The sequence below is a fragment of the Callithrix jacchus genome, chromosome 12 (assembly GCF_049354715.1).
Source record: "Callithrix jacchus isolate 240 chromosome 12, calJac240_pri, whole genome shotgun sequence".
NCBI lineage: Eukaryota > Metazoa > Chordata > Mammalia > Primates > Cebidae > Callithrix > Callithrix jacchus.
This window is the reverse complement of record NC_133513.1, coordinates 57,483,147-57,911,658: the sequence shown is the minus strand read 5'-3', so window position 1 is coordinate 57,911,658 and position 428,512 is coordinate 57,483,147. Positions and strand designations below refer to the sequence as shown.

At 42.8% G+C, this 428,512-nt stretch overlaps 4 protein-coding genes, 2 long non-coding RNA genes and 3 pseudogenes across 16 annotated transcripts; 2 read left to right on the top strand and 7 right to left on the bottom strand.

Annotated features, from left to right (window-relative positions):
* The first annotated feature begins 14,109 nt into the window (after positions 1-14,109).
* DDIT4 (DNA damage inducible transcript 4) lies at positions 14,110-16,220 on the top strand. Its single transcript, XM_002756255.3, has 3 exons — positions 14,110-14,249; positions 14,341-14,605; positions 14,889-16,220. The coding sequence occupies exons 2-3, from the start codon at positions 14,401-14,403 to the stop codon at positions 15,380-15,382; spliced, it is 699 nt and encodes a 232-aa protein (XP_002756301.1). The 5' UTR covers positions 14,110-14,249; positions 14,341-14,400; the 3' UTR covers positions 15,383-16,220.
* Positions 16,221-20,914: 4,694 nt separating this feature from the next.
* Positions 20,915-37,851, bottom strand: LOC118146303 (uncharacterized). Its single transcript, XR_013524929.1, has 2 exons — positions 37,693-37,851; positions 20,915-21,185 (listed from the first exon to the last, which is right to left on the bottom strand). It is a non-coding gene; the product is annotated as an uncharacterized LOC118146303 (long non-coding RNA).
* Positions 37,852-41,295: 3,444 nt separating this feature from the next.
* On the bottom strand, positions 41,296-69,106 carry LOC118146302 (uncharacterized). 4 transcript variants are annotated; one of them, XR_013524927.1, is made up of 5 exons: positions 61,003-69,106; positions 60,374-60,504; positions 58,014-58,160; positions 47,684-50,220; positions 41,296-47,585 (listed from the first exon to the last, which is right to left on the bottom strand). XR_013524927.1 is itself a non-coding variant. In XM_078345626.1 (4 exons), exon 4 carries the CDS (start codon positions 58,158-58,160, stop codon positions 57,669-57,671), a length of 492 nt encoding a protein of 163 aa, XP_078201752.1. In that variant the 5' UTR covers positions 60,374-60,504; positions 61,003-61,106; positions 62,750-69,106; the 3' UTR covers positions 51,353-57,668. The 4 variants fall into 4 exon arrangements, 2 of the variants coding, with proteins under 2 accessions (XP_078201752.1, XP_078201753.1); XR_013524928.1 differs by having other exon boundaries at positions 47,684-48,613; XM_078345626.1 differs by lacking the exons at positions 41,296-47,585; positions 47,684-50,220 and having other exon boundaries at positions 51,353-58,160; positions 61,003-61,106; positions 62,750-69,106.
* A 735-nt stretch (positions 69,107-69,841) lies between these two features.
* Positions 69,842-92,414, bottom strand: DNAJB12 (DnaJ heat shock protein family (Hsp40) member B12). Of its 3 annotated transcripts, none has more exons than XM_002756254.5 (9): positions 92,260-92,414; positions 82,787-82,967; positions 81,176-81,321; positions 78,184-78,369; positions 77,989-78,068; positions 75,105-75,214; positions 73,470-73,642; positions 72,727-72,878; positions 69,842-71,619 (listed from the first exon to the last, which is right to left on the bottom strand). In XM_002756254.5, the coding sequence occupies exons 1-8, from the start codon at positions 92,390-92,392 to the stop codon at positions 72,757-72,759; spliced, it is 1,131 nt and encodes a 376-aa protein (XP_002756300.4). In that variant the 5' UTR covers positions 92,393-92,414; the 3' UTR covers positions 69,842-71,619; positions 72,727-72,756. The 3 variants fall into 3 exon arrangements, with proteins under 3 accessions (XP_002756300.4, XP_009008000.2, XP_003734515.2); XM_009009752.5 differs by having other exon boundaries at positions 72,733-72,878; XM_003734467.6 differs by having other exon boundaries at positions 72,781-72,878.
* Positions 84,202-91,866, bottom strand: LOC144578673 (uncharacterized). The gene is made up of 2 exons (XR_013524930.1): positions 91,511-91,866; positions 84,202-85,613 (listed from the first exon to the last, which is right to left on the bottom strand). It is a non-coding gene; the product is annotated as an uncharacterized LOC144578673 (long non-coding RNA).
* Positions 92,415-102,774: 10,360 nt separating the features above from the next.
* MICU1 (mitochondrial calcium uptake 1) lies at positions 102,775-345,923 on the bottom strand. Of its 6 annotated transcripts, none has more exons than XM_078345622.1 (13): positions 345,853-345,923; positions 296,818-298,226; positions 290,487-290,648; positions 289,167-289,335; positions 276,274-276,436; positions 256,508-256,551; positions 226,289-226,403; positions 196,380-196,462; positions 194,007-194,204; positions 146,672-146,809; positions 131,114-131,222; positions 110,007-110,096; positions 102,775-103,788 (listed from the first exon to the last, which is right to left on the bottom strand). In XM_078345622.1, exons 3-13 carry the CDS (start codon positions 290,645-290,647, stop codon positions 103,628-103,630), a joined length of 1,431 nt encoding a protein of 476 aa, XP_078201748.1. In that variant the 5' UTR covers position 290,648; positions 296,818-298,226; positions 345,853-345,923; the 3' UTR covers positions 102,775-103,627. The 6 variants fall into 6 exon arrangements, with proteins under 6 accessions (XP_078201748.1, XP_078201750.1, XP_078201747.1 ...); XM_078345624.1 differs by lacking the exon at positions 296,818-298,226 and adding an exon at positions 255,435-255,602; XM_078345621.1 differs by lacking the exon at positions 296,818-298,226 and adding an exon at positions 315,180-315,222 and having other exon boundaries at positions 345,874-345,923.
* On the bottom strand, positions 269,833-276,258 carry LOC108594122 (ADP/ATP translocase 2 pseudogene; annotated as a pseudogene).
* Positions 286,224-286,455, top strand: LOC118146144 (cytochrome c oxidase subunit 7C, mitochondrial pseudogene; annotated as a pseudogene).
* A 14,447-nt stretch (positions 345,924-360,370) lies between the features above and the next one.
* Positions 360,371-370,129, bottom strand: LOC100401291 (prohibitin 1 pseudogene; annotated as a pseudogene).
* Positions 370,130-428,512: the final 58,383 nt, after the last annotated feature.

The following is a 428,512-nucleotide window of genomic DNA, read 5'->3' as shown; positions in this document are numbered from 1 at the left end:
AGAGTGTGAGTTGTAAGCCTGGGATCAGGAAATGAGCCTGGATGTAGAGTTCTGGCTTCAGCCTTGCTGACACTATGTGACTGTAGGCACGTCACTGCACCCATCTGAATCTGTTTCTCACCTGTGCAGTGACACTGATGAGTTCTATCCTGCCTACAAACTCTACACACAAATAATAGTTTTTTGGTTTTTCTTGGTTTTGTTTGTTTGGAGACGGAGATTTACTCTTGTTGCCCAGGCTGAAGTGCAATGGTGAAATCTCAGCTCACTGCAACCTCCCCCTCCCATGTTCAAGCAATTTTCCTGCCTCGGCCTCCTGAGTAACTGTGATTACAGGCATGCATCACCATGCCTGGTTAATTTTGTATTTTTAGTAGAGACGGGGTTTCTCCATGTTAATCAGGCTAGTCTCGAACTCCCAATCTCAGCTGATCTGCTCCTCTCAGCCTCCCAAAGTTCTGGGATTACAGGTGTGAGCCTCCGAACCCAGCCTCTGTTGTTTTTTAATTTTTAGTAGAGATGGGGGTCTCACAACTTGCCCCAGCCTTGTCTTGAACTCTTGGATTCAAGCAATCCTCCCATCTCCACCTCCCAAATGCTGGGGTTACAGGTGTAAGCCACCTTACCGGGCCAGTATTTTTGTTTTGTTGATTTTGTTTGTTTGAGACAGGGTCTCACTCTGTCACCCAGGATGGAGTGCAGTGGAACAATCTTGGCTCAAGTGATTCTCCTGCCTCAGCCTCCCTAGTAGTTAGGATTACAGATGCCCGCCACCATGCCCAGCTAATTTTTGTATTTTTAGTAGAGTCAGGGTTTCACCACATTGGCCAGGCTAGTCTCAAACTCCTGGCCTCAAGTGATCCACTTGCCTTGGCCTCCCAAATCATGTGCTAGAATTACAGAATTACAAGCATGAGGCACTGCCCAGCCTTTTTTTTTTTTCCCCCCCAGACAGAGTCTTGCTCTGTGGCCGAGGCTAGAGTGCAGTGAGAATATCTCAGCTCACTGTAACCTCAGCCTCCTGGGCTCAAGTAATTTTCCTGCCTCAGCCTCCCAAGTAACTGGAACTACTACAGGTGAATGCCACCATGACCGACTAACTTTTTGTCTCTTTAGTAGAGCCGTGGTTTCGCCGTGTTGGCCAGGCTGGTCTTGACCTCCTGGACTCAAGTGGTCTGCCCACCTTGGCCTCCCAAAGTGCTAAGATTACAAGCATGAGTCACAGTGCCTGACCTCTAGTTGTTATTTTTATTAACAAAGTTATGAATATCCTTTAGAACATGTGGGAAAAGGCCAATTAAAAAGTTATAAGGCCTGGACGGGCACAGTGGCTCACGCCTGTAATCCCAGCACTTTGGGAGGCCGAGGTAGGCAGATCACCTGAGCTCAGGAGTTCAAGACCAGCCTGGTCAACATGGTGAAAACCCATCTCTACTAAAAATACAAAAATTAGCCAAGCATGGTGATGGGCGTCTGTAATCCCAGCTATTCGGGAGGCTGAGGCAGGAGAATCGCTCGAATACAGGAGACAGAGGTTGCAGTGAGCCAAGACTGTACCACTACACTCCAGCCTGGGTGACAGAACAAGACTCCGTCTCAAAAAAAAAAAAAAAAAAAAAAAAAAAGTTGAAATCCCTAAAGGACATGGACATGTTTTTATTTATTTATTTATTTTGAGATGGAGGTGGGCAACTAATGTGGTCAAGAGATCAAGACCTTCCTGGCTAAATGGTGAAACCCCATCTCTACTAAAAATACAAAAAATTAGCCTAGCATGGTGATACACACCTATAATCCCAGCTACTTAGGAGGCTGAGGCAGGAGAATCGCTTGAAGCCAGGAGGTGGTGGTTGTAGTGAGCCAAGATCATGCCATTGCACTCCAGCCTGGGTGACTGGCTCAAAAAAAAAAAAACAAAAAAAAATCCTAAAGAGCTCCATAAGGGTTAGTGATCTTTGTAAGGAGGCTGGTGTGGTGGCTCATGCCTGTAATCCCAGCACTTTGGGAGGATGAAGCGGGGAGATCACCTGATGTCAAGAGTCTGAGACCAGCTTGGCCAACATAGTGAAACCCCATCTCTGCTAAAAATGAAAAAATAAGCCGGGTGTGGTGGTGCATTCCTGTAATCCCAGCGACTCCTCAGGCTGAGGCAGGTGAATCGCTGGAAGTCAAAAGGCAGAGGTTGCAGTGAGCTGAGATTGCACCACTGCACTCCAGCCTGGGTGACAGAGTAAGACTCCATCTCAAAAAAAAAAAAAAAAAAAGAAAAAAAAATCTTTGTGAAGAGCTGGCAAATTGCCAGGTGGGCTGGCAGCTCCCATTTCCTGCCAGCCCAGGTGTTCCAGAGAAAGGCTCAGGATGCAGACCTGGGCAGCTGCCTTTTGCCTTTTGCCTTTTGCATAGACCTGAGTTTCCCAAGTCTTTGACTATTAAGCCCACTGGAGACAAAAATGTACTTCTGAGTGAGGTTAGAGGCAAGACAGAGTGAGGAGGAAGCCAAAGCCAGGGAGAAGAAAGTTCCTGAGGACTGAACGGGGCCTAACTTGCAGGAAGGAGGGAGATCCTGGAACCTCCTGAGGCCCGCTTCCCTGTAGCTCAGTTCCTTGTCCATAACACAGGGAGGCTGGGGGCTGGAAGGAGTGTTCTCTTAGAACCTGCTTGTCTTAACATTCGAAGATTTTAAGGTTCGTTCTACTGAGAGAAGAATCCTGACAGTGAGAGGGCTGACTTCTCTCTCTGCTGATCTAGCACTACTCACCCCAGCCCTTTGGGAAACCCAGAGGCTAGACAGGTCCTCCTGGTCTCCTTTTTTCTCGGGGAGGAAAAACAACAACAACAAAGTGAGCTCATTTTGCTGTGCAGGCAAGTGGTGAGCCTGGGTTTGGGCTGCGCCAACTGTGGCAGGTCCTGATCATCTCTGTCACATACTCCCTAGGTTGGTGGAAAGAAAAACATCCCTGTTTCCCCCTTTGTTATATGGATATCAATATTTCCATATTGCAAACCAGCTGGAAACCCTCAAAAGGCAAAAACTCTGAAATGGCTGGAACACCTGTTTCTACCTTCTCTGGTAGGCCTCCTGCAGAGAGTCCAACCTCCTTTGGGCCGGGCCTGCGACTGGGGGAAAGCAGCTCTGTGGAATTTGTCGTATCTTTCTCCTTTGCTATGATCCTCATAGAGGTTGAAGAGGTCTTTTAGATTCTCTAGTTCCATGTTTTCAAAACTAGGGTATGAAGGCCAGGCGCGGTGGCTCACGCCTGTAATCTCAGCATTTTGGGAGGCCGAGGCAGGCAGATCACTTGAGGTCAGGAGTTTGAGACCAGCCTGGCCAACATGTCAAAACCCCATCTCTACTAAAAATGCAAAAATTAGCCAGGTGTGGTGGCACATGCCTGTAATCCCAGCTACTCCTGAGGCAGGAGAATTGCTTGAACCTGGGAGGTGGAGATTGCAATGAGCTGAGATAACAGCACCGCATTCCAGCCTGGGGGACAGAGGGAGATTGTCTCTAAAAAAAACAAAACAAAAAAACCAAAAACTTTCTTTTTTTGAAGGGAGAAATTAAGCAATTTCGTAAGTAATCTAAACATTTGCTACTGATATTAACACAGATAAAATGTATAATAGGCTGAGCGCAATGGCTCACACCTGTAATCCCAGCACTTTGGGAGGCCGAGACAGGCAGATTATGAGGTCAGGAGTTTGGGACCAGACTGACCAACATGGTGAAACCCTGCCTCTACTAAAAATACGAAAGTTAGTCGGGCATGGCACACGTCTGTAATCCCAGCTGCTTGGGCAGCTGCTGAGGCAGAATTACTTGTACCCGGGAGGTGGAGGTTGCAGTGAGCTGAGATCGAACCACTGCATTCCAGCATGGGTGACAGAGTGAGACTCTGTTTCAAAAATATAGAATGCCCTCCAGTCTGGGTAACAACAGCAAAACTCCATCTCAAAAAAAAAAAAAAAAAAAATATATATATATATATATATATAGAGAGAGAGAGAGAGAGAGAGAGAGAATGCAAAATTGCATTATTTGTTATAAAAATTCTGGGTTTCAAAGACATGGTATGTTTCCTGGGGGCTGCTTCTGGGCCACACCCCAGACCCCTATCCATCCTTAGTGGCCAAACAGCCTGCAACTCAGGTCTGTTGACTCCTGTCCCCTCACTCCACAGGGCCTGGGCTAGCCTAGGCTTCAGAGACTCACTAGAGAGAGGGGTTGCCTAGCCCTCCCTGCACTTCATTGCTTTCTCTCCTCACAAGGGTTCAGAACCCAGGATTGAAGAGGGATCTTAGTAATGGCTGGCAGAAACCTGGCCCATAAGTGGATGGGATTCCTTCCTGACAGGCAGTGGGGCAAGTGAGGAGAAAAGAGACAGTGCTGGAGTCAGAAGGACGAGGTTCCAGGCCTGGCTGGGTCTCTAAAACAACTCATTTGGCTGCTCGGGCTGCAGATGGGTGGGCTGCCTGAAATTTGGTAGCCTGTCTGTGCCTTTGCTACAGCTGGGATACAGGAGGCTGCCAGCCTCAGGCTACTCTCCCAGCTCTCAAAACCCTTATCCCTTGGCATGGGTGGTTTATCAACCCAGCCCTTTGTGGGGTTCCTGCTGTCCTGCCCACTCCCCAGAGGAAATGGCTTCTTGGGAAACCTAGGACCCCAGGCAGAACTGGTTGTCTGTGAGCTGTGAGCTCACCTTTGTCACATGTGAGCCCTGTCTTCCCAGCTGCAAGCTGTCACCTGCCCCTAACCCACCCAGGCCTGTCTTTTTTTCCTAGAGGTCACTAAGCTTCCCAACTAAAGATAAGTATCAGAATCACCTGGAGAATTTTGCAAAAGATCCCATCCAGACCTACTCAATCAGAATGGGGGTTGAGGAGATGAAGATCTCAGTTTTACAAGCTTCTCAGCTGAGTCTAATTTTTTTTTTTTTTTTTTTGAGAGGGAGTCTTGCTCTGTTGCCCAGGCTGGAGTGCAATAGTGTGGTCTCAGCTCACTGCAACATCTGCCTTCTGGGTTCAAGCAATTCTCCTGCCTCAGCCTCCTGCATAACTAGGATTACAGGTGGGCACCATCACACCCATCTAATTTTTGTATTTTTATTTCATTTTTTTTTTGAGACAGAGTCACACTCTCACCCAGGCTGGAGTGCAGTGCAGTGGCTCGATCTTGGCTCACTGCAACCTCTGCCTCCTAGGTTCAAGCGATTCTCCTGGCTCAGCCTCCCAAGTAGCTGGGACTACAGGCATGTGCCACCACGCCTGGCTAATTTTTTGTATTTTTAGTAGAGACAAGGTTTCACCATGTTAGCCAGGATAGTCTCAATCTCCTGACCTTGTGATCCGCCCACCTCAGTTTCCCAAAGTGCTGGGATAACAGGCATGAGCCACCATGCCCAGCCTAATTTTTGTATTTTTAGTGGCGATGGAGGTTTCACCATGTTGATCAGGATGGTCTCGAACTCCTGACCTCGTGATCTGCCCGCCTCGGCCTCCCAAAGTGCTGGTATTACAGGCATGAGCCACTGCTCCGGGCCCCTGATCCTAATTAATAATCAGACTTGAAATGATTTCTGCTGAATCATGTAGTAAGTATATCAAGTGGTATAATCTATTTTTAAAAATTTTTTTTAAATAATAAAAAAAGAAAGAAATGAAAGCCACTGGTTTGAGGAGGAATTATAAGACTCTCACTTTGGGCCTCACTGTCCTCTTCTGTAGGATGGCACTATATTTGTTCCTCAGGGCATACCTGGACAACAGATTTTTTTGTATATATACTTTTTTCTTTCTTTTCTTTCCTTCTTTCTTTCTCTTTCTTTTCTTTTCTTTTCTTTTCTTTTCTTTTCTTTTCTTTTCTTTTTTGGATAACAGGGTCTCGCTATATTGCCCAGGCAGGTCTTGAACTCCTGGGCTCAAGCTATCCTCCAACCTTTGCCTCCCTAAGAGCTGGGATTATGGGTGTGAGCCACAGCGCCCAGCCTGGACAACCGATTTTTAAAAGCTACTTTGAAAGACTGTTCAATATGTTGTATTGTTAGTATTTCCATTTCAAAAAGCAGCTTCAGGCCAGGCTCATGCCTGTAATCCCAGCACTTTGGGAGGCTGAGGCCAGTGGATCATGAGGTCAGGAGATCGAGACCATCCTGGCTAACGTGGTAAAATCCCGTCTCTACTAAAAATACAAAAAGTTAGCCAGGCATTGTGGCAGGCGCCTGTAATCCCAGATACTCAGGAGGCTGAGGCAGGAGAAGCAGAGGTTGTAGTGAGCTGAGATCATGCCACTGTGCTCCAGCCTGGGTGACAGAGCAAGACTCTCAAAACAAAAAATGCAGCTTCATTTGCAAAAAGACTCCCCACTGAGTTTTTAACTCTCCCTCCAGTAGGATAGTCAAAATCCTGCTTGAGGCCCTCACTGCAGCTTTTCACAAGCCTCCTAAACCAGGTGCATTTATAATCATGCTATTTTGACCGAGCTGTTTGTTGTTTCTCAAGAAAGCCACAGTCTCCTAGGAACACTTCTGCTGGCATCTTGTCTCCACCTCCTCCCACCACTCCACACTCTCCTTACCGCCCCAATTTATGGGCTCCTCAGGCCACTTCCACTAGCTGCAATGAGAAGTTTCCAAAGGGCTGCGGAGGCGCCCCAAGCAGAAAGCATGCAAGCTAGCTGGCTGGCCTTCGTGGGTTCCCATCCTGAGTTCTGGGGTTCTTGGAATCATGCCCCCACCCCAAGATCTGGTTTAACTTCCCAAACCCGACTGGGGTGACTTGCCAGACTGAGGCCCTGGGAACCGGTGCTGCGGACAGGAACCGCCTGAACGGGGAGGGGCAGGTGGCCAGGAGTGAATGCTCATTGACTAAATTGCAGGCTGCAGTGAGTCCCACGGGAATAGAGCACAACCCTGGAAGAGGCAGGGTTTCTGCATGGTCAGGGCCATCGCCACAGACACTGGGACTTGGGGCCGCTTCACCAACTCCAGAGGCCTGAGTCATCTGGGATGGACGTGACACCAGCCCACTCCTGCTCAAAGGTCAGCCAGTCTCCCCACCAGAGTTGTCTTGTGGCTGCCATGTTGTACACTGTCTATGTGATGAATGCTCCCTGGAGCACTACTCTCGAGAAGACACATGGTAATACAGACTCTAGTGGTAGCAGCCTCCTCTGGAGTTGTGCAAAGAGGCAGCCCTGCTTCTTCTTCTTCTTTTTTTTTTAATTAAAAAAAAAAAGACATGGGGGGTCTTGCTATGTTGGCCAGGTTGGTCTTGAACTCTTGGCCTCAAGCAATCCTTCCACTTTGTCATTCCAAAGTGCTAGAATTACAGGCATGAGCCACCACATCCAGCCCTACCCCATTCCCTACCAACAAGGGAATATTTCATCTTCAAAGCATTCTGAGGAGAGTGACTGCTTGATGGATGGGTAAAGGGCCTCCTTGGGAGTTATGAAGATGATTTGAACCAGATAGAGGTAGTGGCTGCAAAACATTGTGAACATACTAAATGCCACTGAACTGGCCAGGTGCGGTTGCTCATGCCTGTAATCCCAGCACTTTGGGAGACCAAGGTGGGTGGATCACCTGAGGTTGGGAGTTCAAGACTAGCCTGACCAACATGGAGAAACCCTGTCTCTACTAAAAATACAAAATTAGGCTGAGTACAGTGGCTCATGCCTGTAATCCCAGCACTTTGGGAAGCTGAGGTGGGCAGATCATGAGGTCAGGAGATAGAGACCATCCTGTCCATCATGGTGAAACCCCGTCTCTACTAAAATACAAAAAAAATAATTAGCCAGGCATGGTGGCATGTGCCCTGTAGTCCCAACTACTTGGGAGGCTGAGACGAGGGAATCGCTTGAACCCAGGAGGCAGAGGTTGCAGTGAGCCGATATCGGGCCACTGCACTCCAGCCTGGTGGCAGAGCAAGAATCCATCTCAAGAAACAAAACAAAACAAAATTAGCTGGGCGTGGTGGCGCATGCCTGTAATCCCAGCTATGTGGGAGGCTAACGAAGGAGAATCACTTGAACCCGGGAGGCAGAGGTTGAGGTGAGCCGAGATCATGCCATTGCACTCCAGCCTGGGCAAGAAGAGCAAAACTCTGTCCCAATAAGTAAATAATAAATAAATAAATAAATGCCACTGAACTGTTCACTTTGAAATGATTTTCTTTCTTCCTCTTTCCTTTCTCTCTTTCTTTCCCTTTCAAGATAGGGACTTGGTGATGCGAGGTGGCTCACGCCTATAATCCCAGCACTTTGGGAGGCCGAGGTGGGTGGATCATGAGGTCAAGAGATCGAGACCATCCTGGTCCACAGAGTGAAACCCAGTCTCTACTAAAAATACAAACATTAGCTGGGCATGAAGATGTTTGTATTAGCTGGGCATGAAGATGTGGCGCACACCTGTAGTCCCAGCTACTCAGGAGGCTGAGGCAGGAGAATTGCTTGAACCCAGATGGCAGAGGTTGTGGTGAGCCGAGATCGCGCCATTGCACTCCAGTCTGGGTAACAATAGCGAAACTCCGTCTCAAAAAAAAAAAAAAAAAAAAAAACAGGGACTTACTCTGTCGCTGTAGGGCAGTGGCATGATCCCAGTTCACTGCAGGCTCCACTTCCTGGGCTCAAGTGATCCTCCCACCTCAGCATCCTGAATAATTGAAACCATAGGTGCAGGCCACCACGTCTGGCTGATTTTAATTTTTTTTATTTTTTGTAGAAACAAGATTTTATCATGTTGCCGAGGCTGGTCTCAAACCCTTGGACTCAAGTGATCTGCCCACCTTGGCCTCCCAAAGTGCTGGGATTACAGGTGCGAGCCACTGTGCCTGGTCCAATTTTTTTTTTAATGTTTTCTGGAGACTGGATCTTCCTATGTTGCCCAGGCTGGAAATGGTTACTTTTAAATATAAATTTCACCTCAATTTAAAAAAATGTTTTAGTATTTTGAGGCACTTGCAGGGAAAGCACTGACTGCTTTAAAAGATTCCCTACAACAAATCAGCCCTCTGCACGGTGTCACCTCTCTCCCCAGCTTCCTGGGGTCGGTCGGTGACTACATTCTAGAGAAAGAACTGGATTGCCTTAGAAGCCCCATTCCTAGACCCCAGCTGAGGAGGAAGGGAAATGGTCAGATCTCACCAAGGCTCTTGGCAGCACTTGCCAGAAAGAGAACGGAAAAGTAGCATCAATGTCCTCTGAAGGCAACCCATAGGCCCTGCTAAATCCTGGAAATCTAGATGTGGGTCTCTGCAATTCTGGGGAAAGCCATGTGCTTTTTGTTTTTGGCTCAGTCTGTCACCCAACCTGTAGTGTAGTGGTACTATCATAGCTTACTGTAACCTTGAACTCCCGGGCTCCAGTGTTCTCCTACCTCAGCCTCCTGAGTACCTGGGACTAAGGACGTGAGCTACCATGCCCAGCTAATTTGTATTATTTATTTATTTATTCATTTTGAGACAGAGTCTCCCTCTGTCACCCAGGCTGGAGTGCAGTGGCACGATCTTGGCTCACTACAACCTCTGCCTCCCAGGTTCAAGCGATTCTCCTGCCTCAGCCCCCTGAGTAGCTGGGACTACAGGCACATGCCACCACGCCCAGCTAATTTTTGCATTTTTAGTAGAAACAGGGTTTTGCCATATTGGCCAGGATGGTCTCAATCTCTTGACCTCATGAACCATCCACCTTGGCCTCCCAAAGTGTGAGGGATTACAGGTGTGAGCCACCATACCTGGCCTGTATTTATTTTTTTGAGACAGGGTCTCACTCTGTCACCCAGGCTGGAGTAGCATGGTGAGATCTTGATTCACTGCAACCTCTGCCTCCCAGGTTCAAGCGATTCTCCTGCCTCAGCCTCCCGGGTAGCTGGGACTACAGGCGCTCACCACCACGCCTGGCTAATTGTTATTTTTAGTAGAGATGGGGTTTCACCATGTTAGCCAGGCTGGTCTTGAACTCCTGACCTCAGGTGATCCACATGCCTGGGCCTCACAAATTGCTGGGATTACAGGTGTGAGCCGCCTCTCCTGGCCAAAAAAAAAATTTTTTTTTTTGAGGTGGAGTCTTACTGTTGCCAGGCTGGAGTGCAATGGCACGATCTCAGCTCACTGCAACCTCCACCTCCCAAGTTCAAGCGATTCTCCTGCCTCAGCCTCCTGAGTAGCTGAGATTATAGGCGTGCACCACCATGTCCAGCTAATTTTTGTATTTTTAGTAAAGACGAGGTTTCACCATATTGGTCAGGCTGGTCTTCAAACTCCTGACCTTGTTGTTGTGGAAATTCAAGCCGAGAAGAACAGAGACAAAATAAAATTGCTCAGTCTGCTTTAGCTAACTGCAGGCAATGTAGGCTGGGAGGGGTGGTTTACTTGCTTCTCTGCTCTTTATGACTTTCTCTTCTTTTTTTAAATTAATCTTTATTCTGAATTTTATTTTTCTTCCTCATGATGATCCACCCACCTCGGCCTCTCAAAGTGCTGAGATTACAGGTGTGAGCACCCTCCCAGTCTTGCTGAGCCTTTTCTATGTACTGGGTACAGTGCTGACTACTTGAAGTTAGGATGAGTAAAGTGCCATCCTCAAGTAGCTTACTGTCTAGTGGGAGGACCAAAGTGGAAAGAATTATTAGTAACAAGATACGCACAGGCTGGAAGCATGCCCTGAAGAGGGCACCTAAAGAATGAAGTGTTGGGATGGGGGTGCTAGGGAAGGCTTCCTGGAGGAAGGGATGCCAGAGTTGAATGGCCAAGGCTGCTGGTGGAAGCTGTCTAGGCAAGCCCGCCTTGGCCTGACTGGAGTAGGAGGGAATGGGTGGACACCAAATGCAGGGTTTCTAGGTTGGGAGAACTCCAAAGAGGTTTCTAGCTGTGAGAGCTCCAATGAGGCCTGGTTCAGAGGCCAGGAGATGGAGCTTCCTCCTGCCCAGAAGGGCCCCATTGCAGAGTTGTGGGGTGAGGGAGTATAGAGTGCAGGGAGGGTGGTTACAAAGTCTTTCCAACTCCAGCCAGATGGAAGGGATTCTACCCTCCAGCTCAGGACAGGAGGGACCAAGACCCTTCACTCTGGGTCCCAGGAGATGCTAACAGTTAAGAACCCGCCCCCCTCCCCCCAACCACCTTTTACATCCAAAGATTCTTCTGGCAGACAGGACTTGTCTGTATCGTGGATTTTGGAGGGTGTCACAGGGGAAGACACTGAGCAGCCCCGCCTCCCCCAGGCCTCTGCGCAGGCTCCTTGCAGAAGACTTTACCCTGGAACTCACTCCCTCCTACTTTAGGAACCCTTCCAACAGTAGGACTGCCTTCTTTAAAAAAAAAAAAAAAAAAAAATCACTTTTTAGAAACACAATGAGACAGTAACACTAATAGATTTATTTTGAAAAGAAACAAAATTACCCAGTGCACATTAACTAGCCTTCCCATTTGAGACAAGTTGTTTTATTAACAGGAGACAGTGAGTTAAAAAATGATGCTTGCAGCACTGCTGGGCAGTCTCTGATGGTGTTTGTTGAATGAATAAATGATTACGAATAAACTGACCTTTCCAAACCGAACCCAGATTCTTTTCTTTATGAATATCTACTTTAAAAAAAAAAGCCTGTATGTTCTTTAGATCAGTGTTCCACATTTTCCTGAAATATTTTTTTCTCTCAAAAAAAAAAAAAAGAAAAGAAAGGCCAGGTGAAGTCGCTCACACCTGTAATCCCAGCATTTTGGGAGGCCAAGGCTGGAGGATCACCTGAGGTCAGGAGTTTGACACCAGCCTGGCCAACATGGTGAAACCCTGTCTTTACTAAAAATACAAAAATTAGCTGGGCATGGTGGCTTACACTTATAATCCCAGCTACTTGAGAGACTGAGGCAGGAGAATCGCTTGAACCCAGGAGACCGAGTTTGCAGTGACCCGAGATATCACACCACCGCACTCCAGCCTGGGCTAGAGAGTGAGACCCTATCTCCAAAAAAAAAAAAAAAAGAAGAAGGCCGAGCACGGTGGCTCACGCCTGTAATCCCAGCACTTTGGGAGACCGAGGCAGATGGATCACGAGGTCAAGAAATCGAGACCATCGTGGTCAACATGGTGAAACCCCATCTCTACTAAAAATACAAAAAATTAGCTGGGCATGGTGGCGCGTGCCTGTAGTCCCAACTACTCAGGAAGCTGAGGGAGGAGAATTGCCTGAACCCAGGAGGCGGAGGTTGCGGTGAGCCACCATTGCACTCCAGCCTGGGTAACAAGAGCGAAACTCCGTCTCAAAGAAAAAAGAAGAAACATCCTAAGTCTGTCTCCTTAGGGTGTTTAGGTGTCACGACTTGTCAGCCTGGAGGAAAGGTTTCTGTTCCTGATGGACTAATTCCCAGCTCTTCTCTCCAGCTCGCAGGAAGACACACCCATGCAGGTCACCTCTGTAAAGGGTGATTTCAACAGCGTGTCATCTACTCCAGCCCTCCAGTACTTCATCTAGCTGCCTTGATCCAGTGTCTTTTTATTTATTTATCATTAAAAATTTCTGTATTCCCATTGTTAAGCAATCTGGTGTCTTTAAGGCTCCAACAAGTGACACAGCTTGAAGAATGGGAAGAGAAGTCTGTGAAAGCCCCAGTGGCTAACAAACTATTCCATTCTGCAGCTGTCCCTAAGATGTCTCCTGGATCCCCTGATTTTTTTTTTAGACATAAATTTGTCTCCATAAGTGGGTCTCCCGCCTGTAAAATGAGAATGGGGTGCATGATTCTGGTTCTTTCCGGTTCTAAATCTTGGCCCAAGTTTTTTTAAGTTGGGTTCAGGATGGGGGTTGCCAAGGGCAGTGGCCTGACATCTCCTGCAAGTGTCATTTGTCACGCGAAAGCAAGCCTGACCCGAGGCAAGTCCCGCCTATCTGGTTAGGTTTCTTGCCTGCCCCGCCCCGGGGGCCCTGGGCATCTGATGTAAGTTCGGCTCCCTCTTCCATCAGGGTCCCCGTGTCCCAGATTGGTAAACCTTTAGAGAAATAAAGGTCGAGTACGTCCCAACCTTCACCCATCCTTAGCAACTACTGTTAGCCTCCGTGCGCTGCTACCAGGCCAGATTTCCTGCGGCCCCGCCTGAATGACGAAACAGGGGATGGCCATTGCACACTCCCTGGCTTTTCCGGAGATCTCGGTCCTCGGTCCTGATGCAACCGTCTGGGTCTTTTACACAAAGCGCAGGGCGAGGGCTGGGCGCTAGGACCCGGCGGGCGCCCGGGCAGGCAGGCCCGGCTGTGCTGCCTGCAGTCCGCGGGGCTGGCGGATGGGTCAGTGAGTCCGTCTGCTGTGGGTCCTCGTTTCCATCCTTGCACTGGGCGCTATGAACCCGGGCCCATCCACACTCCCCTAACCACCCTCCTCAAGCCCTCTCCTTGAGAGCATTTGGAGGTTGGAAGCGGATAGGATTTGGGGGCCAGGATCTTATGGGACTGGGATCCCCGTTAGCCCATGTCCTGGGGCTGTAGAGTAACAGCCAGGATGGGCAGGTGGGGCCTTGGGAAAGGGGCAGCATGGTGCCCAGAGCTGCCCAGTCTGTGGACCCCACCCCCATATCACGACCCTTTGCAAAGCAGGGACTGAGGGGGTAAGAGCGCGAGGGCAGACCGGGCTAACGTCTGCTCCCCGCGCCGCTGTCCCAAGGGCATCCCCCCTTGTGCCCAGTTGTGCCCGAAGCTCTCAGGATCCAAGACGCTGGGGGGCAACCGTTTTCCTTGCCCGCCGCCCCCTCACGCTTCCCTGCTTTTCCCCTCAGCCTGGTCACGGGCTGTCCCCTCCCCCAGCAACACAACCCTATAATAAACAAGTCTTTCCTTGATCCTCCCCTGCCGCGAGCGCCCTCCGGGACCTTGGCAGCTGCAGCCGCCGCGGATCCTTTCCAGAAAGGGGGCGTGGCGGTGGGTCGGGGTTCGGCTGCAAGCGTTCGGGGGCTCAATGGGGGCGGGGCCCGGCCGCTGTCACCGGGCAGGAGAGAACGTTGCTTACGTGCGCCAGGAGCCCATTGGCCGAGGCGGGCCACACTCCCGGACCTGGATTGGGCCGTGGCGCAGAGAAGGCGTGGACTTGCCGCGCTAGTCCTTATAGGCTGCTCCGCGGTGGTGCTGGGGAGCAGCAGGCCAAAGGGGAGGTGCGGATGTGGAACGGGCAGAGGTCTGGGTCGCGCTCGGTGGTTGGCTCCGGTTCGCACACCCATTCAACCAGCAGGACGCACTAGTCCTAGCACTTCTCGCTGACCGCGCTAGCTGGTGAGTGTGCCTTCTGTGTGTGGGTCCTAGAGCTCGCGGTCTGGTCTGGTCCCCAGACTGACGCCTGGTGGGTGCCCCTCTTGTCTTACAGCGGCTTCTGCGCTCCGGCATTCCGAGCTCATCAGCAAACGCCCTGGCGTCTGTCCTCACCATGCCTAGCCTTTGGGACCGCTTCTCGTCGTCGTCCACCTCATCTTCGCCCTCGTCCTTGTCCCGCACTCCCACCCCAGACCGGCCGCCGCGCTCAGCCTGGGGGTCGGCGGCCCGAGAGGAAGGGCTTGACCGCTGCACGAGCCTGGAAAGCTCGGACTGCGAGTCTCTGGACAGCAGCAACAGTGGCTTCGGGCCGGAGGAAGGTGAGCGGTGAGCGGTGGGCGGGTGCCGAGGCGACTCAAGGGGCCGGGAAGGTGGGGAAGCGCCGGTGCTGGAAGGAGTCAGAGCCACCTTGGCTTTCTATCCCTTCGAGACCCAGATTGCCTGGAGGCAGGAGGAAATGGAGTATAGGGTACGAGAGTGAGGCAGAAACTGAGGCACAGAGTGGGAAGGAGCGTTGATTTCTTAAGGAAATAGCACCTCCCCCGCCTGTGCGTTTTCTTTTGAAGCCGGTGTAATATCCGTCTTGTGTGTTCTCCCTTCCAGACTCGGCTTACCTGGATGGGGTGTCGTTGCCTGACTTCGAGCTGCTCAGTGATCCTGAGGATGAACACCTGTGTGCCAACCTGATGCAGCTGCTGCAGGAGAGTCTGGCCCAGGCGCGGCTGGGCTCGCGGCGCCCTGCGCGCCTGCTGATGCCTGGCCAGCTGGTGAGCCAGGTGGGCAAAGAACTACTTCGCCTGGCCTACAGCGAGCCGTGTGGCCTGCGGGGGGCGCTGCTGGACGTCTGCGTGGAGCAGGGCAAGAGCTGCCATAGCGTGGGCCAGCTGGCACTCGACCCCAGCCTGGTGCCCACCTTCCAGCTGACCCTCGTGCTGCGCCTGGACTCACGCCTCTGGCCCAAGATCCAGGGGCTGTTTAGCTCCGCCAACTCTCCCTTCCTCCCTGGCTTCAGCCAGTCCCTGACGCTGAGCACTGGCTTCCGGGTCATCAAGAAGAAGCTGTACAGCTCAGAACAGCTGCTCATTGAGGAGTGTTGAACTTCAACCTAGGGGGGTCGACAGTGCCTCCCAGGGCAGAGAAGACTGAACTTTTGGGGTGGAGACTTTTGGGCAGGAGCTGAGGGACTGATTCCTGTGGTTGGAAAACAGGCAGCCACCTAAGGTGGGGAGGGTGAGGGAACACAGTTTCCCAGGAAGCTCATTGAGTTGTGTGCAGGTGGCTGATTATTGGGGACACAGACCCCTCAGTACTGTAGCATGAAACAAAGGCTTAGGGGCCAACAAGGCTTCTGGCTGGATGTGTGTGTAGCATGTACCTTATTTTTATTACTGACAGTTAACAGTGGTGTGACAGCCAGAGAGCAGCTGGGCTGCTCCGGCCTCGGCCTGGCCCGGGGTGAAGGGGCCTGTGCTCCTCAGAGCAGCTGGAGGGAGGGGGGAGGTCGTGGAGGTGGTTTGTGTATCTTACTGGTCTGAAGGGACCAAGTGTGTTTGTCATTTGTTTCATAGCTTTTGTTTTTCTGATTGGAGCATCACTACTGACCTGTTGTAGGCAGCTATCTTACAGACGCATGAATGTAAGAGTAGGAAGGGGTGGGTGTCTGGGATCACTTGGGATCTTTGACACTTGAAAAAATACACCTGGGAGCTGCGGTCAACCCTTCCCCTATGGAGTACTGTGGAGCTGAGCTGGGAGGGGAGGGGCCAAGAGGGTGGGGGCTGGAACCCCTTCCCGGGAGGAGTGCCATCTGGGTCTTCCATCTAGAACTGTTTACATGAAGATAAGATACTCACTGTTCATGAATACACTTGATGTTCAAGTATTAAGACCTATGCAATATTTTTTACTTTTCTAATAAACATGTTTGTTAAAACAGTTGGTTGAGTCTCTCATCAATGCCATGAAGCTAAAAGGAGGGTGGTGGGTGCTAGTGAAAGGCAAGTCTCATCAGGCTCTGGGGTCGACCTGTATGTTCCTCCATCCCTTTCTGGGACTGCCTGCCAGCATGGTGACACTGGTATGTGTATCATGTGCCATCTGTGCCAAGAACCCTTGGCCCTGTGCTGGCTGGAGCTACCGGGAGAACACAGTGGAAAGCCCCTGAAGGTAGGGGATGAGTCAGACCTATCAAGCCAGAGTCTCCAGAGGGAGAGCTCACCTGGCTGCCCAGGTTAGAAGGCCCAGACAGGAGTGCCCACTGACCCCAAGGTCTTTAAAAAAAATTTTAAGATGGAGTTTCATCGTGTTGGTCAGGCTGGTCTTGAACTCGCGACCTCAGGTGATCTGCCCGCCTTGGCCTCCAAAGTGCTTGAATTACAGACATGAGCCACCACGCCCGGCCAACCCCAAGGTCTTCAACAAGCAGTAAAAGAACTAGGAAAGACCTTTTTTTCTTTCTGGGAGAAAAATCAGTTCTATATTTTCTGCAGTCATGGAAATTACAAGTCTTATCTTTGGATATAAAAAGGCTAAAAGGGAGCGTTTCAAGAAGTCTACTTAGCTCATGCCTCTCACTGGACAAGGAACTGAGGGAAATGAGCTGCCACTGGAAGGAAGTCTGGACCAGGTGGGTACAGAACTGCCTGTACACACACAGGTGAGGGAAGGAGTGCTAAGGGCTTAGAGAGGAAGGAGAAAGCAGACCTTTCTTCACGTTGCCCTGGGTGACCTGGACGCCCTCTGTGGCCTAGACTCACTGCACACACTGGTGGCTCACACCTGTAATCCCAGTGCTTTCAGAGGCCGAAGTGGGAGGATTGCTTGAGCCCAGGAGTTTGAGACCCTGTATCTCCAAAAAAATTAAGGAATTAGTCCAGCATGGTGTCGTGCACCTGTGGTCCCAGCTACTTGGGATGCTGAGTCCGGGAGTTCAAGGCTACAGCTTGGGTGACAGCAAGACTCTTGTCTCTAAAAACAAAACAAAAGATTCATTGTGCACTCTGGGCCCTAAGTTCCTTATCGGAGAAATTGGCAATTTGGGGTTGAGCCAGATGAAGGGCAAAGCCTTTCCCCCTTCTTCCCTGGGACTACATCCACCCACACCAACTGGCCTTTGCAGAGTTCCTATCTCCCTTGTTTCTCTTCCTGGTCCCAGACAGGCCTTGTTTGCTCAAGACTGTAAAACAGTGATTCTACCACTTGAATGTTCGTAATTAGATAGCTTGGGGCCCTCCTGGAGATTCTCAGTGCATCTGGGCCAGGGCCCCAGAAATCTGCATTTACATGAGGGATTCCGATAGAGGGTCCTAAACTTTATGATGACTTAGAAGAGCCACCTCCTGTTGGTAGAACGAAGTGACTTTTCCCCCAAAATGAATGAACTGGGGTTAGAAGTGCATTTGGAAATGGTGAGAACAGTGAAGACCCCCAGGGCAGTGTTCAGAAAGCCCTCACGCCCATTTTCTTAGCACATCCTCCTAATAGCCACCTTGTAAGGGGTGGGTGGGGCAGGGGTTTATAATGTTTTACACTTTAGTAAATGCAGGCCCCAGCCCTGGAATGGTCATCTTCTTAGATAAGGGCTGACTTTGTCCACTCCCAGCCTTCTGAGGTTCAAGGGCTGGGAATAAAGCAAGCTTGACACCTAGGCTGAGTCTGAAGGGCACTTTCCCAAGAACTGAGATCTGAGCCAATGCACATGATCCTGCCTCCCCAGTCTCAAAAGAGAAGCAAGGAAACAATTGTCTGTCTTCAGGGTAGATAGTCTTGTTGGTATTTGGGGTCTGCGCTGGATGGACCGGTCAGCATTAGCCCCTCTCCAAGCCAAGGAGGCAGCTGAGCCCAGCACCACGCCTTTTCTTAGATAGTCGGACTAAGACCAAATCAAAGCTTGGGTTCCCAAGATAGCTCAGCTGAGATAACTGGCTTGCCTCATTTTCACAGGACCTGAAAATCCTCCCGCAGCAGGAGAGAAGGGTCCCCCAGTGGGAGCCCTGTAGATGGAGTCTCACAGTTAGTGGGAAGAGGGTTGCTGAGGCCCAGGACAGTTCTGAGTCCTGAGGTCTCCTAAGATGTGGCAGGGAGCTTTGCCCCGGGTACTGGACTCCCTAAGAGAAAATGGGGCACACTTCTTTGTTGTTAAGCCGGAAAACTAAGAAAGCTTATAAAGACTTACACATAAATTCAACTTTGGTAAATGCTTTCAGAAATTGTTCTATTTAGCAAGGACCAGTCTGAGAAAGGAAGAAAGGAAAGAATAAAAAGAGAAAAAAGAAAGGAAAGGAAAGGAAAAAGATTGCCCTGTTTGGCCTAGAAAATGTGTCCTGATTCCCTCCCTTCACCCAGGATTCCCTCTCTTATTCCTATTTCCCACCTCATCCGGTCAATCTGCCGTGGCTCCCTATTACCAGATTCCACTGCGGCCTTTTAGGACATTTGGTATTGGACCCTATACTCCCTACAGAGGGCTCACCTCCCACCATTCCCCTTATTTGGGGGCAAGTCAGTACAAACTGCCCTTTTCTCTAGGCCCAGACTCTGCTCATTCTAGTGCCTCCCACCAAGGATGTGGTTCCTCTGTTTTGCTGGCAAGCCCTGTCCTTCCTTTAAGGCCTAGAACAAGTTCCAGCCTTTTTATGGCTCCTTTCTGCCTCCCCTCCCCCCACCTTTCACAATTGCAGTGTGAAAACATGGCATACAATGATCTCATTGTATGCTGTTTTGTATCCCCCTAGTTCTATAGAACACCCCAAGGTTCTCCTCAGGCCTGGCACACAGTGGTTAACTAAGCATTGGCTGTCTGAGCCCTGGGTCATGCCCCCTCCCTAAGCTCAGAGAACATAAGATTCCCTCACCAGCCTCAGACTCTCAGGCTACAAGGAGAGGAGGGAGGGGTTAGAAACAGTTGCTGTTTTCATTAGCCTTCCGCCTAGTTTAGAGGAATATGAAAGGCTCAAGTCCTGGAAGGGAGGTAGTGTCCTCAGTGGCTAAGACCACCTGCAATAGTGAAATCCGGATTTCAAATCCCAGCTCAGCCATTTTCTAGCCAATTACCTGGAGCACTTTACCTCTCTAAGCTTCAGTTTCCTCATCTGTAAAGTGGGAATGATAGTGAGGAAATGATACATGTAACAACATTACTAGGGCCCCCATCCCCCATGAGCAAAGGATGCCCAGGACTGGAAAGAAAATGACAGCCTGAGCATGGCAGAGTGAGCTGCGCAGCAAGTGCCTTTAGTAGGACTATCCTTTGATTCCTGTTACCTCTAAGCTTACACGGTTCCTCTAACGGTTTTGTTTTGTTTTGTTTTGAGATGGAGTTTTGCTCTTGTTGCCCAGGCTGGAGTGCAATGGTGCAATCCTGGCTCACCACAACTTTCATCTCCCAGGTTCAAGCGATTCTCCTGCCTCAGCCTCCCAAGTAGGTGGGATTACAGGCGTGCGCCACCATGCCCGGCTAATTTTGTAGTTTTAGTCAAGACAGGGTTTTTCCGTGTAGGTCAGGCTGGTCTTGAACTCCTGACCTCAGGTGATTTACCTACCTTGGGCTCCCAAAGTGCTGGGAGGTGTGAGCCACCACGCCTGGCCTCTAACAGCTTTTCAAAGTTATGGTCTTGGTGGGGAGCTGTGGCTCACACCTGTAATCCCAGCACTTTGGGAGGCCAAGGCAAGTGGATCATGAGGTCAGGAGTTCAAGACCAGCCTGGCCAAGATGTTGAAATCCCGTCTCTACTAAAACTACAAAAATTAACCAGGTGTGGTGGCAGGCACCTGCAATCCCAGTTACTCGGGAGGCTGAGGCAGGACAATTGCTTGAACCTGGGTGGCAGAGGTTGAAAAAAAAAAAGCAAAGTTACTGTCTTAACAGCCATGTTGGCTGGGCACTGGTGGCTCACACCTGTAATCCCGGCACTTTGGAAGGCCAAGGTGAGAGGATTGCTTGAGCCCAAGAGTTCAAGACCAGCCTGAGCAACACAGTGAGACCTCTCTAATTAAATAATTAATTAATTAATTAAATACATTTTTAGCAGCCATGTCAACATATGACCTTAACAAATTCAAAAGAAAAACAAGGCTGGGCACAGTGGTTTATGCTTGTAATCCCAGCACATTGGGAGGCCAAGGCTGGTGGTTCACTTGAGGTCAGGAATTCGAGACCAGCCTAGTCAACATGGCGACACCCATCTCTACTAAAAATACAAAAACTGGCCAGTGTGGTGGTACATGCATGTGGTCCCAGCAATTTGAGAGGCTGAGGCAGGGAAATTGCTTGAACTCGGAAGGCAGAGGTTGCAGTGAGCAGAGATCATGCCACTGCACTCCAGCCTGGGCTACAGAGTGAGCTCCACCTCAAAAAAAAAAAAGTTTCTTTTAATTCCACCTCATGAATCAGAAGGATACACTAAGGCCCAGAGTAGCTCGTGAGGGGATCTGCAGGACTAAAATGGGCAGTGTGATCTCCTGCCTCCTGGGCCTTCCGTTAAACCCTCACAAGCCCTCCCAGTTTCCCAGCTCAGGTGCAGCCTGCGTCATCCACATCCTACTTTGGCTGCTGGAGGAAGCAGGGGAAGCTGAGGAAACATGGGCACAGAAACCAGGCCCAATTAATAGACCATTATAGGACTCCGTAATTATCCCGAAATGGAAGACCTTTTAATGAAAGAATCACAAATTAGAGAGAAAACCATTAAACCCAGACGTGTGCATGCAGGGGCCCAGCTGAGGAACCTCCATTCTGATCCCAGTCACGGGCAGATTCATGGAAACGTCTGGGGCAGTAGATGCTGCCTGTGGCCATGTGGAGCTGGTGGCTCTGAATGTAGAGATTGGTGCGCTGCATTCATTCGGCCACTCATTTATTCATTCACCCGCTATAATGTATAACAAATGAGTCCATGTGGGCTGCAAGAGAAAAACAAGGTAAATAGGAACGCTTATGAAGCTGATATCAGCTGGGTGCGGTGGCTCATGCCTGTAATCTCAGCACTTTGGGAGACTGAGGTGAGCAGATCACCTGAGGTCGGGAGTTTCAGACCAGCCTTACCAACGTGGTGAAACCCCATCTCTACTAAAAATACATAATTAGCCTGGCATGGTGGCACATTCCTGTAATCCCAGCTATTTGGGAGGCTGAGGCAGGAGAATCGCTTGAACATGGGAGGTGGAGTTTGCAGTGAGCTGAGATTGCACCATTGCACTCCAGCCTGGGCAACAAGAGCAAAACTCTGTCTCAAAAAAAAAAAAAAAAGCTGATATAAAAATGTTCTTCCGGTTAGGTGCAGTAATCCCAGCGCTTTGGGAGGCCAAGGCGGGTGGATCGCCTCTACTAAAAATACAAAAATTAGCTGGCTGTGGTGGCACATGCCTGTAATCTCATTTTTTTTTTTTTTTGACTGAATCTTGCTCTGTCACCCAGGCTGGAGTACAATGGCACCATCTGGGCTCACTGCAACCTCCGACTCCTGGGTTCAAGCAATCCTCCTGCCTTAGCCTCCCAAGTAGCTGTGACTACAGGAGCCTACCACCAAACCTAGCTAATTTTTATATTTTTAGTGCAGGCAGGGTTTCACCATGTTGGTCAGGCTGGTCTCAAATTCCTGATTTCAGATGATCTGTCCACCTCGGCCTCCCACAGTGCTGGGATTACAGGCGTGAGCCACTGAGCCGAGCCCTTTTTCAGGTATACATAAACAGCTGGGTATGTGGTATGTGCCTGTAGGCCTAGCTAGCTACTCAGGAGGCTGAGGCAGGAGGATTGCTTGAGCCCAAGAGTTCAGGGCTGGTCTGGGCAACATAGAGAGACTCAGACTCTAAAAAATAAAAATAATTTTTATATATACACAAAAATTAACTCAAAGTGGAAAGTGTATCATAAGTCTAAATGGAAGAGCTAAACTATAAAACTCTTAGAAGATATATAGGAGTAAATCTTCATGATCTCAGATCAGGCAATTATTTCTTAGATAAGATTCCAAAAGCACAAATGATAAGAAAGAAGACTGACAAGTTGGATTTTATGAAAATTTAAAACAGTTGTGCTTCAAAGGACACCATCAAGAAAGTGAAAAGACTGAAATACTACCCACAGGGGGCCAAAAAAAAAGAATGAAAGTGAAAAGACAACCCACAGACTGAGAAAATATTCAGATATTCAGATCTTTGCTCATTGTTTATTTGAATTGTAAGAGTTTCTTATGCATTCTAGATGCAAAGGCCGCTGCACAGGCCAGGTGCAGCCACTTTGAAAAGCAGTTCAGTGGCTGGGCACGGTGGCTCATGCCTGTAATTCCAGCACTTTGGGAGGCCGAGGCAGGCAGATTGCCTGAGGTCAGGAGTTTGAGACCAGTCTGGCCACACGGTGAAACGCTGTCTCTACTAAAAATACAAAAATTAGCCGGGCATGGTGGCACACGCCTGTAACCCCAGCCACTTGGAAAGTTGAGGCAGGAGAACTGCTTGAACCTGGGAGGCAGAGGTTGCAGTGAGCCGAGATTGTGACACTGCACTCCAGCCTGGGCAACAGAACAAGTCTCCGTACCAAAAACAAAAAAAACAAAAAACAGTTCGGCGGTTCCTCAAAATGCTAACCATGGAGTTACCATAGGACCTAGCAATTTCACTTCTAGGTATACACTCAAGAGAAGTGAAAGCATATGTCTACACAAAAAAAGTTGTACACGAATGTTCATAGCAGTATTATTCACAATACCCAAAAAGTGAAAGCAACCCTACCGTCCCTCAACAGACTTTAAATGAAGTATGGCATAGCCACACAATGGAACATTAATTGGCAAAAAAAAAAAAAAAGAAAGGCAATTCTGATACATGCTACAACATGGCTGAGTTTCCAAAACATTCTGCTAAATGAAAGATGCATGTCACAAAGGATGACATATTGTATGATTCCATTTATATGAAATGTCCAGAATATGAAAATCCATAGAGACGGAAAGTAGGTTAGTGGTTGCCTAGGGCTGGGAGTTTGAGGAAAAGAGTGGGTGACTGCTCATGGGTATTGAGTTACTTTTTGGGGTGATGAAAATATTCTAAACCTGACTGTGTTGATGGATGCAGAACTCTGAACATACTAAAATCCATTGAAATTTGTGATATGTCAATTATATCAATAAAGTTTTTAAAAATACACATTTGTCAAAATTCATGGAATTGTACATCTAAAAAAAGGTGCATTTTGCTACATGCAAATTTTACCTCAATTAAAAAAAAATTCAACACTCCCCAAAAAGCATATAAAATAAGCTCTGGGCTGGGTGCAGTGGCTCATGCCTGTAATCCCAGCACTTTGGGAGGCCCAGGCAGGCAGATCACTGGAGGTCAGGAGTTTGAGACCAGCCTGACCAATACAATGAACCCCTGTATCTACTAAAAATACAAAAATTAGCTACCTGGGAGGCTGAGGCAGGAGAACTGTTTGAACCTGGGAAGGGGAGTTTGCTGTGAGCTGAGATCAAGCCATTGCACCCCAGCCTGAGCGACAGAGCGAGACTCCATCTGGAAAAAAAAAAAAAAAAAGCTCTGGAAGTTTAAAAAGTAAATTATGGCTCCATAATTATAGCTCAATTTAGTGTAAATATGGTAAATTTCACTAAGAAAAGGAAAACCAAGAGAAGCTATGATTACTTTGGCTCAATTTTTTTTTTATTGTCTGTTTCCGTCAATAGAATGTCAGTTTTTGCCTGCCTAGCCTTGTGCCTGGCTTATAGAAAATGCTAAGAGAGCCAGGAGCCTCACACCTGTAATCCTAGCACTTTGGAAGGCCGAGGCAGGCAGATCACGAGGTCAGGAGTTCAAGACCAGTCTGGCCAACATAGTGAAACCCTGTCTCTACTAAAAATACAAAAAAAAAAAGTAGCCGGGTGTGGTGGTATGTGCGCCTGTAATCCCAGTTACTCAGGAGGCTAAGGCAGGAGAATCATGTGAATCCAGGGGGCAGAGGTTGCAGTGACCCAAGATCACGCCATTGCACTCGAGCCCCAGTGACAGTGTGACAGGCGGGAAGGATGAAAAGGACCATGACAGCTCAAGTCCAGCATTTTCTGGAGAGGCCTATTTGGGCTACTTTCAAGCTCTTTACTATTATTATTTATTATTATTATTATTTTAAGACGGGGTTTCACCATGTTAGGCTGGTCTTGAACTCCTGACCTCAGGTGATCCGCCCGCCTTGGCCTCCAATGTGGTTGGATTACAGGCGTGAGCCACCACACCTGGCCAAACTATTATTATTTTTAAAGTCCCTCCATAAGCCTATATTATTATTTTTGAGACAGAGTTTTGCTCATCTCCGAGGCTGGAGTGCAGTGGCGTGATTTCGGCTCACTGCAACTTCTGACTCCCAGGTTCAAGCGATTCTCCTGCCTCTGCCTCCAAGTAGCTGGAATTACAAGTGTGTACCACCACACCTGGCTAATTTTTGTACTTTTAGTAGAGACAGAGTTTCACCATGTTGGCCAGGCTGGTTTCAAACTCCTGCCCTTAGATGGTCCGCTCACTTTGTCCTCCCAAAGTGCTGGGATTACAGATGTGAGCCACTGCGCCCAGCCCAAGCACTTTATTATTATTGTTATTACTGCTATTGTGGTGAAATACACATAATATAAATGTTGCCATCTGAACCGTTTTTGAGCATATGATTTAGAAGTGTTAAGTATATTCTCATCATTGTGCAATCAATCTCCAGAACTTTTTCCCTTTTCTAAAATTGACACTCTATGCCCATTAAACAATTCATTTTCTCCTCCCGTGGCAACCCCCATTCTAATTTCTGTCTCTAGTAATTTGACTATTCTAGGTACTTATATAAGTGGATGTAGTATTTGTCTTTCTGTGACTGATTTATTTCACTTCGCATAATATCCTTATAGTTCATGCATGTGGTAGCACGTGACAGCATTTCCTTCCTTCTTCGGTCTACATAGTACTCAGTTGTATGCACACACCACATTTTGCTTATCCATTCTTCTGTCACAGACACTTGGGTTGCTCCCATCCTTTGGTTATTGTGAGAAAGCTGCTATGAACATGGGTGTACAGTTACCTCATCAAGTCTCTGCTGTCACATCTTTCAGGTGTAGACTCAGAAACAGAATTGTTGAATCATATGGTAATGTGATTTTTCATCTTTTGAGAACCTGACATACTATTTTCCATAGTGGTTGCACCATTTTACACTCGCACCACCAGCACACAACACTTCCAAGAAATTTTGTGGCCCGCTACACCCCAGTCCCACTCCAAATGCCTCAACAGGCAAGTCCTGCTGCACCCACTCCTACAAGGTGGTAAGTGGTGAGGGGCCAGGCGAGAGCTCGGGATCGCTAGCATTCTAGGATGTTCTAGGAAGTCAGAGGAGAGGGTTGAGAACTGCACACTGTACCACAGGGCTACAAGAAAGGTCAGGCTCAGGACTGAAGAGGATAAATAGCCCATATTTACGGAATCTTTTGTGTATTTAACTCACTTATCACCAACTACAAAACAGCTACCACTATTATTATTCCCATTTACAGATGAGGAAACCAAGCAACAGGGGGCAACAGAAGGAGCTTAGATTGGGAACGGGGAGACCTGTGGTTTTGCCTGAGTTTTCCACTGATCCTTTTGTTTCTTCATCTTTGAACTGAGGGGATGGGACTGGATGACACCTAAGAGAGATTCCTTGAGGCACAGCTCAGCTGCCAGCCGCTGCCACTGCTGTTTCCCTCCCGCCCCACCCGATTTCCCTCCCTGGGTTCAAGTCTGGGGCGGGGCTCAGGGTAGGAAGAACAGAGCCTTCTTGCAGGTCACTAAGCAAATGCTTGACTGCTTTCTGGGGTGTGTCTAAGTCTGGAAGGAGAACGTTAAGAAGAAATTTCCACGGCCCTTCCCACATTGGGGGATTTTCCACTCTGCCTGGGCAGACATGCCTCTCAGGTTCCCCGGAGCCAAGCTCTGGCAATCCGTAGGTTTCATTGAATGGCTCAGCTAAGAGAAATGTTCTAGGTCTTGCCCTAGGAAAGGGGCAAGTTTGTTGAGACACAACTGATCTGGAAAGACGAAGTGGGGTTGGAGGCAGGATGGTACAGAATCAAGTATTCAGTCTAGAAGAACCGCAGAGAGAGACCAGGGGAGACAGAAGCCATCATGGGGAACTTCCTAGGATAAGGAACTAGATTTGGAGGGGCAAAGGAGACTTGCTAGGCAGACAGGAGAATGCAGAACAGATGAGGGGCCAGGCTTGGTGGCTCACATTTGTAATCCCAGCACTTTGGGAGGCCGAGGCAGACAGATCACCTGAGGTCAGGAGTTCAAGACCAGCCTGGCTAACATGGCGAAACCCTGTCTCTTCTAAAAATACAAAAATTAGCCAGGCATGGTGGCGTGTGCCTGTAGTCCCAGCCATTTGGGAGGCTGAGGCAGGAGAATTGCTTGAACCCAGGAGGTGGAGGCTGCAGTGAGCCCAGATAGCATCACTGCACTCCAGCCTGGGTGACAGAGACTCCATCTCAAAAAAAAAGAACAGATGAGGAAGAAAATAACATGACCCTGCTTTGCGAAGCAGACTGAGGAATACAGAAGACAGACAGCTGTTACTGGGGCTGGTCCTGCGGCCCCTGCTCTTGCCAGTCCTACTGTGGGAACACTCTTCCCTCAGAGCATCCCCTGGCCAGCTACCAGAGCATCAGGTTTAGTTCACTGTCCCCTGCTCCACAAGGCAGCATGCCCTGGCCACGCCTGCAAAAGCAGCCAGCCTCGAGTGCAGCTCTGCATTTCTTTCCTTTTTTTTTTGAGACAGAGTTTCACTCTTGTTGCTCAGGCTGGAGTGCAGTGGCACGATCTCGGCTCACTGCAACCCCTGTCTCCCGGGTTCAAGCGATTTTCCTGCCTCAGCCTCTCAAGTAGCTGGGATTGCAGGCGTGAGCCACCAAGCCTGGCCTGCAGCTCCAAATTTCATTTTCTCCACAGCCCTTACAACACCCGAAGTTAGCCTGTGTGTTTGTTCAGTGACCACCTCCCGTCTACAGGATGGGAGTTCCATGACAGCAGAGGCATTGCTGGGCTGGTTCTCCACCAAATCCTAAGAGCCTGGCACATAGCTAGCTCAGTAATTTTTGCTTGTTTTTTATTTTGTGTTGCTCTGTCACCCTGCTGGAGTGCAGTGGCACAAACACAGCTCACTGCAGCCTCAACTGCCCAGGCTCAAGTGATCCTCCCACCTTAGCCTCCCAAGTAGCTGGGACCACAGGCATGCACCACCACTCCCAGCTAATGTTTTATTGTTCTTATTGTTATTCGTAGAGATGGGAATCTCACTTTGTTGCCCAGGCTGATCTCATATTCTTGGGCTCAATTGATCCTCTCACCTTTGCCTCCCAAAGTGTTGGGATTACAAGTGTGAGCCACCACACCCAAACTCAGTAAATATTGTTGAGATTCACTGAATTGTACTTTGGAATGTCATGGTAAAAGGAAGCCTACAGGCCATGTGTGGTGGCTCATGCAGTAATCCCAGCACTTTGGGAGGCTGAGGCAGGCAGATCATCTGAGGTCAGGAATTTGAGACCAGCCTGACCAACATGGCGAAACCCCATCTCTACTAAAAATACAAAATTAGCCAGGTATGGTAGCAAGCACCTGTAGTCCCAGCTACTCAGGAGGCTGAGGCAGGAGAATCCCTTGAACCTGGGAGGTGGAAGTTGTGGTGAGACGGGATTGCACCACTGCACTCCAGCCTGGGTGACAGAGCAAGACTCTCTCTCAGGGAAAAAAAAAAAAAAAAAAAAAAAAAAAGGAAGCCTATAATAATTTTTTTTCTGAGTACCTACTATATGCCAGGCACTGTGCTAAGTGCCTTACAAATATTATCTCATATTTTCCTCTGAACAACTCTATGGGAGAGGTGCTAGCTGTTTTATAGGTGAGGAAACTGAGGCCCAGAGAGGTTAGTGAAGTTGCTCAAGGACACACAGAGACAGGATTTGAGCCTCCACATTTAACCTCTAGTCTAGCAATGTCCAATAGAAATATAATACAAAGCTGGGCACAGTGGCTCATACCTATAATCCCAGCACTTTGGGAGGCCAAGGCGGGCAAATCACCTGAGGTCAAGAGTTTGAGACCAGACTGGCCAACATGGTGAAACCCTGTCTCTACCAAAAATACAAAAATTAGCTGGGCATGGTGGTAGGCATCTGTAATCCTAGCTACTTGGGAGGCTGAGGCATGAGACTCACTTGAACCCAGGAGGTGGAGGTTGCAGTGAGCTGAGATCACACCGCTGCACTCCAGCCTGGCGGATAGAGCAAGACTCTGTCTCAAAAAAAAAAGAAATATAATATGAGCCATACAAGTAATTTAAAATTTTCCAGTAGCCTTATTAAAATGTAGAACCAGGTGAAATTAACTTTCATAACATATTTTATTTAGTCTGACATAAAAATAGTATCATTAGGCTGGGCACAGTGGCTCACGCCTGTAATCCTAGCACCCTGGGAGGCCGAGGTGTGCGGATCACCTGAGGTCAGGAGTTCAAGACCAGCCTGACCAACATGGAGAAACCCTGTCTCTACTAAAAATACAGAAAAATTAGCCAGGCATGGTGGCACATGCCTGTAGTCCCAGCTACTTGGGAGGCTGAGGCGGGAGAATTGCTTGAACCGGGGAGACAGAGGTTGTGGAGCCAAGATCATGCCACTGCACTCCAGCCTGGGAGACAGACTCTGTATCAAAAAAAAGATCATTAAACATGAATCAATATAAAATTTTGAATTAGATATTTTACATTTCTTTAACTCTCCAAAATCTGGTAACTAGTTTATATTTACAGCATTTGCTAAATTTTCGTCAGTAAAATGATCTGTATTTAGATTTCATAAAATTTGCAGTTGAAAAAGTAGATTCATGTGCCCAAGTTGTTCCAAACATCCTTTAACATTTTCCAATATCTGAAATGGGTATCACTTTTTTTTGTTGTTGAGACAAGAGTCTTTCTCTGTTGCCCCAGCTGGAGTGCGATGCTGCAATCTCGGCTCATTGCAACCTCCACCTCCTGGGTTCGAGAGATTCCCCTGACTCAGCCTCCTGAGTAGCTGGGACTACAGGTGCCTTCCACCATGCCCAGCTAACTTTTGTATTTTTAGTCGAGATGGAGTTTCATCATGTTGGCCAGATAGTCTTGAACTCCTGACCTTGTGATCTGCCTGCCTTGGCCTCCCAAAGTGCTCGGATTACAGGCATGAGCCACCTCGTCTAGCTGAGTATCATTTTTTAAACTTAAATGACTTAAATGTATATTAATTAAAATTAAAAATTTTTTTGAGTTAGTGTCTCGCTCTGTCATCTGAGCTGGAGTGCAGTGGCACAATCTCGGCTCACTGCAACTTTTGCCTCCCGGGTTCAAGTGATTCTCCAGCCTCAGCCTCCTGAGTAGCTGGTATTAACAGGTGCCTGCCACCATGCCCAGGTAAGTTTTATATTTTTAGTAGAGACAGGGATTCTCCTTGTTGGCCAAGTTGGTCTCGAACTCCTGACCTCAGGCGATTTGCCTGCCTCAACCACCCAAAGTGCTGGGATTACAGGAGTGAGCCACTGCGCCCGGCCAATTAAATAAAATGTAAAGTGCAGCTCCTCAGCAGCGCTAGGTATATGTCAAGCACTCAACAGCCACACATGGCCCATGGCCTCCATGTTGGAAGGCACAGCTGTGAGCTGTATAGCCTTGTCTGGCATGAGGGTTGGATGGGTAGGAGAGGGAGGCTGGAGTCCAAGAGGCCAGTGGGAAAACTCCATAGCCAACTAGGGACCAGCTATGGAAGAGAAGGGTGGGGAAAACAGAGACAGGCAGGCCTGGGCCCACCTAAAAAATGAGACAGGATCCCCAGCCATGACGCCCACCAAGCTACACGGGTCTGGCCCACTAGCTCACAAGAGGAGTATCCACGGTGGGCTCTTCCTACTAAGGAAGTGATGGCCCCAGACTCTTGGGTAGAGCTCCTGTGCCCTCCTACACTACTACAAAGGGATCTGGGGGAATGTATGATGCTGGATCTGAGCAGGCTCCAGCTCTGTGAGTGGAGTGATCTTCCTCTTATCTCTCCCATCTGTGGGCAGTTGGGGTGGTCCTGGTTAAGCAACTCTGAAGTCAGATACACCTGGGTTCCAACCCCAGCTCAGCTAATTCCTTACTGTGTGACCTTGGATAAGTCAAATCTCCTCTCTGAGCCTCAGTTTCCTCATCTGGAAAATGAAGACAAATAATGAAATATTGTAAGACTCTAATGATATCTGGAGAGTGCCCAGCCCAATCAATCAAATGATCAATTAACAATCACTGTTCTTCCCAGGTAATGTCCTTTTCCTGTTAAAATCAGGAAAGTAAGCCAGGCGTAATGGCCCACCCCTAGAATCCCAGCTATTAATATTTAGGAAGCTGAGGCAGGAGGATAACTTGAGCCCAGGAATCCAGCCTGGGCAACGTAGTGAGACCCCATCTCTACAAAAACATTAAAAAATTAAAAATTATTTCAGAATAGAAAAATAGATTGGAGAATGTTGGTGATTGGAAAGGAGAGGGCGGAGGTGAGATGAAGGGGGTTAATTCCCATAGTGGAGGGTCCCCTTCTAGGACTCCCCCATCTTTCCTGCTGGGGATCCTGCCTCAATTTTAGGTGGACCCAGGCCTGCCTGTCTCTGTTTCCCCCCCTTCCCTCCAATAGACTTGGTTAATCAGCAGGGGTGGGGAGGGGCCCGCTGCTCCCAGAAGCCGTAGGTGCTGGAGCATGAGGTAAGAATGGCCAAGAGCCACCTTCCAGAAATGGGGAGAATGACTCAAACGGAATCAGGAGTGGGTGAGGTCACCCTGGGTACCTGGAGTTACTCAGAGTGACACTGATACATGCCTGGCAGGAGCGATGGATGAGCGAGACTCCAGGAAAGCAGGTGGGGCTAGAAACCACCCAAGACAAGGACACTGCTGGGTTTGAAACTCCAGGTGAGCAGAGTACAGCCTGAGAGCAGCGGCAGAGGCTGAAAGTGGGCTTGGTCCGGGTGTTTTTGAGGGTGGGGTAACTCCAACTCTCCCCCACTGAGTCAGCACCCCACTTAAGCCAAAGATAGTGAGATCTGTGACCTCAGCTTCGCCCACTGCAACTCCACAGTCCCCAAACCTTTGCTCTGCTGGGTCCTCCCAAGTGTGAGAGCTGACACAGCCCTGAGCAGCCCACTGTCCTCTGCCCTGCCAAGTCTTCTAACTCTTGTCACCTTGTCCTACATCATTTCTTCCCTTGTCTGGCACCCCCTCCTGGAATTGGTGCCCCAGAGGTGGGAAAAACCTACCCAGCTCACTGCTCTATCTCCAGAGCATAGCTCAGACTCTGGCATATGTGAGTGCTTGGTAGAAACTTGATGGGGTATTAAAGTTGAGAGCTGGGTGGGTTCTCATTGCATTTCTAACACTCCTTAGGTGGCTTTGGGCCCACGCCTCTGAGCCTTGTTTCCACATCTGTAAAGTGGCAAACCATCGCCATGAAGAACTGGGAAGAACCAGGTCACAAGGCAGGGAGGATGAAGCATCCAGCCTGTTCTACCAAGTTTCCGATGGCTAATCCTTCAGGTGCAGCTTGTAAGCAGGTCAATTACAGAATAGGAAACTGAGGTACAATGAAGTCATGATTAGAAGATTGCCCAGGGGGACCAGTCAAGGCCTCCCTAACACCCTGCAAGCCCTTCTAGGAGCTCTGGTTACGTCACTCTCATTCAGTCCACCTGGGAGGTGCTGTGTAAGTTGGCCCTCCCCACTCTGCTTCCTCTTTGAGGTGACTCCTAGTGGTAGGCAAGTGATGGAAAACAGCAGAGATGGCTGCCTCTGGTGTTGGGGTCTACAGTCGAAGAGCCCGGCGTCGGGGGGGCATTCATCATCCATAAGTATCCACTTAACTCTCACTATACTCCAAGAGGGAGGCAGTCCAGCCTAGTGGCCTAGTGGTGAGATGCTCCCACTGTGGAGTCAGGCTGGTGTTGGCCTTAGGACAGTCCTTCCTTTTTTTTTTTTGAAACCAAGTCTCACTCTGTCACCCAGGCTGGAGTGCAGCGGCGCAATCTCGGCTCACTGCAACCTCCGACTCCTGGGTTCAAGCAATTCTCCAGCTTCAGCCTCCCGAGTAGCTGGGATTAACAGGTGCCTGCTGCCATGCCCAGCTAAGTTTTGTATTTTTAGTAGAGACATGGATTCTCTTTGTTGGCCAGGCTGGTCTCGAACTTCTGACCTCAGGCGATCTGCCCGCCTCGGCCTCCCAAAGCACTGGGATTACAGTTGTGAGCCACTGCGCCCGGCGTGGGGCAGTCCTTCCTAAGCCCTAGTGTCTTACCCAAAAAGATGCCTTAGAGCCCCACTTACTATCAACACTCAACAAACAGCATGTGTTGTTAGTTTTTGTCTGTTTTGAAACAGAGTCTCACTCTGTAGCCCAGGCTAGAGTGCAGTGGTGCAATCATGGCTCACTGCAGCCTTGATCTCCTGGGCTCAAGTGATCCTCCCACCTCAGCCTCCCAAATTGCTGGGATTACAGGCATGAGCCACTGTGCCCGGCCAGTTTTTTAGCCTGTCAGCTCTGTGAGGAACACTTATTATGGTCATTGACCCTTAGTACATGCTCAGGTGGATGGATGAATGAGTGGAAGAGAGGAAGGAAGAGAAAGTAGGAGGGAGAAGAGGAAGAATGAAGGAAAGGTTGAGTTTGTTCTGGAAGCTCCCAGCTTCCATTCCTACCACACTCTCCCTCTGCTCCCAACACACCAGGGAACTGACTCAAGGCTCTCCTCTTACCAGGTGCTTCGTGGGGTTCAGAGAGAAGAGCCAATCTGAAATGGGGCACTGGTCTGAACCCTGGACCTGCAGCTTGCCATTGACTGAACTTAGCCGCTTAACTATTCTCCCCTGTAAAATGGGAGTGATCATAGCAACTACTTCGCTGAATTGTAGGAAGACCAAAAGATGTATATGAATACATTTGTTAACTAAAGAGTGTTAGGGATTCTCCAGGGTAGGGATAGGCAGTGCAGGCTCTGGGACCAGACTTGTGTTCACATCCCTGCTCCACTGCTTGGAGACCTTTGGCAAAGTCCTTAACTCCTCTGGGCTTTAGTTTTCTCATCTGTAAAACAGGGATTATACTAGTTCCTATCTCATAGAGTTGTTATAAAGATTAATGAGATAATGCATGAGAAGCTTTTGAATCAGTGCACAGCACAGATTAGGTGATCAGTCAGTGGTGTCCATGATCAAGTGCCTGATATGTGCCTGCTGTCAGGACAGATGCTGTGAACTACTTCACACTAAAATGTTAATGAATGACCAGATCTACGATGCTTGGGTGAGTGTGGAGGCTCAGGCCTGTGATCCCAGCACTTTGGGCGGCCAAGGCAAGTGGATCGCCTGAGGTCAGGAGTTTGAGACCAGCCTGGCCAACATGGCAAAATCCTGTCTCTACTAAAAATACAAAAATTAGCCTGCATGGTGTCTGGCATCTGTAATCTCAGCTACTTGGGAGGCTGAGGCAGGAGAATCACTTGAACCCAGCGGGTAGAGGTTGCAGTGAGCTGTGATCACACCACTTCACTCCAGCCTGGGCGACAAGAGTGAAACTCTGTCTCAAAAAAAAAAAAAAGATGATCTACTATTCTCTCTCTCTCTCTCTCTCTCTCTCTCTCTCTCTCTCTCTCTCTCTCCTCTCTCTCTCTCTCTCTCTCCCCTGGGGGCATATGAATCTTAACAGGAATAAAAGAAGTGAAACCCCATCTCCCCATCTAATTATGGGATTTAAAAAGTAAAACAGGCATACAGGGGGTAGGCGAGGGCCTTCCTAGGGTCCCTCAAAATCACAACTGCTGTCCACTGCACAAATCCTGCCTGGTCCCAGAGAGGGACCACACACAGGGGAAGGGAGAACATAGTGCCAGTCCCCGAGGAAGCTCGCCTCTGCTGGAGAAACAGGAGGCAGCTGGCCCCCAGGACACTGCATCACTCCAGCTAAACCCAGAGGCCCTTCCATGGCGGCAGTGGCCCAGCCTGAAGCAATCAGAAGGGCTTCAAGGACCCTCCAGGGAGCAAAAGAAGCCCAGGTCAGGGGATGGGAACAGGCACCAGATGTGGCACCAAGAAATGTTCTAGTGGGTGTCAGGATTATTTTTCATTATCCTCAGAATTTGATCAAACCCATTTATTATTATTATTATTATTATTATTACTACTAAGATGGAGCTTTGCTCTTGTTCCCCATGCTGGAGTGCAGCGGTGCCATCTCCGCTCACTGAAACCTCTGCCTCCCAGGTTCAAGAGCTTCACTTTCCAATCCATTTCTCCCTGACTGGCACCTGTAGTAGAAGGTACAGAGGGAGTCAGGAGGTGGGCTCTGAAGCCCTGGCATTGGGACATTATCAATGGGCACTCATCGATATCTCTTCAATTCCTCCTTTGGGGAAACCCTCTTCCCTCCTTCCCTTTCAGCCCATTGGAGCAGGGGAGGCTGCAGGTGTGGGGCCTGTGAACAGACTTGCCAATCAACACGGGATTATTCCTGCCCTGCCCCTGGTATCTGTGTGGTCATGTGACCCCAATTGTCCAGTTAGAGTGAAACCCGGGATGTGTGTCACAATTCCCAAGGACAGAGCCTCTTTTCTACTCCACTAGAACTTGGGATGATGAGCCCCTGCAGCTGCAGCAACGCTCATGGAGCACAAATCCTTCCTAAGAGGGCAAAGGCAAAGGAGAAAGACTCTGGGATACGAGTCTTCATGACGTCGTGGCATCTCCAGATCAAGTCAGGCCTGCAGTTCTCAGGTTCCTGAGCCAGTAGATTCCCTTTTTAGCACAAACCAGTTTGAGTCAGGTTTTCCGGCAGTTGCATCATTAAGAGTCTGACATTTGACCAGGCGCGGTGGCTCACGCCTGTAATCCCAGCATTTTGGGAAGCCGAGGCAGGCGGATCACCTGAGTTAGGGAGTTCGAGACCAGACTGACCAACATAGAGAAACCCCCTTTCTACTAAAAATACAAAATTAGCCGAGTGTGGTGGTGCATGCCTGTAATCCCAGCTACTCAGGAGGCTGAGGCAGGAGAATTGCTTGAACCGGGGAGGCAGAGGTTGCAGTGAGCCGAGGTCGCGCCATTGTACTCCAGCCTGGGTGACAGCAAGACTCCATCTCAAAAAAAAGTCTGACATTCACATGGTGAACCTTCTTAACCTCTCTGAACTTGTTTTCTCATCTGCAAAATGGGAATGAGAACATAATTTTTTTTAGGAGAAAGGGTTGTTCTGCGATAATTTTTTTTTTTTTTTTTTTTGAGATGTAGTTTCGCTCTTGTTACCCAGGCTGGAGTGCAATGGCGCGATCTCGGCTCACCGCAACCTCCGCCTCCTGGGTTCAGGCAATTCTCCTGCCTCAGCCTCCTGAGTAGCTGGGATTACAGGCACGCGCCACCATGCCCAGCTAATTTTTTGTCTTTTTAGTAGAGACGGGGTTTCACCATGTTGACCAGGATGGTCTCGATTTCTGGACCTCGTGATCCACCCGCCTCGGCCTCCCAAAGTGCTGGGATTACAGGCGTGAGCCACCACGCCCGGCCTGTTCTGCGATAATTAAAAGGGTCGGCCAGGGTCCAACACTTAACATAGGGCCCAATGCCCCATAAGGCTCAAAAAAAATCAGCTCTCAGGTGCTCCATAAATGTTGGAAAATTACTAGGCAGGCAGCTCTGGCCCCTGAGGTGAACTGTGAGGGCATCTTGACAAAAGCCTCTTCCTGTGACTCTGTGAAAACCCTGTTATGGGGGGGCACGCCTGCAGGGTGGCACCAAGAAATGTTCTAGTGGGCGTCAGGATTATTTTTCATTATCCTTAGAATTTGATCAAACCCATTTATTATTATTATTATTATTATTACTAAGACGGAATTTCGCTCTTGTTCCCCACGCCGGAGTGCAGTGGCGCCATCTCGGCTCACCGCAACCCCTGCTGCCCAGGTTCAGGCGATTCTCCTGCCTCAGCTTCCGGAGTAGTTGGGATTACCGGCAGATGCCACCAGGCCTGGCTAATTGATCAAACCCATTTTACAGATGAGGAAATGAGGCTTAGAGATTAGGTCCAGTCTAATGCCAAGTTCAGCCACTGTCCTGGTTCAGGCCCTCGGCTGCAACACATCTGCCCCAAGTGGGTCACGCCTTGCCAGGCCTCAACCCCAACTAGGCTAAGCTAAATGGTCTGTTCTTCTTAAACGGGGTCCAGAGGGAACCTCAACCTGTTTTGAAAGGACAAGGAGTTAGAAACACTTTCTCCTTCCTTCCCCTGAGGGGTGGGCTCCATCTTCTTTCTTTCTTTTTAGAGAAGGGGTCTCCCTATCTTGCCCAGGCTGGTCTCCAACTGCTGGTCTCAAGCGATCCTCCCTCCTTGACCTCCCAAAGTGATGGGTTTAAAATGAGAGCCACGCGCCCTGCCTCCATGTTCTTTAATCCGCTGTACCTGGCCCGGGGACCTCTGCCGATAAAGCTCAGTTTCCCCTTTCTGATGTCTTGGAGTGAAGGCGCTGTTACCAGTTCGCGGCGGTTAACCCCACGGAGACAGCCTGACGCAGATTTGCTACAGGAAACCACACAGTCTCACGGCTTGGCACGAACCCTTCCTTCCGGGCCGGCCAGGATGCCTGCGGGTGGGGGTGGGCGCGGCACCTCCTACTTCCCCCCCCAGATAACCACCAACCGGCCACATCATTCTCATGTCTGGGAACTGAGCTCACTCCGGGCTTTTCCTACGTAGCCCACTTCAAACTGTTTCCTCATCTGCAAAATGGGCACAAGTATAGCATCCACCTATTTCAGGGTCGTTTTGAGGGAATTTTGGAGAGAAAGCTAGGGTTTTCAGCACACGGATAGGCACAAAGTATAAGTTCGCCGCTCCTCCCCCACTCCCCGCCCCAGCCGAGACAGGAAGGCTCGCGTGCACTAGGCCACAGGCGGAGTTTGCACAGGGTTCCATGCAACTCCGAGCCCAGGGTCCTTCCACTGCCCGAGCTCAGTCTTCAGCCAGTGGGACCCTTCCACCCCCTTCCTTAATATATTCCTCCTCTGCCTCCTCCCCGCCTGCATGGCAACCGCCTCCGCCAGGCGGTCCTCGGAAACGTCCGGGCCGCAGCCCCGGCCCTCCCGGGCGGCCAGAGTGGCCTCCTCCCTCGGTTCCCTCCAGCTCCGCGCCTCCCTAGCTTTGCCCGAGGCGCGCCCCGCGAGCGCGACCCTGACTCCAATCCCAAGCCACGGCTGCGCCACGCGGGAAGGCCACGAGGAGCGGAAGGGGGGGCCCGCGGGTCTCCCTGCCGGACTCGGGGAGACTCATCACCCGCTAATCCCTCAACTGGGTCGCACCAGGTCTGCCTTGGTTGGTCTCTTCTGCTGGAGGAGGAGGGACCTCGGCTTGGTGACCAGTGAGGAGGCTCGCGGGGTGCTCTCGGCTGCCATGGCAACGGAGCGGCCGCCCGCTTCCTCACGGGGTGGAGCCTGCTCTCCCAGGACCGTCCATATCGCGGTCACATGCTGTGGCCCCAATCCTAAATTAGCATAAGGTGGAGACTGACCTACAGGGTCGGAAGTTGAGGAACAACTAGGACCTGTAAACCCTTGACAAATGCCTACAGTGTAGACAAGTCCCAGCACGTCCAAAATAGATAAGAGGAGGCTGCCTGGAGAGGGACACGGTGAGGAGGGTCTGCTGAAACGGACAAAGAAACCACTTGAGGGCCGTGGAGTGGACTAGGCACGGCGGGGGCAGGGCACAGAGTGGGGTCGGTGCTTAGCAAGCAGATTAGGGTTTTCAAGCCAAGACCCACCCAGGGCAGGGTGGAGAACCAAGGAGAGCAGCTGCGCTGAACTGTGGGTCTCACACTGTCCTTCAGTCTCCCGGAGGAAGAGGGAGCCAAGGATCGCCAAGGTCATTCCCTTGCCTCAGGCAGCTGCACCCCACCTTAGGTACAGTCATGTCCGGTCTTGAGCATTCATTAACCTCGTATTCTTCCCAGGAAGAGGAAGGTGACCAGGTTTATTGTCCCCATTTCATAAATGAGAAAACTGATGCCTGCCTGCTCAAGTAGCTCAGCCTTGGGCCCTGGGGCCTTTCCAAGGAAGCCCCAGCCCGCAGTTCTGACTCTGCCCACCTTTGCTGATGGTGCAGGGATGCCAGGGCCAACTGAGCCCCATGTTGAACGAGGCAGGTGAGTTGGGGTCAGAACCCTGCCCCCCACATCTGATAGCCCTGGGTGGGGATGTGTCTGACTCCCTCCTCAGTCACTCTGGGAGGGAGTTCAGTGTTGCCCCACGCTCGTGGCCTCCAGAAGCCCACAGTCTAATGGGAAGACAGACCTACAGGGACCGCATGCTGTGAGAAATGCTGCAGGGGTAATGTGGACAAAGCACAGGGGAACACAGCCCAGGGAAGTCAGGGAAAGCCTCACAGAGGAGGCAGCCCCAACACAAGATGCAGAGGTGTTTGCTAGGCAGCCACACAAGGGGACACCATCCCAGGTAGAGGGAGCAAAGCCTAGAGGCCACATGTCTGCAAAGCCTAGAGGCATACCTGAGAGTGCCGCATAGGAACAAGTCTAGGATTGTGGACTGGAACTTCAGGCAAGACCCAGGCTGCAAAGTGAATGCCAAAGACAGTGCTGTGTGCTCCATGGTTGAGTGCTTTCAGCCCCCACCTGTGTGTGTGTGTGTGTGTGTGTGTGTGTGTGTGTGTGTGTGTGTGACAGTCTTGCTCTGTCACCCAGACTGGAGTGCAGTGGTGTGATCTCAGCTCACTGCAACCTCTGCCTCTCAGGTTCAAGTGATTCTCCTGCCTCAGGCTCATGAGTAGCTGGGACTACAGGTGCACGCCACCACACCTGGCTAATTTTTGTATTTTTAGTAGATAGAGGATTTCACCATGTTGACCAGGATGGTCTCAATCTCTTGATCTCATGATCCACCTGCCTCAGTCTCCCAAAGTGCTGGGATTACAGGCCTGAGCCACCATGCCTGGCTCAGTCCCCTTGAATCAGCAGGCAACCACATACACTTTTCTCCAACTGGCAGATTCACGGAGCCTCAAGAACTTTTTTCAGGACCCCACTCTGGATTAGAAGTGAACACTGTCTGGCTCAACCCAGTGGCTAACGTCTGTAATCTGATCACTTTGGGAGGCTCAGGTAGGCGGATCACTTGAGGTCAGGAGTTCAAGACCAGCTTGACCAATATGGTAAAACCCCATCTCTACTAAAAATCCAAAAATTAGCCAGGCGTGTTGGTGCACACCTGTAGTCCCAGCTACCCGGGAAGCCGACGCATGAGAATCACTTGGACTGTTATGCCGAGGTTGCAGTGAGCTGATATCACACTACTGCACTCCAGCCTGGGTGACCGAGACTCTGTCTCAAAAAAAAAGGCCGTGTATGTGTGTGTGTGTGTGTGTGTGTGAGAGAGAGAGAGAGAGAGAGACAGAGTCTTGCTTGTCGTCTCAGTGGCGCAGTGACTCATGCTTGTCATCTCAGCAGTTTGGGAGGCTGAGGCCGGCAGATCACGAGGTCAAGAGTTTGAGACCAGCCTGGCCAACGCAATGAAACCCCATCTCTACTAAAAATACAAAAATTAGCTGGGCGTGGTGGTGGGCACCTGTAATTCCAGCTACTCAGGAGGCTGTGGCAGGAGAATCACTTGAACCCAGGAGGCAGAGGTTGCAGTGAGTGGAGATCGCGCCACTGCACTCCAGCCTGGGCGACAGAGCTAGACTCCATCTCAAAAAAAAATGGCCAGGCAAGGGTGCGGTGGCTCACTCCTGTAATCCCAGCACTTTGGGAGGCCGCAGTAGGCAGATCACCTGAGTTCTCGACAAGCCTGGCTAACATCGTGAAACCCTGCCTCCACTAAAAATGCCAAAAAAAAAATTAGCTGGGCGTGGTGGCGTGTGCCTGTAATACCAGCATTTTGGGAGGCTGAGGCAAGTGGATCACTTGAGATCAGAAGTTTGAGACCAGCCTGGCCAACATGGTGGAACCCCATCTGTACTAACAATACAAAAATTAGCTAGGCGTGGTTAGTGGGCTCCTGTAATCTCAGCTACTTGGGAGGCTGAGACAGGAGAATCACTTGCCCAGGAGGCAGAGATTGCAGTGAGTTGAGATCCTGCCACTGCACTCCAGCCTGGGTGACAGAGTGAGACTCCACCTCCAAAAAAAAAAAAAAGTTAACGCTGTCAAGTATACCACATATAACTGCAGGAATGAATCCCACAGGTGTAACGTTGAGAGAATGAGGCCCAACACTGAGAGTCATTCTATATGACCCATTGACATGAAGTTCAAAACCAGGCAAAACTGATCTATGGTCAGGAGAGTGGTTACCTTTGTGGAGTGTGGTGACTAGAAGGTTGCCAGGAGAAGGGCTGTGGGGGCAGTAATGTCTGTTTCTCGAGCTAAATGTTGGTTTTGCAGGTGCATTCTCTTTGTGAAAATTCATCCAGCTGTTGCTGGCCATAGTGGTTCACACCTGTAATCCCGGAACTTTGGGAGGCTGAGGCGGGAGGATCACTTGAGGTCAGGAGTTGGAGACCAGCTTGGCCAACATGGTGAAACCCCATCTCCATGAAAAATACAAAAATTAGCCAGGCATGGTGGTGGGCACCTGTAATCCCAGCCACTCTGGAGGCTGAGGCAGGAGAATCACTTTAACCCAGGAAGCAGAGGTTGCAGTGAGTTGGGATCACACCACTGCACTCCAGCCTGGGTGACAGAGTAAGACTGAGACTCCATCTCAAAAAGAAAAAAAGAAAAAGAAAATTCACCAGCTGTAACTTAAGATGCATGTGTTCTTCTGTAAGTCGCTTCTGCTTCAATTTTTAAAAAACAAGTTACTTCTCATAAACATCAGTGCAAATGTAGAGACTAAAATCCTGTGATCACATAATCAGCTATAAGCCAAGCATCCAGATGATGTGGGGTATGTTTATATTAATTTTTTTAAAGACTTCCAAAATGAAAACACAAACATTTAAAACTCTCATAGAGAGCTCTCGGACTTCAGAGAAGCCTCTTAGACCTCAGGGTTTGACAAACCCTGGCCGGAAGGAACGCATTACGATGCTCAGTGTTGGGGCTGGGTTCTGGAGGGTAAATGAGGGACTTGGGGCACAAATTCCAATGGAAGTGCCTGATCCTGGGAGACAGAGGTGATCATTTCCCCCAGCCCCGCTGAGGGTTACATATAGCTTCATCATAACCAGGATTGCATGAGGAACAGGCCCAGTCCCCTTGGGTCTCCCTGGTTCAGCTGTGAGCTGCTTAAGCAGGCGCCACCTTCATCACCTGTGTTCCTTTCTGGGGCCCAGAAAGGGTCCTGGCACACAGGGCATCTCTGAGAACATGGTCTTCCAGGCCTCTTTGCCCAGGCCCACACTGAGAGTGGAGGAGGGATTCGGGGAAGTTGTGAGTTTCCTGTCACTGGCTGAGCTGCTCAGCCTGGGCTGACAGACCACCAACGGGTGACAGCGGCAGGGGGGATTCAAGGTGGGGTTAAAGTTGTCCAATCCCCCCAGCATGGGAGAGTAAGTGTAGAGGGAGCACTGAACCTGGGGGACCATGAATGTGAACAGGAAGCCCAGCACTGCCCAACAGCTTGGCTACAACTGGAGACAGCACAGCTCCACAGGACACAGACTGTTCCAGAACCCAGAGAGGGCTGCATCTGCTCAGCCGCTCCCCAGGCCTGCTCCACACTGCCCTGCAGTCTCCCTTCTTCCTCTGGGGTCCTCGCCTCTCATCTCAGCCCTGACTCGGCCTCTCTTACCCACTCTTGGGAAGCAGCCTGCTGTTTTTTTCACTTTGTTGTTCCCATGTGCCTGCGTTTCTCAAGCCGCCATGATTCCTGTCCCACCCTCAGAGCTACCTGGTGGACTATGAACTCAGTATTTTGTCTTTATTTTATTTTATTTTTAAAGATGGGGTTTCACCATATTGGTCCGGCTGGTCTCAAACTCCTGACCTCGTGATCCACCCACCTCAGCCTCCCACAGTGCTGGGATTACAGGCATGAGCCACCGCACCCGGCAGTATTTTGTCCTTAAAACAATGTTGGCTGGGTGTGGTGGCTCACACCTGTAATCTCAGCACTTTGGGAGGCCAAGGTGGGCGGATCATGAAGTCAAGAGATAGGGTGAAATCTTGTCTCCCTGGACGCGGAGGTTGCTCCGCCACCACTCCCTCCCCAGGCCCCGTCAGGTTCAAATAATTATCCTGCCTCAAGCTCCCCAGTCGCTGGGATTATAGGTACGTACCACCAAGGCCAGCTAATTTTTTTTTTGTATTTTTTGTAGTGGAGACGGGGTTTCACTATGTTAGACAGGCTGGTCTCGAGCTCCTGACCTCAAATGAATTACCTATCTAGGCCTCCCAAAGTGCTGGGATTACAGGCATGAGCCACTGCTCCTGGCCCCGGCTAATTTTTATATTTTTAGTAGAGATGGGGTTTCATCATGTTGACCAGGCTGGTCTTGAATTCCTGACTTCAAGTGATCCGCCCACTTCAAGTGATCCAGCCTCCCAAAGTGTTGGGATTACAGGCGTGAGCCACCACACCCAGCCACATTAAATTTTAATTAGAAATATTTGTTCTTGTATCACCTAAAATTATCTTGCATAGCACCGCATTGGAAATTGTCTTATATAATGGTTCAGGGAGAGGGTGGTGATTATTTATGAAAAATAATAATAGCTTCAGGTTAGCAGCGAGTTTTATGCTTTGTCCATTAATTCATGGTTTCAATGGATCCTCTCAATTCCCACACTATGGGCATCACTGGCCTCATTTTACAGACAAGGAAACTAAGGCTAAAAGGATAGTCGTGCCTTACCTGGGATCACACAGCAAGTTAAGTTGTTTTTTTTTTTGAGACAGAGTTTTGCTCTTGTAGCTCAGGCTAGAGTGCAATGGCACAATCTCGGTTCACTACAAACTCTGCCTCCCAGGTTCAAGTAATTCTCCTGCCTCAACCTCCAAAGTAGCTGGGATTACAGGAATACACCACCATGCCCAGCTAATTTTGTAGTTTTTAGTAGAGATGTGGTTTCACCATGTTGGTTAGGCTAGTCTGGAACTCCTGACCTCAGGTGATCCGGCTGCCTCGGCCTCCCAAAGTGCTGGGATTACAGGCAGAGCCACTGTGCCTGGCACAAGTTACGACTTTAAACATTCAAGGCTTTGATGGCTCCAGACCTAGGTGAAGGCAAAAAGCAGGCAGCACTTTCCTGTCTCCTGCCAGAACCACAAGAGACACAGGTGGCAACTCATAGCATCAGCAGTTTAGATTAGACATGAAGCAGAACTTCCTGGCAAGAAATGTTCAGACATTTAAATGAAAGTTGCCAGGAAGTATTTTAAATTAAAAAAAAAAAAAGTTCAGACATCAGAATGAGTGTCCGAGGAAGGGCGTGGAGAGCCTGGCTTCCGAAATGCTCAAAACAAGATAAAGACTTGCAAGCTGGGATGATGCCAGTGCTGCCTGGAGGCAGGGGAATGGACTGAGTGACCTACAGAGGTCTGCTCCAGCCCCAAAGACTGGTGCACCCTGCCGTCAAGGTGGCTACCTTTGCCATTTCCCGTTTCCCCAAAGCATCTATTATTTTAATTAATTTATTTATTTAGAGACGTAGTTTCGCTCTTGTTGCCGAGGCTGGAGTGCAGTGGCTCACTGCAACCTCCACCCCCAGGTTCAAGTGATTCTCCTGCCTCAGCCTCCTGAGTAGCTGGGATCACAGGCATGTGCCACCATGCCCGACTACTTTTGTATTTTTAGTAGAGACAGGGTTTCTCCATGTTGGTCAGGCTGGCCTCAAACTCTCGACCTGAGGTGATCAGCCTCAGCCCTCCAAGTGCTGGGATTACAGGTGTGAGCTGCTGTGCCCAGCCTCCCCAAAGCATCTATTAAGCAAGAAGGCTCCAACTTAAAGGCACAGGGACAAACCTTGTCTTGGTTCCTGGCCCTTAGAGGGAGTGGTTGACAACAGCCACGGATGCAAATGGCTGGGGAGTGGGGTGCAGAGGCAGTTTGGAGGAGCTAGAGCTTCCTTCCCTTCCCCTCTCCTCTGGCAGCTCTGCCCCTAGGTTTCCGAGGCTGGGATTCCAAAACCTACCTAGCCTCAGAATCGCTGCAGGCTGCTAGGCCAAGTGAACTGGGCTGAGAAACCTGCATTTCTTCAATATTCTCGAGGGGACTTTTTCAAAGTGTTCTGAGCTAAGAAGGTAGCTAGATGCTGACTTCAGTTGTTGCTGCTCTGGGGGCTGAATTGTTGTGGGTTTTTGTTTGTTTAAAAGTCAAAGCATTTATTTTTCAAAATAGAAAGGGAATTTTCCTTTCTTTTTTATTTCTTTTGAGATGGAGTCTTGTTCTGTCACCCAAGATGTAGTACAGTAGCACCATCTCGGCTCACTGCAACCTCTGCCTCCTGGGTTTAAAAGATTCTCCTGCATCACCCTCCCGAGTAGCTGGGATTACAGGTGCCCCCCACCATTGTGCCCAGTCTTGGCATTTTCCTTTCTGATTATAACAAATAATATAGTCCCATTTGTTTTTAAAAATTTAATAATATTTAAAAATTATAAAAATGAAAGTGGGTCGGGTGTGGTGGCTAAAACCTGTAATCCCAGCACTTTAGGGAGGCCAAGGCAGGCAGATCACAGTGAAACCCTATCTCTACTAAAAATACAAAAATTAGCGGGCGCCTGTAATCCCAGCTACTCAGGAGGCTGAGGCAGAAGAATTGCTTGAACCCAGGAGGTGGAGGTTGCAGTGAGCTGAGATAAAACCACTGCACTCCAGCCTGGGTGACAGAGTAAGACTCCGTCTCAAAAAAAGAAAAAAGAAAGTAAAATACCCCGAATTCTATCATCTGGAAACAGAGCATTGTTTTTCGAGCACATCCTTCCAAAAAAACTTTGTTTTTTTTTTCTGAGACGGAGTCTCACTCTTCTCGTACAGGCTGGAGTGCTATGGCGCAATCTTGGCTCACTGCAACCTCCACTCCTGAGTTCATGTGACTCTCCTGCACAGCTGGGATTACAGGTGCCTGCCACCATGCCTGGCTAATTTTTGTACTTTTAGTAGAGGCAGGATTTCACCATATCAGTCAGGCTGGTCTCGAAATCCCAGCCACAGGTGATTTGCCTGCCTCAGCCTCCCAAAGTGTTGGGATTATAGGTATGAGCCACTGCACCTGGCCCCCCCAAAAATTTTTTGTGGTGAAATATTCATAGCATAAAATGTATCATTTTAACCATTTTTAAGTGTATGCAAATTCTACTTTTATAAATACCTCCCGAAGCTAGGGCGCCTCGTGCAACTTTGATCACCTCCACAGACTGGCGGCTAAAATGCTTTGGGGTGAGGGCCTGTCTGACATTGTTCAAATGAAAACAGGGTATCCAGCCACTCTGTGAGGTGCTAAAATTGGTCCTGTTAAAATATGAAGGCTGGCCAGGTATGGTGGCTCAGCACTTTGGGAAGCCAAGGCAGGCAGATCAACTGAGGCCAGGAGTTCCAGACCATCCTGGACAACATGGCGAAACCCCCTCTCTACACAAATACAAAAATTATCCAGGTGTGGTGGCATGTGCCTATAGTCCCAGCTATTTGGGAGACTGAGGTGGGAGGATTGCTGGAGCTTGGGAGGTCGAGGCTGCAGAGTGCCATGATCATGCCACTGCACTTCAACCTGGGTAACAGAATGAGACCCTGTCCCAGAAAATAAAAATAAAAATGAAATATGAAGGCCAGGCCAAGTGTGGTAACTCATACCTGTAATCCCAACACTTTGGGAGTCTGAGGCCGGTGGATCACTTTACATATATATGAAGGCCAAAGATGAGGGGAGGCCAGTCTGTCTTCTGACAGGACCTCGTGAGGAGAAGCAAGGGGCATAGTTTTGCTAGACTTCTCCAAGAAATGTTTGCTAGCTAAGGAAGATGAGAGAGCGCCCCCGGCCCTTCCTGGGGGAGGTATCTGTGATTATCCTGGCAGGATCCTCAGTCTAAGGTGTTTCTCTCTGCTCTTGGCCTTTGGGGTAAGCAGGAGCTGCAAACTCTGGTGGACAAAAAAGGGTCAGGACATGGCACTGGGCCGGGAACAAATAACCATCCCTGGGGAGGAACAGGCCCTTGACAGGAAGGCAGGAGCTGCTGCCAGCAGACAGGAAAGAGCGAGGCCAGCCTCCTCCATCAGCCTGGCTCTGGCGAACTTTGCTTCCTCCAGCTCCACAGAGGGAGGGAGGCCAAGAAGAGCCTCCAGGTCCCAAACAAAGATTTCAGAGCATGGTCAGGAGACTGAGTCAGGAACCACAGGAATTGGCTTAGCAGATAACATGTGCTGGCTTCAGAAAGACCCTGAACTCAGAGCTTGAACTAACTGGGCGGGGCACTCTCTCTCTCTCCTGTTAACTGGATCCCTCCTTCCAAACCAGGAGTGATCTCCTCCTCGCTGACACCCCGCCACATTCATGTAGCCCTCACTCAACCTTTAGCACACACTCATTGGTGTTTTTGCCCTCCATGGACCCCAACCCAGCTGTAACGTCTTAGAGAGCAGCTACTAGTCTCCAGGGGTCTTCATATCTCTCCGTTGTGCCCAGTCCAGTGTCCTGCACAGAGCAGATGTTTAGGCAGCATGCACATGGTGAGGTTTATGTGGGGGAGTGGTATCCTGACAACAAGAGCAGCTGGAGTTCTGAACAACACAGTTTTGAGGCCCTTCCAAGGTGGTCTGGAGGGTTTCCAAGAGGAGGTGAGAAATACAGAGGGTCTTGGAGGTAGCATAGAGTTCAGTTAATGGAGAGGAAGCAGCAGGAAGGGGCATTCTGGGAGATCCTGCTGCGGGAATGAGGTTTGGGGACTAAGTCCCAGGAAATCTCGGTGACTCCCAGGTTCAGATGCCCTTGCAGGCTTGCACTGTGTCTGCCAGGAGGTGAGTGCAGGACGCTGGGGCTCTCATTACAGTCCGGAGACACGATGGGCTCCTGGCTGCCACCTTTTCCAAGAAGCTGACTTTTGAGGAATCCGCCTGCCCACGGGAATCACAGCATGTTTGCACTGGCCTCAGCTGTTGATTACGCTGTCATCCATGCAGCCAGCTTTCAGGAAGAACACTCTCTTCCTCACAGCGTGTCCCCTCTCCTGTTTTCATGTTTATGGCATCAGGTGGTTTGCAGAGTGCTCCACACCCAGATGTGTGTACCCAGTGAGGTCAGCTGAGAAAACAACAGCCTGCTCACCACCCTGCTGCCCCCCTCGTTCTAGAAGCTACAGGTTGGGGCCACCATCACCCCTGGGCACACCGCCCCCTCACCTTCAACGCCCCCAGTGCCTCCTGCTTCCCTTCCAGCCTCTCGATTGCCCAAACTGTTGTTTATCAACACAGACCAGAACATTCTGCTGCCAGAAGAAAGACACATGGTGATGGCACTGCTACCCACACCCTGCTGTCAATGCACTCCCACGCACTGTTTGCCACTGTCAGAGCCCTGCTCACACACACATTCTCACCCGATCCTGCCAGCACAGCTGTTCCCTGCTGCCGGGAACCAGGCCCTCCATCCCGCACGACACACATGTTCTCTGTGGGTTTTTCTCAATGTAGTGTGTGTGCTCACGGTGGAGGCACACACTGTGAACCAGGCCAGCACACGCTCTTCCCTCCAACCCAGGCTGGGGATCTATCACTTGCTACTGTGTGACCTTGGGCCATGGACTTCACCTCTCTGCATCAGAGGCCTCATTGTAGAATGGGGATAATGATGACCTATAGATGATAATTATCCATAGCATCTCTAAGGGCTTTCTATGTGGGCTTTTCCGTACGGTCTGTGGTTTGGACAGAGAGCAGGCACCCAGGAAGTGCTGAATCAGCAGGAGCCTTGCGGGTGGGGTGAGTATTGTTGGAGTGTCTCTGGAATCTGGCTGGTGGTTTTCCTCTCCTGGGCCAGCTGTCAGCCTCATCTCATGTTCACAGCGTCCTGGCTGCCTGACCCTGATCCTGGGATGTCACCTGTCTGCTACCCAGTTCTTACCAGCAAAATGGGCATAATGACCACCTCAGAGGAAGGGTCCCCTTCTGCTCTGCCTTTTGGTCACTCTCCTCCGCCCTCCCTCTGACATCAGCAGCCCTTCTGTGTCTTGTCTCTTCAGCCTGGTCTTTCCTTCTTGGCCAGCAAACCTGTTCCACTCTTTTCTTTCTTTCTTTCTTTTTTGAGTTGGAGTCTTGCTCTTGTCGCCCAGCCTGGAATGTAATGGCTCAATCTCAGCTTACTGCAACCTCTGCCTCCTGAGTTCAAGCGATTCTCTTGCATCAACCTCCCAAGTAGGTGGGCTTATAGGCACGTGCCACCACACCTGGCTAATTTTTGTATTTTTAGTAGAGACAGGGTTTCACCATGTTGGCCAGGCTGGTCTCGAGCTCCTGACCTCAGGAGATCCACCCACCTCAGCTTCCCAAAGTGCTGGGATTACGGGCATGAGCCACCACGCCTGGCCCCAGTCTTTTCTATTCTGGGAAACAGAGAGATGGATGCAGAAAGGAAAGAACATAAATCTGGTTTGAGGATTGAGACAAGTCTGGGCTGAGCGGGAGAGCACCCTGGCTGTCCTCGAGGAGCAGGTGCTGGTGTGGGTGGAGCACCAAGTCAGGCCATGCCGGAGAGCCAGTGCCTGGAGGGACTTCGCCCTAAGCAGCACCACCTTACTTCCTGCTGTTGGTGGAAATCTGGAGGCAGATCCTCTCCTGGTCTGAGCAGCTGTGGCTTTCCCCTTTTCCTGCATGCAGAGACTTTCAAGTTCCAGCCACCACTGGGAACCACTGGAGAGCTGTTGGCTCCAGAGCACCATGGTAAATAGGTTGCCCCTAATCATTGGGGTCCCATGTGAGAGTACAAATGGAGAACCACACACCAGGTTCATACAAAATGTGTACACATTTGGTATACACCAAGCTTAATCAGCTATCATGGCCGGGCACAGTGGCTCACACCTGTAATCCCAGCAGTTTGGGAGGCTAAGGCAGAAGGAGCACCTGAGGTCGGGAGTTTGAAACCAGCCTGACAAACATGGAGAAACCCCATCTCTACTAAAAATACAAAATTAGCCGGGTGTGGTGGCACATGCCTGTAATCCCAGCTACTTGGGAGGCTGAGGCAGGAGAATCATTTGAACCCCGGAGGTGGAGGTTGCAGTGAGATCATGCCATTGCACTCCAGCCTGGGCAACAAGAGCAAAACTCTGTCTCAAAAAAAAGAAGGAAAGAAAGAAGAAAAAAGTCATCTGTCATATAAAACAAGTTTTATCTTCCAGCTTCCTGAATATAGCTTCAGAAAAACCTGGAAAGCCACGTATAAATCTGGAATTCTTGGAGTCTTCAGAGTCCCTATCTGGAACTCTGGGGCAAGGGACAGAGGGGCCAGCCAGGCAACGTGAGCAGTCACAAACTGTTTGAATCTGATCAATACTTTATGCTTTGTAATTTCTCCTGGCCTGTGTGCCAAAAGATCTAGAAGGCAGTTTAGCAGTTTAATTAAGATCCTTAATTAGGCATTCAAATCCCTGCCAAAAGTGAGCATATCAATTAACCTCTTTGAGACTTAATTTCCCCATCTGTAAAATGGGACTAATAATACCTCCCTGATAAAGTTACTGTGGTTATTCAAAGAGATAAGCCATGTAAAGCCCTTAGCATGGTCCTGGAGTACAGTAATCACTCAGCAGGTGTGCGGTTCTCCACACATGGGCAGCGACGGCCCTGTCTCCTCCTTGCACACATGAAACAGGTTCCTGGGCTCAGCAGAAGCAGAGCTGAAACTAGGGCTTCTAAGCTTCCCACGGTCCTGGATTTTGCTCCAGTGAAAAAGAGAGAAAAAAAAAATGATGTCACAACAATGTGAATGCCTGTCAGGAAACAATACAAATTAAGAATGGTTAAAATGGCGGCCGGGTGCGGTGGCTCACGCCTATAATCCCAGCACTTTGGGAGGCTGAGGCGGGTCACAAAGTTCAAGACCAGCCTGACCAATATGATGAAACCCCATCTCTACCAAAAAAATACAAAAATTAACCAGGTGTGGTGGTGAGTGCCTGTAATCCCAGCTACTCAGGAGGCTGAGGCAGGAGAATTGCTTGAACCCAGGAGGCGGAGGTTGCCGTGAGCCAAGATCATGCCAGTGAACACCAGCCTGGGCGACAGAGTAAGACTCTGTCTCAAAAAAAAAAAGAAAAAGAAAAATTATCTGGATGTGGTAGCATGTGCCTACTGCGGAGGCTGAGGCAGGAGAATCACTTGAACCTGGGCGGCAGAGGTTGCAGTGAGCTGAGATCATGCCACTGCACTCCAGCCTGGTGACAGAGCAAAACTCCATCTTAAAAAAGAATGATTAAAATGTATATTTTATGTATACGTTATTATACTGTTGTATTGATTTGCTAGGGCTGATGTAACAAATGACTGCAAACTGGGAGGCTTAACCAGTAGAAATGTGTTGTCTTGCAGCTCTGGAGGCTAGAGGTCCAAGGTCAAGGCGTCAGCAGGATTGGTTCCTTCCCAGGGCTGGGAGGGAGAAGCTGTCTTTGGTCTGGCTCTGGAGGCTTCCTGGCCATCGTTGGCATGACTTGGCTGGTGGAAGTATCACCCCTTCAGCCTCTGCCTGTATTTTCACACGGCCCTGTCCATGTGTGTGTGTCCAAATTTTCCCCTTTTATAAGGACACTGGTTACACTGGGTTAAGGTCTACCCTACTGACTTCATTTTAATGTAATGACATCTGTAATGACCCTGTCTAAATATTTCCAAATCAGGTTATATTCTGAGGTACTGGAGATTAGGACTTCAACATATGAGTGTTGAGGGAACACTATTCAACTTGTAGCAACCACAATGAACAAAAAGTGTCGACCTTGTATCAGATTATAGACAGGGGAAAACACATTTTGTGACATTTCCGGGCTTTGCTCATAGTAGAGTTTCAAAATGTGCTTCTTTTCTTTTTTTTTTTTTAGACAGTTTTGCTCTTGTTACCTAGGCTGAAGTGCAATGGCGTGATCTCGGCTCACCATAACCTCCGCCTCCCAGGTTCAAATGATTCTCCTGCCTCAGCCTCCAGGTAGCCGGGACTACAGGCCATGCACCACCACAACTGGGTAATTTCGTATTTTTAGTAAATACGGAGTTTCTCCATGTTGGCCGACCTCAGGTGATGCACCCTCTTTGGCCTTCCAAAGTGCTGGGATTACAGGTGTGAGCCGCTGTGCCCTGACCTGGTCAAGTTTTTGCCTCATTTGCTTGATCTGTATAAAGTTTTCCTGGTGAGCCATTTGCAAAGTCACATACTTGAACATGAATTTCCTAGGATAGGCTGCTCTCCTTAATCACATTGCCATTCTCACATGTAAGAAAACTGACAATGGTTCCATAATGTCATCTCATATCCAGTTTATACTCAAATTTGACCAGGCTGGTTTTTTAAACATTTTGAACCTAATGAATTCCAAATCTGTAAAACTTAAGGTTTTTGTTTTTTTTTTTTTGAGACAGTCTTGCTCTGTCACCCAGGCTAGAGTGCAGTGCTGTGATCTAGGCTCACTGCAAGCTCTGCCTACCAGATTCAAGAGATTCTCCTGCCTCAGCCTCAGAAGTAGGGACTACAGGCATGAGCCATCACACCCGGCTAATTTTTTATGGATTTTTAGTAGAGATCGGGTTTCACCATGCTGGCCAGGATGGTCTCAATCTCCTGACCTTGTGACCCATGTGCCCCAACTTCCCAAATTGCTAGGATTACAGGCGTGAGCCACCACACCCAGCCAAGCTTAAAAACATGACAATATTACCTATGCTATGGGAATTTTGAAGCTTCAAAAAATGCAATTTAGGGCCAGGTACGGTGGCTCACATCTGTAATCCCAGCACTTTGGAAGGCCATGGCAGGAGGATCGCTTGAGCTCAGGAGTTTTCAACCAGCTTGTGCAATATAGGGAGATCCCATCTCTACAAAAGATTTAAAAATTAACTGAGTTTAGTGGTGAGGGCCTGTAATCCCATCTGCTTGGGAGGCTGAAGCGGGAGGATCACTTCAACCTGGGAAGTGAGGTTGCTGTGAGCCAAGACTGTGCCACTGCACTCCAGCCTGGGTGACAGACCAAGACCCTGTCTCAGTAAATAAATAAATAAGCTGGGCGTGGTGGCACATGCCTGTAGTCTCTGCTACTAGGAAGGCTGAGGCAGGATGATTGCTTAAGCCTGCAGTGAGCTCTGATCACACCACAGTACTCCAGTGAGACCCTGTCTTTAAAAAGAAAAAAGAAAACGTTTTAGTTATAGGCCTAGAAGCAAAAAGGGGGAAAAAAAAGAAAAAGGAAAATGCAATGTGGCCAGGTGCAGTGGCTCATGCCTGTAATCCCAGCACTTAAGAAAGCCAAGGCTGGTGGATCGCCTGAGGTCAGGAGTTCGAGACCAGCCTGGCCAACATGATGAAACCTGTCTCTACTAAAAATGCAAAACTTAGCCGGTCATGGTGGTGCATGCTTGCAATTCCAGCTACTCAGGAGGCTGAGGAAAGAGAATCGCTTGAACCTAGGAGGCAGAGGTGGCAGTAAGCTGAGATCACGCTGCTGCACTCTAGCCTGGGTGACAGAACAAGACTCTCTCTAAAAAAAAAAAAAAGCAACTCAACATGTAAAACTCTTTCTGGCCATGCCACAGTGTTTCTTTTCCTTCATTTCCTTTCACTCACAAGCTCTTTCGAATGCTCAAATGTGTGCTTGGGGTGGGGTGTCTCTGGAATTCCTTTTAATCTAAGACAATGGCTTTCCAGGAGTACCTGCAGGAAGACCTGTTAAGACTGGCCTGAGACCTCCTAGACTTGCCTGGGACCTCCCTGCAGAAGTTGCCAAAGGGAGCAGGGAGGGAAAGGAGGTTTGCCCTTGCCCTTGCCCTTGGCCTTGGTTTGGGGTGGAGACACCCAGGCTGAGAACTTCCCCCTCCATAGTTGGCCAAGTTCCAATCTGGCATGGCTGTCCCTGCTGCCATTGTCATGGGCTCTTTTGGGGGAGTTCCGGACAGCACCACTGTGCAAAGATTGTCCTGGTCTCCAGAAAGTCGGCTCCAAATGACACTGAGGGAAGAAAGAGGAAATCTCTGCAGTGTATTTCCCTGAGTTTTTGGGGAATAGTCCTCTTCTCTACAAATCCAGGGCTCGGGATTAAGCACTAGGTTTGTAAAACCGATTCATAACTAGGAATGGCATTAATTAGTAACACTGTACAAATAAAAAGGGGGGCCACAAGGATGGAGGGCGTTGGAGGAGAGTGTGGTTGGCGATCCCAGGCCGCCTTCCTCCTCCAGCTCCCAGGCTTGCTTCAGCTGGGCTGCAAGTTCTTGCCAATGTATTTCTGCTTGGGACAGCAGCCAAGGGTCAGATAAAGTTCCAACTGTATTTTGCAGCAGGCCTGACACTTTGCCCAGTGCTTTAGGCCTGTGACAGTGCCAGGATAGTATGTTGGGAAAGCCAGTCCAGAGGGAGCTGGTTTAAATGTGTTTGAGGGAGCAGGCAGTTGACTAACCAGACAGTTCAGCAACACAACACTCAGTCACATCATCGGACCAGTGAGGACACAGAAGGCCTGCGCTCCATTCCCAGGAAGCCCCTGGCAGCCACTGTGCTAATCCCTCAGCATTTCAGGGACCAAGATCTGTAGCCTCATTTTGTTGTCTTTAGTAAGACAAGTAATCACTGAACCAAGCTTACACCAAGCACTTTACATGCATGATCTAACGGAATCTTCAGCACAGCGGATGAGGGAGTTACTATTTTCCTAACCATACAGATAGTAGATGACATTACAGGAAACAGACAGTGTATATGAGGATCTCTTCTAAACGCTTTCCACCCATTAACTAATTTTCTGGAGAAACTGAGGCAGAGCAGGGGCAAAGCCAGTTGTCCAGTGTCACACAGCTGGTGGGTATGGATCTGAAACCACAGGAAACTGGGTGATTCCAGAATGGAGGACCCACCCCTGCACGACCCCCCGATTTTCCAAGTGGGGAAATAGGTTCGAAGACAATTAGGGGAAGAGAAACCAGGGTGAGATGGGTTAGTTCAGATGAGGGCAAAGTTTGCAGTCTCTTCTGCTTCCTAACCAGCATAATGAGAGGTGCCCATGGGAACAGAACTCAGACATCTGACCCTGAGCCCTCTGCCACTCTTCCTTCCTCTCCTCTGGCCCAGTTGGTCTGAACTGTGTTGTTCTAGGCCTCATGGGAGCTGCTGTGGGACACAGACTGGGCAAGAGGCCTTTTGTTCACACTAGGTTGTCCCTGGCAGGCCAGGAGCAGTGGCTCACCCCTGTAATCCCAGCACTTTGGGAGGCCAAGGCAGGCAGATCATCTGAGGTCAGGAGTTCGAGACCAACCTGGCCAACCTGGTTGACCTGAAATCCTGTCTCTACTAAAAATACAAAAGTTAGCCAGGCATGGTGGTGCGGGCCTGTAATCTCAGCTACTTAGGAGGCTGAGGTGGGAGAATCGCTTAAGCCTAGAAGGTGGAGGCTGCAGTGAACAGACATGAAGGCATTGGACTCCATCCTGGGCAACAGAGAGAGACTCCATCTTAAAAAAAAAAACAAAAAACAAAAAAAGATTGCCTCTGACCCTTCTTGACTCCTAGGCACCCCGAGGGCAGTGAAAAGCTGCCTGGTATGCCTCCCACAGCCAAGGCTCTGTCCTGAACCCGGAAGTGAGCCAGCTGGACCCAGCCTTGCAGGAGGCGAGGCTTCCTGTCACATTGAAGCTCTGCTGATATCCCAAGGCCACCTGCAGCGATGGCACATGGTGGGTGGAGATGGTGGCCTGGTGTCCATCTGGCACTGTCATTGTCCTTACAAGCTCTGCTTTCACCTGCACCAGTGGACAAACCCAAGTACCAGAGGGGCTGCTGCCATCTGTCCCTCTCCCTGGCCTCAGGCAGGAGCATCAGGACCAGACTCAGAAAGGAACGTCAGGCCTGGCTTCAGGGTGCCTCTCGGCATGCTCAGATGGGCAGGACCAGAGACCGACAGAGGAGATAATCTTTAAGCAGGGCTTGAATATACAATAAACCATAGAAATCTGCATCTTCCATTTCGGGGGTGGGGGAATTAGGTTGGTTTTTTCTTATGTTTGCAGACATATCTATGTATTTATATACATGCACGTCCCCCCCATCTTTTTAGAAAATGTTCCCATGTTTTTGCTAATCATTCATTCTTTCTTCCTTTCCATATGTATTTATTTTTTTTTATTTATTTATTTTTTGAGTCAGAGTCTCGCTCTTGTTGCCCAGGCTGGAGTGCAGTGGTGTGATCTTTGCTCACTGCAACCTCTGCCTCCCAGGTGTAAGCAATTCTGTCTCAGCCTGCTGAGTAACTGAGATTACAGGCATGTGCCACCACTTGGCTAATTTTTATATTTTCAGTAGAGGTGGGTTTTTGCCATGTTGGCCAGTGAACTCAAGTGCTCCGCCCGCCTTGGCCTCCCAAAGTTCTTGGATTACAGGCATGAGCCATCTACGCCCGGATTATTTACTTATTTATTTTATTGTTATCATCATTATTATTTTATTTATTTATTTTTGAGACAGAGACTCTTGCTCTGTCACCAAGCTGGAGTGCAGTGGCATGATCTCAGCTCACTGCAACCTCCTCCGCCCGGGTTCAAGCAAGTCTCCTGCCTCAGCCTCCTGAGTAGCTGGGATGACAAGAACGCATCACCACACCTGGCTAATTTTTTGTATTTTCGTAGAGACAGGGTTTCACCATGTTGGCCATGATGGTCTTGATCTCCTGACCTCGAGATCTGCCCACTTTGGCCTCCCGAAGTGCTGGAATTACAGGCATGAGCCACCGTGCCCAGCCCCTTTCCATATATATGTATTGATCTCTTAGTACGTGCCAGGAACCTTGGTAAGTCCTGGGTATGCAGAGATGAGGAAAACAGACCTGATCTCTCCATCACTGACCTTTCAGCCTGGTCGAGAAAGAAACTTCAAATTCTGAACTGCACTAAGAGCTAAAGAGAAAAAACAGGGAGCTCTGAGAGGGGACCTCTACAGGACCTCTACTCAAGTAACATTTATGTGGGGATCAATATGAGAAGGAGCCAATCATTTGAAGAGTGTAGGAAAAGCCTTCTGGGCAGAGGGAACAGCATAAGTGAGGGCATAGAAGTCTGAACATTGTGTGGGGTGTGTGGGGAAGTCTGATGCTCTTCCTAATGACAGGGTAGGGGTGTAGTTGGGGGAAGCCATTCTGGCAGGGCAGAATCAATGTGAGAAAACTCCAAATGTCAAGCCAAGAGATTTGGACTTGATTCTGTAAGCAACAGGGGGCTACTCATGTCACTTAGTTTTGAAACAGCAGTTCTGAGGCTCTAGCCTGGAAAAGCCCAGAATATTAATGTTCAAGAGGAAATGTCTGCTTCAAAAGAAAGGCTCTTTCTCCTGCTTGCTGAGAATTCAAAGCCTGCCCCATGCCTCTGAGCCTTAGAGCCAGACAGGTTGCCTTATTACTGATTCCCCACAGAAACGCAGCCCAAGAGATCTGTCCAAGTGAAATGGCAAACCAAGGCCAAATGCAGAAACTCCAGCCCCAAATGCCAGCCTTCAGCTCCAGCCCTAAACCTGCCCCCTTTCACTTGGGAATTCTTTCTGGCACTCACTCAAAGCAGTTGAGTGAGAAAATGCTTTTTTTTTAGACCACTTGCACTATGTCACCCAGGCTGGAGTACAGTGGTGAGATCTTAGCTCACTGCAGCCTTGACCTCCTGGGCTCAAGGGGTCCTCCTGCCTCAGCCTCCCAAGTAGCTGGGACTGAAGGCTTGAAAATTAAATAAATTGCGTTCTTGAAAATGCATGTTAACACGAATTTGTGGAGCTATTACTACTAGTGCCAATTACAGTACCTGGCCTGGGAGGTAGACCTGCCCCAAGGGCGCTCCCAATCTCCTTGAACTCCAGAAATTTCCCTAGGACTCCCCTCCCCTGCCCCCAACTCCTCAAGTTGCTGAAAATCATGAGTAACAAAGCGGCCAGGAGTTTCCTGTCTTGCAGAGCTGGCTTACTCAATTTCCCTCGTTTGTCTGCTCAGACCAGACGGGGCAAAGGGCAGCCATCAAAGGTGTCTGGGACCAGCCCGGAGGAGTAATGGGCCGCTGGGGATTCTGTCTGGCCCGGGTCTCAGCCAGGGGAGAGGGCGGGAAGGCAGCCGGGCCGGGGCCGCGGGCGGGGGACCAGGGCACCGGGGAGAAGCGACCCAGCTCAGGCCGGCACGCTGTGCGCGCAACGTGCAGGACTGCGAAAGCGGATGCAGCCAGATGGGGCAATCTCTGGCAACGTGCCCCGGACCGACGGGGTGGGAGCCCGGGGCCGGCGGGCCCAGCCTCCAGCATTAGTCCCGCCCTCAGCTTCCCCAGTTGTGGTTGGGTTTGGGAGGGCACCCAGGGCCTGAGCACACGGGTGGGCCCGCGTGCCCAAGCCCCCTGGGGCCCAGGCGCCCTGGCTCATTACCTCCCCCCGGCCACGGGCGCTGGGTTCCGCTCCTGTTGCACCACCCCCGCACTGCTCTGACAGACACAAGGAGCTGGTGCCAACCCGCAGACACACCTGGGCTGCCCCACGTGGGCATCGCACGCGCAGGGGCACATCTGCCTTGCTGGGTTTGGAGAGCAGCTGCAAGTCAGCCCCTGGAGTGTGGTCCCGTGCGGGTTGGAACAAGAACTGAGTAACCTCTCTGAGCTTCAGATAACTCATCTGTTAAATGGGGAGGAAGATAGCATCACTCGGTTGTTGTCAGGATGAAATAAGATAAAGGCTATAGGGGCAGGTGTGGTGGCTCACTCCTGTAATACCAGCACTTTGGGAGGCCGAGGTGGGAAGATCTCTTGAGCCCAGGAGGTCAAGGCTGCAGTGAGCCCAGATCACGCCACTCCACTCCAGCCTGGGCGACAGAGCAAGACCCTGTTTCAAAAAAAAAGAAAAACAAAAAAGGCTACAAGTGTTAAGTCTCAGTCACTAGCACTCACCCAGTAAGTGATAGCCATGAGGATTCTTACAGAGGAGGGAACTGGGAGCTACAAAGCCAGCTGGGCTCAGAGGCTGCAACTGGGGCATGTCTGGGTTTTTTCCTTCCCTGTATCATATTCATTTTTTTCCTCAATATCACCCCTCATCTTTCACCCAGGCCCGGCAGCATTCTTTCATTCATTTGACACACATTGGTTGATATTTGTGCCTACTGTGAGGCATTAAAAACTGCTTGTCTGGCTGTGTGGCACCCAGGAACGTTCCCCAGGCCATGCCGGCTACACCTGTGGCCTGTTCAGCCTGGGTTGCTGCCAGGTCTGGCCCTGAGTCACTGGAGTAAGTCACTTCCTCTCTCAGTCCCTCCATCTGTGCAATAGGGATAAGAGTCCTGGTCTTTCTCCAGTCTCCTGGGACTGACAGGGGATGAGTCAGATAACGGCGGGGAAGGCCCAGAGAGGCAGAAAGCAGCTCTTACTAGAGTGGGGCCTGTCTGGCTGATGCAAGGCTTGCACTTTGCGTGCAACCCCACCCGTACAAACAGCGATGGCTCTGGGAAGCCTGAGGAGCAGGGGGAGCAGTGAAGTCCCCACCCCCACCCGACAGCCAGGGTGTGGGATCCAGACTGGCAGCTAGGGAGTCTGGGCAGCCGGGGCTCTGTCTGGCCTCTGCTTCCCCAGCTCTGCCAGCAGGTTCCTGACCCCTCTGTTCCAGCTGTCTTTTCTGTCACTCAGGGTCCAGGTACCTCCCTCACCGAGCTGAAGTTGGAAGTGAGGGTGGTAACTCCCAGAGGGAGTGGAGCTGGTCTGTGTTTCTGGGAGGGGTCTGAGGGCTGATGGGGGCTCCGGGTGGGGGAGGTGGGACCAGACAGTTGAAAGAACCAGAGTGGGGGAGCACCAGAGCACTGGCCAAGGAGGATCAGCATATTCCACAGTCACCCCAGGCAGGGGGTCCCAGGAGCTCCTCCTGAGTTAGAGACCCCTGCACCCTCAGCCAACCCAGCATGACAGACCCTGTCTCATCCCACAGTGTACAGGACATTCACACTTAGGTCTGGGCCCCAATCTGGCTTCTGCCCCCGGCCAGGGGTATGACCTTGGGCCGGTGATTGAAGTCACTGGGACTCCATTTTTCCACATGTGACATGGGTATCCTGAGGCCTGCTTTGTAAAGCTGTTGTAAGGCTGAGGGAAAATGAGAACGATATCAAGTGTTCACGGTAGTGGCGGGTGCTGTGGGAAGCAGCAGCGCTCTCCCCCGCCGCCCCTCCCCCTTTCCCTATCAGGTAGAATGTCACAGTAAGTCCTTGGAATAGAAAGGCCTACCAACATCTTCACAGTATCCCAACCCCCAAGGTTTCTAGCCTGATACCATAAGCTTTGATGAAAAGAGCTCTATTTGCTTGGGGACTTTATTTATTTATTTATTTTTGAGATGAAGTTTTGCTCTTCTTGCTCAGGTTGGAGTGCAATGACATGATCTCAGCTCACCGCAACCTCTGCCTCCCAGGTTTCAGCCATTCTCCTGCCTCAGCCTCCCAAGTAGCTGAGATTACAGGAATATGTCACCATGCCCAGGTAATTTTTGTATTTTCAGTAGAGACAGGGTTTCTCCATGTTGGCCAGGCTGGTCTTGAACGCCCAACCTAAGGTGATCCGCCCACCTTGGCCTCCCAAAGTTCTGGGATTACAGGCATGAGCCACCACGCCCGGCCTGCTTGGGGACTTTATATGCATTATTGTATTTGACATATAATGAGGACCTCACATGGCATCCATTATATAGACAGAAGCAGAGGCAGGAGAGGTCAGATAGCTTGTCTCTGGTCACATGGCCAGAAAGGGGGAGTTCCAGGATTTAAAACCAGATCTTTGGGACTCCCGCTCATCCACGGCACACCCCCTGCCTGCATCTTGCTTTTGCCCTGGGTGCTCTGCTCTTACCTGAGTGGCCTCTTACGATGTTGAGTACCCCAGGCCAGGGACGATCATGAGCATGGCCTCCTTGTCCTCCAGGGTGTGGCTCAAGCACACAGTGGGTCTTCAATCTACCCTGCTGACCAGGGAGATGAGTCCTGGTATGAGGGAGATGACTCATGAAGCCAGGCTGGGTGAGGGCGTGTGCCTGTGTCCTGTGTGCATGTCTCTCTGCATGTGTCTGAGTGTGTGTCTCTGCATGTCTCTGTGTGTCTCTCTCTGTGTGTCTTTCTACATATCTCTGCGTGCATCTCTGTGTATGCACAGGGAAATGAAAATGTACTGTCTGCTGGAGGCTTCCTCTCTCCAAGCTCCTACCCCTCCTGGGGCTGCTCCTGAGTCTCAGCCTTCAAGGGGCCTCTGAGTCTGGGAAGTGGGGGTAGAGGAGGTCTTGGCCATCTCCCTCCCTAGCCTAATCCAAGGCCTTGTGGGGGTCACAGCCGATGTCAGTTTCATGGGAAGCCGGCTCCTCCCTGGCCCAAGAAGCAGCTCTTTGGGCATCTTCCACCAGTCTAGGCCCTGCTATTTTTAGATGCTGTCCCCTCCCCGACCCTCCCCTCCCTGCCACATACCAGCTGAGGGAGGAAGTGACTCACCTCAAGCCCAGACAGGTAGAGGCAGCCTCGGTGGGCCCCGGGCAGGCCTGGTTCCTGCGCTGGGGTTGCCTTCCCAGGACCACTTCAGAATGGCCTGCCCCATCCTGGAAACCATGCAGGGATAGAATGGATCCTGGGGCCTTTCTGGGCTCCTCCATTCTCCACCTCACAGGGCCTAGGCAGGCCCAGGCCTCTGAGGGGCTATGGAGCTTCTGCTCACCTCCTCAGCAGACCTCAGCAGGCCTCAGACTGTACTGTGGGGCTGTGGCCAGCCTCAGCCCAGTCTGAGGGGGTCAGACAGGCGGAGGGGACTGCCGGTGGTCCCACTCGTGAGCTTTGTGAAAGAACAGCCAGGGTTGTGGAAAGAAAAAAGGCCCAGTTCAGTGGGGGCAGGGATGGTGTGATGACCCTGGGGATGTGTGTCCCCGTGGAGTGCCCAGCTGTCCCAGTATGTCCAGATCTGAGGGGTTTCTGGGGACTTCCAGTGCTCACCAGGAAGAGTCCTGGGCAAGTCAGGATGGCTGACCACCCTGGTGCTGCATCACAAGGTGTATCCTAGCCAGAGCGCAGGTGTTGGGAGCTGGCTGTGGTTTCCTGATGGAGTCTCGCCTAGTCAGGGCCACAGGCCCCAGCCCCTGCCTGGCTTGCTGTCTGAGGTCAGGCATCCACCCTGTCTGCCTTGACTGGGGAGAGACTGAGTTGGGCTGTTGAGAAATATCAAGTTTATGAATATTGATGAATGCTGAGTGTATGATAGAATATATTGTTTGCTGGGAAGAATGATGGCAAGGAAAACCTAGCCGGCCCCCTCCCCAAGTGGAAAACCACTGAGAACATTCCAAAGTGGTAAAACAATGTATAAATATCATACACCAGTTAAAACAATTCTTTGAGCTATCTGCCCCTGCCCCTGGGGCTCCCTCGTGGAGAATACCTTTTAGTTTGTCTGTAGTCGGTGGTAAGCGGGAAACAGCTGCCTACTTGGAATATTTTTGAGTTATGAGAAAATACAGAACACCTGTTTGCTAATAATAATCACCTGTGCAGAGAGAATAACTATGTGGATCAGACTCTGCTCCCGGCCTTCAGCCTGGAATGCTGGCAGCCCCTGAGGCTCTCAGCTCCGTAGGCTGCTGGCCCCCTGGATAGACCCACTTAGCTGTTCTGTCTGGGTGTCTGCCTCTCATTGCCTTCAGCGCCGCCTGGGCGGGGGTCTCACCAGCCAAGCTGGTACTCAGTACTAGGCTGTATGAGAACCAAGAGCCTGAGGCTGGCTGGAAGACCCGTGAGCCACTTCCGCCAGGGAGGATAGGGGCCTGTCAACAGGGCTGGGTGGACAGGCTAGCAGAGGCTGGGGCTGGGGGAGGAAGGCAGCTATCCACCTAGGGCAGGGGCCAGGGAGGCACCCAGAAACAAGAAGAAATAATGATGGGTGCTCAGGCTGTGCCTCAGGGAAGCTTGGCCCCACGTCTGCGAACTGTCGGTACTTGCAAGGAGGAATTGGAGAGTGTGGCGGATGACTCTGGCAGGCTGGCAGGGCTTGGTGGTTTCTTGGAGAGGCCTTACCAGGGTGACGACCTGCAGAGCTCTTGGCTGCTCAGAGAAGTGGACAGAGGACTCTGCAGTCCTCCTTGATCAGCGTCTGGGGCTGCCTTCAGGGACAACCTGGCTCCTGGCCCTGAGGCCTGCCCTCTGGGGTTAGGTCAGGGGGGCTATGGCTGAGGCCCAGACCCCACCTCTGACCCACCTTTGTCCTTATCGCCCAGTGTTGGCTCTTTTTCCACAGCCCGGGTTGGGGTAGGGCCAGTTTTTGTCCCAGGCAGCAGCTCCGACACCGCTGGGCGACCTTGACAAGTCACTTCTCTTTCCTGGTCCTTGATTTCCTCAATGGTAACATTGTGGAGTTAGATTAGGTGTCTGGTTTTTAAATATTTACTTTAGCCGTGGAACCTCTTCAGTCACAATTCCACCTGCACTAAAGAGACCAGACAACAGCAGGTGACTGAGACGGGTGGCTGGAGCCCCAGGCGCCCCCCACACTCACCCACACCCCTGGGGGCCCAGGGCTCTGCGGACACAGTCTGAGAAGTTGTCTTCTCAGCCTGCCACTCTAACGCTGTGATGTATGCCTTTAGGACAAGCATGCTGTCCTTGTTGCCTTCTCCAGGCAGCCTGGTTATTAGACCCCAGGCCCAGCATGTTCTGGTACAGTCCTTTCCGTGCTGAAATCTTCCAATTCTTCATCGCTGGTTTCTGCTGACAGGGAGGTCTGTTATGCAGAGCGCACTGGGGCCACAGGTCCGTTGTCCCTTCTCAGGGAAGGGACAGGGCCAAAACCTTCTATGCAACGGCTAACCCTGTGGGCACTTCCAGGCGTGTGAAGGACATCAACATACTTCTCTCAGTCCCCAAGAGCCTGCGGGACAATGTGACTCTCACTGGCAGACAAGGAAGCGGCTCAGGGGTCTTAGGAGACTGGCCCTGATCCCTGCTGTGGTGCGCCTGGCCAGGAGCCCAAGTCCTTTCCTGGAGCCATAGTCTGGGGCCCTGGCCCAGGCCCAGGTTTTCCCTGGCTTACTCTGGGGTGTGCTGGCACCTGCAGACACCAGCCACAGAAAGAGGAGGCAGCAGTTGACGAGGGAGATGGAGAGGAAGGGAAATTTCCTTCTCCTGCTGGGGGTCTGGGGTGTCCTTTTCCTGGCTGAGGAGTAGGGTCACCCATTTCCCATCACCTTCTGTCCAGGGGCAGTAGGAGGAGGAGACGGCCGGGATTGCACAAACAGGTATGGGAGGAGGCCAGCAGCTGGGCAGGTGGCTGGGGTCACCCAAGGGCCTCGAGAGTCCCCAGTGCCCACACTGACATCAGCAGCATCTGGAGGGACTCAGTCGTCTTGCAGTCTTCTCTAGGTCTCACAGCAGGCACTGAGGGTTGGGAGGAGTCAGAGGCCCCTGCTCCCCACTCCCTGCGTCCCTCCCAGCTGCTGGGCTGGAAACTCGAGCCAAGTCAACAGTTCCTTGAATTGTGTTACAGCCCAGGCTGCCCCGCTCCAGAGCTAATAATATGGGCAGCTGTAGGGCATGAAACTCGATCCTCCAGGCTCCAATCCCACCCCACAGCGTGAACTCCGGGCTGGCAGGGAGTGGGCGGATGTTGGACCCAGAGTCCTGAAAGCAGAGGCCTGGGCTTGGGATCCTGGGGCAAGGCTGGGTCTGGCAGGGAACCCAGCCCCCCCCCACCTCCATGGGACATTTGTACAAAGTTGATCTGGGTCAGGCTAGCAGCACTGACACCTATAAACTTAGTAATGGCTGACAGGCTGACATCCTTAGTGACTGAACCAGTGAGGTCTGTGGGATGATGATGATAATTATAAGATTTTTTTTGTTTGTTTGTTTTGAGACGGAGTTTTGCTTATGTCGCCCAGGCTGGAGTGCAATGGCGCAATCTTGGCTCACTGCAACCTCCGCCTCCAGGGTTCAAGTGATTCTTCTGCCTCAGCCTCCCGAGTAGCTGGGATTAGAGGCATGCACCATGCCTCTAATTTTGTATTTTTAGTAGAGACACCTTTCACCATGTTGGTCAGGCTGGTCTTGAAGTCTTGACCTCAGGTGATCTGCCTGCCTCAGCCTCCCAAAGTGCTGGGATTACAGGCATGAGCCACCACACCCAGCCTGTAATAAGAGTTGATAAGTAAATAATACACATTAAAAGTGCGCCCTGGCCTAGCGTGTCCATGGCTGAGGCTGGAACTCCAATCTCTGGACTTTGTGCTCACTGCTTCTGTGTCAAGATGGGACCAGAGAGAGACTGAGGACCAAAGACATCCACAGAGCAGAAGCTCTGAGCACCTGCAGTGGCCTCACAAGGCCTGTCACTCACAGACTGAATGCCATGGACACACTTGCTGCCTGTGTGACACCTGCAGTGGTGGCCGTGGTGGTAGCTGGCTTGTTTGACATGTGGCTGGAAGCAAAATTAGGGCCCAGGATGCCACCTTCTGCACCCAGGCCATGGGCTGGCAGCTAGCAGGTGGCAGAGTCTGCCAGAGGCGACCCCAGGGCTTGTGGCCAGGGCAGCACTGGGGTGGCCAGGGACAGAACTGGGTCTGACTCCAAGAGTGGCTGGTGCTCTCTGTCACAGGCCTGAGCGCTGAAGAGAGCCTCCTCCTCTACCCCTTGGGGTGGTGACCTCTTCGGACAGGAGTCGGTGCTCCCCTCAAATGGCCACTGTGATTCTCATTTTGGCCCTTAGTATATTTGTCCTCCCACCAGGAGAGGAGACATGGGGACTTTTCCTCAGGACTCTGCTTCCCCCAGGAGGCAGGAAAAGGAAAAAGCCACCACCCAGTGCTCACCCCAACCCCATGAGACTGTTGGACTTCACCCATTGTCCAGCTGGGCACACATCGTGGCTGATGCCCTGGGTCTGAGCCCTCTAAGATCTAGGAGAAGCATCCCCCAGCGAGTGCGCCAGTTTATGGCTGCAAAGCAGCCCCCTAGGGTGACCCTGGGCAGAGGAGTAGGTGAGGCTGGGGACGCAGCAGAGGGACAATGCCTCAGTGCCAACGGTCCTTCCTTCTCTCAGCCTCTCATGGAGACCCCAGAGTGTGGTGCCCAGGCCCTGGGGCCACAGCCCTGAACCTCTTCTCCAGAGGGGAAGCCTTTACCTAAGAACTACACGAATATAGGCCGGGCGCGGTCCCAGCACTTTAGGAGGCTGAGGTGTGTGAATCACAAGGTCAGGAGATAGAGACCATCCTGGCTAACACAGTGAAACCCCATCTCTATTAAACACACCCACACATACACACACAAAATTAGCCAGGCGTGGTGGCAGGTGCCTGTAGTCCAAGCTACTCAGGAGGCTGAGGCAGGAGAATCGCTTGAACCTGGGAGGCGGAGGTTGTAGTGAGCCAAGATCGCACCATTGCACTCCAGCCTGTGCAACAGAATAAGACTCCGTCTTAAAAAAAAAAAAGAACTACACAAATATATAAATACCTCCAGAACAGGATGTAAGAGGCCCCGAAGGGCCAGAGTCAGGCTGGGAGGGTCCTGCAGTCGACCTGGGGCCAGGAGAAGGAGTGTACCAGGGCTGACTGGGCAGGGGAGGTTCTGGGCTTTCGGTGTGAGGGAATGAGGCTGGGCCTGGCCAAGCAACCCCCCTCCCTCTGGCCTCACCTTCCCCACCTGAAGGAGCCCGCTGCATGCTCCCACGCTGTCAGGCACCTGTCTCTGGGGCCTCCTCATCTGAGTCCCTCTGACAAGAACAATCCAGTCGAGGTAGTGGGATTGCCAGACGGAGTCCCCGCAGGCCCTGGCCTGAACCCTGCCTTGACTAGGACAGGCTCCAGTGGAGGAGCTGCCTCCCCAAGGAAAAATCTAGCCAGGCTGGGAGCAGCCCTGCCCTCCCTCCCTAGGGGCTTTGTTTAGACCAACTTGGCAGGAGGGTGGGGAAGGTGGACAAGATGTGGCAGGTCCTCCCCTCCTCCTCCTCAAGCAAAACCCAATTCTTGGGCTCTGGGCAGACTGGCCATGCAGTCCTAGAGAGCACCTCCCCTCCTGCCCCCTTGTCCTGCCTGAGCCCTGTACCTTTGTATCATGCCCAAGTGGCTGTGAAAGTAACAGGAGTTCTGGGCTCTGTCCTGGGGAAACATCTCCTTATACGGGTCTGGAGCAGGAGGGACAGTCCTGTCTGCCCTCCCCTGCATGGCCTTCTCTCAGCTTATAGAGTTAGTTGTAGCCTCCCTGAGGGCAGGCAGGCCACCAAGAAAGGCTCAGAAACACTTGCTGGGTGAATTACTGAGTGGACAGGTGCAGCCAATAGCGGAGAAGCTCAGGGTCTCTCGTTCATTCCTGGGAAAGTTCTCTGCCCAAGGCCACTGGGTGGGCCTGGCATGATGACAGGTAGAGACTGGGGGTCTCGCCCGGGCATTGCTACTGAATGCACTCATTTCTGCACTCTCTGGCCTCAGGGCCTCTGCTCACACTAGAGCACCCGTTCCACCCCCATCCCAGTGCTGCCTGCACCCACCTCCTTCACCAATGCTACTTCCTCTATCAAGAGTCTCTGGCTAGAGCCCTCACACCTGCCCCACTCCCAGGGTTTCTACTCAAGGGCAGTCCATGTCTCTGTCACCTTAGAGCTTTCACTGCCTGGATTGGGACTTGACACCATCAGTGCTCAGCTAATCTTTGTCCACTAAGAACAAATAAGAAACACCCAAATGGCACTCACCATGTACGAGGCACTGTCCTAAGTGTTTTAAATGTGGCAACCTGTTTACGCCTCACAACCACCCTATGAGGGAGGTGTTTCTATCACTCCCATTTTGCAGATGAAGACACTGAGGCAGAGGGCGGTCAAATGACACAGGAGAGCAAAAACTGGCTCCCTCCACCCTTCCAGGTTCTTTGGCTGTGCTGGGAATTAAATGGACAGATAAAGTGGTTAACAGGAGAAAAATAATATTTCATTATGTACGTAGGCCTGGGACCCCATGAAGTATAAGACTCCAAGAAGGATCACATCTTGAGCTACAGAAAAGGAACTGGGGTCCAGGATAAGCTTTGTACCTTAAAAGAAAAGGGGCTGGGGGCTTCTGGTGGGTAGTGGCAACACAAGTTTGGGAGGGTGAGGGGAGGAACTGTATGGTGAGCAAAGGTTGTCTCGTTATGCAGATAAAAAGTCTCTCAGGTCATAAAGGTTGTCAGAGCAGCCCCAAGAATAATAGGTGATTGCCAATGAGTTAATCTTCCCTGGTAGATAAGATGCCCCAGACGGGGTTCAGGACAACTTAGGCAGATGAGGGAACTTCAGAGAAAGCCCTTCCTATGGCTGGGGGTGGTGGCTCAGACCTGTAATCCCAACACTTCGGGAGCCTGAGGCAGGTGGATCACCTGGGGTCGGGAGTTCAAGACCAGCTGACCAACATAGAGAAACCCCATCTCTACTAAAAAAAAAAAAAAAAAAAAAATTAGCCAGACATGGTGGCATATCCCTGTAATCCCAGCTACTTGGGAGGCTGAGGCAAGAGAATCGCTTGATCCCAGGAGACAGAGGTTGCAGTGAGCTGAGATCACGCCATTGCACTCCAGCCTGGGCAACAAAAGCAAAACTCCGTCTCAAAAAAAAATAAATAAATAAAATGAAAAGCCCTTCCTGCCTTCCTGTTGCTCAGGTGCCCCGGTTTGAAGCATGATGCACACCAAAATGGCAGATTTTGGGGTGGCATTTCCTGAACTCCTTCAACAACACCCAAGGTCACCCAGTCAGTAAATGACAAAGATCCAGCCCCAACCCCTGATGCTGCGTTCTGGGGATGACGTTTCCTGGTGCAGCCAGGTGGATGTCTGTGTCACTGCCAGGAGAGATGCCTACTCGAATGGGCAGCTGCTCCCTAGGCCAAGCCCATCAGATGAAATGCCACCACCCTCAGCGTGACATCCCTGTCCACCCTCCTGGACTCAGGTCTTCTGCCCATTCTACCTGACACCAGCGGGTTTGATTTCTCTGAGTGCAGCAAATTTGGGCTCAGCAACTGTTTGCAGAATGACTTTACTACAGGGACCCCAGACACATACACTGTTTCTTCAAGTCCCTGGGTGTCCCTTTCCTCCCCCAAGCCTGTTTCCTGCTCTGGGAAATGGGCTGACTTACTCATGTCACATGGCGTTATGTCTGGTAGGGACTCTGGGTTGCTTCTGAATCATGTCAACGGTCTATTTACCTGATTCTTGGCACTGCTGTGTGCCTGCTCCAGACGCCAGGTGACTTTGTCTGGGCAACTTGGGGTGGGGATAAGGTTACAGGCAGGTCGGGTGTGTGCTCCTTGTCCCTGGAGCAGTTTTCTTTTCTGGACCTGGGAGCAGCAGGGGACAAGGCAATAAGTTGGTAGAGCTGAGGAGCTGGGACGGAGCAGTGGCGCCTTCTACCACCTGACAGTGGGTGGGGACACTTGCCAAAGCCTCTTTTTTGCTGCAGTCAGAGTGTGCATCCCACCTCTTCTGGCTTGTGGTGGAGCGGCATAGGGAGGGCAGGGGGATGAGGTGGGTGAATGGGGGGCACCCACAATGCCTCTGCCAGCCGCAGCTAACAAGTGGCAGCTTGCACACTAGGGCAGGCTGTGGTGACCCCGGGCAGGGCAGCCAATGAGCTCCCGGGGCACGGTGGCACCACCGGGCAGCCCGCCTGTCTTTGGCTGGCGCAGCCGCGGGAGGGGCCTGAGTCGGCCAGTCAGGGCTGCCGGGCCCTGTCTCTGGGAGGCCCGGGCAGATCTGCCGCTCCATTCATAGGAGCCCAACCCGACTCAGGCGGCCACATTTTTAACTTTCCAACCTCCTGGAGAGGAGGGCGGGCTGCAGGGGCGGTGTGGGGAGGACTCTGTAGCCAGAGATGGAAACAAACTCGTGACACTTTCCCAAGGCTCTGGCTCCCAAGTGGGCTTGAGCTCCAGGTTGGGGCCAGGAGATTCCAAATGCCCTGCGGGCACAAGGCAGGCCTGAGAGCGTGGGGGTATGTGGGAGGGGAGAAAGGAAAGGGTGATAGTCATGGCCAGATGCCCACCCAGGACTGGCATTGGGAACCCCAGGGACCCAGCCTGCTCAGGTCCTGCATCCCCCCAGCCACCTGAGCACCCCTCTGCCTGGATAGAGTTAGTTCTGGAACAGCAGATGACTTAAGTGGCTGTCAGTTGGGGCCAGGGGTCAGGGGAAATTCGGGCTCCTCATCAAGACCTCCTTGTGGCACGAGCTGTACAGTGTCAGTAGCAGCAGGGGCTTGTGCCCCGACACCCGCTCCCTTATGCTTCCCTGCTCAATGCAGACCCACCACGGCCAGTCACATAATAAACATATATTTATAGATGTACAATTTCAGAACTCTAATTCAAGAAATACGGCTTCCGGGGGATCCTTTAGGATCTATGTTCTTATTGCACATGGCTCAGCCCATCTAGGGACATTACCAAGACCAGACGGTTAGGGCGTTGTGGAAAGAGCACCAGGGCCACCATGGGTGGGCACTCTGGCCACATCAGTTCTTATCATCTCTCTCTGGGCTGAGGTGGCCGCTTCATTGCAGAGTGGGACTTGTTTAAAAACCAGATTTGACATTTCCTTACCAAACTTCCTTTCCCAGCAAGAATCCTATTTGTTGGGAGACTTTTAAAAAAAGAGCCAAGAGAAACTCTGGGAGGGGGGTTATCACCTCCTGGCTGGCAGCTTGGGGAAGTAAGGCTTTGGAATGCAGCGGGCTTGACACCCCCACTGCCACAGGAAAACTCAGGAAAACACGGTCATTCCAGAAGGCCCAGTAGAAACTGTGGGAATCAATCAAACTTCCCTCCTTCCCCTGGCAGCAAGTGCTGTTTTCAGCAAAATCCTCATCTGAAGGTGAGGGGAAGAAAACTATCCTGGTTCAGGTGTATCCTTTGCCCAAGGTGCAAGAGGAGGCCTAGTGGTCACATCCACGGCGGGTGAAGACAGAGGTGCCCACAGGCACTGACTGTTCTTCAGGAGTCGAAGAGGCTGCCCTGGGGTCCTGGCGCCACCGGCTGACTCGGAGGAAGAGCCTTCTGAAGTCCTTGGTGAGTGACTTAGGAAAAACCCAGTGGCAATGATGGAGCTGTGCCCTGTGGCACCTATAAGGCAAAGCCCACTGAGGGACTTAGGGGTGGGGAAGTGGTTAGGTAGATCCTGGCCCCCTCTGCAGGCTTTCTCTTCTGTGGGCAGGGGGCTGGAGGGCTCCTGGGCACCAGGACAAAGAACCCACCAGAGCTTAGAGGGGAGGGGTGGTCCCACCTGAGCAGGTCCTCATTGGGCCTCTACTGTGACTCAATATTGACCTGGCCCCTCCCTCCACAACCTGCTCCTCTCCAGCTTAACCAAAATCCTGAGGCCTTTTCTGGTTCACACTATCATAATTACTGCTGCCATCAAAACCAGGCTGGGGTTTCGGGGGGCTGTGAAAAGCTCTGATGCGACTCTCCTTACGCTGCCAGCTATAGCTAACGTCTAGCAAGATCACAGGGTGCCTTCCCCAAACAGGCCTCATTTCTAAAACATGGAAGAAATCAGCTAAACAACCAAATCCCTGCAGTTTAAAAAGTAGACTATATATATATATCTTCATATATGTCTATTTACATATAAATAGATATATATACATATACACGCATCTATAAATTACATTTTATGGAGAGTTCTCTTTCTTCCTCCTCTCTATCCTTGGCCAGTACCTCTGGCTTCTCCTGAGAGGTGGCTGGTGGTGGCTCCTGGGAGAGACGAAAGGCAGCTGGGTGCCCCTCCCCCAGCCCTTCCCACTGATATCTGCTGCAAGTTTTACATTCTACTTTCGTTGCCATGGTTTCCGTATCCTAGGAGAGGGCCGCTGCGGAGCCTCTGCCAGCCCTGGGAGGGAGGGAAGCAGCCCCGTGGCAGGTTTTCTGTCTGTCCTAAGAGCTTTCTGCATTTACTGGGTGAGAGAGAGGGCAGCTGTGTAGCATTCGGCCTCCAATTCCTTTTTAATTTTGTTTCTTTGTATGTCTTTCCTTAAATATACAGTCCATCACCTTGGCTCAGTGCATGTCACCAAAAATTCTCCAGGGATTTCATAGTCTGGGGAGGAGAGCGGCAACAGTTAGCTTGGCAGTCACACGGCACCAGCTCCTCTAGCTTAAGCCACACAAGGAGCTCCCTCGCCACTGCACGGGGGCACCGTGCTGCCCGCTCGACCCCCACCCATCCCACCTGTGGTCTGCGCTCCTGCAGAGGCACAGAGGCACAAATGGCCTCTAGGCAGAGTTGGCCTCCGACCTAGGCCAGGAGGACATAGGCAAAGGAGTGGGTGGGCAGGGCACCCACATGGAGAAGAACCTTTACCGCTTCTGCCCACACTCCTCTGGGCTTGGCCCAAATGGCCTCCTGTGGCAAATGCTGGGAACAGAGCCCAGCACCCCTACTCACAGGGAGGCGGGAACCTGCTACCAGCAACTCTCATTTCTCCTCCACCCCTCCTGTGCTGAGCGGCTGCGTCTGATCCTGAACTCATGACCTTCTGTTCCCTTCCTCAGACCACAGGCGAGATGCCTGGGCAGGGCCGGATGCCTGCGGCTTCCAGGCTGCCAGGTGTGGCGGCATTTGAGAGAGTGCCTCAGATCCCACCAGAGGGGGTGGTCAGGGCCCTCGGCCCCTCCTGCCACCAAGACTGCCAGCTCCCACCCACCTCGTGGCTGCCCGTTCATCTTGCTCCATTTCCTTCTGGCTGGAGGGATGGAGGAAGAGGAAGGCTCTTGGCCTACCTGTTCCCACATGGTTCTTCCTAGTATCAGACAGGCAGTGTGCATATGGGGCTCTTTTGGGCCCCACAATATGTGGTGGCCTAAATACCAGGGCACAGACAGTAGTCTGCTGTGCTGGAGAAAGAGCCCGGTGACTGATGGCTGGAGTGGACTGAGAGGCCCTGGGCGGCCCTCAGCAACAGCTTTGGGTTCCCACTTTGCCTGGCTCTGGGGTCCCCCACACCCCCGGAGCCAGGGAGTAGAGTGGGGGAGTGGGGTGGAGAGCATTGCTAGAGGGCGGAAACCAACCTTGGTTTCCCAGCAGGCCCCAGGATTCTTTGCCACAGTCACCAGGCTTCCTCCCTTTCTCCCCCTCCCTCCTCTGCCTCATGACCAGGGCCAAAGCTGCCAGGAGTTGCAGGGTGGAGGCAGCCCTGGCTCATACTTGGACCTCGGTGGCGTGGCTGGCCCGGGACTATCCATGCAGGGAGGCCTGCACCTCTGACAGTCGGCTGCAGCTGGGGGTGCCCATCTTCTGTGCTTTGTGGTACATATCTGTGTCACCAAAGTAGCGAGCCCGGTACAGCAAGCCTTCCTCTGCAAAGCAATGGGACAGGATTAGCGCACACCCAGTGCCTCCCTAGGCCTGCGAGGAAGCGTTCGAGGGCTGTGGCGGTGGAGGAAGGCTGGTACATGCTCAGGGCTTGGGCAGGGCTCAGGGCTGGACTCCCATTAGGGAGACCCTGGAGGAGCAGAGACTACAGTCCTTACATGGGAGAGGGTGACAGAGGCACCTTTCTCTAGAATGCAGTGAGGCCACCCAATATGAGACCCTGTCATCCTGGTCAGGCCTCCTCAGCGTCCCACAGACAGATCCAGGAGCACAGTTGGGGATGGCCAGGGATCCATCTGCCCCAGTCTGTCTCTACACACTCACCTCTGGCAGCCAACATGACGGGCTGATGGCAGTGATTTATGGGAACCTGAGGCAACACCAGGTGGCCCCTGGCTCCCAGCCCCGGGGAAACACAGGAGTGGAGACCAGCTTTTGGCTGGGAGGTGGCTAGTGCAGGGCAATGCCAGGGGCCAGGCCCTCGGAGCTCAAGGTGAGCAGGGCTCTCCTTCCCCTGCTCTCCAGCTTTGCCCCAGTCACCTCCCAGATACAGCCTGGCATCCCCCCACACTCACTCTGCTGCTTCTCCTTCCAGCAGTTGTTCCGAAGGTTGGCAATGTAATCATCTTCCACATTCCGCTCCACTGTTTTGAGGCTAGAGCCTGTGTACTCCTCGGAGAAAGTGTCTCCCACATAGTAGACGACACTCAGGTGGTCAGTGACTCGCCTGTGGATGTGGCCGACAGACCTGGCCAGAAATATACCAGGTTCAAAGTGGGTGCAGGTCCCCATGCCCAGAGCACTCTAGGGGTGATGGACCCCATGACATGAGGTGCGGCACAGGCCACAGGAGTAGTTGGTTCCCTCCCAAACCAGAGAGGGACTTGCACACTCCCCGAAAGGAGGGTCTGAGGAAAGGGCAGTATCCCTCCACCCTCCACACACGTGACCCAGATTGAGGGGTGCTCTGCCTTTACACTCCCTGCTTACCACACAGTTGACCTGGGGCCTTTAAGGAGAGGACCTGGGAGGGAGTCTGGGCTCTACCTCAGTGCCTCCATTTCTCCATTCATCCCCTAAGCCAATTGTTGCTGAGGGCTTGCCTGCCTATCTAGGAGTTCCCAGTGTAGAATTAAGAGGCTTCGGAACAAAATGACAGGAAGGGCTCCAAGGAGCTGTATCCTCCCAGCTTCAGTCACAGGCTCTGCCGACTGTGGGAAGAGCCTCGACACCCAGAAAAGATCAGTGCTTTGGAGACAACAGCTCCTGCCCTAGCCCTCTGCTCCTCAAATTTCTCCAGCTGTAAGGAAAAGGGCTGGCATCTGACCACAGAGAGCCTGAGCAGGCGGCCAGGGTCCTGTGGACCGAGTCTGCCCCCTGCTGACTGAGAAGGGTCCTGCTAGCTCCTAGCCAGAGGCGGCTGCCTGTGGGGAGGGGGGCTCCACCGACTGAAGCTGAGCATCCAACTGTGTAGCTGAACCTGGGCCAAGTGTTGGACATCAATGAGGGGAGCTGACACCCTAACGGGGCACAAAACGTCCTCAAGTTCACTCCTGGCAGTCGAGACCAAGCATTCATTGAACAAATATTGTTGAGCATTTCTACTGGGCCAGACATTTTATATGCATTATTCATTAATTTCCACAGCAGGTGGATGTTATAATTCTCATTTTATAGATGAGGAAACCAAGGTTATATAACTTGTTTAGGGTCACACATCTTCTTAGTGGAGAAGCTGGGATTCTAAGCTGTGCCTGCTCTGTCTGACTCTAGTGTCCTGTTCTTTCCATAGCCTCAAGGAGCCCAGTCAGAACCGAGGAACGGAGGTTCTTTGTCAGGGTTGGCAGGGGAGATGGGTAGGAAGGAGTCACAAAGCTGCTGAAATCATATGCAAAATTCTGTGTGTACAGTATGTGCATATACATACATGTGTGTGCAGGCATGTGTATTATGTGTGTATATCTGTGTGCATGCACATGTGCGCACTGTTCTATGGAAAAGGTCCGTAGCTCTCACTGCATTTTCTTAGGGGACCATAATCCTAGAAAGCTTAAGAGTCCTAGTTCAATAGAGAAAGTATATTTTCTTGATTTGAAGCCAGGTTTCTGCATTATGATCGTGCACTGGCTGGATCAGGACAGTAAGGAATGCCCCTGATGGGATTGAGAATCCAAAGCCCCTGGTCTGCCCAGCCTTGCCCCTGTACTCACGGTCTTGGGCTCAGACTGTAGGGTGGACTGGAGACCATGAGCTGGCTGAGAGCTGACACGAGGATCAGGATGAGGATGGGCATCAGCTGCACAAACACCCCTAGCCCGCCCTGGAGGGAAGAGCCAATGTCACTCTGCTGGATCTGGGGGGGGTGTGGTGTCAGCCATAATCACCACCAGCTCCCCTAGAACAGTGAGCCTGGGGAGGCATGACACCACTCTGCCATTCCCTCCATGAGGCCCCAAAATACAGATGCTCCTTCACCACCTGCCAGCTTTCCCAGATAAAAGCAAAGCAGCAACTGGTGTAAAATACAGGAAGAAGTGAGGTGTCTGCATTGACTTTGAGAGAATGCCAAAAAAAAAAAAAAAAATCAGCAAAAGCTGCTTCCTCCAGGAGAATGGCAGGCTGAGCTGGAAGGAGACACATGGTATATATACCTTTTTCAAATTTGAACCACACAAATATATTACCGGTTTAAACATATGGCCAGTACACTGTCTCATGCCTGCAATCCCAACACTTTGGGAGACCAACGTGAGAGGACCACGTGAGGCCGAGTTCGAGACCAGTCTGGCCAACATAGAACCCCAACTCTACAAAAAATAATAATTGAAATAAAATAAAAGTTACCAATTAAAATTAGAAATAGCACTGTCTTAGATTGCAGAAAAAGTACACAAACATATAAGAATTAGAAATAAAAATTAACCAATTCATTCACTGTTAAAAACTCTTGTTATTATTTATTTATTTTGATTTTTATTTATTGAAAGCCTACAGCACCCAGTATTCCCAGGCAGTCTCCCATATTTTGAGACAGAGTCTTGCTCTGTCGCCAGGTGCCAGGCTGGAGTGCAATGGCGTGATCTCAGCTCTCTGCAACTTCTGCCTCCTGGGTTCAAGCAATTCTTCTGCCTCAGCCTCCTGAGTAGCTGGGACTACAGGCATGCACCACTACAGCCAGCTACTTTTTGTATTTTAGTAGAGACAGGGTTTCACTATGTTGACCAGGATGGTGTCATCTCTTGACCTTGTGATCTGCCCGCCTCTTGGCCTCCCAAAGTGCTGGGATTATAGGCATGAGCCACCACGCCCGGCCAAAAACTCTTCTGTTGTTAAATACAAAATAAAAAAAAATTTGACCAGGGGCAATGGCTCATGCCTATAATCCCATCACTGTGGGAGGCTGAGGCAGAAGGACCACTTGAGCCCAAGAATTTGAGACCAGCCAGGGCTCAAACAACAAAGTAAGACCCTATCTCCAGAAAAAATTAGCTGGGGGTGGTAGCATGGGCCTGTGTTCCCAGCTACTTGGGAGTCTGAGGTGGGAGCTTTGCCTGGGAGGGGAGGCTCTTGTACTCCAGCCAGTGTGACAGAGCAAGACCCTGTCTAAAAAACAAAAAAGGCCAGGCGCAGTGGCTCATGCCTATAATCCCAGCATTTGCGAGCCCTAGGTGGACAGATCACAAGGTCAGGAGTTCGAGACCAGCCTGGGCAACATCGTGAAACCCCATCTCTACTAAAAATACAAAAATTAGCTGGGCGTGGTAGTGCATGCTTGTAGTCCCAGCTGCTCAGAAGGCTGAGGCAGAATTGCTTGAACCCGGGAGGCAGAGGTTGCAGTGGGCCAAGACTATGCCACTGCACTCTGGTCTGGGTGACAGAGCGAGACTCTGTCAGGGAAAAAAAAAAAAACTGAATAAACATTGTCAGAGCAAAAGGAAACCCCTTCTGCCTGCCAGAATTTAAAATGCTCTGCAATTGTCCACAATATTTTAATTTTAGCTAGCTAGCTATTCTTTGATCTGTGGCATACAAAACGTGTTTGAAGCATTGTCTATTTATAATTTTTACAAATATCTTTTTTTTGAGATGGAGTCTCACTCTGTTGCCCAGGCTGGAGTGCAGTGGCACGATCTTGGCTCACTGCAACCTCTGACTCCTGGGTCCAAGTGATTCTCATGCCTCAGCTTCCCAAGTACCTGGGATTACAGGCAGGTGCCACCACACCCGACTACTTTCTGTATTTTTAGTAGAGATGGGGTTTCACCATGTTGGCCGGGCTGATCTCAAACTCCTAACCTTAGGTGATCTGCCCACCTTGGCCTCCCAAATTTTTATAAATATCTTTTAAAAGCATCTTTTGGCCTTTTAGCAAAATGAGTCAGCACCCATGCTGTCATCCTTTAAAATTCTCTCACTGGCCATGGCTCATGCCTGTAATCCCAGCACTTTGGGAGGCTGAGGCAGGTGGATCACCTGAACTCAGGGGTTCGAGACCAGCCTGGCCAACATGGCAAAACCCCGTCTTGACTAAAAATAAAAAATTAGCTGGGTGTGGTGGCACGCATGTGCAACCCCAGCTACTTGGGAGGCTGAGGCAGGAGAACAGCTTGAATCCAGGAGGCAGAGGTTGCAGTGAGCCAAGATCACACCACCGCACTCCAGCCTGGGCGATGGAGCAGGACATGTCAAAAAATAACTTTTTCTCTCAAAAAAGTTGAGAGAAAATAGTTGAGACCCAAGAAAAAAATTAAAAATGAAATAAAATTCTCTCACGAAGTGTAACTTTCCATTGCTTAGAAGATGTCACTTTGGTCATACCAGAGAGCAGGTTGCATGGGAGCCTCACGCTCAAAACTGGCTACAGGCATTCCACTCCCCAGCCAGGCCAGCAAAACTGCGCTCCTGCGGGTAATGCGGAGCACGGTGCCCTCGTGTGGCGCCCCCTGGTGTCACTCGGCAGAATAGCAAGTGAGGCCCAGAGGGCTCCTTGGCTGAGAGTTGTGGCAACTCTGAGGGTCCCAGTATGGACAGTGTGGGAGGAAACTCTGCTCCAGATCCCCTCCCCAGGCTGTCCCCGATGCCTTTCTCACTCACATCACCCTGGTTCTCCCTGCGATCCTGCCTTTGCTGGTAGGTATAGCGCATGCGGCCGTTGCTGTAGACGTGGACGTTACCTGGGGGTCAGAGGGGCTGAGTCAGGAGCCGGGCTGTTGGGAAAGGGAGAGGCTGGCATGCCATCCCCACCATCACCCCAGGGATACCTGGCTGTGGGGAGGGTGGGGAACTTACTAGAAGGGAAGCCACCGCCAAAGAACATGTTGAAGAGGTCTTCTGGGGAGATGTCAGCCTCAAAGCCTCGGTGGAAATCCCCGTGCCCGTGGCCGTGCCGGGCCGCCTGGCTCTTGTCATCGCCAAACTGGTCATACTGCTTCCTCTTCTCTGGGTTGCTGAGTACCGCATATGCTGTGCCGATGGCTGGAGAGGAGGGGGAAGGTCAGGCCTGAGGATGCTGGGTGTGGGTGGAGGCTCCTATGGCAGCCGAGTGCTCACTTTTTTCAGGTACTCAAGCAGTCCTTTAGGGAGCAGAAGTCCTTGGGGCTGGCAGGAAGCTTGGCCAATGTGGGGAGGGGCACTCAGGAAGCTCCCTCCGTGGATCTGGGCAGCCTGGCTGGGTGGAGGGTAACACAGGCTCCTTGCTCTCCTCAAGGAATTGATCAATGTGCCAGGCCCCCTAGGGGCATTGCCTCATTTACTTTTTTTTTTTTTGAGAAGGAGTTTCGCTCTTGTTATCCAGGCTGGAGTGCAAAGGCACGATCTCGGCTCACCGCAACCTCTGCCTCCTGGGTTTAGGCAATTCTCCTGCCTCAGCCTCCTGAGTAGCTGGGATTACAGGCACGTGCCACCATACCCAGCTAATATTTTGTATTTTTAGTAGAGATGGGGCTTCACCATGTTGACCAGGATGGTCTCGATCTCTTGACCTCGTGATCCACCTGCCTCGGCCTCCCAAAGTGCTGGGATTACAGGTCTGAGCCACTGTGTACAACCCCATTTACTTCTTTATCTGTTTTTTAATTTTATTTTTTGAGGCAGGACCTCACTCTGTCACCCAAGCTGAGTGCACTGGAGCAATTGCGGCCCACTGCAGTCTCAACTTCCTTTGCTCAAGCGACCCTTCCACCTCAGCCTCCTGAGTAGCTGGGAATGAAGGCGTGCACCACCACGCCCAGCTAATTTTTGTATATTTTATAGAGACAAGGTCTTGCCATGCTGCCCAGACTGGTCTCGAACTCCTGGGGCTCAAGGGATCCTCCCACCTCGGCCTCCCAAAGTGCTGGGATTACAGACATAGGCCACCGCATCCGGTCAACCCATTTGTCTTTAAGAGCCACCCTATCTCCATTTCACCAATGAGAAAACAGGCTCAGAAGAGAAGTCACTGCCTATGCTCACACAGCTTTGATATTATAGAGCTGGGAGTCAAACAAAGGCCAGCTGTCTCTTGCTTCAAGTTCTCTCTCTGACTTCATAAAAACCACCAAAACCTCTTTCCTCATTCCTCTCTTGAGGTGTCCAGTGGGATGGGCATCCCTTTCTGAAGGTTCTGTAAACCTGAAGTCATAGTCTGACATGCAGGCCAGACAGACACCCAATATCCTTATTGTGAACTGGAAGGCAGCAGGAACTGCGGGGAAGGGCCAAATCCCGGGGCTCTATGGAGACTCCTCCACTCTGGTGATGTGGCTGGGGTGAGGCCCTACTCCCTGAGGTCCAGGCCCCAGCTGCCGTTTCCTACCTGGTCCTGGAACCTCCCACCAGAGCTCCTTGGCTGGGAAGCCTGTGACCTGAAGGACCCCCAGCTCTGACCTCCTCAGTCTCTTATTCCCTCTCCTCAAGCTGCCTCTCTCTCTGAGGAGTAGGTCCAAGCCACATCTGATTCACATCCTGAAATCCCTGGGAATAAGGAGGACGAAATCCTCTCCTTCACCTTTTCTGACCAGGCCTCAAGGCCAGAGCTGGCCTCTCGGTACAGTCGGAGCAGGCTGCAGGCAGAGTTTGGGGCTGAAGAAACATTCACCAGGGCTACCTTGCTGTACCCCCACTTTCACTCTCCTACCCCTCAGGGGCCCCTGGGACACAGCACACTAAGTCTCGGGGTCTGGGCTGCCACAGGCTCTCCAGCTGGCTACGGTTGTGGGCACAGCACAGCATGCACCGCCCCACCCCGCCCCGGGCTGGGGGGCTAGTCACCCTGTTATTTCCCAAGGAGATGGATGAAGTGGGAATGAGAGAAGGAAGGATATGGTGGGAATGAGAGAAGACAATGATATTTGGGGCAATGAGAAATTGCAGTGCAGAGTCAGTACACATTTGTGCCTGACAGGTTAAATGAAAATGTAATGAATAGGTCAGACATGGTGGCTCATGCCTGTAATCCCAGCACTTTGGGAGGCTGAGGTGGGAGGAGCATTTGAGGTCAGGAGTTCAAGACCAGACTGATCAACATGGTGAAACCCTGTCTCTACAAAAAATACATAAAAATTAGCCAGATGTGGTGCATGCCTGTAGTCTCAGCTACTTGGGAGGCTGAGGCAGGATAATTGCTTGAACCTAGGAGGCAGAGTATGGAGTGAGCTAAGATACCACCACTATACTCCAGCCTGGGCAACAGAGCAAGACTGTCTCAAAAAAAAAAAGTAATGAATAAAGGGCAGCTTAAAATTTCAGCCAGAAATGAAGCATCCATCCCAGAGCCAGTGGGCCCTGAGGCCAATGACTGCCACATCCCCACTGCAGGCCCCAGGTGTATGGGTATGGCAGGGGAGCTGGCTGTGGCTACTGGTACTGAGGCGGCCACCATGCCTGAGGCCTCTGACCTGAGGCTACCCTGCCCCTCAGCAGCGAAACGGTTACCTGTGTAAAGTGAGCAGCTATAAGACTCCAAGACAGGGTAGAGTGCACACAGTAATTTACTCAATCACTGAAAATCCTTGGAGAAGCTACTAGAACTTTCTCGCCTTAGCTGCATTCCTGTAACCCCAGGAACTGCAGAGGGAGTGGGGGCAGGAGTGGCGCTATTTGAGCTCTGACAAACTCTACATAGCTATAGGTGGCTACTAGAACCTTTACCCCAGGAAGCAGCTCCCAAGCCTGGGCAAGTTGTGCCTGAGGCCACTTCCTCCTGCCCCCCACTTCCTGGGAAGGTTGTCATGGCCCCTTACTCCCTGCCAAGAACAGGAGATAAACTCACCAAAATGCCAGGACACCAGAGCCGGCTTACCTTTGAAAGCTTCAGTGGCGCCAGGCGCATGGTTCTTGTCTGGGTGGAATTTAAGGGCCAGTTTGCGGTAGGCCTTCTTCAAGTCCTCATCTGAGGCCCCTCTGCTCACTCCCAGGATCTCATAGTAATCTTTACATTGCTTGACCCTGGGGAGGGACGAGAGCATGGTAGGGGGGGTGCTCCACATGGGTCTGTGTGAGATGAGTGAGGAATAGGCCATGTGGGGCACACAGCTCTGAGCAGGCTGTGGGGACCAACCGGGCAAGGCTGATAGCTCCTTGGGTCAGCTGTGTGACCTCAGGGACACAGAAGTCACAGTGGGTGTCAAATGTGATACAGAGCTGGGAAGGCCCACGGGAAACAGCAGGAGCACTGTTTGCATTCCTGGATTTAGGAGGGGCAGCTGCTGGGTTCGCCAGGCCAGTATCTACCTCCCCCTGTTCTGCTAACAGCTTCCCCATGGGAGGGGCTCAGGAGGACTGTTGGTGTCCATCACCCAGGGCAGTGTCCCAAGATCAGCCAACCGACTCTCCTGGCGAGAAGTCTTTTTTTTTTTTTTAAGTTTTTAAAATTTTAGATATTTAAAGATAGAAACAGGGTCTTCTAATTGCCCAATCTCATCTCTTACTCCTGGGTTCAAGGGATCCTCCTGCCTCGGCCCCCCAGAGTGCTAGGATGACAGGCATGAGCTACCCTGCCTGCCCTAAGCTGAGTCTTGAGTGGGTAACATGAAAGCCAGAAATGGCAGGTGACTGTTCACCCCAAGCACATGGCCTAAAGAGACCCTGGTTCTCTTTTACCAATTCTTCCTCTCTATGCCCCTGGAGACCCTCCAGTTTTAGGGTGTTTCTAGGCCTTCCCAATCCCTCATGCATCAGTTTCTTTTGCCTACAATAGGCCTGGCTGGGTCAGAGAAGTGCAGATCTGGCCTATAATATTACAGCAAACAGCAGCCATGCTCAGTCTCACACAAGCAGCCCCCATCCTGAAGCTTGCCGGGAGCTGTGGGCATAACCCTGGGGGATGCCCAAGGCCAGCTGCTGGGAGGCCTGGAGAGAAATGGGAGCTGGGAACGTTTAAGCCTGAGAAGCCTTAGCTGGGTGGTCTCTGGCCTGGTAGTGAGCTGCTCCACATGGGGCCTGCTCACAGCCTAGGGGTGATAACTTTGCCTCAGGTTTCCATTCTACCCCACAGAGGCTCTGATCTAAAAGGGTCATTGTTGGGTGCTCAGGTGTGGACTGGGGTAGAATCTGGAGGGGGAGACCAGGCTCCACCTCTGTTGACAAACACAGCTGTGTAAAGAGGCCTGGGGCCTGCCTGGCCAGTGGCAGAGGAAGCCGGCAGTGTCAGCTTTTCCAGCCTCTGCTGTGGGTCATCTCGGTGGGAAGGATAGTGGAGCCCCGGTTCCCACACTGTATTCCTGGGCCTCGAGGGAAATAAGGAGAGGTCCTGGTGAGCCTGGGCACTTGGACCTTCTCCATCCGCCAAGACCCTCCCACAGCCTGGTGCAGCCCACAGGCAGATGGGAGGTAGAGGACGTGCTGTGGGAAGCCTCTAGACGTCCCCAGTCCCCCAGGCTCCGGCCCCTGCCCACCCGGCCCAGCTGTCTACCTTTTCACAGCTGCAACCTGTTCTGCAGTGTAGCCTTTGGTGCTCTCTCCTCCTCCAGCTTCACCGTTAGCCGAGGGGGCATCGGTCCCACCTGCTTTCCTGTGGGTGGCATGGGTTGTGTCTGTGGGTTGAGGTTGGTCACCGGCAGTCTGTGGTTTCTGGCTGAGGGACTCAATCAGGGCTGTGCAAGGCAAGGAAACCATTCAGGGCTCCTGCTCCAGCAGGCTGCATGCCTCGATGAGTGGCCCTGCTTCCTACCCGCTTCTCCTCCCAACAAAGCCACCAGCTCCTGCCCTGATTGGGCCTGTGGGTGCTGGTGGGACAGCCATCTGCTTGCTCTCTTGAAAGTCACAGTCCTTAAGAGCAGGCAGGATAGGCCAGGCTTGGTGGTTCACGCCTGTAATCCCAGCACTTTGGGATGTCAAGGCGGGCGGATCACCTCAGGTCAGCAGTTTGAGACCAGCCTGGCCAATATGGTGAAACCCCATCTCTATTAAAAAAAAAAATTAGCTGGGCATGATTTCGGGCGACTGTAATCTCAGGTACTCGAGAGACTCGAGAGGCTGAGGCAAGAGAACTGCTTGAACCTGGAAGGCAGAAGTAGTAGTGAACAAGACTGTGCCACTGTACTCCAGCTAAACTTAGGTAGAATTCTGATATTCTGATAGTCTTCAAAAAGCACATTTGATTTTATTAATAAACCCTGTATTACTTTATTTAGAGTACAATTTTTGTTTATTTCTTTGTTTGAGAACGATCTCACTTTATTGCCCAGGCTGGAGTGCAGTGGTGCGATCTCAGCTCACTGCAACCTCTGCCTCCCAGGTTCAAGCGATTCTCCTGCCTCAGCCTCTCAAGTAGCTGGGATTATGGGCACCCACCATGCCTGGCTAAACTTTTTTTTTTTTGACACAGAGTCTTGCTCTGTCACCCAGGCTGGAGTGCAGTGGCATGATCTTGGCTCACTGCAACCTCCGCCTCCTGGGTTCAAGCAATTATCCTGCTTCAGCCTCCCTTGCAGCTGGGATTACAGGCACCCACCACCATGCCCAGCTAATTTTTGTATTTTAGTAGAGATGGGGTTTTGCCATGTTGTCCAGGCTGGTCTCAAACTCCTGACTTCAAGCAATCCACCCACCTCAGTTCCCGAAGTGCTGGGATTATAGGTGTGAGCCACTGTGCCTGGCCTAATTTTTGTATTTTTAGTAGAGACAGGGTTTCACCATGTTGGCCAGGCTGATCTTGAATGCCTGACCTCAAGTGATCTGCCCGCCTCGGCTTCTCAAAGTGCTGAGATTACAGGTATGAGCCACAGTGCCCTGCAAGAATTCATTTACTACTACTTTACTTGCTATTTCTTTCAATGTGTTTGGTTTTACTCTGCTTTTCTTTTATGAATCCAACTTATGAATCCATTTCTTTTCTACTAAACTCATTCAAATCTACAAATACGTTTGCACTGTACCGCATTTTGAATAAGTAAAATATTCAGTCTACTGCACTATTTCTTATTTTCACCTTTTTTTTTCTTTTTTTTAGATGGAGTCTCACTCTGTAGCCCAGGCTGGAGTGCAGTGGCGCGATATCGGCTCACTGCAACCTCCGCCTCCCGGGCCCCAGTTCAAACACTTCCCCACTCTCAGCCTCCCAAGTATCTGGGATTACAGGCACAAGCCACCATGTCCAGCTACTTTTTGTATATTTTAGTAGACACGGGGTTTCAACTTGTTGGCCAGTTTGATCTTGAACTTCTGACCTCGTGATCCACCCGCCTCAGTCTCCCAGAGTGCTGGGATTACAGGCAGGAGCCACTGCAACCGGCCACCATTGGTTTTAAAAAGATTTTGTTTTGTTTTGTTTTGATACAACGTCTTGCCCTGTCGCCCAAGCTGGAGTGCAGTGGAGCGATCATGGTTCACTGCAACTTCTACCTCCCTGGCTCAAATCTTCGTATCTCAGCCTCCAAAGTAGATGAGACTATAGGCCTATGTATGTCACCATACCTGTTTAATCTTTATGTTTTTTTTTTTTTTTTTTTTTTTTCAGTAGAGACAAGGTCTTACTATGTTGCCCAGGCTGCTCTTGAACTCCTAAGCTCAAGTGATCCACACACCCTCAGCCTCCCAGAGTTCTGGGATTACAGGCATGAACCACCATGCCAGGCCTAAAAATGTTTTAATATTAAATCAATATCAGGGGATCACTCCTGTAATCCCAGAACTCTGGGAAGCTGAGGCGGATGGATCACCTGAGGTCAGGAGTTTGAAACCAGCCTGGCCAACATAGTAAAACCCCATCTCAAAAAACAAAAACCAAGGTATAACCCTTCAGATTTTTTTTTTTGAGACAGAGTTTAGTTCTTTTTGCCCAGGCTGGAGGGCAATGGGGTGATCTCAGCTCACTCCAACCTGCACCTCCCAGGTTCAAGCAATTCTCCTGCCTCAGCCTCCTGAATAGTCGGAATTACAGGCACATGCCACCACACCCAGCTAATTTTGTATTTTTAGTAGAGATAGGGTTTCACCATGTTAGCCAGGCTGGTCTTGAACTCCTGATCTCTGGTAATCTGCCCGCCTTGGCCTCCTAAAGTGCTGGGATTACAGGCGTGAGCCACTGTGCCCGGTCAACCCTTCAGATTTTTTTTTCTTTCATATGCAAGCCTACCTGATTGACAGATTTTTAAGATCTCAAAGCAGTGAGTTCAACAGACTTGGCATGTGGAGTGCCAAGATGGGCAAAGTACCCTGAGCACTGGGGACCCTGCATAGCAGGACCATCTGTTTCAGGTGGGATCAGTCAGGAAGGCTTCCTGGAGGCCTTTGCTTAGCTGTAAAGAGGAATGGGAGAAATGAGTTTGCCCAAGGCGGACAGGGATGGTATAAGACCAAAATAAGTATCTGCTGTGCTCATTACTTGCTATTTTTTACATTTTTCAAGTGGTTGGCCTGGTCAAATGTCCCCTTCAATGTTTGGAGTCCATATAGGACATTAACTGTCACCCTCAGGCAGCAGCATGGTTGTTTAAAACTAAGCCTGTGGTTCCAGCAGATTCAATGAGGAAGGGCCCAAGTCTCTGGCAGCAGATCCTTGTGTCCATTTATTCCAGGCACAAAACCAGTTCTCAAAAACCCCAGTCAGCCCTAGGCCCCAGTGCACTGGATAGTAAAATCCTAAAGCCTCTGACAAGCTGGGAAAACAGGCATCTGGACCACTGCAAGGACCCAGCATCCCTCTGTGCTGAGGCGGTATGGCAGCACATCCCAGAACAGTTCTCTGCTTCCTTCAAACACATCAAGTGTCTGCTGGCCTGAAGACACTGTGCTGGATGCCACACCCATCACTGCAATGCACTGGGGTCTGACCCAAGAGGCTGAGAGCCAGTCTCACTGGGAACAGAGTATGGGGCTCCAGGGGAGCACTGTTCCCTGGGCTGCTGCTATTGCACTGTGAGCTTGCATGAACTTGCTATCTTCAGTTGGGAAATCCAAACACAGAAGCTTACAGCCAGAGTTGCTCTGAATAAGGGAGGTGATGGGCTCCCGTGTCCAACCCTGAGAGGGTGCTTACGCAGGAGCAACAGCAACAATCATTTCTGTTACCCAGTGCTGTGTGTCAGGCGGGCACTTTCACAATGATCTGCGTGTATTAGCTCATTTAATTGTCACAGGAACCTTAGAAGGTAGGTCTTATTACCTACTCCACCCCACTGCAGGAAGAGGGCACTATGGCAGACTGCTGCCATGACCACACAGCTGGTTAGGAGACAGAGGTGCCTTCGAATCCCAGGATGTCCAGCTCCAGGGTCCATGCTCTTAACTATGCTGCTATCCTGGGCTGCACATGTCTGATGGGGTAGGGGTGGGAATCGGGCACAGGGATCCAAGCAAAAGCATAGAAGAGGCATTAAATTCAGAAAGACCCAGACTGAAACCTCAGCTTTGCCATTCCTAGCAGTGTGACCCTGGCTGATCTATGCAATCTCTCTGAACCTGGTTTCCTCACAATGGTGGTGGAGGATGAAATGAGGTAATGTGGGTAAGCACTTGGTGCAGAGCGGGTAAAGGTTCAAGGCTGATGAAGTGTCTGGCCATGGAAATGGGCTGGCCAGGGAGGTGAGAAGACCTGTAGTAGGGGGTGGGGAGGAGGAGGGCTGGGTAGTAGGGGAGCTCCGAGGCTTAGGAAGGCAAAGGCTCAGCGCTCAGCAGGCTCTTGACCCAGTAGTAACCATGAGATTTCAGGCCATCTCAGATACCAGGTCCATGCCAGTTACCAAGGGAATGGCAAGAGAAACCAACAGGTGAAGAGACACTAGTCAAGATGGGGCGGAGGAGGAGACAGTATGCTGGTTTCCTAGGACTTTTCAAAAAGCTGTTTATTTCGGTTCCTCTGGAAGCTCCAGTGGCCCAGGCTGAGCCTGATAGATCCTAAGGGCAAAATAACCAGTTATTCAGCTGTCAGAGGTGAGCAGCAGCACCAGCCAGGAGATGGGACAGGCTTTCTCTAGTACCTCTCAGGGAAGATTCTGGAAGCTTTTCAGGGCAGTTACAGGGAATCAGCCACTCTAATTTTCCTACAGTACAGAAAGAGAGTCCAAAGGAGAATGGAGGTGCTCTGGGTCACATGGAAGCCTTCTGCTTGAAGGTCTCTCTTGTGGTCTGGAGGATGTGACAGCTTCATGCTTACATACCTCATGGCACAGAGGCTGACAGGCAATGTCACAAAAGAAGACAGAATAGGTTAATGTTACTTTGGTTCTGTACCTTCTCAGTAAAGCTGGCAGACTTGGAAAAGGAAGGGAAATCGGTAGAAGAGAACAGAGCTGGGATGGAGAGGCGCTGAGGTAGAGCTGAGAGGATTTCTATGGCCAAAGCCACTGAATCCAGACTAGAGATTTCGACTTGCCCGGGCACAGTGGCTCACACCTGTAATCTCAGCACTTTGGGAGGCTGAGGCAGGAGGATGGATTGAGCCCAGGAGTTCGAGACCAGCCTGGGCAACATAGGAAGACCCTGTCTCTATACAAATAAAAAAAAAAATTAGCCAGGTGGGAGGATCACTTGGGCCCAAGAGATTGAGGCTGCAGTGAGCTGTGACTAAACCACCGCACTTCAGCCTGAGAAACAGAGTGAGACCCTGTCTCCAAAAAAAAAAAAAGGAAAAAGGTGAGACTGCCTGATGGGTTCAAACCTAGCTCTGCCACTTGCTAGAAGGGTCCTCTTGGACAAGGTAATCTGTGCTTATCTGTGCAAAACTCTATCTCCCTCATATAGGCTAAAAGAGGAAATGAGTGAATACTGGCCAAAAACTCAGCCCACTGCCCAGCAAATATACAGTGTTGTCTCTGTGACTTTGTTAGTAGGTAAGTAGCTGAGTTTCTGAGCTCTATGTACCTACAGTGCTCACAGTGAGTCACGAAAGGGCCTGGGATTGGAGATGGACAGTTCTGGGTCTTTGCCGGTTAGCCATGTAGCCTTGCCAGGTTATCTAGTTCCTTAGCGGAGACACAATCCCGACCCCTGCTCTCATAGGAGTTCTGAGGGGTAAAGAAGACTCTGTGAAATAGTGGATGGAAGGGCTGTGTACACAGTGGGACTTATGAAGGTTGACTAACTTGAAGGGAATGACCCCACCCCGGACCTCGCCAGCACCAGAACATCTCTCATTCCTGGACTTTGAATGTAGAATCCCTCAGCAACCCATTCTCCCTTTTTCTGTGGGCTGGCCTTCCCAACTTAGCCTGGACCCCGGAGCCAGTCATTTCACAGAACGTCTGGCAGCCTGAGCTGCAAGGAACCTCAGGATCATCCCAGCCAATGCTCTCTTTGTATGCTTGGGAAACTGAGGCCTACAAATGCTGTCATGAGCTCCCTGGGAAACCTGGCACCTTCCATATTTGTTACGAAGCCTTAGCCAAAGCCAATGGCTACCAGGCTTCCAGCTGCTGGATAGAAACTCCCAGAAAGGGACTGACTGGCTCCACCATCTCTAGTCTGTTACCTCCTGGCTTAGGGCCCAGATACTACTTTGCAGTTTAACTCAGTGCCTCCCTGTCCCACCTCCTGCAGCAGGAGTTTCAAGTCCCCTCACATCCTTTTCACTGAGAAGGCCAACAGTGTGAGGTCCCTCACCCTTTCAAGGTTGCTCTGAGCCTCCCCTCTCTCCTGACTCTCCCTTCTCTGCCCTTCCACCTATCCAAGACCATCCTCCACCCATGCTCTTGATCCTTCCCTTTTCACCTTACAACTTGTCCTTTTCCCATGCAGTGCCTGCGGCATCTGACAGTGCTGCTGGCCTCCTGCTGCCAAACCTCTCCATGGCTACCTGGCTGCTGCCCTCTCTGGGGACTGCCTCTTCTGTTGCTCCATCTCACTCTGTTGCTTCCTCTGTCTTTGCCTGTGGGCTCAGGGCAGGTGTTGGCTGCCATTGTGCCTGTAGCAACCTTCTCTCCATGGTCTTCACTTTCCCACAGTAGCGACCTCAACTCCCTCAGTCGCACACAACTCCCGTGATCTCCAGGGAACAGATACCAGACTTTTGTGGAACCTGGAGCGCCCTCCTGAGTTCCAGGCTCACAGCTCCTTTGGACTGTGTCCCACTGGCACCTCCCACTCTGCCCATCTCTTTCCATCGCAGTTCTTCAGCCTGGCTTCTTCCTGGTCACAGGGGCTTCCGTTCTGATTCTCGAGCATCCCATCTGACTCTCCTCCCACACCTCTCTTACACAGGCCTGGTGCCTCCTTTCCAGGGACCTTAGCCTTATCCATACTGCCCTGCCCCAGGCCCTCAGAATATCCAGCCTGCTCAAGGCAATTCTCTCCCACTGGCTTCCTGCCTTGAGTCTCTTCCCTCTCATTAACCCTCCATGCTGTTCTCTTTTAACAACAGTGCCCTTACCTTATTCCTGCTATCAAAAACCTCAATGGTTTCCTCACTAACCACAGAATAGAGTGAAAAGATCTTGGCTTGGTAGAGAAGGATTTCTATGACCTGGCCCCATTTAATTTTCCAACCTTAATCCTCTCTATATACAAATTACCACCTCCCCTGCCTCTAAATCTTGCTACACGTTGATCTCCTCCCTCAAACCCTACAACTTTCAGCTCCCATCTTCTCCCAATATGCCTTTCCTCAAGTCTCACACCTTCCTCCAAAGCACAGTTCAAATGCTACCTACCCCGTCGCCCCCAAAGCATTCCCTCGCTGTGAGATAACATTATTTTTATGCCCTTGCTACAGCACTCACTACACTGCTTATAATGTCCAGGAGACTGTCCTCCACAACCCCTCCCTGCCATTAGACTGTGAACCCATGGATGACAAGGAGTGATTTTTTTCATGCCCGCCCTTAAGTCCTCAGCATGTAACCCTGGACTTAATTTTTGTTTAATCACAGTTCTGCCTTGTAATATTTGTTTCTGTAAGTTTGTCCCTTTCACTAGATTAGAAGCTCTTTGGAGGTGAGGGATCACATTTTACCAATCTTGCTAGCACCAAGCAGAGGACTTTGGAAATAAAACAAAACATAAATGATCTTCAACAAAAGTCTGCTGCATTGAATGAGCATCTGCGATGGGCCCAAACCCAAAGCAATAGACAACCTCCTAATATATCTGTATCACTCCCCCTGGGGAGGTGGGGAGCCCACTGGGTAGCCCTCCCCTTTATTTTTGAAGTAAGAGCTTTCCCTGTCCCTGACCTAAACTTATCCCAGGTCCCTGTCAGCTCAGTGGAGCACTGCAGATAGTAAAGTTTACACAGATGCCTAAGGCATACAGTCTCACAAGTCTTTCCAGAAAAGCACAAATATGACATATATGCTGGCAGGTGACTTTGAGCAAATTCCAGTGCCTGAGCCCTAGAGAGGACACTCATCCATGCTCCTGAACTGATGCAGGAGCCTGCTGACAGGAAGATCCCCACAGGCCCTGTGGCCCATCCTTTCTTGGCTGCCTCCTCCGGAACCCGCAGCAGCATCAGAATCAGGCAGAATTCTGGCAGCTGGAGGGTCCATACCCCACCACAGAATACGATTTAATTAACAGGGAAGCTCCTTGAGCAGGTTACCTCAGGTATCCTGGCAAATACAGCCCGAAACCCTCTCCAAGGGGAGGCAAACAGGCCAAAGATCAACCTGCAAGAGTCAGAATGTAGGAAAGTTTGGGCAGTCCAGGCTACCTCCTCCACCAGCGTCTCATTTTCTCAATCTCATTGGGGGGCAGGGCCGGTTGGGAGGCTGACTGCTGCTCCTCAATTTCATTTTTCTTTCATAAACATTTACAGCGTCACAGAACTTTTCACTTCCTAGCTGTGTCATCTTGGGCATCCCTTTCCTCAGAGATGTTTCATCACCCATAGGGTAAAGATAATGATCTTTGCTCTGCCTCCCTGACTGGCAGGCTCAAGTGAGAAGGCACAGGCAAAGGAGCTTTCTAAACTGCAAAGCCCTGTGGGTATTATTGCCAATCACATTATCTGCGACAACCCTCTAATCTTCCCGAAGAGGAAACCCAAGCTCAGGAAGGTCACGTGGTAGCCGTCAGGATGAGACCCGGGCCTGCGGAGTGCCTGTTACTCCCAGTTTACTAAGTGGTGATCACAGGCACCACCCCGTGTCTTTCTCTCCTCCAGCTTGGATTAAGAAAAACTCCTTGGAAAACTTAGGTTAAAGAAAAAAGAAAGGGTTCCTGGGTGAAGCGAGGTGATCAGTAGGAAAGCCAGACTCACTCTTTGCTCCCTGGCTCGGGAGCCTCCTGTCCAGGGCCGCTCAGCAGCCTCAGCATCCAGATGGCCGGCCGCAGCTGGACAACTGCGGGCGATGGGAGGGCTGGGGCGGCTGAGGCCAGCACTTCCCACCAGACCACGCGCTCCTATCTCTTCACCCGGAGGAGTGAGGAGCCCGGCCCCAGGACACACCGTCCGAGGAGGCGGAGTGGAGTGGGTGCAAAGGCCGGCTCGCATTTTGGGAGGGTGGTCCCTGATCCTCAGCCCGAGAAATGAGAGGAAGTGAAGGCTCCTTTCCTGGGCCCCCGAAGACGGAAGTGTCTCCCTGTCTAGCGCCCATTCTCTCCCTCAGAAGAGTTATGTTTATTTTCCTGAACTATAATATTTCCCAGGCCCCCGACTGGCCTGGGCCACCGAACGGCCCCTTGGGAAAAGTAGTTCCAGTTCACTTCCAGGTAAGTTCCTTTCGCCCCGCCTGCCAGCGCGTTCCGTTCTCAGAGACCTCAAACCCCAGAGGGTTCCGCGAGCACCCCGAAAGCTGAAGTGCCGGCCTCCCAAGTCTCCAGGCTGTCCACAACCCGCAGAGGAGCGCGAAGGAAAGACTACGCCTCCCAGCAGCCACCACGCGCCTCAGTGCGCCGGCGTAGCCGCGCCTCGCCACCCCTCCCCCCGCCAACTGCTCCAGTCGGTCCGTTCCCGTATTCGCCCCATCAGTTCTAATGTTCCCAGTCTGTCCGGCACCTCACACTCACCGCGAACTCGCGGCGTCGGGTACAGCCGCTGTGCCTTCTCCAGGAAGCGGAGCGCCCGGTCGGGCTGGTTGCTCTGGATGGCCTTGAGGGCGATGCTGATACAGCGCTCGGCTTCATCCTTGTTGGATTCCATGGCGGAACCAGAGCGTGGAACCAGGGAGGGGGAGGCCGGGCGAGCGAAGAGCTGCGCCACCCGCCGGTGCGTCGCGGGAAGGCGGGCGCGTAGTGATGACATCCACCCTCCGCCCCTCCTTTCCTGAGATTTGAGCGAGGGTGGAAGCACTACCGTATGTCTTCTAAGAAAGGGACGGCTGGCTTAAGTGTCAAAAATGGTGCACGCCCATATTTCACGTTCCGAAGGTCTTAGAGTTGAGTATGCTTGCACGGTCTTGCTAGTAACTATATACGTTTAACACGAAGGTTTTTTTATTCACTGAACAGATATTGAGTGCCCACTGTTAGATATGGTTATATGATGGAATACAGTGGTGAACAAAACAAAGCCCCTGCTCTCATAGCGCTTACATTCCAGTGTGTGTAGGGTGTGGGGAGCCCTCCAGATATATTCAGATAGTGCTATACAAACTATGAAGAAAAATGATGGGAATAGAGAGTGGGGTGTTTTTTTGTTTGTTTGTTTGTTTTGAGATTGAGTCCCGCACTGTCGTCCAGGCTGGAGTGCAATGGCGCGATCTCGGCCAACTACAACCTCCAACTCCCGGGTTCAAGCGATTCTCTTGCCTCAGCCTCCCGAGTAGCTGGGATTACAGGTGACCGCCACAAAGCCGGCTATTTTTTTTTTTTTTTTTTTTTTTTTTTTAAGTAAAGACGGAGTTTCTCCATGTTGGCCAGGCTGGTCTCGAACTCCTGACCTCAGGTGATCTGCCCGCCTCGGCCTCCCAAAGTGCTGGGATTTCAGGCAACAGCTACCGTGCCTGGCCGGGAGGTACTATTTTAAATAGCCTGATAAAAGAAATCTCTCAGAAGCTGTCGTTAACAGGTACCAGAATTCAGGCGGTAGCAAGTAGATGTGCCTGTCTGGAGGAAGGGCAGTCAGGCCAAAGGAACAGCAAGCGCAGTCTCTGAAAAGGGAATTTTCATGGTGAGTTATAACAGGATCAAGAAGGCAAATACACTATAGGGAGCATAAAGATTCTACTACAGAGTGGAATCCAGTTTTATCAGGATCCCGTTCTTTGAGGACTACCATTCCAGTGAACACAATCTTGTGAAGGTTACCAGTGACCTCCACATTGCTAAATCCCCTAGTCATCTGTCAGTCCTTACATTGCTTGGCCTTTCAGGCAGGATTTGGTAAGAGGCTACTTCAGTAATCCAGATGAGAGTAGGGAAGCTACTATTATAACACAGGTGAAAATTAAGGGTAACTTGGATAAGGGTGATGGCGGAGGTGGTGAGTAGTAGTAAAAGTCTGGATATATTTTGAAGACAAAATGCGCAATGGATGTGGGATGTGAGAGAAAGAGGATTCAAGAATGATTCCAATGTTTTTGGCTTGATAACTGGAAGAGAATTTTCATTTACTAAAACAGGGAAATGGAAAAGACTATAAAAGGAGCAGTTTGGTGGCAGAATATTAAGTGTTTGATGCAGGGCATGTCAAGTTTGTGATGCTTTTTAGAATCAAGTAAAGATGTTGTACATATATAGGGTTTAGGCAAAAAGGAGCTGGAAATGTAATTTTGGGGCCAGGCACAGTGGCTCACTCCTGCAATCCTAACATTTTGGGAGGCCAGGGGTGGGAGGATCACTTGAGGCAAGGAGTTTGAGCCCAGCATGGGCAAAAGAGTGAGATCCCATCACTACAAAAAATAAAAAAATTAGCTGGGTGTGGTTGTACATGCCTGTAGTCCCAGCAACTTAGGAGGCTGAGGTGGGAGGATCGATTGAGCACAGGAGGTCAAGGCTGCAGTGAGCTGTGATGTGTGTACCAAAGAAGTGGGTGTAGATGGAGGAGAGCAGAAGTCTGATTACTGAGCCTCACAAAATCCCAACATTTAAAAATCTGGAAGAGGAGGAAAATCCGGGAAAGGAGAATGTGAAGAAGCAGGTTGTAAGGAAATGAATAGGCCTGGTGTGGTGGCTCATGCCTGTAATCCCAGCACTTAGGAAGGCTTAGGTGGGAGGCTCCCTTTAGCCCAAGAGTTCAACACCAGCCTGGGCAACATGAGACCCTCATTGCTACAAAAATTATTTTTAGGAAAAGAGGAAGGGAGGGGGTCAAACTTGTCATATCCTGTGGAGTGGCCAAGCAATGTGAGGACTGAGAAATGACCAATAGATTTGGCAGTGTGGAGGGCAGTGGGGACTTTGACAAAATTGCATTTTTCTGTTATATTTTTTGAGACAGAGTCTCTGTTACCCAGACTGGAGTGCAGTGGCACGGTTACGGCTCACTATACCCTCTACTTTTTGGGCTCAAGCAGTCCTCCCACCTCAGCCTCCTCAATAGCTGAGAATACAGTAGTGCTCCATCACGCATGGCTAGTTTATTTTTTATTTTTTAAGTTTTTTAGAGATAGGGTCTCACTATGTTGCCTATGCTGGTCTCAAACTTCTGGGTTCAAGTGATGCTCTCACCTCAGCCTCCCAAAATGCTGGGATTACAGGTGTGAGTCACTGTGCCTGACCATAAAACATAAAAAATTTAGTGTGTGGTAGGGGTGAAAACCCAACAGGAATGGATTCAAGAGAGTAAAGGTGGCTGGGCATGGTGGCTCATGCCTGTAATCTCAGCACTTTGGGAGGCCATGGTGGGCAGATCACAAGGTCAGGAGTTCAATACCAGCCTGGCCAATAGGGTGAAACCCCATCTCTACTAAAAATCCAAAAATTAGCTGGGTGTTGTGGCACGCACCTGTAGTCCCTGCTACTCAGGAGGCTGAAGCAGAAGAATTGCTTGAACCCATGAGGCAGAGGCTGCAGTGAGCCGAGATCGTGCCAGTGCACTCCAGCCTGGGCGACAGAGCGAGACTCATCTAAAAAAAAAATTCAAAAATTATCCAGGTGTGGTGGCATGCAACTGTAATCCCAGCTACCCAGGAGGATCATGAGCCTGGGACGTTGAGGCTGTAGGGGGCCATGGTTGCCCCACTGCACTCTAGCCTAGGTGCAGAGCCAGACCCTGTCTCAATAAATAAATACATACATAAGAAAGAAGCAAGGCCACAGCCTCCTCAGCTATACATGCTCCTTGGAAAATTCTTTCACATCCAACCTTCCTTTCTATTCCCATTTTTCCCTTTCCAATGCAAACCCTTATGATTCCATGCTGGCCTGTTACAGACCCTCCTTGATAACACAGCCCTACACTCGGAGAAATTTAAGTTCTGTACAGATTCATGGAATAATGCCGGGACCCTTTTCAAACAGCCTCTTTGAGGTTTGTTGACCTAGCATGACAATTTCCATCTTCCCCTCTCCTGCTAAGAATCATGAAGTTTACTTTTCCATTGTCTATCATGAGGCCTCTCTTCTCCAGCTGACTCTAAGGTACAGTCACGTGTCACTTAGTGACGGGGATATGTTCTGAGAAATGTGTTGTTAGGTGATTTCGTCACTGTGCAAACATCATAGTGTCCTTTTTTTTTTGGAGACAGTCTCGCTGTGTTGCCCAGGCTGGAGTGCAGTGGCACAAACTCGGCTCACTGCAACCTCTGCCTCCCATGTTCAAGCAATTCTGTCTCACCCTCCCAAGTAGCTGGGATTACAGGTGCATGCCTGGCTAATTTTTATATTTTTTTAGTAGAGATGGGGTTTCTACTAAAAACCCTGTCATGTTGACCAGGCTGGTCTTGAACTCTTGACCTCAGGTTATCTGTCTGCCTCAGCCTCCCAAAGTGCTGGGATTACAGGTGTGAGCCACCGTGCCTGGCCCACAGAGTGTCCTTATAGAAACCTAAGATGGCATAGCCTACTACACACGTAGGCTTTAAGATATGGCCTATTGCTCTGGGTTACAAACCTGCACAGAACATTACTGTACTGAATACTGTAGGCAATGGGAAGTATTTGTGTATCTAAACATAGAAAAGGTGCTATGACATGATGGCTATGAATGTCGCTAGGCAATAGGAATTTTTCAGCTCCATTATAATCTTATGGGACTGTCATATATGTTGCCTGTAGTTGACCAAAATGTTATTACGTGGTGCATGACTGTGCTTCAGTCTGTGAAGAAGGCACTCAGGGGAAAAGAAACTCTGTCGTTTTCTTGTGTTAAGGAACTGGGTTGTGGTTGGCCAACTCCTGGCGTGTGAGCCCTCCTCTCTTTTCCTGCAGTGCATATAAAATGACAAAGTCCTGTTTAAATTGTGGGTCAGTGCTTTGGCTTGGTTGGCAGGGTCTAGATCAGTGAGGATCTGGAGAAATGGGCTGAGTGTGCTTGTGGTAGGGGTCCTTTATGCCTTATTTTTGCATTATTCTCCTTGCCCTCCTCTGCTGCTGAGCGCGGTCCCTGAGCTGTTTCCTTTTGTTTTGTTTTTGAGACAGTCTTGCTATGTTGCTCAGGCTGAAGTGCAGGGGCGTGATCTCAGTTTACAGCAAGCTTTGCCTCCCAGGTTCAAACGATTCTTGTGCCTGGCTAATTTTTGTATTTATTTATTTTTGAGATGGAGTCTTGCTCTGTCACCCAGGCTGGAGTACAGTGGCATGATCTTTAGCTCACTGCAACCTCTGCCTCCTGGGTTCAAGGGATTCTCCTGCCTCAGCCTCCTGAGTAGCTGGGATTACAGGCACCTGCCACCACACCCAGCTACTTTTTGTATTTTTAGTAGAGACTGAGTTTCATCATGTTGGTCAGGCTGGTCTTGAACTCCTGACCTCAGGTGATCCACCCGCCTCAGCTTCCCAAAGTGCTGGGATTACAGGCATAAGCCACCGCACCCGGCCAAAACCCAGGTTTTTTAGGATATTCCCAAACCATATCTCCCCCTACACCCCTTTCCTCGGCACAGACCCTCCTCTCTACCGACCAGATAATTCCACTGGATGTCTCTTGGCACCTCAACAAGCCAAAAAAATGGCCTCATCATCTTCTACTTAAACTTGATTCTCTCCCAGTTTCCCAATCCCACTGAAGAGCACCACCATACATGCCATTACCCAGAAACCTGGGTTTCATTCTACATTATTCATTCTCCATCATCCTCCAATTGATTAACCTTATCCCTGCCCCTCAGTCCAAATCACTTGGACCTAAACAACTAAATCCTTTTTACCAGCTCTGCGGGCACTCCCCTAATCCAGACTTTCAGCATTTTATTTATCAAATTAAATTAATTAATTAATTATTTTAGAGAAGTTTTCCCTATGTTGGCCAGGCTGGTCTCAAACTCCTAACCTCAGTTGATCCGTCTACCTTGGCCTCCCAAAGCGCTGGGATTACAGGCATAAGCCACTGCACCTGGCCTATTTTATTTTATTTTTGAGTCACAGTCTCACTCTGTCGCCTAGACTGAAGTGCAGTGGCACAATCTTGGCTCACTGCAACCTCTCCCTTCTGAGTTCAAGCATTTTTCCTGTCTCAGCCTCCTGAGTAGTTGGGATTATAGGTGCCTGCTACCACACCCAGCTAATTTTTTTTATTTTTAGTAGAGACAGGGTTTTGCAATGTTGGTGGACTCCTTTAGAACTTCTGACCTCAGGTGATCTGCCCGCCTTGGCCTCCCAAAGTACTGGGATTACAGACATGAGCCCCTGTGCCTGGCCACTTTCCACATTTTAAAACTGGTTATAAATCTCCAGCCTGAATCACACGCCAACCTGGATGCAGGCAAAGCCATCATTTTAAAAATCAAAGTTCATTATGTCATTTTCCTGCTTAAAACCCTTCAGTGGCTTCTAATTATCAATAAGATAAAAACCCAAACTCCTTACTGGGGATTACAGGGCCCTACAGAATCTGATTTTTTTTCCTCCCTCATATAAAGCCATCTGGGTTTGGTACTTTTTGTTGTAAGTAGATTTCTAACTACTGATTCAATTTATTATAATCTGTTCAGATTTTGTTTCCTTGTTTTGTTTTGTTTTTTTGTAAATTATATTTTCTAGAAAACAATCCATTTCACATTTATTGGTACAAAGTTCATAGTATTATTACTTTTTAAACTGATGCAGTATCTGTCACTCAGGCTGGCATGTGGTGGCCTGATCTCAGCTCACTGCAACCTCCACCTCCCAAGTTCAAGCGATTCTCCTGCCTCAGCCTCCCAAGTAGCTGGGACTACAGGCGCATGTCACCATGACTGGGTAATTTCTGTATTTTTAGTAGAGACAGTGTTTCACTATTTTGATCAGGCTGCTCTTAAACTCCTGACCTCACGTGATCTATTCCATTCTTTTTCCAACTTCTCGAGGTAGATGCTTAGCTTATTATCAGCCTATTTTCTGTAAATAAGTATGGAAGTTTGTTAAAAAGCCTTTAAGTTTCCCTTAGTTGTGTCCTACAAGATTTTAAAAGTTGTATTTTCATTATCATATTTAGTTCTTAGCGTTTTTTTGGTTTTGTTTTGAGACAGAGTCTCACTCCGTCATCTTGGCTGGAGTGCACTGGTGCAATCTTGGCTCACTGCAAATTCTACCTCCTGAGTTCAAGCGATTCTTGTGCCTCAGATGCCCAAGTACCTGGTGGCACATGCCACCACACCCAGCTACTAAAAATTTTTGTATTTTAGTAGAGACAGGGTTTCACCATGTTGGCCAAGCTGGTCTTGAACTCTTGACCAGCCTTGGCCCATCTCAGCCTCCCAGAGTGCTAGAATTTCAGGTGAGTCACCGTGCTCAGCCAGTTCTAATCATTTTTTGTTATTTATATATGTATATGTCCAACTGGATTTTGAATCTATGTCTGTGGATGACCACCACCTTAATTAATTCTTGGGTCACAAAATCACTTCTCAATCCGTACTGAGTACTCCCTAGTTCCCAGAATGAAACATGCTTTCCTGGCCTCTCGATGTTTGTACACTGGCCTCTGCCTGGACACTGCCCCTGCCCGCTTTGTAACTTCTATGTCTCAGTGTTTTAAATAAATAAAACCAAGCCACTTCCTCTGCAAGCCTGCCTTGAACTCCAAGTCTGGATTAGATGGCCTTTGAGACAGGGTCTTGCTGTCACCCAGGCTGGTGTGCAGTGGTGTAATCTTGGCTCACTGCAGCCACAACCTTCTTGGCTCAAGCAATCTTCCTGCCTTAGCCTCTGGAGTAGCTGGGACTATAGGTGCGTGTCACTATGCCCAGCCTTTTTTTTTTTTTTTTTTTAGAGACAGGGTCTCGCTATGTTGTTCAGGCTGGTCTTGAACTCCTGACCTCAGGTGGTCTGCCTACTTCAGCCTCCCAAAGTGCTGGGGTCACAGGTGTGAGCCACCGCGCCTGGCTCCTGCTCTTCTAAGTGCTCTTGTAGCAGCCTGTACTGTAGTTTATGGCTTCTTTTCTGTTTGCCTCACTAGAATGCAAACTCCTTGAAAACCTTGCTTAGTGCTTGGGTCTGTGGTAGGTGATAAGTAGAGCTGTGGAATCAAGAGAGTGAAATATACCCTCTTAATTCCTAGGAAGAATTCCCATCCTTAGGACACAGAGAACTAACAATACATGAGCATAAATATCTCTTTTCCTCTGCTCAATTCCATTCAGGTCCCTAATGTCACTCTTTATGGTTACGATCCTTCTCTGGACGTTCATTCCACCCCACTCCATGCGACTCAGGTCCATGGGACGGCTTATTCTCTGGAGTAGGGCTGAGTCTAGGCTGGACTTCACGTAGCTGCCCTTTCCATGGCTCCAGGCCAGTGAGTCCACAATGAGCCTTCTTGCCAGCAGGTGGCACTTGAGGCCTGAAAGCTAAACCAGACTCTATCTCCTTCCTGTTCTGTTTCTTGTGCGGGCACATAACCCTGCTCGGGCTGTGCTAAGGCTTGCAGCCAGATGCCCTAGCCACGGGACCTAGCTCCTGGCTCCCATGATGCTGTCCTTGCTTCCTTGCCTGGGTGCAATAATTGCCTGGACCTTCTCCTTTGCCTTAGAGTCCAAAAGGGTTACAGAGCATATGCTCTAACCAGAGCTAAAACTAAGTGGGGCACCTAAAGATCATGCACGCACATTCTTTGTTTTTTGTTTTTTTTTTTTGAGATGGAGTTTCGCTCTTGTTACCCAGGCTGGAGTACAATGGCCCGATCTCGGCTCACAGCAACCTCTGCCTCCTGGGTTCAGGCAATTCTCCTGCCTCAGCCTCCTGAGTAGCTGGGATTACAGGCACGCGCCACCATGCCCAGCTAATTTTTGTATTTTTAGTAGAGATGGGGTTTCACCATGTTGACCAGAATGGTCTCGATCTCTTGACCTCATGATCCACCTGCCTCGGCCTCCCAAAGTGCTGGGATTACAGGCGTGAGCCACCGCACCCGGCCACATTCTTTGTTTTTGAGACAGGGTCCCACCCTGCTGCTCAGGCTGGAGTACAGTGGCATGATTCTGGCTCACTGCAACCTCTGCCTCCAGGCTCAAGTGATCCTCCCACCTCAGCCTCCGGATTAGCTGGGACTACAGGCATGTGCCACTACACCCACCTGATTTTTATAATTTTTTGTAGAGATGGGGTTTCACTGTGTTGCCTCGAACTCCTGGGCTCAAGCGGTCCTTCCACCTCAGCCTCCTAAAGTACTGGGATTACAGATGTGAACCACTGTGCTGGATGAGCTGAGTCTTGGAGGAGGGGAAGCTTATTCTATCTAGGTTAGAAGAAACAATTTGAATGAAAAGTGAAGCAGAAATCCACCCTGTGTGTTCCCATATGCTTCCCAGCTCATCAAAAACTGCCTACTAAAATTCTCTCAGCCTGCTCACAAGTCACCTTGCCCAAGGACTTCTTCCTTAGGGGGACCCTGGCCTCTTCTGGGTGACTTAGCTTGTACCTCTCACCTGCACATTTAACCTATTGTGCCAAAGTGTGGCTGTCACATCTTCTGGAGCACCTGGACCACCTTCTGCTTCCTCAGGCAGAGGAAGGAGCTGGTGAATTTCATTTGGAATTCCATGCACCTGTGATGGGTACCCTTGACCCTGGGTTTCGAGGTGTTGCACATGAGATCCTGACCCTCTCCTGCCATGCTCTAGCTTTCGGCTAGCAAACCCAGGCCAATTAGCAGATCTCTTGTAGGGAAATGAATGTCCTACCAAGGCTGTGTGATTTTAGGATTCTGGGACAAACTTAAGAAAAGCTCACATTTTGCTTATGCCCCAGGCCTGGAGCAATGAGCAGAGCAAAACATTCGCTTTGATACCAGGGATACCCCAAGAGGGGAAAGGTGGCAGACAGATGAGGTACGAGAGTGGCCAACTTCGTTGAGAAATAATCTAATATCCCAGAAAGGATGTTAAAAGTGAGGCTATGGCTGGGTGTGGTGGCTCACACCTGTAATCCCAACACTGTGGGAGGCCGAGACAGGAGAATCTCTTGAACTCAGGAGGTGGAAGTGGCAGTGAGTGAGTCGAGATTGTGCCACTGTACTCCAGCCTGGGTAACAGAGTGAGCAACACTCTGTCTCAAAAAAAAAAGAGGTTGTTAAACTGTTCTGTAAATGCCGGGGTAGTACCGTCCTAGCAGAGCCACAGATGCACAGCCAGGCCTCTGCTCTTCTCTGGCACTCCCTACTTACAAATTCACAGCCAGCCACCTCACAGGAAGTGCTGAGTTTTTGGTGTGGTGGTTCTATGGTGTTGGCCATGCCAAGAAGATGCCAGGAGGCATTACCTGGAGGTTCTGGAAACTGCAGGCATTCTGGAGAAAAGCTCAAGCAGAGGCTTTTGGACCTGGAAGAAACCTCAGGGCTCATTTAGCCCATCCCTAGCTGTCATTTTATAGATGACGAAACACATGGGAAATGACTTGCTCAAGACCACACTGAGTGAGTTAGTGGCAGAATTGGGTCCACCATACAACATTGGTTCTTATGGTTCTTAAAACTTAGGTCCACATGGGGAAATGCTTAGGGCAATATGGCGAAACTCTGTCTCTACAAAAAATAGAAAAATTAGCCAGGTGTTACGGTGTGCACTTGTAGTCCCAGCCACTCAGGAGGCCGAGTTGGGAGGATGGCTTGAGCCTGGGAGGCAGAGGTTGTGGTGAGCTGGGATTGCACCACGGCACCCAGCCTGGGTTTCAGAGTGAGACTCTGTCTCAAAACAAAAGCAAAATAAAAAGCTCCACAAAACTTAGGTCCACCATACCAGACGATTCCTCACATACTCCCACCGCACTGTGGGACATGAACAAGCAAGGACTGTGCACCTTGACCCAGAATGAAATGCTAACCAACCTGTGTGGGGATAGTGCCACCGCTAACCTCCGAAAGCCCTCACTTTCTGTCTGTGCCTAAAGTAGCTTTTCCTCAGAAAGAACCAGACCCTGGTAGAAAGAAAACAGGTCTGCTTTCAGCAAGATCTCAAACCCACATAAAATGAAAAGGACCTAGAGGACCCTAAAATAAAGGATACGGGGAACTTTGGGGATGTTTATTGCAAACGGTTATAATTAAAGTGATATTTTACAAGTGTTTAAAACAGAGGGCAAACAGGCTCTGAGCCAGGCCTCAGCTTCAGAGGCCTATCCTGGAGGGGAAATGGCACTTGCAGGGAACATGAACTCAATCACTGCTGCTCACTAAGCACAGGGTCACGCTGGAGTCATCTTAGGGAGGCTCTGAGGAAAAAAGGGAGTGGAGAGAGCCATGAAGCAACTAATTTAAATTCTGAATCTTGCTGTGTTCTGAGCACGCTGCCTTCCTAGAGCAGGCCTCAGCGCCATCCCAGGGACTAACACAGATGCTTCCTGGGGTGCAGGCCTCTCACGCTAGCGTAGGGTGCCCAGGTCATCCTCATCATCATTCATCATCATGGACTTCTTTCTGCCCGCCAGATATCTTCCCTACTTGTAGCTTTAAAATACCAGCAGGAGGGAAGGCAAGGAATGTTCTTGTTAAAATAAATCCGCAGCAACAACGATTTGAGAACTGGATGCTTCCCAGGGTTGGCAGGTGTGTGGACAGTTCCCTGCATTCTTTATCCACAGGGTGCCTGAATGGGTAGTGCTGCTGAGGCTGCCAAATGTCTGAGCTTTTCAGACTTGTTCATGTTTTTGAGAACCTATGGGGATAATCACTGGGCAGAATCAGAGCCCAGCAGAACACGGGGACAGGGAAGGGTAAAGAGGGGAAACCGATAGAGTCCTGAGGTCATCCCCAGGAGAAAGGGAGACTACTGCCAGAAGCTGCCGCCCAAATGGCTCTGGCAAGGTCTACTGAGGGGGCCCGGGTACTGCGGGTGGAGAGGTGGTCCCCTCTTGCGGTGTGGGGTTACTGTTTGGGTAAAGCGAAGTCCCAGGCAGTTTCCTGTGCACATTTCCACATGGCCTGCATGAGCCGAGTAAAACCCATGTCTTTGGGCTTTTCCAGGCCTCTCATCAGCCGTTGCTTCATGATGGAGACAAATTCCTTATTGCTCAGCTCGCCATTGCCTAGAGGAAGAGGCAAACACAACAGGGATAAGTGGAGGCCTTGGAACAAAGCCACTGAGAAAATTCCGCTGTCCACACAAAGTGGATTCCAAAGCCCAGACATTCTTACAGCCAAACTCAATTCTCTTGTCTTAGAATTCATTAGTTTGTTCCTTCCTTGATACTTCCAACTGCGACTCAGTGACAGTTCAGTGTAGTGTGATAAAAGTTGAATAAAAATACGGTATATGCCAGGTCTTGTGCCAAGTGTTTACAACAATGAGATCAATGAGCTTTGTGCTTTGTCCCTTGAAATACACCCAGGTTGTGGGAGAGACAAATGATTACGACAGTGTGGTGAGTGCTCTAATGAGTAAACAGAGGATGCTATGGGGGCACGGAGGAAGAATGTCCCACCCTGGCTGAGGGTACTGCAGATACAGATAGTAAAGGCTTCCTGGAAGTGATGCCTGAGTAGACTCTCACAGGATTAGCAATTGGCCAAGTAAAGGGGATTGAGATGCAGGAAGCATTCCAAGGAGAAGCAGCATAAACAAGGGTATAGGCAGGACAGTGTGGCTGCCAGAGAACAACAAGTAGGCAGTTAGGTACAGCTGGACACGAAAGAGGCAGGGGTATAGGAAGAGAACTAAGGAGGCAGGCAGGGAGCCAGGTGTGGTAGCTTGTGCTTGTTATCCCAGCTACTTGGGAGGCTGAGGGAGGAGGATCTCTTGAGGTCAAGAGTTCAAGACCAGTCTAGACACCATAGTGAGACCCTGTCTCTAAACATTTTTTTCAAATAAACTGGGCATGGTGGTGCACACCTGTAGTCCCAGTTACCTAGGAGGCTAAGGCAGGAAGATCGTCTGATTACTACCTGGTGACTGCAGCAATCACCAGGAGTTCAAGGCTGCAGTGTGCTATGATGGCCACTGCACTCCAGCCTGGGTGACAGAGTGAGACCATGTCTCTTGGGAAAAAAAAAAAAAAGAGAGGTGGGCAGGAGACAGGTCCCCAAGGGTCTATATTGCTCCTAAAGTGTTGGCACTTTCTCTTCTAGGCAATGAAACATTGGAAAAAAGCTAGAAGCAGGAGAGTAAGAAGTAGCCAGGTTTCCGTTTTGGATAGGATTTTCTGGCTGGCTGTGTGGGGATGGATTGGAGGGCGGCACACCTGGAGTATGGGAGTCAGGGGACTGCATCAATAGTTTCTCTGCTGCAATGGAGATATGGGGAGGGAGTTTCATGCTGAAAACCAAAATCAAATCATGCTTTCCCGATCCACCCTCTTCAATGTCAGCATCTCAGGGCTGGAAGAGACTTTGGAGAGGATCTGTTTTAAGCAGAGATCACCCAAGCCACACGGAACAGTAACCGCTGTAATAGCAGAGGTGCAGTCACCCTTTGCAAGACACCCAGGAGCCTGTTGATTAAAAGAATGACGCCCATGACTGGTGGTGGTAAGACGACAGGAAACCCACAAACCTACCGCTACTCATGATCGGTCTGGAAGAGAGTGGAAAGCGGGAATAAATGGTTTGCTTCCGTAGAGTACCCAAAACCTAAACTGCTCATGTTTTCTGGCTGAAGAGAGTATGGGCAGCATCAGAGTCAGGAAATGCCACAGCAAAACAAAAAAACAACAAAACCCAAAACCACAACAACAACAAAACCCTGGCTTATTAATATAAAGTACAAAGACAGGTAAAACTGTGTTACTAGAAGTCAGAAAAGTGGTAACCCTTGGGGAAGTAAGTGACTGGAGGTACCAAGTGGGGCTCTCTAGTCCTGGTAATGCGATGTTTCTCAATAATGCTGGTTGTACACGTGTTCAGCTTTTAAAAAATTCACCAAGCTGTACACTTAAGATATTTGTACTTTAGAGGCTGAGCAAAGTACAAATCAGCAAAAGCTGATTACAGGCTCATGCCTGTAATCACAGCACTTTGGGAGGCTGAGGTGGGCAGATCGCTTAAGGCCAAGAGTTCAAGACCAGCCTGGACTACATGGTGAACCCTGTCTCTACTAAAAATACAAAAAGTTAGCTGGGCATGGTGGTGGGTGCCTGTAATCCCAGCTACTCGGAAAGTTGAGGCATGAGAATTGTTTGAACCTGGGAGGCGGAGGTTGCAGTAAGCAGAGATCGCATCACTGCACTCCAGCCTGGGCAACAGAGTGAGACTCTGTCTCAGAAAAAAAAAAATTTGTACTTTCCATATGTATATTATATTGCTATATAATAAAAAGTTAAAAAATAGCCTTGCTTGGCTGAAAAGTAATGAATATTTTGGCTTAGCAAGAATGTCGGCTGAAGCTGTGTGCAGTGGCTCACACCTGTAATCCCAGCACTTTGGGAGGCTGAGGTAGGTGGATAACCTTATGTTCAGGAGTTCGAGACCAGCCAGCTTGGCCAACATGGTGAAACTTTGTCTCTACTAAAAATATGAAAAATTAACCAGGTGTGGTGGTGGGTGCCTGTAATCCCGGCTACTTGGGAGGCTGAGGCAGGGGAATTGCTTGACCCCAGGAGGCAAAGGTTGTGGTGAGACTGTGCCATTGCACTCCAGCCTGGGCACGGTGGCTCACACCTGTAATCCCAGCACTTTGGGAGGTTGAGGGGGGAGGATCATTTGAGCCCAGGAGTTCAAGAGCACATGAGCAATATATTAAGACGTTCTCTCTACAAAAAGTTAAAACATAAACTGAGTGTGGTGGTGCCTGCCTGTAATCCCAGCTACTCAAGAGGCTGAGGCAGGAGAATTGCTTGACCCCAGGAGGTGAAGGCTGCAGTGAGGTGAGATTGTGCCATTGCACTCCAGCCTGGGCAACAAGAGCAAAACTCTGTCTCAAAAAAAAAAAAAAAGAGGTCACTTCATTCAAACTACTATGGGGTTGCCTCTGCTTCCCTAGGGACAGAGATGACCACTATGAATGGATTTTCTTACCTATGAACCAGGTCTATAACCGCATGTTACTGGCATGCATGTGTGATTTGTGAGTTCAGTTCTGAGTCTGTGATGAAGTCTATTTGAAAATCGAATTCTCCGTCCCCTGGCACTTTATTCTGTTTGTTCATTTTTTTCTGTGTGAGATGGGGTCTTGCTCTGTTGCCCAGGCTGGAGTGTAGTGCTAGGATCATACCTCACTACAGTTTCAAACTCCTGGGCTCAAGTGATCCTCCCACCTCAGCTTTCCAGTAGCTAGAACTACAGGCACACACCACCACACCCTGGCTAACCTTTTTTTTTTTGACACAGAGTCTTGCTCTGTCACCCAGGCTGGAGTGCAGTGGTGCAGTCTTGGCTCACTGCAACCTCCACCTCCTGGGTTCAAGTGATTCTTCTGTTTCAGCCTCTCAAGTAGCTAGGACTACAGGCGCACACCACCATGCCTGGCTAATTTTTGTATTTTTAGTAGAGATGGGGTTTCACCACATTGGCGAGGCTGGTTTAGAACCCCTGACCTCATGATTCACCTGCTTCGGCCTCCCAAAGTGCTGGAATTACAGGCATGAGCCACCGTGCCCAGCTAAACTTATTTTTTGTAGAGATGAGATCTCACTATGTTGCCTAGGCTGGTCTTGAACTCCTGGCCTCAAGCAATCCTTCCATCTCAGCTTCCCAAATTGCTGAGATTATAGTTGTGAGCTACTCTATGGGCTTTCCTTTGGCCTTTTGTTGGGGGAAGGTGGGGAACTGAGTTTCACTCTTGTTGCCCAGGCTGGAGTGCAACAGTATGATCTCAGCTCACTGCAACCTCTGCTTCCTGGGTTCAAGCAATTCTCCTGTCTCAGCCTCCTGAGTAGCTGAGATTACAGGCATGTGCCACCACACCCAGCTAATTTTTGTCTTTTTTTAGTAGAGACTGGGTCTCACCATGTTGGTCAGGCTGGTCTCGAACTCTTGACCTCAGATGATCTGCCTGCCTCCGCCTTCCAAAGTGCTGAGATTATAGACATGAGCCGTCACACCTGGCCTGGCATTTTGACCTAAGATCTTGTAGTGGTAAAAATAATAATGGCTTTTTATTAAGCATACTTTTTTCTTTCTAGATTAAGAAAATAAACCTGAGATGTTAAATAATTTTCCAAAGATGATTTAAGTAGATACTGACAGAGCCTCTTTCTGAAAAGCCAGGACTTCTAGGGAAATGGGGGGACTTCAGAAGCTAATTGTATTTATTCCCATGTTTACTTCACAGACCAGCTCTTGGATATTGGCTTTAAAAATTATAAAAATAATAAAAACAAATGATTTTTGGAAAAAATTTAAACCACCTAGAAGTGATCAGAGTAAAAACAAAAATCTGGAGAAAGTTAATATATGTCCAGCAGTGCTGTGCATTAGAACTCTCTGGGATGTGGGAAATGTTTTCTATCTGTGCTATTCAATACAGTAGCCACTAGCTAATTTAAATTTAAATGTAGCTAATGCATGTGCCTTGGTAGTATCATACTGTGGACAGGGCAGCTGTAGAGAGTAAAGCCAACCCTACCTGAGAGTGAGGCCATCTCCTTAAACAAGCCCTATACCTTCCTTTGAGTTCCACCTTAATTTTATGGGTATAGGCTAGAGATTTATTTTATTGATTTAATATTATTTTTTGAGACAGGGTCTCACTCTGTCACCCAGGCTGGAGTGCAGTGGCGTGATCATGGCACACTGCAGTCTTGACCTGCTGGGCTCAAGCAATCTTCTTACTTCAGCCTCCTGAGTAGCTGGGACTACAGACATGTGCCACCATGCCTGGCTAATTAAAACAAATTTTTTGTAAAGATGAGGTCTCACTATGTTGTCCAGGTTGGTCTCAAACTCCTGGGCTCAAGCATTCTTTCTGCCTTAGCCTCCTAGTGCTGGGATTACAGGTGATGAGACACCAGCCCCAGCCAAGGCTAGAGATTTAAAGCACTCAAGTTCAACTTAATAATATAAATAATTCAAGTTAATAAATATCTATTATGTGCGAAGTCCTATCCAAGGTCCTATGGGGGGGATAGGAAGGTGAAAAGGACCTGCAACTACCCTTAAAAAGCCCACAGAACCAAGTTAAGGAATAAAAAAGCCTGGAGGTGATTCATTATGCTGGGACCAGAAGGGAAGCTCCATACACTGGAGCTTTTGTGCAGGCTCTTGAATTCCATTAGCCCAGCTTTCTAGAGGCTGATGAACAACAAATACTGGCTGTAAGGTAAGAGAGGTTGGTAATACATTAAATAGAACAGAGGGGCAGTACAGCTTTAGTTCAAATCCTGGTTTTGCCATCTACTATTATCTTTTTTTTTTTTTTTGAGATGGAGTCTTGCTCTGTTGCCCAGGCTGGAGTGCAGTGGTGCAATCTCTGCTCTTCGTAAGAGTGAGCCTCCTGGGTTCAAGTGATTCTCTTGCCTCAGCCTCCTGAATAGCTGGAATTAACAGGCACACACCACTGTGCCTGGCTAATTTTTGTATTTTTAACAGAGACGGGGTTTCACCATGTTGGCCAGGCTGGTCTTGAACTCCTGACGTCAGGTGATCTGACTGCCTCAGCCTCCCAAATACTATTATCTTTGTGACCTTAGGAAATTTACTTAACTTCTCTGAGTCTCAGTTTCCTCACCAGTAAAATGTGGTCAATAACAATACCTAGGTCAGAAGATTAAATAGCAGATTAACTTTCTCGCTCATAGTATGCATTGAAAAAAATGTAAGCATCCATTGTTGATGTTGTTATTAGTATATCAGCTACTACACCTAAAAAATAATGTCAAGGTAGAACCAGAACCAGATCTCCTGAATGGCTAAATGACAGAGCAGAGTGGCCACAAACATAACAGACCATGTGTGCAGCTAGAATGCCATGGAGATGAAATAGGACAGACTGGCATGTGCCCTTGGAGGTGGAGAGATCAGTAAGTACTGTCTTTCTAAAGACACAGATACTTAAGTGCTCCATATCTACTAAGTAGCAAGTTGAGGCTGACATTTTTGTTTCCATTTTTAAGATCCTTATGGTCATAAATTAATTTGGGCCTATAGGCAAACTGGAATTACAAGAAGAAGAAATGGAAAACAGAAGCCAAGGCCAGGGGTTTGATTTCTCAATATCAGTATGGCGAGGGCTGAGCTGCTGATGTGGAAAAGCGGGGTAGCTTGAAGAGGATGGGCTCGTACACTGATGCTGTCTGCAAGGCTCCCTTATACATAGGGTCTCTAGAGGCAGCTAAGCTGTTTCCCCTTCTAACTCCAGAGGGCCCCCACTCACCATCACAGTCAAAGAGGGCAAACACTACATCACACACGTGGTCTGAGAGCTCCACTTTAGCCACCGTCCTGGCCACCTGCTGCATGGTCACTGAAAAAAGAAAGAGGTACATTAGCACAGCAGAGGGACTTTCATTTTGCTTTCTCTGATTCGGGAGATAAAATGGCTCAGTCATAAAACAGGTTTTCAACAGCATTTAAGTCATATTTAAGAAAATGATAATTTAGTTTTTATCCATAACCTCACCCCTTTTCACCTCAGGTTCTGTTCTTTCCTACTGCTTCTACATTTTAGGAGGTATGTATAGTTAATTAAGAATGCCTTAGTTGGCCGGGTGCGGTGGCTCACACCTGTAATCCCAGCACTTTGGGAGGCTGAGGCAGGTGGATCACCTGCGATCAGGAGTTTGAGACCAACCTGGCCAACATGGCGAAACCCCATCTCTACTAAAAATACAAAAAATTAGCCAGACATGGTGGCAGGTGCCTGTAATCCCAGCTACTCGGGAGGTTGAGGTAGGAGAAATCACCTGAATTGGGAGGCAGAGGTTGCAGTGATCTGAGATTGCACCATTGCACTCCAGCCTAAGTGACAAGAGCAAAACTCAATCTCAAAAAAAAAAAAAAAAATGCTTAGGGCTGGCACGGTGGCTCACGCCTGCAATCCCATCACTTTGGGAGGCCTCGGTGGGTGGATTGCTTGAGCTCAGAAGTTCAAGACCAGCCTGGACAACATGGCAAAACCCCGTCTCTGTAAAAAATACAAAAAATTGGGAGGCAGAGGTGGGCAGATCACAAGGTCAAGAGATTGAGATCATCCTGGCCAACATGGTGAAACCCCGTCTCTACTAAAAGTACAAAAAAATTAGCTGGGCGTGGTGGTGCACACCTGTAGTCCTAGCTACTCGAGAGGCTGAGGCAGGAGAATTGCTTGAAACCGGAAAATGGAAGTTGCAGTGAGCTGGGATCGCGCCACTGCACTCCAGCCTGGTGACAGAGTGAGACTCTGTCTAAAAAAAAAAATTAACCCAGCATGGTGGCATGCACCTGTAGTCCCAGCTACTTGGGAGGCTGAGGTGAGAAGACGGCTTAAGCCCAGGAGGCAGACGTTTCAATGAGCTGAGATGATGCCGCTGCATTCCAGCCTGCTTAACAAAGTGAGATACTGTCTCAAAAAAAAAAGTGCCTGATATTCAATTTATAGACAGAAGGTAGATTAGAGGTTACCATGGGCTGAGGAGAATGGGGAGTTAGTGCTTTATGTATACAGAATTTCTGTCTGGGGTGATGGAAAACTTTTGAAAATAGTGATGGTTGTACAACATTGTGAAGGTAATTAATGTAATTAATTCCACTGACTTGTATATTTAAAAATGGTTATAATGGCACGTTTTATGCCATATATATTTATATATGTACATACATATTTATAGAAATATATAAAGGGGATGGGAACAAGGAGGCTTGTCTGTGGTGTGAGTACACTAAGGCTTTGTGTGCCTGGGTGGCTGATTGACAGCTAACTGCCTGCACAGTGAGCATTCTTTGCCCAGCTCTGTTCCTCTTCCCTACTGGTTTTGCACCAGTCTTCTTCCAACTGAGCCCACTGGGATATGCACTGGCCCTTGTCTTCATAGTTCAGGAAGCATAGCTTTCTTTCTTTCTTTCCTTCTTTTTTAAGACAGTCTTACTCTGTCCACCAGGCTGGAGTGTAGTGGCGCAATCTCAGCTCACTGCAACCTCTGCCTCCGGGGTTCAAGCAATTCTCCTGCCTCAGCCTCCTGAGTAACTGGGACTATTTTTTAATTTGTTTTAGTAGAGATGGGGTTTTACCATGTTGGCCAGCCTGGTCTCAAACTCCTGACATCAGGTGATCTGCCACCTTGGCCTCCCAAAGTGCTGGGATTACAGGTGTGAGCTACCACGCATGGCCAATAGTTCAGGATACATATCTTTCTTTTAAAGTATATGTATTTTTAGACCTCACCAAAAAATCACTTTTCTCTTGCAGTTTTCTATTTCCCTGACATTTACTGTTAAACACTAGCAATCATGTTAGAATTGGGTTCTCATGAAAGACAAGACAGGAAGGACTAGGCAATTTCCATTGCTTTCTCTCTCATTTATTCTCAAACCGGATCTAACTACACCTATAAATCATGTTATTGCTTCTGGACATACTCTTAAGTGAGGTAAAATATGAGGGAAAGGAGAGAATTAATTTCCATTTATGCTGGTAATGAAGAGCTCTCTATAATCATCACAATAGATTCATCTAGAAGCCAAGTGAACTTAAACTAGAACCAGCGTGCCTTCTTTGTTTATTGCATTCTTATCATTTCAGTTCCGGTTACCAGCCCATTTTGTCATTTATCTTTCACTTTTGCCTCTGTCACCTCCATATATTCACTTGATATGGTTTAGATTTGTGTCCCCACCCAAATCTCATGTCAAATTGTAATACCCAGTCCGGGTGTGGTGGCTCATGCCTGTAATCCCAGCACTTTGGGAGGCTGAGGCGGGTGGATCACCTGAGATCAGAAGTTCGAGACCAGCCTGGCCAACATGGTGAAACCCCATCTCTACTAAAATAAATGAAAAATAGTCCCATTTACTCAGGAAGCTGAGGCAGGAGAATCGCTTGAACTTTGGAGGTGGAGGTTGCAGTAAGCCATGATTGTGCCACTGCACTCCAGCCTGGGTGACAGAGCAAGACTCTGTCTCAAAAAAACAAAAACAAATTGTAATCCCCAATGTTGGAGAAGGGGCCAGGTGGGAGGTGACTGGATCATGGGGGCAGATATCCTTCTCCCTTACAATTCTCGGGATAGTAAGCGAGTTCTCACGAGGTCTGGTTGTTTAAGTGTGTGGCACCTCCCCTCTCTCTGTCTTCTTCCTGCTCTGGCCATGAGACGTGCCTCCTTCCTCTTTCCCTTCTACCAGGATTGTAAGTTTCCTGAGGCCTCCTCAACCCTGCTTCCTGTACAGCCTGTGGAACTATGAGCCAATTAAGCTTCTTTTCTTTATAAATTACCCAGTCTCAGGCTGTTCTTTATAGCAATGCAAGAATGGACAAATATATCACCACAGTGCCCCCAACGTCAGCAGATACAGACACCAGAGCAATGCAGAGGAGCAAAGTGATGTGGTAGAAAACCACGCTTGGAGTAACAGGACCTGGGCTCCAGTTCTGGCTCCACCACCAACATGCTGTGTGACCTGGATGGAGTCACTTGATCTCTTTAGATTTAATTTTCTTATGTTCAAGTAGAGGGGATGCCACCAGATAATGCTGAGGCAGCTTACGAGCACAAAGAAGGGTTTATTGGTGTCTTCTAGAAGCTGAACGTGGGGATGGGCTGGAAATATACAGAAATAGCCGCAGATTTTATGTGGCAGAGGGTAGACGAAAGGTATATTGGTTGCAAGCTGGGCTACGCCTAGAGCCAGTTTCTTCTTCTGCTGCTTTGGGTCACTGTTCATACCATCTTTCTCCCAGGATCTGAGTTAGGGTGAAGAAGAAATTAACATTCCTTGGTACCAAAAGACTGAAGTATAAGATACTGTGGTAGATATTCATGAGATGTGTGTTGGGAAATCTACAAGACCGTAGAGCTCTAGAGTTTAGAAATTTAGCCTAAAAAATCTATGACTTGATTTGGCTCAGGAACTTTTCCTGAGAACTAATCTGCCCATAAAAGGAACAGAAATCAGGCCAATTTGCAATGAGAAGAGTAACTGTTAAGAGAACTATAATGATGACAGCTGGTCATTATACGTCTCAGTAGGAAAGCTACTAAGGAACTCCATTCACCTCAGAAGACTAACCTCAAAAGATTACTCAGTGAAAAAAGAATGAAATCAGAAGGAACTGGAAGCGCTCAAACTGTGACTGCCTTCAGCTTTACTCTTCGCCGCCACAGAAATGTGTCCTGAGAAGGGGATCAGAACCTGTTCTGTATTAGATAAACACAAACACTTTCTGTTAACCATTTTTTTTTCTGCATTTCACATCAACCTCGTGGTTCTAACTTCCTTTGCTCTTTCCCAGTTCTTCCATTCTCTCAGGGCACAGCCTTCTGCAATTGTCTTGGTATTTCAAGTACTCATCTTCTCCCCATGAAGATGGTGCCCTTTCCTGTAAATAAACCATTAACTAAATAATACTCAAGGATGTCAGTGAGAGCTCTTAACAATTTCTAGTGAGAGGCTCATTACACTGATATTAGGTGGCTGTAGAATAGGGACTTCTGGAGGCCTCCAGCAAGAATGCCTCGTTACAGATGCCATCTCTTTACAGAAAGTTATAGATTATGTTCCACCTCACATGGAGAGGGCTCTGGTGTCCATCCTATGACGGGGGAAGAACTAGGGCTTATAAGTTATTGTAGTCCAAACCACTGGGATGTTAGCCAGCAAACTGTGTAGCTGGGGTCCCCTTTCATGGTACAAGATCCTCAGGCCCCTGGGTAAGAATCAGAGCAGTGCAGGAAGCAAACATTTAACCAGCTGGTGAGCTGTCAAACTAGGAGCACCTGGGATGAGTGGGATGATGGCAGATTATAAGCCAAGTGCTTGACAGCTGGTCTTGAGAGTTGGTTCATTCATATTTTCTTCTAATATCTGAATCCAAAGTCATAATGAAATCACAGCAAGCAGAGCAAGTTTTCCCCCCAGATCTCGACTTTTCTATGCAGACCAGTTGTTGGAACTGGAATTCTGGCCTCCCTATTTGATGATGCTAACTGATTGATGGTTGGGATTCCAGTTCCCAATCTGAAAGATGTCTACAGGGAGCTTGAAGGCACCCCAGTGAAGGCCTAGCTTTCCAAATACTATGTATTTTTGTACAAATCTGGCCCAGCTGCCTGAACAACGGGTTTAAGTGCGATTGGGTGATTTCTATTAGATTGAGATGGGAGAGAATTTGCAGAAGTGGGCTCAACTGGCACTCAAAAATCTGGTACAATCTGGCTTTTTGCAAAGTCCAGGCAGAATCTGAGTTGTGTCGGGTCCCCAATTTACTCTCACGCATAATTCATGACTGACTATTTCAACAGGAGAAACACTGAGTTTGTGTGATATAGTATCAGAAACTACATTACATAAATCTGTTCACCACAATAGTTAAACAGAAGAGCTCTGGAGTGATGGAGCCCAAATGTCCACTTGGAATCAGAGAATCTGAGAACGGGAAGATACCTCAGAGGAAATGTGAAATCCAGAGAAGTTAAATAATTTGCCCAGGGTCACAATGCTAGATAGTAACAGAGCTGGGTCTCGAATTCTGGCTGGTGCTCTTTCCCTATATGCACTGGGTCCACATGATCCCTTCCATATACGGACAACATCAATTCCCCCATGAATCTGTCACCCTAAGGAGAAAGGGTTTAGATGAAAGAAAAGTCACATGAAAAATACTCAAGTGCTTTTGGTCAGGGATGAACAACTGCATAACTGGGAGTTGTGAGGCACCAGCACTAATTACAGGCTGGCCACAGATCTGACTCCCCTCTACAGTGGAAGACACTGAGTATTCCCTAGGAACTCATACTGACAATTTTAGGGACGTAAAAGTGTATTCAACAGCAATCTAATGAAAAGCACATGGAACACAGGGGGCCCTGGGAATTTTTCTCCACCGCTGCCTCCGACGCACAGATACAGCTTTAGGCAGCATGACCCAGTTAGGAGCTACCTGTCTCTTCCTAATGCAAAGGTGTTTGGAAAGGTGGTATGACAAGTTGGGCTGACAGTCTCTAAGCTGTGTGGCCATGTGACTATTCCTGCCTTACCCGACTGCAGTGGAGAAAATCAAAAGCTGGCTGGTGACAGCCAAGGTTAAGTGAGAGGCGATGGTTCCGCTTCAGCCCTGGAAAGGCTGGTGGTGATGCAGATGTCTTGTTTCCTTAAGTGCATCCCTAGATGGGTTTGGGCGGAACAAGGGGGAGGAGGTTTCCTTAAAGAGCACGTGTCCTGTTTTTGTATCTTCTTCCATGATCTTTTGTTAATACAAACGCACATTTTAACCTAGTTCTTGGGGGAGGGAAGGGGAAGGACAACATTTAGTAGAACTAGCAATTTAAGGAGCCAAGAGCAAATGCAGTCTACGGGTAATGAATATGATACCAATTCTTTGTTCTGCACCGTGCTCTTAGGCCCTGTGCAGGTTGCCCACCCCCACCCCACCCCATGTACTCAGGCTGCCGGTCTGCCAGAGGTGATACTGCTAGTCCTGGCTCCTAACTTCCAGGACGCACCATGGAGAAGACCTGTTTTCTGAGGTTTTCTGAGTCTAGGAGCATCATTCCAGATGACAGCTTCAATGGGCTTACATGCTTAATTTGGTACAAACTGACTTGGCAGTAAGATTTATTGCCATTGCCTAGTATTGTATCTGGGTTTATTAAAAATCCCCATCACATCTTTTCCACAAAGGGCTAGCACTTCTGCAAGCACCATTAAGCAGTCAATGATTTCAGCTGACACAGCTAGGGGCAATCACAGTTTAGTGGAGGAGACTGTGTGTGTGTGTGTGTGTGTGTGTGTACACACACACACATACACAAGATGGAAATATACCGAAGAAATATCAGACATATTAATACACACATATGGGTTATGATGGAATAGTGTGTATTTGGTAGGAGGTACATTCTGGATCTGAATTCTAAAGGAGAAAAGAGACCAACTGCGCATGTATGGTAGTGAGTGATGCGGGGTGGGGGTTTCTGTTTGAATACAGTATTAAAAGCAGGAAGGAAGGCTAAGACCTGATTAGAGGGAACAGAAGGTGCAGGGGGTGAGTACATTAGGAGAGATCTTACAGAGGACTAGTCAAGTCTCCTTGCAAGAAAACTTTAAAACAGGCCAAGCTTTAGGAGGCTAAGGCAGGCGGATCACCTGAGCTCAGGAGTTTGAGACCAGCCTGGCAAAAACTCCGTCTCTACTAAAAATACAAAAAATTAGCCAGGCATGGTGGCACACACCTGTAATCCCAGCTACTCAGTAGGCTAAGGCAGGAGAATTGCTTGAACCCGGGAGGCAAAGAATGCAGTGGGCTGAGATCATGCCACTGCACTCCAGCCTGGGCGACAGAGTGAGACTCCATCCAATATTAACTTGCTTTTCCCTCTCACACTGTTTAAATATTCATTCTCTTAGCTTTATTTTTAAAAGTTGTTTTCAATTAGGACAGGTGCGGTGGCTCACGTTTATAATCCTAGTGCTGTGGGAGGTCAAGAATTTGAGACCAGTGTGGGTCTCAAAATAGAGGAAGACCCCATCTCTACAAAAAATTTTAAAAAACATTAGTTGGGCATGGTGGTACACTCCTGCAGTCCTAGCTACTTGGGAAACTGAGAGAGAAGGATTACTTAAGCCCAGGAGTTCAAGTCTGCAGTGAGCCATGACTGCACCACTGGATTCCAACTTAGGTAACAGAGCAAGACCTTGTCTCAAAAAAAAAGATATTTTTGGTTAGCTAAATATTCATCTGTTTCAAAATCTGAATGGTACAAAAAGGGTGAAATCTTTCTCCCAACCTTGTATCCTAGTCACCCAGTCATTCAGAGACAATATCACCAGTTTCCCCAGAAATATTTTATAGATATAAAATCAAATATTTACTCTTCACTTTTTCCTTTTTCCCACAAAATCATGATGGGAAATACTAAATACTGTTTGGCTTTACTCACTTAACAACATATCTTAGAAATAATCCCAGATCAGGACATGAGCAGCTTTCTTCAACAACTGCATAGTATTCCACTGACAAGATGGATGATAATTTACTTATTTATTTAACCAATTCCTTATTTATTCTCACCTCAGTCTTGAGAAGAAGATACCTTTTCCCCCTCTCTTTATAAAATTATTTCCTTGGTGGTCTATGGGGGTCAGCTATAACATAGTCTGAATCTCTGATGGCTAAACTGAAAGCAACTATTTAAATTCACTTTGTTGAAATTAAAGACTGAATAGTCACATTTACAAGTGTCTTTTTTTTTTTTTTTTTTTTGTGACAGGGTCTTGGCTCTGTTGCTCAGGCTAGAGTGCTATGGCAAAATCATGGCTCACTGCAACCTCTGCCTTCTGGGCTCCTGATCCTCCCACCTCAGCCTTCCTAGTAACTGGGACTACAGGTGTGCATTACCACCCCTGGCTAGTTTTTGTATTTTTAAAAAACTTTTAATTAATTTTTTAAAAATTGAGACAGGGTGTTGCTCTGTTGCCCAGGCTGGAGTGCAGCGGTGAGGGCACAGCTCACTGAAGCTTCAACATCCTGGGCTCAAACAATCCTCCCGCCTCAGCCTCTGAAGTAGCTAGGATTATAGGCTCACACCACCATGCCTGGCTATTTTTTTAATTTTTTGTAGAGATGGGGTTTCACCATGTTGCCCAAGCTGGTCGTGGACTCCTGGGCTCAAGCGTTCCATCCACCTTGGCCTCCCAAAGTGCTGGGATTATAGGCATGAGCCACTGTGCTCAGCTACAGTGTCTTATTAAATCTTCCCAGGCTTCTCAAGTTATTAAACCTTGAAACCTCCAAAGAAGGAATGTTTATAATAAATACTCCTCTCTATACTTTCCCAATATTGATGTAATTCTAGTAACCATTCTTTTCTGATTTTTTTCTCAGTGGGATGTAATGGTTGGCTGATTTTGTCTTTCCCTATCTATTTATGTGGATGCTTTAACAGTTTATCCTACCCTCCGTCTCTTCTCTTTGCGATGGTAATCATGAATCCCTAAAGCAGCTTTCCTCCTCCTTACGGCATTACCTAATTTTACTAAATCATAATATACTCAAAGTGATTATAAGCCAGAATCAATCTTTAGAACTGTTAAGTGACTTTGAATTTGGGAAAATAAACCAGGTCTCTGTGGAGAAAATGCCTCATAAAGCAAACGTTTATTTCAGAATTTGAGCTTCCTTGCCTACATCATGAATAATTTTACTTTAAAAATTGATGACTCTGTCTTAAATGAATGGAATCCTGGCCAACACTCCTCTTCACATACAAATGTTTTTTACAAAATTTAATGATGAACTGAAATGCAAGAGCTTGCCTCCCACAAATTTTAAAATAATTTATAAAATAGGAGCTTTTTTCCTTTTGTAATCTGTTCCTTACATGTCTTTGTGACACTCCTGCCTTCCTACCATGTCTTGGCTGTTTAGGGGATGCCCTTCTCCATGTGTGAATTTGCCCCAATTTCTGCCATCACTTAAAAATATTGAGTCCTCAATGTAATTCTCTAGGTCCTTCTAGCAGTAGGTGCCAGGGTACCAATGAGAACCCTGGTGTGAAAGTTGCTGAACCTGAACTTCTGGTCTGCGATTTCAGCAAGTCATTTTCCTCATGAACATTAAAAACAATAAAGTAGGCCAGGCAGGGTGGCCTGGTAATCCCAGCACTTTGGGAGATCAAAGTGGGTGGATCACCTGAGGTCAGGAGTTCGAGACCAGCCTGGCCAACAAGGTGAAACGCTGTCTCTACTAAAAATATAAAAATCAGCTGGGTGTGGTGGCACGTGCCTGTAATCCCAGTTACTCAGGAGGCTGAGATAGGAGAATCGCTTGAACCTGGGAGGCAGAGGTTGCAGTGAGCTGAGATCAGGCCACTGCACTCCAGCCTGCCCGACAGAGCAAGACTCCATCTCAAAAAGAAAAAACCAACCAACCAACCAAACAAACCAAAAAACAAAGTGTTTAAACAAAATGATTTCTAAGTTCTCTTCCTGCCCTAAAATTTTTAAATGAGTTAAAATGTCTTTATCTTTAGAAGCTCTCAAAGAATAAAACCAAAGGTGTAGGTTTCTAAAATGATGGCTGGTATGGTGGGCAGAATTCTAAGGCAGAACCTGTGACTATGATAATTCTGTGATAAGGTTACTGTATTTGGGAAAGGGGATAGGCTAGTCAGTCCCATAACTACATCATATAAGAATTAATCAGGCCAGATGTGGTGGTTCACACCTGTAATCCAAGCACTTTGGAGCCAAGGCGGGCAGATCACCTGAGGTTGGGAGTTCAAGACCAGCCTGACCAACATGGTGAAACCCCATCTTCAAAAAAAAAAAAGAATTAATCTTAGCAGACTGAGGTGAGAGATTCTGTCGCTGGCTCTGAAGAAGTGAGTGCCATGCTGTGATGGGGCCTGGTGAGGTCAATGACTGGCCAACAGCCAGCAAGAAAATGGGGACCCTGGGCCTACAACTGAAAGGACCTGAATTCTGCCAACAGCATGAATGAACTATGAAGAGGACCCTGAACTCCGGATGAAAATGAAGGCCCCCGCCCATCAACACTGTGATTTCATCCTTGTTAAGATCCTGAGTAGAGAACCCAGCTACGGTGTGCCCACACTCTGAATCACAGAAATGGGACAGTGGGGAAGGCATTTATGATTGGAAATGTCTTCTTTTTTTTTTCTGAGACGGAGTCTTGCTCTGTCTCCCAGGCTGGACTAGAGTACAGTGGCGAGATCTTGGCTTGCTATAATCTGTGCCTCCTGTGTTCAAGTGATTCTCCCACCTCAGCCTTCCAAGTAGCTTGGATTACAGCTTCCCACTACCACACCAAGCTGATTTTTGTATTTTTGGGTTTTTTGTTTGTTTGTTTTTTGAGATGGAGTCTTGCTCTGTTTCCCATGCAGGAGTGGAGTGGCACCATCTGGGCTCACTGCAACCTCCGCTTCCCGGGTTCAAGCAATTCTCCTGTTTCAGCCTCCCGAGTAGCTGGGATTATAGGTGGGCACCACCATGCCCAGCTAATTTTTATATATGTTTTTTAGTAGAGATGGAGTTTTAACCATGTTGGCCAGGCTGGTCTCAAACTCCTGACCTCGTGATCCACCCACCTTGGCCTCCCAAAGTGCCGTGATTACAGGGTTGCGCCACTGTGCCCGGCCTGCACTCATTCCTTACATGCCTTTTACAGAACTGTCATTCTGCTTTACATACTATTCCAAACTCCATAAATTAGATCTTACATGGCACCAGCCAAGGTCTAATTAAGTTTTACATTTCCTAACAAGAAAATAAATTAGAACTGCCACACTTCTTTTGGGAATTTAAGTCTTGCTCTTACTTTTCAAATCTATCTGACAATTATAAGTCAGTTTACTTTCGCAAAGATTTCACATAGACAAGTTGGGCTAATGGTCTCTGTGAGGCCACAGATTTGGATATAACTTTAGGCTATGACATGCCACTGAAAACATTATTTAATTCAGTAAAAAGGTGATTTTGTTATAATCATAAAATTTCAAATCTATATGAACCCTTAGAGATATCTGAAACTCCAACCTGAGGGTCAGAGAAGTGACCTGCTCAAGGAGTCAAAGGAAATTAATGACATGGGAAGGTGCTACAGTCCTAACACTCTTCCCTCACACCACACTCTTACTAGAGTATTTCAACATCCTTTGCAGGATCTGGCAAGGTCTATAATTAATTCATTTACACAACATGAATGAACACCTGTTTATATAAAGAATTGTTCTAGGCTCTCAATAGGACACAAAGATGTAGAAAACGTGGTTCGAGTCTTTGAGTTTACCGTCTAATGAATTCCCCGCCAGTGCTGAAGACACTAGAGATATCAAGAGGGGTTACATATTCCTAGAGAACTTACTTGGGTTACATATTCCTAGAGAACTTACTTAAATAATAAAGGCTTCTGTAGGTAGTGACACCAAGAATTTTTGGATGAATGATGAAACTTGGCAGAAGCTAAACAACTTAGAACTTTTAAGCTAATAAAAATGTCAAAAGTGACTAATAAAAAGCAGTAGATTCCACTTCCTCAGAGAACAAAGAGTAAGCCTTATCTGGTGCTTTTTTAAAAGGGTGATTTAAAAATAATAACTTTTTATGATGTTGTCATGTTGGAATAGGTTGTTTCCAGCCCCCAATAAGATAAACAGGCAGAAGAAAGCCAATACATATGGGCTGAAAACCAGAACAGGCAGCTTGGTATAGTTTTAGTGTCAACCTAGTATATTAACATAGTATTCTCTCTTTTTATTTTCACAATAACCCTGAAACAAGTATTCTACTATCACCATTGTACAGATCTCAAAACTGAGGTTTTAAGAACTTAAGGAATTTGTTCAAGGTCACAAAACTAGTGAATAACAGGGACTCAGACTCAGGTTTGAACTTAAAACCAAAATTTATGTTCAGCACAATTTCTTACACGGAGTTCACTCTCAATGAATGCTAGATGTTAGAACAGCATCTAAAAGTGCGACAGAGCACTGGTATACCAATGAGCGGAGGTGGTGAGGAACATCTTGGTCATTAGAAGGTGTATCTATATCCTGTATTTTGATGTTAAAGTAATATGGTTCCAAAGGTAAAGATCACAGATGTGTCTCCTAAGGCATTCCTATGGAGGACAAGAAGCTAGATTAGACAACTCCAAGAGTCTGTTACTGTCATGTAAGGACTATGGATGTCAGAGTGTGTCTGAGCTGTAGAACCTACACCTGAACAGAACAGACAACTGCAGGGGAAAAGAATGTCACATTTCAAATTCAACAGAAGAGCACTATCTCCAAAACATCATAGTTTACCAAAAGGACGTTATTCTCACCCTGAGAATGGTCAACTCTTAGCCTAAAGCAACTAGGAAAAAATAGCCCAAAGTCTGTCTTCCCAATGCTACAGTGAAGCATCGTTTGAAATGGTGAAGCCACAGTGCCCCCCTGGATGGTGCTTCAGCAAAGATTTTCAGACTCTAACAGAATTGTGGAGTATCCTGAGAAGCAACATGATGGTGTGGAAAGAACAAAGACTTGGAATTAGAGAGACCCGAGTGTGAATCCTGGCTCTACCACTGCTTAGCTGGGTAACCACGATCGAGTGGCTTCATTTGATATTTTCCTCATCCATAAAATGAAGATGAATGAGGATAATTCAGGTTTTAAAGATTAAAAGCGATAACACACATAGAGCACTTAGCATTGTGCCTGGCACAGAGAAACTACTATGAAAGGAGAGTTGCTATTAGTGCTCCAGATGTGTGATGGCCCCACAGTCCTTGATAGGACAGTGCTACCACATTCTTAGGGTTCAGGAGAGGGTGGCAGCTTGCCTGTCAGACAGTTGCTCAGAATATAAGTTTGTTGTGTGCTAGAAATTGCTTATTTCATCAGTAATTTCTGACTCCCCCAGCAACCCAGTCAGAGCTAAGTGATAAAAGACTGAGGCTCCCTTACTCATTCAAAGTATTAGACTCAAAGAAATGGAAAGCCACAAAGGTTCTCAGAGGTCATCCATGCCATCCTTGTCCCTCCAGAGACAAAAGAAACTGAGACCATTTGATGATGTGACTAAAACTTCAGAAAAAATACTTGGGGGTGCAGAAAACACCTGTGGGAGTTATGCCACAGATTTTATTATTTATTCATTTGGTTTGTGAGATAATAAGGTAAACTGCACATATAGAATAACTACAAAGAATCAAGGCCAACTATGTCATAAATTACAATTTTCAACCTAAGTAGAATTGTGTAGGGGCATGATTGGTAAAGACCATGGACTATATTTGTGTGATTATTTTCTGGTTTTATACTTCAAAGTATGCCGAGGACGTAACTGGACTCACAGGTTGACTGCATCTGTACTCTCCTCAGGTGCTTTACAGTGGCACTTTCCTGTACGTGGAAACCTTTTATTGTCCTGGCAGAAATGGAAATATTCTGAGTTATACAGGCTGAAGCTCATTCTAGAGCTCCAGCTCAAAGAATTTCTAACTTTTTCAGCATAGGAAGCCACTGGGAAAGGAGTCATATTCAATTTTTCATTACCTTCTTCGGCAGGCTATTTAAATCAATCAGACAGCCACTGAGGAGCCATAGATCTAATTTTATGCCCAGTATTTGTATGAATGAGTAGTACAACCAGCTCTTCTTAAGTGCCAAACAGAGAGACAGTGGAGACACACACTATTTCATGGAGAAAGGTTCTTTCTTCAAATGGTCAGAACTCTTGGAGAACACTTCATTATTACCTGATGGTTGATATTCTCAGCATGAGCCATGCAGAACTAAAGAAATAGCCTCAGGCCGGGCGCGGTGGCTCACGCCTGTAATCCCAGCACTTTGGGAGGCCGAGGCGGGTGAATCACAAGGTCAACAGATCGAGACCATCCTGGTCAACATGGTGAAACCCCGTCTCTACTAAAAATTACAAAAAGTTAGCTGGGCACGGTGGTGCGTGCCTGTAATCCCAGCTACTCAGGAGGCTGAGGCAGGAGAATTGCCTGAACCCAGGGGGCAGAGGTTGCGGTGAGCCGAGATTGCGCCATTGCACTCCAGCCTGGGTAACAAGAGCAAAACTCCGTCTCAAAAAAAAAAAAAAAAAAGAAATAGCCTCAATGAAATTTAATGTTTTTTTTTTTCAAATAATAGGAGGGGCAAACAGAAAAAATGAAAAAGAAAAAAAAAGAAATGTGACATTTTTTACTCTGGAGGAACTGGACTGTGTTCTAATATGGTAAATCTGCAGTGGCCACTTGCCTGATCTTTCAAATTATTCTGAGGAACATTAACTGTAAGTTGTTAAAAGATAGTCTGGAGTAAAATTTGGGAACCATATCCCTCTTTCAGAGATGATTAATAATGCACATTTGCATATTAGAAAGTTGGCAGGAGTGCTCCAGGAAGAAATTCTATATAACTCTGGAATTTTCCAAACTTATGAACCATGTAATACTTTTTTTTTTCTTTTAAATCCACAGATCTATCAACATATTACAGTATACAGTGTTCTTCACAATGCTGTTTGGGAAATTCTGTGCTAAATTATGCCTAAAGACTGGTTTGTAAGCTCTAAAATAGCCAAGGAAGAGTCAGTGCCAGGGCCTAAAAGGTGCCAATTTCTGAAGGTTCTAACCTTTTGGGGAAAAAATAAAGACAGCTGAGACTCACAGCAGAAGCCAGACAAAAAGTACTCCTGTCTCTACCCTGGCCTCACTCTTTCCCGACCACTGGTATGAATTAGGGCCCCCACTTTTAAGCTCCTAGATCCTCTGTGTCTAATTAGCACTTTTCACACCCAACTGGAACTGCTTCTACACTTATCTTTCTCCCCCATTAGACTCTGAGCTTCTTGAGGGTGGAACCCTGTACCCAGCACAGTACCTGTGCTTTTGGCTGAATAAATATTTGAGCAACACTAAATTTTTTAAAATCATCAACTTCCTAACAGAAACAGCTGACATTTACTATTTGTTCACCACATGACAGGCACAAAGTTAAGTGCTTTATATAGATTTAATCTCACAACCCTATGAAGTGAGTCCAGTTGGTCCTTCATATGTGTGGGTTCCACGCCCATGGATTCAACCAACTGCAGATCAAAAATATTTAAGAAAATGTTGGGCACGGTGGCTTGCACCTGTAATCCCAGAACTTTGGGAGACCAAAGCAGGTGGATCACCCAAGGTCAGGAGTTAAAGACCAGCCTGGCCAACATGGCAAAACCCCATCTCTACTATAAATAAAAAAATTAGCCAGGGTGGGGGCACACGCCTATAGTCCCAGCTACTCAGGAAACTGAGGCAGGACAGTTGTTTAAACCTGGAAGGCAAAGGTTGCAGTGAGCTGAGATCGCACCACTGCACTCCAGCCTGGATAATAGAGCAAGACCCTGTCTCAAAAAACAACAACAAAACATTTCCATCACTTCACATAGTTACCTTTTTGTATATATAAGTAGCAAGGAACACTTAAGATCTACTCTCTTAGCAAATTTCAAGTGTACAGTAGGATTACTAATTATAGTCACTATAGTATAAACTAGCTCTCTAACTATTTCATCCTGCATAACTCAAGCTTTGCACCCTTTGAACAAAATAACTCCCAATTTCCCCCACTCCTGTAGTTCCTGGGAACCATCATTCTACTTTCTATGAGTTCAACTTTATTTAGATCCCATATATGAGAACCATGATCTTGTACTAGAAGATCTTAAGGAATCCGATAAAAAGTGTTGAATAAGGAAGACTGTCTATATCTCCCCCAAACCCCAGTAGGAAAGGACCATCTGGGAATGAGCCTTCTCGGTGCCAGGGATGAAGAATGTCTATCACTCTCATCCTGGCTGAGATTGATCAATGCTTCCATGGGATGGTTTCTGATAAAACAGGGGAGTGGGGAATGAGAAAAGAAACATACTCAGAACAGCCTGAGGTAGGTGAGGTGTGCCCAATTTATCAGGCCCAGAGACAGGAGTATGAGACTTCAGTCACAACCCCATTCCCCATTCCCTGGCCAGGCAAATTATTTAAAGTGATTTTGTTCCTGACTAGCTGCCTTACCCATTAGTTTCATTTTCCCAGACTCTATGATACAAAGAACAATGCATACACAATCAATAGCTTATGTTATTTTAATGTAAATTCTTGGTAAACAAATTAGAAACTAGCTCTTCCTTTAAAAACCCACCTGAGGGCCAGGCACAGTGGCTCATGCCTGTAATCTCAACACTTTGGGAGGCTGAGGTGGGTGGACTCCCTGAGCTCCGGAGTTCGACACCAGCCTGGGCAACACAGTGAAACTCTGTCTGTACTAAAATACAAAAAATTAGCTGGGCATGGCAGTGTGCACCTATAGTCCCAGCTACTAGGGAGTCTGAAGCAGAAGAACTGCTTGAACCTGGGAGGTGTAGGCTGCAGTGAGCGGAGATCACGCCACTGTACTCCAGCCTGGGTGACAGAGTGAGACTCCTTCTCAATAAACAAAACAAAGAACCCCACTTGAGCCTGCTGCTAATTGGAGTGCTAATTAGATACTACATAAAAACTTGAGCTGGGTGCAGTACTGCACAACTGTAATCTATGAATCAGGGCAACATGATTCTATGCTACTGGGTTGCAGTCTTCAAACTTGTCCCAAAGAAATTACGTGTGTGTGTGTGTGTGTGTGTGTGTGTGTGTGTAACTATATATATAAAACTATTAATAAAATCTTAGTGCTTTGGAAAGACTGAAAAATCAAACACTATGGTCATCAACAATGAAATAAACACATTTTTAGATAACACCAAAACTAAAAGAATTCATTGCTAGCAGATCTGCACTACAGGAAATGCTAAAGGAAGTTTGGCTGAGTGTGGTAACTCATTCCTGTAATCCTAGCCACTGTGGGAGGTTGAGACAGGTGGACTGCTTGAGCCCAGGAATTTAAGACCAACCTGGGCAACACGGTGAAACCGTCTATAAAAAATACAAAAAAATTAGCCAGGCATGGTGGCATGAGCCTGTGGAGCGAACCAGGAGGCTGATGTGGGAGGATTTAGCTTGAGGCTGAACTGCAGTGAGCCATTTTGAGCCGAGGTGCCTATCTCATGAATGAATGAATGAATGAATGAATGGTAAAGGAAGTTATTCAGCTAGATGGTAAGTGATACTACATAAAAACTTGAGCTGGGTGCAGTACTGCACAACTGTAATCCTAGTACTTTGGAGACTAAGGCCAGGAGTGTGAGACCAGCATGTGCAATACAGCAAGAGCTGTCTCTACAGAAAATAAAATAATTAGTTGGGTGTGGTAGCACATGCCTTAGTCCTGGCTACTTGGGAGGCTGAGGTGGGAGGATTCCTTGAGCCCTCGAGATCATACCACTGCACTCTAGCCTTGGTGACACAGCAAGAACTCCGTCTCTAAACCACCCCTTCACACTAAAAAACCGCCTAAAACACAAACAAAGAACAAAAAGAAAAAAAGAAGGAAAAACCTACTGAAAAAAACCCTTGGGTATTTAAAAATAAATGAAAAGCACTCAAAATTATAAATATGTGGGTAAATATACAAGACTTTATCTTAATTTCTTAAAAAAGAAAAACTGTTGAAAGCAAAAACTCTAATATTATATTAGAGACAATAATATATACAGATGAAATGTAAATGACAACTACAGCATGAAGGACGAGGCGGTAGTAAATGGAACTATATGACTGCAAGGTTCTTACATTTCACCTGGAGTGGTACAATATTAACTCTAAGTAAGCCACGAAAAGTTATATTTCTAGAGAACCCTCTAAAATACAAAATGCTAAATGGCTACTAGGCTCAACTATATGCTGCCTAGAAGACATGCAATTTAAAGACACAGGTAAGTTGAACAAAAGGAATAGAAAAATAAGCCAGGTGCACTGGCTCACACCTGTAATCCCAGCACTTTGGAAAGACAAGGTGAGCGGATCACCTGAGATCATGAGTTTGAGACCAGCCTGACCAACACAGTGAACCCCCATATCTACTAAATATACAGAAAATTAGCCAGGTACGGTGGCACATGCCTATAATCCCAGCTACTAGGGAGGCTGAGGCAGGAGGATGACTTGAACCCTGGAGGCTGATTTCAAGAGCCAAGATTGTGCCACTGCACTCACTCCAGAGTGAGACTTTGTCTCAAAAAAGAAAAAAAAAGAAAGAAAAATATATACCATGCAAAGTACAAAAAAACTAGGTTAACTATTAATATGAGACAAAACAGATTTAAAGATAAAGAATATTATTAAAAATAAAGGGGGAACATTTCATGATCAAAAAAGGGCCAATTCATCATGAAGGCATAATTTTAAGTATGTAGGCCCCTAAAAACAGAGCTCAAAATTCATGAAGCAGAGACTGACATTAAAGGGAAAAACAGATACTAAAAAGTAAAAGACATAAAAGAGCTAAATAACGCTATCAAATATCTTGACCTAATTGACATCTTTACAACACTGTACCCCAAACTGCAGAATACATATTCTTTTTAAATACATATGAAACATTCATATATAAAAAAAAAAAGCAAACTATATACTGGGCCATAAAACAAGTCTCAATATAAAGAATTGAAATTTTATAGAGTGTGTCCTCTGACCACAATGGTACTAAATTAGAAATAAATACCAAGAATATATCCAGAATAAAACAAAAATATTTTAATTTGAATTAATTTTTATTTTTTGTAGAGACAAGGTCTTGCTATGTTGCCCAGGCTGGTTTTGAACTCCTGATCTCAAATGATCCTCCTTCCTTGGCCTACCAAAGTGTTGGGATTATAGGTGTGAGCCACCACATGCAGCCAAAACCAACATATTTGGAAGTTAAACAACATATTTTCAAATAGTCCATGAAAGTACCTAAGAAATAAGAAAATATTTTGAAAAGGATGATGTAAAAAATACAACACACCAAAATTGTGAAAAGTAGATAAAGTAGTATGTGCGTTTTTAATTTTTTTGTTATGTTTTGTTTTTGTTTTGTTTTGAGACAGAGCTTTCCTCTGCCTCCCAGGATGGAGTACAGTGGCGTGATCTCAGCTCACTATAACCTCTCCCTCCTGGGTTCGAGCAATTCTCCTGCCTCAGCCTCCCAAGTAGCTGGGATTACAGGTGTGTGCCACCATGCCTGGCTAGTTTTTTGTATTTTTAGTAGAGATGGGGTTTCACCATGTTGGCCAGGCTGGTCTTGAACTCCTGACCTCAGGTGATCCACCTGCCTGGCTATATTCATACAAGGGTTACTACTCATCAAAAGAAAGGATTAAACTACTGACATACAACAGATAGATCTCAAAACATTAAGTGAAACCTTAGAAGGAGTGTACATTTGTATAATTCCATTGTATGAAGTTCTAGAAAAAGCAAAATTAATCTATAGTGGAAAAATATGCAGTACAAAGGTTGCCTCTTGGTGAGTGGGGGCAAAAACTGTGAAGGGGCATGAAGGAACTTTAAATGAATCTTGAATTTTAGTTAATACTCATACTGGGCTGGGCACAGTGGCTCACGCCTGTAATCCCAGCACTTTCGGAGGCTGAGGTGGGTGGATCACGAGGTCAGGAGTTCGAGACCAGCCTGGCCAACATGGTGAAACCCCGTCTCTACTAAAGATACAAAATATTAGCCCAGTGTGGTGGCACACTCCTGTAATCCAAGTTACTCGGGAGGCTGATGCAGGAGAATCGCTTGAACCCGGGAGGCTCACTGCAGAGGTTGCAGTGAGCCAAGATTGTGCCATTGAACTCCAGTCTGGGGGACAGGGTAAGACTCCATCTCAAAAAAAAAAATTCACACTGATGTATTTGGGAGTCAAGTATACTTATATTTGCAACTTACTTTGACCATGTCAAGAAATAAGATTGATTAGAGAGACGAAGATATGCAGTCATACAGTCAAGCAAATATAGCAAAATGTCAGTTGAGCTGAATATATGGATGTTATTTAAATAATTATTTCAACTGTTCTGAATGTTCAAAAATTTTCATAAGAAAATGTTGGGGGGAAAAACTGTGCTTTCAATTCCTCTGTTTTTTCACATTGCTTGTACAAACTGTAACTGAATGTCTATGAAGTATGCCAAAGGATCAGGGGTGCTATTCTCAGTCATATTATCTTTTTTTTTTGAGACGGAGTTTCACTCTTGTTACCCAGGCTGGAGTGCAATGGCACGATCTCGGCTCACCGCAACCTCCGCCTCCCGGGTTCAGGCAATTCTCCTGCCTCAGTCTCCCAAGTAGCTGGGATTACAGGCACACGCCACCATGCCCAGCTAATTTTTTGTATTTTTAGTAGAGACGGGGTTTCACCATGTTGACCAGGATGGTCTCCATCCCTTGACCTCGTGATCCACCCGCCTCGGCCTCCCAAAGTGCTGGGATTACAGGTTTGAGCCACCGCGCCTGGCCAGTCATATTATCTTAAAAAATAATCTTAATAAAAGAAATAAACTAAAGCATTCCTTCTCATCAAAGATATAACTTAAATTGTACAGTGACTTTAGCTTCACATTGTATATGTAATGACTCTGGCTCGGATGGGGGAAGTTCTGCAGTTTCATGCCCTGTTCCTCAGCTTAGATGCTTATTTTCAAGGTTAGTCATTTAAAGATGGGCACCTGCGCAGACTACGGCCTTAGCACAAGAAAATATATGCACTGAGCTTGGCATCTCAGGGTGAAATGTTAGGCTCATACAATGTCAACAAATCAAAACACATACCAAGAAAAACTTACGTTTTACTGTTAAGGAGGGACAGGCACCTAAGAGATTACAGATCCAATGTTCACACCTTCAAAAACACTTTTGAGTTTCATTACCTTTATCAAGAGATGCTCCAGCCATATGGTAAAAACTCAATGCAGTGTCCACATCATTAATGTTCTTTAGGAAAGTAAAGAAGTTCTCCACCTCCTGAAATGTCAGACCCTGAAAGAGGAAGGACAGCAAGGTAAGGCAGGACCTGTAACAAAAAGCAGCACAATATGGACAGGCAGTGATTCAGAAATAGTCTACAAACCAGAAATTTATGCTCATGTCTAGAACAGAAACTGAATAAATTAATCAAGGAATGTCAAATTCATAAACAGTAGGGGAACGAAACTCTTGACTTTTACCCTGCGAAAAGCAAACTGGCTAATTGCTTCCCTCTTACATGTAAAATCTGACAAAGCTGCTTACAGCGATGGCTGAGTATCTTAATAAAAATATTTCTTTTTTTTTCTTTTGAGACGGTTTCACTTTTGACAACCAGGATGGAGTGCAATGGGCTCACTGCAACCTCCGCCTCCCAGGTTCAAGTGATTCTCCTGCCTCAGACTCCCGAGTAGCTGGGATTACAGGTGTGCACTACCAGGGCCGGCTAATTTTTGTATTTTTAGTAGAAACAGGGTTTCACCATATTGGCCAGGCTGGTCTTGAACTTCTGACCTCAGGTGATCTACCCGTCTCAGCCTCCCAAAGTGCTGGGATTACAGCTGTGAACCACCTCCCCTGGCCTAATTAAAATATTTCTAACTGTGCGCTCCAGTTAGACACACTATCTATTATGACACTTCCTAATTGGGCTATTGCTACTTGATCTGTTATACATCTTAAGAGGTAAAATCAGAGTCAGGCCTTCCAGTTTAATAGTCTGCTCACAGGCCAGCTAAGCTTTCTGAGGCTTACGCTAATTAAACAATCACCAAAGTCGGTGATATCCTGGGGAAGGGTGTCAGTATTTAGCAAAATCCAGGTTATTTAAGGAAGCTGTTCATTATCTCAATTTATTTTTTTTCTTGTTTTTTCTCTTTTTTTCGACCTTCAAAGCTACTGAAAATCAACATATTATCTCAATTTAAAAGCTACTCACAAAGTAATTTGCCACCTAACTTTAATCGGATGAAATTCTGTGAATGAAGAAATTTTTTGAAAAAGCTGTTCAAAGATTTGCTGATCTCTGATTCTACTTTCTATGACGGATCAAGAAAAAGTAGTTATAGAAATAGGGGCTACTGAGAATTCCTTTATAGGGAAGAAGATTTATCCCATTTGCCTCTTCCCTGCTTCCCACACATCATGCTGTGATGGAAATGAATGCAGTTTCTAAGGAGGGAAAACATTGGGCAATGTCCTAGATGTCCCAGACACTGATGTTAATGCCTTTTAAGGAAGCATCAGGTCCTTAATGGGCTGCAGATGTAGACTAGCTTCCACTTAGTGCTGCTCCTCTTACAATTTTCATTTCCTCAAACTACAGAGCCCAGGAACTCACATCAGGAACTCAGTAATAAGGAAATCTAAATACAATCTCCAGTTCTTTCCTGGTATTCTCCAAACTGGGTCAACTGTATCTTTCTTACCTCATCAAACTGAAAACTAAAAGACTGTATAAGGCTGGGTGCAGTGACTCATGCCTGTAATCCCACCACTTTGGGAGGCTGAGGCAGGAGGATCACTTGAATTCAGTCATCAGCCTGGGCAACCTGGTAAACCTCGTCTCTGAAAAAATACACCTTTTCCTCCTCAGCTGTCTAAGGATAGGCCACCATCATGAACGACACAGTAACTATCCGCACTAGAAAGTTCATGACCAACCAACTACTTCAGAGGAAACAAATGGTCATTGATGTCCTTCACCCCGGGAAGGCAACAGTGCCTAAGACAGAAATTCGGGAAAAACTAGCCAAAATGTACAAGACCACACCGGATGTCGTCTTTGTATTTGGATTCAGAATTCATTTTGGTGGTGGCAAGACAACTAGCTTTGGCATGATTTATAATTCCCTGGATTATGCAAAGAAAAATGAACCCAAACATAGACTTGCAAGACATGGCCTGTATAAGAAGAAGAAGACCTCAAGAAAGCAACAAAAGGAATGCAAGAACAGAATGAAGAAAGTCGGGGGACTGCAAAGGCCAATGTTGGTGCTGGCAAAAAGTGAGCTGGAGATCAGATCACAGCCGAAGGAGTAAAGGTGCCGCAATGATGTTATCTATGGCCGTTGTGGATTTTTCACAAGAAGCTTATTAATAAACTAAAAACTTTAAAAACAACAACAACAACAAAAAACAAACAAAAAAAGTTAGCTGAGTGCGGTGGCATGTGCCTGTAGTCCCAGCTATTGGGAGGCTGAGGTGGGAAGATCGTTTGAGTCTGGGAGGCAGAGGTTGCAGGGAGCTGAGATTCTGCCACAGCACTCCAGCCTGGGTGACAGAGCTAGATGCTATCTCAAAAACAAAACACAGCAAAAAAGACTTTATAATTATGTCACATGATCTTTTATAATTTTTTTCCTTAGAATCATAGAACTTAAAAAACTTTATTGTGGAATACAATGACTATGTAGAAAGGTGCATAAATGTAAAACTCATCATCAAACTGTTGCAAAGCGAATACCCATAGAACCTTCATTTGGGTCAAGGAACAACTGTCATCAGCATTCCAGAAGCTTCGTCCCTCCCCACAACATGTCCCTTCCTAATCATAAGCTCCAGCTCCTGGGCAACCCCCACTGACAAAAACCACTACTCTGACTTTTAGGGAATTCATTTTCTTGCTTTTTAAAAAAATAGCATGTTTATATGTAAACAGCATATTTACAAAAACAGTTGTTTCATTTTATCTGTTGTGGAACAGTATAAACGGAATCATGCAGTAGACATTCTGTTATCTATGGCTTCTCTCTTTAAGATTTGTTCATGTTTTTGTGTGTTTCTGTAGTCCATTACTTTTATTGCTATAAAGTATTTCAGTGTGTGAATACCATAATTTGTTTATTCTCTTTGGGCTACTTTCGGCAATTATGAACAGTGGTGTGTCTGTACTTAGCATTTATTCAAACATTTATAGAGTACCTACTATGTACTAAGTGTCATAATTTTTGGTAGTGGACTGGAAGGCCTATATTATATGCTCTTCCCCTAATTTGAGGTCACTCTATTGGCTTTGCCTTAGAGTATCCAGAGTTAGGTTTCATCATGGATGCCACAGTATGCTATTTAATGTAGGCACTGGCTAGAATCAGCATTTAGAGGAGAATCCCAAAGGATTAGAAGTACAGGTTGTACAATATCATTGCTTATGGATGGATACTAATCTTCCTTTTCTCTCCATCAAAAGACACATAAAGGTGGACGCAATCCAATATTCTATCGACGGATGAGTGGATAAACAAAATACAGCATATACACACAATGGAATCTTGTTTAGCCTTTAAAAGGAAGATTCAGACACAATCTGCAGCATGATGGGCCTTGAAGACATTATGCCAAGTGAAATAAACTAGCCACAAAAGGGCAAAAGATAATGCTATATGACTGAACTTACATGAGGTACTGAGAGTAGTCAAAAATAGTGTTGTCAGGAGCTGGGGAGAAGGAGAATGAGGAGCTATTGTTTAAGGGTAAGGATTTCCGGTTTGGGAAGATGAACGGGTTCTGGAAATGGATGGTGTTGATGGTGGCACAACAATGTAAAGTACTTAATGTCACTGAACTGTACACTTAAAAATGGTTAAAATGGTAAATTTGTTATGTATATTTTACCACACACAACACACATATACACACAACATGCTAAAACTCTTTTACTTTTCTTATTAAGGTATAAAATCCTGTAGGGGTTGGAGAGTTAGGGGGACTAAGTTATTGAAAGGGTATTTGAGGCTAAAAGGCTAACATAAAATTCCTAAAATGGTTAGAGCATGGTAGAGGAAATGTGTCCCACTGTGATGACACACAACTTCTAATGTTTATTAGTTTCTAACAAACACTGTGAAATATCAGATATTACAGCTCAAGACCAGAGTGCTGAGAATTATCTGAGGACAGAGAGAGAACAATATAAACTGAATGGCTATGCATTTGATGATTTAGAAAAACAGTGGGCTGCAAATCACATTATATAACTATTAAATCCAAATATACAACACTATACTTTTATCACAAAGATATAATAAAAAATTTATTGAGCACTTACTAACCACTTAGCATTATGCCATGAACAGTGAGGGAAATAAAACTGCACTGGACACAGGCCTTAATTTTTATAGAGCTTAAATTTAGATAGGTCTCCTTAAAGAAAAGATGATGCCAGTCACAAAATTCTTATTTTTTTGGTAATTACTATAGTAAAAATCCAGAGGGCTATTAGAAAAAAGCTACAGTAAGACTATAACATAAGCTTTGTGGCTGTTAAAATGGAAAGTGAAAGGGTATGTTTATTGCAAATTAAGTTGCTTGGACAAGAAGGCTACAGCATATGCAGTGATCTATGGGCAGATGACTGAACTGCAGACATAACTGTGAAAAGGAACTGTCTCTTAGGCTTTACAATAAAGAGATATTCTTGACATACTGTGGGGGGGAAATAGAGAAGTTACTCTGTGACTAATTGTTCAACAAACTGGTTATCTCTCTACCTTTGGAAAGATGGACTTATGTAAAACTGGGCTTTAGGTGACTCTAAAAAGAAGATAAATAATAGTTTGTAGACAATAGAGATACTTCTTTAGGTTGTTTAAAAATGAATTTAACATTAGGAAGTTGTTAAGCAAGTAAATAGAATTGTCTTTCAAAACTAAAAGCAGGGCCAGGCACGGTGGCTCACACCTATAATCCCAGCACTTTGGAAGACTGAGACGGGCGGATCATCTGAGGTCAGGAGTTTGAGACCAGCCTGGCCAACTGGGTGAAATCCTGTCTTTACTAAAAATACAAAGTTAGCCAGATATGGTGGTGAACACCTGTAATCCCAGCTACTTGGGAGGCTGAGACAGGAGAATGGCTGAACTCAGGAGGTGAAGGTTGCAGTGAGCCAAAATCGCGCCATTGCACTCCAGCTGAGCAAAACTCTGTCTCAAAAAGCAGTGGATAAAACTTTTAGAAGAAAATACAGGAGAGGCTGAGTATGGTGGCTCACGCCTGTAATCCCAGCCCTTTGGGAGGCCGAGGTGGGCAAATCACTTAAGCCCCGAAGTTCGAGACCAGCCTGGCCAACACAGAGAAACCCTATCTCTACTAAAAGTACAAAAATTAGCCAGGCGTGGTGGCACATGCCGGTAATCCCAGCTACTCAGGAGGCTGAGGAATGAGAATTGCAAATTGCGTGAACCCAGGAGGCAGAGGTTATAGTGAGCTGAGATCATGCCATTGCACTCCAGCCTGGGCAACAGCAAAACTCTGTCTCAAAAAAAAAAAAAAAAAAAAAAAAAATCACACAGGAGAAAATCTTCATGACATTGAGTAAAGCAAGAGTTCTTAGATGACACCCAAAGCACAAGCCATAAAAGAGAAAAAACCTGATTGGTTACACTTCAACAAAATTAAAAACTTTTGTGCTTCAAAATAATGAGAAAATAAATCATAAGCTAGGAGAAAATACTTGAAAATCATATGTTTGATAAGGGAATTATATCCAGGTCAGGCACAGTGGCTCATGCCTGTAATCCCAACACTTTGGGAGGCCAAAGTGGGCAGATCACCTGAGGTCAGGAATTTAAGACCAGCCCAACCAATACGGTAAAATCCCATCTCTACTAAAAATACAAAAATTAGCCAAGTTATGATGGCAGGGGACTGTAATCCCAATGACTCAGGAGACTGAGGCAGGAGAATTGCTTGAATCTGGGAGGCAGAGGCGGCAATGAGCTGAGATCGCACCACTGCACTCCAGCCTGGGTGACAGAGGGAGACTCTGTCTCAAAAAATGAAAATAAAAAAGGACTTGTATCTAGAATTACATAAAGAATTACTATAACTCAATATATGGGGAGACCAACAATCTGATTTTTAAAAAAGATTTGAACAGACAGTTTATCAAACAAGACAAGTGAATGGCTAATAAGTACATGAAACAATGCTCCACATCATTAGGAAAATGCACATTAAAATCACAATGATATGCCACTACACACCTATTAGAATGACTGTAATAAAGAAGACAGACATCAACAGGTATTGATGAGGGTATGGAGAAACTGGAACTCTTATACATTCATGTGGAAATGTAGAAAAACAGTTTAGCAATTTCTCAAAAAATTAAATTTACCATACAACCCAACTATTTCACTCCTAGGAATCTTCAACAAAAATGAAAACACAGGTCTGCAGGAGGACTTGTACGCAATGTTCATAGCAGCATTATTCACAATAACCCCAAACTGGAAACAATCCAAATGTCCATCCACTGGTGAATGGATAAATAAAATTTAGTGTATCCAAACAATAAAATACTATTTACTCTTCTGCAATAGAAAATAACAAACTAATCTCTTAACTCTCATAACTGAAAAAAATGATTAATATAAGCATCTGCATAAACTTAAAAATTATACTGTGTTAAGTAAAAGAACCTAGACACAAAAGACTACCTCATTATTATATTATTGTATTTATATGAAATGTCCAGAAAAGGCAAGTCTATAGAGACTGAAGGCTGTTTTATAGTTTCCTGGGGGTAGGGTAAAATGAGGATTGACTGAAAGCTAGCAGGAAGGATCTTTTTGGGGTGACGGAAATGTTCTAAAACTGGAAGGCAGTGGTAATTGTAGAACTGTAAATTTATTAAAAATCACTGAATTGTACAGTTAAAATGGATAGTTTACGGTATATAAATTATACCTCAAAAAAAGTTGCAGATGAGAAAAGGAAAATTTAGCTTCCTTTGGAGTCAGCTGTAAAGCGAGATATCTAGTGCTGACAGGCCATGATGAGTGCAAACACACCGTAATGGATGATTCCCTGTCCTGCCTTTTAATCAGTTGTACCAAATCCATCTACCGGGAGCCAATCTAATTGCCCAAGTTCTGTCTCCAGCCCACTGAATAAATGTATCCTTCCTTCCTTATATCCCATGCCTCTCACCAATCTTGTCATCCATCCTCTATTCAATTTCCTTAGTTTTTTTTTTTTTTTGGAGACAGAGTCTTGCTCTGTCGCCCAGGCTGAAGTGCAATGGTGCAATCTTGGCTCACTGCAACCTCTGCCTCCTCTCGGGTTCAAGTAATTCACCTGCCTTAGCTTTCCAAGTAGCTGGAATTACAGGCACCTACCACCATGCCCAGGTAATTTTTTGTATTTTTAGTAGAGATGGGGTTTCACCATGTTGGCCAGGCTGGTCTTGAACTTCTGATCCAAGATGATCCACCTGCCTCGGCCTCCCAAAGTGCTGGGATTACAGGCGTAAGCCACTGCAGCTAGCCTCTCCTGCTTAGTTTTAAAACAAGTTTAATTAATATTTTTATGCCAGGTACAAAGCAATTCTTTCTGAACCCTGTCCCACATGTGGCCCATGTTACCTATTTCTTGAGTACCTTTCAAAGGTATTACTATGCTTGTCTTGCTCTAATAAAGCATCTTCCTTTTGCAAATCCCAGACTTTTCTTCAACTGCTGCCTGGCAACAGGTGAATTTATACGATTTGTTAGATACTTTACATTTCTACAAGTATCTAATCTTTTGGAAACATCACTTTCTTCATATATTCATCCCTCCTGCTTACAACATGTTTGATTTCCTACTGTCAACTGGATAAACCCCAAACTTCTTAGCCTGGGATTTAAAGTCCTCCACCATCTGCTTCCATAACTTACTTTTCTAGCTATCTTCCTAAGAACCTTAGGCTGGAACCTGACAACACCGGTTTTGTTTCCCTAAAAACTTGTGCTTATTTTTATTTTTATTTTTTGAGATGTAGTTTCGCTCTTGTTACCCAGGTTGGAGTGCAATGGCATGATCTCGGCTCACCGCAACCTCCGCCTCCTGGGTTCAGGCAATTCTCCTGCCTCAGCCTCCTGAGTAGCTGGGATTACAGGCATGCGCCACCATGCCCAGCTAATTTTTTGTATTTTTAGTAGAGACGGGGTTTCACCATGTTGACCAGGATGGTCTCGATCTCTTGACCTCGTGATCCACCCGCCTCGGCCTCCCAAAGTGCTGGGATTACAGGCTTGAACCACCGCGCCCGGCCAACTTGTGCTTATTTAAACCATGGAGAATAAGAAGTGGCAACAAATAGGATTATTAGTAAGAAGATTATGGACTCTGGAATAAGAGTAAGGCTTTGAAGTTTGGGTGTCGTGGCTCACGCCTGTAATCCCAGCACTTTAGGAGGCTGAGGCTGGTGGATCATGAGCTCTGTAGTTTTTGAGACCAGTCTGGCCAACATGGTGAAACCCTGTCTCTACTAAAAATACAAAAATTAGCCGGGTACGGTGGTGGGCACCTGTAATCCAAACTACTCGGAAGGCTGAGGCAGGAGAATTACTTGAACTTGGGAGGTGGAGGTTGCAGCGAGCCGAGATCACACCACTGCACTCTAGCCTGGGAGGCAGAGTAAGACTGTCTCAGAAAAAACAAAAAACAAAACAAAACAAAAAAAAGAATAAGCCTTCGAATCCTGGTGCCACCTTCCTAAGACTGTGTGATCTCAGGTTAACTAAGGCTCAGAGGACTATTTTTCATGTGAAAAATGATAATTCTATCTACCAAGCAGGTAGACAGACAAGATATGTAAAATGTCTAGTACATGGCAAGTATGCAGTAAGTGGTAGGTAGGAGTCCTTAGTCATTTGGCAGGCTCATTACTAAAAGAACTAGTGATAATGAATTTATACTAAGCTCTTAAGTAGGCTCTCTTCTCTGGTATGTGTAGGATCTTAAGGGATAGGGAATAGGAAAAAGTTTGATGTAAATGAAACTCATTGTGGGGGGAAAAAACCAGGAAAATAATAGAGGGAAAACTCATAAAACTAAATCTCTTAACAGTAATTCACAGCTTAGTACTCCTTTGGGAGAAGTACAGGTTTCAAAGCTAATTAGTAAAAAAAAATGTAGAGTTCTACACTTTGTAGTTTTGTGGACTCATTTCACATGTTATCCTACACAGTGACTGGTGAGCACCTAGTATGTGGGGCTAACAAGTTTTCAAGGGGTATGCTAGCAGTTTCTAGAATCTGGTATTCCACAGATGACTAAAGTGGTTCAAATATCTGAGAACAAGTGAAAAAGGAGAGCTCACATATATTATCTAGAGATAATATGGAAACTTAACCATCTAATAGTTTTATTAGAACTGTTTGATAAGTACTAACTGCTTAATGGCTAGTAGCAGTATTAATAAGCAGTGATACATACAGAAGGCTGCTGGGGAAAGGGCTACAACAGGAAACACTTAGCAAAAGCAAATGTCTTTATAACTTCTGCTTGTCAAAATCCTACTCCACGTTTAAGGCCAAGTTTGGTGTTTCCTCCAAGAAATCTTACTCAGTCTCTCAGTTGGCTCGAATCTTCCTCCTTAGTGCTCCAAAAAGCTCTCATACCTTTAATAGAGCATTCAACACATTTATCATTGCAATTGACAAGTATTTACCACTATACAGAGGACATGCAAAGATGAATAAGGCACTGCTCTCAAGAAGCTAAAAGCTAAGTGAGTTGACATGCTTTATATTTGTTTAAAATCTGTTTCCTTCCACTAGGAATGCTAAGTTCTATGAGGCAGACACTGGTGTGCTCACTACTGCATTCCCAGCATTTAGAAGAGTGCTTGGCACATAGTGGGTGCTCAATAAATATTGAATATAAATGTGAATATGGAATTATAGAGTTCTTTGCATACATAATTTTCTCTTACTAGACTATTACAGACTTAAGAAATATATATAGTTGTAAGGATAAGGGATGGTCTTTTTCACAGCACCTGGCTTAGGGTCTTGCACACAGCAATGTCTGTCATTGAACTGATTATAATTTTCAATTTCATCCTTAAGAAATTATTAGTTAGTAGTGTCTGCACTCATAAACATAGAGGATCACCACTGTGAATTACATTTATGAAGTCTCAGAAAACTCTTTGTTAACTAAAAACAAGGTGGTTGTTTAGAGCATCAATAGAGTAATTTTTGTCAAGCATGGCAGGTTCCCCAGTTCTTCAAACAATTATTTAGGGATAAAACAGATAGAGACACCGATGGCACATTGCAGCTCTAGGGCAGTGGCTTACAAGCCTAGCTGCACATTAGATTTACCTGGGGACCCTTCGTATTAGTCCATTTTCATGCTGTTAATAAAGACATACCTGAGACTGGGTAATTTATAAAGGAAAGAGGTTTAATTGACTCACAGTCCTGCAAGGCTAGGGGCACCTCAGGAAATTTACAATCATGGCAGAAGGGGAAGCAAACAGGTCCTTCTTTACATGGCGGCAGGAAGAAGAATGAGTGTCCAGTGAAGTTGAAGAAGCCTCTTATAAAACCATCAGATCTTGTGAGAATTAACTCACTGTCATGAGAACACGATGGGGGAAACCATTCCATGATTCAATTACCCCCACCTATTCTTCCCATGACAAATGGGGATTATGGGAACTACAATTCAAGATGAGATCTGGGTGGGGACACAGCCAAACCGTAACACCCTTTAAGAAACACTTCTGGAATTTCTCATGCAGAAAACATAATGCAGTATAGCTAATCTGGAGGGACTAAAACAAAAAACAGGAACAAAAAAACCCCAAAACACTGATGCCTGGCCTCAGCTACTAAGCCTCTGATTTAATTGGTTTGAAGAGGGCCCCAACAACCACATTCCTTAAAATTCCTCAAGTGATCCTACTGTAGAGGAAGCACTGCTTTAGAGGAAGAGTATGATTTAGGAGAAAAAGCACTTTCTTATGGAAAAGGCAAGATCTGCAATAGGAAGCCTTGGATTTTAGAACAGACTCTGAATGGGTCATTAATTTCTCTTTCTGTCTCTATATTCTGAAAGGCAGAGTATCTAACAAGGCTGTTAGAAAGAAAGAGAAAAATGGCTGTGAAACATTGCATGGTCATTAATTTATATGCAAAAATTTAATACCATCACTAGGACCTTCAATCCTTTAGGTCTTGTTTGATATTGGTATAGAATCTCACACAGAAACTGATGAATGTCAGCCAAAGGAAAACTTACATTTTCATGTTAATAAATCCAAAGTGGAATAAAAGAAGCAATCGGAAGGCAGATTGTGATTCCCTTTTTGTAGGAAATGGTCCTAGAGAGATGGCCGGTAACCTTATGAGCAAAGGCCCTTCATTAACACTCACTTTAGTTAATTGCTATATTCACAAACTATTTAATCAACATGAGAGGACAATCAATCTTAATCTCTTTCCTAACACGGGCTAGAAATTCTGGGCCAAAAGTTATTTAACATAGCAGATTTTCACCATCTGTCAAAATTTGTCCTTTCATTTCAGAGCTCTTTAGCAAGGGCTTCAGATCCTAAGTTAACTCCTGTCAATGCTCAATTACTCTATTACTTCAAGGGAGATGCTGCCAATGCCCAATTTATTGCTTTTAAGTCTAAATTCATAATGAAATATGAATTCACCTATCATGATAGATAAAGTCAAATCAATATCTGGACCAACCTTTAAAAATAAGCCCAGTCAAAATAAAGGAGTATGTCTGAATGCAAACACTAATCTTCCAGCACAGGGGCTAAAAACTCCACCTACACATTCATAATCAATTTTCTGAAATTATCATTTTTAACAGATATGAGCTAAGTACCAGGTAGTGTAGAAGTGCTCTGTGGGAGATAAATGTTTTTTCTCTGTCACTTTCCATTAATGATGAGTTTTCCCCACAGCCAAGAGAACACTTGCCGTGGGAAAAGGCTGGACTGAGTTCAGAGAAGCTGACACTTCCTCTCAGAGCCCAGCCTGCCATCATTTGCAGTCCATAGCCTAGTTCAGAGGTCCTTTCAACTTTTCAATAACCAAGACAAGGAGGAAAAATTCTAGCTGCTAAGAAGGGCTTTCCACCAAGTTGGGGCAACGCTATGCATGCAAGATTTCTTGCACAAAGACTAACTAAGAAAACTGGGACAAGCAATAGGAATCTGCTATCTTATTTTCAACTATTGAATCTTTAAAGCTAGAAGGGCCCTTATAGTGAGCAACTAGGATAAGCCTCTCTATTCATGAGACCAATAAGGTTAAGTGATTTATCTAATGACTATGGAAACCTCTGAGGCAGAACTTGATCTCAAGTCTTTCCATCTTCATGCCTACCACACCACATTACCTTGGTGATACGGTTTGGCTGTGTACCCAAATCTCAAACTGTAGCTCCCATAATTCCCATGTGTGTGGAAGGGACCTGGTAGGAGGTAATTGATCATGAGGGTAGGTCTTTCCTGTGCTGTTTCTTGTGATAGTGAATAAGTCTTAAAATATCTGATGGTTTTATAAAGGGGAGTTCCCTGCACACGCTTTCTTTCTTGCCTGCCGCCGTGTAAGATGTGTCTTTTCTTCTCCTTTGCCTTCCACCATGATTGTGAGGCCTCCCCAGCCATGTGGAACTGTGAGTTCATCAAACCTCTTTCCTTTACAAATTATCCAGCCTCAGGCATGTTTTTATTAGCAGCATGAGAATGGACTAATATACTTGGCAGTCTCTCATGGAACATTTTTAGTGCCAGGTTAGATTTTTGCTCATGGCCAGATGGTAGCCATTGTCTAGTGAGAAGAGTATTGGGCAGGGAATGAGAAGATCTGGGTTCTTGCCCTAGCACTGCTTTGTGTGTGTGTGTTCTCCTAGAGGATTGAATTTATTTTATTTTATTTTTTTAAAAGATGGGGTTTCACCATGATGGCCAGGCTGGTCTTGAACTCCTGACCTCAGGTGATCCACCCACCTCGGCCTCCCAAAGTGCTAGGATTACAGGCATGAGCCACCGCGCCCAGCAATTTTTTTTTTTTGTTTAAAGACAAGGTCTCACACGGTCACCCAGGCTGGAGTGCAGTAGCATGATCATAGCTAACTGCAGCCTCAACCTCCCCAGGTTCCAGTGATCCTCCCACCTCAGCCTCCTGAGTAGCTGGGACTACAGACCTGTGCCACAATGCCTGGCTAATTTTTGTATTTTTTGTGGAGACAGGGTTTCACCATTTTGCCTAGGCTGGTTTTGAACTTCTGGGCTCAAGTGATCCTCCCTCCGTGGCCTCCCAAATTGCTGGGCTTACAGGCATAAGCCACTGTGTCCTATGAGGCCTGACCTTTTAACTCATCTGCTTCCATTTGTTCATCTCACTCTCAGTTGCTGACTCAGTCCTACCATCTTTTCTTTTCTTTTCTTTTTTTTTTTTTTTGGAGACAGAGTTTTGTTCTTTCTCTCAGGCTGGAGTGAAATGTAATCTTGGCTTACTGCAACCTCCACCCTCCTGGGTTCAAGTGATTCTTCTGCTTCAGCCTCCTAAGTAGCTGGGATTATAGGCACTCACCACCACGCCTGGCTAATTTTTGTATTTTTAGTAGAGACAGGGTTTCGCCATATTGGGCAGACTGGCTTGAATTCCTGACCTCAGATGATCTGCCTGCCTTGACCTCCCAAAGTGTTAGGATTTCAGACATGAACCACCACATCTGGCCACCATCTTTTCTTTCCTTGCACTAGGTGTAGCTGGTGTTGAAGGGTACCTCTAGAGAGCAGTGTTGCTAGTATTCCACAAATCCATGGTGTCCAACCTCAAGGCTGCTCAAAAAACTCTAACTCATCTCCTCCTAAAGTCTAAAAGCCTTATCATCAGTCTTTTTGTTTCTATTCTTGCTCTTCTCCAAACTATCTTCCATAAAATAGCTAGGGTTGTCTCTTTAAACATAGATACAACCATGTCATTTCACTACTCACAATTCTTTAATGGTATCCCATTGCACTTTGTGTCAACTCCAAACTCCTTCCTTCCCTATGAAGTCCTGCATGTTCTGGTCCTTGTATCCCTCTCTGAGCTCAGCTCAGGCCATTCTCCCTTTTGCTTAGTACCCTCTATCCAAACTAGTCCCCTTTCAGTTCTTCACACATGCCAGGTTTGTTTTTCCGGCCTGTTATGAACTGAATGTTTGTGACTCCCCTTCACCCCTCACCCCATTCATATGTTGAAGCCCTCCCTAACCCCCAGTGTGCCCACTGTGGTTGTATTTGGAGATGGGGCCTTAGAGGAAATAACAAGACTAAATGAGGTCACAAGGATGGGGCCCCAATCTGCGAGGGTTAGTGTTCTTATAAGAAGAAACACCAGAGATTTCTCTCTCTGCATGCACACACACTGAGGAAAGCCTGTTGAAAAGTCAGCTACCTGCAAGGCCGGAAGAGAGCTCTTATCAGAAACCAAATCAGCTGGCACCTTGATCACAGGCTTGTAGCCTCTAGGAGTGTGAGAAAATAAATTTCTCTTGTTAAAGCCACCCCAGTCTGTGGTATTTTGTTACAGCAGCCAAGTAGGCTAATACACTGCCTTGGAATTTGCCTATGTGATTTCCCACTTTCCAGCACCTCCTCTTCTACCTCTCTCCTTTCTCTGCTTCTGTACTTTTAATCAAATAAGCCTTCCAACTAGACCATTCTAATGAAACACCCCTCTCAAAGGTCACCAATTACTGCCATTTCACCAAAACCAATGCATGTTACCACCTTTAGCTTACAGGATCCTCTCTGTTATATGCGACACCTTAGATCCCTCAGTTCTTGAACCCTCTACTTCCTTGGCTTTGATTTCACTTCTCTCTTTAGGTATTCTCTGTTTTTTTTTTTTGAGATGTAGTCTCTGTTGCCTAGGCTGCAGTGCAGTGGTGTGATCTCTGCTCACCATAATCTCTGCCTCTTGGTTTCAAGTGATTCTTATGCCTCAGCCTCTGAGTAGCTGAAATTACAGGTGCATGCCACCATGCCCTGCTAATTTTTGTATTTTTAGTAGAGATGGAGTTTCACCATGTTGGCCAGGCTGGTCTTGAACTTCTGACCTCAAGTGATGCACCCACCTCGGCCTCCCAAAGCGCTGGGATTTCGGGCATGAGCCACTGTGCCTGCTTCTTTAGGTATTCTCTAACCATTTCTTCTAGATTTGCTTCCTGAGCTGCTTAAATGTTTGTGTCCCATTGGATTCTGTCCTTGGCCCACAGTTCTTTTCTGCAAAACATCCTCCTTGGGCAATTGTTTTTATGGTTGTAATTCTAATATGTGTTGATGATTCCCAAATCTATCCCAGACCTCCGAGGTAATGTGAATATGAAGCTGCCTGCCGACCATCTCTACTTTACTCCACAGGCATCTTAAATTTAAGGTGTCCATGACTGAACTCTTTATTTTCTCATATAAACCAGTCTCTCTTTTAAAATTCTCAATCTGTTTGTGCCACCCTTTCCTGAACAAAAAACCTGGGGTGATTCTGGATGCTCTCCTCTTCCTCACCTGTTGCCTATTTCGTTTCTCCCTTTGGACCTTAGGTACCAGAAATGAATTAGGTGTAACTGTTGGTTCATGAAACATTCTCATCACATGTTAGTACCTTTATATTACATAATAACCAGACATTCCCATGGTTTCTTTTCTTCCTCCAGCCAAAGCCACCTACCTTTCCTTCTTTGAAGTGCTTTTTGAGCTGCCTCTGCATGGCGGTCAGCTTCTTGGACTGCACCCCACTGTAGGCAAGTAGCATGCCACCAAACTGCCGCTCAGTAATTCTCCCATCCACAGGGTCATGGCGTTCAAACTGCGAGGGAAACAGAAAGAGTGTTCCTGGGGTCAACGGAAAGTATTTTGACGTGGAACAGGAAATGACTAGCTGTGTTTGATGGCAGAAAATAGCTGATGACTGGGACTGTATTTTTGAGCTACAATTCTCAGTAAGATAAGGAAAAATGAAGAAACAGAAGATCTAGGTTCTTATCCCAGATCTGCCACTTACTATTGTCAGAGACAGTCAAACCAGAGCAACGTCATCTTGAGTGAGAGCTAGGAAAAATGAGGCTGGGACTTGCTGGGCTGCATTCCCAGTAAGTTCGGTATTCCTAGCCTCTGGATGTTTATGGTTAATGGAACAGATTGATAACGTTTACTAAACAGACCCAGACTGTCCTGATATCCTGATTATCTTGAAAACAGAAGCATTCCTAATTTTGCTTTAAAGACAATAATATTTATTTCTAAAAAATTCATAAAGGTTTGAGAGTATAATTTTATTTTTTTATTTTTATTTTTTGGGGTGGGGAGGAAGGCAGGAAGGAAGGGAATAAGGACGGTAGGGAGGAAGGAAGGGATGAAGGAAGGAAGGAAGGGAGGAAGCGGGGAGGGAGGGAGGGAGGGAAGGGAAGAAAGGAAATCAAGCAATGAAAGAGACATTGCCGACCCGGATCTAGAGGTTTACAAGTTGATTTCTTTTTTTTTGAGAGAAGGAAAGAAAAAAAAAAATAAGTAAAGGAGAGGAAGAAAGAGGAAGAGAAAGAGGGAGAGTAAATGGAAATATTGCTTTATTTTGAAAAAAATTGGGTATTAATAATGGCCAATCAATGTTTCATTTAAACTAATGGGTAGTTGTGATGTGGTATTGACAAGAATGTATATTTTGTGTATTTGAAGTGGAGAGCTCTATAAATATTTATTAAGTTTACTTGTTCTGGATCTGAGTTCGAGTCCTTGATATCCTTATTAATTTTCTGTCTCATTGAATCTAAGTCTCCTATCTGGGTGTTAGGATCGTTAGCTCTTGTTGTTGCATTGATCCTTTTACCACTATATCTTTGTTGCTTTAAAATCTATTTTATCCGATACAAGAATTGCAACTCCTGCTTTTTATTTATTTATTATTTATTTTTGCTCTCCATTTGGTTGGTAAATCTTTCTCCATCCCTTTGTTTTGAGTCTTTGTGTATCCTTGCATGTGAAACAGGTCTGGATGTAACATGCCGTTGGGTTTTGGCTGTGTCTTTTGATTGGGAATTCAGTCAATTTAAATTTAGGGTTACTGACATTTGATGTTGACTGGCTGTTTTTTCCATTTGTTGGTGTAAATTCTTCTTTATGTTGGTGCTCTTTACTTTTTGGTGTATTTTTAGAAAGGCTAATACTGGTTGTTTCTTTCTGTGTGTAATGCTTCTTTCAGAAGCTCTTGTAAAGCAGGCCTGGTGGTAATAAAATCTCTGAGTTCTTGCTTGTTCATAAAAGATTTTATTTTTCCTTCAGTTGTGAAGCTTAGTTTGGCTGGATATGAAATTCTGGGCTGAAGGTTCTGTTCTTTGAGGATGTTGAATATTGGCCCCCACTCTCTTCTGGCCTGTAGAGTTTCTGCCGAGAGATCTGCTGTAAGTCTGATACGCTTGCCTTTGTGGGTAATCTGACCTTTCTCTCTGGCTGCCCTTAGTATCCTCTCCTTCGTTTCAACCCTGGTGAATCTAACGATTATATGCCTTGGGGTTGCTCTTCTTGAGGAATATCTTTGTGGTGTTCTCTGTATTACCTGGGGTTGAATGTTGACCTGCTTTGCTAGTTTAGGAAAATTTTCCTGAATAATATCCTGAAGGGTATTTTCCAGCTTGGATTCATTCTCTCCGTCGCATTCAGGTACACCTATCAAACGTAAATTTGGTCTTTTCACATAGTCCCACATTTCTTGGAGACTTTGCTCATTCCTTTTTATCCTTTTTCCTCTAATCTTTTCTTCACGTTTTATTTCATTAAGTTGGACTTTGACCTCTGATATCCCTTCTTCTGCTTGAACAATTCGAGTGTTTAAACCTGTGCATACTTCTCGGAGTTCCTGTATTGTATTCTTCAGTTCCATTAATTCACTCATACTCCGCTCTAAGTTGTCTATTCTCAATAGGATTTCATCAAACCTTTTTTCAAAGTTCCTAGTTTCTTTACGTTGGGCTACAACATGTTCTTTTAACTCACCGAAGTGTGTTATTATCCATTCCTTGAAGAGTGATTCTGTCATCAGGAGGCGCTCGTTCTCCATCAAGCCTTGTTCCATTGTTGATGTGGAACTGTGATCATCTTTAGAGGGAGAGGCGTTCTGACTTTGAGTATTCTCAGCTTTTTTACGCTGGTTTCTTCCCGTCATTGTAAATTTATCCTCCTGTCTTCTTTGAAATTACCAACTTTCAGATTAGGTCTCTTGAGTGGGCGTCCAGGTTGTTAGTTCCCAGGGCCAGAGCAGCGGCGTTAAAACTGATGGTGCTTTTCTGCCCAGGATTCTCCTGTCGGGCTTCCTTCTTGTTTCCGTAGTAGGCGACTCTGCCTTCCCGGGGCTCCAAACCTCGGTCAGAAGGGGAACCAGTCCTGTTTACTCTGCGCCGAGCGCTGCCGCTTCGAGGTGCCGGCGGAACGGCTGCGCCGACCACGAGAGTCGCGCTGGCGACTCGTGTGTTTCCACCACTGGGGGATCTTCTGCTTCCTGAGCGACCAGACTTTGTCTGAAAGTGTGGCGTCCTCTAGTTCTCCGCGCCTTCCCTGAGAGCTGCAATCCCGGGATGTTAGTGATCGGCCATCTTGGATCGTTCTCCGAGAGTATAATTTTAAAGAAGAGTAATATATTTTCAAGTTTTCCCCAAAATAGCAATAAAATGCTAGGACATTGATAGAGGCAGGACTTACATATAAGACATGAAATAAGAAAGTCAAGAGTGAATTCTCTTCTAGTTGTTATTTCTTCAGCTAGCTCGGTAGGTTGATAGACACCTAAATTTGTTTCCTCAGTGGTGAGACTGTGTCAGTGAGCGAGACATAGAACTGTATTTTAATACAATTACTTCCGTACCAACCTATAACAGTGACCTTTTTTTTTCTTCCTTTTTTAAGACAGAGTTTCACTCATTACCCAGGCTAGAGTGCAATGGCATCATCTTGGCTCACTGCAACCTCTGCCTCCCAGGTTCAAGCAATTCTCCTGTCTCAGCCTCCTGAGTAGCTGAGATTACAGGTGCACACCACCATGTTTGGCTAATTTTTGTAATTTTAGGAGAGATGGGGTTTCTCCCTGTTGGCCAGGCTGGTCTCGAACTCCTGACCTCAGGTGATCCACTGACCTCAGATGATCCACTGGCCTCAGCCTTCCAAAGTGCTGGGATAACAGGCATGAGTCTCCATGCCTGGCTTAACAGCGACCATTTACTGAGAATGTACTATGGGCCAGGTACTTCACTTGTATGTTCTTTTTTTAAATTACTTTTTCTAAAAAATAGAGATGGGGGTCTCAGTATGTTGCCAGGCTGGTCTCGAACTTCTGGACTCAAGCAATCTGTCTGCCTTGGCCTTCTAAAGTGCTGGGATTACAGGTGTGAGCCACTGTGCCTGGCCCTGTTTAATCAGTATAACAGCCTATGGAGCAGCTATTATTAGCTCCACTCCTGCATACGAGAAAACTGAAGTAACATGCAGCTACATGCGACAGAGTTGGGATTTGAACTCAGCCCTATTTGAGTCCGAAGACTATCAACACCACACCATTTCCTACTTCTGAGCAACAGTACATCTGCTTTATGTAGAACAGCACTGTGTTGTTTTGAATAAACTTATACAGCCATGGGGCTTAGTCACATTTAAATGAGAAGCAAAACTCTGTCCAAAGAAATGAACATCATCAATATTAAGTGAAAGCCTCTTTTTCAAAGCAACCACTCAATATTTCATGTTTGTCACACCATCATTCTACAGAGCTGATTAATTTTTGACAATATCAGAAGTTTTCAGGATTCAAGTTAAGTTTGATTTATGGCTCAATTTTCCATCCTAAAATAAAGTGGAGGACTGACAAAAATTTCTAAATAGGCATACTTTTTGCAGTGTTTAAATCAGATTTTCAGTGAAATCTGGTACCTGGGTAAAAGTGCATCTATGGGTGTCTTCAAGGCATGTGAAAGAAGGCTGTGCTCCCTGCTCTCCATGCCAGACTTCAATGATTTAAGAGTGTTCATTCTGTCCTTATCTGGAAGGTTTCACAGCTGTGGGGCAATCCTATATGTTGGAATTAGATGAATTTTCAGTTTTATCTCACCAGATGGATTCATGGTTGAAAATGTTCTTGTTTGTAACACTGGCAGCAGCTGCAGCTTGCTCAAGGCTTACAAAATGCCTTTACTATCTGTTCTCCACAGGGGCATAAGGCTTCACCTCTGTTGTTTCAGACAGTAAGGTCAATTTCCAGTGCAATTTCGAGGCCCAAGCAACAATTCCAATGCTCAGATTAGCATTTTTTACCAATGTTCTTTGAAAACTTACACTTGTCTTTTGGTAATGGGCTCTATTATGATTATTTTTAAGTGACTGGAATCTGAAAGGGCTTAAAATCCATCAACTTCTGCTTGTCCATGTAGTATGGCCACTTCAAAGCTTACTATTTAAGCTCTGTAATTTGATTTTGGGCAGCACCTCTACTTTTAGGTTTTCAGGCTCTTCTGAGGTAGGACTGCCTTATTTCTAAGGTCTTAAACATGGCTGGAGGGAGCCATGGAGAGCTGTTTTTCTTTTTTTTCCTTTTTTTAAAGACGGGGTTTCACCATGTTGGTCAGGCTGGTCTTGAACTCCCGACCTCAGGTGATCCACCCGCCTTGGCCTCCAAATTGCTGGGATTACAGGCGTGAGGCACCACACCTGGCCCAAGAGCTGTTTTTATTTACACACAAAACTGCTAATGGAAACAGACTTGAACTAATGTCCTATTTGTTCAAACTTTATTAACTAAAGATCTACTATGCTAAGGCTAGGGAACTTTGAAGGTAGTATCTCAAGGACCTTCATTAGGGTTAAATTTTCAAGGGCAACAGCTAGACATTATGTGGCTGTAGGGGTCAAGTGTATGCAGGGTTAAGCATCGCTTATCCCAAAACCCCAAATCTGAAATGCTTCAAAATCCAAAACTTTTTTTCTGTTGTTGCTGAGAGACAGTCTCCCTCTGCCACCCAGGCTGGAGTGCAGTGGCATGATCTTGGCTCTCTACAACCTCTGCCTCCTAGGTTCAAGCAATTCTCCTGCATCAGCTTCCCAAGTAGCTAGGACTACAGGCATGTATCACCATGCCCAGATAGTTTTTGTATTTTTAGTAGAGATGGAATTTCACTATATGTTGGCCAGGCTGGTCTTGAACTCCCGACCTCAGGTGATCCCTCTGTCTTGGCCTTCCAAAGTGTCGGGATTATAGGCGTGAGCCCCTGCGCCCGGCCGAAAAATCCAAAACTTTGTTTTTTTAGAGATTGGGTCTCACTATGTTGCCCAGGCTGGAGTGCAGTGGCTACTCACAGGCACAATCCCACTACTGATCAGCACGGGAGTTTTGACCTGCTCCGTTTCTGACCTGGGTTGGTTCACCATTCCTTAGGCAACCTGGTGGTCCCCTGCTCCCGGGAGGTCACCATATTGATGCCGAATTTAGTGTGGACACCCAATCGGCTTAGTGCACTATAGCCCAGAACTCCTGGGCTCAAGCAATCCTCCCACCTCAGCCTCCCGAGTAGCTGGGACTACAGGCACACTCCCCTGTGCCCGGCAATCCAAAACTTTAGAGCACCAATATGACGCTCAAAGATCATGCAAAAGGGAAATGCTCATTGGAGCATTCTGGATTTTTTTTTTTTTTTAGACAGGGTCTCGCACTGTCACTCAGGCTAGATGAGAGTGGCACAATTACAGCTCAGTGAAGCCTTGATCTTCTGTGCTCAAGCAATCTTCCTGCCTTAGCCTCATGAGTAGCTGGGACTATAGGCATGTACCACCATGTCTGGCTAATTTTTGCATTTTTTTGTAGAGACGGGGGTCTCCCTATGTTGCCTGGGATGTTCTTGAACACTTGAGCTCAAGCTATCTACCAGCCTTGGGCCTCCCAAAGTGCTGGGATTACAGGTGCCATAGCACCTAGCCTGAACTTTGGATTTTTGGATTAGTGATGCTCAACCAGTAAGTGTAACACGAATGTTCCAAAATCTGAAATAATCCAAAAATCTGAAATGCTGCTGGTCCCAAGCATTTTAGATAACAGATACTCAACTGGGATCTTAAGCTGGGACAATCCTGTGGGTGCACTCCTGGGGTGCCATATGCGTGTAATCAATCCTCAAGGTCATGGGAGGATCTTTTGAGGAAAGATATAGGCTATTACAAAATTATCATAATGTAGAAAAGTTCTAATTGCATATTTAGAAGCAATTTAAATTATTGGCTTATAATTTATTTTATCCAACCTATTTTCCACTAATGTTGGAACCTCTGATGCTCTACTTCAATGAAAATTAAAAACCTCCACTGTGTTTGATCCTGAGGCACAGCATGTGTGCATTCCAGCACACCACTCGCCATCTGCATTGCTTTTCCGTGTCTAGGAAGAGAGCTTAACAGCCTCACATTTCCCCTTCGGCAGCCAATGCCACTTTCTCAGATGGATACAAGCTGTTGTTTTCCTGTTGTTCCCCAGGGGGCTGCAGGGTAGGCCAAGAGGAGCCAACACACTGCAAGGTTTTTCCTGGCTTTCAGTTCACACTGTGCCTCTTGTTCCCACCCCTGTCCCTCGTTGTTTTGGAAGGACAGATGGTCTGCATGTATCTAGATGAAATGACTTAAGGATGGGAAGCCAGGAAAGGAAGAAAACATGTAATATGAACAAAGGCCAAAAGTAAGGTTGGAAACATAGTAAAAGGAAAAAGAAATCAGTATCTGCAAGTGGGTCTTCATTTCTTGAAGACTTTTGAGGTTAATGTATCCAACGAATGTAAACTTCAATGTTCTTCTCTTTCATACAGTTATCTATCAAGAAACTCTGTCCATCCCCTAGAATAAATCCTCTCCTCATACAAGTTTTCAGAATGATAAATTTTGGGGGCTAGGTGCAGTGGCTCATGCCTATAATTCTAGCACTTAGGGAGGCCGACATGGGTGGATCACTTGAGCCCAGGAGTTCAAGACCAGCTTCGGCATCATAGACCCAAACTCTGTTAAAAAAAATTTTTTTAAAAGAATGATAAATTTCTTGATAGGCTTTTTCTAGTATCTGAACTGTGCAATGCAAGACTGCATAGTGATCTCAAGCTCCTGAGCTGAACACATCTGTGTTTTTGAATCTAATAGTATGTGGCTTTTGAGGTCCTAACCATGCCACTGACTATCAGGAGTATCAAAATAACTGTGTTATGCCTATCTAAAGGAAAAATGATTACAGGCAAAGTTCTCCACTGTAAACCTATCCAGTGAGCATGCAATACACATTTCATAGTTTGAACTGAAATCTGTTACTGCAGTTGAGAAGGGACACCAAAGAGCCCTAGGTCAGACTGCAGGGAGCCTGAATTTTCTCGATCTTTGAAGAGGCATCTTTATTGCAAACCCTAGTAAGGTTGTCTTTTGACTAGCTGGCAAACTGAGGAAGAAGGTTCACAATTTGGAACAGAGACAACGCAGTTTAGTGCCCTCAGCAAGGGCCAAAACAACTCATTAGATCTTGGTCCATAAGATAATAGATTACCTAACTCAACTGCTAGAGTTTTCTACTTCCAGTTCAAACATTCCTGTCCTGTCCTGTCCTGTCCTGTCCTATTTTTGAGATGGAGTTTTGCTCTTGTTGCCCAGGCACAATGGCCACTGCATCCTCTGCCTCCCAGGTTCAAGCAATTCTCCTGCTTCAGCCTCCCGAGTGGCTGGGATTACAGGCACCAGCCACTATGGCTGGCTAATTTTTTGTATTTTTAGTAGAGATGGAGTTTCATCAAGTTGGCCAGGCTGGTTTCAAACTCCTGACATCAGATGATCCACCTGCCTCAGCCTCCCAAAGTGCTGGGATTACAGACGCGAGCCACTGCACCTGGCCTCCTTCCATTTTAAAATGGTTTTTAAGAAAAAATTTCAGGTTGGTGATCAAATCAACTGACTAAATGAGACCAAGAAAAGGTTAACCCTCCAGCCTGACAGCCAAAACTACAAAGATAATAAGACTGATACATGAATTTATTACAAGATAATAGCAATCAGGAAAGATTTGACTGAAGGTGTCAGGGAAAAATATTTTAGATTTGGAACAAAGGTTTCAGGGTTTGATATGTTCTGGTTTCATTCCACAGAAGGTAATACATTGAGGTGAAAGAATATGGACTTCACAATCAGGAATTCACAATTCTGGCCTGAACCCATACTTGCTGGCTGTGGCTTCAAGGAAGTGCCTTATCCATTCCGAGGCTTCAAAACCTTCTCACCAAAAAATGGAGATAATATTTGTGATCTCAAAATGTTGTTGTAAGGATTAAGTGGGATAATATGTAAATAAATTAGTTCAGGGTTTGATGTCCAGTTAACATTCAATAAATGGGCCAGGCATGATGGCTCACACCTGTAATCTCAGCACTTTGGGAGGCCGAGGTGGGAGGATCACTTGAGGCCAGGAGTTCGAGACCATCCTGGCCAACATGGCAAAACGCTGTCTCCACTGAAAATACTAAAATTAGCTGGTGGTGGGTGCCTGTAATCCCAGCTGCTCGGGAGGCTGAGGCAAGAGAATCCCTTGAACCTGGGAGGTGGAGGTTGCAGTGAGTCAAGATCATGCCGCTGCACTCTAGCCTGGGTGACAGAGTGAGACCCTGCCTCAAAAAAGGGGAAAACAAATGCAATAAATGTAGCAATTAATTTTATTTATTATTGAACACATTAGAATGACTTCAAGATTAGAACTACTTAGAGTTGCTTGGGGCAGAATACCAACTTAATAACCTGTACCCTGGCAGTAATTATCAAACAGAAAACCTGGCATAAACGAAGAGCTCAATAAATATGTATTGCATAAACACAGACAAAACACCAGAAAATTCACAACACTCTGTCCTATTGTTGGGAGGGTTTCCTACCTAAGGCAAGGAATATCTCTCTGTTTCTCTTAATATCTACTTTCATGATACCGATTTCCATAAGGATAGTTTGAGAATGCCATTCATTTTGGCTAATCAGTAACATATCTGAGTACTTATGCTTGCCAGGTGCTGTCCTAGGAACTTGTCTTTGATAATTCTCACACTGCTATATAACAGGTACTAGTATTATTCGAGTTTATAGATAGAGAAAAGTGAAATAACTTTCCCATGCAGTTAATGTAGAGAGATATTTCTCTCTGGTCTCAGTATCAGAACAGTTGATATGTTCTTATTTTAAAGGCAATGTGAATCATATTATCCTTGTTATCCTGGTTACTGGAAAGCTTACAGTCAGGTTTGTGGGCCACTTCTACAATAGGAGACGTTGTGACACACTTTTCATACTAACTTTACTTAACTTTCCTTAAAAGAAAGTTAGGCTTTCTTTTACTTTCCTCTTTAACTTAATTCGTCAGCAAGTTTTTGCTTTTGTCTCACTGACTGTACTTTTTATGGCTTCCTGAAATCCCTTCTTGAAAAAGACAAGATTTAAAAAAATGGTACTAGACATCTAGGCTGCTTCAATTTTTGTCTAAGATAAATACTGCTCTGATAAACTTTTTCTGAACTTAATTTTTCATCATTATTTTAGGAATTGATCCCTAGAAACAAACTTTTTAAATATAAATTATGGGCTCTTTAAAATTGTATTGTGAAGTATCTGACAAATACATAATAAAACATATAACAGACAAGTTATGAAACATAATAATAAAACAAACACCATGAGCCTCCGACTTAACCTGAGACAGGAAGCATCAGCACCACAGTTAAAGTCCATGCCCTGCCTCCCTTTTTTAGTACCTTTTTATTTTCAATAGTTTACAACAAAAGTTTGTATTCCTAAACAACGTAACTGCTATTTAATATTCCAACTAATCTAGGAAGTTAATGTTTCCATATGAAATTGCTAAAGATTTCAAGCTATTTTTCCTTTAGGGTAACTCTTCAGCAGGCAGAAGATCTTATTATATCCAATTTCTGCTTTCAACGACTTGAAAAAACCCTAGTCTTGTGTTACATACTTCTCTGAGATTTAAGAAGCCCAACATTATTCAGAGTTCAAGGACATTCTTCTTTTCATATGAGATCGTAAGAGTTTTGGAAACAGATTGTCTGTTAGAACAAAATATAACAGCTCCAATTTTAGGAGATGAGAACCAAGGACTAATTGCAGTAGGAAAGCAACCTGCTATTTTCTCTCGCCTGAGTGTCAGTTCGCTTTCCTGTAACTCCATCGAAGAGCACACTGGGATCTACTGCCTAGATGAAATATTAACACAATACATTCCCACACTCCTTTTGTCCTAGCATTGCTGACAGCTTTCAGCATTCCTAAGGGAGCTGGAGATTTATCTTGTTCATACACTCAACACCTAAAGACCTCTATCCCAGACTTGATATGCTGATTTTTCCTAAAGATGTGGCAAATTGTGGAAAGCAGTAACCAATGTGAAAAGCTGTTAGCAAGTAATAATAATAATTAAGATACAGGATTTACTTTGGGCTTGGTGATCCATAGTTGATTATCTCCTCATTATTGTGAGTAACTGAATAAATAACAATAAAAATGAAGAAATAAAGGCCAGGCATGGTGGCTCACCCTGTGGTCCCAGCACTTCTGGAGGGAAGGTAGGAGTACTGCTTGAGGCCAGGAGTTCTAGAACAGCATGGGCAGCATAGTGAGACACTGACTCTCCAAAAAATTAAATATTAGCTGGTCATGGTAGCGTATACCTGTACTTCCAGCTACTTGAGAGGCAGGGGTGAGAGGATTACTTGAGTCCAGGAGTTCGAGACTGCAGTGAGCTATGATCATGCCACTGCACTCCAGCCTGGGCCAGAGTGAGACCTTGTCTCACAAAAAAAGAAAAAGAAATTAAAATCCAAGTCAATATCTTTATTCATTTATTTTTAATTTTTTTTTTTTTTTGAGACAGACTCTTGCTCTGTTGCCCAGGCTGGAGTGTACTGGTGTGATCTTGGCTCACTGCAGCCTCCTCCTTCCGGGTTCAAGTAATTCTTATGTCTCAGCATCCCAACTAGCTGTGACTACAGGGGCATGCTACCATGCCTGGCTAATTTTTGTATTTTTAGTAGAGATGGGGTTTCACCATGTTGGACAGGCTGGTCTTGAATTCCTGACCTCAGGTGATCCGCCTGCCTCAGCCTCCCAAAGTGCTGGGATTACAGGTGTGAGCAACCACGACCGGCCAATTTTCATAGCAATAAAATATAAGCATAAGACCTTCTACAGTAAGGAGCATCCAATCTATTTTAGACACGTATTCCAAAGGAAACTTTCATCAGTTCGGACAAGACTTGGTTGTAAAAGAAGACTTGTTTCATGCTAAGCATTTAGGCTTGTCTTTATGTCATTTTCCTTGTCTGGCATGTTGCTCCCCTTCATCTACTTGTATAGACACCCAACTTACTGATTTTTCTAAAACATAGTAAACCTTCTTGATACTTCAGCACTATTACAGTAGGTAAGGTCTAAACCTAACAGAAGAGTATGCTTTGCATTATATTGTCCTTTATTTTTTTTGTATGAAGTCTTGCTCTGTCACCCAGTGAGGTGGTGCGATCTCAGCTCACTGCAGACTCCGCCTCCTGGGTTCAAGCGATTCTCCTGTCCCAGCCTCCCAAGTAGATGGGACTACAGGCATGAGCCATTACACCCATTTAATTTTTATATTTTTGGTAGAGATGGGGTTTCGTCATGTTGGCAGGCGGGTCTCAAACTCCTAACCTCAGGTGATCCACCTGCCTCAACCTCCCAAAGTGCTAGGATTACAGGCATGAGCCACTGCACCCACACCCGCACCCGGCCTGTCCTTTATTTTTTGAAAACAGTTTTCTCTTTCTCACGTTACATATTTCTATCTATGTGAGAGTCTTTGCCTTGTGTGTGTTTTTTTTGTTTGTTTTGAGACAGGGTCTTGTTCTGTCGCCTGGGATGGAGTGCAGTGGCACAATCTTGGCTCACTGCAACCTCTACCTCCCAGGTTCAAGAGATTCTCCTGCCTCAGCCTCCCCAGTAGCTGGGATTACGGGTATATGCCACCATGCCTGGCTAATTTTTGTATTTTTAATAGAGATGGGGTTTTGCCATGTTGGCCAGGCTGGCCTCAAACCCCTGAGCTCAGGTCATCCACCCGCCTTGGCCTCCCAAAGTGCTGGGATTATAGGCGTGAGCCACCAAGTCCAGCAGCCTTGTATTGGTTACTGTGTCTGTGTTACACACAGAGCTGGGCCTATAAATAATTTATTGAGCTGCATGTGCTCAATAAATAATTATGATTGACTAGTTAAATCTCTGCCTCGTTTAGAAAGTCACCTACCCATTCTGTATTGATCATCTAATGGGAGCACATGACACACTTTCCAGTCTATACTCTTAAATACCTATGGAAAGATTGTTATATTTCATTAGAATTGATAATTATTCCCAGAGGAGTAAATCCTAAAGCTGCACCTGAACTTTCAAGGATATGATTAGCTGTGGGCTCTGCTATGAAGCTCCATTTGCTCCTTTGCTTGAGTCCAGTTATATATAAAGTTCTCAATAATATTCAGCTCATATCTAAAAGACTAAAACAAACAAAAAAGTGGGCAAGTAAGTCAAGAAGCATGCTGGCAGGATAGGCAATGTCAGACTTCGTAGGCCAAAACTATTTGTACCCCAGAGTCTGAAACTATGCTGGAAGGATAAATTGGGCAAAAATGGCAGGTACATTTATTCATTCAAGTGAAAACCAAAAAGTCTTATCAGTAAGGTTCCCCTTCTTCTGTCACTTAATTTTAGAAAATAAGAGAGGGAGGACTCAAGATGGCGCTGTGAGAACAACTCAGGATTGGAGCTCTCGTTGTGTCCATGGAGAGGTGAGTCTGAGCTGCATTTCCAGACTGATCTTTGTTGCCCACGGAACGGGGAAATTCCCAAGTGAAGTGGAGACGCGGGACACCAGGCAGAACCTCCGCCTGGCGAAGCCGGCAGACAGGGTGGCGGTGGCCGGCCCTACCCAGCGCTCCCAACAGGGCGCACTTGTCCGGGTGCCCCGTTGTACTGGCAACCGGAGACGTGAGAGGGCTGGACTTCAGACTGAGCTAGACTTGGACAGTGGGCCAGCCCAGGGGATTGCAGGGACAGAGCGTTAGGGGTGGCCCAGTGGGACGAACAAAACCGCGATTTCAAACAAGCCCCGTGCAGACGGCCCGAGACGCTCTGAGGGGGAGGGGCATCCACCATTACCGAGGCAACCCGTCCCAACTGAGATACACGCCCACTGCTGACGCAGCCTGCCATTGCCGAGGCAACCCGCGACAACAGAGAGACTCCGCCGCAGGGTGTGGCGGAGAACAGAGCAGAACAGCAGAGCCAGGGTGAGCCTCACAACAGCAGGGCGGAGCCTCGGCAGGCAAACAGTGGCTAGTCTGCGTCCTAGCTGGGCAGGACCTCAACGGACATCCAAAAATAAAGCCCAAACCCCTCAACACAGAGCATTTGAGAAAAAAAAAAAAGGTTTTTTTTAATGAGCTCTGTTACAGCAGAATCAAACATAGCAGCCTAACAGCCCTGAATGAACAACAGAGCTCACAGCTCAGCAATTAAGCTCCTATAAAGCACAAACTGTCTCCTCAAGCAGCTCCCTGACCCCTCTATATCCAAAAGACTGACAATAGGCAGGCATCATCCTGGGACAAAGATAGCAGAAAAAGAAACTGGTAGCATCCCTCGCTGTGCCACAGCTGCTAGAGGTGCACCCCAGACAAGCAGGATCTGGAGCGGACCTCAGCAGTCGTACAGTGAAGGGGCTAGACTGGTAGAAGGAAAACCAAGCAACAGAAATACTTCATCATCAACATTCTGGGTGTCCACTCAGAGACCCAATCGAAAAGTCAGCAACTACGCAGACGACCAGCGGACAAATCCACAAAGATGGGAAGAAACCAGCGCAAAAAGGAGGAAAACACCCGAAACCAGAACACCTCGCCTCCTAGAAAGGACCAAAACTCCTCACCAGCAAGGGAACAAAGCTGGACGGAGAATGACTGTGACGAAATGACGGAATTAGACTTCAGAAGATGGATAATGAGAAACTTTTGTGAGCTAAAAGATCATGTATTAAATCAATGCAAAGAAACTAAGAACCTTGAAAAAAGATTTGAAAAAAGATTCAAGGAAATGATAACAAGAATGGATAACTTAGAGAGGAATATGAATGAATTAAAGGAGCTAAAAAACACAATATGAGAACTTCGCGAAGCAAACACAACTTTCAATAGCCGAATTGACCAAGCAGAAGAAAGAATATCTGAAGTCGAAGACCAACTCAATGAAATAAAACGAGAAACCAAGATTAGAGAAAAAAGCGCAAAAAGGAATGAACAAAAGTCTCCAAGAAATGTGGGACTATGTGAAAAGACCTAACCTACGTTTGATAGGTGTACCAGAAGGGGACAAAGAGAATGAATCCAAGCTGGAAAATACTCTTCAGGACATCATCCAGGAAAATTTCCCCCACCTAGCAAGACAGGCCAACACTCAATTGCAGGAAATACAGAGAACACCACAAAGATATTCCGCAAGAAGAGCAACCCCAAGGCACATAATCGTCAGATTCAACAGGGTTGGAATAAAGGAGAGAATACTAAGGGCAGCCAGAGAGAAAGGTCGGGTCACCCACAAAGGGAAGCCCATCAGACTCACAGCAGAGCTCTCGGCAGAAACACTACAAGCCAGAAGAGAGTGGGGGCCAATATTCAACATTCTTAAAGAAAAGAACTTTCAACCCAGAATTTCATATCCAGCCAAACTGAGCTTCAGAAGTGAAGGAAAAATAAAATCCTTTGCAAACAAGCAAGTACTCAGAGATTTTGTCACCACCAGGCCTGCTTTACAAGAGCTCCTAAAAGAGGCACTACACATAGAAAGGATCAACCAGTACCAGCCATTCCAAAATCACACTGAATGCTAAAGAGCATCAACATAATGAAGAATCTACAACAACTAACAGGCAAAACAGCCACTTAGCATCAAAATGGCAGCATCAAATTCACACATAACAATATTAACCCTAAATGTAAATGGACTAAATGCACCAATCAAAAGACATAGACTGGCAAATTGGATAAAAATCCAAAACCCATCAGTGTGCTGTATCCAGGAAACCCATCTCACATGCAAGGATACACAAAGGCTCAAAATAAAGGGATGGAGGAAGATTTACCAAGCTAATGGAAAGCAAAAAAAAGCAGGAGTTGCAATTCTCATCTCTGATAAAATAGACTTTAAAGCAACAAAGATCAAAAGAGACAAAGAAGGCCATTACATAATGGTAAAAGGATCGATACAACAAGAAGAGCTAACGATCCTAAACATATATGGACCCAATGCAGGACCACCCAGATACATAAGGCAAGTTCTTAATGACTTACAAAAGGACTTAGACTCCCACACAATAATAGTGGGAGACTTTAACACTCCACTGTCAATACTAGACAGATCAACCAGACAGAAAATCAACAAGGATATCCAGGGCTTGAACTCAGACCTGGAGCAAGCAAACCTGATAGACATTTACAGAACTCTCCACCCCAAATCCACAGAATACACATTCTTCTCAGCACCACATCACACCTACTCGAAAATTGACCACATAATTGGAAGTAAAGCACTGCTCAACAAATGCAAAACAACTGAAATCATAACAAACAGCCTCTCAGACCATAGTGCAATCAAGTTAGAACTCAGAATTCAGAAACCAACCCAGAACCGCACAGCTTCATGGAAACTGAACAACTGGCTCTTGAATGTTGACTGGGTAAACAACGAAATGAATGCAGAAATAAAGAAGTTCTTCGAAACCAATGAGAACGAAGATACAACGTGCCAGAACCTCTGGGACACATTTAAAGTAGTCTTTAGAGGAAAGTATATAGCAATAAGTGCCCATATGAGGAGAATGGAGAGATCCAAAATTGACACCCTATCGTCAAAATTGAAAGAGCTAGAGGAGCAAGATCAAAAAAACTCAAAACCCAGCAGAAGACAAGAAATAAGTAAGATCAGAGCTGAGCTGAAGGAGATTGAGACACGAAAAACCCTTCAAAAAATCAATAAATCCAAGAGCTGGTTTTTTGAAAAGATCAACAAAATAGACAGACCACTAGCCAGATTGATCAAAAATAAAAGAGAGAACAACCAAATAGGTGCAATAAAAAATGATAAAGGGGAAGTCACCACAGATTCCACAGAAATTCAAACCATCATCAGAGAATACTACAAACAACTCTATGCACATAAACTAGTAAACCTGGAAGAAATGGATAAATTCCTGGACTCCTGTGTCCTCCCAAGCCTAAACCAGGAGGAAGCTGAAACTATGAATAGACCAATAACAAGGTCTGAAGTCGAGGCAGCAATTAAGAGCCTACCACACAAAAAAAGCCCAGGTCCAGACGGGTTCACAGCCGAATTCTACCAGACACACAAGGAGGAGCTGGTACCATACCTTCTAAAACTATTTCAAACAATCCAAAAAGAGGGAATCCTTCCCAACTCATTTTATGAGACCAACATCATTCTGATACCAAAACCCGGCAGAGACCCAACGAGAAAAGAAAACTTCAGGCCAATATCCATGATGAACATAGATGCGAAAATCTTCAATAAAATATTGGCAAGCCGATTGCAACAGCAAATCAAAAAACTTATTCATCATGATCAAGTAGGATTCATCCCGGGGATGCAAGGCTGGTTCAACATACGCAAGTCTATCAACGTAATTCACCACATAAACAGAACCAAAAACAAAAACCGCATGATTATCTCAATTGACGCAGAGAAGGCATTTGACAAAATTCAACAGCCCTTTATGCTAAAAACCCTCAATAAACTCGGTATCGATGGAACGTATCTCAAAGTAATAAAAGCTATTTATGACAAACCAACAGCCAATATCATACTGAATGGGCAAAAACTGGAAGCATTCCCTTTGAAATCTGGCACTAGACAAGGATGCCCTCTTTCACCACTCCTATTCAATATAGTACTGGAAGTTCTAGCCAGAGCAATCAGGCAAGAAAAAGAAATAAAGGGTATACAAATAGGAAAGGTGGAAGCCAAATTGTCTCTATTTGCAGACGACATGATAATATACCTAGAAGACCCCATTGCCTGAGCCCAAAAACTCCTGAAACTGATAAGCAACTTCAGCAAAGTCTCAGGATATAAAATCAATGTGCAAAAATCACAAGCATTCGTCTACACCAATAACAGACTTAAAGAAAGCCAAATCAAGAACAAACTGCCATTCGCAATTGCTACAAAAAGAATAAAATACCTTGGAATACAACTCACAAGGAACGTAAGAGACCTCTTCAAGGAGAACTACAAACCACTGCTCAATGAAATCAGAGAGGACACAAACAGATGGAGAAACATTCCATGTTCATGGTTAGGAAGAATTAATATCGTAAAAATGGCTATACTGCCCAAAGTAATTTACAGAATCAACGCTATCCCCATCAAGCTACCATTGACTTTCTTCACAGAACTGGAAAAAACCACCATGAACTTCATATGGAACCAAAAGAGAGCCCGCATAGCCAAGTCAATTCTAAGCAAAAAGAACACAGCGGGGGGCATCACACTACCGGATTTCAAACTATACTACAAGGCTACAGTAATCAAAACAGCATGGTACTGGTACCAAAACAGAGATATAGACCAATGGAACAAAACAGAGGCACCGGAGGCAATACAACATACATACAACTATACAATCTTTGATAAACCTGACAAAAACAAGCAATGGGGAAAGGATTCCATGTTTAACAAATGGTGTTGGGAAAACTGGCTAGCCATGTGCAGAAAGCGGAAACTGGACCCCTTCCTGACACCTTACACTAAAATTAACTCCAGATGGATTAAAGACTTAAACATAAGACCTGGCACCATAAAAACCCTAGAAGGAAATCTAGGCAAAACTATCCAGGACATAGGAGTAGGCAAGGACTTCATGAACAAAACACCAAAAGCAGTGGCAACAAAAGCCAAAATAGACAAATGGGACCTAATCAAACTCCACAGCTTCTGCAAGGCAAAAGAAGCAGTCACTGGAGTGGATCGGCAACCAACAGAATGGGAAAAAATTTTCGCAGTCTACCCATCTGACAAAGGGCTGATATCCAGAATTTACAAAGAACTCAAACGGATTTACAGGAAAAAAACAAACAAGCCCATTCAAAAGTGGGCAAAGGATATGAACAGACACTTTACGAAAGAAGACATATATGAGGCCAACAATCATATGAAAAAATGCTCATCGTCACTGGTCATCAGAGAGATGCAAATCAAAACCACATTGAGATACCATCTCACGCCAGTTAGAATGGCGATCATTAAAAAATCTGGAGACAACAGATGCTGGAGAGGATGTGGAGAAAAAGGAACACTTTTACACGGTTGGTGGGAGTGTAAATTAGTTCAACCATTGTGGAAGACAGTGTGGCGATTCCTCAAGGCCTTAGAAATAGAAATTCCATTTGGCCCAGCAATCCCATTACTGGGTATATATCCAAAAGACTATAAATCGTTCTACTATAAGGACACATGTACACGAATGTTCATTGCAGCATTGTTTACAATAGCAAAGACCTGGAATCAACCCAAATGCCCATTGATAATAGACTGGATTGGAAAAATGTGGCACATATACACCATGGAATATTATGCAGCAATCAGAAATGATGAGTTTGTGTCATTTGTAGGGACATGGATGAATCTGGAGAACGTCATCCTCAGCAAACTGACACAAGAACAGAAAATGAAACACCGCATATTCTCACTCATAGGTGGGTGATGAAAAAAGAGAACACATGGACACAGAAAGGGGAGTACTAAACACTGGGGTCTATTGGGGGGAAAAGGGGAGGGCCAGTGGGAGGGGGAGGTGGGGAGGGATAGCCTGGGGAGAAATGCCAAATGTGGGTGAAGGGGAGAAGAAAAGCAAAGCACACTGCCATGTGTGTACCTTCGCAACTGTCTTGCATGCTCTGCTCATGTACCCCAAAACCTAAAATCCAATAAAAAATTTAAAAAAAAATTTTAGAAAATAATACCTTATCTTCAATTTTCATAGAGTTCAAATCCAGGTAGATGTCTGAAAATCATCACAGTCACACTTTAGCACATTATGAAAATAAGACTATTGATGAAAACACAGATCCACTTAATTTAAATAAGAAATGTGAATTGAAGGATCCATACTCAGCTGATGGTATCTGTAGGAGTCCTTTCACTTAGTCGTCACTCACTAAAATTCCAGCTTGGTAGCTCCTGGGAAATACTTTGTGCAGCCTTATCTATTCCCTGCTTTGGCTCTCTGGAAAGGATTCTTCTTGCATCCATAGTAAAGTTGTTCATTATTTGGGGACATAAATGAAGCTATACAGTGGCAAGAATATAAGATTTGCACTTAGGCAGACTTGGGTTTGGTTTTTTATCCTGGTCACATACCAACTGTGTACTTCTGGGCAATTTTTAACCTTTCTAAACCCGGTTCCCTCATCTATAAAGTCGGTATAAAAGCAGTACCTCTCTTTTGATATTACTGTGAGGGTTAAGTTAGATAAGAGATCTGAAACCATATAAAAGCCCCAATTTTAGGAGAAAAGAATCAAGGAATAATTGTAGTTCTAATTCATCTTTCCTAAGATGCATTTCCTTTTATTTATTTTTTTTACATTTTAATATCTCTGAAATTACTATGCTTCTTAAAATTGCTATTGGCCAAGGGGCAGCTGGTCCTGTTGTCACTGACTATACAAGTACTCAGAGCTTGCAGAATGAGTGTCAGTGGCTTGGAAGAAAATCTCAGCTAAGAATGGATTGTTCTTTTCAGAAATGCTGCACCACCAATGTTCCTGATGGCTTGGAGAACAATATTGTATGGAAAAACACAGACTTGCATGATTCAGAGTCAAAAAAAATTCAGAAGGGTTGGATCCTAAGTATGAAGAAATTTTAGACTAATTTATTTGTTTTGTCTATATGTATGTACAAGAATGCCATAAAATAAAAATCTAAGCCTAATGGAGTTTCTTTTTTTTTTTTTTTCTGAGATGGAGTATCATTCACTCTGTCACCCAGGAGGCTGGAGTGCAGTGGCGTGATCTCAGCTCACTGCAACCTCTGCCTCCCAGGTTCCAGCAATTCTCCTGCCTCAGCCTCCAGAGTAGCTGGGATTACAGGTGTCCGCCACCATGCCTGGCTAATTTTTGTTTTTAGTACAGATGGGGTTTCACCATTTTGGCTAGGCTGGTCTCGAACTCCCCACCTCAAGTGATCCACCTGCCTCAGTCTCCCAAAGTGGGGGGATTACAGGTGTGAACCACCATGTCCAGCCCTAATGGAGTATTTTAATAGATATTAACTAAACATTTTTAGTGTAAAGCATTTTTGTCATGGGGTTGCTCAATGGCATTTTTTTCTTTCTTAGTGATTAATAAAATAATGGCGTAGCAATCCAATGTTTGTGTTTTATATTCAATGAAATATGGTAGTAGAATGCCTGGCACATACTAAGAGCTCAGTAAATGTTGGCTGCTATTAATAGTAACAATAAAAAAAGTGAACAAAAGCTACAAATAATAAGTTTGTGGACACACTTGCTTCTGTTCAATCTTCTACAAAGACAACAAAAAATAAGATTGAGAAAGGAAAGAAAAACTACAAGTAAGAATTTCTCTTAATCCTCTCCTTTCTACTCTTCACATGCACATTTTGCATGTTCATAAGAAGAGAAAAGAGATGAGCAAGAGTGAAACTATGCTTGGAGCATGGAAAGTTGAATGATAAACTCTCTTTCCCTGTAAAAATCAGACTTCTGCAAAAGTTTACAGAAACTGGAGCAGTAGGGATAAACTATACGGCTTGAAGTTACTATGTATGGGGACAAATTAATAGGTCGAGGGATAATAATGTACAAATGTTTCCGATGCACTCTCTCATTTGAGTCTCATAATAACCTTTGAAGTAGGCATAATAGCTAGTGCCTAGAGGGACCTGGGATTTGAAGAAATAATAGGACAACACGAAGATCACAACATAGGCTAGAGGGTTTTAAAATTACTCTATATAGATGTATGTTATTGGTATGATTATAGTCATGATAAAATTCTATATTATTGTTTCTACAAATGATTTAACAAGCCCATGATTACAGACTAACTATAAGTATACATATATATTCCTAATAAGAAGAAAAAAGAGAAAACCTAGGCAGGCAATTATATGTTAAACTGCTAGTTTATAACCAGGAGGCAATGTTGTTAAAAATAGTTACTACTTGAAGTTTTCTATAGGAACAATTTCACAGATGCAATAGATGAAAAAATCATTTCTGGCATTTCTCCCCATGCTATCTCTCCCCAACTCTCCCCTCCCGCTGTCCCTCCCCTGTTCCCCCCAATAGACCCCAGTGTGTAGTGCTCCCCTCCCTGTGTCCATGTGTTCTCATTGTTCATCACCCTCCTATGAGTGAGAATATGCGGTATTTCATTTTATGTTCTTGTGTCAGTTTGCTGAGAATGATGTTCTCCAGGTTCATCCATGTCCCTACAAAGGACATGAACTCATCGTTTTTGATTGCTGCATAATATTCCATGGTGTATATGTGCCACATTTTCCCAATCCAGTCTATCATCGATGGGCATTTGTGTTGGTTCCAGGTCTTTGCTATTGTAAACAGTGCTGCAATGAACATTCGTGTGCATGTGTCCTTATAGTAGACCAATTTATAGTCCTTTGGATATATACCCAGTAATGGGATTGCTGGGTCAAATGGAATTTCTATTTCTAGGTCCTTGAGAAATCTCCACACTGTCTTCCACAATGGTTGAACTAATTTACACTCCCACCAACAGTGTAAAAGTGTTCCTATTTCTCCATATCCTCTCCAGCATCCGTTGTCTCCAGATTTTTTAATGATCACCATTCTAACTGGCGTGAGATGGTATCTCAATGTGTGGTTTTGATTTGCATTTCTCTAATGACCAGTGATAATGAGCATTTTTTCGTGTGTTTTTTGGCCTCATGTATGTCTTCTTTTGTAAAGTGTCTGTTCATATTCTTTGCCCATTTTTGAATGGGCTTGTTTGTTTTTTTCTTGTAAATCTGCTTTAGTTCTTTGTAAATTCTGGATATCAGACCTTTGTCAGATGGGTAAAGTACAAAAATTTTTTCCCATTCTGTTGGTTGCCGATTCACTCTAATGACTGTTTCTTTTGCCGTGCAGAAGCTGTGGAGTTTGATTAGGTCCCATTTTGGCTTTTGCTGCCAATGCTTTTGGTGTTTTGGTCATGAAGTCCTTGCCTACTCCTATGTCCTGAATGGTGGAAAGTGCCCATTTTTTAGAAGAGAAAAGGGAGAGATAGAGACTGGAAAATAATGTATAGAAATTAGAATTCAGATTAAGTTGACTGACAAGCATTAGGAAAAAATACAAGAAAGATTGGGGGACTGAGGCTCAGAAAACATATAGCTTAAGGAAGCTTTAATACACCAAGTGAGAACAGTCCAAACACACACAGGTGAATGGCAAAGTATCTAATGGGCCACACTATATCACTATCATTCTCATTTCATAAGGAACAAAAAGAAGTTATTTTTCCTCCTAAGAACAGGAAAACCATTAAGTCCTTTTATAATAACAATGATAAAAAATAGCCAGGAAGATAATTTACAAGGTTTCTCTTATAGTGCTGTTATTGGTTAATTGTAGGACAATTAACCCTTGCTGGACAATTAAGCTCTGTTTGTTTGGTTTGGTTTTCTTTTTTTTTTGAGACAGGGTCTCATGCTGTCATCCAGGGTGGAGTGCAGTGGTGCTATCATGATTCACTGCAGCCTTGACCTCCTGGGCTCAAGTGATCTTCCTGCCTCAGCCTCCAGGGTAGCTGGGACTACAGGCATTTGCCACCATGCCCGGCTAATTAAAAAAATTTTTTAGTCTGGGCACAGTGACTTGGGCCTATAATCCCAGCATGTTGGGAAGTCAAGGCAGGTGGATCACATGAGGTCAGGAGTTCAAGATAAGCATGGCCAGCATGGTGAAACCCCATCTCTACAAAAAATACAAAAATTAGCAAGGCATGGTGGTGGGCACCTGTAATCCCCACCACTTGGGAGGCTGAGGCACAAGAATTGCTTGAACCCAGGAGGCAGAGGTTGTAGTGAGCCAAGATCGAGCTACTGCACTCCAGCCTGGGCAACAGAGTGAGACTGTACTCCCCTAACATTTTTGTTTCTGTAAAGACAGGGTCTCTCACTATGTTGCCGAGGCTGGTCTCGACTTCCTGGGCTGAAGCAATCCTCCTACCTTGGCCTCCCAAAGTGTTGGGATTAAACACATGAGCCACTGCACCTGGCAAGTTTCTTAGAGTACCACAGAGAAACCATTAAGTCAGATTGTGTGTTAAATCCTGCAGCACTAAGTGTTTTATTGTTGTTGCTTTGTTTTTTCTGGTCACCAAGTAAATTAAGGTTTTCTTAAAGTTTTTTTTAAAAGCAACTTATAGGCCGGGCGCGATGGCTCAAGCCTGTAATCCCAGCACTTTGGGAGGCCGAGGTGGGTGGATCACGAGGTCAAGAGATCGAGACCATCCTGGCCAACATGGTGAAACCCCGTCTCTACTAAAAATACAAAAAAATTAGCTGGGCGTGGTGGCGTGTGCCTGTAATCCCAGCTACTCAGGAGGCTGAGGCAGAAGAATTGCCTGAACCCAGGAGGCGGAGGTTGCGGTGAGCCGAGATTGCACCATTGCACTCCAGCCTGGGTAACGAGTGAAACTCGGTCTCAAAAAAAAAAAAAAAGAAAACCTGTGGTTGCATGGCTTTCTCACTGCTAATCTTAAACCTTTACTAAAAGAAAGTCAGATAACACTTCATTTCTGCCTTGCAGGTCTTTCTTTTGCTGGTGTTAGCAGAATGTTCTCATGTTTGAAATTATACTTCCTTAAATCTTTACTAATTTTAAAATTTTTTCTGGGATGGACTCTTACTTTCTCACCCAGGCTGGAGTGCAATGGCGTGATCTCTGCTCACTGCAACCTCCATCTCTTGGGTTCAAGTGATTCTCTCCCCTCAGCCTCCCGAATAGCTGGGATTACAGACATGCACCACAACTGGATAATTTTTCTATTTTTGTAAAGAAAGGGTTTCACCATGTTGGCCAGGCTGGTCTTGAACTCCTGACCTCATGTGATCTGCCTGCCTCAGCCTCCCGAAGTGCTGGGATTACAGGTGTGAGCCACTGTGCCTGGCCCCTTAATTGTTTTTAATATCATCTCTTCTTGGGATCGTAGTAGACTTGCAAAAGCTGACGTGTCAATGTGAATGGCCGATATAAGACAATAGAGGCAATGGCAACTATTACAGAAGCTGTTCCCAAAATCTCCCATAGCTCTCAAAGGCAACAGAGAGCTCCTACTTTCAAGAGTATCAGATTTGAAGAACTAGATGTAACGCAGAAGATGAAGACATTCTTTTTTGTTGATTTAAGAGACAGGGTCTCACTCTCACCCAGGCTGGAGTGCAGTGGTACCATCATAGCTCACTGTAGTATTAAACTCCTGGGCTCAAGGGATCCTCCCACCTCAGCCTCCTGAGTAGCTGGGACTAATGGCACTTGCCACTGCACTCAGCTAATTTTAAATTTTTTTATAGAGACAGGGTTTCCCTTTGTTGCCCAGGTTGCTCTTAAACACCTGGCTTCAAGGAATCCCCCCGTTTCGGCCTCTCAAAGTGCTAGGACTACAGCTGTGAGCCACTGTGCCTGGGTGAAGATATTACCTTAAGTTAGTTATTTTCCCTCTCTTTTTTTTTTTTTTTTTTTTTTGTTTTGAGATGGAGTCTCCCTTTGTCACCCAGGCTAGAGTGCAGTGGTGCAAACTCGGCTCACTGAAACCTCCGCCACCTGGGTTCAAGCAATTCTCTTGCCTCAGCCTCCTGAGTATCTGGGATTACAGGCACCTGCCACCACACCTGGCTAATTTTTTCTGTATTTTTAGTAGAGACAGGGTTTTGCCATGTTGGCCAGGCTGGTCTTGAACTCCTGACCTCAGGTGATCTGCCCACCTCGGCCTCCCAAAGTGCTGGCATTACCACCACACCCAGCCAGTTAGTTATTCTCAATTCCATCCCTTCACTGCAATTCAAATACTCTTTTCCTTCTCTGGCTGTCACACAGCTGGGAGGCAGTAACAAGCCCCAAATCATCTAGGGAGAATACATGCTATCTATGGCCTTACCATACCAGAGAAGACTGCCACATAAACATGAGGCCAAGATTACATATCACATTGTTTTTAGTTTGGAGGCAGAGAAGTTAGTCAGTATTTTAAATCAGAGCCACCTAACTGAATACACTAAAAATGACGCCAACATGGCAACGTAATGAGGAAACGGCACATTCTTCTATCACATTCCAGCAGAGAGAGGGAGGTATTTCAAATACAGTCATGTGTCACATAACAATGTCTTGATCACTGAGACTGCACAGACGATGGTGTATATGTTAAGATATATAATTATGTACCATTGTGTTGCAATTACCCTCTACAGTATTCAGCACGGTAACATGCTCTACAAGTTTGTAGCCTCAGAGCAACAGACTGTTTAGGTTTGTTAAGTACACTCTATGATGTTCACACAGTGATGTATTTCTCAGAATGATTCCTGTTGTTAGGCAATGCATACTGTATTTGAAGTTATCTCATAAATAGGGTTTGACATATACTAATTATAGCCTGGCAGTATTCATTTATTAAAATCATTTAACTGTTACTCTCCTCTCAGGATCTGCCCTGTCATATCCTCTGACAGATGGACCTAGTGACTGCTGAAAACCCGAGTGGGAAGGTGAGTCTTTTGGATGACCCCTATAAAGCAGATTTAGAGGAGACTGGAAGGCCGTGTGTCCCATTATGCCAGTTGGAAATTAATTAAGTTTCACTGGGCAGAGGAGGCTCCTGGGCACAGTTGACAAAGTGTGTATAAAATGTGATTAGCTTTAGGGAATAAATGATTACACGTGCAAATAAATGGCCTTGGTAATACTCACCAGATCAAGCAACTCCACAATTCATTATTTTTCTTTGGCAGAAATTGAATGCAAAACCACATTAACATCACATTTGAGGTTATACATACCCACAGTAAGGAAAACCAAAGATATTATTACCCCAGCCATCATAACCCTGTCAGATGATAGACATATATTAAAAACAAACTATAAAACTTAATTCAGATCCATAGCTAGCACAAGAATATACCACAATATTCTTTATGACAAGCTGTGGAACGATTGTACTAGCAGAGTTTTAATTAACCTTTCCAGGTGGAGAAAAAAGACTCATAGGCTCTTTGAAGCTAGTATAAGACAAGATCAGTAAACCAAGCAGCACAATTTCCAGAGCACTGAAAAAATCCCAATATTACTTTATTTTACTTATTTATTGATTTAGAGACAGAGTTTTGCTCTTGTTGCCCAGGCTGGAGTATAATGGCACATTCTTGGCTCACTGTAACCCCTGCCTCCTGGGTTCAAGCAGTTCTCCTGCCTCAGCCTCCCAAGTAGCTGGGATTACAGGCATGCACCACTGTGCCCAACTAATTTTTTATATTTTAGTAGAGATGGGATTTCACCATATTGGTTAGATTGGTGTTTAACTCCCAACCTCAGGTGATCCACCTGCCTTGGCCTCCCAAAGTGCTGGGATTACAGGCATGAGCCACTGCACCTTGCTGGGATTACAGGTGTGAGCTGCTGTGCCTGGCCCCAACATTACTTGAGATTCAAATTTAAAAACTAGTTGCACAGTTGGGTGTGGTGGCTCATGCCTGTAATCCCAGCACTTTTGGAGGCAGAGGTGGGCGGATCACCTGAGGTCAAGAGTTTGAGACCAGCCTGATTAACATGGTGAAACCCCGTATCTACTAAAAATATAAAAATTAGCCAGGCCTAGTGGCTATCACAGCCTGAAATCCCAGATATTCGGGAGGCTGAGGTAGGAGAATCGCTTGAATCCGGGAGGTGGAGGTTGTGGTGAGCCGAGATCATGCCACTGCACTCCAGCCTGGGTGACAAGAATGAAACTCTGTCTCAAAAAATAATAAAAATAAAAATAAAGTAGGCTGGGCATGGTGACTAATGCCTGTAATCCCAGCACTTTGGGAAGCCGAGGTGGGTAGACCACCTGAGGTCAGGAGTTTGAGACCAGCCTGGCCAGTATGGTGAAACTGTGTCTGTATTAAAAATACAAAAATTAGCCAGGTGTGGTGGTGGTACCCCCCTGTAGTCCTAGCTACCCTGGAGGCTGAGGCAAGAGAATTGCTTGAACATGGGAGGCAAAGGTTGCAGTGAGCCCAGATCGTGCCACTGTGCTCCAGCCTGGGCGACAGAGCAAGACTCTGCATCAAATAAATACATACATACATACATACATACATACATACATACATACATACATAAAAATGAATAAAAAATAAAAACTAGTCACAGTCAAATTCAACTTGATATATATCTATTTAGTGAGAAATGCTAGGAGTTTTGGGAAAAACCTAGTTCGGTATAAGCTGACAGGGTAATGCCTAATAAATTGCAGAGTTTGTTGCAATTACTTGTATCACAGATGAGTAACATAAGAATTTGCATCTAAGTGAATACTTGGAAATTAGAAAAGAACACAACCAAATAGTAGCTTCTGTTTAAAAGATCAAAGTTCATTAGACCAAAGAAATTAAAAAATTCAGACACCCAGAGGGCTTTCATTAAGTGACACATTATTCAAATGTTTTACATGTTATCACGTGTTCTATGTATCATGAGAATACAATCCTTGAATCTGGAGTAAAAAGTAATCTATTAAGTTTTTTACATACTATCAATGTATCACAGTGGGAATTTCCCAGGTTAATTACAAAGTATCACAGAACAAAAGCCACAAGATACTGCCATGATAGATACTAAATTTCCAAGTGATATTAATAAACATTTGCCTCAAATTAAGGGAACAAATTACAAGCTGGAAATGAAACATAAAATATCTTTCTGGCTGTAAAATGACATTTATTTAAAATATCCAATACTTCTGCTACCAATGGCAACAAAAATCATGCCATGGTGCATAGCATAATAGGGACTAAACCTCCATACCCTGAAGAAAAAAAAAAAGCAATCCTAGGAGTGTTCCTCATCAATTCAAAAGCTGCGTAGGAGGACACATATCTCTGGAGATGGAAAGGACTAGGACTGGAATACAGCAAGCATTGGATAGTCTAGATCATAAGAATACGTAGCTGGGTGCTGGTGACACAGGGAGAAACTACCGATCTATAGTGCTGGAGTACTTGATACACATCTACTAGGAAGCAAGCGGCTTCAGGGAAGGAAGGGAATGAGGCTGCAACTCTTCTATTTACTAGACCAGATCAAAGCTAATGAAACGTGTGGGAGGATTATGGTGACTTTGAACAGCACCAGTGAGTACAGAAAGGCAATGAGGTATGAAATAAAATTAACACTGGGTAGCAAGATAAACTGTTGGCATGATCTTTGCAATAAGTCTAACACTGCAAAAGCAATAAGTCTAACACTGCTGGAACTGGTTTTGACACAGGCTTCCTAAGGCCAATCATATAATCCGGGGAAGGTGGTGAGTATGTACAGGAGGTAACCTGTATATGAATGTCCCCAATGTTCCCCTACTCCTAATATTCACTCCTGTGTAATCCCCTTTCACAATGGACCAGAAGCCATCTATAACCGAAAGAATAAGGCAGAAGTGATGGAATGCACTTATGAGATCAGACTATACAAGACAGCGTGGATTCCCTGTTGGTTGTGCTGTGGGAAGCCAGCTGCCAGGTCACGAGAGCCTTAAGAAGAGGTTCACTAAGGGAGGAACTGGAGCTTACTGCCTACAGCGATGGGGTGAGCTTAGAGGAGGATCCCCTGCCTAGTCAAGTTTTTAGAGGACTACAATCTCATGAGAGACAGCCAGAATTACCCAGCTAAGCCACTTCTAGATTCCTATCCCTCAGAAACTATATGATATAATAAATGTTAGCTGTTTTAAAGTATGTTTTAGCATAATTTCTTTCTTTTTTTTTTTTTGAGACAGGGTCTTGCTCTGTCACTCAGGCTGGTGTGCAGTGGCATGATCACAACTCACTGCAGTTTCAACTTCCCAGACTCAAGCAATCCTTCCACCTCAGCTTCCCAGGTAGCTGGGACTACAGGCATGCACCACCATGTCCTCCAGGGTGAGTGGTGAGTGGTGTGTGTGTGTGTGTGTGTGTGTGTGTGTGTGAGTGTGTGCGCACGCGCGTGTGTGTGTGTGTGTGTGTTGTTTGCTTGTTTTGGGTAGAAATGAGACCTCACTATGTTGTCCGGGCACCACCATGTCTGCTAATATGTGTGTGTATGTGTGTGTGTGTGTGTGTGTTGTCTGTGTTTTGTTTGCTTTAGAAATGAGATCTCACTATGTTGCCCAGGCTGGTCTCGGGCTCCTGGGCTCAAGCAATCCTTCTGCTTCAGCCTCCCAAAGTGCTGGAATTATAGTCATGAGCCACCGCACCCAGTCTAGGACAATTTCTTATGCAATAACAGGTTACTAATATAGTTGTAGAGCTCCAATTTTAGAAGGAGTGGATTAGAAACTGTCTTACTTCCTACTTTTTTTTTTAAGAGACAGGGTCTTACTCTGTTACCCAGGCTGGAGTACAGTGATGCAATCACAGCTCACTGCAGCCTCGACCTCCTGGGATTAAGCAATCCTCCAGCTTCAGCCTCCCAAGCAGCTGGGACTACAGCTATATGCCACCATGCTTGGCCAATTTTTTTTTTTGGTAGCAGAAATAGGTCTCACTATGCTGCCCGGGCTGGTCTCAAACTCCTAGACCCAAGTGATCCTCCCACCCTGGCCTCCCAAAGTGCTGGGAATACAGGCATGAGCCATCACACCAGGGCTTACTTCCTACTTTTAAGAACCACTAGTGCCTGAGCAGGAGGAGCAACACCAACACCAAGCTGGGGTCACAGAATTAGCCACATTATCTTGGAACAAGAGCTACCATTCAATTAACTCTATTAGCTTTAATCCATCCCAATAGCACTTTACCAGAGAAAAAGGGGTCGGTGTTGGGTAGGGGAGGGAGAGAGAGAAGTGGGAGGGAGAGAGAAATAGTCACCACCACCACAATAAAAAAAACCACCAAATGGGTAAAGTAATTCCACTACAGCAAATAAACCGCTTCCAGAATTTCTCAGTTTGCTGTTTGCCCAACCATAATAGAAAAGACATTCCATGAAAAGTATTTCTATATTGCAAAGAAAATAATTGCATAAGAATATTAATAACAGCACATTAACACTTAGCAATGATGACCGCCACACTTTGTATTAATGTTACGTGCTGTCCACTAAAGAGAACATTACCAATCCTATATTCAAGGAAACGAGTTTCTTCCTTAATTTCTGACACTGTGCTCCATAACATATCTACACAGAAACTTGGAAAGTATTATCAAAACATCTCACTGATCAATATAATCCAACACAATGAGTTTAATACGCCTCATTTATTTTTTCAATTGATTATACTGGAAATCGCTGCTTTGGGATTAAAAATCTGATCAACGTGATGTCTGTGAAGTTGGCAATTTTCTGGAAGGCCTTCAAACTTTACAGGGTAGATAGCTGCAGTGAGTATTACGGGACAGAGATGCCAGGAAGTACAGTCAATGATTCTTCCTTAACTCCTCTTCTAATAAGGCTCCCACGGTCACAGAAGAATTCAAATTTGGTTTCTTTCTTTCTTTTTTTTTTTAAACACAGGGTTTCCCTCTGTCGCCCAGGCTGGAGTCCAGTGGCGTGATCATGGCTCACTGCAGCCTCAGACCTCTGAGGCTCAACTGATCCAACCACCTCAGCCTCCTGAGTAGCTAGGAACACAGGTACATGCCACCTCGCCCAGCTACCTTTTTTTGTATTTTTTGTAGAGACTCCTGGGCTCAAATGATTCACCGGCCTTGGTCCTCCAAAGTGCTGGGATTACAGGCATGAGCCACTGCACCCAGCCTTCATTAAAAAAAATTTTTTTAAAAACCCAGACTGGGCATGGTGGCTCACACCTGTAATCCCAGCACTTTGGGAGGCCAAGGCAGGTGGATCTCGAGAGGTAAGGAGTTCGAGACCAGCCTGTCCAACATAGTGAAACTCTGTTTCTATTAAAAATAAGAAAATTAGCTGAGTGTGGTGGCGCATATCTATAGTCCCAACTATTCAGGAGGCTAAGACAGGAGCATTGCTTGAACCCAGGAGGCGGAAGTTGCAGTGATCTGAGATCACACCATTGTACTTTAGCCTGGGCAGCACAGCAAGACTCCATCTCGAAAAACAAAAACAAAAAACAACCAAAAAATCAAATAACCTTACTGTATGTTGATTAGTTTTTTGACAAATACTTATTGTGCACTTATTCATGAAAACATTTTTTACTGAATCACTTGAGCTCAGGAGTCTCTACAAAAAATACAAAAACATTAAAGCTGTCTCTTTACAAGCTTATCTCACCAATACCAGCACTTTCCTGTTCCTTTACCCTGTATTTCATGTCCTTCGCTGGCTATGAGAGTGATCTGGCTGAGACCCATCCTTCTGATCTCTGGCCCATCCTTCTGAGGCTCTTTTTACTTTATTCTGTACAACTTAAATATTAGAATAGCACTCTGTCCCTGGCTTTTTTTCTTCAAGTAAATATAAACTGTCCTTGAGTGAGCTCATGAATTCCCAATGTATCAACCAACTCCTATATACTAATAATAATGCATCTCTAACTCTACCCACATCGCTGTTTGCCAAATTCATATATCCAATTGTCTGCAGACAAAGCAATTGAGTTGTTTCACGAATCCCTCAAACTCAAAATGTCCAAGACAGAACTCAACACATCTTTAACCAACCATCTACTTCTCCTCCTGTGTTCTCTATGTCAGTGAATGGCATGACCTGAATTCTACTTTCACACCAATTGCCAAACTGCCAATTGCCCAATCGATTCCCTTCTCTCTCTCCCCCTTCCTAAGACTACCTTATGATTTTCTCCTTAACTGCAATAACTATTTATTTTCACGCTTTGTTAATCCATATTGCTAGAGTGATCTTTTTAAAAATCCAAATCTGATCATACCACTTCTCACTTTGTACCTTTCACTAGTTCCCTATAGCTTTTAGGATAAAGTGTTTAAATATCTCCAGTGCAGCATTCAGAACACGTCATGATGGCTACTGTATTCTGTTTTTGTTTTCCAAAAGCACCATCTTTTTCCTTCCTTCTTTGCATTGGTTGCTCTATTTCCCTGGAATGCACTTTTATTTATTTAAGAAGATAGCTTGTAACCTAGAATGTACTCTCTCTCTGTCTCCTCTTTCTCTTTCCCTTTCCCTCTCATGCTTAGAAATGACTGAACTAGTTTTTATTTCATTAGTCATATAGCTTTAATAAGAAAACACAATCAAGTTAATGTGTGGTAGATTGATACAAAACAGATAAGGAAAGTATGGGTGGGGAGGGAGAAAAGGCATACAATAATAACAAAAATAATGAGAAATAAAAGAGACTTGACAAATATTCATTTCTGTGCTGTTAAATGAATCCAGAGGATAATAACCTAAAGTAATTTATGACCCTTTAAAGTGGTATTTGCTCAAAGTATGAATTTAAAAGGCTGCATATGATGCATAATTCATTCACAAATGACTGCAGAGCTGGCTCTGGCTCCTAGGACACTGTCTAGACTTCCTAGACTCCTCCAAGACTGGATAGCAAGCCAGAAGCTACATCTATTTTTTTAAATCTCTTTTTCTTCTAAGTAAAAAAAAAAAAATTAACATCTACTAGTTAACTGTAGCTTAAAAGAAGAAAAAAAGCAAGCTTCTTTCCACTCATTAGCACAGTCATCATGAGCAGTCATTCTTTATTTTAAAATGTTTGTAAGTTCCAAAGACCATAACTCTTAACAGGCACCTGCAGCTAAAGATGGCTCTAAAAGGGATAAAAATTAAAAGACCTACTCATATACCCTGGACATCATTGTGTCTAAGCTGATCTAGAAGCCCAGTTTGATCTGCTTATAGGCTCCGAGAGGTCTGAGAGAACCCAGAGAAAGTTTCTCTTGTCTTGTCTTGCTCCCTAATTTTACTCTGTTTCTTAATGATCTTTGCGGGACCTGGCCCTGAGGCACAGAGTCTCTTTACCAGTATGAGAAAACCTAGACGATACATCAATTTAAGCCTGGTTTGGATAAATTTGATAAGAAAGGTCACTTTCTATCACAGACTCTTGGCTCCAGTCCCAGAGTTTACTTAGCGCTCTAATGCCTCTTCTTGGGTATTCCACAACGGTAACAGAGAGCAAATGAAAATCCACTACCTGATAGTTAGGCAGAATGAATTTCAGAGTTAGAATTGACTCAAACGATGACACCTCTGGGAAAACTGAGCAATCCCCCTACCCTCTTACTTCACAGACTGATTCACATGTCTGTTTATATTCTCACTGTACCATATACATATCTCTACAACTATACTTACGCACTGTGCAAGTATTTCCCGTTCATTTATCCCACCTTTACAAGCTTCTTGGAGGCAGGACAATGTTTTGCTTATCTCCGTATCTTAAGCATTTAGCACAGTTCCTGGAAAACTAGTGTAAATTATTAGTAGTTAAGAAAAGACTCTGGGCTGGGCACAATGGCTCATGCCTGTAATCACAGCACTTTGGGAGGCCGAGGCGGGAGGATCACCTGAGATTAGGAGTTCGAGATCAGCCTGGCCATTATGGGGAAACCCCGTCTCTACTAAAAATACATAAAATTAGCCAGGCATGGTGGCGGGCATCTGTAATCCCAGTTACTCAGGAGACTGAGGCAGGACAATCACTTGAACCAGTAACGCAGAGGTTGCAGTGAGCTGAGATCACACCACTGCACTCCGGCCTAGGCAACAAGAGCAAAAAAAAACACTCCATGGCAAAAAAAAAAAAAAAAGAAAGAAAGAAAGAAAGAAAAAACTGGAGTTTGACTGCCTGGAATCAAATCTCAGCTCCACCTTTATCATGTGTGAGACTTTGAGCAAGTTATTTCGCCTCTTTGTGCCTCAATTTCAACCTCGCAGCACTGTGAAGATCAAAGGAAACAATGCACAGACGTCCTCCAACTTACAACGGTCCCACTTACCAATTCTTCAGTTCTACGGTAGGTTTATTGGGGTATTAAATGTATGGGTTTTTATTTTTTATTTTTGAGACAGGGTCTCACTGTGTCATCCAGGCTGGAGTGCAGTGGTGCAATCACAGCTCACTGTACCCCTGACCTCCTCGGACTCAGGTAATAATTCCACTTTAGCCTCCCAAGTAGCTAGTTTAATGCATTTCTGACTTATGATGGATTTACTGAAATACCATCATAAGTCAAGGTAAGCTCTCAGGAAATGTTGCCTATTGTTTTTATTATGTAGTATGTACTCAAACTTTTGTTTGAATATATGCTACACATATGCTTGAGACTAACAGAGGTGTATATCCATGGGCTGTTGGAGCTAGAAGTGTAAGTATAGATGAAACACTGAACTATACATTTATAATTACCTTCTTCTATACTGCTTTTCATTTTACTGTATTACCTTTCTATGGTACCTTGAATATTCAGTTGTATGTAAGACTAAAAATGTAACTATTCCTGCATTCTGAATTCCAAATAAATGACCAAAGAACGTTTTATATGCTGGCATAGAGCTCATTCATAAATTGAAAAGCACCTGGGTTCTACTAAAAAATGTTGCTAAGACTATTTGAATGACTGATTGAGGAAAAGTTTCCACTGGAAAAAAATCAAACCTTCATGACTTATTTATGAACTCCTTTTATCTTGTGGCCAGTTTGAAATGAACTTAGAACGTTAAGTTAAAGATATCTGATGGCAGGAAAATCCTGGGGATTGACAAGTATTACAAAGGCATCACTAACGTATCATTGACTTTGGAATTGCAAAGCTATCTGCAAATCAAGGAAAAATACCAATCTCCAGGAGTCTTCTGTACTTGTAATGATCCATCTGAAAGGTCAGATTCAGAAGTGCTAATGCCTTTAAAAATTTTTGCCCACATAATATATTTAAGCAACACAGTGTCACCCTTAAAAATTTTCCTCCATTCTCCAAAAGGTATGAAACAAAAAAGCACTTTTTGGCACACTTTTACGGAATAATTATCAAGATATTATCAAGGTTGCATTTACAAAGGAGCTCTATATAACCAGGGACATTCTACCATATACAATCATGTGCTGTATAAGGACATTTCAGTCAATGACAAACTGCATAGATAATAGCGCTCCTGTAAGATTATCATGGAACTGAAAAATTCCCATCACCTAATGATGTTGTAATACAGTTACTCTGCTTTATAAATTTAGTACAGCCTAAGTGTACAGCATATATAAAGTCTGCAGCAGGGTACAGCAATGTCTTAGACCTTCACACGCATTCATCATTCATTCACTGACCCAACCAAAACAATTTCCAGTCCTGGAAGCCCCATTCATGGTAAGTACCTTTACAGACGTACCATCTTTTATCTTTTATGTCATATTTTTGCTCTGCTTCTTCTATGCTTAAATAATGCTTACTTATACAAATACTTACCATTGTTTCATAACTGCCTTGTTTTATAAAGAATTATTGGCTGGGCATGGTGGCTCATGCCTGTTATACCAGCACTTTGGGAAGCCAAGGTGGGTGGATCACCTAAAGTCAGTAGTTCGAGACTAGCCTGGCCAACATAGGGAAACCTTGTCTCTACCAAAAATACAAAAATTAGCTGGGCATGATGGCACACACCTGTAATCCCAGCTACTAAGGAAGCTGAGGCAGGAGAATCACTTGAACCCAGAAGGCAGAGGTTGCAGCGAGCCAAGATTGCACCACTGCACTTTAGCTGGGGTGACAGAGCAAGACTCTGTCTCAAAAAAAAAAAAAACACAACATTTTAGTTCTTTAATACACACACACACACACACACACACACACACACATATACATATTTGGTTAAATAATGCTTGTTGTGGCCTTTCCTCACCAGATTTTTACAAGGAGAAAGCAGTACATGTTGACTAAGTGCTTTACGTTTTTCTAAAAATAATGTACTAGTAAAATACAGTACATTTTTTCAGTACAGTAACATGCTGTACAGGTTTGCAGCATAGGAGCAACAGGCTATACCATACAGCCTAGGTGTGCAGTAGGCTATACGATCCAGGTTTGTGTAAATGCACTCTATGGTGTTTGCACAATGACGAGATCTTTTCTCAGAATTCATCATTTAGTGATACATAACTGTATGGTATATTCAGTTTGACTTTACAGCCAGAGAACCTATAAGCCACAAATGATAGCAAACTTGAGCTGGAGAGAACAAAGGGAATTGCAAGAAATTAAAACAGAGTTTAGCTTTGGATTTTATATATGCTCTCGTTAAACTAGCTCACCATGAGAGCTAACCTGGTCTCACCAGGGCAAGACATTGGATCTACCCCATGATGTGAATAGAGAAAGAAAATAGAATTAGTTTCAAAGAATGTTGATACCAAGACATAGGTGACTGACATAAAAACTATTGAAAAAAATTGTTTTTGAGATGGAGTCTTGCTCTGTCACCCAGGCTGGAGTGCAGTGGTGTGATCTTGGCTAACTACAACCTCCACCTCCTGGGTTCAAATGATTCTCATGCCTCAGCCTCCCGAGTAGCTAGGATTATGTGTGCACCACTATGCCTGGTTAATTCTTTCATATTTTTAGTAGAGAGAGGATTTTGTCATCTTGGCCAGACCTGAACTCCTGGCCTCAAGTGATCCTCCTGCCTTGGCCTCCAGAAGTGCTGGGATTACAGGCGTCAGCCACCACACCTGGCCAATATATATATATTTAACTTTTAAACATATACTTGGCTCACTGAAGTTATAAATACCTAAGAGAAACAAGTATAGCAGTCATTCTTATCCCTGGGAGATGCATTCCGAGATACCCAATGGATGCCTATACCCAGGAATAGTCCTGAACCACTGTTTGCCATCACATGAAACATGTTTCTGTTCAGGTCTTTCTTTTTTTCTTAGACATGGAGTCTTGCTCTGTCACTCAGGCTGGGGTGCAGTGGCACGATCTTGGCTCACGGCAACCTCTGCCTCCTAACTCAGCCTCCCTAGTAGCTGGGTTTATGGGCACATTCCATCACACCTGGCTAATTTTTGTATTCTTAGCAGAGACAGGGTTTCACCTGTTGGCCAGGCTGGTCTCGAACTCCTGACCTCAGGTGATCCACCCACCTCAGCCTCCCAAAGTACTAAGATTACAGGCATGAGCCACCACTCCTGGCCCTTGTTCAGGTCTTTCACTCACACATTTAAAGTCTTGTTCCATCTTAACTAAGCACTTATCACATACTGTGGCTACAACTTTTGTAGTTTGAAGTATAAAGGCAAAATTAGCTTTTTTTTTTTTTTTTTTTTTTGGCCTTCCAAAGTGCTGGGATTACAGGCGTGGCTACCATGTCAAGCCAATTTTTCTTTTCCTTCTTCATAGTTTCCCAGCTAGGAGATTTATTCTTACCATGGATCTTAGCAACCTCAGTTGCTATTTTTTTCCTTTCCTTATTGAGAACTTTCAACCTTTTAGGAAGTACTTTACAGATTCTCTTTGGCACATCCACATTGCCAGCATCACTAATCTTCTGCTTTGGGCCATTAGTAAATAAAAGAAAGGTTACTTAAACACAAGCACTCCAACACTGCAACAGTCAATCTGACAACAGAGACGACTACTAAGTGACTGAAGAGTGGGCAGTGCAGACAGCCAGTATATATCAAAGATATCATTCATGGCCCTGCAAAGAGATCATTCATGTTCCACTTGCAAAACAAGTGGGACTGCATGAGATTTTATCATGCTACTCAGAAAGGCATGCAATCTGAAACTTATGAACTGCTTATTTCTGACATTTTCCATGTAATATTTTTGAACTACAGTTGACTGCAGGTAACTGAAACCTAAGAAAGGGAAATTGCAAATAATGTACTGTACTCTTTAACAAACTCTTCTACTTTATGGAAAAATCAAACTGAAAACCTCTACGGATGGAGTAAGAAACTATCCCCATTCTGCTTTGTAGAAGCAAAAGTGGAAGTACAAAACTAAAGGAAAGACCATTGAACATATCATTTTGTTTCTTGGATTTAATTAAATCAAGAGTCAGGTATCATCATTTAGTTTACACTTCCCCAGAAAACAAAACAAAACTGGACTATCAGTGCAAAAAAAGACACCTGCTTTGCCAAAGAGGGTTCTAGTTCCAGCAAGTGTTTGACTAAAAGCCTTCTTGCCGTCTGGTCTCCTTTTCCATAATATTTTGACCAGGAAAGGAGCTGAGGCATATCCCTGATACTGTCTTTGTTGCATCAGACAGATTTAATTCTACCTTAGCACTTTAAAAAGATGGGTAAAAGATGTCAGCTTGTCGATTTAAAGGGTGGGTGATTCTAGAATCTCTTTAGGCACTTTTAATCATTTAGTTGTAGTTATAATTTTTTAAAAAGCTCCTTAATATTTAACTTTCTTTTTTTTTTTTGAGAAAAAGACTCCCTCTGTCACCTAGGCTAGAGTGTACTGGTGTGATCTCAGCCCAGTCCAACTTCTGCCTTCTGGGTTCAAGCAATTCTTGTGTCTCAGCCTCCCAAATGGCTGAGATTACAGGTGCATATTACCATGCCCAGCTAATTTTCTGTTTTGTTTTGTTTCGTTTTGAGACAGAGTCTCGTTCTGTTTTCCAGACTGGAGTGCAGTGGTGCGATCTTGGTTCACTGCAATCTCCGCCTCCCGGGCTCAAGCAATTCTCCTGCCTCAGCCTCCTGAGTAGCTGGAATTACAGGCACGTGCCATCACACCCGGCTGATTTTTGTATTTTTAGTAAAGACAGGGTTTCATCATGTTGGCCAGGCTGGTCTCAAACTCCTGATCTCAGGTGATCCACATACCTCAGCTTCCCAAAGTGCTGGGATTACAGGCATGAGCCAACGAGCCCAGTCTAATTTACTGTATTTTTAGTAGAGATGGGGGTTTTGCCATGTTGGCAGGCTGGTTTCGAACTCCTGACCTCAGATGATCCACCTGCCTCAGCCTCCCAAAGCTCTGGAATTACAGAGGTGAGCCACCACACCCCACTTTGTCTCTATTCTTATTGACAGATAAGAATAATTAGCATAGTTCTTTATATCTCCCTTTTTCTTTCTGATTGAACAATCTAGTTAACCTCAATTTTTTTTTTTCTTGAAGACTGGAAATATAAATTAGTCACTGTTATCTTCTGAATCATACCTAATTTACATTTAGATAATTGATATTCATGCTTCTTAAAATGTAACCTTTTTTTTTTTTTTTTTTGAGATGGAGTTTTGTTCTTGTTGCCCAGGCTGGAGTGCAATGGCATGATCTCAGCTCACTGCAACCTCTACCTCCTGGGTTCAAGTGATTCTACTACTTCAGCCTCCCAAGTAGCTGGGATTACAGGCATGCACTTCCACGCCTGGCTAATTTTGTATTTTTAGTAGAGACAGGGTTTTGCCATGTTGACCAGGCTGGTCTTGAAATCCTGATCTCAGGTAATCTGCCTGTCTTGGCCTCTCAAAGTGCTGGGATTACAGGTGTGAGCCACCATTCCTGGCCAAAATGTAACAATTTTATTGGTTATTTGATAAGCACATGAATCCCAACTTACAAGCGAGATCATCCTACAGACTGGAATTCTCTTGGATAATACCTTTTCAGTGTCCTTGTCTTATATCCTGGGGTTGGCTGCTTCTTTCTTCTACAAACTAGTTTTTGCTTTTATTTGACATGACAGCTCCTTTCCCTCTTTCCCCCTCTCAAATTAAAATTAACCATCATCTTTCAAATAATTTTCTAATACCTTTCAGTTTTGACTGACAACCTACTTGCTACAGTCATTAAGAAATCAATGAATATATTAACTGGATTTAGACCCGGCACCCATCTCTGGGAACTCAATGGTTCTCAGTGGCCTTAGATGAAATTTTTAATAACCTTAAAAGAGAGTTTTAAAAACTAACCTTATATTCTTAGGTCATTCTTTGAAACCCGTTTTTTTAGTTCCCAAATAAAGAAAAAAGAATAGAATGAAAAAAACATCAGAATTAAGAGCATTAAAATAGCCTTAAAATCCAGCAGCTAATAATTCTTGTGATTAAATATAATTAAATGGCTAGTTTAGGTAGTTTCTTGCAAACACAAAAGAACAGTTGTATTTCTTCACAGTCATAAGACTTGAGTGGCAAAGAAATTGGTAAAAGATGGTTCTGAAGAAGGCAGACTGTACATATTCCAGAAATTTGGTCTTTTTCTATCTCTAAAATTCAGCAAATTTTATTTTTCCTTAGAGTCCCAAATAAATCAGGTACAGAAATGCCATCTCAGACTAAAAGTAATAACTTAATCAGACAAAGAACAGAAAGAGTTCAGCCTGAAAGACAGTGTGAAGCAGACCCAAGTGGGAATCCTAGTTCTACCATGTGATAGTTCTGTGACTTTTACCTCTTTGTATTTCAGTTTCTACACCTGGAACATGGGTAAAATATCACTAAACCGGACAGGGTTGTTGAGAATTACAGAAGGCATCTAATGTATATAAAGTGCCTGGCTCATAGTAGGTACTCAATAAATGATCATGAACTTCTCCCTTTTCTCTGACCCCTCTGGAAATTAAGTTTGACAGTATAAATAGCACTCTCCTCACTTTCAAAGCTACTGTGCTGAGAAAAAGACAGAAATAACGAAATGGAACAATAAATCTCCTTGATCTGAAGGATTAAAGTAGATAAGTAATGAAATGAAACTAGTGAGAGATGGACAGAAAGAATGGTGAAATTATAAAACCCATACAAAAGTTATTAAGACACTATTAATCATTTCTGTTTTCCCCTGGCTGTGAAGAGATTATATTTCACACTCAATGAGGGGAGAAATTACCTGAACTTAGAAAAGTGAAATTAAAAGTGTTTCATAAAAACAAAAATTGCTGCCATTTTCCAGATGTTTTTATCAGAAAACTATTTCAAAATGAAAGTAAGGCCTTTCAATCATCCAAGTGAGGTGACCTATTTATATGCCTGTTGCCATAATAGGCGGCAGTGGGTATAAGCGGGAAGGTGAACACACTTATTAAAGGCATAATACATGCCAGGTAGTATTAGGTATGAAATACTTTATTAATTTGGTAAGGCTCCCATAGAAAAATATTACAGACTGGGACTTAAAATACAAGAATTCATTTTCTCATAGTTCTGGAGGCTATATGAGTACAAGCTCAAGGGGTCAGGAGGGTGGTTTTCTTCTGAGGCTTCTCTCCTTGGCTTACAGATGACTGCCCTCTGGCTGCCTCTTCACATGACTGTCTCTTGGATCTTTTTGTTGCACCCAAATTTCTTCTTTTTATAAGGACACCAGTCAGGCTGGATTAGGGCCCACTCTTACCCCTCATTTAATGCTCACCTCTTTAAAGATCTTATCTCCAAGTAAAGTCATACTCTGAGATACTGGGGGTTGGGACATCAACATAGGAATTTTGAGGGGATACAATTCAGCCCATTACAAACATCATCTCACTTAACCATTGCCCTGTTTTACACATGAGGAGCCAGGCTCTGAGAGAATAAATAACCCATCAGATGTCACATAGCCTGTAAGTGGTAGAACCAAAATTTTAACCAAGGCCTCATTAGCAGTAAAGCCTATACTCTTGCTGCTAGCCATGCTTCTTCAAAGAAGTACAAATGTAGCTGGGAAGACACAGTACTGATTGATGACCTTTTACATAAGGAGGTTATGAATAAGAAGGCACTTATTCTACTGGATGTCTTGGTCCATTTTCTGCTGCTATAAAAGAATACCACAGACTGGATAATTGATAAAGAACAGAAGTTTATTTAGCTTATAGTTTTAGAGCCTGGGACATCCAAGAGCATGGTACTAGCACCTGGCAGGGGTCCTTTCATGGTGGACGGGCAAGGAAGCATGTAAAACAGAGGTTAAATGGGGACCAAACTTCGCCTTTTATCAGAAGCCCACTACCCCAGTAATAGTCACTTCCATGATAATAACATTATGCATTTATGAGGGCAAAGCCCTCATGAGCTAATTACCTCTTAAAGTTCCTGCCTCTTGACAATGAAATGACAGCAATTAAATTTCCAATACATGAACTTTGGTTGGGCGGTGTATAATCAAACCACAGCACTAGACTTATGCCATTATATGGAAAGAATGGATTCAATATTACTAGCCACTTACAGAACACTTACTACATGTTAGGCTGCATTCTTTCACAAGGGTCTATTAGTCTCCTCACATAAGGAACTGCTGACTGGCAAACAAATAATCCTACAGCAACATCAAACACAAGAGAGCCTTCTAGAGTAAGTATCTTAGCTATGACTGACTTTTACATCTCTTTTCTTCTGTATTTGGGTATAGGCCACATGCAGGAACACGTGTATGAAACCTCTAATCTGCTTTATAGTATTTTCCCTCATGGGCATTCTACACAATAGGTTAGTGGGCTTTCAACTTTTGTCAGTATGCAAGACAAAAGTCCTATGTTCTGTTTCTCTATGCTCTCATTTGAGTTTCTAGGAACAAGTGTTGGGTTACACTGTGGTCAGGCTGGCACCTGCTTGGCCCTCTGGTTGACCCTGTATTATTTTTGCTAAAAGTTTGTTTTCATTGTTTTTTTATTTTTTTGTTTGTTTTTGTTTTTGCTAAGAGTATTATCCTAGTGTGTGCTTCTTTAACTACATTTTATGGATCTATACTCTGTTTAATTGTAATTATATAATTAACAAGCTGAATCACTTACATTCCCAGATTATGTTACAATGCTCCCAAAGAAGACTGGTCTGGGTATGTATGCATACTAGGGAAGCAAGGCATAGGACTTGAACCCTAGTATATACTAACTCCTACACAAAAATTATTAGATCAGGTCTACTTCTTTCTTCTATACTCTGAGGAGTATATTGGAATATTCCTATAAGAAGGCAAACTTTACAAAGGTAAGCACTATGCCTGTGTGTGTGTGTGTGTGTGTGTGTGTGTATACGTATTTATTGTAACATATCTCATATATTTTATATATAAAAATACCCAATATAAATCAGTGAACAAAATAAAATTCACTGCCTGAGAAGAATCTTTTCCATAGTGTAAAAATAGTAATATTACCATTTTCAAATAAAGATCTGAAAGCATAATACTTAAATGCTATTGGACTTACATTTTTTTCCATTCTGTGAAGTTATATTTTGAACTCCATTATCTGCTACAGTTTACTGTGGCAAGGAAACTGGCAAAAAACAGAATACTATGGATATTCTGAAGACAGAGCCCTCTATGTACAACTAGACAAAAGGAAAACTTCACTAACTAGAATATTTAGAAACTGAGGTATTATGATTAATTTATGACTAATTTTCTGGTTTACAGAGAGCTGAACAGATAATCTCTTTTCCCTCTATTATTGTTGAAATCTTTTCAAGTGATTTTCTAGGCTGATGTGTCATATTCCTCTGTGTGTGATGAAGAAGAAAAACAAACTCTGAAGTCTAAGTAATTAACAACCTTTCCTGATACTTACCTTTTTTTTTTTTTTTTTGAGATGGAGTCTCCCTCTGTTGCCCAGGCTGGAGTGCAGTGGAGTGATCTCGGCTCACTGCAACCTTCACCTCCCTGATTCAAGTGATTCCCCTGCCTCAGCCTCCCTCCCAAGTAGCTGGGATTACAGGTGCACGCCACCATGCCCAGCTAAGCTTTTTGCATTTCTAGAAGAGATGGGGTTTCACCATGTTGGCCAGACCGGTCTCGACCTCCTAACCTCAGGCAATCTGCCCGCCTCGGCTTCCCAAAGTGCTGAGATTACAGGCTTGAGCCACTGTGCCCTGCCTCCTGATACTTAGCCTTGTGCTTTTCATTAGACAGAGAAAGCTATCTATACAGGTGTGCGAAGAAAGTTAGAATAGGGAAGCTGTGTTTGGTTCATGCAAAGGTACTGAATAAAAGAAAATCCTATACAATATTTAGTTAAGAAAAAAAAGGAATAGGGAAGCTGTAAAGCTTTTCAACATGGTAAACATTTACTGACAGTTTACTATACAGTAAGTCTTCACTAGGTTCTTGGAAACTGAGACTTTAAGTGAAATAATGCATAAAAAAATCCAATTTTACCATAGGCCAGTTGATAAAGATGAGAGTTAATTTCCTGTGGCATATTTTTAGTCACAAAACATCACCATAGCTGAGAGTGGTGGCTCACACCTGTAATTCCAGGACTTTGGGAGCCGAGGTAGGCAGATCACCTGAGGTTGGGAGTTAAAACCAGCCTGGCCAACATGGTAAAACCCCAACTGTACTAAAAATATAAAAATTAGCTGGGTGTGGTAGGGCACACCTGACATCCCAGCTGCTCGGGAGGCTGAGGCAGGTGAATCAATTGAACCCGGGAGGTGGAGGCTGCAGTGAGTGGAGATCGTGCCACTGCACTACAGCTCAGGGGACAGAGCAAGACTCCATCTCAAAACAAAAACAAAAGTATCACCAAACTTCTAAATAAAGACCCAAAACACTTCTAATAGTAAATACCAAAATAAATGTGAGCTATATATACATCTAAGAAAGACTGATATAAACAAGTAAGATAATCGTTTACCCAATTTTTAGTGAATTATTAGATGTCAGTGGTTATAGTGGTGGTGAATTAAATCAATAAATAAATGTTTGGAAAGTGAAAACTAGTAAGTACCTCCTCCTACCATGAAGTTCAAACATAAACAATAATGAATGCAGCAAGCTCACTGAGAGCTTTTGAATTGTGTTGTTTATCATCTACTTTATGAGTTTTTATTTCACAATAATTTGCATTCATTCATTTTCTAATATGCTTATTCCAGTTCAGGATGGAGGATGGTCAGAGACTATCGTGGCTGCTCTGGGTGCAAAGCAGGACATCCCGGACAAGATGCCGTTCCATCTCAGGGCACACTCACACACATCCACTCAGACTGGGACCATTTAGACATGCCAATGCTCCAAAGATGTACATCTTTGGGATATGGGAGGAAACTGGAGTACTCAGGGAAAACTCAGACAGGAAGAACGTGAAAACTCCACACAGACAGTGGCCCTAGAGGGAAATCGATTTGCTCCTGCTCATCAATGTTATAACAAAATGATGTTGAACAAAACAACACAACTGAGACAAGTGGGTGGAATAGGTGAAATTACATGTAAGAATCTTGGGGAAACATGGGAAAGCAGATACAGAAGTAACATATATAGTTTAAAAACAACATAGTACCTTTTTCCAATATTTTCACCTGTTTTAGTTACAGTATTTAATGTTCTGAAATTCCAAATAATATTAAGGTAGGGCACGTGTTAAAAGAAAAAGAGAGGCTGGGTGTGGTAGCTCACGCCTGTAATCCTAGCACTATAGGAGGCTGAGGCAGGTGGATCATCTGAGGTCAGGAGTTCGAGACCAGCCTGGCCAACATGGAAACACCACCCCTACCAAAAATACAAAATTAGCTGGGTGTGGCGGTACATGCCTATAATTCCAGCTATTCAGGAGACTGAGGCAGGAGAATTGCTTGAACCTGGGAGGTAGAGGTTATAGCCAGCCAAGATCAAGCCACTGCACTCCACCCTGGGTGACAGAGTGAGACTCTGTCTCAGAAAAAAAAAAAAAAGAAAAGAAAACGAAAAAAAGGTTGGGAAACACCAGTGTAAGGGAATTTTTAAAAATGTAAAGAAGTTATGAGACTGGATTTTTTTGTCTCCAGATAAAAGTACATACGGAAGGCATTTGATGAATGTTTTGAATGGAATAGAATAAATAGCCAGAATAGCAAGATGGTCTAAACTTTAAGTGAAAAAATAAACTTGTAAATCCCCAAACACAGTAAGATACCTTTGCTACTCAGAGCAAAGTTGCCTTAAACAATTAAAGAGATAGGATCTCACTGTGTTGCCCAGGCTGCTCTCAAACTCCTGGGCTCAAGCGATTCTCCCACCTTGGCCTCCCAGGAAGCTGGGACTACAGGTGTGCACCACTGCGAAGGATGGATAAGCACATATATTTTTATTCTGACATTTTATGTTTCCAGCTCTTACTACCTTTGTAACTATCCATCCTTCATCTCCATCTTCTGCTGTCTTCCACACAACAAACATAAAAGCAGGAATATATGCTCAGATGGAGAACTGCTATGACCCCTTGAGTTTCTTTCTCCACAAACTGGGCATACAAACACAGCTAAGATTTTCAATTTAGAGGTTTTTGCTTTTCAATTCCAGACACACCTCACTTTATAACATTGTCATAGAACATGTTGTTTCCTATCTGCTGTCAGTTTATAAATCACTGATAAGCTCCAAACCAATCAGTTCTCACAGCTGGAGGTAAATGGAAAGAATGCCTACAGGGCCGGGTACAGTAGCTCATGCCTGTAATCCCAGCACTTTGGGAAGCCAAGGCAGGTGGATCACCTGAGGTCAGGAGTTCGAGACCAGCCTGGTCAACATGGCAAAACCCTGTCTCTACTAAAAAAATACAAAAAAATTATCTGGGCATGGTGGTCGGTGCCTATAATCCCAGCTACTCGAAAGGCTGAGGCAGAGAATTGCTTGAATCCAGAAGGCGGAGGTTGCAGTGAGCCGAGATGGTGCCACTGCACTCTAGCCTGGTCAACAAGAGCAAAACTCTGTCTTAAAAAAAATGCCTATAATACAGGCCCTCCTGCCCACCAGCTCCACATGTGATGGATCTGCTAAGTCCAAGAAAGACCTACCTCGAGCTTCAGAACATCATGCTGAAGTTTACGTTGAAATTCCAGGAAGTTCTTGATTGTCAGCTTTCCCTTCAGATCAGCTCCAAAAAAGTAGGTTGTGAGGGCTGAACACAAGCCAGACTTGAGGGTGTTGCCAGTGGTCGGACGATCTCTGTGGCGCATACCCATACTGGTTTGGGAGCGAATGATGCTCTGAACCTAATACAGAATCAAACCCACAGCCAGAAAAATATTAGGAAATGAAAAAACATAATAGAAAAGAATCATAACTATTGTTTACTATTTTCCTACTCTATATTATAATTATCTCTTTTAATGCTTACAACAATTTTTTTTTTTGGAGACAGTCTTTCTTGGTCATGCAGGCTGGAGTTCAGTGGTACAATCTCAGGTCATTGCAACCTCTGCCTCCTGGGTTCAAGCAATTCTCATGCCTCAGCCTCCTGAGTAGCTGTGACTACAGGTGCACACCATCATGCCTGGCCTTTTTTTTTTTTTTTTTTTTTAATTAAGAGGGAGTTTTGCTCTTATTGCTCAGGCTGGAGTGCAGTGGTGCAATCTCAGCTTACTGCAACCTCTGCCTCCTGGGTTCAAGCAATTCTCCTGCCTCAGCATCCTGAGTAGCTGGGATTACAGGTGTGCACCACCACACCCAGCTAATTTTTTGTATTTTTAGTAAAGTCAGGGTTTCATCAGGTTGGCCAGGCTGGTCTTGAACTCCTGACCTCAGGTGATCCACCCGCCTTGGACTCCCAAAGTGCTGGGATTATAGGTGTGAGTCACTGCGACCAGCTAATTTTTCGTATTTTAATAGAGACAGGGTTTCACCATGTTGGCCAGGCTGGTCTTGAACTTCTGACATCAAGTGATCCTCCCACCTTGGCCTCCCAAAGTCCTGGGATTACAGGTGTGAGCCACCATGCCCAGTCTATGATAATCTTATAGGTCCTATTATCCTCATTTTATAAAGGAGATTGAAGCACAAGGAATTAAATAATTTGCTCAAGGTCAAGTGACTAGCAAGTGGCAGAATTAAAATTTTAATACAGACAGCCTGACATCTTTATAACTAGTATCCTCTTAGAAAATCTCTGTTGAGAAAAGGATGAACATTTGTATTTGAGACTCAAAAACACTCTCACAGCCATGCACAGTGGCTCATGCCTGTAATCCCAGAACTTTGGGCAGCTGAGGCAGGCAGATCACTTGAGGTCAGGAGTTCAAGACCAGCCTGGCTAACATGGTAAAACCCTGTCTCTACTAAAAACACAAAAATTAGTTGGGCGTGGTGGCGGGTACCTATAATCCCAGCTACTTGGTGGGCTGAGGCAAGAGAATAGCTTGAACCCAGGAGGCAGAGGTTGCAGTGAGCCAAGATTGCAACACTGCACTCCAGCCTGGGTGACAGAGCGAGACTCTGTCTCTTTGTCTCCAAAAAAAAAAAAAAAAAAAGAAGATACAGGTCTGGGGTGTGCAATGGCATGATCATAGCTCACTGTGACTTCAAATTCCTGGGCTCAGGTGATCCTCCCACCACAGCCTCTGGAGTAGCTAGGACTATAGGCACATACCACCAATCCCAGCTAATTTCTTTTCCTTGTAGAGACAGGGTCTCACTATGTTGCCCAGGCTGGTCTTGAACTCATGGCCTCAAGTAGTTCCCCTATAACCTCTGCCTCCCAAAGTGCTGAGATTATAAGCATGAGTCATCGTGCCCAGCCCATCTTCTTATTTTATATAATATACCTGATATTTTCTCCCACTTCCTGGAATATTTGCCCCTTTTCTTCATTTTGAGAATACAAAAAATGCTTTTTCCTATACATATAGTTTTTGTTTGGAAACCACTTCTGGCAATCATAATAACTGTATTTGGAGAAATACCATGGTTTCCTGAAGGCAGAAGTTCTATGGAAACATAATCTATTCCCAGGATTTAGAAGAAACTGTCACCTACTATAGTCAAAGGTATGGTACCATTTTTCCTTCTCTTATAGAAATCCTTTAAGAAAATAGGTAGTCCTTGTATTCAGGAACTGCCATTTACCAAAAACTGCACACAGCAGCTTTTTGGTAAATGTTGAATTGCCATAATTTAGCTTCCTAGCTAGAGGCATTATAACCTAATTTATGTTGGGGAATTGGAGCAACCGTGACCTTAATGGTACATTCAGATAATCCATTACATTCAGAGTGAAAACAAAGAAACAAAACCACCCTGTTCAAAGAATAATTTTGAGAAATTACATTTTAGGTACTTCAAAAATTGAAACAGCCACTGAGTACAATGACCAAGGTTAGGGTCACTCCAAGGCACATGAAAATGTATTTTAAATATTAATGTATTTAAAGGAACTCTCCAGGACAACTTGCCTGTTCAAACTCCTCCATATCTACTTCTCCATCTCCATTCAAATCAAACATCTTGAAGGCAATTTCAAAATTTCTCTGAGGAGCTACAAGTAGAAAGGAAGAAGAGGAGAAAGGGTGAGAGAGAGAAAAAATACTTAGAGGCATTGACCAAAAATAAATCCCTTTTAAAAGAAAAACAAAAGGCTAAACACTAAAATATAATATCAAAGTCACCATAAAAGTGAACGAGTCAGAGTCTCAATAAATGGAAAATGATACTGCATTTCTTGAGATCAACCTTTTAAGACTACTCCTTGAAACCAAAAACGAGTAGTACTATGGCCAGTAAAGATGGCACTTGTCTGTCTTTTTGTTTCAACATTCTTTGTCTTAAGTAGTTTAGCTTTACTTTCAGAGACATCATCTTCTTAGTTGTGTAATACTAATGTTGTTCTTTTGCTTGAATATGTTATTATTTATCTGGGCAAGAAAGTGTGTCTGGGGTGAGACTACTGCTGTAAAGAAAGAAGTTGAAACACTATATCTTAGTCTTGGCCTCACAACAAGCCAGCTTTCTACTTTGTTCTTTCTAGTCTCTTTATTGCAAGTACAATCAGGAGTCCTGAGCATGTCACCCTGCCAATATGGATAACTTCAAGTTGATTTCCTGTATTAGTTTATTCATTATCTCTACAGCTCTATGGTAAGGCAGAAAAGGGTACTGTAAGGTACTCAGCCCCCTATTTCTTTCTAGAGACAGTTTCACTCTGTCACCTCTCCCTCCCCAGGCTGAAGTGCAATGGTGCCATCTTGGCTCACTGCAACTTTTGCCTCCCAGGTTCAAGTGATTCTCATGCAGCAGCCATCCGAGTAGCTGGGATTACAGGCACACACAACCATGCCTGGCTAATTTTTGTATTTTTAGCAGATATGTGGTTTCACCATATTGGCCAGGCTGGTCTTGAACTCCTGACCACAAGTGATCCACTCATCTTGGCCTCCCAAGCCACCGCATCTGGCCTCAGTCCCCACCTTCAATCATATCAGCTCCATACACAAATTACTAAGTATACTTAAATGGTAAAATTAAGCTGAAGTTTAAATAACAAAATGAAAAATGCAAAACTTGACAAGATGATATATTTTCTTTCCCTTAATGATGAAAGCTCTTCAAGGCTTCTTCAGTGTTCCTAGATCAGTCACACTCTAATTAATACACTCTGTGCACTGGAATAAAACATAAACTCAACAGCCTTCCTCCCTTACTGTACTAAATGTTCTGGCAAAGAAAACTTAAGTTGTTTACTTCCTTCCTTTGGTGCTTCAAATTTATACAGCTCTAGAGAATAAACCACAATAAATATTCTATGTCTCCTTATACTATTGAATTAAAATTTCAGTTAATATCATTTACAAGAAAACAGTAAAGATTATATGCAGAGAAAAAAGTAAAATGAACTTTGTGTATTATGAATAATTGCTAGAGAGGTCCATATTCCCATCTTGCTCATAAATTTGCCAATAGCAACAACTTTCTGGGCTCCAATTTCATTTTGGGTAGCTAGGCAGCTAGGCTGGAAACTCCTCGTTTTTAGTTGCCTGGATGAATCATGTGTGTGTCAGCTTCCAATTGTCTGTTTCACTTGATATTGACTTCCAACGGGTTTGCTTTCCTTTAGGCCACATAGACACAGGGTTTCACCATGTTGGCCAGGCTGATCTTGAACTCCTGACCTCAAGTGATCCTCCCACCTTGGCCTCTCAGGATTACAGGCATGAGCTACCATGCCCAGCCTACAATTGTTGGGAAGGATGCAGTGGGGGTAGGGGGCCTAGTTTTGTATGCCACTTCTCAAATTTTTGCTACCTGTCTGAATGTTAACATTTTACTTAGGAGTTACTATGTGCCAGGCATTGAGCTAGATAATTAGAGGTGTTCATTATTTGACTTCACGCTCTCAATCCTGAAAATTTTTCTTTATTTTTAAACAGAGGAGGATATTGGGGCTCAGAGCAGTTAAATGTGTAGCTCAAAAATCACACAGCTTCTTTTTGTCAGAACTAGGAATTGAACTTAAGTCGACACTTACTTCAAAGCCTATAAACTTATGTTATGGCCTCTAATGTGAACACAGAGGTACTTAGAATGATAAACGCACACTCTTCATGGTGACATGATTTGACCTAAAGCTAAGCAGCAAAGCATGAATCACTGGTTGTGTCAGTCACTGCAAAAGCTGAACATTCCAAGTTGATCATCTCAAGGAGATAACCAATTTCACAAAACATTGCCTGTGTTACGCTCAGGAGTTTAGGCTTGGCTGTACTAAATGGAGGATCCAGAGGCAACATTAAACTTTCATATAGGTTTGTCATGTGTTTTTGTTTTTTGGGACAGGGTGTTTTTCTGTCACCTAGGCTAGAGTGCAGTGGTACAATCATAGCTCAATATAACCTCAAACTTCTGGGTTCAAGCAATCCTGCCTCATCCTCTGGAGTAGCTAGGGCTACAGGTACGTGCCACCAAGCCTGGATAATTTTTCTGTTTCGTGTAGATGGGGTCACTCATTGCCCAGGTTGGTCTTAAACTCCTGGCCTCAAATGATCCTCCTGCCTCAGCCCCTCAAAGTTCTTGGATTACCGGCACGAGCCACAGCACCTGGCTGGTTTTTAAAAATTCTGATGATAAATCTCTTCAGACAGAAATGTACTCTCTTATTCTTCCTTATTGTGTCACACTTGGCCTACTTCACTTATACATGTTATTTGCCTAATTCCTGTAGGTACTTGAGAATGTAACAATGGAAGAAAATATGAAGCCACTGAAAGTTTTAAGCAGGAGAGTGACACAATCAGGCAATTATAATGGACTCCTCCGGCTACTGTGTGAAGGAAGAGCTGGAAAAGAAAAGCCAGATTCAGAGAAGATCAGAAGCTCTTGTAAATGTTGAAAACATGAACTGAGGTGATGACAGTGGTAATGGAGAGGAGGGAACACATTTGAGATACCTGAAGAAGGCAGAAACTACAGAACTTAATGATTAGTTAGCAGTAGTGAGTTGAGAGTGAAAAGGAATGACAGCATGACTGGCTTAGACTACTCTGTAGCTTGCATGGCATAAGAAAGAGATCAAATAGATGTAAAAGGTTTGAGAAGTAAAATTAATTTGGATGGGATGTGCTAAATTCAAGGGGTCTTAGCTTATGCAGATGAAGATGTTCAGGAGACAATTGAAAACACAGGTCTAAAGCTCAGCGGAGACAGATCTAAGCTGGGATTTACGGGCATACATGTGGCTAGGTGCAAAGAATCTGAAATGAAGTTGCCTATGCAGAACTGAGGAATGAGGAGAAGGGCAAGAAAAGGGTAAAGTGCAGGTGGAAGCCAGTGTTTAAAGTGCAAGGAAAAGAAAAGGAGGCAGTGACAGAGGAAGTAGCATCACAATACCAGGAGGAATACAGTCCAAATTAATAGAAATAGGAGAACATTTGGTGAGAGCCTAGTCAATACGCTCCCATACATGAATTAAAGCAGTATTCCCATTCCCTCTCTCCACAATTACAGAGGTGACACAGACTGCTTACAACTTCAGCTTTATCAAGATCTTGTAGTCTTACCGTCCTGTGAGTTCCATGAAGGCATGTGCCCAGATCATTTAAATGACTGAATGAGTTATTCTAGCAAATTATGGTTAATATCACCTCCTACAACTAAGGTTAAATACATTTTACCAAAGTATACCCTATACTGCTTGAGGTTTCTCTGTCTTTTTATACTGGCATAATTACTTTCAGAGTACTGGCTTTATGTGGAGCTACTGAGGGTGTTTGTTAAAGTACATGCGATGACACCACAGAGGCCGTGTACCTGTGCTCAGGGCACTGCTGAGGCAAGCTGGGCTGCAGCCATGCACACGCTCACTTAGGCCTCACCAGCCTCTCAGGGCTGGTCTTTCCAGAAGGAGCTCTCAGCCTATTCAATCTTCATCTGCTGATCATGTCAAAGCATATTGGACAAACAAGCCAAAAACAAGCTTGCTTTAAGTGAAACATGCTACACAGAATATGATGTCAGGCAATTCTCTTGTAAATTTATTTGTCAAGAATATTCCTTTTTATAATATAATGTTCTTATATTAAGAGGTAGGTCTTACTATGATGCCCAGGCTGGAGTGCAAAGGCTATTCACAGGTACATTTGTAGCACACTGCAGCCCTGAATTCCTGGCTTCCAATGATCCTCCTGCTTCAGCTTCCCAAGTAGCTGGTTCTACATGTGCCTGACACCATTGTGCTTGGCTAAAGTTACATGTTTTACATTTAATTTTTATACAAAGTTAATTGTGTATTAAAGGCATATTTGGCTGGTCACAGTGGCTCATGCTTATAATTCTAGCATTTTGGGAGGCCAAAGTGGGAGGGTTACTTGAGGCCTGGAGTTCAACAGCAGCCTGGGCAACACAGGGAGACCCTGTTTCTAATAAAATAAAATAAAAATACATACACACACACACACAGGGATATTTATGTGAGGCAGGGCATAATGGGAATAATACCCTAGGTTAATAAATTTAACTGTTACCCTTTCTGCTGCAACTCACAAGTACCACAGTCAGGCTTGCCCTCATTTTGTTTTGCATAATTATCTATTGGCTAAAATATCCACCATTAATTTTGAAACCTGAAGTCAATGGAGATGAAGACACTTTGCCTTGGAATCAAGTAAATACCCTTTTTTTTCCTTTTCTTTTTGAGACAAGGTCTTGCTCTGACACCCAGGCAGAAGTGCAGTGGCACAACCATAGCTTACTATAACCTTGAGCTCCTGGGCTCAAGCAATTCTCCTGCCTAAATCTGAGTAGCTAGGACTATAGGCATATGCCATGAGGTCCAGCCAATTTTTAAACTTTATTTATTATTTCTATTTATTTATTTGAGAGATGGGGTTTCACCATGTTGGCCAGGCTGGTCTTGAGCTCCTGACCTCAAGTGATTTGCCCACCTCAGCCTCCCAAAGTGCTGGGATTATAGGCATGAGCCACATGGCCAACTTTATTTGTTACAGAGATAGAATCTAGCTATCGTGCCCAGGCTTATCTCAAACTCCTGGGCTCAAGCAATCTTCCCACTTCAACCTCCCAAAGCCCTGGGATTACAGGGATGAGCCACTGTGCCTAGCCTAGGCAGCTACTTATTCCAGAAATGGCAGGATCTAGAATGACAAAAAAAAAAAAAATTCATATGGAGTCAGCTGGCTGCCTGGACAGAACCTGGGCTTCAGAGTGCAGTTGTCCAGGCAGCCAGAGCCTGTGGTGGTTGTGGGCCGAGTCCAGCAAAAAGAATACCAATGAGTCCACTTCAGACTGACACTCAGTCTGGGTGGCATGTGACCCAATCCTGGCCAGCCCCAGCACCAACCTCCCTGAGCCTGAGACATGGCTCTTCCTCTGGGGCATTATGAAGGCCAGAGTCTTCCTCCCGAGCAGCATCCCTCCTGGAAGCGGCCAGCTAGGGCTCTGTTGGTGGTAGAGATGGGGAGAAGCAGAGCTGCTGCTGTCACTCTGCAGTGCCTGTGGGACTTCAAAGGCCCAGAGCCCTGGCTGGTTCCCTGAACAGCACCCTAGATTTCCTTGTATCCAGAACAACACAGTTCATGCCCTTTTCACTAATTTTATATATATATACATATATATATATATATATATATTTTTTTTTTTAGACAGAGTCTTTCTCTATCCCCCAGGTTGAAGTATAGTGGCATGATCTTGGCTCCCTGCAACCTTTGCCTCCTGGGATCAAGCGATTCTCCTGCCTTAGCCTCCTGAGTAGCTGTGATTACAGACATAAACCACCACACCCAGATAATTTTTTATTTTTAGTAGAGATGGGGTTTTACCATATTGCCCAGGCTGGTCTCAAACTCCTGACCTCAAGTGATCTGCCTGCCTTGGCCTCCCACAGTACTGGGGGACGTGAACCACCACGCCTGGTCCCTTTTTCCTAATTCCAAAGTAAAACAGAAAGAGGGCAGTCATCTCAGACAGCCACCATGAAAGCAATGAAACTGCTCCACTTCTAGGAGACCCCAGCTGGGTCCACCTCAATAACCCATTAAGTAGCCAGAAGGAAAAGCAGACGGATAGAAAGGTTCTTGCTCGCTGGCTCCTGGTCTTTCAGCTTCTGGTCAATGTGTGGCTTCCGTGCCTTCTGTCTGTATTGCTAGTGATGCTGGGAGGATGGTAAACTATGGTTGGTAACCTGCTGTCTAGCTCTTTGTTTATGTATTGTCTATAGCTGCCTTTGAGTTACAAGGGCAGAACTGAGTAGTTGTGACAGAGATTATCACTCACAAGCCTAAAATATTTGCTATCTGTCCATTTAAGAAAAAGTCTGCCAATCCTGCTGAGAAAATTCTTCAGCCAACAAGAAGAAAAGTTAATCAAAATAAAGACAGGAAAACGAGGTAAATTAAGATGTGAGTAATAAATTAAGTGAATAGTAAAACAGTCTTAAGTTCAAATAATTGTTTTGTTTTATTATAAGTGGGGTCTTGCTATGTTGCCCAGGCTGGTCTCGATCTCCTGGGCTCAAGTGATCTTCCCTCTTCAACCTCCCAAAGTGCTGGGATTGCAGGTGTGAGCCATCTTGTCCGGCCAAATAATTGTTATTAATACAATAACAACAATGACACCTGACATTTATGACCTGCTTATGATATGTCAAGATTATATAAATTACTTAATCCTCCCAACCATTCTGTGACAATTGGTACTATTAATATCCATCTCCAGTTTTAAAAAAGAGAGATAGAAAAAAAACTAAAGTAGAGAGTATGCCCAGGGTCATAGAGCTGGCATTCAAGTCCAGATAGTCTTCTAGAGCAGGCACTTCTAGCTATTATGCCAAAATGGTTATAAAATAATAAAGTATGGAAAATACTTCTTAAATATGACTATATATAACATAAAATTGTTTAAAAATAAAGAGAACTTGGAATAAAAATATGCCATATTGTTACACTGTAAAAACTCAGTGGGAAGAAAAAAGTGAAAGGAAGTTAAAATTTTCAACTTCCAATAAGAGACATCCAAAGATATGGATGGCTTCCTCCTAGGTAAAAAGGTTGGTCACATACACACACACACACACCCCTACCTATGTGTGAATTTAATTCAAAGGTCACCATTAATAGAGTGTTGAAATTAGTAGGGAGAAAAAATAAATAAATTATGCAAAAGACCTAAAAAAAAAGTGGCAAGAAAGCATAAAATAAGGTAAAAGAAGACCCAATAAATCTCTGCAAATTTAAGTAAACTAAGCTTCTGAAATTATTTATAATAAACATATAAAAAATAAAATACAAGAAAATAAAAATAAGGGAAATACAAGAAAACTAAAACAGAAAGAAAGCAGGGTGGTAATAAAAGTATCAGGCAGAAGTGAACCAAAGGCTTAAGGATTAATAAGAACAAAGGCCATTTTCAGTATTGTTGGTTGCCAATAGGAATATGGCAATGGAACAAATATGTATCTTTAGGACCAGGACAATACATCAAAATATGTAACATCACATTAGTTAGATATAAAGGACAAATTGACAAACATTACTATCTCAGTTTTTGACATATTTTGTAGAAAATTTAACAAGACCATGGAAATTTTATGAAATACTGACCACAGTTCAATTTTTTTTTTTTTGAGACAGTCTTGTTCTGTTGCCCAGCTGCAGTGCAGCAGTGCAATCTTGGCTCACTGCAACCTCTGCCTCCCAGATTCAAATGATTCTCCTAAGTAAGCCTCCTCAGTAGCTGAGATTACAGGCACCAGCCACCATGCCAGACTAATTTTTGTATTTTTAGTAGAGATGGGGTTTTGCCATATTGGCCAGGCTGGTCTCAAACTCTTGATCTCAAGTGATCTGCCTACCTCAGCCTCCCAAAGTGCTGGGATTACAGGCATGGGCTACTGCACATGGCCTAATTTTTAATATACACACATGTACATGCACAAAGAGTCATAAAAAAGTTAATGGGAAATGCATATTATGAGAAACCTATGCATGGATTTAAAAAAAAAATTTTGCACCAAAATAAATTCATACTAACTTGTAACATGTCTGAACAGGATCTAGTTTGAGGCACTAAGAAGGGTAAGATATAAGTCAGAAAAAAGCCCCTATCTCTTTCTTGGTTGTAGGAGGGGGGAAAAAAAAAGAAAGAAAAAAGTCCCTATCAGAGCAACAAATTCTGCTAAAATTGAAGCAAGAACAAATAGCAAATTTATGGTAAGGCTTGGGTGAAATCACTGATGCTTTATGAAAAGTTTATGGGGACAATGCCCCAAGGAAATCAGCAGTTTACAAAAGGATAACTTGTTTTAAGAAGCAACAAGACGTTGTTGAAGATGAAGGCCACAGCAGATCATCCATATCCATTTGCAAGGAAATAATTCATCTTGTTTTTATGATTGAGGAATGACAGTTAACAGCACAAACAACAGCCGACACCACAGACTTCTCAATTGGTTTAGCATACACAATTCTGACAGAAAAATTAAAGTGGAGCAAACTTTCTATTTGATGGGTGCCAAACCATTGCAACCAGATCAGCTACAGACAAGAGTGGAGTTTCAATGGAAATTTTAAACAAGCAGGATCAAGTTCCTAAAGCATTTCTTCAAATAACTGTAACAGGAGATGAAACATGGCTTTACCAATGTGTCCTGATGACAAAGCACAACACAGTGGCTACCAAGAGATGGAAGTGGTCCCGCTGAAGACCAGTGGATTGGTCAAGAGCAAAGGTCATGGCAGTTTTTGGGATGCTATAGGCATTTGCATCTTCTGAAGGAGAACAGTAACATTTCCTTATGAGAACCTTCTGAGAAAGCTGAAGCTTTAACAGAAAAATACCCTTTCAGAAAGCTTCACCAGAGGTCTTCTCTACCACAACAATGTCCTGCTTATTCTTATCAAACAAGGGCAACTTTGTGATAGTTTCAATGGGAAGTCATTAGACATCCACCTTACAGTCCTGATCTGCTCCTTCTGACTTCTTTTTGTTTCTTAATTTTTAAAAAAAATCTGTAAAGGGCATCCATTTTTCTTCAGTTAGTAATGTAAAAAAGGCTGGATGTGGTGGCTCACACCTGTAATCCCAGCACTTTGGGAGGCCAAGGCAGGAGGACTGCTTGAACCCAAGGGTTTGAGACCAGCCTGAGCAACAAAGTGAGATTTGGTCTCTACGAAAAATAAAATAAATTAGCCAGGACTGTAGTCCCAGCTACTAGGGAGTCTGAGGTGGGAGGATCACTTCAGCCTGAAGTTCAAAATTATGGTGAGCTACTTGTACTTCATCCTGGGTGATAGAGTGAGACCCTGTCTCTTAAAAAAACAAGTGAAAAAGACTGCACTGACATGGTTAAATTCCCAGGACCCTCTGTTTTATAATGATGGACTAAAGGATTAGTATTACTTACTAAAATTTCTTGACCTTGAGGGAGGCTATATTGAAGAAGAAAGTTTATACTTTTTAGTTTTAGATTTTAATTCCATTTTCCATGAAGTTTTTAAAGACCCCTTGTAGATATTAGTACACATATACATACATAAACTCACATAACAAACAACAACAAAAAAATGAGTAAAAGAAGAAATTGCCAAAGTCCTATTTTTACGACTAAAATGCAATAAATCTGTCACTGGAGTAAAACAATTTTGATCAGGCTAGATGTCAAAAACGTGTTTCACAAAATTTTTAAAAATTGAATATATAGAAGTTCCTACTTCTGTATCTTTTTATTAAAAAGTTTAAGAGCACTTTAAAAAAAAAGTACTTCTGTAATATGGCAAAGAATATTTATCTGAAACTAAGATTTACCATATGCTTAACTGAGAAATGCCAGACACATTTATTTTAACATAATGCACAAAGTCAGGATGCTCATTATTACTGCTACTATATTGAAAGTTCTAGCCAAAGCAACATATAATGAAGTACATGTTAGAAAAGAGAAAAATACTCTAATTATTTGCAGATACTATAAAAGTCTTTCCCAAAAATCCAAGAAAAAGAAAAAAAGCCAGGTGCAGTGGCTCATGCATGTAATCCCAGCACTTTGGGAGGCCGAGGCAGACGGATCACGAGGTCAAGAGATCAAGACCATCCTGGACAATATGGAGAAACCCCATCTCTACTAAAAATATAAAAATTAGCCAAGGGTGGTGGTAGGTGTCTGTAATCCCAGCTACTCTGGAGGCTGAGGCAGGAAAATCGCTTGAACCCCGGGGGAGGTGGGGAGGAGGTTGCAGTAAGCCAAGATCACGCCACTTCACTCCAGCCTGGGCCTAAGAGTGAAACTCCATCTCAGCGGGGGAAAAATCAAGGTAAGTCTGGAGTTATGGAGAAAGCCTATGGAGGAATTAGGATTTGAAATGGGTTCAAACCCAAGTCTACACCATATAAAAAGATCTATTCTCCTCATGCATAATTATTTAGGGTTTTTAGAAATGTTATATTACTTTTAACACAGTAACGAACAATTACTGTTCACAATTAGGGCTCACCACGTGGGTCAGGCACTATTACTTAGAAGTAACTTATAAGGCTGGGCACGGTGGCTCATACCTGTAATCCCAGCACTTTGGGAGGCTGACGTGGGAGGATCACTTGAGGTCAGGAGTTCAAGACTAGCCTGCCTAACATAGCAAAACCTTGTCTCTACTAAAAAATACAAAAATTAGCTGGCCGTGGTGGCACATGCCTGACTCCCAGCTACTTGGGAGGCTGAGGCACAAGAATCACTTGAACCTGGGAGGCAGAGGTTGCAGTGAGCTAAGATGGTGCCACTGCACTCCAGCCTGGGTGACAGAGCAAGATTCTGTCTAAACAAACAAACAAAAAGTAACTTATACATCTGAATTTATTTAATCCTTGTAACAACTTTATAAGTTAGATAGTTGTAGTAATATTACAGATGAGGAAATTGAGGTTTATTTACACGGCTAGTAAATGGTAGAGCTGGGATATGAACCCTGGTGGTATGGATCCAGAACCCTGACGAGTGGCTGTCAGGATGAAACATGTAACAGGTTGAATTAACTAGAAAGGGATATTCTTTGCTACAAAAGGGCACAATAAGGCTAGATAGTTTATAACTTTGCAAACTTAAGTCTGTTAAATATAGAGCTCATTTTTATATTTAAGACCCATCAGTCCATCCCTCATTTCTAGTTCTGCTTTCAGGTACATTTTTCATTTGGTCTCCACTGGTATGTTTTTCTAATTATCAGAATTAAATGTGAAACCCTCAACAACGGAATAAAAGCCAGGACTTGTTAAATTACTGCCATGACCACAATTAACACAAAAGATGCACTTAAATGATTAGTCTGAAGAATAGGAAGATAAATCACTGAGAAATTTAAGTCACATCTAGGAGATACAGAGTATATAAATACAACTGGGAAGTAATCTTTCCAAAATTTCTTGGAAACAGAAAACACCACATGAAACCAACGACTGATTCAAACAATTTTGGAAGTTGAAGAATGTTGGTGTTTTTTAGTACGCAAAGCTGCCTTTAGTCCTTGACTAAATGCTTTGTATTTGCAGGGAGGGACCAAATAGTAGGAAAGGAAGAAACTACTTTGAGAAGGACAATACTCATTTACACACAAGACTTTAGATGCACTTTTAAAACACATCAATCATTATTTTAGATGCCACCTCCCCTCCATTAGACTGCAGCTGCTTTACATACATACATGCATATGTATGTATGCCTATATTACTTGCTGAACCGAGATGTAGGTTAAAGAACCAAGGGAAAAACAAATCAGTTTTATTCTAAAACTTTCCCTTTGGATACGTGATTTTGATGTCAAGTAGAGAATAATGCTAGGAAAGTATCTGTAAGAAGAGTGAGAAGAGAGAAATACAGACGTATCTTTGGTACCTCAGCAAAAATGCTCGCTCTGTAGATCTGAATTAGCTCAATGGAAGAAGAGGCTGAAACCACCTGTGGAGCTCTAGAGTGCATCTTTCTAACAAGACCACATTGTCACCCACAAAAGTTCCCATTGTTCCACAGACTCCTGGATGTTTCCTGCCTCCTGTCCTTGTAATTACAGGGAGAGTTATAGGGGTCCTTTATGTGACGTGTTCCAGCTTGTCTGACCCAACTAAGCACACTTCTCTGCTAAATGGCAAGAGGATGGGGATTGGGCAATTTTGCTGCTTTCTTGCCTGTGAGTTTCCCCCAGACCTTATTTGAGATTGTGTTTACACTGTATAGTACCAATGATATGTGTGTCCATGTGTCCTTTGCACAACAGAGGGAAAAAGTAATTCTGCTGGATGAAGACTTGCCTAGGAGGCAGTGAGTTTAATTTCCTTTGACATTCACCAAGGACCAGTTTTTTTCCCCTCAATTCGTCTTGGTCCAGATCTGAGGGCTTCCTCCTATTAGTAGAAAGAGCCGAAAGAAGGAAGCCTGTGTGTTTCACTGATGTTCCACCACTGGAAAGCCTAAGGAGCCAAGCACCAGACAGAATTATGAACAGGGACAGTCCCATAAAATGCCAAAGGAGGATTTCCTGATGAATTTGCCACAGAACAAGACGACAGATGACCCTGTCTGTGAAATCAGTGTGGTTAAGATAAAATAATGCTCAGGCCTGGCATAGTGGCTCATGCCTGTAATCCTAGCACTTTAGGAAGCCGAGGTTGGTGGATCACAAGGTCAGGAGTTCAGGATCAGCCTGGCCAATATGGTGAAACCCAGTCTCTACTTAAAATATAAAAATTAGCTGGGTATGGTGGTGTGCACCTGTAATCCCAGCTACTCAGGAGGCTGAGGCAGGAAAATTGCTTGAACCAAGGGGGCAGAGTTTGCATTGGGCTGAGGTTGCACCACTGCACTCCAGCTTGGCAACAGAGCAAGAATGTCTCCAAAAACAAACAAAAAAACCCAAAACAATGCTCAATACTTTAAACAGTTCCATCTCTGGGTGCTGAGACAAATTGGATAATTCACTTATTTTGCAATAAGCCCCAATAGATCATTTGTATTCTCCTAAGTCTGTAAGCCAATTTCTTTTCATTAGAATCAAATACAGTTAAATATTACTTTACACATAGCCTAGAGTTGAAAAGAAACTATTTAAGAAAACACTGCAGTGACTCCTTCTGTGGAAAAATAATTTTCCTGCTTCATATATCTGGATTTTGAACCACTGCTTTTCTTAAAAGGAGGCACCTAAAAACTTCTCTCGCATGGATTCATACTCACCCAGCTTAAAAGCAACTCTGTGACAGACAAATAAGCACAGAAAGACTAAAATTAATTATGTGATTGTCTGGGGGCCTTAGAGAGTTAATGTAACTTGGACCAGGTGCGGTTGCTCACACCTGTAATTCCAGCACTTTGGAAGGCCGAGGTGAGGCAGGTGGATCACTTGAGGCCATGAGTTGGAGAGTTAATGTAACTAATCTGGTCCGATATTACAGATTAGACATCCAAAGCATTTGGCCCATGGAGGCACTCTAGGAACATACATGTATTCAAGTGTAACTTTAAATCGCTGTTCTTCATTACAAGAATCTAATATTCTTTCCTTTTCTAAAAAAATTTTTGCATACTGAGATACTTGTAAAATGAACTTTTGGAATTCTACATTACCATAAACACAGGCATGACTAAAAGATAGGTTTTGCGAACACTAAAAAATAATTAACTTGATGAGGTGTTAAAAAAAGAGATAAAAGTTTAAAAAACCATTAGAGGAGCTTAATAAACTATGCTTACCCTGCAAACATCCTTAACAAGCATTGTGAATTAGCAGTAATTAGAGTGGCTATCCTTTTCACTGTGGTTAAGTGAAGAAAGAAAAACAGTAAGCAGAGTAAATTCTAGTGCCCACCAGTATCTGATTTTTCTTAAAAGAAATGGTGGTAACACTAGCACACAGGGCCTTGTAGGCCACTGTAAGTAAAGACTTTTTGGCTCTACTCTGAGACAGACTGGAAGCCTTTGGGGGGATTTCTGGGCAGTGGAATGATCTTACTTAAATTTAACAAGATCATTCTGGCTGCAATACTGCAAGTAGACTACAGAAAAGCAAGGATGAAAATGGGGTAACCAATCAGGAGGGTACTGAAATAATCCAAGAGAGATATGAGAATGTCTTGGGCAAGGATAGTAGTAGCGAGTGTAGTAAAAAATGGTGGGGTTCGGGATTACTTCAAGGTAGAATTGACAATTTTGCTGACAGATATGAAATACAATTATTCAGATTATTTTTTTAAAGTATATGGGCTGGGCGCAGTGGCTCACACCTGTAATTCCAGAATTTTGGGAGGCTGAGGCAGACGGATCACCTGAGGTCAGGAGTTCGAGATAAGCCTGACCAGCATGGTGAAACCCCATCTCTAATAAAAATATAAAAATTGGTGGGGCGTGGTGATGCATGCCTGTAATCCCAGCTACTTGGGAGGCTGAGGCAGGAGAAGTGCTTGAACCTGGGAGGTGGAGGCTGCATTGAGCAGAGATCCAGCCTGGGAAACAGAGCAAAACTCTGTCTCAAAAGAAATGAAATGAAATGTATATGGGTCAGGCGCAGTGGTTCACACCTGTAATCCCAGCACTTTGGAAGGCTGAGGCAGGAGGATCACTTGAGGTCAGGAGTTCGAGACCACCCTGGCCAACAAGGTGAAACCCCATCTCTACTAAAAATATAAAAATTAGCTGGGCATGGTGGTGTGTGCCTGCAATCCCAGCTACTTGGGAGGCTGAGGCAGGAGAATCACTTGAACCCAGGAGGTGGAGGTTGCAGTCAGCCAAAATTGTGCCACTGCACTCCAGCCTGGTCAGCAAGAGCGAAACTTCATCTCAAAAAATAATAAAATAAAATGTATATGTATCCATGTACATGTATACACACACAGACCATTTTCCCCTACTTTCCAAAACAGAATAGGTATGTTATCAATATATTATGAATATTTTTCTATGATAATAAATCTCTGCATTACATACATTATATCAAGAACTATATAAAAGTCATTGCATAGATTTATTATAACTGGGTTTAGCCACTGTTTGATATTTGGGTTCTTTCTAGTTTATTTTTATGTATGTATTTAATTTTTATTTTATTATTCTTTTATTGACAGAGAATCTCACTCTGTCACCCAGCCTAGAGTGCAGTGGTACAATCACAGCTTCTCACAGCCTTGACCTTCTAGACTCAGGTGATCCTCCCACCTCACCTCCTGGGTACCTACAGGTACCCACCACCATGCCCGATTAATTTGTATTTTTTGTAGAGACAGGGTTTCGCCATGTTGCCCAGGCTCGTCTTGAACTACTGGGCTCAAGCATTCTGCCTGCCTTGGCCTACTAAAGTTCTAGCATTACAGGTGTGAGTCACTGTGCCTGGCCTGAGAGTTCTTTCTAGTTTATTTTTTGACCATTAATATCATTATACATGTGATTATTAGCCTAAACATGTAGAAAAGAAATTGCTGGACCAAAATTTGAAAGTGTCTGATAAACACCATCAAGACCCTGAAAAGGTTCTGACAATAATTTGTGCTCTCACCAATATTATATAGTCAATTAAATTTAAGGGTCAATTCCAGTAGTTAATCCGGGCATACAAATATTTTGGGAACACTATGAATTTGGTAGTGAAATGAGAGAAAGAAAACTGTCTCTTCAAAGTGGTAATCAACCCTAATATTTATTTCAGTTTCTTGGCGTTCTTCAGACATCTGGGAAGTGGTGTAAGCTTACGAAAGAGTTTATCTCATACAGTTTTGTGGAATGTGCACAACTCTAGGACAATTTAACCTTAGGGCTGACCTGGGGGTCAAGCTGCCTAAGACATAAAGTAGAGCCAGGATGGTGACACTTCACATAGCTCTTAGACAAGCCCATGCTCTGGGATCTTCTGATCTATAGTCAGTCAAAGGGTAGCCAGACCCCATTAAAATAGGAAGGAGGCAGCTAAACTGCTGTTTCTGGCAGACTTGTCGGGCCAATCTAGTCAGAAGACCCATGTTTCTACTCCAGTAAATTCTGAACATAAAGAAAAAACACTTAGAAATATAATGTAGGGCCGGGCGCAGTGGCTCACGCCTGTAATCCCAGAACTTTGGGAGGCCGAGGCGGGTGGATCACGAGGTCAAGAGATCGAGACCATCCTGGTCAACATGGTGAGACCATCCTGGTCAACATGGTGAAACCCCGTCTCTACTAAAAATACAAAAATTAGCTGGGCACGGTGGCGCGTGCCTGTAGTCCCAACTACTCAGGAGGCTGAGGCAGGAGAATTGCCTGAACCCAGGAGGCGGAGGTTGCAGTGAGCCGAGATTGCGCCATTGCACTCCAGCCTGGGTAACAAGAGCGAAACTCTGTCTCAAAAAAAAAAAAAGAAATATAATGTATATTCTCCAAACAGACTTAAAATTCATATCGAACTCAGTCTTGCTAGTGTTTGAAAATCTTAAGACAATGAAATTATATGGTATGGTTACTATGAGCTTTATTATCATAACATGTTATCTCTGCAATGGCTAAAAAGAGCTCTTTATTCTCTGTCAGTGTGATCTGTTTATTTAATGGCAATTGGCAAGTTTTTCTAAATATTATGAAATACTACATGTTAAGAACCCAAAAATGAAATAAAAGAACAATGAAAGGGTTTTAAAACTTCATAAGATTGTTAATTCCTCCATCAAGGCTTCAGCTATATAGGCATTTATTCCTTCTAACAACTGTTTTTCTTCCATTTACATTTTTCCAAAAAATACATTTCAGCTCCAATTCTTAAGATAGAAAGAAAGAAAGAGAGAGAGAGAGGTAAATTTTCACATCTAAAGAAAAGAAACAGCTGAAGTTTCTAGTTCACAATATATAGCCTATCTTTGAGCTTTATCTCAGCCTCAAGTTATTAGATGACTTTCAGAGAGCTGCCAGAAATAGTCTTTTATTTAAACTGGTTTTCCTTACACTATTATTGGACAGTTGTGTTATAGAAAGATTATTCAATGCCAGCGATGTCAAAAAGCTTGGATTTCCTAAGAGTTCCTGGGTGAGAAATTCTAGAAGGCAAGCCAGTGCTTCTACTTTAGGAATACACTTTCATCAAATTCATATTACAATTTTATGCCCAAATTATATATGTCTGTGTGATAGACCATCATCCCTAACTTCAGAGATTCAAAAAAATAATCATCTGCTTACATTTCATTTCATTTTATGTGGTTTTATTCTATACCATGTGCTCAATAATAGTCAAACTGTATACTAGCATGATGACTTATGTTGGATAAAAATAAATAAATAAATAATAATAGTCAAAGTGACAGCTTATGCCAAGATGCAATTTATTGCATAGATGCTTAAAACTAGCTACTTTAAGCCAGGTGCAGTGGCTCATGCCTGTAATCCCAGCACTTTGGGAGGCCAAGGCAGGTGGATCACCTGGTCAGGAGTTTGAGACTAGCTGGCCAACATGGCGAAACTCCATCTCTACCTAAAATAAAAAAATTAGCTGGGGAGGGGGCAGGTGCCTGTAATTTCAGTTACTTGGAGGCTAAGGCAGGAGAATCACTTGAACCCAGGAGATGGAGGTTGCAGTGAGCCAAGATCGCACCTGTACTTGAACCTGGGCAACAAAAGCGAAACACTGTCTCAAAAAATAAAAAATAAAAAAAAGACAACCAGCTACTTTAATAAAGAAACTGAATTTTTGTACTTAACCTATGCCAACTGAAGGACACTCTTTACACGTGACTATGTTTGGCATTCACCCAAAAGTTGTTTTTCAATTTCGTGTTCAAACAGAAAAAATTTAGATAGTCTAACTAATTTTCTAGCTTTTATAATGTACACATACATAGAGAAAAACTAGTCCCTTAAGACATTAAAAAATACTAGGCGGGAGGCTGAGGATGCCTGGAGCAATATAAATTATGTAAATGATGGTATCTATACGAAGTTATCATTTGGACATTTTTTTTTTTTTTTTTTTTTTTTTGAGACAGGGTTCTGCTCTGTCACCCAGGCTACAGTGTAGTGGGTATGATCTCAGCTCACTGCAACCTCTGTCTTTTCGGCTCAAGCGATCCTGCCACCTCAGCCTCACAATTAGCTGGAACCACAGGCACATAACACCACAGCAGGCTAATTTATTTATTTATTTATTTTTTGAGTTGGAGTTTTGCTTTGTTGCTCAGGCTGGAGTGCAGTGGCACGACCTTGGTTCATTGCAACCGCTGCCTCCTGGGTTCCATTGATTCTCCTGCCTCAGCCTCCCGAGCAGCTAGACACAAACCACCATGCCTGGCTTTTTTTTTTTTTTTTTTGAAGACGAAGTTTCATTCTGTTGCCCAGGCTGAAGTGCAATTGTGCAATCTTGGCTCACTGCAACCTCCACCTCCTGGATTCAAGTGATTCTACTGCCTCAGCCTCCCGCATAGCTGGGATTACAGGCACAAGCCATCATGCCTGGCTAATTTTTATATTTCTAGTAGAGACGGGGTTTCACCGTGTTAGCCAGACTGGCCTCAAACTCTTGACCTCAGGTGATCCACCTGCCTTGGCCTCTCAAAGTGCTGGGATTACAGACATGAGCCATTGTGCCCGGCCTAATTTTTGTATTTTTAATAGAGACACAGTTTCACCATGTTGCCCAGGCTGGTCTTGAACCCTTGGGCTCAAGTAATCCACCTTCCTTGGCCTCCCAAAGTGCTGGGATTAAAGAGTGAGCCACCGGTCGTGGCCAGAAAAAATATCAGATATTTATTTAGCCAACAAATACATATGAAATTCTTATTATATGCCAATACTATGCTGAATCAATATCTTCTCCAAAATAGGCCGTAATCAGGCAAACCATTCAATGACAACCACTATTTCCTGCCTTGATTCCCTTTGTGTACCCTTCAAATTCCGCAAACAAATAAGCATTTGTTTTTCTTTCTTTTTTTGAGATGGTGGCCAGGCTGGTCTTGAACTCCTGATGTCGTGATCCACCTGCCTCAGCCTCCCAAAGTGCTGGGATTACAGGTGTGAGCCACTTCGCCCAACCCAAACAAGCATTTTTACAAGTTGTTTCAGGAGCAGGTAAGCAACACCATAGTAAGGCTGAAGCATAATCAAACACTATTAACCTAAGGGTTTAAGCGAAAGGTCCAGCTATACAGATGAACCAATACATTTGATTCCAATCTTGCTTCTAAGAGGTAGTCAGTGTGAAGAAGTGGGGCTTACAGATCAGAAGTAAATATCATCTTTAAACATCATCAGTTATTGAGGGCTAATTTCTACAGAGCCATCACAACCATCAGTAGAAGAAAAACAGTAAAGAGTAGAGGCTGGGGAACATAGGAGAAGTGAGAGGAGTTGTAAGGGACTGGGATCAGGGTAAGTCTCCATCCTTTGCTCTAAGGGTCATGGAGGGGAGACTATGGCAGAAAGGTCCACTGAGGTCCAGTTGACACTGAAGTCAATGGTATAGTGATAGATGGGTGCATGGGTCTCCTTTCCACCTACAAGGAACTCAGAGAAGCCACATCTCAAATATGCATTCATTCAAATATTTTTAGAATTACTACTAGCTAAATACAATACCAGATACTCTGGAAATACAACACCATATGACATAGTTCCCAATTCAAGGTATTATTTACTGATGTCCTATCCACTGCCTAAATTTTCTTCTTACTTAGAGATCCTTTTGAATTAAGCCTGGCCAACATGGTGAAACCCCATTTCTTCTAAAAATACAAGGTCTTTCATGTAAATATCTCTGTAGCTGTTATGGGACACCATAATTCATCCATGATTTACTGTGAAAACCGCTTTTAAATTATGACAAAAAATAAAATCCTAGTTGAGATATCCTAGGAGAAGGGTAATTTTGATTGGACAAGTCAAATGAGAAGGAAAACTTTTACATGTTAAGTCAGTTTCTAGAAGGCAGAGAATTCAGCCTGTTTTGAAGTTTTACTTTCCCGGCTCCATCTCCTTTCTCCTACTGATAAATGAGGCCTAAGAAAGAAGGAAGCCTTGGCTGGGTGCAATGGCTTACACCTGTAATCCCATCACTTTGGGAGGTTGAGGTGGGCGAATTACCTAAGGCCAGGAATTTGAGACCAGCCTGGCCAACATGGTGAAACCCCGTCTCTACTAAAAATACAAAAATTAGCCAGGCATGGAGACATGCACCTGTAGTCCCAGCTACTCTGGAGGCTGAGGTAGGAGAATTGCTTGAACCTGGGCGGCAGAGGTTGCAGTGAGCTGAGAGCACACTACTGCACTACGGCCTGGGTGACAGAACAAGACTCTGTCTCAAAAAAAAAAAAAAAAGAAAGAAGGAAGGCTTCGGATTTACTCCCTGCTTTCCCATTAGGGTTTTCTTTCTGAGAGTCTAAGAAGCAGAGGAGAAGCGAAGGCAAACCTCCTCTTTTCTACGTCTCTCATCTGATCCTCAGATACCACAAGGAATTGATTCCATGGAAAAGTCGCAGAAAGCTTTACAGGCCAACATATGCTATTCAAGAGAGGACAAAATTTATATGGACAAAATTCTGGTGGCAGTATCAGCTCATGTAGCATATAGACACACTCCTGACCATCTCATTCTATACGCTTTTTCTTTTTAGACAATAGGCCCATCTTGACGATTTGTATTGAAAGGGTAGGGTTCCAAAAATCACGTGTCTCTAACCAGATTTCCACAAAATTTTAAATGAATATTAGAATTTTATTACATTATGAGAATATTATAATTTTCAAAACAATGAGGGTGGACTGATTCAAATAAAAGTATGAAGGGCTAATAAGGAGAACCTCAAGGGTAAAAAACTATAAAATCTCCCTCAAGATATAGTCAAAATACATTTATATCTTTTTTTTATAAGCCACAATTTGCTTCTTTGGTCTCTAGTCTCTGCTTAGCCTTGAACAAATCACAAGCAATTATTCCCAAAGGATAAATTTCCTTTTTCAGATTAAAAATATTTTAATCTTCTAATATAGTCACAAGCAGATTTCAGAGATTAAACACAATTGCCACTTATTTCTTGCTTGTCTGAACTAAAAGTGGCATGTGGTTGTTGATTCAAATATGTGACTGCTTCAATTTTCTGTGACAATATGGCTACTGGAAATGGCATAGTGTTCTTATATACACCTGACTCAAAATGAATTTAACATCATCTATAAATAGCTTGATTTCAAACATTATTTTATTGTTTTGACAGAACTTCATTATTATAAAACCAATGAATTAACCACAAAAACAGGTTATGCCAGAGAAGGAAGTTATTGGTAAATAACGCATTGCGATACTTTTGGCCTTACAACAGGCAACTGAGTATTTCAGAAGTTCTAAGCATCTCTTATAGGCTAAAATAACACTGGAAAAGATCAGCCTTTCTCTTCTTAGTCTTATTCCTCATAACGTCAATTGATCAACGGCAGACAATTTCCAGACATAGAAATTATGAAGATAATAGCTAAACCAAATTTTCTATGTAACTTCCCCAACTCTGATGTCCCAGTAAGAAAGGTCTGTAACTGCTTTGTATCTGTTGATACATCTCAGCTGTTAGGACTTGCCCATATTTTTCAAGACATCATTTGACCTGAAAAACTTACTTTCATCTGAAAGTTTTATAACATTTTCATTAGATGGAGTGGCACTGATCAGCATCACACTCTCCAAGTCACATACACTTTGTGATCTGCTTCTGACTTCAGCATGGCAAGAGAAACAAGGTATTATACAACTTCATTTGAACGCTATTGTTAATATCTCAAAAGGCTTGTATATTTGCGAGAAAGATGCATCATAATGAGGATGTGGTTTAATTTTCAGTAAATCAAATCTGGCTATCATGAAAACACTTAATTCAATTTCTCCACTGATTCTCTGAAATCTAAAGAGATAATCAAAATGAGAATATAATGAATTAAACTGGATTTTCATTAAGTCTGCCTCCAAATTTTAAAGCCCTGGGTACCAAACATTTTTGCTTTGATTTTTTTCTGGTAGCTTTCCAAAGATAATAGTAAACAGTAAGGAAGATGCTTAATGATAAACCACACACACATATTTTTTTGGGAGACAAGAGTCTTGCTCTGTTGCCCAGGCTCAGGTGCAGTAGCATGATCTCAGCTCACTGCTGGATCACTAACCTCCACCACCTCCCAGATTCAATCAATTCTCATTCCTCAGCTCCCAAGTAGCTGGGATTGCAGGCACTCAATGCCCAGCTAACTTTTGTATTTTTAGTAGAGACAAAGTTTCACAATGTTGGCCAGGCTGCTCTCAACCTCCTGAGCTCAAGTGATCTACCCACCTCAGCCTCCCAAGGTGCCGGAATTACAAGCGTGAGCCACTGCGCCCACTTATAAATGTTTTATTATTGCCTCCCCCATCAAGCTACTAACTCACAGGGTTAATAACTTTAGATAAAACATATATGAAGACAAAGAACACACAAAAATATTTCATATTGTCAATGGCCATGGGCCAAATTCTGAGTTATATTACCATTACCTAGTGAATTTAGCATTAGTAAGAATGATCCAAGTCAATAAATATATTTAGCATTCCAAAGAAATTCTGATAACCCTTTTCTCTATCTAGTTATGCAGAAAAATCTCTGACTTCTTTGTATAAAACATAAGACCATCAGCTAATGTTCCAGTTGGTTAGTGCAGAGAAGTAAGCTACTAATAACCATGCTTGTTTATTCCCATTCAATGCTTATTAACCTACTTGAAGGATCAGTGGGCCTTTGGAAATTATTTAATAATAATTATTAACAGTCTCTTCATTTTGCCTAGAATGAATCTAAAGTTCATTTTATTAATGAGTAGTTATCTAGCAAATACTCAATATGCTATTTAATCTGGATGGTATGGCTCATGCTGAAAATTCTTGAAGTTAATCCATGAAAGCTGATCAGAAAGATAGGGTATAAAACAATAGAATGTGTGAGTTAGGAGTAAAGAGGGGATGCAAATATATGAATTCTGAATCATCATAATAAACTAAGCTGGTTTGGGGATAGATTAATTAAAAATACACATTTTCCTCATTTCTCTGGTAATAGGTATAGACTGAAGACATCAAGAGCTAAAAGGACTATTCTAAATTTAGGATATCAACAGCAGAGTCTTAAGTTTGCTAAAGTCTGAAAAAAAAAAAAAAAAGAAAAAACCAACTTATGTTATATTCTTGCTGTTACCTTGCCACCATGCTTAACATATGTCTGTGGTGAATATCATTACAAACTTATGATCAGTCATGCAGTTTATATTCTAGGTTGGAAAATGGACAATAACAGTATAAAAAATAAATTATATGGAATGTTAAACAGTGATACACCCCAAGGAGAAAAAATAAAGAGGTCTAGGAGACGTGTGTTGTATATGTGTGAAATGGGATAAAAGGTGTTGAAACGTGTAGGTTGGCCAAGGAAGGCCCATTTCCCAAATCACATACAGAGAAGAGTAAGATATTCATGCCACTGCTTATTGTAAGTACAAGATATTTCTGCCAGATTGATTATTATTCCGGATGTGTGTCCTAGAAACTCTTATTTAGAAAAACCAAACTTCCAAAAAGTTTAAATAAGAATTAACTCTATTTAATGAAAGAAATAATTCTAATTTTATTTTTATTTTTATTTGTTTTTTCTTTTGTATTGCATTTTAGGTTTTGGGGTACATGTGCAGAACATGCAAGACAGTTGCATAGGTACACACATGGCAGTGTGTTTTGCTGCCTTCCTCCCCTTCACCCACATTTGGCATTTCTCCCCAGGCTATCCCTCCCCAGCTCCCCGCCCCCACTGTCCCTCCCCTATTCCCCCCAATAGACCCCAGTGTTTAGTACTCCCTTCCCTGTGTCCACGTGTTCTCATTTTTCATCACCCGCCTATGAGCGAGAATATGCGGTATTTCATTTTCTAAAGAACAGCTTTCTTAATTTTATTTTTAGGAGAGGTAATTATAAGTTGAGGAAAAAAATAACATGATTTCCTACAGGTAGTTATTGACTTTTATTTTAAACATAGTCGTTTCTAAGCTACTTTGAGGTTTCCAGTTTCAGTCCACTAGGGCACAGTGTTGATAGTCTTCAAAGTGATGATGATTTTTTGAACACCTGTGAGTCCAATAACTTTGTTTTTTGTTTTGTTTTTGTTGTTGTTATTGGTTTTTTGTTTGTTTAAGTCAGAGTCTCGCTCTGTCCCCCAGGCTGGAGTCCATGGCGTAATCTTGGCTCACTGCAACCTCTGCCTCCCAGGTTTAAGTGATTTTCCTGCCTCAGTCTCCCAAGTAGCTGGGACTACAGGCATGCACGACCATGCCCAGCTAATTTTAGTATTTTTTAGCGGAGACAGCATTTTCCCATGTTGGCCAGGCTGGTCTCGGACTCCTGACCTCAGGTGATTCCGCCCACCTCGGCCTGCCAAAGTGCTGAGATTATAGGCTTGAGCCACTGTGCCCAGCCTGAGTTCATTAACTTTCAATGAAAACAGCTCCTCAGAAATATGGCTGTCCCACAGCATCTGGTTGATGCCCTTTGCACTGTTGTAGCTGGTTTTCTTTGGCCCCTGCTATCCACCAGAGTAACAGATGAATGCATATGCTAATGTACTTTCCCTATTCCCAAGCCACTCCTTGGCAAAGCTTTTCCTTAGGGTATTGGGTTCCCTCTTGCAGACAACCTGGGAACCATTTAGTGTAGTTAGACTATAATGATCCTTTGTTACCCACAAGGAAGGAGATTTACTGAGTGCCTCATTTCCTGTCATCCTAGCAGCAATCTGAACATGGGAAAGAAGTGATCTTAGTGTCATTTCTCATATTTCTCCCCAGCTTGTTATAATAAAGTAGACAATGCAGTGTGCAAAATTCAGATTGCAAAGATGCTTGAACTGCCCATTATCTACAGGAGAGTTTATGACCAGTCTTTCTGTAGAGTTCAGCCTTATAAAAAGAGGAAGCCCAAAGTAAGTTACAGCTTAACACTGCTGAATATGTGGCCACAGCAGTAATGTCAAGTGACAGGAGCCCAGATGCTGGGGTTGGCTTGGGTTCAAATCCTAAACTGTCTCTTTACTCATTGGGGGTTTAGGGACAGGTTTTTTAACCCTCTGTATGCCTTGATTTCCTCATTAGTAAAATAAAAGTAACAACAGTATAAACATGAGAGGGTTGATGTGAGGAAAACATGTCACCGGACTCTCAGAGGGAGAGGAGTAGAGATCATAGAAAAAGTGCCTGAAGAAACGTATAAAGGCACAGGTCTAAAAAGCTCAAAGAACCCAAAGACAAGAAATGTGAAAAAAACTGCATCAAGTCACATCATAATTAAAAAGAAAAATGTGCCAAAAATAAATGAGTGGTTCTCAGACAGGGATGATTCTTCCCCACCCACACCCCCACCCCACAGGAGACATTTAACAATGTCTGGAGATGGTTCTGCTTGTCATAGCTGGGGGAGGGTGTAGGTTGTGCTACTGGCATCTACTGAGTAGAGATCAGGAATGTTGCTAAATATCCTAAAGTGAACTGGACAGCCCTCACAATAATGAATTATCCTGCCCAAAATATCAACAGTGCTAAGAGTGAGAAATCCTAAAGGCATGTTATAATCAGATGTTTAAAACCAGTGGTAAAACCAGGCAAGAGAAAAAAATAAAAGGCTTCCAAATAGGAAAATAAGCCACACTGTCTCTCACTTCGCTGACAATATGATTCTATACCTAGAAAATGCAAAATACTCTGCCAAAAGGCTTCTAGACCTGAAAAATGACTTTAGTAAAGTTTCAGGATACAAAATCAATATACAAAAATCAGTATTATTTTTATACACCAATAACTTTCAAGCTGATAGCCAAATCAAAAACTCAATGCCATTTACAATAGACACACACACAGGCACACACCCTAGGAATATACCTGACCAAGGAGGTGAAAGATCTCTACAAGGAGAACTGCAAAACACTGCTGAAAGAAATAAAAAATGACACAAATGAAAAAACATGCCATACTCACGGACTGGCAGAATTAATATTGTTAAAATGACCACACTGCCCAAAGGAATCTACAGATTCAATGCTATTCCTAATAAATTACCAATGTCATTTTTCACAAAATTAGAAAAAGACTATTCTAAAGTTCACACGGAATCAAAGAAGAGCCTGAATAGCCAAAGCAATCCCAAGCAAAAAGAAGAAACCCAGAGGTATCACATTACAAACTATATATAAGGCTACCATAATCAAAGCAGCATGGTCCTCGTATAAAAACAGACACATAGACCAATGGAACAGGATAGAGAATCCAGAAATAAAGCTGTCCACCTACAACCACCTGATCTTCAAATAGCTGACAAAAATAAGCAATGGAGAAAGGACTCCCTATTTAATAATGGTACTGGGATAACTGGCTAGCCATATGCAGAAGAATGAAACTGGACCCCTAGCTTGAACCATATATAAAAATTAATTCAAGATGGATTAAAGATTGAAATGTATGACCTCAAACTAAAAAATCCTAGAAGAAAATTTAGGAATACCATTCTGGACATCAACTTTATGAAAAAATTTATGAGTTATTCCCCAAAAGCAATTTCAACAAAAGTAAAAATTGACAAGTGAGATCTAATTAAACTAAAGCTCTGCATAGCAAAAGAAGTCAGCAAAGTAAACAAACTACAATAAGATGTCATCTCATACCATTTGGAATGGCTGCTATTATTTTATTTATTTATTCATTCATTCACTTATTTTTGAGATAGAGTCTTGCACTGTCTCTCAGGCTGGAGTACAACTGCATTATCTCAGCTCACTGCAACTCCACCTCCCAGGTTCAAGCAATTCTCCTGCCTCAGCCTCCTGAGTAGCTGGAATTACAGGCATGTGCCACCATGCCCAGCTAATTTTTGTGTGTGTTTTTTTTAGTAGGGACAGGGTTTCACCATGTTGGCCAGGCTGGTCTCGAACTCCTGACCTCAAGTGATCCACCCGCCTCTGCCTCCCAAAGTGCTGGGATTATAGGTGTGAGCTACCGTGCTCAGCCCAGAATGGCTATTATTAAAAAGATAAAAGGTAAGAGATGCTCAAGAGGCTGCAGAGAAAAGGGAATGCTTATACACTGTTGGTGGGAATGTAAATTAGCTCAGCCACTGTGGAAACCAGTTTGGCAATTTCTCAAAAAACTAAAAAAAGAACTATCATTCAACCCAGCAATCCCATTACTAGATATATACCCAAAGGAAAATAAATTGTTTTACCAAAAAGACACATGCACTTGTAGGTTCATCACAGAGCTATTCATAAAATATAAAAATATGGAATCAATCTAGGTGCCCATCAGTGGCAGCCTGGTACACAACACTATGAAATACTACACAACAATAAACAAGAATGAAATCATGTTCTTTGCAGCAACAAGGATGTAGCCGGAGGCCATCTTCCTAAGTGAATTAACACAGGAACAGAAAACCAAATACCGCACACTGTCACTTGTAAGTGGGAGCTAAACACTGGGTACATCTGGACATAAAGATGGGAACAACTGACACTGGGGACTACTAGAGAAGGTAGAGAGGGAGGGGGACAAGGGCTGAAAACCTACCTATTGGGTACTATGCTCACTATCTGGGAGATGAGATCATTAATACCCAAACCTTAGCATCATCCAATATGATGTAACAAATTTGCACATGTACCCACTGAATTTAAAATAAAAGTTGAAATTATAAAAACAAAAAACAAGCAAACAAAAACAAAAACAAAACCCAGTGATAAAGACAGTCTTAAAATCATACCCTGATTCTATTTTCTTCATTCATGACAAATAAAGAAAGTAACTTAAACAGTAAGCACTTTATTGTAAATCACTCACCATATTCAAACTAGGAGTTGAGCACCATGAAGTAAATATGCTGGGAAAGGCAGAGCTATTTGGAGGGGTTTCTAGAACCCAAGGGTCAGTGTGACTTTTTAAAAACACGATTTTAAGTGGTTAAGGGAGCTACACGTTGTACAAGATACTCTGAAGGTTCTATTCTGTGGTCCTTCCATCACTTAGAAAGATATGAAGGTAACAGACTTAGCAGTGGATACAAATTCAAAGCTTATTTCAGCTCAACAAAGATTTACTAGAACTACTTACAAGTATACATTAGATATCAATGCGGGTCTCTTCAGTTAATGCAGTAGCCTTTCTGTTATATCATGTCTATTTGCTGTATAATAAATTCTGTCCAAAGTTACAAAAATATTTTTAAAATTCCCACCAATTTGGGCCATTTAAAAATATGATAATGTTTACGGATCCTTAAAAACCAGACCTGAAGTAACATGTTGTGACAGAATAAAAAAATAAAAACCAACACAGATTTCCACTAAATACTAGGCACTCAACTATTAATACCTACTTTATATTCATGATGTCATCATTCTCAAATATATCATTTGGGTTTGATATTATTGCCCTCTTCATTTTACAGATGAAACAGAAGAACAGATGAACTGTTTTGCCCCAAATCACAAGCTAAAAACAGTGCCAGGATCTGAACGAGAGAGGTTTTTAAAAGCACATTATGATCTTTAGTTGTATGTTGCTGGAGTTATCTTGGATTTTTGTAACAAATCAGTATGTGTTTTCAATACTAGAGCACTGCTCCACCATGTGAATTTATTAAGATACTTTGGTGTCCCAAAGTCAGCTGCAGTAATCTTGATTTCCCTGTCAATCCTTGCACAGAGAAGTAAGAATGAAAGTGATCACAGGCATGGCAGAACATGTATATGCGACTTATTAAAAACTATCTTGTAGTTTTATGTTTACAGATGGCTGGCTTGGAGAAGGTGAAAAGAGATGGTTATTTTTGTTTGATATGTCCCAGACCAAAAAAAATATTGAAAATCAATTCTTTCAAACATACAAATCTGAACTCTGGTTCACTTTAGGTAGATTTCAATAGACTATACATGGAGAGCTATGAACATAACATTTTGTTTAGGTTTTCTGATTGGTTAAAAAAAAGTCACACCAAAAAGAAATTAAAAAATCACTTTGTTGATTAATGCTAATCAACAAAGCTATTGATAGTTTTTAAAAAAATCAGAAATTCCTCAGTGCTCTAAGTGAGTCAAAATTGAGTTTTGTGTCTTCAGAAGTATTCCTCCAAGGTTAAAAAATGAATATTCAACTCAATTAGGTCAACCAAGTCAATTTTCTTCTTTAGTGGAGGAAATGATAGATCAAAATGTGTTTTATTGGAGAACTAGTAAGTTAATGAAGGATACAGTAGTAGGCAATATATGACCCACTGTGATAGAATACAGAGTTACAGACAGTTAAACGTAGATGTCACTTATTTTTTTTGCTGCTGTTGTTTTTGAAACAGGGTCTCACTGTTGCCCAGGCTGGAGTGTGGTGGCATGGTCTCAGCTCACTGCAACCTTCGCCTCCCAGGCTCAGGCCATCCCTCCACCTCATCCTCCCACATCATCCTCCTAAGTAGGTAGGACTACAGCGGTGCTTTTGCAGAGATGGAGTTTCACCACATTGCCCAGGCTGCTCTTAAACTCCTGGGTTCAAGTGATCTGCCCACCTTGGCCTCCCAAAGTTCTGGAATTACAAGTGTGAGCCACTGTGCCTGGCCTTTCTGTTTTTAACTTTTGTTTGATACTTTTTCTTTTTTTATGCCTCTCTCAGGTGGTTCTATACACAAGTTATAGTAAATTCAAAACAAATGAAATTTCACATAACTTATAATTCATAATTCATTAACTCTACCAATGTGCCTTATTTTATAAATATATAAACAATTATGTTTATAGTCCTGTATCTGCTCTACAAATGGAAAAACAAAACATTTATACTTACTGGAAAGAACGGTTGTAAGGAAAATGTAGTCTGAAAAGGATATGAGCCCACATTCTCCAAGGGTGTAAAATATACTGCCTTCATCAGCAAATTTTTCTCGTTCCTGGGAAATTTTCTATAAAATGTATCGGTTCCACCAAAAGACAAAAATATATAAGTGAATTAGAATATAAATAGTAAGAGGTGAATCACCATTTATTTGAAGTTTTATGCTATTTATCATAAGCGTTTCTCTGATGGCCATTCAAAAATCAATGGATCCTTTGCAGTTTTCAAGATGATGAAAATTTCAAGACAAAAATTATTTTTTCATTTTAACACTGGCTCAACATGAACACTAGAAAATGATTTCTATGTTAGAACCCTCTACCACTGAGCATTGTATATGTTCATATACAGGCCCACCTCAGAACAGGTTTTGTTTCTGTTTGAAAAACCTTCTTCTACAGTGGTATAAATAGTAGTAAACAAGCAAACAAACACATGAAAAAACTAAAAGGAAATCAGTTTTGTCCAAGAGAAACTATACTGATAGTGATTAGAAAGAAGTGAACAACTATTTCCAAGGTCCATACAAATGCTCAGAAAACCAATTTCTGAAATACTAATTTTAATTTTACTTTGTAACCCCAAGAATCTTAGTTTCAAATATCAAACAGTATGCAGAGTGAACAGCATCTCTGAAATATAATGACAAATCAGACGTGCACACTTTTGGCACAATTTAATCATATTTACTGTTACCTTAACTGAGGCTCCTAAATTTCAGCTATTTGATGAAACTGTCTCCTAAAACTTAGTTTTTACTCTAAATACATAGGTTTTTTTTTTTTCTTTAGTCTATAAATCTCACAAAGAAAGTTAGTTCTCAGCTTTAGTAATTGTCTGCCTGGCAAGTGGTCTCTTCCTGGGTGTTTAAATAAGCTTGCCCTGTTTTCTGAATTCTTAGCCAAAGCATAAACTTAGTGGTGACATTGAATATATTTTCAAAAACTGAAAAGGATCCACCAACAGTTAGACTTGAAACTAATTTCCACAAGTTCTGGACCACCAAAAATATTTAAGGAATTATTCTAAGTATAAAATAACAGATTTTAAAAACCCAAACCAATAAAGCACAATCAAAGTAATAATGTCATGCAAGCATAAAGTAAGACGCAGCATTGCAAGCATAACTTCAAGAGGAGTATCATGAAAACGAAACCAACAAGCACCATCTCAACAGCATCCAGTTACATAACTATCCAATGGGTTACCTCTGTCTAGTGGAGATCCCATCATCAACCACAAAGGAAAGAAAACTGGTTAACCAACTGGAAATACAGGTAGTACCAACGAATCATCATGAAGTTGGTTTGCATGATCTTCTTAATAAACTCATTCAAAATAGCCTCTACTAGATATTTACTTATTCATGAGAACAGCAACTATGGACAGGTTAAAGTCCATAAGTGAATACGAATAACACAGTACTAGGTTTTGATGGTGCTTCTACTTAGGAGAACTTCGCTGACTTCTTTCGTGGCTGACAGAAGGCACAGTACTGTTTGATAGCATTTAGAGATTACTTCTTTGAGTTGACAACAAAAATTAGCATAGTCCAGTATGTTCTTACTAAGGTTAGATCTCATACCACACTTGATCTTTCTAACAAGAGACTGAACAGCAATTTCAGACAAAAAAAGCTACTGGACGAGAACTAGAATAGCAAATCTTTCCACCAGGGAGTTAATATTTAAATTTCTCAAAATAGAAGAAAAAAAAAGTTGCATTTTTCACATTACCCAAGATGCTGCAAAAGTAAGGTATGTGAACAGAAAAAAATATACAAAATGAGAATAGGTGTCCAAAAGCTATTACCAGCCATAACAATAAATGTGTATAGAAGCTAATACTTAATAATAATGATGTAATAAGCTTATGGGGAAATTGCTATAAGTAATTAAAATAAACAATATAGTGGAAGCCACAGGTTGAGAAACAGACAAAGTCTAAGGATATAGTGAAATGAGGCAGCTAAGCCAAAGAAGCATACCTAACATTATTTTTCAAACATCACCTGGGCCATGCTGATGCCGAGAAGATAACACAAAGACAAATCCAATTTTGTGGGTTACAAAATTTAAGTATGATATAACTTCAAACTCACAGAAAAATTGAAAGATTAGTATAAATTCACCAACAGTTTACATATTACACAATTTGCCTTGTATTTTTTCAGTGTGCTACTTTGAAAGTAAATTGGAAACAACATACCCCTTTACCCTTAAATACCTCAGCATAGATTTACTAGGAACAAAGACATTCTCTAATGTTCACAATCCCAAATGCCATAATCTTGAACAATGAAATCCCCAAAGATAAAAATTTCTAAAGCCTAAAATCCCCCAAATGTAATTCTGATACATAATTTATAACACAGTATACACTTAATACAACCAGGAAATTTAGTATTGATATACATACTATTATCTAATCCAGTCCTTTTTTTTTTTTTTTGAGATGGAGTCTCTGTCACCCAAGCTGGAGTGCAGTGGCACGATCTCGCTCACCGCAACCTCTGCCGCCCAGGTTCAATCCTCAGCCTCCTGAGGAGCTGGGACTACAGGCATACACCACCATGCCCATCTAATTTTTGTAAAGACAGGGTTTTGCCATGTTGGCAAGGCTGGTCTCAAACTCCTGGTCTACTCACCTTGGCCTCCCAAAGTGCTGGGATTTACAGGTATAAGCCACTGCGACCAGCCAAATCCAGTCCATTTTCAAATTTAACCAACTGTCCCAATAATTTCCTTTATAGCTATTTTCCCCAGATCAGAGATGTAATCCACAATCATAAACTGCATTTAGTTATCACGTCTCTTTAGTCTCCATTAATAAAGAACAGCCTTCTTTGTCCTTCTTTATTTTTTCCTGTAGGAGGTTTATTGGTTTTGATTGTGATAAATTCACCATTTTAACCATTTAACCACACAATACATGGGCCTTTTAGGTTTGGTTTCTTTCACTTAACATGTTTTTTTATGTTCACCATGCTGTAGCATGAATCAATATTTAATTCCTTTTCATTGCCAAATAATATTCACTGTATGGGGAGCTGATCATAACACTATATCAAAACACTATAATCCAGAATGTTGAAATCCCCAAAGATCAAAATTCCTAAGTCTAAAATCCTAAAAATATAATTTTGGAAAAAATAAAAACTCTTTAAAAGTTATTTGTTTACATTTTTAAAGTGGATTTGAGAAACATAAAAATGTGACAGAACACTTTGAGTATATGAACCATGTTCATAAAGAAATGGCTCAAAGGGGAAATGTGTAAATGCCTATTACTAGTTAGTAATTGTATGTGTCCCAGCTTTATAACAGCAGTCATCTGAAATACCCGGAGAACAAACCTAAGTCTTTTGATGAGATCACTTAAAAAAAACAATGGTTTTTTAAGCCACCGACCTCTGAGCATGGTGGCTCACACCTGTAATCCAAGCACTTTGGAGGTCAAGGCAGGCACAGATCACCTGAGGTCGGGAGTTCAAGACCAGCCTGACCAACATGGTGAAACCCCATCTTAAAAAAAACAAAACAAAACAAAAAAAAAACACACAATGGGTCATCACTGCATACACAGTTGCCCAAAGAGCTGGGATCTTGAGAAATTTTATCTTTCACAAATGCAGAGGTACAAACCAGGTAATTTCTTCATTTATTGAGGAAGTTTCAATGTTTTTACATAAGTGCACAATGCTTACACACAATTAACGCTGCGATAATGCACTTTCCTGAAGTCAAATTTCTGATATCCAAAGCAGCAGCAGAAAAGTCTGTCCCAGCTCTCAGAGACCCATTTGTTCTCTCCAGACCCCTAGATGATTGGATGGTGCCCTTCAATGTTGAGGGCAGATCTTCCCCATCTAAATCCAATCAGATTCGCAGGCTAATCTCCTCTCCCTAACAGAAACACCCAAAGTAATGCTATACCAGGTTTCTAGGTATTCCTTAATCTAGTCAAGGTGACATTTAAAATCACTGACACCTAAAATTAAGTCCACAAGTTTACCCGTCAATGTGGCACCCATACACAGCTCCTTAAGCTATATTTAACTCGCCAATAAAGATGACAATAAGGTAAGGGATTTTGATCTTTTGGGATTGTCTTTTGAGATTATGACCCAAACCCCACTGTATGTATATACCATAGTTTATCTATTCATATGCTCAAAGACATTTAGATTATTTCCACCTTTTGGTTATTCATGAGTATCTGAGTACCTGTTTTCAACTCTTTTGGTAAGTACCAAGGAGAGGAATTGCTAGGTCATATGGCACCTCTATGTTTTTGGTTTTTGTTTTGTTTTGGGACACTGTCTCACTCTGACACCCAGGCTGGAGAGCAGCGGTATGATCTTGGATCACCGCAGCCTCGACCTCTGGGGCTCAGCTCAGGTGATCCTCCCATCTCAGCCTCCCCAGTAGCTGGAACTACAGGTACATGTCACCATACCTGGCTAATTTTTTAAATTTTTTGTAGAGATGGGGTTTTGCCAAGTTGCCCAGGCTGGTCTTGAATTCCTGGAGTTGAGCAATCTTCCTGCCTCACAGTGCTGGGATAAAAAGCATGAGCCACCATGCTTAGCTGGTTGTTTTAAAACAGGAGGAGGTTGCTCTCCCGCACAGGATGGAATATAGTGGTGCAATCATAGATCAGGGCTGCACCCCTGACCTCCTTGGCTCTAAGCAATCCTCCCAGCTCAGCCTCCCAAAGTACTTGGATTACAGCACCATTTACATTCCCATAAGCAATGTAAAAGGATTCCAAATTCTTCACATCCTCACCAACACTTGTTTGTTTTTTAATTATAGCCATCCTCATGGATATGACATGGTATCTCATAGTGATTTTGATTTACATTCCCCTAACACCTAATGATGTTCAGCATCTTTTCATGTGCTTGTTGACCATTTGTATATCTTCTTGGAGAAATGTCTATCCAAGTCCTTTGCTCATTTTTGTATTGGTTATTTCTCATTTTGCTGTTGAGTTCTAATCAATGTTATTTATATATTCTGAATACTAGATCCTTATCATATATGTTATTTGCAAATATTTTCTCCTATTCCGTGGGTTGCCTCTTCACTCTTGATCATGTCCTATGATGCAGAAAAGTTTTAAATATTGGTGAAGTCCAATTTATCTATTTTGTTATTTGTACTTCTGATGTTATATTTAATATTTCATTACCAATCTAAGCTCATGAGAATTTACCTCTATTTTTCTACTGAGGGTTTTATAGCATTTGCTCTTATTTTTAGGTTACTGATCCATTTTTATTTAAAGTCTTTATATAATGTGAAGTAGGGGGTCCACTTTCATTCTCTTGTATGTGAATATCCAGTGGACCTCATACTATTTGTTGAAATGGTATGACCTTTGCCACTGAATGGTCTTGATGTGCTTATTGAAAACCAATTAACCATAGATACGTGAATTTATTTCTGGACTCTCAATTTTCTTTCATTGTCTGTGTTTATGCCAGTACATTATTTACATTTTTATAAATTAAAAATATTACAGTAAAATGTGTATTTTACTGCATATTTTAAAAATTTTGTAAATTAAAATTTACCACTATCAACACTTTAAAGTTTCTTCAGTTCTGTGCATTTTTTTCATTCTTTTTTCTCTCTGCCTTAGATTAGATAATATCAATTGACCTGTATCTTTCAGTTCCCTAATTCTGTCTGCTCAAGTTTGCTAGTTGAATCCCTCTAGTTAATTTTTCAACTCAGCTCTTGTACTCTTCAGTTCCAGAACTTCTATTTGGTACCTTTTAAATAATTTCTACATATCTATTGAAATTTTCTGTTAGTTCATGTATCATCCTTCTTTTAGCTATTTATACTTTAAACAGTTGATCTAAAATCTTTGAGCAGTAAGTATAATGTCTGTACTTCCTCAAGGATACTTCCTATTTGTTTCTTTTCTGTGATTGCACTATAATTTATTGTTTCTATGTATGCATAACTTCCTGTTGAAAACTGGATATTTTGTATATTATATTGTGGCAACTTTGGAATCACCTTCTTCCCTTCCTCAGAGTTTGTTGTTGCTACTTATTGTGGGTTGTAACTGCATGTGTAGTGACTTTATTAAACTCTTTTTGTAAAGACTATATTCTTTGTCACAGGTTGTCACTCAAGTCTCTGTTCTGTTACCTTAGTGATCAGCTAGTGATTTGACAGGTTTCCTTAAATGCCTGGAGCCAAAGGAGGAAAAATACTCTCTGGATCTTCTCAGATTGGCTCTGTATTGGGCATTTCTTTAATGCTTTGCAAGACCACTTATAACTCTGTCTTAGCCTTAAGATTCCTGCTTGCATGGAGCTTAAATGTCAGCCAGACATGAAAGCTTAGGATCTTCTAAGGTTTCTTCTGAGCATTCATTCAGCCCTAGGCCTTCTAGACTTCCTGTATATGGTGAAGCATTTCAAAGCACTTGTTCTCCCATGTATCTCCTTACACATCCTCTTCCTTCCCAGGCTATTTGGTTTGTCTGCTGCTTGTCCCAGGTTGCTACAGTGAGTATTATTTACCTTTAAATGCTTCTGACAAATGCTGCCCCAGCCCCCTAAAAGCTCTGAGGCAGGTGAAACAAAGGCAAGCCTCGAAGCTTGTATTTCTCAGGGATCCACCAGACAGGTTGATGACCACATCCAGAGTCCTCCAAGAACATGATCCACATTGCTCATTCTGGCACAACAAGCTCTGTCAGGAACATGGGCTGTCATCATTATGCCTGCCACTGCATGGGGGAGTTGCAGTGGTCACCAGGTAAGTTAAAATGTAATGTTTTCTGAACAAATTTTAGCAGCTTCTTTCTTTTTAAAGCATTCCCCTGGTAGTTGTAAGTCTTTGATTAGATTCTAGAGATCTGAACAAGTTGACTGACAATTTTTGGTAGCTTAGTTTTTGGTTTAATGGAGGGATGTAGTTTTGGAGTTCCCTGCTCTGTCATTTTTTTAATCTCTTTGTACTTCGTAACCTTGACAGTTTTAAAAGGTGCAGGTGTTATATTGCAGAATATCCCTCATTCTGAATTAGTCTGATGTTTCTTCATGATTAGATTCGTATCTATCACAAACTATGAATTCATATTGATATCTGTATTTCCTTTCTAGGATAGAATACCATCTTATCCCTCACACATTTGTTACTACCTTCTCCAAAAATGAGAAACTTGGTTCCCATTATCATCAATATACTCAAGCTTAGAATACACAAAAAGTAGTTTCACAACTGCTAATCCTATCTCTGCAGATAACAAACATAACCATACCTTTTAGAGTTCAACATTTGTTACTTTTTTTTCTTTCCCCCAGAGTGTAAGTTCCGAGTAACTTTCAGGGGACTTCCCTGTACACACTGGCCCTGTTTATTAACTTGTTGTTAACTATTTTTTCTTTTCTTTTTTTATTGTACTTTGGGCTCTGGGGTTAGTTTTTAAAGGAAAAGCTACATATGTTGAAATGCAAAAATCTAATGTATAATACTATCAAGATACAGAACATTTCCATCATTCTGAAAGTTCTTTTATGCCCTTCATCTATCATAGATAAATTTTGCCTGTTCTAGAACTTCATATAAATGGTATCACTAGCATATACTTTGGTGTCCTGCTTCTTTGGCTCAGCATAATGTGAGGGAGATTCATCCACACTGTAGCCATCAGTAGTTCATTTTTATTGCTTAGTGTTTTATATTGATCATTAAAAATTAAAATAAATGTATTATTTATCACAATTTATTTTGTGTATGATGATAATATATACAAATAATATAATTTATTCATTCCTCACTGATAAACACTTAAGCTCTTTTCAGGTCTTGACTATTCTGACTTTTCTCACATTTGTTGTACCTTTTTTACTTGCACCATAAAATGGATGAAAGCTCTAGCTGCTCCACATCACTGCCAACAACTGTGTTGCATCTTTAATTTTAGCCATTCAAGTGGATACGTAGAGGTATCTCATTGTGGTTTTATTGTGCATTTCCCCAGTGACCAATGTTGTTGAATACTTTTGTTTATTGGTGATTGTTTATCTTTCTCTGGGTATCTGTTCAAGATTTTTGCCCATTTTTAATTGGGTTATCTTTTTATTACTGATCTGTAGTAGTTAATCACATATTATAGATATGAGACCTTTGTCGATGTGGTTGCCAGACTCCAAGATGACCCAAGTGATTGCTGCCTCCCGCTACTCCCATACTTACACAGCCTTTGTCTCCTCCCACTAAATCTGGGTTGGTCTATATGACCAACAGAATACAGCTAAAGTGATGATATGAGACTTTTGAGGCTTGGCCATAAAAGACACCTTGTTCTGTTAGAAAAGGCCAGCTGCTGAGGCCGGGTGCGGTGGCTCAAGCCTGTAATCTCAGCACTTTGGAAGGCCGAGGCGGGTGGATCACGAGGTCAAGAGATGGAGACCATCCTGGTCAACATGGTGAAACCCCGTCTCTACTAAAGATACAAAAAATTAGCTGGGCATGGTGGCGCATGCCTGTAATCCCAGCTACTCAGGAGGCTGAGGCAGGAGAATTGCCTGAACCCAGGAGGCAGAGGTTGCGGTGAGCTGAGATAGTGCCATTGCATTCCAGCCTGGGTAACAAGAGCAAAACTCCGTCTCAAAAAAAAAAAAAAGCCAGCTGCCTTGCTCTGTTAGAAAAGGCCAACTCCCAAATTGGCTGACACCCACAGAAGTAATGAAGTGTGGTAGTGGCTGCATTGGCAATGCAGAGCGGATAGATTCCCCTCAGGAGCTTCATGCATTAGAGTGAATTGCTGTCACCATTCCCAATTCTCAAGGGCAGGGCCTCCATGCCACTCTTATTTTTCCTGTGGAAGACGGTTCTTCTCTATCCCTGTTTCCTCCAAAACCCCACTAAAGCCTTAGGTCACTCTAAAAAAAAATTCATAGACGCTTGCTTGGTAGGGTTTTAGGATATTCTCCTATAACCTAAATCTGGCATTTATCCAAAAAAAAAAAAAAAAAAAAAAAAGAAAGAAAAGGCCAGCTGCCATCTGAATAGAACACTTAAGTAGGCCTGTGGAGAGGACTACAGGGAGAGGATCTGAGGCCTCTCACCAACAGCACTATCTTACCAGTACAAGTGAGTGTGCCACCTTGGAAATGAATCCTCATCCTTGGTCACCGGGGTGACTCACATCCCAGCCAACATCTGATGGCAACCTCATGAGAGAGCCTGAGCCAGAACCATCTAGCCAAACTACCCCCAAATTCCTAATTCACAGAAAGTATGAGAAACAAGAAATAATTATTACTGTTTTAAGACACTAAGCTTAGATTTGTTACTCAGCAAACAGAAAATACAGTCAAATATATCCACTGAAAATATTTTCTGCCAGTATGTGGCTTGTAATTTTTGTTTTGACAATTAGAAGTTTTAGAAATAGATAAATAAGACTTTCACAAAGTCCAATATATCAGTTTTTTTCTTTTATGGTTAATGCTTTTATATACTGTTTAATATATTCTCTTATATTTTCTTTTAGGAGCTTTAAAGATTTTACATTTAGGTTTATGATCCATTTCAAGTAAATTTTGTACATGGTGAGGTAATGGGTAAGGTTCATTTTTAAGAAGATGGACATACAGTTCTTTCTAAAACATTTGTTGAGAATACTTTTCTTTCCTACTGAATTATTTTGGTACCTTTGTTAAAAATCAATGGACTGATTAAATGTAGATCACTCTTTTATGATATTTTCTGCTTTTAGTAGCCCATATTCCTTTTGAAGGTTTTCTGATTTCTAGCAGAGTATGTAATTATTTCCAAAGTAAAAATAAACTTGAATTATCTGAATGGTTTAAAGGTAGCTTGAGAGACTGAACATCAGATGCATGTGGGGTCCTGGTTCAGGCCTTGCTACCTCCACCATTAAGACAATTATAAAGTCTGCAGATATCAATAAAAAATGTCACTAAAAGGACCTTCAATCGCATGTTGACTGTGAGTAATAAATTTCTCTCAGAACATGTCCCCATAGGGGCTACATTACAATGATACCTTACAGTGCTAATTCAGTTAGTATGCCTTTCTCCAGGAAGCCATCCCTTCCACCTCTGAATTAAATAGGCTATGTCCATGTTTGCAAGCCTCTGTTTCTTGAAGGAGAAAATAACTGCTTGTATGGCTGTATGTGAGACCTCTGTTATACAGAGAGCAAAAGAAAGCAAAAGAAGGCCAAATTGCTCTATATGAGAAAAAGCTGAAGAAGACACCTGTAAGAAAGATTTAGAAGAAACAAGGACTCTGGAAAGGTTAACAAAAAAGGGAAGGAGATGTGTTGAGAAAGGGTAGAAAGTTTCCTAGTCAGGAAAAACAGAGAAAAGAAAATGGCACATGTGCATGAGTATGTGCATGTGGGAGAAAGGAAGCAAACAGAAAATGTGTGTGTGCTCTGCAGCAGTGCCTTAAAAATGAAAATAAAAGATGTTTAAAGAGAACTTTTAAATGACTCATGTTTTGTGATGTGCTGTTCTTAATTCTTTAGTAAAGGTCTACATTGTTCTTCCATGCTTTTGCAGTTGGGGTAGCAAAGAAGTAGAGGGGGAGAAAAGTTATTTGTTTTTGGAGGCATGCTCTTGTTAATCAGGTACATTTAGGATTATGTATGCATTTACTAACTCTAAGAATTTATAAGTGAATTTACAGTGTATCCAAAATTCTGAGGAAGATTCTTATAAAATTCATAACATAGTAATTACACACACAAAAGTTATTGTAAAACCATCAAATTTGACCCCTCAAGTTATTTAAAGCTAGTAAGAATGCCAAATAAGTAAGTCAAAATTTGGGAGGAAATGAGAGTTACTAGAAAACAAACTTTTAGATTATTCTGTGCCTATGGCTGCTTCTTAGCTGGTGTTTTAAAATCAAACACCTGATTCTATCATTTGATCCGGCAATCCCACTACTGGGTATCTACCCAGAAGAAAATAAGTCATTATACAAAAAAGATACTTGCATATACATTTATAGCAGCACCATTTGCAATTGCAAATATGTGGAACCAGCCCAAATGTCCATCAATAAACAAGTGGATAAAGAAACTATGGAATATGTATACAATGGAATACTACTCATCCATAAAAAGGAATTAATGGCATTTGCAGCAACATGGACAGAACTGGAGACTTATTTTAAGTGAAGTGACTCAGCAATGGAAAACTAAACATCACATGTTCTCACTCCTAAGTGGAAGCTAAGCTATGAGGATGCAAAGGTGTAAGAATGATACAATGGACTTTAGGGACTCGGGTGGGGAGAAGGATAAGGGAAGTGAGGGATAAAAGTCTATAAATTGGGTACAGTGTACACTGCTCAGGTGATGGGTACACCAAAATCTCACAAATCACCACTAAAGAACTTACTCATGTAACAAAATATCTCCTGTTCCTCCAAAACCTATGGAGAAAATTTTTTTTAAAGAAAGAAAATGTCAAGTAAAATCCTCCTTCATTTCATCTAAATTTTAAGTCATTTCTTCCTCTAAGCAAACACCACTGATATACTTCAGGGGTGTTATGGAGGCATATTCCAAGGAGAACATAATCTTCCTTATCAGATTGGTAATACTGTTCATTTTCTCTCACTGCCACAGAAGTAGTTATTTAAATTTTTTGTTCTTGTTGTTTTCCTTTCCTCTTTTTTTTATTTTCTGAGACGGAGTCTTGCTCTGTCCCCCAGGCTGGAGTGCAATGGTGAGATCTTGGCTCACTACAACCTCTGCCTCCCAGGTTCAAGGGATTCTCCTGCTTCAGCTTCCTAAGTAGCTGGGAATACAGGCACATGTCACCACACCCAGCTAATTTCTGTATTTTTAGTAGAGACAGGGTTTCACCATGTTGGCCAGGCTAGTCTCAAACTGCTGACCTCAAGTGATCCTCCTGGCCTTGGCCTTCCAAAGTGCTGGAATTACAGGCACGAGCCACCATACCCAGCCTGATTTTTTTAAAAAAATTGTTATTATATTACAAACAAATTGTAATATACAGATTTATATTAATGTATAATTTTTACTAGAAAGTATAACCTAAGGATTTATATTTAATTCAATGTATATGACAAACTATAAGAAAAAAATTTGAATATGAAAGTTGAAAGAAATAGAATATACTTCAATTTTATTGTAAGGGTATATAATGTGAGATTAGGTAATAAATTATCAGTTCAGTTAAAAAAAATTTTGGTAAGGGTCTATGAAAATTTATTTCATCTTCAAGTTCCTGAGGTAAGACTCTAGCAATCTTCAGTATACATGCTGAAAATTATTTAAATAGAACTGGATATTCTTTTTTTTTTTTTTTTGAGACGGAGTTTCGCTCTTGTTACCCAGGCTGGAGTGCAATGGTGCGATCTCGGCTCACCGCAACCTCCGCCTCCTGGGTTCAGGCAATTCTCCTGCGTCAGCCTCCCGAGTAGCTGGGATTACAGGCACGCGCCACCGTGCCCAGCTAATTTTTTGTAATTTTTAGTAGAGACGGGGTTTCACCATGTTGACCAGGATGGTCTCTATCTGTTGACCTCGTGATCCACCCGCCTCGGCCTCCCAAAGTGCTGGCATTACAGGTTTGAGCCACCGCGCCCGGCCTCTTTTTTTTTTTTTTTTTTTTGAGATGGGAGTCTTGCTCTGTTGCCCAGGCTGAAGTGCAGTGGCATGATCTTGGCTCAAAGCAAACTCTGCCGTCTGGGTTCAAGCAATTCTCCTGCCTCAGCCTCCCGAGTAGCTGGGATTACAGGCATGTGCCAGCACACCTAGCTAATTTTTGTATTTTTAGTAGAGTCAGAGTTTTACCATATTGACCAGGCTGGCCTTGACTCCTGACCTCAAGTGATCTGCCCTCCTCGGCCTCCCAAAGTGCTGGGATTACAGGTGTGAGCCACTGCAACCGGCCAGAACTAGATATTCTTAAAAGAGACTCTAACTGCATATACCTTACAGAGCATTATATTATTTTATGTAGCTTAGAAGTTACATTTCAAACTTGATTCCAATCACTTGAATCACTGAAATTAAGGGTATAGAAGCAGAATGCAGGTCAAATGACAAGAATAGCATTTCTATTCAATTTACTGAAGAATGTTACCCCTTCTTAGAGAACAAAATTATGTACAACGGTTTAAAGCAATGTGCTCACTAACTTAACAAAATGTAACTCTTTTACTATTCACTGATGTGAACTAGTCTTAAATCTTATTTCAAAATTTAAAATATAATTATAGGTACAGTATCACCAACATATTCATATTACTGATAAGTAAAAGCAAATAGATCTTATCACAGGGTTCTGGTGTTGATCTCAACTGCACCATACCCTGAATATATTTATTTTTCAGATAAGCAGAAAGACTTGAAAGTAAACTTATTACATAGCAAATAACACACGTGTAATTGCTACGCTTCACGGTGAGTCAAAAACCTGGATTACTGTACCAGATGACCTTATGCTGAAGCATCCACACTTTGGTTTCTGATCAATCACATAAACTTATAAAATATGTGGCTAAAACTGCCGGTGCCGTGAGGGGTTCTGGGACTGGGATTTGCAGACTCATGAGTGCTAAGTGTACTCAAACAGTAAATCCTAACTAGTTACAGCGTTGATCAAAATAGGGTTAATAATTTTGCCTTCTAGGACTCAAGTAGATGAAACCAAAGAGAGAAATCATATCTAGAAACTTAATATTTCTTCTAGTTAAGATCTAATTTTCAAGTTATAAAGTTCAAAAAACCTTTTCCTATTTAATAGAAGTTGATGTAGTATATCTACAAAATCAATGTTTACATATCATCTAGAAATTCAAAACATCTTTGGCATATAGAAAATCTGATAAAGAACACAGCTTTACTGTGTTCTTTATTTAAAATAAGTGACATCCTTTATGGGGCTGAAACCTTTGAATTATTTTAGTATTAATATTTCTCTACATTGCTGAAATACATTTCAAAGTCTATCTATATCCCTTGAGAAATATTTAAGGCTGTACATCAAAAACAAATTAATGATAATATGCTTCTTCTGAGAAATACAATTTTGGCATACCATTTCCAAATGATAAACAGTATTTCTACTTAAGGTTGGGGTCAATGTGTGTGGTGGGGTATTAGAAAGAAAGAGAAAATTCAGCAATTTTCCCATGCAATTAATGTGCACACTTCATTATCTAGTTGGTATATGGATAGATGCCAAAGCCTTGATAAAACATCAATCTTAAACAATCACACTATTCCCAGCCAAATTTAAAATGTTGCACAGCTAAAATATATTATTCTTATTCCCCACTCCATCTCTGAACTTGCAGAAATGTAGAATTTGGGGATATGTCAGATAATAATGAAATCAAAATATTTCTAATTTGAAGTAGTTTATGATCCCCCCTTCTGACTCAGATTTTCTTCTAAGCTTTTCAAAGGTAATACTGAATTTGAGGCAAACACACATAAATTACTGTGCAACAAACTGGAAGGTGAATGCTTAAGATACTGTAAACTTCACTATGCCAGAAAGCAATTCTCTTTTCAGTCCCAAATCTAACCACCTTAGCTTTGAGAACAATTCCAAATACCTGGAATGCAAATGTTTTCCTATCTCATTAACTACATGGCTTCAGAGAAGATGGTACAAATGAAGATGTTTTTAAAAAACAGTGGCAGATGATTTTATTAAAGAGCAGTAATAAAACATTTTAAAAGTCTACTGGAATGGCATTAACTTTAAGGAAATGATACAACTTTGCTGAAAAGGTTTGTTGTAATCCTCGTTATCTGATGAGGTATTATCAAAACTCTAGAAGGAGAAAATCTTCAACTCTACTATGTTCTACCATATCATTTCTACATACTAGCTTCAAAGTAGCTTTGAGCAGGAGAATCTGTGTTTTATGACTGTTGATTATCTGCTACCTAGATCTAAGAATTTAATTTTGAACTTTGGTCACTCAAATGGATCAGTGCTAAAAAGAACAGTCCTGAAATCAGCAGCAGTGTTGGTTTTAGTCACTTGGGTTATAAAAGATTTCTCTACCATTTAATGTAAAAACAATCTCAAGTAAAGATTTTGAAGAATAAGTCAAATAGTGATTTCACCTTCTTTCACTTGGAAAAAAATTTGTATAAGAATAAAACGTATCGTAAGAGCAAAAATTAAAGTTTCACTCTGAGGAATACTGTTCACAACCTTGATCTACACTGTTTTAGTAACTATCACCTCCCAGGAAACTTGATGAAGGAATTTAAAATCAATTTTGAAAGCAAACAAACATTTATAGGTATCCCTTAAACACCACTGACCACTAAAGACACATGAAAAACCTAAACATTATACTTCTCATAACTGGACGTGACTGACCTCAATTACAGGTGTTAGCATTTCATTTGATTTACTCTCTTTGGTAAATGCCAGGCACTGTGCTAGGCATTTTATATTTGCATTATCTCTTTAAGTGCTCACTGCAATTCTATGAGGTAGGTGATACTATTATCTGCACTTTATAGATAAGAAAACTAGATTTAGAGAAGTTGAATAAGTAGCCAAAGGTGACAATTCCATTAAGTGGCAGTAGACTCCAGAGCCCAGGCCATGAATCATTATATGTTACATTGATCAACTGCACAGGAACACACTGGGTATCTATTATGGTTCACAATTTCTGGAAAAATGTTAATGAGGACTGAATATTTTTGAAGTCGTTAACTATCATAAAATATTTATCTTAGGGGTTAGTTTGTATCTGCTAAGTTAACTTGAAGCTGAAGAAGAAAGTCCAATAAGTGCACATTTTTTAAAGCTTTCACTTATTCAGGTATATCTCAATCATTTTGAAAATGTGCATCATTTCAAGTGTAATATTCTTTATACTTTTAATAAATGTTAGATAAATCTGTAATTGGTGATTTTTTTTATTCAAGAGAATTTTTAAAAATGCATCATGCCAAAAACAAATATGCAAATAAAGGACTAACCTCACACATATGATCTACAACCAAAGATCATAAATAGATGTTCAGGCTAAGTTGAGAACTCGTTTTACCAGAATAGAAGAAATAACTTGTTTAGTATATCTCTTATAGAACTTTATTTGTGTGACCTTAAAACATGCTAGAGTATTTGTGCTAAAATATAAAAAAAAGAAGTTAGCCTGGAACTAAAGAAAGTTCTCTCATACCCAAGTGAATTTCAAATCTTGTTTTATGATGCAAAAACCTAAAGATGAAGGTGTAAGAAATGCAATGGTTAGTCATGTTTATGTTTTCAAATCAACAGTGATAAATCAAATGGGTTCATTGATCCCAAATTCAAACACAACATAATCTAAAATAAAAATGGATTTAAAGATATTTTAATAGGAGTCTGAATATTTGAGACAACAAAGTAAACTACACCCTTCTTTGGTGCACTTAATCATTATATTATTATTTCTCAACTTGAATAGTCAAACATATGGGTTAGACTAACAAACTTTAGTAGTGGTGGAACTCAGAGACTGGAAAGAGACATCATGGATACTCCTCACAGCAGTCTAAGTATTTGACAGCATTAATAATGCTGCATCTGAAGAACAGCATTCTATGCTACCAGGAAAACAAAAGGATCCCAGGCTTTCCACAGTCAATAGAAACTTAGCATGCAAAGAACAAATCCCCGCAAGGAAGCAAGCAAGAAACAAAGTAACTGTTCATTGACCTTTGGAAGCTTAAAGGATTTATACTAGTGTTACCAAAATGAGTGATATTCATAGAACCCAATATAGGTAAACAATTCTCCCACTACCTAAGAAAAAAATTTATTATTCTTTAATATAAAAAGTTTATTCACAAGATATCCTTAGGAATACGGAAAAACTTGATTTTGAATCCTTGATCAACCAAGGACATTACCTTCAATAGTGAAAGTTTAAAGAAGACTGGTGCTCTTTTGTCACCTAATGTGGCTGACTACTTAATGCTGCAGATTCCAGAGACTTTTAAGCACTTACTAACTGCTGCCTTTCTAATCTATTCCTAATTAGTAAGGACACCTATCCAAGTCCAGTCATTTTAAATCTTCGAGCTGTAAGTCATACAATTATTAAAGGAGAGAAAGAGGTTTTTTTTGTTGTTTTTGAGATGGAATCTCGCTCTGTAGCCCAGGCTGGAGTACAACGGCATGATCTCAGCTCACTGCAACCTCCGCCTCCTGGGTTCAAGCGATTCTCCTGCCTCAGCCTTCCAAGTAGCTGCAATTACAGGCTCCTGCCACCACACCCAGCTAATTTTTTGTATTTTTAGTAGAGATGAGGTTTCACTATGATGGCCAGGCTGGTCTCTAACTCCTGACCTTGTGATCCGCCCACCTCGGCCTCCCAAAGTGCTGGGATTACAGGCATGAGCCACCATGCCCAGTCTTGAGAAAGAGTTTTTAGCTGCCCTCTACTAACTGTCCTACTATAATTAAAGAACCAGAAGTGGCTGGCCTCAATAACAGGTGTTAGTATCTCATCTGATCTACTCTTGGTACTTTGTATGTTTGTGCCATGGCTTTTCTAAAATAGAATTCCCAGGATTAGAAACATTGATAATGGGAGCATCCATAAATTATCATGACATAATTTTTAATAAGATATTTAGGAAGATAATCTATTGTAGCAATAACAGGATGCCTAATTTGACAGTTTGGTAACGGGACTACTAGGAAACACTCCATTTTTGAAACAAAGGAGTACAGAAAAAATGTACTATAAAAATAAAGACCATCCTGTGGTGCTAATAAATATCATTAGTTATTTTAAACCAAAAGATTTTTATAATTCAGCTTAATCCATATTTAATTTCTACAATTCAGCTTAATTTATATTTTTAAGACTGCCAACCACCAGAAATGTGAGAGTAATATTTTAATGAATAAATTTTAGTAATTTATAAACTACCATTAAAGAGCCCAAGCCTTCAAAAATCAATTTAAAAAGTACTTTTGGAGTGTCCTTGAAGATCTCCTTTGCCAACCTACAAGTATATACTCTTTTCGTGTTTTTTTCCAAATATTTAGTTGCTTTTCCAAGTTAAAATAATTGATTAGCTCAGAAAAGCAAAATAATAAAGTCTTTCTAGATGTTCTATTTGTTTTCCCTTAAGCCATTTTATTGAGCAAAGTGCAACCAAGCAACTGCTTATTTGTATTTATTATGTATGAAATTTCAAAAGAAAAAATACTAATTTTTAACTTGAAGTTATCATTCCGGTTACAGTTCAAGTAGATTTTTCTCCTTTTGTTTTAGAGACAGGGTTTCACTGTCACCCAGGCTGGAGTACAGTGGCACAATGATAGCTCACTATAACCTCCAACTCCTGGGGTCAAGCAATCCTCCCACATCAGCCTCCTGAGTAGCTAGGACTACTACTATTTTTAAATGTTTTCAGAAAGATGAGGTCTTGCTATGTTGCTCAGGCTGGTCGTGAACTGGGCTCAAGTAATCCTCCTGCCTCAGCCTCTCAAAGTGCTGAGATTACAGGCATGAGCCACCAGGCCTGGCCTCCAAGTAAGACTATTTAAGAAACCCAATTAATTAATTATCTCTTAGAATTAATAAGAGTGATTAAAACAACATTTCTTAACCTTTTGTGTAATATACAATGTTAAAAATTCCTTTTAAATCATGCTGGGTATTAAATTCTCAAGGACTTCTGCAGTGCTTGGATTGTTATATTCAAGTATGTTAAAGTGACAGGAACAAAATCATTCTGAAGGGAGCAGGAAAGGACATACACATCATGCACTGAACCTTTGTTCCTGAAGCATTACTATGGATTTTGGAGCATTAATTAATTTAAAGCACATGCTGCTGAGTCAGTACCTGCCAGAAATCCTAATCAGGAGATGAGAAAAAGAAAAAACATTGACATTGCTTGATTATATGAACAAATCAATCAAATACACATATCACAAAACATAATATACAAAGAAACAATTAAAACCTGTAATAATATCACTGAACACCTGGAAATAGGAAATGAGGAATACATAGAAATGTTTTAGATATCATCTGCTAGGCACAATAAAACAAAACAAGGATGTCTCATTACCATTTCATGTACATAAAATTTTCTTTTTTTTGAGACAGAGTTTCGCTCTTGTTACCCAGGCTGGAGTGCAATGGCGTGATCTCGGCTCACCGCAATCTCCGCCTCCTGGGTTCAGGCAAATCTCCTGCCACAGCCTCCTGAGTAGCTGGGATTACAGGCACACGCCACCATGCTCAGCTAATTTTTTGTACTTTTAGTAGAGACGGGGTTTCACCATGTTGACCAGGATGGTCTCTATCTCTTGACCTCGTGATCCACCCGCCTGGGCCTCCCAAAGTGCTGGGATTACAGGCATGAGCCACCGCGCCCGGCCCATAAAATTTTCTTAATTTCATGGCAAATTAGTTGCTTTGCCACTCATACTAATATATAGGCAATCAGATATGGATGAGTTCAGGTAATTAGTAACTAAGTAATAATACAGAATGGCTCCTTAGAAAAAAGTCTCCTCTAAAATTATGTTGCATTAAAGAAAGTGCTATCCACATTGGTATTAAAAAAAAAACAGTCATTATGAAGGCTGGCCTTTGGACAAACAGTTGTTGTTAGTTAATTTCCCTGGTTACCACTCCAAAATATTCCCAAATATCAAATGGTTTTAAAGATTTTTTTCCATAAATAAACTTCAATAACCATGAAATAAAATTTGACCTAAATTTACTATCCTATTCTAAGCACACTGAGTAGCATTACAAAATTTCTTGACTGAAAAATAGATGGTATTAGCAATTTACAGGCCTACAGCTGGAACTTATGTGACAGAGCCCAAGGGATTTTACAGCTCAGAAATGAGATGAATAACTGTGAACACAGGACAACTCAGAAATGTGAAATTGAACTGGAGACCTCTCTTTAGGCAATGGACTAACCAGGGCCAGTTGCTGATTGCAGAAATAGCACAGGAGATTTTTTTTTTTTTTTTTTTTTGAGACAGTCTTACTCTGTCACAAGGCCTGGAGTACAGTGGCCCAATCTCAACTCACTGTAACCTCCACCTCAAGTGATTTTCCTGCCTCAGCCTCCCATGTAGCTGGAATTACAGGCACTTGCCTCTACACCTAGCTAATTTTTTGTATTTTTAGTAGAGACGGGGTTTCACCATGATGGCCACACTGGTCTCAAACTCGTGACCTCATGATTTGCCTGTCTCAGCCTCCCATAGTGCTGGCATGAGCCACTGCCCAGGTAGCACAGGAGATTTGTACAGCTAATTGAACTGGGAAGGAAAGGACTATAGAGAGAACAATTGTGCAGAGGGTAGAGTAGTCTACAGCTTTTCATGCAAACCAAGAAAGAAGATCATCTATATGATAACAGAGAACTCCTTTCATAAATTGAGTAAAGGGCTCAAAGTCATGCACAATAGCTATAATTTGTAGTGCTAGATACTTTACCTATTGTCCCAATTTTACTGAGAATGTAACTGACAGAGAGGTTAACTGGTCTGTTGTTCAAGGTTACCCATCAACTATGTGGCAGAGCCGGGCGCGGTGGCTCACGCCTGTAATCCCAGCACTTTGGGAGGCCGAGGCGGGTAGATCGCGAGGTCAAGAGATCGAGACCATCCTGGTCAACATGGTGAAACCCCATCTCTACTAAAAATACAAAAAATTAGCTGGGCACGGTGGCGCGTGCCTGTAATCCTACCTACTCGGGAGGCTGAGGCAGGAGAATTGCCTGAACCCAGGAGGCGGAGGTTGCCATGAGCCGAGATCGCCCCATTGCACTCCAGCCTGGGTAACAAGAGTGAAACTCCACCTCAAAAAAAAAAAAAAACACTATGTGGCAGAGACTATATTTAAATACATGACTGTCTTATATCCAAAGTCCACACCCTTCATGCCACTCTATTACACCTAAAGAAGTTCAGCAATCCACGACTACATTTTTCATACCAATTCAGCACACTTTATAACATCTACTAACCATTTACACACAGCTGTCAAACAGAGTACTGAGATACTCAAAATGGAAATGCCTTGGAAAATATTTCAGATACTAAAGCCAGATTTTTTTTTTAGGGTTATGGTGTGTAAAAAAGAAGTAAATTTGCTAATTTGTAAGAGAAGAGAAAACTGAGCAAATGTTTTTAAAATAATTTAAAGAACTTTGGATGGGAAAGAAGAAAGATGGCAAAATATGTAACTAAAAATAAAACAGAAAATTCCAGCAGGTGTGAAAGGATAAAAAATGTTGAATTTGTTCCTCAGTTCACTTTTGTAAGTTAATTACATTCTTTTTATTTTTGAGATGGAGTTTCCTCTTGTTGCCCAGGCTGGAGTGCAATGGCGTGATCTTGGCTCACCACAACCTCCACCTCCCAGGTTCAAGCAATTCTTCATTCTCAGCCTACTGAGTAGCTGGGATTACAGGCATGCACCACCATGCCTGGCTAATTTTGTATTCTTAGTAGAGACAGGATTTCTCCATGTTTGTCAGGCTGGTCTTGAACTCCCAACCTCAGGTGATCCAGCCACCTCAGACTCCCAAAGTGCTGGGATTACAGCCATGAACCACCGTGCCTGGCTTTTTTTTTTTTTTTTTTTTTTTTTTTGAGACAGAGTCTCACTCTGTTGACCAGGCTGGAGCACAGTGGTGCAATCTTGGCTCACTGCACCTCGGCCTCCCGGTTCAAGTGATTCTCCTGCCTCTGCCGCCCAAGTAGCTGGGATTACAAGTATCCACCAGCACACTCGACTAATTTTTTATCTTTAGTAGAGTTTGGGTTTCACCATGTTGGTCAGGCTGGTCTTGAACTCCTAATCTCAAGTGATCTGCCCACCACAGCCTCCCAAAGTGTTGGGAGTATAGGCATGAGCCACCGCGCCCAGCCAGTAAGTTAATTACATTCTAAATTTTGCTTGTCTAAAGACTATAATGAGCAGCTCCATCCAAATGATGCTATATTTAACATATAATTAATCAATATTTGAAAGAGTTAATAAATTGTTTAGTTTATAATAGTAAATTGTAGAGCCAAGATTCCAAATTCTCTTAAACACTATGTGATACCACCTTTCTTATGTCTAATCCAGTTGTGTATATGACCCTTTAAAAATTTTACTACCTTACCTAATACTGTTTGCTCAAAAGAATAACCTTGATTACAATTAGCAAAGATCCACGTTTTCAAATACAGATGACAGTGCTCATTTTAAGAGTAATGGCTTTAAAAAAAAAAAGACAGTACTTCTCAAGATGCCAAGTGGTGCTTATGGTATATGAAAAAATAATGGAGCCAATAACAGTAAAATTGATATGCTGAGTTTTAAATTCAGGTATTAAAATTTATATAGCTCATATTTCCTTTCTTTAAAATAAAGTGTTATGGTTTCTCAGGTTAATATAAATTTCTAGCTGTACTTTATCACTTTTTTTTTTTTTTTGCAAGCAAGTAGAATTCAAAACTCTATCAAACTGGAAAAGATTAACTTCAACTCTTACCAAAAAGAAAGTGAAACATCAAGGTTAGTTTTTTGAGCAAACGGTATTAAGTAAGGCAGTAAAATTTTTAAAAAGGTCATATACACTGCAGGATTAGACATACAAAAGGTGGTAACACATAGTGTTTAAGAGACTTTGGAGTCCTAGCTGTATGATTTTAGGCTACTTACCTTTTCTGTACTTTCTTTTCTTTTTTGAGAAAGGGTCTCACTCTGTTGCCCAGGCTAAAGTGCAGTGGTGCAATCTGCAGCCTCTATCTCCTGGGCTCAAGCAATCCCCCCACCTTATCCTCCTGAGTAGCTGGAACTACAGGTGTGTGCCAACACACCTGGCTACTTTTGTATTTTTTGTAGAGAAGGGGTTTTGCCGTGTTGCCCAGGCTGGTCTTGAACTCCTGAACTCAAGCAGCCTTCTAAAGCGCTGGGATTACAGGCGTGAGCCACCACTCCCAGGTCTTATTTTCTTAATATGTAAAATGATATTAAAAATAGCTAAGATAGTGGTTGTGTGCACTAAATGAGTAATTAGGTGTAAGCCTTGCACATAATAAGCACTCAAAAATATTATTATTGGTGATAATTCCCACAAGACAAATATAGTCAAGCATTTTTCATTTAGAAATTTCACTTTTCTTTCTTTTTTTTTTTTTTTTTGAGACAGTCTTGTTCTGCCACCCAGGCGGGAGTGCAGTGGCACCATCTCGGCTCACTGAAACCTCTGCCTCCCAGGTTCAAGCAATTCTCTGTCTCAGCCTCCCAGGTAGCTGGGATTATGGATAGTCTTGAACTCCTGACCTCAAATGATCTGCCTGCCTTGGCCTCCCAAAGTGCTGTGATTACAGGCCTGAGGCACTGGGCCTGGCCCAGAAATTTCGCTTTAAACAACAACAAAAAAAACCAACCAACCAAACAAAAAACACTGTCAACCAATGAGTGAAAATGGGATTTTAAAAAAGGACCTAATCATCACTTCCCAAAGTAACATGTGACTTTGAAATATCTGTGAGGAACTTCTTCTGGCTTTAAGGAAATACTTTCATTCTCTTGGCATCTGTTACAGTGTTTTTAAAGCAAGAATTTCCCTATATAAAGAAAAAGAAAACAGAAATGGTACACTCTACTTTAAAAATGGGATTGACAGGGCAAATGAAAACACAGCTCATAAGAAAAACTAATAAAATTGTATTGACATATTCACATTTAGCCAAAACCCTGAATAAATATATTAATTAACCAAAAGTTCCTGTTTGACTGGTTTCAGGTCTCTGGAAGCCAAGAGAAAGGAAAAGAAAGATATGGCTAATTAGCAATGCAGAATTACATGTCACGTTATAACTTGTTATCTAAATTTGCCTAGACTTGTTCAAATAATTGTGGAGATTCATCAAATCCTGTCCCAGGAGACTTTTAGTCCCTATGTCCTAATTTACATTTCCTCGATCTTCGATACATTGAACTCTTAAAAGACAGAAAATTTCTTAAAACTTACTATATATATCAAGGAGTAAAACTACACTGGACCTTATTCTAGGGTCTTACTTTATCTGAGAAATAATTACAACTTGAATAAAGCACCAAGAAGTATTACATAATAGGAAAAGAAAAAAGTGTTCATATTCCCTTTAGAGGAACCAACTATTTCCCCCAAAAGGAATCTTATTTTAAAGTTCCATTGTTAATATTTTCAAAAAGACCTTTCACCTAGTAAAAGTAAGAGCATGTAGTAATATTAAAGCTTTGATTTTCAACTATGACTTCCATCTGTTCCTCTTCTAATCATATTGTCTGTTATAAACACTATAATTAGTACTCCTCTTTCTTGGTTTTGACTATACTTTTATCTCTTTACAGCTAAATGTGCATAATATTTCATTTTTATGTAAAATGTTTTCTTATTCCATGTGAACAAATATTCTTGTAGGTAACATAAAGGAGGTAGAAATAAAATACATATTAATTCTTCCAGGTTGGAGAGATCATCAAGGTTCTGAGGGGACTGTAGTTACAAATAATGAAAAAAATTCAGAGACAGTATTTCTGAAAAGTACAGGGAGAGGCTGGGGGAAAGGGGAATCAGCAGGTAGGAAAGAATAAATATGTTCTTTTAAAAAAAAAAAAGAAATACATTGTGGTTTGATGATAATGAACAACTGGTTTCAACAGACAATTTTGCTATTTGAAAATAGGGCATAAACTGTACAGTTTTTAGAAGAGATAAGCAGGCTGCATCAACATTGTGGAAACTGGTATTCCTTGCTTAAGAAACAATTTTATCTATACCATGCAATTTCTTCTGTAACTTTATAAGAAAACATGGTGATGTTTGATGTGGAGAAACTTGTCTATTACATGCAGTAGAAAAAGGAAATACAAACTATACTTTCTATCTTTGGTTTGCTGAGGGAAAAAGAGGTAAGAGGAAATGGGAAAATAAAGAAGGCTACAAACCCCTTGAAATAAATCATGCAAATAAAAGATAGTAACTAAATGATTACATGAAAGAAATCATGAACAATAATGTAAAATAAAGGCTCCACTTCAAAATAATTGCTTTGCTTTATAGGCCAACTAGATGGTAATATCGTAAAAGATGACAAATGAAACAAAGAAAAACTATAGTTTTCATTAAAGAAATAATCCAAAATTCATGAAATGACTATATTGACAAATCATTAGTAAAATAAATACATGGATACTAGGGGAAGGTGCGTGTTTTTTTTTTTTTTTTTTTTTTTTTTTTTTTTTTTTTTTTGCAAGAAGGATTCAACACAGGAAGGTGCGTTTAAAAGAATCCATGACATACTACATTAAAACAAAAGCTGGCCGGGGTGGTGGCTCAAGCCTGTAATCCCAACACTTTGGGAAAGCGGGTGGATCACCTGAGGTCAGGAGTTCGAGCCCAGCCTGGCCAACATGGTGAAACCCTGTCTCTACTAAAACTACAAAAAATTAGTTGGGTGTGGTAGCAGACGCCAGTAATTCCAGCTACTTGGAAGGCTGAGGCAGGAGAATCGCTTGAACCTGGGAGGTGAAGGTTGCAGTGGGCTGAGATCACACCATTGCACTCCACCCTGGGTGACAAAAGCGAAACTCCTTCTCAAAATAATAACAATAATAAGTCAGAACATATTTTGTATTACCATCTCTATAATAATGCTAATAAGCTATTTATAATAATACTTTTCAAATGTCTCCTAAGAGAAAATTCAAACTCGAAAAAGATTTGAAATTTTAAACTTTCAAATCTAGTCTCATATTTAAAAAATAATATCATTTATCTATGAAACATATTCTTAAAACCAATGGTAACCATAGCTGTTACCATTCTTTATACAAGGCCTATGACAGTAGATGGTTTGGAAATGCAACCCACCATGCAAATGCCAATAATAATGTATTTCATAACTTTTCTACAAGGGAAGTTGCCAGTATTCTAAAATAATTAGTGTCCATTAACATAAAGTAATAATGGGGTCTGGAAAAAGATTCACCTACAAATTCAAAAGCTTGAATTCAAAAATCAAATTCAGTTTTCATTGAAAATCAGCTGAAATATAATGTCTCATTTACTTCTTTTTTTTTTTCCTCATTTACTTCTTACAGGGAATCTTGTAGTTAATTAGACAGATCAGGAGGAAAAAAAAGATTTTAGCAAAGCACAATTATCTGTCAATAAGAGTTGGGACACTATTGCCTATTTTGCATCTGGAGGTTCCATTACTCAGGTACAAATTTAAAACATCCCAGGAAAATAATATTATTTTTACATTTTTTTCTTACTTTCAATGACAAAAAGGTTGACATTTAATTCAATCAGAAGGCTATAAAATAAGCTAGTGTTTGTTACTGGTCAAATTTTGGACTTTGTTAAATGGTGTGCTAAAGGTTAAGATTAATGGGGGCTAAGATAATAGGAGTAAATAATTCTTTCTCTAAGCATTTAATAGCTAGTTTATCTTCCAAATTAAAAAAAAAAAAGGAGAGGGAGAAAATTACCCATTTAAAAATCAAAGCAAGTCTAAAAGGAAATTCCTCTTGGATGTCTAGCTTTCTAACTACATTTCTGGCCATAATGCATAAAATGTACTATAATATCATTACCACACGAATCTATTTTTTTTAACAGAAAATTGTCTTAGAATTTGTATGTTCTAGAACCAGCTACTTAAAAATTAAGATTTTCTGAATGAGAGAACAAAAGAGTCATGAAGATCTAAAGAAAAATGAGAAGACCGACAGTTAAGAAAGTACTGACAGTTACAATTATCAAGGGAAAGACTTCATACATAACAAAAAACCATGAAAAACTTTTAAACTGATCAAACACTAAATGAATCTGGCACTCTTCATTACATAAGGTTTTATTTATTTTTTCCTTTTTTTTTTTTGAGACAGAGTCTCACTCTGTTGCCAGGCTGGAGTTCAGTGTTGTGATCTAGGCTCATTGCAACTTCCGCCTCCCGAGTTCAAGTGATTCTCCTGCCTCAGCCTCCCAAGTAGTTGGGACTACAGCCACCTGCCAGCACACCAGGCTAATTTTTGTATTTTTTAGTAGAGATGGGGTTTCACCATGTTGACCAGGTTGGTCTCAAACTCCTGATCTCAGGTGATCTGCCTGCCTCAGCCTCCCAAAGTGCTGGGATTATAGGCATGAGCCACTGTGCCCAGTCTACATAAGGTTTTAAACAAGTATAGAAACTACTTTCTTAAATTTCACTTGCAATAATTTGTAAAGACATAAATCTGTAAAGATATAAACCATAAAAAAAGATCCTATTTAAGAAGCCTAAACTTGGCCTAAAAAAAGACCTCAAGAATGTATTTGAGGGAAATTAACAAAGGATTTAAATGAAGAACTCAATGTGCATATCATAAGGTAGATAAAAGGGAAATATGTAGCGTCACTCATTGCTAAGGCACAAGCTGGCTTGCTCAGGGTCAATTCTATACCTCCTTCTGTGAATCTTTAATTTCTCTTTCAGAACCTATGTTCCTTTACCATAAAGTCAACATTCACATGCATGCCTTTCATACAAGTCATACTTTCAAACATACACTGATATTCCTAAATCTTGCCTTTCCTATTCCAATTTTAAAATTAATGCTTACAGTTCATTTGCAACCATAACCTGTTAAATCCGCCTTCCAAACACAAAAACACTGCCATTTTTGTCACCACAAGGTGGGTACTCAAACACTTAAATGTTTTATTGTATTTTATTCTTGCTATTTTATAAAAATAAATGAAAAGCAGAAAAATACTAATGATAAGAAATGTAGAGCTCATAGATTTAATACAACAGAAACAACGACAAAGCTGTTTCAGTCATGCCAAAAGCTGCCAATTCTTTTTTTTTTTTTTGAGATAGAGTTTCGCTCTTCTTGCCCAAGCTGAAGTGCAGCGGCATGATTTCCGCTCACTGCAACCTCCACCTTCCGGTTTCAAGCGATTCTCCTACCTCAGCCTCTCAAGTAGCTGGTATTATAGGGGCCCAACACCATGCCAGACTAATTTTGAGTAGAGATGGGGTTTCACCATGTTGGCCAGGCTGGTCTTGAACTCCTGACCTCATGATCCACCTGCCTTGGCCTCCTAAAGTGCTGGGATTAGAGGCGTGAGCCACTGCGCCCACCCAAAAGCTGACAATTCTTAGGATCAAGTAGACCAAAGAGTTACTGGGCCACAACAGGAAAAAACTGAAGAGCATACAGGAAACATGAGTTATCATTGCAGATTTTATATCTGAAAAATCTCTAAGAATGGAAATCCCCTTATAACACATTAATCTGTTGTTCAACTTGCACATATTCAACTTCTTTGTATGTTTTCAGGTTTACACATATGTATACAAGGGAGGAGCAAACTCTCATGCTACTATGGATTCTTTCAGTGACCAAAAAAAGTTATTTGTTAAAATGAATTGGCTGTAAGTTCTTACTAACTTAACGAGTCCAGACCTCCACCAAGGAATATGTGATTGACTACTGCAATTTTTTGCAAGTCATTAAATACTTATTGTTTGCCTCCTGTGTGCCAGGCCTATGCTGGACTCTGAGTGACACAAAAACAGGTAAGATAGGGACCTGACCCTCCAAAGACTCTGAAATCAGAAGTGCTGGAGTAAGTCCTTACACTGGATAGGGTACTTTATTATAGATAAAGCAAAGACACCAGGGATCAGAGAAAAGATGAAGCTGTCCCAAAGCAGAGTTAGGACTTTGAGCCTAGGTCTCCTAAAATCTAGTTCAGTGCCCTTCCTTTTTGATCATTCTTTTAGAATATGTGACTTTAAAAAGAGGATATTCACAGATGGAGGCATTTTAGGCACTGTGCCACCTTAATGGGAAAGGTAATTTTTAGGCAGGTACTTTAGCTGAGATCTCTCAAGTCTTAAGGCAGCTTCTCATTCTTTTCACTTGTACAAAAGAGCTCAACATTTATCTCTCCATGATATGGAGTTTTATGTAATAATGCAGGAATTGGCACATTTCTGCAAGATCATTTTCTACTAACCCTGACCTCTCCCCATCTAGACCCTCTTTTGTGATCCTGCCTTTTCCAGCCACTCCATGATTTTCCTTCTGACTTCCTGTTCATTGTGCTTTGTAGAGCCACGCCTGGCTCTTTCTTCTTTCTGAAGTGCCTTCTTTATCCTGTGTAAAATTGACCCTTTACTTTTCTTTCTGACCCTGTGTAATATTTTCTTTTTGGAGAATTTAGCCTGAAAGGAAAAAACATATTTGACTGCTTTATGAGATAATAAAACTGAAAGTCTCATTTTCTATACCTAAGAATAATTTGTTATATTATTTATTCAGGTATAAATAATTGAAAATAAGTACAGTGCAAACTTATAGGCAAATTTGGAGTTGTCTTCATAATTACTACAAAAGCACTACAAGGACCTTTATAATTTTCTGGTTAAGATTACTGTGGCCAGGTGCAGTGGCTCACGCCTGTAATCCCAGCACTTTGGGAGGCTGAGGCAGGCGGATCATGAGGTCAGGAGTTCAAGACCAGACTGGCCAACATGGTGCAACCCCATCTGTACTAAAAAATACAAAAATTAGCTGGGCATGGTGGCTCATGCCTATAATCCCAGCTACTTGGGAGGTTGAGGTAGGAGAATTGCTTGAACTGGGACCAGGGAGACAGAGGTTGCAGTGAGCCAAGATTGCACCACTGTATTCTAGCCTGGGGTACAGAGCGAGACTGCATCTCAAAAAAAAAAAAAAAAAAAACATTATTGCGAGACAGTATCTTAAAGTCTGAGGAAGGTCAAAATCAGGGAAGCATTTTGTAAGAAATGCCAATACAACATTGGGGGGCTTATTAATCTTTATGATAGCTATTGAGTTAACACTAAAAAGTCAACAAACACAAAATTAGACCTTAATATATACAGTAGGCACTACATGAGAGTTACCTTACATAGAAAAATATAGAACCTTCTGCTTGATTCTTTCAGTAGAGGCATATGAAGGTACAGATCTCCTACCCTAAGCATGCTCTTTTGATAAGATAAATAGGTATTCAGTGATTTCTCACATGTAACTGTAGAGAGACTTAAAAATCTTCTTAGTAAAATAATAGGATATACATATAAAAGTGTCATAGTTTGCTTACCTTTCCATCAAAACGTTTTATTATATATTGATCCAGACCCAAGTCTGCAAAGGAAAAGGAAAAAACATTTAGCCACTGATTATAACTCAAGTGAAATATATAAAATGACAGTTCTTGGTTTTGTTTCTAGTCATTCAATTAAAAGAATAAAACATTTATTCAAAGGCCACAAGAAAGAATGTTTTGCCCCACTTTCAGATTCAAAGTGTGAGTGCTAAGAGATATCAACCCTTTTATTTTACATATCAGAAAAGAAAGGCTCTAAGAAGGTAAAAGTGTGACAGCTTATTCAATAGTAGAGTCCAATTAGAACTCCTGACTCCTCCCAGGGTGGTGCTCTTTTCATTGTATCAAGGTGGTATATTACGTTTCATTAAGGTAAGAAATATTAGTTTAATCTGAATGCATAGTAATTTTTTATATCAAGTTCAAAGAAAATTATTCAATACCAAAAAAACCTGTTGCAATACACCTAAACAGACACAAACAGACCATCTTAATACTACCTTTTAAAGTTGGGTCCCATATTAGATATTTAATTGGGAATACCCAGCTTTGGATTCCATGCACTGATAAAAATTAAGTGAATATATTCCTTGGCATTGAGGGCAGGAATATTTTTGTCTTTGCACACAGCTTTATCCCCAGCATTTGAAACAGGGCTTGATCAATAACTATCTGTAAAAGAATGAATGAATAAGATACAGTCCTTGCCTTGAAAAGTCACAATTTAGTTAGAAAGACATATGGATATAATAATTAACATTACAACGGAGCATACAATTAGTTCAATAACAGGGTGCTGTGGGAGATTTGAAAGTGGAGAAATTAGCACCCAGTTACACTTATTTTCTTGCATAATTATTCAGTTCTTTTCTTTCAGTTGTCACTAGTTCAGGCCCTTACCTCACTATGCCCACAGTATTGCAATCATCAGATTATCATTGCGCCCAGAAAAAGCTTTTTGCATTTCTACTTCTACACATTTGGTTATACATTATTCTTATCTAAAATGTGACTCATCTTCCAGAAGTCAGTCCTAAACAAATTAAACCATTGATTGTAAAAGAAACAGATAATTCATGATACAGAAAGAATTGTTAAAAACCATTTTAATTTGCAACCTGACAGACATAAAGGCTGATATTTAACAGAACAGGCTTCTGATAAAAGAACAGAGAACGAAAAAAAGTTCCAGACAATTAAAACTTCGATTGCCTATCTCATCTCCCCTATTTTATATTTTACTTATTTTTTTTGAGACAGAGTCTTGCTGTCACACAGGCTGTAGTGCAGTGGCATGATCTCATCTCACTGAAACCTCCACCTCCCAGATTCAAGTAAGTGTCCTGCCTCAGCCACCTGAGTAGCTGGGATTACAGGCATGTGCCATGATACCCATCTGACTTTTGAGTCTTTAGTAAAGATGGGGTTTCGCCATGTTGGCCAGGCTACTAGGTCAGGTCTAGCTCAGGTGATCCACCTGCCTCAGCCTCCCAAAATGCTGGTATTACAGGCCTGAGCCACTGTGCCCAGCTCTATTTTTTAATATGCTGTCAAAAGATAAGGATAAGGTAACCTCCCAAACTACTGCCAAAAGACAGCGGGATAGAAAATAGAAAATATAAGACAGAATTATAGAAAACAGAGACTCAACCCAAGAGATTTAGTATCCTACAGGACCTTTCTCATTCAGAAATAGTGATAAAATAATCCAAAAAATACTAGCAGAAACTTTCTCAGAACTGAAGAGAGACAAACTAAAAGACCTTACCAAGTGTTCTAAGCATACTAAACCAAACACTACCCACATTTTCAGTGTATACTTATGAAATTTCAGAATAACAAGGATAAAAAACTCCTAAAGATTTTCAGGAAAAAAATCTTCCTGGTTCCTTACAAAGGCATGAGAATCAGAATAGAATCAGATGTCTCACAAGTAAAACCTGGCACATCAACTAAGGGAGATACATGCTTACTAACTGCATCCATACTGTCCAACAGAAATATAGTGTGAATAACAAATGCAAGTCATGTGTAATTTAAAATTTTGTAATAGCCTTTAAAAAGGTAGAAAGGATGAAATCCTGACATTTGAGGCAACATGGATAGAACTGGATGACATTATGTTAAGTGAAATAAGCCAAGAACAGAAAGTTGAACACCGCATGTTCTTACTCTTATGTGGAAGCCAGAAAAAGTTGACCTCATAGAAGTAGAAAGACCTGCTCCAAAAGACATTTTATTCTTCAGGGGGGAAAGAAATGACACCAAAGGAACTAAAAAACATTTAAAAAGACCAACAGAAATAGTTACTATCTGGAAATATATAATGTTTTCTCCTTGTAAGTTCTTTATGTATGATAGTTACCAAAAAATCAAAACAATGTCTGGTGGAATTTTCTATGTGTATAGACATAACATATAGGACATGACAACATAAAGTTAGGAGAGACCTATATGGTGGTAAGATATCTATCTATATTCCACTGAAAGTGGTAAAATATAAATTCTTAATAGTCTGTAACAAGCTAAGTATGTATATTACAATACCTACAGCCACTAGTAGAATAAAGATATACAAAGAAATATTGTTAACCCAAAAGATTAACTCAAACTAACTATACTAAAAAATTTTCAAATAATCCAAAAAGAAGGCAAGCAAGGGGGTAAGAAGAACATAAAAAAGATGAAAAAATAAGAAAAACACAAATAAAATAGTAGGCCTAAATCCAAACATATCAAACATTAAATATAAATAATCTAAAATGCAATAATTAAAAGACAGAGGCTGTCATACTGTATCAAAAACAAGATCTACAAGAATCCTATTTTATTTTATTTTATTTTTTATTATTTAAATTTATCGTTAAGTTCTAAGGAACCCCATTTTAAATATAATGATATAAGGAGGTTAAAAGTAACAGTATAGGAAAAGATATCATTAAAAAGAAAATCAGAAGAAAACTGGAGTGTCTGTATAAATATCAGGCTATGTAGACTTCAAAGCAAAAAACAAATTCACATGGATAAAGAGAGTCAATTATGTAATGATAAGAGGGTCAATTCACCAAGTAATATTAATAATCCTAAAAATGTGTATACTTAATAGGAGAGTTTCAAAATATGTGAAGCAAAAACTAGAGCCAGGCACTGGGTCATGTGCTTATAGACCCAGCTTCTTGGGAGGCTGACACCAGGAGGATCACTTGAGGCCAGGAGCCAGGAGTTCAAGACTGCAGTATACTATGATCAAGTCTATTTACAGCCACTGCACTCCAGCTGAGCAACATAGTGAGGCCCCTCATCTCTAAAATGAATAAACAAACAACAACAACAAAAAGCCAAACTGATGGCACTGAAAGTATGAACAGATAAATACAAAATTAAAGGCAGACATCAACACCCTTCTCTCAATAATTGATAGAGAAGGTAGACTGCAAATCAGTTAGGATATGGAAGATTGACAGCAGATTAGTGGTTGCCTGGGACTTTGAGGGCAAGAAAAAGAGGTAAAGAAATATAACAAACAGGAATGAAGAAACTCTTGGGGGTGATAAACATGTTGTTATATTAATTGTGTCAATGGTTTGACTAGCATACATATAACTAGTATGTCAAAACTTATCAAACACTTTATAAATATGTGCTATTTATTTTATATTAATTATATCTTAATACAGGTAAAAATAACATACAAACCATCAAGGAGAAGACTGAAACATCTGAAAATATCAATAATGATCACTTCTATGCATTAAAAATTAACCACAAATAAGCTAAAAAGACAGGCCCCAGAGTAGGAGAAGGTATTGCAATGTATATAATAGATTTCAATAAATAACAGATAAACTACTTTTGCCAAAAAAGAGACTCAAATGGAAAAAATGAGCAAAGACTATAAACAGGCAATTAATAGAAAAGGCAATATAAACAGTCAATAACATGCAGAGATGATAAGCCTCACTTGTCATTAGTGAAATGTAAAATAAAATACACTTTAACTTTAAAACACTTTAAAGTGTAGAGTGTTTGTGTGTCTGTGATCAAAGTTAAGCTGTTATCAGCCTGAAATAATCTGTTATAATTATTTTTTATAAGCCTCATGACAGCACAAAGAAAAATCCTGTAATAGACACACTAAAAATAAAAGGCAAGGAATTAAAATATACTACCAGAGAAAATAACCACAAAGGAAGACAAAGCCAACAGTAACAAAGGAAAAAAAGGAAGAGAAGGGTTACAAAACAACCAGAAAATGAGTAACAGCAGCTGTAATCAAGGCCCTATATATCAAGAGTAACAGTGACTAAAGATGGTCTAAATTCTCCAACTAAAAAACACAGAATAGTTGAATAAACTTTTTTTAAAAAGACTCAACTATATGCTGCTTATAAGAGACTCATTTCACCAGTAAGGACACAAATATATTGAATGTAAGGAAAAAAAAAAGATACATAAAAAGAGAAACCAAAAGAGAGCAGGAGTAGCTATACCTAGATAAAACAGATTATAAGTCAAAAACTCTAAAAGGAGACAAAGAAGGTATTATTTAGTAATAAAGGGGTCAATTCAATAAGACAATATGACAATTGTAAATATATATAAACCTAATCTCAGTGCACATAAATATATAAAGCAAATATTAATAGATCTAAACAGAGAGAGACTGTAGTACAATAATAGTAGGGGGCTTCAACAACCTATTTTCAGTAATGAGCATATCATCTGATAGAAAACCAATAAAGGAACATCAGATTTAACCTGGATTCTGGATAAAATGGACTTGAGAGATTTACAGAACATTTCATCCAACTGCTATAGCATACACATTGTTCTCACCTGCACATGAACACCTCTCCAAGACAGATCATGTGTTAGGCCACAAAACAAGTCTTAACAAATTTAAGAAGACTGAAACTATATCAAGTATCTTTTCTGACCACAATGATATAAAACTACAAATAAATAACAAGAGGAACCTTGGAAACATTACAAAGATGTGGAAATCAAACAATATGCTCCTGAATAATGTGTTAATGAAGAAATTAAAAAGAAAACTGAAAAATTTCTTGAAGCGGGAGCACGGTGGCTCACGCCTATAATCCCAGCACTTTGGGAGGCCGAGGCGGGTGGATCACAAGGTCAAGAGATCGAGACCATCCTGGTCAACAAGGTGAAACCCCATCTCTACTAAAAATACAAAAATTAGCTGGGCACGGTGGTGAGCGCCTGTAATCCCAGCTACTGGGGAGGCCGAGGCAGGAGAATTGCTTGAACCCAGGAGGCGGAGGTTGCAGTGAGCCGAGATCATGCCATTGCACTCCAGCCTGGGTAACAAGAGTGAAACTCCATCTCAAAAAAAAAATGTCTTGAGGCAAACAAAAATAGAAAATACAACATGTTTTTGCTATGGAATATACCAAAAACAATTTTAAGAGGGAAGTTGATAACAACACTACCTCAAAAAAAATGAAAGCCCTCAAATAAACAACCTAATATTGCATCTTGGGGAACCAGAAAAACAAGAACAAACTCAACCAAATATTAGGAGAAGAAAGGAAATAATAAAGATCAAAGCAGACATAAAGAAAATAGTAGAAAAAGCAAGAAGAGGTAATTAATTTACTTTCATAAGTTTCTTAAATTTAAATCTGATAATACCAAGGGTTTATAGGAATGCAGAGGAAGAAACTCATATATTCTTGGAGAGACGGTAAATTATTGTATCTACTCTGGAAATCAACTTGGCAATGTCTAGCAAATGTTAAGAGGAATGGACTGTATGGGCCAGCACATTCAGTTCCAGGTATACGCTGAAAATAACTTCTTGGCCAGGTGTGGTGGCTCACACCTGTAATCCCAGCACTTTGGGAGACTGAGGCACGTGGATCATCTGAAGTCAGGAGTTCAAGATCAGTGTGACCAACAGGGTGAAACCCCATCCCTACTAAAAATACAAAAATTAGCCAGGCATGGTGGCAGGTGCCTATAATCCCAGCTACTCAGGAGGCTGAGGCAGGAGAATCACCTCAACCTGGGAGGCGGAGGTTGCAATGAGCTGAAAGGATATTTTCTTGACCCTTTCACAGGACTCTCGATAGGCGTGCCTTGTTTGCTTAGCTTGCCCTATTTACCTGTCATGGGAGGTAGCGTGCAAGTGAATGAGTGCAGGAACCAGGCAAGCAAGTGCAGGACCCCGTCAACTGCTTATGGGTGCTGGCAGGAGCAAACACCGTGTGGGTCATGTGGCAGCACATAGATGGGGTGCCTGCAGCTCTTGAAGCCCCAAAAGGTGGTTACAGTGCTCCTTTAGCTCTGCCATCCACAGATGGCTTAACAGTTAATAGCTCAGTGGGCCCTTTGCCTCATCATGTGGGATGGCTGCCCTCAGCCAGCAAGGACAAGGGCCAGTGTGACAGCCTTTCTTTGGGTATCTGTACTTGTGGCTCCCAAGCTCTTGTCTGGCATCCAGGAAAATTGAGGTCGCACTGAAAAATTGAAGGATGGTGAATACAAAGGATTTTATTGAACGATGCAAGTGGCTCTCAGCTGGAAGGGGAGCTGGAAAGGGGATGGGATGGGCAGGTAATCTTCTCAAGTCTGGCTGTCTCTGGTTGGACTCTTATCCAAAAAGTCAAGTCATCAAGCTGTCCCTTGAAGTCAAGTCACTTCTCTCCAATGTTCAGCTGCTTCTCTGCTTCTCTCTGAGTCTGAGGTCTTTATAGGCACAAGAATGGGGGCGAGGTGGGCCATGGGTAGTTTAGGAAAAGGCAACATTTAAGTAAGCAAACAGGGATAGAAGTTCTTGCTTTGGGATGCAAGTTTCAGGCTTTTTGGCGTGAAGGTGGGGTTTTGTCAGGGACCTGCCCCGTCTGCCCAGAATTTCTCTGCCTCTTATTGCTATCAGTAGAATACAAGTAGAATACCTTTTACTGAAGGAACTCACCTTTTTGGGAAGAAAACATTAGTACAGAAATGTTTTTAAAATATATTCTATGTATATAACCATGTGAAAAATTATTAACCAAATTTTAAGTGCTCTAAGTGGCCGGGCATGGTGGCTCACACCTATAATCCCAACACTTTGGGAGGCCAAGACAGGAGGATCATGTGAGCCCAGGAGTTCCAGATCAGCCTGGGCAACATAGTGAGACCCCCATCTCAATCAATCAATCAATAAAAGTGCTGTAGATAAGATTATTATTAAGGATACTTCGGGGTCATCCTAGAGATAATATGTAGTCCAGGAGAAGTAAATCACAATATGATCTGTGTTTCCCTCTTTTACACACTTTTCATCTCCAAAGAAGATGAAATCACATCAAGATAATAAGGTCAGCCAGTTGGGATATGGTGGGGAAAAAAAAAACAGGGATACTTTTTGCAATAGGCTATGCTTTGCTCTAAAGAAAGCTCAAGTTTTCTTACATAGAACTTTTAAAACTCTCCCCATGCCACTGTTTCCTCAAATAATTGGCCAGCTATGCAGAGTTGGTTACTACAATAGCAAGCACCACTCAGAGCGCAGAGCCTGAAGCAACTATCTAACTCATTATACCTAGGATGGCAATGACATTCAGACTTCACAGAGGGAGATGAAACATATTCAAATCACACAGAATATTTTTTCCTTTTAATGTCCATCCTACTTAACTATGATTACTCCAAACTTTCTTGACATTCAATACAGAAAAATTCTTATTCATCTTGCACTCTAAAGTTCATCTGCTCCCTACTCATTTTAAAACTGCTTAATTTTAGGGCTTCATGTGGTCTGTGCTTCATGATTATTTTTGAACTGTTCTAAAAGTAAAACGTACAAATTTAGATCTGTTGGGTATCCTGGGATACAGTATGTGTGAAAAATACGACAAAACTAAGTTGAAATATGAGCTACTGGCTATAGTCCAGCCATCTCTGATAGAAATTCAAACTACAAAAAAATCTACAGCCTCACTTTGTTCCTTATCTCAACCCATATAGGAATAATATATCTTTTACTTCTGCTGCATCAACATTTCTGGAAGTTCCTGTTTATGAGCAAATGAAAACGAAGCCAAATTTCTCACTGAATCTCATTTCAGCATATCCTATTTTCCTCATGATTACTGTTGATGAAAAAAACAAACTCTATAAAATATTTGAAGAGATTATTGTGAGCCAAATGTGAGGACCATAACCAGCGACACGGCCTCAGGAGGTCTAGAGGATATGTGCCAAAGATGGTTTGGTTACAACTTGGTTTTACATATTTTAGGAAGACATAAGACATCAGTTAATACATGTAAGGTATACACTGGTTTGGTCCAGAAAGGCAGGACAACCTGAAGCAGGGGAAGGCCTTACAAGCAGATTCAAAGATTTTCTGACTAGCAATTGGTTGAAAGAGTTAAATTATTATATAAGATCTGGAGTCAACAGAAAGGAGTGTCTGGGTTAAGACAGCAGTTGTGGGGCCCATTCTTATTATGTAAATAAAGTGTCATAGGTGGCTGCCCTTAGGGACAAAAAAGGGCAAATATGTCCTACTCAAGCCTTTAAAAGGTGCTAGACTCTTACGTAATCTCTTCAGGATCAGACAAAGACCAGCAAAAGGGAAGCCAATTCTCTACTGAATGTAAATTTCCCCCAGAAGAGACAGCTTTGCAGGGCCATTTCAAAATGTGTCAAAGAAACATATTTTGCAGTAAAATACTTTGATTCCTTTCAGGGCCTGCTATCCGTCATGTGATGCTATACCAGTCAGGCTGGAATATGGTATCCTTTGCTACAAAGATTCTGTTTTGTCAGTCTTAAATATCTGTTTTAATGTTAATGCTAATCAGTTGTGCCTGAGTTCCAGAAAAGAATATAATGAGGCATATCCAAACCCCTTCCCATCATGGATGGCCTGAACCAGTTTCTCATGTATCTTTGGAATCACTTTGGCTAAGGGCAGGGGTCCATTCAATCAACTGGGGGCGGGGGGCTTAGATTTTTATTTTTGGTTTACATTCTTGTAGTACAAGAAAAGCACTTATTCATTATTCTGGCTTTTTATAAAAATCAGGAATATGCTTAGCATATTAGAGATTTAGTAATTATTCTTTTCATGCAATTGGTCTTTTGATAATTAAAAAACAAAATATTTCAAAGTAAAATGCCAGAATGCATAAAAGCAATTAGTATAATAATTTCCAAGGGGATAAAAATAATCTTTATGTGATGAAATGATCTTTAGTATCCTGTCTAAAGTCTTACTTCATTTTTAACACTGGAAGCAAAATACAGTCTTATTTAAATTTATTGATACAGGCCTAGTGTGGCAGCTCACACCTGTAATCCCAGCACTTTGGGAGGCCAAAGCTGGAGGATTGCTCAAGCCCAGAAGGTTAAAATCAGGCTGTGTCAGAGGCATTCAAACCAGAGGGACTCCATCTTGAACAGGGGCTGGGTAAAATAAGGCTGAGATCTACTACTTTCAGGATGAGATACAGATGACAAAGACCTTGCTTATAAAAACAGCATGTGGTAAAGAAGCCACCCTAAACCCACCAAAACCAAAATGGTGATGAGAGTGATCTCTGTTCGTCCTCATTGCTCATTATATGCTAATTATAATGCATTAGCAATGCTAAAAGACACTCCCACCGGCACCACGAAGTTTACAAATGCCATGGCAACGTCAGGAAGTTACCCTATAAGGTCTAAAAGCGGGGGAACCCTCAGTTCTGGTAACCATCCACCCCTTTCCTGGGAAACTCATGAATAATCTACCCCTTGTTTAGCATATAATCAAGAAATAACAATATACTCAGTCGAGTAGCCCATACTGCTGCAGCTCTACCTATGGAGTAGCCATTATTTATTCCTTTACTTTACTAATAAACTTGCTTTCAATTTACTCTATAGATTCACCTAGAATTCTTTCTTATGCAAGATCCAAGTTCCTGCGGTCTGGATCAGGACCCCTTTTCCAGTAACACCTGGGCAACACAGTGAGTCCCCTATCTCTACTAAAAATAAAAAAAATCTCCTCCAACTAACGAAAAAAAAAAATCCTTCAGATAGTTTAAAATGAAAGAGCTTAGCTGTTGGTTTTTGTTTGTTTGTTTTTTTGAGATGGAGTTTCGCTCTTGTTACCCAGGCTGGAGTGCAATGGCGCGATCTCGGCTCACTGCAGCCTCCGCCTCCTGGGTTCAGGCAATTCTCCTGCCTCAGCCTCCTGAGTAGCTGGGATTACAGGCATGCGCCACCATGCCCAGCTAATTTTTGGTATTTTTAGTAGAGGCGGGGTTTCACCATGTTGACCAGGATGGTCTCGATTTCTTGACCTCGTGATCCACCCGCCTCGGCCCCGCAAAGTGCTGGGATTACTGGCTTGAGCCACAGCGCCCGGCCGAGCTTAGCTGTTTTTAAAGACCAAGTGAGATAAACCAGAAAAATCTGAAAACATATATGAGCTGGTACAAAACATAGGTACAATTTTAAGCAACAGCATACCTACTAGAATAATGTTGCACATCAAATTTATTTTCAGATTTTCAAATAAGAATAAAATCACAAATTTTCAAAGTTTGTTTTTAATTGTTTAAGAAATATATTTACTTCCTATGCTTTTTCCCTAGAAAATTCCATTTGTGGAGAACATACAGCAATACTGTCTAATATTTAGTTTGCTGAGAATAGGAAGTATAAACACCTCCTTAGTCATCCATCCCTTTCTTTCTGTTAGGGAGGAATCTCTCTATAGTTATTACCACTGTTGCTGTTACGTATTTCCAAAGGCATTGCCCCTGAACCCTCTTGAAAAAAAAAAATGTAGGCAAGAAACTGATCTACTAAAATCTTAACTCCCTTTATATTTAACTGTGTTCATTTCTTTCCATTTCCATACATTTACTTTGGATCATATTATATTAACTCAGGTTAAGCTGTCCTCTGAGATGGTTAATGCAGAGTTTTTTTTGGATGATAATCAGAGATGTGTTTTCTTTTCTTTCTAATCTTTTAGGTTTTAACCTTTCCTTCCAGTGGAATAACACTAATTTGACTGTCTCTTCATGAATCGGCCATCAATATCCATCTATTATTTTATATTTTGAGCTTTGGCCTACTAAAATAATGAACACAAAGTTCTCTACAGAAATGTCTGAATGTCTGGTAAAGATTCTTAATCAATAGCACAGTTTTCTGTAATTAGTAGTGGTAGGTAAGAAGTCAAGGCAGCTTCTACTTGGAGAGCTTACATATCGCTGCACTACATCTCTCCAAAGATCACTTCTGTGGCTGAGCCCTAATTTATTTAAATTCTGGCGCTCCACTTTAATTTATGTAGTCTTACTAAACGTTCTAAAATGCCACCAGATTTCCCTGTTTCACATCCAGTGTGATTTGGTCAATTAAACCCTCAAGTCCATAACACTCCCACAAAAGACAGGAAAAATGATAAGGTTTTGGAGAGACTTAAAATCTACACATATAAATAAGAATGTCTTAAATACATTTCAATTGAGAAAAAACTTTAAAAAATAAAAAGCTTAAACAACTAATTGGTAAGAAAAATTAAATCTGCTAACCTTTTGGCTAGTTAGCTTAGTTCCTGCCCCAAAGTCAGAAAGAAAGCTATCCTAGATAAAGTGTTTATAAACAGTAGGTCCTCAAGTAAACCATGTTTGCTTGTTTTTCATCCCTATGCAGGATGAGTCAAGGCCTAGAAAACGCTTTCTTTGCCATTTCCTTAATGGGCTCCATCCTGAACTCAGTAATTTTAGCTAAGAACCAGTAGCTAAATTAAAAAGACCACCTATGGGACTAAAATACCTCTTTCTACAATGTAAGTAGGTATCTTGAAACCCTTTGTAAAAGAAATTTATATCTATAAAGGAAATCTCCATTAGAAGGTGTCTACTTGTATGCATTAGAAATTCTAACCACTGTTTTAAATTTATATAGCAAGTCATACCTTTGTTTAAGGTGCTTTTCTGGCCATCTTGTCTTAACTTTACTTATAAATTTTTTCCTTTGAGCAAGTAATGATACTATATTTAGCCTAAAGTCTTAGCTCTGTGCTTTTGAAATATAAATTTTCTTTTTTCATTTAAGAGTTGTCCCTTTAGATTTAGAGTTGCCTAGCTAACAACTGCTGAGGCAATGAAACAGGTAATTGGAAGAGTGATAGTCTGAATGGGAAAAACAAAAACTATTTAAAAGCCAGCAAATGAGAAACCTTTATGAACACTGTAAGATCAGTCTGTCTCTAGGTCTACATGTGTTATGTGTATATAATAATATTTGGTAAATAAAGCTTGTTTTAAAATTAACAGTAAAATAGAAATGGGTCCAAAATTGTCAGTTAAATACAATGCAATACTTGCTTGGTTTGACTGTGAGCTTATGTTTCTGGTTTTGAGCCTATGGATTTGGGGAGTCCTGATAAGTGACTGTGGTGAGATCTGGAAATATGTTCTCAGTGCCTAGGCCAGCAGCTACAAATTAGAGGAAAGACTAATGTGGCCCCCTCCTTTCTCACCCCAGCTTTGGTTCCTGGCTATTCTGGGAGGGGCTGGATCCTCTTGGTGTCTTCACAGTTCAGTCTTCTGACCTGAGCTCTACATCTGCTATGTGAATTCAGGACTCAAAACAGGTCCTGTCCCCTTCATAGCCATCATGGATATCAGGTGGCTATTTGAGACCCAAGATGACTGAGGAAGACATTAGGGAGGCTACCTCTATCACAGTTTCACAATTATTTCAGTAGTTAAAAATTTTATACACAGCTAACTACAATCACCATGTCTGCTAAAAAAAAAAAAAATCTTAAAGTTATACTACGTTCAATTAAATAATAACCAAAAAATCTGAGTCATTTGTAAGTTAAAATACCAAAACATTCATCATTAAACAGAAGTTTATGTGTATATACCTCGGTACGTTATTTATATGGTATAGAAAAGCTAAATATATTTAGATTAATAAACAATAATTTGAGAAAACATCTTCCAAAACCTTATAAAATGGGTTTCTTGCACAAATACTAATATAAAACAGTTCAAAATTACTTCCTAGGGATTTCATTAGAAATTAGAGTTGCTAACAGTTAATGTAGTTAATACATGTAATTAAAACTACTAAATGTAAAAAAAAATCCGTATTGAGAGTGTATAAACAAAAGCAAGATATGCTTTTGATGAGAAAAGTTATAAAGGCATGAAAATGTGTATTTGTTAAAAAATTGTCTTGTTTGAAGTTACTTAAAAATTACTTTAAAGGAATAAAACAGGATGTAAATAAAACTAAAATACAGAAAGCTGAAAAAATAAGAATATAAAAGATTTGTGGAAATCTGGTGGTCAAAACTGACTAAAATTAGATTAATTTGTTTATAAGGTTTCATTAAAGTTAGGTTTAATATTGATATTACACTAATACAAAAGTATTATTTGGTTTTTCTCTTTTGAACAAAAAAAATCTCATATAGTATTAATAAGTGTTACTAAAATATTTCTGTTCCCTTTTCGAGTAAATTGCAAAACAACAACAACAACAAAAAAAAAAAAGAGCGAAGGAGAGACAGATTGTGTCTCCTGCTGTCTTTCTCAGGTATTTTGATTATTCACAAACCAGAGTCTCCTCTCTACCAAAGAGTAAAGGTTTTTGCTTTATTTGTGTATTTCATTTTTTTCCCCCTCTAACCTAATATTGGAAGTGAGGATTTTTGCTTTTAAAAACATTTTTAGCATTTTGGCAACACGAATGATTATTATTTTAGAGTGACCTGTGACCCTATTTGGTCACAAGTATTTCAAGCCTTTGACATATTTGACAGGCTTCCTAAAATCAAATTTCAACTTCAAAATTAAGTCTTTTTTGTTGACCTCTCACTTTAGGATACTACAGAGGGACCCCGAAGCATCCAAAAGAGAGATAAATGGGGTTTATCTGATAAATAATTTAACCTGATTTGTTAAATTACATGAGAAGCACTGTCAAATAAGAAATAATGTTTAACCTTCTTCAATTTATATTTTTATAAATGTTAATAATATGTTCCAAAATTGTATAGGGCTCCTAAAATTCTGGTATGTCTGGATATATACCATCAGTTATAATTATGGTTGTTATGTTAAATTATTGTAGGCCACCGAAATAACCAAATTTCCTTGTCAACTATGTTTTAAACTAGGACCATTTTAAGTTGTTTCCACATTTAATTGCTTAATTCTAATGCGGTTTCTGAAAAATTCACAAGCAAGCAAAATCCTGAAGCATTGTTATCTTCAAGGAGGTTCACCAAAGGATGGCATGATATGCACCCTTAAATACAGGTTTCTGATAACTTTAGGATAATATTATTTAAACTTGGTAAGAATTCCCTGAACTCTAATGATGAGATTGACTGGTTTATAAAACTGCTAACAAAAGCAGCACAAAAATTAATTGAATACAAAGAAAATACTTTTCCAGCTTTCCATGCTCTATCAGCTGGTACTGAAACCGTTTAGATAAGCAATGTGAATGAACCCCCTGGCCCAAGTAAAATTACCTATGAGAACTCATATTAAAACAAAACATAAATACCAGTTTTGTTTCTTTAATTTAGGTGGATAGGTATTTAGGAGAACATAAGTCTAATGTTAAGTGTGGGCTCACAGAGAACCTGAATGGCTGCCTCGTCCTTCTTGAGCCCTTAAAGCTTTCATTATTAAAAGCTCTGTAATTTTCATAACTCATCATGGAAGAGATAAAATGATCCAAATTAAAAATATATGTTGGTGTGGTGACTGTTCTACATTGCTAAATGGTTTATGCAATGTTTGGTTTGTCACATCCGTAATCCTGGGAAGACAATCAAAACTTCATATTCATTTCTGCCACTTGATGGCCGTTTAAACATTTATAAACAGAACTCATTAAGTTGTACTTTCTTTGAATTCACTCAGGGCAAAAGACTAAATAAATGTGTCCTTACAGAAGAACAAAGACACTTGATAATTGACTTGTGATGCATGACTTTTGTTCAAATTCACCTCAATCACAAAGGAATCTGTGTACAGAGAAAACACATTTAATAACTTCATCTAGGCCGGACATGGTGGCTCACGCCTGCAATCCCAGCACTTTGGGAGGCCAAGCAGGCGGATCACCTAAGGTGAGGAGTTGAAGACCAGCCTTGGCAACATGGTGAAACCCTGTCTCTACAAAATATACAAAAATTAGTTGGGCATGGTAGCACATGCCTGTAATCCCAGCTATTTGGGAGGCAGAGGCAGGAAAATCGCTTTAACCTGGGAGGCGGAGGCTGCAGTGAGCCGAGATCGTACCACTGCACTCCAGCCTGGCAACAGAGCTAGACTCTGTCTCAAAAAAAAAAATACAGAAACATACAAAGAAGAAAAAAATAATTTCTGATAATTTCAACATTCACAGAGTTAACACTTTAGTATAATCATTTTCAGTCACTTTTTATGTATTTTCTATATGGGTGAAACACAAAGGATAGAGAAACATGTTAAACAACACCTTACGGATGTAATCAGTAAAATCCAGAATGTGGGAAACTCTATAATACAAATGACCTACATCTTCCATAAGTAAATGGTGTCTAAGTTTGGTTTCCTTAAAAGCAAGGACTAAGAAAAGTGAAATAGGTTAGCAGAAAAAGCCAGTTCAAGTGTATGCTATTGATTACCCACTGTAGTCACCTTAAGTAGACAACCAGAGTTCAACTCCCCTTGGCCCATCTGAGAAACCATGTAGTTTGTGTATCAGAATCGATCATGGAAAACATTGAAAAGAAAGGGTATCCGCCAATTCTCAGCAGTGTTAACGCCTTTGTACCACCAAATGTGTGCATGTGCCAACATGGTTGAGTGTGCTCCTGCAGGTGTCCCATGCTACAGCAGCAGAGATGCCCCATAGAAGAAAGCAACAGATAGACAACATAGCTGAGGTTTTGTCCTGTCGAGCTGCAACTCTGTACAAATAACTGCTGGGGCAGCAACCTGAGCAAAAAGATGGGCTGAGAAATGTGAGACAAGACGTAAAATATGTCTCACATAAATGGCAATTAAAAAATACATAAAAGAAAAAAAACTGTAGATGAAGACTGAAGAGACATATCAATCAAATACAGTGTGGAGGTTGATTTAAACAAACCAATTGTAACACTTATTTTTTAGATACAAAAATTTGAACAGTGCCTGGATATCTGCTATTAAAGAATAACTGCTGTCTGCTATCTGCTTTAAGAGAAAACTGGTCAGATGAGTATTATTGCTTCCCATTTTCACCAGTAAACAGTTGCCACTAATAAATTGACAGCCAGGAGTCTGTCAAGAATGCTCAAGATATGTTATATAATAGAAGATGCCTGTTCACAGGGGGAAAAATCCTAGGAAATAACTCATATGTACTTCTTGATTTCATCATACAAGACAAGCACAAAAGCACCACCCATGCCTCTGAGAACCATGGACCACGCACCCTTAAAAAAAGCTTTGCCTCCTTCATCACGAGCAATCTTCCTCCAGCAGTCAAGCTTTGCGCCCTGACTGCAACATCATGTAGCAGTGAACAGTGTCAAATGGATAGGAAGTCAACCCAGCAACAGCAGTGACAGTCTGTGCGATCATCCAGCTGATGACAAAATGAGTGTTCCTGGGATCCGGAAGCATTCCCTTTACAGTGTCATAGATACCAAAGTAGGCCGCTTGGTAGACAACAATACCCTGCACAGACACGTTAAAACCTTGGTATAGTCCCTTAATCCCATCAGATTTGTAGATCTTAACCAGGCAGTCACTGAGGCCTCCAAATTCTCTTTCAGCTCCAGCTTTACCCACATTGGCTGCTAGACAGGTACAGGCAAAATCAAGAGGGTACACAAAACACAAGGATGTGGCTCCAGCAGCACCCCCTGATGCCAGATTCCCTGCAAAGTAGTGCCAAAACTGGGTCCTTTTGTCCACATCACCAGGAAGATCTGCTTGCATTTATCTTTGAAGGCAAAGTTAAGAGCCTGAGTGGGGAAGTATCTGATAACATTGGCTGGGTTACTGCACCAGAAGGACAGTACTCCCTGCTCCTTGGGAATACAGACCATCAGTCTATAATGCCCTTGTATCGCTTATCTGCAGTGATCTGCTTGCTGGCATGCTGCACCTGCAACAGCAGCTTGACCCACTCGATGGGCGCTACCGCCATCTTGGAGATGGCTGCAGCCACTCCACTTGCCAGAAGTCCTTGGCGAAGGACACAGTGGCATCTGTCATGCTGAAAGGAAAGAGGAGCCAGGCTACTGTAGGATGGGACTAGGCTGGGAACTGGCTTTGACTCCAGGGCTGTAGGGCTCTACATAGTTTTTTTTGACCTAGAGATACGTGAATGTTAATAATGTGGGCAAAATATTAATAAACTGTCTGGTTAGAAAATGACATTAATATTTTTGGTTCCCTAAGCTCACTTTGTTATTTCATGTGTCTGTACTTTCTTTTGAGACAGGCTCTGGCTCTACTGCCCAGGCTGGGGTGCAGTGGTGTCATCTCAACTCTGCATCATCCACCTCCCAGGCTCAAGCCATCCTCCCACCTCTGCCTCCCAAGTAGCTGGGACTATAGACACACATCACCGAACCTGGCTAATTTTTTTATTTTTCATAGAAATGAGGTTTCACCATGTTGCCTGGGCTGGTCCTGAACTCCAGAGCTCAAATAATCTGCCTGCATCAGCCTCCCAAAATGTTGGGATTACAGGCATAAGCCACACAGCCTGATCCATGTGTCTGTATTTTTGGCCATACAATTTACTCACTCTGAATGATGTCCTTTCTTTCTCCTACTTATAATGAGCTATTATTCATTTTCCAAAACCCAACTCAAATAGCACTCCATTTAGGATGTTTTCCTATATGCTCTCTCAAGAATTAGTTTCTTAGCTGGATGCAGTGCTTATGCCTGTAATCTTGGCACTTTGGGAGGCTGAGGCAGGTGGATCACCTGAGGTCAGGAGTTTGAGACCAGCCTGGCCAACATGGCAAAACCTCATCTCTACTAAAAAAAAAAAATTTAGCCGGGCATGGTGGCACATGCCTGTAATCCCAGCTACTCAGGAGGCAAGGCTGGAGAATCACTTGAACCTGGGAGGCGGAGGTTGCAGTGAGTTGAGATTGTGCCACTGCACTCCAGCCTGGGAGACAAGAGTGAAACTCCATCTCAAAAAATCAAAAGAATTAGTTTCGTTATATCCTACTCCTATAACATACATAGTCATGTGCTGCATAATGATGTTTTGGTCAACAATGGACTGAACATACAGTGGTGGTCCTATAAGATTATAATTGAGCTAAAAAATTCCTAGTGCCTAGTGACTTTGTAACAATAATAACATCGTAGTACGACTATTTTATTGTTAAAATAAATTTAGCACAGTCTAAGCGTACAATGTTTATAAAGTCTATAGGTGCACCATTTTCCATCCTTTGTACCATATTTTTACTATACCTTTTCTATGTTTAGATATGCTTGGATACACAATTACTTACCATTGTATTACAATGCCCTACTGTATTCAGTACAGTAACATGTCATACAGGTTTATAGCCTAGGAACAATAGGCTATACCGTATAGTCTAGATGTATAGTAGGGTATGTCATCTAGATTTGCATTAAGTACTTCATGACATTTGCACAATAACGAAATCACCTAAGGACACATTTCTCAGAACATATCCTCATCATTAAGTGACCTATGACTGTACAAACAATTCTTGTTATTTGTGGTTATGTTCTATACAGTCACCGTGGACAATGAATTAGTGAATATCAACTTATTGCTCTTGGGGAAATTCAGGGTTAAGCTCCTTTGAGCCTATGGTCACAACATTTTCAGAACCAATCAATATATAAATTGGTTTTATTTTATTTTATTTTTTTGAGACAGGTCAGGAGTTTGAGACCAGGCTCTTCTTGCCCAGGCTGGAGTGCAATGGCGTGATCTGGGCTCACCACAACTTCTAGCTCCTGGGTTCAAGTGATTCTCCTGTCTCAGCCTTCTGAGTAGCTGGGATTACAGGCATGCACCACCACACCTGGCTAATTTTGTATTTTTAGTAGAGATGGGGTTTCACCACGTTGGCCAGGCTGGTCTGGAACTCCTGACCTCAAGTGACTCACCCACCTCGGCCTCCCAAAGTGCTGGGATTATAGGCATGAGCCACCACACCCAACCTATAACTTGGTTTTATGTGTATAAAAGTTAGAATATTGATTAGATCATTCTTCTTTTTAAATGTAGGTGTTTATAAATTTCCCTCTGAGCACTGCTTTTGTGGTACTGCATAAGTTTTGGGAGGTTCTATATTCCTTTTCATTCAACTGAAAGCATTTTCTAATTTCCTTTGTGATTATGTATTTGATCCACTAGTTGTTTAAAAATGTGTTAATTTCATACTTCATAAGTTTTCTAGTTTTCCTCACTAAAGGGTGACTTGATAGCAGTTATACGTGTAATGTATTGCCTTCAGAAACATTCTAATTACAGACAATGAATCTCAAACAGAGGGACTCAATTTCCTCAACCTCTTATCCTGGTTGCAGATTGCCATATTAGACTGAAGGCTTCTCTTTTGTACTTCTAAAGCCTAGCCCAATGCCTGATATTCAATAGCCACGCAGTTGATATCATTATTATACGGACCTGTAAGATTTAAGTACTATGTAGAAAAAAACAAAGTAGCTTATAACAAAATAAATATCACAATCTTATATTTCACTTTAGCAGCTTACGTTCTGGTTGCTTTTCATTGGGTGTTATGGATCGCACAAAATCTTCTGGCGTCATAAACACTTCTGCTTCACCAGGCTCACTGATGACTTTCAAGGTGGCAAAATATCTGAAGATTTTGTCTGGTGTGGAGTAGGCTCGAATCCTATTCTCATATTCCATCACCTAAAGTTAGAAATTTAGAAAGTGTTACTATATTAAGCAATGCTCAGATGTTATATATTCTCATCATCATTGCTCATCAATTCTCATATATTTTCCATCTTATTTTGGGGTGAAATTCTATAATATCTTTTTTTCTATAGCTTTTTACTACTACAAACAAATATCAAAAATTTTTGATATTCTTAGAATTGTTTATTTCTTGCAACATACCATTCACATTCCAATTGAGGCAATGCTCATGTAACTTTTGTTTAGGACTTTGTTTGAAGAATTTTCTAATTTCTTAATCAGTGAAGGCTAGTAAAATTTTTAAATGTCGTAAGAAATTTCAGAAGATTTCAGTAATAGGGTACAATGTCATATATATGCCAATCTATAGGTTCTTAAATGCCAAGTCATTTTTTCTATTTTTTTACAATCCTTTTTCCAGAAGACTTTTTTAACACTCTCTTTTTAAAAAATTATTTTTATTTTTGTAGAGAGAGGGTCTCGCCAAATTGTCCAGGCTGGTCTCAAACTCCTGGGCTCAAGTGATTCTCCTACCATAGCCTCCCACAGTGCTGGGATTACAAGCATCAGCCATTGCGCCTGGCCTAAATACCAAGTTTTTATAAAGGGATTGATATTACAGTTTCTACTTCTATACAATTTCCTAATTCCTAAAACAAAACATACTTTAGATTTCATAGGTTTGAAAAGCTAGTAGGTCTTCAAAGACAAAGTACATTGAATGATGACATAGAAAAATTATATATCATGGAAACCCAATTATTAACAGGTCTAAAGCAACAGACTTTCGATTATAAAATTAAACGAACTGCCAGATATCCTTTACATATGACATATTTAGAAAGCAGCAGAGTTGGGAATCACACAAGCAAATGTTGGAATAGCAACAAAATCAAGTATGGCATACATTTAACTAAAAGGCTGTCAAGTTAATATGAAAGTTCATTCCCTTATCTGGTATATAAGCCCCACTCTGTACATGGAACATACAAAATACTACACCAGTCACATAATATTTTAGTGAAAAAAAATTTCTCTCATACCTGAATTTTCTATGTTGAAATAGCCATCAATAAATAATATTCTATCAATAACCAGCTAGAAATTGAGTCAAGGCAATAAAACCTACAATCTTATCAGTTCCATGTCTATAAAGCAATTTACGAATGTTAAGAAAAAACTTTACTGATGTTTTATTTTATTATTATTTTTGAGATGGAGTTTTGTTCTTGTTGCCCAGGCTGGTGTGCAATGGTGCTATCTCAGCTCACTGCAACCTCTGCCTCCTGGGTTCAAGCAATTCTCCTGCCTCAGCCTCCCAAGTAGCTGGGCTTACAGGCGTCCACCACTATACCTGGCTAATTTTGTGTTTTTAGTAGAGATGAGTTTCACCATGTTGGTCAGGCTGGTCTAGAACTCCTGACCTCAAGTGATCCACCAGCGTTGGCCTCCCGAAGTGCTGGGATTACAGGCATGAGCCACTACACCAGGCCTTTATGGATGTTTTAAATTTGCCACATTAACATAGCAATTACTATAACTGACAGTCCTGGCTCGATGTCACTTTGAGATCATTGGCAGCAGCTGTTTAACAAGGGTCCTAATTCCACATGTGCTTTTAGCAACTGAAAAAAGACTGCAGATTTGTAACCTCATATGACAGGAATTTTTTGAACTCTAACTTGTAATACAATCTGAATAGATTTCAGAGGAGATCTTATCAAAAGATTGAGCATGTGGCAAACACACTAAAGAACTCTGCAACCCTATGGCAGCCTTGAGACTTAGCTACAAGTCTTAAATCAAAGGCATTTTATATTATACAACAACTGTCTGCTGGGAAATAATGGCTACAGAAGAAATACCTTTCTTTAGGCCATCTGTATTCTTGTTCTTCCTCTGAATAACAACAAAAAAAAAACCATTTGGAATGTTTGGGGTGTATGAGCAGAAATTACTACCAACAAGGACATTGTGACTCTGTCAACTAAAAAGTTAAGTCAATCATATACAAAAAGAAAAATAAGAACTTAAAAATCAAGAATTTAAGACAAAATCAGATTCATTTTTGGAATAATAGGTCAAAGAAAGTAACAAACTTAGTGTATTCCTACCTCGGTAGAATTTAGTATATATCCTGCCTTTTTTTACTTAGCATTTTATCTTAGCCTGGTTAAACAGAACAACAAACTATCATATAAAGAGCTTGGAATACAGCATCCAAGATAACAAAGACTTGGAAGCAGAGATAATAGAAAAGCGTTGAAGGATTTGGGGATGTATAGCCTGAGAAAAGATATTCTAAGAGAATGATGACAGTTCATTCAGTCATTTGCCTTACACGACTTTCCGGAGCATCATTAAGACACCTGTCTTCAACAAAACTGCCAGAGTTAACTGGATCAAAATTTGGGCTTTATTTTTCCCATATGAACTGCATCAAGGAGTAACCAAAGAGTACTTATAACTAAATAGTAGATGAGGAATATTGTCTGTTTATAAAATTTCCAATTGCTAAATGAAAAAGGGGTTTGATAAAATTAGAATATCATTTTGCAACTTCAATTAACAAATATAGGCAATGGACATCAATAATTGTTAATACTGCAAAAAGAAAAGCAACTAGACATTATGTGTCTTATGAGAAAATAACATAGTACCACCACTAACCTTGCTGCAGGGATCAAACCTGAGTCTGACTGAGCCTCAGAATCCAGCTGCCAACATTCAGGTAATATAGAGAAAAGAGGAACATGGTGAAGTGCACTGTGAAAAGCATCAGTAAAACCTAGACCCCAGGTTAAATGGCCTGCATTCTGTCATCCGTAGTTTAAGAGGCTTTAAAGATATATCATGAAACACAACAGGCAAGATTAAACTATATGTCTAGGAATAAACATTGGAGTGGGAAAACTATGAAGAACAAAAATAAATGGTTACTATAAAAATCATTTTAGGTTTCTTATATCTGCATAAAACAAGAGTAAAACAATTATTTTTTAAAAATACAGACATTGGCTTACGCCTTTAATCCCAACACTTTGGGAGGCCAAGGCAGGCGGGTCACTTGAGGTCAGGAGTTCCAGACCAGCCTGGCCAATATGGTGAAACCCCATTTCTACTACAAATACAAAAATTAGGTAGTTGTGGAGGTACACGCCTGTAATTCCAGCTACTCAGGAGGCTGAGGTGGGAGAATTGCTTGAACCTGGGAGGCAGAGGTTGCAGTAAGCCAAGATTGCACCACTGCACTCCATTCTGGGTGACAGAATGAGACTCTAACTCAAAAACAAAAGAAAACAAATAAACAAAAAAAAACAACCAGACATTCTATGTGATGCTGAACAGCAAAACTAGACTCATAAAGAAGAACTCCAAATAGTAAGAGTATTTCAAAATGAAGCAAAAAATTCCCCAGCACAGGAGGTATTCAAGGGAAAGATGAAGAACATGAAGATCATCATAATTATCTCCCCTAAAAAAGAGGGGCTATGAGGATCATTTTAAAACCTTGTGTTTACAAAATGCTGTCATCTTTTAGCTTACTGTTACTTAAATTCACAAAACAAAACAAAAAAGCAGAGGAACCAATAAAAAGTAAGCCCCAGCTTGAGACTTGAATTTTAAAAAGGAAAAGTACATTGTTATAACCACACAAAAAATTCTTCAGGAAGAAAAAAGTTTTTTTTTCTGTGACTTGACAACTTTTAAGTGATATGGACCAGTGGTGAATGACACCATTCCTCCATTCTTAATAGCAGAAGCAAGGGGAAAAGAATATGAAAAGAATGAGTCTACCCAGGTTGGTAGTACTGACTGTGATGAGTACCTCACTCACTCAAACAGCAGTTTAAACTACTCCTGGGCTTGCTCCTTGAATGACACCACACACAGTTAATAGATGGTCCAAGAGGAGTTACACTGCTCCCATTACCAATCACATTCCTGCAAAGGATTACTTATCTTTTGACCACGGATGGAAGATTAGATGAGATGAACAATTGATGCCTCAACCTGCATTGTAGTCCATATCACCACCACAGGCTTCTGTTTCAAAAACCTGTATTTGTCTGTTTCAGTTGGTTTACAAATGAAGTAAGAGGAGAGGACAGGGGAAGAATGAGCTCTTTCTTTTTTGAGACGGAGTTTTGCTCTTGTTACCCAGGCTGGAATGCAATGGCGCGATCTCGGCTCACGGCAACCTCCGCCTCCTGGGTTCAGGCAATTCTCCTTCCTCAGCCTCCTGAGTAGCTGAGATTACAGGCACGCGCCACCATGCCCAGCTAATTTTTTGTATTTTTAGTAGAGACGGGGTTTCACCATGTTGACCAGGATGGTCTCGATCTCTTGGCCACCCGCCTCGGCCTCCCAAAGTGCTGGGATTACAGGCTTGAGCCACCGCACCCGGCGAGCTCTTTCTATTGTTAAAAGGGACATATTTTCCTTTGATCCTGATACCAATTAATGCAAGTGACAGTAAATCCCCGTGGGCCCTGATACCAGAAACAATACATGGGCATGGGATGCAGACTGAGGCCACACATGGAAAAGGTAGCAGGCAGAAAGGTTTTGTAGATATATCATGTGGCTGGCACACTCTCTCAAGAGGTGACATAGCCTAATCTGTAACCTAACAGTTGTCCTCCATTTTAGAGACTCCCTTTCCTTTTGCTAGTCAACTTCTGGCCAACCATAATAATGACCATCTATCACAGGATAACATCTTAAGTAATAATAATAGTAATAATATAGGTCAGTTCCAATATTAGCATTTTTTATTTTTTTGAGACCAAGTTTCACTCTTGTTGTCCAGGCTGGAGTGTAATGGCGTGATCTCAGCTCACTGCAATCTGCACCTCCCAGGTCAAGCGATTCTCATGCCTCAGCCACCCAAGTAGCTGGGATTACAGGCATGTGCCACCACGCCCAGCTAATTTTGTATTTTTAGTAGAGACAGGATTACACCAGGTTGGTCAGGCTGGTCTTAAACTCCTGACCTCAGATAATCCACCCGCCTTAGCCTTCCATAGCGCTGGGATTACAGGCGTGAGCCATCGCACCCAGCCCCATATTAACATTCTTAACTATCAGTAAAAATAAATCCTCAAATTATTAAAGAATATATTTTTTCTTTATTGTATCTTATTGATGGTAAAAGCACGTCTGTAAAAATTTCTTCAACATATTTTGCCCATGTTGAAAAATCTGGCTGAGCATGATGGCTCTTGCCTGTAATCCCAGCACTTTGGAAGGCAAGGCAGGTGGATTGATCACCTGAGGTCAGGAGTTCGAGACCAGTCTGGCCAACATGGCAAAAGCCAGTCTCTACTAAAAATATAAAAATTAGCCAGCCAGGCATGGTGGCGAGTGCCTGTAATCCCAGCTACTTAGGCTGAGGCAGGGAGAATCACTTGAACCCAGGAGGCGGAAGATCCAGTGAACCGAGATCGCCACTGCACTCCAGCCTGGAGAGCGAGACTCCGTCTCAAAAAAGATTGTGGCCGTGATTCTTAGCCTTTCTTTTAAAACAAGCATATTAGTTAGGGTAGGTTAAAATGCTATGACAAATACACCTTAAAATACAATGGCTTCAATAAAATGAAAATATCTTTATCACTAAGATACAACCCACAGTACACATTCCCAGTTGGCAGGAATTAAAAAGTTCTTGCATGTACTCAAACTGAAGTCAGCCAACATGTGGCTTCCAAGGTCAGTTCTACCCATCACCATTCCAGCTCTCAGGAAAAGGAGAAAAAGCATTGAAAAACTATGTGGGGGCTTTAGGACCCAGGCCTAGGAGTGGCTCAAATCACTCAGGAGCCAGGCCTAGACATAGTTTAAATTAATCCTATTCAGTGGACAACTAGCAATCTCCACCACAGTGGATACCATGAAAAATTAAGGCTCAAGATCACATTTAGAAATCCTAAGATCACTGAAATGACATGACAATAAGTGACCAACATTATACCATGAACAAAGTCTTGTGACCAAAAGACATAATGTTAAGAGAATATAGTATAAGGAACAAGGGTTTTGACATTAGACAGATTTAAATTTTATTCCTGCCTCTGAGTAACCAATTGTATGATTCTAGACAAGCTACTAAATTCCTTCACACAATAAACTATATAAGTGTATGTCTACATACACACTAACACAAATATTTATATACATACATATATATACAAATATTTATATACATATTCATGCATATAAATATATACTATGGTACACAGAAAATGCTCAATAATTTCCTTCCATTTTTCTATTCATTCTGTTGTTTGTAAATAAGTAAACTGAGTCAAGTGTCCATCAGCACACTACTTTCCTTGGCATTTTGTTTGGCATATATAACATATTTTACATATTTTAATATTCATGTTTTCCTATAAATCAATTTAAAATTACAATGAATTGAACTAAATAATTTGGCTTTTTAAAATGAAGATGCCACTAAACATAGCCTCAAATGAATAGCTCAGAAACAATGCAGGCAAAGCTATTTGAAATATAAAAATAACAAACCAGATTTTTACTGAGCAAGAGTCTAAACAGCAGCAACACTTTCTGTAAATGGATCTCACAATTCAAAAAGCAATTTTATAACTGAAAAGTAGAGAAACAACAGTACTGAAAAGTAGAGATTCCAATAAACTTAGAATTTTCTGGTTTTTGAGCCTGTGCTAAATCGTTAGTAAACTTAAAGATGAGAAAATTTAAAAAATTTTTTTTTTTTTTATTGCATTTTTGGTTTTGGGGTACATGTGCAGAACATGCAAGATAGTTGCATAGGTACACACATGGCAGTGTGTTTTACTGCCTTCCTCCCCTTCACCCACATCTGGCATTTCTCTCCATGCTATCCTTCCCCAGCTCCCCTCCCAGCTGTCCCTCCCCTATTCCCCCCAATAGACCCCAGTGTGTAGTACTCCCTTCCCTGTGTCCATGTGTTCTCATTGTTCATCACCCGCCTATGAGTGAGAATATGTGGTATTTCATTTTCTGTTCTTGTGTCAGTTTGCTGAGAATGATGTTCTCCAGATTCATCCATGTCCCTACAAACGACACGAACTCATCATTTTTGATTGCTGCATAATATTCCATGGTATATGTGTGCCACATTTTCCCAGTCCAGTCTATCATCGATGGGCATTTGGGTTGGGGTTCCAGGTCTTTGCTATTGTAAACAGTGCTGCAATGAACATTCGTGTGCATGTGTCCTTATAGTAGAACAATTTATAGTCCTTTGGGTATATACCCAGTAATGGGATTGCTGGGTCAAATGGAATTTCTACTTCTAAGGCCTTGAGTAATCACCACACTGTCTTCCACAATGGTTCAACTAATTTACACTCCGACTAGCAGTGTAAAAGTGTTCCTATTTCTCCACATCCTCTCCAGCATCTGTTGTCTCCAGATTTTTTAATGATCGCCATTCTAACTGGCGTGAGATGGTATCTCAATGTGGTTTTGATTTGCATCTCTCTGATGACCAGTGACGATGAGCATTTTTTCATATGTTTGTTGGCCTCATGTATGTCTTCTTTTGTAACGTGTCTGTTCATATCCTTTGCCCATTTTTGAATGGGCTTGTTTTTTTCCTGTAAATCTGTTTGAGGTCTTTGTAAATTCTGGATGTCAGCCCTTTGTCAGATGGGTAAACTGCAAAAATTTTTTCCCATTCTGTTGGTTGCCGATTCACTCTAGTGACTGTTTCTTTTGCCGTGCAGAAGCTGTGGAGTTTGATTAGGTCCCATTTGTCTATTTTGGCGTTTGTTGCCAATGCTTTTGGTGTTTTGGTCTTGAAGTCCTTGCCTACTCCTATGTCCTGAATGGTTTTTGCCTAGATTTTCTTCTAGGGTTTTTATGGTGCCAGGTCTTATGTTTAAGTCTTTAATCCAAAGATGAGAAAATTTTAAAGGCATAACCAGTTCAAAACAAGATACCATCTCTGTGGGTCAGAGACTACATAGAAATATTCTGTGATGGAAGAAATAAAGTTGTAGGCTTCTGGGCCTCAGTCTGAAAACAGGCAAAGCAATTAGGGGCACATAGTATATGGGATGAAGGTCAATAAATGTGCAGAAAAGGAGGCATGGACTCAGAGCAAAATTCACTGAATAAAACCACAAGAAGCTACTGCAGGGCTTCTCTTGACCATAAAAGGAGTGAAGTTTTAGTAAGCTGCTACCTAGAGAAAATGCTTATTTAGAGCATTCTCCGTAGCTTTGCCCCAGAACCTCTGCTAAACTGTTGTTGGGCTCAGTGACTGGATCTTCAATACAATGAGAAGCAAGCACAGAGCTATGAATATAAGACTTACTTCTGAAGGCCTAGCAGGTGAGAGAAAGCAGCCACTGAAGCACTGAATAGGAAAAAGTAAGAAAAACAAAACAAACAAAGCAAAAGGGGCAGCAGTGGGAAGATCTCTTGAAGCCAGGAATTTGAGACTGGCCTGGGCAAGACCTCATTCTACAAATCTTTTTAAAAATTAGCTGGTTATGGCAATGCATGCCTATAGGCCTGGCTAATAGGGCTGAGGCAGAAGAATTACCTGAGCCCAGAAGTTCGAGGCTACGGTGAGCTTTCATTGTGCCATTGCATTCCAGTCTGGGTAACAGGGCAAGACTCTGACTCTACAAATTTTATTCTTTTTTAATTAGCTGGGGATGGTGGCACACACCTGTAGTCTTCACTACTCCAGAGGCTGAGGTAGCAGAATTGCTCACTGAGTGTGAGGATGCAGTGAGCTATGATTGTGCTGCTGCACTCTAGCGTATGTAACAGAGTGAGATCGTCTCTCCAAAAAAAAGAAAAAAAAACCCACAAAAAACAAAAAAGCAAACTTAGGATACCAGTTTACCTCTGAAGAAGATAGAAGAAGATGGGGGAGGAAAGGGACTGAAGAAGAGTATAAAAGCAATGTATTTTTAATACTCATTTCTTGTTTAAAAAAAATTTGAAGTAAATATTAAAATCTGACAAAATTGAGTGTTGAGAGAGTATTCATTATCTTATTCTCTTTTTCTCTGAATATTTGAAATATCACATAAAAATTAAGAGAATATAAAAGAACAAAAGTATAAATGAAAAATGAGAGGGCCAGGCACAGTGGCTCATGCTGGTAATCCTAGCACTTTGGGAGGCCAAGGTGGGAGGATCGTTTGAGCTCAAATGTTTGAAACCAGCCTAGGCAACATAGTGAGACCTCATCTCTACACTGAGTAAAATTTTTTTAAAAAAAGAAAAAATTAAAAGAAAAGTGAGAATGTGGAGGACAACATGTAGGGCAGGGGTCCCCAGCCCTGGGTTGCAGACTGGTATTGGTTGGGGGCCTGTTAGGAACCAGGCTGCATCACAGGAGTGAGCAGTGGTGGAGCATGACTGACTGAGCTCCCCCTCCTGTCAGATAAGCAGCAACATGAGATTCTCACAGGAGCACAAACCTGACTGTGAACTGCACATGCAAGGGATCTAGGTTGTGTACTCCTTATGAAAATCTAATGCCTGATGATCTGTGGTGGAACAGTTTCATCCCCAAACTGTCCCACTCTGGTCTGCGGGAAAATTGTCTTCCACAAAACCAGTCCCTGGTGCCAAAAAGGTTGGGGACCGCTGCTGTAGACATCACAGTACCAGTCAAGAGGAAATAGATGATCAAAATAGAGAAGAAAAAAGGATTAAAATATGCAGTTTAAGAAGGACTTGGTGTGTTGCTGCCATCTCTCTTGCCTTCAGTCTCTGTACCTCTCACTGAACTTCCGATAGCACCATGTTGGAACAGGGCATTCAGAGATTCACAACCTCTGTGGTCCACAGGAGGCATGAGGCACTATAAGGAGGGCTCAGGGAAGAACATGCCATTTTCAGTAGAAAACAAGTGGTGGTTACTAATTATTATGACTTTGTACTTTAGATCTGGATTTTATGCACATTTCTTTATAGTAAGACACCAATTGCTTAAGAAACAAGGATATTTTAATTCATCCATGAAACAGATATGAAGAACATTTTAAGAGGCACAATCTCTGAAAAATAAATCAAACCCTTGAATCTACATAGGATAATAGATATGTTTTTATTAAACTTATGACATAAACCAGGCATGGTGGCTCATGCCTATAATCCCAGCATTTTGGGAGGCCAAGGTGGGCAGATCACCCGAGCTCAGGAGTTCAAGACCAGCCTGGCTAACACGGTGAAACCCTGTTTCTACTGAAAATGCAAAAATAAGCCAGACATGGTAATGGACACCTGTAATCCCAGCTACTCAGGAGGCTGAGGCATGAGAATCACTCAAAGCAGGGAGGCAGAGGCTGCAGTGAGCTGAGATCACACCACTGCACTCCAGCCTGGGCAACAGATCAAGACTCTGTCTCAAAACAAACAAACAAAAACCAAAACCTATGGCATAAAAATGTGGTTTATTATTTCTTAAATTATGAATAGAGAAATCCTTAACATGTCTATCTAGACCATGTAAAATAATGAATACACAAAGAATGACTGAAAAAAAAATAGAATAAGTGATGAAATAGATTACTGAAGATAAAGGAAGACATTAAAACAACTACCCTTGAACAGGGAAAAGACAGCTCTTCATCTGAAACTTCAGTGAAAGAAATAAGAACTATTTCAAACACAGATTCGATAGGTTTTATAACTATAAGGGTTAGAATTTAAGTAAATCACACTGATAGCTTTAATTTTTTCTATGAAGTATAAGATGCCCATCTGCTGAGCAGAAGGCAGGAGCAGAAAACAGAAGTAGATTCAAAAAAGTAGGTTTATTTGGGGCATTTTATCCCTATTTTGCAAAATGGAAAGTGTGATTGGGCTGTAGATAAAACTACTGGCACAGGGTAAAGTTGTGCTTTCTTTGAATCCACTCAAGGCAAAAGAATAAATAAATGTACCATTACAGAAAAACAAGGACACTTGATAATTGACTTGTGATGCCTAACTTTTGTTCAAATTCACCTCAATCAGAAATGAATTTGGGTTTGGGGAAATCACATTTAATAACTTGATCTAGGCTGGGCATGGTGGCTTACGCCTATAATCCCAGCACTTTGGAAGGCCAAGGCAGGCGGATCACCTGAGGTCAGGAGTTGAAGAACAGCCTAGCCAAAATGGTGAAACGCCATCTCTACTAAAAATACAAAAATTAGCTGGGCCTGATGGTGCACACCTGTAATCCCAGCTACTCGGGACGCTAAGGCAGGAGAATCACTTGAACCTAGGAGGCAGAGGTTGCAGTGAGCCAAGATCATCCCACTGCACTCCAGCCTGGGTGACAGAGCAAGACTCTGCCTCTAAAAATTAAAAAAGAACTTCATCTAACAGATGAAACCAGACAGAAGATCCAGATTTTACAAAGAACTCTTCTTGCAAATACGCACACCACACACACAAAACACAGAAATAACTCAAATTATCTTGTTGCATTAATCACTATAGTTTACCTATTGAAGGCAACTTCCTGAATTTTAACCTTAACATGCAAAATGACTAAGAAATCCATCCTTTTCATTGTTCATCACTCATGTTTGTGGAACTCAAATACCAGATATCACAGGAACTGCTGCAGTGAAATTGAAACTTTGTTGAGGCAAAGCTACATAACAGCAGGTTGTGTTAACTATATAAAATCTTTTTGTTTTTTTGAGATGGAGTCTTGCTTTGTCATCCAGACTGGAGTGCACTGGCGCAATCTCCGCTCACTGCAACCTCCATCTCCTGGGTTCAAGCAATTCTGCCTCAGCCTCCCCAGTAGGTGGGACTACACATGCAAGCCACCACGCCAGGCTAATTTGTGTATTTTCAGTAGAGATGGGGTTTCGCCACATTGCCCAGGTTGGTCTTGAACTCCTGACCTCAGGCGATCTGCTTGCCTTGGCCTCCCAGAGTGCTGGGATTAAAGGCATGAGCCCTGTGCAGGGCCTAATCACATAAAATCTTGATAGTCATTTGAAGTTTGTGCTGCCCTCAAAGTTACTTGGTTTTCTAGAAGTTATGTTTCCAAAGAGATTTTATTCTCCCTCTACAACTTGATATCAGAAATACCACAAAGACTCAACCTAACATATATGATCATATTTAGCATCAGGAAGATCCAGAAAAAAAAGAATCACCTTAGGTAGCTGAACTGAAAGAACTAAGAGAGAGTATGCTAATCATGGTTATTGGTCCTAGATCCTTTTAACTACCTCCTTTAACTTCACATTCCAAGAGTATTTTTGGAATAGAACATGATGGAAAATAGCAAAGTGACAACTTGAAAGTGAGTATAAACCATCTGAAACATGATTAAAAAGATGGAACTAAGCTGGGCATGGTGGCTCACACCTGTAATCCTAGTACTTTGGGAGGCCAAGGTGGGTGGATCACGAGGTCAGGAGTTCAAGACCGGCCTGACCAACACGGTGAAACCCATCTCTACTAAAAATACAAAAAAAAAAAAAAAATTAGCCAGGTGTGGTGGCATGTGCCTATAATCCCAGCTACTTAGGAGGCTGAGGCAGGTGAATCACTTGAACCCGGGAGGTGGAGCTTGCAGTGAGCCAAGATAGTACCACTGCACTACAGCCTGGGCAACACAGCAAGACTCCTGTCTCAAAAAAAAAAAAAAAGAAAGAAAGAAAGAAAAAGATGAAATTGCATTCCTCTAATTTAGGATGTACTTCTAATCAACTTAGAAGGCTATGTTTCATACTTTTCTGTCTCTGAATCCAGAACGTTTCTTCTTTTTCTCTTCTGGGTGAGGCTCAAGATCTGCAGTCTTTTTTTCATGGTTACAAATGTCCCCTTCATCTTTATTCTTTCCTTTATCACCAATGTCAGTCTTCAGGTTGTCTACATATGGTGGAGCTTCTGCATGAGCCCTGGATATGCAAAAAAGAAATCCAGATTAATCCTGATATCTATCATATTAACCAAATAAGCAAATAGATACAGCTTAGCAGAGCAGCAGCATTTGAATTTGTCAAATATTCTACATGAAGAAGCTCTTCAAATGATCTCTAGGTATATATCTCAAAGAAATGAAAGGGTCTCAAAGAAACATTTGCACATCTATATTCACAGCAGCACTATCACAGTAGCTGAAAGGTGGAAATGACTCAAAAGTCCACCAGCAGATGAATAAACAAAATGTGGTATGCTTGAACCCAGAGGTAGACGTTGCAGTAAGCCGAGATCACACCACTACACTCCAGCCTGGGCAACAGATCAAAACTCCATATCAAAAAGCAAACAAAAATAAAAAACAAAGAGTTACAGAGTCAGAAAAATAGTACCTATGCATTTTAAGAAAGAGAAGACTGTGGCTCACTAGATTTTCTCTTCTCTCCAAGGTACTTTCCATAACTAGTGAAAAAAACTATCAGGTACACAAAAGTACCAAAGTTTCTTCGTTAATTTCACAGGGTCACCAAATTGTGAAGTCTCAGAAAGCATTCATTTTCTTTTTTCTTTTCCTCAAGACAGTTTAACTCTGTCTCCCAGGCTGGAGTGCAGTGGAACAATCTTGGTCCACTGCAACCTCCACCCGGCTCCCAGGTTCAAACAATTCTCCTGCCTCAGCCTCACTCATGCCACTGTGTCTGGCTTTATTTTGTACTTTTGTAGAGATGGGGTTTTGCCACATTGGCCAGGCTGGTCTCGAACTCCTGACCTCAAGTGATCAGCCCATATTGGCATCCCAAAGTGCTGGGAATACAGGCATGAGCTACTGCACCCGGTCAGAAAGCATTCATTTTCTAAAGCTGCTATTGCTATCCCTACCCCATTATTTAAAATGTTCAGCAGAGGAGACAAGCAGACCTTGAAGCACAGTGCTTCCTATTTATTGCCTTGGTATGATACTTGAATTCTTTGAAACATCTTATTTCACAGACAAATATTAATAATAGCAAATGATCTGGGCAAGAAATTCTGATACACAGTTAAGCCAGAAATCAACTCCTTTCTGACAACAGAGATGACCAGAAGAATAAACATACATGCAAGAACAAGATGGTTGGACAATACTCACCTCTTCCACAAAAGACCAGTACTTGCAGTTACTGCAGATGCTCCCAGAAAAGCCACCATCATTAGTCTTCGCCGGATCTGGATAGGCTGTGATCCTCCATGGTACCATCGAGACCCCACAGCCAGTTCTGCCAAAGCAGAAAGTGAGTTCAGACGAAACATCCTGTGGACAATAAGTAGAAATGTCACTCCTAGCTAGTGGCCGTTATGATGATGATGATAATCCTACCAACATTACTAACAAACACTGAAGTAATTGTTCTATGACAGGCACTATTCTAAACAGTTTGCTTATATTATCCCTTTTAAACCTCTGAATAACCTTATGAGAAAAGTACTACTTATAAACCTGACCTTTTTTTTTGAGACGGTGTTTCACTCTTGTTGCTCAGGCTGGAGTGCAATGGCTCAATCTCGGCTCCACCTCCTGGGTTCAAGCAATTCTCCTGCCTCAGCCTCCAAAGTAGCTGGGATTACAGGCATGTGCCAACATGCATGGCTAATTTTGTATTTTTAGTAGAGATGGGGTTTCTCCACGTTGGTGAGGCTGGTCTTCAACTCCTGACCTCAGCTGATCTGCTTGCTTCGGCCTCCCAAAGTGCTGGGATTACAAAGTGCTGGGCGGACCACTCACCAGGGGTGCCGAGGTCCAGGTTGAACCACCGTGCCTGGCCTAAACAGGAAACTTTTAATATAAAACATTATTAAGTTGGCAGGCCAAGGAGAGAAGAGCCTCCTTGGAGGCTCATTTGAGCCCAGGAGTTCAAGACCAGCCTGGACAACACAGTAGGAGCCCATCTCTCCCAAAAAAAATCAGCCAGATATGGTGACATGCACCTGTAGTCCCAGCTATTCAGGGGGCTGAGGTGAGAGGACCACTTAAGCCCAAGATGTTGAGACTACAGTGAGCTCTGATCAACAGAGGAAGACGCTGTCTCAAAATATATATATATTAATTACAACAGGAAATTTACTACTCAGAAGTTAAAGAGATAGCAGATACAGGGAGCAGTTACTATTCTAGAGTTGACGCAGAGCACCAAGAAAAGACCAGTCTATAAAAGGTCTACTTTCACTCGCCAGGGCAGAGATATAGATTGCGTGGAGAAGGCACAGCTATGTGTGTCAGAGAAACTTACTGAGGTGCCATGCCAGCAAAACGCACTAGAAAGCCACTCTCTGTGATACCAGAACAAATCATCTACTGGACAACTCATGCTGGTGGAATCTGTTGGGAAGTTGACCTTTGCAATGCCAGGGAAGCCACCCATGAGGAAGCAGTTTCACTAGAAAATTGCATGAGAGTTGCTGCTAAAACTCCTTAGGAGTTGGGTGCCACTGAGTGTCCAACTAATTCCTGCATGCTATAGAAGCAAGCCACAGAGCACACTAGAACTGGCAAGAAACACCCCTCCTTCTCCAGGTCCTTCTAGTCGCTCTACGGATAAAGTTTAATAGTAACTGGCAAGGGAAAAACTTCCAGTATCACAAACAGGGCAATGAAAGATGCGTTTAGAGCTGAAATGAAAAAAGATAATGGTTCCCACATTTTACAGATCCAAAATATAACTTGCTCAAGTGTACATACGTAGGAAGTGATAGATCCAGAATTTGAACCTAGGAAGGACTAACTCCAGACTTCAATGTCTAAGAGACTTTGCTGCTCCCTACCTTATAATGCTGATATTGCTTTGAAGTTTTTATTAAATCTTTCTCACTTCCAGATCCTTAGAAGCCCTCCTCCCTACCAGGTTCTCTATACTTAAAACCTCACTTAAAAAAAGTTTATTTTAATATTTTGTTTTAAATCAGAAACATCTACATTAGTGCATATTATTGTTCAATAAATACTTACTCTCCCATCCCCCATCCCTTAAGCAAAATTACTTTCCTACTTTTTTTCCCCCTTCTGCATATGAATGCCTACTCTTTAAATTTTTGGTGTGTGTCTTGCCATATGTCTTGCTCTAGCCAATGGAATGTGGACCAGTTTCATGAAGTGCTTTTAAGAGGTACTGCTGTTCGTCTTCTAGTGTTCCTGCACTTTACAGAGAGAAGACCATGTCCCAAAGAGACACTGATCCTTCAAACTGGCATCCATAATGAACAAACCTCAGACTGGAATAAACCACTGTCAAGCCAAGCTGAGCCAGCTGAGCACAGTTGACTTGTAGAATGTTGTTGAGAAATAAATGTCTTACCATATGCCACAAAGATTGGGGTGTTGTTTGTCAACCCAGCAAAAGCAAACTAACTCAGCATCCAAGAGAATTACTGCAAAGTTCTTCTTCTTTTTTTTTTTGAGACTGAGTCTTGCTCTATCACCCAGACTAGAGTATAGTGGTGCAATCTCTGCTCACTGTAACCTCCACCTCCTGGGTTCAAGTGATATTCTGCCTCAACCTCCCAGGTAGCTGGGATTACAAGCATGTACCACCACACCTGGCTAATTTTCGTTTTTTTAGTAGAGATAGTGTTTCACCACATTGGTCAGGCTGGCCTCGAACTCCTGACCTCAAGTCGTCCACCCGCCTCAACCTCCCAAAGTGCTGGGATTACAGGCGTGAGCCACCGCGCCCAGCTGAGAAGTTCTAATTCAACAAAAATGTATTAAATTCATACTGTATGTACAGCCCTATGTGAGACCCAGAAAGCCAAAAAAATTTACATTCTAATTAAACAAGATAAATATAAATCATTTTTAAAATACATTTCTAAAATCTATCCTTTTTTTTTTTTTTTTTTTTTTTTTTGAGATGGAATCTTGCTGTGTTGCCCAGGCTGGAGTGTGGTGTGATCTCAGCTCACTGTAATCTCTGCCTCCTGGATTCAAGCAATTCTTCTGTCTTAGCCCCTCAAGTTGCTGGGATTACAGGTACACGCCATGATGCCTGGCTAATTTTTGTATTTTTAGTAGCGATGGGGTTTCACCATGTTGGTCAGGCTGGTCTAAAACTCCTGACCTCAAGTGATCCACCTGCCTCAGACTCCTAAAATACTGAGATTGCAGGAGTGAGCCACCACACACGGCATAGAATTGTATCTTGAACTATAAAAATACTATCATAGAAATGACAGAAAACTAAAAATAAAAATGATTAAGTTGAGACTGGGTTAGTCAGCGAAAGCTTTTATTTAGTCTTAAGCCTCAGAATGGTGTAAAATTTTGATTAAGTCAGAGAAATGTCAGGGACACCCCCAAAAGCATAGGATCATTTCAGGTACCTCCATCCAGAGAATCGATGTAAATGATTTTCTTCCTCTAGATTCTGATCTTTGGGGCTCAGTATAGTCCCTCACTGTTTTAATACACCAGATGGGCTGATGGAGGAAAAGGCATTTCTTTATGGCTCCACTTCTTTTGTAGGGGTAATTCATTCAAATTATACAAAGTATCCATAGCCCCTTTGATTTTTTTCAAAGTACAGTTCACTGATTCCTGACTTTCTTTTTCTTTCTTTTTTTTTTTTTTTGAGACAGAGTCTTCCTCTGTTGTTAAGACTGGAATGCAGTGGCATGATCTCAGCTCACTGCAACCTCTACCCTTCTGGGTTCAACCGATTCTCCTGCCTCAGCCTCCCAAGTTGCTGGGATTACAGACATGTGCCACCATGCCCAGTAATTTTGTTCTCTTAGTAAAGACGGGTTTTTTCATGTAGGCCAGGCTGGTCTGGAACTCCTGACCTCAACTGATCTGCCCGCCTCAGCCTCCCAAAGTGCTGGGATTACAGGTATGAGCCACCATGCCTGGCCCACTGATTCCTAATTTAAACTACCTTGTACTTTGTACATATCAACTCTGCCCCTAGCCTCCTTCATCCAATCTAGGTCTGACTTCAAAATTGGACCTAAATCCTGCCCTCATATAGACAAAATGGAAAAATTATTAATCTTTTCTCCTATTTTCCATAACCTAAGCTTTAGCAGTGCAATTCTTATATCTTTCCCCAATCCCAGAAATCATCTCATTTTATTGTACATACTCTAGCAAAATCAAGCACCAAGGAGGCCATCTATTACATTTTCTTCCTGTCTGGCAACTTCTGATTCTTTTTTTTTTTTTTTTTTGGTTCATTTCAAAATTAACATTCCTCAAATCCACATGTGCTTTCACATAAATAGCACTGCTCTTCACTACAGCAAAAATGAGCACTAAACTAAAACATGCTTATCTGTGGAGGAAACATTATTCAGCACTGACAACAAAAAGAACAGACACTTGGAGGTTTTCAATGTTTAAAATAAATAATATAGCCCATTTAAAAATTGGAAAAGGATGGGCATGGTGGCTCACACCTGTAATCCCAGCGCTTTGGGAGGCCAAGGCGGCCAAATCCCTTGAGGATGGGAGTTCCGAGATCAGCCTGGCCAACATGGTGAAACCCCATCTCTACTAAAAATACAAAAACTAACTCGGTATGGTGGTGGGCACCTGTAATTCCCACCTCAGGAGGCTGAGGCAAGAGAATCACTTGAACCCAGGAGGTTGAGGTTACAGTTAGCCAAGGTCACACCACTGCACTCCATCTTGGGTGACGGAGCGAGACACTGCCTTGAAAAAGCCAAAAGTTCTAACAGGCAAGGGATATGTAAGGCTGGAAGATAAATTTACAACATCTGAACAGATGTAGAGGACAGCTAGACATATGATCAACAACTAAGCCACAATCACTTGAGAAGAACTTTTGAATGTCAGACCAAGATTTTAGAGCACATGTAAAACAGGAAGCCACTAAGTTCTTTAATAGGAAGAAATCATGGTAGAAAAAGAAACATGGTTTAAAGCATATCAATCTGTTAGCAGTGCACGGAATAAACTGCAAAGAAGCGAAGACAGAGAGAGCTAACATGAAAGTGATGAGGATAGCCAGAAGGCAGTAATAACCTAGGTATTCGGTGATGAGTGCCTAGATAATGATAAGTGTAGAAATAAAAAACAGAATCAAACAAAAATTTCCAAAGAGAAACAAAATGTAGCTGGGCATGGTGGCACACATCTGCTACTCAAGAGGCTAAGGTGGGAGGATAGCTTGAGCCTACGAGTTGAAGTCCAGCATGGGCAACATGGTAAAACCCTGTCTCTAAAAATAAATGATGAAGACATTGGTATCAAACACATACCAATATCTAACTGCACAGGAGATATGGAAGATAAAAAGGAGAAAGAAATTAAATCAATAACTACAACACTAAGTAGTACAGTAAAAAGTGAAATGGACTAGGAATCCAATGATCCAAGAGCTGGTCTCAACTCTACTACTCAACAGCTAGCTGTGTATACAAAAGCAGCTCATCCTCCATCCTTGGGAAAAAAGAGTTCACCCACTGGTAAAATGAAAGAATTGCCAGGTGAGCTTAGGGTTCTTTATATCTCTTTAGCACTCTCTTATCTTTGGCAGAAAACACTATGACAAAATTTAATTTATTTCATTTAGGGGGAAGGACTAAGATCATATCAGGTATTCAAGATTTATTACTTTGGACTATCCATTTCTATATGGCGATTTCTCTAGGGGATTTCAAACTTTGAAAGTTCTGAGTTTTATGAACTCAGACCCAGGTAAGTTATGTAGTTTCCTCATAGCTCATTAGCACAAAAACCTATAACAGATCATTGCATTTTTTTGACTCCCAAATAAATAATCTTGATGAGGAAAACCTGTTTAACAACTGTTTTCAGCAGAAAAAATAGAACAGCCATGCTCTAAAAGTAGATCAAATGCCCAGCTACAGAAAAATAAACAATGCTATAGTAACATAATGGAATGGAACGGAAATATCAAAAATGATAATCATAAAACATTACTACAAATATTACTTCACAAACCAACAGAATGTTGGGTAAAGATATAAAAAGACAGTTAGAAAAGAAAAATGGCTCTCACTCATAACAAGGTAATGCAATTTAAACCTATATTCAGATACCCCTTTTTATCCATCAAATGGGTAAAAATCCAAAAGTATGAAAACGCATTTGTTGACAATGTTGCAGAATGGCACTACTGACAAACATGCAAATTTGTACAATTTATGGAGGATAATTTGGTAATTTTCATCAAAATTACTTATACAAACTGCATATATTGGCCTGGAAATTCCACTTCTAATAATATACTCTACTGATGTACTTGAACACCTGTGAAATTATGCACATGTATATGGTGCATAATTATTACATCATAGTTTATAATAGCAAAACACTAAGAACTACCCAATGTTCACAAAGAGAGATTGGTTAAAATATGATAAATCTATATAAAGCAATACTATGTAGCAATAAAAAGAGAATGAGAAAACTCTATGAAAAATATGAAAAGAGTTCATAGTGTTACCTTTTTAAAAGCAATAGGCCAGCTGCAATAGCTCAGGCCTGTAATCCCAGTAGTTTGGGAGGCCAATCTGGGAGGATCATTTGAGCCCAGGAGTTTGAGACCAGCCTGGGAAATACAGTACTAGCCAGATCTCTACAAAACGAAAGAAAAAAAATTCTAAGGCAACATGTGGAATACCACATACAGTATGCCACCTTTTATATAAAAAGAGGAGAAAATAAGAATGCATATGTACTTATTAAGTAACAACACACAAAAAGTAATAGTAGTAGTGCTGGTGGGAGTGGGAAATAAGTGAGATAACATACAGAGAGATTTTTATGATATGCTATTTCATTTGAAACAAGAATCATGTATCTATCCATGCAAACAAACATACAGCATTTCATATAAGCATTTTCACTTAAATTTAAAGAAAGAATATAAGGTAATGTACACATGCCAATTAAACTATGTAAAATATATAATCACATGGTGAATTCTGTATGTATAAATAAAATTTAAATTAGGCAAATAAAATTTAATGCTCCTCTAGGGATTTTATTTAAACTTCTTCATTTAAGTAAAAATAAAGGCAGGTCCAGAAGGCAGATGTTGCATTCCCCTCAGTCAAGAACTGTCACTTACCAGCTTAACCACTGAGCTCAGGCCCAATAATGTCTCAACAATCAAGGCACATTATGGTAAACTTCTCTAGTGAGATAAACCTTACTTAAATCAAGTTCATATACTGATATTTTGAGTATTGGCACTTTCTTTCTTTCTATCTATTTATTTATTTATTTATTTTTAGAGATGGGATTTCTCCATGTTGGCCAGGCTGGTCTCGAACTCCTGACCTCAGGTGATCCGCCCACCTTGGCCTCCCAAAGTGCTGGGATTACAGGTGTGAGCCAATGCACCCGGCCTATATTGGCACATTCTTACACAAATTACCAGACTATTACAATTCCAGACCATATCCTTATCCTGACTTAAAATTTCTGCTTGCATTTTTAAATTTGATTTACTCCCTTGTATTTCTAACGCCTGACAACTGCACATTTAGAGAAGGACTGCTTGACTCTTCCAATCCTTTCACTGGCCTAAATAAACCTCCACTATACTATTAACCAACTATTACCTGACACTGTAGTTGAAAGCAGCACCTGCTAACTCTGTGGCCTAGAAACATCTCTGAGATCTACCCAAATCTGGCCACCAACTGAAGTGAAAACTCAGTTAAATAATGGTGAAACCCCATCTCTACTAAAAATACAAAGTTAGCCACATGTGGTGGTGCATGCCTGTAATCCCAGCTACTCAGGAGGCTGAGGCAGGAGAATCACTTGAACCCGGGAGGCAGAGGTTGCAGTGAGCCAAGATCACACCATTGCATTCCAGCCTGGGCAACAAGAGTGAAACTCCATCTGAAAATAATAAAATAAAATAAAAAATAAAGAAAGGGAAATAATGAGATAACAATGATAATGATTTGCTGGACATTACACAGGTTTTTGTGTGGCACAAGCAAGAGTATGTTACTCTAAAAAAAACCACTAAGGAAAATTATCCCTAAATATGTTGAGTTTATTCAGGAATGAGAACTGAGAATCATAATCTGGAATGCATGAAATGGCAAGTCAGCAGGGTATTTAGTGAGGAAAGGATAAGGGAAGATTTATTAGGAAAAAGGGAGAGATTCATATAAGCTGCTTAGAAACAGAGTTCACTGGTTCCAGAGGCCCAAAGCCACTGTTGTTGTCAGTTCATTGGTGGAGATGCCATTACTGGGCAAGTGTTCTTTCGAGAGCCCTGGGCAAGCACGCTCAAAAAAAGGACAGGTTTATTACTAGTTGTAAAGAATGTCTAGTAAAAAACTTTGTCAAAATAAGAGATGCCCAGATGATGTCAAAGAGTTTCCTGTGGGATTTTTAGAAAGTTCCTGGAAATGGTTCTTTCTTTTCTCTCTTTCAACTTTTATGGAGATGGGGTCTTGCAGTATTGCCAAACCTAGTTTTGAATTCTTTGTCTCAAGCAATCATCCTGCCTCAGCTTTCCAAGTCCATGGGATTACAGGTGTGAGCCACCATGCCCAGCTTTTTGGAAACACTCATCTCATATATGTAAGCAGGAGCCTTCTCTTCCTGTGGCCTCCTTGCCCTATTTTGTCTGGATCTGACAAAAGTGATTCATCCTAATATCTGTAACTTCATAAGTATTTGTATTTATTTACATTTTTAATAGCTTTAATTGTACACATATAAAAATAAATTTTCATTGTAGAAAATGTTACACAGAAGCACATAAAAAGAGTAAATCTTTTTCAAATAAAGACATACCTCATTTTATTGTGCTTTGCTTTACTATACTTCATGGATATGGTATTTTTCACAAATTGCAGGTTCGTGGCAACCCTGTTTCAAGCAAGTCCATTGGTATCATTCTCCCAACAGCATACATCCACTTCGTGTTTCTGTGACACATCTTGGTAATTCTTGCAATATTTCCAACTTTTTCATGATTACTATATTTGTTACTGTGATCTATCATCAGTGATCTTTGATGTTACTACTGTTAATTGTTTTGAGGCACCACAAACCATGCCCAAAGATGGCAAACATAATTGACAACTGTTGCGTGTGTTCTGCTTCACCCACCCTTCATTTCCTCATCTCTCTCCCTTTCCTCAAGCCTTCCTATTCCCTGAGACACAATATTAAAATTAGGCCAGTTAACAACCAACCTTACAAGGGCCTCTAAATGTTCAAGTGAAAGGACAAATAGCACATCTCTCACTTTCAATCAAAAGCTGCAAGTGGGGGGTGGGCGCAGTGGCTCACACCTGTAATCCCAGCAATTTGGGAGGCTGAGGTGGGTGGACCACCTAAGGTCAGGAGTTTGACACCAGCCTGGCCAACATGGCAAAACCCTTCTCTACTAAAAATACAAAAATTAGCTGGGCATGGTGGCAGGAGCCTGTAATCCCAGCTACTCAGGAGGAGGCTGAAACAGGAGAATCTCCTGAACCCAGAAGGCAGAAGTCACAGTGAGCCAAGATCACCCCACTGCACTTGAGCCTGGGCGACACAGCAAGACTCCCATCTCCAAAAAAAAAAAAGAATTTATCCATGTAACAGAAAACCACCTGTACCCCCAAAAACTACTGAAATAAAATAAAACAGGTTAAACTCATAATAAAATTTTTAAAAAAGAATTATGCTATATCTACTCTGCCTATGCTCTATAAATGAAACAACAAAAGCATCTGTTTACAGTATGGCATACTGAGTATTTTAAGCCCAATGTTGAGACCTACTCCTCAGAGGAAAAAAAAAAAAAAGATGCCTTTCAAAATGTCACTGTTCAGTAACAATGCACTTGATAACCCAAGAGCTCTGAGACAGACATACAAGGAGATTACACTGTTCATGCCTGTCAACACAACATCCATTCTGCAGCCCATGGATTGAGGATTAATTTCAAGTTTCAAGATGTATTATTGAGGATATAAATTTCATAAGGCTTTAACTACTACACATAGGGATTCCTCTGATGGATCTTGACAAACTAACCTGAAAACATTCTGGAAAGGATTCATCATTCTAGATACCATTACGAACATTTATGATTCATGGGAGGAGGTCAAAATATCAACATTAACAAGAGTTTGGAAAAAGCTGACTCCAACTCTCATGGATGATTCTGAGGGTTTCAATATTTTCAGTGGAGGATGTCACTGCGTATGTGGAGGAAACAGCAAGAGAACTGAATTAGAAGTGGAGCCTGAATAGCACACTGGAATTCTAATTCAAAGATTGCAAGTTTGAGTCCTGACAGAGTCAAAAAAAGACAAATTGTTTCTGTAAATTTCAATTTTAAAAATATGTATTTTTTTAAAATGGAGCCTGAAGATGTGACTGAATTGCTGTGATCTCATGGCAAAACCTGAATGGATAAAGCGTTCATCCATGTTCATCCAGCAGCCCTCAACATGGATAACTTTGTTCTTCTGGATGAACAAAGTAGTTTCTTAAGATGAAACCTACTAGTGAAGATGCTGTGAACATTGTTGAAATAACAATAAAGGGTTTACAATATTCCATAAACTTTGTTGATAAGGCAGCAGCAGGGTTTGGGAGAACTGACTCAACTTTTGAAAAAATTTTGAAAGAAATTACTGTGAGTAAAACACTATCAATCAACATTCTATGCTACAGAGAGCTCTTCTGTGAAAGAAAAAGTCTATTGATGCTGCAAACATCATTGTTGTCTTATTTTAAGAAATTGCCACTGCCACCCCAGGCTTCAGTAACTACTACTTCTGATCAGTCAGCACCCATCAACAACCCTCTATTGGCAAAAGGATTGTTTGCTGATTTAAACAGAAATATAGGCTGGGTGCAGTGGCTCATGCCTGTCATGTCAACACTTTGAGAGGCTGAGGTGAGAGGACTGTTTGAGGCCAGGAGTTCAAGATCAGTCTAGGCAACAGAGTGACACCCCATCTCTATACACACACAAAAGTTTAAAAGAAAAAAATAAAAATATATGAAGTTTAATGTTAAATAATGTTAAAGATAAGTATATAATAAATAGATTATAGAAATGGAAATGAGCAGTGGAATTCATGTTTCTGGCTTCGTTTTATCACTGCTTCTAGGCAGTTTGAGACCAGCCTGGCCAACACAGTAAAACCATGTATGCTTTAGATACATAACATGACAAACACTATTCTTTTTCTATACCATTCCTAGGACCAGCTCTTAAGGTTCAATTGATATCTCATCTCATCCATAAAAGATATAAAGTCATAACCACTCCTGATTTCTTCTCCTGGATTTCTGTAGAACTAATATTTTGTTCCACTATTATAGTACCTTGCTTATTAAGCCATTTTTATAAATACCTGCCAACTTGCCAAAGAAGACTGCACACCTCCAGAAAGAGAGTGCACCATAGGTTAGAATCTTGTTCTGTTGCCCAGGCTAGAGTGCAGTGGTGCGATCTGGGCTCACTGCAACTTCTGCTGGCCAGATCCCATTTTCCTGCCTCAGCCTCCCTAGTACATGCAATACAGGCATGCGTCCCCATGCCCTGCTAATTTTTTATTTTTTTAAATCTTTTTTATTATTGCATTTTAGGTTTTGGGGTACATATGAAGAACAGGCAAGATTGTTGCATAGTACACATATGGCAGTATGATTTGCTGCCTTCCTCCCCATCACCTATATCTGGCATTTCTCCCCATGTTATCTCTCCCCAATTCCCCACCCCCTGCTATACCTACCATATTTCCCTGACAGACCCCAGTGTGTGATGCTCCCCTCCCTATGTCCATGTGTTCTCACTGTTCAACACCCACCTATGAGTGACAACATGCGGTGTTTGATTTTCTGTTCTTGTGTCAGTTTGCTCAGAATGATGGTTTCCAGGTTCATCCAGGTCCCTACAAAAGACACAAACTCATCGTTTTTGTTGGCTGCATGGTGTATATGTGATATTCCATGCTGTATATGTGCCACATTTTCCCTGTCCAGTCTATCATCGACGGGCATTTGGGTTGGTTCCAGGTCTTTGCTATTGTAAACAGTGCTGCAACAAACATTCATGTGCATGTGTCCTTATAGTAGAACTATTTATAATCCTTTGGGTAAATACCCAATAATGGGATTGCTGGGTCAAATGGAATTTCTATTTCTAGGTCCTTGAGGAATCGCCACACTGTCTTCCACAATGGTTGAACTAATTTACACTCTCACCAGCAGTGTAAAAGTGTTCCTATTTCTCCACATCCTCTCCAGCATCTGTTGTCTCCAGATTTTTTAATGATCACCATTCTAACTGGCGTGAGATGGTATCTCAACGTAGTTTTGATTTGGATCTCTCTAATGACCAGTGATGATGAGCATTTTTTCATATGTTTGTTGGCCTCATGTATGTCTTCTTTTGTAAAGTGTCTGTTCATATCCTTCTCCCACTTTTGAATGGGCTCATTTGTTTTTTTTTTTTTTTTCTTATAAATCTGTTTTAGCTCTTTGTAAATTCTGGATATTAGCCCTTTGTCAGATGGGTAGATTGCAAAAATTTTTTCCCATTCTGTTGGTTGCAGATTCACTCTAATGACTGTTTCTTTTGCTGTGAAGAAGCTGTGGAATTTGATTGGGTCCCATTTGTCTATTTTGGCTTTTGTTGCCAATGCTTTTGGTGTTTTGGTCATGAAGTCCTTGCCTATGCCTATGTCCTGAATGGTTTTTGCCTAGGTTTTCTCCTAGGGTTTTATGGTGTTAGGTCTTATGTTTAAGTCTTTAATCCATTTGGAGTTAATTTTAGTGTAAGGTGTCGGGAAGGGGCCCAGTTTCTGCTTTCTGCACATGGCTAGCCAGTTTTCCCAACACCATTTATTAAACAGGGACTCCTTTTCCCATCACTTTTGTCAGGTTTGTCAAAGATCGGATGGATGTACATGTGTGGTGTTGCCTCGGAGGCCTCTGTTCTGTTCCATTGGTCTATATCTCTGTTTTGATACCAGTATCATGCTGTTTTGATTACTGTAGCCTCGTAGTATACTTTGAAGTCTGGTAGAGTAATGTCTCCTGCTTTGTTCTTTTTGCTTAGAATTGACTTGGCTATGCGGGCTCTCTTTTGGTTCCGTATGAAGTTTAAGGTGGTTTTTTCCAATTCTGTGAACAAGGTCATTGGTAGCTTGATGGGGATAGCGTTGAATCTGTAAATTACTTTGGGCAGTATGGCCATTTTCACGATATTGATTCTTCCTAACCATGAACATGGAATGTTTCTCCATCTGTTTGTGTCCTCTCTTATTTCATTGCGCAGTGGTTTGCAGTTCTTCTTGAAGAGGTCCCTTACATTCCTTGTTAGTTGTATTCCTAGGTATTTTATTCTCTTTGTAGCAATTGTGAATGGCAGTTCGTTCTTGAGTTAGCTCTCTTTCAGTCTGTTATTGGTGTACAGGAATGCTTGTGATTTTTGCACATCCATTTTGTAACCTGAGACTGCCTAAGTTGCTTATCAGTTTCGGGATATTTTGGGCTGAGATGATGGGGTCTTCTAGATATACAATCATGTCGTCTGCAAATAGATATAATTTGACTTTTTCCTTTTCTATCTGAATACCCTTTATTTCTTTTTCTTGCCTGATTGCTCTGGCTAGAACTTCCAGTACTATATTGAATAGGAGTGGTGAGAGAGGGCATCCTTGTCTAGATTTCAAAGGGAATGCTTCCAGTTTTTACCCATTCAGCATGGTATTCGCTGTTGGTTTGTCGTAAATAGCTTTTATTATTTTGAGATATATTCCATCAATACCGAGTTTATTGAGGGTTTTTAACATAAAGGGCTGTTGAATTTTGTCAAAGGCCTTCTCTGCATCAATTGAGATAATAATGTGGTTTTTGTCTTTGGTTCTGCTTATGTGGTGAATTACGTTATTGGCTTGCATTTGTTGAACCAGTCTTGGATCCCCGGGATGAAGCCTACTTGATCATGGTGGATAAGCTTTATGATGTGCTGTTGCAATCCGTTTGCCAGTATTTTATTGAAGATTTTTGCATCTATATTCATCATGGATATTAGCCTGAAGTTTTCTTTTCTTGCTGAGTCTCTGCCGGGTTTTGGTATCAGGATGATGTTGGTCTCATAAAATGATTTGGGAAGGATTCCCTCTTTTTGGATTGTTTGGAATAGTTTCAGAAGGAATGGTACCAGCTCCTCTTTGTGTGTCTGGTAGAATTCGGCTGTGAACCCATCTGGACCTAGGCTTTTTTTTGGGTGGTAGGCTCTTAATTGCTGCCTCACCTATAGCCATTGTTATTGGTCTATTCGGGGTTTCGACTTCTTCCTGGTTGAGGCTTGGAAGGATGCAAGTGTCCAGGAATTTATCCATTTCTTCCAGGTATACTAGTTTATGTGCATAGAGATGTTTGTAATAATCTCTGATGATGGTTTGGATTTCTGTGGAATCTGTGGTGACATCCCCTTTATTGTTTTTTATTGCATCTATATGATTATTCTCTCTTTTCTTTTTTATTAATCTGGCTAGTGGTCTGTCTATTTTGTTGATCTTTTCAGAAAATCAGCTCCTGGATTTATTGATTTTTTGAAGGGTTTTTTGTGTCTCTAGCTCCTTCAGTTCTATTCTGATCTTAGTTATTTCTTGTCTTCTGCTAGGTTTTGAGATTTTTGATCTTGCTCTTCTAGCTCTTTCAATTTGACCACAGGGTGTCAATTTTAGATTTTTCCTTGCTTCTCATGTGGGCACTTATTGCTATATATTTTCCTCTAGAGACTGCTTTAAATGTGTCCCAGGGATTCTGGTATGTTGTGTCTTCATTCTCATTGGTTTCAAAGAACATCTTTATTTCTGCCTTCATTTCATTGTTTATCCAGTCAACATTCAAGAGCCAGTTGTTCAGTTTCCATGAAGCTGTATGGTTCTGAGTTAGTTTCTGAATTCTCAGTTCTAACTTGATTGCACTGTGGTCTGAGAGACTGTCTGTTATAATTTCCATTCTTTTGCATTTGCTGAGGAGTGATTTACTTCCAATTATGTGGTCAGTTTTAGAGTAGGTGTGATGTGGTGCTGAGAAGAATGTATATTCTGTGGATTTGGGGGTGAAGAATTCTGTAAATGTCTATTAGGTTTGCTTGGTCCAGGTCTGAGTTCAAGTCCTGGATATTCTTGTTAATTTTCTGCCTCGTTCCTCTGTCTAATATTGACAATGGCGTCTTAAAGTCTCCTACTATTATTGTGTGGGAGTCTAAGTCTCTTTGTAAGTCATTAAGAACTTGCTTTATTTATCTGGGTGCTCCAGTATTGGGTGCATATATATTTAGAATCGTTAGATCTTCTTGTTGCATTGATCCTTTTACCATTACGTAATGTCCTTGTCTCTTTTGATCTTTGTTGGTTTAAAGTCTATTTTATAAGGGATGAGAATTACAACTCCTGCTTTTTTTGCTCTCCATTTGCTTGGTAAATCTTCCTCCATCCCTTTATTTTGAGCCTTTGTGTATCCTTGCGTGTGAGATGGGTTTCCTGGATACAGCACACCGATGGGTTTTGGCTTTTTATCCAATTTGCCAGTCTGTGTCTTTTGATTGGGGCATTTAGCCCATTTACAATTACGGTTAATATTGTAATGTGTGAATTTGATCCTGCCATTTTGATGCTAGCTGGCTGTTTTGCCTGTTAGTTGATGAAGATTCTTCATTTTGTTGATGCTCTTTACCATTTGGTATGTTTTTGGAGTGGCTGGTACTGGCTGTTCTTTTCTATGTTTAGTGCCTCTTTCAGGAGCTCTTGTAAAGCAGGCCCGGTGGTGATGAAATCTGAGTTCTTGCTTGTTCATAAAGGATTTTATTTTCCTTCACTTATGAAGCTTAGTTTGGCTGGATATGAAATTCTGGGTTGAAAGTTCTTCTCTTTAAGGATGTTGGATATTGGCCTCCACTCTCTTCTGGCTTGTAGGGTTTCTGCCGAGAGATCTGCTATGAGTCAGATGGGCTTCCCTTTGTGGGTGACCTGACCTTTCTCTCTGGCTGCCCTTAGCATTTTCTCCTTCATTTCAACCCTGGTGAATCGACAATTATGTGCCTTGGGGTTGCTTTTCTTGAGGAATATCTTTGTGGTATTCTCTGTATTTCCTGGAGTTGAATATTGGCCTGCCTTGCTAGGTTGGGGAAATTTTCCTGGATAATATCCTTAAGAGTTTTTCCAGCTTGGATTCATTCTCTCCATCACATTCAGGTACACCTATCAAACATAGATTAGGTCTTTTCACATAGTCCCATATTTCTTGGAGACTTTGTTCATTCCTTTTTACCCTTTTTTCTCTAATCTTGCCTTCTTGTTGTATTTCATTGAGTTGATCTTTGACCTCTGATATCCTTTCTTCTGCTTGGTCAATTCGACTGTTGAAACTTTTGTATGCTTCGCAAAGTTCTCATGTTGTGTTTTTCAGCTCCATCAATTCACTTATATTCCTCTCTAAGTTGTTTATTCTCGTTAGCATTTCATCAAATCTGTTTTCAAGGTTTTTAGTTTCTTTGCATTGGGTTAGAACATGTTCTTTTAGCTCACAGAAGCTTCTTATTACCCACCTTCTGAAGCCTGATTCTGTCAATTCATCACACTCATTCTCCATCCAGTCTTGCTCCCTTGATGGTGAGGAGTTGTGATCTCTTGTAGGAGGAGAGGTGTTCTGGTTTCAGGTGTCTTCATCCTTTTTGCACTGGTTTCTTCCTATCTTTGTAGATTTATCCACCTGTCATCCTTGTAGTTGTTGACTTTCAGATTGGGTCTCTGAGTGGACATGTGGTCTGTTGATGATGAAGTTATTTCTTCCCTTTTCTTAGTTTTCCTTCCACAACAGTCAGGCCCCTCTGCTATAGGACTGCTGAGGTCCACTCCAGGACCTGCTTGCCTGGGGATCACCTGCAGCAGCTGCAGAACAGTAAGGTTTGCTGCCAGTTTCTTCTTCTGCTATCTTTGTCCCAGAAGGATACCCACCAGAGGTCAGTCTGAGCTCTCCTTTATGAGGTGACTCTTCGGATATACGGGGGTCAGGGAGCTGCTTGAGGAGACAGTGTGTCCTTTATAGGTGCTCAAGTGCTGAGCTGTGGGCTCCATTTTTCATTCAGAGTTGCTGGGCAGGTACGTTTAAGTCTGCTGCAGAAGAACTCATAAACCCCCCTTTTTTTTCCCCAGGTGCTCTATCCCAGGGAGTTAGAGCTTTAATTATGAGTGTCTGTTGTGCTGCTGCCTTTTTTCAGGGCTGCCCTGCCTAGCGAGGAGGCAACCTAGTCACTGTCTGCCTGCAGAGGCTTTGCTGAGCTGCTGTGGGCTCCGCCCAGCTGCTGTGTGAACTTATCTGTAGATCTGTTTATATAGGTATAGTTAGAACTGCCTCAGCAATGGCAGCCCACCTCTGTAATGGCGGCCCACCTCTGTAATGGCAGCCCACCTCTGTAATGGTGGAGTCTCCTATAATGGTGGGCTGCCTCAGCAATGGCAGGCTGCCTCAGCAATGGCGGACTTCCTCCATAGTGGTAGACTGCCTGGGTAATGGTGGATGCCCCTCCCCCACAGAGCTGGACCATTCCAGGTTCAGCTGTGCTTCTTGTGGAACTCTCAAATCCAGAGCATTTCATATTGCTGTTTTGGTGTGGGGGTGGGACCAGCCGAGCCTGATCACCTGGCTCCCTGCCTCAGATCCCTTTTTCTTTCTTTTTTTTTTTTTTTTTAGTTGAGTGGTCGACTCTGTCTCCCAGGTGTTCCAGGAGCCTGTTGAAAAGGTGCCGGGATCTGTGTGATTTCCCATGCAGTGACCCACTGCACCAGCTGAAACAGCTGCTCTGAGATTTGTGGCGCTTTTTTACCTGGGAATCTCCTAGCCTAGCTCCCTCTTTAAGTCCCCTTTTATATCAATTGAATGGGCAACTCAGTCTCCCAGGAGCTCCAATCACCAGCTAAAATGGCGCCCGAACCCGTGTATTTTGTATGGAGAACTGCTGTGCCAGGGCACTGGCCAAAATAGCATGCCGACTGAAACAGTCATGCTGATGACCCTGTGGGGCTCCTCTGCCTGGGAATCTCCTGGTCTGTGGGCAATAAAAATCCGTCTGGAAATGCAGCATCCTCTCACCCTCTGCGCTTTTGCTGGGAGCTGCAATCCTGAGCTGCTCCTAATCAGCCATCTTGGATATGTCCTAATTTTGTATTTTTAGTAGAGATGGGGTTTCACCATGTTCGTCAGGCTGGTCTTGAACTCTTGACCTCAGGTGACCTTCCTGCCTCAGCCTTCCAAAGTGCTGGATTATAGGTGTGAGTCACAATGCCCAGCCCTGAGTAGTTTTCAATGAGATAGTATCTTATATTAGTCTCATCCATTTAAGCAAATCTCACATAATCTAAAATGTCCAACTGTCATTATTTCATTCTATCATTATTTATTGAGCAAAGATTTGCCAGGGTACAGCAAGAGGCACAAAGATGAACAAGACATAGTCTTTGCCCACAAACACCTTATAATTTAGTAGTGAAGATAAAACAACTATTCAAATAAACATAATGTGGCTGGGAGCAATGGCTCATGTCTGTAATTCCAGCACTTTGGGAGGCCAATGTGGGTGGTTCAGTTGAGCTCAAGAGTTTAAGACCAACCTAGGCAACATGGTGAAACCTTGTCTCTACAAAAAAAATACAAAATTAAATTTAAAAAAAATTACTTGGGCTTGGTGGCACAAGCCTTACTCCCCACTCATCAGGAGTCTGAGGTAGGATGATCACTTGTGCCCAGGAGGTCAATGCTACAGGGAGCCATGATCATGCCACTGCACTTCAGCCTGGGTGACAGAGCAAGACCCCTCAAAAAAAAAAAAAAAAAAAAAAAGAACCACTGGGCACTGTGGCATGTGCCTGTAATCCCAATTACTCAGGAAGCTGAGGCAGAAGGATCATTTGAGCCCAGGAGTTCTGGGCTATGGTGTGCTACATGCCCATCAGGTGTCCACACTAAGTTCAGCGTCAATATGGTAACACTATCAGGTTACCTAAGGAGGGGTGAACCAGGCCAGGTCAGAAACAGAGCAGGCCAAAACTCCCATGCTGATCAGTAGTGGCATTGTGCCTGTGAACAGCACTGCAGTCCAGGCTGGGCAATGTAGTGAGACCCTGTCTGTTAACAAAAAAGAAAAAACAAAAACAACCATAACACAAGGCAGAAAATAAAAGGGCTACAAAAACATATTAAAAGGGATTCAATTACATTAAGTTGGGAAGTGGAAAGGGCTGAACAGAAACTTCAAGGAAGATTTACTTAGGGTAGGAAAAAGCTAACTATTCTTTACAAAATAGTTTGGCTGAACACATTATTATTATTATTATTATTATTATTTATTATTATTATTTTTAAAGACAGAGTCTTTCTCTGTTGCCCAGGCGGGAGTATGGTGGCTCGATCTCAGCTCACTGCAACTTTTGCCTCCTGGGTTCAAGTAATTCTCCTGTCTCAGTCTCCTAAGTAGCTGGGACTACAGGTGTGTGTCACCACACCTGGCAAATTTTTGTATTTTTAGTAGACACAGGGTTTTACCATGTTGGCCAGGCTGGTCTTGAACTTCTGACCTCAGTTGATTCACATGCCTCAGCTTCCCAAGGGATGATTACAGTTGTGAGCCACCTCGCCTGGACTGAATGCATTATCTTAGAGGCTCTAACATTCTATAGCTAGATGATAATACATACATGAAATTATTCAAGGAATGGGATAAGCTACTAGAAATACAATGTGTATTGTACAACTATGATACTCCTCAAAACATGACACTATATTAAATTTTAATTATGCCAAGTCATTTTAAAAATATCTCTATAGATTTTTTAGATGAAATAAATATTGTGTGTTCTTCAATGAAGACACCAGAATGACTGCCAAAATACAGTAGAGATTAACGTTCATGTCCACAAAATATACATTTTCATAGCTCAAAGAGACATTAGTGACAGAATAAATAAGAAAAGCTCACAGTTCAGCTAGGCCTGTTCTGAGAAGTGAGTATCTTCCAACAGCCGAGAAAGCTATTTTAAATGATCTGGATAAGAATGTAAAGCTAATTTAAGTCACACAAGTCTCTACAGTATAAAATGATAATTGTGGAAACAAGAATCATCTCACAGAAATGTTAGCTTTGAGACAGAATTTTTGCACATGTTCTTGTTAAAGAAAGATGCTATTAAAAAGCAGGTCAACATTCCACAGTACTTCACCTTCTGATACTCTATGAAACAATCCTTTATCCACCAAGAACTTCATGGTTCACTTTCAAACACCATAGAGCCTTTTTACTGCAACAATAAAACCTGAAACTTTTGTCTGCTGCAGGAAGTAGTAGTAAAGGGTGAAAATTTGCCCTTCCAAATAACTGCACAGAAAAACAAAGTGTGGAAAAGAAAAAGAAAAAATAAATCAACCAAAGAAACACTTATTTAAAGCAAAAACCAACCATTCGGGAAATTACAGAAATAATGATGACAAATAAGAATTGTCTAAAATCTCTATAATGTGTTAATGTGTTGAGACCATGCATAAGGTTTCAATATGTAAAAACTCCATAAAACTTCATTTCCAATTTGATTTTCAATTCAAGTCTTGGAAATTAAGTAGCTATAGAGCTTCAATAGTTAACAAATACTGTTTTTATTTGTTTGTTTGTTTTTGGAGATGGGGTCTCTGTTGCCCAAGCAGGAATGAAATGGTGCAATAATGGCTCACTGCAGCCTCCACCTCTTGGGATCAAGCAATTCTCCCACTTCAGCCTCTGAGTATCTGGGACTACCGGCACATGCCACACAGCTGGCCATTTTTTGTAGAGATGGGTTTTCAGTATGTTGCCCAGGCTGATCTTGAACTCCTGAGCTCAAGTGATCTGCCTGCCTCCGCCTCCCAAAGTGCTGAGATACGGGTGTGAGCCACCATATTGGGCCTAATAAATACTTTGTAATTACTTTGTAATGTACCTAAGAGCCATTAAAATACTACAGGATGAAAAAAAAAAATGAGCTATCAATAAGGAAAGTTTAAACACTGCTCCAAAGGAAATCAGAGCCAAGAAAGTACTGACTTGCACAAGGAAAAGGTTAGGGTGTGTAGAAGCAAAAGGACAGAGGAATAGTCAGAAGAAAGCATTTGTGGAAAACCATTTTTTTACTCTCTCTCACTCAAACATCTTTGGTTTTAGGTGCTTTTTTGCTTTTGTTTTTTGAGACAGAGTTTTGCTCTGTCCCCTAGGCTGGAGTGCAGTGGTGCGATCTTCACTCACTGCAACCTCCACCTCCTGGTTCAAGCGATTCTCACACCTCAGCCTCCCAAGTAGCTGGGACTATAGGTGTCTGCCACCATGCCCAGCTAATTTTTGTATTTTTAGTAGGTTCAAATTTTATCTAAAACTAAAATACATTTCAACTTCAAACCCTGTTTTAGAGTTCAAACATTTATCCTCACTTTGTATACTTTGTAGCAACACCAGCAATGACAGAATCTTAATATATAACATAAAATTTCATGTTAGGCTAGGTGTGGTGGCTCATGCCTGTAATCCCAGCACTTTGGGAGGCTGAGACAGGTCGATCACTTGAGGTCAGGAGTTCAAGACCAGCCTGGCAAACATGGTGAAACCTTGTCTCTACTAAAAATATAAAAATTAGACAGGCATGGTGGCACATGCTTATAATCCCAGCTACTCAGGAGGCTGAGGCAGGAGAATTGCTTGAACCTGGGAGGCAGAGGTTGCAGTGAGCTGAGATCACGTCACTGCACTCCAGCCTGGGCAACAGAATGAGACTCCATTACAAAAAAAAATTATTTTGGCCGGGCGTGGTGGCTCACGCCTATAATTCCAGCACTTTGGGAGGCTGAGGCAGGTGGTTCATGAGGTCAAGAGATAAAGACCATCCTGGCCAACATGGTGCAACCCCTTCTCTACTAAAAAATACAAAAATTAGCTGGGCATAGTGGCGCACGCCTGTAGTCCCAGCTACTTGGGAGGCTGAGACAGGAGAATTGCTTGAACCGGGGAGGCGGAGGTTGCAGTTAGCCGAGATCACGCTGCTGCACTCCAGCCTGGCACCTGACAACAGAGCAAGACTCTGATTCAAAAAAATAATAAAAATTGTAAATGTTTCTGTTTAAACAATTCTTACTAGAGGGTTAATCCAATAAGGTGCTGATAACCAGTACAGTCATCCCTCAGTATCTGCAAGGGATAGGTTCCAAGACCCTCATAGACACCAAAATCCCTGATGCTCAAGTGTCTTATGTAAAATGGTATAGTATTTGCATTCAAACTATGCACATCTTTCCATATACTCTAAACCATCCCTAGATTACTTACAATGCTTAATACAATGTAAATGCCATGTAAACAGTTGCTATACATTGTATTTTAATTTGTATTTTTTTTCATTATTGCATTGTTTTTAATTGAGTTATTTTTTCAATTTTTTTTTTTTTTTTTTTTTTTTTTTTTTGAGACAGGGTATCACTCTGTTGCCCAGGCTGGAGTACAGTGGCATGGTCACAGTTCACTGCAACCTCTATCTTTCAGGCTCTAGCAATCCTCCTGCTTCAGCCTCCAAGTAGCTGGGACTGCAGGTGCACACCACCACAGCCAGGTAATTTTAATTTTTATTTTTAATAGAGATAAGGTTTTGCTATGTTGTCCAGGCTGAGCTCGAGCCACACCGCCACCTCAGCCTCCCAAAGTGCTGGGATTACAGTTGTGAGCCACCATGCCCAGCATCAAACATTTTATATCCATGTTGGTTGAATCCATGAATAAAGAACCCAAGGATAAAGGCCAAGAACCTGTAATCACAGCACATTGGGAGGCAGAGGAGGGTGGATCACCGGAGGTAAGAATTTGAGACCAGCCTGACCAACATGGTGAAACCCATCTCTACTAAAAATACAAAAATTATGCTGGGCGTGGTGGTACATGCCTGTAATCCCAGATACTCAGGAACCTGGGGCAGGAGAATCGCTTGAACGCAGGAGGCGGAGGCTGCAGGGAGCCAAGATTGCACCATTGCACCCCAGCCTAGGCAAAAGAGCAAGTCTCCATCTCAAAAAAAAAAAAAAGAACCCATGAATATGAATAGGCATTTCCACTAAGAATAGGAACAATGCAGGTATGGCCACTATTTCCACCACTGTTCAATATAGTATAATAGAAATTCATTAGTGTAGTTAGACAAGAAAACTCAAGTAGATGTAAGAATTGATAAAAAGGAAGTAAAGCTATTTCTATTTGAAAATGACATTATAGTAAACCTGGAAAACAGTTTCCCAAACCACGGCACTATTGGCATTTTGACAAGATAATTCCTGGCTGTGGAGGGCTGTTCTACGCACTGCAGGATGTTTAGCACCACCTCTGGCTTTCACATGCTAGATGCCAGCAGCACCATCTCCTCCCAGTTATGACAACCAAAAATGTCTTTAGACATTAACAAGTTCCCCTGGGGGGAAAAATCAGCCCTGGTTGAGCCAATGCCTTAAAGAATCCATTGTAAAACTAACTCAAACAACAAAAAATTCCACTTGGCAAGTCATGAAATTAACATAGATAAATCCATAGCCTTCATGTATAAAAACAATAACCTGTTAAAGGACATAGTGCTAGTGGAAATCTCAGGTACAACAGCAACAGAGAAGACCAAACAGCTGGGAATAAACAATTCTAAATGAGGAAATGCTTCTTCCAAAGACTCAAATGGAGTCATCATTCTACTTAGACAAGGTAACTCAACATTATAAATCCTTTTTTGCTAAGCCGATGTATAGATTTAATGTAGTCTCAATAAAAATACCAATATGCTTTATTTGTTATGGAGTTAAACAAGTTTACATGAAAAACAAACATGGAAAAATAGCCAGAAAAATACTGGGAAAAAAAAAAAACCTTAGAGAATGGGGATGGGGAATAGCCCTATAAGACATTAAAACATATGATAAAGTCCTTCTAATTTAAGAGTGAGGAACTATGATATTTATGACCCAAAAATGAGTCAATGGAATTGAATAGAAAGACCAGAAATAGACCCAAATACATAAGGAAATTTGATAAATGATAAAACCAGAGGAGCAAAGATAGATTTTTTTAAATAACTTTTTTCTTTTTTTTAATTATTTTTTTCCTCCCAGTTTATGAGTGGAAAAATAACTAATTTTTTAAAACCATCATTAGACTAAAAGCTAGTGCTTTTGTAATTTTGGTTTATTAACTCCATGTTTCGTTTCCTAGATGATTTAAAAAACTAATGTATTTCAAAGAATTATTAGTTCATCACAGTGTATTTGGGTTTAAGGCTGCAATACGCTATAACGCCTGTGAATTGCCCCTCATTCAAGCCTGTGCAACACAGTGAGCTACTGTTGCAAAGGAAAAAAAAAATCTTTTTCTTTTTTTGAGACGGAGTTTTGCTCTTATTGCCCAGGCTGGAGTGCAATGGCACAATCTCAGCTCACTGCAACCTCTGCCACAGCCTCCTGAGTAGCTGGGATTACAGGCATGCACCCCCATGCTCAGCTAATTTTGTATTTATGAGTAGAGATGAGGCCTCGCCATGTTGGTCTGGCTGGTCTCAAACTCCCAACCTCAGGTGATCCAACTGCCTTGGCCTCCCAAGTGCTGGGATTACAGGCATGAGCCACCATGCCCGGCAAAAAAAAAAAATGTTTATCAGCATGTAAGTCTCTCCTTATCAGTAATTACTTTAAATATAAATAGATTAAGCTCTCCAATCAAACGACATACTGGCAAAATTTTTTAAATTAAGATTTTTTTAAAAAAACATGACTTACCTATCTACAACAGATTCACTTTAGATCCAAAGACACAAGGTAGCTGAACATAAAAAGATGGAAAAAGATATTCCATGAAAATAGTAACTAAAATAGAGCAGGCATGACTATACTAATAACAAACAAATAGACTTTAAACCAAAAAAGTTTACAAGAGACAAAAAAGCATATTATCAATCAATAAAAGGTTCAAAACAGGAAGAAGATATAACAATTATAAACATTTATACACTTAATCACAGGCCATCAAAATATGAAGCAAAACTGACAGAAATGAAGGTAGAAACAGACAGCTCTACAATAATAGCTAGAGACAGCAATACCCTGCTCTCAATAATGAATAGAACAACCATATAGAAGATAAGTAAGAAAACAGAAGACAAACAACAGTCTGGCGTGTTCTGCGTCCTGTGTTGCACAATGGTTGAAAGAGCTAAGAGAGAACGGTGGAGATAAAGAAAAACACAAAGACAAACGTAACACAAAAAAGTTGGGCCAGGTGGTCCGAGAGGTGAGGATGTCAGTCTCCGGCCCCGACCTGCCTCAGAGTACTTTACTTTATATGTTTGTAAAGCACATAGCAGAGGGAGAGTGCAGTTACTTAGAACAGGCTGTGGTTATAATTTTCATACTTCAATTACCATACTTCTGCTAACAACTATCTTGCAGCAAGGTCAGCAAGAGCTGATTATCTTTTTCTAGGCCTCACTGCTCTTCTCCGAGACATACACATTTCTCTATTAGGGTTTTGCTTCTCTGGAGTTCACCCAAAGCTCACAGCAGCCTTGCTGCTGATCCCCCCAGAGGGGGTGGGCTACCCTGGCTCTCTACACAACAGTAAACCAACCAGTTGTAACAGACACCTACAGAACACTCTACCCAACAACAGCATACACATTCTTCTCAAGGATACGTAGAACATTTACCAGGATAAGCTAAAAGTCAGTCCACAAATTAAGTCTCAATAGATTTTAAGATGTGGATTACTTATAAATTATCTTCTCTGACCACAACAGGATAAAGTAAGAAATCAGTAACAAAAGTAAAACTGGAAAATTCACAAATTTGTGAAAATTAACCAGACACTCTTAACGAATCAATCAAAGAAGCAATCACAAAATAGAGTATACTTAGAGATTAATAAAACATACCAAAACATATGGGATGTAGCAAAAGCAGTGCTAAGGGGGAAATTTATAGCTATAAAATGAGTACATTAAAAGCACAAGAAAGATCTCTCAGCTGAACAACCTAACTTTACAACTCACGGAACTAAAAAAAGAAGAACAAACTAAATCTAAAGTTAGCATAAAAAAGAGAATAATATGCTTTTGCACCAACTTTAAAAAATAAAAAAAGAAAAAGAAAAAAGTTAATAAAGATCAGAGCAGAAAGGAATGAAAAAGAGAAAAGAAAAATAGAGAAAAATCAATAAAACCAAAGCTAGTTATTTGAAAAGATCAACAAAATCAACACACCTTTAGCTAAATGGACTAAGAAAAAGGAGAGAGGCCTTGAATGACCAAAATCAGAAAAGAAAGTGGGGATATTACTACAGATACTACAGAAATAAAAGGAATTATAAGACAGTACTGTGAACAAATGTATACCAGCAAATTGGGAGACCTAGATGAGATGGACCATTTCCTAAAAGCACAGAAACAACCATGAGTGAATCACCCCAAATCAGAATGAATGAGTCTCTAATAGGTAGATTAAATCAGCAATCAGAATTCTATCAACAAAGGCCAGGGGCGGTGGCTCTGACCTGTAATCCCAGCGATTTGGGAGGCCAACGCAAAGCAGATCATTTGAGCCCAGGAGTTCAACATCAGCCTGAACAACACGGCAAAACTCCATCTCTACCAAAAACACAAAAATCAGCCGGTGTGGTGCACACGCCTATAATTTCAGCTACTTGGCAGGAGCTTTGCTTGAACCCTGGAGGCAGAGGTTGAAGTGAGCCAACATTCACCACTGGACTTCAGCCTGGGTGACAAAGTGAGACCCTGTTTCAAAAAAAAAAAAGAATTCTCCCAACAAAGAAAATTCCTGGTCCAGATGGTTTCACTGTGTGAATTCTACTAAACATTTAAAGAAAAACACCAATCCTGCTAAAAACATTTCTGGCCAGGCACTCATGCCTATAATCCCAGCACTCGGTGGGAGACCGAGGTGGGCAAATCATGAGGTCAAGAGATTGAGACCAACCTGGCCAACATGGTGAACCCCCATCTCTACTAAAAATAGAAAAATTAGCCAGGCATGGTGGTGTGTGTGCCTGTAGTCCCAGCTACTCAGGAGGCTGAGGCGAGAGAATTGCTTGAACCCGGGAGGCAGAAGTTGCAGTGAGCCGAGATCACGCCACCAGGCTCTAGCCTGGCAACAGAGTGAGACTCTGTCTCAAAAAAATAAAATAAAATAATTCCACAAGATTAAGAGGAAGAAACACTTTCTAACTTATTCTTTGAAGCCAACATTACACTAATATCAAAGCCAGATAAAGACACTACAATAAAACTATAGACCAATATCGCTATGAATACTGATGTGAAAATCCTCAAAATATTAGCAAACTAAATGCAGCAGCATAATAAAAAAATTAGACACCATGACCAAGTGGGATTTATTCCTAGAATGGTTCAACAGATGAAAACTAATCAATATAATATATAACATCAACAGAATGAAGAAAAATCTAAACAATTATCTCAAATGATGCCGAAAGAGCATTTCACAAGATTTCACACTCTTTTTTTTTTTTTCTGAGATGGAGTTTAACTCTTGTTTCCAGGCTGGAGTGCAATGGTGCAATCTTGGCTCACTGCAGCCTCCACCTCCCAGGTTCAAGCAATTCTCCTACCTCAGCCTCCCAAGTAGCTGAAATTACAGGCACCCACCACTCCTGGCTAATTTTTTTTTTTTTTTTTTTTGTCTTTTTAGTAGAGATGGAGTTTCACCATGTTGCCCAGCTAGTCTCAAACTCCTGACCTCAGGTGATCCATCCTCCTCAGTCTCCCAAAGTGCTGGGATTACAAGTGTGAGCCACTGTGCCCAGCCAATTCCACACTCTTTCATAATAAAAAGCACTCAACAAACTAGGAAGAGAAGGAAACTATCTCAAAACAAGCCATATATGAAAAACGCAGAGCAGACATCATACTACTTTCAGTTTTTCCTCTAAGATCAAGAACAAGGTAAGGATGTCTGTTTCACCACTTTTACTCAACGTGATACTAAGTTTTAGCAAGACCAATTAGGGAGGCAATAAAGAAACAAGAAGTGGCCAGGCATGGTAGCTCATGCCTGTAATCCCAGCATTTTGGGAGGTTTAGGCAGGTGGATCACTTGAGGTTAGGAGTTTGAGACACCAGCTTGACCAACATGGCGAAAACCCTTCTCTACTAATAAATAAATAAATAGCTGGGGATGGTGGCACATGTAGTCCCAGCTGCTCAGGAGGCTGAGGCAGGAGAATTGCTTGAACCTGGGAGACAGAGGGTGCAGTGAGCTGAGATCATGCCACTGTACTTCAGTCTGGGTGACAGAGTCAGACTCTGTCGCAAAAAAAAAAAAAAAAAAAAAAAGAAAAGAAAGAAAAGAAACAAAAAGCATCCAAATTGGAAAGGAAGAAGTAAAATTATCTCCCCACAGATGACATGATCTTATATGTAGAAAATCCTAAAGATTGTACCAAACACTGTTTTAACCAATAAATGAATTCAGTAATATGTTTTGCAGGATACAAAGTCAACATGTAAAACTGAACTACATTTTTTGAGACAGAGTCTTGCTCTGTTGCCCAGGCTGGAGTGCAGTGGCACAATCTCAGCATCTCAGCTCACTACAGCCTTTGCCTCCTGGGTTCCAGCAATTCTCCTGCCTCAGCCTCCTGGGTATTACAGGCTGGGATTACAGGCGCACGCCACCAGGCCTGGCTAATTTTTTTATTTTTAGTAGAGACGGGATTTCACCATGTTGGTCAGGCTGGTCTCAAACTCCTGACCTCAGGTTATCCTCCCAAAGTGCTGGAATTACAGACATGAGCCACCATGCCCGACCTGCATTTCTATACACTAGTAATAAACGACTGGAAAAGGAAATTACAAAAACAATTCCATTTACAATGGCACCAAAAAGAATAAAATCCTTAGGTATTAACCAAGGAAGTGAAAAATTTGTACAATGAAAACTACAAAATACTATTAAAAGAAAGACATGAATAAATGGAAACATATCCCATGCTCATGGATTGGAAGACTTAATACTGTTAAGATATAATACTACTCAAAGTGATCTACAGATTCAATGCAATCCCATCAAAATCCCAACAATGTTTGAAGAAATAGAAAAACCCATGTTAAAACTCATATGGAATCTCAAGAGGCTCTGAATAGCCAAAATAAACTTGAAAAAGAGAAACAAAAACGGGATCTCACACTTTCTGATTTTAGAACTTATTACAAAGCTTAAACAATCCAAAACAGTGTAGTACGAGTAGAAAGGCAAACAGACCAATGGAATAGAATAAATTCCAGAAACAAGCCCTCACGTACATGGTCAAATTATTTCTGACAAGAGTGTCAAGATCATTCAATGAGGGAAAGGACAAATGGTGTCCAGCAAAGGACTTAATAGTGCTGGACAAACTGGATATCTATATGCAAAAGAGAAAGTTCAACCCTTACTTAACACCATATACAAAAATTAACTCAAAATGGTTCAAAGGCCTAAATGTAACACCTAAAATCATAAAACTCTTAGAAAACCTAGATAGGGAAGGGCCGGGCACAGTGGCTCACACCTGTAATCCCAGCACTTTGGAAGGCTGAGACAGGTGGATCACCTGAGGTCAGGAGTTTGAGACCAGCCTGACCAACATGGAGAAACCCTGTCTCTACTAAAAAATACAAAAAAAATCAGCCAGGTGTGGTGGTGTGTGCCTGTAATCCCAGCTACTCGGAGGGCTGATGCAGGAGAGTCACTTGAACCTGGGAGGTGGAGGTTACAGTGAGCCGACATTGTGCCACTGCCCTCTAGCCTGGGCAAAAAGTGCAAAACTGTCTCACAAAAAAAGAAGAAGAAAAAAGAAAACGTAGATAGGGAAAAAGCTTCATGACACTAGATTTGGCAATGACTTCCTTGGAGATGATTTCAAAGGCACAGGCAACAAAAGAAAAAAGTAGACAAAGTAGACTTCATGAAAATTTTTAAATTTTATGCATCAAAAGACACTATCAACGGAGTAAAAAGATAGCTGGGCATGGTGGCTCACATCTGCAATCCCAGCACTTTCGGGGACCAAGGCAGGAGGAATGCTAGATGCTCAGAGTTCAAGTCCAGCCTGGTCAACGTAGCAAGACCTTGTCTCTACAAAAACTTTTAGAATGTTTTCTTTAATTAGCTGGACATGATGGTGCACCTGCAGCCCCAGCTACTGGGAAGGCTGAGGTGGGAGGATTGCTTGAGCCTAAGAGGTTGAGGCTGCAGCAAGCCAAGACCATGCTACTGCATTCCAGCTTGGGTAACAAAGTGAGACCCTGTCTCAAAAAAAAAGTACAATTAAAAAAAAAAGGAAGAACCAATGAAAAACGAGAAAACATCAAAAAGAAAATAGAATATAAGACTTAGGTATGATACATTTATATAAGCATATTGAAGTATCAACAAGAAGATCCACATCAATTTATGACCACTGTCCTTATAAAGAAACAAGCTCAAATTCTGTATTTTTCCATGTGTAAATCCAAGAATACAAAGCTAGTGAGAGAAACCGATGATGCCTGTCATAAGACCATCTACATCAGGCTGGGCATGGTAGCTCACACCTGTAACCCAGAACTTTGGGGAGGCCAAGGTGGGCAGATCACTTGAGGCAAGGAGTTCGAGACCAGCTTGGCCAACATGGAGAAATCCCATCTCTACCAAAAATATGAAAGTCAGCCAGGCACGGTGGCGCATGCCTGTAGTGCCAGCTACTCTGAAGGCTGAAGTATGAGAATCACTTGAACCCAGGCGATGGAGGTTGCAATGAGCCAAGATCGAACCACTGCACCCAGCCTGGGCAACAGAGATTCTATCTCAAAAATAATAATAATAATAAATTTAAAAGGCCATATACATCAAAGATAAGAGCAGTATTTGGAGGAATAATGCCAAGATGATAAGCAGAAATACAGGCAAAATCTGGCAAAATGGCTAACATAGCTATTTCATTCATACGAATCTAAACAACCACTTCCTACACACTTCTGACCACTTTTCTCACAAAAACAAAGCCCTTGGTCCTGCTAATTGTAAGCAACAACCTTTTGCTATCTCTAAGTATACCTGTGAAGTACGCCACAAAGGTCTGGACAAGCTAAAGGAAAATGCCTCAATTTCTAGAAAAGATTATCTTCTCTCACACTACCACTGGTTAAATTCCCTTTCCCACAGAGGCTTTTTAAAAAATTCTGGATGAAAACATTCTAGGTCAGGTGCAGAAAAACCCTGTCTCGAAAAAAATTTTTTTAATTCTAGAGATCTATTGTAAGATGTGACTAAACACTTAACACTTCTGAACCATACACTTAAAAAATGATTAAGATGATAAATTTACTGTTACATATTTTTCACAATAAGAATACAAAAACAAACAAAAATCCCTTACAGGCCCAGGCACAGTGGCTCACACCTGTAATCCCAGCACTTTGGGAGGTTGAAGAGGGTGGATCATTTGAGGTCAGGTAAGACCAGCCTGGCCAACGTGGTGAAAACCCGTCTCTACTAAAAATACAAAAATTAGTCAGGCATGGTGGCAGGCACCTATAATCCCAGCTATTTGGGAGTCTGAGGAAGGTGAACTGCTTTAATCCGGGAGGTAGAGGTTGCAGTGAGCCAAGACGGCGCCACTGCATTCCAGCCTGGGCCACAGAATAAGACTCCATCCCAAAAAAAAAAGAAAGAAAGAAAGAAAGAAAGAGAAAGAAAGAAAGAAGGAAGGAAGGAAGGAAGGAAGGAAGGAAGGAAGGAAGGAAGGAAGGAAGGAAGGAAGGAAGAAAGAAAGAGAGAGAACCAACACAAAGAACAAACAACACAAAGAGTGAACCCTGATGTAAACTATGGGCTTTAGGTAATAATAATGTTTCAATATTAGCTCATCAATTTTAATAAATGTATCACATCAATGCAAGATAAAAATAGGGGAAATCGGGGGGTGAGATGAAGGGGTATGTGAGAACTCTACTTTTTGCTCAGTTTTTTCTGTAAACCTAGAACTGCTCTCCCAAAAGTCTATTAATTAAAAAAAAATTATTTCACACTTTATGGCATTTTCCATTTGTAAATATCATTCTATCACAATGATTATATGTATTTCATATTCCTTGAAGAATGCTCAATTACACCCGTAACTGCTCACACTAGTTCTCCAAAACAGTATGAAATAGGTAAACATTCCCGCAATCCTTCCTACTTGAAATCTTTTATCTGTTTCAATCTGTGTCATCTCTATGTAGCTATGGTGGGGAGTCAACCACAAGGCACGGCTACTGACATCTTGTAGCCTTTCTCAACAGGGGTTCCATGAGAGACTTAGGGCGTTCTTGGGCTTATGCATCTAGAATGGTATTACAGGCTGAGTACTCCTCATCTGAAATGCTTGAGACCATAAGTGTTTCGGACTTTTAGATTTTTTTTGCATTTTGAAATATTTGCAAATACATAATGAGATATCTTAGGGATAGAACATGAAATAGATATCATTAAATTTATTGTCTTAATCATTTTTACATAAATGGTTCAGAAGTGTTACGTATAGTCAGAATTTTATGTCCAAACAAGAAATTCACTTAAGCTTCATATACACCTTATACAGAGAGCCTGAAGGTTATTTTATACAATGTTTTTCATAATTTTTGCATGAAACAAAGTTTGTGTACATTGTGCACAAAAGATATATTGCAGCTGAAGGAATCTAGGATGGTCTCCTTTCCCTTGGGGATGCTGAATAAACTATGTGTTGTGCGCCTGCGTTGTGACTGCAGTCCGTCACATGACGTTAGGTGTGGCATTTTCCACTTGTCGCATCATGTCAGTGGTCAAAAAGTTTCAGGTTTGGGAGCATTTCAGATTTCAAATTTTGTATTAAGGATGCTCAATCTGCAGTTATGTACCAATCTGAGGAGAACTGTGAAAATAACCACTGAAATCATTATCTGCATTCTGTGGTTCAGACATGAAACCCCAGTTCAGAATTACTGTTAGAGATGTGAAAAACTAATTAACCAGAACTAAAACCATTAAAAGTAGCTAATACTATTAGTCATTACATTTCTATTTTGTGCAGAGTATAGAGAAATTAACAAAACAAAAAATCTATCACTGGGGTAAGAGAGATAGAGGAGCTACTTAAATTTCATCTATCTATCTATATATATATATATAATTTTGTTTTGTTTTGGAGACAAGAGTCTTGCTCTGTTGCCCAGGTTGGAGTACAGTGGTGCAATCTCAGCTCACTGCAACCTCTGCCTCCCGGATTCAAGCAATTCCCTTGCCTCAGCCTCCCAAGTAGCTGTGACTACAGGCACCTGCCACCATGCCTGCCTTTTTTGTATTTTTAGTAGAAACAGGGTTTCACCATGTTGGTCAGGCTGGTCTTACGTGACCTCAAGTGATCCACCTGCTTCAGCCTCCCAAAGTGCTGGAATTACAGGTATGAGCCACCACAACAGGTCTCAAAATATATTCTTAAGCTGTTTCTGCTAACCCCTATAGATCAGCCTTATCAAATATATCCATAAAAAGAGAATAAACATTAATGTTTTCCTCAGATGCATATAATCACTTACAAGAGGAAATCCTGATGGTGGTTAAGGGGAAAAGGTCAGGATTATTTTTACTATATCCTAAACCAGGAATAGCCCAAAAAATGAAATATTAAAATAATACTATCTTAAAATTTACTCCTAAATATTAGGGTCTAAAAAAACCTATTTCAGAGCATTCTACCAGCCCCATGAAATGTAACCCTAATCACTCTTTATTTTCTCCTTACTCTTTTTCTTCCCTTTTTTGTTTTTTCCCATTCATATCTTAAACCTGCAAAGTCATTTCAAGGCACTTTCAGCCTCACTAATAGTTCTCAAGACTAAAGAGAGCTATTAAAACACTTAAAATGTGAATTTCATGTTCCATAGTCCATGGTCAGATTTCTAAGTCAGGACACAAAGGAAGCACCAAATGCCTTAAGTTTATCCTCATCTTTATCCCCAGGCAGAGCTATTTGGCAAGCCAGTGTAGGTGGTAATCTAAATGCCTTGGTTCATCTTTCCCTGGCTTGCAGCTCTCACTCTGGCCCTCATGTTAACACGAGGCATTCCTAAACACCAAAAAAGATAAGAGAGCAATAATGTGCATAACAACAAAGCACAATGAACTTACAAGTCTTAAATTCAAATTATTAAAGATAAAATTTAAAAATTATTAAATGCAAACATTTAAATATTAATATTTAAAATATTAAATGCAAATTCCTAGAAAAAACAATTGACAAGTTTTAAATCAGGCACTGTTCTGAGTAACGAGATGAAACCCTGCACCATGTAACTCCATCCCACCTGGAACATGATCACCCCTTTCTCTCTTTTCTTATTCATGTCACAGGCCTGTAATCCCAGCTACTCAGGAGGCTAAGGCAGGAGAATCACTTGAACCTGGGAGGTGGAGGTTGCAGTAAGCGAAGATTGAGCCACTGCACTCCAGCCTGGACAACAGAGGGAGACTTTGTCTCAAAAAATAAGTTTAATTAAAATGTTACATAACTATGTAAACCTAAATAGCTTCCCTTTAATACAAATATTTAATTAAAATTAAAAAGTAAGACTTAATCATGAACTTATCTATCCTTGCTATTTATAATACTGTGATTTATAATAAGAAATATATATGTTGGTCTTCATTCCATTTCCTGGCAGCACCTATAAAACCTCTCTGGAAGTTCTGAAGTGATGTGTCTTTTTCTATCCTAATGAGATGACTGATGGTGGGTCTGGGGCTTTTAAATAGCCCTACGATGAGGGCTGGTTTCCTGTGCAACCAACCATGTGATTAGAAAGTTGGTACTGGCCAGGTGCGGTGGCTCACAATTGTAATCCCAGCACTTTGGGAGGCCAAGGTGGGCAGATCACCTGAGGTCAGGAGTTCAAGACCAGCCTGGGCAATGTGGTGAAACCCTGTCTCTACTAAAAATACAAAAATTAGCTGGGCACAGTGGCGCATGCCTGTAATCCCAGCTACTCATAAGGCTGAGGCAGGAGAATCGCTTGACCCCAGGAGGCGAAGTTTGCAGTGAGCCAAGATCATGCCACTGCACGCACAAAAAAAAAGGATAAGCAAGGTATAGTAAGTAAAGCACTTTCTTCTTTCTTTCTTTCTTTTTTTTTTTTGAGAGGGAGTCTTGTTCTATCACCCAGGCTGGAGTGTGGTGGCGTGATCTTGACTCACTGCAACCTCTGCCTTCCGGGTTTAAGCAATTCTCTGCCTCAGCCTCCCGAGTAGCTGGGATTATAGGCATGTGCCACCACACCTGGCTAATTTTTTTTTTTTGTATTTTTAGCAAAGACAGGGTTTTACCATCTTGGCCAGGCTGATCTTGAACTCCTGACCTCGTGATCCACCCGGCTCACCCTCCCAAAGGGTTGGGATTACAGACATGAGCCACTGCACCCAGCCTGTAAAGTGCTTTCTTGAGTCCTGTGAGCTGCTGTAGTAAATGACCAAACCCAAGAAGGAGATTGTGGGAACCTGCAATTTGCAGTGAGGTTGGACAGAACATTGGAAGCCTACTACATGTGATTAGCATCTAATGGGGGGCAGTTTAGTGAGACCCAACCCTTAGCCTGTGGGGGGGTCTATACTAACTCTAGTTAGTACCAGAATTGAACTGAATTGCAGAACATACAGCTAGTGTCAAATGTTGGTTAGTGTGGGAAACAATCCATACATCTGGTGGAGTCAGTGAAGTACCGAGTGACTGTGTGTTATGAGTGAGAGTAAAGACAGGAAGGAAATTTTGTTTTTCTTATACAGATTATTTTTTCCTTTACACTGTTCTAATCAAAGAGATGCCTTTCTTTTTTTTTTTTTTTTGAGACAGGGTGTCTCACTCTGTCACGCAAGCTGGAGTGCAGAGGTGCAATCTCAGCTCACTGCAACCTACATCTCCCAGGTTCAAGCAATTCTCCTGCCTCAGCCTCCCAAGTAGCTGGAATTACAGGCATGTGCCACCACACCCAGCTAATCTTTGTATTTTTTTAAGCAGAGAAAAATTTTGCCATGTTGGCCAGGCTGGTCGCAAACTCCTAGCTTCAAGTGACCCACCCATCTCAGCGGCCCAAAGTGTTGGGATTACAGGAGTGAGCCACCTCACCTGGCCGAAACGCTTCTTTTTGTCTAACCTAAATACCATTGCAAATCCTTTTAAAAACATGAGTAAAGGAATTGAACAGATATTTCTCCAAAGACATAAAATGGCCAATAAGCACATGAAAATATACTCTACATCATCAGTCATTAGGTAAAAGCAAATTCAAACCATTAAAACCATGATGATGTATTATTCACACCCATTACAGAATATCTATCAAAAAAAAAAAAAAAAAAGAATATTTTCCAGAGAAAATGTGGAGAATTGGGACCTCTGTGCATTGGTGGTGAGAATGTAAAATAATGCAGCTATTGTTAATCGAATTAAGTTTGGCCTAAAGCTGCCTCCATATACACACTTTAAGGTTGGCCTAACTGTTTCTCCATACTTAGCTGTAACCTGAGGATGTATAAATAGACCCAAGTCTCAGCCAACCACAGGCAGCCAACTGTTCAAACCAAGTTCAAATAAGGCAAACTTCTAGCTGTAACTAATCCAGTCATTTCTGAACCTCACTCCTGTTTTCTGTCTATGAATGTTATCTGACCATGAAGCAGCCCTAGAGTCACTCCAAACCCATTCTGGTTCTGAGGGCTGGCCAATTCACAAATCAGTCTTTGCTCAATTAAACTCTGTTAAATTTAATTTGTGTAAAGTGTTTTAATAGTATATATACACAATGGAGTATTATTCACTCATTAAAAAGGAAGGAAATTCTGGCATATGCTACAATATAGATAGATTCAAAAGAATAAGTACTATATGATTCCTCTTATATGAGGTACCTAAAATAGTAAAAATTCAGAGACAGAAAGTAGACTAATGGTTACTAAGAGCTCAGAAGAGGGAAAATGGGAAGTTATTGTTTCATGGGTTCAGAATTTCTGTTCGGGATGACAAAGTTCTGAAAATGGATAGTGGCAATGGCTGCATGACATGTTGAATGTACTTATTGACCATGAAGTATACACTAAAAAGTGGTCAAGCCAGGCATGATGGCTCACATCTATAATCCCAGCACTTTGGGAGGCCAAGGTGGGAAGGATCACTTGAGGCCAGGAGTTTAAGACAAGCTTGAGCAATGTAGCAAACCCCATACCTACAAAAATGTTAAAAACTGGTTTGGCATGGTGGTACACACCTGTAGTCCCAGATACTTGAGAAGCTGATGCAGGGGGATCACTTGAGTCCAGGAGTTTGAGGCTACAGAGAACTATGACCACACCACTGTATTCCATCATAAGTCACAGAGTGACATACTCTCTCAAAAAAAAAAAAGGTAGTTAAAAAAGTAAATTTTATTTTATATATATTTTACAGCACTTTAAAAAAAATTTATCTAATCCAAGTTATGTGGAATATGACAAATGATTAATCATTATTTGAGATTTAAAATTTTTAAGAGGACAAAAACTGCCAAGAATGGTATAATTAGAGAGAATTTACTAAAAAGGCTGTTTGCAAAGACACAAGAAGGTTAACAAAAACCAACAAGAGATAGTAAAGCACTATGAACATAAGAAACAGTAGGAAGACATGAGGCCCTAGTGGGCCAAAAAAGGTAGTACTGTAATTACCAGAATTCAGCCAATTGTAGTTACAGCTGTGGTAAACAGCTGACAGAAGCTGTGTGGCCTTCAGCGGAGGAATACAACTATGACCAACGGACAAGGAGGGAGCCAGGGAAATACACACCCAGACATCACTGTCCTTCACCTTCTGTCTTCGCCAAACCCTACTGGATAACAAAAGGAAAAGAGCTGATGGATGTAGTTTATAAAAGGCAGCCTCTTGGAGCATAAAGCTGAGTGGAGAAGGTTAGAGGGTACATATAGAGGGGAAAACGGAGACTGTAGTACAACATGATACATTACTTTGCCTCATATTTTTATTTTACTAGCCAAAGGAAGAACTGTAATAAATATATTTATCAGTACAAAGAAAAACGTTCTGCTGCCACAAAAAAGTAGGCAAGTAACTGGATTAAAAGGCTAAGATTTTTGCTGTTTAAAAAAAAAAAAAGAAAGGCCAGACTCAGCGGCTCACACCTGTAATCCCAGCACTTTGGGAGGCCAAGGCGGACAGATCACCTAAGGTCAGAAGTTTGAGACCACCCTGGCCAACATGGCAAAACCCCGTCTCTACTAAAAATACAAAAATTAGGTGGGTGTGGTGGTGTGTGCCTGTAATCCCAGCTACTCGGGAGGCTGAGGCAGAAGAATCACTTGAACCCAGGCAGCAGAGATCAGTGAGCTGAGATCACTCTACTGTACTCCAGCCCGGGCAACGAAAGCAAAACTCCATCTCAAAAAAACAAAAACAACAACAACAAAAAAGAAACTAAAAAGAAAGCCCTGAGTTAAGATAAAAGTAAAAAGAAAGAAAAAAAAAACCCAGTTTGACAAGAGGTACGTGGTCTGCTCCAATAGTCTCAAACACTGAGAATAACAGACTAAAGGAGTAATATACTAGAATATTAGAGCTGAAAGAAACCTTAACATTTTTCAAAATTTCAGTATGAGAGGGAACAGGCCAAGGAGGTGATAAGCAACTCCATCACTGTCGCAAAGCTATCTGGACACTGCGGTGTATCCCTGTAGTCTCGGCTGCTTGGGGAAATTAGGCAGATGGATTGTTTGAGGCCAGGAGTTTGAAGCTACAGTGCTAGATAGTGACTGATGTAGAGCAACACAGTGAGACCTCATCTCTTAAAAACCAACCAACCAGCCAACCAACCAAAAGAAATTACACAGCTAGATAATAGCAAAATTGGAAACAGAAACCAAATCTACTAACTCGTTTCCTAATTGTCTTCCTATCACACTATGCTACTGAAAGAAATCTGTGTATGTTTAACATGTGAAAAACCAAACTAGTAAACAGGCTTAAAGAAATAAACAAAATTGGCTGGGCACAGTGGCTCCCACCTGTAATCCCAGCACTTTGGGAAGCCAAGGAGGGTGGATCACCTGAGGTCAGGAGTTTCAGACCAGCCTGGCCAACATGAGGAAACCCCATCTCTATTAAAAATATCCAGGTGTGGTGATCCATGTCTGTAATCCCAGCTACTCAGGAGGCTGAGGCAGGAGAATCGCTTGAACCTGGGAAGCAAAGATTGCAGTGAGTCGAGAGCGCACCACTGCACTCCAGCCTGGGCAAGAGAACAAGACTCTGTCTCAAAAAAAAAAAAAAGAAAGAAAAAAGAAAGAAACAAAATGCCAGACTTCATAAGGCTAAAATGTTTAATTTCTTACAAAACTCCAGATTTCCCACAATAACACTAGAGTCTGCCATCTACTTTCTTAACCAAAAAAATGACACTTCATGAATCTTAACACAGTACACAAAGTATTTTAGGAGCTGATCAGATTTTGAGCCTAAGGAAAACATGCAGTCAAAAGGAAATTATTAATGAGTTAGGAGCTATTTTCCTATAGAGCATGAAATTAAAACCTCTATGCTAAAAGAGTAATGGGAGTCATGCCAAGACTTTGACAGTCGAATTCCTCCTTCAAAAGGTTGGAATATAGCCAGCCTTGGTGGCTCACACCTATAATCCCAGAGCTCTGGGTGGCCGAGGCGGGAGGATCACTTGAGGTCAGGAGTTTCTGACCAGCCTGGGCAAAATAGCAAGACCTTGTCTCACAAAAAACAATTTTAAAATTAGTCAGGCAAGGTGACACACACATGTAGACCTAGCTATTCAGGGGGCTGAGGCAGGAGGACTCTTAAACCCAGGAATTTGAGGCTGCAGTGAGCTGTGACCGCACCAATGTAGTCTAGCCTGGGTGACAGAGTGAGACCCTGTCTCAAAAAAAAAAAAAAGTTCAGATATATATGAAGACTACATACTTCACTGGTGAAGACAACCCAAAATTCACTTTCTAAAATGTATATAAATTACATACAAAGAGTAAAGAGAGAGAGAGAAAAGATGCAGTATCTCTAAAATAAAATCCATAAAAAAACTGAAAATATTAAAAAAAGAATTTATAAAAAATAAAAGCATATTGTTTAAATGGCCTCTTTTTCAGAAAAAAATACTAACATCAAACCTTTATAGCTTATTTTAAAACTTTCAAACATGCATGAAATTTCAAAGACTATTATTATGAACGCCATATGTGCATTACTTAAATTTAAAAACTGACATTGTGCTGTACTTGCCTCACCCATTTATCTATGTACCTATTCATCAAACTTTTTTTTTTGAGACAGAGTCTCGCTATGTTGCCCTGGTTGGAGTGCAGTGGTGCGATCTCGGCTCACTGCAACCTCCACCTCCCTGGTTCCAGCAATTCGCTGCCTCAGCCTCCTGAGTAGTTGGGATTACAGGTTCATGCCACCACACCCAGCTAATTTTTGTACTTTTAGTAGAAACAGGGTTTCACCATCTTGGCTAGGCTGGTCTCCAACTCCTGGCCTCAAGCAATCCTCCCATCTTGGCCTCCTAAAGCCCTGGGATTATGAGCGTGAGCCACCACACCTGGTGTACCACTACATATTTTAATATTCTCCTACACAACTATAATATTTTCTCCTACATAACTACATTATCAAATTTATTCAAATTAATAATTACCTAATATCTTCTAATACTAGAACACATACAAACTTCCCGAAAATTTGCAGCTGATTTTTCAAACAAAGATCCACACAAATATGATACATGATCCTTGGTTTTGTTTCTTTAGTCAGTCTCTCTTAATCTAGAAGAGTTCCTCCACATACCTTTTTCTCCCCTTACAACTTAAGTTTTTATTGGGTTAAAATATACGTAATAGGCTGGGCATGGTGGCTTATGCCTATAACCCAACAAGACAGGTGGATCACCTGAGGTCAGGAGTTCAAGACCAGCCTGGCCAACATGGTGAAACCCTATCTAAACTAAAAATACATAATAATTAGCTGGGCGTGGTGGTGGGCACCTGTAATCTCAGCTACTTAGGGAGGCTGAGGCATGGGAATCGCTTGAACCCAGGAGGTGGAGGTTGCAGGGAGCCAAGATCTTGCCATTGTACTCCAGCCTGGGCAACAAGGGCAAAACTCTCTATCTTCCCTCCCCCCAAAAAAATACACATAATATAAAATTTACCCATACTCATTCAAATGGCTATTACTTAACAAAAGAAAAAAAAAAAACAGAAAACAAGTGTTGGCAAGGGCGTGTAGAAAGAGAAACCCTTGTATGCTGCTGATGGGAATGTAAAATATTGCAGCCACTACTGAAAAAGTAAGGCAGCTCCTCAAAAAATTAAACATAGAATTACCATATGATCCAGCAATTCCACTTCTAGGTATGTATCCAGAGGTATTTAAAGAAGGGACCCGAATAGACATTTGTACAGCCATGCTCAAAGCAGCATTGTACACAATAGCCAAAAGGTAGAAGCAACCCAAGTGTCCACTGATGGATGAATGGACAAGTAAAATGTGATACGTACATAAAAGGAATATTATCCAGCCTTTTTTATTCTTAATCACGGCAAGATTTCATCATGTCATTTCACCTTCAAAAGGAAGGAAATTCTAGCATATGCTACAACATGGATGAACCTGAAGGATACTAGGCAAAGGGAAACAAGCCAATCAAAAAAAGACAAATATGGTGTAATTTCACTTACATGAGGTACCTAGCATAGCCAAATAGAGACAGAAAGTAGAATGATGGATGCTAGAGGTTGCAGGAAGAGGGAAATAGGGAATGAGTGTTTAATGAGTATGGAGTTTCAGTTTGGGAAGTAGTTTTGAAAATGAATGTGGGAGGCCAAGGCGGGTGGATCACGAGGTCAAGAGATCGAGACCATCCTGGTCAACATGGTGAAACCCTGTCTCCACGAAAAATACAAAAAAATTAGCTGGGCATGGTGTACTACTCAGGAGGCTGAGGCAGGAGAATTGCCTGAACCCAGGAGATGGAGGTTGCAGTGAGCCGAGATCACGCCATTGCACTCCAGCCTGGGTAACAAGAGCGAAATTCCATCTCAAAAAAAAAAAAAAAGAAAGAAAAGAAAATGAAAATGAATGCTAGTGATGGTTGCATAACAATGTGAATGTACTTAATGCCATTATACACTTAAAAATTATTCAAATGGTAAATCTAAGTTGTGCTAAAATATACATAAAATTTACTCAAATTTTGACCACTTTTAAGTATACAATTCAATGGCTTATACACTCACCATGTTGTACAATCACAGCACAACCCTAATTTCTGAAAAGGACAAATACATTACAGCATTTTCACATTGTGGATTTGTCTGATCGCTTCCTTGTGGTGTGGTTTTTTGGTTTTGTTTTGTTTTTTGGGTTTTTTTTTTTTTTTTTGACATAGAATCTCACTCTGTCACCCAGGCTAGAGTGCAGTGGCATGATCTTGGCTCACTGCAACCTCTGCCTCCTGGGCTCAAGTGATACATGTGCCCCAGCCTCTGCAGCAGTTGGAATTACAGGTGTGTGCCACTATGCCCAGCTAATTTTTGTATTTTCAGTAGAGACAGCATTTCACCATTTTGGCCAGGCTGGTCTTAAACTCCTGATCTCAAGCAATCTGCCCACACCTTGGCCTTCCAAAGTGCTGCAATTATGGGCATGAACCCCAGCACCCAGCCCTCTTGTGGTGTGGTATTAAATCTTTCTTTTTTAGCCTGTAAACTGCAAGTGACATCTAAAGGTTAGATCACAGTCAAATTAAGTATTTTTGGCAAGAATTCTGCATAGATTATTTTGTATATTTCACGAGTCTGGGCTTAGGCTTTCTTCTCTGATGCCTAACCTGCCATTAATCCTATTGAATGTATTTCTCATCTCAGACATTATAGTTTCCATCTCTGAAAGTTCAATTTGAGTCTTTTTATACCTTCCATGTCTCTATTTAACATGCTCAATCTTCTAGTTTCTTGAGCATATGGAATATAGTTATAGAAATGGTTTTAAATCCTTCTATCATCTGTGTCACTTGTTTTGATTTTTAATTTTTTTCTCATATGTGGCATATTTTCCTACTTCTTTGCATGCCTAGTAATTTCTGATTAGATGCCAGACATCGTGAATTTTACCTTATGTACTTTCTTGTATTCCTATAACTATTTCTGAACTTTCTTCTGGGCCATGATTAAATTAGTAGGAAAGAGTTTGGGCCCTTTTAGGTCTTACTTTTAAGCTTTGTCAGGCTGGGTTGGAGAAGCATTTAGTTCAAGGCTAATTTACCCACTATTAGGGCAAAACTCTTATAAGATTCTATATAATACCTTGTAAAGATGGTTTTCACTGGCTGATAAAATAAATAAATAAATAAAAACCCACTATTCCTAATTCAGCAAGTATTGTTTTATCCGATCTTTTCAAGTGATTATCTTCCTAGTCTCAGGAAGTTTTCTCACATACATGCACTGATCAGTTCTCAGCAGAATACCTGAGAGGGATCCTCCGCAGTTCTCTGAAGTTCTCCCTCTTTGTAGCTATCTTGTTTTCTGCTCTCCAAACTGCAGATGCTTTGGCCTCCCCAGATTCCTTCAATTAAGGGAAACCATTGTGCTCTGCCTAAGTTCCCTATCCCTGTTCTGCAGCTGGAAAACTGTCTAGGCAGGAAGCCAGAACAATCATAGACCTCATCTCATTTCTTTCCTATCTTTCAGGGATTACTCTCCCTGACTGCACAATGTTCAAAATCTAGACAGCCACTGTTTTATACATGTTTGTCTGCTTTTCTAGCTATTTCAGGCAGGAAGGTAAGCCTAGTCCCTGTTTCTACTTCTTCACCAGAAACGGAAGACCCATTTTTTTTGTCCCTTTTATTCATCTATTTCTCTGGATTATTTTAAGGCAACTCAAATATCGTATCATTTCACTGCTACATATTTTGGTATGTCTCTCCAAAAATACGAACTTTTTTTCCCACAGTCATGTCAGTTATACTTAACAAATTTAACCATTCCCTAGTATGACCTAACACCCATAGTCCAATTTCCATACTCCAATTTCCTCAATTAAAAAAAAATTTAACAACTAGTAGTTTAAACTCTTTTTAATGCTAGCATTTAATGAACACTACTCTGTAAGGGGTACCATGCTAAGTACCCGAGATCCATTACCTTATTTAGTCCTCAGTAATCCTTTGAGTTAAATATTATTATTACTCCCATTTCACTGATAAGAACACCAAAGCTTGCTGGGCACAGGGGCTGACACCTGTAATCCCAGAACTTTGGGAGGCTGAGGCAGCAGGGTCACTTAAGGCCAGGAGTTTGAAACCAGCCTATGCAACATATCAGGGATTGTTGTCTCTACAAAAAAGGTAAAAATTCGCCAAGTGTGGTGGCACACACCTACAGTCCTAGCTACTCAGGAGGCTGAGGTGGAAGGATTGCTTGAGCCCAAGAGTTTGAAGTTGTAGTGAGCTGTGGTCACAACACTGCACTCCAGCCTGGGTGACAGCACAGGACCCCAACTCAAAACGACAACAACAACAAACCAGCAAACCTCAAAGCTGTCAGGAAGTTTTCCTAGGCTGGGCGCGGTGGCTCATGCCTGTAATCCCATCACTTTGGGAGGCCAAGGCAGACAAGTCACTTGAGGTCAGGAGTTCAAGAGGCCAGCCTGGCCAACATGGTGAAATCCCATCTCTACTAAAAATACAAAAATTAGCCAGGCGTGGTAGCACACGCCTGTAATCTTAGCTACTAGGGAGGCTGAGGCAGAATAGCTTGAGCCCAGGAGGTAGAGACTGCAGTGAGGCAGGATCGCACCACTGCACCCCAGCCTGAGCAACAGAGCCAGACTTCATTTCAAAAAAACAAAAAAAACAGTTTGCCTAAGATCATTGCATGGCAGAGGCAGGTTTCTCTGATCCCTAACACATTGTTTTCTAAAAATAATTGTGTATCTTTATTACTTTTCTTTTTAAATGGGGTCTCGCACTGTGGCCCAGGCTCGTCTTAAATTTCTGGGATCAAGCAATCCTCCCACCTCAGCCTCCAGAATAGCTGACATTACAGACGTGTGCCACTGCCCCTGGCTCCCAACGGCATTGCGCTTAACCATTATGCTTCAGTACATTCTCAGGACTTATTAGCATAGAATATCAGATAATATCAATCCTTAAATGGAAAATCAAATTCTAAAATTGCTTACTTTAAATGCTATTACAGGTCAAAGACCTGAAAAAAATTAATAATGCTACTTTGAGATACATTACAATAAAATCTGCTTAAAATTAAAAAAAAAATACAACTTTCAAATCTAAAAGGGAATTTTAATTGAAAAAGCACAAGAAATTTGGTTGAAATGAAATTAACTATCACCTTAAACTAGAGAATGCAGATTTGTTTATTTATAATGTTCTACCACAGCTCTTGTCAGGTAGAACATGTTGTGATGACAGAAATATTTTGTATCTGTGCTGTTCAATACAGTAGCCACTACTCATATGTGAGTACTGGGCACCTGAAGTATGTCTAGTAAAACTGAGGGAAACTTAATTTTTTATTTTCTTTATTTTTAATTAGCTTAAATTTAAGCTAATTATCAGCTCATCTGTTTGTTTTTCCCACTAGGCTATAAGATCCTTGAAGAATGGAACATGGAGAGAGATCCAAGACAGCTGATCACTAACAGTTTGGGTTTGTAGCTCCCAGTGAAAGCACAGAGAACGAGAAGATGCCACACTTTCAGATGAATTTTCGTCACTCACGGACCAGAAGATTCCCAGTGGAGGGGATCCACAGGTCGCCAATGCGACTCTTGTGGCCGGTGCAGTGGTTTTGCCGGCGCCTCGGCGCAGCAGCTCTTCGTGCAGAGTAAACAGGAGGAGATTCCCGGGCAGAAGAGCACCATCAGTTTTATCACTGCTGTTTTGGCTGGCGCAATGGGTTGCTCGGATTCCAACGCTGGGAATCAATAAACTGGGCGTCCACTCAGAAACCCAACTAGAAAGGCGGTAATTGTAAAGACGACAGATGGATAAATTTATAACAAAGGGAAGAAACCAGCCTAAAAAGACTGAGAATACCCAAAATCAGAACCCCTCTCCCTCTACAGGGGATTACAGTTCCTCATCAGCAACGGAACAATCCCTGATGGAAAAGGACTGTGTGCCATTATCAGAAACAGGCTTCAGAAGGTGGATGATAAGAAACTTCTGGGAGTTAAAAGAACTTGTTCTAACCCAATGTAAAGAAAGTAAGAACTTTGAAAAAAGGTTTGACAAAATGCTAACAAGAATAGACAATATAGAGAGGAATATAAATGAACTAACGGAGTTGAAAAACACAACACAAAAACTTAGCGAAATATGCACAAGTTTGAATAGCTGAATTGATCAAGCAGAAGAAAGGATATCAGAGGTCAAAGACCTACTTAATGAAATAAAACGAGAAGACAAGAATAGAGAAAAAAGGATGAAAAGGAATGAACAAAGTCTCCAAGAAATATGGGACTATGTGAAAAGACCTAATTTACGTTTGATAGGTGTACCTGAATACGATGAAGAGAATGAATCCAAGCTGGAAAATACTCTTCAGGATGTTATTCAGGAAAACTTTCCGAATCTAGCAAAGCAGCACAATATTCAACCCCAGGTAATACAGAGAACACCACAAAGATATTCCTCAAGAAGAGCAACCCCAAGGCACGTAATCGTTAGATTCACCACGGTTGAAACGAAGGAGAAAATACTAAGGGCAGCCAGAGAGAAAGGTCAGGTTACCCACAAAGGGAAGCCTATCAGACTTACAGCAGATCTCTCAGCAGAAACCCTACAAGCCAGAAGAGAGTGGGGGCCAATATTCAACATCCTTAAAGAACAGAACTTTCAGCCCAGAATTTCATATCCAGCCAAACTAAGCTTCACAACCGAAGGAAAAAATAAAATCTTTTATGAACAAGCAAGTACTCAGAGATTTTATTACCACCAGGCTGGCTTTACAAGACCTTCTGAAAAAAGCATTATACATAGAAAGGAACAACCAGTATTAGCCTTTCTAAAAATATACCAAAAAGTAAAGAGCATCAACATAAAGAAGAATTTACATCAATGAATGGATAAAATAGCCAGTTAACATCAAATAGCAGTAACCCTAAATTTAAGTAGACTAAATCCCCCAATCAAAAGATACAGCCAAAACCTAACGATATGCTACATCCAGACCCATTTCACATCCAAAGATACACAAAGACTTAAAACAAAGGGATGGAGAAAGATTTACCAACCAAATGGAGAGCAAAAATAAATAAATAAACAAAAAGCAGGAGTTGCAATTCTCGCATCTGATAAAATAGATTTCAAAGCAACAAAGATATAGTGGTAAAAGGATCAATGCAACAATAAGAGCTAACGATCCTAACACCCAGATACATAAGACTCATAAAGAGATTTAGACTCAACGAGACAGAAAATTAACAAGGATATCCAGGACTTGAACTCAGATCCGGAACAAGTAAACTCAATAAATATTTATAGAGCTCTCCATTTAAAATACACAAAATATACATTCTCCACCTTAAATACACAAAATATTGATCGGCCATTATTAATACCCAATTTTAGAATAAAGCTACATTCCCATTTTCTCTCCCTCTTTTTCTTCCTCTTTCTTCCTCTCCTTCACTCCTTTTTTTTCTTTCTTAAAAAAAAAAAAAAAGAGAACAAAATGGCAATAGCTGTATTTTAAAGATTCATAATGTTCTTCCCTTCAGTCTAGATAAAACCAGATATCCAATATTAAAAAAAAAAAAAAGAATGGAACATATTTCATCTCTCCTTTTAATGTCTTGATACATATCAGATACCTGTTTGTTGATGTGTGGTAGAATATGTGGATGGAATTTTCTAGATGTGTCCAGGTAAATTCTCTAAATATATCAGACTGATAAAGGTTACAGAGTACACACTTACTCTGTTGAATTACATCTTTTTTTTCCATTTTTTGAGACAAAGTCTTGCTCTGTCACCAGGCTGGAGTGCAGCTGCATGATCTCGGCTCACTGTAACCTCCATCTCCCGAGTTCAAGCGATTCTCCTGCCTCAGCCTCCCAAGCAGCTGAGACTACAGACATGCACCACCACACCCAGCTAATTTTTATATTTTTAGTAGAGACAGGGGTTTCACTATGTTGGCCAGGATGGTCTCAATCTCTTGACCTCATGATCCACCCACCACAGCCTCCCAAAGTGCTGGGATTACAGGCCTGAGCCACCATGCCCCACCTATTCTGACTTTTAAAACAGATGAAATATCTTATTTTCTAGTATATTCACCAAACATACTCTGACTTTATATATATGACAGAGACTCTGTTATGAACTCAGAATATGGTGATGAATAACACCCAGTTTCTGGCATCAATAATCACTCAATCTAATAGACAATATATATAACTGCTCCACAAAGACTGCTTTAAACAGATAAAGTAAATTATGAGAACCAACAAGGAAGATAACCACCCAAGGGTAGAGGGAGGTTCTACATACTAAACAACTCATTAATCTAGTTTAACAATGAACAGCAGTTCACCAGTTGGAAAATGGCAGAATGGTGGAGAGGCATTCCAAGCACAACAGCCTACATAAAGGCATAAGGACACAAAAGACATAGCGAACAGGGGGAGCAAAAAGTGTCTCATTCCAACTAGAATATGGGAAAACAAGTAAGAAGGGAAGAAGGATACATTAGAGCCAGATTCTAACACCCTTTTGTGTCATATTATAGAGTGCTGACTCAATTTTACAAGGATGGTAGGCAAAGTATTCATGTTTACTTTTAAAAAAATAAGAAAACAGCTTGCTAATTTAATTCCCATATTCAAAGAACAAACTTTAAAAAGGAAAATCTAAATTATAAGTTTTGCTTATAACAGACACCAAATCCAAATAACTGTCCAAGCAAGGTTACTAGAATAGGCACTTTAAGTTTTTGTTGTTGTTTTGAGACAGTCTCACTGTCGCCCAGGCTGGAGTACAGTGACGCCATCTCGGCTCACTGCAACCTCTGTCTCCCGGGATAAAGCAATTCTCATGCCTCAGCCTACCAAGCAGCAGGGATTACAGGAGTGTACAACCACACCTGGCAAATTTTTTGTATTTTTAGTAGAGACAGGCAAGTTTCGAACAACTGATCTCAAATGATTCTCCTGCCTCAGCCTCCCAAAGTACTAGGATTATGGGCATGAGCCACCACACCTGAGCAAGCACTTTAAGTGTTAAATAACTAACATTAAATCACTTTGAAGGGAAATGCAAACATTATTTATATACTTGACATAACTGAAGAGGATATGTTTCTCAAATATTATACAAAAGTTTCAATTTTCTCATAGTAAAACCCATCTTTAACTTAATATTAGTAAGTCTAGGAAACATCTACGATCTACAAAAAATTGATCACCCTGTTTGGGGAAAAAAAGATGAGTCTACTTCTAGCCATTTCTTGCCTCAAAAACAGGGCTGAAACACCTCTGAACCTGGGAGGCGGAGGTTGCAGTAAGCCACTTTCCCACGATGTGGCAATATTTAACTTTTCACTGCCAGGTCGTCATTTATAGTTAATGTCAGTCACTCCTCACAGTTGTCCAATTCCACAGCTACCTTTTTTTGTTTTTTCAACTAACATTCCGATCATTATCTCTTTTACTCACAGGTATTTTATCCACACATATCCACTCTACCATGCTCTTAAAGCATGACTGGCCAGGCATGGCAGCTCATGTCTGTGATCCCCATACTTTGGGAGGCCAAGGCAGGCAAAACGCTTGAACCCTGCAGCTTGAGACCAGCCTAGGCAACATAGTGAGACCCCGTTTCTACAGAAAAAAAAAAAATTTTAATGATGAACCATCAAAATAAGCATAAAGATACAAAACCAGTGTTAACTATAGTTTTGAAATTAACATCCAGTAACAGCAATTAGTTATAACAATAGTAATTTATTTTACATACCATGTTCAAAATAAAGTGGTTTCAGCCAGGCACGGTGGTTCATGCCTGTAATCCCAGCACTTTAGGAGGCCGAGGCAGGTGGATCACCCAAGGTCAGGAGTTCAAGACCAGCCTGGCCAACATGGTGAAACCCTGTCTCTACTAAAAATATTTAAAAATTAGCCAGGTGTGGTGGCGGGCATCTGTAATTCCAACCACTCAGGAGGCTGAGACAGGAAAATCGCTTGAACCAGAGAGGCGGAGGTTGCACTGAGCCAAGAACATGCCATTGCACTCCAGCCTGGGTGACAAGAGTGAAACTCAGTCTCAAAAAAATAATAATAATAAAATAAATAAAGTGGTTTCTATACTGACAGATTTTTAAACATGAAATAATGAAAAGAACCAAGCATTTAATCATATCAATAACATGTATTTAAATATTTAAAACATTTTTATTTATTTATTAACTGCAGTTGTTAATCAAGTTCACCCACAATAATAAAAATATTAATGTTTTAACAAGCTGGCCAATACATAATCTTTTTAAAGTTATAAAATCTGAATATTCCAGAGCAAGGGTACTAAACATGTGCTAACAGTACAGATATACAAAATGGAAGGGTTTAAATTTCAAGTTCTTGAAGTTATTATAATAGACATTAAAAACAGAAAAAAGTCAACACATAAAATGTAAATACAATTTTTTATATTGCAAAAGGAAAGCAAGTTCTCTTAATTTAAAAAAAAAAAAAAAAAACAGGAAAATTATGTTAGTGAACATCTGTTGTTTTTGCCTGTCCAGCAACCAATCTCTCTTCTCCAGAAAGTATCACCTCAATTTTCCTTTAGGAACTGTCACCCACCCTTAATTCAAATGGTTTGAAACTACTCTCTCCTCCCCACTGCAGGATAAGAACAAATTCCAAACCTAGCCACACAAAGCATTAATCACTCTGGCCACAGGGACTGCCTCTAGGATGAGCAAAGACTCAAGCCAGGTCAATAAAACTACCATAGAGTGGTCTGCTGAACTGTAGAGAAAGGGAAGTTCTCTTTCTTCTCAGGTTTCTGAGGTTGAAAGAAGTAAGCCTAGTGCTGGTGTTACAATCTTTCCCAAGGAGTCTGACTCCAGAGACTTAATTACTTTTCCACGATGATTCCCAGATATGCAAAGGGAATTAGTGGTTACCTGGAGGTAAAATAGGACTTTGACTTTCAATGTTGTATTTTCCATAATGTTTCCATTTTTCAAAAATAAGCCTATTACTTTTAGAATAGAAAATCTAAAACATAAAAAATATTGCCCGTTTTCTTCTTAAATATGCTCAGATATTCATATTTCAATGTCTTACAAGTATTAACAATTTTCTCATAATCTGCCAAAACACATAGAATATCTATCTAAAAACAATCACCTTCTTCCCCTGGCACAAAATAAAGCTATTATAATATTTTCATTTTGAAATTATGAGTGCAAGGCCAGCTGCAGTGGCTCATACCTGTAATCCCAGCACTTTGGGACACTGAGGAGGGTGGATCACTTGAGGTCAGGAGTTCAAGACTAGTCTGACCAACATGGTGAAACCCTGTCTCTACTAAAAATACAAAAATTAGCCAGGCATGGTGGTGCACTCCTATAATCCCAGCTACTCGGAAAGCAGGAGAATCACTTGAACCCAGGAGGCAGAGGTTGCAGTGAGCCGAAATCGTGCCACTGCACTCCAGCCTGGGCAACAAGAGCGAAACTCCATTTGAAAAAAGAAAAAGGAAAATTAAAGGAAAGGAAGGAGAAAGAGAAAATATGAGTAGGAAAAACAGCTGAGTAAACCTTATTTTTTTTATATTTTACTTTTTTTGAGACAGAGTTTCACTCTTGTTGCCAAGGCTGGAGTGAAATGGCGCAATCTTGGCTCACTGTAACCTCTACCTCCTGGGTTTAAGTGATTCTCCTGCCTCAGCCTCCCAAGTAGCTGGGATTACAGGTGGATGAACCACCACACCCAGCTAATTTTGTATTTTTAGTAGAGACGGGATTTCACCATGTTGGTCCTCAGGTCATCCACCCACCTCAGCCACCCAAAGTGCTGGGATTACAGGCATGAGCCACCACACCCAGCAAGTAAACCTTTTTTAAGAACAGGTTCTCGTGGCTGGGCATGGTGGCTTGTATCTGTAATCCCAGCACTTTAGGAGGCCAAGGTGGCAGGATCACTTGAGTCTGGGAGTTCAGACTAGCCTTGGCAGGCTGGGCATGGTGGCTCAGGCCTATAATCCCAGCACTTTGTGAGCCTGACACAAGTGGATCACCTGAGGTCAGGAGTTTGAGACTAGTCTGGTCATCATGTAAAACCTTGTCTCTACTAAAAATACAAAAATTAGCCAGGTGTGGTGGTGCCCATCTGTAGTCCCAGTTACTTGGGAGGCTGAGGCAGGAGAATCACTTGAACCCAGGAGGCAGAGGTTACAGTGAGCAGAGATCACACCACTGCACTCAAGCCTGGGCAACAGAGCAAGACTCATCCTCCCCTTGCAAAAAAAAAAAAAAAAAAAAAAAAGAAAACAGCCTTGGCAAAATGGCTAAACCCCATCTGTATTAAACAATTAATTAATTAAAAACTGGTTCTCATTTTAAAAGGGAAACATTAAACAACTGTATATGGAAAAAATGGTTAATGTTTAGCAAGTGCTACAGGCATCGTAAAAATGGCTCAAGAGATAAAGCTAACTTTAAAGACTGAAAGTGGAAAAAATGGGTTTTTAAAAGCTTTATCAAGGCCAGGAATGGTGGCTCACGCCTGTAATCCCAGCACTTTGAGAGGTCAAGGTGGGAGGATCACAAGGACAGGAGTTCAAGACCAGCCTGGTCAACATGGTAAAACCCCATCTCCCATCTCTACTAAAAATACAAAAATTAGTCAGGTGTGGTGGCACACGCCTGTAGTCACAGCTACTTGGGAGGCTAAGGCAGAATTGCTTGAACCTGGGAAGCAGAGGTTGCAGTGAGTCAAGACCCATTAGACTCCAGCCTGGGCAACGGAGTAAGACTCCACTTCAAAAAAAAAAGGAAGCTTTATCAATTATATAAGTCCTATAACTCTGAATAGCATAAGATCTGAAGGAGTTGGTCAGTTAAATATTTCAGTTATGATTATTTTGCATAATACTGCATTATGGAGAAATTTCATAACACTGTTTTATTCTTTTGTTGTTGTTGTTTTAAGAGACAGGGTATTGCTCTGTCACCAAAGTTGGAGTGCAATGACACAATCACCGCTCACTGCAGCCTCAACCTCAAGGGCTCAAAGCCATCCTCCTGTCTCAGCCTCCCAAGTAACTGGGACTACAGGCATGTACCCAAATAATTTCTGTATGCTTTGAAGAGATGGTCTTGTCATGTTGCCCAGGCTGGTCTCAAACTCCTGGATTCAAGGTATACACCTGGCCTCCCAAAGTGCTGAGATTACGGGCCTGAGCCACCACACCCATCATTTTAGTCTTTTTTTTTTTTTTTTTTTTCCATATGCAAGCCTACCTGAGCGATGTTTTATTCTTAAATACAGGAAAGTTAGTCTCAAGATGCCCTTCTTGGCTGGGCCCGGTAGCTCACATCTGTAATCCCAGCAGTTTGGGAGGCAGAGGAGGGTGGATCTCCTAAGGTCAGAAGTTTCAGGCCAGCCTGGCCAACCTGGTGAAACCTCTTATCTACTAAAAATACAAAATTGGCCAAGCATGGTGGCAGGTGCCTGTAATCCCAGCAACCAAGAAGGCTGAGGCAAGAAAATTTCTTGAACCTGAGAGGCAGAGGTTGCAGTGAGCCAAGATTGTGCCATTGCACTGCAGCCTGGGCAACAAGAGAGAAACTCTGTCTCAAAAAAAAGAAAAGAAAGAAAAAAAGAAACTCTGTCTCAAGAAAAAAAAAAAAAAGATGTAAACAGTCTTAGGAATGTAAACAGTCTGCTGGATACAGTAAATATAAAGGAAGACAGCAATAAATACTTTTGTTCTCTTGCATTTATTAGTTTTTATTCGTTTCTATCATTCTTTCCCTTTCTCCCCACGCACACAAGCCACTCCAGAATATTCAGTTTTTGCTAACATTATGTTTTATGACTCTCAGTAAGGACACTTAGGTGTCAGGGACACTTTCTTAATATATTAGACAGCCAGAGGGATGTTAAGTGAAGAGGTAATCAGGGACATACCAAGGGTGGGGTGAAAGAATAGCTAGAGGCAAAAGCCACCTTCTCACAGACAAGTGGCAGTGAGTTCTAAAGTTTTTAGGATAAGGCAATATTCAAAAAGCTCACTACCTTCTCCACACCAGAAACACAGTAAGTGGGTCATTCTGGCCAACACCTTTGTTTCAAGATGCTGACGTTTATTATTTGTCACATGGTCCAATGAAACCTAAATTCTCCTACAGCTATCAACCCCGAACACGTTTCACCTAATGAAAGGCAAACTCCTTTCTTATATTGCTAGATCACTTCCGCACACATTCTAATAGAAACAAGGGCATATATATCAAAGAAGCCACCCAAGAGTGCGATAGAAACATTTATTAATAAATAGGAAGAAAATGGGAGTTCCTAACGTACCACAGGGAAAATAAAATATTTCACTCTAGTCCCTCAGCTATAAGATATTTATTCTACTTATATTTACTAATGGCCACCGTATTTTTTAAGCATGGAAAAGGGAAGGTAAAGAAACCATAATCCGTAAGATTACGGTGAAGGCAACTTAAAAATTCGTTTTAAACTCTTCTCTCAATGTTCACATAGTAACAGCTAGCTCTTTCTCAAAACATCCTACGGAGGGCCAGGACGGATCGGTGAAAACAGGGAGAGAGAATGAAAACGGGAAGGCACTGGAAAAGATAAAAACTGAACAGTGCGAGTAGCCTGCGCTTTGTATTGCTCCTTTGAATCCTCACTGATTTTCCACTTATTTCGATTCAGTGGTTAATATTTCTCCGTATCAGAAATCCATCTGTGAAGTCCCGCACCCACTTCCAACCACATCCACAAACTCCAGGAGAGCCGGTCAAGCCTACCAGTGTGTCCCAGTCGCCTGAGAGGAGGGGGGCGTCGGCGCCAAGTTGGGAACCCGGCACTGGGAGAAGTTTTCCCGGGACAGGGAGAAGGGACGGGTTGGGATGAAGAAAGCGGAGGACCGGAAGCAAGCAGGACTACGAACTCCTCTCAGCACCAAAAGCTGAGCGCATCAGGGACAGGCAGGTATCCCGCCAGACCCGAGGAGTAGCCGGATGCCCGGGACGGAGCCCAGTTCCCTAAGACTGTCTCGCCAACCCCGTTCCCCTTCCCCAAATTGCTGTCTCTTCATACCCTCCAGAGTCCGAGACTCACGCGTCCAAGCACGAGCTCCACCAGCTCCTCGGTCAAAGCCGCCCACCTCTGACAGCCATAGAGATGAAACAGCGGAGACAAACCTCCACCTCCTCCGCCCACTCTCACGTGACTCTCCTAGCCGCTGGGCCCGTCGGGATCGTGGCGACAAGCGTGTGGGAGGGGCACAAGGGAAAAGAACTAGGGAGGGGAGGGGAAATCAATGTGCCAAGCCCCAGCCTCGGGCCCTGCCCTAGCTCCGTCCCCGCCCCCTTACCTCCTCAGCGTTTAGGTCGGAAAGCTGGAGAACTCCCAGAAGCCCTCTGGCATTTCCTCTGTTTTTTTTCCTCCTCCACTAGGGGCAGAGGAATCTGTTGAGAAATTTATTGTGCCCTCTGACACCACCTCTGTACTCATTTTCGTATTGGCTAAGCAAAAAGGAGTTCGTGAAAAGAAAACTGGATCACAGTAAGTTGGAAATTGTTTCTTTCCAACTCCATTTAGGTTTATTTAGAAATAAAATTTTATCAGAGACCAAATGTTCTGTTTCATAGCTTTGAGCCTTTTTGGATTTAGAAACTTCCTTTGTTGGATGGGTTTTTCAGGTGTTTTATTTGCAGACTAATATTACTGCAGTGTATAGTTTCCAAGCCACTAAAAAAACAAAAAAAAAACAAAAAAAAAAAAACATGTTTTCCCTTGAAAAAGGTGTTTTTATCACAACATGGGATGGGAAAGGATCCTCTCACCTGCCGTGGAAATAGAATAGAAATATGACTATAATACCAGAGAATTTCTGTGTTTGTTTGTTTGTTGTTTTGGGGATTTTTTGGTTTTGTTTGGTTTTGTTTGGTTTTTTGGTATGGAGTCTCGCTCCGTTGCCCAGATAGGAGTGCAATGGCGCGGTCTCGGTTCACTGTAACCTCGCCCTCCTGGGTTCCAGCGATTCTCCTACCTCAGCCTCCCGAGTAGCTGGGATTATAGGCGCCTGCCACCACGCCTGGCTAATTTTTGTATTTTTAGTAGAGACAGGGTTTCGCCATGTTGGCCAGTCTGGTCTTGAACTCCTGACCTCAGGCAATCCTCCCGCCTTGGCCTCCCAAAGTGCTGGGATTACAACCGTGAGCCACCGCGTTCGTCCCAGAGAACTTTAAAATAATTTTTTTTCCAACAATTTACGTAGCAGAGCTGTGGAAAGGCAACAACCATGGAAACAAAAGAAAGCCAACAGAACCAACCCTGGGGTAACTTGTGAAGTAAGAAGAATCAACTCTGTTTTCTCCATTTCTTCTCAGACCCGGCTAACCTAAGTACGATAAATGTGTTCATGGCGTTGTGTGTTTCTTTCTTTTTTTTTTTTGGAGTCGGAGGCTCACTCTGTCGCCCAGGCTGAAGTGCAATGGCGTGATCTTTGGCTCACTGCAACTTCCACCTCCCAGGTTCAAACAATTCTTCTGCCTCAGCCTATAGAGTAGCAGGGATTACAAGTGCCCACCACCACTCCCAGCTAATTTTTGTAGTTTTAATATAGATGAGGTTTCACCATATTGGCCAGCCTGGTCTCTTGGCCAGGCTGGTCTCGAACACCTGACCTCACTCCCCCCAACATCAGCCTCCCAAAGTGCTGGGCTTACAGGCATGAGGCACCAGCACCCAGCTGCAAATTTCTTTAATGTCTGGCTTAATAGAAGACAGATTCTCCTATCTATACAGCATTAAATGTTTGTACTCTTATACATCATGTAGCCTCTGGCAAACTCTGCTATACACTCAAGAAAGAATTAGATAGGCAAATAACACTGTATTATTAAGAAAACAGGCTTGACCTTACAGATTACTAGAAAGGCTTTCAGGAAACCCCCAGGAGTCCTTTGACCACACTTTGAGAACCACTGTTTTAAACCATACAAATGTTAAATGCTATTGTATATTTTGTCTAGTCATTTTGGCATCAAGTAGAACATTTAATGGAAAGGAGAACAAGACAGAGACAATTACAGACTAGACCAGTCTTACACAAATAAATGTGAGTATTCTTTCTTCTTTTCTAAGAGTATAAGTTAGCAGAATTCAGGGTCAGAAACAAAGTTCCATTCTACATTAGAAATCTGTCCATCAATTCAATATTGTTTTTCAGGATGCAATGCCACGTGTTCCCAGTCACATAAATGTATGACATCCCTAATGAAGGTTTATATCTCCTGTACAAACTTAATAATAAGACTCCTCTGGTGACCAATAAAATTTGAAGTCAAAATTCTCTCAGACATATGTTGAATGCCTACTATTAATATATGTAATGCTCATAACTACTACTGGGCATATAAAAATTTATAAGCTTGATTCCTACCCTTGGGCAACTTGTATCTGTAATGATACTTGCACTCCCATACAAATGTTTTTTAACAAGTTCAGTAGTTTCCAAACCAGTCTGGTACCCAAATGCCTGGGAATTATCTGAGGAGATTTTTAAAATACAGATTCTTGGATCATGAGACCCACTGTTTCAGTGGACAAGGGTAATGCTCTGGAAACTGAATTTTAAAAGTCCCAGGTGATTTCCCTGCAATGATAGGGTTGGGAATGAATACTAAGTCCTGTATACTCAATGAATAAATAGATTTGATCTTTGCCCCCAGTTCTATCACACTATCACATATAAAATATAATGTTTATTTATTTCATCTTCAGTATTTCAAAAGTGTGTTGTGTTGAAAGGTCTGTGTTATCCCAGGAGGCAGAGGCTGTGGTGAGGCGAGATTGCACCACTGCACTCCAGCATGGGCAACGGAGCAAGAGTCCGTCTCAAAAAAAAAAGAAAGATCTGTGTTATCGAGGGACAGTATTTAATTTCATTTGTTAAAATAGAAATTGGTGTCCTTATGGCAAACATTTTATAGTTCATCTACTTTTATCACATTAAAATAATATGTGTTACCACAGCAGTCTACTACATATCACACCACTGTGAAAAACAAAACATCTTTTGCAACAAGTATCAGACAAAACTGTTTATTTTCTAAAGCTATGATTCAGTTTCTTTAAAATGAATACAGTGAGATGGTCTTTGGTTTATTACACTTATCTTCAGGGTTCTATAGATTATAGTATCTCAAAACCTATGCAGTCTTCCATCACAAAATCCTTTTGAGAGTATATATGTATATACACATATATATATGTGGGTGTGTGTGTATATACATATATATTTTGTATGTATGTATATATATGTATATACATACATATATATGTGTGTATATACATACATACAAAATAGAGAGAGAAACAGAGACAAAGAGACAGAGTCTTAAAGTCTTACTCTGTCACCCAGGCTGGAATGCAGCACACCCTCAGAATGCACTGCATCTCTGTTCACTGAAGCCTCAACTTGCCAGGCTCAAATGATCCTCCCACCTCAGCCTAATGAGTAGCTGAGACTGCAGGTACAAACCACCATGGCTGGCTAATTTTTTTTACTTTTTGTATAGATAGAGTATCACTATATTGCCCAGGCTGGTCTCAAACCCCTTAAGCTCAAGAGATCCACTCACCTTGGCCTCCCAAAATGCTACAGTTACAGGTGTGAGATACTACATCCAGCCTTTTTGAAGATATATTGTACTTGAGTAGCTATCTAGAGACTTATGACCCATAGTTGTTCTTGCAGTGAGTATGCTTTTTTAATTATGGTAGCCAGAATTAATTATCTTCAAGTAAATAGAAGAAAATTTTTAAGAGCTTAAATGTTTCCTGGCTTTTTACCACAAAGAGGTGGGAGAATGGCCTAAATATGATGACTTATAAAAATTGAAACATTGTACTTGATTTATGATTGAAATTAACTTCAGAATTAATTAATCTCTGCCCAGATCTTGATTTCTGAAATACCTTTCTCCACAAAAAGGAACTAAGTCTTCTTGAAAACAGCCCTGGTTTCAGGGCTACGGCAGAAAGGTACACCATGACCTGGGACATCTTGTTGTCTGAAAGTAAGGAAGCTCTCAGAAAATAAACTGAGGACATGTCAAAGGAAGCCAGCTTACAGGGCCTCTCATTGACCAAATCTGGGTTAATTTGAGTACCAATATAAGAACAGTAATACATGGCTGGGCAAGGTGGGTAACGCCTGTAATCCCAGCACTTTGGGAGGCCGAGGTGGGTAGATCACGAGGTCAAGAGATCAAGACCATTCTGGCCAACATGGTAAAACCCCATCTCTACTAAAAATACAAAAATTAGCCAGGTGTGGTGCTACCCACCTGTAGTCCCAGCTATTCGGGAGGCTGAGACAGGAAAATTGCTTGACCCAGGAGGTGGAAGTTGCAGCGGCCAAGATCATGCCACTGCACTCCAGCCTAGAGACAGAGCAAGATTCTGTCTCAAAAAATAATAATAATAATAATAATATGTTATAGCCATTGAATAAAATAAGAGTCCAAGAATCTATAGTAATGAAAAAAAGAAAAATGGGGAAATGGGACAGTGGCTTTCCTTAAAGTAGAATTCTCACTGATAAATCCAAAGAGAGTGGCGGAGTCAGGAAAAACCACCATTTTGCAACCATTATAGTAAAGATATGTTTAGGCAAACACCATCAATTAAGTGGGTCAGGGGTTGAGCAGGGAATTTTATGAGAAGCAGGATATGCTTATGTTTCAAAATATCTCCCCACAGAGTGTACGTTTTTTACAAAAGGAAATGGTAACTGTGCAACACTTTGATTTTGATGCAATACTCTGAGGACACAATATCTCTTTAATCTAATCTTGAGGAAATATCAACCAAACACATATTGAAGAGCAGTCTATGAAACAACCATCACAAATGGAAAAAAAAGGCAGAGGAACTAATTATGCCATGTTTAAAGAGGCTAAGGAGACTTGACCAAAAAAGTCAATACATGATCCTAAATTGGAACTTATACCAGAGGGGGCAAATGCTATAAAAGGTCTGTTGGAACAGTTGACAGAATTGGAATGTGGACCACAGATTGGATAAAAGTGGCTCCTACATTTGATAACTGTGGTGATTATTAAATGGAATAACTTTTTCCTAGTAAATATACGCTAAAGTATGAAGACGAAAAGGGCATGATGTAAGCAACCTGTTCTCAAATGGGTCAGAAAAAAAATCAAAATATCTAGAGGGAGAAAATGATAAAGCAAATGGAAGAAAATGTTAAAAATTGGTGAATATAAATAAATGATATTCAGGAGTTCTCTACTATTGCACTTTTTTCTATAAGTTTAAATAGTTCTTGTAAAGAAAAAAGTTAATGGCTCCCCAATTTCCCTCTCTTATTCCAGCATGGGACAGAACATTCAACATCAACTCTTTGATTGTTTTTAGTTATTTTATTTCCACTTTTATTACTAGAGTCAGGTGGTGGGGTTTTTTTTATGATTTTAGTTTATTATATACTGTCAATAAGAAGAAAACCTACTGAATTTACAAAAGACCAATACATTTCCTAATCCCTCTTACAGGAACTTTTCTTATTTGCAACTAAAATTTAATTTTAGATGTTTTGTTTTGTTTTGTTTTTGAGACAGAGTCTTGCTCCATTACCAGGCTGGAGTGCAGTGGCACAATCTCGGCTCACTGCAACCTCCGCCTCCTGGGTTCAAGCGATTCTTCCACCTCAGCCTGCTGAGTAGCTGGGACCACAAAGCATGTGCCACCATGCCCGGCTAATTTTTTTGTATTTTTAGTAGAGACGGGGTTTCACCGTGTTGGCCAGGATGGTCTCGATCTCTTGACCTCGTGATTCGCCCACCTCAGCCTCCCAAAGTGCTGGGATTACAGGCGTGAGCCAAAGTGCCTGGCAATTCTAGATGTTTTAAGAAGTGTGTTAGTTGAGCCAATTACCCAGAATAATTAAGGTTAAACCAGGGAGAAAAAGCAAAGTTAGTATACATGCTCCAGTTTTCTTATTAGGCGATTAGGTTTCAACTTCCTGTTAGCATAACCTAAAGTTTCCTCTAAAATAATTGCGAATTGGATTTTTCCCTATTTTAAAATTTTGCCTCATAAATTTAAATTTTTTTATTACAAAGGTATGCAGACCCAGCTGGGCATGGTGGGTCACGCCTGTAATCCCAGCACTTTGGGAGGCTGAGGCAGGTGGATCACCTGAGGTTGGGAGTTCCAGACCAGCCTGGCCAATATGGTGAAACCCTGTCTCTACTAAAAATACAAAAATTAGCTGGGCGTAGTGGCGGGCGCCTGTAATATCAGCTACTCAGGGGCTGAGACAGGGAGAATCACTTGAACCCAGGAGGCAGAGGTTACAGTGAGCCAAGATCACACCATTGCACTCTGGGCAACAGAATCAGACTCCACCTCAAAAAGAAAAAAGAAAAGAAAAGCCTCCCTTTCACTTTTGTCCCTGAGACACCCAAATCTACTCATAGGCAACCAATGATGGTTTTAATGCATCTTTCGTTACATATAAACACACACACACACACACACACACACACACACACTTTTTTTTTTTTTTTAAGAGATGGGGTCTCACCCTGTTGTCCAGGCTAGATTAAAGTGGTGCTATTATAGGTCACTGCAGCCTCAAACTCCTGGACTCAAGCAATCCTCCTGCCTCAGCCTTCTGAGTAGCTGGGACTACAGGCATGTGCCATCACACACACATACACACACACACACACACACACACACAAACACACAGAGCTACTTTTTCTTTTTTTTTGGTAAAGATGGGGTTTCACCATGTTGCCCAGGCTGGATTTGAACTCCTGTGCTCAGGTGATACTCCCACCTCAGCCTCCCAAAGTGTTCAGATTACAGGCATGACAGTCACTGTACCTGGCCTTAAAAAAATAGTATTTCAAACTATATGGTAACCAGGACACTGTTATCAAAAATGCAGGCCAGGTGTGTCAGCTCAGGCCTGTAATCCCAGCACTTTGGGAGACTGAGGTGGGTGGATCACCTGAGGTCAGGAGTTTGACACCAGCCTGGCCAACAAGGTGAAATCCAGTCTCTACTAAAAATACAAAAATTAGACCCCTGTGGTGGCAGGTGCCTACAGTCCCAGCCACTCAGGAGGCTGAGTCAGGAGAATCGCTTGAACCTGAGAAGCAGTGGTTGCAGTGAACCGAGATCATGCCACTGCACTCTAAACTGGCCAACAGAGTGAGATGCTGTCTAAAACAAAACTGCAGGCACTTCACTTGGCATCTCCATTGCCTTCAGCTTTTTATGCCTGCTTTATTTGGGCATCTTCATTTATGGCAGAGTTATTCCCTTGCCAGCATGAGCCTTGCTCTTTTTCCCTTTGGATAGCTTCTCTCGCTTCTTTACAGGGCCTTTTTAAGCTTGGGCTCTGGCTTTGGAGGAGCAGGTTTAGCGGACAACCTTCCAGGTCTTCTTTGAAGTTTGTCCTTCACCTTGGCTTAATTTACTTTAAAATCCCCGTTAGCCTTTCCCTTGGGCTTGGTGACAGTGGTGGCAGGATGTAGGCACCGGCCTCTGGGATACAGGGCGCATGGGCTTTGGTCAATTGGGAGTCATTCTCACCTCCTCTTCTTCACACTGCTACACTTTGAAGATTTTTTCCTGTCATTATATAAATAGCTACTTGCTTTTTATATTGTGACATGATATTTCATTGTATACATATGCCTTTAATCAGTCACCTGATTTATGTAATCAAATATTTAAGTTATTTCCAATTTTTGCTCTCACAAATAATTTGCAATAAGTCATGTGCATGGCTCACATCTGTAATTTCAGCACTTTGGGAGGCCAAGGCAGGAGGACTGCTTTAGGCCAGGAGTTCAAGACTAGCCTGAGCAACATAGAGAGGTCCCATTTCTACAAAAAATAAAAATAAATTACCCAGGCAGAGTGGCACACACCTTTGGTCCCAGCTACTTGGGAGGCTGAGATTGGAGGATACCTTAAGCCAATAATTGAAGGCTGTGGTGAGTTATGATCATGCCACTGCACTCTGCCTGGACTACAGAGTAAGATTCTATGTCAAAAAAATTTTTCTGCAATAAATAACCTTACATATACACCATTTTTGTCTATGTGTGAGTCTGTGTAAACTTCTGGAAATGAAGTCATGGAGTCATGAGTTTCACAGACTGATTTCTCTTAGAAGCAGACTTCGGGACAGAAATTTAGAATTCTAGACATTTATTAGGAGGTACCCTTGGGTTCAACAGCTATGGAAGGGAGAAGAAAGAAGGGGAATTTGGCAGAAGGAAAAGCTGACCTGTGGTGCACTCATGCAGCCTAAGATAACCCCATAGGAAAGCTGTAGAGCTGAAATGACTCAGCAGAGTTGTCCTGCATTGGGGGCGGGGAAATGGCAAGGCCTCTATATCAGTCACTGGATGTGGGCTGCCACAGAAAAGCCTATCCTTGGGTGAGACAGCTCTTTGCTGCTGAGGCAAAACTTGAAGAGGCTGACAGTTGAAGACTGTCTGCTACCAGAACTCCTAGCGGCTGGGGCAACAAGATCTTTCTGGAAAGGGATATCTACATTTTGTAATTTTTATAATTTTATCAAATTGATATGGCAATTTACACTCTACAAGCAATGTATGAGAATGTATGTTTATCTATTATCCTCCCCAATATAGTGTATTATAAAAATTATGTGTATTTGTCAATCTCGTTAGGTAAAAATGTGACTTCTCCATGAGATTTTAATGTTTTGTATTGTTTTGTTTTGTTTTTTTTTGAGACAGAGATTGGCTCTTGTCGCTGAGGCTGGAGTGCAGTGGTGCAGTCTCAGCTGACTGCAACCTCCACCTCCCGGGTTTGAGCAATTCTCCTGCCTCGGCCTACTGAGTAGCTGGGATTATAGGCATGCACCACTATCCCTGACTAATTTTTGCTAGAAGACACAGGATTTCGCCATGTTGGCCAGGCTGGTCTGGAACCCCTGACCTCAGGTGATTCACCAACCTTGGCCTCCCAGTGTGTTGGGATTACAGGCGTGAGCCACCATGCCCGGCCCTTATTTTCCTTTTTTATTTTGAGACGGAGTCTCGCTCTGTTGCCAGGCTGGAGTGGAGTGATGTAATCTCAGCTCACTGCAATCTCTGCCTCCTGGGTTCAAGCAATTCTCCTGCCTCAGCCTCCGAGTAGCCAGGATTACAGGCACACAATACCACGCCCAGCTAATTTTTGTAATTTTGTATTTTTTATTTTTTATTAGAGACGGGGTTTCACCATGTTGGCCAGGATGGCCTTGATCTCTTGATCTCATGATCCACTCGCCTCAGCCTCCCAAAGTGCTGGTATTACAGGCGTGAGCCACTGCGCCTAGCAATTTTCCTTTTTTAAAAAAAAATGTATTTTGAGGGAAATTGAGCTTTGTATGTGTAAAACCCATATGTCCTTTTTCTCTGAATTGACAGTGTGTATCCTTTGCACATTTTCCTATTGTATTGAATTTTTTAAAGAGATATATAGGAATTCTTCATGTTAGGTAAATGAGCCATACTTTTACCACATAGCTTCCCAAGACAGGCAAATAATAATATTTTGTTAAATTAACATTTTGTGTTTACATAATTGTGACTGTTTCTTAGTCTATTTTATTTTGCAATAAAAGAATAACCAAGACCGAGTAATTTATAAAGAAAAGAGGTTTATTTCGCTAATGGTTCTGCTGGCTGAAATGTTTGAGGGCATGGCCCTGGCTTTTAGCGAGGTTTTTGTTTTTGTTTTCCAGAGATGGAGTCTTGCTGTCATCCAGGCTGGAGTGGAGTGGCACAACCTCAGCTCATTGCAACCTCTGCCTCTGGGTTCAAGCGATTCTTCTGCCTCCACCTCCCGAGTAGCTGGGACTACAAGTGCATGCCCCCACACCTAGCTAATTTTTATATTTTTAGTAGAGACGGGGTTTTGCCGTGTTGGCCAGGCTGGCCTTGAACTCCTGACCTCAGGTAATCTGCCCACCTCAGATCCCAAAGTGCTGGAATTACAAGCGTGAGCCACCACGCCCAGCCTTGTCAAGGGTTTTCATGCTGTGTCGCAACACAGTGGAGACGGTCAGAGAGGAACTAGATGCATGTGAAGAGGGGGAAACCTGAGGGCATCCTGCCTTTATAACAACCCATTCTCACAGAAATTAATCCATTCCTGAAAGAATTAATACAGTTTCTTGAGGGCAAAAACTCACTGCCTGAAGAACAGTGCCAAGTCATTGATGAAGGATCTGCTCTCATAATGCAACTGCTTCCCACTAGGCCCCACCACCCAGCACTGCCAAGTTGGGGATCAAATTTCAACATGAGTTTCCTGGGGACAAACAAACAATATCTAAACTATAGCACTAGGTAAATGTTATTCACAACTGATTCATGTGGACTGCTATGGTTACCTTTCTTTATGCCATTTCCTGGTTTCTCTACAGTTAATAATTGATTCTTTTCTTTACTTTTCTTAGTCTTCTCTGCGTCTATCACTAATTCTTCCTTCAACTCTTCAACAGATATATCACTGTAGTCTGTGCTACCAATATCTTTTGCCTGAATTATTGGGATAATTGCTTCTTTATTATCTCTGTTTCTGCTCTCATCTGCCAATAGTCTATTCTCAAATGGAAGTAAGAGTGAACCTTGGGCCGGGCGCGGTGGCTCAAGCCTGTAATCCCAGCACTTCGGGAGGCCAAGGCAGGTGGATCACGAGGTCAAGATATCGAGACCATCCTGGTCAACATGGTGAAACCCCCTCTCTACTAAAAATACAAAAAAATTAGGAGAACGATCCAACATGGCCGATCGCTAACATCCCGGATTTGCAGCTCTCAGGGAAGGCGCGGAGAACTAGAGGGCGCCACACTTTCAGACAAAGTCTGGTCGCTCACGAAGCAGAAGATCCCCCAGTGGTGGAAACACACGAGTCGCCAGCGCGACTCTCGTGGTCGGCGCAGCGGTTCCGCCGGCACCTCGAAGCGGCAGCGCTCGGCACAGAGTAAACGGGACCGGTTCCCCTTCTGACCGAGGTTTGGAGCCCCGGGAAGGCAGAGTTGCTTACTACGGAAACAAGAAGGAAGCCCGACAGGAGAACCCTGGGCAGAAAAGCACCATCAGTTTTAATGCCGCTGCTCTGGCCCTGGGAACTAACAACCTGGACGTCCACTCAAGAGACCTAATCTGAAAGTTGGTAATTTCAAAGACGACAGGAGGATAAATTTACAATGACGGGAAGAAACCAGCATAAAAAAGCTGAGAATACTCAAGGTCAGAACGCCTCTCCCTCTAAAGATGATCACAGTTCCACATCAACAATGGAACAAGGCTTGATGGAGAACGAGCGCCTCCTGATGACAGAATCACTCTTCAAGGAATGGATAATAACAAACTTTGGTGAATTAAAAGAACATGTTGTAGCCCAACGTAAAGAAACTAGGAACTTTGAAAAAAGGTTTGATGAAATCCTATTGAGAATAGACAACTTAGAGAGGAGTATGAGTGAATTAATGGAACTGAAGAATACAATACAGGAACTCCGAGAAGTATGCACAGGTTTAAACACTCGAATTGTTCAAGCAGAAGAAGGGATATCAGAGGTCAAAGTCCAACTTAATGAAATAAAACATGAAGAAAAGATTAGAGAAAAAAGGATAAAAAGGAATGAGCAAAGTCTCCAAGAAATGTGGGACTATGTGAAAAGACCAAATTTACGTTTGATAGGTGTACCTGAATGCGACGGAGAGAATGAATCCAAGCTGGAAAATACCCTTCAGGATATTATTCAGGAAAATTTTCCTAAACTAGCAAAGCAGGTCAACATTCAACCCCAGGTAATACAGAGAACACCACAAAGATATTCCTCAAGAAGAGCGACCCCAAGGCACATAATCGTTAGATTCACCAGGGTTGAAACGAAGGAGAAAATACTAAGGGCAGCCAGAGAGAAAGGTCATGTAACCCACAAAGGCAAGCCTATCAGACTTACAGCAGATCCCTCAGCAGAAACTCTACAAGCCAGAAGAGAGTGGGGGCCAATATTCAACATTCTCAAAGAACAGAACCTTCAGCCCAGAATTTCATATCCAGCCAAACTAAGCTTCACAACTGAAGGAAAAATAAAATCTTTTATGAACAAGCAGGTACTCAGAGATTTTATTACCACCAGGCCTGCTTAACAAGAGCCTCTGAAAGTGGCATTACACACAGAAAGAAACAACCAGTATTAGCCTTTCTAAAAATACACCAAAAAGTAAAGAGCACCAACATAAAGAAGAATTTACACCAACAAATGGATAAAACAGCCAGTCAACATCAAATGGCAGTAACCCTAAATTTAAATTGACTAAATTCCCAATCAAAAGACACAGCCAAAACCCAATGGCATGTTACATCCAGACCTGTTTCACATGCAAGGATACACAAAGACTCAAAACAAAGGGATGGAGAAAGATTTACCAACCAAATGGAGAGCAAAAATAAATAATAAATAAATAAAAAGCAGGAGTTGCAATTCTTGTATCGGATAAAATAGATTTTAAAGCAACAAAGATATAGTGGTAAAAGGATCGATGCAACAACAAGAGCTAACGATCCTAACACCCAGATAGGAGACTTAGATTCAATGAGACAGAAAATTAATAAGGATATCAAGGACTCGAACTCAGATCCAGAACAAGTAAACTTAATAAATATTTATAGAGCTCTCCACTTCAATTACACAAAATATACATTCTTGTCAATACCACATCACACCTACCCATAAGTTTAAATGAAACATTGATTGGCCATTATTAATACCCAATTTTTTTCAAAATAAAGCAATATTTCCATTTACTCTCCCTATTTCTCTTCCTCTTTCTTCCTCTCCTTTACTTATTTTTTTTTTCTTTCCTTCTCTCAAAAAAAAAAAAGAAATCAACTTGTAAACCTCTAGATCCAGGTCGGCAATGTCTCTTTCATTGCTTGATTTCCTTTCTTCCATTCCCTCCCTCCCTCCCGGCTTCCTCCCTTCCTTCCTTCCTTCATCCCTTCCTTCCTCCCTACCGTCCTTATTCCCTTCCTTCCTGCCTTCCTCCCCCCCCAAAAAAAAAATATATATATTTAAAAAAAAAAAATTAGCTGGGCGTGGTGGCACGTGCCTGTAATCCTAGCTACTCAGGAGGCTGAGGCAGGAGAATTGCCTGAACCCAGGAGGCGGAGGTTGCAGTGAGCCGAGATCGCACCATTGCACTCCAACCTGGGTAACAAGAGTGAAATTCCGTCTCCAAAAAAAAAAAAAAGACTGAACCTTGTAAAATGTATGCCAGTCATTTCACTTCTATAACAGCTCTCCATCTTCCTCAGAAGCAAAGCAAGTTATTACAATGATCTATAAGGCCCACAGGATCTGACATATCCCCACTACCCTGTACCTCTCTGACCTCATTTATCTTGCTCCTGCATCTATACCTCTTACACTTCTTCACCCTCACTGGCAGTTCTCTCTTCCTGGAAAATTCTGCCATATATTCATCCACATGACCAATTGTCTAACTTCCCTCAGGTCTTGGCTGAAATATTACTGCACAGTGAGGTCAACCTTGACCATCCTATTATTTATTTATTTATTTTTAGCCAGAAGGTCTGGGTGTCATTTATTAACAGCTGTTTATACACATTTGTTTCCTTCCCATGGTTGTTTCCTTCCCAGCGCAGGCACAGAGACCTTGAGAAGGGCAGTCTCTGAATCGAGGAGCCAGGAACGCAGGTTGGACATGTCTTTGGCAGGCACATTCAGCCCCAGCAGGATGCAATCCTTCAAGTTGGAATTCCACTGGGTATTTGAGAGGGACCAAGCCAGGGGATAGAGAGGAAGTCTTCGACAGGACTCACATCTCAGTCCAGGCCTCCTTTCTCACTTTCCAAATCCATTCAAGTTATAAGACCTGGTGGGTAACAGTCAGGCCCACCCACCTCAACAGGGGCAGATTCTTCAATCTGTGCCAAGTTCACACACACCTGCTTCCGCTGATCACACAGTTAAAGATCAGCCTTATGGTAAGAGAAAGACTGCTTCCTCTCTGCCCCTCCCTGGCACCTCTCTTGGGCAGCATCTGCACAGGAACCTCTGGGAATGCAGAGGCCTGTTTTCTCAGTTCAGCCACGTGCCCTCATCTGCAAATCGTCCATCAGCAACAGGATGGAGGCCACGCATGGACCCAGGCGGACACCTGTGCTCCCCAGTCCATCACACACTGCCCTATCTGTGTGCTGCCAAATGCTGGTGCTCAGGCTAGAACTCCAGCAGGTCCCGAATTAGGACCTAAAGCCAGTTTGCATAGGCACTTAGCAATTTTTGGTAGAGAGGTGGATAAAAAAGTAGATGGATGTGAGAAGAATGAAAGCGTTTCATTTGATAGACTAATTAGAGATCTGAAGTGATTTTACCTTTATTTCCTTCATTTTAAGCCAATCATGAAATTTCACAGTGATTTCTGGGGTAAGGGCAGAAGGAAGGCAGTGTCAGGAATCATCGGGGCTGTGGCCCAGTCGGCCCAAGGAGGTGCAGGTAGGGTGGGCCCTCACTGGGGCAGCTGGAGGAGCACGGACTACCCTGCCGGTGGGTAGGTGATGTTCCGAGAGCATGAGAGCTGGTACGGGATGTCCTCACAGCTTCCAGCTTGCGCAGCTCGATCAGGTCATCCCCTGCAGTGGCCAGTGAGTTGGCAATCAGCTCAGCTGCCTTGGAGGTCCCCTCAGCAGAGATGATAGACGCCTTTTTCTGCTGCTCAGCCTTTTCCACCACAAATCTGGCCCTCTCTGCTTCCTGCTGAGCCACCTATTTGGCTTCCACAGCTTCTGTGAACTCCTTCCCGAAGGTCAGATGTGTCAAGGATACATCATCCAGGATGAGACCAAAGGTAGAGACCAGCTGTCTCTGGGTGATTAGTTCTCCAGCATCAAAGTAAGCCACCACTGACTTGAGGATCTCGGTCATGACGGACAGCAGCACACGCTCATCATAGTCCTCTCCGATGCTGGTGAAGATGCGAGGAAGCTGGCTAGTGACAGGCCAGAAGATGTGCAGCGTGATGTTGACATTCTGTAAATCTTTGCTACCAGTGATGACTGGCACATTATGTGGCTGAGGACAGCGGTAAAAGATCGTTCCTTTCTGTACCCATGGGATGAGAAAGTGAGCCCCTTCCCGTACCAAAATGTCATGTACTCCACGGAATCGGTCAAAGATGACGGCTCTGTGCCCAACATCCACATTACGTAGGGCCGAGTTCACCACGCCTCCTGCAACAGCTAAGGCCACGCCAAACTTGCCGATGGACTCAAACACTTTGACAGCCGTGTTTTCTTCTGCTGGACCCTCTCACACCAGCTACCACTCTGACCTCCACATGAATTCCCCAACCACACATACTCAACCATCCTATTTAAAGCTGCAATACACACTCTACCCATGTCCCCATCTAAAGCAGTTTTAATCCTCCTTCCCCTGCATTAGTCTTTTTTTTTAGATGGAGTCTTCATCTGTCACCTAGGCTGGAGTGGAGTGGGTTGATCTCCGCTTACTGCAACCTCTGCCTCCCGGGTTCAAGCGATTCTTCTGCCTCAGCATCCCGAGTAGCTGGGACTACAGGTGTGTACCACCATGCCTGGCTAATTTTTATGTTTTTAGCAAAGATGGAGATTAGCCATCTTGGCCAGGCTAGTCTCAAACTCCTCACCTTGTGATCTGCCTGCCTCAGCCTCCCAGAGTGCTGGGATTACAGGTGTGAGCCACCACACCTGGTCTACTTTCTCTTTTTTAATAGTCTTTATTGCCTTCTAGTATGTTATACAGTTTGCTTATTTATTATGTTACTTCCTCTGCTAGAATGAAAGCTCCCTGAGAGTGGCTCCATGTTTGTGACTCAAAGTGAGTACTCAATGAGTATTCAGTGTGAATAAATATATTTTCTTTTAAAATGTTCAAACTCATCAGAAAAGCTACCACTTTCAGGCAGGCATGGTGGTTCATGCCTGTAATCCCAGCACTTTGGGATGCTGAGGTAGGAGGCTAGCTTGAGCCCAGGAGTTTGAGACCAGCTTGGGCAACATAGTGAGACCCCCATCTCTAAAAAATAAACAAATAAATAAATGCAACCATTTTCAATTTTGTTCCTCTTGGAACCCACCTCCCCCATCTTTTTGTTCCAGTCTCTATCATTTGTTTACTTGCCTCCTATACAGCTGTTATTCATGAACCTATGTTCATTATCAATTTGGGAATTCTTTTCACCTCTCTTACAGATCTCCTAGTACCTGGACTCTTCGTCTCATTCATTCTTGCTTTGCTCTTTGTTTCTCAATGAGCATTTCTTTTTTATTCTTCCTTTTTGGTGGTAGCCTCCTAAAAAAGAATGGAAAGTTTGGCCGGGCGCAGTGGCTTATGCCTGCAATCCAGCACTTTGGGAGGCTGAGGCGGGCAGATCACGAGGTCAAGAGATCGAGACCATCCTGGCCAACATGGTGAAACCCTGTCTCTACTAAAAATACAAAAATTAGCTGGTGTGGTGGTATGCTCTTGTAGTCCCAGCTACTTGGGAGGCTGAGGCAGGAGAATTGCTTGAACCCGGGAGGCGGAGGTTGCAGTGAGCCGAGATCGTGTCACTGCACTCCAGCCTGGTGCCTGGAGACAGAGTGACTCTGTCTCAAAAAAAAAAGAATGGAAAGTTTTTTGAGATTTTATGCTTTAGCTGTCTGAAAATGTCTTTAACCCACCTGTGTACTTAGCTGATAGTATGACTAGGTATAGAAGTCTAGATTAGAAATACTTTTCCTTGAGGATTTTCGAGATATTGCACTACTGTCTTCTAGCTTCCAGTGTTGGTTTCAAGAAGTATAATGTAATTTTGTTTCTTGAACTTTTAAAATTATTTTCTCTGAAAGTTCTTAGGGTCTTCTCCTTTTTCTGCCCTGATGCATGGCCAAAAAAGGAATCATCAGGCAAAATAATTAATGGCCTTACAATTATAACTTACAATTATAATGGCCTTATAATTACAACAATTATTATAAAAATTGAAGTTTGGCCAGGTGTAAGGGCTCACACTTGTAATCCCAGCACTTTGGGAGGCCAGTGCTGGGATTAAGGAAGATCACTTAAGCCCAGGAGTTCAAGACCAGCATGGGCAAAATGGCGAGACCCCCATCTCTATACTTAAACAAAAAAATGTCCAAGCATAGTGGCTTGTGCCTGTTATCCCAGCATTTTGGGAGGTTGAGCCAGGTGGATCACTTGAGACCAGGAGTTCAAGACCAGCCTAGTAAACATAGCAAAACCCATCTCTATTAAAAACACAAAATATTGGCTGGGTGCGGTGGCTCATGCTTGTAATCCCAGCACTTTGGGAGGCCAAGGTGGATGGATCACCTGAGGTCAGGAGTTCGAGACCAGCCTGACCAACATAGAGAAACCCCATCTCTACTAAAAATACAAAATTAGCCAGACATGGTAGGGCATGCCTGTAATCCCAGCTACTTGGGAGGCTGAGCAGGAAACTCGCTTGGACCTGGGAGGTGTAGGTTGCAGTGAGCCAAGATTGTGCCATTACACTCCAGCCTGGGCAACAAGAGTGAAAAACTCTGTATAAAAAAATATATATATATCTACCTGGGCTCTCCAAGTAGCTGTGATTACAGGCATGTGCCACCACAGCCAGCTAAAAAATATATATATATATATTCTCATGCTTCAGCCTCTTGAGTAGCTGGGATACCGGCACATGCCTGTAATCACAGCTACTCTAGAGGCTGAAGCATAAGAATCACCTAAACCCAGGAGGAGGTGGAGGCTGCAGTGAGACGAGATTTCCACTGCACTCCAGCCTGGGTGGCAGATAAGATTCTGTCTGAAAAAAAAAAATTAAAGCTCATACTTTTAAAACCTACCCTAAATAACAAGGAAAAGCCATGGCTGATTTTCTATTCTTTTCTTTTTGAGACAGGGTCTCACTCTGTCACCTAGGCTGCAGTGCAGTGGCATGATCATGGCTCACTGCAGATTTGATCTCCTGGACTCAGGTGATCCTCCCACCTTACCCTCCTGAGTAGCTGAGACTACTACAAGTGCACACCCCCACGCAGATAATTTTTTTTTTTTTTTTTTTAGTAGAGATGAGATTTTGCCATGTTGCCCAGGCTGGTTTTGAACACCTGGGCTCAAGTGATCCACCTGCCTCGGCCTCCCAAAGTGCTGGGATTACAGGTGTGAACCACCATACCCAGCCGCCATGCTAATTTTCATGCTAAACTTGCCATGCCGTGAAAGTAAGTTGTATGCTCTGAATGAGAGTCATTCAAAAGACATTAAAGAAATTCAACATTGGCGGGGTGTGGTGGCTCACGCCTGTAATCCCAGCACTTTGGGAGGCCGAGGCGGGTGGATCACGAGGTCAACAGATCAAGACAATCCTGATCAACATGGTGAAACCCCGTCTCTACTAAAAATACAAAAAATTAGTTGGGCATAGTGGTGCGTGCCTGTAATCCCAGCTACTCAGGAGGCTGAGGCGGGAGAACTGCCTGAACCCAGGAGGCAGAGGTTGCGGTGAGCCGAGATTGCGCCATTGCACTCCAGCCTGGGTAACAAGAGCGAAACTCTGTCTCAAAAAAAAAAAAGAAAAGAAAAAGAAATTTAACATTTACATGAATGACAGAATAATGCCCCAGAAACTGTAAAACAAAATTAGGGAAATAAAGGATGCAAGATCATTAAGAGATTCTGGGAGGGCCCAGATGGCTTGTTACTTCCCAAATCCTTTAAAAGTGCCATTCCTCTAAGCATGTATTGTTTTTACTTGCCAAGAGGTTGATAAAATTATTCAGATTCTAACAAAACATTGATGAGGAAGTTTCTCGAAAGCAGTCAAACAAGTTTATGATCAATGTCTGACTTATCAAACCCATAACCCTGGAAAAACCATTAAAGTGGCCCCTGGTATAACTACCCCACCATCAGGGCTATTTGAATACCCACAAATGGACATGATTAAATTGCTTACCTCTGTGGGTTATCAATATATCCTTGTCATAGTCTGTATCTCCTAAGGATGAATAGAAGCTTTTTGCTGCTGAAAGTGCTGGTGCAATTATTATAGCCAAAAAGTTACTAGATAACATTTTTCCACTGTGGGGAATTTCCAGCAGCATTTTAAGTGATGAAGGAACACAAGTCACTGAACAAGTCATAATAAAAAACAAGCCAAAATCTTAAACAAGGTCATTCAAGCATTATGGTATTACTATTGCCCTTTTCACACCCAATCTTCTGGAAAGGTAGAAAGAAAGAGCCAATGGTGTTTTAAAATTGCAAAACTAGGCTGGGTGTGGTGGCTCATGCCTGTAATCCCAGCACTTTGGGAGGCCAAGGCAGGCAGATCACCTGAGGTTGGGAGTTCAAGACCAGCCTGACCAACATAAAGAAACCTCATCTCTACTAAAAATACAAAATTAGCCAATCATGGTGGTGCATGCCTGTAATCCCAGTTACTCAGGAGGCTGAGGCAGGAGAATCGTTTGAACCTGGGATGCAGGGGTTGTGGTGAGCTGAGATCACACCACTGCACTCCAGCCGGGGCAACAAGAGTGAAACTGTCTCAAAAAAAAAAAAAAAGCAAAACTAACTGAAACTACAGAACTACCATGGCCTAAAATATTTCCCTTAGCTCCTATAGCAATAAGGGCTATACCTTTTGGAAAATGTAAATGAACCCTTTATGAGATTGTCACTGGATAACCTATGCCCTTAATAATAGAACGCCATGTTCATCAACTGTTTCGAACTCTAATATGACCCAATATTATAAGTACTAATGCAGTATTCAAAAGCTTATTGCCACCAGGTATAAGAAGCCTTCAGAGGCATTCTATCCTTCAAGGACATTATATACCCCATGCATTGGAACCAGGTGACTGGACATTTGGGGGGAAAAAATCAACAGAAAACTGCACTTTAACCTTCCTAGAAGGGACCTTATCAGGTTCTTTTAGCCTCACACACAGCAAATTGCAATGCATTGAACCTTGGGTTCATGTTTCTTAATTAAAAAGAGTTCCCACAAACTCCTGGACCTGTTAACTCATAGCTGACTTAAAATTAATGATATCTAGGGAAATGTTTTCCCCAGAAGCAGATTACACTGGGCACGGTGGCTCATGCCTATAATCCCAGCACTTTGAGAGGCTAAGGCAGGTGGATCATGAGGTCAAGAGTTTGAGACCAGCCTAACCAATATGGTGAAACCCCATCTCTACTAAAAATACAAAAATTAGTCAGCCAGGCGTGGTGGTGCATGCCTGTAGTCCCAGCTACTTGGGAGGCTGAGGCAGAAGAATTACTTGAACCTGGAGGCAGAGGTTGCAGTGAACTGAGATCATGCCACCACACTCCAGCCTGACTCCATCTCAAAAAAAAAAAAAAAAAAGCAAGACTCCATCTAAAAAAAAAGAAGCAGATGACAACATGAGGTTGACGGCTTCCACTGAAGAACATGGGTCAAGAACCCATTGGATTTTCTCTTATTTTGTCAAGATTTTCCATTTCCATTATAATCATTGTAATACTGCTACTTGCCAAACTAAGACAAAATGGTTAAACTCATATTCCTCCTCCTTCTTTGGGTCCTTCATCACACTCAACACTCACAAAACACTCACTAAAGTCTACTATTAGGCATATAACCTCCCTTACTAACCAGAGTAATAGTGGTTATATAGCCATTTGAATGCTTGGGAAGAATCTCAGTTAATACTTGAACTACCCATACACACTTAGGTGATAAGCTTGGGAAAGTGCCTCTGCAAAAAGGTTTGGCATCCTTCTGCTAGCAAATCAAATCATTTAACTAATATTTATGGCCAACTGTTTTGGCATTGGGAAGAAACATTAAAAGGCAAAGAACGGCCCATATCTACTGGTTTGTTACTGGTAACTTCTCTCTACATGTAGAAGTCCATAATGATTTCTGGTTCTGACTCAGGTGAACCCTCTGGTTTGATTCAGATGGTAGATGCTGGACTCATATATAGTGACACAGATATAAAAACAGAAAATGGCAATGACACCCTCATTCACACCATTAAAGAGGTCACTGAAACTATACATCGGTATAACGGAAACTCTAAAGACAAGTGAAGGGCCAGGCGCGGTGGCTCAAGCCTGTAATCCCAGCACTTTGGGAGGCCGAGGCGGGTGGATCACGAGGTCAACAGATCAAGACCAGCCTGGTCAACATGGTGAAACCCCGTCTCTACTAAAAACACACAAAAAAATTAGCTGGGCATGGTGGTGCGTGCCTGTAGTCCCAGCTACTTGGGAGGCTGAGGCAGGAGAATTGTTTGAACTCAGGAAGTGGAGGTTGCGGTGAGCCGAGATCGCGCCATTGCACTCCAGTATGGGTAACAAGAGTGAAATTCCATCTCAAAAAAAAAAAAAAGACAAGTGAAATGCCTCTCTAGTACCATTATATAAGGTTAACAACAGTTTTGTATACCGACAAATCAAAATGCAAGTCACGCATCTGACAAGAGAACCAGTCTTACCTAATTGGTAATGGTACACATGAATTACTTTATCAAGCCATATAAATGTCTTTTTCTCCTATCCTAGTTTAAAACATGGTCATTCAAAGTAGGAATGCACAGATGTCAACATGATTACAAATAATCATGATCATTGTATCACAACTGATTTTTTGGTAATGGGATCCACCATAACTCTTTCCATCAGTGACACTGGGTTATTCATTCTTTATTGTAATAAGCTATATGGACAAAAGTTTTCTACCCAAATGGTCTGAATTCTGTGGTATAGGATATCTCTCACCCCAAATAACTAGTATTTTTAAATACTAGTCAAGTTTAACTTGGGATCATTTGTACATAAAACAACCTCCCACTAAAAAAATTTGTATGAGCTTTGAAATTTAGTTACACAAATAAGCTATGGATTCATCCATTTGTTAGAGTATTCTTCCTTCAACTAGGAGTCTCTGAACTTAAAAAAAATCACTTACTAATATTTCTACAACTCTCAAAAAGAGTTTTAATGGTATCTTAAATTACCTTCAAGTGACAGAATCCGTGAGTAGGTTAGCTTCAGCTGTACTCTAGAATAAGAGAGTTTGTGATACCCTAACTGCTCAATAAGAGGAGTCTGTGCTCTTATCAGAAAAAAAAAAAATGCTGTTTCTCTATTAATAAGTCAGGAATTATAGCCCAAAATCTTAGAGATTTTGATCTTTTAGATCAGACTCAAATATTATACCAGTTTGGAGAGGCACAATCAGTTGATATATTTAATTGGTTAAATCTTGGCTCTTGGGGAGTTTGTCTTTGGGTTGTTTTTCAAACCTCAAATAGGAGGTGTTATCCTCCTGTTAGTCATACTCATAGTATTCCTTGAACCTTATGTTCTCCCAAGAGTCTTAAATGCTTGTTAGCAGCCACCAACTCAACAGATGATCTTCATGAAGACTGAACATCAAAAACTACATGAACAAGGACCATCCAGAGAACCCACTGAGATTCTAGTTTGCAATCTACATGTCTATGGAAGGAAAAACAACATGGGGTGACCAAGAGTAATCCTGAATAGTTGGCCTCACTCTGAATCCACCCGAAAGAATGACCAAAAGAGGGGAATTACAAAAGAAAATTCAATGGAGGCTCAGGTTTGGATATACCCCTAGGCCAGTTGCCCATACCCACACAACAGAAACTTAAGCTATCCTAATTTACCCCAAAATGCCAGCTCTAAACATAAAGGAAATTTAAGCCATTCTTTCTTGTCAGCACGATTTAATAAAATAGAACTAGTCGGCTACAGGCAAACAAGTTTATACAGCTTTTCTTGACATGAAAGGAATGAAAGTTTATAATAATATCTAAAAAAGTACCTAAACACATGTTGAAGCTGGTAGGACAGACTTTATTCAAGGAGAGCCACGATGATAGGTATAGGAACCACTGCAATGGAGTCTCACACTGGGGGCAGAGAGATTGGACTCAACTCCAACTCCAACAAGGACAAGTGGAGATTTAAAACCAAGGAGCTGGCCGGATGCAGTGACCCATGTCTGTAATACCAGCACTTTGGGAGGCTGAGATGGGACGAGGATTATTTGAGCACAGCCTGAGCAACATAGAGAGAAACTGCCTGTACTAAATCAATAAGTAAACAAATAAATAAAATAAAAGAGCAGGGTGGGAATCAGTGGATGGAAAATTATTCAGAGGAAACATTGAGGATAAGGGTTTTCTGGCTAACCTGACTTGATAGGATTGTTGCTGAAGGCGGGCCAGGGTGTTAAGATATCAAGGTTGGTCATATACCAAGCATGGAGAATTTTCCCTAAACTGACTTAGCAGGGTTTTTGATCAAACTGGATTCTACAAGAACAGAGAGGTAAACCCAAGATGTGGGTGAATTAAGCACAGGACTCACAGAAGCCTGACTAAAGTTTTGATCAAAGAAGAAGGTCTTTGTCAATAGCCACTCACAATAAAGATTAATACATTCCCTCATTTATGCCTTATAGGCTGTACTGTAATTGCTGTGAGCCAAGCTTCTAACCACTTTTGGTTTGAAGTTCATAAACTGTCTTCTTTTTATGCACAGTAAACCTAAATTTTTAATTTGATCTGATTTTATTTTTGACAAAATATGCCAAAAAATTATGATACCTTTTTTTCCCAAATCCTGCTTTCTTTGTTCAAGACCAAGTGAAAATGACTTTTTTTTCCTTTTAGAAAATCAAAACAAAACCACTCAAGGAATCCAGAGCCTTCTCAGCTTGGTATAGAAATGATATTTGAGACATGAAGTAGGTGAATTAGGTCTAGTATCATTTGGCTTTGGCAAGACCTGAGGTTTGATGTTTTCATTTATCTTTGCTTTGCACCAGAAAGAAAGCACACTAAAGTTACACTGCTACTGCTGATAAGAAGAAAAAGACTAATAAACCAGAAACTATTGTCAATAAGCTATGCTCCCAGCAGGTCATCCTAAAGGGAGATCTGACTCAGGCACCCTGATGGCTTCCACAGCCCACCTCTTGTTTCTGCACTGATCCATTTCTCCACATATGTTCTCGAAGCAGATTTTTTTCATGGCTTCTATGGGCTTCTTTCCCTAAGGGGAAACTTAGAAGGAGAAGAAGAGTGGGATGAACTATAGCTTTCCAATATGGCAGTTTGTCTCAGGCAACACCTGGTACTCAACATTTCTCTCCTTCACTATCCATTCCAAGTTTCCCTCACCCTCCGCTCTTACCTCTGCAGGTCATTATCATGAATCAGTTAAGTCTAGAATGTTCAACTGAATAGATGCCCCAATATTAGGAACATACTTTCTAAGAAAATATTCATGAGGAAGACAATGTGAAATGTTCCTTCCAGGGCTAGGACTAGCTGAGGACCCTATCTTACATGTCTATTTAAAAATTTACATCATGCTCTCTTAAATTCTAAATAATTGTGGCTTTAATATTTTTGAGCAAAATGACTACAGTGACCTGAAAATATTTTGTGCCGGGCGTGGTGGCTTATGCTTGTAATCCCAGCACTTTGGGAGGCCAAAGTGGGTGGATCATTTGAGGTCAGGAGTTCAAGACCAGCCTGGCCAAAATGGTGAAACCCCACCTCTACTAAAAATACAAAAATTAGCCTGGCATGGTGGTGGGTGCCTGTAGTCCAAGCTACTCGAGAGGTTGAGGCAGGAAAATTGCTTGAATCCAAGAGGTAGATGTTGTTATAAGCCAAGATTACACCATTGCACTCCAGCCTAGGTGACAAGAGGAGACTTCATCTCAAAAAAAAAAAAGAGAGAGAAGATTAGATTTTTGCCTTATGGTATACACAACAATAAATCCAAACTACATTAAAGACATAAAGTAAAAACTTCTACCCTAAAGAAGTTATTATAAACTACATGAATGAGCCAGGCACAGTGACTCAAACCTGTAATCCTAGCATTTTGGGAGGCCGAGGTGGGCAGATCTCTTGAAGTCAGGAGTTTGAGACTAGCCTGGCCAACATGGTGAAACTCTGTCGCCACTGAAAATACAAAAAAAAAAAAAAAAAAAATTAGCTGGGTGTGGTGGCACACCTGTAATCCCAGCTATTCAGGGGGCTGAATCAGGAGAATCACTTGAACCCGAGAGGCAGGGGTTGTGGTGAGCCAAGATTGCGCCATTGCACTACAGCCTGGGCGACAGAGCGAGACTCCATCTCAAAAATAAATAAATAATAAAATAAAATAAGTAAGCTACATGAATGGACAAGCCGTTTCTATGTAGACACGTGCTATGGTTTGAATGTGTCTCCCAAAAAACAAGCATATGTTGGAAACTTAATCCCAATTCAATGTTGAGAGGTGGGGTCTAATGGGAAGAGTTTATGTCATGAGGGCTCCACCCTAATAGATGGATTAATGCCAATAATAGAAGGGCTTGAAGCTTTGAATTTGATCTCTTGCTCTCTCTCACAGGCATGCTGTCTTACCCGGCTTCCCTCCACTGTGGGATAGCTCAGTGACAAGGCCCTTACCAGATACAGGCACCTTGATATTGGACTTTCCAATCTCCAGAACTGTGAGAAATAAATTTCTGTATAAATTACCCAGTCCATGATATTCTGTAGCAACATGAAATGGACCAGAAAATTGACACTCAAAGTGGAGTTGTGGCTGCAACAAATACCTGAAAACAGGGAAGTGGCTTTGGAACTAGATAATGGGTAGAAGCTGGAAGAATGTGGAGGACGAGCATAGAAAAAGCCTGGATTGGGCCGGGCGCGGTGGCTCACACCTGTAATCCCAGCACTTTGGGAGGCTGAGGCGGGTGGATCATGAGGTTAAGAGATCGAGACCATCCTGGTCAACATGGTGAAACCTGTCTCTACTAAAAATACAAAACATTAGCTGGGCATGGTGGCGCATGCCTGTAATTCCAGCTACTCAGGAGGCTGAGGCAGGAGAATTGCCTGAACCCAGGAGGTGGAGGTTGCAGTGAGCTGAGATTGCGCCATTGCACTCCAGCCTGGGTAACTAGAGCAAAACTCCGTCTCAAAAAAAAAAAGAAAAAAAAAAGGAGAGAGGATCCAAGATGGCAGCTCGGGATTGCAGCTCTCAGTCAAAGCGCAGAGAACTAGAGGACGCCACACTTTCAGACAACTTCTGGTCGCTAACGGAGCAGAAGATCCCCAGTGGAGGAACCACACGGGTCTCCAGCGCGACTCCTGTGGCCGACGCATAGGTTTCACAGGCACCTTGGCCTGGCAGCTCTCAGAGCAGAGTAAACAGGGCTGGCACGGGTCCCCAGCACGACTCCTGAGACCGGCGCATCGGCTGTGACGGCACCTCAGCGCAGCAGCTCTCAGTGCAGAGTAAACGAGACTGGTTCTTCTTCTGACCGAGGTTTGGAGCCCAGGGAAGGAAGAGTTGCCATTACCGACACAAGAAGGAAGCCAGACAGGAGAATCCTGGGCAGAAAAGCACCATCAGTCTTTTTTTTTTTTAATTTTTTATTGGATTTTAGGTTTTGGGGTACATGAGCAGAGCATGCAAGACAGTTGCGTAGGTACACACATGGCAGTGTGCTTTGCTTTTCTTCTCCCCTTCACCCACATTTGGCATTTCTCCCCAAGCTATCCCTCCCCACCTCCCCCTCCCACTGGCCCTCCCCTTTTCCCCCCAATAGACCCCAGTGTTTAGTACTTTCCTTTCCGTGTCCCTGTGTTCTCATTTTTCCTCACCCACCTATGAGTGAGAATATGCGGTGTTTCATTTTCTGTTCTTGTGTCAGTTTGCTGAGGATGACGTTCTCCAGATTCATCCATGTCCCTACAAACGACACAAACTCATCATTTCTGATTGCTGCATAATATTCCATGGTGTATATGTGCCACATTTTTCCAATCCAGTCTATTATCAATGGGCATTTGGGTTGATTCCAGGTCTTTGCTATTGTAAACAGTGCTGCAACGAACATTCGTGTACATGTGTCCTTATAGAACAATTTATAGTCTTTTGGATATATACCCAGTAATGGGATTGCTGGGTCGAATGGAATTTCTATTTCTAAGGCCTTGAGGAATCGCCACACTGTCTTCCACAATGGTTGAACTAATTTACACTCCCACCAACCGTGTAAAAGTGTTCCTTTTTCTCCACATCCTCTCCAGCATCTGTTGTCTCCAGATTTAGCACCATCAGTCTTAACGCTGCCTTCTGGCCCTGGGAACTAACAACTTGGACGTCCAATCAAGAGACCTAATCTGAAAGTTGGTAATTTCAAAGACGACAGAAGGATAAATTTACAATGATGGGAAGAAACCAGTGTAAAAAGGCTGAGAATACTCTAAATCAGAATGCCTCTTCCTCTAAAGATGATCACAGTTCCACATCAACAATGGAACAAGGCTTGACGGAGAACCAGCGCATCCCAATGACAGAATCACTATTCAATGAATGGATAATAAGAAAATTCTGTGAGTTAAAAGAACATGTTGTAGCCCAACATAAAGAAACTAGGAACTTTGAAAAAAGGTTTGATGAAATCCTATTGAGAATAGACAACTTAGAGAGGAATATAAGTGAATCAATGGAACTGAAGAATACAATACAGGAACTCCAAGAAGTATGCACAGGTTTAAACACTCAAATTGTTCAAGCAAAAGAAAGGATAACAGAGGTCAAAGTCCAACTTAATGAAAGAAAACAAGAAGACAAGATTAGAGATAAAAGGATAAAAAGGAATGAGCAAAGTCTCCAAGAAATGTGGGACTATGTGAAAAGACCAAATTTACGTTTGATAGGTGTACCTGAATGCGACAGAGAGAATGAATCCAAGCTGGAAAAAACTCTTCAGGATATTATTTAGGAAAATTTTCCTGAACTAGCAAAGCAGGTCAATATTCAACCCCAGGTAATACAGAGAACACCACAAAGATATTCCTCAAGAAGAGCAACCCCAAGGCACATAATCGTTAGATTCACCAGGGTTGAAACGAAGGAGAAAATACTAAGGGCAGCCAGAGAGAAAGGTCAGGTTACCCACAAAGGCAAGCCTATCAGACTTACAGCAGATCTCTCAGCAGAAACTCTACAAGCCAGAAGAGAGTGGGGGCCAATATTCAACATCCTCAAAGAACAGAACCTTCAGCCCAGAATTTCATATCCAGCCAAACTAAGCTTCACAACTGAAGGAAAAATAAAATCTTTTATGAACAAGCAATACTCAGAGATTTTATTACCACCAGGCCTGCTTTACAAGAGCTTCTGAAAGAGGCATTACACACAGAAAGAAACAACCAGTATTAGCCTTACTAAAAATATACCAAAAAGTAAAGAGCACCAACATAAAGAAGAATTTTCATCAACGAATGGATCAAACAGCCAGTTAACATCAAATGGCAGTAACCCTAAATTTAAATCGATTAAATCCCCCAATCAAAAGACACAGCCAAAACCCAACGGCATGTTACATCCAGACCTGTTTCACATGCAAGGATACACAAAGACTCAAAACAAAGGAGTGGAGAAAGATTTACCAACCAAATGGAGAGCAAAAATAAATAAATAAATAAATAAAAAGCAGGAGTTGCAATTCTCGTAGCGGATAAAATAGATTTTAAAGCAACAAAGATATAGTGGTAAAAGGATCAATACAACAAGAGCTAACGATCCTAACACCCAGACACATAGAGACTTAGATTCAATGAGACAGAAAATTAATAAGGATATCAAGGACTTGAACTCAGATCCGGAACAAGTAAACTTAATAAATATTTATAGAGCTCTCCACTTCAAATACATAAAATATACATTCTTGTCAATACCACATCACACCTACTCATAGGTTTAAATGAAACATTGATTGGCCATTATTAATACCCATTTTTTTTTTCAAAATAAAGCAATATTTCCATTCACCCTCCCTCTTTCTCTTCCTCTTTCTTTCTCTCCTTTACTCATTTTTTTTTTCTTTCCTTCTCTCAAAAAAAGAAATCAACTTGTAAACCTCTAGATCCAGGTCGGCAATGTCTCTCTCATTGCTTGAATTCCTTCCTTCCCTTCCCTCCCTCCCCTCTTCCTCCCTTTCTTCCTTCATCCCTTCCTTCCTCCCTCCCTTCCTGCCTTCCTCCCTTCCTCCTTCCCTCCTTAAAAAAAAAAAAAAAGAAAGAAAAGAAAAAGCCTGGATTGCTGTGAATCTAGTGTTAAGGGCAATTCTATCGAGAGCTCACAAGAAGATATGTAGCAGGCCAGGTCTCAATAACGCAGGCCTCCATAACAACTGTTTCAGTACTGACCGAGCGGTTAAGTTAAATATTAAAAGCTGAAAAAAGCCAGTGCCCTTATACAAAGGCTGGAATGTAACAAAAGCCTAGGTCTTTCCTGGGCCTTAAAGCATGAAAAAATAATGAAAGAACTTTTAACAGGACCCATTTAGGATTAAACAAGTTTTGTTGGGGATCTGAAGAGACTCCTCAGGTCTCCACAAACATGTTTATTGGAAGCCTGGAGGAACTCCCCAAACCTCTATGATTTAGCAGAGACAAGATAAGGGTAATCACCCCAGCACCTGGACCCATTTAGATTAAGTAAATTTACTGAGGCTCCAGAAGGTCTTCAGGACTCAGACCTTAGTTATAGATTAAAAGAAGTTATTAGGCCAGGCACAGTGGCTCATACCTGTAATCCTAGCACTTTGGGAGGCTGAGGCAGATGAATCACCTGAGGTCAGGAGTTTGAAACCAGCCTGACCAACATGGCGAAACCCCGTCTCTACTAAAAATACAAAATTAGCTGGGTGTGGGGGCATGCACCTGTAACCCCAGCTACTCAGGAGGCTGAGGCAGGAGAATCAGTTCAACCTGGGAGGCAGAAGTTGCAGTGAGCTGAAATTGTGCCACTGCACTCCAGCCCGGACAACAAGATTGAAATTCTGCCTCAAAAAACAAACAAACAAAAAAAGAAGTCACTTATGTCTTTAGAGGAATGCACACGTATGCATAGACATATAGCTTAGAAGGTATGTAAGCTCTAAAAAAACTTTGTAATTTTGGCTGGGCGCGAGTGGCTCACGCTTGTAATCTCAGCACTTTGGGAGGCCCAGGCAGGCAGACCTCTTGAGGGCAGGAATTTGAGACCAGACTGGCCAACATGGCGAAAACCCATCTCCACTCAAAATACAAAAAAAGTTAGCCGAGTGGGATGGCGGGCACCTGTAATCCCAGCTACTTGGGAGGATGAGGCAGGAGAATCACTTGAACCCGAGGGGCCAAGGTTTCAGTGAACGGAGGTGGCTCCATTGCATTCCAGCCTCAGTGACAAGAATGAAACTCCGTATCAAAAAACAAAAAACAAAACTTTATAATTTTGAGTTGGTTTGGTGATAATTTTCAGACCTTCTCTCTGTACCCAGTTACAGAAATAAAAACTCTATTCCTCCCAGTTTGTTTGCATCTTGTTATTGGGCCTTGAAAAATAGCAACCCAACCCTCAGTTTGGTCCAGGAACAATAAGAAATGTGGAGAAAGTCTGAAACTTTTTTAGAGATTATTTAAGTGATCATGATCAAAATATTTACAGAAATATGGACAATAAAGGCCATTTTGATGATGATGTTTCAGATGGAAATTCAGAAGAAAGTATTGAAAACTGGAATAGGCCGACCGCGGTGGCTCACGCCTATAATCGCAGCACTTTGGGAGGCCGAGGCGGGTGGATCACGAGATCAAGAGATCAAGACCATCCTGGTCAACAAGGTGAAACCCTGTCTCTACTAAAAATACAAAAATTAGCTGGGCATGGTGGTGCGCGCCTGTAGTCCCAGCTACTCGGGAGGCTGAGGCAGGAGAATTGCTTGAACCCAGGAAGCGGAGGTTGTGGTGAGCCGAGATCGTGCCATTGCACTCCAGCCTGGGTAACAACAGCGAAACTCCGTCTCAAAAAAGAAAAAAGAAAAAGAAAACTGGAATAAAGGCCATTTTTTATATACAGTTGCAGAGAACTTAGCAGAATGGTGTCCATGTCCTGGGATTTTGTGGAAAGCAGAATTTGTGAGCAGTGAACTAGGATATCAGGTAGAAGAAATATCTAAGCAGCAAAGCATTCAAAGTGCCACATAGCTTCTTTTGGCTGCTTCTAGCAAAATGAGAGAAGAGAAAAATGATTTTAAAATGGAATATATAATTAAAAGGGGAGTAAATAGTTAAAATTTCAAAAAATTTTATCCTGGCATGGAAAAGTGTTTTAGGGACAGACAGCTAAGGTTGTGACCAAGTAAACTTTTACTAAATAGATTAATATGGATAGAAGGAAACAAGCTCCTGTTCATCAAGACAATGGGAGAATGATCCCAAAGGTATTTCAGACACCTTAGAGGCATGCTACAACCTTGAGGGCAAGGTTTCTAGAGAGGTGCTCCGGGAACCTCGGCGTTCACTCAGTGAAAAGGCCCTCACCAGATGCAGGCACCTTGATATTGAACCTTCCAGCCTTCAGAACTATGAGAAATAAATTTTTTTTCTTTATAAATTGACAGGCTGAGGCAGGCAGATCACTTGAAGCCAAAAGTTTAAGACAAGCCTGGCCAACATGATGAAACCCCCTCTCTACTGAAAATACAAAAAATCAGCCAGGCATGGTGGCACAGGCCTGTACTCCCAGCTACTCAGGAAGCTGAGGCAGAAGAATCTCTTGAGCCCGGGAAGTGGAGGTTGCAGTGAGCCAAATGGCATCACTAAACTTTAGCCTGGGTGACAGAGTAAGACTTTGTCTAAAAAAAAAAAAAAAAAAAAAAAATTGCCCAATCTGTGATATTTTGTCATGCAACACAAAATGAACTAAAACAATACCCTAGAGAGAATTTGGCACATGTGCATTGCAGCACTTTTTATAATATCAAAAATCAGAGGCCAGATGTGATGGCTCATGCCTGTAATCCCAGTGCTTTTGGAGGCTGAGGCAGGAGGATCACTTGAGACCAGGAGTTTGAGGCCAGCCTGGGCAACAATCAAGACCCCATCTCTACAAAAAATTTTAAAATTCACTGAGCATGGTGGTGTGCACCTGAACTTGGGAAGGTGAGGTAGGAGGATTGCTTGAGCCCAGGAAGTGGAGGCTACAGTGAGCTGTGATCATGCCACTGCATTGTAGCCTGGGTGACAGAGTGAGATCTTGTCTCAAAAAAAAAAAAAAAAAAAAAATTGGGAACAACTGATGCACCAGTAGACAAATACAGCCACTGTGATTGGTTTATACAATAGAAATCTGTAAAGCACTAAATGTAACAATATAGAGAAGTCAATGCTAAAATATGTTTCAAAAAGCAAATTTCAAAATGTATATTGTGTCAGTTAAATAAACTTAAAAAAATACTATTAATGGATACACATAAAATAGAAGTAGAAAAACAAATGTGGAAAGAATACATACCACCTTGAAGATAGTAATTATTATAAGAAAGAAAGAGAAAGAGGAAAAGGGATGAAGGGACAGGGCTTTAACTTATCTAGAACTTTTTATTTATTAAAAAATACTGGGCTGGACACGGTGGCTCATACCTGTAATCCTAGCACTTTGGGAGGCTGAGGCGGGCAAATCACAAGGTCAGGGGTTCAAGACCAGCCTGGCCAACATGGTGAAACCCTGTCTCTATTAAAAATACAAAAATTAGCTGAGCATGGTGGTGCACACCTGTAATCCCAGCTACTTGGGAGGCTGAGGCAGGAGAATCACTTGAACTTGGGAGGCAGAGGTTGCAGTGAGCCAAGATCAAGCCACTACACTTCAGCTCTGGGCGACAGAGCAAGACTCTGTCTCGGGGAAAAAAAAAAATCCAAAGTAAATAAAATCTGCATGGTGAATATCTGGACATAAGTTATATTATTTTCTGTATGCTTGACATATTTTATCATGCAAAAAATAATAATAGTAAGGAATGCCCAAAGCAAAAGTGAAAACACATACACACACAAATACTTTCCCATAAATCTGTTTGACACGGTAGGATGACCCTGAAAAGCGATCCAGGATCATAAATGGTCTAGAATAGTAAAAAGTATCAAATACAGGATGGTAAACTGAAGAGTTGTGCATCTCACTCAACAAATGTGGATAAACAAGAAATGATACATTAGTTTTTAAAATAAAATTAAAATCATAAAGAATGAGATTCAGTATGAAAAAAAAAATTAAAGTCAGCCCCATTCTAAAAGCTGCTGGCAATTTAGTCCTGTTGTCTGTTGGTGCCCCTCCCGTGTTGATGATGCCTCCTTTATGAACTGCCTTCCTTTTCCTGTCCATCTTTCTCAATTTCCCTAACCTCTCAATTAACCTACTTGTATTCCAATCTTTGTCTCCAAGTTTGCTCATAGGAGAACCCAAATGGTGGCAATTAAGTAATAGGGCATCCTCCCCTCAACCCCTTTGTTCATAAATATGAGATGTTTAATCATGATGGGCTCCTCAGATTTACGTATAAGAACATATACCAATAAGATGTTACATTAAGAACTCTAGGATCAAAGGTGGACATGGTATTATGATACAACTTACGGATGTGTCATACTTCACTAGCCTTCAGCTCCCATTCAGATGTTTGGGAAATGTCTTCACAGGTTAGCCAGGATGCTAGTCAGAACATATCAGAATGAAGTTTTATTTGAAAAAAAGAAATAAGCATTAGGTGCTGGTTTTGTGGCTTCTTCTCTGCTCCTTTTGTTTTCAGCCTTCTCAATTCACGTGATTTTGGATTCATTGGTTTAGTATCAGTATCGTTGTGTATCATTATGCATTCCTTTTAATTTAATAGAAAATTACTAAATGCTCATTATATACAAAATATTTTTCTAGGCTGTAGCCTCTTCAAAACTTGGTTTTTTTCTTTTTTCTTTTTTTTGAGACAGAGTCTCTCAGTGTTGCCCAGGCTGGAGTGCAATGGTACCATCTCGCTCAGTGCAACCTCCGCCTCCCAGGTTCAAGCGACTCTCCTTCCTCAGCCTCCTGAGGAAGCTGGGATTACAGGGTTGCGCCACCATGCCTGGCTAATTTTGTATTTTTAGTAGAGACAAGGTTTCTCCATGTTGGTGATTCTGGTCTCGAACTCCTGACTTCAGGTGATCCACCTGCCTTGGCCTCCCTAAGTGCTGGGAGTACAGGTGTGAGCCAGTGAGCCTGGCCAGTTTATTTCTATAGTAAAGGATTTAGTTACAATATGAACTATTTACACATAGAGACTCCAACCCTGCATGCCCTATTTCTTCACAAGAACATTAAATATTTCTTTTCCAATGGACTAGGACTACTTGACCAGGGACTGGCAAGTCACTTCCATTTGTTCCTCTGCTTACCAGCATGAGATATGAAGAGTACACTTACTCTAGTTTCCCAGTGAGGAGTAATGAATATTACTCCACAGCCTGGATAATGCTGTATTCTCAGTAGCCGTTAAAGTACAGCCATATTCCCTGGGAAGCTGCCTTCCTGCCTCCTGAATCAGTTTAAGGATGGAGAATTGGAGCTCAAAATGCTTGCTCTAGCTAAGTCTCATTTAAGAACAAAAAGCCTGAGATGTCATAATACACTAATATGTTTTAATTTTTTAGATTTTTAATATAAAAATAATATACAAATATTGCTAACATTTTAAAATAATATTACAAGGTATAAAATAAAGTATCTCTATTTCTTAATTTATCAGTTTTCAACAATATCTATTGATAGCTACTTGTAAAAGATATGACATTTGGCACTATTAAATCACTTCTCACTTTTCCTTATCTCCTCTTCACTTCAGTTTTTCTTGTTTTGTTCTAGTGACTACCTCTGCTGACTTTAAATTATATACTTTTATTTTCTACAAAAAATGAAAACAGGGCTGGGTGTGGTGGCTCACACCTGTAATCCCAGCACTTTGGGAGGCTGAGGCTGGTGGATCCCTTGAGGTCAGGAGTCCGAGACCAGCCTGGTCAACATGGTGAAACCCGTCTCTACTAAAAATACAAAAATTAGCTGGGCATGGTGGAGGGTGCCTGTCCAGCTACTCGGGAAGCTGAGGCAAGAGAACCGCTTGAACCTGGGAGGCGGAGGTTGCAGCGAGCTGAGATTGTGCCAGTGCACTCCAGCCTGGGCGACAAGAGCAAAACTCCATCTCAAAATAAATAAGTAAATGAATTAGCCAGTGTGGTGACGCTTGCCTGTGGTTCAAGCTACTTGGGAGGCTGAGGTGAGAAGATTACTTGGGCCTGGGAGGCTAAGGCTGCAGTGAGCCAGGATTACCCACTGCACTCCAGCCTGGGCAACAGAGTAAGACTTCATCTCAAAGTGATTAATCAATAAATTAAATTATATACTTAGGTTCCTCTTTTTAAATCTACCAATTATAGTTTGATACATTTTAAATGTCACCAGGCTATACTATTGCAGAAATGTTACCAATCTGTAGAACAAGACAGGTCCATTATTTAGTGCTTTTTTTTTTTTTTTTTTTTTTTGAGACGGAGTTTCGCTCTTGTTACCCATGCTGGAGCGCAATGGCGCGATCTCGGCTCACCTACCTCCGCCTCCTAGGTTCAGGCAATTCTCCTGCCTCAGCCTCCAGAGTAGCTGGGATTACAGGCACGCGCCATCATGCCCAGCTAATTTTTTGTATTTTTAGTAGAGACGGGGTTTCACCATGTTGACCAGGATGGTCTCGATCTCTTGACCTCGTGATCCACCCGCCTCGGCGTCCCAAAGTGCTGGGATTACAGGCGTGAGCCACCGCGCCCTGCCATGCTTTTTTTTTTAAGACAGAGTCTCGCTCTGTTGCACACACGCTGGAGTGCAGTAGCACAATCTCAGCTCACTGCAATCTCCGCCTCCCAAGTTCAAGAAATCCTCCTGCCTCAGTCCCCCAAGTAGCTGGGATTACATGCATGTGCCACTATGCCTGGCTAATTTTTGTATTTTTAGTAGAGACAGAGTTTCACCATGTTGGCCAAGCTGGTCTCAAACTCCTGACCTCAGGTGATCCACCCACCTTAGCCTCCCGAAGTGCTGGGATTACTGGCATGAGCCACACTGTGCATGACCTAGCATTCTTTAATTAATGAAGCATTTAGTATTGAACTACTCAAAAATCAACATTAGGTTTACAACATTTCTAGATTTTCAGAAAAACCTAAAATATTACAAATCTTGTTACAAAGTCTCATTTCATGAGACTCCATGAACTATGAAATCTCATTTATATGAAAATGAATAGAAAAATACCAAAATCTTTATGCCCTTTTAATTATTTAACAATTCATTTTTATTAGGGAGCTGGAATTATTATAATGCAGATAGATTAAGTCCCTCTTTATAAATAAATAGCTCTTATATTTTCAAAATCAGAACTTATAATCATAACATCTGGAGTTTTAATTACGAAGAATACACAGTCCAGCTTATTCCATATCCAGGAGCATTTGCTAAACCCTTTGTCATGTGCTAGCCGTAAAAAGTACCAATTCAGATCCTATGAGATAACATCTAATTTAAGACCAAGCAATTGTAATAAGAGTGATTATCCAAGAAGAGTCACCAGCTATTTCTTATTCTTTTATCTACAGGAAAAAAGTCTTCTCTTCCAGGAGGGAGAAAAGGAAGGGAAAATCATCCCCAAAGAAAATGAAAAAAAAAAAAAAAACAGAGCTTTCTATGCCAATAAAAATGCAAAATGGTGTACTATGTACTGTTCATTATTACACACTTATCGTAAGTCAAAAAACTGTTCTAAGTAAGACTAGAAAAAGAGAAAAGTGGGAAAGAATTAATCCTGAAATAATACATAGTGTGCTGATTAAATCAGAAACAATATATCAGAAAGAAATTACTTGTAACTAGTAAAGAGTATTATTTGTAGCACATTTTTTTTTTTCTTTTGAGACAGAGTCTCACTCTTTCGCCAGGCTTGAGTGCAATGGTGAGGTCTTGGCTCACTGCAACTTCTGCCTCCCAGGTTCAAGCAATTCTGCCTTAGCCTCCCGAGTAGCTGCAATTATAGGTGCATGCCATCACACCAGGGTAATTTTTGTATCTTTAGTAGAGATGGGTTTCACTCTGCTGGCCAGGCTCGTTGTCTTGAACTCCTGACCTTGTGATCTGCTGGCCTTGGCCTCCCAAAGTGCTGGGATTAAAGGCATGAGCCACCACGCCCAGCATCTATTTCATTTTTGCAAATAATTACTGTCCTAATACTATATCCTGAAAATTTCAGATTTCTTGTGGTTTTCTGTAAAAGCATATATTGGCCGGGCATGGGGGCTCATGCCTGTAGTCCTAGCACTTTGGGAGGCCAAGGCAAGGGAATCACTTGAGGACAGGAATTTGAGGCTGCAGTAAGCTATGATTATGTCACTATATTCCAGCCTGGGCAAAAAAAAAAAAAAAAAAAAAGTAATTAAAAAAATCATATATTGCAGTGTAATTACCAAAATACATCCAACTGTTAGTTTTCTAAAAATAAAATTTGGTCATTTATCCTTCAAAGATGCTATATATTAGTATTAACTGGAGGCTAAAGCACTCACCTGAATCCTATCAAGAATAATGGCAGGCAGGGTGCCAAAGTAGAAGATTGTCTGAGCTGGCATTTGAAGAGCCAAGTTATTCTCTCAGTTTTTAACCTCTCTGAGCCTTAGTTTCCCCCATTTAATGGTGAAACAAGGAGGCTAATTTATCTTAGTTTCCCTCACTTAATAGGGGAACAATGAGGCTAATATTATCTGCTATCCATAGTTCCTTGGGGAACTTTGTGGGTCAGAATAAGATAAGGTATCTGAAAATGCATTGTAATCTATAGAGCACTATACAAATACTTATTATTACCTTAATAAATATTTATTGGTTTCCTGATATAAGAATAACACATTAAGCAATGTGAAAGGAGAGGAAAACAAATGGAGCTTGCCCTCAAGAAGAAAGACACATTGACTAACATATTTTTATCTTTTTTGTTCAGAGCCATGATATTTGACAATGTCTTTCGGGTCTCATTATAGAGGCCCATAAAGAGACCTAAAAAAATTAAAAGCTCCATACCATAGACTAATGGGAAAAAAAATTAAAAGGGTTCTGCTATGGATTTGTTCCTTCCCCCTACCCACCATCCCTATGTTGAAGCCCTAACCCCCATTGAGATGGTAATTGAAGGTAGGGCTTTTGGGAGGTAATGAGATTTAGATGAGGTCTTGACGGGGGTGGGCTCCACGATGGGGTTTGGCCCTTATGAGATGCCAGGGCTGAGATGCCAGGGCTGGGCCCAGTGGCTCATGCCTGTAATCCCAGCACTTTGGGAGGCTAACGCAGGGGGATCACTTGAGGTCAGGAGTTTGACACCAGCCTGGGCAACATGATGAAACCCTGTCTCTACTAAAAATATAAAAATTAGCAAGGTGTGTGCCTGTTTTAGTCCCAGCTACTTGGGAGGCTGAGACATGAGAATCGCTTGAAACTGTGAGGCAGAGATTGCGGTGAGCTGAGAATTGTGCCACTGCACTCCAGCCTGGGTAACAGAGTGAGACTCCATCTTAAAAAATAATAATAATAATAATTAGGCCGGGCGCGGTGGCTCAAGCCTGTAATCTCAGCACTTTGGGAGGCCGAGGCAGGTGGATCACAAGGTCAACAGATCGAGACCATCTTGGTCAACATGGTGAAACCCCGTCTCTACTAAAAAATTACAAAAAATTAGCTGGGCACGGTGGTGCGTGCCTGTAATCCCAGCTGCTCGGGAGGCTGAAGCAGGAGAATTGCCTGAACCCAGGAGGCGGAGATTGCGGTGAGCCAAGATCGCGCCATTGCACTCCAGCCTGGGTAACAAGAGTGAAACTCCGTCTCAAAAAAAAAAAAAAAAAAATTGTAGGCCGGGAGTGGTGGCTCATGCCTATAATCCAAGCACTTTGGAGGCCAAGGCGGGCAGATCACCTAAGGTCAGGAGTTCAAGACCAGCCTGACCAACATGGTGAAACCCCGTCTTTAAAAAAAAATGTAAAAAAAATTTAGAAGAGACACCAGGTCTGGTGTGGTGGCTCATGTCTGCAATCACAGCATTTTGGGAGGACAAGGCAGGCTTTGGGAGTTTGAGACCAGCCTGGGTGACATGGCAAGACCCTGTCTTTATAAAAGATACAAAACTATGGTGGTACATTGCTGTAGTCCCAGCTTCCTGGGAGGCTAAGGTGAGATTGCTTGAGCCCAAGAGGTCAAGGTTGCAGTGAGCTGTGATGGCACCATTATACTCCATCCTTGGTTACAGAGTGAGACCCTGTCTCAAAAAAAAGAAGAAGGGCCTGGCATGGTGGCTCATGCCTGTAATCCCAGCACTTTGGGAAGCCAAAGCAGGTGAATCACCTAAGGTCAGGAGTTCAAGACCAGCCTGACCAACATGGTGAAACTCTGTCTCAAGCAAAAATACAAAAATTAGCCAGGCATGGTGGTGCATGCCTGTAATCCCAGCTACTTGGGAAGCTGAGGCAGGAGAATTGCTTGAACCCAGGAGCTGGAGGTTGCAGCAAGTGGAGATCACTCCACTGCACTCCAGCCTGGGCAACAGAGTAAGACTCCATCTCAAAAAAAAAAAAAAAAAATAGGAGAAGGAGGAGGAAGAGGGCAGTAGAAGAGGGAGGGAAGGGAGTGGGAGGAGAGAAGAAACACCTGAAAGCAAGGTTGCAAATCCCCTCTTCCTGCCATGTGAAGGCACAGTGAGAAGGCATCCATCTGCAAACCGAGAAGACAGCCCTCACTAAAACCTGACCATGTTTGTACTCTTTTCTTGAACTTGCCTCCAAAGCTGTGAGAAATATTTTTCTGTTGTTAACCACAGGTCAATGGTATTTTGTTGTGGCAGCCCAAGTTGACTAAGACAGGCTCTTTCCTAACTTTTTAATTCTATCCCCTCTGCTTCCATAGTAGTAATAGCTAATATTTGAATAAAAGGTTAAATGTATGAATTGTCTTATTTAATCATCACAACAATCTTAGGAGGCAAGTGTTATTAATCTTGTTTTACAGATGAGAAATCCAGGCTCAGCAAGTTTACAGTTTGTGGCCCCAAGTCCCACAGCAAGTAAATGACACCAATGCAGATCTTCTGAGCCCAGCTGTATTGCTTTGAATTTCTATGTAGTGAAGTAACTCCTTCTAATTTATTTTGATCATCCAGAAAAATACTTTTCCTACCTTAAAAATTGATGGTTGAGCAATAACTAGAAACAACCAAAAATTCATTAAATATGAATGAACAAACAAATTAAGATAATTCATTCAAGGGATAGTACTCAACAATAAAAAAGAGAGCTATTTATATACACAACATCATAGATTAATCTCAGAACAATTACACTGAGTGAAAAACAGGCAAAAAAGAATATATACTGTGGCTGGATGTAGTGGCTCACACCTGTAATCCCAGCACTTTGGGAGGCCGAGGAGGGCAGATCACCTGAAGTCAGGGATTTGAGACCAGCCTGGCCAACACAGCAAAACCCCGTCTCTACTAAGAATACAAAAATTAGCCTGGCATGGTGGTGCACGTCTGTAATCCCAGCTACTTAGGAGGCTGAGGCAAGAGAATCTCTTAAACCTGGAAGGTGGAGGTTGCAGTAAGCCCAGATCGTGCCACTGCACTCCAGCCTGAGCGACAGAGCCAGACTTTATCTCAAAAAAAATAAAAAAATAAATAAGAATGCATACTGTTTGATCCATTTATAGAAAATTCTACAAAATTCTAACTAATCTATGTAGTGATAAAAGTGGATTAGTGGTTGCCTGGGCTGTGAGTAGACAGCGGCAGGGATTACAAAGGAGTAAGAAGAAACTTTTAGAGCAGATGGAAGTGTTATTTTGATTGTGGTGAATGTATACTTACATCAAAACGGATCAAAATGTACACATACATTTAATGTATATGTCAACAAATCAATAAAGCTGGGGGAGGTGAGAGGAGAAGGTAATTAAAGAAAAAATGCACTATTGTCTTAATTTCCTGTAGAATAATCTGTGATTTGTTCAAAGAGTGACCTGTGTTTTCCATAATCCAAGAGAGCCCATTTAATTAGGTCAGCCTTATAATTTTGCAATTTTAGCTATAGGTGGTTTTCATGATACTGGCACCTTTATTTTTAAATTTGGACACTTTACAAAAAGCTGAGGAGAGTGTTCTAATTCTTAGTAAGAGGCCTACCTGTCTCAAATGTCTTTGTTTGCAGGATTTTGTTGTTGTTGCTTTGTTTTAGTAGAGACAAGGTTTTACCGTGTTGGCCAGGCTGGTCTTGAACTCCTGACCTAAGATGATCCACACGTCTTGGCCTTTCAAAGTGCTGGGATTACAGGCATCAACCACTGTGCCCAGACTTGTTTGCAGGATTTTTAGGAGAAATAAATTATTCTCATTGTACCTAGCATTTTATTAGGCTTTTAGAGTTGCAAGAAACAGAATTATTCAGGCTATTTTAAAGGCAGAGGGTCTATTGTAAAGCTGCACTGAGGCTATACCTGGAACAGGATCTCAGACTGGAAAGTCATCAGGATCTGAGGCAACTCTAGGACTGAGCTACCCTTTCAATCTCCATTGTTGGCAGCTGTTCTCTTTCTCTTGCAAAGCATCTTTTTCCTCTCCACATATCTCCTCTGTTGTCTTCCTCATTGTTTTATTTCTTTCAATAAAACTCATTGTTTTATTTCTTTCTATTTTGCTAGGCCCAGATATCTTCATTTACCTTTACAGATCCACTCTTTGCCCTTTTCTTCAGCGCTTGCTTTCCTGGAAGCCTGGTCTGTGTGAATTATACCAATGGAATGAGGTCAGTATATTTATTCTCCTGGCTCCCTCCCTGGAAGGTCATGTTAAGCAGCTGTATCCTTCAACCGAAGGCCATTGCTCCTCTAAAGGTGGCTCACTCTACACAGCGTTCGCCTTCCAACCTCTCCCTTGCCTCTTCCCTTCAAGTTTAGGAATGCCTAGACCACGTTTCTCCACTATCTTTGTGGTTTTCCTACACCCTTCCCACATATTTGTAATTATTTCCTTTGTAGATAAACCCTCCTCAATTTATCCTAGTTTGCATATGCCATTTGTTTCTTGTTAGGACCCTGAGTTTTATATATATATATATATATATATATATATATATATATATATATATATTTGGACTGGTCAAGTGCAGTAGTGAGAAGAAAGAGCAGAACAAGTAGTTTGATCTGTAACTGATGTGAACATTCATTTGAGATGACTCACTACCTTTGGACCATCCCCTTTTTTTTTTGAGATGGAGTTTCACTCTTGTTGCCCAGGCTAGAGTGCAATGGCACGATCTCAGCTCACTGCAACCTCTGCCACCCAGGTTCAAGCGATTCTCCTGCTTTAGCCTCCTGAGAAGCTGGGTTACAGGCACCTGCCACCACACCCAGCTAATTTTTGTATTCTTAGTAGAGATGAGGTTTCAACACATTGGCCAGGCTGGTCTCGAACTCCTGACCTCAGGCAATCCACCCACCTTGGCCTCCCAAAGTGCTGGAATTACAGGCGTAAGCCACTGTGCCCAGCCCCATCCCCCTTTTATAAAATACAAGATCTCACTATGTTACCCAGTCTGGAGTACAGTGGTTATTTTCAGGCATGTTCACAGTGCACTACAGCCTTGAACTCATGGGATTCAAGATCCTTCTGCCTCAGCCACCTGAGTAGCTGGGACTACGGGTGTGTGCCATCATGCCCACCTATGTGTTCCTTTAAAAAAAAAAACAACTCAGTTTGCTAGGCATGGTGGCTCACGTCTGTATTCCCAGGGCTTTGGAGGCTAGGCAGAAGGATTACTTGAGCCCAGGAGTTCAAGACCACCTGGGCAACATGGTGAAACCCCATCTCTACCAAAAAAACAACAAAAACAAATAAACAAAAAAGCCAAACTTAGCCTAGCATGGTGCTACATGTCTATAGTCTCAGGTACTCGGGAGGCTGAGGTGGAAGGCAGAGGTTGTAGTAAGCTGAGATGGCACCACTGCACTCCAGGACAGACAAACTCTGTCTCAAAACTGAAAAACAACAACAAGATCTCACACACAGTGAGAAATTCTCAGGCAATTGGCTCGATTGGGAGTGGGAGGCCACTGGCTAGGTAAGGACTGGCAGCTCTTAGGACAGACGCTTACCTCTGGGCCATAGGGAGGAGAACAGTAACTCAAAACAAGACATAGATTGCCTTACCTTCCAGAACCATAGGTGAAATGACTTCTTTCAGAAAGTACTTGGAATATGGCAGGAACAACAATTTACATGAACATAATTTAAATAGCAGGTTCCAGAGTTTTTTGTTTGTTTGAGACAGAGTCTTGCTCTGTCACCCAGGCTAGAGTGCAGTGACATGATCACAGCTCACTGCAGCCTCAAACTCCTCAAGTGATTCTCCCCCCTCAGCCTCCCAGGTAGCTGGACCCACAGGCATTAGCCACTGAGCTAGGCCTGGTTATTCTTAACCATGCTAATATTTGGTAATATACTAATGTGTATCCTCCTATGGGCTTACTATTTAAGCCAGTGAGGTAGCACTGCTTAAGTTTGCTTGTTCTCATCCTATGTGAGGACTCTGAAGAATCCAAGACTTGAGTTTGAATGAAATAATGATCTCAACAGGATAGAATAATGTTAGATAGGCAGTTAATGTTTCAGAAATAATACAGATTTTAGTGGCTCACACCTGTGATCCCAGCACTTCGGGAGGCTGAGACGGGCAGATCACTGGAGGTCAGGAGTTTGAGACCACCGTGACCAACAAGGTGAAACTGTCTCTACTAAAAATACAAAAATTAGCTGGGCATGGTACCATGTGCCTGTAATCCCAGGTTACTTGAGAGGCTGAGGCAGGAGAATTGCCTGAACTCAGGAGGTGGAGGTTGCAGTGAGCCAAGATTGTGCTAGTACACTCCAGCCCGGATGATAGAGTGAGACTCTGTCTCAAAAAAAAAAAATTATCAGCATGGTGGTATGCATCTGTAGTCCCAGCTACTTGGGAGGCTGAGGCAGGAGAATCACTTGAACCAGGAGGTGGAGGTTGCAGTGAGCCCAGAATGAGACTCAGTCTCCAAAAAAAGAAAATAAATAAAGAAAGAAATAATAGAGATGTTAGAGCCAAATAAGCTTGGCTCAAAACCCTAGAGCTTCAAATTATTTGCTTTATTACTCTAAACTTCTATTTCCTCTTCTGTAAAGTATAATTATAACTACCTTATGGAGATGTTATGTAGAAATCTAAAGCATAATACATAGTAGATACTGAGTAAATGTAGTTATTATGATCACGTATGATTATCTTTGTTAAATATGCACAGCCAAACATTCTGGCTTAATTTAGAAAGTCAAAATAAAGAGGAGAAGATAAAAAGAAAACCAGCTTATGACTCCTTTACCTGTCTTGCTCTGCTTAGCTGCAGGTACCTAAGATCTGACTGCTGTGAATTCAATCATACCAAATTTCTGAGGCAAGCCATACCATGTCTAACAGAACATTAGACATCATTTCCATCAGCATGGGCCCGAAGTCAATCTTGCTCTGTTAGACATATCCAATATGCCTTCTATATGCCTTTCCCTCAATTCTCATATCTTTTTACCAGTCTTAGAATTTTTACTTTGATTGCTAATTTGCATTTTTGTTTTCCTTCTTGGGGCCAGAATCCTAACTTCAACCTTAACCTGGCTGTCTGGGGCTGAAAAAATCTGCTTGATCTAGCACTTGGCAGTTCCTTCTCCATGGGACCTGACCCAACCTCTACATCCCCCAGCTGATCCTAGGGGCCTACTTCAAACTAGAAGGACACTACCAACCCTACTTGTATCCTTATTTGACCAGAACCTCGCCCGGCCTCCTACATCTTTTTGAACACTGTAATTTGAACTACAGTCACCCTCGTGGAGGTGTCTATCCTGGCAGTCAAGTGTCTGACTGATGGTCATTGTTCTTCTCAAGGCAGGGCAGCCTACTCCACATAACCTCTCCCTTTAGACCTAGGGTGGTGGTAACAGCTTTTCACTGTTATAAGTACTAGGTTATGGCCAGGCATGGTGGCTCACACCTGTAATCCCAGCACTTTGGGAGGCAAAGGCTAGCAGATCATCTGAGGTCAGGAGTTCAAGACCAGCCTGACCAACATGGAGAAACCCTGTCTTTACTAAAAATACAAAATTGCTTGAACCCAGGAGGGAGAGGTTGCAATGAGTCAAGATCACACATTGCATTTCAGCCTGGGCAACAAGAGTGAAACTCTGTCTCAAAAAAAAAATTTTTTTTCCGGGTTACTTTGCTATTATTTGTGATTCCTCTCCATCCCATCTATACCTTTCTACATGACCTCTTCTCAAATTATCCTTTTATTTTTTTTGAGATTGAGTCTCACTCTGCTGTCCAGGCTGGAGTGCAGTGATGAGATCTTGGCTCACTGCAACCTCCACCTCCTGGGTTCAAACAATTCTCCTGTCTCAGCCTCCCAAGTAGCTGAGACTACGGGTATGTGCCACCATGCCCAGCTAATTTTGTATTTTTAGTAGAGATAAGATTTCACTGTGTTGGCCAGGCTGGTCTCAAACAACTGACCCCAGGTGATCCACCCGTTTTGGCCTCCCAAAGTGCTGGGATTACAGGCGTGAGCCACCACCTGGCCCTGGATAAAGATTTAAAACAGGAAAGTAGGTTTTTGTTGCAACTGTGTAGGGGAGAAATGTTAAGAGCTTAAACTAAAGCAATGACGATGGGAATGGAGAGATGTAGCAGGGGGAGTAAATTTCTTTTTCTTTTTCTTTTTTTTTTTTGAGACGGAGTTGCGCTCTTGTTACCCAGGCTGGAGTGCAATGGCGCGATCTCGGCTCACCGCAACCTCCGCCTCCTGGGTTCAAGCAATTCTCCCACCTCAGCCTCCTGAATGGCTGGGATTACAGGGGCCCGCCACCACATCTGGCTAATTTTGTATTTTTAGTAGAGACCAGAGGTTTCGTCATGTTAGTCAAGCTTGTCGCTAACTCCTGACCTCAGGTGATTCCACTCAGCTTGGCCTCCTAAAGTACTGGGATTACAGGTGTGAGCCACCACGCCAGGCCAAGGGGTAGTGAATTTCACTGATACTTAGGAGGTGGAATAAAAAAGGTTCTGCTACTCTATTAGATGTGGATAAAGATGGAAAGGGAGGAGACGAAGCTAATGCAAACAGATGGATGGAAGAGTAGTCAACTTGGTGAACCAGAGAGAGAGAAATTGGAATCTGTCTTGCCAAATGAGAAGCACAAGAAGCAAGATGATTATGTTGCAGAAGCCAAAACGTTTCAGTAATTCGGTCTATTAGGTTCATCTGAAGCTGTGGAGTGAGCTGGAAACAGGTGAGTAGGTTAATAGTTTATCTGTACAGAAAGTGTCAGAACCACTTGGCTGAATCTCTTCTACTCAGGCTAGGCAAGGTAGAGGGCAAGGATGAGGCTTAACACATCAAAGGGGCATTAACTGAAAGTTTCCTCCATCCTGGAACGGACCTTGCTGTAGGTTTTGATGTTTTCTCCCCTCAATTTCATGCTGAAATTGTATTCAAATGTTGGAGGTGGGGACTAATGCGAGGTGTTTGGGTCATAGGGGCAGATCCCTCATCAATGGCTTGCTGCTGTCCTTGCAGTAATGAGCGAGTTCTTGTTCTTTTGGTTCCCATGACAGTTTTTGTTTTTGTTGTTGTTTTCTGAGACAGAGTTTAACTCTGTTGCCAAGACTGGGGTTCAATAATGTGATCTTGGCTCACTGCAACCTCTGCCTCCTGGGTTTAAATGATTCTTGTGCCTCAGCCTCTTCAGTAGCTGAGGCTACAGGCATGCACCACCATGCCCGGTTAAATTTTGGATTTTTAGTAGAGACAGGGTTTCACTATGTTGGCCAGGCTCATCTTGAACTCCTGGCCTCAAGCAATCCGCCCACCTTGGTCTCCCAAAGTGCTGGGATTACAGACGTGAGCCACCCCGCACAGCCATCGCCACGAGAGTGGATAGTTAAAAATAACCTGGCACTCCCAACACTCCCCACCGCTTCCCCTGCCATTTCCTCTCTCACCACGTGATCTCTGCACACACTGGCTGGCCTTTGCCTTCCTCCATGAGTGGGAGCAGCTTGAGGCCCCCATCAGAAGTAGATGTTGGTGCCATGCTCCTTATACAGCCTGCAGAACCACGAGCCAAAGATACTTCTTTTCTTTCCAAATTACCCAACCTCAGGTATTCCTTTAGAGCAACATAAAAGTGTAAGACACCCTCATTTTTGCTTTCTTATTTAGCTCCTAGAATGTTGGCAGCCAATCAAATGGACCACAGACATATGCCTGTCACCAGCTTCTCCCTCTGTAGGAATTCCTGCCACCCATACACAACAAACTTGCATTCAGGTTTTTCAGCCCTTACTCTTAACTATGAAAGGACAATAAAGGATCACCAGAAAAGTGAAGAAACTCTGCTAATAAGAAAGACAGAGACAGAGACAGACACAGAGAAAAGAAACATGGGAGAAACAGACAGAACAGGGACATGAAGAAAACTTTTTTCTTTGAGTCATTATAATTATTAAAGAAAAAATTATTCATGACACTTGTTAAAGATGGCAACAAGTGGCAGACTTTATTTGAGAGAAGCCATGGCAACAAGTATAAGGACCACCGCAATGGGTTGTTTTATTGTGTTGTTGTCGTTCTTTTTGTGAGACAGGGTCTTGCTCTGTCATCCAGACTGGAGTGCGGTGTCATGCTCATGGCTCACTGCAGCCTCAGCCTTCTGGGCTCAAGCAATCCTCCCACCTCAACCTCCTACAGGGACTATGATTTGTACTACAGCGATTATTATTTGTAGCAATAGGGTCTCCCTGTGATGTCTAGGCTTGCCTCAAACTCCTAGGCTCAAGTGATTCTTCCACTTCCCAGAATTCTGGGATCACAGGTGTGAGCCACCATGCTGGGCTTGCCTGCGGTTTTGTAGTAGAGGAGAGGGATTGGACTCAACTCCCTTAGATTTTTTTTTTTTTTTTTTGCCAGGTGAGGTGGCTCACACCTGTAATCCCAGCACTTTGGGAGGCCAAAGTGGTAGATCACCTGAGGTCAGGAGTTCAAGACCAGCCTGACCAACATGTTGAACTCCCATCTCTAATAAATACAAAAAATTAGCCGGGCATGGAGGCACATGCCTGTAATCCCAGCTACTTGAGAGGCTGAGGCAGGAAAATTGCTTGAACCTAGGAGGTGGAGGTTGCAGTGAGCCAAGACTGAGCCATTGCACTCCAGGCTGGGCAACAAGAGCAAAACTCTGTTTCAAAAAGAAAAGATTTTTTTTAGAGACAAGGTCTTGCTCTCTCACGTAGTGAGAGCAGTGGCGTGATCATAGCTCACTGCAGCCTTGAACTTCTGGGCTCAAGCAACCCTCCTGCCTCAGCTTCCCAAGTAACTAGGACTATTTGTATGTGTAGTCTTTTCTCTAAAGACACTAATTTTTTTTTTTTTTTTTTTTTTTGAGACGGAATTTCACTCTTTTTGCCCAGGCTGGAGTGCAATGGCACAATCTCGGCTCACCACAACTTCTGTCTCCTGGGTTCAAGTGATTCTCCTGCCTCAGCCTCCTGAGTAGCTGGGATTACAGGCATGCACCACCAGGCCCAGCTAATTTTATATTTTTAGTAGAGATGGGGTTTCTCCATATTGATCAGGCTGGTCTCAAACTCCCTACCTCAGGTGATCTACCTGCCTCAGCCTCCCAAAGTGCTGGGATTACAGGTGTGAGCCTTTGTGCCCAGCCGAAAGACACTAATTTTTTTTTTCTTTTCTGAGATGGAGTCTCTCTCTGTAGCCCAGGCTGGAGTGAAGTGGCACGATCTCGGCTCACTGCAACCTCCGCCTCCCAGGTCCCAGTTCAAGCAGTTCTCGTCCCTCAGCCTCCCAAGTAGCTAGCATTACAGGCACAAGCCACCATGCCCAGCTAATTTTTGTATTTTTTAGTGGAGATGGGGTTTCACCATGTTGGCCTGTCTGGTCTTGAATTCCTGACCTCACAATCTGCCCACTTTGGCCTCCCAAGTGCTAGGATTACAGGTGTGAGCCACTGAGCCTGGCCAAGACACTGATTTTTAAAAGGTGTGAAGCTGGGCATGGTGGCTACATGTGCAAGCTACTTTACAAGTGCAAGCCACCATGCCCAGCTTCACACCCCTTAAAAATTAGTGTCTTTAAAGAAAAGAAGATATTTCATTAATGAAATAGAAATAAGATCTTTTTTTAAAAAAAAACATTTAAGTTATAACTCTAGTAAATTAAACATATGATAAAATTAAAGATTTAAGGGAATTTACTAGAAGGTAACACAGATAAGAAAATTAAAGTACCAATCCAGGAGGCCTAACATTTGATTGTGAGAGAACAGAAAAAAATGGAGTGGAAGAAATTATCAAACAAGATAAAATCATCAAAACTGTCAACCAAATGTAACAGAAAAATGTCATTTCAGACTACAAGGACTCAAAAAATTTATCTCCTAAATATCCTTTCTCAGAAATCTACTGGAGGATATATTCCACCCAAATGAAAAACTAACCCGAAAAAGAAGAAAAGAGATCCAGGAAATAGGAAATCTATTACAGAAGATAGGTAAAGAGAATCTCAAGGAAAACTGCAAAGGCAAATCTCAGAATGACAGTTGGCAGGGCTGGAGAGAAAAATCACATCCAAATGGGAGCAGTGCAGAGGGTTCTAGAAGAAATGCCTCCAGGAGGGAAATTAAAAGAAAAAAACAACACAGATACAGTGACCATATAGAATGGTGATGAAAATAGCACTTTACCTGCATGGTCTTTCTCCCAAAAACATATAACCCCAATCTATCATCAGAAGAATATCAGACAAATCTCAATTGAGGGATATTCTACAAAATACCCAACTCATGCTCTTCAAAATATCAAGGTCATCAAAACAGGGAAGTCTGAGGAAGTCTTACAGCAAAGAGGAAACTAAGGAGACATAGCTACTAAATAGAATGTGGATGAGGATATTGGGGAAAAAAAGAAGAGTAGGGCTGGGCGTGATGGCTCACACCTGTAATCCCAGCACTTTTGGAGGCTGAAGGGGGTGGATCACCTGAGGTCAGGAGTTTGAAACCAGCCCGACCAACATGGTGAAACCATGTAGTAGAGTATTTTATCTCTACTAAAAATACAAAAATTAGCCAGGTGTGGTGATGGGCACCTGGGACCCAACTACTCAGGAGGCTGATACAGGAGAATTGCTTGAACCTGGGAGGTGGAAATTGCAGTGAGCTGAGATCGTGTCACTGCACTCCAGCCTAGGTGACTCCATCTCAAAAAAAAAAAAAGAAGAGTATGTAAAAACTAAGAAAATCTGAATAAAGTATGAACTTTTGTGAATAATAACATACTGATATTGGTTTCTTAATTACAACAAATGTATCATAACAGTGCAAGATGTTAATAACAGAAGAAACTGGGCATGGTGTATCTGAGAACTCTGTATTCTTTTCTTTTTCTTTTTTTAACTTTTATTTTTATTATACCATTTGTTTTTTTTTTATTTTGCTTTATTTTTTTCATCATTTTTTAGGTTCTGGGGTACATTTGCAGATCATGCAGGATTGTTGCATAGGTGCACACATGGCAATGTGGTTTGCTGCGTCCATCCCCCTGTCACCTATCTCTGGCATTTCTCCCCATGTTATCCCTCCCCAACCTCCCCACTCCCCCACTGTCCCTCTCTTGGCACCCCGCAACAGACCCCAGTGTGTAATGTTCCCCTCCCTGTGTCCATGTGTTCTCATTGTTCAATGCCCACCTATGAGTGACAACATGCGGTGTTTGATTTTCTGTTCTTGTTTCAGTTTGCTGAGAATGATGGTTTCCAGATTCATCCATGTCCCTATAAAGGACACAAACTCATCATTTTTTATGGCTACATAGTATTCCATGGTGTATATGTGCCACATTTTCCTTGTCCAGTCTATCATCAATGGGCATTTGGGTTGGTTCCAGGTCTTTGCTATTGTAAACAGTGCCACTATGAATATACATGTGCATGTGTCTTTATAATAGAATGATTTAAAATCCCTTGGGTATATACCCTGTAATGGGATTTCTGGGTCAAATGAAATTTCTATTTCTAGGTCCTTGAGGAAGCACCACACTGTCTTCCACAATGGTTGAACTAGTTTACACTCCCACCAACAGTGTAAAAGTGTTCCTATTTCTCCACATCCTCTCCAGCATCTGTTGTCTCCAGATTTTTTAATGATCACCATTCTAACTGGCCTGAGGTGGTATCTCCATGTGGTTTGATTTGCAGTTCTCTAATAATCAGTGATGATGAGCATTTTTTCATATGTTTGTTGGCCTCATATATGTCTTCTTTTAAAAAGGGTCTGTTCATATCCTTCTCCCACTTTTGCATGGGTTGGTTTGTTTTTTTCTTATAAATCTGTTTTAGTTCTTTGTAGATTCTGGATATTAGCCCTTTGTCAGATGGGTAGATTGCAAACATTTTTTCCCATTCCGTTGGTTGCTGGTTCACTCTAATGATTGTTTCTTTTGCTGTACAGAAACTCTGGAGTTTAATTAGGTCCCATTTGTCTATTTTGGCTTTTGTTGCCAATGCTTTTGGTGTGTTCATCATGAAGTCCTTGCCTATGCCTATGTCCTGAATGGTTTTGCCTAGGTTTTCTTCTAGGGTTTTTATGGTGTTAGGTCTTATGTTTAAGTCTTTAATCCATCTGGAGTTAATTTTAGTGTAAGGCATCAGGAAGGGGTCCAGTTTCTGCTTTCTGCACACTGCTAGCCAGTTTTTCTAACACCATTTATTAAACAGGGAATCCTTTCCCTATTGCTTGTTTTTATGAGGTTTGTCAAAGATCAGATGGTTGTAGATGGGTGGCATTGCCTCCCATTGGTCTATATCTGTTTTGGTACCAGTACCATGGTGTTTTGATTACTGTAGCTTTGTAGTACAGTTTGAAATCAGGTAGTGTGATGCCTCCAGCTATGTTCTTTTTGCTTAAATTTGACTTGGCTATGTGGGCTCTCTTTTGGTTCCATATGAAGTTTAAGGTGTTTTTTTCCAGTTCTGTGAAGAAGGTCATTGGTAGCTTGATGGGGTGAGCATTGAATCTGTAAATTACTTTGGGCAGTATGACCATTTTCATGATATTGATTCTTCCTAACCATGAGTATGGAATGTTTCTCCATTTGTTTGTGTCCTCTCTTATTTTGTTGAGCAGTGGTTTGTAGTTCTCCTTGAAGAGGTCCTTTACATCCTTTGTTAGTTGTATTCCTAGGTATTTCATTCTCTTTGTAGCAATTGTGAATGGGAGTTCACTCATGATTTGATTGTTAGTCTGATATTGGTGTATAGAAATGCTTGTGATTTCTGCACATTGATTTTGTATCCTGAGACTTTGCTGAAGTTGCTTTTCAGTTTGAGGAGATTTTTGGGCTGAGATGACGGGTCTTCTAAGTATACAATCGTGTCATCTGCAAATAGAGACAATTTGATTTCCTTTTTTCCTAATTGAATACCCTTTATTTTATTTATTTATTGCCTAATTGCTCTGGCTAGAACTACCAGTACTATATTGAATAGGAGTGGTGAGAGACGGAATCCTTGTCTAGTGCCAGATTTCAAAGGGAATGCTTCCAGTTTTTGCCCATTCAGTATGATATTGGCTGTGGGTTTGTCGTAAATAGCTTTTATTATTTTGTGATATGTTCCATCAATACCGAGTTTATTGAGAGTTTTTAGCATAAAGTGCTGTTGAATTTTGTCAAAGGCCTTCTCTGCATCTATTGAGATAATCATGTGGTTTTTGTCTTTGGTTCTGTTTATGTGATGGATTATGTTTATAGACTTGCATATGTTGAACCAGCCTTGCATCCCCAGGATGAAGCCTACTTGATCATGGTGGATAAGCTTTTTGATGTGCTTTTGCAATCGGTTTGCCAGTATTTTATTGAAGATTTTTGCATCTGTGTTCATCATGGATATTGGCCTGAAGTTTTCTTTTCTTGTTGAGTCTCTGCTGGGTTTTGGTATCAGGATGATGTTGGGCTCATAAAATGATTTGGGAAGGATTCCCTCTTTTTGTATTGTTTGGAATAGTTTCAGAAGGAGTGGTACCAGCTCCTCTTTGTATGTCTGGTAGAATTCAGCTGTGAACCCTTCTGGACCTGGCTTTTTTTGGTTGGTAGACTTAATTGCTGCCTCAACTTCAGCCCTTGCTATTGGTCTGTTCAAGGTTTCAACTTCTTCCTGGTTTAGCCTTGGGATGGTGCAAGTGTCCAGGAATTTATCCATTTCTTCCAGGTTTGCTGGTTTATGTGCATAGGGTTGTTTGTAGTAATCCCTGATGGTAGTTTGTATTTCTGTGGAGTCAGTGGTGATATCCCCTTTATCGTTGTTTTTTTTTTTTTTTTTGCATCTATTTGACTCTTGTCTGTTTTCTTTTTTATTCATCTGGCCAGCGGTCTGTCTTGTTGATCTTTTAAAAAAACCAGCTCCTGAATTTATTGATTTTTTGAAAAATTTTTTGTGTCTCTATCTCCTTCAGTTCTGCTCTGATCTTAGTTATTGTCTTCTGCTAGGTTTTGAGTTGTTTTTTTTTTTTTATCTTGCTCCTCTAGCTCTTTCAATTTTGACAATAGGGTGTCGATTTTAGATCTTTCCTCACTTCTCTGGTGAGCATTTATTGCTATAAATTTCCCTCTAGTCACTGCTTTAAATGTGTCCCAGAGATTCTGGTATGTTGTGTATTTGTTCCGATTGGTTTCAAATAACATCTTTATTTCTGCCTTCATTTCATTATTTATCCAGTCGACATTCAGGAGCCAGTTGTTCAGTTTCCATTAACTGTGTGGTTCTGAGTTAGTTTCTTAATTCTGCGTTCTAATATGATTGCACTGTGGTCTGAGAGACTGTTTGTTATAATTTCTGTTCTTTTGCATTTGCTGAGGAGTGATTTATTTCCAATTATGTGGTCAATTTTAGAGTAGGTGCCATGCGGTACTGAGAAGAATGTATATTCTGTGGGTTTGGGGTGGAGATTCCTTTTTTGGGGGGCAGGATGTGGAGATTTCTGTAGATGTCTATTAGGTCCACTTGGTCCAGATCTGAGTTCAAGTCCTGGATGTCTTTGTTAATTTTCTGTCTCATTGATCTGTCTAATATTGACAGATTGTCTAATAAAGTCTCCCACTATTATTGTGTGGGAGTCTTAAGTCTCTTTGTAGGTCATTAAGAACTTGCTTTATGTACCTGGGTGCTCCTGTATTGGGTGCATATATATTTAGGATCGTTAGCTCTTCTTGCTGCATTGACCATTTTACTGTTATGTAATACCCTTCTTTGTCTCTTTTGATCTTTGTTGGTTTAAAGACCATTTTATCAGAGACTAGGATTGCAACTCTTGCTTTTTTTTGCTCTCCATTTGCTTGGTAAATCTTCCTCCATCCCTTTATTTTTAGCCTATGCGTGTCCTTGCACACGAGATGGGTTTCCTGAATACAGCACACCAATTGGTTTTGACTTTTTATCCAGTTTCCCAGTGTGTCTTTTGATTGGGGCATTTAGGCCATTTACATTTAAGGTTAATATTGTTATGTGTGAATTTGATCCTGCCATTTTGATGCTAGCTGGATGTTTTGCCCATTAGTTGACACATTTTCTTCATTATGTCGGTGGCCTTTACCATTTGGTACGTTTTTGGAGTGGCTGGTAGTGGTTGTTCCTTTTCTTGTTTAGTGCTTCTTTCAGGAGCTCTTGTAAGGCAGGTCTGGTGAGACAAAATCTCTCAGCAATTACTTGTCCATAAAGGATTTTCTTTCTTCTTTGCTTATGAAGCTTAGTTTGGCTGGATATGAAATTCTTGGTTGAAAGTTCTTTTCTTTAAGGATGTTGAATATTGATCTCCACTCTCTTCTGGCTTATATGTAGGGTTTCTGCCAAGAGATCTGCTGTGAGTCTGAAGGGCTTCCCTTTGTGGGTAACCCGACCTTTCTCTCTGGCTGCCCTTAGCAATTTTAATTCATTTCAACCCTGGTGAATCTGACGATTATGTGCCTTGGGGTTGCTCTTCTTGACGAATATGTCTGTGGTGTTCTCGATATTTCCTGGACTTGAATATTGGTCTGCCTTGCTAGGCTGGGGAAATTTTCCTGGATAATATCCTGAAGAGTGTTTTCCAGCTTGGATTCATTCTCTCTGTCACATTCGGGCAACCTATCAAATGTAGATTAGGTCTTTTCACATAATCCCATATTTCTTGGAGGCTTTGTTCATTTCTTTTCACTCTTTTTTCTCTATTCTTGCCTTCTTGTTTTATTTCATTGAGTTGATCTTGAATCTCTGATATCCTTTCTTCTGCTTGGCCGATTCGGCTATTGAAACTTGTGTATGCTTCACGAAGTTCTCGTGCTGTTTTTCAGCTCCATCAAGTCATTTATGTTCTTCTCTAGGCTGTTTATTCTAGTTGGTATAACATCTAACCTTTTTTCTAGGTTCTTAGTTTTTTTTGCATTGGGTTTGAACATGTTCTTTTAGCTCTGAGAAGTTTGTTATTACCTACCTTCTGAAGCCTGTTTCTGTCAATTCATCTGATTCATTCTCCAACCATCTTTGATCCCTAGCTGGTGAGGAGTTGTGATCCCTTGGAGGAGGAGAGGCTTTCTGGTTTTTGGTGTTTTCATCATTTTTGTGCTGGTGTCTTCCCATCTTAGTGGCTTTATATACCTGTGGTCTTTTTAGTTGGTGACTTTCGGATGGGGTCTCTCAGTGGACATCCTATTTTGTTGATGTTGAAGCTATTTCTTTATGTTTCTTAGTTTTCCTTCTAACAGTCAGGCCCCTCTGCTGCAGGAGTGCTGGAGGTCCACGGCAGATGTTGCTCACCTGGGGATTATCCGCAGGCTGCAGAACAGCAAGGGTTGCCACTGGTTTCTTCCTCTGCTGTTCTCGTTCCAGAAGGGTATCCACCAGACATTGGCCTGAGCCTCTTAGGGTATCTAGGGGTCGGGACGTTGCTTGAGGAGACAGTCTATCCCTTATAGGAGCTCAAGTGCTATGCCGGGAGCTCCGTTGTTCCGTACAGAGCTGCTGGGCAGGTACCTTTAAGTCTGCTGCAGCTGAACTCATAACTGCCTCTTTTCCCAGGTGCTCTGTCCTAGGAAAGTCAGCTTATTTACAAGTTCTTGTCATGCTGCTGCCTTTTTTCATAGATGCCCCACCCCGCACGGAGTAGTCTAGTCATAGTCTGCCAGCACAGGAATTGCTGAGCTGCCATAGGTTCTGCCCAGCTGCTGTGTGACCTGCCTCGATAGTGGGGGATGCCCTTTCCCCCACTGAGCTGGACTGTCCTGGGTCCAGCTGTGCTTGCTACGAAACTCTCAATCCAGAGCTTTTCAGATTGCTTGTTTTGTGGGGTGGTACCCGCCAAGCCAGATCACTTGGCTCCCTGTCTCAGCCCCCTCCCTTTCAATTGAATGGGCAGCTCTGTCTCCCAGGTGTGCCAGGTGCCAGTTGAAATGGCTGCCCAGACTTATACGACTTTCTGTGTGCAGACCCAACACCAGCTGAAACTGCCACACTAAAAACTCATGGGGCTTTTTGGCCCAGGAATCTCCTGGTCTGTAGGCAGTGAAAACTTGTTTGCAAATGCAGTGAGCACTCACTTTCTGTGCTGTTCTCGCTGGGAACTGCACTGCGGAGCTGTTCCTATTCAGCTATCTTGGATCCTCCTTATTTTTATTTTTATAGAGACAAGGTTTCACCATATTGGCCAGGCTGGTCTCAAACTCCTGACCTTAGGTGATCCACCTGCCTCAGCCTCCCAAAGTGCTGGAATTACAGGTGTGAGCTACTGCACCCAGCCCTCTGTGCTATTTTCACAATTTTTCTGTAAATCTAAAACTGTTTTAAGTGTGTGTGTGTGTGTGTGTGTGTGTGTGTGTGTTTGGTGTGTACAATTTTATTTTAATAAGTGAAATAAAGGTCAACTGGTCCTTGAAAACTAGTTGTAGAACAGTATAATGAACAATATTGCCTAACATTTGACAATAGTTCAATAATCTGATAGACATCAGTTTTCATATTATGTTTTAAATGCGTTTTTTTTAAAAATTATTCTTTAAGTTCTGGGGTACATGTGCAGAAGGTACAGGTTTATTACATAGTTATACATGTGCCATGGTGGTTTGTTGTATCCATCACCCTGTCATGTACATTAGATATTTCTCCGAATGTTATCCCTCCCCAGCCCCCCAACCCCACCAGGCCCTGGTGTATGTGATGTTCCCCTCCCTGTGTCCATGTGTTCTCATTGTTTTAAAAAGAGCTAACTGAGGCCGGGCACAGTGGCTCATGCCTGTAATTCTAGCACTTTGGGAGGCCAAGGCAGGAGCGTCACGAGGTCAGGAGTTCGAGACCAGCTGGCCAATATGGTGAAACCCCGTCTGTACTGAAAATAGAAAAATTAGCTGGGCGTGGTGACACATGCCTGTATTCCCAGCTACCCAGGAGGCTGAGGCAAGAAAATCACTTGAACCTGGGAGGCAGAGGTTGCAGTGAGTGGAGATCACACCATTGCACTCCAGCCTGGGCAACAAGAGCAAAACTCCTTCAGAAAGAAAGAAAGAGAGAGAGAGAGAGAGAGAGAGAGAGAAGGACAGAAGGAAAAATGGAAGGAAGGAAGGAAGGCAGGGAGGGAGGGAGGGAGGCAGAGAGGGAGGGAAATCAGAATGTGGATCACTCAGCTGCAGAAGTCTAGAAAATATGCTCTGAGAGACAGACACTGGTGGGGGCTATCTAAAGGGAAAAAGTGCTCTTTAGCAAATAAATTCCCTATTATGGAGATGATGCATAAACCTTTGAAATATTTAACAAACTTCTCTTTCTCTGATTCCATGCTCACCCAGCAACCTTGTCATTTAATTTGCCTTTCCATATCAAACCTACAAGAAGAGAAAGGACACAAGTGTCAGTCCTCTTGGAAGTTATATTTCTCATTGTAAAATAAACAATCCAGCATTCATATTTTATAAATTAGTGTCTGTGAGCTAGGTTAATATCAGTCAGTCCTCTGAGAGACTTGGCACCATTCTTTTTTTTTTTTTTTTTTTGAGACGGAGTTTCGCTCTTGTTACCCAGACTGGAGTGCAATGGCACGATCTCAGCTCACCGCAACCTCTGCCTCCTGGGTTCAGGCAATTCTCCTGCCTCAGCCTCCCAAGTAGCTGGGATTACAGGCACGAGCCACCATGCCCAGCTAATTTTTTGTATTTTTAGTAGAGACGGGGTTTCACCATGTTGACCAGGATGGTCTCGATCTATTGACCTCGTGATCCACCTGCCTCGGCCTCCCAAAGTGCTTGGATTACAGGCTTGAGCCACCGCGCCCGGCCGACTTGGCACCATTCTGTAGGTGACATATCAAGCTATCAAGCCTGTAACACTGAGGGCCAGATCCTAGCCTGTGAATTCACCCAAGTAGTAACCACTGCAGGATCAGTGAGCCAACTTTTTGTTTTTTTTGAGACGGAGTTTTGCTCTTGTTGCCCGGGGTTGGAGTGTAATGGCACCATCTTGGATCACCGCAACCTCTGCCTTGAGTTCTAGAGATTCTCCTGCCTTCACCTCCCGAGTAGCTGGGATTACAGGCATACACCACCACACCCAGCTAATTTTGTATTTTTAGTAGAGACAGAGTTTCTCCATGTTGGTCAGGCTGGTCTTGAACTCCCAACCTCAGGTGACCCGCCTGCCTCGGCCTCCCAAAGTGCTGGAATTACAGGCATGAGCTACCATGTCCAGCCAGGTCAGCCAACTTTGATTTGGCAATACCCTGACCTCTCTATCTTCTCTCACCTTCCTTACCTACACATGAAGGGATGTTTTTAAAATGTGACATAAAGCACACATATTATTGTTCTAGAACCACATGATTCTAGTGTTTTATTTTTTCAATTCTGGTATTTCACCAAGAGTGAGGAAGGCAATCCTATTCTGGGATTAAATTAGGTCACTGATAAAGATAAAAATCTCTTTTTGGGTTCACGTGAATGCACTAATCTGACATGATCTGCTGAGAATCAGCATCTACTTACACCCATGTAGACTGAGAGTTAGAATTGCATAAATAGCAGTCATGATATTTTTCATGTTTATTTACTTATTTATTTTTTGAGATAGGGTGTGGCTCTGTTGCCCAGGCTGGAGTACAAGGGCATGATCTCAGCACACTGCAAACTTCCCCTCCTGGGCTCAAGCCATCTTTCCACCTTAGCCTCCCAAGTAGCTGGGACTGTAGGCCCAAACCACCACACTACGCTAATTTTTGTATTTTTTGTGGAGATGGGGTTTTACCGAGTTGCCAGGCTGGTCTTGAACTCCTGAGCTCAAGATATCTGTCCCCTTCAGCCTCCCAAAGTGCTGGGATTACAGGCATGAGCCACCTTGCCAGGCTGTGGCAACGATCTTAAAGGACAGCTCATGGTCTACTACATCTGGGCAGAATAATGCAACTAGTCTAGTTGCAGTTTTTTCTAAAGTTCACTACCATAAAGGGAGATTGTTTCATGACAGAGAGAGACATCAAATTTGCTGCCACCTCTTTGCATTCTTTATGGTCCAGGCCTTTCTCTTAATATTAGAAGTGTATGCAGTATATGTACTACATGGCATTAGTAACACTTGGAAGCTTGTTAGAAATGCAGACGGTCAAGCCCCACCCCAGTCTTACTGAATTAGAATTCGTAGTATAACAAGATCTCCAGGTCATTCAAGTTTACCGGAAAAATTGAGAAGCACTGATCCGGGGTATGTTTTTCAAGTTGCAGTTGCAACCCATTAGTGGGTCATGAAATCAATTTAGTGGTTCTGTCACCAGCATTGTTTAAATGAAATAGATCAGAAAACAACAGAGTATATTGCATGTATAAGAGTAAGAATTGTTTTGTGAAACTCTTGTTTTAATTATAAATATATTTATATTTCGTGAGTTTTGATGTCAAATGTTGGTCCTGGTCAAAAAAGTTTGAAAGCCTCTGGTTTAGGCTAGTGATTCTCAAAATTTTGCCTACATTAGAATTCCCAAAAGTATTTAAAAGTTTGGCTTATGTTGAGGAAGGAACAGGAATTTGTATTTTAAACTAATTCTTGGCTGGCACAGTGGCTCATGCCTGTAATCCCAGCACTTTGGGAGGCCAAGGCAGGTGGATTACCTGAGGGTCAGGAGTTTGAGACCGGCCTGGTCAACGTGGCGAAATTCTGTCTCTACTAAAAATACAAAAATTAGCCAGGGGCGGTGGTGTACACCTGTAATGCCGCTTCTCAGGAGGCTGAGACAAGAGAATTGTTTGGATCCGAGAGACGGAGGTGGCAGTGAGCCAAGATTGCACCACTGCACTCCAGCCTGGGCAACAGAGTGAAACCGTCTCAAAAGGCAAAGCAAAACAAAACGAATTCCCCCAGGTAATTCTGATTTTGATGCATACTAAATTTGAAAAACACTAGTCTAGCAGTGACTCAGAAGTTAGCATGCATTGTAATCACCTGGAGGGCTTGTTAAAACACAGGTTGCTGGGCTTCAGCCCCATAATTTCTAATTCAGTAGGCCTGGGGAGGAGCCCAGATTACTCCTGCAAAGGACTTAGAATTAGGATATTTGCTTCAAGTTGAATTATTTTTCTAATTTATGCCTAAACTCATTCATCAAACACTCCCATTAATTTCTGTATATATTATCCCAGCATTGTCATAGAGTGAATGAGCCTTAGTTGTTTCAAAGAGGAATTCTATTGAACATTTATTGATTTTCACTATTCTAAGAATCATGGTTCTATTCAAACACAGGATATTATCTTTTGCCAGTTTCTTTCTCCAGAGTTTATCTTCTGCAACCATCAGATAGGCTCAGACAGGAATATGATATTCAAAATTTGTGAACCTTTAAATTCACAAATACTTTCAGATCAGGGTTACTCAAAGTGTGGTCTTGGGGCTGGGCATGGTGGCTCACGCCTGTAATCCTATCACTTTGGGAGGCCAAGATGGGTGGATCATCTGAGGTCAGGAGTTTGAGACCAGCCTGGTCAACATGGTGAAACCCCCGTCTCTACTAAAAATATAAAAATTAGCCGGGCATCTATAGTCCCAGATACTTGAGAGGCTAAGGCAGGAGAATCACTTGAACCCTGGGGGCAGAGGTTGCAGTGAGCTGAGATTGCACCACTTCACTCCAGCCTGGGTGAAAGAGCCTCAGTCTCAAAAAAAAAAAAGTGTGGTCTTGGCATGCTCATGGATCACTACAGCCTCAACCTCCCAAGCTCAAGTGATCCTCCCACCTCAGCCTCCCAAGTAGCTAGGACTACAAACATGTACCACCACGCCCAGCTAATTTCTTATTTTTAGTAGAGATGGTGAGAGTCTCACTGTGTTGCCCAGGCTGGTCTTAAACTCCTGGGCTCAAGCGAACAGCCCTCCTCAGCCTCCGAAAGTGCTGGGATTATAGGCATGAGCCACCACACCCAGCCTCCAGATGGTTCTTATGCACCACAAAGTGTGAGAAGCTCTGCACCAGTTGACTTGCTGTTGCTAGAGGCCTCTGTTAAGCTGTTATATTGCTGTATTACCATGCTGCAACTACGACTGGAAAATCAGGCAGCAATGTTGACTTTGGGGATATGACCATGGATTTTCTGACACCATGACCACCACAGGGTATGCAGTCCATAACTATGAGTAAAAAAATTATATTTTGGCCGGGTACAGTGGCTCACACCTATAATCTCAGCACTTTTAGAGGCTGAGGCAGGCAGATTACCTGAGGTTGGGAGTTCGAGACCAGCCTGACCAACATGGAGAAACCCCGTCTCTACTAAAAATACAAAATTAGCTGGGGGAGATGACATATGCCTATAGTCCCAGCTACTCAGGAGGCTGACACAGGAGAATCGTGAGAACCCAGAAGGCAGAGGTTGCAGTGAGCTGAGATCATGCCATTGCTCTCCAGCCTGAGCAACAAGAGCAAAACTCCGTCTCAAAAAAAAGAAAAATCTATATTTGTCAGAAATATATGTGTATATATACATCTGTAGGTTACCAGAGCAAATTATATATCTGCATATTTATATCTCCTAGAGCTTATTACCAAAAATTCTTTTCCTCCTGTCTAATTCAGTGATATTTTAACCTTTCAATATATGCATAGAAATTAAATATCATTGAAATATGTTCAACCCAAGGTTATGGGTGGTGAATTTTAAAATAGAAAAATGTTTTAAAATTCAGAGGTTGAATGGAGACCTACCTTGGAAATATGTAGGGTGTTAAAAGAATAAGGAAACGTATACTGTGGGCCAAAATCTGACTGACTGTAAGCAACTCGTGATTAATTCCTACTGAAGTCAGCTCATTCCATTTGGCGCAATGTAAAGGAGGTGGTATTGCCAAAAACCTTCATTTTTAAAACATTTTCTGGAATCAATTACTTCCCTGTTATATTACTAGTGCTCCCAACAGAGGCTACTGCAGCACAACACACCTAACATCCCCACTGAGCTAACAATGTCCAAGACAATCTGGACATGTGTATGTATTTACTACTTTTCAATACAAAAGAAGAACAAAAAATATGTATGTTTTTTGTGATGGAGTCTTATTCTACCACCGAAGCTGGAGTACAGGGGCATGATCATAGCTCACTGCATCCTCGAATTCCTGGGCTCAAGTATCCTCCTGCCTTAGCTTCCTCAGTAGCTAGGACTACAGGTACATACCACCATGCCCAGCTAATTTCTTTCTTCCTCTCTTTTTTTCTTTTTTTTGAGACAGAGTCTCACTCTGCTGCCGGAGCTGGAGTGCAGTGGTGCCGTCTCGGCTCACTGCAGCCTCTGCCTCCCTGGTTCAAGCAATTCTCCTGCCTCAGCCTCCGAGTAGCTGGGACTACAGGTGTGCACCACCACGCCTGGCTAATTTTTTGTATTTTAGTAGAGATGGGGTTTCACCATGTTGCCCAGTCTGGTCTCAAACTCCTGAGCTTAGGCAATCCACCCACCTCGGCCTCCCAAAGTGCTAGAATTACAAGTGTAAGCCACTATGCCTGGCCTGCTAATTTCTTAAAAAACATTTTTGTAGAGATGGGGGTCTTGCTACACTGCCCAGGATGGTCCTGAACTCCTGGCCTCAAGCAATCCTCCCACTTTGGCCTCCAAAAGCACTGGGATTACAAGTGTGAGTTACCAGGCCAGTTTTTTTGTCTACAACTTTTTTGACTTTTGTTTTCTTCAATTTTAAAGAGTAGGTTGAGCATGGTGGCTCATGCCTATAATCTTAGCACTTTGGGAGGCTGAAGCAGGCAGATCACCTGAGGTCAGGAGTTCAAGACCAACCTGGCTAATGTGGTGAAACCCCATCTCTACTAAAAATACAAAAATTAGCTGGGCATGGTGGCAGACACCTGTAAGGCTGAGTCAGGAGAATCACTTGAACCGGGGATGCAGAGGTTGCCGTGAGCCAAGATACTGCCACTGCACTCCAGCCTGGGCAACAGAGTGACTTCATCTCAAAAAAATAAAATAAATAACCAGGCACAGTGGCTCACACCTGTAATCCCAGCACTTTGGGAGGCTGAGGTGGGTAAATCATTTGAGGTCAAAATACAAAATTAGCTGGGCATGGTAGTGCATGCCTGTAATCCCAGCTTCTCTGGAGGCTGAGGCAGGAGAATCACTTGAACTTGGGAGGTGCCATTGCACTCCAGCCTGGGCAACAAAAGTGAAACTCCCTCTCAAATAAATAAAGAATTCTTCTTGACAATATTTTTTCTTATAATTAGTTACCACAATATATATTAATAGAGTTTGCTTTCTGCTTCACATCCGTAACCCCCTAGAGGGCTGCAACCCCTAACTTTGTACAGTTCACACTCAGCAGCTACAAATTGCTTCCTATTGGAAACTCTTTGCCAAGGTACTATGTCACCATATTAGAGACTTGCACTGTAAACCAAAAAATGACTGAGGCAGGTCTCAATCAAATAGAGGTTTATTTAGCCAAGGTTGAGGACACACCTGGGAAAAAATGCAAGTCACAAGAGCATCTATGACTGGGGTTTGGAGAACTTCTGTTTATTTGTGAAGGAGTCTTGCCCTGTCGCTCAGGCTGGAGTGCAATGGTGCCAGTCTTGGCTCACTGCAACCTCTGCCTCTCGGGTTCAAATTATTCTCCTGCCTCAGCCTCCTGAGTTGCTGGGATTACAGGCACCTGCCACCAGGCCCAGGTACTTTTAGTAGAGACAGGGTTTTACCATGCTGGCCAGGCTGGTCTCAAACTCCTGACCTCTTGATCCTCCCACCTTGGCCTCCCAAAGTGCTGGGGTTATAGGTATGAGCCACTGCGCCCAGCCTGAACTTTCATTTTTAAAAGGGAAAGAGCAAGCAGGAGGGAAAATATTGGGAGGGAGGGTAGGCAGTGAGGCTAATGGTTACTTCTTATGAAGCTTTGATTCGCTTCAATAAATCTACATTTTACATGTGAAAAGAGGAAGTAGAGGAAACAAATCAATTATTCATTATCTCTGCTCAGTAAAATCTACATTTTATGTTAGGTAAAATAAACATGTGAAAGGAGGTAGGAGAAGAAATGAGACTGTGACATAGGGTTGTGAAATTACAGCATCTGGGAATAAAAGGAAAGCAGTTTTTGCTTGACTCGCTTAACTTTTCCTTTGGCATAGTGAGTTTGAGGTCCCAAGATTCTGTTTTCTTTCACAACACATTACTGGTGAGAGACATACTACAAAAGGCCCAGAGTATTTGCAAAAAGTACAGAAATCTTAAAAGAACTCTAAACCCTTCTGAGCCAGATGGCTGTAACTATATAATCTCTAGCGTCTAATTAAGACGGTAAATTGTGTAATGGTTGAAAGGGTTTTGAAGTGAGGCAATTGTAGGTTTCAAATCCCTGGGTGCTGATAAACTGTGTTACCTTAGGCAAGTCACTTAAATTCTCTAACTTCATTGTTCTCACTAGGAAAATGGGAATAACCCTAGTAATTAGGGTTGTTGTGAGGATTAAATGAGATAATGCCTGTAAAGCACTTACAGTGTCTTACATAAAATAAGTGCTCAGCAATTGTTAGCTGTCATCACTATTATTGGTACTAGTGTTATTATTTCTCAGACCATAGTGATTCATCTATGGAGAATACTGAATGGTTATATACCTCAAAAATGTAAATCCATTTGCACCCCTGTCTTAGTTCAGGCTGCTGTAACAAATTTCCACAGTCTGGGTGGTTTGTAAACAACCACAATGTATTTCTCATAGTTCTGGAGGCTGGAAGTCTGAGGTCAGAGTGCCAGCATGGTTAGGCTCCAACAAAGACCCTTTTCCAGGTGCAGACTGCCATCTCCTAACTATTTCACATGGCAGAGAGCAGAAAAAAGTACACTCTCCTAGGGCTCTCTTTTTTTTTTTTTTGAGATGGAGTTTTACTCTTGTTGTCCAGTCTGAAGTGCAATGGCACAATCTCAGCTCACTGCAACCTCCACCTCCTGGGTTCAAGCGATTCTCCTGCCTCAGTCTCCTGAAAAGCCGGGATTAGAGGCTAGTGCCTGCATGCCTGGCTAATTTTTTTATTTTTAATAGAGACGGGGTTTCTCCATGTTGGTCAGGCTGGTCTTGAACTCCTGACCTCAGGTGATCCACCCACCTCGGCCTCCCAAAGTGCTGGGATTACAGGCATGAGCCACCATGCCTCACCTCCCAGGACTCTTATAAGGACACTAACTGCATTCATGAGGGCTCTATCCTCATAACGTCGTCTATCTTTATTACCTCCCAAATGCACCACCTCCTAATACCATCACAATGGGAAGAAATAGTGTTAACATAAGAATTTGGGGAGGACACAAATGTTCAGCCCATAAGCATCCCTAGACATAGAATTACAGTAAATTCTTATCATCAACAGGTTCTTGAAAACTTCAACATAAAATGAAACCAATTTTACCGTAGGCTAACTGATGTCACAAAAATATCAAGCAAACTTAAAAAGACTAAAACAGGTTTAATATTAAACATTGAAATAAATGTGAGCTATACATAAAAAGAAGTAAGTTTTGGGTTTTTTGTTTTTGAGACGAAGTCTCGCCCTGTTGCTCAGGCTGGAGTGCAATAGCAGGATCTTGGCTCACTGCAACCTCCACCTCCCAGGTTCAAGTGATTCTCCTTCCTCAGCCTCCTGAGTAGCTGGGATTACAGGCACCCGCCACCATGCCCAGCTAAGTTTTTGTATCTTTAGTAGAGCTGGGGTTTCACCATGTTGGCCAGGCTGGTCTGGAACTCCTGACCTTGTGATCCACCCACCTCAGCCTCCCAAAGTGCTGGGATTACAGGTGTAAGCCACTGCGCTTGGCCTTTTTTTTTTTTTTTTTTTTTTTTGAGACAGGGTCTTGCTTTGCTGCCCAGGCTGGAGTACAGTGATGAGATCTCGGCTCACTGCAGCCTCAACCTTCCAGGCCCAAGCAATCCTCCTGCCTCAGCCTCCCAAGTAGCTGGGACCACAGGTATATGCCACCACACCCAACCAAGTAAGATAGTTATTAATGGCCAGAATCTATCTGGGCAGCTCTGGTGCAAGGCAGGAACTAGCCCTCGATAAGATGCCATTCCATCAGGGTGCACTCACACACACCCACGTTCATACTGAGACAATGCAGACACACCACTGAACCTAACGTGCACATCTTTGGGACATGGGAAGAAACTGAAATACCTGGAAAAAAAAACCCATGCAGACATGTGGAGAATGTGCAGACTCCACAGTCAGTGGCCCTGGCTGGGAATCAATTTTTTTTTCTCATCATTCTAAGGAAACAACACTGAACAAAATGACATTGTTTGAGAACCTGCTATACTTTATTCTCTTCATGTTGATTCTCCTTTGAATGTATTTTTTCTTTTTGTGAGCAAACTCACTCTTCTTTATAAACACAATTATGTGGCGATAGTAATATAAAACCTCTTGGTTGTAAGGAGCTTTATGCTATGGAAATGACTTGCTCTCTTGGAACCTGTTAGTGTTGAATCTGTTCTCAACAGAAAGATTGTTCTCTCTTCCTACCCTCCCGCGGTTTTCCTTCTGTTGTTGATTTTACTTCAAAATATTTCTCTTTTGTCCTTTGGTTTTAGGTGGATACACTGCTGCATAAAGATGACTGTGGTGCTTCTGTGGGTGAAGCAAGCCTGCATTTGTTCTTAGCTTTAAATTTGTCAATAACTGCTTCTATGCTATGTTAATACCCAACTCCCCAGGAGGATTTAACAGCCATAGTCTTGGAGTTGGCCATTGAAGTAGGTTTTTGACCAGCTGCTAAGATGCAACTGAAGCATTAAAAGGGAAGAAAGTAGCATGAACATGTTGGCCAAGCGTGGTGGCTCAGCACTTTGGAAGACCAAGATGGGAGGATCCCTTGAGCCCAGGAATTTGAGACCAGCCTGGACAGTATAGCGAGATTCCGTCTAAACCAAAACAAACAAACAGACAAAATCCCAGCTGCTCAGAGGTTGAAGTGGAAGGATCACTTGAGCACAGGAGATCAAGGTTGTGGTGAGCCATGATCATGCCACTGCACTCCATTGCCTGAGTAACACAGGGAGACCCAATCTCATTCCAAAAAAAAAAAAAAAAAGGCCAGATGTGATGGCTCACGCCTGTGATCCCAACACTTAGGGAAACAGAAGGTGGGTGGATCACCCGATCATGATATCAAGACCATCCTGGCTAACATGGTGAAACCCTGTCACTACTAAAAGTACAAAAAATTAGCCAGGCTTTGTGTCTCGCGCCTGTAGTCCCAGCTACTCAGGAGGCTGAGACAGGAGAATCACTTGAACCCGGGAGGCGGAGGTTGAAGTGAGCCAAGATCGCGCCACTGCCCTCCAGCCTGGGTGATAGAGTCAGACTTCATCTCAAATCAAAAAAAAGAAAAGTGTCTGCTTACTTTCAAGCAATATTCTGTTCTGTCCTTACATACAAAGTAATCTGATTTGGGAATTTTATAGTAGCTAAAGATCAAACTATACTGCTAGCCTCTTTGGGCAAGATTTAGTATATAGGAAGTAACGTAACTTTTTTTTCGAGATGGAGTCTTGTTCTGTCTAGGCTGGTGTACAATGGCATGATCTCGGCTCACTGCAACCTCTGCCTCCCAGGTTCAAGCGATTCTCCTGCCTCAGCCTCCTGAGTAGCTGGGATTACAGGCATGCGCCACCAGGCCTTGCTAATTTTTGTATTTTTTTAGTATAGCCGGGGTTTCGTCATGTTGGCCAAGCTGGTCTTGAACTCCTGACCTCGTGATCCACCCACCTCGGCCTCCCAAAGTCCTGGGATTACAGGCATGAGCCACCACGCCTGGCTGGAAGTAACAGAACTTGACAAAATACTCAAAGACGTCTGAAGAATCTTAAATTTGGATAACCTAAGTAAAGTTGGCAGTGTCTTTGAACCCCTTCTTATGTGAGACTTAATGAAGTATAGGTGTTTACATTCTTGCGTTCAACATATGAGAGATTGAAAATTACTGTGACAGATGGATCGCTTACTATGTGACTCATTAACAGCATAATAGGTCAGGAATGTTGATGTTTGCCTAATACAACTCAAACTTCAAAATAGTTTTTTACGAAGAGTGAGAAAATTGGTGTATATTTTTGCAGGTTTTTTTTTTAATGGAACTTTAGTTGAGAATCTCAAGATGACTAACTATATGGCTATCTTATTAATGCTGTAACACTTGAATGAAAGTATGAATTCTATGTCTACATCCTTATTATTAGTATGGTACTTGTCCTCATTAAATGCTTGTTTAATGAATGAGTGATTGAATGAATGGATGAGAAAAGAGGAAGAAAGAAAAAGAATGAAAGGGAAGAAGATGGATGAACGAATGGACATAGAATTATTTACCCTTCTTTTAAAAGTAGCCTGGGCACCATGGCTCATGCCCATAATCTCAGCAGTTTGGGACACTGAGGTGAGCAGTTCACTTGAGGTCAAGAGTTTGAGAGCAGCCTGGCCAATATGGTAAAACCTTGTATCTACTAATAATACAAAAATTAGCCAGGTATAGTGGCGAGCACCTGTAATCCCATCTACTCAGGAGGCTGAGGCAGGAGAATTGATCTGGGGAGGCAGAGGTTGCAGTGACCCTCCACTGCACTACAGCCTGTGTGATGGAGCGAGACTCTGTTTCAAATAAATAAATAAATAAATAAATAAATAAATAAATAAATAAGATAAAAGTATATACATGATAAGAGTTAAAGTGATCTACTGACAACAATCAGGTCAGCAATGGAATGATTATCCCAAGTATAATCTGGGGTGGGCAGTAATCGAAAAGCAGGCTGGGCTCAGGGGCCTCACACCTGTAATCCAAGCACTTTGGGAGACCGAGGCGGGTGGATCATTTGAGGCCAGGAGTTCGAGATTTGCCTGGCCAACATGGTGAAACCCTGTCTTTTCTAAAAATACAAAAGTTAGCCAGGGTTGGTAGTGTGTACCTGTAGTCCCAGCTACTAGGGAGGCTGAACCATGAGAATCACTTGAACTGGGGAGGCAGAGGTTGCAGTGCGCCAAGACGGTGCCACTGCACTCCAGCCTGGGCAACAGGGCAAGACTGTCTCAGAAAAAAAACAAAAAAAAAAAAACAAGCAAAATATTCCTATCCTCATGGATCTTACCTGTTCAGACATCAGCAACAACTCAAAAGGTGAGTCTGGAATTGTCCTCTGGCTAGAAATTTTATTGCAGTAGCAGAGATAAAAGAAAATGTACTTGTTCTTCATATGCTTATTTTCCCACTTATCTGTGAACACCATAGTAACAGCCTATTCTTGAAAGAAACCAAGATGTGTCTAGACTCAAAATGTCCACCATTTTCTCTCTTCTATTGGGTCTGTCTTATTCTGTAGGCAATTCTCAACCCTAGCTGCATATTAAAATCACCTACACTGATCTTTTTGAAGGATATCAATGTCTAATCCCCACCCTCCAACCTCATTCCAGTAGTTTGTTTATTTATTTATTTGTTTGTTTGTTTGGAGACGGAGTATTGCTCTGTTGCCCCAGCTGGAGTGCAGTGGCACGATCTCAGCTCACTGCAGCCTCCATCTCCCAGGTTCAAGTGATTCTCCTGCCTTACTCTCCCAAGTAGCTGGGATTACAGGTGTGGGCCACCACATCCTGCTAATTTTTTGTAGAGTTGCGGTTTCACCATGTTGGCCAGACTGGTCTCGAATTCCTAACCTTAGGTAATCCACCCACCCTCCCTCCCAAAATGTTGGGATTATAGGCATGAGCCATTGCACCCGGCCCCAGTAGGTTTGTGTTGTTGATGTTTGTTTTTTGAGACAGTCTCACTCTGTCACCAGACTGCAACCTCTGCCTCCTGAGTTCAAGCAATTCTCTTGTTCAGCCTCCCTAGCAGCTGGGACTACATGTGCACACCACCATGCCCAGTTAATTTCTGTATTTTTAGTAGAGATGGAGCTTCACCACATTGGCCAGGATGGTCTTGATCTCTTGACCTTGTGAGCTGCCCGCCTCAGCCTCCCAAAATGCTGGGATTACAGGCAAAAGCCACAGTGCCCAGCCCAAGAATCACCTTTTAAAAACTACTGAAGGCTGAGCACAGTGGCTCACGCCTGTAATCCCAGCACTTTGGGAGGCTAAGGTGGGTGGATCACCTGAGGTCAGGAGTTCAAGACCAGCCTGACCAATATGGTGAAATCTGGTCTCTACTAAAAATAAAAAATTAGCTGGGTGTGGTGAGGTGCGCCTGTAGTCCCAGCTACTCTGGAGGCTGAGACAGGAGAATTGCTTGCACCTGGGTGGTGGAGGTTGCAGTGAACCAAGATCCCATCACTGCACTCCAGACTGGGCGACAGAGGGAGACTCCATTTAAAAAAAAAAAAAAAAATGAAAAAAGTTATTCTTATGTGTCGCTGACATTGAGAATCACTATGGTAGGGAATTATAACTGCTATATTCTTAACAGAGTTTTTTAAAGAGCATAAAAATGCGTTAGCTAAAACTTGCTTTAGATTCTCTTTCCAAAGCTTTTTGAATTCAGTATTAGGTGTTTGCTATGCCAAGAATAAACATTAACAAGAAACAAAATGAGTATCTTGTTCTGATCCATGTACTTAACCTGCTGACCTGCAAAAGTAAGTGTGTTCATTGCTGAGTCAACTGTAAATACACAACACAAGATTGGTTTGCCCAGTGTCACTGTAAGGGCAGGTTAAGTAACAAAGTTTAAAGCTCAAGGATGCTGCAGAACACCTTGGGGCGTGTCTAGATAATGCAATTTCCCATTAATATCAAGGCACAAAAGCCAGTACTCCTCTCACTTGCCTGTAAATCTCATGACTCATCTCAGTTTAGTTTCTTTCAAGAATAGGATTTTACTATGGCGTTCATAGACAAGTGAAAAAATAATTATATAAAGCCAATGTGCATTTTCTTTCATCTCAGTCACTGCAATAAAATTTCCAGACTCATTTTTCAGAGTTGTTGCTGATGTCTAAACATGTATGATCCATGAGGTTAGGGATATTTTGCTTGTTTGCTGTTTACTTTCCATCCCAGAAATATAAAGGCTACTGGGCGCATAGTAGATACTTGATGAATATTTATTGAATGAATATGTATTGTGGTTTTGACATTGAATGGTGCCTTCCAGTTCCTAAACACTGGAAAACCCAGTGTGGAATTCCTTTTAAAACTTATTATTAGGCCGGGCGCGGTGGTTCAAGCCTATAATCCCAGCACTTTGGGAGGCTGAGGCGGGTGGATCACAAGGTCAAGAGATCGAGACCATCCTGGTCAACATGGTGAAACCCTGTCTCTACTAAAAATACAAAAATTAGCCGGGCATGGTGGTGCGTGCCTGTAGTCCCAGCTACTCAGGAGGCTGAGGCAGAGGAATTACTTGAACCCAGAAGGCGGAGGTTGTGATGAGCTGAGATCGTTTCATTGCACTCCAGCCTGGATAACAAGAGCGAAACTCCATCTCAAAAACAAAACCAAAAACTTATTAATATGAGAGTCTAGAATAAATATTGTAGTATATATCTGTTATTTCAGTCTTTTCAGCAACCCTCCCTCTTTCTTTCAAGATGATAAAACTAGTCTCTCCTACTGGGAATAAACTCAGTGTGGACTCACTCCCTCTCCTCCCTGACTTTAGGAGATATGTTGTGACCAGGACTTGTCCCAACAGAAAATTACATTCCTTACCTACCCCGACTCGCTTCCTACCACATTGTCAGTTCCTGATGCAGGTCAAGACAGTCTGCCCTGTGACTTTTCTGCTGGAGCTAATAAAAAAGATCATCCCTATCTGCTGGAGTTAATCGTGGGTATACTTTTGGAGTCTGAAGCGAGGGGCAGCCATCTTTCCCACTTTCAACCTGTATGTAGTAGCAAGCTAGAGGCAAGAATAATTGAAAGGTGGAAAGGGAAGGAGGGAGAGAAAGACAGAGAGAGACTGTTTTCTCATGACCAACAACTCCTATTTATACTCTTTTATTCTTTTTTTTTTTAAGACAGGGTTTCACCATATTGGTGAGGCAGGTCTCAAACTCCTGATCAGCCTCCCAAAGAGCTAGGATTGCAGGTGTGAGCCATCTCGCCCGGCTTTATACTTTTTTAAAAATAGGAATATACTTTTTGTTTTGACTATGAAAATGAATGCTAATTGTTAAAAAAATAAAAAATTTTAAAAATGAAGAAAATTAAAATTATTTTGAGCTCAACAGCAAGACACTATCTTTTCATTATTATTATTTTATTTTATATATTTATTTGTGTATTTTGAGATGGATTCTTGCTCTCTCGGCAAGGCTGGAGTGTAGTGGCACAATCTCTGCTCACTGCAACCTCCCCCTCCTGGGTTCAAGCCATTCCCCTGCCTCAGCCTCCCGAGTAGCTGGAATTACAGGTGCCTGTCACCACGCCTGGCTAATTTTTGTGTTTTTAGTAGAGATGGGTTTCAGCATATTGGCCAGGCTGGTTTTGAACTCCTGACCTCGTGATTCACCTGCCTCAGCCTCCCAAAGTGCTGAGATTACAGGGGTGAGCCACTGTACCTGGCCTTTTTCTTATTTTAAACAAAACACATTTTTAGAAGCTCCTTTTATCAATTTATATGTTATAAATATATTTTCACATCAATAAAGATAGATTTATGTCTTTTTTTTTGAGACAGAGTCTGGCCCTTTTGCCCAGGCTGGAGTGGTGCAATCTTGGCTTACTGCAACCTCCGTCTCTTGGGTTCAATCAATTCTCTGGCTTCAGCCTCCCGAGTAGCTGAGATTACAGATGTGTGCCACCATGCCTGGCTAGTGTATTTTTAGCAGAGACCAGGTTTCACCATGTTGGCCAGGCTGGTCTCGAACTCCTGTGATCCACCTGCCTCAGCCTCCCAAAGTGCTGGGATTACAGGCATGGGTCACTGCATCCGGCCTCTGTTATTATTTTTAAAAACACTATAGTATTCTAGAAAAAATATAAAACAAAACTATATAGTATTCCATTGGGTATATTCCTGATAGTTTATGTAACCACCCCTGTTGTTGCAGATAGCTCTTAAAAGCTCTTGATTGTTTTCTGAAAAACAATAAATTTTTCCCCTGGGAATCCCCTCATTCTAAATTTTCCTTGCATAATTTGAACATTTGAACGTAATCGGTTGGGTGAAAGAGGAAGAGGAAGATTTTTATGAACTGGTGAAAATAGAAAATATTGCTTTTGTAACTATCAGGACTTTCTTATAAATATTAGGCGTATTAATCTCATAGAGATGAAGAGTAGACATCGTGATTGGTAAATTTCTTGGCTATTTTTTTCAGATTTAGTTTTAAAAGTGCTCATATATATGCCTGTGGCACAATATTTTGATACTGACTGTACTACTCTCTGAATGGCTAGTAAATCTCTAATTAGGAGGGTGTGGTTATTCAGTTGCATGAGTAAACCCAGTTCCACCGCAGGTATTATTTATGCTTTATTAAGATAACAAAGCAAGGTTCAGCAACAGGAAATGAAGTAATAACAGACATCTAGAAAATGTATAAATTGCTGGGCGTGGCGGCTCATGCCTGTAATCCCAGTACTTTGGGGGGCCAAGCAGGGCAGAGCACTTGAGATCAGGAGTTTAGACCAACCTGGCCAACATGGTGAAACCCCCTCTCTACTAAAAATACAGAAATTAGTCGGGCTTGGTGATGGGAACCTGTAATCCCAGCTACTCGGGAGGCTGAGGTGTGAGAATCACTTGAACCCTGGAGGTGGTGGTTACAGCGAGACCCTGTTTCAAAAAAAAAAACAAGGGAAATTAAATATTTAAAGACACATAATCAAAAGCAGAAGATAAACATTTTATCTGCAAGAGGGAGGTTGTCCGTTTTCTGTTGCTTCTAACAGAAGACCTGAAATTAGGTATTTTATAAAGTAAAGGAATTTGTTTCTTATAGTTACAGAGGCTGAGAAGCCCAAAGTCAAAGGGCTACATCTGGTGAGAGCCTTCCTGCTGGTGGGAACTCTCTAGCAGAGTCCATAGGCAGTGCAAACATGACTTGACAAGGGGGCTGAGAATGCTAGCTCAGGTTACCCTCCTTTTTTTGTTTTTTTTGAGACAGAGTCTCCCTCTCAGTAGCACAATCTTGGCTCACTGCAACCTCTGCCTCCCAGGTTCAAGTGATTCTCCTGCCTCAGCCTCCTGAGTAGCTGGGATTACAGGCATGAGCCAAGGTGCCCAGACCCCATCCCCTTCTTATAAAGCCACCAGTTGCATCCCATGATAATCCATTAATCCATTAGCTCATTGGTTTATCAATATATGAATGTATTAATCCATTCATGAGGGCACAATTTTCATGGGCCCAAACCTCTCAAAGGCTCCATCTCTCAATATTGCCACATTGAAGATTAAATTGCTTTTTTTTTTTTTTTTTTTTTTGAGACAAAGTTTCACTCTTGTCACTCAGGCTGGAGTGCAATGGCATGATCTCAGCTCACTGCAACCTCCAGCTCCTGGGTTTGAGCGATTCTCCTGCCTCAGACTCCTGAGTAGCTGATATAGGCACCTGCCACCACACCCAGCTAATTTTTGTATTTTTAGTAGAGACAGGGATTTCACCATGTTGGCCAGGTTGGTCTCGAACTCCTGACCTAAGATGATCCACTCACCTCAACTTCCTAAAGTGCTGGAATTACAGGTGTGAGCACTTTGCCCAAAGATTAAATTTCAACATGAGTTTTTGTTTGTTTGTTTGTTTGTTTTTTGAGTTGGAGTCTCGCTCTGTCTCCCAGGCTGGAGTACAGTGGTATGATCTTGGCTCACTGCAACCTCTGACTCCAGGGTTCAAGTGATTCTCCTGCTTCAGCCTCCTGAGTAGCTGGGATTACAGGCATGGGCCACCACACCTGGCTAATTTTTGTATTTTTAATAGAGACAGGGTTTCACCTTGTTGGTCAGGCTGGTGTCAAATTCCTGACCTTGTGATCCACCAGCCTCCGCCTCCCAAAGTGCTGGGATTACAGACATGAGCCACCTCACCTGGCCTTCAACATGAGTTTTGAATGGGACAAATACTCAAACCACAATATTGGTTATAAAAGCAAGATGATAAAATTAAATAATATCTTAAAAGACTTTATAAATTACAAACAAGAACATAGAAATGAATAACTTTTGGATACTCTTGACATTATTTTCCAATGTGGTAGGCTTCTTTTGAAATGGGAGCCAATTATAACCAAAACCATTACTATAATGAAATGTCTTTGATATTTTGTAAAAGAGATGTAGGGAGCATGAAGCTGCTCTCTGTGAGTTCCCACTCACCCTTTAGGCTTTCCATTTATAAACAACAGGTCTGTTTTTACTGTCCTGTTTCCTGGTTATTTTTAAAGAGCTAACACCTTTATCCCATAATAAGGAAACCTGTTAGGAGTAAAGACATTTTTAGGAACAACTGTGGATGAGACTGTAAATCATTGCCTTAGAATTTTAGGAAAATACTTCAAATTGAACATTTCTGCTGACCTTTCAAAGAGAAAATGGTAATGAAGGCCTGTAAAGCCCCATCTAAAAGTGTGAAGGCTTATTAATTTTTTTTTTTTTTTTTTGAGATGGAGTTTCCCTCTATCACCCAGGCTGCTGGAGTGTAATGGCGTGGTTTCAAGTCACCGCAACTTCCCCCTCCCAGGTTCAAGCGATTCTCCTGCTTCAGCCTCCTGAGTAGCTGGGATTACAGGCACCCGCCACAACACCCAACAATTTTTTGTACTTATTTTTTCTTTCTTTCTTTTTCTTTTTATGGCAATCATCCTTCAAATTCTTTTTTCTTTTTTGAGACAGAGTCTCACTCTGTCTCCAGGTGCCAGGCTGGAGTGCAGTGGTACGATCTCGGCTCACTGTAACCTCCACCTCCCATGTTAAAGCAATTCTCCTGCCTCAGCCTCCTGAGTAGCTGGAACTCGCACCACCATGCCCAGCTAATTTTTATATTTTAGTGGAGATAGGGTTTCACTATGTTGGCCAGGATGGTCTCGATTTCTTGACCTTATGATCCACCCACCTCGGCCTCCCAAAGTGCTGGGATTACAGGCATGAGCTACCGTGTACGGCCTAATTTTTTGTATTTTTAGTAGAGATGGGGTTTCACCATGTTGGCAAGGCTGGTCTCGAACTCCTGACCTATGATCCACCCGCCTTGGCCTCCCAAAATGCTGGGATTACAGGTGTGAGCCATTGAGCCTGGCCAAAAGTTTGTAATTTATGCCGTGACAATGGTTTAATTCCCTCCTTGTCCTCCTCATCCTCAGCCTCCTCCTCTTCCTTCTTCTTTCTTCTTCTTCCTCTCTCCTTCTTCTCTTCTTCTTCTTTCTCCTCCTCATCCTCCTCCTCTTTCTGCTTTTTATTCTTCTCCTTCTCCTTCCTGAGATAGGATCTTGCTCTGACACCTAGGCCTGAGTGCAGTAGCACGATCATAACTCACTGTAACCTCAAACTTCTGGGCTCAAATGATCCTCTCCCCTCAGCCTACCACACCCAGCTAATTTTTCGGTTGTTAGAGATGGGATCTGCCTATGTTACCCAGACTGGTCTCAAACTCCTGACCTCAAGCGATCCTCTCACCTTGGCCTCCCAAAGTGCTGGGATTACAGGCTTGAGCCACCGCGCCCGGACTATTTAAGTACCAAAAAATATTTGCCATCGACTGCAGAAACTCTCAATTTCTATATGTTCTCTAAGAATTTCATCATTTTTGAATACAAAATAAATTGGAGAAAGAAAAAAATATTTTTAACTTTTAAGAGGCTCTAGGCCAGGCACATTAGCTGACCCCTGTAATTCCAGCACTTTGGGAGGCTGAGGTGGGCAAATTAACTGAGGTCAAGAATTCAAGATCAGCCTGGCCAATATGGTGAAACCCTGTCTCTACAAAAACACAAAAATTAGCGGGGGCATCATGGCTGGTGCCTGTAACCCCAGCTACTCAGGAGGCTGAGGTGGAAGAATAGCTTGAACCTAGGAGGCAGAGGTTGCAGTGAGCCAAGATTGTGCCACTACACTCTAGCCTGGGTGACAGAGACTGTCTCAAAAAAAAAAAAAAAAAGACTCTAAGTGATTCTTAGGTAAATTAATATATGTGAAAAACGCATCAGGACAGTAAGTTCAAGTGGCTCTATTGTTCAATTGTTCACAATGCCTTAAGTTTCAGGAGCATTATGAAAGGTTTATTGCAAGATATATAATATACTCAAGGGTGTGTACATATATATTTTTTTAATGACTTTATGTTTTATATTACCTGTATTTATTTGTTTCAAAGAGAAATATTTCTTCTTCCAATTCATAAAACATCTTCCCAAGAAAAACTTTGTATAGATGTTTTTGTCACTTTTAAGTCTTAAAAAATCTTTTTCCATCAGACTCTGAGACATTGGAAGTATTTCAGACAATACCACAGAATTCAATAGCGTGGACCTGGTGCTGTGGCTCACACCTGCAATCCCAGCACCTTGGGAGGCCAAGGCAGGCAAATCACCGGAGGTCAGGGGTTCAAGACCAGCCTGGCCAACACAGTGAAACCCCATCTCTACTAAAAATACAAAAAAATTAGCCAGCTAGGGTGGTTGGCGCCTGTAATCCCAGCTACTTGGGAGGCTGAGACAGGAGAATCGTTTGAACACAGAAGGCAGAGGTTGCAGTGAGCCAAGATTGCGCCACTGCACTCTAGCCTGGGTGACAGAGTGGGACTCTGTCTCAGAAAAAAAGAAAAACAAGAATTCTATAGCATGAATCACCTTTATATTCTTCTTTTCTTATTGTTGACCTAGTTATTCATTGTTAATATAATTAGTAGTATTGGGAAATAACTATTGTTCTATTAAAGAACAAATGACCATTGTTACTATCAAAATCTTTGTACTGTCTATAATGATTCTAAAACTTGATCTGGGAGAATAAGAATAAAAATAATAGAAGATTAAAAACTTCCTTTCTTTTTTTGAGACGGGGTCTTGCTCTGTCTCAAGACTGGAGTGAAGGGGCTTGATCTTAGCTCACTGCAACCTCTGCCTCCCAGGTTCAAGCAATTCCCCAGCCTCAGTCTCTGGGGTAGCTGGGATTACAAGGCCCCAGTGTCACACCTGGCTAATTTTTTTATATTTTAGTAGAGATGGGGTTTCACCATGTTGGCCAGGATTGTCTGGATCTCCTGACCTCATGATCCGCCTGCTTCTGCCTCCCAAAGTGCTGGAATTACAGGCATGAGCCACTGTGCCCAGCCATGAGAAAAACTTAATAATTATGAACAAGAACTAAACCAATTGAATATAATAATATACCAACACTATTTTATTAAAACAGAGAAATACAAGTTTAGGCTGGCTTGAGCCTGTAATCCCAGCACTATGGGAGACTGAAGCAGGTGGATCACCTGGGGTCAGGAGTTTGAGACCAGCCTGACCAATATGGTGAAACTCTGTCTTTGCTATAAATATATATATTAGCTGGGCCTGGTGGTGGGCACCTGGAGTCCCAGCTACTTGGGAGGCTGAGATGGGAGAATTGCTTGAACCCAGGAGGCAGAGGTTGCAGTGAGCCAAGATCATGCCATTGCACTCTAGCTTGGGTGACAGAGTGAGACTCTTTCTCAAAAACAAAACAAACAAAAAAACCCCAGATAAATACAAGTTTAAAAAATGCAAAGTACAGAAATAGTTTCATTATATAGGAACTTAATGTGTCATATAATAAAGAAAGGAGGGACCATTCTGAAATGCTTATACATTTGGAAAAATATAGTTTAGATTATTCTTTGATATTATATATCAAAATAAATTACAGATAAATTAAAGAGAAGGTATAAATATTGAACAATGGAAAAATCAGAAGAAAATAGCATTAAATATGTAATAAGCCTCTGTAGCATGATATTTAAATAAATATATTTAGAAGCAAACAATTTAGAAGCAAATAATTAGAAGCTGGCTGTGGTGGTCCTAGCTACTTGGGACACTGAGGCAGGAGAATTGCCTAAGCCTAGAAGTTTGAGGTTGCAGGAACTGTGATTATGCCACTGCACTCCAGCTTGGGTTACACAGTAAGGCCCTATCTCTAGAAAAATAATAAAGAAGAAGAAGAAAGAATGAAAGAAAAAAAGCAATTAAAAAAATCAAAGGAAAATGTGAACAGATTTTTTAAAATTAACCAAAATAAATAGGCAACAACAGAATGGGAAAATATCTGCAAAGCTACTAAGCATAAAGAGCTAATATCTTTCTTATATAAAGAGTTCATATAAATTGATAAAATTACACTAGGCCTCAAGGAAATGGATAGGCAAGTGACATAATATTAATGTAAAAACATATAGGAAAAATGTTCAGTTTCATTAGAAACCAAAGAAATGCAAACTAAAACAATAATAATATGTCAGTTTTCACTTAGGAACTTAGTAAATATTTTAACTTATCATATTGAACGACCTGTATTATATACAGGTTCTATTATGCATTGTTGAGTCTTCATAAACTTCTGCCCATTGGTCCAGGAATTCCACATATCCAATAAATATGTCTAAGGACATAAAATTCATAAATATGTCTAGGGAAATAAAACTAATGCTCAAACTTAGTAATTCTGCTAAGTATGAGGTTTTAGGAGTTAGAGAAAACAACTTCGTGAAAAAATTCTGAGTAAGAAAGATTAAAGCTTTGAAACAGAAAGCCAGTGAGGGAGGATGGGAGGTGGTGAATGAATATATCTAAGGAAAAGGAAAACATTGCAGTTTTGGAAACATTTAAAGTCAGTTATCTGGAGACATTTGAGGAAAACTGGGGACTAAAGATGATTTTTTTTCATATTCTTGTAACCTCTCAAGGGATTCACCTTGCCTGCTACCTAGACAGAGCCAATTCATCAAGACAGGGGAATTGTAAGAGAAAGAATAATTCATGCAGAGACGGTTATGCAGGAAACCAGAGTTGTGTTATTACTCAAATCACTCTCCCTGGGCATTCGGGGAGCAGAGTTTTTAAGGATAACTTGGTGAGTGGGGAAAAGCCAGTGAGCCAGGAGGGATGATTGGTCAGGGATAAAATCACAGGGAGTCCAAGCTGTCTTCTTGGCTGAGTCAGTTTCTGGGTGGGGGCCACAAGATCAGATGAGCCAGGTTATTTATCTGGGAGGTGCCAGCTGATCCATCAAGTACGGGGTCTGCAAAATACCTCAAGAACGGATCTTAGGAGCAATCTAGGAATGGTCAGAATCTTGTAGCCTCCAGCAACCCGACTCCTAAACCATAATTTCTAATCTTGTGGCTAATGTTAGTTCTACAAAGGCAATCTGGTCCCCAGGCAAGAAGGAGGTCTGCTTTGGGAAAGGGCTGTTACACTCTTTTTTAAGCTATGAACTATCAACTAACTTTCTCCCAAAGTTAGTTCAGCCTATGCCCAGGAAAGAACAAGCACAGCTTGGAGGTTAGAAGCAAGATGGAGTTGGTTAAGTTAGATCTTTTTCACTGTCTCAGTCATAATTTTGCAAAGGTGGTTTCAGTTTCCTTTATCATTTTCAACTTTTAGTTTTAGTTGCCATGTTTATAATTAATACACATGTTTTCAACCCTGTGTCCTTTGACAAATAAATCACTGAACTGCTGTACTTTTTCACTGTTGTTCATCTTATAATGGCCAAGATCTTTCTCTGCAACAATTCTGCCATTGGCTCACTCATTCTGTTTTCCTCAACAACTCATTAGTATTTCTTGGATTCCAGCTTCCTTCTTTTTAAGATAAAAACAATAGAACCAAATTGTATTGTTTATCTGTCTTACAGGAATAATTAGACAGTGTCTTTAATATCTATGATATTGGCCAGGCGCAGTGGCTCACACCTGTAATCCCAGCACTTTGGGAGGTCGAGCAGGTGAGCCAGGATCATGCCACTACACTCCAGCCTGGGCAACAGAGTCAGACTCAAAAAAAAAACAAAAAAACCCAAAATCTAAATTATATCGATTCACAGTTGGTACATTATAAAAACAAAGACTAAAATACCTAAAACACCTTACTTCCTAATTATTTCACTACATTTTACTACTGTCTAGGTTCTTGAGATACCGATATATATTGTATTGTATGGTAGAAATGCTATATAATGATGTGCTACCATGCCTCTCGTCTCAACTCTGTGTTCACTGATGTATCAGGAGCTTTAAATTAGCCATGGTGTATTTACATAGAAATTGGCAAATGCTGCTAATGAGGGCTCCCTATACCCATCTCTGAGAGCTGGTTAAGCTTGTAAGTAGCAATTTAGTGGTCTCTGATTTGAAGGTAATGATAGGGGAGGAGCAAACTGTTACATATTTTGTGAATATACATTTGTACAATCACTGCACACAGAGTATGATAGTGTGATTATAGAGGAGGTCTTCCCTGTTCAGGTGAGGGAGGGTTGAGAGCTAAGGAAATAATAGGGCAGAGGCCAGGCACCATGGCTCAAGCCTGTAATCCCAGCACTTTGGGAGGCCAAGGTGGGAGGATCACTTGAGCTCAGGAGTTCAAGACCAGCCTGGTCAATGTGGTGACACCCCCATTTCTAAAAAATGTCTGGGTGCGGTGGCTCACGCCTGTAATCCCAGCACTTTGGGAGGCCAAGTCGGGAGGATGGGAGGTTGGGAGTTCAAGACCAGCCTGACCAACTTAATGAATCCCTGTCTCTACTAAAATACAAAATTAGCCGGGTGGTGGCACATGCCTGTAATCCCAGCTACTTGAGAGACTGAGACAGAAGAATTGCTTGAACTCGGAGGCAGAGGTTGCACTGAGCTGAGATTGTGCCATTGCACTCCAGCCTGGGCAAGAAGAGCAATACTCTGTCTCAACAACAACAACAACAACAACAGCAACAACAACAAAATGTCCAGGCGTGGGTGTGGTGGTCCCAGCTACTTGGGAGGCTGAGGTGGGAGGATCACTTGAGCCCAGGAGATTGTACCACTGCACTCCAGCCTCAGC

Coding starts and splice junctions, on each gene's coding strand:
- LOC118146302 (XM_078345626.1), bottom strand. CDS start 58,160: ATGAGTTATCTGAAGCTCAGAGAGGTTACTCAGTTCTTGTTCCAACCC.
- DDIT4 (XM_002756255.3), top strand. CDS start 14,401: ATGCCTAGCCTTTGGGACCGCTTCTCGTCGTCGTCCACCTCATCTTCG. Junction 14,606..14,888: donor TGGCTTCGGGCCGGAGGAAG/GTGAGCGGTGAG, acceptor TCTCCCTTCCAG/ACTCGGCTTACCTGGATGGG.
- MICU1 (XM_078345624.1), bottom strand. CDS start 290,647: ATGTTTCGTCTGAACTCACTTTCTGCTTTGGCAGAACTGGCTGTGGGG. Junction 276,437..289,166: donor CTGGATTCAGAGACAGAAAA/GTATGAAACATA, acceptor TTCTAACTTTAG/GTGATGGAATATGAGAATAG. Junction 146,810..194,006: donor ATGATGTTCTGAAGCTCGAG/GTAGGTCTTTCT, acceptor TTTCCCTCGCAG/TTTGAACGCCATGACCCTGT.
- DNAJB12 (XM_003734467.6), bottom strand. CDS start 92,392: ATGGAATCCAACAAGGATGAAGCCGAGCGCTGTATCAGCATCGCCCTC. Junction 75,215..77,988: donor GCAGGGAGAACCAGGGTGAT/GTGAGTGAGAAA, acceptor TCTTCCCTCCAG/GGCGGGCTAGGGGTGTTTGT. Junction 73,643..75,104: donor TACAGTCTGAGCCCAAGACC/GTGAGTACAGGG, acceptor ATTTCTGGCCAG/GTCTGTCGGCCACATCCACA.